The sequence below is a fragment of the Pholis gunnellus genome, assembly GCF_910591455.1.
Source record: "Pholis gunnellus genome assembly, chromosome: 17".
NCBI classification, from domain to species: domain Eukaryota; kingdom Metazoa; phylum Chordata; class Actinopteri; order Perciformes; family Pholidae; genus Pholis; species Pholis gunnellus.
Genome location: NC_136544.1, coordinates 8554637 through 9118253, shown reverse-complemented (window position 1 = coordinate 9118253; position 563617 = coordinate 8554637). Strand labels below are relative to the sequence as shown.

The following is a 563617-nucleotide window of genomic DNA, read 5'->3' as shown; positions in this document are numbered from 1 at the left end:
AGGCTAAATGGGCTTTGTTAGGAAATTCAAGGACAGCTCTTTAAAAAATATTCTGTTTGAACGGTTACGTGACCTTTGAGACAATCTTATAAAGAAACATGCAGTTTCTGACAGACTGTTGTTATTTGTTCCGCTTGAGTTGGGTGCTTAAAACTTCAGTTTATCCCAATCACAAACTTTTTTTCCTTTTTTAAGTGCGAGTCTTATCTTGCATAACCGAATAACCGAATCATATCTGAGCATATATCGGTTTTCCACACGTCAAGTCCTCATAGGAGCAACTCCTGCTTCAAGGACAAAACTATAACTATTGATTAAAGTCATAATGCTTTGATAAACAGGCAATTTATGATCGGTCTTGGCACCTTTCTTTGTTTATGTGTAATGTTCTCCACACCTTATGTGCCAATAGAGAGAGAGAATATGAAGTAAACAGTCAGTCAGCGGCTACTTTTCAAGGAAGAATCATTCTTTGGAAACTGGATGTGTGAGGGCATTGTCACGTTTGTTTACTGCATTGTTTTATTACACAACTGCTTTAACATTTGTGTAATTGCGGATGACACAACTGGGTATTGTACATGTTGAACAAAAGCAAACAAATGAGATGAACAGTAATATAATATATAATATCAAATTATCCCGAAAGCTCTGTGGCATAATGGATTTTAACAATATAGTTGAAGGCCCAATGGACATCTCTGAACTAAGTCAGCCAACATCATGAACACCTGACAGATTATCAAGGACACATGTTCCTCTTCTTATCAAGAAACTATTCTGTTTATTTTCGTCTGGAGCTGAGACGTATGAATGATTGATTGTTTCCCCAAGTGGATTAGTCAGTGTGTGTAGTGTTTAGGACACAAACACACTGGACACAAGTTTAAAATGATTCATTCGTTTCATTCATCATCATTCATGCTCTTTGCAGCTCTATTGGAACCTGAATAATCCACATATGGCACATTCTTTACTTTTTTAGCTAAATGTTTCAAGATATATTTTGATTTACTATCTATATGTGCAGTGTTTTACAGCAAAGCACTACTATTAATTAAGTAAAGTACTTGCATTGAATTTAATACCGTAAAAGTTAATATGGGAGAACTTGACCAATTTCTATGGAAGGATTTTTCCTCTGGAGCCTGTATACATGACAGGTTGTGTTATTGTTCAACTAAGGCGTGGACGTCATATGAACATAATATTATCACTGGTTAATATCTCGCTCCAACCTTTCAACTGTTTCAATGTATTCATATGAAACATTTTCCAGTCAAATTCACTCACTGTGCGTTCACATTCTCCATGTTGCCATGACGGCGCTCTGGGACGCTCCTTCATGTGAAACATAACAAATATCCAGCAGCGCCTAAACACATACACCTTGACGACATCGATCTTATCTCATGCAAATACTCGAGGATTTTGCATCATTTTTCAATACCTCGTGTTTATTTTTAGCCTGACAACCATCAAGGTTAATTGAAGTGTTGACACAATGTCTTATTTCAGGACTAGATTCTGGGGAAAAGGTTTGGCATGCTTAATATTTGAGATTAATTATGTTTTATATGAAATATTGTACTTTTTTGGACTAAAAAGCAAGAAAAACTTTATAACTTCAGTTAAAGGAGCAGTGTGTTGGATTAAGAAATGGAATATAATATTAATAACTATGCTTTCATTAGTTTATATAATCACTTGGAACTAAGAACTGATTTACATACAGGGTGGGTCCTCTTCACAGAGTCCATGTTTCACCGCCATGTTTTCTACAGTGGCCCAGAAGGGACAAACCAAACACTGGGTCTAGAGACAGCCTTTTCATTAGGTTTATGTTACCTGAAAGCCACCGTAGTTCTCCGACATTCTGAAAAGAGAAGGGTGAGCAGAGAGGTATTCATTTGGTTGCAAATTGCCAACCTCATACCACATATCACTAAGTCTTACACACTGCTTCTGTAAAGATCACCAAATATTCTAAGTAGACCACATCAAAGTCAATTTTTAACATGTAAACCATGATTTTATCTGATTGCAAGGACATGAAAGTCTGAACCAAATTTCACTGCAGTTCATTAATTAGTTGTTGCGCTATTTTACTCAAAACCACAAATGTCATGCTCATGGTGGCACAAGAGGAAAAGTCAGGAAGTCACCAAAGTCAGTAGGATTCGTCTTCTGGATATACGTACATAATTAAAAAGCAATCCATGAAATAGTCATTGGGATATTTCATTCTGGACCAAAGTAGACCGACTAACCAGCAGACATATATTCCCGAGAGCCAAACAATAGTGCGATAGAAAATACTTATTTGCATTCTTTATTTAATTAATCTTGCTTATGACTCATGTTACAGCATTATTAAAACCCGCTCCTCCTTTTATTGCTGTTGTTGCCCATTCACTATCTCGCTGTGTACACAACCCAATATGTAGCCTCTTCCCAGCTATGAAGATAAGAACATCATTCACGTCACTCTCACGTCCACTCTGTCAACAGACCTGCGTTCTCTGGAAGGAGAAAGACACAGGGCCGAGCTGATAGTTTTAACAATTCAGCTCGGGGAATAAGGAGTGCTGTTTTACTGCCCACTCCATACTGAGCAACACACCTCCTTGGTTACTTAATAAAATCGCGTCACACCTGCACTATTCTTGCTTGAACGTTTATGGCCCGATTTTCTCATTTTTCAACCATGACAATGCACTTCTCGATGGTGACGCATGATGAGGCACAGAAAGTTCTAAGTTTAGAAAAAAATAAACAAACTTATCATCTGCCATATCATCATCCCCAACATTCAATAGAAAATGCAGTCATTTATTAACTGAACAACATGGGAATGGCACTGAATTACACAAGTTTGGGTGTGTACAAAAGTACATAGTGTGAAATGATGAGCAAATTCATGTTTGAAAGCACGCACGCAGGTTGTTTTTTTCCACGCTGACAGGAAGACGGCCTACTTCTCTTTTTGATTTAAGGAAGCACGATTTTAAGTGTTCCCGCACACACAGATAATGAAATGGAAATCAAAGAATAACAAAAAGGCGGCAGTGGTGGTAGCTCTCTGGGTGGTGGGCACTGATATTTGGGGGCTTCTTGTAATATTTAGTCACTTGTTCATCAATATTTCTTTAATCTCGGACACTACGTCTGCTTTGGTGTCACCATTCTTCCTGTGTGTGTTTTGCATGTTTGCTCTTGCTCAGCAGCAGTACTGTTGAAATAATTCAGTGAGACTCACCACAGATGAATAACATATGTATTCATCTATTTCCCCAATGGTTTGCTTACATAACCACTAACATTTACTTGAAGGAAATAATTGAAAGAAAAATAGGGGGGGGGGGGGGGTACTTAACTGGAACAAGGCTGTTTTAGTATCCGTGCTGCATCCTGAATCACCAGCTCACAGATCACTTTTATGAGGTGCGATGTGATTTTAAATGAATGACTGTAAACCATACAGTCCATTAAGCCCTCATCCTAAGAAGCTACATTTCTTTTAAACGCAGAAGGGGCTATTGATTGAGCCGAGTGGACGGCACACCTCTGTAGAACACACTTGCCTTAGAAACTGGGAACTTATTATGAAGCTAAAGTCCATGTTTTCCTGATCAATGAAATGCAGAGACATAGCCAGGCAACAGCTAAAAGGGAGTCGTAATTTCTAGATAAGCACGAAAGCATATTTGAACTGTATTGTTTGATAACTGAGGCCGACCGCTTCTCACTTCTAGACGAACACCATCACCCCCCAGTGGAGGAATACGTTCAGCCACATTAAGCTTTAGTAAGCCTCTTATGTTCTCCCAAACACTTACATGCCGAGTGTATACGCGAACGTCTACTGTGGCGATGAACGGCTCCAATCTAATGTCAGTGTAAACATAAAAATGCATTTGACCAAAGCATCAACATCTTTCACACCACTTCCCACATACAGGAGGACAAGAACTCTTGAGAACAGTTTTTTTTTTTTTTTATTGTTTTCTCCCTAATCAGTTTAAATTCATTGGACAAGTACAGTCTTGTGAAACATGTCACAAGAAGCTGGAAGAACATAAAAATGGAAGATATCATCAGCTACAAAATTTGGCAGTGATAAAAAAAAAAAGGGGAAAGAAATATAGTAAAATGATACAGGGGTCAGAATTCAGTTAAGTAAGATGTAGTGTTTTGTAATTATTTTGTAAACAATAAGCATATTGAAGCAATATGGCAAATTAGATCTGGAGGAGGTCGAACTGATGAGACTGAACACTGGTTGGCATAAGACATTTACAGGAACCGTTAAGCAACAACGTCTTAGTGGGTCACATAAATGTCATGTACACAAAACTAGTCACACAGAAACATGACATTTTTTTTTTATACATACAACAGCATCTCTGCTACATACATCAAACCTTCACTCCTTTATCCTGGTTTACTGTGATATGAGGTATATGAGAGGCAAATCCTTTTTTTAAACGCCTCAACTGTTCAGCATGGCAACATATCATTTAAGATATCACAGCATTGCATTCACTCTGCCATGTTTCATGATTGCTTAAAACAGGCCGTTGGGGGCGTTAAGGGGTTTAAAGACTCAATCAGCAGAGTGATATCATTTCTAGCACTCAAGGCCAGTTGCAGCTATGGAAGACAGCGAACTTATTGTTGTCTTTACAAAAAGAATTGTACATAAATACATTTAAAGATCAGCAAGAAATTACATTTAACATTTACTAGACAATATCTTGCAGCCTGCACTTCTCAGGAATAGGCACCCAATTTCTAACGGGACAAATATGCTCGGTACTGCCGGCACGCGTGAAATATCTAAACGCGTACACATTTTATGGTCAGCCACCTTTTTGCTCATAATGCATATGGCTGCCTCTCAGTAACAGCTGAAGAAAATACTTGATCACTAACACATTTGTCATCAAATTCAATAAGAAAGCAAAGCTTCTAAGTTGGGTAACAAGTCAAAACTAAAACTAGAGGTTTGAATTACATTTACATTATCCCGATTAAATGTCACTTTATTTTAAAAGTCCGCCCTCCCTCCCAATCTAAACCCTCCCTAAAAGTAAGGACAAAGAGAAAATGTTAATGAAAAATCCCACTTTCACTTATCAACCCCGCCCACCATCCCCATATAAACCATGCTACCCAAACAAAGGGTATCCACATCATACACCCAGAATATGTTCAACCCAGAGACCCGGTCTGTATATGCCCAAACAACGACGCGTCTCCGTCAATAAGCCAGTCCATTCCTGATGTTTGAGCTTCCTTGATTCCGACAAGGTACTTTACGCAATGTAAGAAAACGGCTCAAAGTGCTAACTGGATTCTTTTAAAGAAATAAGAGAACTGAGGAAGAAGCGGAGGGCAGGGAAAGGGGGAAGGCCATTCTTTCGTTGCCCAACAGCAACCTCTATTGGCCAAAGAAAAGCCCTAACATCACTTTTGTTCTCCAAAAATATACCAAGGACAACATTTACCCCCGAACCAGCCCCCACTCTTCCTCGACTTCAACTGGCAGCTCCCCAGAATGAATAAATCTGTTATTTTACATTAATATATATTCTTATAAATATATATATATATATATAGATGTGTGTATATATATATATATATATATATATATGGCCCTTATTGAAGAAAACATGAGTTTCACATTGACACGAAAGTACCATAATCTCTATATAGCCAAGTAGAAAGTGTTTTCAGTGCTCAAGTGAGCTGGCAGCAGTCTGTTTATGTCACACTCATTCAACAAGTAATAAAACATAAGAACAATCCTCTTTGAAGTCACAAACTTAAACTTCTGAAAAGAGCGCTCACTGCACCTCGTAGGCTTCTCCTTTTCCACTTTTTCCTGAGTAATACTTTAAACCTTGTAACAGACAACTTTTTTTTTTTTTTTGCTATTTCAACTCTGGGCTATTCCCTGCCATCGTGGTTGTTCTCATTATTGTTTTACAATTGTAAAGTTCATTGCTCAAACACCTCATTGTAAAAGAAATATGTCCCGTACTACGCTACACGTATTTAAAAAAAGTACTTTCAGTTCATGAGTTTTGACCAGACCTAATGCCACTAATATGACGAGAACAAACAGTAAATACATATTTAACTTAAAAACAACAGATACTTAAAAAAAAAAATTGCATTTGTGAGGAAGCCCTGTGGGCTTATTGTGGGGAGAGGAGTGGGCACAAAACCAGAATCCGAATAATTACAAAGATGTCACTTAAAAAAATAATAACAATAATAATAATAATAATAATAATAAAATAGGAGCACAAAAAATAAAACTGAGAATTTAACGCATGTTCTCTCCCTTTCAGGCTCTCATCTGTAGCTTTGGCTTGTTGTAGTTTTGGAACCTGTACTTACTGGCTCATTGACATCAGATAACAAACTACTATACCCTGAGAATTCAGACACAGGCGTCCGTATCCTGTGATCCACCTCCCCGCTAGAGTCAGTGCCGTAAGACATGCCACGGCCATCTGACTTGAATTGGGAGCCAAAGGCCTGGGCAAAGTTTTCGATCTGGTAGGAAGGCTTGGAAGAGTCCAGAGAGGCCAAATCCTGCGAGGCTGCCAGCGGGTAGACCACCGCACCGTTCTTGATCGGAGCGTGGTCCTTCTGGGTGCTCAGGTCAGAGGGGCTGATCTGGTAGGAGGAAGGGGGAGTGGAGGAGTGTTGCTTCTCCATCTGGTCGGTGAGCTCCTGAGAAGGGGTGAGCTGCTGGTGTGTGGAGGCCTCAAGGCCGCTCAGGTGGAAGCCGTGCTGCGGCGAGGATCCCGTCAGCATTGCAAAGTGAGACTTTGGCACAGAGGAGGGCAGCGAAGGCGAGGCCACCGACTGGCCAAACCCGCACTCCATCGGGGACGTAGTGTAAATGTTCTTGTCAGCGTAGAGGGGATTTCCCGGGTGGGAACTGGTGAACGGTCCTGAGGCGGGCGGCCCGAGGCCCAGGGGGAAGCTGGCACTGTGGCTGGTGCGCTCCAAAGCCTGCAGCAGGAAGCGAGAGTATTCGTGCATCATGCCGGTCTTGTCTCCGGACGGACTGGAGGTGTCAGCGTTGTGGCCGATGTCGGAGCAGTCTGCGGAGGCGGGGTTCAGCTCCACGTGATGGTCGCTGATGTCGAAGTGAACGTCGTGGTGCGAGCCGTCCGGTTTCTGGGTGTAGTGGTCGAGGAGGCTCTGCAGCACCTCGTCTGGGATCCCGGACTTGTCGAGATTCAGAGGCGCGTCGCTGTCCATCACGCTGGAAACGACACCCTGAATGACGGACTGCTGGGACGACAGGTGACCAACGCCGACATCATATTCATTGCTGGTTCCTCCAGCCACCACCGGCCCTGCTGAGTTTGCATTGTTAGCTGCATTAAGGTAGCGTCGTTTCTTGAGGAACTGCATGGCGTCGTCGTAGTTGCTGCTGCTGGCGGGGCCTACTTTTGCCCCGTTACCGTGCATGAGGCCGAGACCATCCATGCCCTCGCTCTGCTCCAGCGAGCCCACTTTGGCCTGTCCCAGAACCGCTTTATCCAGGCTCTTACGGTTAGCCTTCTTGAAGGCCATCTTTGGGGCCCGGCCGTGGTGGCCCTGCTGCATGCTGGGTCCCGGCTCAGTAGAGGAAGATACCGTTTGATTCTCCATTGAGTAATCATGGATGCTGTAGCCGTCAGGTACATCCCCATGAATATGCGGTACCCTCAACCCTCCTCCATCCCCCTTCTTCTTCTTGCGCTCCCCTCCCTCGCCAGAATTTTTGGACCTTCCCCTCTTTCTCCCAACATTTCCCTGAGTGATTCCATAGCTGCCATGTCCCAAGTCTACACAACCCAGGTCCATCATCCCAGGATCCAGCCCCTTCTTTATGGCTTCTCCACAGGTTCGCTTGTGCTTAAGCAGTCGGTCTGTCCTAGAAAAATACTGAAGGGAATAACACCAAATGTTGTTTTAAAGCTTTTGACGCATAAAGTGTCGCATTTGATAATCGGGATACTAAGCAGCTCACTGACCTGTTGGCAGGTCTCACATCTGTACGGCTTTTCTCCGCTGTGAGTCCTCTTGTGCCTCTCCATGTGGTACTTCTGAATGAAACGCATGTTACACTGGTCACAGCTGAATGGCTTCTCTCCTGCAATACAAGAACAGCGATGCTCAAGGTTAGTTGTGATTAGAGGCACACAATGACTCGCAGGTTGAATCAGATACGGCACGGATGGTTGTCTTTGAAACACTCACCACTGTGGATTTTCTCGTGCCGCTGGAGAAGGTATTTCTGAATGAAACTCATGTTGCACTGATTGCATCTGAAGGGCCTTTCGCCTGAAACAAAGCCACAGAGATGTATACGGTTACAGTGTTGCATCCCTGTCACTACCCTTCTGTAGAATGGTTCACTTATTCGTAAAACAATGACATGAAATCCAATCACTTCGCTCACTCTTCACCAAAAGCGGTACGTGTTACTATTGCAGTGGACTGCATTGTATTTCACAGGTGTTCATCCCGTTCTGAAATACGATCTTTTAGTCCATCGACTATACGAACACAGTTAATTATTTTGGTGCACGGAAAACTTTGAATGATTAACTATTAATTCAACAGAGTCTGAGATTTGAAAACAGTTTTACATAAATGAATTCAATGCTATAAAATGATTGTTATACAGTACAGTAGTTGGGAATAGAGCACAAACTGAAATTCCCAAGAGTGATAAACGAGTGATTCTCAAATGAGGACATTAATCCTGTGGCAAGTCAGGAGGAGCCAGAATTAAAATGTGGTACAAAACAAAACATAACACTCTTATAATGCTTTATTACAGGCGAGTAGTCATCATGGTTGCAAATATGTAGCTACTTATTTATAGATTGTTTTGTTTTATTTTAAACACAGTAAACATTACTACTACATTCCTTACCTACGATTATGAGCAAGATATTATTTCCTTCTTGGACCAATTCAATTACAGCTCCCCTGCAGAGCAGCTGCCCCATACTCACCTCCCGCCACAGCCTACATTAGCCTCATGTTTTACGTTTAAGACGCGCGTTTGCATGCCTGTGTTCATCTTCTGTTACATGCAAACCCTGGACGGGAGTAGAGGAGGTTGTACCAGCAGTAATTTAGCTGACTTTGCTAACATTCAGTCGACAGCGTCGGAGCAGAAAACAAAAGCGAGTTGCGCTGCTCCAGGTCGCGCTGCCCTCAGTTTCCATCACAGTAATGTCATTTTGACGACTCTGTTAAAGTTAAAAAGCAAAACACAGGGCAGTGATTCGGCTCCTTGATATTAATTAATGTTTAGGGGAAAGCGAGAGGCCAGGGATAATTTCTAAACTACCTAAATATTATGCAAAAATCTGTGTTTACCTCAGAACTCTTATCAAGTACACCGAGAACCAGCTGAAGGCAATGTTGGATAAACTGTACAAGCAGTAATGATAACACGGGCTTTAGTTTCTTCAGATTCCAGAATAATTTAATTAAAGTTTTCTTTGTGAACTCTCGACATGAAGAAGCACAGGAAGGAGAAATGATGAGCACCATAGGGGACGCGTGGACGCTTCACTACCTGTGTGGATGAGAACGTGTCTGCGTAGGTGATAGGAGCTTCTGAAGGATGCGGCGCAGTGCTCACAGATGTGAGGCTTTGTTCCCGGCGACAGGCTGCCTCCATCTGCATCCAGCATCATTGATTGCTGTGGAACAATAACAGAGAAACACAGGGGTCAGATTCACTCAGCTGTCTTCTATATTATTATTACTATTATCTATTTAAAGGATAAGTTTATATTGTTCATGTCGAGTAGATGTGTCTGATGAGCACTATGCACGGAATTAAAAACATCTAAAACAGACTTATGTAGACAAAATTACACATTTTTATTGATATAAAATGATTCTATGGGAAATTGTTAATGCATTACTCTACAGTTAAGCCTCATGACTTTGTTTTTATTTGACAAAAGGCAGGAATGCATTGGTGTTCATTTTGAATAATAAAACAACACATTAATAGTCGTTTCTTTGTCTTCACGATTAATTGCCTTTTCACAATTATGATGGTTCTTTAGTAAGGACTTAAAATAGCAAAGTATGAGGCCATTCACAGATATATATATAAATATGTGACAAACCTTTGCCTCGCTTCTCTTCTTTCTTGGTTTACCCTCCTGTCCATCACCATTTGACCTCCGACCTTTTCTCCCAGCGGGCTCCTTTCCTAACTGACTGGGCAGCTGTGAGGATGACAAAGGGAGAGGGCCGTGAGAGTGAGCCACGAGGACATTACTTGATTAAAAGGTAAAGGGCCTTCAGTCTTAAAACCATCATGCAAACAAGTCCCATGTTTCATTCAAACAAACAATCCCAATATCTAGTGATTGTTTGTTGGAAACTCACTGTGCAAGATGTGGTTCTAGTCGTGAAATAACAATGCCTTAAATGTATGGCCTCTCCTGTAATTCAATGTTAGTCTTTTATTCCCTATTTCTAACGAAAGAAATATAAAAACTGCCCACCGTGCACACTAAACTAATCATTCAGAAGTATAAATCTTCACTAAACAATCTGTGTGGGGTTTTTATTCTAGAAAGTAGCTCCTGATTTCCCCTCTTTATTCTTTCTAGCACTACCCTTTCTTTCCCAGTGAACATGCTGCACATCAGTGCCATATGGAGACTGACCGGGTAAATGTGGGCGCACCTGCCGTTTCAAAATCAGCCCAAATTTTAGGATAGAAACTGGAGAAAGAAAGAGCCGAGCCAAAAAGAAATAGGTCCAGCTTTGACTTTAGCGGTTGGGCTTTAAGGGGGAAAATCTGCTACAGACTGTGGGGCTTATCTCATCAACGCAGCTCTCCAAAGAATAAAGAAAATAATCACGAGAGCCAGACTAAACTATTAATGTTTGGGCTCCACGTGTTGTGTTGAAAAAAATACCCCAAAACATAAAATTGTCCTTGAGTAGTCAATTTATTGAAAAAGATCTGGCACAATGAAGACAAGAATTAATTTTGTTTTCCAACAAACTTGCGTCTAGAGCCCCGATGACCTTTGATGCCTGGCTATTGTTAGAAGTGTGTGGTTGTGTGTATTTCTATTTAAATGAGCACAAAAGACGTCTGAAATGAAGTGCAAGCTTAAACAAGACAGCTGTGTCCTTGCCAGGACGTTTTCATTCATGCGGAGGCTGGATGACGTCACCCTTCTACCCAGAAAGAGAATCAGAGGGAGGGGAGGGGAGTGGGGGGGCTCATTTATATTTCGCGTTTCAAGCCCTCGGTAGATTTATGTCACCATAAACAGTTTCACACAAGCTCCTCCCCCTGAACCCATCCTCTCCCTTCTTAGGCTTTTTAAATATCAGCTGCTTCAAAACACAGTAGGGTGCATTTGTGGTACAAATTTACTGAAAATGATTCTAAATTAAGTCGTTTTTGGGACAAATCTGGGCATATATATATATATATATATATATATATATCTCATGTTTGACACTACACTGGTCATGTTAACAAACTGTAGCTAATCACATAATGCACAAAATGAAAAGCCTATAACAGGCGTTCGTACAGCTTTTTAAGGGTAAAATTCAAGCACTTTCAAGGCACCTACACCAGAAATGTCCAGACTCCCAAAGTCTCTATCATGATATCTAAATATTTACTATAAATGCAATTGCAAAAATGTCCTAGTAGTTTGTTCTCAGCCAGAGAAAAATATGAGAATATTGTAGTAATTTTATAGGACAACCCATGATTTCATGCGTTTCCAGGTCAACTTTTCCTTGATGAATCAATTAGTCAGTTGGTCTATACAAAGACAACAAACAGTGAAATAAATGTCTTTTTTTTGTGCAACTAACATTCAAAAAACCAAAGATACTCAGATTACGACGCTATAACGAGCAGCAAATCCTCACACTGGAAAAGCTGAAACCAAAGAATGTCTGGCGCTTTTGAGGGAAAATACACTTTATATGATTAATGAATGAGAAAGATATTTGGCGATATATTTTCCGTCATTTGACTAATGAACGGGACTATTTCTTTCAGCTCTAAACTCGAGCACAGATGTTTTCCTATCGGTGGTACTTACATTGCCCATGTTGAGGTCATGCACCAGCAGGTTCTGGTTGTTGCTGACTGTCACCTCCAGCAGCTCGGTGCTCTTCCCCAGCCCTCCGGGGTAAACCGGCAGGCGATAATCGTGCTCCGACAGCTTCTCCTGCTTGATACCCATGGCGTGAACATAGTCTCCCAGACCCGCACACCCCATGCGGCCACCCTGGTAACCCATGCTGCAGTCGGGCGAGTCACGCTCCTTCTTTAAGATCATTTCTTGAGGTGGGAGGTCCTGCATAACGGAGTGGGCGGCCAGCCGGGTGAAGCTGGTCACCGGAGGGAGGTGGCTGAACATTATCATGCCCGAGCCGAAATTGGAGTCCATGCTCCCGTTGGAGCGCAGGTATTCATTGCCTAGTTTGTCTTGAATGATGTTCATGATGGATGCCGGCGGGCAGGAAAACTATGGGTTGGCAATCAGTGTCATCCTGTGAGAAAAAGAAGAAAAAAAAGAGCAGAAGTCAACATTAAAACCCTATAACTAGCAATCAATCTGTGACGATACACACAAATAATAGACAACAGATAATTACGCAGCCAGTTAAGCTCAGTCTTCAAGAATCAGTGCCATGGCCTCTGATCTAACAACTGGGCGCTTAGTCGGATTAAAACCAACGGTTTATGGGTCAAGAAAAGGGCTGCAGTCTGGCAGCATGACATGAGGAAACAAGCAAAACAGACAAAGCTGGGGGCTATAGTGTACACAGTCCTCTGTGGTTGATTACAGTGTTTGTGCAGTATTTTACAGGGCAGAAAGGTCACTGGCTGCAATGCTAGCCACAACATGAGATGAGGAATGAGCGGATTGAAGTAGTGTTAATCTGTTTGATGGGCCTGTCTGACCCAGTCATCCTATCTGCATGAGCTTATCTGCCAATGAGAGTGCACAGACTGCATTAGAAACACTGGTGTAATTACGTAGTTTCTGGATAAACAAATGCATGTTTTTGTAATCGCTTTGAGCGAGATGTCTAATGCAGACATTTGAGCGTTAACATCCACATCAAATGTGATTCGCTGTGATGAATACAATATATAAAAAAAAAGTTTGTCAAATTTTAGAAAGGTGTCTTTGAAGTAAAAATGTAAAATGTTCCTGCATTTTCCACTAAAGTTAAAATATAAGATATAATAATAACATTCTCTACAGTTGTCTTTGCTCGCTCCTTGTACGAGTGCTATCTGGCTGCTGCCAGATGCCTTCAGCTCTGATGGTGAGCTAGCAGCAATAACCTACTCAGCTAGCACAAAGACAACTTTTAATAAATTAAACAAGACTTTAAACCGCTCCGAACAACTTCCGCTTTCTCAAATGTGTTGACGTAGACCACACGTGTGTCGAGGACGCTAAATCTGCGTTCATGTATAAAAACTACCAAGCTTGTTCGCTGTGCAATTAACGTTAGCTACCTAGCTAACCATTTGGCTAACCACTCTTGCGGGGCCCTTCTTCTTTGTGATGCAGGATCAGGCAATAATTAATATGGCCATGCAATAACAGCAGCAGACCTGCGCTTGATGAACACCAGTAAACGAGCAGTTATGAACAGGAAAAAAAACTGTTAAAGCACGTGGAAAGTCTGTGCGTTTGTAAACGTGTAAATAAAGTTAGTTTTGTACTTTTTCTTTTAGTTGAAATTAAAGAATTAGTATAAGATATCAGTGCACACTAGCGTCACACCAGACGTTAAATCAGCGGGCATGAGAAATGATCAAGGACGAACGCTGGTTAGCGCCTGAGACATAAAACAACCAACACGACTGGTCTTTACATCGGTTCTACGTATTCTTAGCCGTCTCCCCCCCGAGTCGTTGAGTTGGTTTCCTGGACAGTGGACCGACTGTAGGTGATAGCGCGACAACACAAGCATGACCCATAACAAACGGCCCACACAACTCCAGCGAACAATGATGCTCGTCCGGGCTAGCCGAGCCAGCTAACTTAGCAGCTAACTAGCGGTAACGTTAGTGCGCTTTGTTGTCTGTCCCGTGCGAGGAGTTCAACCGCTACGGCGACCGCCTCTTCCCCCAAAGTTGGATTTTATGAATTTCTCTTACCGGTGCAGGACCATGACCTGCTATTGTGGCTCGAGTAGTTCACCCTCAGCTGTCCGTTTCAATATCTAAAGCCAAAACATTGTTCTCCCGCAGCTGCTGGGTTCTTCCATCTTGCCTCGGCGCAGAGGATTCTGGGTCCTGCAGGCGGACGCGTCCCGAAGAAGAGAGACGATACATTTTTTTTAAATAAGACATATTATTTTGTATTATTAATGGCATGAAAAAGAATCATTTCCAGGAACCCTGAAAAACAGATATAGATTTATTTATAAAAATATATTGTACAATTAACCTATTTTTTATTCTACTATTTCGTAGTTATTCGATGGGCTAAAATTCCTGCTTTTTTTGCACTTCTTGCACTTCAATCTTCAAAGTTTGTCGTGTTAAGGTGTAAAATGGAGGAACAGAAAGACACTGCAAAAGTCTTAACATACCTTACTCAGATTCAGATTCTAATGTAAGATAGACATAAACAGATCCTTTACTGAAAAGCCACAATGTGTATTTTATAAAAGTTGAATACTAGTAGTATAGTACTTGAGTAAATGTACTTAATTGCACCATCAAGCACAAGTTACAGCACATCACATCCAGTATTTTGGCATATTTAACAAAAAATAGCAACTAATGGTCGCTTTCTTTTGTACCTGCCTTGTTTTGGTTTAGTGTTTGGTTTAGTAATGTTTATGTAGGAAAAATGACTTCAATCCTTTTGTTGTTTGTTCAATTTCAACAAACATATTCAAAAATGTCCGCCATTAATGAAAGGAGGAAGAAATACCCACATTGAATGGCAGAAGAAAATAATGATTCCTAATTCAAATGGCTGAATTGTTCAAAGCAGTCCTCAGACCAGCCGTTCAGATGATTATGACAGATGTATTCAGAAGCTGACTATGTATACGTCTAAGAGCACATCAGAGTCAAGGCTCACACCCCCCACTCCTAATTGCAATTGCTAATGAACCAATTAATTCAGAAAGCAGAGAATCATTGAAATGCAGACAGTATAGTAATGCAAAATAAGGTTTTTGATGTCCCTGCTGCTTTTAATATCATCCATGATGACAACCCACACAGCTGACAGTGATATCTTTGAGATCATTCTCATGTTGGAGTGTTTAAATATGCATGAAGGTTGACTGATGAACTGAGTATAGATGAAAGTCAGTGATTACGAGTGTAGTTCAAGGTTAATCATTTTCATCATCTTTGAATGCAAACCAATGAACAGATTTGTATCAAGTTATATTTTACCATTGTTGTATTGTTAATATTATTTAAGTCATATTTTGTCTTTTACAGCATCTTTAGGGATTATTTACATGGTGGTATTTAATTGGCTCATTCCAGCATTCTTACACTTTTCAGGATTTACTCAACATTTCAATCAAGGCAGCATTTTGATTTAGACAACACAAATCATTTAATAATTAACATTTGAAAAATGTCAATATTTGAAAACACTTTTTTTCTGTTTGTGTGGCTGAATTTGACCTTAGTGTTTCTAAAATCCAAACATGCATGCCTTTCAAAAGTAAATAAAGGCGTCCGTGTTTGTGTGTGGCCTATTTACACATCCGTGAGACGCAGAGCAACATTATCATTCATTTGGAGTTGTGTTTCTTGTCACCTGATGGATGTTAATCCAATATTCATATCTATCTAAATGTTCCATTGTATTCACAAGCTAGTCACTGTCTGTCTGCTGTTTGGTGCTGAGCAAGAAGTGTACAGTATGTTTTTAGAGTTTTATCGCTGAAAACAGCTGCCTGCTGTGATCTAAAATGACACTCTGTGAGAGCAGCGGTGGAGAAACAAAACAGCAGTAAAGCCAAAACAATGAGCTGAAAGACGGTAAAAATGCAAAGAGGAACTGTAGAGCTGAGTGATGATTGTCTTTTGGTTTGTACAAGTAGACATGCGATCCATCGTTGGTATAAAAAAACATTTATTATAGGGTTGCTTTAAGTATCTTTTCGTAGTTAGTTAGGTATCATTCAGTTCAAACTTGAAACACATCCTGGCACAAACACACAATAGCACATAAACCAACAGACACAAAGACGGGACATCCTGTAAGTGTGGTGTTACTTCAATGTCCCGTTCTGAGTCTTGTATGGCAATCCAAGGTTAGGAAATGTCATCATGTGGCTCAGCTTTCCATCAGTCCCTTCTATAAGCTGAGTGTTTGGGACATTGAGGTCAGAGACACTACGACTTCTGCACTTGGTCTCACGTCGCATGCCATTGACTCCCCCTTGAATCTATACTTTGAATGGAGTAATCTGCCCTCATTGCAAAGACGACAGAGGACACAGACCACAGCTATAAAGGATCATGAACATGAAAATCAGTCCGATGTTTTCATGCCTGAAATCTTTGGCGATTTGTGTATCATATAACACAGACGGTTATCAATTCTAACTCCTCATTAATAATTCAGCCTGTGCAGCATGTCTTTGTTCCCACTCCCTCCTCCCCTAAATCCATCCCAACCTCACACACACACACACACAAATAATTTCGATACAAACGCTGAATTTCCTTCCTCGTCCAACATTGGCGGCCAAGAAAACTGAACATTTGTAGTTTGGTGGTTGCCTGTGTGTGCGCTGATTTGGATTCCTCTCACTGGGAAAGCCTGATGCCTACACATAACAGATGGCGTTCCTGGCCGTCTACACTCTAATCCTCAATTGTCAGGAGGATCACAGCCGTGTACGAATTCCCTCTACTGAGATTGTCAGTAACTTGTGAGTTATTAGAAACCTGTGCAGTGGTGAGACTTGCGCTGTGGGGATAAAATAAGATTTGGATGATTTTATTTGGTTCACTGATAGTTGATATTTGGTGGCACATGCTACAAATTAGAAACTCGGTCGATACTACACCCAATTTATTAGGTGTTGTATACAGAAGACAGGGCGTATATCCACTGGTAAACTTATTATGTGGTCACGGTTATACCCGACTGATCAAACTAGCTCAAACTAGTTTATTATGTTTGAATGGGCTTAAAAAACTTTTGTAACTAGATATATATTTTTTATGAAGACATTAACTGCAGAATTTCTTTTCCATATTTTGGGAAATGCACTTATTTGCTTTCCAGCCGAGAGTTGGATGAGAGGAGCGACACCACTCTCCTATTTGTACGCCAAATAACTAGCTACCACCAGCAGCTGTTTCTCTAATCTTTGCATAAAATCTGTAAACTGTTACAGTGAGGTTGCCACACAACCAATGGAGACTCCAGGAAGTTACAGCGCCCTGAGAAACAGTTAATATCCCCCGTAAAACACTTTTGCACTTGAGTCTTTGTATGGATTTAACAAACGCAATATAATATATTAATTAGTGAGCTTTAGGGTGCTAGTAGGCTGATCTGTTCTAGCTTTAGATAGAGCCAGGCTCGCTGCTGTTTTAATAAAGCATTCACTTTTCCTTTTAAAATAAATGTTAGAACAGTACGATAGTTACAATTCAAATACCATTTAGTTTGATGTCAGTTTTATCACCTGCAGCTGGGATGATGAAATATCAGATCTTACCATATAACTAAAAGTTAATACACTTAAATAACAAGATAAATCTGCATTCATTTTATGAAATATTCCCAAATGATCTTGAAATACCCAAATGTCTACAGCTCTTCTTTCTCATCTTCTGTCTAAAGCAGCTATCTCTCTGGGAGCCATCCTCCTCTTTCATTTACGACTTAAAGATAATGCAGAGCTCTGTTATTGTTCAAGTGACTGACAGTATTTGATCTACTACTCGTCCGGTGGTAGAAAAGTTAAAGGACACTGATTTAGCATTGTACTCCTGTAACATTATCCAATTTTAAAAATAGTTTTTCATTGTCTTTAGGCCCAACTGACGCCGACTCATGTGACATTACTTGAGACAATTTATCAGATTTTGTGCAGCTTGCTCTGGCACCACAAAATACTTTACACAACCCTTTCACATATACAGTAGTACTCCCCAACACCTGTAAAGAGTCTTTAATGTGTTAAATCAGAGGGTTCCCCTGTAACATCGCTAAAACCGTTAGCCAAATTAAGCTGCAGTGCGGGACTTTAACATATAAATGAACGTCCGTTACATCCAAGCCCTTGACAAATTAGTTCACACAAGCTCTCTCTATATCGCAGTATACCGGGTTGTGGTGTCTGGCATCTGTGGCAAGCTCACCTGCATTCATGTTATAGGGACGTGTCCACAGACAGTTTTTGCGTAATTGTTCTCAGTGCCAGAAGGAGGAGACAGAAGTACTTTGTCAAGTTAATTGTGTGGCTATATGGAGCCTGAATGCACAAACCCTCCTATTTTCTTACTTTAAATAAAAGTAATAATAGTAATAATAAAAAACAACAACACAAAAACACACCTTAAAGCCAGACATACACTCAGTTGCCAGTTAAATGAATGCACAGACACCTCTGTATAATGCAGTTATTAATGAGTCTAAAAGAAAAGCAGCTTTGTTTAAGTAACTTACCCCTCATAAGCTCCAGTCTCTCTTTTTTGTGAGATTTCAAATAGTGTATAAAATGACACAGCTCCCCAGAAACAGCAACTAAAAACAGTACACGGAAGCAAACACTCCAAATCAGTTAATTACATCACTTATGGATAAAGTGCTGAAATACCTTGCACAATTATCTAAAGAGCACTTCATAAAAAAATTACGTGATGAACTGGTTTCGGATTGTGTTTTCTAAGAGTGCTGGCCTCTTTCGTGTCTGGAATATTCCCTAAAGGTCTGAACAAAAAACACTTGAGAGGAGGGTCAGCTGATTAGATCAGTCAAGGGCTTCTTCATCACACCTCTAGAAACTGGAATTATGCATTAGTTATTAATAGTAGTACTTACATGCAATGCAGACATTTGTGTCTCACTAAAACAAGGGCAAAGAGAGCCAAGGGCGTAGCATCCTTTTCGGGACCGTCCTTTGGGGGGATACTTGTCCAGGAAATCCTCCTCTCTAGTCCAATCCAATGTCTAAATCAATAAGACTTCACAGGAAAGAGGAGAAGCACAGATTTAATGTAAGACTTCAAATGGGCCAAGCCTGAAAAAGTACTGTACACCTATTCCGTTATTGTTATTTTACTCAACATTGTTACCTTAATTTAATTTGCTATGCCACAGGCTAACAGAAGTACAAAGAATTACTGTAGCCTAGCCAGTAAGTCAATGCCCCCAATATAGCCACTGTACTTGCCTGATTTATATATCAACTATGCACAGAGATCGTCCTTCCAGTAGATGGCACAGTTTAACTTGAAAGCAAAGATCCTCTGATTTCATCACTCGGGCTCTGTGTGTCCCTCCATGCTGTTAATTAATCAGACAGAGGATCAGCTTCAATGAAAATGCAATGTAAGCACTTATGAGGAATTAATGAATACATTAATCTACTAATGAATTAATGTAAAAAATTAAGTCGTACACTGATTTAATTGACCACATGAACTACAGAAGAGTCGAATTGTCCACCTCTCCCTCTCTCTCTCTCTCTCTCTCTCTCTCTCTCTCTCTCTCTCTCTCTCTCTCTCTTTACACACAAGCGCAGTCTGGTGTAACTCTCCCCTACTCGGTCCCTTCCCCCTTCCCTCCCTCTCCTCACATCTCTTCCTCACACACACACACTCACCTCTCCATTCTCCACAGCCCACCAGAAGCTGTGAATGGTAGACAGCTGCTCGTATTTCGCTCCGCTGGTGAGCACCACGCCAGTCAGAGTGAGTGGAGCCTGAGCTGAGCGCACAGCCACAGTCAGCGGTCTTCTGATATTATGTAAAATAAGAATAGTGGATTTTTAACAAAGGGATACAATCAAAACTTTAAAAGCACTCACATACGCGTGATTTTTGTATTTGATTCCCAGGATTTACGCGCGCTAAAGTGGCCATGGCACGTTTTACGCACTGCAGAAACAGTGTTTTGGAGGCTCAAATAACCCAAAACATGGATTAAACAGCAAGTACTTTTCCGTATACTTCAGGAGAGCTCAAATGGCGGCACTTCGTAGAAAATTTGGCGAAGACTACCAAGTAGTTAACACAAATCGGGCTACCACTTTTTCTGCCCCGGTTAAGAAGAAACGCCAGCGCTTCGTGGACAAGAACGGTCGCTGCAATGTGCAGCACGGAAACCTCGGCGGAGAGTCCAGCAGGTACCTCTCTGACCTCTTCACCACTTTGGTAGACCTAAAGTGGCGATGGAACATGCTCATCTTCCTCCTAACATACACGATCGCTTGGCTGGTCATGGCATCTATGTGGTGGATCATCGCTTACATCAGAGGAGACCTGAATCACGGCCACGACGCGACCTACACTCCCTGCGTGGCCAATGTTTACAACTTCCCCTCAGCTTTTCTGTTTTTCATCGAGACTGAGGCCACGATCGGTTACGGCTACCGGTACATTACAGAGAAGTGCCCGGAGGGCATCATCCTCTTCTTGTTCCAGTCGCTGATGGGCTCCATAGTGGACGCTTTTCTCATCGGCTGCATGTTCATAAAAATGTCCCAACCTAAGAAACGCGCAGAGACGCTAATGTTCAGTCAGGACGCCGTGATTTCTCAGCGAGACGGCAAACTGTGCCTCATGTTCCGTGTGGGCAACCTGCGGAACAGCCACATGGTGTCTGCTCAGATCAGGTGCAAACTCATAAAGGTAAGCACGAGCGCCAGAGACTCTCTGATGATAAGAACTCCCTGAAAACTAACTGAAACGCAGGAGCTGAGATGAAGTTGAGCACATGCTGTACGTAGATCACACCTTCTTTAGCACAGCAATAAAATGATAGAACCACACAGTTACATGAAAATGGTATGCATTCTAATGAATGCATACCATCTTTCAGCCCCTTTAAAATTTAAGCATAATATAGAGCTATATGCAAAAAAATAAAGTTCAGGAAAAGTAAATAAATGAAGCCAAACAAACCTCCCACCACACAATATACACCTTGTTAAACAAAACAGGCTGAAGGTAGCATTACTATACTCCTCTAGCTGCAGGGTAGTGAGGCTGACTGGTGCAGCTCTGGGAAAAGACAGAAAAGCGCTGCAGTGTAGATGGTCGACAAAGCGTCCAGCATCAGTGGTGACACCTGGACAGATAGGTGTGTATCAGTAAGTGGATGTGGCAGTGAGATGGCCCCCTGAGGAAGAAAGTTATGCTCAGTGAATCAACAGTGAGAGGGAGCCTCACACACTACTACAGATCACTGGAGTCCGTAAAACAGCACTCCAGGGAGAGAGCATGGGGGCATAAAGAGTATTTATGGCATCCATAAAGAAATGCATTATTTTTTTTATTTTCTCAAGCGGGTATTTTTTTCTATTTCTGTTGCCTGGGATATGAAATAACACAACAACAAAAGAGGACAATAAACTCAGCTGTTTCAGTCACATCGTTGTGTGTTTAAATCCGCCGCACTATCTGTGTTACTACGTTGGTTTAGGGTTTAGGGGAATAGAGCTAAAAAAAACAAAAAAAACTCACACTCTGAAAACGAGCAACAATGCAGAAAATCACCAGGCCGAGTAAGTAGCAAGGTCGACTGACTCTTCTCTTAGCTGTCGTAATAGAGCTCCTCTCAGCCACATCATGTTCAATGTGCAAAACAGAAGAAAAACAGCATTAGTGGGGTGCTTGGAGCTTGTTTATGTCTGCGTTCTCCTCTGCACAGCCACATCGAGCACTGCGTTGGTCAGCTTAATGATACATTGACAGGAAGGACCGAGCTATTTCCCCAGTTACAAGCATGGAGGGTGTGAACACCCCCATAGGTATGAAGTACAATCACACATATCGATATTGACTCATCTCACCTCTACTGTGAGACGGAAGCTCCCAGTTTCTCAATCAGAGTGTCTCCATCTGTGCAACACACCTATGAGATTTCGAATCTTACTTCACCAGCACACTGGAACTTATAGTAACAACATAGGATATATATTTTTTAAAGCAATGGCACCAGAAGTAGGAGAAAATCAGGTTTTGTGTTAGTTAAAAAAGGAATGCATCACTGAGGCGCAGGGATTTATTTTACTGTAGAGCCACTTTCCTTTACCTTTCCTTCTGGACTGCAAGAAATACAATCAGTATAAATTCCAAGACCTCTCTGACAACCACACATTTTTTTTACGCTCCCTCTCTCTGAGAAATACAATAAAAACCGTATCCACTGCGTGCTCCTTAGTGGGGTTTTTTCAGTTTTGCTTTAGGGCTTTAACCTTATTCTTTCGCTTCAAAGACTCTCTTACCGAGACAGAATTTTTGCAGCAGCTCTGCCAGAGTACATAATAGAAACAAAATAAATGAGTCATTGTGTATGAACAAAGGCATTGTTTAGATATTACACATCACACAAAAACCCTCAAATAAAAAAAACTTAATTATTTTAGACTGAATGCTTTCAGTGCACTCCCCGTAAAGAAATGTTGGTGGTGCTGTTGAACTGCAACCCTTTTCAAGTCAAACCTCATCATATAAAGAACTCAGGCGTTAACGGCAGAGGAAGCATTTTAACTTGTATGGAAAATGTGTGTGAGAGTTTGGCAAAATGTTTTTTTAGGATGACTTGTACATCAAGCTGCATCAAAATCAGAGTAAAGGAACAGCTCTCTTTTGATTGTAGAAGACTGTATTCATACTCTTACGCCACACATGTAATTGGTGATGTTGCCACATAACATTTTTTTTAGTGCAATGCAGTGTAAGATAAAAGCACCAGCCTTTTACTCCCTATACGTGTACTGCACAGACTCACTGACCTTTGGTTAGACGTGGGCGTCAGTCCATCTGCCCACAACCAGGTATTGAGTTTTTGGTCTTTCCTTTCGTTCTGGTTTTTGCCTGTTAGCTAGTGGCCACACTGCTCACAAAGCTCTGTTCTTGGGTCAGTTGGCCTGCAGTGGAGGGACAGGAGACAGCCTCTAGTTGGCCAAGTCAATCGTGGCAGTACAAAAAAACACATGTCCTCCATATCGGCACCAAGAAGAATGTAATCAATATAATCGTTGTCAGACAATGGCAGTGATTCCTGGCATCTCACAGACAGTGCCTGGCAGCCCAGACAGAATGCTGTGTGCTGGAAACCTGCAGCAACATGTTGACTAACTGGCACACATCCGACAAGGTGACAAAACTACCACTGTAGAGGCACAATTCAGCCCTCAGAGGAAGCAGCCCAAGTTGCAACTTCACTATAAGTGTCACTTGTTGGTGCTGCTGCATTTGGACACCAGAGCTCTGCTGAACTGTCGTGGATGATTACTGGGTGACAGCAGAGAGAAGGGAGAGACAGACCAAGGGAAGCTGTCATACAGAGTCTCACCCTAAGCAGTTGAAATGCAGCTTTGCAGGGCATCCATGGCAGCCTCAGAGGGCATCCTGGTAGAACATCCGAGCTGAGAATATGACTCTGGTATTACCGGGAGGGTGGAGAGAGCGAAGGAATTGATGGAAAGTGGTGAAAGAGCTGGAGAGAGGCTCGCAATAAGAGAAGGGAAACATAAAAGGAATTACCAGCAGCTCTTTTTTTCTTAATATTTTCATTGTGTGAGTGGTGCCTTCTATTTCAGAGGGAGAGAAATCCTCTCGGCTGGATATCTCCTCAGAGGATTGCAGGATGGGCTATATACACAAGTCACTAAAACTGGAATTGATTTCCATTTATTATCTAATAAGAATAGAGATGCAATTATGCTATCAGGTTGTGGAGGGCTAGAGAAAGGCCTTGAAACCCTGCAGCCATTGATTAACGAGCCCAAGAGCCAGAAAACCTTAAGACTCTGGACTGCTCACACTCCTCTCCCATTTGTATGCTATACTTGAATAATAGAGTCTACACAGTTGAATATGATGTTTTTCTGTAGGTGTGTGCATGCTCAAAACGCACACGCATATACAGACAAAATCGTCTTACGTTTTCTCACCAAGGTATTCAAAAGCAGGCAGGGGTGAGGCGGACTGTGTATTATTTGTAATGTCTGAGCCAGTAGACTGAAGTCAGAAATAATGCATTATTATTTCTGACTATAATAATCTATAAGCCATGTTACAGTATTTCCCATACCCAAGGAGAAATCAGAGGCAGCACATTCACAACAAAACACTATTTTGGCCAAGAACATTGTGACACCATTTCTGCCACAACAGCCGCTAAAGTCACCAAGAGTCACACAGAGAATTACAACACTTTCTGTGGAAGGAAACGAAACCAGAGCATAACACAAAAAAGTAGATAGTATCTACAAAAAAACATTTTTTGACAACGTTTTGTCTTGGTTTGACTGACCTGATAACCAAACTCTCTAATATTTAGTTGTGGTGCAGCATAAGCCTCTACAGCCACCTAATCAGTATGACTTCACATGCATCCGTACTTAGTTTGAATCCAATTAATGTTGCACATTGTAAACTTCAGCCTAACCTTAACTTTAAAATAAATAATAAATAAGTGACATAGTATTGGTAATGAATGTTGAAAAATGTTGTCTTCCAAAACCAATGTGAATTCAGACGAAAAGGTGGTCTTTCCTAAACGTTTGATGGACGGTCCTTGTCAGCATAGTGAGTTTTAAATTGAGTGAGTTGGAAATGTGAACTGTAATTGGTCATTCAAAATTTGGATGGTCCATGATGCAGACATTTTCCCAGCAGTTCTAAGAGAAGAAGAGATGCAGCAGAAGGTTCAATGATGTGCGCGAACAGCTCATTATTGCTCAAATAAACCTGAGAAAAAGCAGAAACCTTTTCATGGATTTGCCGGCTTTCTGTGTTATAACTGCAGGATAACAGCAGAAGTATCCAGTTCTAAGCAAAGTTATAATAGTTTTGAATTAACAATTAGTGTTTATTTTATTTTAGTCGTGACCTTCAATTTGATTTTAGTTTTAGTTTTCAGAATGGTTTTAGTTTAGTTTCATATTAAGTTTTACAGTTATTTTTGTTTGTTTTTGTTATGGCCAGGTATAATGTCTCAGAAGTATATAGCTCCACAGACATACAAAATACATGTTGGAGAACTGTGTAGGGATGGCCATAATGTTTAAATCCCTTGATTTGATAATCAACCTGAGTACTCACATAACGAGCATCTCTCAGATGACGTCCTCATAAGCTTTCTTTTGCCTCAGAGTTTCTTTCTGATCCATCATTGTAAATGTCACTACAGCCAATCACACAGGTGTTTTAATAAAGCTGTGTTTCAGTTCATTATGTCATAAAATAGTGAATCGTAGCAGCAGAGGAATTTCTGCTCACCTGGTTAACAGGTTGCTTTAATGAGCTGCAATCAAATCAATCTGTCTGCAAAACAGAAACAAACAAATTGTAAGTGACCAAAAGAGAAGACCTAAAAAAAAAAGGAAACCCTAAATATTGACTTTGAGACAAAGTAACCGAAAGTGTGAAAATGCTGACTCATTTCCGGTTTTCAGGATTCATTCATGCAGCACTTTATTCAACAGCCTCCAGTATGATCATACAATTGAATCAACAAATCTCCAAAACAGTTTCAACAAAAACTGTAAACCAATACAACAAGTCCTCCAGTAAATCCTACCTTCATAAAGGTTGTAATGTTCAGTTTATTAGGTACACCTAAATAAATGTGTTGTGTTGTCTTTGACACATGTACAGCACATGTTTACGTGTTTCCTTGTTCATGAGATCAGGAGTAAAGTGTGAGTCTGTTCCACGTTGGATTGACCGATTCATTTGACTCTTGAATTTGAGCAATTCATCAACATCAGTCTTGGTGAAATGTTAGGTGGCCCAACCTTTCTAAATGTTCTGAGTGGGCAGACAGTATCTGCCAGAAGGGAAGCCTGTGTGATACGGCTGGCTTGTCAGTCGACCTGATTGCCTACAAGTTCCTCCAACGCCCTCTCAGGCTACTGATTGATGATGGCTCGGCAGAGCATGGAGTGGAGTTGGGTAGGAAGGAAGATCAGGCCACTTTAGGTCTAATCAATTTTATTTATCACCTGTCTTCATCCATAAGCATCATTCACACCACTGAAACGCTCCTTTTGTGATCATGAAACAAAACCAGGATGCCTTTTCTAATGATAATGAGCAGCTGACAGCTTGACTGGGTTGGTAGTCACACGCCATGTGCAGATGTATTTGTGTGCACGTCGAGTGTTTCTGCTGCACAATTTCCCCAAAAGCATTGAAAACTGAATTAAAAAAAAAAAGGTCCCTGTTGTGATACGTCAGAGCTCGGGGGAGAGTGCTGGAGTCTGGGATTTACATGAAAAAACAACAGTCGACAAGCTCAGCTATCTCAGGATCTGTGTGCAGAAGATGCGTAGGAGAGTGCCAACGGGGTCTGTGTAAGGCGCTTTGCCTGTCGATGTTTGCATACAGTCATCCATCATTTGAATCTTCAGTGGCAATGACAGAAAGTGAAATGTAGAATTTCCCTTAGCCAGCATTGGGAAACCCACATCCACACAAGCATCATTCAGCAGCCTGTAAGCACCTGAACAATGGCATGAAAGTGGTTCCCCGACATAAATCCAGAAGAGCAGCTCATTGATATTCACAGGAGATGGAAATAAAATGCTTTCTGGCAATGCAAAGTCTGATTACTCACACTTCAGTCATAGTTAGCTTCACAGAGGGATAAACTATAGGGCAATGTCACTGTGAGGTCAGGATAAAGTTAGGCTTTGACTTCAGCTTGCTGCTGTAGTGCAGAAGAAGTTTGGATAATAGGGAAGGCAGTAAACCCAATTTATCTATGAATGAAAATCAACATAAATCACTATCGTTTTATCGTTTTCCAACTACTCCCTGTAAATGATACCAAAAGCATGCTACCATTATAGTTTTCTGAAATTGGAGAATAAATATTCTGGCATTAGTTCAAAACAGTTCTTAAAGTTATTTTAAACTTATTAATGTCAATTTTCTGCTCATGTTTGTGTTCTGTATGTCCACATTGCCATCCACCATTTGCAAAACCCTTCCCCTGAACTGCAATTGGCCAATTAATGGCACAGCAGGTCTGTCAAGCTTTCGATTCAAAAACATGTCAAAGCGCTTTAAAAAACGAGTGATATGGTATTTTTTTAACCTTTCCAACCCCCCAAAAAACACAAGATCAAAAGTGTAAGGAATGAAGTAATCAGTGCGTTTGTCTACTCTAACATAGTGACCATGTTTTCAAACCCCCAAACCTGAGCCCTTAAGTGTATCACACGTTCACGCACATGTTGTTAAAAATGATTTCTGCCTTAATATGTTATTTTTTAAAGATATTTTATTGGGGGGGTGTTTTATTGCCTTTACCAGAGCAGCTGGAGAGTGACAGGAAAGGGGGGAGAGTGCAAGGTGTGTGATGTCTCAGATCACTAGATGCTAGCTGTCTGCTCTGCTGCGTCACCCGGGCCTGCCTCAGCTCCACCGACAAGCCACCTTTTGGCCCATTTTTGGATCAGCCGCGAGTTCGGCTGTGTTGTCACTGCCAAGATGGCGACAACCGGAGCCATCCACTTTCGGGTGGGTGGCGTTTCGAAGACTGCGTCCATATTTTATACGGTCTATGTGCAGAACGCAGCATTTTTGTTGCCGGGTGGCCTGCTTTAAGAAGGAAGGAGTAAGCCTCCAGGAGCTCTTTAGAAAAGACAGACTTTCTCTTCGGCATGACAGCTAACCATTAGTGTTCTGACAGGTTCTGTCAGAAAGAGATGCAGGCGTCACAGCAACAGCCCTGACAATGACGCATTGATTGATTGACTCACACAGGCCTACAGACGAACGGGTGTTCAATTCTGTAGAACGGGGGGACAGAACTTGATAAACGTCTATGTAAGCATTGAAAACAAGTATATTATTATTAATAATTTCAATTGTAAGAATTTAGTAGTGACGGCACATTCTAGTGATATTAAATTCTTTTTTTACAGATATTTTTTCGGATCTCAGGAGACCCAGCTTGAGACTGGGACACCGTAACGGTCACCGTAATATAACATGCGCTGCCAATTAGCATGTCTGGCTACCTAGCTTACCACCGACAGTAGTAACATCATCTATAGGCTAAGTTAAGTAGCCAAATAGGTTTTTGTTCGAACTTGAACTAACATGGAGAGTCAGTTATCAGTAATGTCAGCATGTGTGGAAATCTGTGGAGCAAAACAAAAACAAAAACAGCAGATGTGTCAGCCAAAGAAGAGGCGATCATGCTCAGTGATCTGGTGAGTCTTTATAGGTTGAACCAAACCAGGCTCAGGTGTGGCTCATCAGCTGAAGACAGAGAAGAGCCAGCAAACAGCACAGACCCCGAGTGGAGAATTAGCTAGCTAGCTACATCTGTAATGGGGGGCAGTAGAGGTACAGTAATAAAACACTGATGGAACTAATAGAAGTTAAAGTGTGCTAAAAGTCAAAGATGTTCCACTTTTCTTTTATGATCATCACACGTTGGGCCTGAACAAACAGATCTAGATGACACTGACTCAGTGATAAAGGCTGAAAGAGGAAATTGCCTTGGAGGAAATAATGTGTCGATTATTTTAGGATTAACGACAACAAGAAATCCAGAAATGGCAGAAAGGGTTGCAGATAAGGGGTGGGACTGTGTGTGTGTAGGAGATCATTATGAGGCTGCGTGTGGTGGTGGAATACTGTGTGGGTGGTGGTGGTTGGCTGGTACCCAATTATTGTTTGGCAGTGAAACAATGTAGACAAATAGAAGTATACAAATTAGCTATTGACATTCAATGCTTTAGGAGTCAACTTGACGTTTTTGTTATTTTAATGTTGACTTAAAAAGACAGTTTCCTGAGTTTGCTAAATTGTTGTGATGCTATTTTAATTAGAAAAGGAAGATACCGTACAGTAAACACAGAACGTGTCTCATCATTTCAATTATAGTGATTTGCAAAGATAATCTTAACCTTTATAGGTCAACTATAACTATAACTCAGGTAACTATAGGTCAGATATTTTTCTTAAATGACACAGAAATAACCAGTTTGAACTTTTTCAGCAGGGTTGGCCATTCCTTCAAGTTGTTGTATTGAAATAATAAAATGAATATACAAAAAGCCGCAAGCCTCTTTTCTGACAGCAGGATGTAGGAAAATGGCCACAAATTGAAGAGAGTGTGCAGGAAAGGGTAACACAGAGGCCGCTAAGTGAGGGAAGCAAACAAGAAGAGAAAGGGTGAACAGATTGATAAAACAGTTTACGACAGTAAAAGGAGAAAATACATGCAGGACCTTCGTGGTGAGCGCCAACGTCATCTGGGCAATTAAATGCTTCCGCATCAGTTAACCCTCTGTTCCTTTGGAAATCAAAGTGAAGCGCCAAGTCTGTGGCCACCGCAAACCAATGGAAGTTTGAAATAAACGGGGAGAGAAACCATCTTTCAGCACCCAGCACACCTTTAGATTTGTAGGTGTTTTTACAACTGTAGTTCCATTTTCTGCTCCATTATACTTAAAAAAACCCATTTCTCATAAAATTCAATGAGCTGATATATACATATCCAGAGGCTTACAAAAGAAGTACAAACAAGTATTGTCTAGTTGTGGCTCCTTGTCACATTTGAGATGTCTATGAGTTCTAATATCTCACATGGTTTCAATTAGGTGAAATTATCCAATATTTCCCAAGAAAGCAAAGCTTTAAGTCAGACTTTTTTCTTTCTTATTTCCTCATTTTAAGATTAATCATCTTAAGATCCCTCTGATTCATCTTATCTCAGATTTAACCCTTGGTTGGGGGTTTAAAATTGATAAAAACTACCTCGTCCAGCTACAATAGTAAAAGGCTGCTTATACATTGATGCATCATTATTAACAATCTAATAATGTCATATGAAATAACATACTTGCATACTTTTACTTTGGTAACATTTTGAATGCAGTATGTGACATGCATCTAATCCTCTCTTTTCTGTCTTTATTTCCCTTTCTTCTCTCTCTCTCTCTCTCTCTCTCTCTCAGTCTCGTCAGACACCTGAGGGCGAGTTCCTGCCTCTGGACCAGTGTGAACTGGACGTTGGTTTTGGGACGGGTGCAGACCAGCTCTTCCTGGTGTCCCCTCTCACCATTTGCCATGAAATCAATCCCAAGAGCCCCTTTTTCGACTTATCTCAGCGCTCTCTCATGAATGAACAGTTTGAGATTGTTGTTATCCTCGAGGGCATCGTGGAGACCACCGGTGAGGGAATTAAACTTCTTTTCCCATCACTTTATTCACCTCTTTCCATGATTTTGGTATCCACCTCCATCCCATTTTTATTTCTACCTTTCTTCACTCCTCTCAATCTAAATGTAAATTCCTATTTCAATACGAACCCACAAAACACTCCTGTTTAATAGGTACAAGTGACCTAAACTCTGTAATCTCAGTTTTACATATTCAAAGAACGTGGGAGCTGAAAAGAACAACACATGAGAATGACAACCTGATTGAATTATGAGGGATAAATTATTACCTCAGAATCGGTTTACGGCCACCCCATGCATAATAAAAGCCTGTGGGCATAGATGCGTGTGTCACTTTGATGAATGGCCCGGGTTTTAGTCGAAGTTTCAGATGACAACTGAGACCAGAGGACGCCTCTGTAAACCACAGGCAGCCATGCTGGAGTACTCTCAGTGACAACACTGTTCTCTCTGTTGCATTTGTAACAGAATGAGTCTTCCCTCAAGTCCAATACGAATAAATCCATCTCCCTCTTTTCCTTTTAGCTCTTCTTCTATCCATCCCCCATAACCCTCATTTTGCCGCTGCTGCAGAAGACACCACAGAGCTCAATAGGCTTAGAGCAGTGGGGACGGATCAGCAGGGAAGCGTAGAGGCATGCAGACAACACGGTCTGTGCTCTGTTGATAATACCATTAAATCAGGGTGCAGCCACAAGTTTAGTGTCGCAGTGCTGTGGCACTCAGAGCTGAGGAGTAGAGGAGGGAAGCCCCGGCAGTGTCACCTTCAATGGCCACGATATCCCATCATCCGCACACTAACAGACATCCCATTAACCCCAACACAAGAAGAGGTATCCCCTCGTCTCCGTAACTCATTCCAAGTATGTTTCAAACAGACAGATTATAATGCAGTCACTCTAATATTTGTCAGTTTCAGTTCATGCCTTTGAGGCAGTACCGTTTCTGTTTTATACACATTCTAAAAATGAGCAGAAAGAGATTGGTGTTTGAGTTGTGTTTCTCCTCAATACATATAAATAGAACATATAACCTCCACAGTTACAGTGTTGACTGTTTTATGCTGAGTGATTCAGGTAATACTGTGCCTAAACTAGGCAAAGCATTATCACTTAACAAATAATAACTAAAACAACTTCAAGCCATCATCTAATAAACCCGTCAATTAGGGTGTCTTGTGTTTAGATGGACACAAGTATCCCGGTTATGAAGCCTGGTTTTGCTCATATTCGGGATATGATGTTTACGTGCAACACGGAGAAATCAGGAATATTAGTAATCCAAAACAAACCGACCTATACTGTACATTTTCAACCACTTGACAGCTTTACTGCTAATTTCCTCTCTGCTCCGATCGCCAACAGCTTTCTGCTGAGAGCTTATCCACACACACTTACTAGGCACTGAGCTATTCCTGAAAGCAGCTACACTACTCTTATAACACTGTCCTCCACTGTTGTCACCCTGTCACTATACACCGCACAGGACAGGGGAGCAGTGGAAGAAGTTAAACAGACTCTGTCATTGCCGAAAGCCCCGTTTCTTCGTCGCTCCAGAAATGAGATGCTTTCGTTGCCACTGTGTGTTTCTGTCACATGCATGACTATGCAGGTGGTGGCGGCATTTAATAACAGAGATAAGGTGTAAACACGTTTCCCATAAACGTGATATGGTCTTATCCTGGTTTCCTAAATGAGACTATGGTGTTTACATGCTCAAACACATAAATGGGATACTCATGTCCATGTAAACACAAGCAATGTTCTTCATCTGTAAACAGAAGGTACTTACATAACCGACAATGGACCCATGCAAATCATACTAGAACCCTACGTACATAAATCAATAAAAAAATGTAATAAACGGCCCATGGACAGGCAGCCTTGATCCAAAAAAGATCAGAGGATAGTATTATTTCAAATAGGTCAAACAAACACACACAAACAGAGAGAGAGAGAACGCCAACACTGGTAGCAGCACGATTCACCCAGTAACGAGCAACTGGAGCCAAAACATCAGCAATCAATGACATTTTCATCTGTACGTCACAGTTCAAACTCCCAGTCTTGTCTCCAAAGCCACATTTTTCTCCTGTGATAATTACGTACCAACTGATCAGGAGTGATAGTTAGTCTGTTCATATCCGCACAGACCAGAGAACCTGAACCTGATACCTGCACATATTTTGAACCCGGATTTTAGGGAGTAGGTACCTGAACCGTGGAGACCTCTAAAATCAGAGCAGGTGACGCGTGCCGTCGTACAAACCTTTGTAAACCATTGAGTAAAGGGTATTCAACATGGCTTGGTGTAAATCCCTTGACTCTTTTTTGCTCTGGCGTATCAACACCATCTGTAGGTCACACTTTCCCTAACATGATAACACTTCTCTGCGTGTTTAGATACTTGCCAAGTAACAGTGGCCAGATTCAAATACAGTACAACAAAAAAGCCAAAGCATCACAATGCGCTCCGCAAACAGTGCCAGTGAAGGCTACTGCCAGCAATTTTACATAAAGTCTTCTTCGCGGACGTCGTTCTCGCTGTCTGCCAAGTGTTTGCATAGTTGTGCTGAGGGCTTCTAATTTAATACAAGATGCCGTAAACATTAACCAGCTAGATGAATACCCGCTGATGCTGAATGATGAAACTAAACGGGCATGGCTGTAAAGCTCTAAACCCACAAGCTTCCACTGCACCGGTACGACTGCTGTCTAATAGATCTACCGTCATTCTCCTGGTAAGAGAAGGGAAAACAGATGGAAAACTATCCTGGATTAAAGCCAAGCATCTGGGCTAATTAACAATAAAAATGAGCTTTGTATAAACGTACAACTGACTTTTCTGTGGATGACGATGACTAGTCAGCCTGGAATAGCATCAGGCTATGACATAACACAGCGCATATCATCCCTCAGAGGGACGGGCTCAGACTCCTACTCTACAGCAAACTGTTGTGTTTAACAGAAAGGCTGAGGTGGAAGCAGAGCCACTGGATCATAAAGAATATGGACTAGGTGCTTATTGATCACAAACGACCTCCAACAAACATCTTGAACTAGCGAGAATTCAAATGGAATAAAAGCGGGTTAAGATGTTTGCAAGCTGTTATAATCCTGTATACAGAAGACACACAGGCACGAACCGTAATAGAAAATCCCTGAATTATGAATGATTAATAAACAACTGCAAAAAGAGCATGGCATCAGTTTGTCAATAGCTGATTGTGTTTGAGATGAACAGAGATTCAGGCCAGCACAAATCACAATCAACACCACAAGTTACAATAAATACATGTACAGACAGGACACATGGCTCTTGACATTTGCTGTATTGATGAGGTGACTTTGATGGGGGACTGTTTATTATGTTGACTAGATTTAAACTGGTAATTATCACGACCAACACAAGCGACAAGCATCTCTCATCGATATCAACAGCACACGACAACAAGAATCCCTCAGCATTGCATGGAAACAAACAGCACTGCTTTGAACTCCAGGAAGGAATATCTAAAGACAGATAGACGTCACTCTCTGAAATGGTACATAAGATGTCCTTCATCTCAAATATGTATTGTATTTCAACGCATCAGAGGTGACACGCTTAAAATATGAGGAGACCTAAAGTAGCAATATTAGTCGGTAATAATAACTGTTTATCTGCTTTCAGGAACCATTTAGAAAATGGTAAGAATCCTTTTCATACAGTTAATGACTGCATTCAATCTCCAGTATGTGAGTAAATGGGACTAGGTGGTAGACTGCACAGGAAGGAGCATGATGCTGCCACTTCACAAGCAATAAAGAAGAGCACAGTGTGGAAAAAAAAGATGATGGGAGGGAATGCTGCCCTTTCACATTTGTCCTTATCAGCCTATAATTGTTTTGCTAAACCCATTGAATATTACTACCCTGACTCTCACTTGTAGGTATGACATGCCAGGCCCGGACGTCATATACCGAGGATGAGGTTTTATGGGGCCATCGCTTCTTGCCGGTGATGTCCCTGGAGGAGGGCTTTTTCAGGGTAGACTACTCTCAGTTCCACATCACGTTCGAGGTACCGACACCACCGTACAGCGTCAAGGAGTATGAAGAGAAGAATTCACTGCCCTCGCCTCTATCTACTCCTACACGGACTGAGAGCCACGGCGCCCGGCGTGACCGGGTGTTTTCAGTGGACTGCATCAACACATCGGACGAAAGGAGGGGAGGGACTGGGGGTCGACTGCCGAGCAAGCTGCAGAGGATGAGTTCATCCGGGAAGGAGGACCTGCAGAGGAAGGTGCTTCTGCTCAGCTCCCAGCACTCGGAGAAGGCCTGCAGCACAGGAGACCTGCCCCTAAAGCTGCAACGCCTCAGCTCCACGCAAGGACCCGTGCCGGAGAATCGACTGAACCTGAAGTCGCTCAAGGTGGGCTTCGAACCCATGACCCAGTCTACTGGAGACCTGTACCAGCAAAGCCTAATACCCACACCCACACTGTCCACTGCTCCGGTCCCCATACACAGCCCACTGCTCTCAGCTGGAGGGAGGCCAGAGGACAACCTGCCAGCAAAGCTACGGAAGATGAACGCTGACCGCTGATAACAGACGGACCGGAGGACACGCGCATGGAAACTGATTTAGAGGTTTACTTTACCTTTTGGGGCTTTGATAGGATAAAATCTGATGTTTCTTTCTGACAATTAATTGATTCGTTGTTTTTTTTTCTTGAGACACAATTTACTGGAATTACTGTGATTTTTGTGTTTCATAGCTGAGGCAATCATGCAGGTTTTGTTACACACGAAACAAGAAGAAAACACAAACTTCATGCTTCATTTGAACTCGACACATTCTCACGCCGAACTCGTCAAATACCGCCGCTTGGTCAGTGCAACTTGGCATCGACGATAGACGCACTAGGTACCGCCCTAGACGGAGTGTCAATATACGCTCGTTACATGCATAGTGTCCTTTCAAAATAAACTTCTGTCTTCGCAGATAGTTAAGTTTAGGAGACAAAACCACTTAGTTAGGTTTAGGAACAGACCGTAGTTGACATTAACTTGAAAGACTAGCTCCTCGTGTCAGTACCGAGTGACTAACGACTCAGGTGACAAAATGTCAATTTGCACAGTACGTGAACACCGCTCTCCTGAAAGAGAGTCCTTGTTTGTGTGACCCATCCACCATCACCCCTCCGCTCTAAGCCTTAGAAGGCTCTCACAGACTTCATTCAACGTCACACTCTCTGACCGTCTACTAATGCCAAGGGAGGGTTTACATTGGAGTTAGTTGAAAGCCTGGTGCGCCGCATACAGCCACTAAAGGGGGCCTCTGTGGGGAACTGGCAAAGCAGAGGTATTTGACGAGTTGGTAGTGAGAATGGGTCGGCAAACTTGATCATTCTGCAAGAGTTGTGCATGTATACACTAAATCCATGTATGCACCACTACAGTTAATAGTCAATCTTAGTTCTAAATATAAATTATATAAGGATAATAATAAATGCTGTTGATCTTTCTCTTCCTTGTGTTTTCATTGCTGTCACACCAAAAAAAAAAAAAAAGAGTTGTTGAGTGCAACAGGTTTTTCCCAGAATTCAATGAAGTTTTAAACGGCTGTTGTTAATGCCCTTCTTTTGTCCACTTTGGCAAGCAACACTTTTCTCACTCGATAGTGCATATAGGAGAGAGAGTGAGGATAATGAGCGACGTTACTGCCGAGAGGGAAATATGACGGGTGTGTATCAAAGAATGGAGGCTGACTATAGTCAACCCATCGTTCCAGACAAGAGTAATGTGGTCAGGAAAACACACGCAGACAATAGATTGGTCTTTACTCCTACAACCACAATCTTTGCTTGGTAATCATTTACCCAGGTATGTATGTAGGTATTTGGTCAGCTTTTGTATCAACGGGCGGTGCAATTAGAGATCTACTGTAGGGCCCAACCACCTGCTCCTGACCAAAAGATTAAACTGAGATTAAAGGAACAGAAACAGGGCTCAACCAAATCCAGGCATAAACACACCAAACTGTACAAATGTAACTCCACAAAATGCTTCTTTAGCAGAACGGGGTCAGCGTATCTGAAGTACTTAGAACACCTAAGCTGTAATTTCACCACTACGGCAGCACAAAGACAGGAAAATCAATGGTAGATGGGGATTTTTCCCTCCATCAAGAGACCCTCCGCCTCCCATTATGCGTCTGCAGCTTCGTCCGCCCTCTCAGTTTACACAGAACTGCTCTGTAAACTCTTTTCCTCTAATTTAGTCTCCTGTGTATGTTTGTACACGCACTCAGAACACACACGGCTTGACACTGGTCTCATGCTGTGTATGATTTGTCAAATTACCCAACAATGAATATGAAATCGGCTCATTACAAGACACGGAACCTCAGATGAAACATAGACACAGTTAATAATTACGTGGCGTATGATGATGAGGACGACCCATTGTTCAACGTATCAACAAAAAGTTTAATTATTGCTTTTATTACGTGACTTACAGATTCAATTAACCAATAAAATTGAAGTAGCAAAATTAGGCTTTTTCGTGAGTAGTGTTCAAAACACTACCTCAATTGTTACATCCCTCACATTTTATGTAAAAAATAAATCAGAAATGTACCTCTTCAATATCCTCCACCCACTTTCACATAGAGCCGTAAAAGTTAGCATGCTTAAGAGACCTAATGTATACATAAAGTGCCAATTTTGCCTCCCAAACAGTAATGAAACTTTGTCGCATGCTTTTCATGTGATTAATGGATATTCACTAACTAATTAAAAAATAAACACAATGACCATGCCAATCATTCTGACAAGGGGTTGGTGGGGGTATTTTGTTTTGCCCTGACCAAACAAAAGGAGTGACATGGTCTCCCACAAACGTCATTTTCAGTTGATACGGTGCCCGAGAGCAGATCATGTACATTCATTATATATTTACTTCAATACTTGGACTTCCAACAGTCTTTATACTATAGCTGGAAACTCTCTCTGATTGCCTTGTTGGTCTTTTTTTAACAATTACACAGCTTGATTTATCAGATATTTTACTGACTTGATTAGCTCAAAACAGAGACCCCTACTTGGTCTTTATATATATATAAATATATATATATATATATATATTGAAATTCCAGAGAACGCACTGTATCACAGTATTTGTCAATGTCCCAACATAAAATGATGTACTGTATATAAATAATGCACCCTAATGTATCAATCGTGGCCCATAGCTCATTTCTGCCCAGGGCCCTTCAGCAGTTTAATCCACCCGTGCACACAATTACCTCCCTGCTTGTGTGAATAAATCCTTCTATTATTTTAATTGAAGTGATTAACCACACGCGTCAAGTCTTACCAGAAGACAGAAAGCAATCAGACAATCCAAATGACCGATGGGTCATTCGGTACTTTCTTAATAATTGTACAACCACATCCTACTTACGGTACATCCCAAGAAATTGGCCTCATATATAAGTTGACGACACCCATCGCCACAGAATTAATGTTATTATTCTCCATGCGGCGATGCAGTTATGCAGCAATGACCATTACTGTGTGACAACAGGAATTATCATTTCCAGTGGAGCCGACACGGACTGCTTGCTGCAGGGGTGGGCTGAGCTGGGCAGCACTGGATGGAGACGTAACAAATGCAATTTAGGTCCTTCGAAATTTCCCCCTGAAAACCCAATCATGTCTCTGTAGGGAAGACAGGGTGATAAGGGTCATTTTGTTCTTTCTAATGGAACGACAGAACGGCTGTGTGTAATGATGGGGTCTCTTTTTATTCTCTTGGCTTTCACTCACTGCCCACATCACTGACACACTTCTCTCTTCACCCCCCCCCCCCCCCCCCCCCCCCCACACACACACACACGCACACACATATACAGTCAGTACAATACAGTACACTGCTGCAGCGTATGATTAAAACTCATTGGATTAAAAAGTGAAATACTTTTCATTTTCTAAAAGATGGATTTCAAATAAAGTCTCCAGCTTTGGCTGAAGGCTGTGAAGTGAGGAATTGAAAAGTGGGAAACAAGGGGAGTGGGGGATGTTCACTCTCCTTTGCAGTCGAGCCTCTGATGTGGAAATGTGTGTGCGTTTCAGTTTTGTTTCATATTTTGTCAAAATGCACGCCTGCGTGTGACAAGTACAATTTCACAGTAGAGGTAGCGTCAGACAAACGATATGACCGAGGAGGAAAAGTGCTTATCGGGCACAATATTGTCAGGGAGGACGCAGCCGTGAAACAGCAGAGACAAACCAAAATTAAATACACGGATAAGAAGAAAGAAAAGGGAGTAAATAGATAAATGGAGCATAGAGAAAAGCCATTACTCATGTTTACGGGTTTGAGACTTCAGGTTTTCATTTAGAGAAGACGAAACGTACAGTGTAATGTAATGATGGGGTAGAATTGCATGGATTTACTCCTGACAGAACTCACACACACACACCATTTGTTGTCAAGCATCTCATCATCACTCAATTAGTCCCATAAGAATGTGCCATAAAAACACCACTGCTAAAAATTGCGTGCTTCTTAATTGTGGTTCATGCTGCTGGTGGCTCAAACGTTCATCAATAAACACACCTCCAACAGTTGCTTTGGAATCCAAATCTCACATACGTTGAAATCTCAGATTGTGATCTCTTGTTAGCTTTGTAGCTGCTTAGTTTGTAATGGATGCACTGCTATTCCATAGAGATTGGTCTTTCCCATGCAAAATACCCTGATGAAGAGGTGTGTTTAACATTTTCAGTTTGTGTGGAGTGAATGAAAGAAGAACTGTGTCGCTAGAAGGAGCGATTATACCCACCGTGGCTTAACAGATACAGAGAAGTAGTATGAAATCAACTAAAGAGTGTTAGACGGCCCTACAGAAAAGAGTGCTAGATAGGATTATTTTATGATTTTGAAAACATTGCCATACATGGATCTTGGAAATATATTCTTATTTATATTATATTGAGTTCAGCTGTGTTGCCCAGCCCTTCTGCACATTATATATATATATATATATATATATATATATATATATATATATATATATATATATGCACTGTTTCAGGTAGCATTTGTAGAAAAATAAGTACTAACACAACAGACAGAACAGTCTCTGAATCTACAAGTGTACAACTGGAAACACACAATACTGAATATTGCATTTCAGCCGTGGCACCTGGCTGCTAGCTGCACAGAGTAATTTGGAATTCCTTCTCTTTGATCACACGGGATGAGCCAATCTTAAAAAAAAAGGATATTGCATAACACAGTTGCATGTCAATGTGTGATGGCATAGCCGACCCCCGATGTGTCCGAGACACAACAGAGCACAAACATTGAACATTGTTTTTCTGACACATTATCAATGTCTATGAAGAAAAGAGTACATTTGTGCGTGTCTGAGTGATGAATAGAACTCACAGCTATTGATTTCTGATGAAGAGACATCAGGTTTTGTTCTAGGTTTGCACCACACTTCTCTCTCAGCTGTAGATAGACCTCCATCTTCCAATCCCTCCTGACACCAGCTGTCCCTGCAGAGCGGAGTGATTATCTAAGTCTCGAGGCATTGCATTGCAAACGCAGGTCATGGGTAGGGTTGCGGCAGTGAGACAGGTATTGATTGGTCCTTCAATCTTTAGCCTGGTTACGTTAGGCGGAACAATGAAAAGTACGTCCCCAGAGGATGCTCGGACTACGCTTCATTCCAGCACTTTAGTCCAGTCACAGATGCTCGCTTTAGAGAACCAATATTTACACACTCCCCACGGGGGAGTATTATGGAAATATATGTATGGAAAAATCAATGCAGACAGCCATTCATTACTTTCAAAGCACGTCAACAGTGGTCGTCTCCACTGTATAGCAGACACGGTGAAATTATAATGCTACACGGATAGATGAGCGCTGAGGTTATGTGCTATCTTTCTTTTACCCCTGTTTCCCACGGGCTTACTCTACATGGATAAGAAGGGATACATCACACACAACACGCTTGATATCTGCAGTTTAGATCAGCGGTCCAACTCACCACCACACAGCACCACCGAGACACAAACACACACACTTTTATTTTAAATTTTAATTTGCTAAATGAGAGAGGGCAAAGGGGAGAACACACACACACACACACACACACACACACACACACACACACACACACACACACACACACACACACACACACACACACACAGCACCACCCTCCACTGCAAAGAATCCCATGTTGTTGTTGTGACAGTGGTGCGAAGAAGTGGCTTACATTTGATTGACAGATGCTCCATCTGTTTGTTGTGTGTGTGTGTGTGTGTAGGTGTGTGTGTGTGTGTGTGTGTGTGTCTCAGTAAGGTGGTTCAGTCCGGCACATTTCTCTTTTAGACACCACAAGTGGCCTAATTAGTCATTCATTCACCGTTGGGGAAACACAAAGGAATGTCTCACTGTGGATTATAAATGAATCAGCTATACATGAAAACATCCCCAAAGCTTTCTATCTGATGAGAAAGAGAGAGAGAGAGAGAGAGAGAGAGAGAGAGAGAGAGAGAGAGAGAGAGAGAGAGAGAGAGAAGATTAATGTTCTTTGTCATTTAGAACTTTTTCAACTCCCTCATTTTGGAACTGATATTAACATTTGAGTTGGAGGACAGCTAGGGGAAGTCAGCGAGACAGGCTCTTAATGGGCCTCTCCATGCCTTGTCTTGTCATTAAGTATTCATGTTCCAGGTATTTTTAACCTGTGGAGACATCAGTGTCAGGGTCATAATAGTAGAGGATGAAACCCTCTGAAAACACCTCAGACAGGAGCGGACTATCTAAAACTGAGGACGATAGCGTCACAGAGGTCCAGCTGGTCGTTAGTTTAAGTGAGGAGAGGAGGCGAGTCAGTCTTATCACCGTGGGAATGTTTCTAGCATTGGTGGCAAATATAAATGTATTGAGTGGCATCAGGTAAATAGAATGTTCTCAGTGACTAAGTAAAAGTCCAGCAGAGTAGCTCAAGGTCTGCCGCCACACTTGGTATAGCTAAGAAGAGGAAAAATGTGCATACAGCACATTTACTAGAGAACCTCATTCACAGTCAATCCCATTTGGTTGTTAGGAGACTTTCTAGATGCAACAATCAGATGAGAAAGAATTTTCAAAACAATCTGTATTTTTTGCTATTTATCGAGAAGATTTTATTGGAAATGTAACCATTTTATCATTCTCATAAAGTTGGTATAAAATGATATGTGAATTCATGGCTTTATTCCCTGATATAGTTCCAATGTATTTGGTGCTGATTTTACCTCGGATCTTGTTTACAATGTTTACAGGTTTAAGTTTAAACTATTTACAAAACAAATAATTACTTTTTATGTTATCAAACATGAATGATTGAATGGGTTTTGTTAAAATGTGAATTGTATGACCTGCATTATACAAAAGCTTGCTCAAATGGGATTGGTCAATATTACTCAGACTACAAACTAACTACAAACAGAAAACAGAAAGCTTTTCCCTTTGCTGTCAGATGCATATGAATGCAGAATCAGTTCAACACACTTTTTTTCTGTTGACTCCACTTAAGCAATTTACTCTACTGACTTATACGGTACCAGGAATACCAAGAAGTTCACAAAAAACTTAAAGTTTAATGTCTAATTTGAGTCATTGCACATACAAAGATCACATTTATTCAGTAGTAATCAGGAAACAAGGTGTTTCAACCAAGATAAAGACCGAATCTAAACAACTCAACTGGTGATAAAGAGGCTCACTATACTCTTGATGTATAAATCTGTCTTCAGCACAGCTCTCCTCTCACCCTCTCTCTTGAATCTTGAATCATTATCATATCCTCACAGAGCCTCTCTCCTCGGGCCCCTTATGTCATGACTAACTTACTTGCTTTAAACTTCAAAGTCCATGAAATATTGAAAATCGTCTTTGGCTTCACCACAGTCAACATGAATTGTGTTGAAGCCAAAGACAATCTTTTGTCCTTTTTAAGTGAGTCATGACGTAAGAGTATCGATCGCCACACCTGATGTTCCCTCTCCTCCTTCTGTCTCCTCGGCTTTGATATGTAAAATATGTCCCCTGCTTGACCAAAACACTACACACCGTTGCACAGCTTGCTCCTAATCTCCATCACACAGTGTCTGCTTTAAAAGCGCCCAAACGCAGCAGCCTGCTGTCTCACAAAAGAACTCTGTTTGAACATCTGCCTGTCTGTCAGCAGGCCCACACGCCTGTTGAAGAAGCCCCGGACATTTCCAGGCATTTCACACCGCAGCATCAGGACCACTGGTTCTCCATTTGGTGTTTTGGTAAACATGCACAGATTCAGGGTGGTGTAACTGGAGAATAAAATGAAGTGAAATGAATGTAACCATTTCATGATAATAACAAAAGCATCATCTGTGAAAAGATCAACCAAACTCCCCAGAGGAAGAACAATACAGCATTGTGTTTAGTAAATATACACAACGATCCAAAAGAGTAAAAGTTGAAAAAGTTGAATATGACAGCTTGATTATGTTAGTTTAACAGTAATTAACAGTTGCGTTCTTCTGTACCTAAACTTGCTATATTGAGTGTATGAGTAAATGGTAAATGGACTTGTACTTGTATAGCGCTTTCCTTGTCTTCTGATTACTCAAAGCACTTTAACATGTCATTCAACCATTAACACCCATTCATACACTGATGGCAAGGTGCCACATGCCCATCAGGACCATCTCATCTCGCAGGCACAGCCTACGGGAGCAATTTTGGGGTTAAGCGTCTCGCCCAAGGACACATCGACATGGACTAGCGGAGCCGGGGTACCGCCGATGCTCATGACATGTGTGGCAAAATGCAGGGCACTATGAGTACCTAGATATTGTAGTCTCATCATAACAGTCAAAAAGAGCTCACTCTCAATGGACGCCATCTTGGATACGTAGTGGAAGGAGCAGCACCAACAAACTTGTGGAAATGGGCGTCTATCGTTTGACTAAAGAAGCTGGGTTACTTCTTCTTCTTGGGTTAGTTCGGTGGATTCCGATAAAAAGTATAAAGTACTGATACCCAGCCCTAAGAGATATACAACTGGGACTTTAATGTTGTGTCAAAAGGGGGTGGGTGTTTGATATCATTTATTGACAGTAAAATGTCTAGAGGTACCCTTAAATAATAAAGACCCTTAGTCCCCCCGTAAGTGTTGGCTCAAAGACTTCAAGCTTGGATTTCCTTTTTGAAATTCAGGAACAACTCTGTGCCTCATCATGACTCAGCCTTCAGTCCAGTGATCTGCCAACATAAGGGGACAATTGACAGAAGACTAGAACCATTTTCTGTCTCTCTTTGTCTGTCTGTGTTGTAATCTGTCCTCTCATAGACACTGTACACGAACACAGTACATTTACTGTGTCGACATCATTGACAAAATATGTCAGCAGCATGTCAGTAAAACATCAGCCTGGTTGGTGACACACAGCGTGATGCCAGATACTGTAATTATCCTGCTCTCATACCTTGTGCCTTCCTGTCACTGGCACCACATAATAGTGAAGTAGAGAGGAAATACAGCGCACACACTTTGTATTGTTGTCTCTACGTGTGCACCTTTTATATCTTTGCCTCTTGCCTCTGCTTTCATCTCAGCAGCATGTTCGACACAGGTTGGGGGTGGGAAACAATATTCTCTGGAAGCGCAGTACAGATCCCTGCAGGGGGATTTGCCCGCTTACATTTTCTTATTATTAGCAGCATTATGTATGAGATGTGATTGTATAAAATGAAACAGAACAAAAAGGTTCTTTTACTATAGATGCCTTATCAGAAGCATTTATTAATTTTATATTAAGTTGAACATTTCACAGGATTTAAGCATTTCACTTCACCAAAAATCTATTTTTTGCCAGCTTCTCTTGGCAGTGATTTTAGCAGAAACCATTCAGCACATAATCACAAATATGTTGGTCAATATTGAGAACATGCTTATTTAACACAATTACTGATTGACTTTGGAAACAATGTTGTGCTCTAAAAAGCAATTCAATCATAAACACATAGATGTGTAGATGTGTATGGTGATGACAGGGAAAAAACCACAAGAAGGGTAAAAACAAGACAGGGTCTGTGTTACAAGATGGGTCTGGTGGGTTGTCGACATCGACGCAGATAACGCACTGGTCAGTCTGCCCCGGTTGACAGACACCCCAGAAGCAGGGGGCCCCATCTGTCTTCGCAGGGAGACAGCCTTTCCATGCACACCGCGAAGCCAAAAAAAATGAAGAGTTGACCACTTGCTAGATCATTTTGGACGGTGAATGTAAGGTAGCCAGTTAGATTAGCTTAGCCCAAAGAATAGAAAAAGAGGGGAATAGCTAGCCTGGCTTTTTCCAAAGCTAACAAAATGTACCAACCTGCACCTCTAAAGCTCACCAATTAACACCTTATATTTTGTTTGTTTGAAACATAAAAACATTGAAGTGTAAACACAACAGCTTTAGAAATGCTGGTAGGTGGATTTCGTTACCTTTGGATGGAGCCAGGCTAGCTGTTTCCCCCTGTTTCCAGTCTTTGTGCTGAGCTAAGCTAACTGGCTGTTGACTGTAGCTTTATATTAACCATACAGTGAGAATAGCATCAATCTTCTCATCTAACACTCGACAAAAAAGCAAATGAAATGTGGAACTATTCCTTGAACACATAATAGGACATATTTTTGCATATTAACCAGAGTAGACTACTTTAAAAAAATGCTGCGGGACAAACCAGGCCTAAAGCCCAAAATGCAAAAGCTTGTCATCCATTGTTTATTGTCTCTTAGCTCTTTTAGAAAACAAACGCTGGCGGTGGACACATTCACACTTCCTACTTTGATCCTCATGAAACCCAAAGGAAAACAAGCAAAAGAAGAAAGGGTGAGTGTGAATGCCAAGTCACTTTAATCTTTCGAGAGCTATTTTTCCTCCAGTTAGTTCCACTTTAATAACTGAAAAAGAAATGCTTTTGGTTTCGAAGGGATATAAGAAAGTAAAAACCTGTGGAAGCATGATGATGGGGTTCGACCTCACTCAGCCCAGAAACGTAGTCTTTTGATTATTTTGGTGTTTTACGCAGACAAGAAAACATTTGCTGTCTGACAGACAGACAGATGGCTCTCCAGACGATTCATTTTATGTGCCAGACACGGCCTGAATTTACCAGCAGGGACACAAACACAAACTTCCGCAAGCACACACTCACGCTCACACATGCACACACACCTGTCCTGATATAGGAAGAATAGGTGTTCATACTGCAATAAAAGACAAAATCAACTTTCAGTTTGAGCTACACTGCTGAGAAAGCTGATATTCCTGTTATCTTGTTCTCTCTCACCCAAAAAACTGAGTGTTCCCGTCAAAATAATGGAAAAAGCAACGAAAGTGATGTGACAAAAAATGTGGTGGAAGTGAGATTGAGCTCTGTTGTAACTCTGTAATGGCATGTCCGAGGATATGATGTCCACAGGATCACTACATTCATCTGAAACTTATTTTAAAATGTGATTTTATTGTGCAAGAAAAAAGCTGCTCGTGAATATGTGGAAACTGAATCAGTGGTGGCTCTGCTCTCATCTCATTCTTTTGAATTTCTGGTTTATATTCATCTGTGATTCCTCTTAATTGTTTTGATGGTTATCAGAAACATTTTCTTTGCATATGTTTAGTGATGAAGACAATTATTATGGAGACTCTGTGTTTTGACTATTATTGTCATCAAACTATTTAGTGACTTTGATCGTGTAAATGGAAACATTGTGGAGAAAGCGAGTCCCATCAGGATTAATAAGCTTCTCCGTGGCAAGCTTGAGAGCAGTCAGAATAGATTTACATATATTAGTATTAATCTTCAACTCTGTTGAGTTGACATCAGTCATATTCATCACTTATCATGAGTTACAGTCTGTCAGCTTACGTTTACCGAGGTTAGTTGTTGCTGGTGGACGTTGGTCATTGCTAGAGAGATGCTCCTGTGAAAGGCTGTGAAGCAATGCAAAAATTTGATGAACATTTGTTTGACGGGATATATATATATATATATATATATATATAATTATATATACATATACTATATTGCACACGGTTCGTAGATATACCTACTAAAAATAATGCATTGTAATTCGTATATATCCTAGGAACTCAATTTGACAATCCATGTAACAATAAACCAGGAAGTAAGAGCGACACACTCCACGTAAGGGGAATGTTGCAATAGATGGATGGGTGGGTCCAAAAGCAACTGACTTTCACTAAGGAGACAGCTATTCATGTCCCAAAGCAGAAGTCAACGTTGAATTGTCACATACCTTTCATACTTAATCAAACCATGATCTTCTTCTAAACCTAACCAAGTAGTTTAGTCGCCTGAACCTAACCAGGTTGTTTCCTGAGAAGACGGAAGTTTATTTTGAAAAGACTCTATGAATGTAACAAGCGCAAATTGACAAGCGTTGCTGGACATCCTCAGGAGAACATATGCAAAAAATGTATAACTTTTCTTAAGTTGCACAGGTGCTACGTATGTCATATATTTAATTATCTGACTATTGCATAGGCCATCATATATTTACTACATTCATCATGACACAAGATGAATCAGGATCTAGCATAGTCACATGTTTTCGGGCAAACCCTGATTTGATGAGTGTAATCTCTCAAATATTTTCGGTAAAAATGAGTCTGTTTCACATATACTTCTATTTCTATATATTTCAAATGTGTAAAAAGTGGCCGAAAGGACTGGTTGGCCCAGATACACAATATTATGGATATATTTGCAAATACACAGTTTGCATCCTTTTTTTGGCAGATTTTGGATTTCATTTATTCTCTTTTGGTCACTTAGAGGCAGCAGAATCAGCTGTAAACAAAACATTGACATATTACCATCTTATAAATTCGGGTTAGCAAACACCTTCAGTAAAATGACCATCCCACTGGAGTAAAGTTTGTCATACCGGATGAATTTATGTCCAATATTACTTCTTCTTTTTAGCTCTGTTTTAATCTCCACTATCTCCCGAGGGACATATCTGGCTCATTAGCTAACGCTCCACTATGTTCACAGTGAAATGATTTGTTTCGTGACATTGCACATGCCAGATGTATGAATTTTGAAATAGATGGTATGCTGCACACATCTCTTCACTTCACCTCTATACGTCCAACATTTTGAACCAAACTAATTACCAATTTCAAAAAGTATTAAAAAGTAATAATGTTTTCATAACCACAAGCGGGTCTGTTCCCTGCACACCTCCACTGTGTTCGGTAAGTGCACGCTTGCCTGTTTCCCAAGGTCTATGGGTCTTCACAATGGGCATGAAACTATGCATTTTCTATTCTGTCTCAGGAAGGCACCACTGTGAATATCTGAGACTCATTAGTGAGTAGAGAGCCTCTTTCCCTTTCTTCTACACTGATAGATGTGTGTCTAAAGGGAGCAAAATATGCACCGGTCCAATTTGTTTCCATCAGGTAGTTCTGTCGCATCACAACAAGGGCATCTCCAATCTATTTAGCAAAGTGAGTCTTAGATAACAAGCTCTGCCACAGTCTGTGCTGTTATATTCACTGTAAAAGCCAGAGCCTGATTAAAGTAAATAAACAATCAATTTACAGCGTGTTTTTCGAGGAATGTCATTTGGCAGAAGGCTTCCATTGGGAGCAGAAGCCGAATGCAGCATTGGAGTAGCTGACAGGGCGTTCCGCTGCAAACCAGAGGCAGCATCCAAATGAGTCTGACAGGTCAGTGTGGAGAGAGGCAAAACCACAGGTCTCCTGCATTTAGCCCTGTCAAACACAGTTTATATACTGTCTGCAGACGCCTTCCCCTGGTGCTAACTGTATCAGCCGTCAGGGGGAAGCTCCTTGGACAGAACAGTGTAAAAACCAATTAAGTTGATATTCAACAACAACTCAACAAACTATTTTTCGGAACATCCAAATATGCTTTAATAAAATGTATACCAGAGAGTATTGTTATGTAGATTAAAGTGTTGTGAACTCTTCTATTCTCTGGAGTACAAAAGGATTCATTACTCTGCAACAAAGAACTTTGAATCATATGTCTCTTACTTTGGGCACAGTTCAGCTTGCATGTCTCTCCTGCAACATTCATGACGTAAGCTAAGTATTCATTAAAGTTCGACCGATACCAAGGAGGCATTGACACACCCCTCCAATTTGGACCATATCAAGAGACTACTGTACTCACGCTATCGGGCATAACCAACTTTTACCAGACGCAGAAACCAGATAACAACAAGACTGAATATCTCTCACCTCTAATCCGCCAACCACTTCTGGAAGAAAAGTAGGGACAAGTCACCATCCTGGGATTCAGGCCATATGCGCCTGACAGTGGAGAAAGCTATCATTGATGTTGGGGATATTGTTAAAAACCAATATACACACTTCTAAGCCATGGTAGACCTGCAGCTTTTATAACATCAAAGGACTAGGCTCCAAACTCTGTGATCAAACTGTATTACATGTCATTTTGCACACACTCTAAAGTGCAGGATAATTGGTGCTGCACTTCTAGATGGAAAAGAGGTACAATGGCACAATATCAAGCTAGAGAGGAGAGGGACCCACCAACCAGAAATAATGTAATTTCCATGAATTCCATTTTGTGATGATCACACAAACTTGATTTATTTAATAGGTAAACCAAACATTAGAAACAGCCTTTTAGACAGGACCTACATGTCAAATCCAATGATCTAAGAAATACGAAATACGATCTAAAGAGTCTTGTTCTTTAAATGTGGCTCAACTAATTCAGGCTAACGTGCTGAAATCAGACTAAAATAATGTTTATTCTCAGCTAATTTGGTTCTTTGAAAGCAGTTTGATGATTGATTTGTGAATTCTGGATGAAGTTGTCTTGAATAGCACTCTTATTTTTAAATAAAGTTAAAATGAGTAGAGTTGAAACGATGATTAGAAATTCATATGATTCGTGGACACAAGTGTCCTTATGTCCGCAGCAAGATTATGTATTCGGTAGTGTGTGTGTGTGTGTGTGTGTGTGAGTGCGTGAGTTTGAATCCATCTCTTTGTCTGTCCATAGCTAATCTCACATACTAATGGACTCATCTGGCAAATTTCTTTTTGGCTTAATAACAACTACATACTCAAGGACCTCTTATAGTTGCAATGATTCACACTTTTTCAAAACGTATTTTCTTTGACTTTTTCATACCATCACTGAGTTCTGACTCCTCACTACTCCTAACCAGTCTGTAGGGGCCGCAAGTGATCAACAACCGCCTCAGTTTGGAATCTTGTTTGTGCTACGGGTTGCGGATTGTTCCTCGCTTGATTTGCACGCCAAGGTAAGACAAAAGCACATGTGTATGCTACCCGGCACAAACGGGCTCCGCAGTGTGTTTGGCTAACAGAGGAACCAAAAACATTCAGATGTCTAATCGCAATAACTTTTCCACATATAAAGAGCGGAGCCCTGGTGTCTTTAAAGAAATATATATATCACTACCGACCTTATTTAACATGTATTCATCGATACAGAGACCAACGTTTGCAGTGAAACCTTATCTCAGGTAATTCAAGCCAAGTCTGAGCACAAAACTAAAGAAGAAGCTGTCATAATATTGTAGCTTGGTTGTGAACATCGGCTTCAGAGAGAGACTGAGAGACTAAAGGAAAGACAGAGATAGAGAGCACCTCAGGCAGAGAGGAGGGAAATAGCTGAATACTATCAAAAGCTGGTCATGTTTGCACAGATTCTTTCTCTTGGCATAACGTTTTCAACGTGTTACAACGGTTGTCAATACAGAGAGAACAAGACAGAGGAAGAAACAGAACCAGACAGTGAAATGTGGTTTTATAGAACAGCGGTACCCTCTGTGATCATAGATGATATTGACTGATGACAAATGTATCAACAAATCAAATATTGATGTGTTTTCACTCTTCTATTTTACCAATGTGTTTGCAATGGCAATGTTCCAGCTACAATTTGTTAATGGAAAATACTGTAGTCAGAGAATATTGGGTGGAAATCAAGAAATTAAAATACGTATTTTGTTGAATTTGGGACTGCCACCAAGACCCTAAAATCTGTTCCTACTAACTTAACAGTAGTTAGACTTTTGTGGAGAAAATCTTTAAACTATTAGAAAGTTTAGAAACAGTTTTACTCACATTCATCCACACCCCTATAACACAAAGCTCCGTCTGTATCAGACTACATCCTTCTGCCTTTGTGGGACATTATGTTTCTGTAAGTGCACATGGTTCAACTTTGTACTCTAAGACACTAAGCTCATTTCCCCAAACTTCAGTCCAGCAAGAGTGACTGATGTAAGTCTGTTTTTGGGTCAGCGAGAGGCAGTGCTCGGTCTGTTCCGGTGTGTTGTTTGTATATGTGTGTGTGTGTGTGTGTGTGTGTGCCAAGCAGAAGCTCCAGTTCTTTCACATCTCCAGTTCTTGAACTGGAGCAGAGCAACTGGGTAGGATCACACACACGAGTGTCTTGTGGGCCGACCATCACTCAGAGAAACCCCAAGGCTTCGTCCCAAATACTGAAAATACATTTCACTCTAAAACCTACGGCAGGGATCAGGTGAAAACATTTTTCTAATCTTTTTATCCACCTCGAGCTAGATATATAAACGTTATCCACGCATGCATATGCTTTGTGACTTTGATAAGAAATGTGATATCCAAATACAGTTATAGATTACCAAAGTTTACTCTTAAATTGTGAATCTACAGAGTTTTATGCATCTGGCCCATGGATTCCCCAATCTGGACTCAGAGAAAAGAAGTCAGTGATTGGTTGTTTTTGTTTGTATTTCATATTTCCCTGCCAGTATAATAAGCATGACTTTAGCTTTAATGTTATCTATTAAAGTCATGTACAGATAAAAACAAAGAGTTTGGTGTAATTAAGCGGTCTGACAGCGTTTTGTTTGCTTTCTCACAATACCGCTAACAGTATATGTTAGAAGCTGTTTCATTCATCTTCTTTTGTTTGGCTGATCTGGTGGGTCTTTGTCCTTTTGTCTGTATGTTCTCTTTGTTAATGCAATCATGGCTTTGCACTTTGTAGATAAGTTATAGGGGGAAACGTTAAACACAGAGCTCTGAACCAATGAGGGTCTGGGCTGTTCACATCATGTTAACCACATGTATACACAGAGTATAAACACACATACACTCTCTCTGCTTATCCCTGTCTGTCTTAGATCCCCTGGACATTATTTCAAATGATGCCTGACAAGCAACCAGCAACCAAAGCAGTTAAATAAGCTGGGATATAAATAAATCACCACATCTGCCTCAATCAGTCACTTCCTGTCTGCGAGAGACAGGCACTAATGGACAGAGTTAATGTAGCCATTTACGCTTGATGCATCTGTGTAGGAGTCGGTGATGCCCCGTCCGCTGCTTACTGTGTGCTTGGCACTTCCTGTCAGATTCTCGAGCCTCCAGACAACCTGGAGCACACTGAACTGGCCTGTCATTGGCTGCCACGAACTGACCTTACTGCTAATAATAACAGCAAGGCCATCGACCCTCTAAACTCTGCTGACTGTTGCTGAAGGAGAAGCGATGTTGAGTGTTATCGTGACGAGACAGAAGCAGACAACAGGGAAAAATAACAGCTCAGACTGACATTTCATGTTGATAGCCAAAGTAACTGTATATGTCTGTGAGTGTTTCTTAACATGAGGTAATTGTTGTGTCTTTGTTGAGCTCCTTTTCCATCCAATCCTCTGCAAAAAATACCAAGAAATGTGTGGTTCAATGCAAACAAGAGAGGAGATGTGTGCGTCTCAGTTCAAGTGTCAGTTTAAACAGGAAAATTCTTATTATGACGTTTGAACCGCAACCCACGTATTCCTTTTGTTGAATGTATCCGAGAACGATGTATTAGTGATTTTGTTCACTAACATTCAGCGCCCATGTAATAAGTAGTGTAATGTTTATAAAGTGCAGCAAATCAGTTCATCTTGATCAAACTACACGCGGAAACAAAAACTGAAGGCAGAAGTCAGACAAAACATCCGCATGCTGTACTCACAGCTCAAAATAAATCTAATGCCTGAAGAAGCCATTTCAGATACATAACATAATACCAAATAAGATGCATTATTCAAGCTTATTTCTGACATTAGGTCAGAAATAAAGCAGTGTCCCATCAGACATATTCTGGTTGAATAAAATCATTCAAAAAGGGTGCCACACCACTGTGTGAACATAATTCATGGAAATCAAAGGTTCCCTATACACTATTCAGAGCATTATTAAACAACTATTAGCTATGTAAAGATATAGTGGAGTAATGTCTACCTGAGCAGACAATGAAGTCGCTCTCCCTCTGTATGTTGCAGAGCAGGGCCGGCTGCAAGTGCCTTTTAGCGCATGTTAGTGCATGTGAGCGGGGCATGTAGCTCATACAGCGGTTACAGCTGATAACGCCGTCCCGACCGACGGCATCGAAGTGAAAGCAAAGTTCCTCTAGTTCCCCGCCGGGTAAACACTGTTAGCTCTGTCAGCACTGTTACCGCTGTTAGCACCGTTAGCTGCGAGCCTGGCTCAGCCATCGCCATGATGAGAGCTGTGTGGAAGCAATCCCCCTGAATATTTGCACCTTTAAGGTTGATATAATTGCATTTGAAAGTATAATACAGTGATCTCTATAGCAGAAACACATATGGAGTGGCCATTAACGGTATGGAGGACACATAGCTACCCATTGTCAACTACCCGGCTTGTTAACCCTAAAACAACATATCAATAACTCTAATGTGTTGTTATAGCAGTCCAAGACACGCGCACATCAAAGTTTGGTTGTTATGTCTTTTTCCTTTTGGAGGAAGAGGCTGAAAAAAATCACTAAATAGTTGTGTGATGCCCATGTTTAGATCAGTTTGCCCTTTTGATCAGTTATGATGCTGTTCAGATTCAACACAAACCTCACAGATATCACTGATACATTTGATTGCTGCTCTGTTCTGAGCTGATATTTAACAAGTTCAGAATTCTAATAAAATACATATTGCAACAGAAAGTCTACAAACATATAATCCATCATAAATCTTGAATGGATTTATTAACATAAAATATTTCTGCATTTTCAAATAGCTCTGGTTATCCTGAAAAGATAATGCACAACACATCCATATTTAAAGCTAATAGGAGACTTTATAGTGTAAATCACAATAAAACATTTCCAAAAACCTCCAGGTAGTGTCCGTGGATAAATGTGTGAGTTGGAGAAGAAACTGCATTTACATACGTTTGTTAAATTAGCCAGCTGTGTCTCTGACCACCGCTGGACATGATGGATAATCACATCATTAGCGGTGATGGGATTTGTGCGATTATAATCCAATCATCCAAGATGAATACTAACGGCAGGTGAAGTCACGGCACATTGTCTGTCTCAGGCGCTGCTGGAGGAGGACAGCCGGAGGAATCAGTACAATCATACGGTGGGAAAGTCGGTCCACCCTTAACCTCCCTGATAACTGCTATTTTAGCACCCTCTGCTTCTCGGAGCGTCACACTCCCACCGAGCGATCAGCTGTCAACACTCCCACCAGTGACAGCTTTGTAATATGTGTGAGGACTCTTAAAAGTAATCTCTCTCCCCTGACGTCTTCAAGAGCCAACAAATAGCACGACCACCGTCAGAGGCTTGAGATAGTTTCCCTATCAGACGGCCCTGACCAGAGCCCTTCTGCTCGCTCCTGCAACCAAGAAGATAAGGCTGTTTTACTAATCACACACACACACACACACACACACAGAGCTGCAAGAAGTCATTTAACCAGGTATCATTTCAACATTGTGAGATGATACCTGGTTAAATTATTTCACTTTTTGTTTAAACATTTGCAAAGAACAGAGGCTTGGATACTATGTTTTTTAAATTGTTCAATTTGGTCCCTTTTTTGGTGTCATTTTTGACATTTACAGTACAAAAAAATAACTTTTAGTTTTCATAGTTTTCTGCAAATGTCATTACAGTTTTTAATCTTCACAGCAACAAGCGGTAATGGAGTTTTATTGTTCAATATATAAACAAGGATTATGACTTGTTGACAGCTTGCTGTCAAAAGATGAGACATGTGAAAGACAATAATTGCTATTTAAATAAACATTTGACTGCATTAGCAAATATTTTTGATGGGAGGAGTGCATTTGCTGCGCTTTCACATTAACTAATGCTGCTTCAATCACAAGACCCTTTCACCATTAATAGAAAAAAGCCAACTCCCATCAGCTCCCGAGGACGTTGCAGGTGTTTCTTCATTATAAGGAAATAATGAAGAGACCCCTTTTGATATCTGTTCCCAGTAAACTGAATTTACCAGCTGCATTAGTTTGACTTAACGCTTATTTGTCAAGTGTTTTAATGCTCTACTAGTGTCTTTGCGTCGTTTAATGTTCTAACATTTTCTCAATGAATAGGTTTTATTTTCTTCCTCTCTTTGCTCTCTCGCTTTCTGTATTTCATGCTTTGTCTTTTGGGGATGACGTCCAAATGGACGGGAACGGGTTGTCATTGAGTGCAGCTTTTCCCCAAACTCACTTATTCCCAAAGAAAACTATTTTGAAAGGTGCCGGGTCATCTAGTGAGAGGTTTTTCAATTCACAGCTCCGACTGACGTGAAGAAAAATAAATGGAAAGACAAGAACAGCATCTTCTCAGCGACCTTATTGTGACACCATGTGTACATGAATGTGTGTGTGCTCTATGTGTGTGCCTGTGTGTGTGTGCATATGCAACCTGAGTGAACAGTTTTCCACTCATGGACATGCTGGAGCGGTGTTGTTGGTGCACTTAACGTTCCTCCCGGACAGCGGCCCATGCAGCACTCAGCGGGGTGTCAGGACTTCACACATTTGTAAAGCAGCGAAACACAATGTGAAGAAGGTGACAGTGAGGCAGATTAGCTAATGCGATGTGCTGCTACAGGAACAAGAGCTTCAGGACATCGGGCCCTCTCCACAGACACAATACAGAGTGGTTTGCCACATCTGGCCACACGAGACACACTTTAATTAGAAGCAAAAGGTCAGCTTGGCACATTTTAGCCCAACAGCAACGCCCCAGGTGACCGCTGGACTCGATATCAGGAGCATGCCAAGTTGCCCAAAGGTGTCCACAGAGGCCAGAGTTTCCTCAGGCTCAGTGGATCTAAAAGGGTTTCCTCTGAGGTATGGCATAGTTGAAATTCAAAGCCAGTCCTCTGGCAAGCTGAACATGGATAAACCTACAGAGCAGCTGATGGAGCTTTGTTGGAAAGCATATGAAGTGTGACAGAGATCTTTAAATGCCACTCTCTGGCAATGTGTGCACTATAGGGATGTCACACAAAGCTCCTGCTATCTGTAATGTGTTTATGTCACAAAAGCATCTTTTTGGTACAAAAACACAACATACTAAATTACACATTTTAACCATGTACCTAAAGTAAAGAATAAATAATCAATAATCCAATAATATCATATATATTATATTTAAATTCTGCAGAATAAGTACTTTTAGTAGCCTATCTTAAGTATACTTGCCAATATTTTTTTACTTTTACTCAAGTAACATTTGATAACATTTGATTTCAGACTTTTACTGCACTGTGGTACTACTACTTTTACTAAAGTAAAAATACTTCTTCCACCACTGTGTGGGCATGTTTTTTTTAAATATTGTATTTGGAAACTACTACCAAAATGATTTGGGTGGAAATTAACAGTGGAAATTGATCAGAAGGTTTTTAGGCCGGATCGCATAATTTTTCATAAAAAATTGGAAGTTGTGTTTGTAATGGTAAAAAATTCAGATGACTATAAAGTTGGTGTCTATTTAAAATAAATGAGAAAGCAACTGACACAAATCTAAAAAGCACCTCTGGCCATTTATATGCACGTTTGGGACGGTCCCTCACATCTGTCTGTATATGTTTAGAGCACATCATCTGTTCCTATCCAAATCATGCATTTGTCTTTGTTTCCCTAACGTGTACTGACCTCTGGCAGGCACTACATTACGATCTACACACACACACACACAAAGAGATCCATTAAAACTGATCTGTCTTTTTCTTCCCACTATTCTCACTTGCTTTACTGCCACGTTTCATGCCTCCAAACAGTAAGACGGTCAACACTAAGAGATGAAGAAATGCATGAAGTTATATTACGTCCCAGCCCGCCCTGACATGGCGCTGTGCCGTGCCATCCAACGCAAGCCAGGAGCTGCAGGAAAGGATGTGGGGCACAAAATCAATTTCCGTTGTCGCCTCACCAGGACCGGCTGCTCCCCTGGACCAAATAAAATATAATCCTGCCATGACTCCTCAATTAAAATAAACTCTAAAAACGCATATTACTCTCTGTGACTTTTCTCTATCATTTTCAAAAGAGATTAGCCACGGAAATGACTTCTTGACAATAACAGAAAAGTTATTAAAATAGAGAAGAGAGGCAATTCAGGACATTTTGGTCTTTCTTCAGCTGCCAGTGGGTGAGCTGAAGTAGAAGGCAGACTGTGAAAGTTGAAAAGAAGGTTCGAATGAATTTTGGGTGTGTGGTTACAGACTTAATATCATTAAAAAAATAATAGAATGTCTGCAGCGAAACAGCGGCTGTAGCCAGCATAATTAAATAGCTACAGGCATAGCGTAAATAATAAAACGCTTTAATAAACAAAATGTATGAGGGGGAAAATGAGACCAATTTATTATTTGTTAACGGTCTCCTTCTGAGATGCAAAACACATATTTTCAAGGGGGAGCAAGAGCGTGCTGTTCCCCCGGGAATAACAGCAGAGATGAAAAATGAAGTTGAGTGACGAGAGGGGAGAAGGTGTAAATGGAATCTTGTCAGTCACATATAAGTCCCCCCCCCCCCCCCCCCCCCCCCCCCCCCCCTCTGAATTCTCCTGTTAGCTATAGATGACGTCGCCCGACCTCTGGAGGCTCGAACATGTGGCTGAGCTCCTCAGGATGATGAGAGAGGCGGAAGATGACAGCTTTCAGATGAGTTTTTCTGTCAGAGAACTCCACGACTTAGTGCGGGCACGGAGGAAAGTGGACGGAAATGAGAGGTTGATGACCTGTGAAGTATAGAGGAAGGAATATTTTAGAAGAAGTAAGAGAAGGAGAGTGAAGGCAATCAAGAAAAGTGTTATTATGTAACAGGAAGGCTGTGCTGGTTTCTTATTCATAGTGCTGCTTCATGTGAGGTGCACCAATCCAATAATGGAGGACAGGCATTGTTGCAACATCTAAAAAGTATATGCGCTTTATATATTTATATATAAAATAACTATATCATTTACTTTGTGTAGGTTAGTTTAATGCCACATTTTACTAAAAACAAAATATGGATTCGCTGTTGAAATAGCTACGGATGTACAAAAGAAACACAGCATATTGTGTTCTTTTCTTTTTACAATAATTACAGTTTTATTCCCATATGAGACCATTTCAAATCCAAAAAGAGGTACCGTGGGTTATGATGGATGAAAGGAACCAACTGTAAGCAAGTAAGGCAAAGCTAAAGTCAATTTTGTAAATAAACCCAATGTAGCTATCATAAACCAACAACTAATTGCTGTTTTTGGGGATTTACAATCAATGTTGGAAAATAGATTTAAATGAGGTATTCATGTGTGGTATGAAAAGTCTCCTCGTCAGCAGTCCTTCCAGGCTCAGCATTTCATGCTCTTTGTGCTGCTGTCGGGAATGATTTAGTGTGTTTCTGTGTGTGGAGCTCTGAGGCACACGGGGAATGAGTAATCCCTTTCTTGACCTTACACACTCCCCGCTGTTTGAACAGCCCCACCTCACAGCCTCTGGTAAATGTTGGCATTAGCATTTTGGCATTTCCACTGTTTGCACTTTTTTTGCATGTGTGATTCATATTGAGCTTCAGCTCGAGTGTGCAACCAGTGCTCTGTATTAGTCTAGCGACACCAACCAGACATGTTTTACTCAAGAAAAAAAACCCAACCTCATACTGTCATGAATTCAGAAGGGACAGGAGGGCAGAAATCTTAGACGTCAAGAACATCCTCAGTAGATATTTCCCAACATGCTGCCTGCCCTTTTCAGGGGGTCAAAAGCTCACTTTTCACTGATCTCATTACAGACAGTGGCATTTCATTAGCCGGGATCTATCATAAAGCACCATTATCTCTCCATCTGATGGAGTCTGCTCCTCTCAGCCTCCCAGGCCTGCTATAAATGATAGCTAATCTAATCCTGGAGCTCAGTGAGTCCCAAGTGAGGAGAGGGGTGAAAAAAAGGGGGGTTAGAGGAAAAGTGAAGCCAAAAAAAAAAGAAGAGAACTTTAGAGCTAAAACATTACAAAGCCTGACAAAGTGGAGATGGACTTATTCCTTGTCCTCCCTGTTTGGATAGTGTTTGTCTTCATTGCTGTATCACGGGAGCCTGGAGGAATCAAACTTTTGATAAATGTGCTTCATATATTCAATATCTCTTAACTTCTGTTTTGACGTAGTTTCTTATTAAAAAAGGTAAAAGAAATGTATATGGATGTGCAATCAGTGTTGATGCTACAAATGTGGCTTCTTGCGTGCTGTCTTGAGAGAGACAGTGACATAGTTATTGGTAAGGAAGAATTAAAGACTGTTTCAGTTTAGATTTCTAGTCTCCGCCTCTGGGTAGCCCGGAGTTGGCAAACTTTAGATGCCACTAAAAAAACACAACTTCTTTGATCTCTTTGCTTGATTTGCAAACTAGCTATGTGTCCAACGGTGAAAATGGCATCACAAAATATAAGAGCAAAGCCCGTTATGGACACGAGGATACATTTTACAGTGTTTTAGCTAATTCGGATATTCATCTGTATTTATTCAAGCCTGAGTATACAGTCGGTGGAAAGCAGCAGAAGCTGGATATGGACCCTGGGCATCAGAAGCTGCATGCAATGCATCTTGGTACATGTAGGCATGACTACATTTACCATACATACATTCAATCCAATGCTTGTCTTAACTATGTTAGCCAGCGTGATAACTGTGAGACTGGCTGGTTTATTCCGCACTGAAAGACTCTTTCATCCTAAAATTAAAAGGTATTCAATACATTCAGCCACAGTGATGTCCTCCATCGCCTTAGCAGCCCAGGGAGCTCTCCATGACGGCAATGTAGGTGGTTTGACCTCTCAACCCCTGCGTGTGTGTGGGAGGATGTTAACAGTCAAGCTACCAAAGGTAATTATCTCAATTTCAGGGAACTGTGCTGTGAGATTGTGTTATAGGCTTTAATCAACAGCAGAAAAGTGACCCGACCCTCCTTATTTATGGGTCCTTGAAGTAATAGGAGGCTTGGTGTATTGATATCACAGCTGTATGTTTTCAGCACGCTGGCGTCATTGCATGCTTCGGATTCTCAGCTCAAGATCCCCAAGGATGAAAAAAACTGAAAACAGACACGCATGAGTTCATCTGGTTTTCAGTGAAGACTTATTTTTGGGGTGATTTGTGTGAAATCCTGGCAAAGACGGCGTCGCTCGGTTGTCGTATACGCTGTCACAGACGGGCTGAAGTGGTTCTCAGCTGCCGGCTGTCAGCCGAGTGACTGACAAGCTATGAAAGCCTTTTAAAGTGTAAAGCACCAGAGCTCTGGTACGTTCAATTATGTTTAAATGTTTCTGTTGCTATGGACATTGCCTAGTGTCACCAATTAAATATTAAATTGGAAGAGAAGAAAAGCCGTGGAGATTCAGTCAATAACTGATTCATCACAAGGGCCTTAAACTCAGAAAATGATGAACCCAGAGGGCTGAAAGATCAAGTGACACATTACACACACACGGTTCATTCGCATCCACAGCCTGCAGTGATTGCTTTTGAGAAATCTAGTGCGCCATCGTTTTACTGCTTATTCTTTCATTGAACAAAAGAAAGGGCCAATAAGTTGGCAACTAGTGGAGTGATAATACAAATTGTATTTGTATAGGACTCTTCAAGCTTCTTTTTAGATTCACAGAATTGTTTTTTTTAAAATCATAAACCTATGTAAGCCCCCCCCCCCAATATGATGCAGGCGAAACACATTAGAATCATGAGAGCACATATATTTGAAGCACCTCTATACATACAATTAAGGTAAAAATACAAAATAAGAGACTCAAATAAATAAACTAACATGACGACGTATGTTGGTTTTTCTCCTGTCCCCAATGAGTCAATGGAAATTTTAGTAATTTTGAGGGTATTTGGTTGTAAACCAAAGTATTTTGACTATTGAGTATGGTGCTAGAACAGCCGGGGATACGCCAACGTTACTAGGATTCATCATCTGAAAAGCATGAATGTCTATACAAAATGTCATGGCAATCAAGTTGTTGGTGAGGGAAATTGTGCAAAATAAATAAAGAAACAAAAAGAAACGACTTTGAGGTTAATAACCAAAATATTACCCTATAAAAGCAAATATCAAACATGAATAAAAAATAGGTATGAGTGAGTGTTTGCATTTGTGTATTTGAGAGTAAAAGGTGGAGAGGGAAAAGCTCTTTGTGCATCTCTCTGCTTAATAGAATAGATAATGAGAACTTAATAGCATTTTCCGGGCAGTACGTGGATACCCATAATTCCCATAATCCCAGTGCCCAATAAGACTAAGTGCAGTTAACCATCAACATGGCAGTTGTTTCATGATCTCCTTCCACCCACACCACCAGCATTTCTTGTTTAATATGAGACCTGGGTATTAATCCCTCACTGATATTAGCTTGATCCAGAGTATTCAGAAGGGAGCACAATGTGATTAACAGAGCGGAATCAGCGGCCACGAATAAGCCCCGTTGAATCCCTTTTCACTGCTTTTTATAATCTCCTTTGTGTCTATAAAGATATCTTTTCATACCATCTTTTCATTCCAGGTGACAGGGAACATATTTCATATCACATATATGTCAGCAGATCACTTTAGAGATGACTGAAATGGAATGTCTTCAGTAAAATGTCATTGGTTTATAGTTAGTGGTTTATTCTATGAGGAGTCCAGCCTTCTCTTGACACAGTGCTCATTAATTTCTGTTTGGGAGAACACTTGGAGTTTGTTCTCAACTCGTTGTCTCTTTATGTTGGTGGACAATTAGAAACTGTAGCCAGTAAGTGAGGATTGGTTGTTGTTTTATTATTTTACCTCCACTTTGTGATTTATGCTGATGGAAGTACTTTAGGAGAAAAACTTTGCCTAGTTTTAGTTTTACCAGCCAAGTATCTTGTGTTCCATCAAGAACGAGTCCGGTGAACTTTGATTATCGACAGCAAATCCCAGGAAACGATGAGAAACAACAATAAATTGAGCCAAAACCTGATAGATCGTATTCCTCTGTGCCATCGAGCTGTGTTGTTATATAATATAAAACCTATTGGAAACACATCAGTGAGCCCACCGATGTTCCTTTAATATGATAAATAGTTTATTTCAAGTCAATCCAACATAAAATTCACGAGAGCACTAAATGTGTATTAATCTGCCACTGAAAATAGTCCCCAAAAAACTAAAGTGCCCTGCTGTTTAAGGAAATTAAAGTCTTAAATGTCATTCGTAAACCTGATCTTTGGGCGGCAAAGTAGGAAAGTTGGAAAGTATAAAGCAACTGAATTGTAGTTACAGCCTTATCCTTCAAAGACAATTTTTTTCCACATGAGTTGTTTTTGTAGGTTGTGGATTGTTGCTGTTAATTACATGTTTTGTTTGCCAACTTAAATGCTCAGATCTTGGGATGTGGCCAACACTGCAGCCATTGCTTCCAAATAATTTGATTTACAAAATACAGATGAAGTGTGAATTTTTTAACATGTCTAATCATCTTGACTATTGTGTTGCTTGGCCCGTTGGACCTGGTTGTAGTGTTGTGTCAAATAATAACAAACATGACAATATTCACAACATTCATCTAAAAAGTGTTTTGCATGAAATGCAGCCGCACAGAAAATGAGTGACCATTTCTAGACCTGTTTGTGAACACATGTCGCCAACAACAAGTGTCCAGCCGAGTAGTGCTGTCTTAGTAATGTAACTGTGTCTACAGATCAGTGTTAAAGTCTAATGGTCAGACCTATGAAAATAAGTCGTTACTGTAATTCCCTGTAATGATGCAACACCCACACATGGCATCACACTTAATACAGTTCAGGGTATGCTGCACAAAAAGACATCAAAAGGAGTCTGGTGGTAATAAGGGGGAAGACCTAACTGCCCCTGTCGACAGTGTGCTTCAAAGGCACGCAGTGCAGCCTCACGCAGACAAACGCAGAGAACAAAAACACCTCTCTGAGACTTAACTCTCCTCAGCGAAGCCTGAAATCCTGCATTTGTCTGAACCAGGTTCCAGTCTGCTTTGCACTGTCTTACATTCAGCGAGCCCTTGCCACGGCACTCTAGTTATCCCTGATTGGCAATTAGGGACTCCTGACGCTTCCTCGCCTCCGGCAAGAGCAGAGAGAAGATGACAGACGTGATTTGGTGATTAGGTCTCATCCTTCAACCTTCAACCAGTTACAGATTCAGGCAGGGTTGCTGTGTTTCTAACCTCATCACGGCCATTTTAGCATCTGTAGCTGTGGAGAGCCCCGCTACAGGTAAAGCTAATGATGGAAAACACTCTCCCCACCGGGATCGTGATTAGTTAAGGGCATGGGATTAGTTAAGGGCATGGTTACTTATCGGGGACATGATGAATAAAACATATCCTGTCAACCGATGGTAATGAAAGACGGGAAATCTGCTTTTACAAAAACACACAGTAGGAAGAAACTGGGGAGAGAGATACACAAACTCAAATATATTGTGAAAACAGATGGATGTTTGCTCAATAAATATGCATTCAAACCTGGAATACAGATGGCAAAAGCCATTTCAATTGAAATTTTTTTTTTGTGCAGAAAGAATGAGTTCATCCCATTTTTTCCTGTGAACAACTTTAGCTCCTCTGCGCTCTGGAAATTACAAGTAGAACATTTTAAGAGGCCATAAACCAAAAAAGTTGTGGGAGAACTGTAATCGGCCATTTTGCTGAGCTGCTTTATGGAAATATTGGATTTTAAGTTGTTGTTTTTTATTACATTTTTAATTAACTTCTTTTATTGAATTTTCCCAGAAATACTTTGTTGCAAAAGGAGTGGGCTATATGGATGAAATCCTTGCATGTGTTACCGGCACCAGACCTAGGGGAAATCTGGACCGGCAGCAAAGGTTACACAGGCTAGGGAGCACTGTGCTTCAGTGCTTCACTGATTTGCAACATTACCCACGATGGTCTAATACACCTTTAGATATTAGAGTAACAATCACGTCGATGTTCATTTAAATGAAAGACGCTCTCTATTGCTGAATGAAGTAACACAATGGTGATTGAGACTACAGACAATTAATGAAAGCCCTTGCATTTGTGATATTATGAACTGGCGGTCTGTGGCAACATTCCCCGGAAAAGGCGACACTGTTTGGATCTCTGGGAAGTGAGATCCCCAAAAAACACCTGCAGTTACCGTTTATTGCCATCAGTAATGCCAAAGTGAATGACACTGAGATCATCGAGGCCGTGACTTTAAAGGGACTGCTATTGCAAGATCAAATGACATAAACCATAATAAAAGCTCACTCCCCTGTGCCTATTCAGTGCCATGTTAGAGACCAGCAGCGGTGACTCATGCAAGTGTATCACCGAATGTGTCGGTGGGCAGAGCAGACGAGGTGATGAATAAGGGTGAAAGGAAAACAGCACAATGAAGATCAGAGATCTGAAGAGAGAAAGAAGCCCCTTGGCATCCTTGACCCTGAGGGAATATACCCGTCCGCACTGCACCTGAAATATGAGCCATGTGCTACTATACCCTGCTTCATGAAATGCACAGTTGTGTTCTCTCGTGCTCTGCCAGTCCAATCATTTGACCTCATTTGGGTTACGTGTCTGTGCACAGACACACACAAACAATAAAGCAATTCTGTTCTGCAACACCACCATATGGCGCGTGGTAACAGTAGAGTAGAGGAGTGGAGGACATCCCCAGGGAAAGAGCACAACAACTCTCTGGGCAATGAGCCGACCTAGCAATGTTTTTCAACCACTTCACTGAGTCTCTCACCAGTGTTATCAAGTAAAGCTCCCACGGACTCTCCTTTTATTCATCTGCTGGGCTCAATGCAATTACTATAGCAGTGCATTCTCCATCTATCACAGTATCCATCAGCTAGCCTTTCCAGTACATACCTAGATACATCACTGCACACAACATTCCAGCACACAAACAATCTAAACACACAGACTCCGTTCGGGTGTTGATATGCTATGATGCACAATATCAAACTATTAATCATACTAGGCTAAAATCGTTGCAAAATAAGTGGATCATGCGCATATACGTATGCCACTTCCACTCTCTTCCACAGATTTAATGAAATTGATCAAATGCGGCTCGCTATGACGCTAGTGTTAAGAGCTAACCACAGTAGTAAAGTTGTAGGCCGAACAGCTAAACAATGAGCTGAAATTCACTATAACTACTCACTACTTTACCCATAAAGCCGAGGGAAGCAATAGATTCAGGTGTTAATTATCTGTAGGTTTATCACAACGCACAACGTTATTCTAAAAAAAATATAGATTTCAGCCGCTTTATACGAAAACGCTCAAATTGTCAAAAATACACTCTACAAACAAGCTAACAGGGGTTACAGTGCTAACAACAAAACTGAAAATAACATTACATTACAGTCATTTAGCTGACGCTTTTATCCAAAGCGACTTACATTTCAGATGCTATCATACCGTAGGCACAGCTACGGGAGCAATTTTCCCGTATAAGTACAAAGGGGCTGGAAACATGGGCAGTGAAATGATTTGTAAAGAAACCTCCACAATGAGTTTTACCTCTAAATGAAGTGGTTTAGATAATCTGATCGCCTCGTCTTCCTCAGCAATAACTTTAATGAGCACAATCTCATCAAAACTGCCAGACACGATAGCTGGAACAATACAAATAAGATCCAATTCATAATGAATTGAAATGATCCTTCAAGGAGCTTGATTGTAAGCCTATGGCACACGGTTTTGATCACAACAACAACAACAACAACACAATCACACTGAATGATCGGCCAATCAAATAAGATGGTGCAGGAAGAGAAGGGCTGCTAATAAGAGGCTGCAGCGATACATTAACATGCATAGATGTGGAAAGAATATGAAAAGTGATGTTGAGAGGACAAGGAGTGTGGAAAGTGGGCGTGGATGAGGGACACGGATACAGACAGAAGCTGAGAATTAGTTGTGCCTAGACACGGGGCACCAAGGAGCAATCAGATACCCGGACTGGATGTGTGAACTGGCGCTGGACAGATGATTAGCAGATGTCACCACACGATCTCAGCGCTGCGTGACTTGTTATCTGAATGAGGCGATTAAAAGGCCCGTCACATTGGCTGCAGGAGGCAGAGGAAAGGATGTCTGTGGAATCACTCTGCTCCATTTGAGGACCCGCTGCAACTGGAAGACGGTGTCCTGTGATTGAATCAATCAGAAATGTTGTGCGTAACGTAAATCATGTTATGCACCCAGAATTATAACTAGAAAAACAAAATATTCAGAGCGGTTCCCCTCAGCGTCACTGCATGTGATAACAATCGAGTCTGCATTGACATCTTCATAAATGTCAGCCTGATAACGTGTTGTGTTTCTGGGAGCTGGCATGTTGCCTGCGGAGTGTTGCAGTGTATAACAGGAGCTAGCTTGTATTAGCACCACAAAAGTCACTTCTTAATCCACATCTGTCTTCGGCTTTGTGCCACCATTTCAGTGTCGGGGCTTGATATGTTACGAGGCACAATATCAAACTATTAATATTACTAGGTTAAAGTTGTTGCAATATAAATGGATCATGCGCATATATATCACTTCCACTCCACTTTCCTGATGATATGAAATGATGAAAATCTAAGGAGAGCGGTCTTTGTATCTTACAGGCAATATATTGTTTTGCTCTTCAATGGAAAAACCACCAAAGATGATATTATGATGATATTAGTCAGAGGCTGAAGAGCCTCTTAGGCTGTAATGGAAAAACTGACGTATGCTACTAAAGGCCACCTACTAGATGGGGATGATTTCTTCAGTACTTGGAGACCAAACAAAATGTACTTTCTGACAAAGAAATGTAGCTTGTGCATATCAGGATGCTGAACTAATGAACTGCATACATACAATGTTTTTTTGTTGCGTCTGTTTCCTTAATATTTTTGTGTGTAGCTATACATCTGTTTTGTTTCATTTTGTCTGTTTATTTAGTGTGGAGAAAAATATGACTGTAAGCAGTAATTGTAGGGAAATTATAGCAATCTTTTATCAGAATTGTCCTTTGGAATTTCACTCCTATCCCGTAACAATTTACATTACAGGCTAAACTCATGCTGAAATCACAAGATGAAGCAATCAGGAGTTTGAGCTCAACAACAAAAATGTTAAAATGCACCACCACAATGCACTACTTGGATACAAAAATCAAGTGAGGTTTTTCTGGCTAAAACTGAACCCCAGCTGTAGCATTTTCATTCCCAGCACACAATAATGAGGGACGAGGTGAAAAATGACGGTGCAGATCCCAATGGGGGTTATACGGGTAGAAGCAAACAGGAGTCGTGAGGGGGAGGCAAAGCGTAAACACTGCTAACAGCGCATTTAAAGCAGGAGGAAGTGAGCAGAATGCAAAATAGTAGCATGAACTTAAACAAGCTATTTATCAATTCCGCACATGCAAGCGCTGCCATGATTTAATAAACTCATTTACAGATGAAAACGGCTTCCTCATGTATGGGGCACATATTAGTTGTTATATCAGCTTTGAGGTGTTAAGGAGGAAAAATATATAGGATGGAGCAGCAGCAGTTATTTACATTTTGACATTTTGAGAGCGCTATTAACATGCTTCTACAAACACAGACACACACACATAAATAAAAACAACACAACGCAGTGCATGGGCTGGCCTGCTTTCATGCACAGTTCACTGGTTATCATGGGAATAGGGCTTGACTAATTGAATTGCTGTGTTGTGTGCGATGTAACAGATCTTAATCAGACGAGAGCGTCTTGTACACAGACAGACAGAAGGCCTATAAATCTCCGGGCCTGACATCTGATCGCTGGAGGAACAATTATAAACCGATGCTCTGGACCGCTTCAGTTGATAAAGAACGTAGCTGATAAAGAACAATGTCGGCCGCTTTCTTAGCTTTTAAGATTTCTGGTTTCCTGCTCATTTGTCATCTAAATATGCCGGTCAGGGTTTGAGGGGTTATTCAGGCCCTCCACAATCAAGAAGGGGCGCCTTTCAAGAAAAACAAGAGTTACAGTAAGTGTTTATATCGTACTCTGGACCACTTCAGGGGAATATGCTGAATTTACACGCTAAGACCCGATGCTTGAGCGTGAATGTGCTTGAATGTGTGCGTGTTCACGTGAACTTGCAATTTGATAAATTACTGTGTGGATGCAATTCAGTGTCAGTGGAGTTACTGCATCAGTGGAGGAGTAAATATTCAGATGTTCCACTTAAATGACCGCAGCAATAACACAGAGTACAAATCCAGAGGCTTTCATTTCTGTTTCAAGTAAATCTCATTATATTTCAGCAACAATTCACTGCTCTCTGATCTGCTCCCATTTTAATTGTCTGGTGATGCTGTTTGCCGGTAATTCTAACTAAACAAGTCCTTCATGTTCACCTGCTGTCTTGAATAATTCAGAATAATGCACAGCTCCATATTCACTACTCTGCTGCTCTCGTGAAAAATAAAAGCATTCATTAAGAACAATGGAGTATTCAAATGTGATCATGTCACAATATGATGTATTGGATTACTATTACTGAAGGTGTAACAAGCTGTTTAATGTTGTAGCATGGTGAAGTGTCTATTTACCACTGAATCATTTAATCCAGAAAAAGGCATTGCATTTTCGGACCTGTACTTGTGTTTTGAATGCAAACACTAAAAACAAGTATAGTGAGCTAAAATATATATTTCCTTTTGAAGTGGAAAAAAAATGGAAATACTAAAGAGCAAGAACCATAAAAATACTATTCTACTGTTCCGTACTTGAGTAAATGTGTTGAATTATCCAGCCAGCTCCCTCTCCCTCAGTCTTTCTGCAGGAAAGTGTGAGAATATCTGACTTAACTAGATGGATTTAATTTAACCTTGGACTCCCTGATGCTGATCCAGGAGGCACCGCAGCTGGAACACCATTACTCTGCTTTTATCACCAAACTCTTCACTCACTCCGGCCTCTGCCTGCTCTATCTATCTCTGGCTGGATTTAAAATTGCCTTGGCTATCTGTCTTATAGTTACCGTGCAGCTCCAGCGGGAGTAAAATAACACACACACACACACACACGCTCGTTGCAAAAATCCCTGACAATAACAAAACACCCGCTGCGTTAGCTGCACTGATGAGAGGAGTGGGGCATTTTTAGCGTTGTGCATGATTGTGCAGTCGTGGCTCTGTGAAACCCCGTATTTTTGCTGAGGCCTTTTGAATGCGAACATCAAAATAAATCCTTTGTCCTGCTGAATTTCCATGTGAAATGTGAGGTGTGTTTGTTGAGGAGGTAGTGTCCCTGGCAATGGAGGGCTCCATATGTTCCACATTTGTTTACCCAGTCATTACAGGCCTCTTCAGCCTGTGTGACTGCACTGTTGTCTTAGTGGCAGCCGCACTGTCACCCCCCCCCCCCTCCTCCTCCTTCTTCATCTCAATCGTCACGGGAACAGCAGCCACAGGGGAGAGCCGCTCCACAGGAAATTACAAGTGTGACAAGATAAGATCCAGCGTTTATCTGATACTGTTCCTTGGCAACCGGTAAGAGCAGCGGAGAATAACAAAAATAAACAGAACACTGTGTAGGAACAAGTACGTGCTGATATGAGAAATCAGCTTTGTCCCATTCAATTCACCTATAGACTGTAAATGCATCGAGACTCTTACCTTCCTATAACTCATGCATGAGTAACTCTAGCTACCTGTCTAGTAGCCTGCAGTGACTGGCTGGCTGACGACATATTTCACTATCCCAGCAAGATGTGTGACTGTACCTCACTTTGTGTTTTATTGGTTTCCACATCAGCATGTGCTGATAAAGTGTTATTAAAGCAGCTGTCCAAGCCAAGAGAGTTGTGGTGAAACTCACAAAACGTCCCCAGCGACTTTCCCAATCTAATGGAAGATAATGGAAAAAGTGTAAAAATGTAAAATGAAGCAATTTCAAATCCACTTTTGTGAACAGGACTTTAGCTCCAGAGCATTTTGCAGGTTTGTGTTGTGGCTCTACAGATGTCAGCAGTTTGGACGTTTGTCGGCAAATTGGCCGGCACTTTTTGTGTCTGATGTCTTATCTCCTTCAATCGACATTGTTCCAATGTGATGAGCCCCACTCATTCAACCTCTCTGCATATTAATATGAACACAACTTGACTCTGGATTGTTCATCGTTGGCAGAGCAGGAAAATGTTTTCATTCATGTCATGATTTGGCTGCTTACATAAACTCCTGTCTTTGTTGTTCCTCGTACTTCAGGTTCACTGTGAGTCACAGTCCAGCAATAAGACCATCCAAACACAAGCAGTGTGCATGCGTCCACTCACTGTTCACCGCCTGCGTACAACCTCAGTGCTGCCTCACACACAGAGTGTGTGTGTGTGTGTGTGTGTGTGTGTGTGTGTGTGTGTGTGTGTGTGTGTGCAAGGATAGCTGTACATCAAGTCTTCAGAAATGTTTCCTATCAATTAAGTTTAATGACTAAAGTATGAAAATACTTAACTTTTTCAGCAGTAAATTTGTGCATTTGTGCCCTTTGAGAGACCTCTGTATTTTTAAATCGTGGCTACAGCCCTGAATACAAACAGAACTGAGGTACTGGTAATAAACAGGCTATTTGTAAGGCTCAACATTTTTGTTTCAACCAGTTTACACTGAAAAATACCTTAATGTTCAAAAGGAGAGGATTGGCTGCTCTAAACTGATTTTCACCCAGATCTTGTGACCCTGCACAACTGCAAATGACTGCTTCCTGCTAAGAGATAAATGTGGTCCTCTCGAAATGTATCGTAAAGTTTTGTTTGCCAGTTAAGGTTGAGCGACTGGGATCTGTCATCTTATCGGCAGCCAGTGTCGCTTGACGTTGCTTGACCAACTGGAAAAACTGCAGAGGCAAACAGAGCTTTTTGGAGGCTGGATCAACAAAGAGCGTGGCATGTTTCTGAACCAGAGCCAGAAGAACAGCAATAGAAAGAAATGTTAATATGCGTGCAAAAGTACGTTTTAAATCAGCACATTTCTTTAAATAATATTTGTGTCAACTAAAAACATCAATGTAGATGGCATGGATACAAATATCACTACTTATTGGCCAGTGCTAAACAGCTCTGAGTCGCTCTCAGTAAGTAAAAATGATATAGAATGAGATTATTTATTATCAACACCTGTACATTTCTGGGTTTTTCGTCATAAAAAAGGAAAATAATGAGCTGTATTCATATAAAACCCTCTAGTTCGCCATGCTATCAGTCAGGTTCAGCAGCAACACATCCCACACAGAAACCGCAACACATGTAAGTCATCACTCATCTGGTCTCACTGATTCAGTATTACACTCTGAAAATGGTCATCAAGCCCCCGCACACACTCTGAAACCCCTCCATCCTGAGACTGAGCCATCAATCTGCTCTCCACCACAGATTCCGATTCACTTTGATCCACCTGGTCACCTACACCATTACTGTGGAGGGCACATCTCATCTCCACAGCTTTACAGACATCATTAAACATTATACGCTGTCACATACGATTCATTGATTTACTGCCTCTCCTTCAGAGAATTAAGAGCAGAGGAAGAAGTATTCAGATCCTTTACTTTAAGGTTCTCAATACAATATTGGGAACATTAACATAACAATACATAAGTTCTGTATTCATGGTATAATAAATCAGGAAAAATACACTGTGCCAGGAAATTATGGGGGCACGGACAGATTACGGGAGATCAGCTCGAGTCATCGGTCTGTGTCATCTGCAAATCTAATGATAATGTTGGTGGTGAATACAGGACCACAATTGTGAATGAAAAGGGGTTATAGGATGGGGCTCAGAACACATCCCTGTGGTGTGCCCCAGTCTCCCCACATGAGGACGCTCCGACGGGAAACTCAGGATCCAGTTGCATATTTGATGAGCTGTAGACTGGCTGGTGGAGTTTGAAGGTGAGCTTGAAGGAGATGACAGTATTGACAGCAGAGCTGTAGTCTACAAATAGCATCCTCAGATAGTGTGCTCTGTCTTTCCGTGTGAGTCGGGACAGTGTGAAGAGCCAGAGAGATGGCGTCCTCTGCAGATCTGTTCGCTCTGTAAGTGAGCTGGTGTGAGTCCAGTGAGGCAGGGATGATAGCTTTGATGTGGGAAACCTCTTCCATACTGTCGTCGTAAGGGCAACCGGACAATAGTCGTTCAGATTGCTGATGTTTAGATTTTTTTTGGGCACCGCCACTATATAGGGACCGATTGAAGATTTTTGTAAATACCTCAGCAAGTTGTTAAACACAGTCCTTCAGTACCTCTTCTGGGACTCCGTCCAGTCCTACAGCTTTGCGTGGATTGACCCCAAATCACCACATCTGGTTTTCAATGGACGAGAATGGTATTAAAAATGTAATCTGTAAAGTTAGGTAAGCTGTCTAACAAATGTAGTATGTCGAGTAAAACGTGCAATATCTGCCTCTGTGGCGGAGTAAGAAGTTTAAAATTGTGTAAACTGAAGTAAATCTCAAATGTGTAATTAAGTATAGTTCTTGAGTAAATATACCTACTTGCATTCCACCATATGTCAACTCAAGTTTAAACTGGTGAGAGACAGAATGGTTTTTCATGGTTGTTGCTGCTGTGGTTTTTAAGAGTCCACTAAAAGCAACCCGGGAGGCAAACGCAAATAGGTGCCTCAGCAAGGCCGGGGGCTGAGCGTTTAATGTCTCTCCGTATTCAACACAGGTGGCTGACAAGCAACCAAAACCAGAAGACCAGCATGTGTAAAGAATCTGTGCCAGGTGTCATTTTTAATTACGACACAAAAGCAACAAGCCATCCGGCTGAAAGGCAGCTAGAAAAATCGCTGCGACGGGTGATTTTTCTAGCGAGCGGACATGCTGGAGAAAGTGAGCATCTGTTCACTTACATATGCTGCCATGAATGACTATTTCTGGGTTTTACATGTGCAGGGTGGAGAACGGAGGACATCACCATGATTATCAAAGATTGGATGGAGCTTATAATCACTACAATTGATGTTGTTAATAACACAAGAAAAGTCATGCAGCAACTTGTTTTCATCAATATTTCTTTTATAGCAGGTGAAAGAGCAAATGTGTCTTTCTTAATCTCTGACCTTTTAAGAGACGACTCCATAATGTCACAGTGGGAGACCCTCTTAGTGGAGAAGGAGAGACAGACAACGGAGGTGCACTTAAGGGACAGGAGTTACTGAAAATAGATCACGAACACACTCAAACTAAACAGAAACACTGACCTTCAGTGTTCCACTCAGACAACAAAGCCTCCCAGTTGGGAACCAATAAGGAACACGTGACAAACAATCTGACAGAGAGACATTTAGATTTCACATTTAACATTTCCTCTTGCCATCACAGTGACAGCAGGAGCATTTACGAGAGCTGCTGCCAATGTTTGCCATTCAAAGTTCAATAGCTTTTATATGCAATTTTAGATTGCGGGTGCGACTAACACCGGCTATCAACCTTCTGTCGTCATCAAAACAAAACAAATGGGTTGTGAGGAGCTCTTTCCACACAGTGTGCCGTCACTAAATATCACAAAGCAAAACTGTCAAAAATAAATACTGAATACATTTGCTATTGTTTGCTAGTGTGGAAAAATCTGGTATTTAATAAATGAAGATGACGGGCCACTGAAAGAGAAAATAGATACCAAATATATATCCAGTCCTCTGCCAGCCCAGTATCAGTTTCTCGACCAGACGCCTCATGCTCAGCAGGGTGTCAGGCTCAGCGGGCGCTGCCACTACAGCAACATCTCATAAAAGCTGCGTGTCACTCCACATCACGGCGTAGATCTTCTTCTCCACATGAAGCCTCATGACACTCGCCCTGTTTCTCTTTCTACTCCTTCTATTCCTTCAGTGTTTAACCCTCATCCGACAAACTGGTCCCTGCAGGTCCCAAGAGGTAAACTTGTTGTCAACGCTGATTTATTCTTTTATGACTTTGTCAATAAATGTGTTCCTAATGACTATATCAATGCTTTCTGTTTCAATTAGAGCTTTTTAAATAATAATTTTAAATACCAATTGAAGTCCTGGGGGACCCCAATCCAAAGCAACAAATAGCAGACTATACCGTTTTAATAGATACAATAGAATAGATGGATGAGATGTTTGCCATGGGCTCTAATTTAAAGTATCACACACTATCGGGGGGTGAGGGGCACTCCGTCAGTCAGTTTGAAGGAGACGGGCAAATATGTAGAAGACACCGATGTCCTCATGTGCGCTTTCTATTTTTGTTTTACACAATGGGCAAATTAATTGTTTTCCTTGGGGTCCCCAGTGACTCCAGTTAGTCGTCTTCGTATGTTAAATATGTTGATGAGGGTTAAACACACAGGTTCAAACTCTTGTTTTAGCCAGTTATATATCTTACTGTGCTGCCACTGAGGAAGGCCCTGTGCATTATACCAGCTAGACAGAACTTTGAAACTCAACAAATCTGCAAAACTCCAGATTATGTTCATTGACGACATATTTAAAGTCATTTATTTGTATCTGCACATGGCATCCACAGTGTGGGTAATGTTAGGGAACGATCACAGCTACGGCAAATAAACTATGGTTCAGGTATAGTTACGGTCTGGTACCTGAAACCCTTGGTGGAAGAAGTAAAAGTAGCAATACCTTTGTATAAAAATACACTATTACAAGTTAAAGTACTGCATTAAAATGTTTGCTCAAGTAAAAGAACAAAAGTATTGGCATCAAATTATACCTTAAGTACAAAAAGTAAGTCATTATGCGGGAAAATGCCCCCTTCATCATTTTATATTATAATATCAGATTTTAGTCACTGATCCATTATTGTGTAAGCAGCATTTTGGATTTGTATAATAAAGTATTCAGTACAAATCTAAAGTATAAAGCAGCATAAAATACAACTATTCAAATAAAGTGCTGAGTACATTTTAGTTTTTTGTGCGTACATGAAAACATTTCCTAGTGATGAGCTGAATTATGCATATGTTGTATACAAGGAGGATTAATGCACGTCCTCCTCCCCTGCATGCTATGACCCCTGACCTCAACATTAGTATGTGAAAGTCAGTACACTTAGCATGTCCTCAAGCAGTCAGGCATACAGGCTGTCAACTCCCATCAACCATGCTGCTGAGCGGTGATTCAGCAGCTGGATGTGGATCCAGGGGGGGTAAAGAAGAGAGTGAGGTGGGGGAAGACGAGCCGGATGTTGGGTGCATGCAGGGGGTTGGCCCTCTGTCAGCCTCAGTCATCCAGAGTCCTTCCTGGGCTCGCCACCGGCCCTCAGGACGTCAGAATGACAAGGAAACATGAAGTCGCAGGCAAACAGGTTAACGGAGGCCCAGATTTAACAGAAAAGCTCAGTCACCTCCCCGTCGGACCCTGCTGACTTTGAAGAATCACACAAAGTCGCTCTGCGCCGCCGTCATCGTAACACCTTTTGAGGCTACAATAAACTGTGAGTGTGTATAGCTTACTGCACATGGTCATGACTCCAGGCTGTGTGATTAAACCCTTTACTTTGTCTCTCCTTGCTGTTTGACAAGGTTTCACTCTGACGTCTGAGGGCCTGTGAGTCACACCAGAGCCCGCTGGATTGATGGCAAATTGGCACGAATGCAAGATTTTAATATACTTTATAGAAAGAAGAAGGGATTGTCTTTGTGGATGACTTCATAGAAGTGATTGATGGTGACTTAGTGTCATTATGTTTTAGAAAGCTCTATTGATTTCGATTAAGTTAATTTCTGGTTCTCAGCTTGTTATTGATTGCAGGTATAACAAAGATGAGAAGGAGGAACTACACATACCTGTGGCACTTTCATAAACCCACCAAAATCAAAGCTCTTAAATTCAATTTATAGTGACAGCAACATGGCTGGCAGGTATAGCTGCCTTTCTATGTCCTTCTCTCTGCTTCTTGTTATGTCTGCAAGTCGTTTTAGCTTCCTCCTTGTCTGCCATCTATGGAAGCCTAGATTTAACTTCAACATGATATAAAGCTTCTTTTGTTCTAGAGAAGCAAATAGAAACATGTTAAGTCGATAATATTTATAGTAAACAATGCACAATATAAAGAATAACATGCATGGTAATTTCGTAGATTATAAACAGTGACACGTTGCCCTCAAAACGCATTGGATTTGAACGTGTACAGGTCAAGTCAACTTTCTGAAATAGCGACTCTTAAATCAGCATGTGTTGACATTAGTGCTTAATGACCGTTACCACAGCCTCTGTGCCAACCGAAGATGATCTCTCTCCCCAAACACAATATGGCTAATAAAGTAAAACAACATGGGGATTCAATCTGATTATCAGGCTTAAAAAAATTGTTTAACTCAAGTGCAAGCAAATTATAAGGACTCGAAGGAGCAAGCTTCATATGTCAACAAAAACCAATAATAAAGTATGTGTTGTACCTTAAAACACACTCTTATTTCTGACTGTTAAAACCTGTGACGAAAAGTTCAACTTCTTCTTTTCAGTCAGATATTTACCATATTTTGCCTTATTTACCCAAAGTGTCTCGATATACCTCCATAAATCTGGCCAGTAAGCTCTTTACTGCGTTGGTCAGCCAGCCTGACAGGAGAGGGGATGCTTCTGTTGCCATGTAGCACTAATACTGGAAGCACCGATCCTCTCTCTCTCTCTCTCTCTCTCTCTCTCTCTCTCTCTCTCTCTCTCTCTCTCTCTCTCTCTCTCTCTCTCTCTCTCTCTCTCTCTCTCTCTCTCTCTCTCTCTCTCTCTCTCTCTCTCTCTCTCTCTCTCTCTCTCTCTCTCTCTCTCCCTCCCTCCCTCCCGCTGGTTTAATTATTGCAACCCCATGGATTATTTGTGTGGTGATGGAAAAATGTAGACTCGGCAGGGAGTTTGAACACGATGAAATCCTGTTTGCATTGTACAATTAACTTTTCTGCTCACTTTGTGCAGTGTGACTCACAAGGCAGTGTAAGTATAGAGGGAACATCAGACTATTTAGCTCAGATATTTTCTCAGCTGTCATCATATTTTATCAGTGCACGGGAAATCCTCGGCTGAGTGGAGAAAACTCCTCGTGTGACGCCCATTAAAGCACATTCATCTTAAGCCACCCGGCCTCATGAAAGAGATTCCAATATTGATTTGTGATATTTAGCCCATCCAAGAAAAAACGTGAGCCCAACATCTTTGAGGATGTTTAGAAATTCACAGACAGTAGAGTGAGTTCTTATTTGTCTTCTTGACAAGAGCAAGATGAGGAGATCGATACCACTCTCATCTGTATTAGCTAGTGTGGTTAGCTTAGCTTAGCATAAAGACGGGAAACAGGGTGAACAGCTTGCCTGGCTCTGTCCAATGGTAACAAGATACAATTACTAGAACATCCACACCTAACCAAAAATGTAACTGTCAAAATGTCAATTTGCCATTTTACGAGTCAGTAGTTTGGCAGACTTTAATGTTGCTGTATGCTAAGCTACGATGGCTATTGGCTCCAGCTACAAATTTCCCATACAATCATGGGAGGTCAAACGATATGTTCAGTGATGTGGCCCTCTCAGGAAAAAGTTTGGGGACCCCTGCCCTAAACTATTGAAAAGTTTTACTGTGAAACGATTTGAAGAAGTGTAAATTAAAACGTATTCTTTAAATATACAATCAAAAAATGACAACAAAAAAATGATCATCGGAATCTCAGCAAGTTTGACAATGTAAAAAAAAGGTTTCAAGTAAATATGCACAGAGTGAAGTGAAGACATCCTCAAAATAAATGTATGTATGTGTGTATGTTTGTGTCGCCGGCACCTCAAGAGGTAAAGGGTGCACTGAGGCTGAATGGTGATTAAATTAACTGTGTGTGATAATACCTTTTAGTGCCCATCTACTACCACCTGAAGAGTTCAAGAGTCTGCTTCAGCACCATGCACGCACAAACACACCCTTTCTGTTTCCAGCTACTGAACGCAAGAACATTTAATGAGTGCAACAATCTGAATGGAGCTAAGAACAAAGAAGTGCTGGTTAAGCTGTTAAGCCCCGGCTTCATTTGTCAACATTGTCTGTGTGCTGAGAACAAGATCAAATCATTTATTCCTGGCACGTAGAATGCATTTCTCTCTCTTCCTTTGTCTCTCTCTCTCTCTCTGCCTTTTGTTGTTTCATCTATCTTTTGTTCTTTTTCCCATTCCCACCCTGCTCTCTGTTTCGATCAGATTTGCTTCACCTTTGTGAGTCAGCTCTGTTGAAGGCTGCTCTTTGCTTTACTCCAGTATTATTGCTCCTAGTAGCAGTCAATATTCTATTTGTCTTTTGAAAATACCAAAAATACATTTCCTGAGAAGCATCAGATCAGCGGCTCAAAAGAAAAACCCTCTATAGTCTAAGTATTTGATTTGTCTCCTGATGAAATGAGTCACCAGGAAATCAAGCTCGTTGTCATCGAAGGAGGTCTGCTAAAGGGCTGGAGGATATCCCAACATGCACGAGGCCAGACACAGGATGCAAGATAACTGACGGCCAATACCATGCACAATTTCAGATTGAATACATCTTATCTTGCAGTTAATATAATTAAATACATCTTAGACAAGACAATAATCTACCATGTTAACAGAATACTATTGAACTATTAAACTGAATTATTGAACTGTGTTTAATAATAATTAGTTGCCAACACTTTGAAAGAGCCCTTTGTATCACTAGCCAAACATTAGACACATATAATTGAGTGAATTCGGTCGGTAGATGAGATGATCGTAGTTTAGAGGACATGAGAAATTGATTTTTTTGTGGCACTCTTAGATGAACAGTTAATGATTCCCTTGAGGAAACTGGACTGTTGCTGCAGCAAAGGACAGCAGAAACGAAATTATATGGTGTGAATAAGAATTGAGTGAATAGGGTGAGAAGTATAATGGACAATAAATGCAATTTAAATCACAATGAGCACATTGAAAAATATGATGAATAAGATGAATGTAAATTCCCCCATGGTTACCATGTTTTTGCTGTGTCCATTCATATCTATAGAACCAATGTGTTTATGGCAAAATGATTTACTAAAGCACTACATTGTTTATCTAGCCTCTTAATGTCACTCTCATAGTGCACCAGATTGATGCATTTAAAATGTAAAGTAGCCTACAAAATGTTGGGTGAATATTCCAGGTATTTTTCATATCACAATTCATACAGCAGACAAATAGATATTGCAATGCCAAATGCCATTTGACCAAAACAAATAAAAGACAAAGACATTTACTGAACTCAATAAGTGAAACCAGAGAAATTGCAGATTCCTTTGAAACAAAAGCCTTCTGCACCTTTACACACACACACACACACACACACACACACACACACACACACAGACACACACACACACACACACACACACACACACACACACACACACACACACACACACACACACACACACACACACACACACACACACACACGAGATAGAAGTCCATTTGCATCATACCAACTGTACAAACCAGTAAACATTAACTGATTATACCACTGAACTGGTAAACTGTATTGAGTTTGGGGAGGCGGTGGACCAAGAGTACAGGAATCAGCAGCATTGCTTCCCCTCTCACAGAAAAAAGTAGGACATCCGGTGCGATCAGACCCAACCATCAGGGACCGTTTTAGCTGCCTTGTCTGACCAACGCATAATGACAACAGCCTGTATGGAGATTATCCATGCACAGCAGGATGGGACTGGAAAAGGTCACCAAGCATGATTTCCTTTCTCACACTGCTTTGCCAAAGCACCTGCCACTGATGAGGCTGGACACAGAGGCACACGGTCATGCTGTTTCTCATCTACTGTTAAATCTCAAGCACACATAATTGATGCCATGTTTGCCGTAAATACGTCAAAAGTGAAGCAAATGAATGGTATGGGGCCAACAGGGATCTGAATGGGCTTTAGGAAGTTGGATATCATCTCTCAGTAAGAAATGCAAGAAATAATCTTTACTCAAAGCGGTGCAATTAGCTCTCCAATTCTTATGCAAGCTACACTTTGAAACCACCGTCCTCTCTGGAGCTCCGCTCCATCTCTGTCTCGTAGAGCTCTTCTTTGGTGAGTCAGCCAGCTCGGAAAGCCAGACATCAATACTTGATCGGGGTCCAAGGCGGCCTGCAGCTACCCAGCTCCACCAGCTGGTCGGGGCAGCGTGGAGTGGGATGGAAAAGAACGGAAAAGGCTCCTGCTGGCTTGCTGTGCCCAGAGAGCCAGCATCAAGCGCTCGGCGGTGCGCAGTCAGCCTCAGGTGGCACCGGGAGTGCATGAAAAGGATCCATATTAAAATATCCCAAACTCAAAAAACATAAATAAAAACGCGGCCTATCAAGCAGCTGAGGGATTGTGTGTTTGTAGAGAAGGTGTTGTTTGTTTGTCGAGTCCCGCGGGATCCTAAATGTGTTAAGTCCCATGTGAGACAATATGAGGCAGCCCAGCATCTGGCACAGAAACGTCCTTCCTCCATTTTTGACTGTCTCACCACGAAGCGAAGCCACAGTTCATCTCTGAGGAGACAGTAAGACCCGTCACACTGTGACATCCTCTGAGAGAGCTTTGTCTTGAGGCAGCAGCCAGACGAAACACAGAGGACGGCCATCATTCCCATGCTAATAATTATAAAGAAAATATGAATACCATCTCAATATTGCATCATGAATAGATTTTATTGTCATCCATCAATGACAAGATGAAGAATTACCATTCAAAACTCAGAGATTAAAAGGAGAGCACATTTATTGCACAATTGTGGCAAGGATTCATTTTAATTTGGAAAGTTTAGAGCGTGCCAGCAAAACAATAAACTGCTTCAAATTCAAACTGTTTATTGGAATCATTGAAGAAAGAACTTCTTCAGTGAATAAAAAGATGAAATACAACAATGTGCAAAAGTTTACTTTTTAATTAATGGTAAAATGTAATGCACTATTAAAAGTATAAGTATATTAAACTGAGTGCTATGTTATCATATATTATATTATGTGCTTAGTATTACTAATTAAGTTGTAATTATTTTAATGTTGAAGCTGGAAAAACAAGAAATTAGACAGTCTAAAGGTCCACTTACTAGCTTTTTTCCTGGAGCTTTCCACTGCATGTAAATCGCTTAGTTGAGGAAACACTAATGACTATGAGATGCAGTTGAAAGCTCTGGAAAATGTTAGAAAATGGAACTTAAATTATGATTTTATGTCAATTTCTTGTTACAAGGGTCAAGAATAAACGTTCACACTCACATATTAACCAGTTTATATCTTTGTTTGTTTGTTTAATATATAGGAAAGCAAAATAAAAAACAAACCGGAAGTATATCTGAAGCCTGTAAATCTCCACAGACAACACAGACATGTATATAAAATAACATACTATTTGTGTGTGCAAAATCTAAGTGAAGCACAATAAGGACCTGTTTCTGTGAGTGTGTTTATCCAGACGAGAGTGTGTAAGAATCAGTGTTGTACAAACCTGGCTCAGACTCCTGGAAGAAAATCTGATAATTGGCATGAAAATTGAAACTCGTTTCTGCGCCGAGCTCAGTAAGTGTTCTCTGATTGTGACGGGTATTTTCTTTGAAACATTTTCTAATTTTGCCTTGGCTAACTACAGTAGCAGCATCCCACAGGGCGTCATTTGTGCCGCAGTTGGACATGGTGAATCTCTCAACCCTCCTGACCTGAGGAGTCATGGCAGCATAAAGCAGGATTCAACTTATTCAAGTGTTTGCAGTTCTACAGTCAACAAAGCTGCCCACCAGTATGTACATGTACAAGTCCAATTAGTCCCACGCTGTGGGTTAGGGTGAATTTCTCTCCCTTATAAACAGCATCCCAATTTAAATAGAGGGACAGGCTTGGCAGAGCTGAGCGGTGTTTGTGCAGCGGATGTCCAAATGTGCAATCATCAAAGGATTTAAACAGATCTGAGAATCTGACTTGGAGTGAAGCTTTTAGCAACAACGGGCAATGATAACCTTTATTCACCCGCATGGCCAGGGGGCTCACAGCTGAGGAAATACATTCATATTCATCCTCAAAACCCCACATTTACGCTACAAAACATTTACCCAGAAACAAGGTCCTGGTTACTCTGGATTAGGGACGAGGTCAAATTAAAATCCTTTCGACTCCCTTATCAAATCTTACTTAGTTTAGCTTACATAAAGGTTAAAATAACTAACTCAAATACATTTTAATCTTTTTTTGTTCGCTTGGAAGGCGGAAACGCAGTTTTCAGGGGCAGCCAGAGAAGCGCAAAAATACATCAAAATGTATTTTGATACAAAATACAAAATACCCCCAAATAAATGTATTACAACAAAATACAAAATACTGGTGCCAGAAAATGTAACAAAATACTTGTATTTTGTATTTAAAATATAGGAAATACTTTTTTCTGGATTTTCTGTTTTCTCACAATGTGGTATAGCAGAGCATTCAGGTTTATATAATGTACACAAAGCTCTGGTGAACCCCACAAACAGGAAGAACAGTCACAGAATGTCAGTGTAACTAAGCAAAGCTATTAAAAGACAACAACTTGATTGATTATGTATATATATATTTTTATTAATGGGACTTAACAGCCCATAAACTTTGGCTTTGTATCAACAAGAAAATATTCATCACATATGACATACAAGCTCCCAATCTCCCTCTTCCTATAGCTAGCTACTCGACTGATAAGTTAACTCGCTAAACACTGGCTATGCACTAAAACGTAAGATGGGTAATCCAGGAACACAAATTATTGAAAATAGCATGATTATATTTGATAATTTGATTTATTAAATCAAAGCAGTCCTCATATTTGACTCAAAATGTAGCTTAACCATGTCACATGATATGTTGATATTACTGGCACCAGTACATAGATTTAATATCCATGTTCACGAGACACTACCTCTGACTATTTCTGCAACAATTTGGCCACAATTTACTACACTGACCATACACGGTGCTGCCACATACTCGGGTTACTACTTTATGTGATGAACCCTTGGGAGACTTCAAAAACTATCTCCATATCCCATGAGTCTCTGGGCTCAGCTTGCAAGAGCAACGCACTGTCAGAGTGGCAATCCCCTGAGAAACAGCCTCCTCACTGGGACGGTTCACTCACGAGAGAACTATGCAGGGACAAACTGAACACGTGTGAGCTTTGACACTACAACAACAACAACAAAAAAGTGCTTGTGTCGTACAAGAAATGTTTTTTTTTATCACTTTTAGAAGCCTCACAGCCTTACAGTAACCAATACTGTTTTGGAAAATCAGATCAAAACTACACACATGTAGAGGCCACACACCCACTCACACAGGCAGAAACAGGAAACTCCTGTCAAAGTGACGCACAGGCAGAGCTGCTCTCTGCTCCACTGGACGCTGTGCACCTGAGTCTCTGGCCTCTCGCCTGGATGCTCCGGTGAAGAGATGGATCTTCCAGGAAAAAGCTGCAGCTGGATCAGATCGCTCATCCCTCCGAGGAGGGAGGCGGGTTTGATCTAGCTTTTATTACCTCTTTAACACTTGCCCACCTATGGACAACAACACACAAGACACAGTGACCCTGTCATGTGAGCTCTCATCCAGAACACAAACAGGAAACCCACTGCTCCCCTGCAAGAATTCTCTCCACTGTGCCTTACAGTCAGATCAGCAGCAAACAAGCAGTCGTTGATGCACACTCTGATCGAGAGACGCCACTGATGATCCGAGGAGATCAAAAGAACGGGAGAAGGGCAGGATGCAGATTAAAGGAACAGCAACAGAAAGAAAGCATTTCCCCTGAAATCCAATCTGACTGCTAGTCTGTGTCTGCAGGTGTGTGTCACAACCACTTTGCTCCCACCGACAAAAGCGTAAAGTTGGAGGTGCTGAGCAGCATGTGGAGCAGAGGATGAGAGCATGAGCCCGAGGAAAGCTGAGACGCTTTTCTCTCCCCGTTTATGTGGCGTCTCACTCATTACTGTGGCGAGCATGAGTCATCGTGAACAGCTCAAATCACTGTGGAAATAAGTGATGCATTATGTATTTGCCAGTTAAGTTTGTGTGGACGTATTTTGTGAAGACAAATTGCAATAACGTGAAACAAGGAAGGCTGCTGATGTGTATTGATTTATTTTCTAGCACTGAATCATCAGCCGGGGAATAACCTAGAGAAGTCGTTATGAAAAAAATAATTTTGTGGATATCAATATATGTGTTTGCTTCTCCATGCTAAGTACCTCTGAGACTTGGGGAGAATATATAATTCACAGACACTAATTGTTAAGGGTGAACTGGTTTTCAACTCTACCATCCAGCAGAGTGACAGCATTAGTCTAAATGAGGCCTACATGGTAATCTATTGGTGTATATTACTGGCTACAGAGCAATGTTTTTAAGGGTGCAACAAGTACGATCGGGCCAGAATGTTAGTTTAAAACATTGTGTACATTTTGATGGTGTGTTTACTGGATTAAATCCAAAGTGGTGGAAAAGAGAAAATGGCGCGCACCCTCGCCTCATATCCCCGCCGCTGGGAGGCTGTTTCGAAAGAAGTAGAGCGTGTGACTGCTCCAGGAGATGTACCTCAAGTTAGCAGTTTGCTCGAATTCAGCGCACCGGATCAGCAAACCTTCTGTTGCTGCCGTTACACAGGTTAGACCCGGCACTCCAATAGGCTGGTTGGATTTGAGTTGCTGAGGCCCCTCACTGGGCGTCAAAATGCAGATGTGGGTGATTTTCTCGTTTGTCCCTTTGGAAAGTACACAGACCATACAGACACGGTTAGTGGCACAAACAGTTCGGTTGAATTTTGCTGCTGTTAGTTAGTAGTTGGCTTTTTTCTAAGAACTGATGACTGTAAATTTAGATTGTAGGGACCCAGTAGTTGAGGTGAAAAGCTGCCCCCTATTTCTGTGGAGCAGGTGGCCAGGTACTACACATTGCACCTTTAAGGAGGCGTGACCTCCATGAGGACGCCCATAATGATGGTGGAGGTAAGGCACAAAGAAAGGTAGCAATGCAGCAACAAAGCAAGGAAGAAGACTGCTGGCAAGTGAACATGAACATAAGTGATGTGGGTTTTTTATTATGCCACAACTTAGCTCTGCAAATGTATTATTGAGGAAGGAATACAACATGTTTGCTCGGCCTGAAGGATACACACACAATGGGTTTTGGTGAGAAACAGAAAATGTAAACATATCTTTGTTTACATTAAAACTCCACCGGATATATTTCATAAAAAAGAGGGCCTTCGGCATCGAGTGTCACGTGTCATTGTCTCATAATGACAACACAGCTAACAAGCTCCTTCCACTGAGGAAGACAGTGCGACATGGCTGAGAACTCCAGAAAGCTAGTAAGAGGATTTGTTTCTGGGCAGTATTACAACATATTTAAAGTTGTATAAATCCACGGGAAATCTGATAAAATGCCTCAAGTGATTTGTCGGCAACCAGATATCCTAAGTCCTACATGTATATAGTCCATCATATACAGAAAAATACAACTATTTGCATCAAATGTTTCCTGTTATTCTGAAAAAGAAAATGTGCACTATGTCCATATTAGAAGCTAAAAGAAGACTTTGAGATGCAGATAAATGGAAGTAGCGATGCAACACTTAACTACTGTGAGATGCATTTTTAATATAGTAACGAGGCATGTGTTTGTACATACAGTGCACGTTTTCTGGGAACACCTCTTTCCCTCTTGTTTGCAGAGGTAAATTACAGTCGACATGTGCGCAGCGCTGTCAGAGGTCTGCTAATTGACATGAGAAAGTATGTACATACAAATGACATCAGGTTTAAGCTGCATGGAGGTAAACGTCCGGATTAGTGCCATGCCTCAGAGGAAATGCTGCAGCCTTTTCTGCCTTTCTGTCACTAAATGTTGCCCTGTCTGCCTGTCTTAAACTCACTCAGAAACATCCCCACATTTGTTTACTTCTGCCGAGATAAATATGAATTATCCAAGGTTTTATATTTCCCCAAAGACTAAATGAGCAGCAACCACATTTCCTTATCAGGAAATAGATTCACTGAATGCATGCCATACTACCTTACTAATTCAGTGCACTGTATGGAGGGAGCTCACAGTAATAGGCATGACTCCTATACGGGGAAATTATATTCAGCCTCCACTCTGCACAAGGTCAGATTTTGTCGTCATGCCAGCTGTCTTTCCAGGAAGGATGAACAAATTAATTCTTATTTCGAAACAGACAGAAAATAGACAAGGACATCAGTTACTAGTCGAGCTGAATAATCAAAGTTATTAACATCCCAGATGACATTGTGTGTTGAAAATGTTAGGACATAAAGGATGCTTATTCATAAAATACTGTCTCTGCAACCTGTTCAAAATAATTGGCATTTTAGACATCTTCAGTGATGCAGAGGTTAATTAAAAAGTTAAATCTAATCAATGGCTCCTTGAAATTATTTGTATTTTCCATTAAATCAACTGCGTTCCAAATATAAGGAGTTTTTAGACGACCAAATAGCAAGAATATGCAGCAAGAGACTGTATTTATTCAACTGCAACAGATGGATAATATGTGCTGCATCTGAGTGGGAACAACCTTTTCAAACCTAGATCTTTTTTCAGTAAATAAGAACACTGTGGTTATCATTATTTTCCAAGACAAGCCTGTAACTTTATCCAAACTAGAAGAAGGGAAAGTTTGTTGAAACTGAAATGACTGCTGAATAATATAATAAGTGAGAAAAATGTCTTAATTCTAAATAACAAACCTTAATATGAACAGTTGAATACAAGCCTGGTGAGATGTTCCTGGTAGTCATATATCTATAAATTCTGAAGATAATAACCTGAACACCAGAGGAGCGCCCCTGCAACAAACATGAGTGTATAATAATAATAGTTATAATAATAAACATACTAATAATGACTACAAACGGATCATACCAGCTGCAACACCAGATTGGGAAAGAAGTGTAAAATGCCCACGTCCTACCCCCCTTTCTTCCGCTGCCCTTGCTCCGATCACACCCATCTTCAAACTCAAGCTTCATTTTGATCTCAACTACCCCCCCCCCCCCGTAAAGTTTCCTGACTACATGTTACACGGTTCCTGTCCACAAGCCAACAGAAATATAAACACCTGGCAACTCACACACAGACTCACAAGGTGAAAACAATACCAACGTCGCTGTTGCTGCTGATAATGAGTTTCATTTTTAATGAGAGTGGTTGTCACACGATTTTACAGTGTTGATCTCATCCATGTGAGACTCTGGATGTTAGGTAATGCAAAGAAGTTTCTTTCAGTCATGCAGTGAACAGTGAGCACTCTAGGGGACGATGGGGAGGGAGTCTTTTAATTATCACGGCTGAGCGCGCGGCACAAACAGCATTACACAGTCACCATGACGGACACAACACACTCCATCTTACACTGAACATCTTTGCTGTCTCTATGGCTATACATCCTGCTTTTTGACTACACAGCCTTCACAGCAGGAGCTTCCCAGACCTGGAAGACACAGATTCTTTTGTATCAAATCTTAAAACTTGATTGGAAAGCAGCAAGATCCGTCATCATGCCCAACACTGGCCTGCTTGCCTTGTCGGTCCTGTATTGCTAGGTTTCCTGTTTGTGTTCGTAAAATTGTCTTTGTCACACTTGCTTGCATTGCATAGATTTGAACACTTGCTTGCATTAATCGAAGACTCAATTAACAGAAAATGACTATTTTTATAACTGATTAAGTCATTTTTTAAGCAGAAACGGCAAACATTTTCCAGTTTCTGTGTTTAATATCATTAGAAATAAACAACGACATCACCTTGGCTTCTGGGAATCCATCTTCTGATGTTTAATAGACCAAATGATTGCTCGAAAAAATATTCATCAGCAGTAAGCACAGTAAGCTCTGCTTCTTTGTCTGCAGCCACATCAGAAATTCAATGCACGGCGGCACCATTAGAGGGTTCAGGCACATTTAACTCTCGTAGGTCTGCAAAAGCCTCGGGCACAGTGCCCCCTCTTCCATCCATTCACTCCTTCCCACTCTCTTTATCTTTCAAAAGGACCATTTTTTTTGAATGCTCATTTATACTGACAAGTGTTTGCTTTACAATTAATGGGACACCACAGGCGGGCAATTTGGGAAAATTAGGTGTTCTGGCCCAGGGAGCCTCGGCTGTATTGTAATTAAGCTGCAGCTTTTTAACACCAGCCTCTGCCACATCCAGAGCAGAGCAACAACAAAGGGAACGGAGTACAACGACATCCAAAGAAACTTTACCTGAACCCCTGGTGGTATCTACAGAGATGTTATTAAACGGTATCCCCATGGAACCTTGAGCCAGCGTCATTAAACAGGTGTTAGATTGAACCGGAAAGTGTCGCTGCTGTAAATATCTTGGTGGGGTGTATAATGCATATATTCAGAGTCGCATACAATTCACAACATGTCTATATTTGAGTGTCTGATTACATATTGAAAAGGGTGGAAAAAAAGAGGACACCACACAGAAATACACACTCAGTTACTTTTATGTTTCGCTTTGGTGCACTCATTGGGTGATGGTCAATATTAGAACAGGAGTTATGTAATGCTCTCTGATGCTCCATCTGTTCACCTCAGTTACTACTCTGTATGAAGAGATGAATCTACTCGCCCGTACACCTTAAAAGGTAGTTACAGTAGCTTCCTGTCTGTAAAGAGACATCAGACCACAAAGGGACTCAGAGAGAGAAGAGGAAAAGTTTCCATTTTCCACCTCTCTTCTGTCCTCTTTCGATGAGCTCTTCCTCCCTCACCTCTTGGTCACGCTTCAGTTCAGGCATCAAGCTCACGTCTCCAGAACAGATGTGGTTTATCAGGGCATGTCTCTCCCACAGCAGCACCACCTCTGTCTGAGCCACAACAAACCTCTACCCACATCCATGCAAGCTAACAAAAAAAGCATGGACACTTCATACTCAATGACGTGCACGGAATCATGTACACATACTGTGTTCAACTTTGTATGGTGCAAAATTAAAACAAAAAATGCTTTCCAGGAATATGTCAAATGACAATTAGGAATAAGATTAGAGATAAGGTGGAGATCGCAATATATAAAGAAGAAAGTGTGGAATGTAAAGAGGTCAAATTTACAAACAATGAAACAAGCTTTATATTCTTTCATTTTGTTTCTGTTATGTAACCACTGTTTTGTTAAGATGCCGCTGAGGTACAAAGGAAAAGCAACGGCCTCTTGGTTCATGCTTAAACGATGTATGACCTATGAAGATATAAAGGGCTGATTCTAAGCTAACGAAAACAATACGATTCAGGTGATAATACACTAATGAAAATGTAGTTATAAATGTTAGAAATCTATTTCTGCAAATAGTTGCCATACACCCTACACACCTTAAAATATTGGACTTTTACTTGATATAACCTAGAGAATAAGCAAACAAACGGTCCAATCGAATTTAGGGCATTTGTTTCATTTAGGAAACATAAATATGTGAATAAACACCGAATATTAAAGCTACAGAGTCATTTTATCTTGCTCTTTAAAACAAAGAGAGAAGGCTCACGAGCTGTGAGCTAATCACCTTTGTGCTCCAGCCTTCATCAGTTTCTCTGGGAATCAATGAACAAAAGCTCCAGACAAATGAAACATCCGCCCTCGTCTAGATTTTTTTCATATGCGTCACCAAACTACTAAAACTGCTGAAGGAAATGCGTCTTATGCAACATAAAGCCTCAAGGTGAGAAAACAGAGCACAAAGATGGAAATGCTTTTGCGTCATTCGTTACATACGACAGGAAAAAGAGTAAAGGTTCAATTTAAGAGAGGTTTTAGTAACCTAAGATGAAGGCTGTACCATTTACCTCTTCAGCAGATAATTTAGGTGCACCCAAAACTCCCTAAATTATGTCAGACCTGGGCCAACAACTTGAGCCAACAACTTGACCAACTTGATGGCAGTCACAATTATAAAATGAAATGTTTTCCTACAATAACATTATTTCTATTGTTAAAAAACGATTTTTTTAAACATACATTACATATACATATACATATAGCACTGTGTGTGGACGTGAAAAAGCCACTTGTCTAAATTTGAGAGACACACACACACACACACACACACACACACACACACACACACAGACCTGCTGAATGCCGTTGCAGTACAGATTTGGTCGGACTCTGGAGCCCTTATAGAGTTTAATTAAATAGATTGACCACATTGTCACCGATAACTGATCCAGCTATTTGAGTAAGTATTGGCCGCATATACGATAACAGTACGAGAAAACACCAAATATACTCAGTATATATCCTGATTTCCGAATCAATCATGTCAGTTCAATGTTAAGTAAAGGATCTGAGTGCTACTTCTACTGTGTTCAAATAGAAAATGAGTGACAATGAGCTTAACGGTGTTCTTTCATCTTTTTTAACGCTTTTTCTTGCCTTGTGATCTGTCAGCGAGACATCAGACAGGAGACAGCTATGACGATAAACATGTTTTCAAGCCTGCAAATGTCCAGTCGTATATCTAATTAGCGTGACAGCAGAATGAATCGGCGCTCACGGTAGAATAAAGTTAGATTACAGTCAAAACTAGCGTCACAGATCTCATTATTCCACGTTAGACCTGCACAAGACGACACCGACACACATCCTGGCCCTTCCGCAAACATCTAACATGTACGCCATACAGACTTATTCTCCCTGAGGACGCCTGTCTTACCTTTCAGAGTGCGATATATACGTTCACATTTGCAGAGGAGAGAAGGCATTACTGTCCTACTGTATGTTCTCACACAAGCCTCTTGTGTAAGAAGCTGAAGCCAGAAGTGCTATTTCATTCAACTGAGTCATGAGGATGTTTTTTAATGATGTCAGCCAAGGAAGGCTTCTCACATGTAATGTATGCATATGTACGTATGCACGCACATCCAGCACCTAAACCAGCACACGTGCTACAACACAGTAAGTCATATACAAACAAATAGCTGCACATCCTCTTTGATATCACATCATACATCACTCACACATCCACACAAAGAGCGGAGAACAAAAGCGTGGGCTTCGGTCTGTGCTGACAAAGCTGGAGTGGAACGGTGCGTCTGAACTTTTCCCCCACTCCATCGTGGGAGTGGGTGAGGAGCAGGGGGGCGATGCAAGCTCAGGCAGAGGCAAACTCTCATTTCCCTGCTTCAGAAAGCCAAGCAGCTCTGTAGTGTTTCATGTCCTGGCAGCCGAGGCTTTCCCTCTGCTCTGCTGGTGAATACAACCTGACCCAGAATCCACTGCGGGGGAGCAGCGAGCACAGACTGCGGGGATCGCCTTCTGTTCGGTCTCTGCTTTCATGTGGAAGTGAGAGCGTTGTGGGCATTTGTCTGTGGCGGTGGCAGAGGTTTCAGTGAGATACCGGCTACAAGTAAAATTACAGCGGCGGGATGATTAGGCTTCCCAATTAGCTTTCCTCTGCCTGTTTCACTCCTTTTATTATTGTCTCAGTTCCCGTTAATTTCTTTCTTCCTCGCAGCTATTTCGGCTCGTTCATCCTCCTCATCTCACTTGTCCTCACTATGAGAGGTTTATCCTGCCGACCCATTGTTCATCATTAAATACTGACTGGACCTGCCTCCATTTGGCACTAATTGAAGAACACAGCTATAATTAACAACAAGCCTTAATTGGCACGTCTTAATGGCCCTGCTTATCAAGTCAGGGTATTTTCCACAGTACGTGATGTTCTTCAGGTGATTAACTCTTCATTTGCCATTTCACCACTGCTGGCCCCCGACACAAAAACACGCACACACATTTACACACACACACACACACACACACACACACACACACACACACACACACACACACACACACACACACACACACACACACACACACACACACAGATACATCGATTTGGATAAATCCCCTGTAGTAGCTCCACAATTTATGATCCTCTGTAGTTTTAAAGGACACCGAGGCTCGATCCCCCACATGCTCACAGTGATCACATTAGAGAAATGTGGAACATACAGTGTAAGTGTGAGTATGTTTACAATGTACAATATATCTGCATGGATTTACACAATATTGACCTTTCTAAGATGAGCGAGGATTTGACTCTTGTAGTGATGAAAGTTAAAGAAAGTGTATGCACGAATAGGAACATGAAAATGATCTATTGAGTCTCATATTTGTTACTTAAAGAAATCTACACTTTGACTTAAAAGTCAAATGTTTAATATAACCTCCTAATTATTACTTATAAAGTAACAATATAAAAAACTGATATAGTTTTTCTATTGACTGCTAGACCGTAGAAATAAATGGAGAAGGCAAAGGCCGACGAGTTTCGAGCGATACCAAGTAAGATATTGCAGACTGACGAGAAAATGATCCTGAATCTCTTGACCACAACTGCAACACTCTAATAAGACATAGTTTGGACAACATGCAAATGGTTGAAGGCCTATTGTTTTGAAAACTTTATAACATCAATATGTTCTTTAAATAGGAGATATAAAATAGCGATATTTTGTAACTACGTCATAGATTGTCCTCAATTCCAGGGCTCTGGAATGCTCTGGCAGCACACGCTGCTGTTTCCAAATTAATAAACATGGTTGAAGAAAGGGCTTCCGCTCTGTAGCCTGTGAGAGTGTTTGTCACATCACAAAGCTAATTAGAAACGTTTTGCAACAACAAAGTTCAGACAAAAGATAAAGATGCGAGAGGGACTTGCCTTTCCAGTCTTCCAGCTACTCAACATTCACCCGTCCACACACACACAATCATACACTGATACCAGAGGCTACCACACAATGTGCCACCTGCCCATCGGGATCTAATTCAAATTCTCATTCACACTCACACACACACACACCAATGGCACAGCCATCAAGCCTTCGACATGCGGACTGGAGGAGCTGGGGATTGAACCGCCGATCTTCTGATCAGTGGATGACAACTCCTAAGACACGGCTGCCCAAAATTTAAAAAAGTTGACTTTCTTTTGTTTGATTTTCACCCTTTTGAAAAGATCCTGGGATTATTTTAAAGTATGAAAACATGAACACTGACATTTCTGGCCACAATACATTATTAATAGCATTCTATAAAATCCGCCTACAGCTGATTTATGACTTCTAATTGAACAACCACGGCCTCTAAATGAAGGGTATGCATTTTACATCTTTTAGGATGAAGAATTTGTGGTGTTATCTCTGCAGAACAAGAGACCTTGTTACAGTCTCTGATAGCCACACAGTGAAGAATGAGGTGCTTCACCCTAGGCAATAAATAATAACCACAGATAGATATGTATAGGTGCAAAAGAACATGCAACATTATTCGGTTCCTTTCTCATCTTGTGGGATTGTGTGTGTATGTGTGTTTCAGAGTAACAATGTGACTCATTGGTCCCCTGGTGGCCCTGCCAGGCCTCTTTTCTTGCTTCTGACTGAACGTTCCTGGTTGTGTAAACATAGACAAATGTGCCCTCCAGGAGCTCCTGCCGCCCTGCAGCTCCCACATGCCTAAAACTAATGAATTTTTAAAGACAGCATCATTCAAACTGCAGGCCAGATCAATAGACCACAGAGTGGATTTCATCAGCGCTGCGGAGCAAGGTGTTCGGTACACACATCGCTTCCACCCGGGCATCTTGTCAAGCAGCCTTTCACTTCAACAGAGCTTAATTTTGGCTTCAGTTAAAGCCGGAGCCGCTGACCGAGAGAAGAACAATGCAATCGAGGCACGTCTCTCTGCTAATAGAATCTGATTAAAGGGGTTAGGGGGTGTATATGGTGGCAGCGTGTCCTGACTCTCCCTACATGGTTGATTAGGACATATGACAGCCAGTCAATCAGAGCATCGCCACAGTGGTCATGGACCATCATTGATTTGAATCATTCTGCTAAACACAGAGGTCACTGTGGATAGAAATCCTCATCAGAAACATAGCTGACTGGAATTGTCCATCAGTGCCATTACACAACAGCGTAACTTCAGTGTTTTCATGAAAGTCACACACACGCACACACACACACACACACACACACACACACACACACACACACACACACACACACACACACACACACACACACACAACACACACACGACTTTGCTTTATGCAGCCATTGACGGTAGAAACACACAGTTGGAGGTAGACGGGTCCATGGACACACACAGACACACTTTCAGCATTTTGTTCTCTCACTTGGCAGATGGCAGTTTGCAGTTTTAGTTCGGGCTGAACGATTTGGAAAAAAATATCTTACTTTCATTATTATTATAAATATTATTAATGTTGTTGTTGTTGTTATTATTATTATTTATGATTTGCAACATTAGAAGGAACATAATTATACTAATTTTTATTGAGAAACATTATTATCGTGGGATTTTTCTGGGGATCTGTGCCAAACAAAGACGTTTGCTTAAGTCTGTAGAATACGATGTGTGGCCAGGACTTCTCTTAATTGGAAATAGTACAAAATTAAACAAATATTAATTAACAAATATTAGCAAATATTTCAGAGCAGCTGACCAATCACAGGGTGTAGGGAGGGTTAATGTCGGACTGTTTATTACAGAAATGGTTGCACACAGCCCCCCTAATCTTATATTAGATATTTGTCTTTTAAACTGCTTTTGCATTTTCCATTTTTGCCCCATCTTAACCCTTGACCTTTCAGGAAAATGTTGGTTATTACTACTTTCCCCTCAAGAAATATCTGTATCACTGGAACTCCAGTCTGGAGATCGTTTTTGAAAGGAGGGAGTCATCTCTCTCTGTGTGTTGTGTTAATTCAGTCTAATTCATTCATCTGCGTGAGAAGTCCATCCACTCCACCTTTCTGTATGAAAAGCTTCACAGCAGCAATGGATCTAGCAATTTACCTCCGATAAAGATAAAAGTGTCGGCTTTCTCGCATCTTCTCGCTCTCCCTTCGGCTTTTGGAAAGCAATAAATTGCTTTAAGATTAGGCTCTAAGGAGGAAGCAATTTCTCAGCTCCACGGTGCAGCGATAAGAAATCGAGAGGCGAGTAATCCCTTAAATCAAATTTGATTCAATTAAACTAAATTAGAAAGGTTGGGAGGAACAGAAAAATAGAGGCTATATCATCAGCAATGATAAATGGATGGAGTATTACAGTCAGAAGGCAAAGAGAAATGCCTCTTGCAAACAGAGGAGGGTGAAGAATATGAATGTGTCATCTGTCAGTTTCCAGGTACACTACTCTGTCCCACAAAAAGGCAAAAGAAAACTTCTGGAGCAGCGGAAACATGCACAATGTCCCAAGGAATAATAACAACAATGTGCTAATGGGTCAAAGCAGTGGAAGGATGTTGTATCTGTTTGTTAAAATTAAAACATGACTTCTGCCTGCGAGCCAGCATACTCATGTGAACTCAGCAGGAACAAAGCACAAGAGGTGGAACACACGCTCGAAACAGCCAGTGGCACCGTATGACGCTGAACAAAAGTTCATTTTCAGGGTGACTTCACTCTATAATTTTTCTGCCTTTCAAAAAAAAAAAAAATATGTAGGATATTCCAGAGCTGTGAGCCAAAGGATTCTGGCTCACAGGCACAGTATGACCCCATGATAATGTTGAAGGGAAGCTCCATTGAGCCCCTCTATATGTTCTAGTGCTAATTCCAAGAAAACGCGACTCTGACAAGGAAATGCCCTTGTAAGTGTATAGACATGAAACGAATTTTCTGCTACGTGTGTTAGCCGAGTAAGAGAGCGTCAGGTCGATCATAAAGGTACAAATTCTTTGCCACACATCATCAACTAATAGCAAATAGGTTTGAGTTATAAAAAATGAAAGAACTTCAAACTGTGCAGAAAGATTCAGGGTGTATAGAAACATCACACACACGGACTGTCACTCCAAATACTCGCATATATACTTGATTTCTAGATCTGATCAAATATTAGGGGAACATAATCCAATTGTCACTAAACTGTAATCGTATAAGACGTGACAAACCTCATTTTCTGTATCGTGGAACTCAGATGATTGTATTGCTAAATGAACTATACACAGAATCCACAAGTACTAGGACACAACTACTCAGAAGCTCTACTAGTCTACGACATCCTATAATCTGTTGCAAAAGCAACAAAAGGAAAATGTTTGCCTGCCAAGACAAGGATTTCAGCATCACTGCAGAGACTAGGATGAGCAAAATAAGGAAAGCAGAGCCATTTGACTAAAAGCCTGCTGGATTCTTTGATTCTCAAGGACGTTTATTTGTCCGATACTCCACTGCGTCCCCCGACCGTTTATCTGAGCCCACCCCACCCCGCACCATTGTATTATTCTCAGTAGCAGAGAGCTTCCAGCAATTCTTGCTCAGCTGCTTATAAAATAGGAAGTCATGTAAGCCTTTGGAGCCACAGGGATTGGAGTTCCCTCGGGTAAAGCTGGGTACATTCAGAAAAACTCGAGTTTTGCTTTTGGACTTTTTTACTGAGCCCCTTTCTGAAAGTCAAGAGACTTTTAAGTCGCTCTTCACAGAAAATTGTCTTTTTATAACGTTGAAAGGCCAGAGAACCTCATGAGCATAACAGGTTTTATGAAACAGGGTCATTAAATGCAAACTTTACCACAAGTGGCACTTGAAATAGTCTGCATGTAAAGATAAAAGTGTATTCACTGGATGATCTATTCAGACTCATTCATTTATGAAAAATACCCGCGATTCAGTCCTACCCAGTCATAGTTTATGCCATTGGCTTCTTAAACAGATTATCATACAAAGCTGTTCTGCTTGCTGTATTGTTGCCAGATGCAGAAAACTCACAATTAACAGAATATGTGAGTGAATCTATTCACATTCTCATCATAAGTGGCCCTTTCCACCACGGCCATCAGATGCACGTGCAAATTGGAAAAAGAGATTTTCCATCTGACAATGTTTTCACCTCTCCTCTGCACCGGGTAGGTGCACTGGGTTTGTCAAGGGAAGAATACTAAGACACCGTCATTGGATGGATCTCAGAAGACTTCTTCTTCGTTATTTGTTTCCACAATAGAGGTGTTCTTTGCTTCTGTTCCACAAAGTGACAAATAGTCTCGGGGTATACTGAGACTAAACGTGTGGAGCACGGACCAGTCAGCGTCCTGTGAGCAGCTACAGGTGAGGCTTAGGTGTGTGTGTGAGACACCGTTTGTTCTAAACAACAATGGCTGCTTCTGAAGAGGTTAGCATAGATGCTGCAATAGCATCAGATATATCAGAACCGCAGAGTGTTTTATAATTGTAATAGGAGCAAAGAATGGCACTAAAGGCTTTTTTTGAAGGAAAATATGTTTTTGCTCTTCTCCCAACTCTCTTTGGCAAGAGTTTGATTGACAGATGGTTCATCCAATCACCTGCCAAGTATCTTTTGAAAGTGCCTGCCCTTTTTTCAAACAGCTTCCAAGCTTCTCAGATGGTTCTGTGTAACAAACCATCTGGTGGGTCAGGTTAGAACTGCTGGCCCCTAAACTACCATTTTTGACTGTATAAAGATAGACTTATTTTCTTATAGTGAACAATTGGACGGGGACATTTGGGGACTTGGTAGCTCTTTAACAAGTTTTGGGAGAATGAAAACTGGCAACATGTGTGGTGCTATGCCAAATACGGGAAATTTAATAAATACATTTAGAGTCACTGTTACTTTTGTGAGTAGAAGAAGCAATTTTAAGGAGAATTAAACCAAATTTAGATCATGATTTTTAGGGACCCAAAAGACTTGGATCTCCCAAGTATTTATTTAGAGAATAGTTACTCTTATTAAGAACACTTTTCTCACATCGTGCACTTCATCTGTCCATCTATTTCTGCCATTTCTGATGCAAATCTAGATCCAGGTCACAGAGGCTGCAGGCTGAGAGAGCCCAACTTTCTCCCCAGTCACATTGTGCAGCACTCCCCGACCACCACACGTCACTGAACTCACACTACACTTGAACCGTTTCTCATTGAATTATTAAAAAATTGGTTGACAATGGGGCAGCCATTTGTGGCAGCCATGCTGAGTTTTGTTTCTAGGAATGCATGCTCATTCAAGCTTAATGCAGCTGCATACAATTGTTTTGTTACAAATCACAAGTTGTCAAATTGTAAATGTCACAACACAAAGCGGACAGGTGATGACTCTTATGCACAAAACTCAAATCAATCGGATGTAACGAGCCACAAAGAAACTACTCTCAGATCACTTCAGGTGTTCATGGTGGCTTCTGAGTTTAGGTCTAAAACGAACCAAACTCAGAATCAAACATAGATTCCTTATACCGGTTTGTGTTTCTTGGGGTTTGTACTTTTATCTTACCTTTGCCTTGGACCTCGTATTTTAGAGTAATGTCTCTTCACCAACATTCATGGGTTGTCTCTGTTCTTCTGCAGCATTTCTGGTACAGATGGTGTTGTCATGGTTTGCCTCCAGCTTCAGAGTGCTGATAAAACAGAGAAAACAAAACATCTTTTTTTTTTTTTTTCTCAAATCTGGGAAGCATTACCACCCCCGCAAAACACATAAGATGGGCACAGAGAATACAATAGGGGGTACAAGGGCTCCGACAGCAATTCTCTCTGCAGACTGGCCGGTAATATTTTCCAATATATTGTTGGAGGAGATTTCTATTTCCAAGCAAATACTTTTCGCTTGAAGTAAAGCCTGAACTCATGCAGGGAAATATGAGAGCGAGAGAGAGAGAGAACAAAAATACATAGACATTGAATTTAATCACAATCTTAGTCATCAAAATAATGTGAAAATAACACAGCAAGAAATTGCAAAAGTTGATTGATTTGCCGCTTAAACGAACACACCTGCCAGGCAGGCATGAGGGAAGTATATGTGTGTAGCCTGCAACTCTGTCAACAACGGGCATCGAACACAAAAACTGTTGTCAAGCACCGACAGTGAAGAATGTTTCCCACTGTTTCTGATGTAGAGACGGCAAGAAATAGATAAATCATCAGAGTGCTGCTCCAGATCCACAGCTTCTCAAAGGCCACCCTCAGCCATCTGTTAAAGGAAGACCCCCCCCCCCACACACACACACACACACACCACCACCCCCCTTCACACATACACACACTTGTATATGTAAACTCCTCTGCTGCAAGCAGAGCTGCATGAGGCCACACATGCCATGAAAGGCCACTGGGACTGTAAACAAACCCACTTCCTCCCTCCACATTGATCCGTCATAATAGGCTGGCTGACAGTCCAAAGCTACGATGATCCATATTCCAATAACTAAGAAGAAATATTTTCCTGTTTCCCTTCTGTTTAGTGTATGAGAGCAAATTACATGGATATGAACTAACTCGGCCTGTCATGAATCCATCCATGATGCGAGGTGCATGTCTGGAATCATGGGAAATGAAAATAAAGAGGAGTTGTTGGGAAAGCATCCATCATTTACTACATCATGTCGACTGAAGCTCTCAGCAGCTGGCACACCAGTTTGTCTCTCACAGTTTCTGGAGGAGACAACAGGTGGAAATTTCTGTTATGATACAATCCATTGTCTTCAATTATAGCCAGTGGGCAAACATGCCAACATACTAATGGCTGCTTCTGTAAACCTGCAGGGAAACAACAGATTCAAGAGGTAACTTCAGAAAACTACACCTGCTTCCTAGCCAGAGGACAACTGGCCTCTTCCTCATTTACAAATAAATGTTTATTGGAACACTGTAACTTACATATTACTGCAACTCCGTGGCAAGAATATGTAGTGCTGATTTTTTTTTTTTTTTTTATTGTGCACGTCGTATTAATATTGATCAATCAGCCAATTAATTTCTCAATAAAAAAATAAAAGTAGTTGCAAAAGTCTGGTGCTTTTATTTTTTTTAAAACATTTTCTTTTGATTAAAAATAACTTTATAATAGTAATATATCTTACAACAATAATAAGGAGGTGCAACAGCATCATGAAACATTTTTTTCTGCTATTATGTATCTGGGTTGTTTATTTACTTTGTCTACTATATTAGCGAGAGCTTTGGTGATTAACATATATTGTGTTGATGTTTCTCCTGTGCATTTCCCAGCAGTCTTAGCTGTTGATTCATGCTAATTATCAAATTCTTACAGTTGCTGGTCCAAACAATTGCTGCTGCCAAACGTGTCAAACGCATCACATCCTAAGTGTCAGAGGACCTCTCTGTTTTCTACAACATGGGAAATGAAAGAAAAACAAAACAATTCAACAGGAATAAACTGTTTGTTTTTCTGAAAACTCGCTGTACTAAATAACGTAAAGACATTCCTCTACAGCTCCTTTTCTTCTGACAGCAACCTCAGCACCTTCAAGGACAGTTAATAGTTCAATTACAGCTCGACAGGTTCACTCCCAGGAGGAATCGACTGTTACCAGCTGATTAGCTCTGCTGCTGCCCAATACGGCAACTGGATAACACTCAGCTGCTGGTTAACTGGTGCCACAGCAACGTTCGCTGGCCGTTGATGAACAATAACAACTAAACGGGTGAGCAGAGTCCAGTAGAAAAGACTTCGTAAAGTTGTTTTTTTTAAGATAAAGATGTTGTATAACTCCAGTTACATGAGAAGAAAGACAACTAACTGCCTTCAGGCAAGGTGGATGAAAGGGTGGATGTCTGTGTGAGCGGCAAATACAGAAATAATTCATCATGCTGGTCGTGATGTTGAGTTGTCAAGGTGTTTCAGTGAAACTATGAGAATCTATACTTCTGTCCCCTAACCCAAGCTTGCGTTGTTAAATATATTTTTTACTCTGGGATCTATTCTTGTGCCGAGTGAAACTTCAAAGGCATGTTCCAGAATGCTGCACAGACGCACCTAATGATGCATCGCTGTGATTGGCAGGACTGCTCAAACGTTCACCGGCTTTAGCAGGCTCCGCGCTGAGGTACCCTGCTTTTATGCTGGATTCAGTCGGGGGATAATTATCTCTGCAGGTGCCGTGGATCTGCTCCAGCAAAGAGGAGCACACAGGGAAAAGTGGATGTAGGGCATCAATGTATGATAACAGGCACCAAACTGTGTATGCAAGGTTCATACCTGTTTAAAGTTGTATTCTGTGAATTTGTCCTGCATGTTTGTCATGGGAAGCAGCACCTCATCCATCTGTGGACTGATGGCGCAGAGCTCTGCAAAGTTGAAGGAACATCATATCAACATCAGGCTGATATACTGTATGTTCAAATATGACTTGCCAACCAAATCACATTCAATTCTTTTCACGTTTATCCCTTTTCTAGTTTGGATTTCTGAGATGAATACCTGTCAATTTGATCAATTTATGAATTGTTTAAAGGACCAGTGCTAGGCTTTAGTGGCTAGTAGCGGTGAGGTTGCAGATTGCAACCGCCTGAATGCCCTTCCGCTCATCACTCCCTCTCCAAGTGTGTCGGAGAACTACGGTGGCCTTCAGGTTACATAAAAGCCAGTGTTTGGTTTGTCCATTCTGGGCTTCTGTATATATGAAGGGTTCATTCTAAGCTAACAAAAACACGATTCTTAGTTTCAGGTCATCATGCAAAACATAGTTATGAATATTATAATCTATTTCTGTGGTGAAAGGTAACCAAGTACATTCACTCAAGCACTGCACTTAATAAAATACATTTTGAAGTACTTGTACAGTACTCGAGTCATTTTCTTAATAATGGTACTTTATACTACTCCACCTTTAGTCTACATTTCAGAAACAAATATTCCACTTTCTTATTTATCTGGGACCTTTAGTTATTGGTTACTTTTATGATTTAGATTATCATTACAAAATATAAATCAACTGATAAATTATGATGCATTAGTGTATATTAAGCAACCTGACATTTAGGTATACATTTGTTAAAATTAGCCCCATATTTACCATAATTACTATGATTGATGATGACTTTTACTGATTTTTACTCTGTAGTTTTCATATTTCTCCCTTTAAATATCAGAGTACTTCTTACACCACTGCCTATAATATGATATATTTAATTATATATATATCTGAATGGGACCATTCTGCGTAAGAAATCCTTTTACTATAATACTGCAATTACATTTAGCTGTTTTGTACTTAAGAAAACATTTTGAATGCAGGACTTCTACTTGTTACAGAGCAGTATTGCTGCGTTTACTGAAGTATTAGATATGTGTAAAGTCAACGTTACTTCTTCCACCACTGATAGAGTGACTTACACATCTCATATATGTAACATTGGCATTAGTTTGCTAATTTAGCGTTACAATTTGCAACCAACTCCACGTGTAGCTTCAACACAAGACAGAAACATTCAAAGTGGTCACGTATTCACCTTCTCCCATACGTTAAGAACCAAACAATGTGGCGGTTAGCGGACGCCACCTAGCGTTAACTGTATCCACGTGTGTTCATATCGGTTCATATTCGCATAACACTGTATCTTCAGCATTAACGAACATGGTAGCGAGAGCGCGCATTCCGCACGCAACTCCAACATCGATGTCGAGAGGCGTGTCGACCCGCGTGCAGAAGAAACGGGGGGGGGGGGAGTTTGATCATCAGTCACTCACCGACAGCTTCAGCTCAGCCGTGCGCGTTCACGCCCCAGATTTGGAGATGTCGGTGCCGTCTCCGCGCGCATGCTGGCAGAGAGAAAAGTATTTTGTCTCCTAAAAGAAATCCAACGTTAAGGAAAAAATGTTTCGGTAAGTAATCAATTGTTTTGGTGCTTCATTCAAATCAAAAGTGTTGGTGGTTTAACTTTAGAAATGTTCAGTAGACTTTCAGTCAAACTGACATCTTTATTGATTGTGATGTTAGAGTGTCTATTTGTGAAATAAAGCGAAAAACTTAATTGTGCGTTTGCGTTACTGCGCGCGCGCCTGTCTGTGTTCTTTTTGGCACTGAGGGAGAATAGGAAACATGGTGAGATATACAATTAAGTTGTACACGATTTAATTCATTATCTGTGTTGTTTATCTCAGCCACATTGCACATCTCCTCAGGCAGAACAGGGACGTTCATATATTTAGCACTTCACAAGGGTTTTTTATGTAAAATGTGACTCTGCAATGCACAGAAACTCTAGCTTTCAGATAAATGTAGTGGAGTGTATCTTAATAGCTCATCATATGTTTTTTGTGAAAAGTTATTAAAGCGGTTAGTCAGATAAATGTAGTGGCGTAAAAACTACAATATTTCCCCTCAAAAGTTGTGAAGAAGAACTATAAAGTAGCAGAAAATGGACACACTCAAGGAAAAAGCAGTGAGTAAATGTGCTTAGTTGCTTTCCACAACTTCACTGCATGTGGTAAAGACTACCAGTGTGATCTCAATCAGCATTAAGGCTTAGACTTTAGGGGAAATGTTCCCCTGAAAAAAAGTCCTTTTCGGTGTAAAATACCTCCATTTGCCTTTGTAAGAGTTCTATTTTAGCAGAGGGATTTCTAGAAAAGAAAAGGGAGTCAGAGAGGCTTTGGGGCAGCATAGAGACAGGAGAAAGCTCTGTATGATACGGTGAGTGTAACACACATTAATCTGATTAAAGAATTACAGCATTCCATGGCCGAATCTCACGTAATCATCCGGGCAAAAAAATGCAGATTTACAATGTTGTAATGTTGAAAGGTCAGCTGCCCTGTGGTCATGTAACAGCACACACAACTATGTCTCTCTCTCTCTCTCTCTGCTTTATAAATGTTATGCCTAAACACAAATCAATTATCCTCGACTTTACCTAGAGAGCTGTCTGGCTAGCCAATGGCAGCTTTCCTCCAGAGAGTTTATTCACATCCAACGTAGGTGATCAGGAGGGGCAGGACGGGTTAATGATTGACGAGACTGAGCAGAGGGCAGGTACACTTTACACCCTCACAGAGAGGCTAAATGTGGGAACATGCCACCTAAATTTAACTGCAGATAATCCAAAAAGTACGTCAGCCGGGACTGAAAACATCAGATGGTAAGAGGTCAAAGTTCTTGAGAGTTTTGTTCCGGAGTTTATTTCTTTGTTTGAGGGTTCAGATGTGTGTGTACTGCTGGCAAATCAAAGGGAGGAGAAACAGGAAATCGAAAAGGTTGTTAAAGTTCAATAGAATCAATATAGTGTTTGTTGTTTATTGTGGTTTCCCCCGAATCCGATTTAGCAACAAAAAAAAAAGTCTCTGAATAGCAAACTGTTCTCATTATGTTGTGTGAAGTGCAAACAAAGAACAGGTGCCGGTTTTGTGTGGGCTTCTCAGATAAAGATCAGTTTTATGTGAGTTGAAGGTGTGCCACATTTAGAAACAGTCAAAACACTGCTGATTGCACTGTATTATCCTCTCCACTGGCTCAGAGGTGCATTGTGTTTCGACAAAAGTGGAAAATGGGGAAATGTCTTTCAGAAATGTTCTCAAATACGGTAATAATTTCACTCTTCTCTGGTTTGATGTCGCCCAATCAGACTGAAACCACCAATTACTCTCCTCCACAGATGAGCCGCCATCCATAATCGAGCTCGGACAATCAGCCGACCCTGATTAGGACTTTCTTCCTCTTCGACGAGTTGCTGCCCGCAGCCGCTGTGGGAGCCGGAGTCGCCATGGAGACAGTGGTGATCGTGGCCATTGGGGTGTTGGCCACCATTTTCCTGGCCTCCTTTGTCGCCCTCGTGGTGGTGTGCCGACACCGCTACTGCCACCCTCACCACCTGCTGTACCCTTTCGACTCCAAGTCAGTGAATCAATACGAGGCCTCTTAATCTGTATTTCAACTTCTATCAGAATATAAGCTCCTAAAATGTAGTTCAAAGTATAAAATATTAGTTATTTTGGTCTTAGTTTACCTGTCAAGTTCCCTGCACAGCTGTTTGATAGTGTATGATAAGGGTTAGTATTACAATAGTTTAGCATTACTTTTAAAAAGTAGTTTTGTGGAGTTTTATTAACTAGCAATTGTTCAGGTGTCTGAATCAGGGACTTTGCAGTTCATGGTTGGCGTCCTGACCTTTTAAGCCACAGGGGCGCTCCATTTATGTACTACTCAACCTCAGTTGGACTTCATTTACCTCAACAATTTATATCCTTTTGATGTTTTTTCCATTGCCTTTCCATGCCATTGATGAGCTTTACACTGTGATTAGTTACTATATGTTCAACCAAAGGTTTCTAGGTTTGTTTTCGTGTATTGTTTTAAATTGTTCTGAATAAAAGATCAAGAATCAACTTAAATATTGAATTTCACAACCTACCAGGAAACACATTTGCCATATTGGACCCTAATTCATTCCCCCACATGTGTCTATGTACTCTGCTGCCTCCAAATTCACAATGAGTACAGCAGACTACACAGGACACATCCATTGTGAGCAGAGAGACGGGACCCCTTTAGACTACAGGGCAACAACTGAACCTATCGCCACTAAAACAGGCTTTACTGGTGCAATCAATCAATCAATCAATCAATCAATTCATCACAGCCAATGTAATGGAACTGTGGCTTTCTGGTTGGTAATCCAGCCGGGCTTCCTCTGCTTTCCCTGTTCTGTTTTACAGACCCACAGTGGATCTGATTGGAGCCATGGAGACCCAGAGTGAGCAGTCGGAGCTGGAGCTGGATGACGTCGTCATCACCAACCCTCACATTGAGGCCATCTTGGAGAACGAGGACTGGATAGAGGACGCCTCGTACGTCTTACTGGTGCCACTATAGCATGACATAAGTTTAAAGTTTCAGACGTTTAAGTGACCTCTCCTAATGCTACCACTAACTAAGTACATTTTCTCAAGTACTATACTTCAGTACAATTTTGAGATACTTGTACCTTACTTAAGTATTTGCATATTTTGATACTTTGCACTTCTACTCCACTACATTCTAGAGGGGAAAATAGTACTCTTAATTGCACTACATTTATTTAATAACTAATATTAATTTGAGCATTCAGATTAATAGTACAAAATATAATCAACAAGTAAAATATGGTGTATTATTCGAGGTTAAGATAAGACTATTTATCCCTAGGGTGGAAATTCACAACCCAGCAGTGTATAAGCATTGAGATAAAGTAATTAAGTAATGCAAATTAGTCCCACCTTTAACAGCTGAAATATTAAAGCAATGTACACAATGATGCATTAATTAATAGAATCCAATAATATAGTGAAGAGAATTTGGATAATTTTTTGTGAAATTGGACATTCAGCATAACGAGTATTTTAACTTTTGGTACCTAAAGTATATTTAAATTCTAATAATTTTGTACTTTTTCTCAACATTTCAATTGCAAAACTTTTACTCTTAACAAAGTATTTCTACACTTTAGTTCTGCTTCTCAAATATCTCTGTATTCTTCCTTCTTTTCTCCACAGTGGATTGGTGTCTCACTGCATCTCAATCCTGAAGGTAACTGAAGTTATCACTAGTGCCTTTCGTCCATTTTTAGTCTTTATTCTTATCCACTGATTCCGACACGTATTACTTCCACACGCAGATCTGCCACACTTTGACCGAAAAGCTGGTTGCCATGACAATGGGTTCAGGGGCAAAAGTCAAAGCGCCGGCCAGCCTTAGTGACATCATCAGTGTGGCCAAACGCATCAGCCCCAGGTATGGTAGAAGATCTAGACACAACTCTCCCCGACACACTACTGACTCAGTCTAACCTGCTTCTGCACGTCCTCACTGTCCCGCCTCCTCGCAGGGTGGACGACGTGGTCAGGTCCATGTACCCTCCTCTGGATCCGATCCTCCTGGATGCCAGGTAATCACATTTGTTGTCCCATCATTTAAGTGAGTTTTTTTTTTTGTATGACTGATAGCTTAATCTAAAGAGCCTCGACTTTGATTGATCTGTACGAGCCGAGAGGAGCAATCGCACGACTTGATTCATCCATAATGTATTAACCACTGATATATGCAGAGATAGTGACGGTAATACAAATGTGAAATGGCACAGCAACTCAACATTTTTCATAATTTAATCAAATTGAATATAAGGTGTATGCAATCCTTTATGTGCTGTGTTACTTCCATTAGCTCTTCAACTCAATAAACCCTTTTTTATGCTTCATTTTAAAAAGCTTTTTGGGGAATAAGTGCTTTAAATCGAATCCTTTTGTCCTTTCCTTTCTCCTCAGGGCCACCGCTCTCCTCCTTTCAGTCAGTCACCTGGTGCTGGTCACCCGCAACGCGTGTCACATGTCTGGCAGTATGGACTGGATCGACCAGTCGCTCAACGCGGCCGAAGATCACATGGTGGTTTTGCGCGAGGCGGCGCTGGCCTCGGAACCGGATCGAAGCATGCCTGGAGCTGACGTACAGAGAGAACAGGCCATCTAGACATTAAAAGAAGATACCGACACAAAATACGATATGTCCATGTTATCCATGTGCTTCTGTACTCAGTTGACACTTAAAAAGCACATATTCTGGCAGACAGTGTTGAAAAAGCACGCCTACCAAACTTATCATCCGGTCCAATTTAACAAGGACACCTCTGAACGCTGTGCTGATGGATGCAGGGACTTGACTCCGTCCCTCATTTTCACTTCTCGCATAAAAAAAAGAAACCTTGAAAATTGTTTCTTTATCATATTCTTACCAAAAAGTGCTTACATTTACTCTGCATTCACTACAGCTACATAGTAAGTAGACGTCACACATTCAGATAGAGGTGAGGTTTGTATGTCGGTAACCTGCAGCAGATCTAGACTTGGTCTGTTCAAACTGCCTGTGAGGGCGAGGTCTTGGAAATCTTTTTTCTCGTGTGCGCCATCACCCAGTGGTGGGCCTAAATCCAATCTCGCCAGCACTGCACAGTCACATGGAGGCTTAGTCAGCTAATCCATTCTGAGGAAAATAACATCCAGTTAGCCAGTGAACCCAAAGGGGTTCCAGCTCAGTGGACCAATGGAAGACTAACCGGACTTATTTACAATTTGTGGGGTCAGCGTGACTTGTGAATGTGCTAAAACACCCCTCAGATACTCTTACGCCGTTAGAAATAGCCGGCCTGTGAGTTGAAACCATAGTTTTAGCCACATCAGCAGCAGAGTAAGAGTTTTTTCCTGTTGAGTAATTCCCTTGTATCCCATTGCTGCATTGTATTATGATGAATTGAGGCTGTTATCGATGGAGAAGCACCACTTTGGTCCACACTGAAGTACATCGTGAGTCAACAGCTACACGATGGATTAGCACAAACATTTGGACAGACATTCATGGTTCCCAGAGGATGAATCCTATTGAGTTTGGTGATCCCCCTGCCCTTTGCTGAAGCGCCATCAGCAGGTCCACCATTGGGATTGAGTGTCTCAACAACCTTTGCCTTAAAAATCGGCACAGATGTTCATTTACCCCTTTGTACATTGTGTTTCGTGCTAATTAGCATGTGTTAGCATGCTGACACACTAAACCAACATGGTTAACTTAAACATCAGCATTTTGGTGTTGTCAATGTGAGTACGTTAGCATGCTGAGGTTAGCGTTTGGATCAAGTACAGCCTCACAGGGCTGCTTGCGCAGTTGTAGAAGTCTTGTTCTTCCCCGGTATGATTTTCTGACAGTCAGCAGTGGACAGTGAGTCGAGAAACACTTGTTCTTTAATTCTGACAACAAAAACGGTTTTAGAAAAAGCTAAAACTATAAAAATCAACTGTAGCTTCTGTTTCTATCTACATTCGTCCAGTAATATGGATATTACACAAATATCAATGTATCAAGACATTTTAAGTGCATCACCAGCAGCAGAAATATTGAGGGTTCACACTATAGAGAGATACAGTATGTCGTTATGTATTGCCGTGTTATGTGAGGCTGTTTGGAAGAGTGTGTTGATTGAGGTGGAGCAGAATGAGCGTGTTGTTTTGGGCCAGAGGGATGTTATTTGAGCATGTCTACCTGCTTGCCCATGCATAGCTAATAGTGAATCCCCAATGAGTCCTAATAAGGCATTAGCTTACCCACAGCCACAATGAACACATGGGCTTAAGCTGCAATACACATGGCACGAACCTTTGTACACGCAAGGCAGGCAGACAAATGAACACATCAGTATGACACACGACTGTAAAATACACCGACTACGGAGTCAAACACTAGTTTTAAGGTTTTGGTGACAATCAGGAGGAGAAGCAGCGGTTTTAAAAATCTGTTAACTGAAATTCAGCAAAAACGGTAGCTTTGAGCATGCAGAGATGTAAAGGTATCAATCGAGGAGGAAAACTGTAGAAAGTGGTTAGCCTTTTATTTTTTCTTTACATTGTTTTTTTTTTAGCATTGAACCTTTTTTATGCACTCCTTTGTTTTCTCACCCTTATTCCAGTTTGTTACTGATGTCCTTCCTTCACTCCCACACGCCTTTTCTTTTTATCTTTCATTGATTTGTACAGATAAAATTTAATAGGAAAATGTGTTTGGTTTTTTGCTCTGAACAACAGCTACAGAGAAATCCATGTCTGATAAAGAGTTCACTCACTCGTACTAGTTTGACATCAATAAAAGTGAATTTCTTTCCTCTTTTTATTACTTTGTAAGCAGTCCTTTGTGCAGCAGCATGGTGCTGATACCACCCTGCCATCTTCCCTTCTCGGTGGAGGAGGAAGTCCCTGCTTTCAGAGCGCCAGTCAGCCTCCATTTGTTTTTTCGCTGTCTAGCAAAGCAGCCCTTTGCTTTTCTTCAGATCAATTTGCTTCCAGTCTGGGAGGGAAGCATATTCATCTCTCTTCATTTCCAAAATAGTCTGAAACATAATTGTAGTGATTTATTTACAGAGGAAACAATGTGAAAATCAATTCATATAATTAAATATAAATGTTAAAGTTTAGACTTCCTCTCAGGATTTATCATCAGATTATAAACATTAGAGCATTCATTTTCATTTGCAAAATACGGCGAACACTGCGGCCTGCTGGTTGAAAGACATCACTGCATACTGCTCCGTCAGTTTACCTGAAAGTCTTGATCAGACAGGTAGACTTCCAGGCGCTGGGGGTCCACTCCTTCAGGTAATGGGCTCTGCAGCAGCTCCTCCAGAGGGTACTGGGTCTTCATGAGCTGGGCCAGGGCGTCCTGCACCAAGGTCAGCTTCACCCGCCCCGCATCACCCTGACACATACATCAAACACACCCATGGTAAGAGAGAGTTTCAGCTATGACCGCCAACAATTAGGCTGTATTAATATCTAGACCTCAAAAATTAGGAGCAGCAGATGTATAGATATCACTGCATGGTGTTCGTACCTGTGTGTGGGGTCCCAGGCTCTTCTCCCAGCGGGCGAACACGTTAGTAAAAGTCAGAGGTTCTAACCCCTGAAATATGAGGTAGGCCTGCGGTGGGCGTCTTGGGTTCATCTCTGGGATACAGAAACAAGCCATAAAAATGTGTTAAACACGTCGACAAACCTAGTAACTTTCATTTCCACGCCATTTCCTGACAAGCATCTTCCTCCTACCTTTGCAGTACTGCAGTGCCGTCTGCATGGCACACCTCCTCTCGTCATGCCAGCAGCTCCAGGCCGAAGCCGAGCTCTCCGTCTGCTCAGGCTGACCCCTCTGCCACAGGTAGACCTCCAGACGGTTGTCAAGCAGGAACAAGGCTGGCGGACAAACAACAAACATTGGTGATATAATAGACAACAAAGTGGACATTAGATTTAATGACCTTGTTTCTTTTGGGAGGTTGGCAAGATACAGAGCCAAATAAATGTGTAATAAAGTACATTTTCGACTGAGAGGATCGCAGAGAGTGTACTGTGTGACAGAGTTGAGTGTGCTCTCACCCGGCTGTGGAACAGAGTACAGACTCTCCTGGACAAACGGTGCCGCCATCACGAGTCCCGGCAGCCGCGATGGACTCTGCAGCTCTTCGGCCTGGAAACTCCCAGAGGAGGCGCTCATGTGGAAGAGACGAGGTGTGAAGTTATACTTTCCTGGATCTGACAGAAGATATATTGTCAACTGTGATTTTAAAGTTTACAGAGCGGAAAGAAATATCCTCAGTTGAAAGAAGCTGTTTTACTACCTTGCAGCATGCAGTCGTAGGCCTTCCTGTCCATTTGCCCCAGGGCTGTCCAGAAGTCTGCAGGCTCTGAACCTTCCTCCACTACCTGCACCGTCACAGGGCTGCTTTTGCTGAGACCCAGCTCTGGTGGACACCTAATACGTAACACATACAATTCACCAGCTGGAAAATTATTTCAACCTTCAATGCAAAAGAAAACAGACCGTTTGAAAGCCCACCCAGTGAATGTGACTCACATTTGAGTGATATGCTCCACTGCCCTCTTGCTGACCTCTCTGGAGCTGCTATGAGCTTTACAGCCAGTCCACAGATACAGAACTCCCTGCTGGCTATTGAGCAGGACAACAGAGCCCCTGGACCTCAGACCTGCACAGCAGCAATCCACCTCCAACAGAGAGCCTTCCTCTGGGAGCTCACCTCGCACACAGAACAGACGCCACTCTGCCACAGCAAACAGATAAGGTTTATTTTTAATCAAATGACAAAACAAGGAGAATGGATACAGGGAAGACAGAAATATGCCCTTACTGTACAGTACCTGCATTAGTGCAGGCCTCCTCTCGCTTTCCCTTGTGAATGACCAGGCCTCCCTGGAAAAGCTGCAGAAAACAGGGAGGTTCCTTTCCCTGAGGTACCACCACCTTCAGAAACAACATAACAAGCACACAGGCTGTAAACAAAAACAGTCCTGCTGGAAATGAAGATTTCATCATATAGTTCTGACTTCTCTAACTCAATATAAGCCTTAAAATGTCTCCACTTTATTATAGTAGAAGTATAAATAAAAGCTCCATATTTGTAGAGTAAAGAATGGTTCCCTGTAATGTTGTATTATTGTTGCATTAATCTCTCCACAGTGCTGTGACAGCGATAAAGAAAGGTGTGGCTCCACTTTATTATTCTGGCCTTTGTGTTTCTTTAAACCAATCACAATCGTTTTGGGCAGCGCTAAGCACTGGACGCAGCAACTTTGCCCTTTCCAAATAGAGGAGGCTGAAATAGATGTCCAATGGCAGACTTATACCCACAGTCTGCATGACAGTGAGTCACACTACGGTTGCATTAACCTATAGGAAATATTTTAGTTTTTAAGGTGGTTCTGCTGTCTGAGGACCTTACCTGTGAGTCTTCATGGTTGTTCATCCCAATGGACAGGAAAGCAGCGGTGTCCCGCCCGCTGACACTGGAGTGACGGCCCCGCCACAGGAAGAAGGCGGTGTTTTCCTTTTGTCCTGGACTTTTGCTACACTCATCAGGGCTGTTTGTCTCATCTACAGCAGAGAAAATCTATTTATATTGACATTTCAACTCAAATGACACTGACTGAAACAACAGAATAAGACACAATGAAGAGTGTGACGGTAGGGTATCATGGGATGATGATGTCACTGACCAACAGCGTTGAAGCTGTACGTCCAGCGGAGGACGTAGGAGTCTCCTTCGTGAAGCTGTCCGGTGCTCTCCACAGGAATTTCACTGTCATCAAACTCCTGGACGTGCCAAGTGTCCACAGCAACTGTTTTCAGCTCCATCTGACATCCTTCCTCCAGCGTGATGACCCCGTGCCCCCTCTGGACGTCAACCCCAGCCAACACGTTATGGACCAAGCCGTCCCCTCCCAGAGACTGACCCGACACCAGAGCCTTGGCGTCACAGGCACTGAGAAGGTCTGAAGGTGGAGACACGGCCTGGGAAAACAGAACGGGGGCGGGCTGTGGAGAGTTGGAAGTTAAAAGCTAAAAAGGGGATCTTTAAAATCACTGTCAACAATTCACTATATAAATGTTACACTGTGGGATGAACCTGTGTCTCCTTGCTCACTGCAACAGCTCCCTCCATGCCTCCTTTCCCGCCTGTCCAGTCCAGGAACTTCTCCCTGAACAGAGCCGTCTCGTTGTGCTCTGAGACACAACCGAACAAAGCCCAGCTGGGACGGCCCTCTCCCTTCCTGAGGCCAGAGTTAAAGACTTAGTCCAGGAAGGGAACTCATTTTCAAGGAGTATAATGACAGTATAGTGCAGCAAATATACACTTTAGAGGCTTAAACCTTAATAGACAGTAGAAATCATTACTAACTCATATTTACCTGCCTCTTCAGTATTTATAGTACTAGTATTTCTGCACATTTAGGTGCATTCTAAGGCTTTGGAGCTTATAGAGAATAAATATGGCTGTATACACTATATGGCCAAAGCTATGTGGACATGCCTGACCTCAACCCCATCCAACACCTTTGGGGTGAACATGGAACACGACTACGAGCCAGGCCTCATCACCCAGCATCAGTGTTGGACCTCACTAATGCTCCAATGTGGCTGAACGGGAGCAAATCCCTGCAGCCTGTTACTGAAATCTTCACAGAAGAGTGGAGGCTGTTATACCAGCAGATTGATGCAGATGGTTATGGAATGACATGTTCAACAGGTTTCTGTCCACTTGTTTGAATTTCTAAACACCGGTCTTTTGCCAGCTGCAGCATGTCAGTGTGTACAGTGGAGTGGACATACAACGGCATGCCATGTGGACACATGCTGGTTTTATTTCCATGTGTGGAATTACGATGCATTTGCTTCGGTTTTAGAGACTATTAGGGTGTGGCTGCAGTACTGCTGTATGCTCACTGTGTCTAGAGTGGAATTACAGTCACCGCTTATATTGTGTGCACCACAGTGTTCAATACATGTAGTACATAACTCACAGCTGTACTCCACTGTTTCTGTAACGTGTTCTGATATTGATATGCTGTGTATTTGTCGCCGTGAAGTACGAACTAAAAGCTTTACCGCCTGCAGTGTGAACTTACTGCTGCGTGTTCGAGTTGCACTGCGTGGGATCCAGTGGATTGACTCGACAGTTGCTGTAGTCGTAAGCTCCGACCCACACTTGGTGAGTCAGCTGGAGAGCAACGTTCTTCCTGCTGAGGGGAACATCCTGTCCAAGCCACAGGTACACCTCACTGCCGAAATCAAAAACCAGGGCCTGCACACACACACACACACACACACACACACACACACACACACACACACACACACACACACACACACACACACACACACACACACACACACACACACACACACACACACACACACACACACACACACACACACACACACACATACATATATACGTACAGTAGGTTCATCGAGTTGAAACTGAGACATGATCTATCTGACATGACATCTATCTGTCTGACACGAAACACACATGAACAACAGCAAGAATGATGGTGCAAACAGGAGAAGCCAGAGGAGACCTCAGACCTCAGTGGAGCCCAGCAGGGAGATACTGGGGATGCAGGCCCAGCACCGTTCATGAGGCACCAGTCTGTTCTCCACCAGCCTGTACACACAGTTGGACTCCACCACACCACACTCATAGAGCTCATCCTCCTCTTCTGCACTGGCTCCTGTGGGGAAAGCAAACAAGTCTTTCATCTCATTTGCCTCAGTTGTCACTTTTGTCGACTTTTAAAACATCAGTTAAAATTATTTACCATTTGTAGCAAACATTACATGTTTAAAAAGAAAGGTCAGCCTTGCCAGCAAATAGAGTATTCTATCAAATGATTATGCAAAATACATAGTAATTAAAACAGGAATGAATATACTGATGCTACAGTAATTACAAAATACAGAAATCTTAAAGGTCACATAGTCTCCTCCACTTTATAATCTCATTACGTTCCAGTTCCCCTGCCTCCTCCCCGGTCTTTTCAGTAATGTATGTTGTTTTTTCCATTGCAACACGGGTTGATAGATTCTTATTATATTGATTCATTTATAATCTGCCCTTTACAACTTAATGATACACAGTAATCCTAAAACAATCTACTCAGCAGACGTTATGACCACTAACCTCTGTATTGTCTCCTTCCTCCTAGAAGCCTCCAGAAGTCTGCAGCCACGCTGCTGTCACAGTTTAGCCCCTCCTCCAGATGGACCACCTGAGAGGCCTGACAGCCGAGATCCTGATGACTCTGGATGGATGATGCCAGCTCAGAGGCCTGAAAAACAATAATGATCAGTTTCTAATACGACGGCAGAAAAGGCATATGGAATTAAGTATTAAACCAGGTGCTGCACCAAATTCTGTGGCCCATCAGATGCTGTGAGGTACAGTATTTTAGTATTATTGCAACTGCAAATGTTGCTATTAAACTGTATTTTGATAGCAGCTGTTACCAAAAAGAGGTCCCCGTATAGTATTTAGATTGAGTCACACGTTGTGATATGTGATAGCAGACACTGTGGTAATTATTGCACCATGTTCGGGAACAGCTATCATAAAAAATAAAGTATGTGATAAAAACATTTGAAAGGGCAAAACAGCTGAACTTCTTAATGAAGTCACATAATTTAACACCTGGAAAGTTCAAAGTGAATTTACGAACCCGACAATTCAATTTTGCTCGTGGCACATGTTCTGCAAAATGGTATAATCTTTCATTTGAGACTTTAAACCTCCAACGAGGCAAAATGATCATTAAGTAACTGAACTGAAAGTAATCAAAACATACATATTAAGCTGTAGATTATGTAACCTGAGAGCAGAAAGCATTACAAAGCATCTATACTGCCAGTGTTACCTCCAGAAACTGTTAATATGTTTTACTGCATGTGCATGCTGTGAAAATGCTCCTTCCCATTTCAATTTGTAACACGCAGACAGATGTTGTTCTCCAGCACATAAAGTGATGTTTTACGACGTTGGATAATAAGGTTTTCAAGTGAAGCCTTTTTACACATTTTCACCAAATTCACATTTTATGGCACGCAATGCCTTATACACCTATTGCACAGTGGCATCCTTATGCTGACAACATACTGTGTTGATCCCCGTCGTATACAATGAAAACAGTCCTCGGTTGTACCTTGGCTTTCTCTTGTTCATTGGCAAACTCTGCGCTCCACAGGATGCAATGCTCCGGAGTGACCAGCAGGAAGCAGTCCCCGCTGTTCAGCGACTGCACTGACGGCTCCACCAGACGCACCTGGACATGCCGCCTACCTGTCACCACAAGCACTAGTTAATACAAAAACCTCAACACACAGACGTCATTATAAGCACACACAGAGGAAACAAATATTTTCTGACCTTTGACGTGAATGAGCATCAGGCTGCTGAAGGGAGGAGAGGACTTGGTAGAATCTGAGGAACAGATAAAGTCCTCTAATGCGGAAAGATGTGAATCTGCCACCGAGGAGTTCTTGGACTCTGTCGGGAGGGAAAATTCAAGATAAAACAGAAGCCGAATAAGGAGGACAAAGTCAAGACAAAGAAATATTCCCACTCACTCTTCTCTGCTTGGGAGCTCTCCTCAGCAGCTGTGTCGTTGACCCTCTCTCCCATGTAGTCCTGCCTGATGTCCTCCCGGGCAGCGAGAGCCCTCAGAGGGTTTCTGGAGCCCTGAGTCCGACGGGACGGACGGACGGACCGCCTGTGCTCTGCTACTGATGAGGTCAGTCTGCACCGCACACACATGACAAATACAGCTTCACACAGACAGTACAGGTAGTCTCCATGAGTATCCACAACAATAGTATTTACTGTAACTAATAGCTAATTTGATTTTGCCCTTAATCTAAGAAATTAAATGAAGTGCCATCAATAACTTTTGTTACGAGATTTAAGAGAGCTCCAGAAGTGTGCTAACCCTGCTGGGACTCACCAGCAGATGGCTGTATTACATGCTCAGAGGCAGAGAATTTACAACAAAGACCAGAGTTGGAATCGATGGATTCAGCACACAAACCACATCTATATCAAATTTTAAAAACGGTAATACATATTGTATTGGCCGGGCTATAAAATGCAATCATTTTGGTGTATTTAAAAAGACACATTTTAAGCATTTTAAGTTGTGAAAACCAGAAACACAGCGACAAAGGGTTACCACATAAAATTGGTAGTTTATCCCTATTAAATTAATTTATATTAATAAATAATATTCTGAATTTAATATTGTCAGCATAAATATTATTATAGGGAAGATTCTACTTTTTTATTTTTTTATTTATGGCTAATAAGCCAAATTTTAGGACCATTTCTTGGGATTTCTATGCATTTCCTCGCTGATGTCTGTCAGTGAACTGTATATATACAGTATATTACAGTATTATTATTACAAATATAGATGTTGTGCCATTTATCTTCCTGAAATCAAGATAATTTCCACACCCGCCAGAGAACATAGCATAGTATAGATTATTGCTCAGATAGATACAACATGTGGTAAAAACCAGGCTCACATGGGTGCGTTGGTTTGGCAGAGGACACTCAGGTCCTGCTCACTCTCTGCAGCAGCAACGTCTCCACAGGGTGGGGGGGCGCAGGCCGAGGGAGGTGACTGATCTCTGAAGGAACCAGCATCGAACGTGTCCGATTCACCCACAGGCGTCTCCTCCCTCACTTCATGTGGGGCCACTGAGAGCGGGGAGCTCTGTGGAGCTGCAGGGGGACGGGACAGGAAATATGAAATAAAATAATAAAAGACTTCGACAACTTATGTCAAAGAGGCTTTACATGACCTTACCGTCAAACTCAACCAAAGACTGCATGGAGATTTCTGTCAAGCAAATAAGAGTAAACAGTTTAGAGAGAAACAAACAATAAAAAACTGAGTTTTTATTCATATCTAATGCAGCTCTAACCTTCATTTGAGCATGTTAGAGCTTCAGAGGAGTGTTCCTCGTCATGAGAGATGTCATTTCTGTCCAATTCTGGAGATCCTAACGGACACAGAGGGCACGAGTCAGAGACACAAACCTCCTGAGGTGAAGATAGAGATATAGATATAATGAGGGTAGAGAAAACCAGAACAAGTAAACTCACCTCTCTTGTTCATACATCCGTTCTCTTGCGCCTTACTTTCCTGCTCTGTATTCATTTCCTCAACTTCGTCCATCTCATCGTCAATCCTCTATAAAGTCATAAAAACAGACGTGTTCATGTAGGATACAGATGAGCTCTTCAGTAGATTGAACCGTGAAAAAGAGATGTCGCTCTGTGTCACCTTCTGTCTCCTCTGAGGCAGAATCTGGTCTTTGGTGGAAGAGGAGACTTCTTGTGCCTCAAAGGACAGACTTGTCTGAAGATTAAGTAACAACAGAATACATGGATAAGTAAGCAACAGGTGAGTTCTTTAGTGTAGTGGGGAAAGACCCCTTTAGAGACACACATGAATATATGACGTTGAATGAATCCGATTTATTTGGGAACAATAAACAAACGGCAAAAAGCTATCAAGATACTAAATGTATACAGGCAGCAAAACAAACCATGAAGTCCAAGATGTACAGACTTCTTTTGACATGGAAGAAAAGGAAAACGTTCAAACTGTTTCTTTTAGCATTACTTTATCTATATTATACATACACTGTAGCATCATTATATCATTATATTATTGCATCTGTGTTTAGCTGCTTCCTGTTGCTTTGTATAATTTATGTACCATCTTGAAATGATTCATTACGGCGTCTTAGCAGTTGATAATTAGCCTTCAGGCACATTTACATTGGCATTGATTAATGCGTGTTGTCCTCATAAATACAGAGAGTGAAATAAAAGGGAAACATGTCATTCCTCAACAAGGGAACATATCAGTAAAATTCTAAATATGTTGCTCTTAAGTTTACTGTCAATACAGCAGGAGAAACATGATGAGAAACATGTAGTTCACGTTCGTGATAATGTTGACAAAACTCCAGCTTGGTTCTTTTTCTTTCTTTCGTCTTTCTCAAATGTTGTTTCTGATTGTTAAAATTAAAATTAGGAAGGTTGGATATGGACGTATGACAGAAAAAAGTTTTGTGTAAGAGAACCAAAAAAAGAATATAATTAACAGAAACTGATACGCGAGAGCTGCGACATGTCACTTCAGAAATAAAAACACTCTGCAGGTGACAGAGTAGACTCGTTATCGAGAGAGAAACTTCACACATCAGCTGCACGTGAGACGAAAAAAACTGTTCCACTGCATACAAAACACTGCAAACCAAAAAGCGACTATGAGTCAGCCATGCAGCGACTCAAACAATTACCTGATTGAAACACATGATATATTGGGGTGTACTGCTAGAATAGACAGAGGCAAAGACAGGTTCCTGGGAGAGAAGAGGAATTGGAAGATAAAGGGGTAGGCTAAAGCTATTGTAAAATTAGTAATTCATACAATCTTCATAATAGGAATTTAGATGGATCTATGCATTTCAAAGTGTTAGTGGAAAACTTACCCAGCACCGAGTGTTGACACTCTCCCCATGAAGGCTTTCTGTCTCTTCCTGCTGAAGTAAAAAAAGACACCGTGAAACTTATCCAGTTGTTTAATTACAGTAGGACAATTGTTTTTCTGAAATGTTACATTTAAATATACAAATGAGGCATTATCTGATGCTAGCTTTTGGTGAATTTAGGATAAATTAACAAGTAGTAACAAACACCAAAACAACTATTTTGGATGTTTTCTTTCCACTAGTCTGCAAGAAGACATTTTGACATGAAGCAAAATAGCCCAAGATCTTAAAATTGACCATTGACACACACACACACACACACACACACACACACACACACACACACACACACACACACACACACACACACACACACACACACACACACACACACACACACACACACACACACACACACACACACACACACACACACACACACAGCGGTGCAGCTGAGTTCATAAGGTCATAAAAGGGTCAACATTTAACCACCAGAATCAAATCAGTCGGTTTACATTCCACATAATGCTCTGAGACAGTCAAACCCCGCTCAGTACAAAAACACTAGATATTCCCCAGTAACTTCAATCTGACCTCAAGACATTTAGCACCTACCAAATCCAGAGTGCAGTTGCTAAGAGATGCTATATCTGGTTTCACTGCGAGGACAAATGCACCGATCTGACCACTGGAATCTCATTCTGGATTTCAAACAGAGTGAACCCAACAACCTAAAAAAGAAATTCAACAGAGCCCATGGGTGCTTTCTCCGACAATTTAGACCGAAGCGCTACAAGATCTGTGGATATGTTGTGTTGGTTTCTAACATGATTTAACCAACTTAAAGAATAGTTTTAAGTCAAAGTGTAATTTTCTTGATACCCGTCGAAAAAAAAGTGTTCGTGAATCGTGCCACCCTGTGAATCTCCCTCACTCTTTCATTCATTCAGTCATTCAGGTAACTGTGACTGCACCAACATTACATGTTTCAGGTTTCTCTTTTGTCATGACTTGACATGACAGCAGCCTGTGTTTTATACAGCCAGCAAGGTGACAGGATGTTTGCTTACAGCTAATGTTTGGGTATATAATCAGAAATAAGCCCTGAATGGTCCTGTGGGCAGAGAATTCATATATACGTGTGTATATATATATATATATATATATATATATATATATATATATGTTGTGCATGTGCAAAGAGTTTGTGTTGTTTCAAAACTGGTCAAAGTTAAAGTGATTTTCTGCACGACGCATACAATCACATGTGTCGGTTTCTTTTCAGAAATGTGAGGATAAAGATGCAAAGATATACATATTTAAAGATACGATACAAGTGCTGTCCTTTACACTGTCTTATCTTTGACTGAGGTGCTTTGGAGATTAATGACTAAGAATTTTAATATGAAAAATGTGCAGAGGAGCGAGCAGCATTGTGACTCCCGGAGTAGAGCATGACAGTCTTCCTCTCAGGCTGCAAGTGTAAGTGAGGGTAGAGCAGTAGCTTCCTGTAGCTGGGAAAGCTTCATTACTGTGGCCGCTGGAAAGCGACCTAAATGAACACATCTATACTATATATTTTATATCACCTCTGGATTCGTTTGACAATCAAAATATTTTGTTTAGGAAGATGTAAGTGAGTAAATCAAACTGAAAGCTTAAAAGTGAGGGGGACAAAAATGGGATTTTGATCAGTGAAATTAGACTGTACCCCTCTCTGCTGACAGTCTAGTTTGGAGCCAGCGTGTTTCACAGGTTTAGAGATTATGGAGGACCAAACTCTTTCCCCTTTACAGACAAGAAGCAGAGCAGCTGTTGATTCTGCAGCTGTGAGTTGGTCCTCTGAGATCATCGTTGCACATACTGAAGATATCACAGACCTTTTGCAGTAACAGTGTGACATATCTTTGTTTCTCACCTTACTTCTGCTGCTGTTGGTTGACTCCTGCAGTTTAACGGTGCCATCTACCAGTGTGACCTGAACATGTCCCATGGCTGCAGTTTCTTCATTCATCCTCCTCACATCGTCTTCCTCATTCGGCTGTCTTTTGGACACAACAAATATACAGAACATAAGCCAAAGAACATTTCTAAATACTACCCAAAAACTGTATTTCAGTTCAATTGGCATCCTAAAACTGCTGAGAGCTGGTTTTTGTTGGTGACATCTGTAAATGAGATCATTTCTGCAGCACCCTAATACATGAAGCAGTCGATGTTCTCCCCAAATTTCCTCTTTCTTTTGCTTATAATGAGACATGTATCACTCACTGAACTCTCGCAGTCGTATCTGAACTGTGATCCGCAGAGGAAGCCAGCTGTCCCGGCAGCTTTGTCTGGCAGGGCCTCTCCTCCTGAGGAGTGTCCTGCTCCGACATGGCTCTTATCGGTGTACAGGCAATGGTTTCCCTCCTGGTTCGAGCCCTCTGTCTCCAGGGAGTGGCAGCCTGCCCACCTGAAGCTTCTCCTCTCTTCCTCCGTGGTGGTGCAGTAATTTCCTGCAGCTCTGCGCTCTCCCTACTCCCATGCATCCCTGCTTCTACACAGCCTCCGCCATTCTGTTCATGGCTGGAAGGTGCATCCGTCTGACCGCTCTCCTTCTTGCTCCACTCTGAGCCTCCGGAGCAGCTCTTCTTCAGGATTCCTCTCAAGACTGGCTCATGGTCGTGGTGCTGTAGGCCCTGCTGGGTAGAGCCACTGGGGTCAGCAGGCTCAGGACCAGTGTCAGGTCTTGGCTGGGAAAAGTGTATCTCACTGGGTTTCAGGTTGACAGACGAGGCCTGCTGTCTGTCGGACAGACGACGGGACAAACAGAAGGCGGGAAGCTGCACAGGGCCTTTTTGGAGCTGAGCAGAGACAAGGCCAAAGGGTGAGACATGCAGTAGGTATCGATCATTTTCAAAATGTACTTGATTTAGAAACATGCTTTATATTCAGAGATGATGTATATTTAATTTGCAACCAAGTTCGATGCTTAAAAGCCTTCACTGTCTCCTCTAAAAGCACTTTCTCTCGTGTTCTTTCTTCGCTTCGTTTTTAGTATTGACCGTCTTTTATTGTTATTTTTGTATAAAACACAGATTTTTGGCTTGTCTACTCACCAGGCTGACCTCCTCCACAGTGATGGGCTGAGTGCGGTACCGAGCTCCCTTCTGCCTCCGTCTCTCTGGGGGCCCGTCAGCAGGGCCGCCCCCCTCCCTCTCCGGCAGGGAGAGTTTGTTGAACAGGGCCAGCTTCTCACTCATGGTCAGCTTGCAGTTCTCATCGCCATCCTCCACTGACTCCGCCTGCAAGGACTGGGACTCCACTGGTGGTGCTGGTTTGGGGGTGCTGCAGAGAAACATGAGCGCACGTTATATAAAAGAGGCTTATGATCACAAAATAAGAGCACAACTAATAATGAATTGATCTAGCTAGATATTGTGTGCTCGGGCACACCTTTATCAACATGAACAGGGTAGTTTATCATGAGTCAATCCCACATACACCGTACCGCTGCCGGAGAGCACCAAATGCGTATTATTACGCCGCCGAAGGTAGTCCCCAATAAATGCACTATTTACTAATATCTACAATGCCCAGCTGTTTTAGGAAATTGATTAGCCTTTTTTATGTATATTTGTGACCTGTATTTAAAGATTTGTGTCATTGTTTTGTCATTTTGTTTTGTTCTTATTATGGGATTTGTTGACAGTAAGACATTATAGAATAGCGCCAGCTTTACCCTTTAAACATGTGAAGCTAAGTGAAAAAACTATGGAGCAAATGTCTAAAGCAGTGCCGTGCCAATATTAGTTGGTACTCTGCATATAACTGTTGAGAATGTAATATGCTTCTATATAAGGTTCCTTGTACTGAAGCCACAATCTCCCTCCATGTGCCCACTGGGCTTGCCCACCTGATTGCCACGATTTCCTCACAGGTGATTGGCTGAGTAAGAAATCGATGGTCGTTTCCCCGACGCGCCCTGCGCTCATGACAGACGCTACCCGAGCGAGGCTTTAGGTAGGCCGAGGCCTCTGGCGCGGCAGACTTCTCCAGCTCCTACGGAGGAGGCGGGGAAACATGTTAATATCAGCTCATGACATTTGACCATCACATTTGGTGCTTTTAGCAGCTTCAATCGACAGCCTTCACCCGCTAAATAAGTAATAAGGGAGACCACAAAAATGGCAGTGAAAACTCTCCTCTCCTGATGTCTCCTGTTCTATTTGTATGGACGGATGGAGGGAGGGGAGGTGGGTCGGATAGCTGGTTAATAAAGCAGCTTGCTGTAAGGTGGAGCATGTTGGCTACATGGATAGAATGCCAGCCCAACAGGTCACAGTGTAACCAGAGCTCTGCCGGCTTCAGTTACCTCCCCGCCTGCCTCCACAGAGTAGCAGGCTAATTATATACACCGCTGCCATGGTTGTTAATGGTAATACAGTGTCTGGCACATTTACACCTGGTGCTTCATGACTAAAAGTGTGCAGGAGGTGAAAAGGAATGGAGATTGGAAAGTTTCATTTTCTGTGCAGAGACAAGAACTGTGTTTTTTTAACACTGTAAATTTAGTACAGACAGACACACAGTAGCATAAACTGTGCACCTGTTTAACCATTCATATCTCTCAACAGGAGCAGGTTGTGTTCTGCGTGCTCAGCGCTGACTCGCCATGTGTCTCAAACCGTAAGGTGAGTAGCTGAGATGACTGTCCTTGATGGACGGAGCTTTCTCTAGCATTTCTCGATAACTTATCACCAGTTCATAATAGTAGCTTTTGGTCTAGTACGGGGCATCTGTCATTATTAGATACATTTCAGTCTGCAGTTGGCAGCAGATCTAGCTAGACGAGTTCATCGCAGCCTATTTGTCATGAGTAAACTTTCAGAAAGCCTTAAATTATTCAGCTGTGACTGTGCGTGGACGGACGTCTCCATCACATCAGATGGAGAAGCAGGGAAAAGCCTCGGATGGATCGTATTTAGAAGCGGGCAATAGACGGCACATAACATCAGAGAGAATAAGCAGGTCATGAGCAGCGGCAAGGATCCCGTTTCAGTGCCGAGACGAACATAGACTCACTTTAAACAAAGACATCTTGGCTGCCACACTCATTTTGGCTCTGTCGTCTGTTTTCACATCAGCTGCGAGAAGACAAAAGGCAAACGGTTTATGAATCATCACACATTTCAGACACTATCTAATTTAAGGAAGGTGCTGGAGATCAAACAGGCCTCTATCGGTTAGTTTGTGATTTTTTTTTGTGATAAACTGACCCTTTAAAAACACCAAAGTCAAACAATAACACAAACAAAATAACCGATCGAGGCGGCTGTAGACGAGCAGCTCCCTTGTTCTATGAGGTAAAATGACTGTTTTTGACAACGGTGGCTTTAAAGAAAGAGTAGACAACGGCAGTTAAAATATTCTAAATACAGCCAGCACTTAAACTTCTTTTAGGTGTCTAAACTACGTTTTGCTGCCGCCCCCGTCCACAGCAGCACATTGCTTTGCTGCTTCTCCTAGCTGAGGGAGCGCCAACGTCCATCTGCTGAAGGTAATAATAAACTGACTAAAGATAAGTACCTCATACAAAACCACTTAAAAAAAAAAAAAAAATCAGAACCATCCCTTTAACTTATGTTGTATTTGTAGAGTGAATACACTGTAAAGTCAATGGCAGACAACATATGGCCTGAAATGAGTCCAAATAGCAAGAAAGTCTAGACTGTCTGCTTGTTTCTGTAGCTGTGGTGTAAATTCTCTCTGAGTCAATCTTTGTAAAGACTTGCTTGTAATCTTTTTATGGGGGGGGGGGGGGGGGGGGGGGGGGCTGACTTAGCAGTGCGACACCGCTCACATGGTTTTGTGAGACATAAATCTGTCATCAAACAGGAGTTTAACATTGTGGGCCTTAAAATATAACCCGATTCATTTTATGAGCTGTTATATGGCTTTGTGGAGGCAACTGTGCACGTTGGATGCACACTCTAAATATTTCTTTTGTAAGATGCGTGTGATGAAAATGTCTTCTTTTTTTTATGCCGTTTATGATCCTTCTGTTGCCACTTAATATCCCACTGAAGATGTTAACTTGTTTCCCTCCTGCCATCATTGTGTTTACATCATGTTGTGTCAGTGGTGACCATTATTGTGCTGCTGTGACCTTCTCCCTCTCTGTCACTGTTCACACGGCCAGCGTAGCAGCGTAGCGGACAAAAGCTGTTTGTCTCTGAACACAATAACAAACCGTGTGATTAAAGCCAGGCGGGAACACAGCTTTACCTTTATGGTTCTCCTCTTCCTCTGCGTCCAACTGCCTAGAAGAGGGAAAAGAGGCAAAACATGAAGTCACCGGAGGGAAATACAAACAGGTTGGCGATGTGGAGCTGAATCTCCGGCTCCTGTGCGTTCCTCTTTCAGATCCGTCTGCAAGCTTACAATACACGTCTTTGTGCTTCAGTATGCAGCTCCGAACAATCAAGATACTGTGTCATATTTGCATGCTCGGTAAAGCAACACGGTGGAGGTCATGACGGAGGACAAACGCATGCAAACCACACCACCCGTGGGCATTTATGTAAACGGTGCTGCACTTTAACTGCATTTTTATTAGCAAAGAGCAGATATCAAACACAAACCGTCAGCAATTTGAAAGCCTTTGAAGTTACCAGATGTAAGTGGTTCTGGAAAACCATAGTCATACACTACTTTTAAAACATGCCAGCAAAACACTGCAAAACAGCATCTTCTTTGGCAAAAACCAAACCACGTGCCTCATCTTGCACCACAGCACACAGCCCCTACCCGCTGCTCTCCTCCATCTCATTGGCTGTGATCGGCTGCGTCCTGAAGCGTTCGCTTGTCTTGCGACCGCCACCTGACCCGCCGAGGAGGCACCGCCGGGAGCGCCGGCGCCCCCCCTCAGAGCCCGGCTTCACCGCCAGGTCCAGAGAGGACGTGGCTCGCCCAGCGTCAGGGCAACTGGTATCCACACAAACAGAGCAGGGGGGGAGGGAGGGGAAGAAGATGATGAGGCGAGGACAAATACAGCCACAGAGGTACAGAGGGCTGACAGTCACACACATGCAGGTGACCCTACACTTTATCGGGCTGCGCTCCGCTCCCCGTCTGCTGCAGAAGAGCACTTCTCAACTGGCCCACCGACACTCGAGTGTGGAGCTGCGGGGCATCGAGTCCAACAGGGACGAAGTGCCCCTCCCCACTCAGCATGCTGGCAGAGTCCGGGGAACCCTGCCTGGAGGGGGCGGGAGTGAGGGGAAGGAAGTGAGGATGCAGGTGTGGGCAATGTAGGGGTGAGGAACGCTCTTGGGGGAAAAAAAAATTCAATCTTGAACCTTTCCATCAAGAGAAGCCAAAAAAGTGAGCAGCTCCTCTCATGACAGGTGCAACGTTGGACCTTTTTTTTTCTGACACTAAAGAGGTTACCAGTCTCTAGTTCCTCTGAGGAAAAGCACCCAGACCACATGATGGGAAAAGCGTCATGCCGGAAGCGTACCAATCAACTGCAGAAGAAGAACCAGACTGGATTTAACGTTCCCTGCTGGGACCCACTGATTTAGATCGCTCGGTTTGAATTAGTAACAAAGGTTCCAACTGGTGAAGTCAAGGCTCTGGAGCTGCTCAAAGGTTGCGGGTAAGAAGCAGACCAAGTTCAAAAACTGGGATTTACATTGTGAACTTCAGAAAAGTTGTAAATACATCCTGAATACTATAATCTCTCACTAACTTCTTGCTCGCAAGTCTAAAATCAAGACTTATTTGGCCTCTAATTGTATCCAGGTCTGTGTGAAGCTGTTCAGTAGCAGTGACTAAAACAAAGGGAGGAGGATCAGACTGTTTGAATGCTTCTGAAGAAGAAAGCCATCCACTTGTGTGCATTTTCTACACAGACATTTACATGTGCATTTAACATACATGTGCATTCTCTCTGGTTACACTACCCTTCTCCTCAGTGATGATATTTATATGACGCTGTTACCAAAATATTTACTATCCGTTGTGTTATTTTAGAACGACATCTACAGTTTGCATTGATGTCAAGGTCAAAAAAGGTTGAAGCAGGTGAAAGGTGTCATCGGTGGGTTAGGAAGTGAGCATGTTGCTTTATTGGTGTTTGGACAAATCAAGCCCAGGAGACACCTGCTCTCCTCCACATTTAGGCTCGAGAAAACATGAAGACACAAACACTTTGCTGCATCCACACAACGCAAAACCCCAGATTTGTAAAGCTCTGTACAAAAGGTTTTAAAAAAAGATGCTCACACAGATTGTATGACCGCATGCATCTCAAATGTGTTGCGTTACCAGCTGGATGAAGACACTGAACAGAGATAAATTCACATATATGATTTTGAATAAAACAACATTTGGGGATTTTATGAAAACATTAGCCCCGGGTGAAGGCTGTGTAATGTTTACATTACTCACTCAATGGAGTCATCCTTCACTGCAGACATGACTCACCTTCTCAAATGGTTGGACTCTGCATGACCCTCTAATCCATTTGTAACTCCTCGCGTCCTGCCGTTCACTCTCTCACTGAGGCCATCCGAGTTCAAAGTCCCTCTGTGGGCTTCGGTCGCTGGGTCGTGCCCCTCTTTCCCATCCCTCCTCACCCACTTGGAAGGAAGCTCCTCCATGTTGCCAAAGCGTTCGGCCAGCTCTCGCCTCCTCTCGGCTTTATAGCGAGCGATCCGCTCTGACCTGGGCTCCAGGACTGGGTTCTCCATGGCGTCCATGTCCCTCGGGAGGATTCAGTCGATTATCTGCTCCTCGAAACAATTGCAAAGCATTTAGGAACAGAAATCAGACGGGTTGCTCTTTCTCCACTTTTCAGCTAAGTCAAAACACGGGAGCCAAACTTTACTCCGGGTAAAATTCAGATTCCATTGGACCTAAAGACTGTCTTAGCTGAGAGTCCACCAATCAGAGGTTGAGGAACAATCTGTTCCTTGATGGGTGAGACATTGCTCCTGAAAGAGGAATAAGCAAACATAATATAGGTCAGAGGCTAACTCAGACAGAGACTCTCCACTCATGTGCCCTTCAGCAGCATGTACGCGCCTTCCTAGAGAGGTTCATGACAACGTTGATGAGTCTTCATTATAAATGAACTAATTTCTCTAAAAGTGCATCCTCTTGCTAGAGACCATGTAAGATGACCTGCACCCGCTTGCAGTGCCAATGCAGGAATCTCCCCTTGCACTGAAACTCAACACCTCAGCTCCACTCTGGCTCTGGGCCTCGATGGCACTGAGGATTCCGGCTTGCTGGTCTTCTCCACAACACTGACTGTAACTTCTTGTTCAAATGTTATCAAGCAAGGTGCAATGAATCCCTGATTGGCTATGGATTCAAATTAGTTCATGACCGATCCAAACGATGACGTGTTCCCAGGCAACGTGCTGACAAAGATGATCCAAAAAAAAACCTCACAGTTGGCTACATCGTGGTTGCCTGGAGGTGAATAAACAACACTAACAACGCCTGAGGCTGTAAGCCACATATAAATAGCACAGATATGACACGATTTGCATTTAAAGACAGCGGCAAACCATCAGATAGGTTCACAAATGAGCGACTATGAGCGCTGAAACTGTGGATGTCAGCATTCCTGATGCAGGAAGCACAATGGAGCGAGGACAAAGCGACGTGAGCCACTGACTTAGTAAAGCAGATATATCTGCAGCAGGGCTGAATGGCTCTGGTGACAGAAGAGCTCACAAAGTAAAAGATGCAAGTTTATTTTAGCATGTTGGCTGCTTCTCTTAGACTGCTGGAAAGAAATACAGAGCGACTATAGTGCGATGATTGTCAAAGCCTGCAGAACTACTGGTCAGGTCCGCCTTTTACTTTGTCACCCAAAATACACAACACCCAAAATATACTGAATACAACAAAGTCATCTTGAATAAACTGAAGGCCACATTTGCAGACATTGTCAGCAGGAGATTGACTGATCCCTTCACAAGACAACAAGCTCAAAGATTTGTGTTCTGTGTGTCTGTGTTGCCACTTCAAAACATGCGCACATGTGCTTTGAACCACATTTGGAGAACTCAAGAGTGAGCAAGACACAAGCATCCCCAGTGACCCTGACACCACACTCCTTTATGTTTTTGCCGGCAGAACACAAGAAAGTGGCCACGCTTGTTTAGAGAGCAAAAAGTCACGTGACAAGCTCCGGGATTGCCGATTGGAGGGGGGGAATGCCATAGAGGCTCAACCGGGATCATTGGCTTCTAATCCAGCGACACTAGCTCTGAAATAAAGCCTGTGGATGAGCACACAGGTCCCATTCTCTACCTACTCAGACAAGGAAACTTCCACAATGGTTTGATATTCTGATGAAAATATCAAGAGGGTTAAACAAAAGCCAATTAGTGTCAAGCTAAGGGTATGAATCAAAATCTTCTACACGGTTTATCAGATGAATTCCTCGAACACTCCAATAGCACTTTCAACCTTACCGGATATAGATTTTACATGCTGACAGACTGGTTTTACTCAGAGTGCAGACAGCAGCAGCAGAGTAAACCTGATTAAAAGGCTAGCCAGGAATAAGCCTCCGACCAATTACACCTGTCCTGGTTGGTCTACCTGCATGAAAGCACATCATGAAGCATGAGGAATTCTCAGAGTCCTTTCCTTCATACATCCACTATGCGAGTGTTCAGCAGCAAAAGTCGTGGCTCTGGATGTGTTCATGTAGATATGCATCGACCTTTTGCCGGATCTCTACATTAAAAAGGCATGTGGCTGCAGGGCAGAGAGTAGCAGCTTTCTCCTCATGTAACCACCTTAATCCACTTGTTAGCTCCCAGCGGGATGTAGCACATTAACAGCTGCTCTGATGGCAGTTTTAAATTTCACATATACATTTTATTCATTTGTCTAACTAATAGCTACCCAGAGTGTCAAACTCCTAATATTTAAAATAGATTGTGAAAAAAATAGATGAAACATTTCAATCACCAGACGCATAGAGCAACATACATGTTTGGACTAACAAAGCACTTTTAAATTGAAATATGTTATGGTAATTCATAGAGAACAAAAATAAAAGTATTCTAAGAAAAGGCAAAGACCATAATTGAGTCAGTTGGGGAATAATGAGAGAAGGCTAACACACAAACATAAGGTGTTAAGAGTTCTTGCCGTTTCGTTCGTGCGCAAATTGCACGTAAAACATGTTCTAAGCCTATTTTAGACAATACTACACACAACCTTTAACACACGGCTCGCAAAGTGACCAGACACCATAACCTCCATGACCACCGTACTACCCAAACTTCAGCAGGTTCTTACAGAACAAACACAAACAGTGATGACATTTTCAGAACGTGGTCCTAGCTGGCGCCTGGCAACATCTTCGACTGTAAATTCGTTATTAGAGACAACGGCGGTAGAATGGAGAACTTACATGAACTACGCGTCCGTGTGAACCGGGCATGAGTGGTGCCGCTGCCCTTCCTCAGACCGGCGGTCCCTCCCCACTGGCCCCTTCAACCGGACTGTCGCTCCAAATGTAGTCACACTCGCAGCTGCGGAGGGCTCGCCGTATCGAGGGGGAGAGTATAAATAGAAGGACGAACCCCGGGACGTCCCCGCCACTGTCCAGGAAACAGCCGTAAATATGGCAACCAAAGACGCGCAGCTCTCCTCGAGCTGTGGTCGCGTGCGTTTTTGTGGCGTTTAGAGCTTCACGTCAAATGACTTCACGTCACTTGTTTTGTTTTTGGTAATTTGAATAATTGCGAATTCGTTGGTTAATTCCCAAATCTGAAGCACAATACTAACCAAATAAACATATTACTTAAAGTAAATCAAAATCTAGTTTGAAAACTTGCATTTATTTTACTTTATTTAAACACAGTAAACTTTAGGCTCTTTGTTGTTCTAGCATTGGAACACTGGTTGGTTTCTTCAGCAAGACACCCCCAGAGGTAAAACATGTTTTGTAATGTGGGTGATATGATCGTTAAGTACTTTAAACACTTGCAACGTTTTCTGACTGTGGGCAAAGCGAGGACCCATTATGTTACTGGTAATTCCCTCACTGTTTCAGCACTGCCCCCTTCTGTTCGGACTGTACAGTTGCAAGAGAAAAGATATCTGCGTTCTTTTTATCCGTTCGTCATCTCTATCTACTTCTAAAATGAACTGTTCACACGAGCGCAGGACCAGACCTCACCAATGTTCAAACGCACCATCAGCCACAGAAGCAAACCCAGCAGATCTTCTAATCAACCTGAATGTATCAACTAGCGATGGTGTCGCATTCAAACGCAGAGACGGGGTTGAGAGACAAATATTTATCGAAATGCTTCTTGAATGAACAGTGCAACTGGTGGAGAAAAAAAAATATCTTGTACAATCTGTCAATACAAACATAAACACAGGTGCAATCCATTCCAGTGATTACACCATAAATACCTTCACCACAAAAATAAAGGACTTCATATACGAGTCTAGAACAAAAAAAGGTTTCGGTGAAAAAACATTTAACCAACTCGTCAACTTAAAGGTGCTCATAAATAGTGACGTTGATAGTTGAAAGAAAAACTGAATTTTTATTTTTAATGGCAACACTCAACAACAACAAAGTAGCAGTACGTTTTGTGGAAATACACAGCGTACTATCAAATTCAAATAACAACATACTTTTACTACGTTCATATGAATGCTTGTCAAATTATAAGTAAATCAAACTCCGTAAAAAAAAGTCTCATGTTTTGCTTATCAAACACAGATTTGAAGAACTCTTCTAAATATATGTCACTTGTGTTTCGAACCATTCAAGTCATGTTCAACAGGTCAGGCTTAATACGTTTTTATACACTGATGTTTAAAAGGTGCAAAGGTGTTTAATCAATCCGGACCACAGTTTCTCATGATGCAAAGTGTGCGATGGATATTATGGCACAAGACTAGCTCGTATAGCCTGACAGTAGAGAAGGAGAAGGAGCGGACGTTTCTGTTCTCCCAAAGCTTCAGTGCTTCATGAAGAAAGGATGGGCCAGGGCTTTGGCAGCTGAGATGCGACTGCTCGGTCTGAATGCCAAACATTGCTGCAGGTAAGGAGAGGTCACACCTTACAAACAGCTTGGAGAAAGGCGCTGTGGAGAGTCTCAGTGATGCTGCTGTGATCCTTTTTGTTTTAGATGCATCTGAATTATTTGAATAATCTGTTAATCGTCTACTGTATAAACTCTCAAACAGTCACTACATATTAAGTTTGACAGGTAGCCGAAAACACAACAAAAACATCTATTTATAATCAACAGATAAACATGCAACTCTTTACAATTGTGAAGCTGAACTCGAAAATATTGGCTATTTTTGGCGTCATGGCTCTGGGGATAGCAATGCTGGTCATTCCACATTTGGGTGGAGACTGAAATATCACAGCAACTGTTGGACTACATGCTACAAAATGTACAGATGATCGTGGTTCCCAGAGGATGACTCTTACTGGCTTTGGAGAACACCTTACTTTAACTCACACCTTGGGAAAGAGGTTACAAATCTCTAATTATTTTTTGCATATACATGTATTTTGTATAGCAAGGTTTTGCTTCAAAATCTGGGTTGAGTGAATACAAAATTGCTGATTCTTTTGCTATTGATTAAAAAACGATTCTCTCTGACCAATCAGTGGTCTGCATTTTTCTAACTCCACCTTCTAGTATCTGCTCAGCTCTCTTGAATCCTCGACTGAGGTAATACCAAAAACGTATCAGGTACTATCCACAACTTTTATGCATGGAAACCCAAAAAGAACGAGTCGAGTCGAGCCATGTCATGCTGTGGTAATGCGGAGAGAGCGTACTTCACGAATTCAATCTCCACCACTGATGTAGAAAAGAAAATGGTAGACTGAATTTATTATGATTATTTTGTAGGTTTGTTTTCCATCTGATTTTATGCATTTTATGTATTCTATTTCATCTCATTTTTATCTAGATCTTTTATCAAGTGTTTTATTTTATATCTTATTTTCCCTATTTTTTATTATTTTTTATTTTATATATTTTATGTATTTTTATTTCTCTATAAAATGTGCGATATAATATAAAGTTTGTGATTATTATTAAGTTTGCCTTCTTACTTGATAAAATAAACTACCGTCAAATTTCTACCTCGCTCATCAACTAAATTACTAATCATATCAGCGTTATAATCTTTTATCTACGTGGTCCGTACATTCAATATATAATTGGTCAAAAGCGCATTTATTCATCCTGTTTCAAAACTATTTGAAACTTAACAAAGTCGGCCTCTCTCTGCGAGTGTGTAACTCCGGCTGTGAGATGTCATGAAAACAGAAACAACAGATCTGCTTACAGATAGTAGGTCGTTCTCGTCTGGGCCCAGGTTGTGCAGCAGCTTGGTGCAGGAGCTCTTTGGTCCCCAGTTGACCGAGTATGTGATCGGGCTGTCCCCGGGCCAGTCCTCTTCGCTGGGCAAACCAGTCACACTGAAAGACACACAGTAAAGCAAAGAGCATGAGCAGAGCGAGAGAGAGAGAGAAATAGAGAGAGACAGAGAGACAGACAGAGAGAGAGACTCACTCAAAGATTTTTTGCAGCTGCTGTACCTCCGTGTATCCCTTAAACAGTGGTCTGTGGGAGACAGGTGTTCAAAAAACAAAGCACAACAAACGGCCTCCTGTAACTCTATCTCTATTTTTGACATCTGAGGAGAATGTTTGACCCGCTTACATTACCTCATACATCATCTCCTCCGGCCAGACACAGACACCTTACCTCAAGAGGAAGAGCTCAGCAAAGATGCAGCCAGCGCTCCACATGTCCACCGTGGACATGTAAACAGAGTTCAGCAGCACCTCGGGAGCTCTGTACCACAGCGTCACCACCTGAGCAGAGAGAGCGAGGTACGTGAGATAAAGACTCACAGCCAGGGGTGGAGAAGTGACAAAAAGATGTTTTTTTTCACCTCAGGTTAAGTAATTAAGTAACAGACAGAATGCAGTGCTGTATGCAGGAAAGAAACGGGCTCTAAAATGTCTTAGGAGAGGATAACTGCCGTTAACATTAGCAGTGTTCAATTGTTTTTTCAGCCTTCACTCATTTCCCTATGTGGTGCCTCACTTACACCTGGAGTTAGAGCGATATTGAAGGTGTAGATGCGCGCCAGTCCAAAGTCTGCAATCTTGACTTCTCCGCGGCTGCTGACCAGAATGTTCTCTGGTTTCAGGTCACGGTGCAGCACCATGTTTGTGTGCAGGAAGTCCAATCCTCGCAGCAGCTGCTGCATCACATCCTGTGCAGACAGACAGACAGACAGACAGCAGAATGGCTTGAGAGATGTGCCAGAAACCCAGGGACCATTGTTCACACTGAATATGTCTCTGTATCTCAAAATGCATTGCTTTATTTGTGTACTTGTGGATTTTGATTAACTTGTGAAGTCAGGAGATATTAAAAGACCACAGCGTATTTGGCTGATGTTAACATTCAGGTTGTCATCAGTTATTGGTAAACACATCACATGAACTGAAACAATGGAAAAGCGGCTACAAGGTGTAATAATACAAGTCAGGCAGCTTGGAGTAATACACAGGCAGTTAAAGTGCTTCATAGTCATTGTGATAGCAAAAATAAAAGATATATCACAGCTATTTAATCATTTGTCAGATGTTTAAAGGTATGCTATGCAGGAATGTCATAAAAAACAATGAATAAACCGATACAAATATAATATTTTCTCTTTTTTTCTTCTTTAGCTGTTTGTTTCTGGGCATCTTTGGGCGGTTGAGTGAGACAAACACACACAGAGAGCAGAGAGACCACAGCAGGATGAAGCGCGCACTTCAACTGCCTTTACACAACACCGTCCCACAGGGTTGTACGAAGGCGTGGCTGTGGTTATTTGTGCTTTATGTAACCGCACATTAAACAATCAGAAGAATGAAATGATTGGACAAGCTAATTACAGTCGATCCTGCGAAAGCCAGGAGATGTTTTTTGTCAGAGCATTTCATTTATTGATTGCTGTCGGGATGTAAAGAGAAGTTCAACAAATATTAAAAAAAAATTCTAACATACATTACCCAACCCTAGCTTTAAGGACAACATTATGCCGGTTAAACAGGGAATTCCAGCTTTGCAAGTTCATAAGGAACACCCGAACACACCATTAGCTTTGGTCCCTGAGGGCTGTGAACTTACAGTTACACTGTGGTAGATCCTTTGTAGACCGTTGCATTTTGAAAAGTGACTTATAAAGTCTCTTATATTAGATGTCTGACCAGAGAAATAATTAGTGTGGTAGGAGTGTGTAAAATGTGCCTCAAATGCTTCAAAGCCACACAAAAGATAAAGAAATTGTATCTAGACTGGCTGCCCAAATGTCAAGAAGAAAGGAACATTTAAATCCTGTATTTATAAGGATAGATACACTTAATAAAGAGGTAGAGTATGCAAGCGTTTGTTTCAGTGCTTTTTCCAGACTGAAATACATGCAGCTATGCGATGATAAGTCAGGTGATGAGTCCACACCTTAATACAGTCACGGCTCAGTCCAGAGGCCGGAGCCTTGGAGAGGTAGGTGGACAGGTCCTGGTCAATGTATTCCAGTACCAGAGTGAGGTCCAAGCTCCTGCCCACTGGCACAGCAGAGGCATCCAACAACCTGGACGTTTAAATCAGCAGGGGTTAAAAAAAAAAAAAACACAACAAGAAAATATGTTCAGCTCTGTTTCTGTGACCAACTGCTGTTATCAAATATTACATAAATAAAACTAAACATGGAGACAAGCTATATATAGGTCTATTTATGTACATATACGTCCATTTTACACTCTACTTCAACTTCAGGGAATATGTAAATGCAAAACTTCTACTTGTACTTTTATATACACTCGGTATTGTTCTGCCATCACTGTCCTTTAGATATAATAAACATGTCTTGCACCATGCATTCTCGCCACAGATAGCTCCTAATCAATAATATCAAAAGGCAAATTATGTGTCATATACACTTAGTTGCCAGTTTATTCGGTACACCTAGATCAAAGAAATGCTGTCTAATACAACAAACCTGCAGAGAGGTGTCATTTCAACTTTATTATTAATTTTATTTTGGAGGGTGTAGTTTGTGGCAGGTGACAAGTGTTTGTATTATTTTTATGGGACATAGCCTAAAAGATTTTTACAAAACAGACACGTGTCACTTTTCATACATATCTCTATGAGCAACTTACGATCCATACCATTAACGCTGCATTGCGTATATTGTATATTTGCGCTCTTTCCTTAAAAACTGCTGCACAACTATTTCCCTCGAGATGAATAAATGTGTATCTTATTTTATTTAATCAATGAGGGTTATACCAGAAACACCTCTCTGTAGAATGTAAAACAAGTCAACAGTAGAACAAACCACATTCTCCAGTTGAATCACAATAAATGAACATTAAAACGTTCACGAATGATTTATTTACCGTGGTGTTGGACTGCCTAATTTAAACTAGGTTTACTTAACAAACTTACACGACTATGTTGGGATGGTTGAAGTACTTCATTTTACGCAGCAGCGACACCTCGCGGATCATGAAGGCAGGGATCCCGTCCTCCCACGAGTCCTCGCGGATGTTGAATTTCTTCACCGCCAGTAGACGCTGTTTCCCCCCCACCTCTCTGGCTTTATACACTTTACCGTAGGAGCCTTCTCCTACTTCTGCCAGCAGCTCGTAGCACAAAGGCCTAGTGCAGACGTCCATGATTTTCCAGATTCAGGATGAATGAACCCGGCCTGTCTAGATAACAGTCTGCTTCAGGATGACAACAGTTAAATATGACGTATTTACCTGCTTCCAACACTCTTTGACGCAGAGTGAGCTAGCCAACGAGGCTCTGCGTAAATAGAGGTTTGCTGGTTAGCTAGGAGGTCAACTCCTGTCAGACCGCAGCCGCAAACCACCTGTAATAACAATGTTTTGATGCAATTACCAAGTGTTTCATTTAAGCCTCGTTGTTACAGCATCTGGTGTTAGTACTTTACCTCAGACTGCTGAGCGCACTTTAGCCTCCAAGTGGCTGTCTGCAGGAAAGTGTCGGCGCATAACTTGCAGCCAGACAATGATAAGAAAATCACACCCCTTTTATTCGCCAACTAATCAGAAAGCTCAAAATGTTGTCTGTCTAGCCATCAGTCTTTTTTGGGGGAGCGCACTTGTTGTACACGTGCACACTGCTGCTGTCAATGTCACTGCAAAAACATATGCTGCGTTCAGGTGCAGGCTATTTACTGTGGTCGGTGCACATAAACAACATATATAAACAAATAAACATAGTTGGGACGAGGGTGGTTTCCAGACGATTACAACAAGATAAAACATGATGACCAAGCTTTGAAGTTAATGTCAGTTTACACGTTTTAGTTTATGTCCTAGTAATTAGCAGCAAAGTGAATTAAAGCGCTATACAAAATAAATGTATTATTATTAAGTTAATCAGTTTCATTTTATTGATAGGATATGTTGATATTTATTTTGATACTGACTACACACCGTACCACACCCGAGTGGCAGAGATGTGACTTTCAGGTGGTGCAATAAATGTAGGTGGCAAAATAACAATCAATGCTGTTAGAAACTAAATGAACCTGTTGACCCCTTTATTGGGAATAATGCAACATGTTTACACCAAAGACCAAACTGAAACAAATTCATTGTTTGTACCCTTTATTATTAAAAAGGGAGTAAAACATGACACAACTTCACCTCAGGCACTGAGTTAAGAGACTACAGATGACTTTCAACATTTGATTTTAGGAAAAAAGCATTTGCATTAACAGTTGAGGTCACGTTAGCTTTGATAAGTGCAGGTTGACTGAGGTATTCAAACATGAATTAATGTAGGTATGCATATTTTAAAGTACAGGCACTGCTCAGTGTTGGTGTGGAAAACTCACTTTTCCAGTTTATTATAGCAAAAACAAGTCACTTGTTGGGTTTAATCTGAGGGTCTCTGTGCTGAGGCGCTCTTGAAGGGTGTTTTGTGAGTGAGACATAAGTGCTAATTAAATAAGGTATAACTACAACGGTCACTCAGCTGAATGTCGTCAGGCAGCTACTCCTCTTTCAATTTGGCATTCGTAAATTTAATTTTCTTTGCCAAGGCGATGGCATCCAGGTGGAGGTTGCGGTTGAGGATGACCGAGCCGCAGCTGAGAGCTCCAGCCAGAGCACCGGCGAAGCCGCACACAAACACGTCCTGACCTGCAACACAAAGCACACCGGATGTACTGAATTTAGACAAAGTCCTGTCAGGAGTTACAGGCGACCTCTGGGTGAGGTTATGCTGCATGGGTGGTCCGACCTGTCAGATAGAGGTTCTTCAGAGGAGTCTGAGGTCTCACTGTAGCGCTGAGTTCAGGGGTGAAGCGGGCGACGCCATGATCCGCTCCGTAGATTTCACCTTTGGGGGCTCCGATATAGTGCGTGTTTGTGATGGGGGTGCCAGCATCAATGTACTCAACCTACACAAAAAAAACAAAAAAACAAACAGGCAATATGTATGTGAATATTATTTATTAAGCCAGGAAAGCTAGCCTGGTGCAACAATAATGAGTTATAAGCAACATAAAACCAATAACACAACGTGATAGTAAAATTATGCATAACTATTATAATAATTTACTTAAAGAATAGCATCCTAGAAACATAAAAGATATCTATACAATAAATAAAAAGACCAAACTTATATAATCCTTCAGACTAACATCTTCTAAATTACACCCACTCAGCAGCCACATTACACTAAAAACCAACCTAGTGCCAACCTATGGAAGGTTAAAGAGCGCCAGCAAAGCCAAAATAAATCTCTTTAACATACAGAATGCAAAGCTAATGAGCAGTGAGAGGACACGAGGCGGATTCAGAAGCGTTACCTTGTCTCTGGTTATCTTCGGGAAGACATCCAAAACCACCTCCAGAACAGAGTCAATGAAGGCCTGCTTCAGCTCTTTGTAGTCCGACGCTCGGTTCGTCACTTTGTCATCCTTCCACTCCTCAAACCACTTGTAGTTGGCAAAACTGACCAGACTCACGGTGGACTTCCCTGATGTGAAAATAAATATCTAAAAGGTAAACACACAAAAAAAAAACCCACAGGACAACATATTGTTGTGGAGTGCACGCATGAACCTAACTTCACGGTGAAGACAGTTTCTGTACCTGGTGATCTTTCCTCCCAGGTCGAATCTTTAGCCGATGGAGACGCCACGAACAGGAGAGGTATGTTATTAGCAGACTCTTCCCTCGTTCCATTATAATACTTCTCCACCCTTTAAAGCAAAAAATACATTAGGTTACATTTCTAAATAAAGATATCTTCTGTTAAAATACTGGACCAAAAGCTCCTTACAGTTGCTGTTATTCAGTGTGACTAACTTCTCCATAGTCCTTGTGAATCTGTGATTCTCTACAACACGTTGTATTATATTTGAGCAACTTTAAGTCCATGTAAAGTTTAGAACTAAAGAACTGACACATTTTGAGATCTACAGGTTGAGTTTAAGTGCTCAGAAACTTCTAAAACAAAAAGACCTGGCTCCTAAAAAGCACATTTTTAAGTTTGCAAAGTCAAGTCCGTGTTTGGCTACAACTCGAATGTGAATTGTGACAAGCAACAGACACGAGATGCTAAACAACGTACAGTTCATCGAAATTGTTCTCGGCAAAGATCCAGTAGTTGTCCGCTTTCAGGCCCAGCTCCTCCTTGGTTCCATTCAGACCCACAAACACACTCAGGCCACCGTCACCGTTCTTCATCATACTCGTCTGCTTCTGGATAGCTGTGTCGAATCATACGGGACAACTTTAGCTCACAGATAAAAGTGACATGAAAACCTAATCATGGGATTCATCGCCCACCGTTTTGCAGCCAACACTGAAACGATTGCATAACTCAAGCTAAGGCTCAACCGTTTCTAGGCCCAACGTTTCAGGTGTGACAATTTGCTGCTTCTCTCTAGTTTTATGTCATCTTTGGGTGTTGGGTTACTTGATGATGCCACCTGGGCATTTTCTAGACTAAAGAGCTAACTGATTAAAAATAAAAAATAATAATAATCATTGGTTGCAGCACTTAGTCCCTACCTGGCATGGCCTGGAGCTCTTTGGGCAGCAGCTTCTGGTATGTGTTGAAGATGCCGGCATTAGAGATGACCACAGGGGCACGGATATGTATTTCCTCTTGGCCCTTCATGACGCTCACACCTGAAACCTTGACAAAAATAAATAAATAAATAAACGCATTGAGTCTCCCGTCACTGGGAGCTGCATGATGTGACCGCGTACAGAAACACTGAGGAATTCCCTCCCACCGTAAGCTTCGTTGGCGCCATTGAACAGGATGCGGTTGACTGGCGCTCGGACCAGAACAGCACCACCAGCCTTCTCAATGATGGGGATCATGTGGTAGGCAATCTCAGTGGCTCCGCCTTTCGGGTACCACGCACCATTCAGGTAGTGGGTGACCAGCAAGCTGTGCATAGCGAAACTGCTTTCTTTAGGCATGTTACCTGCAGATCAGAGACGGAAACGCATGAGCGGGATACTGAAGAAATTAGCTGATCTCACCAACAGGACTGCTGAAGCTCGGCCTACCGTAGGTGCCGAAGATGTAGGTGAAAACCGCCCTGAGGTCCTTGTTCTCCGTCAGCTCATTCACCACTTCCGTCAGGCTGCGAGGTGCCATTTTGAAGAAGAAGGACAGACGTTGGGCCAGACCGGTGTAGACCAGGAACTTGGCCAAGGGCACGGGGCAGGTCTTCAGCAGAGCGAGGAGCCAAACGCCCCGCCCGGCTTTCTGCAGAGAGAACACACAAGACACACAGATGGTGATCTGTAATCGACTGACAGAGTACAATTAAGGTGGATTTACCAAAGTCTGGAGCTGTATAACTGGCTGTGTGAGGATGCACCTTCCCCAGGAAAACGGACAAACACATAAAAGGAAGTATAGAAGAACACCTATAGATTGAAACTACGGACAAAAATATGAGAGATATTGTCTTAGGGGGTACGAAACAAACAGAGTCAAAGTGAAACGTGAATGTATCATAGCAACTCTAATTATGAATCCATCTACTCAGACTATTTATTCCGCGATTAATCTCTCCTTTTGCACTTTCTTTTTTGCCTTTTTTTGTTTCCGCTTGTCAAAATAAATCATTAATAAGTTGAAAACCTCTGCCAACCTGTTGCAAAGTTGCAGTTTGCATCCACGTCTGTCCAAAATGTCATCACTTCATTATTTTATCATGTTAGCCATTTGTGCTAAATTGTCTTTATTAGCATATTAAATCTTGATCTTTGGCCATAAACGTGTTTCGTGAGGTCCAAGTGACCTTTGACCAACAAAATCTAATCAGTTCATCATTGAGTTCAAGTGGATGTTTTTTGCCAAATTTCCAGAAATTCCCTCCAGGCGTTGGTGAGATATCGTGTAATATAAGATAAGATAAGATAATCCTTTATCAGTCTCGTAGCGGGTCAATTTACAGGATTACAGCAGCATAGTGGATAGTGCATACAAGACACATAGTCAAACAAGTATTATAAATAAGTAATAAACAGTAAAGAATATTAACTAAGTAAAAAAGTTAAAATCCACAAAGTGTTCACGAGAATGGGACAGACAGATGTGCTGATGGATGTACGGACAAACAACCCAAAAAGAAATCGCCTGTGGCCCCGGCTTTTGTCTAAGTGGAGACATAAAAATGAATCGATGCACTAAATAGATCCTCAGAGATAAAGACAGTGACATTCCTTTATCTGTGTGTCAAAGCAAAACGCTGTTGCAACTCAGTCTAGATACAATTATGCAACATCTCAGCTAATAGGAGGACTCTCCAGTCACACCGACCTTTGCTTTAGCAACCCTTGAGTCCTTGATAATAAATCTGGATAATGTAGCGTCTTTGTGCCAAAATGTATAAATGCACAGTTCACTGGGGGTGAGGCATACAAATGGGGGGATAATCACTGAAAAAAATACTCTCTACAGTAATATTTTGTCCTGTTCACAAAGGTCCTACCTTGGCCAGCCTCACGTACTCATCGATGGCCTTCTCCTCTCCAGGGAAGCACTTCTTCAGCTCCTCGGGGAAGCGGGTCCTGCCGCTGTAGATGGGGTATCGGCGGCGGTTCTCTGGAGGTCCCAGCACAACATGGTCAAACGGATTCTCCAGAGGCTCCCACTGCAGCTGCCCATTAGTCATGCTGTCCAGCATGCAGCGGAACGGCTTGTGGTCCTGCAGGTCACCGATGTAGTGGATTCCTGAGGGAGGAAGGCAGAAAACACGTGGACACAGCAGGGTTTGTCGGGGTTTTTTGGAGTCTTGAAATGTTGGGTGCAGTCAAACAACAAATTACATTTCTTAATTTTATGTTCTTCTCACCAACATCAAACTCAAAGCCCTTCTCGGTGAACGTGTGGCAGCATCCTCCAGCCCGATCGTGCTGCTCCAGAACCAGGACCTTCTTTCCAACTTTGGCTAGCAGCACCCCAAGCCCAAGACCACCGATCCCACTGCCGATGATGACGGCATCCAGGTTTTCAGGAACTCTACTGGCCAGAAAACCTGATGACAAGACATAAATATTCAAACAATGGGCATGGCATGTGGACTGCAATGTGCGATTGTTCGTTTTTGATATTTAAGAATAATTGGTTGAAAACAATCAATAACAAATAATATTTTTGGCAGTCACACACACAATATAAAATGTAAACTTTCAGGAGTCCCTGCTGCACACTAATCACTATTCAGGACATATGTAACTTTGCAATATTAGCTTTTAAAGAGTTTCTTCAAGACAAATGGTTTGAATTAATCCAGTTTTAAATACATATTGGGATGAAGTGTGTGCAGTGAGTTAGGTCAGCCACTAACGATCATTTTCAATACCGATTTATCTCTCATTTGATATTTTTAAGTCTAAATGCTCACATATATTTGATTTTCAGCAATATACTGACCAGAAAATGCTGCACCCAGATCCCTTTTTGCAAAATAGCAGTTTATTTTGAATTGCAACCTCCGAGGGAAGAAGCAATGCTACAACTTACAATTTGTTTCAAACCGACACTTAATTTCAATACATGCATTTGTTTAATATAAAATCACAGCAACGTCCTCGGTCCCCACTAATGTTGCAAGACAGGTTCATTTCCCCACAGCCGCATTCTTCTACAGGGACACTTGGACCTGCAACGTTGACTGTGTAAACTAATTAAAAATTCACTTGCGGGTAAGATTACTCAACATTTTATTATATCAATACAAATCACTTCAGTTTTTTTCAACTTAGAACTTTGGTAGTTTTAACTCACCCTGCTTCAGCACTTTGTTTTTCTCCTTCCTGTTGTGAACCATCTTCTTTAACGGTTCACGAGTGTCCTTCTCAAAGGGATTGGGCCCGGAGCTGCCGAAGACATATTTTAATATAAATATGACCAAAGCGACACAAACTATCCCGACAACGAGCAGCATCGTGACAGCTTCTCCAACACTCCCGAGTGCACAGTTCCGCGTTGTTCCAGTTACCCTCTGCACGACTGACAGGAGATGCCGGCCAATTAGAGCCTTCCATTAGTACACGTGAGGCAGTGACGCTAGCCTCAGGGCAGTTTCGACCAATCAGCGTCCAGTTGAGTGTGAGAGCGACGCCTCGTTTTACAACACAAGAAAAGAGACGCAATCCACGCCCCTACTGTTTCATAATTAGAACTAAAGGCTTTGCTTGACCTTGGTGACACTTAAAAAGTATTAAAATAAACAATATATAAAAACTATTTAAACACTAATTATTATCTGAGGCCTTTAGAATCATCTTTAATAATATATTTTGAAAACAAAGCCTTAAGATTAAATCACAATATTGTCTGTGTCATTTGTTAACTCCTGGAAAGACATTTGTTGAGTTTTATTTTATTAAATTTCATTTTCAACAAAAATGTTGTATTACTCTTAAAAGTAGAATGTGTAGTACTGTAAATACGTAAAATCATCAATGTTTGATTTGAACTTGTTAAATATTGTTTTAAACTTGTTAAACCATTCATCTAAATTAAGAACCACCCTGGCTCCACATCTGTTAAACACCTTAAGTTGATAGTCTTAAAAACAAAAAAAGTGTTAAAAATGACAGTTGAACTAAAAGCCTCATGCAATTAGAAAACAATAGTGCTGCATGGTACCTTAGTCTTGGCCTTTGTCACAGTAGTTTGATAAAGAACAAAACAATCTCACCGTCCATGTACTTGCTTGCTGTATCACCATCCACTGAGGAACACCATTAGATCCCGTTTTAATATCCAAAAAAAGCTAGCAAGTGGTCCTTGAGTGTATTTGATATCCTGTGTAAACATGAACTTTGACAAAATCCTCACAGCAACTTCTAGATTTTATTTTCTTTTGCTAAAAAAAAAAAAAAAAAATGAATCACCTGCATCTTCACATTTTTTTTCCTGCATCAAAACACCACGAGACCCATTCTTCTTTTACATCAGTTTTTAAATAGAACCAGCATTTTACATTAGAAACACTTTAAGTGGGGCACGTCCCCAGTCATCACCATCACCACTCACTCTGCACAATGTCCTGCAAGTCCAGACGGCTTTACACCAAGACTTTAAACTGACATCACCTGCATGATGAGTGTAGAGCTCCAAATGCTGTAATGTTACCTGCAGTGCTCATACTTCATATTGTTTCACTTTCTAAATAAAGCTCATAAAAGCATAATATAGGCGATGACCACATCAAACCATCAATTCCCTCGGAGTTAAACACAGTCCGTGCATTCAAACTTGCCAGATCTTTCAGTTTTTCCTCATCTTTGCATTATATTATATTAATCTTTATGACTATTTTTAAGACTTACTGTGTGATTCCCTAAAGCAAATGAGGACAAAGTCCTAGAAATCCCCCTCAAACACTTTATATTAAGCTCTTGCAGACTTTTTCAGGAACATTTGACAAAACCTGAGAGCCCATACGGGTGGACATTGAAACTGGAACACAGTTAAAATCAAGAGGTGTCATTACAAATCCGATTCCTGCCAGGTGTTGTGTAAACCCCACCAGAATGCATTCAACCTCCGTGTGGGAGTCCAAACCTCCAACTGAGCCGGTCCACTGACGCCAGTCTGTGTTTCAGGGCTTCTTCTGTTAGTGCAGTACGCTGAGGTCATGAGAGTTAATACGGATGAGAGAACCTCCAGAAGGCGTAAACATCTTATTCATAAAGATAGAGGGTTTGATGAGACAGGGTCAAGCATGACAAGAAACATGTTAACAGAAGCCCTTATCTGGTGTCCACTTTTGGTATTTATTACCTCGCATTTTTTAACCTTTTCCTCTTTAAAATATCTTTTCATCATTTTGATTTTTCTTTTTTTTTTTAATCTCTAAAACTTAAGGATGACAGATTTATTTTAATTGCAAAAAGCACTTCCAACGTTTAGGAATCAAACAGAACAGTAGGTTCTAGTCTGCATGTGTTAGAGCATAATCCTCAGTAATGATTGATAGTATTTACATGTATTGTACGTTTCGTAGGTATGCCAACAGTGAGTGTTTGATATACAGTAATCTGTGCAAACTGTTCTTGTGTGTATGTGTACAATCAAGACAGCTCTCAGATGAAATACAGCTGTTTGTGATGGTAACAATGGCTTAAGGTCCATGTGATCGAGGGAGGAGGGTGAGCAGCGAGGCTCTCCCTCCTCCCTGCCTGGCAGCGGTAGTGCAGGTCAAAGTTCAAAAGGTCAAAAAGTAAAAATGGGCGGTGGTTTTTTTTTTTCCTTTCCTGAAGCAGGAAGTCATCAGTCCACCTGTCCGGTGGTCTGTGCCATGGTGCCGTCTCCTGGCCTGTTGGTGACACTTGTTTGTGACGTAAAGGGATGTCACTGCAGTACCAACCCAACCTGAGAGAGAAGAAGAGGACGTGTGAGGAAAGCAGTTACAAACATGTTTTGGGGAAATTTAAGGTTACAAAAGCAATTTGCAGGGTCCACCAAGCTAAATTTAAGACATTTAAAGACAGTTTTAATACCACGTAGAATGTAAAACAATACTTATTTTACGACAAACCAGCCAAGTAATGAAAGTTTAATGGAAGAGCCAGTGGGGAGGATAGGGTCGAGGGTTATGCATCGTTATATCAGTAGTATAAAGCAACAATTCCAGATAAAGTGCAGAATGAATGGAGGGCATAACAAATGAAATATGATGAATTAATTCAAGATCGTGTAAGTTCTAAATTTGACCCTTGCTCATTATGGTACGATGAGCTTCCTAGCTGCTGTAGCTTCTTGCCACAGGTCTGAGGGTGACGACTTTATTTGAGGATGCATTGGCAGACTTTAGGTCGCGATATTGCCACTATAAAACGTACCTTTTCTGAGCCCATGCTGGGACACTTCCAATTGTACAGATAATACTGTAGGTTTCCATCACCGATGCCGAACTTAAGCTTCTCCAGGAAAGTCTTGTTTTCCATTAGATCCAGTGCATTGAAGACATCAAACCCTTTCTGGATAAAGAGACGAGAAGAAAAAACAACAACAAGTCATTAGTTCCCTGAGAGTCAAAACTTCAGAGAACACACACATGGATTGAAGAGGAACACACCGATTTGGCCAGGATGAGGGCGTCAGACATCAGGTCGAGAATGGGGGTGGTGGTGTGCACGTTGTAGAAGGAGTACGCTGCTTTTAGGCTGCGGTGCAGAGGGTGGTTCATAATGGTAGAGGGCAGTGTGTAGAAGCTCAGGAAATCTGTTACCTTGCCATCGTTCTGTCAAGAGAATGACATACGTTTATATGAAGCCTCTCAGCGGAATGGTTTAAGACAGAATTATTTAAAGACGTCTCGGGCAAAACGTTTTTTTCTTTACCTCCACCAGGTAAGTGTCGATAATATTCTCCCGGGGCAGCAGCCAGTGTTCTACCTCTTCCTGGTTCATGGCGGGCACCAGGTTGAACTGGCTCAGGTACTCACGGAGGAGGCGATGCACAACTGGGACATCCTTCTTGGTCATCGTCCGCAGGCCGGAAGTCTTCGGAGTCTGAAGGAGCGAAACCAAGGGAGGAGAAGCATAAAGGCTCGGCAAGGGCTTGGTGGCCCATATTTGTGTTTTGTGTCAAATATGTGTGTTTTCACTAACGTCAGGCAGACGGTACAACTTCATGGTGCGCTGCATCGTCATGTTCCTGCTCAGGTGGGAGAACTTCACCTCGATTAGTTTGCGTGGGTTCAAAGAGCGATGCCAGTACCTGTGCAGAGAAGTTGGATTTGTAGAAGAGGGAAGGTTGTGTGCATAAAGTATGTGGAGAGCTATTCTGTCCGTCTCACCTGCATGTGCCCACAGGTTTGGGCAGCACCACTCCAGCAGTGTAAACTGCCTGAAAGACGCCCTGCAGGTTAACCCGTCTGGTGATTTCTCTTATCAGAACCGGAGCAACTCGTTTGGAGCGAAGCTTCTTGTGGACACAGAGGAAATTGATCTCTACCATTTTCTTTTCTCTAAACATCAGACAAAAAAGAATGCATTAAGTGAGCAACTCTGCAACAAACTCAAACCAGAATGACAGAAAAGGGCATTTATATAAATAGTATTAAATACTTTTTACATTACAATTACTAATCCATCACGTGTTGCACTTTTACCTTTAGATTAAAAATCAGAAGAACACAATTCACACAAATATTTGCTATATTGTACTTTCAGTGTAAAATATAAGACTGTGATCTATATTTAAGACAACTTATTCTGCATAAGGTATTTTCCTGGTCAACAATATGTACACTGAGTGGCCACTTCATTAAGATACACTTTAACAGCTCTGCCATACATGCGAGTACCTTAACAAAGTTTATAAAGTAATACTAAAATGGCCATTATACTTCCACACGGCATTGTTGTGTTCACTTACATGTCGTAGATACAGATGGAAGCAGGAATGGCACTGATGAAGCCTACGAGCTTCTGGTTGGAGTTCACTCTCACACCACAATGCCACTGGGGCAACCAGCCAGGGGGCCGCAGGGCCCTGAGAGAGAGATAGGTCGGTCATTACATGCAACAGATTATTGTATTGCCATTACCTGTATTAATATTTTATCAAATGTTGATCCATGTGCTTTATTTAAAGAAAGTATTTGCCGTCTAGATATATCAAGTTTAGCATTTCAATCTAACATCTTTGTCAGGTGTAAAGTGGGAGAATATCAGTTATAATACCAGAGCAGGAACTCGGGGGAGTAGTCAAATCGGAACATGTTGTCGTCATCTTCAACATAATTCTCGTTGAGAAGGGTGTAAAGTTCCTTGAGCTGGTTTTACAGAAAAACAACAGAATTAGACATTTTCTATATCTGTATGCGTAAATGTGCCTATTAATACATACATGCCAATGCTCTGCCAACTTCACCCGTTCTGTATCAATTCTAGTGAATTCATTTTTCTAACAATATGCATAATAAAATCATACACATACTGTGCATTCAACATTGCAAATGAAAAATAGCAGTACAGATACTGGTATGTAACATTTTGGTATGAAGAATCTTGTTCTTGCGTTTGCGAGCCGCACCGTTGTTTGCTTTTGCTACTGTAGTTTTCACTGTAAAGCAAGTTTGTGGATCTCAGCATTACAGTTCAGCTTTATCAAAGTAATCATTCATCAGCAATCCCACGACTGAGGAGTTGACAGCAATGACTGAAGGATATGTTCACATTGGCACACAAATAAAAATCCACTCGTTTTTTTTAACAAATTAAAGCTCAGATCACCGAGAGTCCAGGAGATTGCTGCTAAAAAGTCCTCATGTTGTCCTCATGTGCACTCCTGCTACGAGTGAGGGAGTGTGTGTGTGTGTGTGTGTGTGTGTGTTAATGCACTCACTTACCACACCAGCGTTCCCCAAGTCTAGGGTGTCCCAGCTGAAGCCCTGTGGGAGGCTGTAGGGCTCCTCACGAATGTTGTCTTTGTCAGGTTCGATGGAGCCGTGTGATGTCACAGTCTCCCCTGAAGGAAAACATAACAGTTTGTGACATAAGCACAGAAACCCACGATAAATGACATCCACTTGTCTCAGAGCACAACTGACAGCTCTGACAAATGTCATACCTAGCTTGGGCACAGGCTGCGTGTCCCAGAACTGGTAACTCCTCCGAGTGGCCTCCTCCATGGTTTTGGCAGGGCCTTGGCCGACAGAGAACAGTTCAATGGCCTTTTGGATCTCTTGGAGCTTATCAGCTGGCAATGAATTCACCTGTTTGCAAAACGCAGACAGAAATCAACAGGGTTAAAAGGGTCAATCCACCCAAATTAATCATTTTCTATTTAGTCCAGTGTGAGGGCCATGGCAGATAAGACATGCAATGGTCTAATCAGCAGAGTGCCACACTGTGAGCAAGAAGTGCACAGCTTTCTACGAGCCACTGTCCACAACAGGAAACTATCCTGCTTTTCACCTTGTAGTAGAACTGTAACTCCTAAAATATTTTTGTTCTCCTTTTGAATTTTAGGCGATCTGACCCTTTGATTTTGATTGGTGCTTCATAAAATTAAGGATTTCATGCCTTGGCAAGGGGGTCCTGAGCAGCTTCTGTGGCACCAGATTTCTTCTTCTTTTTCTGCTTCTTTTTCTTCTTCTTGGCACCAGTGTCGTCCCCCAGACCCCTGTCACTGAAAGGACAGAAATAGAAGGCTTGCACATTAGTCTACTATCCCAGAGGAAATTCATGCTCTGGTCAAATTGTGTTATCTTGAATGTCTACCTGGAATATATCCACCACACAGTGGGAAGATTAAAACTGCATTACACACACACTTGTGTATGAAATGCTGTACAAAGGTTGATCAGCCTAACATCAAACCTATCAGTAGTATATTGACACAAACATACAAGTAGGGCTGCATTGAGTGATTGTTTCCACTCTACATACATGAATCCTGGATAATAAAGTTATTCTGACTGCAACTTATTTACAAGATTATATTATAATAAAGAAACAAAGTCACTGTTGGTTAAACAACTACACAGGCCTATCAGCTAGAACAAAACCTGACATAACGTCTCAAGAAACTGGCAGAACACATAAGGTAGAGTACTGGACATTATGGACTGTGTCCCTCTCCATCGCTGTACACCGGTAGTTCCTGCAACCCCCCCCTCCCACAGCCTGTGTGTCACTAACCCCCATTTCAAACCTGAGGAGCCACACAAACCCCCACCCAGCGATCCCATCCTCTGGCCCGAGAGAGACTACATACTTACAGAGGATAATCTCATTAGTGTCCAAGAGAGGAGAGAAGCCAAGCACCGGCCAGTATTTGTAACACCAGCACAGATGGTGAATCACATGACCTCTGGAAGAGGACTGGATGGTATATATATGCGCTTGTGTACATATGCATGTACGTACAAGAGGTCAGTCAGTGACTGGGACAATGGACAACAAAACATTCAATAGTTTGTTCCACAGGCTTCCATTTCAACAGAGTAGACCAGCCAGCGGCCAGAACCATTCTTTGTGAGTTGGGTGCAGGGGAGTCGCATGTGTTGCTCGAAAAGAGCAGGAGTGAAGCTCACATTTGCTTCACCTCAATTGATAAATAGGGTCATCATTTTCTACTTACAGCAGCGGGGGATTAGGCACAAAATTGCTCTTTTTTTTTCCTCATAAAATGAACACTTTTACCTTCTATAGGCCCCCCAAAACCCTTCAATTAAAAAACAGCCCAAGAAATAAGATTCACTCTGTGTTAAAACTGCTCACAGCTCATGATCACACCAAGGCCTGTGATGACAAGTAACGTTAGACTCAGATTTCTTTGAAGAAGTAATAAGCCACAAAAAAAGGTAACTTTAGAGCAACACTTTCTCCAATGGCAGCATTCGCATATACCGTGAGCAGGACACGCCTTAATATTTGCACGCTAATGCTCCTTTCGTGTGTGTGTGTGTGTGTGTGTGTGTGTCACCGCTTGGTAAACATACAGAAGTCAAAGACGAGCAGTAGGGTTCAATCAAAGCCTGATTCCGTAGGAGAGCTGACATTAGGCTGATTTAGGATATTCATATTTTAAAAAGGAGGGAATTAAAAGCTCTGCTGACTCCCGAGTTATCAAAGCCAGCTCAAAACAAACGATATGATCAAGTTGCACGTGTAACAACGTGCAGGTTTAGCTTATTTCACTTTTGATTCGGCTACTGTCTGCACCCCGATCCTATTACAGACAATAGGGGTTTGACAGCTATGCTAGCATGCATGCTAACTTGCTAAATGTCAACTGGGGTTGCTATGAATTGCATCAGTTACAGGCAGACAGCAATATATAAACAAATGATACATCACACTGGCAACTTAATAAAAACAACTTTTTCTGTAAGTTGTAGAAGTGACAGTATATTATTAAATGACCAGCTTTGAAGCGTAACATTACTTTGGGCTTGCTACCTCCACACTACGCCTTGCTATCAGCGCTATAGAGCCCGTCCACATTAGCGACATGACGCACTCTCAGCCAATCACGTCAAAGGAACTGGTAGGCAACGGGTGTTTCTAACCAATAGGGTAAAGGCAAGTGGACGGGCCAACCTCCATCGATGGCTGTCTATCCCGACAGCTCCCCGACGCTTTAGTTTGATCCCGCTTTGATAAAGTCTATATAGACGTGACATATTTTTCACCGCTTTTGCTGCTAAGCCTGCCTTCTTACCCATCGTCAGAGTGGTGCTCTTCGTTTTCACAGTCGCTGCAGTGTCCGTGGTCCTCTACATCTTCTTTCTCCGGCATCGGTGCTGTCTCATTCTCATCCGCCATCTTCAACCAGGAAGTGAGGAGCTACCGCGTGCCCTCGACGACTTTAAAGCTCCCTCTGATGCTATTGGTTTAGAGCGGTGATGGAAATGTCTTCACTGTTGTCCTCTTGTGGCTGTTTATTATAAGTGGCTGTAGTAATACACATTCTGTGCTGTCTAATCGTACACATGCACACAAGCATGATTAGAGCCACGTGAAGGGATATTGAAACACTTTTTCAATTTACACATTTACTCAAGTAACGTTAGGTTGCTGTACAACTACAATGTTGAGCTCCTTGTACATTACTTCATTATTTCCATTTCATGCAACTTTCCATCTATACTTATACTCCACTACATCTCAGAGACAAACATTGTACATGTTTTTAAATTTAGGATGTAGGTTAATAAGACAACATATAACCAACAAATAAATTCTGATGTACAATATTATTATAAATGAAGAAATAAGACACCCTTCATGAAGTGGTTATACGTTTTAACTAAAGATTGCATTAATGGTTAATTATCGTTTTGCTAATGCTGTTTTACTTTTAGATATCATATTTAGATATTACTGCTGCAAATTTGGACATTCATGGTTTTCACTGGACAGAAAGGGTTTGAAAATGTGTAATTTGTAAAGTAACGAGTGACTAAAGCTGTCAGGCAAATGTAGAGTAAAAAGTTCAACATTTGCCTCTAAGATGGTGTGAAAAAAATAGAAATACTAAGTGTACTTTGTTACATTCAACCACTAAACATATGTAGGCTATATATAAAGTGATAATAGCAGTGGTACTACTTTCAAATAAGGCGCCCTTTATAAAGTAGTTGTAAGTTGGAACTAAAGTGTGTGAATGGTAAATAATTGTTTTTGCAATTTTGTATATGTTGTACGCATTCAAGGATAAAATTGGCAATATTCTTAATTTTTATTCTCAACAAGACCCATGAAAAGAAAAAACAACAATGTGTTTGTACCTTTTGCAGTACTTGTTGACTTCCTCTGTGACAATGAAACAGAGAATTGAAACAGGTGGGCACAGTGGTTTTTAGGGAGATATGGTGTGCTAATAAGAATTTACTACAGGACAGTATATTTTGATTGACTCAAAACAATGCCCACGATATGAAGTGACATGGCGTTGGCCTGCATGCAGTTCACTGGCCCTCTGGATCTCCTGTAGATTATCAGCTTGCAAGGAGTTCAGACACAATAATTAAATGCAAACCAAATGTGATGTGGAGAGATATTCATATATATTCTGCAACACCCGCCCCTCTACACACGCACACACACACACACACAGACACACACACACACACAGACGCACAAACTCTGTCTCTCTCTCTTGATAGTGTCTGCAAAAACGACAACAAAACACAGCAATGTGCAATGTTATTAGTGCTTTTATGAAAACAGTATTTTCACTTGCATACATAATACCAACTGCCATTCACACAACAGAGGCTTTACACTTTAACACTGCAAAGTCATACTGCACCATTTGTTACATGTTGAAATCCATCCGCATCATTTATGCTGTTATTACAGTAATCCATGTGCAGCACCTTTCATTACTGCACCATCTTATTATCAGGGAAACTCCTTATAAGAGCATTACATGATTCACTGTAGCCTAAAGTAATCAGTGGTTGTGTAAGATTGTTGCAATTAGTGTTTAACCACAATTTTGAGATATGATTGTCGGGATCATAATTGGCTACACAAATAATTATGCAGGGATGTTATTAGAAAAGAGGCAAAGGAGGCTTCAAGCAAATATCGCTAACATATAAACACTTATTTTAACACGTGTGAGCAATGATGCTGTAGCAAATACAACAAGTGACATTTGTAATAATGCTAAGTTAAAGTTAATACTGCTTATATTTCCAGTTAATTTGTAAGTTCTAGAAATATGTTGTCATAACATTAAAAGTGCCAAGTATCTGGAGTATAAAGTAAGACTAAATTAATAAACAATTTCATAATTTGTTCATCCTTCATGCATAAAACAACCTATGACAATCTCTGAAACACTATTAAATCTGTATTACATCACAATTAGTGTTGAAACAATAATTAATAAAACACATGCTTGGATTCTCACTTATAACACTTACTGAATGAGACAGCATCAGTTAGGTAAATGTTGTTTCTTGTTAAAATATCCTCATTCTTTAAGTTTAAGTCAAATACTGAAGTGTAAAAATGTAAAAATACTTCTAAAATATAAAAGGATGAATTAACACATCTTCAGCCACCTACACATGAGAGTAAACAACACTAAAATTAATTTTGTAACGAGTCCCATATTGATGTTTTTCACGAACCACAATCCTCAGTGCCCTGTTTCCAGAGCACTCAGCACTGACAAGACCAGACTCACCCACAGTATATCATGGATTCATTATCCTGAGGCAATTAATTTGCTAAGAGCTAGCGCGCTTCCTTATCTCTGAAAAACCACATCTCTCCTCCTGTAGTGGGAAGTGCCTCAGTGTAAATTGGACCACTTGAGGTCTGGACTGGGAGATCGGCTGGCAGCAACAACAGCAGTCTGTCTCTGCTCACAGTCAGAGCGTCTTTTCCAAAGCCCTTTGTTGTCAGAAAATGCAGCTTTCCATCTAGTTCAGATGCACGTCATGCCTTGCCTTTGGCAATGGCCATACGCTCGGACACAGTTTTGATGGGAACTCCTTTGCGGGTCACTTTAACATGGATGAAGAGGGTGGCGGGGGACAGACTGGAACCATCTGCCTTCAACAAATGAACATGTCGATAACCTGAGAAGAAAGATATCACACACACACATCACAAACACGCCACAGTGATGACTAGTCTATAATATGCACAGTAGATCTTTATGAGCACCTGTTCGTAGGCTTATGAAAGGTAAAGTGAACTGCCCCACAAAGACATTTTTGGCAGTGTGATCATGGTCCTCCACGACAAACCGCACCAGAGCCAGTTCAGGGACCTGCAGCTGGAAGCTCAGAGTGCAGTCCCATCGTGGGTTGAAACCTGTAGAGGGCGCACAAGAGCCATAAATACATCATCCAGTAATGTACCTCTCAAACAAACTAATCATGGTCATGGACAGGAAAGGCTCCTACAAAAAAATCTGTGCAGCTTCATGCTGTCATCTGTGGCCTCCTGCATTTACATCATCAAAAACAGCATTACGGCATACAGTAACATTATTTCATAGCAATAGATTTGCCTAAAAATACAGTATTAGTTCTCTGCTTGAAACATTTATACAGACAATAACATACGATTGACACTTTAATTGATTTATGATGTCTCAGCTTTACCATTGTTGTCAATGCGGTGGGTTTTGTCTCTTGCATTATCAATAGCCACCCCATGAATTTCAACCCACACTTGTGGGTCCACAATGGAGCTGGCCTTCTCCGTGTTGATTTTTGGCAGCTGCTGCGCTGATATTATCTGAAAAGCAAAATGTCATTCTGAGTCAAGTCAAATGAATTGTATTGGTAAAGCCCAAAATCACAATTATGCCTCAAAGGGCCTCACAATCTGGGCAGTATACAACTCCCTCTATCTTTAGAACCTCATTTCAGAGAAAACATGAAAGATTACTTTTAAGAGGAAAAAAGTAAGAACTCTCTGGAATAGCTACAGAGGAGGAATACCTCTTGCAAACAGTGCTAGTAGTATTCAGAAACAACAACATTACAAGTACACTATAGAGGAGCAAAAACACAATACTAGGTAAATAAAGTGCAAACATACATACAGAGTTCTGATCTAAATGAACAAAGTATGTGAAAACTGGATTCCAGTTTGTCAAATATCTAATTATGACTTGTAAGATGGATTTGAATCAGCCAATCAGAATTCGCTGCAACACTGTTAGTCTCACTAGGTTACCACTCACTCGTATAGTCAGCTGGGTGGGGATGTGACCGGGGCCTCCACCCGTGATCTCTGGGTTAAAGTCGGAAGTTGTGCTGCACAGGAAGCTCGGTTTAAGAACGTATCCACAGCGACCATTGGGGAGGAAGCGACCCTGGTTCAGGTCCATCTGCTCCCCGGAGGTCTGGTAGTTCAGAGCCACTGAACAGCACAGAGAGTGGAGTCAGTGACACGGCAAGCCTGATCACACCGACGGAAATCATTAAAGCACCGGTGAATGTTGTCAGTCAGTAAAAGCCAGTGACATCGTCTTACGATGTAGCAGCAATTTGCAGAAATTAGTCAGGATAACACTTCTTTGGCACTTACTGACCACATAATGTGTTTCAAATGAATTGCCTTAATGTGCTGCCATCAGAGCAGCATCCAAGCTTCTAGTCTGGAGTACTAACCCATCTGGCAGCCACCATTCCACATTTCCTGAGGATCATAGTTGGATGATTGGAGGCGCTGGCCGGAGGGGTAGATCCGGCTCAGCTGCTTGCTGTTGTGTCTCACAAAAAGCTTTCCTGCGAATGAAAAGAAGAAATCCACATGCCGTGATACACTGGAGGCTGATTATATTTTGTGTAGAATCAGCTGCAGTAAAGCAATGTCAGAAAATCATTTAGACTTTTCTCTATGTAATGTCAAGATGCAATTATTTCCATTGTTGTACCCGAGTCTTTGATGAGCCTGAGGGCATCACTTTCAGAGAAGGAGGACATTTCATTTGATGGTTTTTCAGATGCATTTTCAAAGCCACAGAAGGGGACACTTTTGCAGTACACCACCAGCTCTGATAGCTCTGGGCTCAGTTTAGAACAGACCTGAGAAGGGCAAATACAAACATAAAATAAAATGTTATGCGATTATCTAAAAGTTCACAGCTTCTCAGGCTTAACGACAAGTCTTGCTGAACTGACCTTTGCAGGATCCTTCTTGGGGGTGTTCTTATTGCCGCTTGCTGGTTCATCTTCAGAGCTTGAGGAGAAGCTGGCACAGCTGCCGCCCTTGCCCAGCTGGCCCAAGTGAGGAATCAGCTTCTTCCCTTTCACCAGAATACGCCCCTTCAGCTCCTGCAACGAAGGTCATTGGAACAAATTACTGCGTTAGAAAACCAGACAGCCAGATGTCTTTGAAGAAGGATCTAGCTGCATGCTGGTGTGTGTTGTACCTCAGGAGAAGGCAGATCCTTCGGCGGCTGGTCACTGAGCGGCTTGGTGAGCAGTTTGCTGCCCAGGATGGTGCGGAGGTGCGTGGCCATGACAGCCTGCTGCTCCACAGAACAGTGGTTCTCCAGGGACAGGATTAGAGGATATGGTGACGCCTGCGGGGAGAAACGGAAAAAACACATTGAAATGCAATCTGATCGCATGATAGCTATGCAGGACCTAACGCTGCAATTCAATAGTACTGTATGTCAAAACCAAAATACCGCAGGGTTACCACATAGCCAAGTATGCAACCACAAGAAGCACAGCAGGCTGTGAAAGCAAGAAGTCTGACTGACAGCTATACTTATTTCATTATCAGTATTGAGGAGCAGTGAGCATACTGTCATAGCTGAGGATTTACACCATCCAATCAAGTTCCTCTGACCTTAAAGGCGTACTGGACGATGGTTTCGATGACCTCCTTGAAAGGCACTTTGGAGGTGAGAGTGTGGCCATGATAGATGACAGGTTGACCTTTATCTCCATCCCAGCAGTCCAGCTCCACGCAGCGACAGCCCTGATTCAGAGCCCTGTCAGTGAAAGACACGTACTTGAAGAGCATTCAAATTAAGAACACCTCAATAGGTTTTGATCGTGCTGAAATATGTGCTGTTTTTAATGACGTTTTTTGAGTCTCTGTCGGAGTACCTGATGTACGGCTCAGTGCTGCTGGCGCCGGTGACTTGGTCCTTGGTAAGGTAAGTGTTGTGCGACGAGGAGATGAAGTAGTGGGCCAAAGGGCGGCTCATGTCCTGGTAGACTCGGGCATGGTCGGGATTAACCACATCGTTCTCCCGGGACAGCATGTACATGGTGAAACCATTCTGGGTCATGAAGTGGTTCTTCTGAGCTGCAACAAATGGCAAAGTGTTTAAAGAGTCTTTTAGCAACTTTATCAGAAAAACTGCTGAGAGTTGAACTAAAGGGTTTAAACAACATGCATTAGGACCCTGGTACAAGGGAGAAAAGCAAGGACAAGAGAATGTTTACACTAATCACAGCTTTTTTCTCTCACACGGATTAAGCTAAACAGTCTAAATATTGTTGTTGCCAAACGTCCCACTCATTTAGTTTTACTTAAAGCTAGACGATGTAACTTTTGAGAGAAAAAAATGATTTGTTCTTCTACTTACAAATACAAATCTAATTCATGAGAAACAAAACACAACATTGCTCAAGTCAACAATATTGTTTTCTATAATCTACTCATGCATAAGCCATTTTAGGCCATTTTGTCTCTCAGTGAACATAACTTACTCTCATTTGTTTGATTTGAACTTGCGTTAATAAATAAAACTCAGCTCTCTGACACATTTCTCTTTGGATATTCTGTTAACACAGTTTGAGTTGTTGTGGGTGGCATTTTGTTACTTTTCATTGCAGATATCGCTCGTGCAAACTACTTCGTTCTTCCTTAAAATAAACCACTTTAACTGCTGGAAACATAAAAGCCCATCACATAATTGCACAGCAGCAGAGGATTATGCCTCAGTGTTTAGAATAGCAAACGCCTTCAGACGTATAAGCGGAATCACTTTTCTCATTTTAGCCAATGGGACATTCAGTGTTGATATGAAACCGGTGTGTGCTCTTTCTTTAAAGGCTTTAATGATTGCTTTTAGGACCTACCCCAGTCATTGAGCTCGTAGGTGAGCGTGAGGCTCTGAGCATGATTCAGCGAGGCATCTTCTCCTTGGTCTCCCAGGAAGTCCCGCAGCTCAGCAGTGGCGAGCACACAACCATTACTTGAATAGTGTCTGAAGACTGCGTCCAGCTCGGGCCGTCGCAGAAGCTCCCTGCAGAACTCCTCGATCTCTATATGATCTAGACGACCATCACAGGATCTGTCACACCTCTGGGATGCGAGGGGATAGGGAGGAGTTTTAAAAAAATGACACAAATCGGACACACACAGAGACACATGGCAAACACCGTATGCTTTTATTTTGGGAATGCTTCAAATTTCCTGTGATGAAAGCATCTCCATAAGAAATCAAGCCAGCTGTGTGTACTGACATTAAAAATATGGGTACTTGGGGATGTTCGGTATTCGAAATTGCATCGGAACGGAGCATAAAACCCAACAATTCAGCTATAATGGAGAGCTGGGGGACATAGCAGGCAGTAATGCCCCACAATAAAGAAAAAGCTGGGTCTTGCTTTGTTGAGAGGAAGACAAGAGGGAGGGGATAAAGACGTGGACGGGGGTTGGTGGTTGGCTTGCTGCTGGCTTGGTAATTGAAGACAGACTCTAGACTCCAGGGTGTCACAGTAAACTGACACTAGCAAAAATATCACCAACTCTATATTTTTGAGCAGTCACTCTCTCTTTCCTTACAATCAATCCTTTCGGTGTTCAGCTCACATAAATTACAGCAAAGGAGGATAATTTACAGGTGCTAACAAATGAAGATACACAGGATGATCCTGACCTTGAATAAACAGCGGGCATACTGCTCACTCAGGTCAATGTTGATCATCTGGAGCAGCCGTTTGACCTCGTCGTAGCTCATCTTACCATCCTGGTTCTGATCCGCTCGCCTCAGGTAGCTTCGGATCCAAGTGTAGAGGGTTAAGGAATAAAACCTAAAATCAATTGAGGCAGGCTTTGGGTTCATAATGTGCACGGATACACTTAAATCGTACAAGTTTCTGTTATTCAGCGTTCCTCCTTGATATATATGGGGGTGGACAAAATAATAGAAACGGTTTGATGCCATACAATTGAACAGCAACACCAACTGCAGCCTCAGAAATGATCATAAAGTTAAATAAGCACAATTGTAACCTTCATGAAGGTGGGTTCTATTGCAGAGCTGTTGTATTAAACTGCTTTGGTTTTAGCTATGTGTACCTAATAAACTGGCAACTGAGCATATCCTGAAAGGCATAATGCATCTTTTGTTGACTGTTCAACTTGTGAGCACAAAGTTCAATTTAGCTGTCGCCTCAAGATCTATTATAAGTAAATGAAATGATAAACACCGGTGAAGAGGCTCTTTGTTGTTTGTTCGGAGGGACGCACTTAATATTTTAAATGAGAACTAGCACTTTTACCTGAAAATAAATGTTCAGTAAATCCTGCAGGACAAAAGTGTCTATCAAATAAAGTCTAATGTAACTGCATTAAGGAGTTGATAGCAACATAAGGTTAATTACAGTTTGTCACCGGCATATGCAAACTGTAACACAGAAAGCCCACACATACACGTTCAAGATAAACATCACCCAGGCTGCTTGATGAAACATAACAGACGAGATAACAAGATAATTACCCTGATGATTTATACGATATATATATAACTAAAGATAGATCAACAGAGAAGCAAGGCGATGATCTTAATGGTTTACTCTACCTGATACAGTCATATTATCCGCCGGCTGTGAGGGACTGTAATAGCAGTAATAGTCAGACTATATTTAGACATGACATTTTTTCCTAGTTCTTACTGCTCACTTTAGATATGCTGTGGATGTGGGATGGCACATGTGACAGCAGAGTCAGTCGCCATAGCAATGCTGCCTCAGCTACAGTATATTTATTCTGGCATATTAGAAATTGGGCAGGATATTGGTCCAGTTTTTGCTTCTGAGTCATGTCGGCCACGTGCTGCTTTAAAGTGCGGAGCCCTCGCACCCAGCGCTGAGCATCTTCCTCACAGGGGCACAGCAGGTCCAGGCTTTTCCTGGCGCCTCTGAAGACCACTGTGAAGCACTTTCTCTCCGGCATCGACCCGCTCAGCCGCCTCAGCGCCTCGGACTGGCAGCCTTCACGCACGCACTCCACTTCTGTCACTGCGACTGGAGGAGGAGAGGGAAAGAAAAAAGAAGTTCTTGTGTTGTTGAGTAAACACAGCTCTGCCACAAGGAGTGAAGCAGCTAAAGGTCAAACGTCATTTCCTTTCAGGGATTCATAAGTCCCACAAAGCAGAGTGCCATAGCAACAGGATTGTAAAATAAAACATGCACCTTAATTATACTAGTTATTATCTCAACATGGTGGCTGTAAATGATGATTTGGAGGGTTGATTTATGGGGTGTTAAGACTGAGTCTACAGCCATGTTGTGAGGTTGTGTTGGCTAAATGCTAACATCTGCATGCTAATATGCTCATAATGGCATCTAAGTCGAGCATGTGACTTTTGCTAATTAGCTCTAAACACAAAGTACAGCGGAGGCTGCTGTGAATGTCATTAATGTTGCAGGTATTTAGTAATAAACCAAAGGTAGAGCTGTGAATAAAAAATCAGTTGGTAACTATTTTTATTGTTTAATCGTTTCACGGATTTTTCAAGCAAAAATTTCAAATATTTGTTGGTTCAAGCTTCTAAAATCTGAGGATTTGGTGCTTGTTTTCATCATGTATGTATGACAATGAATATTATTTTGGTTTTGGACAAGCTATTGAAGGACATCACTTTGGGCTCGGGATGTGAGTATTTTTCACTACTGTTGATGTTTCATAGACTAAATGATCAACAATGAAATAATTGTTAGTTCCAGTTCTAAACCCAGGTATTGTAAACATTAAATGTACCTGATGATGGCGCCCGATGAAAAGTCAGGGGATTACCAGAGATTTCTTACTTCAGTCTGGACCATAATGGTGGACTGACAGACAGACATGACTTATTCTAGCAAGGCAGAAAACATATTTCTACTTTTTTATCTACGTATAACTGTTTTTGAAGGAGTCACAGGCCAAAAAGGTTGAGCTCTACAACTTCATGTGATGTGATTTCATATTTTCTGGTGAGTCTGGAAAACACTTTTTGCCCAGAGAAGACCGCTAAACACACAAACACTGGCTTCTAGCTGATCCTAACACAACAACTTTATTCAGCACAGTATCTTGTCTATTTCTGCACTGGGATGCCTGCTGTTTAGTGATCCCTCAGTTGGGTGAGGGTGAGGCTATTGCCTGACAATAGCCTCATTCTGTTGCTGAAGGTCATAAAGCCTCTGTATTCCACCTCTTCAAAATTACCACATTCCTCTTTTGTGGTTATCCCAGAGACGTGGTAAAAGGGACAAGAATGCGGGTGTGTGTGCATGTGTGTGTGGTTTACAAAGGGACAGCAGAAGTGCGAAGTGTTGCATTCAATGCCAAGTGCTTAAGAGCATCAGAGGCAGCGCTGAACTGCACGGCGCCAGATCACACTGGACCTGGAGAACTGCCTTGAGCTCGGAAAAGGGGAACCAAGCCAATCCTCCATCCTGGATTCACACAAACACGCACTTAAAACACAAACAGATATGTTCCCCAGCAGCCTGCCAGTGCAGCATTATCGGTATCTGTCTGAAGAGGCCCGGCTGTGATACATGCGGCAACTCGACCACTGTGTGTCTATTTCTGGAGCTACAATCAAGACGGACTTCACCAAACCAAACCACCCTCCCCCCCTGTGAGGCTAGCTTGGGGCTAGCATTAAACTGCTCTTCAACATCAGGAAGAAGGGAAACAAACAGGTGGAAGGTGGGGGAGCTAAAACGTCCAGCGACAAGGAGGAAAATAAAAAGAGGCTGAGAGAGATTTATCACCCACCCAGCTTGCAGTACATTTTCATTCCAAGAGTAGATTTAGCTCCAAAAAAGTGCTTTGTAAAGAAGATTTGAGATAACATAAGTGCCCTGCACTTTTGCATTCTCTACAGAGTGTAATCTCTTTTGTTTGAATGCCTTTTTCTGTGTCAATACGAGGCAGGTGAAATGCCTCTGCTGAGGTTAAACAAGCTAATGTAGCTCTCTAAAAAACACCATCTTCTCTGCATTTATATTGTTTTTTTTATGATTAACGTCCCAATCAGGTGTAAGATTTCTGTCACTCCCAGTGAGTGTGGGAAATACAAAGAAAGCTGTACTCCATGAGGAATCATCACTATCAAGGAAGTTATAGATTATTGGTTTAGTGCAGCAATTTTTGTGGTTTTTGGTATAATAATATTATTATGGAAAGTACGATGGCCAATTTAGTCCGAATGTATTATTTGCTAAATTTAGATTATAAACATTTATATAAATGAAGAATATGGAATTTATTTATTTTGCAAATGCTTAAAAAACCAAACCAACGAATTTGCAATCATACAGGATGACCACCAGAGTTCACTTTCGGTGCATTGTGGGTCACCTTCTCACCCGTAACATTAAACGAGCAGAAGTGAGCCAGCAGTCTGGACCTGACTATACACGAGTCCAGGTTCATGAATCGGTACATAAACTACACATGATTATTGTTTAGCCAGATTGCAGAGCCCATGATTAGTCTCCTCACTTGCTATGGAAACAAACAGCCCTATAATAAAGCAAAGTATGAGATCAAGCCAAGATAAAACCGCTCAACAACCCTGAACAATAAGCTGACTCACATCCCAGTCTGTACTGGGCTGGTGGAAGGCCCACTGATCTTTCTCTACATAGCACCCCTGTGAATAAGTTTCCTTTCAGTCAAAGCCCTTTTCCTCTAATCTGATATCGCTCAAGCTTCCTCTTTTAAAACCAATTTCTATTCATGAGCACTTTTGCTTCCAGAGCTATACTTCTCTTCCTTAACCCGTCTCACTTCTTATAACTAACTCTCGGTCCTTTGCCTCTTTTTCACCTTTACCCTCCCTCCTAGTCTGCTCAAGCCAGACCACACACACACTCTCACACACACACAACATACACTGTGCTCTCCATCCCACTATCCCTGTTCTTAAAGTTAAGTTTCAGATATACTCACATGTCTGCTGGGCTTTGGCTTTGCGGGAGCTCTTGGTGGATTCACACCACACAGTGAGTCCGTCATCCAGCAGCCGCAGGTTCCGGCTCTTCTGCCACCTCGAAGAGCGAACTTTCACCATGTTGCAGCCCTGCATCATCACGCGTACGTCCTCATTGTCCAGCAGCCCTGGAGCACACAAACACACACACACACACAAAACAAACAGGAAGTTTACTGTAAAAACAAACTGAGATTCAGTTTGACATTGTTGTGTCATCAGCAAGGGCAGTTTGTCTTGGGTTAGAGCCATTTCATTGTGTCGACATACAAGGGCATAAGGTTTCTAAAAACATTTCTAAAGGTAACGTAATCACTTCTCTGGGGAAGTTTGTCGGTAAATCCTAATCTTTTGTTGCCGTCTGTAAGGTTGACAAGGCTATGCTAGCATCTCTGTAAGGCTGTGATTAGCCACAGTGTTGCTTTGTGCTAAATGCTATCATGCTGATGTTAAACAGGATTATTGTTTACCATGTACGTCATCTTAGTTTAGCTTAAGCATGCTAACATATGCTGATTAGCAAACAGTGCAGCTGATGCTGATAGTGTTGCAGGTATTTGGTTTCAGTGTGCTGAATGAAGCTGCCGTGGATTGTGTCGAAAAGTGACCTAATGTTTCAACAAAGTTTCTCTGTGCATGTTCTTAGAGCCTAGACTTTATGAAAATGAAAAACGTACTTAAAGAATAAAGCTGAGAGAAATTGAATGCTGAGATGTGAATCAGCCATGATAATTTGTAGATGTATATCTCTCTTGGGGCAGTAGCAGGTCCAACAGACAGTATTTGCCTGGCTGTACCGTTCATAGTAGTCCTCCCTAGGTATTACCATCACATGGAAATGTAATCAAGAAGCTAAAAGAAATGCAGAGCCTCAGAACGGAGGTATTCTCATTATTTGTCGTCAGCACTGAAAGGATCAGGGCTAGGATAAAATAAAAGATCAAAGCAGGAGGCATGGTGGACACGCAACACAGGTTTAAGTTGAGAGTCGACAGTAAGTTAACGCCCAGTCATGAGTTATCACTGAAACACAGAGAGGAAAACAAGTAACTACTGTATGTAGACTACTGCTGTTTGGTACATTTCCTATAACTTCTTAAAAAAACTGAAACATGTTATGATCAATCAAAAAGGCAAATACTTGCACAAGATACAATTAATTAGAATTTACAAGTACAAGGCCACTTTTTTCTTAATTAATCCTCCTGTTATGTTGCGGGTCAAGTTTCAAAGTTTGAAAATCTAGAAAAAATATTTTAAAGTACTTTTTCTGTATGAAACTTCTTCTGCCTGCCTTAATTAGTGTAATCAACATGAAAAATAAAATAAAATAAATATCATGTATTTGCAACCCCCCCCCCCTGCAGGTTTATATTACAGAGATGATGTTTGGGTGAATTTGACCCGGCAGTGAAAGTGGAGGCTATAAGGGGTCAGAAGGGTCACGTTTAGACCATTTCTTTCTTTGAAAATGTGAGACAACATATTTTTTGCTCCCTCCCACCATATTTCATCCCAATCTCACACACACACACACACACTCTTTCTCACTACCGCACCTGTGCGAGAAATCAGTGGCGGGCCGTGCATTTTATACCTGGGCCAGCACTCGTAAAAATGAAGCTCAACACCTACAAATGTACTATGAGAGCAGATACATGAATACCCGCATGACGGGATGCGGCGTCATTAACGACCAATGCACATAATCAAAATCAATTCATCTAACACACGCATTCCGCAACACACTCGAGAGCACGGGCCATTGCAACATTATTCATATCAGAGGGAACAATATTACCCATATCATGAAAACGACACGATAAACAAATGAACAGAGTAACTCTCTTATTTTTTTTTCTCTTTTCAAACAGTCCTTTATTCAAAGTAGCTTGCGACGTTTTTAGCGAGTTCCAATAGTGACCTGCCACACTCTGATCAGGTTGTCAGTGTAGCCAACAAACAGGGTCTGTCCATCAGCAGACAGCACGAACAGAAACAAAAGGATGAAAGCCCTGGAGGCTCTGGAGCACATCCTTGATTACGACAGTGATCAAGAAATGCAAAATGTATTTGCACAAAGCACACCGTGACGACATGTCACTCGTGTGCTGTATAGACACAGATACACAGACAAACGCATACAAACACACAGACACCAGACACACACACACACACACACACACACACACACACACACACACACACACACACACACACACACACACACACACACACACACACACACCTCGTTCATTGTGTTCATATCTTGTTAATTTTTTATAAATGTCTGTTTCTTAACACTATAAATAAACATAAGTAAAGTTTACTTTCAATACAAATCCTTATGACTCATTTGGCTTGATTTTGAGTGAGCGGGTCAATATGACCCTGAACAGCAGAGGTGTCTCATCTCTATTTATCTCCATCACCCCATGAAAAAAAGAAAGTTTCAAAATATTAAAAAAATGTAGAAAATACATGTTATGGTAGACTAATGCAATTTATATCTAGGTTTTTCCAATGTACCTAAAAAATAGTTTGAACATGTATTTTTCATTAAAACGAGTGAGTTATCCTCATTGAACTATGATCTATGGAGGGGTGAATAACTCCATTCCACTAAATACTGATTGAATTGTTAGCAATGGTGTTGGTGATGAGGTACAAACTATATTTATTAGGATTTTTTGGTTTCTGACAACTGTAGGATGATTAAACATGCACCGGGTCACATTGACCCGGGAACATCATGGCTGTACCTAAGAAAAGAACATAACAGGAGGGTTGAATAAGGACTACAGTAGCGCTGACATGATTCGTCAATTAATCTATTAGTCAATGAACATAGAACCCCATTGGCCTCTGAGTAGTGACGAGAATGTTTGACTTTTCTCTGACATTATATAGACCAAACATTTAGATGGTTAATCATACAAAACAACCTGCAAAATATTCGAGAATGAATTAAATTGCCAGCTGCAGCTCTAATCTCAAACTAAGGATGACTTTGGACGGCAGGGTTGAAGGTGAAAGGACAAGCGAGGAGTGTTTACACACTAGTTCAAACATGACAGACCCACAGACGACTCAGGGTGCAATCCAATACTGTGGTCTGGACAAGTCAAATGTAAAATTATGTAAAATGTACTGATTTTTTTGAATATTTCTACAATTATTTATTTTGTAAAGTTGTATGAAACTATATCAAAATGCTTAAAACTGGTGGGACGGTTTGCAAATTAAAATTTGTCAAAAGCTTTTAGCGTTAAAATGTGGTTACTTAAGTTGTAGTTGCATGATTTTGACATAATAAGTTCAGTGTTAATAAAGCACATTCAGCTATGCCTCATTGCTTCTTTTGCAGGGATGAATGGGGCCTCTCACAGAGCATCTTTCTCTTTCAAGCCGTTTCAAAGGAAAAGTCTAAGCAAACTCTCACTCTTGTTGAATTATTCTTCAGGATTTAGTCTCTTCTGCTCACCTACAAAGATTTGTCAAGACACAGTTGGCAAAGTTCCTTTAACTTTACTATAAATCACAGTTCTCATACTGTCGGTGCCAGTTGGCTAACAAACTTCCTCAGAGGGCCCCTGAAGCTACAGCACAACAGAAACTGCTCTCAGCTCCCTCCCCCCGACTAGAAACTGAGCGCAGCCGTGGATCTCTCCCCATCAGGGTCGAACACAAAGAAATCCCCCTACCACCCCTCCATCCATAACAACCCTGTTTTTCCAAGCTGTTACCACATGCAAGGCATTCCCACAGGCGGAGTACATGGACCAGATTAATGTGCAGGTCACTGACCACGCTGAACTGCCCAAAGAACCGTAACTGCCTAAGTCTCAACCCGCGGCTTCATCTTATTATTGCTTCTCCAGCCAAATCCACATTCTTGTTTTCCTACCTGCTTCGTTTTAATATCTAACAGAGCAAGTGAGCACAAGCCTGAAAGGGTTGGCCAATCCACAGCTTGTTTAAACAGAGGCACATTCACATTTTATACGCTCCTGAAAACCTCTTTATTTAAGGGTGTAAATGGTGGGTTGGGCATGATTCTTAGAACTGAATCGTGTTTTTGTTTTCACAGTCTCCTGCAGAAAATCTGGTTGACATCCCCTTCATCAGATGGTCAAAGCTCTGCATGCCGACTGGCTAGCAACCATGCTGATGTATTTTATTGCAAGCACTTCAACACAGCACAGATATTATAAAAGCAGCGGAATTAGCAATGTGGGAGTGGAAAGAGATTTAAAAGAGTCTAGAACCATGCTAGCTGCCAACCAAGCCCAGCAGTGCTTTGAGCTAAATGCTAGCACCAGCATGCTAACATGCTCTAACTGGCAATGCCAGCATACTGATGTTAAGTACATGTTTATCATGTTAACTGAATTTTGTGCAAAAATAGCTTTGTGCAAAAATAGCACGCTAACATTTGCTAAGTAGCACTAAACAAATGACAGAGTACAGCTGAGGTTGATGGGAATGACATTAGTTTAAAAGTTTTTGGTGATAAGAAAGATTTTGACCTAACAAGGGTGCAAGAGGAAATGTTAGCCACACTAGCATCTCTGTGACTTTGCACGGCCCTGTTTTGAGCAAAATGCCCACAGTGACAATGTTAACATGCCGATGTTTCAGGTCTACTGTTCACCATCTTTACCTTCTTAGTTTAGCATATGCATGTGTCATGCCAGCATTTGTTTGCCATAAACACAAAGTACAGCTAAGGCTGATTAGTTTTGCAGGGATTCCGGTCAATAGCAGCACTGGATTGAATTTTCACTATAATGGTGACACTACTGTATATGTAAAGCTAAGGTATCCGCAAAGTGATTATGATTCATCCTGTGAAGGACATAAATGTCTGCACTAAAGTTCATGTCATCGAACATCTATCAAATAGTTGTTGAGACATTTTAAACTAAAAGCACAAATGTGAACCTCTGCGCCAGAGGAAAAGTCAAAGGGATTCATCGTGTGGGAACCACGAATATCTGTGCAAAAATTGGTGGCAATCTGTTCTGACAGATGTTGAGAAACTTCACAGGATAAATGAAGAGCTGCTGTCGGAGCTAGAGGACATGTCAGTCCAGTCAGTTTTGAACGTGTCCTCCAAAAGTTGCTAATAGTATTTCAGTCTGGACCAAAGTGGTGGACCAGCAGACCGACAAACCATCAGAGAGCTAAACACTTGTAACACAGCTCTATGTGAGAACAACTGGCTAAAATAAAGAAAAAAAACACTGCTGGATCAGCTGTGAGAAAAAAATAAATATTAAAATCAGTCCCGTAAGGAATATTTCTCTGAGGGTACGTGTGTCCACACTGTGAGCAGCAGGAGCGCCTTCAAACTGAGAGGAGGATCAGAAAGAAAATAACCATATCAGCTGGTCAGTATTAGATCGTGTCAGCATGAGTCGTCTTCACTCACACCCACATACCAGCTCCTCCTGGGACACGGTTCACGTTTCTCTCAGCATAACAACTGTCAAGAGAGTCAGCTAGCAAGGATTCTACACTTGCATAAAGATAGAAAAGTTGGGGTGTTGTTGACATGATACGAGAGAAGGCGGGTTAATTCGATTTTCTTAATTCTGTCTCACAGCTGTCCCCACAAGACGGGTCCAGCCTTTAATGAAAATCATGATAACCAGAGTTAAAAGGTGATCTGAGGAAAGCTTAATAATACAATGATTGTACTTTGGAGTTGTGACACTCAACGGCTGATCTGAGAACATATTCCCAAGAAACAAACTAACTGAGTGTTATTTTGAAATGAAGAATTACTGCCAATGGGTTTGTTTGGGGCATGAAAGCAAAACACTGAATACAAAGAGGCATCCTCTTTCCTCATTCAGCTGAAAATGAGCAGCACTCAGTTTTAGCATTCTCTTTGTCTTTCATAATGAATTCATTCATTTACTAATTATTAAGCAGGATATGAACACACAGTGAGGAGTCCATAAACAAGGAAGTAATTGTTCCGTGAGTCTCTTTTCTTTTGGATTGTTCATATCATAATGATTTAAATCTTCGGGTGTAAAGAAAAATTGGATTTTCTACGTGTTCAACTTTGCGAAAATGACTTAAAAGACTTAAAAGCCTGAAGAAGACAAGATAGAAGATTGAATTAGTATTTCCCTACTATGTTGGTCTATGTTGTTCAAAAGAACTTTTCTAATCAGTTTACATCAAATTAGGAAAAGCCACTAATACATCAATTTTGGTTTCTCTCTCTCTCTATCATTAGTATTGTTTGAAAATGTAGCATTCTGGATCTGGTTTCATATGAATGTGTGGTGTTTTTCAAGCCTAAACTGATAAAGTTGTGTACTTTGTTTGTGTCTCTTTGTTCTCACAATAAACTAATTGCTGTGTTTCACCATCACAGCGCCGCAGAGCTCCAGAGTTGACAACACAGACAACAACCTCAGACGCTCGCTCTCTCTGAAACCAAATCCACAAACCCCCACAGGGGACGTCTGTGGCAGTGAATATATTTATCCATGTGTACATTTTGTCTGATTCAAACATAGATGATCTCAAAACTAACAAACCTCAGGTTCACATGAAACTTCAGCTGTAGGAAAAGGCTTACAGTCAGTGAGAAATCTTTGAACAATAAAGTAAGACTACTCCTGTGACTCCACATGACACAAAATTCCACTCTTGGAAATGACAAAGGTGCAGTGTGTGGGTTGTTTTCCATCTGAAGTAAGGATTAAAATGCAACTAAGACATGTTGGGTTGAAGGCCAACTGACTGATTTGTGATGACACATGTGGGTAAGGGGTCAGGGACGGGTGACCTCACTGGCTTCATTATTCAGTATTAGTGGGACGCTCGAATATAGATTCGACAGTCGTGAATTATATTTTCAGGCACAGAGATACAGTTTCATAACTCAAACATCGGTAATGCTTTAACAAGTGTCTGCATAGTGTCAGAGTTTCAAGATAGTCTGCCGTGCCAATGCCACGGTCGGGATCCCTGCACACACACTGCTGTGAAAGCATGAAAAATAAGAGGTTCAGTGTTTTGGGATCAAACGTTTGGAGCAGGATTTTAGTTTGTCTGAAAAAACAAATGTAATGTAACAAGGACACAAGTAGTTCATCAGCAGCAGCGTGAAGTTGTTCTTGATTTTAAAGAGTGATTTCTTGCTGTTGTTTTTTTTTAAAACTTTGTGGTGGAGAAATACTGCGTGCTGTATTTTATTGTGAAATCATGGGTACAGTCATTGTATTGCTTGTATTTAAAATGTCCCGTATACAGTTCTCGGTATATTTTATAAACAACTTAATTATTGATGTTATGCTGCTAACTGGATATTGTAACTCTCCCAAAGACCGTGAAAAAAATACATGAATTCTACACTATTACTGGCTGCAAGCAAAGTTTACATTTGTAGTAGTATAAATAGGTCAAAACCGTGGTACAGATTTCCAGTTTCTTTTCAGAGATTCTGACAGGTGCTCTGTCGCTGCTCAGCAGGTGTCTATTTTGGGGCGAGGTGTCACCATGAGCTGAGACTACTTAAGTGAAGGAAACAGCAGCCAATCAGTGCTGAGAGACGGTAGGCTGGGGTCTGGTGAGGAGCCTGAATCACATCAGTGGGCCTGTGAGGTAGTTCAGCTCCTCATAAACACATGATCACTTGAACTACACCCACACTGCCCGGGCTGGGCTCGGGTTGATGTGTCATTAGCTGCTGGTTACCAGCTAAAAAACTAAATTATGTCATAAACTGTTTTCTCTAATGAAACCCACTATATGACTTGATTGTTTTAACTTGGGGGGCCAACTAGGACACAAGCCCATGGACAGACAGTAAATATACTGCCCTGAATGAAAAAACAATATATTAAGTTTAAGTTAAGACAAATAATACTCAGAAGTAATCAGTAGCTTGCAAAGAAAGTAACTGGTGCCAAGGAAAATCTTATCGTGTATTTAAAAAGGATGCAACAAGTACTTAAATAAGTAACACACTAATGGCATTAATAACTCAACACATAAAAACTACAATAACAAAAACCTCTTTGTCACTAATAAAATACAACAGATATCACTCTAAATCCCTTCTTAAATATATGAATACATTATTTAGTTATCACTCATTCGTAATAATCACTCATAGTCAGATGAGTACACACCAGGAATGTCGCGGAGGTGATACCACGGTAGGAACAACACTGAACTCTGATATCCGCATATTTAAGTCCTTGTTGTAACTTTGCGGAAACAGCTGAGGAGCCTCAGAACTTTGGACGTTTCCTTACCGAGCCTCCTGATGGGGTCCGTCGCCTTCTCGGCCCCTTTCCTCTTCTGCTCTCTGGGACTGGTGGCCGCCGACTTACCGCTGCCCAACATTATTGCAACTCCGGCGAAAATAACCGCAGGCTGCAACTTTAAGACCCGAGGCTTGCCCGTTAACTCGGGGATAAGTCCGGGAGTGTGCAGGTGTCTTCCTGCGCAAATGTGTGCTGTTTAAGAAAGGCCCCCACAAGGAGAGAGACAGCGCAACAGTCACTCGTTTTCCCCATGTGTAGAGTCCCTCCCCGACGCTGCTGCTCCCCATGTGCGTAATACGACTCCAAACAAGGCGCACACTTTACGCACTCCCACCTCCTGTTGCCCCAACAAACCCCAAAGAACTGCACGAACCACGGATGGTCAAGTTCTTGAACACGAGTTCAAGAACTTGATGCACTCAAGTAACGTACGGCGTACCATTTTGAGGTATGCTTGTTCTTTTGGTGTATTTCAATTTTCTTTTACTTTATACTTCTATTCCACTACATTTCAGAGGAAAATAGTGTACGTTTTACTTCATTATTGTTTTTTTTTATTACTTTAGCTGCTAATTGCTTTGCAAATTTGGACGATTAGCACAAAACATAATCAACAAATACGTCATGGTTTATTATTATAGGTTAATATGCTTTATTGATCGTTGGGGGTAAATTCACAAGCCTCCCTGCAGTTCACATAAAGTAATTCAACAAGCTCCACCTATACCTGCTGCAGGTATACTTCAATGAATCAGTAATATATTATAACCTAAACCCCATTAATCCTATTTTCTTCTGCATAATGGGTACTTTTACTTTTGGTACTTCAATTATATTTTTATGCTAATACTTTTGTACTTTTAATTAAAATTTAGAATGCAGGACTTCTAAAAGTATTTCTGCACTATGGTATTTATTTTTTAGTTAGGCCTAAGTTAAAAATCTGAGTACTTCGTATACCACTGCATAAGAGGGTTCAAGCACAAGTTAGTATAATATGATATAATGGCTGCTTAATGTTTAATTTCCTCCGTTTTAAAGGTACAAACACGTATACACTTCGTGTACTAACCTTTAATGTGCAGAGAGGTGTACACCTAACTATCCAAACCGAAATATTGACATTTGGGCTTTAAATACACTCCTTTAAAAGGAAAGACAACAATGAAAACATGAAAATATATATAAAGTGTACTTGAACTGTGTATGGATGGTTGTTTGAGTATTGATGACCATTGCCTGAAGGTCACTGTTTGCCTTTTATCGTGCACCACAACATCTCTGGTCATCTAATAACTTTTATATTTTCCAGGTGAGGTTCGTGAGGACAACCCATGTCCTTGGGCCAATGGCTGTATCAAAGTTCTGGGTAATTTGATGGGGGAAATATAGATTAGGACATTATAAAACATGTTTACTTGTTGGTCAGAGTAAACAGGCACTAATAGCATAGAATATTAAATATTAAATTCTTTATACCGATCAGTTAGAGTGCAGTGCCCCCTGTTGGCCATGACAAGAAATTGCAAATATCTTAACAACAACAATTATTTTCGAATCACATTTATCTTGCACAGCCAGATGTATCTACATGGATCTAAATGGTGATGTGCTGTATAAAAAATACAACATAGACTTGATTCTTTTTTGTAAGTGGATGGAGACGTGCCCACAGTACCAGAGCAGTGTCTGGAAACTTAATTTAGTCTTCGTAATGGAGTTATAAGACAGAGCAGAGAGGGACAGAGCTCAGCTGGGTTGTCTCAAACTGGTCATGTCAGAAAGACCATAAAATATAAGTTTCCTTGATCTGCAGCAATCAACAAGCTCTCTCTCTCTCTCTCTCTCTCTCTCTCTCTCTCTCTCACACGAACATAAACAAGCAGGTTTGGTGGGGTGGGTGGGAGTCACTTAAAGTGACATGTTTCTCTCACTCAGTCATTTAATGCAGACAATGTACCAGTGCAACAAATCTGAACCTGCTGTCTTCAAATCTACAAAAGCACAGCCCACAGATATCAGCCATTGCTTAAATGTACACTTCAGGGTCATGCGTATAGCATAAAACAATTTTGTGTCTTTCATCCGCTCTCAATTGCAGCAACAACCATGTTAGACAGGGTGAGAGATTAAGTCATGCCTGCTAATCCTCACAAGCTGTGATCTATGCAGGAGCAGCTCTGGTTCTGTAGCTGCAACCGCTCCTTGATTTGAGAATAGGGGAACCCTTGGTATGATTTCTCAATCTCCATCGTCATTAGGTTTCATATTAACTGGAACATATCACGTCTTCCTCAAAGGATCCCCAGCTCAGCGTGCTTATTTGCCAGAGCTGTAACTCTGCCTGATTCTATTAGTAGAAACAGTAGGCCTGTGTTGTTTGTAGCCATTGGAAGCAGTGTTGGGAGACCCACCATAAGAGGTCACAGACTGAATATGCATTTCATCCATGAATGCAATTGGTTTGTGGAAAGAAGAATGTAGGCCTATGGGTGTACATGGTATAGTGACACAGTTAAAGAGGAACTCAGTGTATTGACTAGCCATTTTACAGTGAACAGTGGGACACTAAGTATGCAAACCTCCTTTGATGTAAATGTAAAAATGTGCAGAAGAAGTGAATAAACTATATTAAGATATTTATACTCCATAACAAGGTTGATTCTTTTTCTTTATCAAACAATAATTAAATTCAGCAGTTTAATTTACAGATATCGAAAACAGTTATAATAAAAGTTACCTAAAATGCATGAGTGGATTGTTAGCCTAGTGTGTAAAAGCAAACTAGAGCTTGCTAAACATCAGTAGACTGAAAGAAAGCTTCAGTGTTGCCTTGCAAGCTCAGGGAACCGTCTACTTCCTGAAGCTAAATGAGTTCATCGAGAGTTCCAGTTCACGGATTTAGACCATAGATTGTAATAAACACCGTTTTTAATCTGATGATACACCTTGAAAGACTGTGGTCTATATTCATCCGAGAGAATATTATAATCACTCGTAATTACGTTGTACACTTTACGGGTAACATCACGTTCCAGCAATTACACTGACCCAGTATAGACACATCGGCCTAGTTAGCAAATGGCTAACATTAGCAATTGCTGTAGCTAGTGGTCTTGTTATTAATTTACTTCGTCGCGTGTTCGCTGTAGCTCTATCGACAAAATGAATAACAAAGAAACACTTTGATTGAAACTGGTCGACAGTTCGTGGTTAATTAACGTTAACTTTAGCATTAGATACCGTGGATTTATGAACAGTATGGCGTTTGAGTCAACGTTGCTAGTCCTGGCTCGAAACTACTTGCTTTGCAACATCGTCTATACGTTTATTTTTGTTGCAACGTTAGTGCGTATGGCTACACACTTTATGAATTAATGCAGTGTTTAATTTGGGATCGACACAAACGTAGTTCTCATGTGCTAACTATCGTTAACACGTAGCTAACGTTAGCTAGCTAGCTTATCCTTAGCTGTTCACACGACACAACAGTGTAAATCTAACACTGCATTTCAAACTTGGATTGCGCAGAAATACTAAAAACTGATCTAAACCACTCCGTCCACTGGTAACAGGATTATTAAGGTTGAGACCGCCTGACCCACCCTTTAACAACGAGGGGCTTGGAGCTGTGCTCGGAGCGGCAGCTTGACAATAAATGTCGTTTGTTTACGCTGATTCCAGAGTTCACCCGAGCCCCTGTCCGACCATGTATCACTCCGCACGACACACACAATATTCAAACTGAAACGTTTAATGAGCCAACTGCCACCACAACGACGTATTTTTGTGCCACTAAACATGAAAAATAGTTGCATTTTGAAAGTAAGCTGTTTTTACTTATTTTCCAGTGTGAACATTCAACACGGACTAGTTTCCTTAAGAGGGTTTCTGCATTTAGCTTCAAATACAGGAGGGTTTTCATTGTATTACTTATTCGGCGTTAGACTGTGTGGTCTGCAAATGAAAGTAAGCCCTACTAATCCTACTTAAACAATATGCTTATTTATTCCAATGATCATGTGATGCCATTCGACAGTATTTAAATTAACTTGTATTTCGTAACTTTTCTCCGTGTCCCCTTTATTTGTAGATGGTAGTGTCCATATAATGCTCCGGACTGCTTTCTTGGTGTGGATTACGTACTTTTGATTGACTATTGTACTGTCCAATCAGAAAATACTTTAAGCTTAGCAACAGCAAAGTTATCCTCTTGTCCAATCAACTAAGAGAAGGGTGGACCTTATCGTGATCAAGTATCTGCCATTTGATTGGTTAAAATGCTCGTCAGTTATGGTGGACTTGTGGACTATGTAGTTCGATATGGAGGCCTCCGACAGTGCTTCATCGAAATTAAAACCACATGTCCCACAATCCAACGGGTGTTACAAACAGCTGCATCCGCACGGGTAGAGGCGGAGCAGCTATATAAGCACGAGCTCCCTCTTCTTGAGTATCACACTGGACACTGTTGTCACGGCGAAACGTCGTCTCCGGGTGAACGAGAGTTCTGACAGCAGCGAAACAGTTAATGGTAGTTAGCGACAGTTGCTCTGACAAACCCTTAGAGCAGTAACAAGTGTTTACTGTTCAGAACTTGTTACTTTTCATTTGCGAGAGTTTGTTGTCAGACTCTTAACTTTCTTTAGTGATTTTTGGAATACGTATATTTAGTTTAAATTGAGTTTACCGCATTTTAACGAACTTTTGAAGCTCAGTTTTGAGAGCAAGAACATTTTGTAAAATGTGTTAAAAGCGGAGCCATCGGAGCGGAACATCAGGATGACGGAGCCAGCGGAGCGGACCCATCACCTGAAAACTTCAGGCAGCCCATCAGGTGGGAGCAGCGGAGACGCGTTGGAGCATCTCCCAGACAGGAACCGTGGTAGACCGGAGAACGGCAGCAGGGGGCGACAGAGAGACCAGAAGCAGCAGCACTGTGGAGACATCAACACAGACAAGTTGTGGCAGAGGAAAGGCGGACAGAGGGGGGTGTGCCCTGCCTTCGCAGCCGGAAACGTGCTTCCAAAGTGCCCGATCGCAGCTCAGCCCCACCAGAAACCCGGTGTCCACGCAGTGGGTGACATTGATCACACCCCGCAGGACAAAAACGGCGAAGGCAGACCGCTGGAGGAGACTTTAAACCAGGCGCAAGAGGACAGCCACATCGACTCCGACACCGGCTTGGATGCGCGTCTGGGCAAGAAGAGGCACCGGCGCAGGACCTCCAAGAAGAAGCGCAACTGGAAGCCTTATTACAAACTTAACTGGGATGAGAGGAAAGCCCTGGAGGAGAAGGAGACGGCCAGGGCTTCCCGGTTGAGAGAGGAGATGTTCGCCAAAGGGCTCCCAGTGGCCCCCTACAACACCACCCAGTTCCTGATGGACGAGCACGACCGAGAGGAGCCCGACCTCAACACCGAGGTCAAGCGGCCCTCGGGGGTCGGCAGCCGCACGGAGGACACCGGCAGCGAGGAGGACTTGTTCGACAACAACAACGAGGAGGAGGACGATGACGACGGCAGCGGCGGAGGCGGAGGCAGCGACGGCATCGGGAGACCCGGGAACGCAGGCGGGGAGTTTCTCCAGAGAGACTTCTCCGAGACCTACGAGATGTACCACGTCGAGAGCCTGCAGAATATGACCAAGCAGGAGCTGGTGCAGGAGTACCTGGAGCTGGAGAAGTGCATGTCCCGGCTGGAGGAGGAGAACAACCGGCTGAGGCGCGCCGTGGAGCCCGGGGGTCTGACCGTGGAGAGCTCCCTGGTCCGGCTCGGAGAGCTGGAGAGGGAGCTGGAGAGACTGAGGGCCCAGAACACGGAGCTGCTCCTGCAGAACCAGCCGAGCAGTGACAGGGGCCACGTCGCAACCAATTAAAAGGACACAATTCACGGGGGGAACCCCCTTTTCAAAAAGGTAAAATATGGGACTGCTGCGTTTAAAAATAAATAAATCAGTTTTCTGTAATCAGTTTGTCATTTGGACGAAGAGTCCTTGCATTGCAATGCAATACTTGCCGTTTCTTTTCTATTTGGACTGTAAAGGTGTCCTGTTCAATTGTTTTGTTTTTCCAAGAAGAAATGTAAATATTTCCAAAATAAGATTCTTTTTATAAAGAGAATGTATTTGACAACACGAGAATATTTTGTTTGTTTCCCGGGTCAACTAATAATGCTGTTCCGTTTTTGAATTTAAAATAAAAACATCGTATGTTGCAAAAATAATTACAGCTAATTGGGTCAGCTTTTAAAAAAGACTGTTTTGCAGAAGTAAATTCCAGAGTGAATATTTTAACAGTTGTGTGTTGACATAAGTTCAAATAAAATTTTGAAATTCTCTTGTGATGTGTTGTAAAAGCCTGCTCTAGAACACAGGAAGTGTGAACCTGCGCGTGTCTTTATGTCCCGCGATACTAACAGTCGCAAAGCTTTTCTTATGGAGATCCTGAAACGGGCTCCGGAGAGGAAGAATCCACGGACTGTAGCGGGGGGAGGGGGGGGGGGATGTGATGGAGAGATGCTCTTTATGAAGGTTAACCCACTCCAGAGTTTAATCTAGTGGGGATGTTTTGCAAGAGGAAACGCTAGGTGGGTTTATTCCAGTATTTTGAAGCTTATTGTGTTCACAAGAGTGCTGGTCATCTCAAAAGCCAAATCAATAAATGTTTTATTAAAGCTCTATATTTCTGGAGTGATCATACGCTTCAGTAGATTCCCAGAATTGCATCTATTTTAACAGATTACATGACTATTAAACTATTCATGCGCGTTAAAACAGTCTCAGTAGTTACGGTGTATTTTGGGTGTAGTTAAGATAAAGTTTCCTTCACGTGCAGAGAGATCTGTGTCATTCCCCGTGGGGCGCGCGTGTTCATCTGCAGCCACTAGAGGTCGCCACACACGGCTCCTATTTTAAGCCTCACCCTCCCTGCACGAGTCACACCTACCACCTCTTAAAAACAAACACACGTGAGAAGTCCGTTTTAAACATAGTTCTGTTTATTTACATCATATAACCTTGCTTTAAAGCACACATCCATGAGGGAAATGGTTTCAGGTGGACGACCTTTAAGTCCAGTCATTTTCATATTAGTTATACTCCAAAAAAAAAAAAAAGCAATTCCAAATGTACACAATACAATATGTTACATATTAAGAAAGTATGTACAAAAAGACTTTAAAATACAACAATGAAACATAAGGTAAGAATCCGATTTCAGACAGCACGGCAACTTGTTGAGTTTTGTGATGAAGTCATAGGCGGTTAGTTCATCTGTGAGAAACATGGATGTTGTCTGGAGCCGGGCTCGTTAGGTGTACCATATTCACTCACACACACACACACACACACACACACACACACACACACTGTGGATCACTAGGCAGAGAGAGTGCTATGCCTCTCAGCAGCATACGCTGTTAATACCTGTGTTAAAGGCAAAGAGTGCATAGACATGTCCTTGGCTTAAAAGTGTGCTTTTTAATATATATTTTTTTTAGTTAGACTGCTTGTATTAAATGTACACATCTTTGGGTCAGTGCCTTAGTTATACCATCAACCACAGGAGAGAAGGGCGGGGACCCAAAAACGACAAAAGGAAACGGAAAGATAAGAACCGACCATGGCACCGCAGAACAAAAACACATTCCAGAAATCAGGCACTTGTAGAAAAAAAATCTTGAGGTAAAACAAGACCATAACTTATCATTTATTTATTATTATTATTTTTGACGGGGTTATTTGGTCAGATGAGTGACTCACGACTGAGGAAGTCGCACACCTCCTGTTTGTGTTATTTTATTTGTGACGGCAGATCAAGACGAGAGATGAAAAACAATAGATTCATTCTGTATTCGTTTCCTCTGGTGTAACATTTCCCCAGTCAGGTAGGATTTATTAGAGCCTGACCTTATGGAAAACTCCCCCTCATGTAAACCCCCCCCCCCCCCCCCGAGGTAATAAACGTGCAGACGGAAGCACCCCTCGGAGGAGATGTGCTGAAAACACAAAGATCACCACCGACCCAGGTGAAAATGTATCCGTTTGTATGCGCTACACAATATTTTGTAACAGTCTGTTAAACGCCGCCGGGCTTCTCTTTTACGAGAAGGAACACACTTCGACGTGAGCTCAGTAAATACGAGCAGATCTGTGGAGGCATTGCTCGGTAATCACAGACATGAATAACAGATGAGTTCAGCCATCACAGTGTGGCGCTGAGCTGCCTGCAAACCGCCCGATACAACGTAATAATTACCAGATTTCTTCTCTTGCTACATGTAGTTGCTTGTGTACATGTTGATGCAACATTGTTGGAAGTACAATCTCCAGAGATACTTGTTTATAAGACCATATCTCATGAGATAAAGGTTTTCTGCACAGCGCTGAGAATCAGAGAGGAAGGCCATCTATGAGGAAACAAGGAGTCACGTGTGTCTCCTGTGGACAGGTACACCCACATCAAGTAACAATAAAAGTGTTTTACTTTAATACAAAATATATATAATATATATATTGAATATAAAACAAAAAAAATATATATTAAGGGAAACATTTCAAGTAACATCTTGAAAGAAAATGACTCGTGCACTTTGTACGCACTTTTGTAAACCATAAAAAAAGGAACTAAAAAAGTAAAACAAATATGATAAACGTAATATTTATATTTACAAGGTTAACTTAACAAAGCTTTGTACAAATGTTACAAAATTGTTCAACACAAACACCTGCACGCTCGGACATGATCACAAATATTTGTTGCGCAAACACACACACACACACACACACACACGAACATTATTAACAAGTAGAGAGAGACGACTATGCTGTGTGTTTGTAACCTACTGTGTCTACTGTTTGGAGTATAAATGAGTGATTACAGTGTCTGTGGTCTGAGGAGGAACACGTTAGAAAGACTGAAAAATCAGTTGAGATCTCTTGAAGTAGTTTGAAACTGACCGATAACGTTTTGTTATTAGAAGTGTGTGTGTGTGTGTGTGTGTGGGGGGGGGGGGGTTGACTGTCTCTTCTGGCTCACTGAAGCAAAAGTTACCGTTAATAAACCCCACTTTGATAAGAAGCACCGTTCTCTCAAGAACCATCCAGCTCTGGTCACTTGAAGGGATTCGACCCTTTAATTAATGCCGTCTGTGAGCAGGAAGGCAGAGAAGACGGGAAGGACGCTCGGTTATCACTCAAATGAGAATTCTTGGCTGTGATGAGGTCTATTTGTGTCTCTGTCCTGTTTCTGTATTATTTCTATAAAAACACACATTTTGGAATAAAAAAAGAAGAAGAAAAAAAACAAAAAAAAGCTTTGGCAACACTGGAAAGCCCCTTGCCATGCAAATGGAGCTTATCAAAAAGAAAAGGGTGGGCTGCTCTTAAAGACCTGGTCAGTGGTACACTGTGCTGCACCCGGCAACTAACCCAGACCCTGTTCACGCTGCTGCCGGTCTACTGACCTGCAGGGAGTCAGCGGCTCAGCCTGGACCCCCGTACAGACGTGTGGGGTCAGCCGGCAGGGCTCACAGATACTGGTGGAATCTAGAGGTGGGTGCGTGACGGGTAGCCGGTCCTTGGTCGAGCCCGTCTGCATCCCGAGGCAGCCCTGGTGTTTTGACCTGGTTTTGAGTGATGGGAGACGGGGTGAAGTCGCTGACGGTCAGTGGGGGTCTCTTGTCAGAGATCTCAGTTGGGGAGGCCACCACGGTGTGTCTGCGCCAGGCGCGTCTCTTCCTCCGCGTCTCTGGCGACAGCGGTTTTCGCAGTCCCACCCTGCGCAGGTCGTCGGCCGAGCCCAGCAGACGGGCGCGGACCTGATCCGCCAGGGACCTGCCGCCGGGGCCGGTCGGGGTGAAGGAGGCGGCCTCGCTGGGCGGCAGCGAGGGCTTGGGCCGGGCCAGGCGCAGGCTCTCCTGGCTGCTGCCCGAGGAAGGGTTGGTCCTAGAGGTCTCCCTCCTCACTCTGGGTGACCCGGAACCGGCCCCGTCGCCGTCAGCCATGGCCCCAGACAGCTCCAGCAGGTCCAGAGAGCGAGTCTTCCCCTTCTCCGACTTCAGCTTCTTCCTGGCCAGAGTGTCGCACTGGATCAGCTTGTGGGAGTTGAAGGAAGGCCGCGAGTGCAGCCTGTGAGTGGTGGAGGAGGAGGAGAAGGAGGACGACGAGGGCGTGGTGGACCGCGCCCCCCCTTCGCTCCTGTCCGCGGAGTCCGGTGTGAGCGCGGTGGACGGGGCGAGCAGGTTTGTGGGCGAGAGAACGGGGGGTTTGTAGTGCGTGTAGAGGAAGCTGCGCGGCGTTGCCGGCGGCTGCGTGTTCACGGGTGTTGTCGGGTGTTTGTCGGGTCTCTCCTGGGTGAGGGAGCGCGAGGCGAAGCCGCTCTCGTTGTCCGTCTCGCTCACCAGCTCGCTGTGCTCGTCATCGGCATCGTCCCCCCTGCCCTCCGACCCCAGGCTACGGCCTAACGTGGAGAGGGTGGAGTAACCAGAAACAATAGAGCGTGCGTCCTCTGGAGCTCTCCACGGCGGGCCCTTCACCTCCGCCCGCGCCTCCTCCTCGTGCAGCAACACGGCTGCCTGCCTTCCTCCTGCCTCCTCCTCCTCCTCCTCTTTACAGCACGGCCGACTGGGAATAACCGCCGCCACCTTCTCCTCTTCTACCTCTTCTTTCACTCCGCTTTCAACAACTTCCTCATCTTCCTCTTCCTCTTCATCCTCGTCCTCCTCTCCCACTGCTCGAGGAGCAATGTCTCCCACAGGCGACTCTGCCTCCTCTTCCTCCTCTGCCCCTAAATGTCCGGCTTTGATTGGCTCGTGCTCAGAGTCGTCATCGGTGCTGCTGCCCACGCGGCGGCCATTGTGGCGCTTCCTGCGTTTGCGGCCCGTAACAGCCGACATGATGGACAGAGTCAGGAAGTCTTTGGGTGTAAGGTCCTTCTTTGACCCCCAAGAGCCCTGAAAAAGAAAAAGAATTAATTGACACAGTAATACTTGACACTTTATATTAACTACTGCGTGTGTATGTCGGTATAGGAACATCCAGAGTAACCGTGTGCCACGTTAAGAGATGTTACCTTTGATTTAGCTGACTCACTGTTGGTTGAGTCTGGGGAGAAGAGAATAAAAACATCAGTGGGTCAGAACCTTTGAAGTTAACAAAAAGGCCAGAACAGTCGCGGTGGAGGACACAGAGGCAGTTGGAGAGATCACCACTTTTTTTTTTTTTTTAAATCACAGAAAACTGCTTCTGCATGTTGCACTTCTGTCTGCACTTCAAACCCGGAAGTCACAGCCGGTGTTTCCCGTCAGCTGTAAAGGGGAAAACACCCGCTGTGACGTCACAGATGGGGTTGTGGCTTGAGCACAACATACTTGAAAGTCACATGTCGTCTTCCTGATTGCCAATTTTTTTTTTTATTACAAGACAAATTCCCCTACTAAAGTTGAAGGAACTCGCCTTCCTCTGTGCCCTCTGACCCTGACGGACCCCCGGTACACAGACACTGATTTACACGTGTGGACGAGACACAATGATTGGGTAAGCAGGGTTTGGTGTTGGAGGCATTAGGAAACCACGGCACACACCGATGACATCACAGAAAAAAACACTGATGACATCAATCAGGGAAAGAAGCGTTGGGAGGCGTGAAGGCAGAAACAATTTTTGAGTCCAGAGTACAAAGAACCACATTCCCTCACAACACAAACACAGCGATGCAGGATCAAAGCTGGTTTTGTCTTTCACGTAGTGTGGAATCAAAATCTTTGGGGAAACCCGGGGCTTTGAAGAGCTCTAGATGGAACCGTTTCTCACGAACCGACGACAACGATATCAATCCAGTTCATGTTGTGTGCCGCTTCCAGATGGTGGACAAACTGTCACCCTTCACCTGTGCTCTTCATATCAGTGCATCGCCCTTAAAGCTCTTTGGCTTTAACAAAACGCAGCTTAGCTCGGGTGATTCGCTGCTCATGGAGGAGAAGCAGGCTTCCACAGAAGAGGGGCGGCTGTCGCTCAGTGGGTAGAACGGTTGGTCCTTTAACTACAAGGCCGGCGGTTTGATCCCTGGCTCCTACCGTCCTCATGTCAAAAGTGTCCTTGAGTGAGACTTTCTGCTTTACAGCAGCCCACTGAGCTCAGGAATTAGTGAATTAGTCAGCAAAAAACAGCAACTTTGATAACAGACTAATTGTCTAAGTCATTCAACAAGAATAAATACAAAACATTGATTTTTGCTCTGCTCCCTAAATGTCTCTGTTTTACATCACTGCTTGGAGATGACGCCTTCGGCAAAATGGACGTACCTTTTTTCTTGCTATTTATAGACTAGAGAACCGATCCACAGAAACCGTTTCAGTTTCTGCTTCAACGGTTACTAAAAATCTGGGACCTATCATGAGACTAGGTCATCATTTCTGGTAACAGCTATGGTATTAATGACAAACATTTAGCATCTGATGGGTCAGTAAATGTTAAAATATCATAGCTGACCTTCTCTTGTTTTGCTAAATTTCTGAGGGACTTTACTTTGAAAGGTCACTTCTAGAATATTTGCTTATCCAAATAGATAAATGTGGATTTTGGCCTCTGTAAAAGGCCTTCTTCTTTGCGTGCAGATCTTGGCTTGGACCTCAATTAAACATTTTGGGAAACTAGGGCTTTTTGTTTGGAAGTTCACCTGTGATACAAAAAACCGTGGGTGAAGGGTGAAAGTGTGCGCCACTACTGAACCTCACACACACACACAAATCAGATCTCTGATGTCACTGTGGGCATTAAAACGGCAGGTCAGAAACGACGCCACCTAGAGTCCCTTCGGAGGTAAGCGGGGCATGAGGAGGCTGATGATTGGACTACGCTGACTGAAAATGCCCGAAGGATGAGTGGAGCAAAGTGCTCGACAACAAGACCACTAGCGGGGGAGTCGTCTCTCAGCGACAGACCACAGTTTACACTCCAGTGTCAGATGCAGCAGCTTTAACAGGCCATTAATTCATTAGTCCGACTGGGGCGACACTGAAGTGACATGTTCTTACAGGGACCTCCGTCTGACACTGAGAGGGAGACACTGAGTCTAAGGAGGGTAATGGAGACCATGGAGACACAAACCATCACCAACACCCTCTCTCTCACCCACACAAACACACATTATTTCACTTTCACAATATGATGCACAGACTCGGTGGCGCACACACACACACACACACACACGTATTGCCAGGGGAGTTCCCGTCCTACCGCAGTGGCTGCTCCACAGGCTCAGCTAAGAGAAGGAAATGCAGAAACGTACAGAGAAAGTGAAAGATGAGCAACGTGGGGGGGGGGGAGAGGTCAGCAGAACAGAAAGGAGAGACGTGTAGGCTCGCTATCAAACACAGAAACACTCCGAGTACTAACAGATGTCAGACTTTCATTTCTTATGCCGTGTTCTAGTTCTGTTGGAAAAGAGGGAATTCTGGCTTTAAAATTGGGACAAACTTCCAAAGACGGATCTCAATCAGGCGAGGAAACCGAGGTCATGTCATCACTTGGGATCATTATTTTTAACAGGCTTGTAAAGAGCACCATCTTAAGTCATTTACTTTTATGGATTCTTAGAAACATAGTCATTGGAGCAGGATTCTTTTACCGACTTGTTTTCTTGAGAATTAAGACTCAGTTCTGCTAATTAACATGCTAACGTCTGCCAGCTGTTTCACTGGAGCCCACACATTGTAATTATGGGACACTGGTGGGGAATTCCCTTCTTCCAGCTTGAAATGGAAAGCAGCATTAATTTGGGCTTGCGATTACATCTACCCAAATGCTATTGGTCGACTTGGTCAGAGCACTAAGCAGCGCGCTCACCTGAGGCCTCCCCGAGCAGAGCGGTCCTGCCAATGTTGGACAGCAGGTGGTCGATGTTGGGGGCGGGCTGCACGTCCTGCGTGTCCACCGGTGTCTGGACGGAAGAGACACAAAACAAAAGGCTGTGATTTACTGGGAAAACCGGGAAAACTGGGGATTCATACAGCGCGCAAGACTGTATGACTGTACAAAGCGACGTTTTGATCGGTGATTTCTACAGATAACGCTTTTGAAAATGTTATCTGTGCTCACAAAGGCAAAACTAAAAGGTCAAATCTAAACTGAAAAAGCACAAAATGCTCAATAAACATTTTAATTTGTTTCCCCTTTTTCAGGGACTTTCTAAGACTTACTATCATCGTCTTAAAACAAGACAACATAAGTTGCGTTTGCCGCGCAAGAATGCATAAAAAATTACTTAAAATAATATGAGCTGTTGAAGGAAGTTCACTCCCCCTCTGTGGGAGAAAATGATATTTAATGACTTGAAACAACGTGTTCAGATTCTGAGTTATTTCACACCAACTTGAAAAGATTCTCAGATAATGAAGTCACATACTGCACATTACTTGCAAGTTTTCAGGGCAACTGCGCATCCTCAACTGAATCTTTAAATAACCGTCTCCGCAGAGCATAAACGTTGTCAATGTGCAAGACTAAAGAAGCAAAACGGGAAGCATACCTTTTCATCCTTGTCTTGCTCTTCAGCGAAAAACCAGTTGCACTACGAGAACCACATGGAGAAAGAAATATTTATCTTGAAAGTGATCACGGGTAATTTGAATGTGTGTGTGTGTGTGTGTGTGTGTTGCCGTGCGGCCTCTCTCACATGTTGGATGAGCGTCTCTACTATCTTGTAGCGGTCAGGCATGTGCGTGACCATGTCTTTCATGTTGTCTTCAGATGTCCGAACCAGAGTCGGCCCGAACACCAGAGCCAGGTTACGGGGCTCCATCTACACGACGACAACAATGCATTAATACCGAAGATGTCCCAGTGATGCGTGATGATTATATTTTCATTTCATTTTTACAAACTGTCTTTGACGCACCTTGTTTTTATCCGAGCTGTCGGCTACAGTCTTCAGGTGAACAACCAGGAACTTCAGAGTGTGGTAATAATAATCTGGGAGGTCTCGGATCTGCCAAAGAAAAGAAGAAGAACGACAATATTGATAAACCCGTTGAACCTGCCAAACTTCCACACACACACACACATACACACACACACACACACACACTAGCAAAGTAATACAAACAAATACGTACCAGTTTCTTCATGGTCTTTAGTCTGTCTGATGCACTATCCATCCGGTTGGTGTCGATGAAGTCGTTGTACTTGTCTGTAACGAAATCAAACATTGTAAAATGCAGCGGTTTGATATGAATGCATGGCAGCACGAGTTGTGTGCGGTCGGCTTGTAGTGACATGTTCGAACAAACCGTTGGTGAAGAGCGGCTCTGGAAGTTTCCTGAAGAAGGATTTGAGCAAACTGCTGACAACATTGAGGTCTTGCCACTTCTGTGGACAGAAACAGAAAACAGAGCGGAGTCAGCGGTCAATCGTATTTTCCCTGATACGGTTGTGTTGAATGAAAACGGTTTGTGGTTCATCAAATGGACCGGTGTGTTCGTGTTTCCTCACCTCCTCTGTAGGGTTGATGTCGCATCCCTTGTTGAGCTGGTCCTGAAGTGCGGACACCATGGCGTTGTTCCCGGGGACTCGGTAGATCCCCGTGTACTCCAGACCCATGTCCTCCACCAGACCGCAGCAGATCTCCACGATCAACGGGATGAACTGAGATGGACACAGACGGAGTTTAAATAAAGAGAAATAAAACCTTCAGTGGTAGCAGTAGTAGTAGTAGTTTTACTGCATTCTGGTACGACAGACGATATTGAGGCTCACCTTGTTAATCACACCCGGCTGACAATCCTCCAACCTCACACCAAAAGCTTTAGGCCCCGACTTCTTTGTCTTCTTCATGATGTTGATTCCCCACGGAGACTTCGGAGGAGCGCTCTCATCTGAGGACAGTTCGGACCAAAAAGAACGTCACTGCTTGTCACAGAGCTTCAGTGTTTGCTTCTTGGTTTATCCCGTCCTTACATTTAAAGGCTCTCATCCATAAAGGGCTGTTACATTATTCTTACATCTGCAGATATATTAATCAAAGGATTGATTAAAAGAACACCTGCGGTTGTGTTATGACAGGAACTGATGTTTGAGCTAATACCCATGGATTATCTTAATTACCCAGAACCGTACCACCGTTTCTACCTAAAACTAGTCTTACAGGAGAAACAACGCTCTCTCCGGGTGGTAATAGATCTCATAACTTCTGGCATTCAATCAAAAACAATAATACAGTTTTATTTTAGCACAGTAAGTTAGCAGGTGTGTTTGATTAGTCTGTCCCTGACGCTGACCTTTGCCCTCTGGTTTGGGGGAGCGTGGCGCCCCCGCAGCGTTTTCCGCCTTGGTGTGCAGGAAGGGAGGCTTCATGCGGGACATCCTGGGAGAAGAGTCGGGCTTGCTGCCTGTCGGACTGCAGGGGGAGACAGAGAGACAGGTTAAATTCAAGCTGTCCGTCATGACAGCGGATGTGTGCGGATGATTCATGATCTGTTATCAGGGGGCTCACCTCTGCTTCCTGTAATCATTCAGCTTCTTATTGATGAGGGCCTGTCTGGATATACCGAGCTCCTGCAACGAACAAACACATCGGCGTTATAACCACACACTGGAGGCACACTCACAGAGGAGCTTCAAGTCTTAACAGGTGGAGGCGTGTCCTCTGACCTCGCTGTCCGTCTTGCTGTTCTCCCTGATGACCTTTATCCATTCCAGCATGTCCTCCCGATCCTCGGCCTGAAGCAGGTACTCGCAGAAGTCCTGTGTGGTGAGCCGCAGGGCGTGCTTCCGCTTGGTCTCGCTGTACGCTATGTCCACCAGGCAGCCCCGGATGCTGATCGGCTGCTCGTCCTCGGCGGCACCTCCGATCGTGGCCCCGCGGAGCACCGCCTCCCTCTTGTCCTTGTAGAGGAACAGCGAATGGGAGCGGAGCACGGAAAAGACTCGCTTCCACGGACGCATGCCGCTGCCCACCTTCTGTGAGAGAAAGAGGAGACGTGAGTGTTTGCTCGCTCGCTTTGAGCGCTTTTTCTGTCTCAAGCTCTTTTCTAAAATCACGCCCACCTTGCCCTTCTCTGTGAGGATTTGCTTGAAGTGCAGCCATCCTTCCTGCCGCACGTCGCTGTACGTAATGTTTCCCAGCTCTGAGGTGGAGTGGCGTTTAGATCGCACCTCCTCTGCTGTGCCGAGGTTGTCCAGAGACTGAAACACAACCGAGGAAATGTTCAGATCATTTGTTGATGTTCTTTTGTTGCCTTGAGACCTGAAAAAAGCCGTTAAATCTGAACTTTTTTCCCCTTTTGTTTCAGTAAGGTAATCAAAAGGTGTGATAACAGAACGCCACCCATTTCTGACAATGTATTAAAACCAAAGACACCAATTAAAAACCTCTTTCTCTTATGCCAAAATAATAATAAGAAGGATCTTTACTTGCTGCTGATAATGTTTTTGCCGAGGTGTCAACTTTATGTTCATTTTAAGGCCAAATCTTTACTGTCATTTAGTCAGTGCTGCTCAGGGTGTCATTGTAACCCGTGTTCCTCTGTGTTTGGCATATTTTGAATTTGAAATGTCTCCTTTTGCATTACATTACATCATGTTACAACTGATGCATCAGTAGCTGAGGCAGCCACTATTTGGCCTCTTTGTGCTGCTGTAGTGTAAGTTGCCAAACGCTGCTTTTAAATCTCACCTAAAAAAGGATTCCGCATTATTAAAGCTGACACTGAACAAATACGACTAACTCGAGTAGCTACATTGTTTTGATTCAAGTTTGAAACCTTGGTTTCAAAATGTAAATATCTATTACACTTTCTGATGAGCTGAGCATGTCACAAGTAACCTTTTCAACGGTTTCGGTGAATAAAGTGAAAGCAAAAGTAGTTGAGACTTTCAATAATCAAGATGAAAAGGAAATGAAGGGAAATGCCGTTTGCCATCATCTTGTACTGTGGTTGAAAGCTGCGTAGCTCACTTAAACGTCACTCAAAGCCTCAGGCGTTTACGCGGATCTCGTGTTTTAGGTGCTCTCACAACTATGATTTAACATCGCCACAGATTACATTAAAAAAAGTCTTAAAATTCCATTTGTATGCTTTAATTTGTTAAGCAAATACCGGTTAACTGTGTGTAAGCAGTTGCTAGTTTGTTAAATGTGTCTGTTAAGCTGCAGGGCATCGATATTTGTTTATAGTTTGTGTTCTTGGTTTGATAATCTGACAAAAGGAAAGCAGCGAGAAACAAGGACAGAGGAATGAAAGGCGAAGAACTCACCCCGTCTGTGAAGAAACTCTTCACTCTCTTTGGTAGCCTCCTGTCAAGTACAACAACACAACATGAGATGTCGGCCCGCACCTGTAATTCAACGGGTGCTTGTTTGAATCTCATCCGTACTCACGAGAAGACTCGGCCTTCCTCTCTGAACGTGTTGAGTCCTTCGTCGCATGACTTGGAGCGCTCGGTGGTGACGGCTAGAAGATAGGAGGAACGGCGACCGGATTTAATACTGCCTGCTCGGTGAGAGGATGAATGAGCGGAGAGAGAGAGAGAGAAGGAGAAACAAAGAGACAGAGAGAAAGACAGAATGTTGATGTAATGCCAATCACCAGCGTGGGTGGTGTTGGATTAGGAGAGGGGATAGCGAGGGAGGAAGCAGGAGGTGGTGGTGGTGGTGGAGGTTTGAGGTTTGGGTGGCGTAGTTAGGATGAACGATGGGGAGATGAGCTGGAACTGTGACGGTTAAATTAAATCAACTCTGGTCACTTTTCTCACCACTGGCATGCAGGTGTGGCGCCTGTAAACACAGACTGACGTGCATTTGTTTAAAGAAACATATCATGCGAGTTTATCCAATTTGACTAATCTGGGACTTAAATTCATCTGAAACACGCCGACTCTTTTGGGCTTCGTGCACAGCAAGACAAACAAAACAAACACAATCTGAGCAAACAAGTTTGTATGAATTCCTTTGTGTCAAACATGCAAGTCTATACATTCAGCATGCAAACATGTTCATCTTTTCCTTTCATTTAGCCTCAAAAGTCTTGTTTTGAAGGACACTTCTTATTATTTTTAGAATTAAGACAGCATTATTGGGAAAACTGCTTTTACTAGAATCATGACAAATCACACTTAATTCTGGAGAATTATTTAAACAATTTGATTTGAATTAGAAACTGGATTTGACTGAATTTGAGCAGAAAAAAGACTTTTAAGACTTATCGCAGGCAAATATAATTGATAAAATAGGAAACTAAGCAGTGAGGAAAACAAAAAATCCCCTAGACCCTCTTAAAATGTACAACTAACCAACCAACCAACCAACCAACCAAGAGGGATTTAAAATACCATGCATGATCAATCCTTCTCTGAAAAAGAACTCACAAATAAGAGACTTTTCAGCTGCATGCAGTGGGGAGGAAGGGAGGGAGGGAGGAAGGGGAGGGGGGGGGGGGGGGGGGGGGCACTCACTGCAGTCCTGTGAGAAGAGCCTAGTGAGGGGGAAGGTGAAGGTGGGGGAGGCGGGGCCGGTGACCACGGCGGGCGCCGAGTTCATGCCGCTGGATACCACGGAGGACGCCGGCACATGGCGGGCGCGCAAATCAGCACCTGGGCTGGTCGGCTCATCTGTGGGAGGGTGGAGGGGAGGAGGAGGAGGAGGAGGAGAGGGAGGGGGGGGGGGATAGGTTAGGTGTTAGAGAAAAAGGCCAGAATGGAAGAAGAAGGATATTAAAAAGGGGGTTAGATCAGGAGAAGGTATGTAAGGAAGAGGAACGACGAGGAACCGCAGGGTTACCGTCACAGATACTAAACAGGAAAATTCACTTCACATTTTCAATGTCTGTCGCCTCTTCTATAAATCTTTCATCTGCAAAATCAACACATACGACAATCATACTCGAACACGACCCATTTCTGGATTCCAGTGCACAAAAGGACAAACCACAAACACAAGATTCTACGCTCATTTACAAATGCACTGAAGAAACTAGAGGATTGAAAACCTCGGCAACTGTGTCCGGAACGAAATAACACGAAGGCAACCAACAAGAGCAAACAGTTTGCAGAGCAGCAGTACCTGAGTCGCCTGTTGCCATTGGAAGAGCTCGTCAGTCTCTAACGGAGGCGGTTTTGTAACAGAGATTTACTGGCTCCAGGTTTCAGTTCTTTATTAAATCTACAGCACTGTGTGATACACGTGAGGACACATGCAGGAGAAACGCCACAATCGAACAAAATATGCATATTGTGGATAACTGTGTGTAGATACTTAGTGCTAGTTTTATGATGTTGTGTTTGAGACGACAAAAAACCTAAAAGCAGAATATATAGGTCACACAGGCTACAAGTGTTCAACAGTTCAGGCTGATGCAAAGGGATATGAAACCGCAACACACACACACACACACACACTCTCTCACACACTCACTTCCTGGCTGACAGATAAGAGACAGGTCTACTATTTGCATTCAGTGAGGAGAAGCTGGATTTGCTGGTGACTTTTTATACTGTGAGGATTGAGTTGCTGCAAAGCTCCAGTGTGTTCTCTGTGTAAACTGCAGAGGGCAGCACAGCCTCTGCAGACTGGAGGGACTCTGAGATCCAGCACAGACCACCACAAAGCCTTTTTTGTAAATTCTTGCTCCGCTCTCATCTCACTCCTGTTCAGATTTAATTTTTTTTTTGTTACCTCTCTGTCCCAGCAGCTTCCTGTAATCGTCCCTCAACTTCTTCTCTTTTCTCTCCGTCTCTCCTACCATCGACCACCCTTGCCGTTCTATTCTTCACTCCTGTGCACACTAGAGTCCGACATCAGGCGGAAAACATTTCCAATCTGGGGTGAGGAATCTGCCTGTTTACAGCGCTGCCCAGAAATAGCCGGGCTGTGGGTTTAACAAAGGCCGTCATTAACAGGCAGCCAGAGAGTGAGCTCAGAGCCACAAGACAGAGACGGACCAGCAGAGGGGAGCAACATGCTGCAGCACACTCTGCCACAACTCGACAGGACATCCTGCATACAAGTCCTTACTGTGAAGATATGCACCATACACATATACATATATATATATATATACATATATATATATATTCCAGTCTGGGGATTTTTACTTATTCAGATACATTTGACAAAAAGACTACATCAAAAGTTAAGGGTTGAGTTTTCAAATTCCTTCAAAACTCCTTACTAAGCACATGGCCAGTCTTTACTTACTAGAGCAGGAGTTAGGGAACCAGCATCTAAATTTAACTTGTTCCTTTACCTATTTTGAGAAATATGTTTTTCTGCAAAACGTTCTTTTTTGACAGAATAAACTTCTCTAATGTTAAATGCTGTACAGCTGAACTTTGCCAACAAATTATGGTTCAAACTCTATTATTCAGACTGAAGTGAAGATTCTCTTCTGCTGATTATTTTCCTTATTTATTGATTCATCGTTTGGTCAATAGAATGTCAAAAAATAGTGAAAATTCAAATCACAATTTCCTGAAAGCCCAACGTGACCACTTCAAACACCAAGTTTGTTTCGACCAATCATTGAGCAACTAATATTTACCATTTTAGCTTCAAAAATGACATTAACGAGTAATCGATGAGCAAAGTAGTTGTCGATTATTGGTTAACCGTTTCAGCTTTACAAAAATCTGATTCAAACGGAGAGAAAAAAAAAAAACAGACATCTTGTAAAAGAGACCAAGAGGCCACAAGAGGCCTTGTGGAAGCCAGGACAGAAGGTCCTGGTCCTGGTCTGGAGTGTTCAGGGTCCAGCTAGTAAAGACAGTCATAGACTGAACCCCCTCACACACCCACACAGACACACATCACCCAGAGCAGCACAACAGCAGCATTAAGGGCGGGAGCTGAGAGAACGGGCCCCTTCTGTTCCCCCACAAGGACCGCCACAAAAACCTCTTGGTAATTTACAGCTTAGATTCATGTCGAAAGACTCCAAGTGGGTACAGAGTGAAATACTTCATCTGTGAACATGCCCCTTCTTGTTTTATTCACATTGTATGAGCTACAGAAATAAAAGAAAATACTGCATTTTCTATATCTCTATACTAGACGTCGTAAAAACACATTAGCCGGCAGACACAGCCTGCCTTTGTGGTCTGTACCTCCCAGACATCTGTGCTTTGCAGACGCGAACGACAAAGAACGCCTATTAAATCACATATCCCCAAACAGGCCCCCAGATCATATCGGCATCTTTGTCAGAGAGATAACGAGATGGAGAAAGACAGAGAAGAGAAAAGTGATGTTCTCGTCTTTGGGGAGACTCTAGCCTAGTTTCAGTTTATGGCCATAAGACGTGTCCCGGCCTGCAGCTCTGACTGCCAGGTTTCATCTAATTCAGGTGAAGGTACGAGGCAAGAATGTGCTCTGACAGACGGACTGAGAGAAAGCAGAGAGAGATTCCTCCTGCTTTGCAGAACCCTTCTGGACTTTCTCTCTTTTAAATTACCTTTTTTTTCTGGCCCGAGCGTGGCTGGGCTCAAATATCAACGCTCGTTCCCATGTTGGGTCAAAGAGTCCGAGGCAGCTAATTTGAATCTATTGGGCATCGGGGTAAGCGGCGGTTGTTTTCCCTCAGCCTGTGACACAGCTCACCTGACCGACGAACGTTATTTGCGTATGGTTTGACTTAAAGGCTGCTGTACAAGTCAAGTGAGACAAGGCAACATAAAGCCTTGCGAAGCCCCTTCTCTTTGAGTCTTTTCAGAGCGGGGAACAAGCTGGGACATGACCTCAATCACTGACACCGACATGTAGGCTATAACTGTACGGTGCATATTCATGCAAACAACCTCATATAGGCAAAGAACTACATACTGTACCCTGCATGCACTCAAGCTATTACAGATTGTCAGTATGGGTTCATGGCTAAATCATTCAGGGTACTCTAAACATAACATTTAGTTTCACTGCTTTTAATTAATCCAAATTTCTGCGTGGTCCATAAAAAAGCAGATTAAGTCTTTTAGGAGAGGATTAAAAGTGTTCTTTCCTTAGATGTAATTTACAGGCAAAATTACACAATGTTGAAAGGGAGCCGAACTGTAATGAAGACGCACATGAAAACGATTAGAGGCAGCACGTTTTTTTTAAATCAAAATTGTCAATAGTCAAAAGATGACACAAGACTAAGAGTCTACAGCCGTGCTTGCTGCCCTGTGATGCTGTACGGTGGCGCTTTAAGCTAAATGCTAATGCTAGCATGGCATTATGCTCACAATGACAATGCTAATATGCTAATGTTTATAATGTTCACCGTGTTCTATCTTTGTTAAGCGTGTTAGCATGCTAACATTTACTATAAAAAACAGTAACTGACTAAAAGATGACAGGCATTATAGAAGATCACGAGCAGTACCTGCTGACACACACACACACACACACACACACACACACACACACACACACACACACACACACACACACACACACACACACACACACACACACACACACACACACACACACACACACACACACACACACACACACACACACACACACACACACACTCAAGGATGTCAAGACTCCACCTCATTTCCTCAGCATGGTGAGGTGACCTTAGAGACCAGGGGCAGGCAGCAGGATTAGGGAATTCCCATCAAATATGATTCAATCAAACCACTAATACTGTCTGTAAGACCGCGGGATGTACCTGTATTACCCAATGCAAACATTCACAGACAAACACGCACACACACACACACACACACACACACACACACACACACACACACACACACACACACACACACACACACACACACACACACACACACACACACACACACACACACACACACACACACACACACACACACACAATCTCTCTGAGAGAATGAAAACTGCATCTGAGGAGAGCCTGGAGCCTCAATAGACAGACAAGAAGGAAATTAAGGAAACACACACATTCCCCTAAACTCATAATTCTGTCTGAATTAAAGCTTCTGCATTTCATCTCAGTAAAGCTTTCACTAATATTCAATAAACACTCCAGTGTGGATTACAATTTAGAATGGAAGCGATGAAATCTCAAGGTCAGTTGGAGTTTTTGAGAGCGGATTAAGGTGTAAGAGAAGCCACACGAGATGAAGCTCGTACATTCCTTGCTTACCTATGAAGGGGATCGAGGCCAGGGAGTCGTCCTCTATGGGGAGCGGGGCGAGGTTGCCGTTTGGTTTGCGCGGGGCTCCATCTCCCTTGGAACCGGGGGCAGGAGCCGCGTCCTGGGGATCAGGAGAAAACAAAGAGGGTTCTAGCCCGTCCATGGGCAGCGCGTAGTGAGGGTGACGCATGCCGTGGGCGTTCCTCCGCCCGGTGGGAGGTTTCTGCCTCAGCACCACTTCCTGGGTTTGTGCCGCCACCGCCTCCGCCTGCCCCTCCACTGACCCTCGTTCCCTCTCGTGGTTTGTTGGCCTGTACGCTTTGTCCTGGGATTCGGGGGTGGCAGAGGCAAGGGGGGACGCGGCAGAGGCAGTGAGGGGTGCCGTTGTGCCCTCTGGGGGGCTGGTTTTAGGCGTTGGGTTCCAGTTCATGTGAGGGCCGGAGTACGAAGGGTCCCTGAACGAGTGCGCTTGCTGCAGGATCCGGCCCGTCTTGCGGTAAAAAGAGGGGCTGTAGCTGCGGTAGCCCACCGGCTGGTCGTCCATGCTCTGCCCCGGGGGGAGCCGCCTGCTCTGGGGGGCCGCCTGGTGGGACTGAGGCTGGGAGTGGGCCTGGGTGTGATTCTGGGGGTGGTGTTTAGAATGTGACTGTGTGTGTCGGGACATCGGAGGAGCTTGTGCTGCAACGAAGTGGCCCTGCCTCGGATGGGCGTCAGTCCTGGGGGGCGGCTGGGGAGCCTGCTGGGGAGCCTGCTGGGGCCATGAGGGCCTCTCAAAATGAGGTGAGACCAGTCCAGCTGCTGCTCGGTCCAGCATCTCTAACGAGCGGCCGTGGCGATCGTACTGGGCTAGCAGGTTTTCAGAGCGTGTTCGGGTGTAGTTGGTGGCAGGTGGGCCCCTACCTGGGCCCCCCTCCCAGTCTCCATAGGACCAGTAGGGCTCTCCCTGGGGTCCTGGTCCTGACTGCTGTAGTAACATCAGAGTGTCCTGGGAGGCGCTGTGCGGGAAGCCACCCGACCGCTGCTGCTGCCTCCTTGAGTCACTGAGCCGGTCCTGAGAGTAGCTGCGGTGGCGGGTCTGCATGCTGCGTCCTGGGCGCTCGGGTACCTGGTTGTGGTACCAGGCGGAGAGGGCCTGCTGGCAGCGCTCGGTGCGAACATGGCTGAGCTGGGGCAGGGGAGGACTGGTCCAGGCTGAGCTGGACTTGCGCGGCTGAGCCTGAGAGGAGCCGACAGCGTGGTGGTTCGAGTAGTGGACTTGCAGCGGGCTGGACAAAGGGCCTCCTGATGAGGAAGAGGAAGAGTAGGAGCGCCCCCTGGTCTGGCCCTGAGGCTGCTGGCTGGTCATACCGTACTGGATCTCCTCTGTGCGGTGGGCCGGGCTGCTGTGACCCACACCTCCTGGCTCTCCTGCCCGTCCTTCCTGCCAGCTGGCGGGGCTGCCCACAGCGGAGCGGTTGTCCAGGGGCGAAGAGGGGCTGGAAGAGCCTGGCCAACGACTCCAGTTATCCAGCTGGTTCTGGCACATGGAGCCAGACGGAGGGGCTCCAGCAGGGGTCGTGGCCTTGGTGTGTGGGTAACAGAGGGGAGGCGGTGGTGGGAGGTACTCGGCTCCCCCTGTGTAGGGTTCGTTGCCTGTCAGGTAGGCATCCTGGGAGTATGCCTGGAAGAGGGGAGGAAGATGGAGGAGAAGTGAGATAAGACAGAATGAACGCTTGAAGAAAAGGTGAGTGTGCGTGGCGGCGACGACGACTCTAACTAATTTGCTCTTATGGTAAACAAGTTCGACAACAACACTGACCAAAACTCTTTGACACGCTAAGACAACCTCATGCCTCCGTACATTACACAACAAGCCTTTAGGTGGAAAGACCTCTCAGCTCAACCCCTTCACAGTTTGTCTCTGCTCTGAGCACAAACACATGCTAGTTAGCAAAATGCATGAACTGCCTCGAGCAAAAGTCACAACACTCACTGTAACAGCAGCCGGTAGCAAATGTCCCCGACAATGTTATGTATACACACACACACACACACACACACAGGATATGTAATCGCAGTGCGGCACTTTAGGACTGTCCATTGCAAATAAACAAGTGTATAATCAACCGACTACTTTATGAATTAGTCACACCGTCTCATTGAAAGCATTATTTACAACTTCATAACACCAGAGGGACAAAAACAGACGAGCTATGATCCCCTTTCCACCCTCACGATTAAGTAAAGCTAAAATCACAGACAAGTTGTTAATGTATACCTGCACCAGCAAACAGAATCCTCAATCTTTCCTCAGGTTGCGCGTTTAGCTCGTAGTCGCCACAAACAGAGGAGGAGGAAGAAGACCACAAACACGCCTGCTGCTACAACCTGCCGCTCTTCTCCCAGACACGTTCAACCGTTTCCCTTGTCTTCTATCACTTTTTGTCGTACGTTTTTTTTTTTTTTAATCTGTTGTTCCTTGTTTTCTCCTCTGTCGGATCGTTCCAAACTCCCTCTCTCCTCCCTCTCATACTCTGACTTACTCCACCCTGTGGGAGTGTGGAAGGAGGCGCAGCACTGCTGATGTCATGCTAGGAATGCAGCAGATACAGGCGAAGCAGCGAGGGGAGGAGTGGAAGGACAGAGGAGTGGGTTTATAATGTTAAGATATGGCAGTTTAAACGTAAAGGGAGAACCAAGGTTTGGCCTCTTTTCGAGCAGGGACACTGATGTTTCTGCATGTGTGACAAGGATCACTCAAGTCTGGTGATATCTGGTGTTGTGTGTTGACATGTTGCGCCGGGTTAATGGGAGGGGTGAGGGTTGATGCATGTCTGATCATGCGAGCGACCTGCGGAGCGACAAAAATGTGCTGTACAGTACATGGGTGTGTGAACGAGCAGGGAGCTGTTTTTTTTTGTATTTTTCAAATCTAAGCTTCGACAGTCGCGATACCAGTGGCTTTTAATGAACCCGTGATGTAATCTAGAACGCAGAGCAGAGAGCCTCCAAGTCACTCTGCAGCCATTCCGACAAACTCACTCGACAATGAGCTCGCTTTTCAAGTATCTAAGTGTGCAAATGCATGATGCGTGTGGGTTAGTTTGTTCAGAGAAGGTGCGTGAAAAATCCCATACTCACACTTACCAACTGAAGCACGTCTTCATCCTTTGGCATAATGGAGAGCTCCAACACACTTTCACTGTAAGACGTGTACAGGGGAGGAAGAAGAGGGGAGGACGGGAAGAATGAAGACAAATAAGACGCAGAGGTGAAAAACAGGCTCACATCCAATATCATTTTTTTATTAATCCTCTTCTAATTTATAGAAATGTTTAACTAAACTAAAACATCAACAGCTGAAGTGGACACCAGCTGGGGACGCACAGAGCCGATCCGTCGACGCTGTATCGGGCTTCATTGACTTCATCAAGCGGATCGGGTATCGGCCAGACGCAACCGATCCACATCAAACACGATGATGTCATGATTTACATTCAGTACCACAGCGATCCCCTCATGCTACCTTACATAACGATGTTCTTAACGAGCTCCATGCTGTGAGGGAAACAGATCTTTTAGTTTGGGAAAAGGCGAGCGCCGGTATCAGATTGGGAGTTGGTACCAGCAGTCTGAGCTGTGCTGCAGCTGACCTCTCACCCTCCCTGTGGATTTTGGGGTCTAAAATAACTGATCGTAAAATGTCAGAATCTAATCCAAGCATTTGAATAGAAAAAGGTCACCAGGATTAAACCTTCCAGAGTCCAGTGTCACTTTTCCAAGCCTCTGAATTCCCCTCTGGAGAGCCACGGTATCCGTCTTTGAGACCACGAGTGAGGAGACTACGCTGCTTCAGGCTACTCTTTTTTTGAAAAGGCGAATACTAGCGACTACGTGTGTGCGAGTGTCACGTCGATGGTAAAGACAAAGCAAACAGATGGTTCTCTGAATCAACACAGCGACGGCTCGAAGTGCTGATAGGCAGGAGGTCTTACCTGTTCTGGATGAGGGCTATCACCTGCGAGTACGTCTTTCCTAGAACACTCTCTCCGTTCACTTTCACCAGCCGATCCCCTGCAAGACACGGACGTGAAATCATATCGTATCCGGCACATTTTACAGGTTATGCAGGAGGTCTGGATGTTGACCTGTGACCTCTTAAGCAGGTGCAGACCTCCGGGCGAGAGAGACACACGAAGCAGGGACCAAGGCAGCTGTCAAAACTTGAAAATTCAGTTGTGGAAATAAGTTGCAATTTAATTTACTACAAAATCCTTTTTATTTACGTTCTAATGGCCAAAGTGTGTCCGATTTCAACAACAACATGCGGGCAAAACATTAAGTCTGTTATCTATGTTAAGTGAGGCATACTAAAGGCCTGTTCACACCAGCGACAAAACAAAAAATTAAAAGAAAATACAGAATATTCTTTGACTGTTTTTTCACTTTCAAATCTTTCGCACCAAGACTAACAAGATGTATTCATGTTTGGTCTGAAAAGACAATTCAAAATTAAACTTATCATTATAATAAAAGGAAAGCCCCATTGTCTTAAAGAAAGCGTCTTTTGGTGACCTTCTAAAAAATTAGCACGTCCATGACATCCCCATATGTTTAAAGTAGTCAGCAGTCAGTATGAATAAGGCGTAAAAAGGGACGTCAGCACAGCTTAGCGTTTCGTGAACTGACGACCCGTAAAAAGTCGTTAGAGAACTACGCGTTCACAATTTGTATGCATTCATGGAGACTTCATCCAGGCTGAAACACATTCAAAGTGCTCAGACTGTATGTGTTTGCATGTGTTCGTGCCGGCCTGTGACTTTCTGGATGTGACAGCGTGTGTTGGAGCATGCACACTGTTCTGTCCGAGCTGCTGGGAGAGCAGCAAGACACAACAGGAACACTTCAATAGCTCTGTCACATTCAAACGAACGTGAACATTGGAGTTGTCATACTGGTATCTTGTATTATGTGTGTGTCGGATGTCACAGAGTTAGTTAAATGAAAGCAAAACTGAAAAAGCCGTATTCTTTTCTGACATGATATAGGTTGAATTTTAACTGGTGTACTCGTAGAGACCATATCTGCACTGGCTACCAGTAAGACACGGCACCGATTCAAATACTTTACTGATTATTTTTAAAGCACAGAAAAGCCTAGGACCTGGCTCCATTGCTGACCCTTTAACTCTTCATGAGCCAGAACGCAACATTAAATACTCAGGCAAGGCTGTACGCTGAAACGAACTGCCTGAGGAAATTGGAGCCAAATCAATTTCATCTTTTAAATCCCCTCTAAAAACCGGCTTTAAAAAACAGGCTTTATGTGAATCACACCGGATGCCGTTCAGGAGTTAGGAACCGCTTGTTTTTCCTGCGTTTCTTTTACTCCACTTTTGTAAAGTTTTGATCTGATCTTAATTGTATCTCTGTTTAATAACGTTATTGTGATTATTATTATTATTATCATCAGTATTATTACAGGCATTCTACTTTTCTACGATTCTACGATTGTTATTAAATCACCCAATGACGTTAAAAACAACTCGTCTCTATAATCTCGTCTAATAATTCTTGATATAATCTATTGCCAACGAGAAAATGTCTGTTTTTCTTCTTCTCTGAATCTGCTCATGTCTGCAGTATCACATGACCGGAGCTTGCTCCCCCCCCCCCCGCCCTTCGACAGATTTACAATGCAAATCCGGATGTTCATGTTCCTGCGCCATATGTTCCCTTTACCTGTGCACAAGCCCGCCTGATGGGCCGGCCCTTTTTCCCGCACACTCTTCACAAATATGGTGTCCATCGGCTCCAGTCGACCTTTCTGATACCCTGCATGACAGAAGGTAAAGAAGGAGGAGTGAAAGGATCAGAGATTGTTAAAAAAAAAAATGAAAAGAAGAAAAATTCATGTTAACTTTAAAGAAATAAAAGCTTTAGGTTGCTCCTGGTATATGAGAGGCTTTTGAGTAATTGTGTTTGTAATCTTCCTGGCCAGGGATTATATACTAATACGTAACAGTCTTTGCTTGTTATTGTTCTTATGTCATTATCTAAAATCAGCTGGACTTGACTCCTGGTACTTTAGATGCAGTGTTGCATAGCGTCCTGTAGGGGGCGCAGATAGGCTGCAGAGCAGGAGAGACAGGAGGGAACGCAGGAGATCCCAGTTCATTACATCATTGTTATCCCACTGTACTAGATTATTATGTGTAGTCTGATGAGAAGAGAACGAAAAAGAGAAGCACTCACCCTTTCCGTTACCATTCTCCTCATCCTGCAAAGAACAGAAACAGACAGAATTACTTCTCACGTTCAAGTCAACTTCATCTCGAGAGCCCAACAATGTTAATGTTTCACAGAAAAACCTTTGCCAACAACGTAATGTTGTTATTTCTAATGACAGAACAGTCATGAAAGACACCCAGAGGCCCACAAAATGAGCCCTAGATAAATATATGAGATTGATAATAAGTTTGTTTTAATTTCATTTATTTGGAGAACATCTTGGGCTGTTCGGTATTTCACATTGAGGCAAAAAAGAAAATGTCTATCGCTGCTTTCACAGGCAGGAGTATGAACACGTTGATTCAGGGTTTACACCTTACTGTAGGACACAGGTCCTAACACACGGAGCAGTGGTGAGGGCTTCTACTTTACAGCATCGATACAAGCAGGCATGCTTATGCTCCACCTTTACTTCACCGTAACTTCCCCTGGTCGACCCCTTTCATAATAATAATTAGAAGAAGAAAAAAGTCGATCAATAATCAGTGTTAACCATCTTCCTCGATTGCCGGTGACTTCCCTAGCATCTCGTGCCAAACATCCCGAGACCGAAGTGTTTTATGAGCTTTAAATGTTGAGGCGCAGACACAGAGACTGACTTTCAGGTTCGACCGTCTGCAGGTACTCGTGACGTCATGCGTAGTAAACACACAGAGCGGGAGGTGAGATTGGATAGCTGCAGTTTGTCTGATCATGTCCACACACACACACACACACACAGACACACACAGACACACACACACACACACACACACGTATACTAAGCTGAGTGGACAGTTTGGGGTTAGGGGCACGGTGGGCTGATTGCTGCCTGGCTTTATGCTGCGCTGAGTGGGCTCATTCCTGGCTCTGCAGACAATGGCGGGGGGTTTAGAGGCAGAGAAAGAAGAGCTGCCGACCCCAGAATGGAGCTCCGAGCTGGGGACACTCGACAACTGAGCAGCCCTTAGTCTGCACACATCCGGGACAGAGGAGGAGACAGTGAGAGAGTCTGGGCATCTGGGTCAAATACTGTCCCTACGGGTCCAGACCTGTACGGTGTGAAGCAGCTGGAAGGGACTATTTGTAGAACTACCCGTCCTATCATTAAACTCTGCCAAAATAATTTACAGCTTCATCTGGTCAATTGAGAGATATTTAAAGTTTTGTATAACGGCAATTTTGCTTGTTGAAGAACAAAGATTGAAAATAGTTCATTGTCTGGACTGATGTTTGCTGAGCAGTTCACCAAGAATCTCAATTTCAAATTTCAAAAACCAAATATGAAATGTCATTTGGTGGACGAGGGCTTTCGTCAAAGTGACATTTCTGTCCTAAGTTCATTTAGATTTCAGATGTAGAAATCCCACCTCTCACAATCAGACAAGTATCTTTCTTTCTGGAAAAGGTTTGTTTATCAGCAGTGTTTTGCAGATGCAGAGTGCAGTTAGATTGCGTTATTCAAATACACGCGCAAGCACCTGCTCTAGCCCCGTGCATTCCCAGTTCAGTAGACAAGGGTAGTTGTAAACATATGCTGTATTTTTCTATATACATGTGCATTTATTAATTCTTCAAAGCCAGAGTAGATGAAGCAGAGGCGGTCAAGTTTAAAATCCCCCCCTGGCAGAAGTTCATGCAACATGAAGGTGCATAGATTATTATTATTTATTATATTCTTAATTATTAGAAGACGTTAGATGGGAGGATTATGCCAGAAGAAGACGCACATTCAAGCTATTTTCAAAGAATGACTTGTGCTGGGACCACACAGTAGAAGGATCTTTGTTCTAGATAATATAATTGAAGTCTCTTGAAGACTTTCAGGACCGACAGACACCATGAAATAAATGCCCAATCGGGTCACGCACCCGGTGGGCCTCTAATTGGTCACTATGAGGGTAATTTGGGAGACTTCCACGACGGCTCTTCAGATAAGAACGGGTGGCTCTGTGAGTCCGATTGTCCCAAAACACCATGTGACCCTCGGGGCAGAGGAGACGAGGACAGAACCGAGGCCAAAGGCCAGCAGTGGGCCTATTGTCCGGGGCCGGCCTGGTACGGCCTGACTGCCAGAGAGTGGTACCAGGCTAAGACAACAGGCCTCATTCAATCTGTGTCCCTATCTGCAGCTGCTGGATGGTGGGGTGGTACAATAATAATAGAGGCCTTGTTTCAGCTGGCTCACCCCACCCCAGCCTCCATATCCCTCAATTTCACATCTGGAGCCGTTTGCCCCCCCCCACACCTCAAAAAGAGCTAAATAACCGCTCACTCACGTAGAGGACGGTTCCAAAACACCAGAACAATCCGGAATTCACCAGAGACTAAAAAACAACTAAGGCCTGTGAAGCGATACTGAACAAGAATGAAGACTTTTCAGTCTGTTTGGGTATGGAGGCGCCTAAAATGTTGTTTTCACCAATAAAGAGTCATGTCTTTTTTTAGTGTCCAAATCTTGTTGTTTTAACAACCTGCAACAGGATTGGTTTGCTCAGTACGTTGTCTCCGATCTGCTGGCTTTCTCCTTTTGTCTGCGAGTTAATTGTTAATCAGCTCAAACTCACTGACCCTCGGCTCCGGTATGATTGGCTTTATCTCTGAGCTCAAATTGGCTCTGTCCCGGGTTCAGCAAGTTAAACGTAAGGCTTTTGGAAACCCTTTTAAATGCCAGCGAGGAAGAAATGGAGACCATGTGTGCTGTAAAAATAAACATGGAAGTTGAAAAAAAAAGAAGTTCACGACACTTGACACTAAATAAAAAGGAAGAAAAAACACGAGGCCCGTCCTTAAGACTGTATATAGTTAACATAATTCAACACCTTGGAACTCAAATCTTTCAAGGACCTGCAGGTCTCACCTTGAGGTTGGTGTGCAGGGCCGACTCTGGAGGGTACACGATGAAGTGGCGTAGCGTGAAACCAAAACCCAGGGAGTTCTTCTGGAGGACCAGCGTCCGGGGACCCTTCCAGCCCACGCCGACCCCCTCCCCTCCCGGCCGGGTCGCCATCGGCGGCCGAGGGTTGTCACCGGCTGAGGAGAGACCATCCCTCCGCCCTTTGCCCTGTGGACACAGACAGAGAGAGAGAGATTCAGGATATGTTTTTGATACGTTTAGATGGAGGGTTGTAAAAACGGGTTAGGGTTAAGAGTCCTGAATGAAGCTCAGGGTCGGGTCAGTCTCAGAACGATATGGTCCATAAGCACATGTGGGTCCCACTATCAAGGAGGGCCACATCTAGACAGGACCAAGGAGGCAAACCCAGTTCTGACATTGGTTTTTATGACAGAGAGAGAAGGTCCTGGGAGAATCTGAACTCCGCTCTCTAAATATCTCATTCCTGAAGCCGAGTAAATAAGCCCGGCTCGCTCAGCTGACAGACACACGTGAGAACTCTCATCCTCCCGCTGCCCCGACGACCCACACCTGTCAGTCAAACACCATCACCTGACCAAACAGGCGGGAGTGAGGAGGAGGTCGAGTCACTATCAAACTTTTCTTCTGTCTCTGTGACCTAAAGGAGCAGATCTTAAAGTTAAATCTGAATTAATTCAATGTCCACGAGGACGTGGACGTTTACGGCGCTCTAGGTGCGGTTTGGTGTGCATGTTTTTCCTGCCAGGTTTAGTCCGCCACATTAAAACAGAACGCTCGAGGGGTTACGATTAAACAAAGCTGTGATCATGTTTGGCTGATTCACGCACCAAAAATCTTTTCACTCATACCATCGTTGAGTAAAGTCAGCTGACCAAAACACCAAACTCCTCAACGTTTTTCTATTTCTCCAAATTCAGTTTAAAGTGAGTGAATGTTCTAGTGAATGTGTGCGTTTTAATTCTAGTTCATTAACCTGTCTAGACGACAAGCACCCCCCCCCCCCCCACACACACACACACACACACACACACACAATGAGCACCCCACGTTTCCCCACTTCCTGTTGCCCTTCCACACACTGATATATAAGAAACACAGACACACAAACTTGACCTGCCAGGCCTGGTAATGCGGCCACACAACAACAGGAAGTGGCCGGCTAGAGGCAGGAAGTTTGGTAGAGTTGCGGGGATAACCAGATGCTCCTATAAATAAAACCGCTCACAGATCTTCGACTCTCCATCATGGAGGCCACTTCCACTCGTTCACTCCTCTTCATCCTTCCTTCCATGTTCCTCCACTCAGCTCACCTCCCTTCCACCTCCTCTTCCTCTCTCAGCACGTGTGCTTACTGTTCGTTTTTCTCCTCTACTTTAAACATTCCATCCAGGGAAAAAGAGACCAAAAAATACGTTTGGACATTTAGATTTCTCTTTGAAATACGTTTTAACTTTGCAGATGTATATAAGTTGACACACAAAGCCTGATCCTCAGTCTGGCAGTCTAAACAATGTAAAGTAACCCCTGCTATTTTTATCAAAGAGGCGAGAATCCAAGCCTATTATGTGGCATGAAAACAGCATAAAAGAAGTGCTTGAGGAAGGAGGAATGTTTGGGGTGTTGAATATAAATGATAAAGAAAAAGAAAAGACAAAGAGTGAAAAAGAAAAAAGAGGAAATGAAAGAGCAAGAGGGTGAAAAGGAGGAAGAGAATTCCTCAGAGGGAGCGGTTTGGCTTTGACAAGTCGAAGCACACACTGTAACCGGCACAGGAGGGGAGGGAGCACCGAGAGGATGAGGAGGACGGAGAGGAGGAGTATCGGGCCCCAGCGAGGGACAGGCTCCGGCACGCCGGTTTCGACCGCATGGCCCCTCCCGGCGCTGTGAATACCAAACCCTGTGATTACCCAAAACACACGGGGTCCGACTGGGTCTCTGAGCCAGCACAGTTTCCCACTCGGCAGCTCTGGACCGTGTGGGACTGGCGTCTCTGCCGAGTCGTCAGTTCACTGTTTTCCCCTAAAGCCAGAAAGAAAAAAAAAAAAAATCACCTTCACACGACCTGTTTCTCTTCTAACGGTTTCACCCAAAAGCAAAAGCAAAAAAAATAGAGAGCCCAAACTTGCTGACGTGCTCCGGCCCCTCCAGACACTCTGTTTAACCAACAAGGCACTTGGAAAAAATGTTCTGTGGTTTTTAAGTCTAAACTTGACTTCCTATGCAGGCTCAGGGCACAGAAAAGGGAAACCTCGCTCTCGTTATGAACATTTGGCATTTCCTCCTCTCCTACGAGAAACGTATCCTTTTGCACCATTTTTGCCTGACACGTCCTCGCCTCTTGAAGCTAATTACAATAACAAAGTAAACTCTGAATGCTCTTTAGATAATACAGAGCCGCGAGGGATCCCATTACCACCTGAATGATGTCATTAAAACACTGCCCTGAGAAACAATTGGATTTGAATATGCAGAGCAGCTTGTAATGCCACGCGACGGCTTCCTGCTTTGAGTGTGTGTTTAGCGGGTAAAGTGGCGTGTGTGTGTGTGTGTGTGTGTGTGCACACAAGCAAGCTCTTCCCTGTGGTTACATCCCCTCCTAATTTCAATTAGAGAGCAGATCATTAAGATGCATGACTGAAAAGACTGAACTATAAGTGGAGAGCAGAGGATGTCCTGCTGATAGGATTATAACACGTCTGTTTAGTTAGAAATGTAAATCTATAACATCTCGTGGCAAAATCTAGAGTTCCATCAGCTTTGTTAAAACATTAAAAAAAATGTACAAAAATAAACAGCGTGGGTGATAATCTTTCAGAACATCCAGTAAAATGTGATTTTCTGGTTGGAAGAGGCTTTTCTAGGACATGACGATATTGTCATGCTGCAGTCCAAATCATCAGTAACAGCGTGCGTGGACACACACACACACACACACACACTCTCCTCTCCTCACTCACTCCAAAGCAGTACGCAGGAATGCAGCGGCCATCGGGGAGCCGGGCTCCTGCTAAAACCCCAGCAGGGCCAGAACAACAATGCCCTTTTAAACAGCTGAGAGCTGCAACCTGTTTGAAAAGTGGAGCTTTACGGACGCTACAAATGCTGACGGGCCTTTAATCCTGATAGCTGTGTAGCTGTCTGCACCCACGACCCCCTGAGCCGGGCTGCCAAGAGGGAACGGGAGAGGGACTCCGGATGGTGATTCATGAACTCACCGGCCACATAGGAGGGCGCGCTGCACCCCCTCTGCAGGTCTATGTGCATCCTATGCAGCGAGAAGGAGACGCGCGATGAGTGTACGAATGTCCCGCTGTGCTCTCAACACTCCAACCAAAAGCACCCAAACCTGCAGTTAGACCCGAGGACTCGAAATAAAGACATGCAGCACAAGTTCAAATGCTCCACATCGCCCAGTAATTTACATAACAAGACGTTTTAGGAGCCACGCTTGTGAGGCTTTGTATGTATGTGTGTGTGTGTGTGTTTGCACGCACCCCCGTTTCAATATGAATAAAATATGTGTGCTCAGAAACCAGTTCAACCCCATTCTCGGCTCAACTGGGCCAACAGGTGATGATGCAATGTCGGTTAAACAGGGTGTTCTACTTGAACAGCTAAACATATTGTCCTTCTCTTTTGTCTGAGTGACATCTGCCTCACTGCCACTGATGCCCGGGGGTTTTGATTTAAATCCTGAGCTCAGGAGGAGACGAAGCAGCAGTTTCAGAATACATTTTACAGGATGACTCGGAAGCTCAGTGGGCAGAGTTCGTGTGAGATGAGAGTTTAAAATACTTCCTGCTTTACTGAAGGACGGGAAAGAGCCACAAAAACAGCTTATTCAATTATGATTTAGATGCAAGTTCATTGTTTTTCTCTCATGTAGGTGTTTCTATATTATTCTCATCAACTGTGAGGGTAGTAAATGCAAAGCTGACAACAAAAAACTACTCGCGGGACAAAGATGGAAGCCGATCGACTACCAAGAAAATCTTCACGAAAATACTACAAATGAATATCGCAGCCTTATGACCGGACAGAGAGATAAAAGAAACTGCATGACGTGAGCACCTCTCTCTATAACAAACATCTCTCTCTTTAAACAGAACTGCGTACATCGTGTGTTTGTCCCAGCTGTGTTAATACAGCCTCCCCCCCCCCACACACACACACACACACTCACATTCCTGATTGTGGCACTGTGTCATCGGGGGGGGGATGCTAACAACCAGGAGAAACTGTGATATTCCACATAAATGCCCTCACTGAAATGAGATCACGTGGGGAAGAGATGACCTGAATTCTTCGGGGATTGTGGGGGGGGGGGGGGGGGGGGGACGCGCAATTGCACAGCTTCCACAACCCCTCGCAAAAAGTGGCACTTAGCAGCCCCCCCCCCCCCTCCCCTCATCCGCCTTTAGCCGCTAATTAGAAACCCCTCCAAGGAGCGAGAGGGTCGATATGCCACACGAGCAGAATCACACGTCAGCTGTGGAAACACAGAAAGAAGTGGCGCAGAGAAGAATAGATCGTTATAATGCAGATCAACAATGCATCATCCATAGTATAGAACATTGTTTGTGGGTTAGCAAGCTACATAAGGAAATGGTCTTATAAGAAAATAATTTCATAATTGTACTTAAAGAAAGATATATATATATTTAGCCAAATTCATTTTGTACTGGTAGCTGCTTGCCTTGTAATGATCTTTAAACTATTGATCACCACTAGTTGAATCCCATCACACCAAATAATCAGGAGAACCAGAACAAAAAGAATGTCACATGTACCCACTACCGCCAGAATAAACAACAGTTGATGGACATGTTTGAAGGGACGATGTCCTTAAAGTACACACAGTAATAATCTAACTGTGCATCTCAATCCGTCAACACAAAAGTGCCGCCACATCCCGTGAAGTCGAAGACACAGCGAGCGGCAAACAGAAACAGCCTGAAGGCAACGCAACTTTCTGCACACTGAAAGGTTAAATAACCTGTCAGCAGCTGATTGGTTAACAGACTTCCAACAATGGGAACAGTTACACAGATGCTCTGTTTACATGCGTGACTGACAACATCCCACACGGCGGCTTCTGGCCGATATCACCGAGTGTTGTATTTCTGGAGAGTTTTGCACGATAATCTTAGTACGCAGAACGCAGGAGGGGCGGCTTACATTGTCGTCTCATTTAGGATGGTTAGACCATTAATTGATTAGTTGATTGACAGACACTTAATCAAGGATCAATTGGTTGAAGAACCATCCAGCAGCTTCTCCGATGTGAGAATCTGCAGCTTTTTCTAAAACCGATTCATAACTAGTAAAATAAATAATTAGAAGATGTCAAATGGGAGCCTTATTTTCTGATGTTTTAAAAGCGACAAATAACCAATCAATACGTGCTCTGGCAACGCATAAAAACCATCCATATCAGACCCTTTTTAAAGCTTCCTACTCAAACGTTTCATTTGAAATCCAGCGATTCATTGAACTGCAGCGACAGACTGATGCTTTTGAATCAATGACTCCACATCCGGGCCACTAGAGGAGGACCCGTCCTTACCCTGGGATGGTGGCAGCTCTGGCTGCGCCTAGTGGGCACGGTGGGCGGCGTGGGTGGCGGAACTGAACCCGTGGCACTGCGGAGCACCGCCAGCCAGATGCAGCGAGGCTCGGGGGAGCTGCAGTCCACCCCCACCGGGTTCTGGAAGCTCCAGTCAGGCCCGACCTGCGAAGGGCACGGGAGCATGGCAGCGGGCATCGGGGCGTGGAGTTCTCTCAGATCCGCATCCCTCAACGCCCACATGGGCTGCTCCACACACACGGACTACCGCAAGCTTGTGGACCAAGTCCAGAATACGGAAGATACGGGTGGTTTTAGTGGAGCTTTTCGAAAAAATCCTCCTCTGGGACTCTTCAGTCAATCAAGAGTGTGAACTTCCCGTCTCCTGGCTCCACTCCATCGCCGTCAGAAAGTTTAATCCCAATAGTTCAACATCACAGCCTCCGGGAATGAGCTCTCCAAATCTCTCTCACTCACACACACACACACAAACACACACACATTCAAAACACTCTCGGAGAGGTTGAGTCTGGAGAAAGCAGAAGGCAGGCTCCCGGGCAGCAGATGGAGGAGTGTGTGTGCGGCGCAGGCATCAGAGGTAGGTCTGGTTTTCGCTACAGACACACACAGAGAACAACTGACAGCGTCCCTCCCGTCGGTGTCCGGTGATGTTCTGCATACAAAGCCACTCTGTCCACCCCCAAAACATACACCACTGTCCCAGAGGGCTGGATCCTCCGTCTCTCCTCCCTCTCCCTGCCCCCCCCCCCCCCCTCTCTCTCTCTCTCTTCCCTCCCTCTCTCTCTCTAGTGCCAAACAAATCCCTTCATCTAACTGTCATCTCCAACCAAAACTTTCTTTATCTCAGCGAGCATCGGTTATTTCATCCCTCCCTCTTGTCACTCCTTTTCTCTTTTGCTTTCTCTTTCTTCCTTGTTCCTTGTTTTTTTCCTTGTTCCTCAAACCGGTGTGCAAACAATCCCTCCCTCCGCACGAGCCGGTCCGACAGTCATCGGCAAGCAAACAACTGCAATGTACAGTAAACTGGAACTCTGCGGTTTGATCCGAGAACACTGGGCATCGCTGGGGCCAGAGGTTGGAGGCTGAAAGGGGGTCCAGGTGGAGGTATCTCCTGTCGGCTAAATCCACTAGATCGTTGTAGACGAAGCTGCATGTGTGTGTGTGTGTGTGTGTGTGTGTGTGTGTGTGTGTGTGTGTGTGTGTGTGTGTGAGAGAGAGCGACACAAACACAAGTGACAAAGCTGTGATCCAGGCGCTAAACTCCACAAAAGCTGGCCCTGCCTCTGCCGCCTCCCCTCCACCCAGAGGGGAGACCCACAAAAAGAAAAGAGAGAGAAAGAAAGAAAGAGGCCAATTTACAGCACAAAGAGAAAAGAAAACATTTGCCTTGCTGCTGTGTTCACTGTCTCACTCCCTTTCTTTCTTTTTTGCGTAAGAGGGGAAAATAGAGGAGGAGAGATGATAATGAGAGGAGAAAATGGAAAAAAAAGACGAGAATAAGGAGCTCTCTCGAAATAAAACGGCTGCTACTGGATGTCAAGATGACCTCTTCTTAAAACTCTCTCACACTCTCTCTCCCTCTCTCTCTCTCTCTCTCTCTCTCTCTCTCTCTCTCTCTCTCTCCTATTTTCACAGGATCCACCCATACGGCACAGTGACACCTAAACACCACACCACTAAATCGGTCAGAGACGTGACCTCGCCTCGCCCGGCAAGAGTTCTCACCAAACAGCCAGGTATCCAGCGTCCGTGGAAGAGCGGCAGACAGGTGACCATGTTGTCTCAGACGACCGACTCTCCCCTCCAGCGCTCATCGCTGTCAACACGCCGCGCATCCGTTAAGCGACGAGGTTAGACAGGTTTCACCTGCCGCACAGCGGGACAAGTATGGACTCGACTGTCGGCCCAGAGACTGTACCCTCTGGATATACGAGAACACACACTGCAGGCTGGGATAGTTTGAAAAGATCGATGAGAAGATAAATAAAAAGAAACGGGCGACACGATGCAAATATTTACTCACTTAAGAGATGATTTTAGGATCTAATCTCATGAGTTGCATTGTTTTTAACTGCTTTCTTGCTTTATTTCCTTCTCTTTTTATATACACGCTCTGCCAATGATACATATGCAGTTACAGGAAACATTTACAAAGTAAAAATACAAGCGATGGAAGTGTTTTTCCCTACTACTGCTTCAGTACTGTAGTGTTGCACTTTTAGCAATAAAAATCAATGGATGAGAGTACAAGATACCCCCACTTTAAAATAACTACTTTATACAACACGTTGGCCAACCATGTAGGAAAACAAAAGTGTGTGTGTGTGTGTCAGTATCGGTCAACTCCAAAACCCTGGATTCCTACACTTCCCATAATGCAACTCAAGTGTATTTCTTTAAAGACCTCCTTGCCTGGTAAACGCCCCCCTGTCATTAAAACTCAATGCCCTCAGGTTCAACACAGACTTTCCATCAAAGACCAACTCCTAATAACCATAATGATATTAAACACAAGCGTTGAAGTACGGTGAGTTTATTACTCGTTTTACTTTTGCATTGCATGTTTCTTTGACAGAAAGCTGACTCAGCAATGTCTCAGCAATGTCTCAGCAACGTCTCTTTAAGTTTTGCTAACTTCAGCTAATACTCGCCAATAAAAGCGAGCGCCTGCAGCAGCGGAACACCCGAGTGTGTTGAACTGAGCAACGTCGCCTTTCAATGCTTCTGAATTCCTCTTTTCGTTTGTGAGCAACGTTGTGTTATTTTTATTTTTAAAAGTTACACAAAGTCACTTTAAAGGATCTTTATTTCGCTGGAACGACACTCCACTTCATCCCCGGTTGAAATATACGCTTTCACTAATACACACACACACACACACACACACACACACACACACGCCACATGTGTCCTACTGAGTCACAGCTGAGTATAAATAAACCAGACTATGTAATTAGGGTTCCTCATAAAGTCAGAGGTCTGTGGCTGTGGGGGGTTACTCTTGTCCCTCTGGGTTCGACGCTCCGCCCCGTGGAGAGTGGATCACCGGCGTGCACAGAAGGAGGTTCGATTCCCATCCAGGAGGGCGACACGTGAGATTAAACCACACCCGAGCGCGATGTCTGCCGGTGTGTACAGCAGCAGTTGGATCACCAGCGTATCTCTAGTGGAAAGTCATGTCAAGCGCTTTTTACAATAAGTTAGTTTTGGCAAGGAGGGAGCGGTGCCTTGATTTGGAAACAAAAGGTCTCTCTCTCTGTTCAGCTGTCTCGTTCTCCTGCTTGCCGGCGTTTACAAAAAGAGGAGGACGAGCGTGAAGACGTGGGTTGACAAAAGAGAAATGAACAAAAAGGCGTTGAGTTACAGTTTACATGGAGGAAACACAGTCACACATGAAGAGTTGTGACAATAGCACCAGTTGTCCCACACCGTCTACTGTGTGGCCGAAGCAGGCCACGCATCCATCGCCTGCATGTGGGCCCGATGTACATCAGTGCACCTCACCTCCCTTATCCGACTGTCTGAATGCTGAGACAACACACACACAAACACGGCACCCTGGAGACGAGGCATACTTCATATTAGTTGTTTTTTTTATTTATCATAACCTGGCAGCTCCAAGCTCTGGAAGGCAGGAAATCAAAGGCCGACACGTGCCGCTAATCTCCGAGGAGCGATGCTTCGTCGCCTCCCCCCCCTCTGCTCTCTGATAACAAACACATCCAGTGGGAAAGGGGTGAGGAAGGAGGGAGGCAGTGCGGGTTACAGCGGAGCGTGGTTGTCGGTGTAACGGACGGATTGGTTTGGTGATGTGTTTTAATCCCCATCATACTCATAACATGACCGCGGGCCAACAGATTAACACACAGAGGGCCTCCCTCTTTTCTTTTCTTTTTCTGCCTCGCGAGACAAAACAACATTTCTGCGCCGACACATTCGAACGCAGAGGTGTGGAGGAGGAGGAATAAACGGTGGCACGACAGGAAATACACCGGAAAGAGAAGAAGGCCGCTGAGTTGAGCCTGTAGTTAGCGTGTCACAAACAAACCAGGCTGCAGACACAACGACGGGGTGTTTTCTCTAAACACAGGCTGCCACGGTCAGTGAAGGACAGGCTGCGGTTGATGCTCACAATGAAACTCTGGGGGGAAAAAAAAAGGGGGACACACCAGCGCCAAGAAAAAGAGACAAAGGACTTATTCCAGAATCTGAAGCTTTATAAGAGATGCTCAAGAGTGCGACTCCTGTCCCCCTACTGGTGAGAGACTCACGGCACTGACACGCTGCTGACTCAACATGTGGCCGTGGGAGGGTTCATGTGTTGAATTATCTGTGTCATCACACTGTTGCTATAAATGACAAAAAAAAGGAACCACAAAAATGTGCATGTTGCACAGCGACGGTTTCCAACGTCCCAAAGTGTTCACAACGTAGATCTGAGGGGGGGAAACGATGCGAGTGGGTAAACATACTGTCTACACAAAATTAGGTTCATTTTGTCACCCTTTCTCCAAAAAGCGTACTTGCATACTGGACAGTTTTTAGCCGGTCATGCCTGTGTATATATATATTCAAATTAAACAATTGGAGAAGGACAATACACTTTGGTTGGACTGCTGATGGCTCATAGACATACTGGACCCGTCCATTATAAGGAGAGACAAGCCCTTAAGGTTCAAATCAGGGCTGAAAAAAAAAAAAGAAGTGCGTTGTTTCAATAAATACAGCTTACGGTCAGACAGGTTTCCTGGTTTAAAATCAGAAAATATCTGATCAAAGAAGGAAAAGCCTGAGAAACAGACAAGGCATTTTGGTATTGACCCACTGATGTTTGGTGTTGGAGTCCATCCCACCGTCTAGACAGACCAGTAATCTGGATGCTATGGGGCCAAAAAAAAGGGACACAGCTGTTTTAAGCAAGTTAATTTTAATGTTAATCTCCAGTAAATCTCAGTGCCACAGAGTGTATTGGCCTACTTGGCTGCACTCACACGAGCAGCCACTAGAGGGCAGCTGCAACACAGAGTCTGGCAGCAGATGGGTGAGACAGCAGGGACCCATGGGACAGAGCAAAGGGCGGGGCTCCACATGCAGCCACATTCAACGCTGCTCTTTGCTGCAGAGGCTGGCATCGGGATGCGTGTGCACTGTGCAGGGTGAGTCGACCTACGAGCAGTTATCTGTGCCCTTGTGTCAGTTACTAATTAATAACATCTGAGTCGGGGGTGGGGTGGGGTGAGGGGGCAGCGCCTTGAGATCATAGAGGTCACACCTGCTGGGGGCTCTGGAAGTCCAGAGACCAGAGCAGGTGGACTTGGAGACGAAATGTGCGAGGGTCAGATACCCCATCAACTCACAGCTGAGGGGGAGCTGGGTGGTCCGTCTCACCCTCCCCCCCCCCCCCCCTCCCTGACTGACCAGGACTGATACAACAACAACAACAACAACAACAACAATGCACACTTTACTCCTGCAGTCAGGGTTAAAGCAGTTAAAGCAGCCCACCTGACCGCGTGCTCCTCGTGGAGAAGCTAACGCATTACGCATGCATTCTTTATGATGCTATGACACCATGTGAGTCCTGTCTTAATTCACCTTTACGTCACCCCCCCACACATCCAAATCTATCATAAACATGATTGTTTAGGACACAAATCACAGTCCATCCATCAGTACGCGCGCTGACATTCTGCTGAAACTATTACTCCAGGACTACAACTGACGATTACATTCATTGTCAGTTAATCTGGTGATTATTTTTCTTCATTATTCACTTCAATTTAAGATTTTCAGTTTCACAGAAGATCGAGAAAAGAAATGTGAGGATGTGAAACCAGTGAATTATGGCATTTTTGCCTAATAAAGAATAGATTATCAAAATTCATTTTCTGTTGATCGACTAATCAATTTGCTAATTGCTTCAGCTCTAAATTGTTCAATTAGATAGATTGATGTTAGAGTAATTTATTAATATGATAAACATTTGCTGACTTCAGCTTGTTAAAATGTGAGGACTCGCTCGGCTGGTTTTAGACTGAGTAAACAAAACCAAATTAACGATGTTACAGTGGCCTGTTGGTTATTTTTTTTAAATAATGGTTTAAATCCAAGCTGACGTCTTCAAATGTCTTGCTTTGTCTGACCAACAGCCCAGAAATTATTCAGGTTACAGTGATATAAATGAGAGAAAAGTCAGTTATTTCCTGATTTGTTTCAAAGATACGTAGATAATAATCAGCCCTAATGTAGATATGACCAGAAGATATGAGTTGATGAAAGCAAACCGCAAATCCATCCAGAAGACAGAAAAAAACAACCTCTTTATGAGATTTATAACTCAAAAACCTGATGTGTCCATCATGCAACATCTGCCACAAGGGAGCACGGGATATGGGAGGGGGGGGGGGGGGGGGGGGGGGGGGGTAACAGATGTTAGAAAGTGAACACCAGGGGAGAGAATAAAAAAAAAAAAGAGGGCAGAGAGTGATCCACAGCAGAAACCGGAGTGAGGAAGAGAAGACAGATGGTGAAGAGAGAGCAAGCACACATGTTTACTCACAGATACACTAATTACCTTCCATACGTTCACTGTACGGAGGCTAGACTGCGTGACTGGAGGCTAAACGACAGTTATTTGCTACCATGCGTGTCGGTCACATTCTGTGCAATCCTGGGATGCTGATGAATTACTAAATGCTATTAGACTTGTATTAGTGAGTGTGTGTGGGAATGTGTATGTTGGGGGGGGGGGGGATCTGCCGCATAGGAGCCTTTGACCCCGTTTCACAGTCGGGAGAATTGCGCAAAAGAGCGGCAGCAGTGATACTGATGCGGAGAAGCACAGCTGAATAACACAGCCGTTATGTTCCCCTTGCATGGTGAGTGGAGAGATGGTGCTTCACTTTAACCTAATTAGCAGGGAGCGTCTCCTCCAGCGGAGAGCGTTCTCTGTACGCTCAGGACACATCCCAAGCGGTGTCCACCTCACGCGCTCTCCTGCCCCCAAAAGACAACTTTGATTGTGGGAAACAACGTGTTAAAGCGTGTGACTAAAATTGCAGCAAATTGTCAGGCTTCACTTTGACGCCCCCCCCCCGTCTTCAACCTAATCACAGTCACCCATCAGCTCCAATGCTGACAGTTGCCAAGAGGACCAACAAGGTGCCTCTGTTCCAGCATGAGAAGAAAGCCTCCGGGGAGACAATTTACGCTCATTACAGGTTCGGAATTGGTTTTCACGGCCGATTTCTCAGAGAGTGTGATGGTTCAGGACTTCTCTGACGCTGGTGCCTTCAGGATCATTTGATACACGTTGGATTTTTCTGAACTTCAACCTTTAAATCGGGAGCTATTCAGTGAACTGAATTATGAATTTGGGAAACTAAACTGAATGAACTGCAGTCGGCGTTTGTTTTCCTTTCGTGCTGAAGCAGCATGAAGAACCCGACATAGGTGTTCTCCAGTTAAACGGCGCGATGTCTTTTCACAGCGCGTTCTCACATGGACACAGAGACAGACAACAGCTTCCTGCTACATCCTGCTGCTTCTGAGGGTCACAGTGAAGCAGCGGCTGGGTTTTTGTCGCAGCTGTACTTTCTCTTGAGCAGAAACATCTGTCTCCAGATGTGTGTGTATGTGTATATATATACATATATACACATACACACACAGTATATACCATGAAGCCAATGACGACATCTGGCAAAGAGCTAACCCTGCTCCTCTTGCACTGTACCCCCCCTTTCGTCCTCTCGTCTGTACGACCACAACCGCTGGGAGCAATCAGAGCGTCACGTCTGAGCTCCGCTGCAATAAGAGCCCCCCCCCCCCCTTTTTTTTTGCCTCTTCTCTTTCTTTCCTGGTTGTTTTTCAGGAGCAGGCCTCAGCAGCAGAAAGCCACAGGGCTCAAGCAGGCCTCCCAATTCTCTCTACCCCCCCCTCGTCTACGTCTACGTCTACGTCTGGGCGAGGGACAAGCCGTACTTGTAGCCCCCCCTCTTTCCTCTCCGAGCCCAGATATATTTAGCACATCTCTGCCTCTGTGTCATTAACAGATGCAAATTATAAGTTTGGGACTGGAGGATGACGTCGCTGTTCTCCTTGGCCAACGATGGAAGCTGGGCCCGAAGCGTGCGCCTCAGCCAAACCGGGCAGCGGTCCAACATTTGGGGCGTGGTGGAGGCGATGCCGAGCCAGGTTGGGAGGCCAAACGGAGCCAGAGAGGAGAAGAAGAAGAAAGAAGAGAGAAAGAGAGAGAGAGAGGGCAGGACTGCAGATTGGAGTCGGAGTGTTTATTAGAGCAAGCGAGATGGCCTGCCTGCCTTCCGACAGCCCTGGAGTTTCCATTTGAGGTCATCTGGTTTTTACATTCCTGCCATGCACCACCGCTCACACCGCGCTGAGGAAGTCTTCCACCGCTCTGTTCGCACAGGATCGTACAGTCCAGCGATTCTCAAAGTGGAGTCCGGGGGTGTGCAGGAGCCATTTAGGGAGCCTTCAGAGCAGCGGAGTGGTTTCATTTCATCAGAAATACCTCCTAATGAGGGTCCCACCCACAGATCGTGGTCTCCTGAGAATCTGTTTCTGGGTGTTTGGGGATTATTGATGTGGAAATATATTTGACAATATATATACATATACACTGCTTTTAACAGACTTACTCGAGCATGGGCACAGCTCCTGACACAGCTGGACAAATCCACAATTTAAGAATTTGAGTGTTCCCTGGGATTTATTTCTCTCAGACCGTCCCAAATTTCAATCTGTTTCCCAACCCTCATGACTCTCCGTGGGCTCACGCTGACCTCTTATCGTTCTGAACAAACGGTGCCACCGGGCGAAAGATATTCACGCACACATAATCAATCACTGGGCCGACAAACCAAATCTCCTCTCCTGTAAAATCTACATTTTCTCCAATCTAGCCGAAGACCAAAGCAAAGACGATCACACGCGACGCAAGGAGAACTCAGAAAGCGGGATTCTTCTGGCACCAACGTGAGCTTCTTTTCTCACACAGTGGGGAACTGATAAACCAGGACTTTAAATCCAAAACGCTGCCGGCCTTTGCACCCTTCCAACTGCTGCTTCCTGTGGAGACACTGTGTCTGTAGAAGCCGACATCTCTGGAGGACAGCGATGCTGCTGGCGCTTGTTGCGACGATGTGATCCGTATGCCGGGTTGTTTTTGTGCTTTTAGCCTCTGTCACTCTGCGTTAGTGGCCTTTTAATGAAGGGGTGGCATCGACTCAGAGTCTGACATTCACCCCGCAGAAATAAACCGTCCGCTGTGGTTTCATGACCAGAAAAAAAAAAAAAAAAAAGGGTCAGACCTCGAGCGGTCATGGCTCTCGGTTGGCTCCCTGCTTCGGCTGCCCAGAGGGAGGACAGCGATGGACTGTGACTGCAGACGTGAGAGTCTCACAAACACACATGGTTTCACTCGGTTATTCAGATGAAAGACACACTGGCACCGCTTAAAGTGAAGAGGAACGCGAATAGAAACATCCCGTCCTGTTAGCGTTCATTCTGTCAACTGAGCGGGAGGAGAAGAAGGGAGCAGATGCACAAGAATCGTCCCGAAACAAACCTTTTACGGCACAAACGTACGTGGGAATACCTCGCGCTTTAAGGATGGGGCATTTCTAAAAAGCACAGCTGAGTCAAGATGGAAAGGTCTACGGCCGCACATTCAGAGAAAGACTTGAGCAACAACAGCAGTTCAAAACAGGAGTATCCTGAAAGGAGATGACCAAAGAAGGAAACAGAGAGGGGATCTATGCAGGACAGCAAATGCTCAAAGACACGGGGGAATTAGAAAACAAGAAAGCTGGAATTTGGGAGGAAGGTTTAAAAAAAGAAAAAAGAAAGAGTAACCCGTTAAAGAGGAGGGTGACGCACAGAGGAAACAAGAAGAGAAAGAAGCTGGAAGAGATGCGAGTGAGAAAACAAGCTCTGATTATATTTGCATATTTGGGTTGAGGTGTTCCCTCCATGCATCTAAGCAAACCCACGAAATAAACAGAGCTGCTACCTGCAAAACTACCACATCCAGGGTGGTTCTTTATTGTAAACCGGACAGTATTTAAATGCACAACATAGTATTGTGAAGGATACTAGCGTTATATTCCTATAAAAGAACCAAATTGTTGCCTGGAAACCTCACGGTGACAAGAAGCCTGAAAGCCACTGTGGCTGGTCAACAACTCATATCAGCCAGTGACTTCCTGTGAAACTACTTGGACGTTTTCTACATTTCTGTGTACAAATGAAACAAACAAGATGTAACGAGGTGCTGTGGGGACAGGGCCATGCTAGCCGTCGCCCCTTACTTCAAGTCTTTATGCTAAGCTAAACGAACCGCGCGTTGGCTTCGTATTCGCCTCTAGATATGCACACGTCTCTTGGTAGAAAATAAAGCAGATCAACTCTCAAAATGTCAAAGTATCCCTTTAAAAACTAGAACTTCAAAACTGAAAACAGATTCTGGACCGCTGGTACACAAATAAACAGATAGTTATCCTCTGAGAGGATCTCAGTGAACATGTAAACAGAGGCGGTGTTGTGCTGGACCAGCGGGCATCAGGAAAACCACAGCGAGCTATCTCTTCCCATCATCCACTGCTCCTCATTAGCTTCCTGATAATCTCTGTCCCGTGATTTTGCCAGACTGTCAAAACAGTCCCCCCCCCCCCCCCCCCCCTCTCCTCTTCCCTTCCGAGGCTGCTTACACACTGATGCCCGGCTTGTTTGGGAAGTACAGATAGAGGTCAGCGTGTCAGCTCACTAACCCCGACCAAAGCGCTCTGACGGACAGCAGCTGGCCGACTGCCACGTACGGTTTAGAGGAACCTCCCGGAAAAGTTACGCACGGAGAGCGAACGTCGTCGGAAACTCTTCTTCTGTTGCTGTATGACTTCCTGGCCCGAGTTACAAAAACCTCGCTGCTGACATCACAGAAGGAAATAAAGTGATAGCTCAGTCAGGGTGGTGATCAGGTGCCAGCGTGAGCACGTTGGCATTGGATGATGTGTATTGTGTTAGAGCGTGAACGAATAAATATGATATTAGTGCATCAGTTTCTGCAATCACTGCATGTGTGAAACACATGATGTGGTTTGTACAACCCGTGTTTTGGGGATATGACAATTTATACAGTGAGTGCAAGCTACACATTTCTAACAGTCTGCGTTTCATCGTCGGGTTGTGGAGTTTAAAAGATGTTGGTGTTTACCAGCCATTGAGTGGCACGAAGGAAAATGTGGGGTCCATCATTTTTGGAGGTTAATCTAATCTCGGGGCTAAAAGTCAGCTTTGGTGCAGAACTGAATCACTGGAGTTGCCCTTTAGCATCTTTGGTTGCACCAGGCCATTGTTGCCCGTCTGCTTTATAGCAATAAGAGCCGAGACGGCCAGTCGTTTGATTGATAAGTCAATCAACAGAAGACGAATGGCCAACTGTTTTGATTATCGATAAATCGCTGGAGTCATTTTACCTAATGTGAGGATTTTCAGCTTCTCTTGGTCCTAAATGATAGGAAGTAGAATATCTTTGGTATCTTTTGATGCTTTTGTTGGCAAAATGATTAATCAAGTAAATAATCGGCAGGTTTGTTTATAAGAAAATGTACCACCGGTACGACCAAGAACCTCTAAAAGCAGCATGTCAGTTGACTCTGTCTTGTGCTGGTATAACTTACGAGAGCATTGTGAGACTTGCCGTCCTTTCTGCAGGTTTACGAGCCGAGGATTGTTTAGTCTTCACTTTCCATTGCTTCATTGTGTTTTGGCCGCCTCATCGGGATTCACTCTATTTTGTTATCTTCATGCCTCCTTTCCCTCCTTACCCCCTCCTTCTCCGTCTCTCACATTCCAGCGCAATCCCGGCTGTTCGTAAAAAAAAAAAAACCCTGAAAAGGCCTGATTGGAGCGAGACGCGGTGCAGAGCGTTCAGCCTTCTGCAAACAGTCTTATCATCGGGCCTCTCGGCAAAAAAAAAAAAAATGTAAACATGATGAGAGCGCAATGCAAGAATGTGCACGTTTGATATCGGGGACGTGAGAAAGACAAAATAAGATGCCGGACGTGATCATCTGAGCGGAGATGAACAGCGGCCCCTGCTTAACCCCCGTGGGACCTGCCGCACACAGTGACAGGGGTTCCCTCCTGCCTCTTTAGCCTATTTACTGGGGGACAAGGGTGTGACGAGGGTGGCCCCCCTCACCTCTGAACCGTGACCCAGATTCAAACCCGCTCTCGCCGCCTTCGGGCCGACACAGCAGACAGATACAGACAGAGACAAGTCTGCATTTCAGAACAAGACCCGACCTGTTCTTCATACCTCATACATGAAGCCCCTCGTGTACACTGCTGGATCTTATTTTTCCTGCACGGGAACAACACGCTGAGACACAAACACACTAACACACACACACACACACACACACACACACACACACACACACACACGTCCAGACAGGGTCTCTGCAGGAGAGGCACTGACGCAGGCCCCAGACCATCAACAGGCTGAATCTAATTAGTCCTCATCTGTTTCTGAGGGAGGCTTTGTTTGTGTGCCTGCGAGTCACGACGCCACATGAAGCGAGTCCAGCTGGGACACAGGAAAGAAGACGTGCGATGACTGGGTACGAGATCTGGCACTTCTCTGGACAGGTAAGCTTCACGTCCAGCTAATATGTTGAAATCGAGGGAGAAACAGAGAAATAAGAGCAAATGAAAGTAGAAGGGAACCCCTTAGGATGCTAGTCGAGTAGGCCTCCTCAGTTTGTAGGGGCACATTGATCTCTGGCCTTAACTTACTTTTCCTAAAATGCTCCACATTAGTTCTATGAGCTGAAATAGAAAACAGTGGTATCAGGTGAGTACGGGTCAATCGCTGCAGTTTCCATCAGAGAAATCAATCCTCGTGAACTCCTCTCAGATAATAACATTGGAAAACACAACACGCCTTCAACTTCTGAACTCTCGAAGCACGACGCAACTAAATCGCGTGCACATTCCCAGTAACCTAAACAACAACAACAACGAATTAACCTCTTCAACCGGCCAACCCACCACTGGCTCAGTCGTGCTGTGCAGCCTAGCTTTGATCGAGCTCCGGTGGGGATCCCAAAAGGTTCAAAAGATACCAAATATGCCGGACTGAATCTGAAAAAAAAGGGTTAAAATGATGCCGACCTAAAAAAAACATTGAGTCTCCAACAAGGAGTTGGAGCAAGCAGATACAGGATATATTCAATATAGCAGGTCAGTGTGGAATACAATGATTAAAAGCCACTTAGCAAGAATACAAAAGGGGAAAGTGAACTTTTAAATAGGCCGACAACAAACACAATCACGCTCGTAATTACACTCGCAGACATACGCAATAGTTTACATGTAAAAACAAAACAGAGACGATCATTTGACTCTTACAGAGACGGAGACCAACTGACTGGACTGAGTAGAGGCAGATCAATAAAGAGCCATTAGCAGCAGAAACACGGCTGCACTACAGCAGCCGCTCCCCTCTCACCACAGTCAACAAGGTCAGCGATGACTGATGTCCTTCGCCCACCTATACACTCGCCACGCCATGTTTGTACAGCATCAAGGACTTCCTCATGCAAACTTCGGGGGGGGGGGGGCGGGTGTCTGCTTGACAAAACAGAAAGCATCTCAATACAGTGTGTGTGTGTGTGTGTGAGGCCATGTTTCATGCATCTGCGCACAAATTATGATTCAAGTGTGTTTAACTCTGACCCTTAAAGTGTGATGTAAACATGCTGGAGAGTCTCTATTCGTGAACACCTGTGCTCGGCCGTGTGTGTGTGTGTGTGATTAAAGTGTGTCGACACACACACACACACACACACACACTCCAGGTTAATGATTGTGGGCTCGAGGTGTGAGCGGCGGTGCAGCTGTTGTCTCGAGGCCCCGGAGTTGAGGAATGCAGCGGGGAGGGGGGGAGGGAGGGGGGGGATGACGGTGTCGAAGGTAGGAGGGCGGAGGTGTGAAGGTGTGAGAGATGTTTTAATGGCGTTAACGGTCCGCTGCAGGGCGCTCTGTAACACACACTTCAACTGCCGAGCTCTCTGTGTGTCCACCGACGCAGTAGCAGACAGCATGTGGACAGAATACCATGTCATGTTTCGGGTATGTTGCACGTTCAGCATAGAGAAATGAAAAAAAACAACAACAACTGCGCGTGCTTATTACGGTTCACTCCTCTCCCATAATGCAATGCACACCGGGCTGGGCTGTTTGTGAACTCGTCCCACCTCAGGATTTGGCAAAAGTGCTCCATGGCTGCAGCACGAGTTGCTGTCACACGACTTCTTCATCCCTTTCTGTTCGAACAAAAAGGAAATAATATTGTATTATACTTTACATCAGAATCAAAATACTACATATGATGTACTACGAGGAACTGTAAAACGTGCGTTACGTATTTACAAAAACAACGTTTCTCTCCGTTTTTCTGTCCTGCAAATCGCATCACAACCCCTCAGGTGGTGCCCCCCCAGGTTAGAAACCCCCGGTATACTGTACAGCACTGAAGCGGCATACTCTGTACGAAGAATCTCATAAATTCACAGCAGTGCAGTATGTGCCTACTACGAGGTGAAACCATCTGCAAACGATCACAGAAATGCTTCCCTCTGCAGCATCATGCAGCTGCTTTCAGTTAACGGTGCCTTTGACATGGAGCTGATCCTGGACCTGCTGAGTGGATAGGGGCCTCTGTGGTCTGAGGTTTGCAACCTTTCTGAGGTTGCTGTCCTGCGATCAGCCAAAGCCTCCGTCTGAAGTTCGAGCATGACCGTTAGGAAGCTATTACGTAAAGACGGTCCTCAGATCGGGAGAAAGAGCAAAGGTCATGGATCAGCCAAAAAAATAAATAAAAAACGCTCGGTCATTGATAGCGCGCAAGTCATGTCTGGACACACTCAGGAGACTGCAGGGTCACGCTGCGTTAGTCTGCGGTGGTGCACGTGCCGCCGGGACAAGAGAGGGGCTTTAACATCGACCGGATCAAGATTTTTCATAAAAGCGCTCTCGTGTTTCCCGTCGTCAATCCACTCAGGCATCACGTGGCACAATGCAGCATTAGACATCGTGCTCGCCCTGCCCTCGGCCCCGCCCTGCCGTCCACTGCCTCTATTGATCTCACCCACACACCATTAGAGCAGGCCCGCTAACAACATTGAACCTGTCCCCCTGGACGTCTTCTCATAACTGCTCGACACTCCCGTGCCTTCCTTCTCTAACGCGCTCGGATGCTGAACAGACACACCAAGACCTAATTTACCCCGCGTCTCATTTTGGCAATTTAAACGTTTAAAACAGATTACAGTGTCATTTTACGTCTCACTGTCGGTCGCCTCATCTAAGCTGAGAGAGCAGAGAGAGAGAGAGAGATGGGTGTTGGCTGAGACATGCAGGGTCAAAGGTCAGGTATGAAAGCAGGTCGGGGACTGAGATTAGAGAAGTTGCGGTCAGCATTGCAGCTCATGTAAAAACAGTTCAGAGAGAGACACACTCACACACTGGAGGACACTTTGAATGCAGTTGTATGACTTCATTAATGTGACAGTTTTTTGGGCACACCAGTGGTTACATTACAAAGTGTTTTATTACAAAACTATACGAAACAAGCGGCAAATTGGAAAAGATAAAAGAGAATTCGGCGTGTTTTTGAAGGGACCGTTCGTTGCCACATACAACCAGAGAGGTTCAATTAAAGCGTGACCACAGAGGAGGAAACGTTATTCTTTGCTGGAGGGGATGAACTCAACCACAACAGAGAACAGCAAAGGTAGCTGGAACCTGAGCACACAAAAAAATAAAATCACCCCACAAACAGAGGGGTAGAGAGACAGCAGAGGATGATTAGCAAAGAGCGATAATGCAACGCACAGGAGAGACACTGGCAAATATAACCTCATAACACACACACACACACACACACACACACACACACATATACACATATACACACACACACACAAGCGTTACCAGAGGACCAAGCAACTCCCTGACACAACCACATCACACATGGAGCCTCTGGGGTTGAATCAAAGCAAGCAGACACACACACACACACACACACTGCCACGCCAGTATACCATATGCCTCCTTCGACAAGCAGACCACCGCCCATGATGACATGTCTTACCTCATGACTTCACTATGACACATCAGTGCTTCAACACACATTCCTGAAGCCAGAGCAGGAGGAATTTCATATAAGTTAACAAAGTCACCAGAACTTGGCTCATCTTACTGCTTTTTTTTTATTGCAGAATATAAAACAGCGGTTGCATGCATCAAACTATGGTTGTATAATACAGTTATGAAGGAGTTTCTTTCTACTGCCGGCTGTGAAGTCTTGTGATGCTCAAAAAGGTCACATCTTTCCATTTACTGTTATTTACGCGTGTGGCACCACGCAAATAACCATGGCCTGCTTGTGTGAGTAAAAACATCAACAGTGATGGCAGTCCCGTGGATCTCCATGTATAGAGCCAATTAACTGACTAATGTGACCTGAAAACACCCATCTCTGTGTGGGACGTCCCGTCTCATATACTGACAGCCTGCCCGCCTCCTGGTGCAGCGAGAGGCGGACAAAAGACTGGCGCAACCCGGGGCGTTAGAAATGTGGCTGTGGCTCACTTTGGTGAAGAGCAGCCGGTAAATTCATTCGGCTGCGCACCATTTTGCCGTCAACAATGGTTGAACAAAAGCTGCGGAGGAACACTTTGGTTTCTGTACAGTATGTCTCCGAGTGTGTGGTGTGTGTGCGTGTGTGTGTGTGTGTGTGTGTGTACACAGTGGCTATGCAAACTAGTGTTAATCCTCTTAGGAAATCACGCTCTCTGACCAGCAGCACCGCGCTGCACTTCAGCCTGTCCAAACACACAATGACGTCCAGGTATCAGCGCGTTGATCAACAAGCAGCCCCCCGCTGTACTTACGTGGTTCTCAGAGTAGGGTGGTATTCCAACAAGGCAGAAAGCAACTCCATTCATTGGACAGCAGAAACTGTTGGGCTGCAACGAGGAGAGGCAGATTGTGTTGCTGCAGAGGCAGCTCTGAGGGTAACAATGCTCCGGTCAAGCACACAACTTATATGTTCAACACTTATCCAGTTTCCTTCCTCCCGAGGGGAAAAAATAAACAAAAAAAAAGCCCCTTCTCTGTTCCCGTTGTTTCGGGCCGTTCAATGCGCTCACCCCCTCCTCATCCTCCTCTTCTTCTTCTTCTTCTTCTTCTTCTTCTTCCGCCAGACCGCAGTCAGTTGTACATAACTAAATCCCTCTGTGCCTGGAAACTCTCTGCAAGCACCGTCAAAGCACATGGAGGGACACCGGAAGTCAGGAGACTCCGCCTTCAAAGTAAAGTCCTGAGCGGGAACGTGGCCAAGTTTCAACAGAAGTGGTGGAATCAGTAACACGTGAAAGTACTTTACTGTAGTGTCGGCCTATTTCAGAAGAATGTTGTTTAGGTACTTGTACTTTACTTGAGTAATTCCACTTTATGCTACTTTATACTTCTACTCCACAATATTGTACTTTTTACTCCTTTACATTTTTTTAATGACATTAGTTACTTGTTATGTTGCAGATTCAGAATATAAACACAAAATAGAAATAAACCAATACATTGTGATTTATTATTAGGCTAGAGATTAAGCTACCCATAATTTTGTCAAAATTAGCCCATGTTTACTGCATAACGAGGGCTTTTAATGTTTGTACTTTAATTATATTTTGATGCTTTTTGTGCTTTTACTTGAGTAAAAAACATAATACAGGACATTTACTTGTAACAGGGTATTTCTTCACAGTGGTTTTACTACTTCTAATTCAGTAAAATATCTAAATACTTCTTTTATCACTGTTGAATACTCATGGGTAATGAATGTGGGTAAGCCTGAACGAAACCCGCCTTGACACAGTTCTGGAAATATCTGTAGTTGAGGAAATGCACTACATATTTAGTTTAATTGATTAAAGGATAATTCCTGATCTTCATACAGGAAGTCTAAGCTTTTATGGTTGATATCTTTACCGGAAACACTACAGTTGTATTGTGGTTACCTTGACACTGTGGGAATAGAAGGCAGTCAAATTAGAGGAGGTGCGTTGGGTAAATCTGTGCGCTCCGCCCTGCAAACCCGCAGCGTGCGGGCTCCCTCTGGCTGTGCCAAAACATTTGTGTGCAGGACGGGAGGGGTCACTGATGCCAACGAGACAGTAAATCAAAGCACGGATTTAAGAAAAACAAAACGTTTAGGAAACGTATGCACATTCTGAAAATAACTATAAAGGTCTATAAACAATATATGAAAATATGTAGGACAAATTAATCAAGTTTAAATGAAGTTTTACCGGCAAATCAGCCTAAAGATGATCTGTTAGTCTATTATTACTGCAGAGTGATAATACTGAGTAGAAGTTCTGCGTTAAAAATCATTATCAGTAGCCTATAGGCCTATTACTTTAAGTATCAGTTTACTTTGTTCATAATAGGTTTGTTTAATGTGAAAAGTAACTGCAGCTATCAAATAGATGTAGTGATGTAAAAAGGACAATATTTCCATTTGAAATGTATTGAAGTAGAAGTATGAAAAAAGAATACAATGGAAATACTCAAATAAAGCACCTAAACACAAAGTCAAAGTGTGTGGAATCTCAAATGATCATGTTGAATTTAATCTTCAGATTATTTGCTCAATCAATTGACTAGTTGTTTGGTCTATAAAGCCAAACATCTTGACTGCACTTTCATAGAGAAACAAATATTCACATTTGAGAATTTCTGGCTTCTTTGAGGAATGAGGAATTGATTGTAAAAACAGACTGACTGATAAACCGGCAGCTCTTTTCTCTTCATGGTGACACTGAGAAGCTTCCTCATAATCCTGATGTACCATAAAAGTAGTAAACCACAAACCTATGAAATGGGATGCATCGAATGTGAAAAGTCTCATATAGCCTTATCATAAAACAGTGTCAGAGAGATCAGTCCAATTCAGAGAGTGACTCATGATAAACACAGGGACACAACAGAGACGGGCTGAACAAAGCGTAATTAAAGTGAACCTCATTGAGAGATGTCAGAATTCCCTCCACGCCCAGACAGAGAGGACCACACATTCTCGGAAAACGTGTATTTTTAGCCCCTTTTGGCTGCAGATGAACACTGCCCGTGTGAACCAATTGACGGGCAGCACAGTCAGGGGAAGGTTACTCATCAAGAGCAGGAACTTCAGACTGCTGCCAAGAAGTCCCACGAATTCACACTACTGTGTATATGCTCCTCGATAGATAAGGGTGTAAACATTAGTTTGGGTCCATGATGAAGGAAAACAGTTAAAGAAGATTAAAAAAATAATGTGGTGCTGGCTGACAGCTGGAGGCCCATGTGGCTACTATTACTCTGAGGGGTGCAAGTATCAGAGAGCCCCTTCAGAAGAGCCTGCCTGCCTTTGGGGAAACAGTCTGGAGTCATACAGGGTGGGGGGGGGGGGGGGGGGGGGGGGGGGGGGGGGTAAAAGCAGCTTACAGGAGGCTTCCCACGCCAACAGCCGCCGCAGCTGCCAACTCAGCCTCCGTCTCAACGTGTCGCCTCGGTCTGCCTTGCTCCCTCTGCATCTGGCCCGCTCTGAGACACACAATACCCCAGCCAAGGGCTTAAGGAGGACACTCTACCAAAGTCCTAGTCATGACCTTCCCTCATCTCCCATTTGAGACGGATAATTACCATATGTGATCCGAACTCTCCCCTCCAGGTTAGGTACGAGGCCAAAGTAAGTTTTATTAAATCCACCGTGGCAGAGTGAGAGCCCAGAGAGGCTTTGCAGCAGTATCCTGGTCTTAAGGTGAGAGAGCAGGGCAGATGGTCTCTGAGAAATAGGGAGGGCCGTGGAGCTTGCTTTTTTTTTGGGGGGGGGGGGGGGGTCAAGGACAGCTGGACCTTTTTTCCTACATCTTCTCTGACCTCAGATCTGGATCTATCTCTGCAGCCTCTATCTGCAGCCCATGTGTTTTCTGTTAAACCATAAATCAGCCGTTGCCCCGACACTTTTCTGTGGGAAGAATGATCCGATGTTAGCTGAGGTTCGTCCACATCTCATCCCAGATGGCATGCAGATACATGCTCACGCCACACATCAATTTGCCTGTCAGGCGAGAAAAATGGGCTTTCTGTTATTGATGTTCTGAGACTGAGAGGTGCGGAGAGGAGGAAGGAGGAAGAGTTGTGTGCCTGAGGTGTTGTGTGTCGTATCCGAGCAGGTGGGGTAAGCATATTTCAAAAAACGCTGAGTTTGAAATGCTGGGAAAGAGCTGTAATTCTATCCGCATCTAGCCGAACGACGTGGCTTTTATCTGACATGCTGCACTTGATGTCTCTCTCCTGTCCTCGTGCTGGGTCTCTGGGTCAGCCTTAGTCACTGACACACAGCCCCGGGCAACGGGTATGCCCCCCCCCCCCCCTCCGTGATTGACTGAGTAAGCCTCGATCTAACAGTGATGTGAGGAGACGCGCCACGATCTCTTTCCCTTTAGGGCCGGCTGGAGACGAGCAGGGAGCATCCAGAGTCTCCCCTCGGTCATTACATAATCACACACACACATAGCCTGGCGACCTCGTATAGGGCAAACCCATAAACAGCCATCATCCTATTTACTCGCTTGACCGCGCCCCCCCCCCCCCCCCCCGCCCTAGCCCTGGTCTCCCACCTCCCCTCCGCTTGGCTTGTTCCTGCTTTTCCCCGCTCTGCTGCTGAGACTGCGGAGGCGAGGGTGGTACCATTCTAGGCCACTTCACAGAGCGTGTGCGCTGGTATGCTACAATCAATTGTGGTCACTCCATTTATTCCAGCTACGCCCTCTTTCTGCCCTCCTCTCATTCTTTCAAATCTCCTCAGTTTCACTCCGCAATCCCTCAAGTCATAGAGTCGGTCCCTTCAGTGACTGTCCGTGGCCCCGCGCTGCACACGCATACTTTCAGGCCGGGGAGTGTATAGCTGCCAGATCTTTTCAGCATCATTTACTTTAGGCCTCTCTGGAGTGTATAACACATGGCAACACTATCCCTCTTCTTGATACAGTTGCATTTAATGAAGGTGCTTGGATGGTTTTCCTACTGCTGAGAGCCAAAATGACACAATGTGCAAGTCCTCTCTCTCTCTCTCTCTCTCTCTCTCTCTTTGGCTCAGCGGATTTAATATAAAGAGTAACATTTTCTCTGTCCAGGTCTCAAATGTAATAAGAAGATTATCGCTGTCTGGGCCTGATGGGAGTGAAATGTGTCCGGTGAGTGCTCGGCCAGAGATCAGGAGCCAGAGAAATGTGGACTATGAGCTCACATATGCTGAAGCTTAACACGTAATGTTCAGCTGCTTATTGCTAAGCATGTACGGACACATACGTGACCGCGAGCGTGTGATTGAGACGTGGATGTGGACGACGAGTGAGGGAGAGCTTTGGATATTTGCGTATACATGTGAATGAGATGTGGACATGCGAGTGAGTCTCACACTCTGGTTGTGTCTCTGGCTGTTGACACAGAGGCTCCTGTGGCACTCCTTTGAAGGGGGTTTGGGACGGTTGAGAGAGAGAGAGAGAGGGGGGGGGGGGGGGTGGGGGGGGGGGGGGGGGTTACGGTTAGAGCCGTAAATTCCCCCTTTCTCCGCAACAGGAGGAGTCCTCTTTGTCTGGCCGGACAACTGGCACGAGGGGAGGAAACAGCTGACCGGGCAGCACAGGCAGGCTTTGTCACTGCACCGCACAGGCATTTTGATACTTGATCGAAATGTTTACATCTTCACGTAAATGAGTGAAGAGTCTAGACTGCGGCCTTTGCTCAGGCTCAATCATAAACCCCTTCTAATTGCTCCCTTGTCTTCTTTGAACCTATAATAGATAAGAGTCATGTACACTTTATATACGGGGGGGGGGGGGGTTTCTTCTCCGCCGTTGTGGGTCACCATTGGTTTCTGTTTATTCTCCTGTGGATGTGAAACAGTTGTGTAATCCATCACAGTCTGCATTCGGTGTCATCGAGTGCTAATGCAGTGCAGCTTAAATAAAATAAAAAATAAAGAGTCACTGCACTGCATTAGCACTAATGTAACGTTGATGAAAGTGCAATAAGTTACACAACTCAATCAGGCTTCAAGGTTCATAGAGACACCAATGCAGGTCTGAAGCTCTAGAAACAACACAGACGCATAGTTTGAAAAATGACACGCTGTGACGTAATGTATACATGATTTGAAGTAAACGGTCGAAAATAAGCAAAGTCAAGGTCTGAAATTAAAGACAATAAAAACACACTTGAACCTGACTTTTGTTGCTTTTTGAAACTATGGTCATGAAGGGAATTTGATTTTCAGTAAAAGGTTAATATCTCAGTCTTATGCTTGTCTTGTGTGTTCCTCTGCTGACCTGCTGACCCGTTTTCTCTCCCCGCCTCGCCCCACGCTACATTTCATTTTAATCCCCCTTCTCTCTTGCAGCTGCCTCGCTCATTCTTCTGCAGACCGCAGTCATTCAGACAGAACACAACGATGAGCCTGTGGACACGACTGCTTGCACGGTAGCAGAGACAGGTCTAAGTTGGAGCCTTTGGCTATTGGAAAGGACGTTCGGCTGGGTAGGGTACTGGAGAGAATGACTCATTGAGGCACACACACACACACACACACACACACATGCAAGCCAAGGACCACCACCAGCCAGTGCTCTTGGCTGGACATGCTACAGAACTTTCTCAACCTTAATTTGAGCCCTTTTTACACTGGTTTTCACCACCGATACAAGCCTTTGTATCACCACCTCACTGTTAATATTTCACTGGGTTTTATGTATGTAGGCCGATCGTCAAAACGGTTCCAAGGCAGTTTAAGTCCTATCTTCCTGTACAAGCTGATACACTATCTCACCCCCGAACATGAAAAGCTGAGCTTCCACTTTTGTAGGCCTTAACATGGCGAGAGCTGATTAGAACAGCCACGTGGGAGTGTTTAAGATAAAGGAACAAAGAGAAGGAAATACGCAGAGTCTGAGGAGGAGACTCGGGGAAGTTCAGGTGTCACCGTTTTGCACAAGCGACCCCTGATTCAACTCCCCAAAGTCTCCAGTCCGTCTCCATCTATTGCTCAAAGCTCCAGACAACAACAAGTGAATCACACAGGGTATTCCACTGTTTCTATAAACGTTAGCTGTTACTATAAATGCTTGGCACACTTTCTAAGGACATCCCTGTAGTAGCCCCCCCCCACCCCAACCTCTTCCAAGAGACAGAGAGGAAAAATAAACAGTAGTTCCAGTAGCAGCGCTGCACGCTTCCTTCCTGCTGCCCGTCACTTCATACAGCCCGAATGTGTCTGCAGCCTCTTTACCTTTCACAGCTCCACTTCCTGCGTCTAGCGTCACTTCCTGCGGCACATCGGGGGGAGACAATGGAAATGAGCTCTAAGGATGAAATGTGTCCTAAAGTCACATTCGGGAACCAGTCCATCTGATATCAGCAAAACTGTCTGCATCGGATGTTTCTGCTGGTCACTGATGAGTCAGGAACGTCCTGAAATAACTTGGGTAAAATTAGAATGAGTAGAATGAGATATTATGAGAGTAGGTGGCATGTTCCCTGAATATACCCGCCTGAATACACATCGGACAATGGACAACTGAATGACTTGTGAATTGGAAAAACCCTGCGACTTGATCTGATGATGAATCCTGAAAATGTTTCCAGGAGGCTATTTTGCCTAAATTGGGTTAAATGGTGAATATTGCTTTCATTCTGGCAGTTACCTGAAGCTTCGGCAACTTTTCGTCTGTATTGAGCACCGCGCCAAACAGCGGAATTAAGATTTGTTCAACTAAACGTAACTCCTGCCCTCAAAAAAGCATTGTTTTTACAGCGATAGAATGTGTATTGATATAATCCATGCAGCCTTCTTGGCCAAGTGTGTACAAATTAAAGAGGTTTTAATCTAAATAACACTTTTTAACACTTTGAATAAAACCCTAAAATGCAGACTAAACTTAATTAAAACAACTACGCCCATCCAAAAAAGCACAAAAAGCTGTTACAGCTGATCATTTTCATATTGCTATCATACGCCTCATTTGAATACTCATGCATCCTCTCATTAAAAGATTACTGATCGATTGGAAGACCCAACGACAGATCTCGTGAGCGTTTGTGGTACAACAAAAACTGTAAGCCACACCTCTCACAGAATGTACAGTAAACTGTCTAATCCTGCACGTTCGAGGGGGATCATATCCTAATCCGAGCGTTTCCTCGCCTTAAAACTCAGAGATAAGTTCGTCTAGACACGGCCTTAAAGCAGCGTGTTCTCCTTTTGGAGGACAGAATACGTTGACAGATTTCTAACCTTCAGAAAGGTCCCCGTCTTCACCCGGCCAACCATCGGTGCAGAAACATTTGTTTCACACGCCCTGAATGCTGTTATCAGTCTCATAGAAGTGTCTTCATGCTTAAATCTAAATCACAGACAGAGGTAAGAACAGAGGGAACATTGGCATTGCTCAACTCTGAAGCCTTAAAAACATATACACCAGAGATATACTGAGTTTCAAGAGGAATGTCAACACTCACAGAAACACCTTTTTAACAAGCAAAATGCTGATATAAACGACAATTTTTATATATTTAAATCCCGACAGATTCGTAGACATTGATCTAAATGGGTAGACAAACGTTAATAACGCAAAAAGCTGCGCTTTTCCTACTGCGAACAATGCGGGTGAGAGGTCACCAAGAGGGGATGATAATACATTTCCCATGTGGAATTAACATAAATGTGCACCGTCACCATCAGCAAAACAAACTTGTTATTCTGGGTTGAATTCTGTAAAAAGACCACCATCTGTTCATTTGCAGAGATTTCCCTAAATAGATAATCCTTAAACCCCTCGGAAAAGATAGAAATTGAGCCGCAGTTGCGTTTGGAGGCCACAGGAGGGCTCAGTGCAGCGGTTGCAGGATGAGGTGGGGTCAGGGTGGAGAAGTTGTCCTCAGATGCGGCTCTGTGGTGAGTTTTTCATTTTATCCCCATCAGTGGGATTTAACAGGATTTATGGCGATGATACTGATGCAGCCTGAGCCCAAAATATGGCAAAAAACAGTCTGTTCTGTTCTGAATGCGTGAGCCACAAAATACAACAAAGAGGGCCTGAATGTGGTGAAACAGGGCGATGGTATAGACAGAAAACAGTGAGAAATATCTTTAAAATCACAACTCAGATGTAGTTCAAATTAATTGTTTTTACCTTCAGTAGTTTGGAAAAGAGGCCAAGAGGCCCGTGGCTTGTTCAGCGAGCGGTTCAATATTGATATGCAGCTGTGCTGCCCGCTAACAGTAGGGCATCTATGTGCTTTGATTAATTATCAACTAATGAAACAGCAGGCATCAGCTGCACAGCTGTTCCATTCCAGACCGACATCAAGTCGTGGATGTAAAAGACGGAGGATACCAAGAGATAGAAACAGACTGCCGGGGGTCACAAGTTGCAATGAAAAGCATGTCAAACCGAGCGCGTCAGACCCCTGAGCTTAAACTGGACCAAGTCGGTAGCAAACAGCCTCATAATTGGATGCTACCGATAAACCTAATCCCTCTGTTTCGTTCTTTTTACCCCTGCTCATCCCGTGTCGTCCGCCCGCAGATCCCAGACATGGGCTGGAGTGATGCAAAGTGCTGCTGACAGGAAGGGCTTTAACCACACGGGCTGACCTCTGGCCCCTGCTGGAGAAGCCCCCCCCCCCCCCCCCCCCCCCCCCAATCGCCCCTTGCCATCTGCATTCATGCATCGGTCGCCACTCAAGTGCATTGGAGGTTGAGGTCCAAAGTAGCCGTCCTGAGCTGAACGGGAGCTGTTTACTTCCTGGAGATGGAGTGTCCTAGTTTTCTTTCACGGGACAATTTGCCCATTGTCTGCCTGCAGGCATCTACCATTCGGTTATCTCCCGCCTGAAAATCCGACGGAGCCTGAAATTAAGAACACCAACCCTGTACTGACATCCTTCACATGCAAAAGCCTCCTCGTCTTACAGTTGACATCATTTAAATATGTTGTCAGCTACTTCTAAATAGGTTTTGATTTATGTTAGCGCAACAATATCTGTAAATCTGCACCAAATTTGTTTTGTGTACATTACATTCAGACTGCATGCTTCATCTGCTACAGATTACCTTGTAATCAATCTACAACTCCCACAGCTCCACGTCCCACGAATGTCCCTCAAATCCTCTGAATGTGTCGCTCATCACAAGCAAAACCAGCTTAGAAACTCAACTTTCCTCCTCAAGCTCTCCGCATGGGCGAGAAGATCAATATATATGCTTATATACGTGCGTTTAATTTCAATTTAGATGCAAATACGCTTACAAAGTTCATTCTTTGAGAGTCTTTCAGTCTCCACCGCTCAGGACAATAGCACACGAAATTCCTAAGAGTCCAAAGATTGGAGAGCTGCAGGCAGGGGGGCTTCGGGGGTGCAATGGGCGGGGCTTCAGATTAGACCACCTGTTCCACCATGAGGCTTTTCCTTTATCCTTCCCTCTCTCACACTTGTTGTCTTTCACATTCCCTCTCACTATCTCGTTTGTAACTTAACAAGACCCTTTCTTCTCTCTCTCTCTCTCTCTCTCTCTCTCTCTCACACACACACACACACACACACACACTTTGGCTCTCATAAAATATCTCCCTCCGCGGCTGCTTCGCTCTGAGCTAATTTTGACGGCAGTCCACTTCAGGACATCTGTGGGAAACAGACAAAACAATTTGCAAGATAACTCTGGCTGGGAGCCACAGGGACTCACACACACACACACACTCGCTGGTGTACACACACACACACATAGTACAGTTAGACATATGTCGCCTTGCCGCCCAAGCCGGGCCTCTCGGGAGTCGTGTTCAGACGGCAGCGTAAAACACAGCAGCCCTGTGCACATCACCGAGGCTCATCCAGAAGCATCAGGGCCTCCCTCCACTGTAGTGAAACACTCGTGTACGTTCGACAACATTATCCCTGAAACTTGCTCTTTGCTGGCTCTTGTCTTTTATGATCCGATAGCTTTTCTCCTTGGCGTGCAGGCTGTTACAGCAAAGAGAAACCACTTGTTTCTGTGTGATGGATGTGGTCAGGATACCCCAAACCCTGAAGGCATCAGCAGCCACCACAGGCCCCGCTCAGGTCCGTTAATGACTATTGATCGGAAAGCACTCTATGGACCCAAACTGATTTGCGAACGGCTCTGGCATTTTAATCGTCCTCACGCAAGTGTTTTTTTTTCTTTGCAGTGAGAACGGTCCCGGTGTCGGTCAGTGTGCTTTTATAAACTTCTGAAAGTAGGACGAGTCACATCGCGTGCAGAGCGGCATTACTCGGGTGCAGAAGAATGCAGACTGTGAGAGAAAGAGGTGTCCCACCGCTGCCCTTGACTCCCTCTCACAGACACATTGTGTAACCGGCGTTTTCTTGTTCCCCGCTGAGCCGCTGCCCTCCTTATCACCGTGCTTTTGAACATGTGTGTGTCCGACCGTCCTTGTGCCGGACAGAAAAAAAATGAGGACAAAGACAAAGTCAGATACTGTCCTGTGAACTTTGCAGCCTTTCCATGACTATAGTAAACACCGTACGCCTCTGTTTACTTTCGCGCGGCGATGTTAGCGCATGTTTACGCTGCCAGATGACAGGAGGTCCTTCTCAAGACACGTGCCGTGTATCCAGAATCATCTAGAAACACCAGGCTGCACGGGGAGAGATAAAGCTTTCACAAAACGACAATGACACGCGGTCACGTGATGAACAGGAAGTTCTGTAATCAAATTTTGGCCGTTACGTCACAATGTGGTCCATTTATTGAAATGACACCGGCCCAGCCTTAGCGCTGCACCGAGGCCGCGCTGTGTCAGCATTTTCGCGGGCACTGCGCAGTCTTATAAATAGTTTTTTGTTTCCTGTGAGGTACATTGTGCTGTAAGCTACACCGTTCTTGTTTTTTTTTGTGGTGCAGAAATGTGAACTGATACTGAAAGTGTGTGTGTAACACTGAGGCCGTGACCCATGGACTCAGACACACTGTGTGCTCTGTGTTATTGCCTGAGGCTTCCAATTTGGGGAAATAAGGTTAAGAGTTAGAAAGAAAACACATAAACAAGTGAAAAACATGGCATGCCTCCGACAAATGTGTTCACCCAAACACACACAGACACACACACACACACACACACAGTCTGACCAGCAGCAGTGGTGACATCATCCCTGCTATTACTGGGGGGCTAACGTCACCCTGACCTGAGCGAGCGGACACAGACGGGAGATGTTCCCCTCGTGGACCACATGCATTATTCAGCCAAACGAAGGGTTGGGCTGGGGTGTCTCACACGTACACCCCTCCTTGTCTCCCCCTCCTGCTCCTCCTCCTTAGTCACAACCCTGATGCTCACAACACTTCCACCTCAGGAGGAGAGGACGCAAAGGAGATGCAATGGAGGGAGGGAGGGATGAGGTAATCAGTGACTAGGACACACACTGGCTGCGCGTTTGAGTGCAACGTAGGGGAGATACGAGGAGGGTGTCTGCGCTCTCTCTCCTCCTCTAAAACCATTCATCACACGCTCAACTACAAGCAGCTGGTTGCTTCCAGCCCGGATACAACACCTGCTGGCAGCAGCAGCAATCCGCCCTCACACAGAAGCTGTAAAACACTCCAAATATTAACAAACAGTGTCTGTGATGAGGGTGAAGGTGGCAAATTTCATCAAGCATCAGCTGCTCCCACAGCAAACAAGCCGAGCGATGACAGCCTCTGTGCAGGCTGGTGACACGAGCACTCGCTGATACAAAGGCTCATCTGAGCCTCTGGATGGGAACCCTGTTGCATGGCATCCCGTCTCCCGCCTCCATCCTGACTCCAGGCGAGGGAGGGGGACCAATTTGTGCATGACATGTTAAGACGGATCGTGGCCGAGGATGCCTGTTAACCCACCACACTGAGCCACACCCCTCTTCTTTTAACGCTTCTCGCTCTCTCTTTCTGTCCACTCCCAAAGTGTTGATCTTATGCCCAGTATAGCAGAGCTAAGCTGGTGATGTTTTCAGCTGTATCATCTCTCCAGAGGCCTGGCACTTGCCGGTGGTGGCAGCACCTCCGCCCGGCCCCCCCCTCCCCCCTAAGAGTGAGACCTAGCTCGCCGGGGGAGCAGAAAACACATCGCGGGATAAGCAGCATGCTGCGCTGTTTGTTTTCGCCTTGAGGGAATGGAAAGAGGGATGATGGATGTTATGAATGCTGCTGCTCTGTGTGTGTGTTTTGTGTCAGCGAGGTGAGAGTGTGAAGAACACTAAAGCTTCGTGGTCCCCTTCACTTCCCCTTCAGTCCCTCCCTTCCTCTCCTCCTCTCCATCCTCACCTGGTCCATGATTTCAGCGAGCCTCCTCCCTCCTCCTGTTCCCTGTCATGGCACGAGATAGCCGGCTGTCTGCCTTGTTCCTTCTTCTTCTTCTTCTTCTTCTTCTTCTTTTCCTTGTTCAGTATTCCCAACAGCAATCCAATCGAGCTCTCCTCACACAGGCGAGGCAGGCGGGCCGCCGACGGCTGCACCTCCCCACAGAGGCATGGCTCTGCCTCTCCTAGTGTCTCCGAGTGTGACAGTCTGGTACACCCAACCAAACACTCCCGTCTTGTCCTGTTCTCTGTCTCCTTTCCTTCTCCTGCTGCTCCGGGTGTAGGAGGTTGGAGGGCAAACAGGGTGTGCGTGGGATCCTCTCCCCTCTCCTTGATAACCGCGCAGAGTGAAGAGTCCCGCTCTCCGTTTTCGTTCTGAAAGCTCTTGCACTCGTTCCCTGTGTGAGCTGTCGCCTCGCCTCCCCTCCCTCCCTCTCTGTATCCACTTCCCTCCCCTCTATCCATCTCCCCTCCCCCTCCTGCTGCACCCGAAAAGGAGAGCCAGAGCGAGCAAATGAGAGAGAAGGAGCGAGGCAGAGAGGAGGGCGGAGGGCTGAGATTGGCTACCGGGGGGGATCATGTGACTCCCGGTGGAGGACTGAGGGACCCTCTACCAGCTGTCCAGCTCATGCTTCCCTGAAAAACTCTGTTGCCATTGACAACAGCTGCCGTGCAACCCACCAACCACAGAACCCCAGGCACAAAGCCATTGGCTGGCGGGATTCGTGGCCCCCGCCCCCTTTTTTGTGGGGGGAGCATGTTGGGACGTGTAGTCCAATCTGCAGTGTAAGAGCACATATCCCTGTGCCCCTGGGAGGAATGTTTCCCCCCCCTGTGCTCGCCTCTTTGCTGAAATGTTAATGCATCGGAGCAACATTGGCCGTCCTCCAGAGTGAAACAGAAGGACGGCAGGTCGTATCATTAGCATTAAAACTCTGGCATGAACTTGTATAAAAACACACATGAGAGGAGGAAAGACCTCGAGGCCCGGGCATTCTTGGTCAGCCAGGAAAAAGACATCCTCTGTCGTTTTCCTCTCGGCCAGTGCGGAGGGAGTTTCCCTCCGCACAACAACAGGAACTCCACCACTGAAGGCCATTGCTAAGCACATATAACCCCCCACTCTTCCCTCCCTCTCTCCTTTCTTTCACTGCCTCCTTTTTCTTTATTTGCTCTGTCTCTATCCTCTCCAGGCCGCCACCCCATCCCTCTCCATCTATTGTATTATTACACTCAATCGCTCGCCGCTCTCTCCTCCCACAACTCCATCTCATTGGCATCCGGAAAAGGTTGCAAGAGGTTACAGGTGACACAGAGAGGAGACGTTGTTACACACTAGCATGAAGAGCCACACGTAGTGCAGCAACAATTCCACAGGGGGATATTCTTAAGGTGTTAAATGTCATTGGCAGGAGTTATTAAGTGATGAAGTGTTGTGATTTATGATGAATTCACAGGAAGATCCCCTGATTGCTTTATTCGGCTGTTGGATAAACTATCTATTACACAATCAGTATCACTGCCTCTTCTATAACAAGTCACTCCCTTTAAATTAAAAAATATCTGAAAATAAATCAAAAAATGTAATGACTTTTAAGGACTGACACAAACCTGATATGTATTGTTTATGTATTAGATATGACGTTTTTTCAGCCATCAACATCTGCACTGAAAACATCTGGCAGCGTTGTCACGTTGTGTACATTTTTACCAGCATCATGCCATCCCAAGGAGAAAGGGAAACACAAGCAGATTACAGAACGCTCAGAAATGCCAGCAGCTGCAGCAGTGCGAGGGTGATTTTACCTTATAGAGTAATCATAAACGTATTACGGCATATACCCAGAAATACTGCTCATGGGGAAACCCAAAGGCCCCCGCAGCTGGAAAACAAAAGAGCACCTGTTCTGGCTTATTTTGATTCAATGGGACGCATAACATAGCTGTGACATGATCTGATTTGGTATTTAGGAGCGGTGTGACAGGCCAGTAGAGTGAAGGGGAGGAATGAGGGTCAGGAATGCAGGACAAGAAGTTCATGCAACATGCAGAGCTGCAAACAACCAAACAAACCCTGCCCTACTTTCTACAGTCCAGCCTCAGTGCATCCTTCACTTTCCTCAACACCCTCTACTGTAGACTGCTGCAGCGTCGTTTGATCTGAGCCAAAGATGCTGTTTGAAGTGAGATGACTGCATGTGTGTGCGAGTGTGTGTAGTCTATGTGTGTGTGTGTGCTCTCAGACAGAACAGCGGGTGTATTGTAATGCTGTGTGTGAGTGGTAGATTATACTATCAGTAGAGGAATTCCGATTATTTCCCACAGTGGGTCTGTCTGCACACATGTGGGAGAAACTTTAGCTAAGTGTTCAGAGGAGGATTGCAACACTGTGAGGCGCGCGCACACACACACACACACGCGCGCGCGCACACACACACACACACACACACACACACACACACACACACACAATGACACTAAAGGAATATGGAAATATGCATGTGTGCTTTCTTGCTGAGAGTCGGTGAGAAGGTTGGTACCACTCTCATGTCTGTTTGCTGAATATGAATCTAAAGCCAGCAGCTGGTTAGCTTAGCTTAGCATAGAGACTAGAAACGGGGGGAAACAGCTAGCTTGGCTTAGTCCAAAAGTGACAAAATGCACCTACCGGCATCTCTAAACCTCACTTATTGACATGCTACATTTTGTTTGGTTAATTTGTACAAAATGTAAAGGACTATACCCGTGAGACAGTGAAAGACTGGCTAGCTTTATCCCCTTGTTTCCAGACTTTGCGCTAAATTAAGCTACACTAAGTTAAGCTAAATTAAGCTAAATTAGGCTAAGTTAGGCTAAGTTAGGCTAAATTAGGCTAAGTTAGGCTAAATTAAGCTAACAGCTGTCTGGTAAGTGTTTGGTAATTGTACTTACCAAAACATGGAACTATTTCTTCCATGGGGGAATGTAGTGGGTTTTTAGAGTATGTTCATGGAAAGCATGTTTTTAAAGGTTAAGAAGATTAAGATTACTTAAAGGAATACAAACAATTCTTAAAATGTTTAACTAAAGAAGCTAACCTGTCACCTCGGAGAGTCATTGGAGAGCAAGATGATGAAGACAGCAATCCTTCATCTGTTAAAGAAATGACAAATTAGAAATGAATCTTGTTTTCAAGTTCCAGTCGATATGATATCAGGTCTCTGTGACAATCACACCACAAGAACAGAGAACAAGTCCTCAAGAGAAGGATTTCATCATGATTGACTTGTCTGACATGTTTCACTCACAAATACGTTTTATGTTACGTTTTTCAAAATATAATAATTTATTCAAATACATTGTATAAGAAGAAATAAGTTAGTTGTATAAAAATACAAATAACACATTCCTATGCCTTAAACTACGGGCTAATATTTGTTGAATTAGTGCATTTAAAGCCATTCAAACGTAACAAATCTGCTGATTTTCATCAACTGTGACTGTTAAATTGGAATCACCTGTTCTTACCATGGTTAGACTGCCATCAGCTGATTCTCCACAGCCGTATGTTGGTAAACAGCACCATCTGCAGGACAGCATGTGCTCACACCACCAGGCCAAATGTGCTTAAACCGACAGGAAATATTGACCCGGATGCTTACATCTTTAAAACAGGACATTGTGAGTCCTCCTTCACAAACATGCATCAGACAGAGTTTAATGGGATTATGTCCCATGAAGGAATATATTTGTTGTGACGAGAGGAACTTATAGTCCTTATTGCACTGCAGATCTCTCACTCCATCAAGGTCAATGACTCTAATTTAGATACCACCGGACTACAGCAGCACACAGTCCTGAATAATATAGTTCAGGATATAATAATATAATAATACTGTTTCATAATGCATGGAGGCAATGTTGCAGTAGGCCTCAGAAGTCTCATGAGCTGTCCACACCGAATATAAAGGCTTATTTTCAAAGCAATATTTGTGTAATGTCCCTGTTTTGGGCCAGCCAGGGATCTTTGATGAAAGTCATACTCTTCTGTCTCCCAGTATTAAATCCCTTATGTCACTTTCCAATAATGCAAATAAATATATATACTAAGAAATAGATCACACAGACTTTAGGAATGATGAGAGCATTAAAGTTGAGCAATGCTCTGTGCAGCAGAAATAAATGATTACGGACGTCGGCAAACAAATAAAAATAATATTGTGTTGAAATGACGAGAAGGCAACTGGGTTTACTGAAATCATCTTTATTAGACATGTCATGTGAAATACTGTCATCAACCTCAGTAAATCATCAGTGCATCAGTAAACATCATCGATACATAACACATAATAGATATATTTGGTGGTAAAACTGAGAGGAGCATACGGTTGATGTATTTCTGAAATGACATCATTGCTCCCCGCGGACGTCATTTTGCAGCCAACGTAATAAACAGAAACAGACAAACATAGTTAATGTACAGAACACGGAGTCATAAGTGAAACATTCCCCGTGGCTTTAACCTGACAGAGAATCTTGATAGTAGTGAGGAGAAGAACGTATTGGCAGCACGTGAATAAAGTAATATAACACTGACGTGAAGGCTGACTCAACCAAGGCAAAAACAATGAGTGCAGGAGGGTTGGCCACAAAGTCATAAGGATGATACGGTCAAAACTGAACAGAACACGTTATAGTCGGAGCCAAAAATAAATAAATCAGCTCACAGTGTTGCTAAAAAGGCAAATTCTACACCTGTATTACGCTCAACACTACGAGACCGTCCTGCATCCATGTCTACGGATGTACAGGACTTGTGCAGAGGTAACATGTCTCCTCCTTTAAAGAGAAGCATGCACAACCTTCAGTAGCATAGATAATACACTGGTTAGACTGATTGCAAATAAGTGGGAGCAGTGACATTTTGTAGGAGGACCCTGACCCAATAAAGGAGGAGGAGAAGTGGGGGGCTTCCACTTCTTGTCCAGTTGTTTATCTCAGCTGGATTGCCCTGCCCCTCCTACAGGAGAGCTCCGATGTGGAACCCATCGTGTCTTGACCCGGCTCCTCTCCCTGGAACAGATGACATCTGGCATCAAACATTTACAGTTTATCAAGGATAAGTAATTAGCTCAGTCAAGTGAAACAGTGTGATAATTTCCCACATATATTACAGGCTGTAGCCTTCATGAATGGAAAGCCACACAGACATTTCCAAGTAAAATCCTCCTTGTTGTGTTCTAATGTTGGAGCAAAATATCACATTTATAATATGCAATGAAACGCTCCCTTACCATTGTCCGTGATGGAAACCAGGGCTGCAGGACAGGGGAAACACACACACACATCCCGTGATCGCCTGTGCAGCAACCGTTTGTGTGGCCGAGCAGGACGCTTCATCATTATCATCATCATCCTCATCATCACAGCAGGTAGATGATGTAGGAGAGGAAGACGAGGCCAACGATGGCGAAAAACATCAACATTAAAACGTCCACCATGATGGAAACAGTGTCAGAGATGGACGCTGTGGACGCGAGAAGGACACGCAGCTAAAACGCAGCACTGCCTCCGGTGCACGAGATCGGCCGAGATCGGAAGGGTTCGGAGGAAGCGAGAATCAGCTCGTGGATGTATAAATTAAACCCCGCCCCCCTGCCTAAAATAAGGAAAAGAGGATACGGTGAATGAGGGTTTTATTTTTAACGTCGTGTTTTGGGCTTTCAGGCTTGCTTTTCACGACAAGCTGCAAACCTAATAAACCCCCAACAGTAATTTTGTTTGGGTGCCGAAAAGTGTCATTGTTAAGGGCGCTACACAAACAGGAAGTATGACCTGACAGGCTAACATCCGGGTAAAAATGCCCCACTATCTGGATGGTGATTTCCTCCATTGTCAACAAAAAAACCCCCCCTCAGTTTATTAGGTACACTTAACTAAAATAATGTCCTGCAATAGCTCTTACCCTCATGTACTGTTAATTCATTGGTCTGTAGCGGCTCAAACTACATCCTTCAAAATTACCATTAAGTTTCATGTAAAAACTGAACATCGTGCATTTCATGAAGGTATGATTCATTGCAGGGCTGTTGCATTGTACAGCAAACGTTTTAGCTCGGTGTACCTAATAAACTGGCAACTGATATTGCAAACTGTGCCAGGACAATCCTGGTATAATCTCAAAATCAGCCTCACTTTATTCTCAAAGAAATATCCCCCCCCCCCCCCCCACACTATTGTTCTTCGAGCGATGCACATATAGAATAAACACAAGAGAGAAGAAATATAATTATATCAGAGCCACAAATGATAACATCTACTGTGGTTCTGCATTATGACCTTATCTTTCAGAGATACCCTTTTATTGTAGTTTATACTGTTCACAAGTTGCATATTCCTTACAACTTCTTTTACATCTGTCCCGCTCTGCTGCTGCACATAAGACGTAGCACAAACAACAATCTGAGAAAAAAAATGACATTTTATTGAATCTTCAGAATCATAAGTACAATTTGAAGTGTTGTAACAGGGCAACAGGAGATGATATCAGGTCCTTAATTCGGAGTAGGTATTCAGAATGAGTTTTGAATACACGTGTATGTCAATGTGCATAATGGTATCTTTATTTATTTATTTATTTAAAAAACAACAAAATGATACAAAAAACAAAAACAATTTAAGGTGGAATGCACAAAACCGGTCTGAATGCTAAACCTGATTGTGGATTACATGATTTCACTCTGCGAGGTCTACAGTATATAACCAGTATCATAGAAGCAGGGAATGATTCATCAGAAGCGCGGGGAGCCTACAATGAAGGCTGAAGGAGAGAGGGATCTCAGCAGGCGGGTGGACAGGATACTAGACAGAAACTGAATGGAAGCGGGGGGGTTATGATATGAAGTTACGGTTCAGTAGATGAGTGATGCCAGAGCAGAAGAGCGGCGCAAAGAGGTTAACTCCTGACTAATATCCAGGTCAGACAAACAACTGGCCCTGCCTCACAGCCTGGGAGATTGAGGGCATCAGATCACCCCCCCACCCCACCCACCCCCCAGCCTCACACACTTACATCACCACACGCTCAAATTTGACTTTGCCTTAAGAAATCCATCCTGAGTCACACTTACACAACACTGCCCTTTTTTTTTTACATTTTATTTTTAATTTCATCCAGAACACCAAACGGTCAAAATAAACGCCGTAGAGAAAAAAAGAAAGTTTGAATCGGATGTAATCTGCACGGTAACAGAGACTACCTGTGAGAGTAGCCTTGTTATTAAATTAAATTTGAGCAAATATCATCATAAGCCAGGAACAACAATCATTTCACTTCTGGCCAAACCATCGACTCTTCAGTTTAACTGATGGGAAACGCAACCGTGAGCTCTAAAACAGCTTCCCCACCTAGCATCTGTTGAGCAAATAAACTCCAAAATACAGGCGCACACACACAGCGGGTTGTTTTTTTTAGTTTGGCAACCTATAAACCTGTTTTCTGATTCAGTGATCAGCACCGTCACAATTTATCCTCGTTCAACACCAACTCTCACCAAACTGGATCTTTTTCCACGAGTCAACTTTTAAATCACACGACTTCCCCCTCGGCCACATTCACAAAAAAAAAAAAAAATATGAACCACTTCATTCTGAAGGCAAGCCACTTCCCAGAGCACCATGACCTGTAAAAACATTTCCCCTAACTCACCTTTATGATACATATACAATTGTACAATGTCACCTAGCTACATAGTGAGAGCCTTGTTTATTTTAATAAAGCTGAACATTCCCACCTCCACACCTTAAAAACGCACCGCCCCGATCCCTCATGTCTGACAGTCACAGTGCATCACAGGAGAATGAAACGGCAAGAAAAAAAAAAGGGGAGGGGGGTATGGTCAGGGGCCAATGAGATTATTTACACCACTGAGAAATGGTCAAATATGATGTTTGAAAACATATACAGGTCCTCCTCACAGAAACACGGTATCTAGAATACAGCATCTCTGTGTGAAAGCCAGCAACCTAAATGCTTGGTTTTGCGTTTATGAACCGACCTTCATCTTTAGTGACCGCCACCAACCACATGCTGGTAAATTCAGGCTGGTTCACTGGTCAAAACATCACAAAACTGTTGATCATTTTTTTTGGGATTCACCTGCCAAAAAAAAAAAAGGACAAAAACAGACAAAAATGCTTGCATTAGTGCTCTGCCCTGACAAACAGGTGACGGGCCAAATTAGAAAGACCATAAAATAATTAAGTATAAGTGTGTATTTTAAATGCCGTTCTGTAACATGAACCCTTTTCTTAGAAGCTCCAGAACATTTAACAGCTTACGAGAGATCCACTGATCAGAAACATTTCTCAATCAAGCTGCAGGTCGTTTAATCCCACAAATGATGAAATACTGCGACTGCACACGTCTGGACAAACACTTCTTCTGCCTTGGTTCATAAACTGAGTTGCTGGTTTATTTATTTAATACACTGACTTTTCTTTTTATTAACAATAAGCATCTTACAGTAACAAGAAAGGCAAAAAGGAAGAACAGCATGAGAATGACATTTACCACAGCCACGGATTCAACAACTTCTCTCACATTAAATGGAAAATAAAGACGGGAATGTTCACTCACAAAAACAGTGGAATGGATTTAACAATAGGAATAAAAAAAAAAAAAAAGGTTCACAATATAGAATTGTGCTTGGCCTTCTCTTCTATGAATGTGTTTTCTTGGTGACTTTTGTAGCAAAAGGGTGGAAGGACTTGACCTGTTCCCATCGCCTTTCTCCAAAAACAGATTAACCGTGATCACCAGAACTTTGTGATTCTCTCAGGACTGAAGGCATTCAGGCCGCAAGAAACGGGAATAAAAAGGTGCACAAACTGTACATCCACACCAACTGAGGCGATGTATTCAGCGTGGCAGCAAGAGATGGACTGATAATGTCCCCTAACTTCTCCCTGATCCCCTCCTGGATCGCCCCAGAGAAAGGCCACGGCAGAAGGTGCTCTTCAGTTAGGCTACGATTCCAGTTTCACGACGACGCACGTGACGCAGCGCTTGAACACGAGGGCGCCCGCTCCAGCACGCGGCGGCGAGATGTGTGCGTCGATCTATAAATATATTAAAAACCTCTCTGTTAAGACTGATAACTGGCTGATTGGTGCGACAGCAACACGGTTAGAGGTTAAAGGAATGTACACAAGTCAATAATATTCAAGCTTAGTTCTAGATAGACTGAGATTCTACACTGTGTTTCCAGTCTGGCCAAGATCACGCTGCAAAATGAGAGAAAGGAAAATCAAACAAAAAAAACTAAATGCCACACCCACCCACACTTCAAACTCATTTTCTCCACAGAACGATGTCTGCAGCTGTGACTGACCCGTGGGGGGTTTTACTTTTTTTCTTCTTCCTGTATTTTGTTGCCTGATGATGTGCGAGGATTGTTAAGCGCTGTAGCTACGATGGAGCTGTGGACACGGCGTGACCCCTGACATACTGCGATGAACTGTGAGTTTATCTTTTAAGACTTTTTAATTTTTTACCCCCCCCCCATACTCGTGACAGCGCTTTGAAAGTGGAGCCAGGTTTGGGGAAAAAAGATAAAGGAGGATGACCAAAACACAGACAGACGGACGAAGAGGCAGGCAGACAGAGAAGGACAGACAGACGGATAGGTAAAGGGTGTCTGTGGTGGAGCAGTGAGAGCAGAACAGGGATGCAGACGGGGGTTTGGGGGTGGGTGGGTTCAGGGTCTCACGGCACAGATTAAGGAACAAGAGTAAAAAAATCAAGAGAAAGCGGCGTTAAGATGAGATGGCACTGGGCTTTTTCCTTTCCCTCCCTTTCTCTACCTCCTCTTTCTTCTCTCCCCCTCTTTTTCTTTCCCTCTCACTCAGATGGCCTCCACGTAGTTGGAAGGCAGCATGCCCTGCTGGCCGGTGCGCTCCACGCGGCCGTACATCCAGCCCTCGTCGATCTGCTGCACGTCTATGATCATGTCTCCGTCCACGAAGGAGACCTCGTCCTCATCGGCGGCAGAGTAGTCGTACACTGCCCGGTACCGCTTCTGTGGACAACAACAGGCAGTTCAGTTCAACTCTCGGGGACAGCTGCAGCGGTTATGATCCGCTAGGAAACTAAACTGCGATACTTCATGTAATGCATTGGTGGAGGACCTACCCCTGCACTGGGAGGCGGGCCGGCGGCGGCCTGCACTGGTACAGGAGTGGGCTCAAAGTTGTAGTTCGGAGAGGCTGCAGGCGGCTGTTGAACTGCTGGTAAAACTGACAGAGAAGTGGAGGGAAGATGAATGAGCTGGACTTTTATTTTAAATGCATTCACATACTGAGCTGCAACTTTTCCACTGACCTCCTGATGCTTCAAGTAATTTTACTGACATAATATTGTTCACATTCATGACTTGAAAGTTGCACCCGGCAAGCAATCTATCGGCTTGAGTCATGCGCATGGATTTAACCATTTTAATGTTTCTACATTAGTAGAATTACTTTCATGATTTCTGCAACTATTTATAGCTGAACGGATTGAATGCAGAGGAGGAGGAGAGCAGTGAACAAGTTACAACCAAGATCCCCGAGTGGTCACACCCAGCCAGGTGAGCTCACACAGCCGGCGGCGGGGACGGAGCCGAGCACAGACAAGGCAAGAGGCTTACAAAAAAATGTAGATACTTAGCAATCTTTCTAAAAGTACACCCAACATATTTTCCCACGTCCCTTAGTATCTAGTCATACAGATGGTTTGATTAAGGCTTTTTTATTGTATTTTGTATTTGGGTGAACTGATCCTGTGATGTTCCTGGAATTTCAGACGGTGCTTTCTGTAAACTAGGCTCCTCTTCTACCTACTATTATTTATTGACTATTTCTCCTTCTACTGCTTCTAAAACTGTAGACCGAGTGATCAGTACAATTGTATAAACGTATAAGTTACGTAAAAGTAAACGTGTGTCAGAAGGAATACCTTTGCCGGGGTGGCTCATCTGCGGATGCGAGACCTCTCCTCCTCCTCCCATAGTCCTCTTCTTGTCAAATTCCTCATGGTACTTTATCTGCAGGACACAAACAGTGTAAGGTCACATTAACGGATAACAAGTGCATGCATCAAATCTACAGGTGTGATCATCTTTCCAGGAAGACGTCCCAGGGTGTAGTTCATTGTCTGTCCACCAGAGGTCCCCTGCTTGCTCTCCAGCCCCCCCTGTGTTTGTGGCGATAGGTGGGGCGCCCTGTGTGCGAGCAGAGCCTCTGGAAGCAAGCTTGACCCGGAGAGGAAATGACATCGCACCGACCGGAAGTAGTGCGAGCTCACTGTTGCATAACAACCCTCAACGACAGGTCAGGCAGAGCAGGTGAGCTGAGGAAAAGTGAACCGACTAGAACAGGGGTATTCAATTCAAGTTCAGCGAGGTCCAGTTAGAGAGAATTTCCTCACGGAAAGGTCCGGAACATCACAGTAATGTCTCAACCTGCGCTATGATTTAGTGCCATGTATATTGAAGTAGCCAACAGTTGTATTAACGTCTGTATGTCAACAAATGACTGTCAAATGAAGTAAATAAAGTTCAATTGAATAATATATAATAATATTTATTGTCAGATTTCAAGTTGAACTGGATGAATTATAAATAATACATAAACTAATAAATAAATGTTCTCTCGCTTCAAGTAAAATCAGGGCTGGATTTAAAAAATAAAATACATAACCTGAAGTTTTTGTAAAATATGACTCTTAAAATAAAGTACTTCATTTTAGAAAAGTGAATTGAACTGAATTGTCCTGCAGCTTTAAGTTCATTTAATTCAGGTGTGAAGTGATGTCAGTCAAAAAAAAAAGCCAAGATGTCCATATTATTCTCATCTTCTAAAAAGAGAAATGTGTGTGTGGGGACTTAATCCGTGGTTATTAAACCACTTGTTTCAGCTCTAGTCCTCTCTGTTTACATCATTGCTGGACAGTGAATTACTGTGTCAGGATTCTGATCATATTGGGCTCTTTGGTTTATTGTTGGTGCCTTCATTTCGGATGCGAGTGGGTACGTTTGCTCAAAAGATTTGTGCTTTGTCTCGTAGTGGCGCTTCACATCGACTCCTTTAATAATCGCCAGAGCCTCTGAACACGAGACCTACTGGTTATGAACTGGTTGTGGGAATAATAAACATACAAGAGTCCATTCTTGGGTAGAGACTCTGGTTAGGGTTAGTTCATGATAAACAACCTCTCCGACCAGCGTGACAAAGGCAGCATTCAACGCTACACCATGAAGCAGAGTCACTACGATGAAACTGAAACCGAGTGAGTGCTCTATGACTGCACCATGTGAGCCGTCCCCCTTATTACCAGGCTGATAACAGACTGACTCACAGTGTCTCAGTCGAGATTTACAAGCCCCTGATTCTGTCCTCGCTCAAAGAGCCCACTGTGCTGCCGGCGTTAGCAAGAAGTGTGTTCACAGACGGGATGGGATGACGGCGTGTTTGTGCAAAGGACAGTGAAGCGGGCGACTGAGAGAACACTGTGACTGTTCTCAAGTGCAATATGCTCAGTGAGAGTGTGTGTGAGCGAGATTATCTTGGTTTGTTTTGAAGGAGCAGGTCGAACAGATGGTGCGAGTATGTGTGTGTGTGTGTGTGTGTGTGTGTGTGTGTGTGTGTGTGTGTGTGTGTGTGTGTATTTACAGGAAGTGCCCAGGCTGCTGCTGAACTAAACCACTGTACTTCTCAATCTTTTGCTGCTTGACAAGAGGAAGGTGACGGGAAATGGAGAAGAGTCATGACAAAGCAAAAGATAAAAGAGTCAACAGAAATACGAGTTAAAGGCTTGAAAGAGTCGACTGGTTTGTTCCTTAGAGTCCAGGGAAGAGAACCAAAAGAGAGAAAGACGTAGCTTTGGTCTCGAGCGCTTCCCTACGTTTGGCTCTGAGTGACGCACTAATTGAAAGCAGATGTTTTGTTTATCACTTTTGACCAAAAACACTTCAGGAATGCGCCCGACTCCCTCCCGCCAAAATGCCCTTCTTATCCCATACACCCATGTAACATATGTGCATCTCAATTGTCTTGATCTTACACATACGAGATCTTTAACCGCATGAAAGCAGTGATTACCCATCACCTCCACGCCAATTATGCAATTAGCAAGAACAGTGCAGCGCTGTTTACGTGTAATGAAGTCTGCTTTGCATCCGAGTGTGTTTGAATGTCTTTACAGCTGACTTGTGCAGTCTGAGGTAACAAGGTAAACACTGCGTGCCTTTGTTCAGCGCTGGTCTGTATTTACAGAGAATTGGCAAATCAATAACTGGAGCTGAGGGAGAGCGAGAGGGCAGCGGGGCGAAGAATCACCCATGCGGAGAGTGATTTGAGGAGAATTTCATTACTATAAATGAGGAGCCACTGGGAGAAGAAGAAGCCTGACATTTACTGATGTCAGTGACCAAGTCGGACGACGAAAAGACACTTAATACACAACAATATGCTAAATATTATACAACTTGAGAGGTTGATCTGGTGAAGCTCTCCGAGGACAGAGATGAAGAATTCCTGGTGGTTTCCAGGAGTGACTCTTAAGTCTTTATAACGGAGCTAACATAAGAAGTGTTACGCAATCTCTGAAACTATGCACCAGATATGCATGACCCGAATAAAGTTAGCGTGAAGCTGTGATATCAGCGACTCTCAAGGAAAGAAAGGACCCGTTCTAGAGTGATTCAATAATGGCAAAGAGATAACAGTGATATGAAGAAACTACGGTTCTAAGGGGGGGAAACAACACTAGAAGAGCTCTAAACGATTAGTCTTTGTCAAAACACTGAAATAAAATGTAGGAGCTCCTCCGCTACATAAAACAGGTGGAGGGGTCAGCTGACTGGCGACGGTGTTGCAGACACTCACATTGCTGATTTGTTCCTGCGACTTCTTAATTCTCTGCATCTCTGGCGTGTCTGCGACCGCGCTGAAACCTTTCCCTTTATTCTTCTCAAAGTCCTCCCGGTAGAGAACCTGCAGAACAAACACAGTTCATGTTAGGAACAAAATGAGGACTTGAAAACGTGTGAGGCAAACACAGCGTGGGCCACAGTAGTTTCAATGCATTTCTGTGAGAGTCAACAAGGAAAACCCAACAAATGCAGCGCAAATGATTATTTATAGATGCTCCGACCCAGATTCTTTCAACATATACAGAAAAAACTAAACGCTTGATGATGCGTCTTGATATTTTCTTTGATATTTTTCCGCTTGTGTTAAATTAATTTGTTACAATTATTTAAGAAATTAAGTAAAGCTCTTCACCAATATTATCTATGGTGGATAGTTTCCCTAACACACATTTTTAGTCCATATTTTAATAACATTATGCATGTGCTACAAAAAAAAAATCCCCTTTTCATTATATTGAGTTAGTTATATTTGTCTCTGTAAAGCAGAAGTTTGGTGATAAAACAAAAAAACTAAATGGCAACCGTATAATCCACATTTTCACAAGAAGGCTTGGAATTTGGTGGTTTTCTTTAAACTATGACTGAAGTAAGCATTAGCAGTGTGTGTGTGTGTGTACGTTATGAGTGCAAGCAAAGTTAGGTTGGCCCAGCGCATATTGCATCGTCTTCTGTGGTGACGTTCACTTCCCGTCTGTGGAGCAGAGGAGGCCGTACATACAGGACGTGGTAGTAACCATATATAGTCACAATGAGAGGTAGTATGTGACAAACAGTGTGTGTGTGTGTGTTTTTCCAACCTCCCCACCCTAACCCTGACCCTAAGGGCAGAGGAGGAAGCGTCCAGCCCAAGCAGCTTCAGATGAGTATCAGAAGTTACAACGCGTGGAGCTCTCCTTCACTGCTGCTCTGTGGCTGATCTCACACACACATACCAGCCACACTTACACAAGTCCAGCTACACACCTGACACAGAAACTCAGGTACACATTCTATTTATACAGCCCCACACACACACACCCACACACACACACACACACACACACACACACACACACAGTCTCTTCTCCGTCTGATCTCCCCGGCATGTGCCAAGACATTTTAACGATGACAAATCACTTGATTCCACCTCCCGACACCAACCCAACCCTGACTCCTGCCTCCATGGTGACTGGGCACATTTCCTGCACTCCTCCTGCTTTACCAGGAAACTAAGCTCCACCACATTATGTCTGACACTGCTGAACAGAGTGCTGACCAGTCCTCCTCTCACCTCCCAATGCCTTGTGATGACATGGCTATGATTCACAGATAATGTGTGTGCGGTTCATATGTGGCGTGACGTCCGCCCAGAACATCGGGTGAAAACTATGGCCGATCGTCATTCCACGGGAAATTATACACGGCTCTCAAGCCCGCGCACAAAGATAAGTCATGAAGAAGATTAATGTGGTCTCGACCTATCATTGTCCTTCGTTCTCGCTCGGCTCCCATCAGTCAACGTATGATCCTCCCCCTATGTTTCTATTTCTCAGTCCATCTCCTTTGTCTTTTTTTTTTTTTTTTTTTTTTTTTTTTTAGGTCTATGCAACAGCTTTCCTCTCCTCCAATCACGCCTCTGCTTTCTTTCCCCACCCACAGCGCCTTCTCTCTGTGCTGCTTTTTCATTCATTCATATTTTACTGCCTCAACCGCAGCAGACAGAGTCGTCCAATAGAGCCAGAGCCCTTCCTCATTATAATCGTTCTCTCTTGCTGCCATTTGCATTCCTCTAGCTTTCCTTCCTCTGGGGATTTACTTTTATCTCTTCCTCCTTCACCCTGAACTCCTCCCCTCCCTTTCTTCCTCCTCCCTCTCTTGGTGCCTTCCTGTCTCTTACCCTCGCTCATGTGCGCCTCATTGCTCTCCCTTCTCCTCGTCCCTAATTTTGTTCTCTCAGATTCTTTATCTCTCACTCTCCCTCTGTCTCATTTCTCCCCCCCCCCCCTCAAAGTCTTGTAACGAGGTGAGACAAACCTCTACCCTGCTACCATAGCAATGGGGTTCCCGTAGCAACTCAGGCGGCGGTGTTGGATGGCCACGGTCCTCCACAGACACCTTCAACTTCACTAAGAGTTCAGACCAGTAACACTGTAGCACACGAGCATCACAGTGCAAGAGGCATCGGAGAATATCTACATGCATGTGTGTGTGTGTGTGTGTGTATGTGCGCGTGTGTGTGTGTGTGTGTGTGTGTGTGTGTGTGTGTGTGTGTGTGTGTGTGTGTGTGTGTGTGTGTGTGTGTGTGTGTAGTGGCATTTTTAACTATCTAGTGGAATTTAGGACCAAAGATGAGTGAAGTGGGAAACATTTGATTCAATTTTGAAATACCCCATATATATATATATATATATATATATATATATATATATATATATATATATATATATATATATTCATACTCTGTAGTTTAACAGGACGTTCTTTGACAATGACCTTTTCTTTAAGAGAGTCTGGCTGATTTGCATCTCAATCAGCTACTTCTTTTGACTACTTTATGACTGTTTACTTTAAGCTGCGTCTTCTTCTTGATCATAAATCATGTTCGCGCATTTCTGTTAAAAGCTTTGGGGGGTTTTTTCTGTGTGAAATCATAGTTTCCTGTGTCCACTGTGATCACACGACTTGCTGTAGAGAAGAGAGAAAGAAAGCTCCTCTTTAGTCACGACGACACAAATCCTTCACCGTCACACACAAACATCATTTGTGGATTAATAACCTCATTCTTAGTGGCTGTGATAAACCGTTAGCTCAATGTCTCTCGTGTGTTTGTGTGTGTGGGGGGCAAACACCATCTGTCCCTCAATCCCTTAGTTATCCCCCTCCCCACATGACCACTGACCCCACCCCAGTAACCCTTCTCACATACTCACAACCCGCTCTCATCTGTAGTGTTTGACACAGACACCCGGATAAGACGAGGGATGTGCTTTCTTTGATGAACACACTCCTCTGCTACACAACAAGAAAACAAGCCTCTCCTTCACCTTCTCCCTCCAGATGAATACATAAGTCCCTCTAGAGTCTTGCAGAGTCTTTTGTGATTAATGAGGCTCAGAATTGTGGGAAATGTGAAGGGGCTCGTGCTAAAACTTTCGTATTTAAAGGCTTCATTTGGCTTCTTCTGTGGTTCCTTTAGTGATCACATTGATAGACAAGTTCTGAGCACACTAAGGAACATGCCTCAAACGGCATTGCATGAATAAGAGAAGTGAAACCTTTAATGGCAGCCTTCAGGGCCGTCTGCCACTCCTTTGCCACCAAATATAACATCATTTTATAGCCAGTTTATCAGTGACTTGTTGTGCCGACTTCAACTACAGACAGCGAACACACAATGACTTTGTTTAAAGTCTGTTGGTAAGGAACAAATCTCTGACTCTCTATCCGGGCCGTCCTTATTAAGGCAATAACACATGACCCAGTTCACATGGGTATTTTAGTCTGATGAGGTTTCTTTTTTTTAATATCTTAGAATATATTTTGGTCTTCGATTTTTTTTTTGTGCCTCTGTAGAAAGAGCCGTTGTAGTGTTTTCTGTGGTGATAATTTGGGAGGCTCTATGATCAGCGCATCCGTACTGGGCCCCAGCAGACATGGTATGTTATAAACAGCACACTATTTATTAGTCTCTAATCCAGTTTGCAACCATCATAAAAAGCATACAAGTGACAGTCAGACACATTCACAGCAGTGTGTGGCTTATTTCAGTAGGTATGTCTGTATGTCTATTAGGAAATAAAAGCGTACTATTTCTTCAGACTAACCTGCTTTTTTTAGGCTAAATTTCAGACCTCAAGCTCAGGCAGAATGACAATACTCCACTGGAAGGCCAGACTTCTGCCAGCTTTGTTTAAACTAAAAAAGGTAATTTATAACTAGAGTAATGGACATTTATGCTGCAATGCTTTCTCACGTAACAAGCACTATTTGTTTTCAACTGGCGATAAAAGGAAATGGAAAGTGTTGCGAAACAGATTGAAGCAAGATCCTATTTGATATTTCCAAACTGAATAACTTCTTAATAGAAGTTAACGGGTGCTAGTATTCTAGTGTATTTCTGTCGGATGTGATAGTAAAAAGACTGAATCAGTATTTAGTGGAAACTGCATATTCTTGCACTCTGGATTGGGATCCAAAGCCTGAGTAACTGAACAAACATTCTTGTCGCAAGATCGCTGATCTCCGAGGCTGCGCAGCATTAAAAACGTACCAGTCCAGCCAAGTGGTTTTCTTGACCATAGCTTTTCCCTTTCTTTGTCTCTATAACATCCTATGAATCAGACTATTGGGTGAGCACGGACCTCCCAGCCCTCTCTTCCAAGTCTCTGACATCTCAGGTCAGTTTTCAAGCTATGAGCACACAGTTATCTCTAATGCACAAACTTAAATTAGACTGATTATTTGATCTGAAAGTTTATTTAAGTACTTACACCCAGATACATTTTTAGGGTTAACTCAAGTCAGGCTTTTAAAATGTGAACAGCCTGTGTGTGTTTCAAAGCTGGAGTTTGGATAGGCCATCAATCCTTTTAATAGCTACTAACAGTGAGAGAGAGAGAGAGAGAGAGAGTTACCTGGCTCTGCATCTTGCTCTGCTCTTTGAGGCGGCGGTTCTCTGGAGTGTCAGCCACACAGGTGAAGTGTGTCTTGGGGTAGTGTCTGAAAAACAAAAACACACAAAACAAGGCAGACCGTCAGCACAGTAAACACACGCACACAAGGCCGATGCCAGCGTTTTACTCAGGCTCCCACTGTGACGCTCAAGACTCTAATGAGAGGAGAGAAAAAAAAGAAGAGCATAACTCAAGCAGTGTGCAGTCTGTAGCCCCACAGTGGGGGCATTCGTTATTCAAGGTGGTCCTGAGGTTGAGTTAGAAGCCCCTGTAGACAAAAAGCATGTCAGGATCACACACAAAGCTCTGTCAGTGGGAGCCAAGGTAGTCTGAGGGAGAGGAAGTGCAGGCAGGGGCTGTGTGTGTGTGTGTGTGAGAGCCCAAAGGTTGCAGAGTTTTGGATGCGAGCCATAGCAGGTGTGTGTGGAAAAAGCTTTCCATGCTTACAAAACACACACACGGGCACAGCCCTATGGGGGGACAACAGGAAGAGCAGCAGTATGCAACAGTCACAGCAACCGGGTCAAAGAGACGGTGGGCGAGTGTGAATGATGTCACGGTCAGGCCCCCCCTCCCCTTTTAAGCAGAGCGTGAAGGCAAGTCTGTTTTCTGAATGCATCCTTGGAATGCTCCCGACAGTCACAGACCCATGACCACCCAGCCTCCTGCTCGGGGGGGAAAATGCTCTGCCTGAAACAAATACAACAAACATAAATATACACAAGTAAGCAAAAACATGCAGGCATGCATGCATGCTGCAAGCCAAGCACCCTTCCTAAAGCCATTCATCATTGCATGCTCACGTATATCGATTGCTAAACCGCTGTGAATGGTTTGTGCGTGCCGGGCATAAGTCACTGTTTTTATACACACACTGGAGGCTTCGGTGCACAAAGTAGCCTTCAGGTCCACAAATAACGGACCCGGGCCGGTTCAGTGTGATCCTTGAGGCGGCAGAAACACATGGCGTAAATCCAGGGAGAGAGGAGGAGGCCTCATAGCCAACAGCTCGGATGGACTGCAGTTCCCAGCATGCCTCAGGCTGACCTCAAAACTCCTCAACCACTATCCGTGCCTCTGGGTAACCCATTTAGGCAATATGTTTACAGTTTCCTTGACAACGTGGTAAACAAACGGAAGCCTTTTGTCCTGATGTGATGTCGAAAGCTTTTACAAAAGGTTTGTGGTTGGCGTATTTTACATAAAGTTTTGTTTAAAAAAGAAAAAGAATAATACAGGGGCCACTTTAAAGAAACCGCCGAAATAATTTCAAAGAGTAGGAACACGACTGTCGTTGGAGAAGTTGGCATTTTAAGCTCCGACACACAACAAACACGAGCACTTCATCCATACAAACACATGGTTCGTGCAACGCAGGTTCGTGCACGCTCACGCTCTTACACCTGCGAGCGCTCATTTTCCTGAAAGGGAAGCCATCGTCGACATTCAGATCTGGTGGTTTTCTACGTGAGCAGCCGAGGCCGGGCGAGCTGCGGACAATCTGATCAAATAACGCAAATGAAGCTACTCTTTTTACCGTTAGAAGATATCTTAATTGCAGCAATAAAGAAAAAAAAAGGTGTTTCCTACGCCGACTCTCTACTCAGTCTTTTTCATTTGTTTGTCCCAAAGTGCAAACCTCCAAACTATCCGTTACATGTTAAATGAAGAGGCTGAAACAAGGCTATATGGCTAAAAATCTATTAATTTAGTTGCATCGGATGAATGAAGGGATTTAAATGGGCTTAGATTGAAACTATAAACTTTAAAATGAACTAAATGGCTGCCATACATTTTACCAGCAGTGCATCGGGTGGGGGGGCTGTCCCTTTTATATGTACGTTTTCTTCTTTGGCGCTGGGTGTGTCTGGTTTGTGGTGGAACACACTTCCTTTCACAGAGAGCATCCACTCTGTCTGACAAACCCCTCCTTGCCTGAAGACGATGTGTTGAAGCCACACTTGTCGTGACAGCGCTCCTGTCATCTCCAATGCGTCTTTATAAACTGCCCTTGCACTTATGGGGCAGTAAATTGCTACACAAATACACAACAGGGATGAAGATAAAAGCTTAGTGACTCAATGGGATCTAGTTACGATCTAGTGTGTGTGTGTACGTGCAACCACGCTCACATTTTCGTGCCTGTTTAAGGCTATAAGTGAGTCACAAGAACACTCATCTATCTGTCAGGTTGTATAACAAGGTAACAAGTCGCAGACGGCGGTGGGTGACACATGCACAAACTCAGTTAGCTCTGTGACGCTAAAGAGGGAGTGATCAAAATGGAGGGCAGGAGGTACTGCTGGGGGGGGGGGGGGGGGGGCACGCATGTGTAATCACACACACACACACACACACACGCACACGCACACACACAAACTGCCTACTGTGCAGGAGGAGGGGCCTGTTTGCATAGAGGAACCAGGAGATGTTGAGGCCGGCTTGACCCTGTGAGACCTGGAAAGGTTGTAATGCATCATTCAGCAGGAACATTTCATCCACGTGTGAAAATGTGGACAGACGGCTCATCAAAACACACACACACAACAGTAGAAGAGCTGTAGGTAGAGACAGAGAGCAACAGGCAGAGGTGTCTGCTGTACAGTAGAATGCATTATACCTTTGCTCATTTAATTTGTAAATGAGAAGGAGCTCTTTACCAGACAGACCGATACATAAGGCAGAGTAACCCAGGGAGCAGTGTCCCTGGGTATTTATCAACATGTCAACAAATGATTTAAGGTATTGCGTTTAATGGAAGTAAACTGGCAGGCATCGGGAATGACAATACTAAATCAAGACATTTGTGACAAGTTTTAATAATGCCACATTATCAGTCATGAAGGCCGCGTCCCAACAATGGCTCCCACAGTCCCCCTGGGGAAATGAGGATTCTTTATGCCCACTTATCTGCCCTCCTAAATGTCCCCCCCCCCCCCCCCCCTGTGACTCTCCAGCATCTAATCAGGGATGAGACTGTCAGGGAAGCGGCGGGTGGGAAGACAGTGAAAACAAACAACGCCTATATCAATTACCGAGGACAAATATAGAGGAGTAACGGTGAAGTAGTTATCCCGCGGAGTAATGACAGAGAACATAGACGGAATTCCTTTCCTGGAGCGGGATGGCTCTTCCACTGATGATGTTTACTCGAACAAGGCTCGTTCTAAACAAACAAAAGAGGCATAATAAACAGGCTCTGAAGGGCCTCTGGAGGGAACATCGGAGGCAGGAAAGGGAAACGAAGAAGCCACTCCAGTCTGCGGACGCAAATGTGACAGCAGAACGACACCCGCTGTAGAGGCTTAACACCTTAAAACCAAGAGGGGGCGGGGTCAGTGGGATTTTAGGACAGATTACTACAAATATTTAAAATGACTATATGTTATTATATAGCAATATATGACGACATGTTATCTAAGCTTATAATTGGGTGTTTGCACTTGTTATGGCTCATCGACTCGACACGTCAGAGTAGAAACAGCACAGGTGTGAATAATTAAAGTAATAAGGGCTCAATTCCATTTAGCTGCTTCAGTTTCAGGGTTTCGTTCGTGCTGCCTCACGCTCACGGCTTACTATAGGAAACTTGAGTAAAACAGAGCCCTCGTTAATGTCATAAACAACCCGTGTGTGTGTGTGTGTGTGTTGCTGCTATGAAAACTCTGTATGACAAAAGGCCGATTGCATATTTTTAAAGCTTACATGAGAAGATGAATGCACACAGTCACCTGGGGGCTGGGTACTCCAGAAACAGATTAACACATTTGGTTAACCTAGAAAATATTTGCATGTATTTTTGGCCTATCAGATGTAGCGAGGATTCTTTTTCATTTCTGGTTCATGTTGTCAGGTTAAAACGCGATCTCTTCCGGAGTTGTGTGATTTCATTTCTTGCATGTTTTGGGCCAAAAACAGTGAGTGATTGGAGGAAAATTAGGGGAAACCACTGGAGTTAAAATCAGTCACGCCCCGTCGGTGCTTGTCGCTAGTTAGCTGCAAACACCTGTACTCTCTGATGAGGGACATTTTGTGGCTAATGAACGCAGACAGCAAAAACACTTTAGCAGCCAAATTGGGATGAATACAGCAAGACAAAAAACGGCTTTGCAAGAAAATGAATCTAGATTCAACGACAAGAAATGTTCCCTGAAAATGTCTCTTGAATGGCAAAGCTAGCACGACCTCTTGAGTGATTTTACTGGCAATAAAACGGCAGTTCACGAGAAATGCAAGTAAAGTAACATGTCAGAACATGAAGCAACGCTTTCCCTGCATTCCCTCTCAGAACTGCACTCACCCGCCAACTCTCTCTCTCTCTCTCTCTCTCACACTCACACACACACTGGGAGATAATCATTATAAGTCATGGCAGAGGGGGATTCCATGGATTCCTGATGAGCCTCTAGTGTGCGAGTATGTTCTGGGGCGTGAGTGGACATGCTAGTTTTCAGTGTCCGCCTCTGTCACTGTAAAGGAACTTTAGGAATTTCCTTTGTTGATACCCCCACCCCTTCCCCACCGAGGAGGAGGAGGGAAGCACTTTCCCACACCACACACACAGGCCTTTTCTGAGAGAGAGAGAGAGAGGGGGGGGGGGGGCTGGAATAGTCACTGATAAACAGCAGAGGAGGGAGAGAGGGGCCTTAGTTGGGTTGCAACATGATTTCACACACGGCCCTATTTCCGTCTGTGGACAGATTAAACACTGCTGTCAGTGTCTTTGTGATGCAGGCTGAACCAATCGAGAATAAACATGCTCACTGACATACACAGAATGATGACTGGAGGGACAACTTACGAATTGCAGTATGGTTTCTTCCCAAAGCCTTTGTAATTCTTCATGTTTAGAGTCATTTTGCAGATCTCGCAGCTGAAGCATCCTTTATGCCAGTACTGTCAGAAACAGAGAGACAAAGAAGACACGAAATGTTAAGGGGAGAGATTTGAGACTTTTGTTTTACCTTAAGTGCGAACCCAAAAAGGACCCCACACACAAACACACACACATAAAAACAGCCACACAGCAACTAGCACAGGAAAGCTAATTGAATGAGAGTAAGGCCAGAACTACTTTCTATTCCCTGGAGGTTTCACAGGGATACAGACAGAAAGAATAGCGACTGTTTAAGACTGTGTGAAAAAAACGAAAGTGAAGCGATGTGGAAACCCGGTAGTTTGTGTGCTGCTGGCACTGAACAGTTACAAAGAAGACCAACGTCCCCTTTTGCAAGCAAACTGTGTGCTTACTATTTATGAGAAGATGGGGCTAGTTGCGCCGTTGTGAGCAGTAAAGGAAGGAGATGTAAAGTTTGTGAGTGCCATCCATTTTCACACCTTTATTACTCTGAGCTCAGTGTGCAAAATGCACCTTTTGTCTCTGTCCACCCATCTCTGCAGGCCTGCATGTTTCTGTATCGCCACAATCCTTCTTCATAAGAGGCCATGCCTCCATCTCCCTCACTACTCCCACCCACCCGCTTTCCTTTTCCTCTCCTGGCACTGGGCTGCTCTGCGGCCTGAGGGTTCAAAGAGGGATCGAGGGAGGATTGGAGGCAGAAAAGAACTGGAAGGAGGGAGGAAACATGAATGGGAGGAGCTGGAGAGAGCAAAGAGGAAGGGAGGGGTGGGCGAGAGAGAGAGGAAAATGCCAGAGAGTGAAGCAATGATCTGGCTGCTCCTGCTATATCGTCAAGGGAAGGGAGAAAAGGAGTGTGAAGACACGGAGAGAGAAAGAATGGGAGGGGAAAGAAAGAGGGAGTCCTTATGAACATGGCCTCAGGGTGCCATGTCATCACCCTCATTCTTTCTCCCACTCTTTAGCACTTCTACACCAATTGCCCACACACAAAACATCCATCTTCTGAACAAAATAATTCAAAACAGAGGATAAAACTGCACATCCAAGTACAACATCACTTTGTCAATGTTTCACTCACAAACACGACGCAAGTCTCCTCAGGATAAGACACTACAGACAGGAACATCTATCATTTCCCTGCGTGCAGTGATACAGTTACGGATAACATGGCGTGTGTTACAGCTGGAAATGAATTAACAGGGTGTTGACGTTGAACGAGTTGCGAAAAGCTGCAGATGGACAGACGATACAATCATGGCGGCGCTATGTATGGAAACACGACCAAACACACATCACCATCTCACTCGCTTCCATTATCGAACAAGAATATCGCTTCAGGCGGGTTTTAAGAAACAGTCTGGACGTAACGGACCACCCAGGGTGGTAGGAGATGACGACAGGCAAGTGTGTGTGTGTGTTTGACATGGGTGTTTGTAGCTGGGAGCCAGCATATATTGTACTAAGACATACTAAAGAGGAGACGGAGCCCAGTGTTGTGTTCGGTTGTGATCCACAGCCAAACACAGCCGTCCGACGCAAACTCCTTATCCCACGACAACCCAATCGCGGCCTGAGGGAGTTGCAGACGGACACACCGTGTTGCTCTTCCCACCGCTCTCTCCGTCTCCATTGTTCCGGCTACTGCTGCAAAACCAAATCCCTTTACAAACAACAGCATCATGCAGGCAGATTCCATTTCCTCTAGCTTCAGCTGATTTGCAGCTGTGGTGGCTGCCATCTTTGCATGCTATACTGGCTTTGGTTCATCTACTCGTAGTAGAGCAGCCCGGCGCGATATTCTCCACGGACTACTGATGTCCCGTTCTTATTTCTCCAAAATCTGTAATAATGATGAACCAGGGACTAATAGAGAAGTGTGAATGCAATTGCCGTGCGGAGAAAGGTGAGCATGGACTTTGACACTCCTGTTGTTTCCCTGAGTAAATATTGACCGCGGGTTCTACTCCAGAGAACAAGCCTGCTGAACTTAACCCTTCAGCACACTACCGACGAGGGTCTAGATGCAGTCTCGCAGACTACCAACACGACGCGCATACTTCACAACCCACCCCACCCCACTTGACCTACTTAAAACTATTCCAATTCCTAAGCCCAGCCCACTAGCCCACAGTCTACCTGTAACAACCCTAGTGACCGCGCTCAGGTGAACGGGGATCGGGTTCACACTGAACTGCAACAACAGCAGCTCTTAACACAGGCGCTGAAATGAACTCGGGCCACATGTGGTGGTGGTGGTCGGGGCACCATGTGTCCATATGTGCAGCGTAGTGGGAATATCAAAATCTAAATACACTGACACGTTACAAATAGGACCACCTGGTGAACTCTAACTTTTATACAGTATGCATTGAAACCACTGCAGGCATATTCCCTCGCTGTACGGCTGAACACACAGTTTCTCACAGATAAAATCAAATGTGGAGGGAGGTGAAATATAATCACTGAAGAGGCATTTGAGACCCATCCGGTCTGAATCTAGACACAATCTAAATATACAGTATCTGTGAGGAATATATAAGGTCTGGGACTTAGATTAGGTCTAGGATTACGACAAATAGATGCCAAAGGGAAAGCAGGGACAAACAGCGACGTATAGGGGCTAGAAACATCCCAAATGTGTGTTGTTCAAGAGGCCATTCTGCACTTAGCCTTGTCCAGCTCCAGGAAAAACCTGGCTCCTGGGTGCCAAGGCAGGATCTGGCAGTCAGCTTGAAAAAATGAGGACACTGCAGAGACGGAGCCCTAGAAATAAAACACCAATACAAAAAAATAAAAAAACAGCACTGTCTTCCTGCATCAGCGCAGCTCAAGGGCACATGTGTACGTGGGCGTCTTTATGCGTATGCGGGCAATAACCGCGTGCGTACATAGTGTGTAGTGCAGTCTGTATGTAGGTTATGATGTCTCAGTGCCCGATGCATGTGTGTCAATAGGGAAGACTCCATCCAAGAGCAAAAAATGCTCAGTCAGCCTTGCAGCTTCCCTTCTCAGTGAGATTCAAATACAAAATGAGCGGGACTGAAACCCTGCAGCTATCTGGGAGGCCAACAGATAACATGTATGCAAACACACATCACATACACAGAGGTGACCAGCAGCATCCTCTCGCATACCAACTAGAGACTCATCGGAAATGTAAGTGACTTCTATTTACCACTTCCTGTATCAGCATTAGTGTCAAATCTAAATTGGGCAGATTTCTCACCTTGTTTGGTCCACTAAACATAGCGACACATAGACCTAACCGTCGTCGTCATTTGATCAGAAACACCGGCTGCACTCTTTCCTAAAGCCCAGAGACGAGTTCGCATTTTTGCGTTTCCAGTTCCCTCTTGTCTTGAAGTCGATGGGGTTTTTTTAACAGGTTTTTGGTTTCTGAAATAACGTCTGTGGTTGACACAAGCGTGACAGATTTGTTTTGTTCTACGGCAGTAAATATAACACGAATAAATGTCATCACACTGATCAATAATACACCTTAAGCTTAGTGGTGTGACTTAAAGTCATGCGTATAGTTCCTTTATAGACTAATATTAGCTCTTACAGTCATAGAGTGATGTAAAAACCTAAACAAAATAATGGACACGCCCTTTAAGTACCAACCAAATGACTCATAGCGCAGGCAAATTTACCAGGAGTTGGTTGGTGTTATTTTCCACACTGATTAAATGAACAATAGTGTGTTTATTTTAGATGAGAAGGAACTAAACGACAATCTATAGGCTGCGTTAAGTGGATTTTCACGATCCAGTCTTCTGGTAGTCACCAAATTAAGCATCAGAGAAATTAAGCGCCTTATAAACTCTAAAGGACATCCTGAGGGACTGTGGTGAAATCTTTCAGAAGTTTGGTCAAATCAGCAGCAAATCACTTCAGTCCAAACCACTTTGTGGCCGATCAGGCCTCTGAAGATGCTGCGATGGCTCTTTGACTGTTTATTTTCAACCAAAATATTAAAAGCCCCACCGTACACACACACACACACACACACGGCGGGACATTACAGCAGCTAACGTGTGAAAGACTATTCTTGCGTAAGTGGTACATGCCCACAGACACCATGCTCACATCTGGCTGGTGCTAATAAAGCAAACGAACTCATTAAAGCATGCTGGTTAATTAATCATTGCCCTACCTGATGCCATTCATTCTTACCCAAGCCAAGGGGCATAGCTGCTGGCCAGCAGGCAGACGGAGTGATGTGAACAGACATGCTATGCAAGAGTAAAGTACACGCTTAACACCATTTTTTGTGACCACTCCGGACTGTGATGTGCGCACATACACGTCCTGCCACACATAATAAAAACGATGAGGTGAGCACGGTAAAGGTGACGTTATATTAAACCAGAGCACAGACAGACCATGTCAACTGCGCTGGTGTGAATAAAGCCGTAGAACATCGAGAGGGAAACAGAACATGTGCTCTAGTTCCTCTTCCTGATAAAAACGCACAAAAGGAGAAGTAGCTTGCAGCTAACTGTGGAGTCAAAACCTCGGCTGATTTTGACTGTAATGTGTGTTAGTGAATGTGAGTCATTAAAAAACAAAAAGGGAGGCGTCTCGTGGTGGCTGGACAGATTCCTCACCTCTGGTGACATTCTGGACGACATGAATCAGCTCTCAGAATAATCTGTCTAAATATAGACAAGGCGGTAGACAGATTCCTCTGAAGTCAGAGGAATTGTGTTCACACCGGACCATCCGAGAGCAAAAACCTCCCCGTTTAAAAACAGGACACGTAATATAATCTGTGATTAACATAATATAAGATGTAACATTAATCATTGTTACGTATGCGAGTAATATAAACGGTAAAGAAGTTATTCTACGGAGCACACTGTTCTAAGAGAACAAAAGATTTAAAGAGTTCTCATAAGAACAATTTTTATGCATTTGATTTTACATGACTAAGCATGACGTCAGCGCCTTTATGCCGTAAAGACTGTACAACACGCATACTGTACTCTTCTGACCTTTAACCCCAATTTCAAGCAATTTCCTGTGATAGAGAGACACCAGCACAATCGAGTCTCACATCTCAAACAGAAACCCCGCACTGAAGCCAAATAACACAGCAGCCAATTTGTTAGCTAAATAATCATTTTAAATTTTTTTTTTAAAATGCACCCAAGTTGTAGCTGTGAAAGCTAGAGCACAAAACTTCAGCATGTGTAGCAAATGGTGTCTGAAAATCTGATTACCACACACACACACACACACACACACACACACACACACACACACACACACACACACACACTTTTGAGGATGCCAACTGCGTCTGAACATTTGAGATCATGTGAACCAAGAAACACGACTAAGAACATCAGGGGGTAAAATACAAGACAGCAGAGTGGTTTTCTTCTGGCCCGTCTGCATTTTAAAAGCCTTCAACCACATGCCAACGTAAAGAAAATCCCCTCCTACTCGGGTTCTGTCCTTGCATACTTGACTTTCTTCTGCACTCACGGACTGTTTTGATGTCAGTGAGATTGTGTCTTATCTACGATACTCGGTGCCATGTGGGAGATCTTTTGTTGCATTAATAAAAATGTATCAGAAACAAGCAAACAGGTCTTGCCTCTGAAGAAATCTCGCCAATATTGAGATGTTTTGACACTGCGAACATATTCAAGAGCCAAAACATATAAATCGAAGAGAAAGTAGCAATGTTTGCGCTTCATAATTACTTATTAAAAAGGACGAGATGTCGGAACGTGTCATGTTTCTCGCATTATTTATAGACCGTGAAATACTACGTTCACTGAAATAGTGGCCAGTTTACTACTCAGGAACCGGTTACACCGCTTCATAATAGCACAGTTAAATATTAATAAATCTCTTGGAAAGATATAGGACGACTCTTCATCTGCAGGTAGGAACAGGCTCTCTGTGATTCAGATATGCAATAGTGCAGCTCGTAGAGATATTAAGTACACAGACACTCACTCCAGCAGAGAACCACTCTACACCAACCTCTCGACTTATCTCAACAATACACACTTCCTGAGTGCTGGAAATAGCTACAAATCTAACAGATACACATACAAATCACTTCTCTTCTTCCGACATCGCCCATTAACCTAAATGTAACCAGTTTTACTGGTAAGCTTTATGTATAAAAAAGGCACTGGTAAACACAGTTTATGTCATTCTGTCGTTGGGAGTTTTACTGGCTGACGTTCAACAGCTACAAAAAGCTAACCTGAAAGATATGAAGCCTGAGACTTGAGCCAAATAAGCAGCTCTTACAATCAACAAGTATTTTTGGGGCCTGAAAGTAAGACAAATAAAGGCTAAACCGCCACGAACGAGAACAAGAGCCTCAACCGAAATGCACTTCCTGTCTTTACATGTGCTGGGCCCAGCCCCGACTATACTGGAATGCAGCTGACAGACAAACAGGCCTCTGTGGCTCAGCCTCTCTCTCTCTCTCTCTCTCACTCTCACACACACACCACAGAGGGATATTATAGATGAAGCCTGTCAGGTAAAAGGCATTCATCTATTGAACCCTCCATTCCCCTTGCTTTCACCTGAGCTAGCCTAGCTGAAAAACCCCTAGCCAGTGTGGGCTCGGCTGCTTTCAACAAACCAGAAGAGCTGCGTTTGTGTGTGCCACGGAGAAGGGAGAAGAGGTGGTTGTGTTTTGACGTGTCTGAAGGTGTGCGCGCTGATGCGGAATGGCAGCAAAGACAGACGGCAGGCTACTCTCTCCCTGTGCTCGGTTCGGAGCAGGGAGACGGCACAGCAGGCATCTGACAGAGCACGTTTTATGGGAGTGTCTGTGTGCTGGAATGCACTCTTGCTTCAGGCAAAGATAACCAAAGCACACCGAGGGCCGTACTTGTGGCGATACCAGCCTGCCAACGTGACTCATATTTGTTTTAAGGGGACGCGTGTGTGAAGAGTGGGGTTCTAAAAGAAATCAATTCCAGTCCAAAGCACTTCGGGAAAACATTAGTCATGGTGCATTCAGGAACACATCCATGCAGAGAGCAATAATGCATCCAATCAAGAGCTGATGCTACTTTAGATAATGTGCTCTGTGTGCTCTTTCATCCACCTTCCTCGTCGGTGCACCCCAAACAGATAAAGACGTCCCAGCAGGCATTGATTTTCAATAGTCATTCTGACGTCCATTAGACAAATTATCTAATTGCTCAAAGCCCTGCTTTGGTAAAAATAAAACATACCTATTGATATATTGATATGCCAAACGTTGCAGACCCCACCCACATAGTAAATGGAGTGTGTTACATGCATCTTGTTGAAAAGTTACAGTGAGAGCATTCAATACATGCAATAATCAAACCATGATCACCTTTACCTCCTTGTAGTGGTGACAGGAGCGAGGCGTGCTGTGCCAGTGTTAGCTCAAATGTTAGCTCACAGGTGAATTAGTGACTCACTAAAAGGGTCAAATTGATGAGATTAGCACCTTGGCTGAGATTACGCTCCTGCTTTTGACTGAAAACTAATCCAGGAGGCTCCACCAATGATCCCTGACTTGGATTAACCGGTGAATTGGACACGGATATGTCTTTATCGGTCCACGCTGCCCACGAAAAGCTTGGTTATTATGAGAGACTATAGTATTCAGTGAGAAACCCCGTATCGTTTAATATGTGTTAAGGTAAACCCTTTGAATACAGACTTCCGAGTTTCTAGCACAGGTTAGAGGCGTTAGCTGACGTTATTCATCAGTTTTCTTCAGCCAGGCCCGAACCAGAGGCTGTCGGAAGCACCGTGGTTTTTTTTAGGGTGAATCCATTTCGTAGCCTTGAGTCATTGTCTGGTGAAAAAAAAATAAAAAATACACATTCTGCTTTCTTTAAGTAGCCCGTCATCCACACGATAACGTGTATTTTCCGTTCCGCGCCCCTGTGCCATCGCGCCTTCCAGACGTTAAGCTAGCCGTTAGCTTGCTAGCGACATACCTGTTCCTGTCGGGGTGTTGAATTCATTCACAAAAAAACATGTGAACGGTGTCATTTTGAGCAGAAATACGTGCGGTCACTGTACAAAAGGGAGGGCGGTGTACAGAGCGTGTTTTATAAAAGAAGAATACACAGTAAGACGGCGTTCTCGTGGTCTTACCTTGTCCAGACAATTCACTTTTTCCGTGGGGTAAACGACTTGTTCACATCTGCCACACAACGGATTCATGTTGGAGGAATGCTCTTCTAGCTAGTTAGCACGGAAACCGCCGATGATACCGATTTTGTAGCTTTGTGCTGTCGAGTCCTCGCTTCAGAAACCAGCTATAGTGTACGAGTATGATGAGTAGCAGACCAACACTAATCTAGTTGTGTGTAGCAAATCCAGGAGGTTGTTGTTGTCGTTGTAGCCGCACAGCTGGCTGTCAGTCCACTAACCAGACACGGAAAGCGCGCTCCCGCTTCCCCCCCCTCCTCTCTCTCTCTCTCTCTTCCTCCCTCGACTGCGCGTGTCCGTTTAGACAGGGAAGTGGCAGTGTGGGAGGTTAAATGTTTCACTTGGAAGAAATATTTGATCACCATTTCAGAGAAACTATCTATACATTGTAGATATTTAACTGAGGCTCAAGTATTGTGTATTGCAACACAATCCCACGTTTGTGTCGGTTTAAATAAATCCAGCTCGACCCTCGTGCATGTCCAACATGTCTGCCCTCGTCCCATCTGTGCTCGCATAGCAAACTCGTGCGATCATCTTCATTCTTGCAGGTTTTTTGGGGCTTTACCAATCCAGTGATCTCAATTCAAAATGTGTACACATCTGCCACGTTCACTGCATGTCCTACTTGATGTCCATGTGATAAATTTGGTTAGACTGACACCTGTTGACAAAAGAGCTGTACTGTCTGCATTCCCACAAATTGACATACCACTTTATTTTGGAATGTTCACCACTTTCCTGTACAGCAACAAGTGCTGCTGAATCTGACATAAAAAAACACCAACTTCTGTAACTGTGTAGTATGTTCTTGCAAAAACAAAAGGTGAAACTACAAAGAATCAACTTCAAACCTTCAAAAGTAACAGGAAGTGAAACTGAAGCCCAACCAGATCTTTATTTGTTTGATGTCAAACAGCATAGTTTATGTATTTTATCTAAGGTTGACAACCTTGTGACATGCATTGCACAATTCATTGCAGACAAATTTGATAATGTTTAAAAATGAGGATGGAATGAAACAATGAAACCATTCAATATCATATAACATTCAGCTTTAATCTACTTTGCAATGGAGACATGGACAAATGTATATATTTGAATTTGTGTAGAAATCAGTTCAATGCAAATATTTATCCATCATTTCAACATGGCCCAGCTTCTACAATGCTGTCTTTTTCACGACCTTCTCCTTCCACTTCTGTGTAACCAGGGTGTTGCTTCTGAAACTTCAAAGACGGCCAGTAGTTGTTGCGTCGCTAAAAGAAAAGAAAAAAAATCAAGCACAGAAAAATTGTGTGGGCATGTGTAATTAAAGCATGCGTGGCTCTTGTCAGGGCAGGTGTAGGCCACATTCAATGCTCACCTGGATGAGGTAAAGTGGCGATGCAGCAGTAGGATGGTAGTTGATGTAAAGAGCAACTAGTATCAGAGCCAAAAGTAACACCAGCGCAGCTGCTATACCGGCTATCACTCCTGAGTTGGCCCACCCCTCACTCTCGGTCGTAGAATCTGTCCTCACGTCTGTATCGAAGATGAAGACCCAAAATTATCTCCCTTCATAAGGCTTAACTATAATGGCACTTACAGGTATTAACTCACCATTGCCGGTCTTAAATATGTGACGTTTGGTCTCATCTGAGAAAAGACAGAAAGCAGTCATTTCCATACTTATTTCCTGGCAGAATCTGATTTTATTGAGCGAAAAAATACTGCATACATGCTACTGTAGCCTACTGTATATCATTCTGAAAAAAATAAATAGCTCAGCCTCACCGTCACAACCTTTTTCTAGAGGAGACAATGAGGACACGTCCTCCAGCTCGGGTGTGGTAGAGGAACCAGTGGGGCTGTCACCCCTGGAGTAATCCTCACAGGTTGCATTTTTGCTCTGCCCATATACAACATAACAGATGCATGAGTCTCAAAAGTGGCAAATAATCAGATATATTTATAACTGACGACCAGCGGTACCTCTTCTGGACAGGCGTAGTCCAACCATTCTTGCCTGTGTCGATCCATGCCATCTGAACACCTGAAAACACACAAGATGTATATTTATAAGGGATAGAACTGCTGCCATATGGACATTCGGGCTACCGTAATGTCCCACTCACCTCTGGAGTACGTTGCACCAGCTACAATTGGATGTTTGGTTGGATGAGAGGCAGAGCTCGCAGCTGTCATGCTGCAGGCAAGCTGAACAGAGAGAAAGAGACAAGCACAACAACAGAAGATTGCTTGAGTGTTGATGCAGTCTAACGGATTGATTACTTGAAACTAATCCTTTAAAGATGAGGGATGAGGATCACTTACTAGGCAGTGGAGTGAACTCAACAGCAGAGAAGCTGGTGATCTTTGTGGAGTCTATTTCAACCCGATGGTACTCATACATCGTCCGCTGTTGGGCATCTGAATCAGAATCAAGTTTATCGCGAGCAGATTTTCACATACAAGGAATTTGGTTTGTCATTTGGTGCTTAACAATAAACACAGTACAGAAAGGAAAAATAAAAAAAGTACTGCAGAAGTCAAGAATCATAAATATAACATACAAATTTCCAATACAAATATGAAATGTAAAATATATAGGTTCACAGTATAAAGAATATGTGCAACAGAGATAATGATATAAAAGACGTGTGTTCGTTTAACGCATAGACTCAGACTCTCTGCAGGCTGATTCTCTCTATACATAGGTGGACAGGCATTAACATTACTGCTGACCTGGTGATTGAGGAGAAGGTTGCGTGACCATGAAGGCGTCAGACAAACCGACCTTTACCAGATGCTCAACTGAACCAATCCCATCTAATGACAGAGGTATCTGATGAAAAACACAAAAAGAGGAATCACTTATGCATTCAGCACAAGGGAAGAGAACAAGTTTAGAAGAGCACAGACGAGTGTCTCACATCTCGATAGCTGAACGTGATGGCTCCTGTTTTGTAAAGTGCGGCCTGAAACGTAAAGACGCCCTCTGACTCTTTTCCGGGGAGTCTGACCCGCTCCCACTGGACCACAAACACCTCACCTGAAAAGAGTGAGGATCAAACAGGAGTCAGACAAGTAATCAGACAACCGTGTTCCGATATGAGCTGGTATCTCACCATTATCCAGGTATTGCACAGTGGACTCTTTGGAGTAGCTGGGGTCAAAATTAGCCATTAGAGGGGCGATGTACTGTGTGGCGGTCAGCATGCGGTGAGTAATGTCCCCTGTGAAGATAAACCCTGAAAATGGCCAGATGGAAGAAGGCGTAAAGACTTGTTAGCTCGCAAAAACACGTCTCTGCTGTGAACATGTGCAGGAAAGGTCACTTGAACATCTGCTATAAAATCAAAAAGTACCTCCAGTTGCTATGGTGATCTGCCTCAGGTAATGTCCGTAAAAAGGAAAGTCAAACGACAGGGCAACCTTCTGCAAGGAGATAGAAACAGACAGCGAGAGAAAGAATTAGACATTGAGCTTATGATTTGATCTTCTATGGCACGAAGCATCCTCATCAGCTCTTAAAGGAGGAATGAGGAGAATAAATGCATAATATCTACGTAAAAACTATGTTTTGTTTCATTTATATATGTATGCTCTACCACTGAGCTCTACCCCCATGTCCTCACTGTACATAGTTAGCTCAGTGACATGTACACTAGCAGGCATACTGAACTATATTGCAATGATCTAGTTAAACCTCATAGACACAACTTGGCCGCATAGGAGCGGGTCATTGAGGTTGCCGGGCGGGAACCTTTCAAAACAGATATTCTGCTAAATAGCTGAGCTCTACAACAAGATGATTCACTCTCAACATCATTTTATCAGTCTCAAGATCAATAGAGCAAATGGGAAAACTGATCCAAACGATAAGCTTCACTGCTGTTTTTGCTTTGTATTATTATACTAAAGACGTCTTTCAATTTCCCAAACTGCGAGCACGTTTTTCTCCTTAGCTTCATCATTATATAATCTGATGTAAAAACTGTTCCTTCTCCAACTATGTAACCTGCATTGGATGTTTCTATAAAGCCAAAGTACTGTTTCCACTTGGAGAATGCCTTCTCATATTAAAGTGAGCTGTATGTATTACTCAGTTGCCAGGTGTTGGACAACACAGGTCAGAACATAGGCAGCCTCTGGCACGGCCTGTAGCTCTTGGCATCTACCAACATTTCCCAGTGCCTTAAGCTCCTCTAGCAGTGGTACCTTATGTTTCAGAGTGAACTCCATCCTGGCTTGCTGTCACATAACATGCAAGAAGAATTTCCGGATTAGCTGTTTGTGTACAGTACTTGTACTTGTTGCAATGTTTGCCTTTTGCGCTCCATTTCACTGATTAGTTTTGATAGAAATTTGGAAAAGTCCCGGTTTGTGTCCATATCCCAGGGCTGACTTTAGAAAGTACACACAGCACTTTGAAAATCCAAATATTTAAAAACATGCCGTCACAAGGAGGGCGCACATAGATTAAAACCACAGACCTCTTGATCTGCAAAATGCACAGAGCTATACAACAACTACCGTACATTACCTCTTGTTGATGGCCTAGTATAAGACCATTTTAATGATGATTTGAACTGGGGGGTCACTGCAGTCAAATGCTCTATCACTGAGCTACACCCACCATAACACTAAAATGTAAGTGTTTATACATAGTGAATGACCATATAGATTTATATGTTTATGGATAACTAACACATAAAATAAGAGCTTTGATCGTCATATATGTTTACTATGGTAGGGTAACGTGTTGGAATATCTCGTTGACTGGTAAACAGCCATTATCTGTGTCTCAACGATATCAAATTAGTTCATTTGTTATTTCACTGATTTATGCTTTAATTAGGGGGCACCCAGGTTGAACTAAGGCCCTCGTAATCTGCAATCCACTGCTCTACCACTGAGCTATTCCCTCCAATAGAGACTTTCGGAAAGCCAGTATAATCACCATAGATAAAAAGGTTTCTGAATAACTAACACATTAAATGAGAGAGTGCATCTCCGGTGGAGAATACATCCCACTGCATATTGACAGCTTTAAATAACCTCATGGATGAAATGTTGCAGATTGAATGATCTACTTTAAATTCAAGTGCCTCGTCTTTAACAAATAAAGAATCAGTAAATGTCTGTGGACTTAAAAGGACTGCAGTGTTAAGCACTTAAGCCCTCACCAGGGACATGGGAATCATACATTTTGCGATCAGCGTGTATGATCACTTCAAAGATACATCGAAAGCACAACGAAAATGATTTCTCAATTGGTGGGCACCCAGATTTGGTGTGTAGTCAAATGCGCCACCACTGAGCCACACCCTCTGTATGGCACCCATTTACTATGGTGGCTTGGTAAAGTACAATGCTAATTCCTTTTAACCTACAAAGGAAGTAAGGCCTTGCATGCATATTGTGTGTGTGTGTGAGACTCACCACAGCCTGTTTGTATGAGTTTGACAGAATGCCATGGACTCTCACTTGGCCATGCCGGACGTCATTCATGTCTACCCATAAGTCCTCTGTGCGCTGGTCTTCTGGGCCAAAGCTACGCCATGTGTAATACTTCCCAGAATCCTCCTTTCAGACAAGAAAAACACAGAGGATCAGAGGGTGTGATGGGCGTTGAGGGAGTGTGTCATGCAGGCATTAAGAGTCCAGTCTGTTAAATCGTATGCTGTCATGAGTGGAAACATGTAAACTCTATTTCCAAAAGAAAGCAGTGTTTAACTCCAACTAAAACAAAAAGAACGTGTCAAAAGCCAAAAGCAAAATAAACGGCGCAAATCATTGCAGTACGAAACGCTGTGGTGGAGCTCTCACCACTACGCGTGTCATGTTGTCTGGCAGGGTGTTGATGGTTATTCCTCCACCCAGGACCGCCCTGCTTATCCTAGCGTGGCCTGAAGATGACCGCTGCACTCCGTAAGGATGACTGTCACCGCCAGTTGACTCTCCATGCTGCTGTGACATCACACCGTACCAATTGTCTGTCCAAAATAATGATTCATCAGGTTAGCGTGCTATGGTCATTATGGGATGTCATGATATGAGCACTTGCAACTTTCTTCTATGCCAAATTCTAAATCTGCAGATTAAAAGCCTCATTTTAATATAAGTGGAAGAGAAAGCACACCAAAGCTCTCTTTTATTTACCCTGGCAGCAGTACCCCACGCTGCTGGGAAACATTTCAGTTTTATTCAGACTCTTAAGAATAGTGTTTACAGTTGTGGCCTTTTGATATCGTCAGTCTTAGCCTTGTCAGTTTAAGACATTGTTGAAAGAAGACAGAAAGAATACATGTAACATTTTGTGATGCTCAGAAGGAGCTGTCAAATCCTACACACAATGTAAACCGTATCTAGTAAGCAGACTGGGGTAGGTAGGCTTTGTTTTAAACGTCTGGGTGTTATAATTGATGGTTTGTCTTTCTTCAAAGCCGCACATTGAAAGCCACATATTCCGAGTTGATGTCAAGAGTTTATTTTAGCATCACCCTGAGATTTTTTTATTGAGTGTGGAAAGTGCATGTCTGTATGAGCACCGAGACTTGGATGTGGATCTAAACATCTTGGTCCTTGCATAACCTCGGTCACTGATACAGCTGTACATTTGGAGCTAAAATGTGTTGACTGAGCACCCAAGAGAAATGTATGTTGATGGTATACAAAGCATGCAGGCTTAGCAAGCTTTTTTGAGTAAAAGCTGGTTGATGGATAATAAATCTATTACATTTTTAAATATGAAATGTTTCTATGTAGTTTTAGGAGGGAAAATGTCTGTTTTTAGATGCTTAGCACTGTTTTAAAAACAAACTTGCAGTGTTGTCTTGTGTAAAACGTAATGACCAAAGAATGCATTCTTAATAAATTATTCAGAAAGTCTGCCATTTCTGCGGGGTTAAAATATATATTTGAATTTCGCAAAACAAATCTGCTCCACTTTGTTTTATAAAAACAACAAGATTTGAGAAATGTTTTGTTTGTGTTGAAGGACTTCCACACTTCCTCTATTTTCACAAGCCAGTTGATAAAAACAATTAAAGACTTCATAATGGGAGACAAATGTAACATGGCAGGACATATTTATCGTTTTTTTAATTCAGGTGACCTTATTTTGGAGACATTTCAAATGATACAACCAACATTGAACAACAGTCAGACATCATCATGGTATCAAATAAAGTACAGCATTTGAGAAAATACTCATTTCACGACTATATTTAGAGGGTGAATTTTGCCAGATATAACAACATTGGGGCTGTCTTAATTCAGCTATGGATGTTTAAAAATGTAGAAACCAGGACTTAGCGACAGAAGCATGCCAGATCATGTACTTAAGTAATATTGCATATCATCTATTTATCTGTCCGTCTTTATTAGAACATTACGGCAATACGCGGTATTGTTTAGGTACATTACGGTACAGAGCGGTGACGTCACGTCGCAGCCTATATAAGCCTCCAGACGGCGCTACTTTACGTGCGGAGTGTCTCATCTAACCCTAAATCAGGGCGACCTCCTGTACTTAACGTTTGCTGTTTTTCTTTTTCTGGCTTTTCAGTGAACTACAGGAGGGGTTTGAAGCGACGCTGGGAACGTTTACGAAAAAAAAGCCACGATAATCACTCCGTCGTGTTCAGTGTCCCTTCAGAAACACCGTGAATCTCCTGCCGTGGTCAGCTTGTGCTGCCGCGAAGAGTTCGGCTCTGTTGCTCCGGTGTGTTCATGTCGGGACTCTCGGTAACTGAGCAGAGTAAAACTGAGCAGGGTGACCCTACCAGACTCTCTAGTGGTCCGGCTAGGAAGCCCGAGCTCAAACACCTGTAAACCTTAAGTGTAACTGTGTCAATCTTCACATGTGCGCTGAACGTGTGTGCTAGCTCCCCAAATCATGCTAACTGCTAGCTAACATTAGCAGGACTGACCCGCCCCCCTCGGCTGCCTTCTAAGTGACGAACAAGAGATTATGGGGCCGAGTGGATATTTAGACACGAGTTGTGGGAAAGGCATTTTAACTTTGATAAACTTACAAAGAAAACCTCAACCGTGAAAGAGCAATTTAGGAATTATCTGACATGGAAAACATACTTTCTTATGATCAGTGCCATGTTCCTTTAAAGCCACCAGTTAAGCCTGCTCTCATCTGACACACCAGAGTCAAATGCATACTAATGACATCCTTTCTCCCATGCAGTGCATTGATTAGTGATAGTGAAACAATTAGCTTGTGGCTAAAATACAAATTCTTGATGCAAAATAATTAAACACTATGGTGTCATTCAATAAAGTGTTTGCCATAAAGCTGCATCTTGAGGTTTTGGTTTGAGGGCGTAGCTCACATGGGTGTGAAAAACATGGTACGCAGATAAAAAATGAATTCCAACCCAAGTCCCTGTTTTAGTTAATGGTGTCTGGGCTACTGTGTTGTTCTCATGAAAAGACACCACCTCTATTGTTCAGGTGTTGGACCAGACAGACCTGCCATCTGAATTGGGCAGCTGCTTTAAATTCTGCCATTTTTAGAAAATGAACAGTCTCAAACTCTTTGTCAAACAAAAAGCAGGGCGTTTGTCCTAACAAAAAACGGCATAATCTGCAAGAAAACACATTTAAGAATATGAAATCTGACATTTACGCCTCCTTTTGGGTGCCAGCGCCCAGTGCCGCTCCTCTCAAGCCAGTGAAATGTTAGTCGACGTTGGTTTGATGCTGCCATTTCTGTCCTGACTGTGGGAGGGGAACACGTGCCCGTTGGCCGCTCAGCGATGTCCTGTTCCAAACCCCACAGAGTTCAGACTGTGTGGGACGTTGGCTGGTGATGCCTGCTTTAAACATCACTCTGCATTCACACAATTACAACACTGATGTCTTCCAAAGCCGTCAAAACTACAATGCATCATTTAGAATGTCTTGACTTATTGTTTTTGTTCAGGAGTGTTTCTCTCCCGTCTTTCATTCGATCAACGGGTGCGTCAATGCATTTGTGACAGCTCGTATATTAAACCTAGATGCGTGATTGTTGAGCGCCGGATCCGCCCTGTTATGGCATCTATGAGGTAAGAGGAGACATGGCGTGCGCACAGTTGCCGAGGTCTGCAGTGCAGCAGATAAACATTCTGGTCTTATAAAAAGCTGGGAGGGGTGCAGACGCCCAACATGAAGCTGTGGCTTCTAATATCTTCTCAGGGCATCCGCCTCACAGCCAGCAAGTATCGAAATCACTGGCGCAGAACCAAAACGGTGAGATGGGAGTCATTGTTTCTGCTGTCCAGGAGAAACGGACAATAATTCACTCTCCACTCATCTATTTCCAATACTCAGTGCTCTGCTCATATACTGCTGGGTGATTTTCATGTTAGAAATACTTCTAAACATGTCAACACTGGTGTTTTTTTTTAAGAATGGGACATTTTAAATCTTTGGATTCCTCTGAAATACACATTGATACATTAAACTTGGCCTTACGACTACATGAAAATTATATATAAATAGAAGTACATGTTTTCCCCCACGTTGATCTATTCCCTCAAAAAAAATCACGTGAAGATTGCAACAGAATACCCGATGAATCAATATCAAGATGGACTCGGACTATTTTTGCACATCTGCTCTTCTTTTAGGGAAATAGCAGTGTGTTGCGGCCAGCAGCCAAACCATGCCTCCCTCACTCATGCTAGCGATGGTGTTGGTGAGTCAGAAAGAGAGAACCATCATTAGTTAAAGCTGCTCCTAGTCGAAAACACAGATGAGGTTTGCACAATTCAGTTTGTTTCAGGATGTAAGAGTTTAATAAACTGAAGCGAATGAGAGCAGCGCTGAAGCACAGGATGACAAATATAAAGACTCGTGGAGGTAAAACAGGATCCGCTTTTTGGTCAAACGTAGGCAATGAAAGAGCAGATGTTCCGGACGGAAAAGTGACCTCTGCCCGCTCTTTCAGAAGCTACCAAACCACAACGTTTAGCTTTTTCTGTGAGCGGTCACCTCAGAGCGGTCTGAGAGAACACACCCTTCCTGAACAGTGGCTGGACGAGTTGGCACAGACTCCCCAACATCACCCACAGTAAACATGCATTCATTTCAAGGCCTGTGGTTGAATTGCATATGTGCAATTCTTTAGTTGAAATTCGAGTGGATAAGTTTCATCCACATAATCAAGCTACTTTGGTCTCGGAGATTCAAAGAGTGCTTTATATTTGAGGAAAGAAATGTGCATATTTAACTGAACTTTGCCACCTCCGTTATTTAATAGCTGTGAAGCTGATAATGTGGTGCATGTCTTTGAATTTATTGAAGGCAGAATATAAGCTGCTGACATATTTGAACAACTCTCACCATGGTATTAAGGCCTTGAGAGGAGCCTCCTTTAATAACTAACTGAAAACATGACTAATGTAATTTATGACATCCCCAAAGTCACATTTCACAATAAAATTACCAACACATTCCAGTCTTGTTGAGAAAACATGAGTGCACTGATTGCCTCACTTTTCTTCTCTCACGGTGAAACCTAATCTCTGCATGGAAAAGCCAAAAACCTTATCTTAATGAATAAAACAAATAAGAGAAAAGGAGACATAACATTTCCCAACATGATTCAAAGAGCACGGTGCTCAGCTGTTGGCAGCGAACTGATACTGCTCTTGCCACTTTACTTTTCCTCGAAGCATGTTTTGTTTATCACACGACTTTTATCAATAATAAAGTCACTCTGGGATCCACAGGCAATAACATCCTGTCAATGATCCAATCTTACAAAACAATCTTTGTCACTTTAATTCTCTTTTTTTTCCCCCCAGTTTAGCTCCAACATGTCTGGATCAGCTTCAGGCTACAAACTTCTCAGCAGGACAAGAGACAGGAGGCCAAACACTGAGGTCACTGACGCGTACACAATTCATTTTCAGCTTGGGGCTCCGTGTTTTTATAGGCTGGTTGTGATGCTGTAGATGGCTCCCTCAGGACCAAAGTCCTTTTTTTAAAAACTGAGCGGTATATCACGTTGAGTGACTAAGGCAGATAAGAGCACATTAAGCGAAGGAAAGGAAGATGTGTCCAGGTCAATAACAGCTGACCCCTTATTTTGCAAGCACATAGATGACCACCTCTTGCACGAAATGTTGTTTCCCCTGAAACACATTTCACTCTGCAGAGGAACACGAGGAGCACAGGACGATTTAATGACATCTAGGGAAAAGGCAGGAGGGGAGTTTGTAGAGAGTGACCAGTCGAATTCTTCAGAGTTAGAAAAAACAAATGAATATGAATGTCCCAAACAAACACACTGTCCACTGTGCTCCGTATCAAACAGATGTGGATCCTGATAAATGTGCATCAAAGGGCACATTTTCTGAGTCTAGCAGGGATGCGAGAAGAAAAACAAAGTCTGTCTCTAATTTTAAACCTGAGACAGGCTGCCTGTGGGTTGTTGTTTAGACTCAGCCGCATGCTTGTGGAATAGAGTATTTTTTATTGTACACTTTATCGTAAACTAGGTCATTCACTTTTGTGCGTAAAGTAAAAAGGGCACGGCGCGCTCATTTGTTGCTCCATAAAGACTCCTACTGAAGTTTTGAGGTTTACAGTGAGTCGAAATAGCAACAGTAGCACACACACACACACCATTATCATAAACATACATATATTAGAATATTAACTAAGAATAAAACAATTTGCATGCAGAGTTTAACTGCACAGACATTAGGTGCCAATAGAGAAAAAGACAAGGCATACTTGCACACCTGTAAACTTCAGGTGTGACTTTAAACACCAGACAGGTGGAAAGATGGAAAAAGCAATGAGGATGGAGGGAAGAAAAGAAATACACACAGCTCACCTGTTTGCTGTTGAACCCAAACATTTGCCAGCTCTGTTTGGGAGACACAGAGGAAAAGCATCACCAAACCGAAACACATGATGGCCAGAAGAAGACAAAAAAATAAAACAAAAGCTTTTGTCTCAGCTCCCCTCTTATTCTCCCTCCTCTTCCTCTCTTTGCAAAAACAAGTTTTCTCTGAATTCCTCTTCCTCCCTCCAAATCTCTCTCTCTCTCTCTCTCTCTCTCTCTCTCTCTCTCGCTCTCTCTCTCTCTCTCTCCACACACCACCCATATTTTTAACTAAAGACATAAGGATCAGTGGATTAGGCTTCAGAGCAGAAAGGGGAAATGTTATCATCTGCACATGTTACAAGCCTGCATATTGAGTTCCAATATTTTTTATTTTAGAACATTATGCAATGTTTCATTGGTTGGGATTCAAACATCCAACCATCCACTGGGGTTTGACAGTCAGCAGTGTGAATGGCGCCTCCCTACTTCAGTGTGAAATGTGACATCTTAGATTAGACACGGTGATCATGATGAACAATTCCAGGGCTGAACTCAGTGCTGATATTACTCATTCCATGTCAAGTCTGTTTATGACTGCCCAAAACATTGTGTCTCTCTTAACAACAACTTGCGGCCCACATGGAACAGAAAAGTCTCCCTACCGCATTTTAACTTCCAGCAGTTATGTAAAAGCCTTGTTTTTTATGGGATGTAAAACGGACAAAAAGCGAGCTTTATACAAGCACTGTGGCTGACTCATTTCTATCTGCTCTCAGAGCAAACACGGAATCCTTGGCAAAGAAAATTGGCAGCTGAGTGTTTATTGGATTCACAGCTGGAAAGGCAATCGGCACCCTATTTCATAATACAGACCATAAACACAACGTACAGTGGGCCCAGCAGCAGGTGTGGATTATGTGGAGAGGTCATGCTGACTATAAACAAACACAGAGGTTGTAATAACTATCATGTTCACATCTTTTATATTTCCCTCTTCTGTGAAAATGAAGATGCTGTACTGACTGAGCACAATGCTCGGCTCGCTTGTTCTTCCACGAGTTGCACTGATGAGGTGAATCCAGGTAAAAGCCAAGAGCTGGATGAGGAGAGGCAGGTTAGTGAGGAAACAAGGAAAGGAGTCATAACAGAGTTCAGAAGCAGGTCGGACCTTACTGTAGAGAGACCTATCATGATTAGACTACGATTATTTCATCAACATGCACATTCTTTCATTTCCATCAGTAAGACGTCAATCAAATTTCTTTTAGATAATTAGGGTCCAAGCACCGACAACGTCAGGCCGCGAAGGCCCTATTGAAACTGGAGGAATTATTATTATTTTTCCCCCAAATGAATTGCCTTTTTTGGGGCTTTTTCATATCCAAAAGCTCCCCAAATTTGGCATGCATACTGGTGAAAAATGTTATGGGTCCCATGCTCAGGTATCACAAAATTGATCCCAAGCGCCCCGTAGAAGGTGAAAAAGCAAGCCCCCTCAGCCCGTATGAGCTCGACAAAAAAACATCTTGGACCCCTAAAAGTTTAGGGGACACTTTATAATAACTACACGCTATGAAGCATTAGTTAAGTATGAGTAAACACTTCATTCATCATTAATAAAGCATTGTTCCAACACTAACACTCATTAGTATGCAATTCACAAACACAGTTAAAAATGTTTTATTCTTGATTAATAAGCTCGTCTATTGTGTGTTTCCTGATTGTGTTTTCATACTTTATGAATGATGGAGTCCCCATTTGTAAATGAAGTATTATATGTATTACAAACGATGATGATTAATACCAACATCATTTATAAAGTATAAGTAAATGATTAAGAAGTTATTTAGATGTACATTATTAATGCATTCATATATATATAAGGATTTAGATATGCACTAATGGTTAGGGACTATGTTAATACATGCTTTATAAACGCGTATTAAAACTGCAATTCATGATTAATTCAGGTAGTTACTAGTCGTTAGTTAAGTATTTTGTGTGACCTCTAAAGTGAGGACTATCTATGCCTTACAAAGCATTTGTTAATGACATTGAAAGGCCAGCAGTGCCTCAAAACCCACAAAGGTCTCAGATCTTCTCAACAGAAACACAAGTGATCAAGAACATATCAATATTTATTGTACTTGTAAGAACATACCTCTTAGACATTCATCCATGGAAAAACAAAAACAAAACAAGAGCTCTCTGGTATTACAATTTGGTAATTTTGTCAAAATTAGAGGACTTTGTGCTTTTCCTAACATTGGTTGAAATGTCAAACTCGGCATGCATGTTCAGGGTATTTATTACATTTTATTTCAAAGGCACTAACTCTACAGTGGAAGTCTATAGCGACTATACAATCTATTGCACAGGCATTGAACTATCTGCTTCCCTTCATTCAGTGCTGCAGCCCTGGGCACCAGATGTTCTCAAATTAATTATTTTCAAAATCATGGTCCTATTACTATAATAATAATAATAATAATAATACACTTTTAGTGCGGATCCAACGCTCTGTAGTATATTTGAGACTGCTCCAGAACAGGTTAGGTGTGCAGCATTAATTACCAATCTACCCCGAAGTGACCCACCGCCGTAGGACTGTAAAATCAGGGTTAACCCTGAAATTACCTCACTAATCCCAAATCCTTCACCGTAGCACAGGGCCCTGGTTAGGTCTGCAGCAGCAAGTTGCCATGGCAATATAGCCAGGTTGCTTTCAGAAAACTGTCTTCAGGCTCAACACACACACACGCACACACACACACACACGCACACACGCACGCACGCACGCACGCACGCACGCACGCACGCACGCACACACGCACGCACGCACACACGCACACAGCACTGCTGGTGCTTTAGAGGTGCTGGTAGGTCGTGAGCCAGGCTGGCTGTTTCCCTGCTGTTTCCGGCTTCATACATGTTGCACAGCTGTGAGAGCTTATCCATCTTTTTTCTTTAATCATGACCTAAATCTTTTGTAAACTTTAGCTCAGCAGTTTTAGTTAACCAAACCAAGGAGCTGGCAGAATATAGGAGTCATTTTCAGTTTATTTTTGAAACCCCTGATAAACAGCTTTTTTTTCACCTTTGAACCGTTTGTTGTTGAAAAGTAGAGGAACTTGTAAGCTGATAGGAAAAAATGAATAAATATATAAAGTAGCAGATTCTTTAAAAACGAGTCCAGTATAGACCCAACACAAGTACGAAACAGTACGAAAAAACAAAACAGGCAAACATTTTATTTATATTTGTTCGAGCTCAGTTTCACCTCAGATTTGATCCTATTTGAACGTTTCAGCTTCTCAGCTTCTTCTTGTTGGAGAGCTTCACTTTTATCTTTCTCAACCTGGATCTCTGCTGAGAACTTTTCTTGATCGATTGCTCGAGCCGCTTTGAGCTCCCTTGTCTCCACTTGTTTCTGGAGAGTCTGTTTCCATCGCCTGTCTCTCCAGCTCGGTGGTAAGCTGCTTCACCTTCTCCTCCTGACAACCACTGAGGGTTTCAACACTTTTCAGCTTAGCCTTCTGCTCCTCCACCTCATTTTCAAGAGCCTCCTTCTCCTTCTCCTGCTCTCTGATCTTGTCCTGGTGCTCTTCTTTGAGCTGGCTGAGTTCAGTTCGGAGGCCCTGACCGACTTCCTCCTCTGCCTGGAGCTAAGTGACCAGCTCCTGGTTGTTTGATACCTTTTTATCTTTCAGGTCTTCCAAGTCTTTGAAAAACATCTTCTTTCTGTAGGGTCTGGATCTCCTCCTTCATCTGCTGAACCGGAGCATCCTCCTCAGCCATCAGCTGGCATCAGCATCAGCTGATGCAGATTTTCTTTAAAACCTCAAACATTTTTTGACTTTTCAATAAAACTCTGTTTTGTATTTTTTTAATTAAGTTCTTGCTGGAGAGCTGCATTTTGTTCTCTCTCAAGCTGGAGCTCTGCTGAGAACTTCTGCTGGCTGATGATTTGAGACACTTCAAGGTTCTCATATACTTGATTAAACTGCTTGGGAGCAGCAGGTGTCATATCACACTGCTTTACTGTATATCTCTCACCTCATATCTTCACATTTAATCTGTGTTCAACGTATCATACTGCAGTGTTTAACTTTTATGTAGAACACAAGCTGACCCGTATATAGATAGTTTGTTGAATATGGTTTAAGTGTGCTTGAATTTGTTCTGCTTGATATTTTTGTTTCGCTGTATGTCCGTATTTGCTTCATCCTTGTTATGTGTCAACATACTTGGTCAATATTGACGAGTGATTCAGATTTCCCATATTGTCAGTGAAAGAAGATACGTATTTAGCTCTATGAGCTATACAAAGAAAAGAAAATGGCAACTGAACAAAAATCAAGCAGCCCTCACAATTACAGTTAATATCAATATGGCTGTCCCTAAAGACATAAATCCACCTCAAGTAATGTTAATTTGATGATGGAGCTAATTGGAATTACTTTGTATATTCTACTGCTGGGTTACTTAACCTATAATGTATTAGTTGATTTCATATTTGTATTAATAATCCAAATTTGCAAAGGAAATAGTAACTAAATGTGTCATACAAATGTAACGTTAGTTGATTAAAAAGTGCAATATTTACCTCTGAGATGTAGTGCAGTAACTTGGAAGTATGTAGCGTTGGTAGCATAAAATGGACTCGGGTTAAGTACAGCAAAGTTACTTTAAAATTGTACCAAAGTAAGCATGGCTATAGCAGTCTAATGTTAGTTATATTCCACCACTGCATTTAGGTAAACGGTGCTTCTCCTAACCTTAACCTAAATACTAAACCTTGTTTAACACCATGATGTCCGTGAGATCAAAACCTAACACAAGTCTCTTTTTGTACCTAAACCTATAAGCAAAGCGTTGTCACATCATAAAACGGATTGTATAGTTGTCAACAATCAATAATAACGATTATGGCAGACGCAAACAAATGACGTCACCCTTCCGACAATGGCGACAGATTAGAGAGCAGGGTTTTTTTGCTTTAACTTGACTGTAAGATAACAGCTCGGTCTATGGGTACATGTAGCCATACATGTAGGCTCATTTCTCCACCTAGTGGACGAAATAACGTCGTGCCTGTGAAAATACAAGTGAATTCCTGCGCGACTGGCGACATAATCTAATCACATTCAACCAAAAATAAATAACCGCTGCTTGGTGTGGTGTGAATCATTGTTTATTAATATAACCTACACAGAGTGGTGACATCGTAGGGGGTATAGCTCAGTGGTAGAGCATTTGACTGCAGATCAAGAGGTCCCCGGTTCAAATCCGGATGCCCCCTCTTTTACTATTTCTGTTTTATTGAAATCTACCTTCCAGAGAAGTAGGTAGACTGTTTTAGAGACATGACGTTAAGTTTATTTCCGCTATAACATAACCTTTTAACTGGATTTAGGTCTTATCCATTATAATAGGCAATTATAACAATTCATATTTAACAGTGTATGCTTCAGTATCTAGTATAAAATACAACAACATAATATATTTTGTGCTGCTGCACAAACTGCTGTGAATGAGTGCTGGCACAATACTCATATATTTTTATCATTGCTGTTACTGTGTGTACTAAAGATATAATCCATCGCCTTCAATAGCACACTCACTTATTGAAACAAAGAATATCACAGCTGGACAACATTGACAACCTACATATTTACAATAATAATATTTATTTATTTTTAAATTACACAATATAATATATACTTTCAAAATATGAATCAATACTTAGCAGCTAGCTCTTTTCCCTAATCAGGAATTTCCTGTAATATACAGTAAATAGTTCAAGAGCTTTGTTTTCTTAAAATAAATTACTAAACATGTTTAGGTCTTGTTGTTCATGGCATACAATATCATTATAACAGGTGCAGACCTGTATCCCAACATTGCAGAGTTTCTGAGGCCACAGGAGATACAGTGTGTGTTTTTTAGATTCTCAGTTATTGTGTAAAAGTCTTCCATGATAGAGGATTAAGCTTTTAATTAAAGCAACTAAACTCAGTTTGTCACTGGAAAGCTGTTTTTATAACTAGTGAGGTATTCAATTCGGTTGCAGCAGAAATAGTTAAGGTAAATTAAGAAAGATAGTCATCAGTGACAAGAATCACCAATCAAAGGACAAAATGAGATCATGATTGTCATGCTCAAAACTTAATGTGTAGGCACCGGAGCAATGAACGGCCACCAGATTAGCATAATCAAACAACACTTTACCAGGGAAACATGTATTTTAGTGCCTCAAATGTAGGTTGTAACATCTTTGGTACAACTTAGTCAGTTCTAACAATTGTTAATTGAATGAATTATACTTCAATTACTACTTTGCAGTTCAATAAAGTAAGATGTTGTCCCGTGATTAACCCTTCGTGAAACGAAAGAATCCCATTGAGACCGGAGTGGAGAGTGAGATCATTGCTCTGGTAGGATGTCTAACGAGCATGATGCACACTAAACACTCCAGCGTACATCTTCATAACCGTAAACTGAGAAAAATTTCTCCAGCTAACCCAGATCATTAAAACATAACCGAGCGGTTCTTGAACAGTGCAAAAGTCATCGTTAACCCACTCTTGAGATCACCCATGTTTCTCCGTTGCCCGTCCACCCTGAGGCCTCACACAGCTGGGTAAGACACACTGTTCACATGACTCCCCCCCCCCCCCATAACAGTGTAAATAATCCTGACATGGTGGCCTCTGCGGTGCCTCTGGAGGTTGGTTCAGTTTGAGGAGGTTTGATCCACTGTGTCTGAGCACGTTCTAGTTCGCGACAACCCGAGACTTCATCCAGTCCAGACTGGCAGGTAGACTGGGAGGTGGGAAGAGAACAAAACGGAAGCATTTTGAGTCATTACAGCGGGAGTTGATAGTTGTTGGTAAAGGCATTTTTGGGGGTTGACTCATACACAGTGAGGAGGGTGTGAAGACTTACCCTTCTCCTGTCAGGGCGCAGCAAGCTTGAACATGCCAGGAGTGCGATGAGAGGCATTCGAGTGTGAGGCACTGGGAGATCTCTGCCGCCGTCATCGAGCCATTCACGTCCTGCTTGTTGGCCAAAATGAGAACGGCTGCGTTCTCTAGGTCCTAAAACAAGAGAGGGCGGGTTAATAATGTTGCTTCCTGTAACGATTGATATTCAAAGAGCTGGAATGTTTCCATTGGAAACCCCTAAAAAGTCCCAGTGTCAACTTTTTGAGAACAAGGAACAGTAACCTCAAAGGAATATTTGGGCACATGTCAACCCGCTGACTCACACAGTCTGAGTTGAGACTTCCTCATTGTGTCGTGTCATTGGTTTGTTCCCGTTCATGTGCGGATAAGTTAGTCACTCTGAAATGTATCTCAGACGTCACACGAATAGACGACTTGGGCAGTTTCACTGAATACCAAAAGGGTTGTACGTCACTACACGTAAAGCCAATCCTGCTGCGACTGCATGTTCGGCATTCATGTGCTGTACGTTTGAGTTTTGAGGTATTTGTACATAACAAAATATTTGAACTTTCTGCTGCTTTATACTTCTACTCCGCAAGTTCAGAGGGAAATATATTACTTTTCACAACACTACATTTATTTAATAACTTAAGTTACTTTGTGGATTGAGATTAATAATACAAAATATAATCAAGAAATAAATGATGAAGTGTTATTATAGGTTACGATAAGATACAACTTTTTTGATTCCTGGGGAGACACTCACAAATAACCCAGCGGTGTATAAAGTAATTAAAACTAGCTCCACCTTTACCAGCTGCAACATTAAAGTGATGAACACATTAATACATAATTATAATCCAGACATTATTCTGAAAGAGTCATTTCTACACCATTATATTTTACTAAAATAAAAGATCTGAGAACAATGTGATCTGTGCTGTAGTCTGGTCTAAGGTAAAGAGTGAGTGGTGGTAAAACATGGGGACCATCAGGATTATAACTCTTGAATTAAGACACAGCAGGATTTGTACCTCGTGAGCGAGCATTCGGTGCAGTTCTTCCTTGGTGAGTGTGAGACGTTCGCGGTCGGTGCTGTCCACGACCACAATGACAATCTGAAAGAGCCACGGCACACAACTGAATCAGTGAAGAGCAACACAATCGACAGATATCGCACATTTTCAGTGTCAACAAAGCTATATTCCATTTTAAATGATACATTCTTTTTTTAAGCCAAGAAAGCTAGATTTTCTGGGAACCAAAGACCAAGAAACTTTATCTTAATCAAAACATGACATAAAAGCATCAGTAAAACGTAATGTTTCTGACTTTTATGATATATTTTAACTAATGCAATGTATTTCAGTGGTCTGTGTCTTGTGCTGAGTTGAGCTGAAGACAGGAAGTGATCCGTACCTCTGTGTTGCCGTAGTACGAGTACCAGCTGGCTCGAAGGCTCTCCTGTCCTCCGATGTCCCAAACCAAGAAGTGTGTTTTACGTACGATGATCTCCTCAACGTTGCTGCCGATGGTTGGTGACGTGTGGACGGCTTCCTTTGTCAGACTGTGTGTACGTGGGGGGGAAAAAACATTAGAAATACAGAAGTGAAGCAGATTTTATTATATGTTTTTGCCACAGAAAGTAGCCGAATCACTTACAACTGATAGAGGATGGTGGTCTTTCCAGCATTGTCCAAACCCACAATGATGACTTTGTGCTCTGTAGGAAAGTCAAAAAAACAACAACATATTTAACCATAACAGTGCAAACTGGATGTGTTGTTATTCTCATCTGAACCCACTACACTCTAGAGTTGCATAACCTGTTTCAGGGCTTCGCGAGACACACTGTACACACAGATAAGATAATGGCCAGTACAGCACTGAGATGAACTGAGCAGAATAACATTTGTTATCCAAAGTGAGGTTATTACATCACCAGGCCTCATGTAATGTTCATAAACTGTTGTTAGTTTGACTGTAAGTCAGCCACAATAAAAGCAAAGGTATATGTAAAATTATACAAGGGAATAATACTTTATATCGTCACTAATTGTCTATTTACAACATATAACTTACTGAAATGTTTATTCTTATACTAAATTGAACGGCTGTACTTTGTCAAACATGTACACAACACAGCATGTAATTTAGCCTCTGTATTTAACTCTTCAAAATATTAGAAGCAGTGGGAATCTATTCAGAGAGCAGTTTGGGGTTCCCGGTGCCTTGCTCAAGGGCACCGAGAGGCGAACAGGCACCTCTCCAGTGCTCCAAACCGAAGACCGTCCGGATTCAATGTGGGCTCAAAATGCTTGAACGGCATCTTACAGACAACAGAGATGACGAAACTGACACCAGTGTGAAAAAAAATAATAACTTAATCTTACCTTTGTCCCCGAACACCGCCATCATCTTGGTCAGAATAAACCCCATGTCCAACAAGTGTGTGTGTGTGCGAATAAAGTCCAGGAGACGCTCTCAGTGGAGACACACTTCAGTATCTGTTACCTGCTGACTGCCACGCAAACCCTGATTCCTTTATCTGATATCGCTTTCTCCTTGTGCAGAGCGTAAGTGGGTGGCGCTTCTCAGAAACAAAGTATTTGGTATTTTGCATTGGAATGAGTCACAGACAAAGGGCACAGCTATGGTGCGTTCATGTGTTGTGGGACATGTCTGAATACGCACGTGAAGAGTCCTAAACACGGTTTTATTTGGTAGCTACACAAGGCTAAAGCCACGAAGTCTAACAATAAGTTCCAGAAATTCTGGAAGGTATATTCCTTATATTGATATGTAATAGCATTCATATTATATTTCCATACGGGATTGAATGTGGAGGTTGTATATGATATTTATGAAGAGCAAACCAGAGGCTAAGCTATTCATGGTAAAAGTGATATATTATTTTTTATAGAACCCACTAGTATGCATACATTCAAATGAAGAGTGGAAACCTGCCATCTCTTTTCAATTTATTGATATTTAAATGCACTTATTAATTAGACAACAACAAAAATTGAGTTATTAATATGTCTTGTGCCCTTAAAGGTTTCTTTAAAAAAATGTTTTAATTCTCAATGATACATGTTATTTATAGGCTCCAAAACATTACTGACTGTCAGTGGTGGAAGAAGAGAATGAATGACTATTGTCATGGATGTGAAAGAAGGAGTGCAGGGAAATTAATACGTCAATGTTCTCCATTGACGTGATTACAAGGTAGGGCAGAACCTGCAGGAGAGGACTCCCCAATTATAAATGTCTGCTTCATGTTATGACATGTCTTGGACAAATCAGTACAATTCTAAAATGTGATTATTTCTCTGAAATGAAAGGAAAGCGCTCATTTGTAGATTAAATATATCTAAAAACTATAATTATGCTTGGACTGTGGGTCTGTGCTAACGGTTTTCCAAACCAAAAGAAAATGTATCAAGAATATAAACCATAGTTTAGCCCTCGCAGCTCAGACGTCGGAGTTTATTCAGGAGCACTTGGAGGGGACACACGACACAGGCGTTCCTCCCGTCACACCGACGAGAGGAGCGGACTGATGACGCCACTATGACACACAGGGCCAGACCATGTATGGAAAGAGAAGTAACACTATGTTCCGTTTGTTTCTCTGTAGCACAGCGACTTTATTATGAGCCAACAGAAAGCAAAACTGGGTATGAAGAGGAATCTCCCGGGATTTCCAACTCGGTCATGTACAGAAGTTACCCACCGAATTCAAAATAATAAATAGATTATATGATATATATGTAATAATAATAATAATAATAATATATATGTTTTAATTGTTATATTTACTGGAGTTTGATGGTTTTACCGTCGTGTTTTTGCACTGTAAAATACTCAAAATGTGAATGTGACATGTATGTGACCTTTTACATTACTTGATTTATTTAACACTATATCTAATAAACAATCAGTCTCTAAATGATATATCTGTTAAAGATTTGTTCATGGACTAAACTGCCCAATGGCATATAAATTAGAGAACATTAGCTGGATACTTATTCCACAACTGAACTGTTGAAGCTTATCTGGTATATTTCAGTACACTCTGCACACTGGGCTGTTGACTTCAGACCTTGTTCAATAATTCTGATGCAATGCTCACAGTTTGGTTTCAAACGGAAACCATGTCCCTCATTTGTGACATTTCCTCCACTGCAGTTGATGAGATGATAAAAACAATGAATACGAGAAATATAAACCACATCCTGGATGCAGCTGCACTTTAGCTTAAATCTTTTTCCTATGACCGAAAGACCTAGCAGGTGTGATCAAATGTCCTGCAATTAGGGTGGAGTGTTTAGTAGATGAATACACAATAAGGTGTCGATGCTGCACTTGAACACTTTCTTGCCCATTGCCATTTCTTGTGTGCTTAAATGGAAGCCAACAATGTGGCCTTTGTTTTGGTCAACAAGGAACCCAGACAGGTTCTACAGGCAGGGTAATATTAGATGTTGTGTATTTGTGTGACATCCGTTGACGTAATAAATGATTGAAATAGCTCACTCCATTGTATTAAATCTCCTCAAGAGATTAACACCTCTAATAAACATCAAGATGAACACGCACGTGTTTTGCATCTTTGAAATCTGTCTTCACATCTCAGCGCATGAATTGAGTGACACAATAGCATTCTTTGATTCAATTTTTAATTAAAATACGAATTTATCCACAGATTAAAAATGAAAGGCAGAAAAAGCAAAATGTAGCTACAATCAGGCACCAATGATACATGTTAGTTCATATTTTTAACAATTGCGATAACGCAACAATAACATTATTCACTGATCATTATTTAATATTTATTTATTCAACTGAAGACGGGCGGGCAAAAGCAGCCCACCAAAGACATTCATGGATTCTCCATTATAGATAACTGAGTAATGACCACAGCTGATCCTACCCCCCCCCCACCCCACCCCACTTGATACTCCTCTCACTACCTCACAAGAAACTGAAGATTTAAAATTAAAAATTGCAAATGTCCACAGGAAAAAACAACACCAATTCAGTCAGAAATCAAGTGTAAGAAGAGAGTGGTATTTAATATCAGACAAGCTAGCTGTTTGGGTGGAAGTTGGGAGTGATTGAACACACACACACACACACACACACACACACACACACACACACACACACACACACACACACACACAAGTACTTTTTATATAACCATTAGCCCTGAAAAACAGACGACAAAGCTGGTGCAAAGAAAAACGACATGAGCTACGTGCTGGAGCGACAGCATGGGCTACGGTGCAGAGTAGCCACGAGACGACAAGAGACACAGATATGCCATGAAAACGAGTGGAACAAGAGTTAAGACGTCCCACCGTGGCAGTGGTGGACATGGCTTGGCGAGACATTCCGGCACTTGTGATTGGAGTTTTCTTGAAATAAAGGTGTTTTAGGTTGCGAGTGACTAAGGCAGGACACTTCATTCACACAACTACAACTGCGGTGCTGCTTTGAATCTCCACCACGTTAGAAAAAGAAAGAAAAAAAAAAACGGAGAACAAATGATTACTGCAGGCGCCCACAAGGAAGAGGAAAACAGAAAAACGGGAGGACTGGGTCAGACGTGTAGTCGGGTACAGTGGCTGAACCAGGTCAGGGAAGAAGTAAACGTCTTTGGAGTGTACTCTTTGTTGTCGTCAAGCTTACATGAGTGTAGCAACATCGATAAATCGTTGTGTTAAAATATGGCAACTTCTCCACCAGCTTTTTTTTTTAAGGTTTGGGTGATAAGAATGTGGAGGCGAGACACTCATAACTTCTGGATCTCAGTACGGGAGAAATCCAAGAGCACTGAGTGAGATTAAGGTAAAGAGAAACCCTGACACTGTACATGGGGACGGTGACATTAGACCCTGTTTAAGACTGCAGAGGACAGACGGGACAGACGACGGCTCTCTACCGGCCTTCACACTCTTCAACTGAAGGAGCGCTCGAGTCATACAGATCACAATCAGAGATTCACAATCGTAACAATTACTGTCCTCGTGCTGTCAGTATAGAAATCCATGATATTCATGCAGTATTAACAAAAGAAACAAAAAACAGACTAATAGTATTTGTTCTAACTATAACGAAATTGAATTGCAAGAAGTTGACGAGAATGGCATCTGGCAGTTGATGTTTTTCTTTACATTGTACTGGGATGTAAACAGATTCACTTGTTAGCCTGACTGGCATGGCCCCAAACCCACACTTCAGTTCCTTCTGAACCCCCAAACCTGAACGTCACCCCCCCCCCCCCCCCCCCCCCCCTCCCATCTCTCTGTCTGTCCAGTAGCTTCCTTGCCTCTGTGCTAAGATGCGTGTTCAGCGGATGTAGACGTCCCTCCCCCAGTCGTCCTGGTTCTTGTTGCGGCTCATGTTGGCCCCCGTGTCCACAGGGTCCTGGCAGTAACGCTCCCTCAGCTTGGCGCGTCCGTGCGGCTGCGTCTGGCTCGGCATCGTAGGGTGGTTCAGGTTCTCCTGGTCCGGCTCGGCGCCTTCATCTTCCCAGGACGCCTGTCTGCTGTGATGCTGCGCCAGGTGGAGGCGGCTGCCCCCGCCGCCTCGGTATGGCTCGGACTCTTCGTAGGGGTCAGTCTCAATGTCCATGCAGGAGTCGCCAGCCTCGGTGTACGCAGAGTCCCGGCTGCCCTGGGTCTCAGAGTCAAAGGTGTCTTGCCTCGACAGCCCCCGGCCGCTTCCTCCCCTTAGCTGGCCACGAGAGGAGCGCAGGTACGCTTGCTGCTGCTGCTGCTGCTGAGATTTTCCTCCCATGTCTGTCTGATAGTCTTGCAGGGTGCCGCTCCCGCCGCACTCTTTCAGAGGCCCTTCCCGCTTCTGCTCACCGTGCACCAGGTACGGCCCCTGCAGCCAGCCACAGCCATGCCACACAGCGACCATGCAGAGACACAAACAGCAGAGCAAAACCAAACTGTCAGTGGTTAGTCAGCGGGGTTAGCACGAGGTAGGGCATACAACACAGAACCACAACAGCAGACAGATGTTCCAGCTGAAGGACCTGTGGTTTTGAAAACATTAAGTGTTCATGACTGACAATCCATTTATGAACATACATGCACGCGTGCACACAGCACTAATTCAATTAGTCAAACAGATTAGTTCTACTAACTGTTTTTAAAAATCATGATACCTACCAGCAAACACCAACACATCAGAGAAGTTATTCAACAAGCAGACTCAATCTAACGTTACAACAGTGCCACCTTCTGGCAGATTGACCTCATGGCAGGAAAAAAAGCAGAAATGTAAATATGACTATTATTTTATTACGTAATGAATTGAACTCTGCAACACAGGGTGTTTATACTGAAACCATTTTTATGTAAATCAGGAAATACCAACAGATCCGAAGTGCAATTGGCTCTTAGATTCTTGTTGTTCTTTGACTATTTGTGTTGCCGCCTCTACAATGATCGTCTCAATAAAAAGGAAGGTAGAAGGAGATATAAAACATGTTTCCAGCCATTTGGTGCAATATTGTGGCTCGGGTGACATAAAAAGCTTTGACGGTGTGCAACTCATCGGAACTGATGTGTAGCCACTAGCAACTTATGAATAGAGACACGGCTGATTAGTGCTTTGCTGTTAAAGTGATTCTAAAAAAAGTTGAAAGTAGACAGATTGTTAGCGACAGCCTCCACCAAAACTAAGCAGTTGTGTTTGAAGAGGCGGACATGACTTGCTGTTTTCAGGGGCAGTACCATGGCAACACGGAGGAGGACAGCAAACTGGATTCAGCCTCCCAAGAAGCAAAAAAAGTGCAGGAGAAAGGAGGCCACCGAGCTAAAGAGGACAGGGTGGGGGTGGGGGGGCAGCAGATATCATTTTACTCTTGATTACAGCGAAATGGAGGGGGGCCCCAACGGCAGAGGTGCCTTACGGGTTGCTCCTTAAGTCCAGTGTGGTTTGAGTTGCGCTGCTCTCACAGTTTAAACAGTGCAGCGAGGCAAACAGACGACCTAATCTTTCTTGTGGGTGCTCTAAAAGCTGGCTGTTCACGTGTGTCAACGTTGGCTCATTAATGTGTCAGGTGCGCTTGTGTGAATGTGTTTCTATATACAGCATAAACAGGGTTTCGATGCACTTTTCCTTCAGTGTAAAGAGAGCAGGCTGCTGGGTCGAGGTTGAGTTGCCGGAGTCCCCGCCCGCCTTCCTGCTGGACTTCAGAGAGCATGTTCTTCCTCTTTCCCCTCATTGGCTACAGCACTTTCCATGTCAGGCCACATATCCATATTTCTGCGCAGGGAGGTGAGCACCTGTACCTGCAGGTTGGAGACGGGCTCGGGGGAGGCGGCCAGGGCTGCCGTAGCCATGGTACGGTTGAGCAGCGGGTTGGGAGGGTTGCTGCTCGGGGGGTGTGTCGCCTTCCAGTACGCCTCCAGGTAGTCGGCCAGGTGTTCGCAGGCGTCCTCCAGCTGGTTCTCGTCCAGGATGATGTCAAACAATTCCTGCACATTAGAAAAATGACGATTTGGTGGTTTTACAGAACCAAAATTGATGTGTTTTTTTTTTTCCAGAAATTCTACAAAGTTTGAGATCTTTTATCAGTAAAGTCACAAAGCAGAACTCACAGGTGGGCACTGGGCCAACTTGTCTGCTGCCACCATCTGCACATTTAAATGTTTCGCCTGGGACTTCCCCCTAGATTTGATGAGCCTCTGGAGGACCTGCAGGGAGACAACAACAGTGAAACTATGTTGCATGTAAGGGTCGGTAGGCAATTTGAACGCATTACAGACCAATAGTACATTGCTAACAAATAAATAAATATCAAAAATGGATTATATTTGAATGAAAATCTTAAAGATTATTACTCTAAGGTCATCTGTTGCCATACCTTAGGTGAGGCTATTTTGATATAGACAATGATGGGAGCCAGGGAGGTCTTAGCCAGCTGAGAAGGGTGGTTGATGGTGTCTGCATCCAGAGCGACCAGCTGGAGGGTGCGTGCCAGCTCAAAGATACGCTCAATCTCACTCTGCACCTCCGCTGAAGGCCCGGGACACAGATAAGACACATAAATACCGCGAGACAGCAAAACGATTGCGTAAACTACCCCTCTCTTTGAGAAGATGCAGCACTGTGTATCAGCCATGAGTACATAACCAACATGTTTGTACTTTTATCATGCATGAAAAAAACTGTTCAAAAGCGTATGAATTAGATTGGATCACAGTTCCAGTTCCATTTATGCACAGCTAAATGGAGCAGTGCAGCAGCCTCATTCTGTTGCCACCTCCCAACGTTTACAATTTCCTTATGTGCGTCTGAGCTTTGTTATTTTAAAGGAGGGAGGCACTTAAGAATGAGATGCCTGTTGCACTTGCAATCAATAATATTAAGAGCACAATTTCTCACCATGTAAATAAAACCCCTATTAAAACAAATTAGGTGGAACATTAGTTGTTGTTAGCGCTAATGGGCACAGCCGTGATTATTATTATCAGGTGAACCACTCAAATCCGTGGATTGCTTGGGTGTTTTGTTTTCATTGTTCCTCAACTACAGCCTATAAGAGCTTGTTATTTTAGCTTTTTCCACAGTCTCTCCGTGTATTTATCAGCCTGTTGACGTGTAAGGAGAGAGATTAAGACCGGAAACCAGGCTGTTCCTCGCCTGTCTGGTCAAACCTCAGCGCCTCCGAGCTTGTGCGCGCTGCCAACCCAGCGGCAGAGAGAGATAACGGGGGGGGGGGGGGGGGGGGGGGGCAAGGCAATCTTTGGACAGACGGGGCCTGCACACATTTCAGCAGCCTCCAGAGGGCTGAGAATTAAAGCCGGAGGCAAAATCAGGAGAGTGCTCTGCAGAGTGATAAGAAACGTGAACTTTAACTCGTATAAAAGAAATAGCTTGCAAGGTTTCCATTAACCTCAACAAAGACTTGGACATTTTGCAAATTTGGATTTGGCTGCAGAGAGAGACTTGCCATGACTAGACAGAGTGCATGAGGCGCGGTCCAGCTTCTGTAAAAGGCTATCCTTGGGAATGATTGCACACATACAGTATATGGATAGCATTATTCGTAGGTCACAAAAAAATAAATCTCTGCTTATTCGCACTCATAGTTTCGAGCGGACACCAGCCGCCCTCCCACAGATCTCTTCCGGCTTTGATTTCGTAATTCCTTTCTTTTTGTGAGAGACTACAGGCTGTCACACGGAAGCATGAGGAACAGAGAAACTGACAGGCAAGCAGACGGGCAGACACACGATGTATGAGCAGATGATGAATATAGTGAGGAGAAAAGGGGAGGGTGAAGAAGGAGAGAGGCTTCATTGTTTGGTTGCAAGGAGAGCATACATACCCAGTACATCTGAATCAATAAAGAGTGGAAGAAGAAGAAGATAGGAGGTGGGAGAGAAGGAAGGATGGGTGGTTGAAGGGCAGAAAAGACAGAATGAAGAAAGAGAGAGAGGAGGCCAGATCAGACTATAAAAAGGGGAAAAAAAATACTTCACACTTTCTTTGTATGACCTACCTACATGTTCTCTAACATGGAACTACAGTATGTCAAAAATATATTGTGCAGTTCTATATCCAACTATGCCTCTGCCAACCAGTCCTGTTGCAGTTTACATCCATGTCTGACCAAGATGTCATCACTTCATCATGTTGTCCTGTTATTTACAAAATTTGCATTTAAATGTATGATTTATGGCCCAAAATGTGTTTCAGTTCATCCTTGAGTTCAGGTGAATCAAGAAATTCCCTCCACCTGAGATATCTCCATCACAAGACAACCTGAAAACATAGTTCGTCCAGTCACAGCTGTTGCCGGCGTTGAGGCACAAAAAGCCAGGCAGCCCTCATTACATTCAATTCATGGAGCTAGATCATGTGTTATCACCAGGATTTTAGCTGACTATGCCCAAATTACAAAAAAATCCACATGCTTGTCGATATTTTTCTTTATCGTCTTAACTCCTGCAGCGTCACAAAAACACCCTTTTACTGTTTCGCATTTAGTTTTTAAGTGTAAATATGTTTTTGTACGTGTGGAATTGCAAATGTGTCTTTTTTTAATCTGCAAACCAAACTGCCCCTAAAAAAAAAGGACATTAATGAATAGATCTGATCATATTCTATATTTTCCTTATCGTCAACAAATCCCATGTAAAGTCTATCTATCTGTCTAAACACACAAAGCAATACAGATATGAAACACAGATAGTGAAACGTATTTCAATGGATGTTTAGCAACATGATGTGATGAAGAAAATGCTTTCCATTGGCTTGCTCTTTACTGCTATATTGTTTTTTTTGCTGTCTGTCCAACAACAAAATAAAGAGTCATTATTGTCTTAACTGGAGACTTAATGGCAGTTTTCTTTGGTTGTGGTTTGTACGTTGTCTTACCCAGGCTGGAGCGGGTACTCGAGCGCTCAATGATGGTGTGTTTGCTGGGGTTGTTGAGCACTGAGCGTTTGGCCAGGGAGATGTCCGCTGTCACCCGTGTGATGGATATCCTGAAACGGATATCCAGTGCACCAGTCGTTACCGTGTTAGAAAACAGAAACCAGTTAAAGCACAGCCTACAGTGCAGAATGGCTGTAAAGAGCAGAGGATCTCCTACCTGCCCTCAAACTTGTGTTTCAGAAAGTCAAAGAGTGCTTTCTGCATCATGTCCGTCACCTGAAGGCGAAACACCAGGCGTAAGACAACAAAAATCAGATGAAATCAGATGTAAAAAAAAAAAAAGCACATGTTGCAAGTTTTTCTCGTTACCTCATATCCTTTAAGTGACGGCCCGACTAGGATGATGGGTCTCATGGAGGGAACCACGTCATAGGGAGGAACATGCTCCATCTGGGCCAGAAAGAGACAGCACCAACATTGGGGTGAGTGAAGCAGACACGTTGCGTCTGACCGTACTCTCAGAACAGTTCCACAAAGCTCACACCGATGTACTGACACACATAAATCAACCCAAAACCCCCTCTCCTCCCCCCTGTGAGCGGGCAGATTGATGGATGGTGAGTTTCAGACGCTGGAGTCCAGTCGTCTTATTGACTGCCTATGAATGTTCGGAGAAAGGGATCAATTCCCCACTGAATGGCACTCTATTTCTTGGTCTGCAGTCTCACATAATTAAAGTGTCCATAATTAAACCAGACGCTAGGGTGTCAGCTGCTGCTCTCTAAAAAAGGCGTCATACTTCACACTTTTCTCTTTTGTTGTGCATCTGCACTCAAGTTAGAGAGCGATTGCCTCCCATGTTCCCATTATTTATTGTCTTTGTCCTATTTTCAGAAATCTTTCAGAATGTAAAGAGCCTGTAGCTTTTTAAAGTCATTTACGTCAAAAATCACAGAGATTTATATACAACACCCACACACAAACACGACCCATATTGCTGCGCCTGAACTTCAGGCTTTTTTTTGTACATTATGAATCATGAAAGGAATGATTCATGTATAAGGATTCCATAAGCCTTTGTGCTCTTTAGTGTTTTTCAATGAGATCGAGGGGGAAACAGTCACATGTCCTATATACCTTGTGAACATTCAAATTGGATGTCTTTTTTTTTTTTTAGATCTGTATTTCAAGCACGTCCCCTCCTCCGTGTGTGCTGTGCAGCTCTTCAAGCAGGAGAGTGTGCTGGAGTGCCCCGCTCCATTACATTACATAAAGCAGAGCAACGGAGGCTCATTTCACCTCATTTGTATTCACAGAAGCTAAAAATATATGTTTTAAAAAGTTTCCAAATGGCTCTTGTGTTATAAAGGGGCAGAGCTGGAGCACCGAACACAACATAAAAGTGCTCATTGGTTTTGAATAACATGAGCACAGTGCACAGCTTAGTGTGGTGAGTAACAGGCAGGATGGTGTACATAATACAGATCTGGATAATAGTCCAATATTACAGTTTATTGTCCCTCTGTACAATCTGATTCTTCTAAAATACTACAACTACAGTTGCCATGTTCACAGCAAACAAAAGATATTTTATTTCCTAAAAAAGAGCTAAGATACTTAAAAACCTACAGTATATATTTCTTGTTTTACATTTTACAAGTATCTCGATACCATTTTAAACATTTTCTCTGTGCAAATTTTGACCTTATCCCATACTACAGTTTATTTCCCCTCGATGGAATCCCATTATTACAAAATGCTAATGTTGAGATATTGTTATCCACATTTATCCTGCAGCCTTAACGTGTAATTCAAATTGTGCTGAAAAACCTAAAAACAGCTGATTGTGGGCTACTGTGACTCAAATCGGCCGTCATAGATGGCAATGAAAGCGTGTCAGGATGAGTTGCTGTTACACTCTGACTAACAGGGTCTGGGATGGATCTGCACCTGCACACCGACAGCTGTGATACAAGCTCTGGGGAAATGACAGAGGCGTCACCGTGATTTACAAATGATCCTGTGAATATTTGATGCTTTAATGCGTCCTAGGAAGCATTAAACGGTGCTAGGAAAATATGCTGCGGACTGGTTTCTTACAGAGGATGAGGAGTTGAAATGTTAGGGGTTAGTTTTGAGAACAAACCACACTCACCGACTTCTGTTTCTGTTTAGCTGGGCCACCTACAGTATCATTCCACACAAAAGCCAGAAGAGACAACAAAAAAGAACACAAAACAAAAAACACAAGAGCACATTTGGTTATTGACAGGTTAGGGTTAGTGGGGAGAGGAGCTGTTGATAGATTAAAACAGAGTTTCCACTGACTGCCACCACTTCATTTTAAAGACAGATCAAAACTCATACGCTGCAGCCGCCATTTCAGCGTGCATCGGTTAGTTCAAGGCCTCTCCCAGCTGACAAGCACAGAAACAAACATTCAAACAAATGTCAAGAGTAACCGTTGTGACCGGAGCCTGAGGGGCCAAACAGTGTTAGATTCAGGAACAGTTCAGTCGTGAGCGGTTAGTGAGCGGGGAAGAGGAGATTAGACCTGAGCACATCTTGGACGAGTAAGGGACAAATGCGGGAGGGAGGCTGGCAAGGTGAGCGAGTTCGTGGGCCCCTGATGTTACCTTCTTAAAGAAGGGCAGTCGGTGGGCGTTGGCCTGAGGGGATGTTACGCTGCCTGACGTGCCCTTGGGGGAGCGAGGGTCACCCTGGAACTCAGGGGGCTCCTCAGCATCCAGGTCGAGTGGGTCAACGTCAAAGGACACATTGGACATGTCCACGTGAGCTGATGAGGGGTAAGGGGCGAGCGGTGCAGAGATAGGGACAGACGAGGAAGAAGAAAAGGAAGGGAAAGACAAGGCAAAGTAAAAGAGGATGAGAGAAGAGGAAATAATAGAAGAGGAAAAGCAAAAGGGGAAGAGTAAATAGAAGTACGAATGTGAGATGCATCCAGAAAGAGGCATGGAGGACATTGCAAAAGATGACATTTACTGAGATCAAAAGAAGGTGGCATTGTAGGCTTTAAACTGGAAACAACATTGACAAAGAGTTTAAAAAAAAAAAAGAACACACCAGATTATCATGGAGGACGGCACAGATGTGGGGTATAACAACATGAACAGAGAGTGGGTTCAGTGTGACTTGAAGTGTAGATGTGTAAAGGAGCTGCAGAGGAAACTGGAGGAAAGTAGTAGATAGAAAAGAAGGAATCAAGCTGAGAGGAAAGCTGGGGTTTCGAATTAAGTGCTTGTTGGGATTATTGCTGGTGATGCACCTGTGGTTGGTATGGGGGGGGGGGGGGGGGAGCAGACGAGGCCTGCGGGGGTAAATAGCTTTTCCCTTTCTTACCTGGAGTTGAGAGATGACAAGATTGATACCACTCGGTCTGATATATATGAGGCTACAGCTGGTTGTCTTAGTTTAGCACAAAGACTAAAAACAGTGTCAAACAGTAACAAGATCTGCCTACTGGCCCCCCCAAAGCTAATGTATGCGTTATATCTCATACATACATACACTTTGGTTTTTCCACTGATTAAACAAGCAAGATGGGGTGTTTTAATCGGCGATCTTCAGAGGTGCCCATGGGTGGATTTTGTTCCCTTTGAACAGAACCAGGAGTTTCCCCATGTCCGGGCTAAACTATTGAGACAGGTAATGAAAGCGGCATCGATCGTCCAACTCTTTTCCCAGGAGACAAATAAGGTTATTTCTCAATATGTCAAACTTTTGTTTTAAGAATTCCAGTATGTTATTTCCATGGCCTAGGTAAGCGCAATCAACATTTATGAACATGAGCTGCTCCGTCAGTAAGTATGAAACTTGCTTGACATCAAGTATAATGTCTGGAGCTGCTCCATAGACAATGAATGTGAGACTGACTTTGTGGACTCTAGGAATCTACATTTTCTTCTTTGTTATACCCAAATGAGCTTAATTCTATTGTAGAGTTCTCAGCTGTGAAACTGAAAATGTGCCGACATATACACACCATTCAGTGTCATCTATAACATCTTTTTCAACTCATGTTTACCAGTATTTGTGGACCGCCTTAGACCATAGGAATAACGTATATATATGTTTTAAAATGACCCTTCAAGTCAGATCGGCCCCTTACTGGAGGATGTACTGGGTGTATTAGACAGATGTGGTTTCTATTACACAAGTATTGAGTTCAGTGGCTCTATTTGATAGACAAAAAATGTTCAATCTGAATATTTTCCCAGCCATTCTCAGCTCTATTTCAGTCCCGTCCTGTGTGCAAATGACAGACCTAAGACCTCACTCACTTCACGCAGCAACCCACAGAGGCGCGGCGTGATTCATCATCATGCCTGACTAACTAGCCAATTAAAATCTTCATCTAAATATCAGGCGCCTGTCTCATCTCTTTCTCGCTCCGTCAGGATTGCACCAACACCCACGAAAACACGCAAAAACAGTCACGATTTTGCCAGCTGACAGGGAGATTCCCTTGACCTCACCTGTGCCAGGTGGGGTGGGCCTGCGGGTTCCCGTGGCGACGTCCAAACTGGAGCTTCCTCCAGATTTACTGAAATGGGAAAAAAACGGATTGCGTGGTGAAAGAAAGACGATAATGGTAGCTTCACAATACTGAGTACATTGTACTCATCATATTTTTATAAGAAAAATACAATTTTAAACAGATTTGACTTATATTTATGATACAAGTAAGCAATTGTTAGGTTTCCTCCTGCAAGAGGACACTGATCATCATAGTTTTCAGAAGACAAGGTGCCGTTGTGAGCTTTTGGTAGCAGGTAGAGGAAAAACTAATAAATACAAAAAGTGAAAAAAGCAGTATTAGGAGCGCTTGTCCCTGTTTGAAAAAGCTAGGTTGTCATTTGTGATGCTGATACTGTAGCTGCTGCTGAGGGGGTTTTCATGGTTACCTGGAGCTGAGTCGGTTTTGTCTCATCTTCTGCTCCTGCAGCAGACGGGTGTTCTCCAGTTTGACCGGGCTGGGGATGAAGCCCACCTCACAGCCCTCCTTCACCAGGCGTCCGATCCACCAGTCATTGTTGTATTTCTGCATACAGACAGGGCATCCGTAACCAATGATATACCGGCATTTTACTGCTCACACACGCATCACCATTTAAGGAAAAGCATCCAAACATATACAATTAGAAATATTTTCCAGTTCTTGGCCAGTGCAAATTTAATTGCACTTGATGGCATTACGGTTTTAGACATAGTTCCAAACGCTACTTCCATACCATATTTAAACTTTTAGCAGCTTGTTGCTAAAGCCTGAATAGGGTTTTGACAGAAGGAGACAATACATAAAACAGGATCCCTCAGTGGCTTCACACCCACCATCACTGCCACTTTTGGCCCCCCCCCCCCCCGCAAGACAAGACCATCAAATGATTAACCTTTAGAGTTTAGGCTGAATGTACAAATGTGTACTCTAGACCACAAAAACTGCTCTGGAAGTTCATACCTCTTTAATGTGCAAGAAGTCTTTGGCTTCGAAGGATATGGCCATGCCCTGCACAGGAACGTCATCACTGGGACCGGGGTTGTAACCAACATTTGTCCGCACAGCAAATGCCACCGGTTTGGTCTGGAGCAGTGATGGGAAAGAGAAAACAGATATTAATATAAAGATGGCGGCTCCAAAACAACCACACCCAACTCTGAGTACAGTGTCCCCCTGACACTGATGATGATGATGAGATTATGCAATATAGATGACTATTAAACGAACACTTTGCAAGACGGATGACATGGCGGCGATAAAGCAGTTGAACTCTGACCTTTGCTTTCTCGAGCGTGGCGAGGGCCTGTCTGTCGGCCTCTTTCCTCAGAGCCTCAGGGTCCTCCTCCAGGGACACGTCTGAGTCCGATGGCCGGCTGGTGTAGGAGTCCGCCGAGCCCTGGAACGCATAATGAGTTTACATAAAGGTGAGGAGGGGGAAAAGGACGACATGTCCATGACTCAACCCTCAAGGGAGCAAAACAGGAGTACACCGAGTGAAATCGCAGGTTGACCTCAACGAAGTCTGGGTATATGTTTGAACGTCTGCTGTCGACAACCCGCCTTCATCGCTGGGTTTCCTGATGTTCTGCTGCTTCTTTGGCTTGTTTCAAATGTTTTCGTCTTAAGAACGGTTGTGGCTCTGCCATTGCAATGTATTTGTTGTCAAACCTTCCTTGAGAAGCGTAACCTACATTGACACAAAAAAAAGAGGCCTCTGCCTTCGTATTGCACGAAAGCCGACTGTGTACAAGAGGCCGACATTTCCACTGCAGCTTCAGTGAGGCCGAGGTGCCAAGTCTTTTTGCACAGGTACAACAGATTTGGTGTGTGGGTGTGTCAAGTAGGGACAGACAGAAGTAGAGAGAAAAAAGTGGCCTGAGGCCTGTTCATAATATTAGGAGGGGGGGGGGGGGGGGGGGGGGGGGTATAAATTTCTCATGAAGTGGATACAGTTTCCAACACATCCAACACTCATGCACGGTAACTTGACTCTCTGCTGCTGACCCTCATCCAGACACCCATACCACAATAAAAACCCGAGCCTCCAGTGAGCCTGCGGCGCCGGCATACTGTACCGTTCAGCAGAGCAGTACAGTGAGGGAGGCAGCCTGAACTTATAAAGTGTTTGGAGTGTTCGACTTATATAACAATCCCACTTATTCTCTTCTTGCTGTATTTTTTTTTTTCTTTTCCCGCTGACAGGCTGCCTGGCGCTTTGTAGGAGGTGCTGACAAGAATGCGGACAGCTGAATGTGCCAGGCAGAAGAAGTGAGTCACTAGGTGTGGGCTTTTAAAATAGAGGTGAGAATGCACAAAGATGACATACACCATATGTAATGATGATGAACAATTCCCTTCACGTGTGTAGTGAGACAACACAACGAGTGCACCCAGTGAGACACAGCAGTGACGACAAAACCACACACGTCTACGTTTCGAGATCAGTAACTTTCGATAGCTTAGTTTGGACTATAAATGAATACAAAACACAAAATACGCCCGCTCATTGCATCAGTGGTGAAGAAAAATCTTAAATAAAACCTTTAACTAGAAAAACTAAAATGATCGCTGGGGACAGGATGGGTAAACATTCCGGAGAATCAAACCAAACATTTGATGCAATACTAAATCAGTGCAGTACTCTTTAAGTGCTGAGATTTTGACACCCAGCCCTACTCTGAACTCGTGGCCAACTTGCTGTCATTTGAATCGTTTTGATCAAAAGAAATGCGAGAGGTCCCGGTGGCCTGGTGGTTAAGCCGCACACCGTATAACGACAACATCCTTGGATGTTCTTTTTAAGAAACGAATGACAGATTCCTTGTCGGCATTCCTTACGAGAAACACCAAGAGGACCTAAAAGGTCTAAACATATATCCAGATATATCCATATAACCTAAATATACCCGGTCATATGTCGAGGAGTGAAGCATCTTTGTGGTGCCGGCTGTGAGCATTTGTGTGTGATTAATGCTCCACTACACCTCTCCACACGTCTCTGTATGATTTCCAACGAAACGCAAACACAAATGTTGATTCTAGCTCAGCCACCTGTCGTACCGAGGCGGCGTGTGACTTAGCAACAGCACACTAAATGTGGACACTCCCTGTTGCCAAGGCGATGGCTAGCTGCTACTCCTCGGCGTCCTCGGGCATCCACCAACCGTCCCCACTTCCTGTTTCATTTACTCCAACTCAAGCGCTCGCGGCGGTGCGCCCCGCATCCCACTCAGGTAGGAGGAATAATCCGGTGAGTGGCGTGCAGCATCTAATGAGGACAATAACAGCCGCCCCCACTTACCAGCTGTGAGTCATCTTCTAAATCACACAAGTGCATCCCAACGCGGAGCACTGACTAAGTGAAGGTTAGCACACCCTGATGGGGAACCCACGGGAATGTTTTTAGAGTAAAAAAAATAAATAAAAAAAAAGCCGAAATGACGTCTGGAACAACCCGAGACCAACTGGCTCACTACAACAGGTCGGTGATGCAGCAAAATGTAGAAAGAGAGAGTGGGAGGGATTATTCTTGGTGTGTGTGTGTGTGTGTGTGTGTGTGTGTGTGTAAGTCTGTGTGTGTGGTCAAATGCTTCTGTGAGTCACTCATCCAGTTGATTCACGTCACACACAACCAGAGAAAAAACACAGTCAGAGAAGGAAGAGGACGAAGAAGGATTGACGGATTCATGCGCACAGACACAATCGTTAATATTTCATATTTTTAAAAAAAAGGTGCATGTGAACAAGGGGAGTCAAAATAGCAACTGATCAATAACCTCCCAGCACATGTTGAGAGAGTGAGCGAGCAACTGAACACATTTCCTCCTCCTTCCTTCCCTCTCTTCTTATTCTCCCCTTATGTCACTGGGTTGTGTCTCTAATTTAGCTGCTTGCTTCACTTCACATACAGCTCCTGTTCAAAATAGCTACAGGCCACCTGATGGCGGAGCGTCCTTCCTATTGGCAGTGCCAGACTACAGACCCGAGCAGTGTCATAGTAACCATCTCTGCAGCTTAATCCAGGCAGCCTCTGGGAAGGAAATAGAAAGAAGATATCGGAATCAAATAGTGAATAAAATACCCTGTAGGGAAATCGACGTTGGGGAAAGCTTTTCAACAGGTGATCAATGATTTTTCTCACGTAGTGTGAGTTACAGCTGTGAGCTCAAAGCCTGGAGGATAACACAGCAGTAACGACATCAAACAAAACAGTATGGCCTTTGGGGAGCTTCTTTCCCAAAGGGAAATATCCATGTTTAACAAGACTACCACACTGAAACTTTTCCATCTATATAGTTGGTAAAATCCAAACTATACTGCATTGTCACAGACCACAGCAGGAAAGGAAAGGGTTAAACACAAGACAGGTGCAGGAGGTGAAGCTCAGTAATCATCCCGAAAATTAACCGACTGTGCTTCCTCTCCATTTTCTGCACGGTGGCTGCCACTGTGATAAATTTGCACCTCCTTAGCATTTGATATTGGATAAATGGACGGAGGAAAGAAAGAGCAACAGAGCGGAGGGGGAGTAATGGAATAAGGAGAGAGGGCGGGCCAGCAAGAGAGAAGTGCTTTGAATAATGGGTGTTAAGAAAAGAGAGTCACCCTGCAGAAGGGAAATTAGTTAACATCGTTTCTTCCGATGCAATGGCACCATTGTAAATGGTTTCAAGAAAAAGGGAGTTGGATGAAGTAAAAATGATCTGACGTTACATACAGCGGCATAGAAATGATCATGGAAATACTGAACCAGCAGGACACGTTTCCCCCTCTTTAAGATCGTTATAAAACAAAAGGAAATGATCACCTCTGTGTCTTCCTGTTCTTATCACAGACAACAGGGCAGAGGTCAAAGATTGTAATATGCTGCTGCCATAAACAACAGGAACATTGCAGCAAGTGTTGTCACACAGAAGTGAGAACCAACGCTCACTGCGAACCCCTCGTTGAAAAGATAAAACAATATATTCATACTCATCAGCTCAGATAATGTGACACAAATAAAGAAGGAAAGGCGAGAAAATGAAATATAATTGTCTCATTTGCTTTATCGCCGAGTCTCCTCACGCCCCGTGTGGAATTTTTCAGAGGAGAAGAACACAACATCTCATCTCAAACAATTGGTTGCGGTTCAAGCTGCACTGTGTATTCACATCAGAGGTTATTTCAGCAAAGACGAGAGCAGGAAAAGAAAATTGGAATAAATGTTGAAGAAAAGGGGAAATACGTCTCACAAAACAGGCAGACGGACGCTACAAACTGAGGAATCACAAAGGACAGATTTCCAGTCAGACACTAAAGGCCGGAGGCTGTAAATGGTCATCCTCCTTTTTTTCCGTCACAGCAGAGTCATGGCAACCAGCTTAAAAGATGACTTAGAGACTGAATTCACTGGAAATCCCCGTTTTCACAAACAAGCAAAAGAGAGACCAATAACAAGTTGCTCCTTATGGATTATTTTCTGTCAATCTCACTAAATTCAAAATATAATTGCGCAAGGAAATTAGGGCTCAAAGACATGCTTGATATCACAATTCTTTTCTTCAGGTGTCAAATAAGTCATGATTCGGGCTGGGTATGGTATTACTGCCAACATAACACCTACGTTTATTGATACTAATTTCCCATTACCAATACTTTTTCTACAGAGCCCCTTTTCCATTTAGTAAAATATACCAAACATTCTCAATGCATGTGTAATGTTATGTTGTGTTAACACAAGGAGCTCTAAATTAACATTGCCTAAAACAATTTAAATAAAAAAGGTTCTCTTATCAAAGAGTAAGAAACTATGAACACCGAATATTTTTCCAGACTTGATTTTACGGACTTGTTGGTGGATACTCAAAAAGTAGGAAGGTTCAAAACCTGCCTTACCAGGCAACTTGTTATATGAAGCAGAAAATAATTAGTCAATCAGCTGTAAATCAGAGATTTGACATTTTAGGCACAATTGCCAAAAAGCTGTGGCTCCAGCTCCTTCAATGTGAATATTTGCTGGTTGTGTAAAGGACACTTTTTGTGATATTTTACAGACACAATTGACAGATTTATTGATAATGAAACCATTATTAAGTTAAAAGTTGCGGCCATAATATGAAATGATAATCAATGGAGCAAACTGCGTTCAACTGTTTAATTAAGCGCGTGATAAACAATCATATGATCTAATCCTCACAACTGCTGAACTGATTACTCCATCAATAGTCAATCAACAATTTTAATAATCGCTCAAGGCAATTAATCTAACAAAAATGCACACAACTGTTAGGATTTGCTGGTTTTCTTTATTTATGTCATTATAAATTGAATATCTTTGGGTGTTCAACTGTTAGGTGAGATGTTTGAAGACATCTGGACTCTGGGAACTTCCCAGTGATAGATATTTCTCTGTCTTCTCTAGCGCTTTACCGACGTAAGAACTGCCAGATTAATATAATCAATAATTCAAACAGTTGCTATTTGCAGCCCCAATCATCACAATACAATTCCCATGAAAATGAAATTGGATTCGCCCTAAATCCAATAATTGCAAAAAGATAATGGGAAGCCAACAACAGCAAATGTAACATTGTAAGGCAAACACAGCCAAGTTGAATAAGAAGCTAAATGAAGATCCAGCCCAGGCCCCTTTGGGACAGGGGGACAGCAGTGAAAGAAGCCCCCTGAAATGGCCACAGTGCTGGGACGGCCGGCCAGGCAGTGCACACAGCAGCAGAGGCAACCGGTGGGACTGGAAGTCTAATTAAAAACACAACGCCTTTCCAGCAGCTGTGGCCCGGCCCAAAATGGAAATCACACCGAGGAGAGCAAATAAAGACGCAGACCAGGAGGTGAAGCGCTATCAGGACACGGGCGGCATGTTGTACTCGCCCCGTCGTATATATCTCAGAGCAAGAGTGTCTGCTGAACTTTCAAAACTCGATCCAGATCCACACGCTCACAGAGAAACTCACACACAAACTGCCTCCAGTTCAGTCAGACGCAGCGAAAAAGCTTATCCAGATCCTTCTTACCATGACGGGCCTTTGAATCCTCTCAGTCCTCTCCATACCTCGTTTGCCACGCTCGCCACACCAAGGCAAACCAAGGGGGCAACGCCGGAGTCCACAGACAGAGTTATGTGTGTGTGTGTGTGTGTGTGAGAGAGCTAGCAGTCACTAGTCTGAGTATCTGTCTGTTAGCTTGACAAGTGTAGAAGAGTACATGTGTGTGTTTGTCAGTGTGTGTGTGTGTGTGTGTGTGTGTGATAGGAGAGAGAGCCAGAAAAGAGTGCTGTATGTGTGAGACTAGGAGAGCACTCTCTTAACCTCCAACCCCTTCACACACACACACACACACACACACCCACCTTCACAACCCAGAGGAACGTGAACCTTGTGTAGAGGAAGGGAGCTGAAGCTGACTGGGGGTCGGGTTGCAGGACTTGTGCTACATTTGCAAACTGGGGAAATATATTTAGCCCCGGCCGGGGCAGAAACAGGGACATGAACGCACCGAGACCCAGAAGGAGGCTTGGTATGCAGCCGTCAGCCATTCAATGGCCTGACTGACGTGGGAGAGGGCTGGGGCAGTGCCCAGGGAAACCCCCCTCCCTTCTCTCTCTCTCTCTCTCTCTGCTTCATTCCTCCCAGCCTCTGAACCGACATCATTCTTCCCAGCCCCTCTCTCTGTCTCTCTCCCGGAAAAAGGGTATCAGAGGAGGGATTAGGGTTAGATGTTGGCCCTGATCACCCAATTTGATTCGGTTCTCGATGATTCGGTTACATCAGATACCAATAATGCATAAACGTCTCTCTCAATTTACTTTAAAATGTATTTGACTTTCAACGTGCCGGGTCAGTTGTATTTATAAGAGGCTTTACAGTCAGTACAACATAGGAGAGCCCCTGTCCCTTGAATTTAAACAAGCGTTAAGTGCACATCATAGGCTTAATTGTAAACAATTCCTGGTTATAAAACTACGGACCAAGGACTCATTTTATTTAGCAAATATAAAACAACTAAAACATGCCATACCAGCACAAGATCCTTCAACTAAGTGTCCACTTTAATCATCAATTTGAGCACAACCAGGGCAGAACATGAAAGTCTGTTTACTAATTCATTTGCATCATTAGTGTTGTGATCGCTATAGCGTTAGCTTCCCACCTTTTTGAATAACTTGATTTCCACAAAGTAGACATTTTACACATCACGCAGCCCTAACTGACCCTTCAGACCTGTCAACACATAACATCTAGCGTAGATGTAGACATTTTGACACAGAAAAGGTGCAGGATTATAAGAATCCATAGTGGATCATATATTTGAATGATGTAAAAACGTAATGAATCAGATTTATTTTTAATTCAGAGGGATTATTAGGTGTACATATGTACCAAGTATGTGTTGCGTGCCATTTCTTTCTTGCGTATTGACTGCAAAAAGTGTATACTCTGAAAATGAGCATACTGTGTGGACTTGGCACAAATAAAAAAGGCAAAAGGAGGGAGGTCCACAGGCAAATAGGTGTGTTTGGAGGGGTGGTGGTGGTTTTGGGGGCCCAGTGTGTCCACTAGAGGGCGAACTCTGACACAATGAAAGGAGCTCCTCCACACACCTGACCTCCTCCACCTCCTCTCTTGTATAAGTACCTGATGACAACACGACCAGCTGGGGAAGGTGAATAAATGGAGAGCTGCCAGCAGACCCACCAGTTAAGTCCGTGTGCGTTCAAACACAGCAGCAACTGGGGCTCTGCTGGGATTCATATGTCGGAAGTGACAGGAGGACAGCTTGTCTCTTTGCAGCATCTAGACCCTCGAAACCTTTCACATATGCCAGCTAAGTCAAGACACAATCTGGTCTGTGGAGCAATGGGGGGGGGGGGGGGGGATGTTTGATGTAATATATCTCGTCACTGCTATATTGCATGAGAGCTTTAAGAGTCTTAAAACAAGCATTTGAGTTGTACAATTTCTAAAATGCGTCTTTATCACATTTTTTCATATGTGTAAAAAAGTTTGTGTTTTACATAAGAATGAAAACACCTTGTAAATAACACCACCTTGTATCTATTGTATGCCTTTTTAACTTGAGAGATGGGGACCAACATGCAACAAAGATCTCCAGACTGACTTCAATCCGGCTCACCTTTCACGGATGCACTTTGCAAGCTGCTTACATAGAGACCGAAAACGGCTTCAGCGTCCTGTTTTGAAAAGGATTATACCTCTCGTAAGTTGCGGTTACATTTCCAGGGACTCTTGCATGTAATGCGTGGGTTGCAAGTATGGCAAACGTGTTCCAAGTAACGCAAGAGCAAATGATCTACTGTTGCAGATAGCAGGTTGAATGTTGAAAATGTAGGGAAAAGCGGCATAAGGGGCATTGCAGATTATGGCTGGCACCTTAACTCTCTGGGACAATAATTGTACAAACGGGTTTTAATTGATTAACAGATTTAATATGAGCTGTTGTTTGCTGTATGCCAATTTAGAGGCTCAATCGTCCACATTTTAGAGTAGAGCCTCCAAGATTCCACCACACATGAAATATACAAAGCCAGAGATAGAAAAGGAAAAGACCAACGGTGTTTTTTCAGACATATCGAAGGCATTTTACACAGTTAACCATCATACTCTTCTTCAGAAGCTTTCACATCTCTGAATAAGAAACAACGCACTGCTCAGACTCACCAGAGAGACAGCAGTTGGTATCGTATAATGGAGCCAACAGACCCTTCACTAAGCCCCGCCCCCTGCTGCTCCTCCATCAAGCTGTCAGAGCTACCACTGAGCCCACACGGTCACTTACTGCACTCCCAAAACCAATTTGAGGGAGAAGCAGACATAAGGGTCTGTAATAAGTATTTGAAGGATAAATCCAGTATGTCAAACTGATTCAGCAGCGAAACACAGGTACAGAATAAAAATAAAGCCGACAGATCACAGTGTAAAAGAGAACCACCTGGCAATCGAGACAGGACCCTGGTCGGGAACTGGCCGATGCTATACGACTTAGCAAAGGGTAAATTTGCCTTATTACCCTCCATACTATGGTCGCATTGTAACACAAAGCTCAATCCTTGGGCCCTTACAGTCTTTGATACTGTATACATTAATGACCTTCCCCACGTCTCAGAGAAACTGTCTAAAATTAGATTTGCAGATGACACAAGTGTTTTCTCTTCGCATAAATATCCCGACACCATCATCAAGGTGTTGAATGAAGAAATTAGAGAAATTAGTAAGCTGTCTACGTTCCCGCACACCTACGTAAAACACGTTTTGTTGGTCTTAAATTAGGGATTTTTAACTCCTTGTATAAAAAAAAAAGTAATTTGCGTACTACACGATGTCTTGGTATTCTGCTTGATGTATCCTTATCTTGGAAACCTCATATCAGGGCCATAACCACAACATGGCCAAGAGTATTAGCATACAAATCATATCCCTTGAGAAACACTGAGGTAGCTCTTATTCTATGTTATTTAATGGTTTGTCTGTATATCAATTATTGTAGTACAGCTTGTGCTAACGACCCAATCACAACAGACTTGAGCCCATATACCATTTTCAGCAACGAGCACCAAGAATAAGTCTGTTTTTCCTGTCTTATGAAAACTCTACGCCATATCACATGAGTGTAAGTTCTCAGTTTGTTAATGATAGTGATTTATGAATGAGTCTTCCTGATATGCGTGTTATAACTGAGTGATGCAGTATATTTGTGTAACAGACGGGTGTTTATGGGATGCATTACTTTGCTTAACTGTGTCTGTTTTTACTATGTCTGTCTATTGATAGATACATATACATTGTGTATGTTACATTACTGTTATCATAAGTGCCACTTTTCAAGCCCCTGGAGGGTTTTTAGGAAATTCAACGTTGCAAATTATATACTGTATCTTTTTTGACATGAATAAATAAAAAAAAAATGTGTACGAGCATGTATGTGTGTGTGTGTGTGTGTGTGTGTGGTGAGTGAGCCTGCACTTGCGTGGGTGTGTTTTTGATACTGTAAATCCTACACAGGAATCTGCTTTGGGTTGTTCAAGGGGGAGACTAAAAAGGGCTATATGTACAAAAACCTATAAGGCGCATGTGTGTGTGTTCTAGTACAATAAAGCACAAAGAGCAGCTGTGACTCAGGAGGTAGAGTCTAATAGCTTCGAAAAGATCGGCGGTTCCATCCCCAGCTCCTCTGCATGTGGAGGCATCTTTGGGGAAGATGCTGAACCCCCCAATCGCTGCTGAAAGCTGCGACATCGTTGTGCGAGTGTGTGTGAATGATTGGATTAGATCCCGACGAGCAGTTGGCACCTTGTACGGCAGCCTCTACCATTATTGTGTATTGTATGAATGGGTGAATGTTGACATGTGTGAAGCGCTTTGGGTGGTTGGAAGAAAGGTGCTACATAAAAGCAATTTATAAGATGGCAACAATTTTACAATTCGAAGTAAAAATCTCCCCCCCCCCCCCCCATACTCAACGGCAGCATACATGGTATTTATACATGGTCCCTATTGTAGCAGACAGTCTCTGACGGAAGACGTGTTTTTGTTGAACTCAACACACAAACCAGCACTGCACAAGCATGTAGGCTGCACCCACACACACACACACACACACACACACACACACACACACACACACACACACACACACTAACACACCATCACACACACTAACACACACACACACACACACACACACTAACACACCATCACACACACTAACACACACACACACACACACACACACACACTAACACAAAAACCCATCTAAACATCCTCTCCTTCGTCTCTCCATCCCACTGTGCCTGCACACAGAGGGAGATTCAGTGGCCCGGTTGCCATGGAAACCAGGCCGAGTGTACCAGCCAGCTCTACCGTTGGCTGATTGTGGCTCTTGTGTATTTCTGTGTGTGTGTGTGTGTGTGTGTGTGTGTGTGTGTGTGGTGAATGAGCCTGCACTTGCGTAGGTGTGTGTGAGACTGTAAAGCCTATACAGGGCTCTGCTTTGCGTTGTTCAAGGGGGAGGCTAAAAAAGGCTATATGACCAAAACCTACAGGGCGCCCGTGTGCTTCTTTTTGTCTGATTAAAGCCAGTTTGTTTTTGAAATATTAACATGGTTTGAGAAATTGCGTTCACGTAACACTTCTTTAGTTACTAAATCAATTTTTGGTTTCTGTGCAGCATTTCAACTGTTTAAAATGCCAGCTCCTTCCACCGCTGCACCTTGACGAGGGAAATGCTGTTTAATAGCACGAGACAGGAGAGGACATTCATCTGAGGACGCAGGTAATGAGTTCCTTACACAGTGCGAGTGATTATGAATCCCGCCTAACCTGCAGGCCCCCAGTTCACGCGGTCCTTCAGCAAAGAGACTCGCAGAGTTAATGAAGGACGAGGCAGTGGGAAGGGTGATGCGTGTAGGCGAGGATGCAGCTAACCTTTAGAAACCACAGGAGGGTTCAACTCCGTGTTCACCAACAGCGGCTGGATTTTCTTTTTTCTTTTTCATTTTTTGTCTAAAGCAAACCCGTACTGAAAAGGTAAATGTCATTCAGCAAAGGGGCAAATCATTTCCTCTCACAAATGAAGAGTTCAGACAGAGGGACTCATTTACCTGCTACCAAAACTCCCAGAGGAGAGGAAGTGTTCCTGTCTGACCAAGAGTAGACAACTGACTACTACGACTTTCTAGCTCTTTCTGACAGAGCCAGGGGGGGAGGCAGGGTCAGAGGGGTAGTAGTGTGGGGCTGAATCTTTAGACCTGGGGACTAATAATTACCATCAGAGTCTCTGTGACGTCTCTCAGCTCCAACTCTGTGACAATGAAGCAAGCCGTGTAGCTGTAGCCACAGGGGTTTCACTGTTGTTACCATGATGTTATTAAAGCCTTTTAAGTGTGTGAGATACGGTACAATATGTGGGCTGCCTGTGACAAACACACAGGTGAAGAGAGAGAAAGATACGCCTTTCAAGAAAAGAAGTTTTACTCTCATCAAAAAGGTGCAGAAAATTTTTTTTTTTTTTTTTAAAGATAATACTTATTTGTTAAGCCTCCTGTGTGCATGCTTCTGACTGCATTACACTCAGAATATAAACCTCATATCGTGACTGGCTCATGGAATTCTTGCGAGACAAATGAATCAATTATCAATGTGATTACTTTTTATGTTTGATCTACTGATCGATCAACTATCTAATCGTTTCAGCTCACGTAAAAGTTGGATTTGAGAGAGGAATTAAAAGTATGATCATCATAAATAATGATTAAACTACTATCTATTTGGAGCCGCTTAATTCCCAGCATTGAAAGACCTCACTTTGACTTCATTAAATAAAATGAAGCTGAGCCTCAGTCCAGCACCTGGATTAGTGGTCTGGAGGAAGGATTAAGTGTGAAATGTTACCTGTCGGACAAAGCTGTTGGAGGTGGTGTCAGAGGAGGTGCTTCCATCGGAGCGCTTAAATCGGCTCTTCCTCTTGCCGTACTTTCCCTGAAAATGAAGAGGTTGGAGGGCAAGGGAGAGGGGAAGTTGGAAAGAAAGAGAAAAACACAAAAAGTTTAATTGAGTTTTTCCATAATAACTTAAACCTCGGGGGAGAGCGCGACAGCAGTTAACATTTGGCGTAGCATTTGTGAAAGCTTCTGGATATGATCAAGCAGCACGAGTCCCAGACTGAGTCAAACGTGTCCATGATGAGCAGCCTTCATGACTTGTCGTCATCATGTTCTGATGCAAACTGGGACCTTGTAATCTGATTGGTAGACCCCAAGCAAATGGCCTATCCGGGTTTGGGCAGAGGCCACACATCGCATTACGAGACCGCCCTGCTTACATTGCCATGGTTACACAATGCCGACTAATCACATTTGCAGGAGGCTCATCGGGATGCTGACTGCGTTGTTCTTTTCAGCATTTAAAAAAAAAAAAGAAGAGAAACTGCTGAGATAAAGCTTAGAAATAAAGATCTAACATTAACATACAGACCGTGGCCCTGCAATAGTCTGGGCCCTGTGACAATCTGGGGACCTGTCCAGGGTGTACTTCGCACAGTGTTAGCTGGGACCGGTTTGTCCACAACTGTTCACACACACACACACACTTGCTTTTGGTAAACCAACCAACCCCCAATACTCTAACCTGCACACACATCCCGTACACCTATGTAAACATGGAATATTACCGAGCAGCTGCTTCAAACCTTGTCCACGTGTCCGTGTTGTTCTCGGATCAACAGGAAAGACCCGGTGACAGGTCAACATCTCGCCAACAGTGATCCCTCCTCGACTTAGTATTTCGTTATCTCTTTCACATCGTGTACGACAGGGCGGGCCGAGGCCCTGAGATGACTGAGGCCGCCCTGCCTGCCTTTAAACAAGCGTTACCCATCACAGATTTAAAAAAAAAAAACACTGCCGGCCGAGAGGTTTCCGGTGGTCACAGATAAAAAGAAAAATCTGTCTTGAGCTCAGGAGTTTGTATGAATATATTTTAAACCTCCTGGAGCGCAAAAAATAGATCTAGCCCTGTGCGCCATGCTTGATTTACTGCTGCTGATGGACAGGATGAACACACAGCAGGAGAGTCCACAGCAAACCAACTGTGAAATACCCAACAACTGTGTTGCAACCTTCTGCAAGTATAGTTACTGGCTTTTAATGTTGAACTCGAGGCGATGATGCATGTGAAAAGATGTCACTGGGCAACTGTGCTTTGGGGTTCGCTGCAACTGATCCTAAATAGATGACATCACTGCTGGCAAATGTTTCCCCGACACTGCAAACGTAACCTTGCACATCGGTTCGTACGAAAAGTTGTTCCGCATTATTCATGCTTTCTCCAACAAATGTCGAGCAACACGTGGTCATTTCCACTCGTTTCATGCGTAGAGTCTTTTCAAAATAAAAACCTTTCTATGGTTTACAGTAACATTTTCGACCACATATATCAGGGTATACTTTCAACGTCATGACAACTGATCACAGGCTTTTGCTTTTACACCTGGAATAAATAACTAGGGATGCACCGATCCGACTTTTTTCTGTTACGATACCGTTACCTGGGCTTTGGGTATCAACCAGTACCGAGTACCGATCCGCTACAATGTTTCATTAAAAAGCTCTATGCCTCACTGTGTGGAAGTTTCATGTCTAAGGCAGCGCCAGGTTTAAACTTAAACACTGCTTTCCTAACTTTGTAACACGATGTAACAACTAAATACATGGATATAAATGTACTGAATAGGTATTTGTTAAAATAATGGTATCCGGTACCAGATCTGCCTATCACCGATAAAACAATAGTCACATATCTGTATGCACTGTACCAGGTACTGGGCAGACAACAAGGACAAAAGACAGAGTCAGCTTAAGTCTTAAAAAACACACCAAAAGTTCACCCTGGGAACTTGAGGGGAAGAGATCTCCTCACTCTCAGTATATCCCAAACCAAATACACTCTCCTGATTGTCCTTTAATCTCCCATGATAATCTCCCCCCCCCCCCCCCCCCCCCCCCCCCCCCTCAGCCCCGTACAGTACATTGAAACTGTTTTCGCTCAATGTGATCCTTCCTTCTGTTCATACTGGCCATCAATAGATCCCCTCCGTATGTTCTCTCAATGTAAGTGATGGGGAACAAAACAGGGCTCATTCTGCGCGATGTGTCTTGTTATTAACCTTCCATTGCAGCTCAACGACTGACCACAAAGATTACATTTCAAACTGAAATGATCACAAGACCGCTGAAGCCTCATATAAGCTTCAGAGAAATGGAAGAATATATTTTTGCACCAAACGGGGACGGATGATTTGGTCCCAAAAATCAGTTTCGATGTTTTCATGAGCACCTGACAAATGTTTTAAGACAGACTTGAACAATAGTAAATACACACTTTAAGAATGTAGCCGATATGTAAAGACCACATTGACACCCGGCTAAGATCGGATCACATGTGAACCAGACCTCCTCCAGATGTCGACAGGCCAATCCAATCACATTCTGATTGCCATCCATTCTGCACTTGCATTAACATGTGTTTCACCTCATCCAGATAGGATATCCATACAAATCTCTGGTGTAAACGGGGTCTCACTCACCATCCTAATTGCTAAGATCTGAGGGAGCAACATGACCACGCAATCAAAACAGGTTGTAAACAGGCAGGCTTGCCAGTGTGCACCAAACAGCTGTGAAGGAAAGACTCTGAGCCTGAACAAGCAGGCAGCCATGAAACAAGCCACACAAATCATTGCAGACTCTCAACATCCTCTATTTTCCTAATTCCAACCTCTGCCGTCAGGAAGAAGACTCCGTGTGCCAAAGTGTAAAAGCAGTCGCTTGAAGCTATCGTTAGTTCCAGCCTCCATCAAGATGCTGAACTCCAATAAATCTTGTGCAATAAATACACAGGCACTTAAGCACTTTACTCGGCCGTGATGTAAAATGTCTCTTACTGTATGTTTTAGGATGATTTAAAACAGATTTTAGCACTGTCCCCTATCCATCTATCTAAAGAAATTCTCAGTTCAGTTATATAGTCTGAACCATATTCATAAGAGGCTAAAACAAAGACGAAAATGAAGGAATTTAGCTCCAAGTTGAACCAGTAAGTAACTCTGCAAAGCCTGAACGTCGACAATAGACAGTTTAAGTAATCAATTGTATGTTCACCTTCCTTTTCATTTGCAAATAAGTGACTTAGATAACATGATCAGACTGTGGATGTTTGCCCTGCTTGAGCTGTTGCTGTGCCACCAGATATCTCAGCAGTTAGACTGGCAAATAAAATGGGATCATAAATGATGAGAGACCACAGCTAAATTACTAAAATGAGACCTATGTTGTTAGAAAATTGTGTGTTTTTTACAGGATGTTCAGGTGATGGTGGCGGGGGCAAACGTATACTCTGCTGTCACAAGTTCACAATTACATTAAACATTGTGTGTGTGTGTGTGTGTGTGTGTGTGTGTGTGTGTGTGTGTGTGTGTGTGTGAACGAATTTTTAGCGGTCTCTACGATCGGAGCCGTGATGGGGCGAGTTCCTGTCAGCAAAGGGCAGAGAAATGCCAGAGGAAGTAGGGAGGGAAGGCTTCCTGTTGGTAAACATCCTCCCTGATTAAGTGTATAATTAAAAAGGGTGTTGTGTGTGTTTGTGTGAGCAGGGGGCTCTAAACTAGAAAGCAGGGAGCGTGATGGGGGTGCACGATATAACGACTGTAAAATGTAAACCACATTACGCTCTTTCACCCAGAACGCTCCATACATTCTGCTGAGGGAGATCAACACTGATCTGCAATCTGACGGCGGTCAACAGGCACAATCTCTGATCTGAGCGACCCTCGGGCGGAATTTGGATCAGTTCTTCAGTCTTCTTCAGGATATTAGAAATGCGGTTCCCTGCTTGTCTCTCCACGGCAGAGTTATAAATACATATACCAGCATGACCTGCTGCAGGTCTGCATGAACTTTATATCTAATTGATCAGAGGTGTCACACACACACACACACACACACACACACACACCGTTCCCCGCTGCCTGGCACAACGAGGGGGGGGGGGGGTCCATCTGTTTCTCACCACAGCCTCGCAGCAGATAAAAATATGATTTCTAAAAACAGATAGGACGAGGTGAGATGGTGAGAGCGGGATGGAGACGGTGGGACATTCAAAGGGGATGCGGAGGGAATCTGGAGAGCTGGGCAGGAAGAGAGAGAAGCTGGGAGGAGTGGGAGTAAAAAGGAGAGAGCAGGACTTGGCATTGTTTGAAGCGTTGGTTGTCTATGACAGGGTGTTTCTTTCCTTTTCTTTCTTTTTTCCTTCTCCAGAGAGACAATGACTGAGCTCAGTGTGGGTGTGTTGTTCTGGATATTCTCATCATTCTTTTTTTTTTCATCCATTTAAAACTGTTATGACTAAACATGCCCACAACATCATGCCACTTCCTAACAGCCACAGCCTATTTGTAACTGTAAAAATAGTGACACCAACGAAAGTTTAAGGATCAAATTGTACATAAAGGAGAGGGGGGGGGGGGGGGGGGGGGGGGGTTTGAGGTGTGGATTAGGGTTAAAGAATATATTTCCTCCAGATTGAAGAACAGATCTGATGTCAGATGCAAGACTCAAAAAACAAATGAATTACTTTCATGTAAGGTTTGAAAACTTTGAGTCCTATTTTTTTGTGATTCATGTCAATTTAAATAAAATCATCTCTCCTCCATTTAGAAACGTCAACGTGTAGTGTATCACCTACTTGGTTAATTAATGATTAATTAAACGAAGGCGTGGTTTTCAAAAAAATAGCACAAAAAAAAAATACAAGCGTTACATCATATCCTCGCATACGGCTACACATATGGAGACTTATTAATACCACCACTACGCGAGGCTGAGGGCGGAATTATAAAATAAAAATATAAAGAACATGAAAACTACAACCTATCATCCATTTTGGATTCCTCTCTAAGAAGGAGGAAGAAATCAGACACAATCCAGGCTTGAATCATTGCAGCGTTCGCCAGCATTTTAGACTCACGAAGGCAAATTAGGCGACTTAATTGCTGAACAACCTGTTAATCTCCAGGAGTGAAACAGCTCCACCGTCATCGCATTCACTGTGAATGCCCGACAGTTCGCGCAGTCTTTTTATTTGACCGTGATGATGTTTCTGCTTTTCTTCCCTTTCTGCTCCTTGCCTCTTACCTGTGTGTGTGGATGATGGTCGAACATGTCCATTTGGATCTCCTGGGTTGAGGTCGAAGGCGTCCTGGACATACTACTTTTCTGTACCATTGATTTAACTTTTTAAAATCTATTTTCAGTTTCGAGTGTTTATGAAGGTGTCGACAGACTCATCTTCTTTTTTCTTTTCTTTTTTTTAAAGGAGGGTGAAGCCGCTGATGTGTCTGAGCTGGCTGGTAAAATAATGGCAACAGCTGCCTCCTTCCAGCCTATAGCGTTACACACTGGCGCACCAGGCTTATACACCAGAGTCAAGTCAACGGAATGACGCACCGACATATCCGGTTGATGATTTCAAAATAAATCATTTGGCAAAGTAAGCAGCCGGGAGGGTGTTTTTTACACTATATTGAAGACGTAATCAATCGCTTTCCTTAAAACAACCATCAGAAAACATAAGCCTACTCATGTTTATCAGATGGACTATGACCTCTATAGACTATATACATATCTCAGTATAGTTTCTTCCTTTTGCACAATGCACATTTGAATAGAAGCTGCAACAGTGGAAATGTAGGGCCTATAAAAACCAATCAGCCTCAGTCACATACATGACAAAGCAATCACAGTTGTTAGAAGGCAGCGAGGCCTAAAATCTATACATAATATAAAGTTCCGAAGATTAACACACACACACACACACACACACACACACACACACACACACACACACACACACACACACACACACACACACACACATTGAGTCATATTGTACTGCATATCGCCATTGCCACTGCTTAACTTAAGAGAACTACATATTTACATTTAGTTTACAACTTATAGTTGTAATATGTGGAAGGAAGCACACTTGAGTTCTATTACTGATAACCACTCAAATGCAACACACGTTTCCCTTCATGACATTAAGTTTATTATCGCGAAATGAATGTTAACTACTACTATATAACTACTATATATATATATATAAATATTATAGTAGTAATATCAAAAGCAAAAGTAATTCTAGCCTAACAGGTTACAACTGAGGTCTTCAGACACACATGCTCTAATTTTGAAGGCGGGTTTCTCTTCTCACCGGTACGCTTCTGTCTCGCTCTGTCCGTCTTGACGTCGTTTCTCTCTCTTGTGTTGCGCTCGACAGACTCCAGCTGGGAGCCGAGGTCCACGCCCCACTGACCAGACCCCACCTTCGCTTATCGATTGATGAAAGAACAACAGAGCCGCCGTGGTGATGGAGGCGGCGAGCGTGGACAGACTGTCGGGCCGAGCCGCTAGGGCCCCCCACCCGGGGAATCCAGACGCAAGAGGTCCTGAAGGACTGAAATGGGGGATGAGAATAGTTCAGTTTCACAGTTAGTTTGTTGCAGCAGCAGAGAGGTATCTGAAGGATCATGCTGATGTGGCCTTAAAACTCCAGGGACCAGCTCCAGGGACCCTGTTCTATAACTGATATATAACGTTGACCCATGGGTGGGGCCCCGAAACATGCCAGGAGTTATAGATATTTACAGTTTAAGCCCCAGGGTGTGCCCCAGATGTTCAAGCAAGGCTCTGGTGGATTAAGACAGCAAAAATAAATGTTGCCATCTGGGATTATATTAACAGAATTATGTCAACTTCAAAATATGGATTACATCAGGAAGGGTGGCTCTGTGCACCTACAGCAACAACAGCAAAACGTCTAACTTCTTAAATATGAAAATAGTATAAAATATAAAAATCTTTGCGTGGATCTAGAAAATGGTGCCCCACAACCAAACAAAAATGAATTCAAATTCAAACCTGCGTTCACACTCAAACCTGTAGCTTTACATCACAATTGTATTAAACATGCTTTGTTTTTCTTTAGCCACTTGTGGGCAGTGGACAAGCTGTAAACACAACATAGCGACATGATGTCTCTAGCTACACATTTTGAAAAATGCAACAGCATTAGAATACATTTGGAGCCATATTTATTGCCACCTGATGAATGTTTGTCCAATATTCACTCACCGATTAGCTCTATTTTGCTCTCCGCAAACACCAGCGGCCTCTTTTGCTGCTACCTGCTCCATTGCACAACTGCGCAGACCGTTTCTGTGGGACTGTATCTGTGTTTTTGTGTTCAGCTCAAGTCACCAGAAACTCCAGTTCTTTATAATTAACTTCAGTCTCTCTCATTTTTCTTCTCTACTGCGTCTACTCACTGCGGAAGGATGCTGATGAGAGCGTGGAGGACTCAACCCAACAACAACAGTGTTCAGATCAAAGTAACAATACCACGCTGTAGAAATACTCCACTACAAGTAAATGCTCTGTATCCGAAATGTATCTTAAGTAAAAGTACTATGTACTGAAAGTATCAATAGTAAAAGTGCTCCTGATGCAGAATGGCTACTGAATTGGATCATTATAGATGGATATGTAAATGGTAGCCTACTTGAATGTTAGTCAAGGTGGAGCTATTTTTAACTACTTCTTTTGGTATTTCAATCATAACAATGGACCATGTTTTATAAACTGATTACTTATTTTGTATGAAAACTCTTATTTTGAAAATTATCTGAACCATAGCTGTAGCGATGTGAAAACACAATATCCTAAAACATTAATTAGTGCTGCTTTTGAGGTTTCAGATAGTCCTACTTGATGACTTTTGCAATGTTAGTTTATAACATAGATTCATTTTCAGATGGTGTCTGTCAGGAGCCTATAATATAAAATTTATATGGTAAAGAAATATGCAGATTCAGCCCTTAAATCGCCCTATAGACAATAATAACTTCTTATCAGTGTTCTTTTCAGTGTAGCAATGAATGATTTAAGTTAAAGTGCTGATGCTCACTATTGCTCAACCTTTGAAGCACAGTGTGTTCACTGTCTGTGAAAAAGATAAATACTGAGGTCACACAGCATAGGTGATGTCATATCGATTGATTTAGTAAACCCGAATAAACAAGGGAAAGCTTCCTCCACCTCCACTACACAGCAATGACCCCTGACCTGGGAGGACAATTATCTCCATACCTGTTACAGTCTGAGACAAACTCCTCCTGCGACATTGGGATCAGAGGTGATGGCGTTGAATTAAACGCCCACGAGATCATCCTCTGTGGCTTTATACTTACGGTGGAAGCCTTCATGGCTATTCAAAGAAAAAGAAAAAAAGAAGAGAAACAGAATCATGGAGTACTTTTTAAAATGATGCTAGAGTCTCTGTGACTCTCCTGCAGCAGCTGGTCGACATCTTCCCTCAAGAACAAAATGTGCAGCGGGAGGACAGAGTTTCAGTTTGTCCTCAGCTGCTCTCTTGTTTTTCATCTTCTGTGTTGTTGCTCAAGGTAACTGAGTGGATGGACAGTCATCTTTGGCATTTTGCTGATACTTTTTTTTTGTAACTTCAGCAGTAGAATAAACTTAAGTTTCGGAATATGAATAAGAGCAAGAAATAGATATTCCTCAGTAACTTATTCATTCTCTCCTCTGTGTTGTGTGTGTGTGTCTCCTAGATGGGCATTGTTTGATGAGTGATGTCTACTTCATGCAGTAGAGGTACATCATCATGGACGCCCTGATGAGTTCAGCATTAAAGGACCCTACAAATGTGATTGCAGTTTCCATCTGACCGCGCCAGAATGTCGTCCTGCTTGTCATTGGAGGGCTGAGTGGCTTCACTGCTGGCTCAAAGTAACTGGTAAGGAGAGACCTGCAGGCTTAGTGCTGCTTTCAGCGACTTTGATGCCATTTACTGTATCTTGAGTAAACAAGTTGAAGAAAATCAATACATTTTGACCGACAAAACTTACATTTATCAAAGTATAATTCATTAACTGGCTTACAGTTGTTGTTAATTCGTAAAGAAAAATATTAAAAATCTGTACATGAAAGTAATACAAGTGAACACTAAATGTTTTTTATGAAGTGCTTAAAGATGAAAATGTGTCACAGTGAATATCTTCGAAAAACTTCAAAGATATTGGGCCGCATGCACAACTTGCACAGCACACCTCTGTACACTCATTCATTAATATGATTCATTGGAATGAGGTTTTGTGCACTATAGACCTGGATAATGCTAATCAGCTGTTGCATTGCAAATAAGAAACACTAGAAATCTGCTGAGGAGGGTCTTTTTTCTTTTTTGCCTGCACAGCAAACTCTTAGAACGTGATGCTGTTTGTACCTGAGGGGACGCTGCAGTTTCTCCATCATATGGACCGTGTTTCCATGCATGCTTAGTAAAAATCCTGTGTATGTGTTGCACATGTAAACATCATGTCATCGTTTTGAGAAACCTTAATATTCCAAAAGTAACTAGGATGCTTTGAGATGTAAACCCCCTTCTTCAGGTTTCTGATCATTCTTTGTTGGTAGGGAAACAAGTGGCGGAGATGTTTAGGAATAAAGACATAGATTGTCAGAAACCTTGATATTGTTAGGTCCATGTATACGTGAATATGACAAAGTTCCTCATGTTTATATAATATCAAAAACGATATAAGACAAAAAAAAAAAAAAAACAGAAAAGGCCGATACAAATTCAACCTGAGGAAGTTTCATTGGTTCGTAATGGGTTAATTGATTGTTATGGGGCGACTGTGGCTAAGTGGAGAGCAGGGCCGTCCTTCAATCAGAGGATCGGCTCCGCTAGTCTCATGTCGATGTGTCCTTGAGCAAGACAATTAAACCCAAAATTGCTCCCGTAACTGTCCCTACGGTGTATAATGTGATAGAATCTGAATTGTAAGTCGCTGTGGATAAAAGCGTCTGCTAAATGACTGTAATGTAATATTATAGAGGTATGAAACAAAAGGATGATGATATTTATAAAAGTACAGTGTAGGACATGCCACTCCAGACACATTAGTGACCCTCCTCCTCAGTAGACAGTGTAGCCCAGCATGTAGTCCAGCACCCTTAAGGTTTACACATTAGTGTGCAGAGAGGAGAGCAGTGTCTGTTGAAGCTGTGGTAGGAGGTGATATCCGGTACTTTGGGTTGCGCTCTCCCTGGAGATGATGATTTCGGCTGGTATTTCTGGGTAACCTGAGGTTAGGAAGTCACACAAGTGCTCCTTGTGCACCCACACTGTGAGCGTGCAGCGTTGCGATGGTGACGGGCCTCTGCTGGATAGCCAAGAATGCAACAGTGCCTGTACCAGTTGGCTATTTTTAATAAGTAGCCACTCATTGTACTTCGTTTTTTTAAACGGTCTGAGCCTCACTCCCTCCACTGCATCATTTTGAAAAACGTTCAACGCTCAAAAACATGATGTAAGTGTGCAGTACCTCTTTAATAGAAGCCACTTGAAAGCTTAAAATTAAATTTTTCTAATCTGTTAATATGTTAACACTTTTATTAGTTATTTTTTGACTTTCCCGAAGCTTCATATTGAAGCTGCATATTTTAGACATTGCTAAACTTAATAGTGTTGGTTTTGAACGGTTCCTTATCTATTATGGGTGTCTTTCACACCCTTAGGGTGAATTTCACAGTGCATCACTTACAGTTTAGATGGTATGGAAATACTCTGGCTTTGTGCATTGGTTCTATGTGATGCAGAATATATGTCACTCAAACAATCCTTTTTGGGAATAATAGAAAAGTGGCAGCTATATTTATCCAGGCTACTGATTAACACACTAAATTACAGTATAATAATACCCTCTATTGGTATAATTTAGTGACTTTTATGATACCTAATTTTATGATACCTATTTTAATTTCCTTTTTCATCTTAATACTATTGTTTTGATGGCTTTACATCACGGATTACACATAACAACTGGTAAAATGAGACGTTTTACAATATAATTTAAAATATTGGTCATCAGTGTATAAGTACAATATATTAAACATAGTATAAATATTCTTTAAAACGTACATAATCATAAACATAACATGGCGTTCCTGGTCTCAACACCGCACTCGTGTGTTTACAAAGCAGAATGCACCCAACGATTCCTCACCCACAATGCATTGCAGAAACACTGGTTAGTACCATTATCTTACGGGGGAGGAACAGCTATTTACATTTTTTAAATAAACTCAAGATTGCTTGTATCTGTATCATTTTCTATTGATTTTAGCTTTAACTAGACACAGATATCAGCACTTAGAAATATGAGTGGTATTAATAATGTGTAGTATGGTCTGGACTAACACCGAGCCGTTTCGTGTTTAGAGATGGACTCTCCTCTATAATGGTACATTCCAGTCCGGCTCTCAAGCCGTCCTTTCCCTACTGAAGTAGCAGCCATGAGGTAGGACCGCTGTCGATGGCGTAATATAAGTCATCATTTAACCGTTTTAAGGCACACATTTTAACCCCATATCTCTTCAATGAACCACACAAGTCTCTCCTTAACCGTTACATGAAGTTTAAAATGTATTCCAAAACCAACAACACATATATGCACGTGCCTCTGTGTAACACGATGTAGCAGACGGAGGAGCCATGTTGCCGAGCCGGCTTGTTGGACCGTTAGCTGTGCGGCTAACGGCGGTGTCGCTACTGACACATTGTCACAACACTATGACACGTGTCAGCCCTGTGGCACTACGTTTAAATTAATCCACCCACAGAACTAGAGGCTGGACGTTTTGACTGCGAGGTGTTTAACCTGGGCTGTGTGCGTCCTACAGCATGCTCAGGCTCCAGAAGAGGCTGGCCTCCAGCGTCCTGCGCTGCGGCAAGAAGAAGGTCTGGCTGGATCCCAACGAGACCAATGAGATCGCCAACGCCAACTCCCGTGAGTAACGTTAGAGCTATGTTCTTCATCATTCAGTGAGATACTGATATGACGACCCTTACTAGTTTGTGTGTGAATGTTTGTTTGCAGCGGCTTGACACTTGAAGTGATGCTGAGAAACATGTCGACTGCTAAGTTGTAATGTCTGCGACTGTCTTGTTAGGCTGATGCATGCGTACCTGAATCTGGGGGTCTAATGAGAAACAAATGCAAATGACAGGTTGATATTGAAGGAAGGAAATGAGGTCTTAAATGTAATCTTTTAGCAATGTTGCAAGGTCTTGACAGCGGCGTTAAGAATAGATGTGGCTTTCTGAAGTGTTTGGTAATGATGTCCACGATGCTGATGAGAATTTCTAAAGATGTGATAGATCAGTGCGTCCCTGTAGCCCACTTGTCTCCTTCTGTCTTCAGGTCAGCAGATCCGTAAACTGGTGAAGGATGGTCTTATCATTCGCAAACCTGTTACGGTCCACTCCCGCGCCCGCTGCCGCAAAAACACACTGGCACGTCGCAAGGGAAGACACATGGGAACCGGTGAGTTTGCCCTCTTTGAGGAAAGTTATCGTAATAAAGATGTTGCTGCTTAGATTAGAGTCTTACTGCCTGGATGATTAAGATCAACACATGCATGAGAGTTAACAGGCTTTACTTATCCCTGTTCCCAGGTAAGAGAAAGGGTACAGCCAACGCGCGTATGCCAGAGAAGTTGTCCTGGATGCGCCGCATGAGGATCCTGCGTCGTCTGCTGCGTCGCTACAGGGAGTCCAAGAAGATCGACAGGCACATGTAGGTTCACGACATCTTCTCTGGTTGTTTCTGCTCTTATTGATGTGGCGTGTTATTATGCACATTTTATTGAAATATTGGGTTTTAGTTAAAGGTTTCTGAAATTGCTTTTTCCACTTAAGCCTCGTTTTTTTTAATGCAGCAGTTTTTCTGGTGATATTTGGCCACGTATACTACATTTACAGTTTTTAATACTGGTTATTGTACACTTGCCAGACCTCCTGGAGGTATTTTCAAATCATGATTTGAGCTCAGTGAAGGTTGCCGTTACACACTGGCACACTTAACAGGTCTGGTGCATCTGAATTGTAAGCACTGTGTGTATAATGGTATTATTTCAATGCTTTTTTCCCCTCCGCTGTCTCTCAGGTACCACAGCCTCTACCTGAGGACCAAGGGTAACGTGTTCAAGAATAAGCGCATCCTTATGGAACACATTCACAAGATGAAGGCAGACAAGGCTCGCAAGAAGCTCCTGTCGTAAGTTTGGACCAATCTTAAGTTGTGTTGGCAGTTTGAGCTGTATTCATCCTGAGAAAGTGTTGGGAGTCAAGACACATTTGAAACCAGTGCACATGCATTGTATTTGCTTTTACGATGACACACTGTATTAACACCTGTGTGCCTCTCCTACAGTGATCAGGCCGAGGCCCGTCGCTCCAAGACAAAGGAGGCCCGCAAGCGCAGAGAGGAGCGTATCCTGGCCAAGAAGGAGGAGTTCCAGAAGACCTTGGCCGAGGAGGAGGCGACCAAGAAGTAATCTGGTTCTGTCAATCCTGCCTGACGCTGCCACCGGTCAAGTGCTGACAATAAAAGTGTACATAAAGACACTGATGACCTTCTTTATCTTCTTTCCTCATGAAAACCATGAAAAGATTGGTGGTGAATAAAAAGTAGCTTGAAGGCCAACACCTCTAGTGATCATGAGACAACTTCAGCTGCTAAACGTTCCACTTTGTTCGCCATCTAGTCTGTAACTGAAAGTGTCTGTCTGCTACTGCTGAAAACTCCCCGGGAGAGGTGAGAGTGAACCAAACTACATTTATGGGCCAGACGGGTCAAATAATAATGAGCTGAAACTCACAATAAAACAGTAAAGCTGAGAACTGCAGATATATAGACTGTCTGTATATTCATCACTATCGATGACCCCTTCAGCATTGTAACATTGTTTTCAGTGGCACGCATCGTTAGTGTGAAATGCTGTCATAGCTGCTTTATTGACCAAATGAGGCAGGTTGTTTTTATACATTAACATTAACTGACAAAACTATCCCAACTATACTTCTACTCCACTACATCTCAGTCAGAAGTATTCTTTTTACTCCACTGTATTTGTAATAGATTCAGTTTGAATGCTGTCTTTGTATCATGGCCTCTGGTAACATGTTTAGTTTTCTATCAGACCACACAAATTAATCATCAGACCTCTGATTTAAAGCCAATTCTGATTAATTTAATTTCCTGCTCTCGTGAGGAATGAAAATCCCTTGTTAACCTCGTATCTGGACACTGATGACCTCCAGTGACTCCAAGCTCACATGTTTAAGATGGTCAAACGCATTAAGTTTCATTTTCTTAACCGAAATCTGTCAATTAGTTGGCGACATACCAGGCACACGGTGTAAATACAGTTAGTAAACGTAAAGGTTTGTTGCCATGTGGTTGCAGTTAGTATGAGATATCAGCCAAGGATATCCTGAGTGTTCTTAAACATGGTGTGATGGGAGTTCTGACATTGTTGAGAGTCAAATAACGAGTCAAATATCTGTTAATTTCCGTTTCCCTTTTCACAGCAATGGTGTCTTGATCTTGTCTGGACCAGGCTTCTAACTGGTGATCCCCAAAATCTAATATATTTCAACACCGATGTATTTTTGCTGCTGGTTCGTGCAGTCAAGAGGTTTTTTTTTTTTTGCCTTTAGCCAGGTTAGCTCTTCATGTAACTGCTGAATATATCCAGTTATTGGCACGTGCAATGCAGCTGAACTTGGTATCTCTTGCAACCATAAAGAAATCTCTGAGACGCAGCAGCAGAAAATTACTTTTCCCTTCCCGTGTTCAGGTAAAACATTCTGAGGTTCCTTTACATGTCCTGATGTAAACAGACACAGAGAAAAAAACATAAACATGTGTCAATTTACATATTTCTGTTTATTACACACAATCAGCAATAATCCACTCCATTCAGGCTACTAAGGATTCATTTGTAACATGTTGAAATGGAGGGCTCTCTTGTCCATTACAGCCATGGCAGGATGTGTAAATTATGCATGTGCTCCTCTAAGTGAGTATGTCTGAGTGCTATACAGATTTGTACACTTGTGTGTGTGTTTGTGTATGCTGACACCTTTTGTCAGTTGTGTGTTTTGATGTCATGTGTGCTTATGAGACATGCAGGCTGGTAGTTCAAACAGGCATGAGTGTACTCATGCTAAGCAGCTCTGGAATGCACCAGCATCAGCTGTTCCTCAACCACATGACCCTCACTACTGCCCCCCTCAGGCCCGCCTCCTCCATCACACCTCCCCGTGAAGCCATTCACCAGTCACAGCCACGGCAGGTGAGGTGGAAGGTGAGGTGACGATTTGAGCGCCCACAGCTGGAGAAAGCTCACAAAATCACTCCATCAGGTGACTCAGAGCTCCTGGAACCAGATGAACACATGAACAAGATTGTAACATATAATGTGTGAAGATTTAAGGTTAAACCACATGATAGTAGTCATGGGTTTTAGCAGTCTGAAGAACCTAGGAAAATAGTCAAAACGTCCACTGTTATTTCCTGAAGACGTTAAACAGGGAAACCTAGCAAATACTCTCATTGCTGCAACAAGAAGATATTTGGCATCTTTTGTTTACCAAATAGCTGACAATTAATTTTCAGCAGATTCCCTTATCGACTCATTAGCTAATAATCTCAGCTCCAGGTTAATTTATTATTTCATTTAGTTAAGGGTTTTTAAAGGCCTGAAGAGTTGAAAGTCTTTTACAAGAAGAAACGCAGACATTTGAGGAAGTAAGAAAACTATATGCCATGACAGAATCTTTTCTTTATCACTTTAATCATCTGGTGACCGTGCAGATTATGCACTAGTGTGGGCATGTGTCAAAACCCCCAACATTTGGATACACGATTCGCAGCTATGTTGTGGATGTTGTTTCAAAATGGACAGACAAATATGTAGGGCATATACGCTGGTTAATAAGTGAAAAGATGACGTGCATTTACATTGATGCTATTGATTTACAAGTGGGTTTTATGCCATCGTAGTTTCTCTTTCGGTTGATCTTAAGAAACATGTATTTTGGTTGAGCCCTCTTGTTTTGGAATAAAAAGGCGAGACTTAAAGTGCACAAAGCTGGTCACCTTATAATCCATTTGCAGACCGTGAGGTATTTTTATTCCTCAGCCTCTCGCCAACTCAAAAACATTGTACACTTTTGACCCTCTTCCATCATCTGTGTTCACGTTTACACACAGTCACACTGCCTATGTCAGGTTTCACTGCTTGTTGAAACACACGTTTCACTCACTGTATAACCTATTATATAGAGTTACTTACAGGCAACAGGCCTGGTTCTGATGGGGAAAAAGTGTTTATTCTGCTCTGAGAGCTTTGTTTAGGGTAGAAGAAGAAACAGAGAGTTGACAATGACAGTAAGTGTCAGGTAACTTTGTTCTGTTTTCTGTTCTTTCCAGCATAACTGTCCTTTTTGTATATATATATACAAAAAAAACAGCCCGCTGTGCTTCCAGGGGAACCCCCGTCATTTAGATGGAGGCGAGTTTGGTTCACTTCCTGTCTCTTGTGTGGTTTACTGCATTGATGAATCTGCAACCTGCGTTACAGAAGAGGCAGTGCAGCAGCCCAATCCCTGCCGAAGGAGGGGGTCGTAAACGAGGTGGAGGAGGGGGTAGTACAGATTCATTGGGGGCTGTTTGGGTGACAATGGGACCTTTGTCTTTCTGTCTGCCTTGTGATGATGTCACATGGGCTCTTTAGAGTAGGTACTATGCTCCCCCTGCAGCTTCTTGCCCACTGCTTCTACAGTATTGCCTGCCACCTCGAAGCATGCAGCCTTCTGCCTTCCTCTTCAGAGCAGCTGCACACCCACACACACACACACACACACACACACACACACACACACACACCCACACACACACACACACACACGTCAACCATGTGCAATTCAAAGACGGAATTCAAAACTTGAAACTTCACCGTTTACTGTGAAACATGCAACCATTTTCGGCCAATTTGTAATGCATGTGTGCACAAACAGAACATGCAACAATTTGCCAGCGTTACCCCAACCCTCCTCTCTGCTGAATAACAGATGAATCACAAAAAAAGTTTGTTCCTAATTACACCATTATCCATCATTGAGATGGTAATTCCAGTATGATTCATCCATGCTGAGTAAAAGAGGCTTCCTGCAGGCACACACAAGCTGCACATCGCTGAGAAGCCTCCCGTGTTACAAGGTTATGAATGTCAGCTTGAGAAATCACTTCTTTGGGTTTAATGTGGTTAAATAGCTTGTGGAGTCTTTGGATGGAAATTGCATTGTCTGTAATAGGCTAATGACTGACTGTTGTGGGTGGTAGGCATCAGGATGGCCTGTGATGAGGGGAAACCAGATGAGAGGTCTGGATATTTGATTTAACAGACTGCCAGAGAGGCAAGGTGTTTGTTGCTGTACTTCTTCTGTCATACGCTGCAGTTATTCTGGGGCTTCTTCTTGCCTACAGCCCTGCTATTATCATGGAGCGTCTATGCTGGAGAAAAACTATTTTCTCACACTTTTCTCTCCACATTCCTGCGAGTGTCTCATGATGCATGAAAGGCCATCGATGTGTATATTTTCTCCAAGAGGCCTCCCTCTCAACAGTGAGTTTGTTATCTCTTGTCTGGTCAGGATACAGGGCATGCTGGTGACCTGATATAGATCTGGATTCATAAAAGAAGACTTCCAAAAGGGTTCTTCCTGAAGGGCTGAGGTTCTACCCAGAACCGTTTGCTTCTGAAATACCCGTTTGTGAAGAAAGGGTGCTTCAAGGGTTTGATGCAAGACTAACGGTTCCATTAAGAACCCTTTTCATGCAAAGAACCATTTCTGGAAGAAAGCATGGGTTTTAAAACCCTCCCACTCCAAACCTTCCCAAAACATACTTTTAACCATGATTGTTGTGGGTTGCGCTACACCACATCAGCCCGGGCCCTTCAGCAGTCTCACGAGGATGAGTTTGAGATTTAACCTAAAACATATGGAATAATTAACAGCAAAGTTATCAGAGTGAGTACATAATAATGTCCTTAGAAGGGCATGAGGGTCTGAACAGAACCGCCAGAGACGGTTTTGGGTGGAACCATTCATTGATGAAATAACACTTAATGTTTAGCTCAAGGTATAGTCCACAGTTAATCAAATTATACCATGAACCCTATATGGTTCCAGTTAGCACCTTCATTTCTAAGAGTGGTTTATAGAAAATGTTTGCGCGGACTGAAAGATTGAATTTGACAATAAACATTTACAATCATCGTTGATGTCTGAACATTTGCAAAACACAGATGGTACAGTCATTGGATATGAGTTTGGCACACTATGACAGGCGACCTCTGTACCGCAGACACGTCACACATTCAACATCAGAGGCCAAGGTCTGCTCATCATTCAAGGAACCATTACGCAATGTGTGTTCGAGGTAAAGAGCAGGTTAAGTGTAGCTTTTACTTTCCTTAACAACCCTCTGTCTCATTGGCACTATTAGGCTGATTTTGTTAGGTGTTCAACCTTCTTTATTGATTACTCCTTCCGTCTGCGCACAGCAAAGCAGCCTCACACACAAGTTTCCTGCAAACCCTGATGTCTGCCAAAATGAAAACTTTCCAAGAGCTCTTTTGTTTGGGATTTATGTGAGGTGGGGGGTTGCTGTGGCACAGCCCAGCTTACCCAGCATGTAGTAACTAGGCATTATTACTTTATTGCATGAAGCTCAGTGTGGAGTTTTCCACTGGGAACTCAAATCAGGAAGGATATATGCCGGGGAACTGGGTGTGGTCATCTGTTTGTGGGTGTTTATTTAAAATGCATCCCGTACGCTCAACATATTTTACCATAGTCCTCCTAGATTTTATTTTCCTTCCATCACATGGCTAGCAACGCAGAGCTCCCAAATGAAAGTGAAACAACGAATGTCTCCTCTGGGCATCAACTCCCCACCTCTTTCTGCTTTTTGTCTCTCCGTCTGACTCTCTCTGACTTTCTGCTTCTCTCATTTCCGCCGGCTGTTACGATAGTTACGCTGTTGATACAGCCGGCAGTGCTGCCATTTTAGAAGTCATTTCCCATATTAGTTGAGAGGAGACTTCCCTTCCAAGGCCCCCCAACCCTCCAACTCCCTCCAACTCCCTCCCACCACCTCCCAAACTGAGAAACACTCACTTTTTTTGGCAAGAGGATATCAGACGATACAGTTGGCAACGTTTGAGATTGGAATAAAAGACACTTGTAGGTAAGAGTTTTGGGGTCACTCTGATTGGATGAGAAGCCTCTGCCCCTTACATTCTTTGCCCCTCATTGGTTTTGTATGTGTTTCCTGACACACACACACACACACACACACACACATACTAGTCAAGGGGCAAACTGTAGGCTAATTCAGTACTGGGCACTCGTGTTACTACCTCCTTTTTGTGCAACAGGGAGAGGGGGTTATGGGATGTGGGCGGAGGATGGCCGGAGGAGGGAGGGGAAAGCAGAGAGGAAAGGCTGGGGCTCTGTGGAGGGGGCGGAGAACAGAAGGAGCTTTGGGACAACAGTGAAAAGTAGGGTTGTGAGTTTGTAGAAAAAGAGGAGAGAAGACGAGTGGATCCAAGAGACGTGACAAGGATTAAAGAAGGATGTGGTGGAGCAACAAAAGACCGGATTCGTCTCACATGGCCTGGACACAAACAGGAGTAGAAGAACGAACAAGTAGAGTTGCACAGAAGACAGAGAACTTGCCTGAACAAGAGGCAGCTAAAGAAGACAGGCTAATGACTGAGGAGGCATGCTCTCACTCGCCAAAGGAGTTAGAGAAACACTGAGTCAAACCTAACGGATTGGGAGGAGGAGGAGGGGTCAGTTAGGTAAAAGAAAACATTGGAAAGCAGAGAGGCAAAAGATTAACACTCTAGAGAGAGAGAGAGAGAGAGAGAGAGAGAGAGAGAGAGAGAGAGAGAGAGAGACTGCGTGTGTTGAGCCGAAGGGTAGGGAGAAAATCTGAAACAGAGGGTGGGTGACAGAAAGCAGATGACGGGTGAGTGTTGAGCAAGCAGAGAGCAAGACAGAAGGTGAGGGGGCCTCCGGGTGAAGTTAGCAGGAGGTGAGAGGCATGAGGGGACAGCTCTTGCAGTCATTCTTCTCTTTGGTGATCACTCTCTTCTTTTTGGGGAGTCTGCTGACCACTCTCATCTGGTACATGGTCGACAACAAGTAAGTGTGTAGCTACCTTTCCCAACCACACAGCACTTTCTTGAATCCTTTCGGCTTTTGTATTTTGGTGCTAGAGGTGCAGTGGAGACAAGATAAAGAAGCATGCTGTTCTGGGGTTTACCCTGGGTGGAGCGGTGTAATGATGTAGGGCAGAAATAGAAGCATTTTATAGATTTACATTTTCACTTTGGCTAGTTTTGCAAGTCAAAAGACACAAAGGATTGAAGATGTAGTTTGTGTGAAATTACTCAGATGTGTATCTGTGGGTATCTGGGCGTATCTGTGCTTCAATGACATCTAAGAGTGAAGATACTCGCGAAAGCGTCACTTCTTCAATGTGAAATACCAGACAGGTTCATTTCCGCTTCAGTGATTTTTTTTTTGGCAAACAGCAATGGCAGACACCCTCACACTGAAACCTAATGATTAGTTGAAATTGACATATGAGAAGCAATCCAACCACCTGCAATTAAACTGGGTTATTCCAGAGATTTTATTTCATTAGCTTAGAACCTTTTCTAAAACGTATTAACAGGAAGAGAAGAGGATACAGATCTACAAGCAACACGTAGCCTCCCACAGATCACATACATTGCAACACACATGCAGGAGGAGGCACAAGTCTCCTGCTGAAGCGTAGCTAAGCAGTGAAGGTGAGTTTGTACAATGGTTTGTCTTTTATGGCGTACAAGGCTGACAGATTTACCACTGCTCTCCCCCATGTCAATGGAAAATCTCTGAGTGCAGAACTTGGTATGATTATTCTATTTGTTTCAGTGTTTATTGAAGTTAGAATTCCACGCATAGAAAACTCCATGCTGAACCACTTGAGCTTATAGATCCCTCTTTGAAGATCAATAAGGTGTTGACTGATGGCGTCATGTAATGAATATGTATATGGTACCAAATAATACATCTTTACTTTTATCTCTGACGTCAGCATTTGACACGCCTGTCCTGTGTCTTTCTTGTTTGTGCCACAGCAATGTGGAACCTCAAAGGCCGTCTCCTCAAAAGAAAAGTGCCCCTCAGCCTTCTGACCTTTGTAAAGGCTGCAGGTGAGAGCAAACACCATCACTAACATTTTTGTTTATGCCTTCATCGTATTAAGACATGTCAGCTCAACATGGTTTACACACTTGATTGTGTGTGTGTGTGTGTGTGTCACAGGGAGGTCATCAACAAAGTAATAGAGCGTTACTCTAAAACCTGGAAGAAGCAGGAGGACAATTACCAAAAATTCAGGTAAGAGAAAAGGACATTCTTCCAAACGTTTTATTGTTATTTCATTAACTATTTGTACAACAATAAAACAGGTTGACAGAATTGCAAACGATTGTCCATGCAAGCTGTATCTCCTGTGTCCATATTCGCAGGAATTGTACATTAGACATCGTCACGGTTCGAGGATGTACAATGAGTATGATTTAAAAGGTAGTTCCCATGAACAGTATGTTAAGCTGCGCTCTAGAGGGGCAAATAAAACAACAAACACTATTTAGCTGCAGCAGTCCAGTTGCTCTCTGATATAATCGAAAAAGAAATCGAAACTCCTCCAGACAGAGATAGGGCACCGTAATTGCACCACTTCTTAAAAGATCAAGTGGAGATAGATTTGAGTTATAAAAGGCATGCAAAACATGAAATCCTTCTAGGTCTCAGTTGACAGTTTTAAGGAGCTATTAGAATACCCCCCCCTAAAAAAAAAACACTGAATGAATAAAATATTTCTCATTCATTCTAATTGAGTCATTCTAATTTTCTGATTTGTCACACATAGCTGAAAGGAAGATCCTATTAAGTCTGCTCTTATGCATGACCTTAAACTGCACTAGCTTTAAAGGTATACATAATATAAAAATCTATGTAGGATGAGTTTGCTTTTTGTATGGTAGAAAGGAGATCCTTTACAGACATGGAAGGAGAAGTGGAAATAGAAATGTTGTTGAAAGCAGAAGAACTTGCAGGCCGATGTCTAAATATAACATGTCTTTGGATCATGTGAGTGATGGTAAAACAGAGGACATTATGAATATTTCTGTTCTCACGTCCAGACCGTCCTGTATGTTATTTAACAAATTCTTTGTGGTTCCTCAGATCTCAGCTGAGCAGCAAGTGCCATGGATTTGACAAGGGCATCATTACCCAGGCCAACACTCCAGTGGGAGCAAAGCTCGTGTACGACGGAGAAAAGAAGAGGACCCTACAGGTGACCCCGGAGATTTTCAGCACCTTTGCAAAGGTATGTTGTTTGTCATTTATGAATATTTACCACAACATCTGCTGCTTCTTTGGTGTCCTTGATTCCTCTGATGATTCCCCACAGACATTATTTCACTGTTTGGCACTTGCAAGTTCTGCCAAAGGTCATGTGTCTGCTCACATGTTGGCTCTTTGACACACACAACTACACAGCACGTTTCTCACAAACTCAGACCACACTGCATTTTTTTTAAATTTGCCGTGACCAGTAAACACATTATGGATTAACCATGCATTACACTGTAAGTAACGGCAGTGTCTTTACAAGTAAATAGACAATCAGAGTTTACAAGTTTACAACTCCACAACTATATGTTATTTTGAACAGAGTATATTGTTATTCTGGATTTTAAAACATTTCCTTTGGGGGTGCAAACAAACACAGGGAGGACCAAGATTTGAACAGAGGACCTGGTGATCTGCAGTCAAATTCTCTGCAACTGAACTATTACCCTTTTATCTTTTCATCTAAAAGCAGAATGACAATTGACAATTAGGATAACAGTCATATAATTTATTGAAAATAACCAAAAATGTGAAGTAATATAATGGATAAATGTGTGTTAACTGTGCAAAAAGCTGATACAGAAAATGAGCCACGTGGAAGATTTCAGTTCTTTGCTTTCCTCCTCACTCCAGAAGAGTTATCTTGACTTTGACCTCAGCTATATCAAACTCTACATCACACAAGACAACATCGTTTTTGAAGCAAAGCAGGCTAACAGGAGTGGGGCAGCAATAAGAGTACAGGCAGGTGCAGATTCAGAAACAGGTACAAGTTCCAGGTAACAGGCTACAGGATACAGGGTATAGGATTCAAAAGGTTGGAGAGCAACATTGATAACCTGGCGGGGAATGAGTGGAAATGACTTGGAGAATGAAAGAATGGCGATGGAGGAGTGAGAATTTGGCTGAAGGTAAAGGGACAAAGAGGCAGAATGGGAAAAGCAGGACTAAGGCAGAATTGTTGACACTCGTAACTCTTTCCACAATGATCTGGGAAAGTGGAAGTGAGCTTTCTTTAATTGTTGAGTCTCAGGAAGTGAGCATCACATCCCTGTATTTACCACAGACATAAAGTATGCCGTGAATCATTTTCATGAAGTTGACTGACAACAACTATGCATGTTTAAAGCTGCTAGTGTGCTTCATGAGAGCGTGTCGGTTTCAGGATGTTTATGAAGCAATCCGACAAGCTCTCATGAAGCACACTATAGTAGTACGTAGTACTGTGTTCGGTATGCTGAGGTGACAAAGGAGCCCAGTTTGGAACTTCTTTCTCTCGTTTAATCACTTTTCATGTCAACAACTTTCCAAACTGGGGGACCGTTTTACCATATTTAAATGGTTTCACGTCTCCCCCCTCGCAAAGGCTGCATCCACACTAATACTTTTTCGTTTAAAACCGGGGTTTTGAAACAAAAAAACAGTCAGTTTTCGGTGCCCTAAACCTTCTGTTTAGCCTTCGGCTTTTCACTCAGCCTTTGAGTAGTATGGTCATTCGAAAAAGGGTGTGAATGCCGTTCGATTGTCAGTTTCAGATGTCTCAAAGGTGTGGGGGAGGGAGAGGGGTTTCAAAGATATTCGACAAGCATTCGAGTATTCCAGGATATGTCACATTCAGTTTGATATTTTAATCAGGCGGCAACCTCTAGGTCTGAAAAGTGTGGAAGTGCCTTAAACTTGCATTCTTTATAAAAGCCATCAGGAGGCGACTCCTCAGGCTGCTAAAAGAAGTCAGGTTGTATAGAAGTCTATGAGAAAATGACCCAAATTCTCACTTTATTTATTACCTAAGTAAACATTGTAAACCTTAGTTTATGGTCTCGATCGCAAATGTCTAGTTTTCTTCAATACAGCATGACATTCATTTAGTAAATGATGGTCCCATTTTGAGTAAAATAGACCATAAAGCAGGGTTTGCTTTAGGGCGTGGCTACCTTGTGATAGACAGGTTGCTACCAAGGTGTTGTCATGTCTGGGTGTTGTCTGTGTTTTCAGTTTACAACTATAACCCTTTCACAAAAGTGAAAAGTTAATATTAACATTTTGGTCAATACCATAGTCCACAAACCAATAGGGGAAGTCATGTGGACCACAACAATTTATAATATACAGTGTCACACTGTTCATACCCTAAGGTTTACCAAGGGCACCCATTTGAACTAGGAATATCTTGATCTGCAGTCAAATGCTCTACCACTGAGTTATATAACATTTTATAAAAAAAAGTCAAATTGTATTTAAAATGCAAGGCTGTTTTTATACCTTTTTAGATCCCAAAAGATAATAGAAAATCCAAGACTCAGATGCAACTCAGGCAGAAAAGGACGGAGCCTTGATCTTGTACTTTGAGATCCAGCTAGATTCCCCTCCCCTAAAATGGCTCTTTCACACAGTATATCAGTATAATTGTTGTTTTTTTTCCCCCGTTGGTGCTGATTCCAGGAGCATCCGTTTCCAAACAAAAAATGGGACACATGTGCTGTTGTTGGGAACGGTGGGATCCTGACCAACAGCAGCTGTGGAAAGATGATTGATTCAGCTCAGTTTGTTATGAGGTGAGAAAGATGTCCTGTGTAGTGAACAATCTTAATCAACAGAATTAAACTCATCTCTGTGGAAAATCTATATAACAATCCCTACATCGTCTTTGTTGCTTTGTTGTTCAGGTGCAACCTACCTCCCTTGGACGAAGGCTATAGGAAGGATGTGGGCACCAAGACTGACCTTGTGACCGCAAATCCAAGCATCTTCTTAGAGAAGTGAGCGAAAGGATGAATCACTGCCCCTTTAAATGTTCCTTCTTGTCATGTTGCTTGACATCTGCTGTTTATTTACAGGTATGGGTCTCTGATGGGGCGTCGCCGTCCGTTTGTGGAGAGTCTGCGTAGCTATGGCAACTCCCTGCTGCTCCTTCCCGCCTTCTCCTTCGGCTTCAACACTCCTGTGTGCATGCGGGCCGTCTACAGCATCGAGGACTTTGAAAGCCCTACCCGGCCCGTCTTCTTCAACCCTGAGTACCTCCAGAGTCTGGCCCTCTTCTGGCGCTCCCAAGGCCTAAAAGCACCACGGCCCAGCACCGGAATAATCATGGCTAGCCTGGCGTTGGAACACTGTGCCAATGTGCATCTGTATGGGTTCTGGCCCTTCAGTAATCACCCACATGGACTCCACACCCTGACTAACCACTACTACGATGACAGACAAACTAAAAAGAAATTCCATGCCATGCCGGCTGAGTTTGACCTCTTGTTGCAGCTGCACAGTCAGGGGGTTCTCAGGCTTCACCTGGGAGATTGTCCATCAGGTCAAAAGTAGTTCCCAGACCCCGGGGAAGCTGAAGGGCTGGAGCAAAGTGCCTTGTTTGTAGCCAAGTCACTCATGAAGTCTTTCATATCATTTTGAATGAATGGAAAGATCTTCTTTGGCTGATGACATGTGTCCAACCAAGGTGGATGCTTGGACTTATAGTGAATGCTGTAGTTGGACCATAGTTGGCCCATAAGCAGCAAAGACATTTGCACTAAAATCAAAATGCAACAATTATAAGGCTGTAGACATTAGTGTTGCAATGGATCTAAACTGTATTTATTAACACAAATGTTCCAGCTGGAGTCTGGAGGGAGTTATTTTGATTTGAATGGGAATCCTTTGTGGGAGTCGACGTAGTGCCTTCTTTTGGATCAAACTGAATGTATTTTGATGAAAATAGAATACCTTCTTTACATAATATTGTCAGACTAAAACACTCTAACATTTAATGAAAACAGCCGCACAATGAATGTAAAGATTCTTTTGACATTTATTTGTTAAAAAGCGCACCACACATTTAACCACTTAGGAAATACTCTGGGAACTCTCGAGGTTAAATGTGTGGTACTCACACAATTTAACCCAATTGTTGTAACTGGACGGTGCTGGTTGTGGAAGATGATATCTGGAAACGTGTTCTTTCTGTGATGCAGTGGTACAGACATGAGGTAAACCTCAAATATCGGTACAATGGAAACAAACACTTTTTAAGTTCACGTAAATGCTAAATCAATGACTGACTACAATGTAAGGTGATGTAATGATTAGGAATCGTGCACTTTGGGTGAATATTTCAACCTTTGGTTTGGAAGTAACACTAGCATCAAGACTTGGGTGGCTCTTGTGTACCTGGGAGTACTGCGTTTCATGCTGATACTTAGTCTTAACAGTGTTTTTTTGTGACCCAGAATATTAATGTACAAGCTGTAAATTATCAAACTTGAGAACTCTTGAGCCAGTTTTAGAATCGATGTGATTTCTTTTCATTTTCAGAAAATTAGGTCAAAGTGAATCAGAAAATAAATATCTATCACAAAAAAGGTTATTTTTGTTTTTCAACAAAAGCTTCTCCCCGGACGAATCAACTTACATGATTTAGTGTCTTTTAGCCACCAAGTGTCCCAAAATCTGCCAAGATGTATCATTAAAGTAAGTGCAGTATGGCTGGAACACCATATGACCACTGATTATTAGCATGGTTTTGTGCAGCGCTTTTACATGTATTCCTCCATTGATTCTCTTTTTTTTTTAGACCTTACATAGCATTTAAACCTCATGCAAGACATATCGCGGTGTAATGCATTTGCAAATGCATGAAGCTATAATATTTCTGTTTATTATTAAGCCCAATAATTTTCCATATTTGATGCAGCAGGCACATCAGTGGCCTATACATTTCTACACTTAGTTTCTTGTCTTGCTGCATGGCAGCCCACAGTTACGGACCAAAGATACAAACATCTGGATGATGCTTTTACGGGGAGACAAAAGAGAACAGGGCAACACAAATATACAACCTTGCCACGGGGTAACTGTTGACCTGTTGACATCCCTTCTTTCCCCTAAAAAACAGGAACGCCTGAGTCACATAACCTAGAATAGTTTGGGAAATGTGAGGCCAAGCTGCCAGTCATGCAGACTCTGGGCATATCGCCTCCAAATGGCCCTTCCTCACTCTCTAGGTTCTCCCTCCTTTGACAGGAAGTCGTCCTCTAGTGGCTCCAGCTGGCTCTAACTGCAAAGCATCACCAGCCATCCATTGTACTACAGTTGTTGTCTTTCTCTACAACAAAACACAGTAAATACTTGAGTTGAACAACTTTGTGGTTGAGGAACTTTGTTCAATGGGGATAAATTCAATAAGGGCTGATTGGCCTCCAGGGTAGGACACCCGTGGCTTATGGGCGGGAGTGGCGTCAGTGTCAATTGCTGCTCTGGGGAGCAGCTGACTGAAATACTTCTGGTGATGTATGACTGTCTGCTGCAGGCTGGCTTGTTGAACAGACATCTGGAGCCAAGTGGTAAACAGTCTAATTAGAAAAACTGTCACGACTCTGGGTTTTTCGCCGTGTTTTTCCTATGTCTTTCCCTCTCTCTATCTATTCCATGTTTTGTCTGTCTAACTGTGTGTGTGTGTGTGTGAGTGTGTGCCGGTGGCTGTGGGCGTGGCAGCTTTCCCCCTCCCTCCTGCTCCGGTTGCTGGCTGATTGAGCATACCTGCATCTCATCACTCATCAGGCTCCGATATCAAGAAACAGAGATCCAAAATCCACGAATCCCAAATATACACGGTGCCAAAAATATAAACTATGTTAAAGGTACGGTAAAAGTACAGTATTAAGAGGTTTAATTCAAAATGTTCAATGATTATGTCCATGATGATAAGTGTAATATTGCATATGTGGTGGTGAATGCTCCCCAGTGAATGAAGCATTGGGTGTATTGTTGTGAACGCAGCCTTCAGGCTGGCTCCGCCCCCAAACAATTCCCTAATCAGGTCCAGCTTCTTAAAGGCCCATGTTGGCATGGTGATTTCAATGCACATAACGGTCTATGGTGAAGTGATCATACTGATAATAATGCAGTGGTTGAAGAAATGAGTGACACAAGAAATCTTGTATGTATAAACAATGGTAGAGGAACAAGATTAGGAATAAGATGTAATGTATTGACTTGACATTGGTTTCTGCAAATATTGCTAGCCTATGTGAATAGAAAATGTGCAATGATTATATAGGTCGTGATCTTTTTCCCATTATATGTGCTATAAACATTGATAAAGCATTCAATAAAAAATGTGTATATACATGGTGCTTTCAAAAGGCTCAATAGGACATATTTAAGAAATGCTGCTGGGAGTTAGCTAGCAAAAATACAATGGATGGGAATGTGGAATAATGTACTAGTGATGTTACAAGTATGATAAGTTAAGCTGCATCTAAAAGTATACCTAAAACTGTGATTTAAAAAAAACTGTGCCTTGGTGGAATGACGAGTGTAGCTTGGAGGAAACTGCTCTTAGAAACCTCAGAAAGTGTGGACAATTTAATAGAATATAAAAGAAAGAGAGCCATAGCACGCAAACTCATTAAAACAGCGAAAAAGAATAGCTAGAGAGGGGAATGAGTGATGTCGAGAAAAATAGCCTTAGTACTGCGTTTTATCTTATTGTTAGATTCGATTGGGTTCTGTCAGAGTGTACAGAAACCCACTCACTGTTTTAACCACACCCTCGACCTGGTTCTGACTTATGGCAGATTTAATAGTCTTTCCACCGAATCCTCTTCTATCGGACCATTATCTAATAACTTTTGAATTCCTACTAACGGAGTGTACGCCATTAAGCAAAGGTTACTACACTAGATGTCTATCTGATGGTGCCGTAGCTCAGTTTAAAGAAGCGATTCCGTCTGTATTTAACTCAACGCCATGCCTCAATATAACAGAGGACTCCTGTGAAAACTTTAGTCCGACCTAGATTGATCATCTTGTTGATAGTGCTACAAGCTCACTGAGAAGGACAATAGACTCTATTGCTCCTTTAAAAAAGAAGTTAGTAAAACAAAGGAGGTTCGCTCCATGGTATAACCCTCAAACCCGTAAATTAAAGCAAACCGCGAAAACTTGAAAGAACATGGCGTTCCACTAACTTAGAAGAATCTCGGTTAGTCTGGAGAGACATTCTTAAGATATATAATAAGGCTCTCCGTAATGCCAGAGCAGCCTATTACTCATCATCAATTGAGAAAAATAAGAACAACCCCAGGTTTCTCTTCAGCACTGTAGCCAGGCTGACTGAGAGTCACAGCTCTGTCGAGCCGTGTATTCCTATAGACCTCAGTAGTAATGACTTCATGAACTTCTTTAATGATAAGATCATAACTATTAGAGAGAGCATTAACAATGTCCTGCCCTCGACTAGTGCTGATCTTTCCTCGAGTGGAGTGACCTTAGAAACAGCTGTAGACCCTGATGTATGTTTAGATGGCTTTGCACCTATCGACCGTGGCTATTTGACTTCGGTGGTTTCTGGGTCTAAACCTTCTACCTGTCTGTTGGACCCTATACCGACTAGGCTGCTTAAAGGAGGAATGGAGTAAATTATACAATCAATACATAAATCTAATTACCAAATGAACAAGCAAAGAAAAAAAACAATGTGGTGCTAAACTGTACTATCAGGGAAGTTAGTGTACAGTAATGCGTAAAAAGAGGAAATTGTCACAAAATATGTAAGCAAATTATGAATAAATTAGTTAAAAGCACACTACAATCTAATACAGGGGTGTCAAACTCATGTTCACTCTGGGCCACATCAGCATCATGGTCGCCGTCAAAGGGCCGGTTGTAAATGTAAGACTGTGTAAACTGTCTCTGCATTTGATTATTCTCTATTCAAGTGTTAAAATATTGTACATGCAGTTATATAAATGTAAAAATAAATTTACGCACATTTCTGTTATTATAACTTAGATCCTTTTAATTTAGGGTTAAGAAACCCACATTACTCTATCAAACCTTTAAAGAAAATAGCAAAGACAAATATATCAAACACAAGTTATTACAATAACTTTATTCAAAGCTTAAAATCCTTTCAAGGGTGCGTTTGCACAATCCCACGTGAAGTATTTCATCTGTTGTAAAGCCATGTTTAAAATAAAAAGCTCTTGACGTCACTCTTCTCTTTGATCACTCGCTTATTTTGTGGGAACCTGCTGAACACTCTCATCTCATGTTCAACAATAAGAGTGTAATTACCATTCCCAACCACCTATAGAACACACGCCCACACATACTGTACACATACATACATTTTGAGTGCTGGATGTGTTTCACTGGATGCAAAAGATAAAGAGGCATGCTGGGGTTTTACAACACGACAAGAAAAGAGTTGAAGTTATAAGGGACAAAATATGTGTACTTTGCAGTTTGTCCTCTTATTTCATGTTCTTTGTCAGGAGACATAAACTGATTCTGAAATCTGATAAAAATGTGAGAGATGAGGGACTGGGAGTGGTGAGGGACTAAAGCTTGAGGTGATTGCTTTGGCACGTCAGTCAAGAAACAAGATTTTAATTAATCAGCTGCATGTTTTTAACTGGCATTTTACTCTCAAACCTGGAAGAAGCAGGACGACCACATGTTGACCACCATTTGTTAACCACATGGTCAAAATAAAACATTAAAGTAATGTGAGTTATGGTAAAACAGAGGTTCTTCTTCTGAAGGACTTTAAGACTGCTCACCGTGGTCTTCTTATGGAATTAGTATCCATACATGAGAAGAAACATTTAATTTAAACAAACTGCCTATGAAAATGATGAAGCTTTCTGTTCTACAACACTCCAGACTGTCTTGTATGTTACGTAACAAATTAATTGTGATTCCTCAGATCTCAGCTGAGATACGAGTGCCATGGTTTTGACAAGGCTATCATTACCCAGGCCAACACTCCAGTGGGAGCAAAGCTTGTGCACTATGAAAATAGGAGAACCTTCGAGGTGACCCTGGAGATTTTCAGCACCAATTCAAAGGTTGAATATTTACCACAACATCTGTTGCTTTTTTGGTGACTTGATTGGCCCTCAAATGTTTTACAACAAAGGTTACAATGTTCATTTATTGTCATTGTTCAATAGGGTTGCGCAAAAAAAATGTCGTTTTCAGTCCCATTTTTCTAAATAAGAAACATACACAGACAAAAAATATACATCTCTGATATGGTGGAGGATGGATTTGGGACTCTCACAGCCTGAGGAAAGAAGATGCCCTGAAGTCTGGTGGTATGGCACATGATACCTCTGGGTATCGCTGCATTAACACAAGGCACTACAGTGTAAACCCCAAAAAATGTCTCACAAAGGATTCCCATTCAAATCAAAATAACCCCCTCCACACTCAACACACTTATTGATTGTTGCATCCATGTGATCAAACAGCGGTGGACTCTGAAAAGAGTCTGCGTAAGAGTGTGGAGAAAGATTTCAAGCATGTAAGGTAGACCTAGAGGGAACTTAATAATATTTTCTTCTTTTAGCCAAAAGAGATCTGGCAATTCATTCAAAAGTACATGACAGACTGGGATACAAACAAGGCACTTTGCTCCTGTCCCGTCAGCTGCCCCTGGGTCTGGGAATTCCTATTCACCTGGTCGACAATCTCCCAGGTGAAGCCTGAGCACCCCCTGACTGTGCAGCTGCAACAAGATGTCAAACTCAGTCGGCATGGCGTGAAATGAAGAAGCTTTCACGTCATCGTAGTAGTGGTTAGTCAAGGCATAGAGTCCATAGGGGTGATTACTGAAGGGCCAGAACCCATACAGATGCACATTGGTACAATGTTCCAGTGCCAGGCTAGCCATGAATAGGCCGGTGCTGGGCCGGTGTGCTCGTAGGCCTTGGGAGCGCCAGAAGAGGTTCAGACTTTGGAGGTACTTAGGGTTGAGGAAGACGGGCCGGATGGGGCTTTCAAAGTCGTCAATGCTGTAGATGGCCCGCATGCACAATGGAGTGGAGAAACCGAAGGAGAAGGCGGGAAGAAGCAGCAGGGAGTTGCCATAGCTACGTAGATTCTCCACAAACGGACGGCGACGCCGCGTCAGAGACCCATACCTGAAAATGAACAGCAGATGTCAAGCAACATGACAAGAGGGAACATTTAAAGGGGCAGTGATTCATCTTTTCGCTCACTTATTTGAGAAGATGCTTGGATTTGCGGTCACAAGGTCAGTCTTGATGCCCACATCCTTCCTATAGCCTTCGTCCAAGGGAGGTAGGTTGCACCTGAACAACAAAGCAACAAAGAAGATGTAGGGATTGTTATATAGAATATCCACAGAGATGAGTTTAATTCTGTTGATTAAGATTGTCCACTACACAGGACATCTTTCTCACCTCATAACAAACTGAGCTGAATCAATCATCTTTCCACAGCTGCTGTTGGTCAGGATCCCACCGTTCCCAACAACAGCACATGTGTCCCATTTTTTGTTTGGCAACGGATGCTCCTGGAATCAGCACCAATGGGAAATGTACAACTGAGCTGATTGCTGATTTTAGAAAAAAAGAGTCAAAGACACACACCCCTGTCTACATCAATGGATCTGAGGCGGAGCAAGCTCCTGGGAATCAGTATCATAAACAACCTGACACAGTCATCTAGTAAATGGCTGTATTTCTTCCTCATTAACAAAACTTAAAAAGTAAAAATACCTGTGCCAAGGTCACGCTAACATTTACAGAGGAGGTATAGAAAGTGAAAGATCAGTGAAAGTGAAGTTGGTGACAAGAGGGGTCAGCAAAGAGCCCAATTAATATTAAATACCCACGTCAGCCACAGCCCGTTTACTCTGCTGCCTTCTGGCAAGAGATACAGAGGTATCAGGTGCCATACCACCAGACTTCAGGGCAGCTTCTTTCCTCAGGCCGTGAGAGTCCTAAATTCATCCTCCACCATATCATAAATACATTTTTTGTGCGTTTTTTTTTTATGCAGCAAAATGGGACTGAAAACCACATTTTGTTGCGCAACCCTGTATGACAATAAATGAACCTTGTAACCTTGTGGTAAAACATTTGAGGAGCAATCAAGTCACTAAACAAGCAGCAGATGTTGTGGTAAATATTCATGAATGACAAACAACATACCTTTGGAAAGGTGCTAAAAAGCTCCGGGGTCACCTTGAGGGTCCTTCTTTCTGCGTCGTACACAATATTTGCTCCCACTGGAGTGTTGGCCTGGGTAATGATAGCCTTGTCAAAACCATGGCACTCGTTTCTCAGCTGAGATCTGAGGAACCACAATGAATTTGTTACGTAACATACAAGACAGTCTGGAGTGTTGTAGAACAGAAAGCTTCATAATTTTCATAGGCAGTTTGTTTAAATTAAATGTTTCTTCTCATGTATGGATACTAATTCCATAAGAAGACCACGGTGAGCAGTCTTAAAGTCCTTCAGATGAAGAACCTCTGTTTTACCATAACTCACATTACTTTAATGTTTTAGTTAGACCATGTGGTTCACAAAAGATATAGAGTGTACTGGCATTATTTGGAGTGGATTAAGTACTCCATCTGACTCATATTGTGTGTTAAGAGTCTATGTTAAGATTTGTGGGTCCCTTTTATCAGAATTAAGCAAATTGACTAAATTGCAACTTGATTAATGTGCCGCTCTTGAGCACATCTTCATGTACAGTTTATTTGAACTACTTTTCAATCATACTGATTGTACAGCCCCGAACTGACGACCTGTATGGAGTGTTGACAATCGAGGTAAAGATGTCCATGCATGGATAATTATTTGTAATTCTGGCAACTATTTCGTTTTTTGTATCTGTGTTCGTTCGTAAATTTAAGAATAGAATCATTTCAAAATAAATTACCCTAATCGTTGGTAATGGTCCTCCTGCTTCTTCCAGGTTCGAGAGTAACGCTCTTTAACTTTATTAAAGACCTCCCTGTGAAAAACACACATATACAAATATACAGTCAGGTTTTTCCTGTAGCCCTGAAGCACTGACACGTCAAGCAGTGACATGTTTGCTCGCACCTGCAGCCTTTACAGAGTTTACCGTTCCAAGGGGGTCTCTTCTTGTGAGGAGGCGATCTCTGAAGTTCCAGATTACTGTGGAGCAAACAACACCGAAACAGGACAGGTGAGTAAGATACTGATGCCAGAGGTAATACAGACATAAATCTTACTGGCTCTCAACCCCATTTGCCTTTGCTTTATGTGACTCAATGCACAAGACGCATAAACTGGAACCATAGACTACTACACCAAAATAAAGATTTTATTGACAATGTCATGCAGCTAAGTACATGCAGCTGATTCAAATCTTGTTTCTTGATTGACGTGCCAAAGCAATCACCCCAAGCTTTAGTCCCTCACCACTCCCAGTCCGTCATCTCTCACATTCTCATCAGATTTCAGAATCAGTTTATTGGCCAATTCGTTTCTCTTGACAAAGAACATGAAATAAGAGGACGGACTGCAAAATACTTTATATTTTTATAATAATTTATAATATTTTGTCCCTTATAACTTCAACTGCTTCACTCTTTTCTTGTAAAACCTCAGCATGCCTCTTTATCTTTTGCCTCCACAAACACACATCCAGCAGTCAAAATGTATGTGTGTGTGTGTGTTAGACAGTGTGTCTGTGTGTTTTCTACAGGTGGTTGGGAAAGGTAAATACACTTGTATTGTTGAACATGTACCAGTTCAGCAGGTTCCCCAAAAATAAGAGAGTGAACAAAGAGAAGAGCTGTCCCCTCATGCATCTCCTCTCATGCTAACTTCACCTCCCTCACCTTTTTATCTTTGGCCTCTGAAACATTTTAAAGTATTTTTTGGGCCCTTAATTTGTCATCACTGTCCACCTCACTTGCAATGGTATTGACTGGTGAAAGGCTTCACATGGAGGTGTGATGGAAGACAGGTAGTGAGAAGTAGTTTACTGCAGCCCTCTTTCTCAAGCTCTTGAATAGGTTGCTCAGCAATCCACTGCTGTCTCATCTGCCTTGTAGTTGATTGCTCCCTGGTGGTATCTTCTTAGGTAATGGGGATTCTTTATTGGGTATAGATAGCAGATGCAAATGCTTCCTGCATCCAGCAACAACTTAACCAGCTTTAGTGTTCCTTTTCTATTAACAAGCCTTGTGTCAGTTAAGTCTTCTCAGCACTACAAGTTCATGCTCGTGGAATAATGCTTAAAGGAACATTGTGTAACATTTAGGTCGAAACTGGCAGAAATGGAATATAATATGCTTAACTATGTTTTCATTAGTGTGTAATGACCTGAAAAGTAAGAATAGTTATATTTTATTTAGCTTAGAAAACGCCATTTATATCTACTTTGGGAGCGGGTCCTTTTCCACGAAGTCCGCCATGTTGCACCGCCATTTTTTCTACAGCAGCCCAGAATGGACAAACATAACACGGGCTTTCGCATTTGGTTGCATTACCTAAATGTATGCACGGCTACCGAAACTCTGTATTTAAAGTGCGCCGGATTATTGATAAGCTTCTTGTGCTTTCAGGGGGGATGACTGATATTGTCTGATGTCTATGTCTGGGTTGAGTCATAGTGTGGACAGGGAAACCGGGGACCTTCGAAAACGATGACATAGACACTAAAGTTCGCTACTCGATTGGGTCTTAGCAGTCATGGCGTGTCCTTCCCTGATTCTTCACACCGCCGGAAGAAAACAAACAACAGCCTTGACTATTGATCAACTACCAGTAGTTAATTCAACATGGATAACAGATTAAAGGCATTGCTGGCCTTGTTGTCTATACCAGTGTTTTTCAACCTTTTCTGAGCCGCGGCACACTTTTTACATTAAAAAGATCCCGCGGCACACCAACAACCAAAAACGTTACAAAATGACACATTTTAGCATAATACAGCATCTATGCCATGGTGTCAAACTCAATCACAGAGAGTCGGCAAATCACCGAGTGAACTCTGTGCTAAGTGCTCCCGTTTATCAGCAAAATGCGCAGCCGAGAACAGACTGGAGACTTTTACTGCATCACACATGTCTGTGATCACACGTCCCCGTCCCTGAAGCTGGAGGTTTAGCGCAGTGAGATGGTTCGTTATGTTGCGCAAAAGTTGCTCGCGAAGCTTAAACCTTACTGTCAAAAATAAAAACTACTCGAGAGCGAGCAGGAAAAAGACTCACGAGCGAGCAAGTTAAAGTTGCGAGAGTGAATTTTGCTCCCGCGAGAGCGGAGTGATGTAAAAGCGCTCGTCTAAGTAAAATACGCTGTTTGATTTTCGCGCGCGCATGGATCTCATTTGCGCTCTCGGATTTTGACAGTGATTTGCCTTCATATATTCAGTCAAAGCCATTGTTAGACCGTCTGTCTGTCTGCCTGCCTGTCTCACTCACTCAGTACAAATAACTGTCTGTATGCCTGTCTCACTCACTCACTCTGTCTCTCTCTACTCTCTCTCTATATTTCTGTCTCTCCGTGTCTTTCTCTATCATACAGTCATTGGACCCCCCCCCCCCCCCCCCCCCCATTTCAAAATAAACCCCACAGAGTGAATCCTAACTGGAATACTTGTGATGAAGCCTGCCATTTAATAACCTCTGTGTTTGTGTCACAAACATTATGAATATGTCTCCTCTCCCCCTCTCTCACCCACCCAGTCCCACCCTTTCAAAATAAAAGCCACATAGAGTAACTGTATCTTAACATGAAGCTCAGAATGACGCTCCCATCATTTCCAAAGGCTTCTCAAACAAAGATGTATATGTCCAGTACAGAAATGACGGGAGCCATTTGGGGACTGTCCATCACGAATACAAGATTCAATCCAAGAGTAGGCTATGAATCTAAAATGCAGAAAAGAGAGCAGCGCTATCTCAATTGAACCTGAACGACACTACCGGTAACATCAGCGTGTATGTATATTGCGACGTCTTCGGGCTGTAGAAGCCACACTGTCAACATTTCTTCAAGACCACAACTTGAACTTTCAGGTTCAAATTTTCTTTTCAAATGAACACAACTTTTGACCTGGATTTAGCTCCATAAATTACACTCTTACTTGTCGCAGAACATCAGCAGGCTCCCCAAAAAGAAGACCATGATCATCAAAAAGAAGAGTGACTTCAAGAGCTGTCCCTTCATGCTTCTTCACTCCTACTAACTTCACCTGCAAATTCCCTCACCTTCTGTTCCCGCACTCTCTCTCTCGCACTCAAGAGTTTTTGTCGTTGTAAGTAACTCAGTTAAGATCCGAGCACATCGTCTACTTTCCACCACAGCGCAGCTAAAGCTCCTCCCAATCAGAGTGACTCCTGATTGAGCGCTCTTTACAACCCATGGCCACTCTATGTGGCTTAGCATTATATCTTGAGACATTATATGTGACAGTCTTGTGCATTTTCAACAGTTGTAAAACTCAACAATAAACTGATTCTGAAATCTGATATAGATTTGGGAAGGTGGAAACAGGCAGTCGAGCAGTAAGATCTAGTCAAAAGAGCAGAGTCTAAAAAACGGAGGCAGGCACACCTTCGTTTGGTAATGGGCCAATACTTGACAAACAACTAAAACTAGATTCCAGTCAACTGCATGTTTTAACTGGTGGAGGATTCTATGTTACAGTATAGCAAGTTCTCAAGCAAATACACTAGAGGAGCCAACTACTGTTTTGCCCAGACTTATTAGCTCAGGGGTTTCAAACTCAAGGCCCGCGGGTCGAATCTGGCCCGCACGTCATTTTATGTGGCCCGCGAATCCGCCAGCAAAAAAAAAAAGAAATAATAATAATTATAATTAAAAGTTAGACTTGATAATAGAAATATCCCCATAATCAAAATGATGTGATAGAAAGTTGAAATGATGGCCCTTCAGTAATCACCCACATTGACTCCTCGCCCTGACTAACCACTACTACGAATACAGACAAACTAAAAAGAAATTCCATGCCATGCCGGCTGAGTTTGACCTCTTGTTGCAGCTGCACAGTCAGGGGGTTCTCAGGCTTCACCTGGGAGATTGTCCATCAGGTCAAAAGTAGTTCCCAGACCCCGGGGAAGCTGAAGGGCTGGAGCAAAGTGCCTTGTTTGTAGCCAAGTCGCTCATGAAGTCTTTCATATCATTTTGAATGAATGGACAGATCTTTTTTGGCTGATGACATGTGTCCAACCAAGGTGGATGCTTGGACTTATAGTGAATGCTGTAGTTGGCCCATAAGCAGCAAAGACATTTGCACTAAAATCAAAATGCAACAAATATAAGGCTGTAGACACCCACACACACACACACACACATTTTGAGTGCTGGATGTGTTAGTGGAGGCAAAAGATAAAGAGGCATGCTGGGGTTTTACAACACCACAAGAAAAGAGTGGAGTTGAAGTTATAAGGGACAAAATATATGTATTTTGCAGTTTGTCCCCTTATTTCATGTTCTTTGTCAAGACACACGAATTGGCCAATGAACTGATTCTGAAATCTGATATAAATTTGGGAAGGTAGGAAACAGGCAGTCGAGCAGTAAGATCTAGGCAAAAGAGCAGAGTCTGAAAAACGGGTGTGGAAATCTGACCTTGGCCTTTCTTCCAAAACAAAGACACACGACAGAGAGCAGCTGAGGCACACCTTCGTTTGGTAAGGGGCTAATACTTGACAAACAACTAAAACAAGATTCCAGTCAGCTGCATGTTTGGAGGATTCTATGTTCCAGTATAGCAAGTTCTTAAACAAATACACTAGAGGAGCCAACCACTATTTTGCCCAGACTTATTAGATCAGGGGTTTCAAACTGAAAGCCCGCGGGCTAAATCTGGCCCGCACGTCATTTTATGTGGCCCGCGAATCCGCCAGCAAAAAAATGAATGATAAATGAATAAAAAATAATAATAATAATAATAATTAAAAGCTAGACTTGATAATAGAAATATCCCCACAGTCGAAATCATGAGATAGAACGTGATAATTATGAGATAGAATGTCATAGTTATGAGATAGAAAGTCATAGTTATTATGAGATACTTAAACACAACAGTCATAGAAGCAGCTCTTTGGCTGGTTAGCCTGTTTGACATGGAAATGTGTTGTGAGTACATTGAAGACTATTTTAAACATGGCTTTACAACAGATGAAATACTTCACGTGGGATTGTGCAAACGCACCCTTGAAAGGATTTTAAGCTTTGAACAAAGTTATTGTAATAACTTGTGTTTGATATATTTGTCTTTGCTATTTTCTTTAAAGGTTTGATAGAGTAATGTGGGTTTCTTAACCCTAAATTAAAAGGATTTAAGTTATAATAACAGAAATGTGCGTAAATATATTTTTACATTTATATAACTGCATGTACAATATTTTAACACTTGAATAAACAATAATCAAATGCAGAGACAGTTTACACATTCTTACATTTACAACCGGCCCTTTGACGGCGACCATGATGCTGATGTGGCCCAGAGTGAACATGAGTTTGACACCCCTGTATTAGATTGTAGTGTGCTTTTAACTAATCACTTGAATGGGCCATTTTCAGTTTTATTTTTCTAGTGGGGCTATGTGCTGTGCTGAAGGGGAGACCAAGTGGTCAAGTAGCCATCCCGTATGTGGTTTAAGTCACCTTAGCTTACTGTGAGTCGGTAGATTTGATTTGGTTTGTGTGCAGTCGTGGTTTATTCATAATTTGCCTACATGACAATTTCCTCTTTTTATGCATTACTCTACACTAACTTCCCCGATAGTACAGTTTAGCCCCACATTGTTTTTTTTCTTTGCTTGTTCATTTGTTAATTAGATTTATGTATTGATTGTATAATTTACTCCATCCCTCCTTTAATATGATCTGCATTTTGGCCCTCTATTGAAACTCACTTGTTGAGTGGAGACAAGTCTTCTATTCCATGCATTCTCAATAAAATCTACGTTTTTTGTATCGTAGTCTCTGGCTCCAGTTTATTCTGGGTCTTGTGCATTTAGGATCACCGGGTCACAATTGGCATATATATACGCATATATACTGTATATGTATACAGAGACTGTTCACTATCGGTTTCAATAGGGCCCGAGCACCGACAACGTCGGGCCACGAGGTCCCTATTGAAACAGTAGGAATTATAATAATAATTATTATTATTAGGGCCCGAACACCGACGTAGTCAGAGTGTAGGACCTATTGTTCTTCAAATGTTTTTTATTCTTATTCTGCGTCTTTCAAGGGGAAAAAGAGGTGCTTGGGCTACACGTCCATTCTTCTACTGCTGCTGCTCCAGTACAAACTCAATCTGTGTATGTTCTAAGAGAGGGAAAGTGTTCACAATTGTGTGGTAAATTGTCTGTTGATATTACAACTGTTAAAAATGCACAAGACTGTCACATATAATGTCTCAAGATATAATGCTAAGCCACATAGAGTGGCCATGGGTTGTAAAGAGCGCTCAATCATGAGTCACTCTGATTGGGAGGAGCTTTAGCTGCGCTGTGGTGGAATGTAGACGATGTGCTCGGATCTTAACTGAGTTACTGACAACGACAAAAACTCTTGAGTGCGAGAGAGAGAGAGTGCGGGAACAGAAGGTGAGGGAATTTGCAGGTGAAGTTAGTAGGAGTGAAGAAGCATGAAGGGACAGCTCTTGAAGTCACTCTTCTTTTTGATGATCATGGTCTTCTTTTTGGGGAGCCTGCTGACGTTCTGCAACAAGTAAGAGTGTAATTACTTTTTACAACCACCTATAGAACACACACACACACACACACACACACACACACACACACACACACACACACACACACACACACACACACACACACACATACATTTTGACTGCTGGATGTGTGTTCGTGGAGGCAAAAGATAAAGAGGCATGCTGGGATTTTACAAGATAAGATTGAAGCAGTTGAAGTTAAAAGGGACAAAATATAAGTATTTTCCAGTTCGTCCTCTTATTTCATGTTCTTTGTCAAGAGACTGGCCAATAAACTGATTCTGAAATTTGATGAGAATGTGAGAGATGAGGGACTGGGAGTGGTGAGGGACTAAAGCTTGAGGTGATTGCTTTGGCACGTCAGTCAAGAAACAAGATTTTAATCAACTGCATGTTTTTAACTGGTCAATAAAATCTGCATTTTGGAGAAGTAGTCTATGATTCCAGTTTATTCTGCGTCTTGTGCATTGAGTATCACCAGGTCACATAAAGCAAAGGCAAATGGGGTTCAGAGCCAGTAAGATTTATGTCTGTATTACCTCTGGCATCAGTATTTTACTCACCTGTCCTGTTTCGGTGTTGTTTGCTCCACAGTAATCTGGAACTTCACAGATCGCCTCCTCACAAGAAGAGACCCCCTTGGAACGGTAAACTCTGTAAAGGCTGCAGGTGCGAGCAAACATGTCACTGCTTCTCCTTAGGGGATTGTTTTGTTTATCGCTTCATCAGATCATGTCGTGTCAGTGCTTCAGGGCTACAGGAAAAACCTGACTGTATATTTGTATATGTGTGTTTTTCACAGGGAGGTCTTCAATAAAGTTAAAAAGCGTTACTCTCAAACCTGGAAGAAGCAGGAGGACAATTACCAACGATTAGGGTAATTTATTTTGAAATTATTCTGTTCTTAAATTTACAAATAAACACAGATACAAAAATTGAAATAGTTGCCAGAATTGCAAATAATTATCCATGCATGGACATCTTTACCTCGATTGTCAACACTCCATACAGGTCGTCAGTTCGGGGATGTATGATTGAAAAGTAGTTTAAATAAACTGTACATGAAGATGTGCTCAAGAGCGGCACATTTATCAAGTTGCAATTGAGTCAATTTGCTTAATTCTGATAAAAGGGACTGAAATATCTTAACATAGAATCTTAACACACAATATGAGTCAGACGGAGTACTTAATCCACTCCAAATAATGCCAGTACACTCTATATCTTTTTTTAACCACATGGTCTAAATAAAACATTAAAGTAATGTGAGTTATGGTAAAACAGAGGTTCTTCTTCTGAAGGACTTTAAGACTGCTCACCGTGGTCTTCTTATGGAATTAGTATCCATACATGAGAAGAAACATTTCATTTAAACAAACTGCCTATGAAAATGATGAAGCTTTCTGTTCTACAACACTCCAGACTGTCTTGTATGTTACGTAACAAATTCATTGTGATTCCTCAGATCTCAGCTGAGAAACAAGTGGCATGGTTTTGACAAGGCTATCATTACCCAGGCCAACACTCCAGTGGGAACAAATGTGCACTATGGATATAAGCAGAAAGTCCATGTGACCCCGGAGCTTTTTAGCACCTTTCCAAAGGTATGCTGTTTGTCATTCATGAATATTTACCACAACATCTGCTGCTTGTTTGGTGACTTGATTGCTCCTCAAATGTTTTACCACAAGGTTACAAGGCAAGGCAAGTTTATTTGTATAGCACATTTCAATAACAAGGTAATTCAAAGTGCTTCACATAAAACCATTAAAAGCATCAAAACATGAGGCAAAAGAAAAGGAGATTTAAAACAAATTAAGAACATTCATTGAAACATTAAAAACATGTCACGATTTATGTTTGGATTTAGTTATTTATTCTGTTTTATTGAGATGTTCCATGTGACTTGCACTTTATTCATGTCTTACCCCTGTGATGGTCTGCCCTTCCCTAATTAGACACTGCTGCGTTCAATCACCTGCACCTCCTCAGTGTGCTTCACTTGACTTTCTGCCCCCGTCTGTTCCTCTCGTCATTGTCTGCTCCACCCTTATTTGAAACCTGCTGTGTCTAATCACCTGCACCTTCCCTGTGTATTTAAACCCTGTGTGTCCCTTGGCTCTTGTTCGTTCGTCTCTGGTATAACCTGGTCTGTCTGTCGTCTGCCTGCCATTTCCTCCTGGTACGTTTCGTGTCTGCTCCCCTTTGCCGTGTTCCCTGATTCTTTGGATGTTTTATTTTCATGGACTTGTGATTCACACGTTTTTGTGTTGAATACTTTTTTTGTTATAATTAAACCCACAATTATCCAACCTTCCGTTTCCTGTGTCTCCCTGCATTTAGGTCCAGCCCTTAAGTTTCTGCAAAAACCTTACAAAACAGTCATTAAAACACTAAAAAGCAGTGTAAGAAATAAAATACAGTATAAAATGCAGAAATGCAGGAAATTGAGTAATAGCCTTGAATCTGGTTCAATTAAAGGCAGCAGCAAACAGAAAAGTCTTCAATCTTAATTTAAAGGAGCTGAGGGTCTCAGCAGACCTGCAGCTTTCTGGGACTTTGGTCCAGATATGTGGAGCAGAAAAACTGAACGCTGCTTCTCCATGTTTAGTTCTGACTCTGGGAACAGAAAGTAGACCAGTCCGACCTAAGGTTAATTTATTTTCATTGTACAATAGGGTTGTGCAAGTAAATGTAGTTTTCAGTCCCATTTTAAACATAAGATGAAGACACAAAAAATAAATGTATATATGATATGGTGGAGGATGAATTAAAGACTCTCACGGCCTGAGGAAAGAAGCTGCCCTGAAGTCTGGTGGTATGGCACATGATACCTCTGTACCTCTTGCCAGAAGGCAGCAGAGTAAACAGGCTGTGGCTGACGTGGGTATTTAATATTAATTGGGCTCTTTGCAGACCCCTCTTGTCACAAACATTTAACGTTTAACTGATCTTTCACTTTCTATACCTCCTCTGTAAATGTTAGCGTGAACTTGGCACAGGTATTTTTACTTTTTAAGTTTTGTTAATGAGGAAGAAAAACAGCCATTTACTAGATGACTGTCAGGTTGTTTATGATACTGATTCCCAGGAGCTTGCTCCGCCTCAGATCCATTGATGTAGACAGGGGTGTGTGTGTCTTTGACTCTTTTTTTCTAAAATCAGCAATCAGCTCAGTTGTACATTTCCCATTGGTGCTGATTCCAGGAGCATCCGTTGCCAAACAAAAAATTTGACACATGTGCTGTTGTTGGGAGCGGTGGGATCCTGACCAACAGCAGCTGTGGAAAGATGATCGATTCAGCTCAGTTTGTTATCAGGTGAGAAAGGTGTCCCGTGTAGTGAACAATCTTAATCAACAGAATTAAACTCACCTCTGTGGATATTCTATATAACAATCCCTACATCTTCTTTGTTGCTTTGTTGTTCAGGTGCAACCTACCTCCCTTGGACGAAGGCTATAGGAAGGATGTGGGCATCAAGACTGACCTTGTGACAGCAAATCCAAGCATCTTCTCAAATAAGTGAGCGAAAGATTGAATCACTGACCCTTAAATGTTCCCTCTTGTCATGTTGCTTGACATCTGCTGTTTATTTTCAGGTATGGGTCTCTGACGGGGCGTCGCCGTCCATTTGTGGAGAATCTACGTAGCTATGGCAACTCCCTGCTGCTCCTTCCCAACTACAGCACTGTGTGCATGCGGGTCATCTACAGCATTGAGGACTTTGAAAGCCCCATCCTGCCTGTCTTCCTCAACCCTGAGTACCTCCGAAATCTGACCCTCTTCTGGCGCTCCCAAGGCCTACGAGCACACCGGCCCAGCTCCGGCCTATTCATGGCTAGCCTGGCACTGGAACATTGTGCCAATGTGCATCTGTATGGGTTCTGGCCCTTCAGTAATCACCCCTATGGACTCTATGCCTTGACTAACCACTACTTCGATGACATAAAACCCTTAGCGGTTCACTCCATGCCGACTGAGTTTGACATCTTGTTGCGGCTGCACAGTCAGGGGGTGCTCAGGCTTCACCTGGGAGATTGTCGACCAGGTGAAAAGTAATTCCCAGACCCAGGGGCAGCTGACAGGACAGGAGCAAAGTGCCTTGTTTGTATCCCAGTCTTTCATCTACTTTTGAACGAATTGCCAGATCTCTTTTGGCTAAAAGAAGAACATGTTGTAAAGTTTCCTCTAGGGCTGCCCTACATGCTTGAAATCTTTCTCCACACTCTTATGCAGCTGGTGCCCTTTTTTCAGAGTCCACCACTGTTTGATGACATGGATTAAGTGTATCCAAGCAAGATGGATTTACAGTGAATGCTGAGTTGGCCCATCAGCAGCCATTTGCACTAAAACCAAAATGCAACAATCATAAGACTGTAAACATTTTAGTCTTGCAGTAAATCTAAAGCAGCATTTATTACTACAGATGTTCCAGCTGGAGTGTGGAGGGGGTGTTTTCTGTTTGTGTACTGTGACAACTATGTACATTGTTTGTTGTCTCTATGAGTTGATATGGTGGGAAATGAGTTTCCCTTCTGGGGATTAATAAAGCTTTCTAATCTAAGACTTGGTTGGGCCTTGTGTTTGAGGAAACTTCTGCCTTTCATACTTCTGCCTTTCATAGTCTTAACAGTGATCTTTCTCATCCAGAGAAATATTGTACAAGCAGTAGATGACCAAACGAGAGAACCAGTTTTAGAACGCATGTTTGTGATTATTTTTTGTTTTTTTTCATGAACAGCACGAGTTGAGAGGGAAAATGAAGTTAAAGCGTACAATTCTTTATCAGGAAATGTTATTTGCATGTAATTAGTGGCTGAAGTGGAATTCAAAAGCTTTTCCCCAGACGTCTTAGTTAACTTACCAAAGCTCTTGCGTACTTCAGCCCTCAAAATCCCTCACCTTCTGTTCCCGCACTCCCTCTCGCACTCAAGAGTTTTTATCTTTGGCATTTTTGATTCCTCCTGTGTAAGTAACTCAGTTAAGATCTGAGCACAATGTCTACATTCCACCACTGTGCCAAAGCTAAATATGTTATGTCGGCGCGTCTTTTTCAACCCTAAGTAACTCCAGAGTCTGGCCAACGTCTGGTGCTCCCAAAGTCTTCGAGCACCAAGGCCCAGCACTGGCATGGCTAGCCTGGCGCTGGAACACTGTCCCAATGTGCATCTGTTTGGGTTCTGGCCCTTCAGTAATCACCCACATTGACTCCTCGCCCTGACTAACCACTACTACGAATACAGACAAACTAAAAAGAAATTCCATGCCATGCCGGCTGAGTTTGACCTCTTGTTGCAGCTGCACAGTCAGGGGGTTCTCAGGCTTCACCTGGGAGATTGTCCATCAGGTCAAAAGTAGTTCCCAGACCCCGGGGAAGCTGAAGGGCTGGAGCAAAGTGCCTTGTTTGTAGCCAAGTCGCTCATGAAGTCTTTCATATCATTTTGAATGAATGGAAAGATCTTTTTTGGCTGATGACATGTGTCCAACCAAGGTGGATGCTTGGACTTATAGTGAATGCTGTAGTTGGCCCATAAGCAGCAAAGACATTTGCACTAAAATCAAAATGCAACAAATATAAGGCTATATAAGGCAAACGCACCCTTGAAAGGATTTTAAGCTTTGAACAAAGTTATTGTAATAACTTGTGTTTGATATATTTGTCTTTGCTATTTTCTTTAAAGGTTTGATAGAGTAATGTGGGTTTCTTAACCCTAAATTAAAAGGATTTAAGTTATAATAACAGAAATGTGCGTAAATATATTTTTACATTTATATAACTGCATGTACAATATTTTAACACTTGAATAAACAATAATCAAATGCAGAGACAGTTTACACATTCTTACATTTACAACCGGCCCTTTGACGGCGACCATGATGCTGATGTGGCCCAGAGTGAACATGAGTTTGACACCCCTGTATTAGATTGTAGTGTGCTTTTAACTAATCACTTGAATGGGCCATTTTCAGTTTTATTTTTCTTGTGGGGCTATGTGCTGTGCTGAAGGGGAGACCAAGTGGTCAAGTAGCCATCCCGTATGTGGTTTAAGTCACCTTAGCTTACTGTGAGTAGGTAGATTTGATTTGGTTTGTGTGCAGTCGTGGTTTATTCATAATTTGCCTACATGACAATTTCCTCTTTTTATGCATTACTCTACACTAACTTCCCCGATAGTACAGTTTAGCCCCACATTGTTTTTTTTCTTTGCTTGTTCATTTGTTAATTAGATTTATGTATTGATTGTATAATTTACTCCATCCCTCCTTTAATATGATCTGCATTTTGGCCCTCTATTGAAACTCACTTGTTGAGTGGAGACAAGTCTTCTATTCCATGCATTCTCAATAAAATCTACGTTTTTTGTATCGTAGTCTCTGGCTCCAGTTTATTCTGGGTCTTGTGCATTTAGGATCACCGGGTCACAATTGGCATATATATACGCATATATACTGTATATGTATACAGAGACTGTTCACTATCGGTTTCAATAGGGCCCGAGCACCGACAACGTCGGGCCACGAGGTCCCTATTGAAACAGTAGGAATTATAATAATAATTATTATTATTAGGGCCCGAACACCGACGTAGTCAGAGTGTAGGACCTATTGTTCTTCAAATGTTTTTTATTCTTATTCTGCGTCTTTCAAGGGGAAAAAGAGGTGCTTGGGCTACACGTCCATTCTTCTACTGCTGCTGCTCCAGTACAAACTCAATCTGTGTATGTTCTAAGAGAGGGAAAGTGTTCACAATTGTGTGGTAAATTGTCTGTTGATATTACAACTGTTAAAAATGCACAAGACTGTCACATATAATGTCTCAAGATATAATGCTAAGCCACATAGAGTGGCCATGGGTTGTAAAGAGCGCTCAATCATGAGTCACTCTGATTGGGAGGAGCTTTAGCTGCGCTGTGGTGGAATGTAGACGATGTGCTCGGATCTTAACTGAGTTACTGACAACGACAAAAACTCTTGAGTGCGAGAGAGAGAGAGTGCGGGAACAGAAGGTGAGGGAATTTGCAGGTGAAGTTAGTAGGAGTGAAGAAGCATGAAGGGACAGCTCTTGAAGTCACTCTTCTTTTTGATGATCATGGTCTTCTTTTTGGGGAGCCTGCTGATGTTCTGCGACAAGTAAGAGTGTAATTTATTGATCTAAATCCAGGTCAAAAGTTTTGTTCATTTGAAAAGAAAATTTGAACCTGAAATTCAAGTTGTGGTCTGGAAGAAATTTTGACAGTGTGGCTTCTACAGCCCGAAGACGTCGCAATATACATACACGCCGATGTTACCGGTAGTGTCGTTCAGGTTCAGTTGAGATAGCGCTTCTCTCTTTTCTGCATTTTAGATTCATAGCCTACTCTTGGATTGAATCTTGTATTCGTGATGGACAGTCCCCAAATGGCTCCCATCATTTCTGCACTGGACATATACATCTTTGTTTGAGAAGCCTTTGGAAATGATGGGAGCGTCATTCTGAGCCTCATGTTAATATACAGTTACTCTATGTGGCTTTTATTTTGAAAGGGTGGGACTGGGTAGGTGAGAGAGGGGGAGAGGAGACATATTCATAATGTTTGACACAAACAAATCAAATCAAATCAAGTTGTGATCTTTAACATTGAAAAATACAGCAATGTATTCAAAATAAAAAATAAGTGAATGAAAAGTACTTTTAAAACCTCTTGAACCCTACGCCTTTTTTTAGGCCTCTTCTCGAAAATTGTAACCCATACAAAAGAGACTACAATTCTGTAACTACAAGGTCTATTTTAAAAATGTTGATGCTTGAATAACACTAGGGATTGTGAGATTTGATGAGATGAGTAAATATTGTGTATATGTTACTGGTTAATAGTAGCTGAAGACTGAACACAGCAAACAGGGGAAATTCCCAGGTTCGTCTGAAGAAAAAGCACTGTAATTTATTAAATGAGGCTCTGGTTTGCCTAAAAACATACCCAATTCATAGCACAAAGGATGCAGGTGCCTCACAAACAGATTTGGTGTAAATAAAGTGAAGCAAACCCCAGTTATAGGTGTTTATCTAAAAAAAACCATGCCAAATTCTCATTTTCTAACCAGAATTTGCAGCTGTTCCATTGTACTTTTATATACTTTATAACTATATATTTCACTATATTTTGATATTACTTTGTTTATCACTCATATTGTACAATCTATCCTAACAAAGCTGTTTGGCACCATTTTGGCATCATTTTGACCCATTTTGACCTCTCATATCTCTCCTGGATGCATTTTCCTCGTCTCTGTCTGTTTATCTGGAGCCCTTGCTCTGCCGGGCGGATCTTGTCATGTGACCACTCGTTAAAATCGGGTGCTTATTTGGAAGACACTCGTGCGTTCCATTAAGTGATTGACAGAATTTTCAGCCAATAAAACTCCAAAACCGTGCCGCGGTCAGCCCCCAAGCCCCCTGTATGATTCGCCGCCGGCATTCTGACCACCATTTTGGCTCAGATGAACGGAGAAATGCCATTTTAAGTTCCAGACGTACACACTTAGCAGACTAACATATTACCCATACGGAATAATTTGGAAATTCCCCGTTTTGGACCTGAAAACCGACTCAAGTTATGATACAGTTATAAAATTTCGCAGTGTGGGAGTTGTGCTTTCTGTGGCTTGTTGGCTGTAACTCCTCAACGCTTTGACGGAGAGTAATTTGGACGCTACCGTTGAACTCTGTGTGAAATGCTAATGTTGTTAGCTGTGTGATATGCTAAGGAGGAAGCTATTGTTCCGGTTTACGAAGCATTCTCTGAGTTGTTGTCTTGCCGGCTCTGGCGTAAAATGCATGATATTGTGGCGAATCTTCTTAGTTAGTTAGTAGAATAGTTTATAATGGTGTTTGCAGTGTGTAAAATGGTTAACATGATTAAATTAAGGAGACTTTTTTCGATACAAAAAAAGAAAAAAAAAGTGTAATTTCTTTATGAACTTTGATTTCTACGACGCTCTCTTCGATTAAAAATCTCGCTCTGAAGAGGTTTTAAGTGAGCGCTTCTGTTAGGAGTAAACTAATGCAGGGCACATATGTTTTATGTATCACCACAGGTAGAGAGATGTTTTCCTCTGTTTCTTTTTGAAAATATATTTTTCTTAATTTATAAATCCATTGTGCAATGAAATTCGTTAGCATAGCCGTTCATTCACCCCAGTTTAGTCTGCTGGTGTAGTTGCCATGAAAACAAGTGCCAACTGATGTTAACCTATGAGCTTAGTTTAATAAAAACGAGTAGCCATACTATTACAACTTGGCATTTTTTTACAAATCCAATGACAACTACCAACAGTCATACCTTCAAGGACCATAATGCATTGTCACACATTGTCAAATAACGACAAATAAAGGCTAAACTGCCGCGGCACCTCTCCCAAACAGTGGCACAACTTGCTGCGGCAGCTGAGCTTGCAATAGGAAGTGCCTCTACGAGCTGCCTGCCACATTTTGAGCTTGCCCTTTCTCGCGGATGCCATCGCAAGGATACTACGCTGCGTTCACAGTGGTGTGTGGAAGTGCGAAACGTCAGACATTAAAGTGTGGTAGTTGAACGTCCCAATATGACATAGTTTATTGCTCTTTTACTGTGATTCGTGCCAAGTAGAGGCTAAAACAGCTTGCTAAACAGAACTTTGTCACGAGTGTAATTTCTTTTACTTGCAATCACATGAATATGGTGAATAGAAAGTGTTGAATCATGACTCTCGCGGTGCCCACGTTACACTGGGCCATGTTCTACCACAAGTAAGAGTGTAATTACTTTTTACAACCACCTGTAGCACACTGACATACACACACACATACATTTTGAGTGCTGGATGTGTGTTCGTGGAGGCAAAAGATGAAGAGGCTTGCTGGGGTTTTACAAGATAAGAGTGAAGCAGTTGAAGTTATAAGGGACAAAATATAATATATAATATAATATAATAAAAAAATATAAGTATTTTCAAGTTCGTCCTCTTATTTCATGTTCTTTGTCAAGAGACTGGCCAATAAACTGATTCTGAAATCTGATGAGAATGTGAGAGATGAGGGACTGGGAATGGTGAGGGACTAAAGCTTGAGGTGATTGCTTTGGCACGTCAGTCAAGAAACAAGATTTGAATCAGCTGCATGTACTTAGCTGCATGACATTGTCAATAAAATCTTTATTTTGGTGTAGTAGTCTATGGTTCCAGTTTATTCTGCGTCTTGTGCAATGAGTCACATAAAGCAAAGGCAAATGGGGTTCAGAGCCAGTAAGATGTATGTCTGTATTACCTCTGGCATCAGTATCTTACTCACCTATCCTGTTTCGGTGTTGTTTGCTCCACAGTAATCTGGAACTTCACAGATCGCCTCCTCACAAGAAGAGACCCCCTTGGAACGGTAAACTCTGTAAAGGCTGCAGGTGCGAGCAAACATGTCACTGCTTCTCCTTAGGGGATTGTTTTGTTTATCGCTTCATCAGATCATGACGTGTCAGTGCTTCAGGGCTACAGGAAAAACCTGACTGTATATTTGCATATGTGTGTTTTTCACAGGGAGGTCTTTAATAAAGTTAAAGAGCGTTACTCTCAAACCTGGAAGAAGCAGGAGGACAATTACCAACAATTCGGGTAATTTATTTTGAAATTATTCTGTTCTTAAATTTACAAATAAACACAGATACAAAAATTTAAATAGTTGCCAGAATTGCAAATAATTATCCATGCATGGATATCTTTACCTCGATTGTCAACACTCCATACAGGTCGTCAGTTCGGGGATGTATGATTGAAAAGTAGTTTAAATAAACTGTACATGAAGATGTGCTCAAGAGCGGCACATTAATCAAGTTGCAATTGAGTCAATTTGCTTAATTCTGATAAAAGGGACTCAAATATCTTAACATAGAATCTTAACACACAATATGAGTCAGACGGAGTACTTAATCCACTCCAAATAATGCCAGTACACTCTATATCTTTTATTAACCACATGGTCAAAATAAAACATTAAAGTAATGTGAGTTATGGTAAAACAGAGGTTCTTCTTCTGAAGGACTTTAAGACTGCTCACCGTGGTCTTCTTATGGAATTAGTATCCATACATGAGAAGAAACATTTCATTTAAACAAACTGCCTATGAAAATTATGAAGCTTTCTGTTCTACAACACTCCAGACTGTCTTGTATGTTACGTAACAAATTCATTGTGATTCCTCAGATCTCAGCTGAGAAACAAGTGGCATGGTTTTGACAAGGCTATCATTACCCAGGCCAACACTCCAGTGGGAACAAATGTGCACTATGGATATGAGCAGAAAGTCCATGTGACCCCGGAGCTTTTTAGCACCTTTCCAAAGGTATGTTGTTTGTCATTCATGAATATTTACCACAACATCTGCTGCTTGTTTGGTGACTTGATTGCTCCTCAAATGTTTTACCACAAGGGTACAAGGCAAGGCAAGTTTATTTGTATAGCACATTTCAATAACAAGGTAATTCAAAGTGCTTCACATAAAACCATTAAAAGCATCAAAACATGAGGCAAAAGAAAAGGAGATTTAAAAAAAAAACATTCATTGAAACATTAAAAACATGTCACGATTTATGTTTGGATTTAGTTATTTATTCTGTTTTATTGAGATGTTCCATGTGACTTGCACTTTATTCATGTCTTACCCCTGTGATGGTCTGCCCTTCCCTAATTAGACACTGCTGCGTTCAATCACCTGCACCTCCTCAGTGTGCTTCACTTGACTTTCTGCCCCCGTCTGTTCCTCTCGTCATTGTCTGCTCCACCCTTATTTGAAACCTGCTGTGTCTAATCACCTGCACCTTCCCTGTGTATTTAAACCCTGTGTGTCCCTTGGCTCTTGTTCGTTCGTCTCTGGTATAACCTGGTCTGTCTGTCGTCTGCCTGCCATTTCCTCCTGGTACGTTTCGTGTCTGCTCCCCTTTGCCGTGTTCCCTGATTCTTTGGATGTTTTATTTTCATGGACTTGTGATTCACACGTTTTTGTGTTGAATACTTTTTTTGCTATAATTAAACCCACAATTATCCAACCTTCCGTTTCCTGTGTCTCCCTGCATTTAGGTCCAGCCCTTAAGTTTCTGCAAAAACCTTACAAAACAGTCATTAAAACACTAAAAAGCAGTGTAAGAAATAAAATACAGTATAAAATGCAGAAATGCAGGAAATTGAGTAATAGCCTTGAATCTGGTTCAATTAAAGGCAGCAGCAAACAGAAAAGTCTTCAATCTTAATTTAAAGGAGCTGAGGGTCTCAGCAGACCTGCAGCTTTCTGGGACTTTGGTCCAGATATGTGGAGCAGAAAAACTGAACGCTGCTTCTCCATGTTTAGTTCTGACTCTGGGAACAGAAAGTAGACCAGTCCGACCTAAGGTTAATTTATTTTCATTGTACAATAGGGTTGTGCAAGTAAATGTAGTTTTCAGTCCCATTTTAAACATAAGATAAAGACACACAAAAAATAAATGTATATATGATATGGTGGAGGATGAATTTAAGACTCTCACGGCCTGAGGAAAGAAGCTGCCCTGAAGTCTGGTGGTATGGCACATGATACCTCTGTACCTCTTGCCAGAAGGCAGCAGAGTAAACAGGCTGTGGCTGACGTGGGTATTTAATATTAATTGGGCTCTTTGCAGACCCCTCTTGTCACAAACATTTAACGTTTAACTGATCTTTCACTTTCTATACCTCCTCTGTAAATGTTAGCGTGAACTTGGCACAGGTATTTTTACTTTTTAAGTTTTGTTAATGAGGAAGAAATACAGCCATTTACTAGATGACTGTGTCAGGTTGTTTATGATACTGATTCCCAGGAGCTTGCTCCGCCTCAGATCCATTGATGTAGACAGGGGTGTGTGTGTCTTTGACTCTTTTTTTCTAAAATCAGCAATCAGCTCAGTTGTACATTTCCCATTGGTGCTGATTCCAGGAGCATCCGTTGCCAAACAAAAAATTTGACACATGTGCTGTTGTTGGGAGCGGTGGGATCCTGACCAACAGCAGCTGTGGAAAGATGATTGATTCAGCTCAGTTTGTTATCAGGTGAGAAAGGTGTCCCGTGTAGTGAACAATCTTAATCAACAGAATTAAACTCACCTCTATGGATATTCTATATAACAATCCCTACATCTTCTTTGTTGCTTTGTTGTTCAGGTGCAACTTACCTCCCTTGGACGAAGGCTATAGGAAGGATGTGGGCATCAAGACTGACCTTGTGACAGCAAATCCAAGCATCTTCAAACATAAGTGAGCGAAAGAATGAATCACTGACCCTTAAATGTTCCCTCTTGTCATGTTGCTTGACATCTGCTGTTTATTTTCAGGTATGGGTCTCTGATGGGGCGTCGCCGTCCATTTGTGGAGAATCTACGTAGCTATGGCAACTCCCTGCTGCTCCTTCCCAACACTGCACTGTGTGTATGCGGGTCATCTACAGCATTGAGGACTTTGAAAGCCCCATCCTGCCTGTCTTCCTCAACCCTGAGTACCTCCGAAATCTGACCCTCTTCTGGCGCTCCCAAGGCCTACGAGCACAACGGCCCAGCTCCGGCCTATTCATGGCTAGCCTGGCACTGGAACATTGTGCCAATGTGCATCTGTATGGGTTCTGGCCCTTCAGTAATCACCCCTATGGACTCTATGCCTTGACTAACCACTACTTCGATGACATAAAACCCTTAGCGGTTCACTCCATGCCGACTGAGTTTGACATCTTGTTGCGGCTGCACAGTCAGGGGGTGCTCAGGCTTCACCTGGGAGATTGTCGACCAGGTGAAAAGTAATTCCCAGACCCAGGGGCAGCTGACGGGACAGGAGCAAAGTGCCTTGTTTGTATCCTGTGGTGGAAAATATTCCTATAGCCTCTTTGCGTGAGTCTTTTACTGCTGAAATAAATAATACCAAAAAACAGAGGTTGTCTTTTAAGTATTTACAACAGAATGTGTACAGTCTCAAGTTAACAAGCTTTCTTTATACAGAATGAGCAAAGGTGGGGGCCGATGGCCAATGTTACAGACATTTTGGTCTCACACTTTTGGTCTCAGACTGATAGGAACAACAATGAAAAACAAACGGCCAGCAACCAAAACAAGCGGCCTAAAGGCCTTGGTGGTGGAACATTCTCATACAACACAGTTAGTTATCTTTGTGAACAGGCAAGGGAGAATTCTTCTTTTGCACAACAGAGACACGGTGAAGTTCAACAAAGTTCAGAACAAAATTACTTATGCATGAATACAATATACTGAGTTATATATTTATATACCACTTAAAAAATTACCATTACAATCCCAGTTTTTCATATACTTGTGAATTAATTGCAAGATCTCTTTTGGCTAAAACATCAAGTGCCCCCTTTGGTGGCTCAATGTGCAAGAACATGTAAAGTTTCCTCTAGGGCTGCCCTACATGTTTGAAGTTTTTCTCCACACTCTTATGCAGCTGGTGCCTTTTTCAGAGTCCACCACTGTTTGATGGCATCCAAGCAAGATGGATTTACAGTGAATGCTGAGTTGGCCCATCAGCAGCCATTTGCATTAAAACCAAAATGCAACAATCATAAGACTGTAAACATTTTAGTCTTGCAGTAAATCTAAAGCAGCATCTATTACTACAGATGTTCCAGCTGGAGTGTGGGGGGGGGGGGTATTTTGATTTGAATGGGAATCCTTTGTGAGACATTTTTGTGGGTTTACATTGTAGTGCCTTGTGTTAATCAATTACTCATGACAGTTATATAACTGACCACAGGAGCTTTTGCAACAACTTTGTTTTTTTATCAGGGGATCTTAGCTTGTGTCCTCTTTTATGCTGTCCTCTGCTGGGGGGCTGCATCGCTGCATAAAAACGGAATCAATAAGATGATCAGAAAGGCTGGCTCAGTGATTGGCCTTGCCCCAGACTCACTTGAGGTCAATGTAGAAAAGAGAACAAAGGCCGGTTGTGTACTTTGAAGGCCATCCATTACACTGTGTTTTTAATGGACTCGGAAGCTCATTCAGTGAACGACTGATCTCTCAGTGTTCTGATTGACTCAAAGTATTTTGTTCCAGCAGCGGTCAGATTTTTTAATCAACACTTTAATTAAATGTGCTTTTTAGATGTAACTTTCCGCTGTTAATCATGTCTCAAATGGCTTTTTATGGTATTATTTATTCGTTGTACTGTGTTTTCTGTTTGTGTACTGTGACAACTATGTCCATTGTTTGTTGTCTCTATGAGTTGATATGGTGGCAAATGACTTTCCCTACCGGGGATTAATAAAGCTTTCTAATCTAAGACTTGGTTGGGCCTTGTGTTTGAGGAAACTTCTGTCTTTCATACTTCTGCCTTTCATAGTCTTAACAGTGATCTTTCTCATCCAGAGAAATATTCTACAAGCAGTAGATGACCAAATAAGAGAACCAGTTTTAGAACGCATGTTTGTGATTATTTTTTTTTTTTTTTTCATGAACAGCACGAGTTGAGAGGGAAAATGAAGTTAAAGCGTACAATTCTTTATCAGGAAATGTTATTTGCATGTAATTAGTGGCTGAAGTGGAATTCAAAAGCTTCGATCAGGTCAAAAGTAGTTCCCAGACCCCGGGGAAGCTGAAGGGCTGGAGCAAACATACATTTTGAGTGCTGGATGTGTTAGTGGAGGCAAAAGATAAAGAGGCATGCTGGGGTTTTACAACACGACAAGAAAAGAGTGGAGTTGAAGTTATAAGGGACAAAATATATGTATTTTGCAGTTTGTCCCCTTATTTCATGTTCTTTGTCAAGACACACGAATTGGCCAATAAACTGATTCTGAAATCTGATATAAATTTGGGAAGGTAGGAAACAGGCAGTCGAGCAGTAAGATCTAGGCAGAAGAGCAGAGTCTGAAAAACGGGTGTGGAAAGCTGACCTTGGCCTTTCTTCCGAAACAAAGACACACGACAGAGAGCAGCTGAGGCACACCTTCGTTTGGTAAGGGGCTAATACTTGACAAACAACTAAAACAAGATTCCAGTCAGCTGCATGTTTGGAGGATTCTATGTTCCAGTATAGCAAGTTCTTAAACAAATACACTAGAGGAGCCAACCACTGTTTTGCCCAGACTGATTAGACCAGGGGTGTCAAACTCAAGGCCCGCGGGCCAAATCTGGCCCGCACGTCATTTTATGTGGCCCGCGAATCCACCAGCAAAAAAATGAATGATAAATAAATAAAAATAAATAATAATAATTAAAAGTTAGACTTGATAATAGAAATATCCCCACAGTCGAAATCATGAGATAGAAAGTCATAGTTATGAGATACTTAAACACAACAGTCATAGAAGCAGCTCTTTGGCTGGTTAGCCTGTTTGACATGGAAATGTGTTGTGAGTACATTGAAGACTATTTTAAACATGGCTTTACAACAGATGAAATACTTCACGTGACTTGGTTGGGCCTTGTGTTTGAGGAAACTTCTGCCTTTCATACTTCTGCCTTTCATAGTCTTAACAGTGATCTTTCTCATCCAGAGAAATATTGTACAAGCAGTAGATGACCAAACGAGAGAACCAGTTTTAGAACGCATGGTTGTGATTTAATTTCAGGGAAAATGAGGTTAAAGCGAACAAATCTTTATCAGGAAATGTTATTTTCATGTAATTAGTGGCTGAAGTGGAATTCAAAAGCTTTTCCCCAGACGTCTTAGCTTCCATGATTTAATGTGTTGTCCCAAAAACTGCCAAGGTTTATCGTTAAAATGCTGTATTTCTTTACAAACCACACATTTGGCTGGAACACCATATAATCCAATGATTTATTAGCATAGCTTTGCACATGACGTCTCTATTTTGACGTCTCTATTTTACACTTTATATAGCAAATGCATAAACCCATGATAATTTAATGATAAAGTTTCAGTTCTCCATATTTGTATTTCTATATTCAATGCAGCTGTGACGTTTCTCCTGCTTGTAGTGCTGCAAGGTATCCCACAGTTTCTGAGTTGACCAAACATCTGGATGATGCTTTCACAGACTCCTTGAAAGAACTAACCAGAGAAGCCTTGAAAAGTACTGGAGCAGTCCTTGTCCTCTTTCCCTGCCCTCAAATTCATAATGGTAGCATGCATCTGTATAGGGTTAGTACATCCGAACAATTAGGCCAATAATGGGATGAAATGTTTGTTTCCTTTTTAGAGAAAATAGCCTGCTGCCACAAGTTGCCTATCCAAGACATCGCTCATGGGATTCCAGTCATATCAGCAGTGACCTCGTTGTACATCCAGCTGCAGACTCGGCTCATTCCCACTGGCTCGGCTCTCCAGGGAAACACATTTTTCGTTTTCATTTTTGTCGCCTATTCTTCAGGCAATTTGCCTGTGAACTCGTTAATGACGACAGGGACAAAGCGGAAAACACTTGATTTAATAATTTTGTGTATTATCAAGGATAATTCCGTTTTTAAAATCAGTGGCTAACAAACATATTTGTAATGCACAGGGGTGGAAGTAGCACATGACATTAACTCTTGTCACTGTAACAATGTACTTTTTGGATTATTTTTAAATGTTACTAATATTACTTATATTAATGTACTATTTCTTTTCTTAGAGATTGTACTTTGCTGCATTTAAGTCTCATCCGTTATAGAGTCAAAACAAAACTCAGACAAGGAGCCAAATCAGCAGCTGCAGCAGAGAAGAGAGTCTATCATCTGTCTACTTGGTACCAGTCGGTACCTGTAACACGAACAGTACAAAAGTGTGCAATGTAATACATTTTTACTTCATTATGGGTTGAGGCCTTATTGTACGTTGACTTTGGTTGCATCTACCTTAGTTAATCACTGCTTAAGCTTAATGGACCACTCAGCCAGTACGCTAGGAGGCCTCAAACAAACACCCAACAGGTGCATGCTGAGTCTGGCTTACATGCTAAATGCTAAAATGCTCTGTTGAATCCTCCTACGTTGACTTTTGCCTTTGAGAAGTGTGAGGACCTTCTAGTTAGACAACAATCCCTCATGTGACCACAGAGCGTCATTCAACTCAACATGCTGAGAAAACTTTGAAGAGCGCAGTGGGAACGAGCGGCTGAGTGGACTGGTTATACTTTGCTTTGAGAAGGAACAAGCAGAGAAGTTGAATCTGGAACAGATTGAGGAGGATTTTTTTGGTGCACCAGACGTTCAGCAGGCAGGTGAGTATAACAGCACACTGACTGTGATGTTTCTAACTCTCCAGGGGAGAACGCCAACGTTGCTAGTCAATGTTGCTTTGTGTGTGAGAGTTTGTACACTGCCTGTAGTTTATATTGTTTAGAGTGTGTCCGTGTTGTTGCCTCCTTTTTAATTAAGGATTATTACACCATAGTGTCCATAGAATTTTTCATATATTGTCTGCCATTTTTCTTTAATTATCTGAGTTATGTTTTCTTTTCAGGTTAATTCTAGTAAGGCCACACTGAGGAAGACGGTTGTTTAATATGTCATCAATGGAGCCCCTTGATCCCCTCGTGTTTTTCGTCAGACGGACCCTTTACATGCTTTTCCCTGCAATGTTACTGTTCTTATTCACAATACAGCAACAATACAGCAATATTTTCCTTGAAATGATGTGAGAAATTGACTTACAGATCCCCTGAATATCAATCCCTGCTCCCATTCACGCATGACCCCATGCAGGAAATTTTCCTGAACATTAGGCGGGTTTTGCCAAGAAATGCAGTGGGATTCCTAATAACGCTTCAGTCTAAGACTGCATGTGTGAGACGGACATCTCACAGTTTTATGCAAGAGCTGCAAAGCGACATGTCAAAAAATTGAATTTATTGTTGTTTTGGACATCAGGCTCTGTGGTGTGTTGTGTACGCTATATGTTGCCTATATTTTGTTGCCTAAAGGTCTTCTGTAATATAAAAGGTATATCATAATATATGTTCCTCTCCTCCTTTTAAAAATGTAACGCAGTAAGGTTTACTTGGAGCAGATTTTAACAGACCTCCTTTTTACTATTATTTAAATGTATTATTTATGTAATCTTTTTCACAAGTAATGTTACTTTTACTAGAGTAAAGTATTGTAGTACTCTTTCTGTCCCTGGTAATGCATTAATGTAATCTAAAGCCTCACAGACTCAGATGTTCTCTCATCACAAGCTGAAGTTCATCCGTCACCGAATAAACTGCCAAAGTGCCAAACATAATGACACGACTAACATGAGCTGAAGTGACATCTCTTCGGTCTCCTGTGTTGTTCCTGCCAGTCACACAACATCAGCCCGTGTTTAACTCTCCCGATAGGACTGCGGAGACCCTGCTCCCCACCAATCAGAATCAAACACTGCAGATCTCATACTGACAACAAGAACTGGACAATACCCAACATCTCAAGAGTGGGAGGCCATTTTGTTCTTGGCTGTGGAGCCCAAACAAAAGATGCAGAAACATGATTCAATATGCAATTCTGATTTATTTTTTTAGGAAAATAGTTTTTTTCACATGCAAATATTTTCATCAAAGAATATGAAAAAAATCTTTGCCAAGGGATACCAGAATGGCACTCAAAGAAATGTACATTTTATAAAAGGCATAGAAAACACACAAATACACAAATGCATGTATGAATCAGAGTTTGGACTGGTAATACCACTGGTTTTATTGCCACGTCCCACATGGGTGACCATTAAAAAAACATGTAGGGAAACACTAGTCTTTCTTCTGAACACATCATTTTTTACATAGACAGACAGATGCTGAGGGTGGACATTGTGGTATCTCTGATAAATAGACCCACAAAAGACTTCTGATACAACCACTGTGTGACGGGCTTTCACTTATAATTCATTCAGCTGCCAGGTATGAGGGATAATTAAATGGCTGTCAGTTCCAACATGTGTCTTTAAAGGTACTCAAATGCGTATCGTCAATGTCAAGTGAAACATATCTAAAGATTTCAATAATTTTATGTTGTGTTATTTTAAATTGTTTGCTACCTTGCAAAAGAAAAAGTTGAACTCCTGTGCACTCTCAGTAGCAATATGTTTCAGCTTAAAAAGCCTTTAAAAAAAATCGATGCTACTTTCATAAAGAATGAACATTTCCGAAATGGGCACCTTTAACCTTAGTTTTCAAAGGACAGCGGCAATATGCAGAAGGGAATAAACTCTAATATAAGTAGCTGTAAAAGCTTTTTCTGTTCAGTGAGTACACTTTTTTTCTTTATCCCTTATTCTCTTACTTTCTCAGTCACCAAATAGAAAAAAGTCACATAACCTGGAATAGTTTTGGAGATGTGAGGCCAAGCTGCCAGTCATGCACACTGAGCATATCGCCTCATGGCGCCTCCTCAAAATGCCCCTTCCTCACTCTCTAGGTGCTCCCTCCTTTGAAAAGGAAGTCGCCCTTTAGTGGCTCCAACTGGCTCTCACTGCAAACCATCACCAGCTGCTTGTCATCCATTGTACTTCAGTTTGTCTCCTTCTCAACAACAAAACACAATAAATACTTTAGTTGAGAAACTTTGTTTGAATTTAATGAGGACTGATTGGTCTCCAGGGTAGGACACTGTCACTGATTGGGAAACTCTCAGTAAATCACCCGTGGCTTATTGGGAGGGAGTGGCGTCAGTGGAGACAGTGTCAATCGCTGCTCTGGGGAGCAGCTGACTGAAGTACTTCTTGTAATGTATGACTGTCTGCCGCAGGCAGACATGTGGAGCCAAGTGGTGAACAGACCAATCAGAATGACTCTTTCTACACAAGCACTCTGTTGTATCGTTCCCTGTAATTGTGTGAAGGAAGCCACATCACAAAGTCCAGCCTCACAGCTTCACATGAGTGGTGGTCCTGTAAGTTCACTTTTAGCTGGGAAAGACTCAGATGTTCCTGACGACATTTATGAAATCAAGAATATAATGTCCTGGTTTTCAGATTTAATCCCCCTCAAAATTTCGTCATGCTGCTTGTTTGGAAAGCCACTGTGGGCAAAGCTTGGAATGGTTTGAATAGTTTGGCACTTCATGTCCTTTTGTTTGTGTCCATGCACATGGCTGTTCTGCAGCTCTCAGAACAATGTTGGAAAAGGAGTAACACTTTAAAAAAAAAAGACATAGCCCAGAGGTTTGCTACATACATTAGATACTGACACTGTAACGTACAGGGAATAGTCTGGCTTTTTTTCATTACATCAATAAGTCACTGTAGCCGACATATTACAAAAATATACTATGTCATATTTCACATTTTCTTTTACAATTGAAAGGCAATTTAAAACACAATAACCATACATATCCATACACCAAATTAATTATTAAAAAAGCTTTCTTTTTCTTTATTTTACAAAAAAAGTTCTTTGAAAAAAGTCTAATTGTGTTTTCATACAAAACACTGGCTCAAACATAAAAATCGACTCCATTTTGGAGTTTGCCATTTTAAATCCTGTTCCAAAAAGCAAAACACTTACTGTAATACAAAAAACAAGTTACTTTTACAAAAGGGTTGGTCTCACGTGGGCATTTTTCCACAATTGGAGTAGCATGGCAACAAACAACCAGGCTTCAGGGCAGCCTAGCATAAAATCTTGGCACTGACACTTGCATCACACAAACAGTGTTTGGTCTCACGATATTATAGTAATGGCTTTAACCCTTTTCCATTACAACGTGGTGATATTGCAGCCTTGTACATCTAACACAGAACTCGTAGCGCTGAGAAGACTTAACTGACACAAGGCTTGTTAATAGAAAAGGAACACTAAAGCTGGTTAAGTTGTTGCTGGATGCAGGAAGCATTTGCATCTGGTATATACTACCCAATAAAGAATCCCCATTACCTAAGAAGATACCACCAGGGGGCAGTCAACTACAAGGCAGATGAGACAGCAGTGGATTGCTGAGCAACCTTGTTCATTAAGAGCCAGAGCAAGAAACTGAGTAAGGTATAAAAACTGGATTGCTTATGCACCTTGTTAAAAAGAACACAAATTTCAGATGTACACAGGATAAAATAGCCACCTGCTGTACTCATCAGTTTCTGAGAAGCAGCTGGTGTAGCACAGTTATAAAAAAACAACAAAAATACAGGAAACTACAAACACACTGTCAAATGTCAAGTCACAGCAACATAACACTGGAAACTCTACACTGGAGAGAAAGCAGACAGATAACATGACTGACAGGACACAGCCTTCAGGAAGGTGATGTTCTCACTGCGTTATAAAGTCACTGCTTTAGGCGCTGAAACTGAATTAGGTTTCATTTAGTTGCATGTACATTGTTATGGCGTTCCTTGATAACGCCATTACCAGTATGACGTCATAGCTTTAGCTTGCCAGAACATACTGATGTCACGGCATCCCTTTGCCTTTGAATCATGATGATACTTCATTTTGATGTCCGAAGAATTAGGATGCCAATGTATTAATAGAGATGGTGTCTTTGCAGAGGACCGGCCAGAAAATTAGTTAAGCCAAATCTGGGATCAATCTGATTTGCAACGGAACTCATTATCATTCCGTAATTTTCCAAAGTTGAAATCCCTAAGAAAGGATGAACGAGAAGACAACAGAGGTCTATAATCTGCTTCAGGACTTGAGGAGAACGAGACATGTAAACGACAGACTGTAGCCTACAGCTTGTGTTGGTGTGATGTTTCAAGTCAAACAGTGAAAGCCCAGACAAAATAAATTGTCAGCTGCAATATCACGTCTGTTTTTACACACCGTAGTACACAAACACATCTTCTCCAGCTTGCAGGATTCTTTAAGGCATAGTGGTGTTTAAATATCCAAGGAAGATTGCAACAACTCGTCATCCAGTCTGTAATGTATACATGGTTTCAATACATGTCACTGTTTCTGGGGTTAAATCCATACAGAGGGCTTACCCTCTCCAGATTTGCTGCTGCTGCTGTTGCTGCTACTGCCTCCTCCACTGCTGCCTCCTTTACCGTGTTTGAATCTATGCTTGCGCTCTTTCTGTGGCTGAGGCTGTGGCTGAGGTTGGGCCTGGATGATGTTACTTTGGGGCTTGTCGTCCTGGTTGTCCCCAAGCTGCTCCTCGGCCCGGTGCTGCTGACTGTAGGCCTGGATGGCCGCCTCCAGTTGCTCATGAGCCTGCTGGATCATGTCTTTGTTCAAAGCTACACGGGCCTCCCCTCCAGTGGGAAAGTTATCCTCATTGCTACCAAATTGCTGCTGCTCCTCCTGGGCAATGTTTGCCCGGTTCTGCTTGCATGCCATCTTAGCGTTGCTAAGGTCCGTGTACGGCATCTGCTCTGGCTTTACCACAATGTTGTAGCCAGGTGGAGCTGATGGGGTGTTCCATGAGAAGGGGTAACCGACGTAGTCTGCAGCCCCGTCTCCACCCACCCCTCCCTCAGACCCTGCCTCAGGCCCTGTCCCCCCTACTGATCCCTCCACACCTCCATTGGTGCCCAGCAATCCCAACTGGTACTCATCCTCCTGAGGTGGGCAGCGCCGACGGCGAAGAATGTCACAAATGGTACCGATCCCCAGATGGAGCATCTCCCAAATGTTGAGCGTGAGGCAAAGGACCGTAACACCATACATGATGCGCAGGAAGATGGTCTTCTCTGTAGGCCGCGACACAAAGCAGTCAACGCTGTGGGGACAAGGTTTCCTCGAGCACACAAACACGGGCGTCACACGAAACCCATACAGTAAATACTGGCCTGCAAGGAAGCCTGCTTCTAGCAGTGTACGAATCACCAGTTGCAAAACATAGACCCTCATCAGCCCCTCATCTCTTATACGTTTGCGCCCATCATGCCGGATTTTGGGTCTGGGTGCGGGTTGCAGTGGATCCCGCGGCCTTTTCGGGGGCTCGATTTCTGGCACCTCATAGATCATGGGATCATCCTCTTGGTCCTCCTCAGTTTCCTCAATGCCCCGGTGCTGCCGTGCTCCAAAGCATATTTTCCTTGGCTTCCTGTGCGTGTAGCCTCCTCCTCCTGTTCTAACTGCAGCAGAGCCACCTCCTCCTTTGGCTTCATCTATTCGTGCGATCTTGTTGACAGCATAGCCCATGTACATAAGAGAAGGCATCGCCACTAAAATGATCTGGAAGACCCAAAAGCGAACGTGAGATAGAGGTGCAAAGGCATCGTAGCAGACATTCTCACAGCCCGGCTGGCCCGAGTTGCAGACAAACTTGCTCTGTTCGTCGTAGTAGATGGATTCTCCCCCAACCGCAGTGAGCACGATGCGGAAGACGATGAGCACGGTGAGCCACAGCTTCCCCACGAAGGTGGAGTGGTTGTGGATCTCCTCCAGCAGCCGCGTGAGGAAGCTCCAGCTCATGGTGTCGCTGGACAGTGGGGCAGACAGTGTCCCTCTCTCACCTGTTCACAGACTCTGGAGAAAGTAAAGGAGGAGGAAAGGGGAAGACAAGCGGGAGATAAAAGAAGACAGTATGAGTTCACAATAAATGCAAATTTCATAACTTGATCAAAGCAAGTAGGACAGCAATTTCTAGACCTTTATTCCTTTCAGAAGTAGCATTAGTCCTGCAAATTCAGTATCACAATGAAAAAAGGGGTGACATAATAATTGCCTTAATTAAAATGAGTGTTCCTCTCTGAGCTCAGCCAATCAATATATGCTTAATTTGATATGTTGCTTTTTGTAGCACACATACACACACTGAATTTGGAGCTCAGTGCCACAGTGAGGTTGCTGTCAAGTTCGGGCTTTTTAGGGAATTAGAAGACCAAACAGGGAGGAAAGAGGATATCGGTATTAAAAAATATCATCAAGCAGCACTGAGAAGGAGGCGAAATAATCCAAATAGGGAATTTGCTCTCACCAAATACACAGTCACCGTATTTAACAGCTATCTCTTTTTGAAGAATAAATCCTCTTAGTGAGCCTTCTTCTGTGTGAGGTGCAGTTTTCAGGATTGTATTAAATTGACTGGTTTGTTCTGGTTGGGAGGTAAATAGCATTGTGCTGCACTTTATGTGCATGTGTGTGTGTGTGTGCATCTGAGCACAGATTAGGAAGAGGTACATGTTGCCTATGTAGGTTAGGTCTGGGCTCCAGGCAGTCCATCCAAACCAGCAGAATCAGCAGGTGGCCGGGCTCAAACCGTTAGAGCGGGGAGTCAGATAGCAGACCCACATTAGCTCAGGCAGTGGGGCTGAACCCAAACACTGCTGTCCCTCAGGGCGGCTTTGGGGGATAAGTATGACACCTCAACTGAACTTTCCCCTTTATGAAGCTGCAATAGCGCATGGCTTATTGTCAGCTAGACTGAGGGGAAAATCCAACCATGAATACTAGCTTAGTTTGGGGTTTAAAGGGCTTCCAGGGACGATATCCTTACCAAGCAGGTTGAGAGCTTATTCGGAGCGAGCTGCAGCTGCAGCGAGAGGGAAAATGTAGCTGGAGGAAGCGAGCAGGAGCTCCCAGCCCTCTGCTTTGTGTCTCCAGTAGGAGCAGAGAGGGCGGGAATGTTTGTGGAAGGCTTGCGATGAAACATGTGTCATATTGATCACTTTGACCATATAAGGACATGCCTGGGACAAAGGACGTAGATGTCAGGAATCCTTTGTGTGTACATGCACACTCCAGTACGCTTATTACCCACATACAGTAAGTGGCCATAACCGTGCACAATCAGACTAGACGGTGGAATCCTTGCGAGAGTGCCAACTGTGAGCATCTGTGACCGACATGTAAGAGTAAGCAGCAAATGGCCAGAGCGGAGGGAGAGGCTGCCACAAGCACACAGAGTCATAGCAGTGTCCTTCCATGGTAGCGCTCTGTCTGACTTTTCCAGCATTACATCATTGCATTTCTTTACATAACTCTTATTGTGCTGCAATGTTGTTCTTTAGATAATCATAACCAGATTCAGTCATAAACAGTTGGCAGAAAAGGTTAACTGCTTTGATTTAATATAATGGTAAAATGTATACTGCTGCTTATTGTTTTAGGGCATTTTTTCATTATTAGTGAATGTTTGTTTCTGCTGTATTTGTCTTTTCAGTGTTGTACTTTCAAATAATAAATATATATATATATATATACACATATATAAAACTTATTTTTGTCTGATTTCTGCATTCGTCAGAGTTTTTATTTCCGATGTGCGCGCCGTCTGCTCTTGCTGTATTGAAATTAAGAGCAACAAGTTTTCCTGTTAACTCTGTCTATATGTTCCAGCTCCTGATGTTTACACTTTGTGAAATGGTCAAACCCAGGTTTTCATGTTTTTGTGGCTGCACATAGGGCTCAAATGGAAATATTTCAGATGATCATTATTCTCTATCATTATATCATCATTATATTTATTTACAGACATATTTGGTATTTTGTTATTTTTGGGATCTCTGTTAGATAATCTTGTTTGAGTAAAACCTGCCAAATAGTTTTCAGAAGACTCATATTTGGGTGTGATGTAACAGGAACGTTATTTAATGCACTTCTGTAGCTAGAGAGCTATAGCCAAAAACAGTCGTTGCACATTCAGAAGTTACAGAGGAACGTCTGTGTGGCCTTTGATGAAGCCTTTACTTTGTAGAATTTGTTTGCGCACCAGGAACTGCCTACGCTCCCTTCTGACCAGGAGAGACACTCCAGCCCAGGACCACGGCTGCCTGGGCCGCAGCTTAATACTCCTGCTACCATGGCCACATATAACCTGGCATTTGCTTTCTCATCCAATTTACGTCTGCGGGAGCTAGTGGGGCAGTTAGGGGTAAGAAGCTGACTCTGTGCATTAAGTTACTGTCGTGAGTCAGCCTCCCGAATAGCACCGCACAGACGCAGCAGGCAGGCTTTCACTCTGTTATTCTGATATAAACAAAGAACAGCAAATTGGTGGGAATCATGTCACACTTGAAAACATCAAAAAAGCACACCAGACTTTCTATAGCCAGAAAAGAAAACAAGGAAAACCCCCTTCAGTTTAATCCCACTGTGATTTTATATAACAAGAAACTACAAATGATCTTTGACAAGGAAGGACATTCAGGATCAATGGCTCCGTAGCCATCAGCCCTATAGGTCCTGACTGTGTAATCATCGGTCATCAAACTATCAGTCTCTCTGATATATTTGAGCCCATGATACAACTCATAGCCTTTCCAGAACAGTACAAGGTCAAAGGTCAACGAGATCAGTTGCTAAGGGGTGAACTCTCCAAACTACAAGCTCACGTCCTGACTCAATGAGACAGTTACACATACAGTTAACGTCACTGGAGGGGTCCCCTCATTCACTGGCATCAATCCCTCAGGACTCACAGAGACTCATCCAGATATATTACGTAGACAGACTCCCAGACGGGCAGACACCCCCACGTACAACAGCCTCGAAAAGCACGCAGAGTAGAGCCACAATGCCTTGTGCACAAATGTACCATGGGTATGACAAACACTGCATTGGGGTGAGCTGAGGTGCTCTTCTTGCACAGTACTGACTCATCATGTGGACACGTTGCTCCAACTAGAGGGCCCAGGGCTTGGGTGGGACACCAGGGGAATGAGCCCACCACGGGACAAACCTCGACCCGTGCAGGAGACTACTACATGTGAATAAGTGTTGTAATTGTGTAACAGGGAGATGCGTGCATCAATGAGGGGAGTCCTGTTTTGCAACATGTAGAGGTACATGACAGATGTTCCAGGTCCTGGTTTCTGTTACAATTACTGCCCTTTGACTTGACAAAAACTAACTTTTAGTCACAGTGGTACATTTTAACATTTACATGACATTCAATTTAGCTAGATGCTCATCAAATGTGCAATAAAATGCAGGGTGTCTGTGTTAAAAATGCTTGTGTGCAGCGAAGAAGGATAATAAGAGTTAAATAATATAATTATAACAAAAGATAAGAATTCAAAATATTATGGATTTATGTAATGTAATTATTCAAATTGTGTATATTCACATTCAATGAATTGTTCAATTTTCATTATATTAAAACCCATGTATAAACACACACACACACACACACGCACACACACACACAGTCATATTAATAAACAGAAGCCACGGGCGGTTTAGATACTGAACGTACTGTAAATGGTAGAGAAACAGCTCTAATGAGTATATGTAAGGATATTACATTTATTTGCTTCAGGATGAACTTTAATCAAGTGAAGCATACTAACATGTACATGGACATCTACAAAATAGTAAATTGCAACACAAACTATTATAGTACATAATATTGTGCGTTTGTTTCATGTAAAGTAATTATTGCATTTATTGAATTAATTCCTAGTTATTTTTCCGATTACTTTGTCAGCTAATCTCACGCATTGCTCTTTCACAGACAGCCGCTATCCATCAGCACACATGTACTTTCCCCCCATGAATGTCTGTATGAGTGTCAGTACAGGCTTGGTGTAAACATTTCCTTCTTCACCATCATGCTAATTCCCAGTTGGATCTCTGAGTGTTTTTAAAGTGATTGTAAAAGATCGTAAAGCATATCCAGGAAAAGAAACTGTCAGCGCCTTTTCAGCTACAATTGATTTAGCGGCGATCCTGCTGATCTGCTGCCGTTAAAACATTCCCCACAATTAACTTTACGGTTTCATGTGATTATGATTGCTCCCTTGTGCTGCTTTATAGTGTCTGTCTGCGACGTTTAATGACAACATTTTAAAAAGATTGTCGCCATCATCATGATGTCAAAATGCATCCTCTGACATGATCACTGGATGTTATGTTAGGTAATAAAAATCAATTAACTACAGTGGCACTATACTATGGGAGTGCGTCGAGTAATTAACAGATTCTGATGTTTTTATTATGTTTTTGTCACTAGATTTATCAAGTGAAAATGTTTATATTTGTAACCCTGTTTGTCTTATATTCCCTTCCATAAAAAACTGGAATGATGAATGGTCTGCTATGTCATAGATTTTATTATTTGTGTCGCAATGCAGTTTGTGTCTAAGGTCCACATGGTGCTTATGCTCTAAGTCTATTTTTTAACTCTCTCGGTATAGCATCTCAAACAATGTTACACAAGGCAAGCTTGAGTTATAAAAGCTATTAGTATTAAAACATTATTATTAAGATAATAATTAACACTAGAGAGCAACAATTACATTGTAATGGTCATGCTTCAACGGTATTACCAGGATAAAAATGAAATGGTTTTCTGACAAATGTGTTAATTTAAGAGATGCACAATCCCTCATATAGTTTTTCTTCTGAAACAGTGGAAAATGTAACATTTCAATCATGAAGAAGTATACATTTATTTTGCATATATTTTGGGCTTAAAACTCAGAGTCGGTAGACAGATAGTTTGAGGCTTATTTTTCCACTCCAAAAGAGAAACTCAAACCTTCAAACGCAGAGTGTGAGGAAGTCACATTTTTTTCATTTTATATGAACAGAAATCCTCAAGAATTTAATCAGCAAAAATCCAGACCGAAGCTATTCCTAAACTGGTGGCGGCAGAGTTTGAAGCTGCCAGCACCGCCAACAGTAACGCGCTGCTGTGTGTGCGGAGATTTAACGCTGGCTTCGAAAAGCTTAATCACATAAATGCACATCTAGCTAATTATTAATTGGGATGAGATCAGAATTCTGACACAATAATGGTTATTGACTAAGAGCCATATTTAATCAATAGTTTGTGAGTCTCTTTTTAACCATAACAAATATAAAATAAATTTAACAAATGAATAGATTCTCATATCAGGGCAAACCAAAGGCAACGACAAATACACAGATGATTTTAGTGTCTATAATCTCATTAATTAGAGTCAGTCACCAGAAACACAAATGCTTCCTATAAACAAAAAACATAACAAAAGCTTGAGAGAGTTATGAGACAAAGGTCTGGGACCTCAGAACGTGTTCTGTTAGGGTCGATGTTCCTCCTACTGTCCTTATTTGAGGGTCATTGCCACAGTGACCTCTCGCTCTGTTCTGCCAGCGGCATCCTCAGGCTTCACTGATGCCCCTCCGAGCCTCCACCTTGTCCCACACAGACAGCACACACACCAAACTAATCTGATCACACAGTAGCTGGCCAGACATCTGTCCATGGTGACCCCCTGGATCGTCATATGTGGGTTAAATCGTGGCGCTGTGTTGTGAAGAGATCCCATATAAAACCAACACACTTATATCACAAAAAGGTCTCCAGCCTTAGGCATGTGATATCACAATATGAGTGGAGATAAACTCTATAACAGCGGCGTGTGGAAGAACGACCGACAGCAAATGCTCAGCTTAAAAAGAACAAGGTTTTTTTTTTTATATTGCGGTTCCCCTTTTCCTACACTGAAGGCTGGATAAGCTCCTTTGTTAGGCACTCAAAGATATTCAAATCACCCCCAAAAAATCCCGCATAGCTAAAAATGGACTTCTTATCAACTTTTCTGGTTCTCTGTTTTTTTTTTCTTTCTTTCTGGGGAGCAACTTTGTTCAAAACAAAGTTCTTGAAGTGATTAAAAACAGGCATGCCAAGAGTGACTTTGCATTAAGTTGAGTTCACCCACACAGAAGGTTATCAGAGCTGTTAATCACATCCATTCCATACACTAATCTCGACCAGATTGTGTGGCGTATGTATTTGTGCAGACACGCACACAAACACAGACATGAAACTTACTTGCAGAGTGATCGATGCACATGCCTCATGCCCATGACACACAAATGAATAATAAATTCCAAAGGTTTAAGTAGACAGTAAACCCCAATTCAGGCCTCCGGCTCATAAAACGTGTAGCGGAAGATGTAAAGGAATTCAAATCAGAAAACCTCACTAGTGAGGGATAAAAATAGAAACTGCTGAACATTGTGGTCAAAAGTGAGCCTCGGCCTGCGAGAATCTTGAGATGAGGAAGTCTTTGCTGAGATGGATGAATGAGCTCTTCTTCTTCTTCTTACAGGAGGGAGGTGGGTTTAGAGGGAGCATTTCTCTCTTAGTGTTCATGGGAAAGTAAAAATGTCCTCATTAACAGTGTCCGAAGGGGAGAAACGCAACGGTAAACTGGTTCCATATGTTCCAGGATGAATCTCTGAGGCAGGAGCAGCCTCTCCGTGTGCATCTGTGCATTTTCTTCAGCTTCATGCAGATAAAGTTTATAAATATAAATTGTCTTTATGGTGGCATTAACTTCATCAAAAGAGTACCAACGAGTTCAGCACGTCATTGCGCTGTTGCCAGACCTTGTAAATATTTATCCTTTGGTTCAGAGGTCTGGCTTCCTGATGGAGCTGATCTGTTACAAATGAAAGATTGCTTCCTTTGTCTTCCTTCAAAGTCATTTTCAAATGATTAAATGCAAAAACAGAGCAGATACAGACAACAAAACAAGCAGCAAGCAAAGTGATGAAGCAGCATACTCACTCTACTCCTTCTCTCCCAGATACCAGGTACTGTGTCCTTTGTCTCTCAACCTGAGGCCCCTCATCTCTGTCCCCTCATCTCACTTTGCCTCCTTTACACACCCATTAACCTCGGCTGACATCAAACAGACCTGACCTAAAATCAACGACGGCATCCAGACAACAAAAAAGCTCAAAACAAAACACCCGGCTCTGTGGCCGTCCTCTCATGGAGAGCCTCAGTGTGTGTGCTTAACCAAGTGTGAGCTCTTCCTGAAAGAGAGAGGAATGAGGGAGGCAGAGCATCTTGCCTCTCTCCCCGTGGTACTCAAAATGGTCCTCACTTACCCCCTCATCCCCTTCCAAACTGGGTCATGGTTGGGGGTGGGGATGGGTTTGTGTTTGTATGTGTGGTGCTGATGGAGATGAGGAGGAGGTGGTGGGGTTTTAATACCCCTTGGAGGGGTGAAGGGAAAAGGAAGTCTGACTGACAGTGATAGGGTGGAAGAGGAAGTGCGTGGTTTTGGAGGTAAAAGATACTCAACTCATCGACGTTGTGAGACCTCTGGCCACTGAGCACAACTGGACTAGGCTTTTAGGAAAGGGTAAGGCAATTAGAGAGCTGGGCTTTATGTTTCACTAACACTGTTATAGTGCATCTTATGCCTATATGCATCCTTTTAAGTCCAGTAGATCATAACTAAATAACTTGAAGATTGCATTTTCTCTACATAGAAAAAACATGTTGAGCTTTTTATAAAAAGGAAAAGAAAAAAGAAAAGTTGATATTGAAAATATTGATTTAAGATGTAAAAGCTGATATATAAATATTGAAGTAAACAACGTAGGAAATGTTTGTACGACAACGTTTTAGTTGAAACAAACCATCAAACAGAAAGATGGAGCTGTTACTACAGCCACTAATGCAAATAAAGATAAAGCTTTGCAACATGTTTATCCTTTGAAACCCTTTACAATAAGAATATATATATTTATATATATTTCAGAATTTATTTCTCATCAGCTCCATTGATTCTTATTGTAAAGGGTTGCAATGAATATACATTATATATAAACATATAATGAAATCTATTGAGTATTGCCATTTTTCCAATGAAAGCAGCTTGCAGCACTAGCTCCAAAATCTATCGATTTAGGCCTATCTCCCAAGCCAAAAAGTGTCATAATGAGTGTACACAACGAATATGGCTATTGTTAGTACTCACAGCTGTTGAACTAGCAGTTTGTGGAAGACTCAGGTGACCCACGATGAGTGCACCGGGAGGGTATGCGCAAGTAGACAGGTCGACAATGGGTTACAGTCCTGCGACAGCCACAGATACCTTTTTATTTTTTTTGTCAGATCATGATTTATTGATTGCCGTCAGGGTGTAATGACAGTTTCATCTAACGTGACAAAAAATGCATTTGAAGAAGATCACCAACCCTAGCTTTAATTTTCAGTATTTTCCCCATAAATCTAGTGGCCACGAGTTTCATACCAAGTCCAATGTGTCAAAGCACAACAAATAATTGATGCCCAACATGCTGCTTGTTATGAATGCCAGTAGATTTTGGGGTACTAAGAAGGCCAGTGAGCTGCCAACTAGAAAAGAAACTAACAACTAGTTCACACAGAAGGTTGTTGTAAAAGGACACTTTGAACTCTTTAAGATAAAAGTTGGGAAACGTCAAAATAATCAGCTGACCCTGGCCCTTCTAAATGTTTGATGTCAACCACCCATACTGCTTGCAGATATATGGGCACTTGGCCATAATCCTCCCCATCAATTTCAGCCGCATGCCCTCCTCTCCGTCACTCTGCTCCCTCCCTTAAGCCCCTCTCGCAGAGTCATAATCAGGCAACGCTACGAACAATAAAAGTTGTTCGTTTGATATTGTCCAAATCCACTCACCAGCGGTGGTTGCTCAAATTAGCACTGCACGCTATCTCAGCCTCTTTTCTTATCTCTTTCCTCTGAGCGGACCAATTGCTATCACCAAATTTCACATGTGCCGAGAAATCAGAGGGTATAAATCCTCTTTATATTCATATCATGTCACTCAAAGTCCACAGCTTTCGTTAAGTATTTTTTTCTTTAATGTACAGCTATTGCAGTTTTTCCATTTTGTTTTGATGAATGTGAAATTGAATGAAGTGGTGAAATGTATTTTTCTTCATCTTGGTAATAACCTTGAATAATTTGACATCCACATCTCCTTTAGATGTGAGTATTTCATGGGGCATTTCTTCAGTCATACAGATTTATATAGAAAACTGTGCGACATGTGATGATGATTTCGCTGCACATATGGCTATAACATGCGTACTAAGGAAGAATAAAGGCGGCTATTCATACTGGCTATAAGTGCTTTGACAACAAAATAAAAAAAGTCCCCAGCTCAGTTCTGGCCTGGGTACCCCGTGTTCAAGCTCTACCTTGTGAATAACACACACTAAATTGCTATGCAAGCCTTTATTTTATGCGTGTGTGTGTTTGTTTATGCCACAATCGAGGTCATCTTTGCAGACTCAGCCAGCACAAGAGTGGAGATTATTTATTACTTTCATTTTGTGCTGACATAAAGTGGAACAACTCCCCGTTCCTGTCACTACATTAGCCTTTCCCAAGGGGGTTTAGCTCAGGGGTAGAGCATTTGACTCCAGATCAAGAGGTCCCCACTTCAACTCTGGGTGCCCCTTTTATAAGGGAAAAATGAATAATAACATTATATAATACTTCGGCCAGAATAAATTCTGTTCGTGGTTCCACCTGTGAGCTGTGAAATTTAAACTACGTGATTAATGCAAAGTAGGTGTTTATTTTGTAGTATATTCAAATTGAATTAAGCATGCATCAAAACTAAATACATTTAATTTTTGAGTGTGTGGTTGATGTATGCCATCCTTCAACACTGCAATGTTCAAAGGAAACAGAGGAGCAGCTCACAACTATAGAGGAATACAATTAAAAATGTGGATGGTGGTGAAACAGCTCCAGAGAAACATTGATAAAAGGAAGTATTGAATCTTAAAAAATACATTTTGTGTTTGCAAAGTAACTGGCAAAGTTGTTGCATACTATTGTATTACTTCCAGTTAGTATATAGCGATTAAGTGTGTGTATTTTTCTTATATACTAACAGCTAAATTACTCTGACAGTTAACAGTTATAGCACATACTGTATGGAACGAGAAGTATGGACTTGGGTACCCGCCACAGGTTTAATCATATTAAATGATACAGCTGAGCATTATTGCTAATAGTTCTGATTAGCTGTTAACAACAACTACTCTATATAAACAATAATGCTCTAGCTTCTCCCTCTGTCATAGCAGTTTGCAGAAACTCTTAAGAGACATTCCAGAGCAGTGCCAACTCATACTCATGATCTCTTTTGTCTTCAGTGCAGCACTAGAAAGACTGTTAATATTAGATGCCTCTAAACTGTGGTTGGTGTACACATGAGATGATCTGTTGGCTTCTTCACCGAGACAATATATATTAGACCAGAGTTAACAATGCGGTGCAAATCGGTTGACTCGGAGCGGCACAGTAAGATAAACTCCGTATCTTTCATAATGCATTTCTGAGCGGATCTCTTTGAAATATTCCCAACCGGTATAGAGATCAGTTTGTGTAGCCTGGTGGCCACTGAAATGTTCCCAGATTAAAAGAAAGTGAAGTGATATGTTATCTGGATCAAGTCCGAGTTCTATATGATCTTATTTCGGCTCTTTCTGATTTGTGTCAATGGCTCATAATATTTAGCACTAACTGTGGTATATTAGCCTCCCTGGGTACAACTTTACCGGCCCTCTGTGCTTAAATCTGGGCTTCTGCTCCTCATGTATGCACTTGGGACTACATACAACAATATTCAAATGATTGCATACATGCATGTGTCATTTGATTACACACAGAATTCATACATACACACACATGCAGTCTGACAGCATGAGGATCACGTCAGATTATGTTGCAAAGAAACCTCTCATTTCTCGTACCACTCCACTGCATAAGAGCAAGAGTTCTTGTGCATGACGTGTCCTATGTTCTGTCTGAAATATTTGATATTGTGAGTGCATGTAAACAGCTTTCAAAATGATGTATGTAGCAGCAAGTCATTAAACAGACTGCTCACAGATGGATTGAGGAGATTGTTGTTTCTTAACTCCCATAATCCTTCAGCCCGTCTGCATAAGCCAAACTAATTTGGCTCATTTGACAGTGTATCGTCCATGTAAACATCAAAGCACTTTTAAAGAAGAGGTTTGAGTGACAGATTCGTCAGACGTCTTGTCATTTTTTTTCTCTCCACATTACAGTTTCACTCAAGCCATAACAGCAATTTCTCTATTTCCGAGTTGCAGACGGACGGGTTGCTATTAATGTGCATTGAGCCTGACACAGCAGTGTCATCATGAAACGGGGATTTCATGGTTTTCAAAAGTTTTACTTCCTTGGAAGAAGAGCATCTTTAAAGATGACAACACAGTCCTCATCAACACGTGAAATGAAGTTTACCACCAGAAATTTGAATTTGAATGACAACTTCCTGATGGTAAACCTTCCGAGGACTGACTTAACTCCAACCAATAAAACAACCACATTTTTAAAACACTTCCTCCTCTGCGATCAAGTTCACGTAAACCGCTCAGTGTTGTGTCCCACACCAACATCCCGTTTCAACTGTACTGCTCCACCACTGTCACTGACTGAACCAGTAGCTTGAGTGGAGCTCTGCTCCAAATTACTGGTGACAGAGAGCTCAGCCGTGATACACAGTATGTTACTTCCTTATTAAAAGCCTACGAAAAGACCACAAAAGTCACAGAATCTCAGCCTGATAAATATGTAGATAATAAACTGCTGTTGAGCTACTAACCTTACGTACAGGGCTTGTATTGGCTAGTTTCGTGCTGGGCTGGGACTAGCAGCAGACTCAAAGTACTGAACTGAAGATAGTCAGAATCAGTGCTGAGCGTTACCGTTTAAACGTTGATGTTTCTGCTTACTGGGGAACGTACTGAAGTGCATTTGAAATGTGTTGTGACTGCTTAGCTTAGGGGGAAAAAATGAACGAACGACATAGTCAGAGACAACAACTCTTTGAACTGAACTGAATTACATGATTTGTGATTTCCATCTCTAGTTTCAACAGGCACCACATTGCAGATGAGAGAGTTAAAACATTATTGAATTAGAAATAATAAGCCACATCTCCTTCTAGTTTAGTCAAACAGTGACTCTCTCTCCGCATAGAGAGCCACAGGAGTAGCCGTTACTGTAAACTATGTGTTTGGTGCAAATATTAATGTGGCAACAAGTTAGGTGGAGCCTCCTGTTCTCTTTGTTTAACTATGTAGATGTGGATTTAGTTCAGGATAAGTAGTGGGAATATGTGTTTCAAGATATGATATGTCTGTGGCTTATAAAGCCAAAGAAAGACACATATCATGTGGGCCCACTGCCCAGCATGACGACAGAAACCAGGGAGCAAGAGACTGTCTTGGCGTTTGGGTCGGGTGAGCAGCTTACAGTGGAATTAATGTTTGGACACCATTTTGCCTAATTACATCCCACTGGTTTAAGTCATTGGCCAAACATGTGACAGCAGATCAGGAGGTCACCTGTTCAACTTTGGCTGCCTCTCTTGTTTACACAGTGATAGTATGGATTTTTTTATGTCCGTGAATCCAAAACCAAAGTGTGATCAGACTCAGTGAGAAAGCACTGTAGGTCAATACGTTCTTTCACTGACCAAAAAAATCAACTTGTATTTGTTTGAAGTTGAAGGATTGAGGCCGAGAGCTTATAATGTTCCTTAATCTCCAGTCAGGCATAAATAGCAATTTGACAATCAGACGGTATAGCTCACTGGTAGAACATTTGATTCATAATGAAATACTTCAGAGGGAATTACACATTTTTATATTGTTCAAGGTATAGATATTTAAGACAAAATCAACCCCTGAAAAGAGTCTGAATGAGGAGGAATAGCTCAATGGTTCCCAGTTCAATGCTGTGATCCCATGTATAACCTCTAGGTGTCAACGTGGTGTGGAAGCACTGTAATATATAGCTATCGTGGTCAAACACATTTCACAAGCAGAATATACATGAGCCACAATAAATGCATCAAGACGACTCAACAGGGTAATCTGTAAGGCAACATTAATGTGAAACCGTTTACTTTTTTAAATCATCGTCTGTTAAATTGCAGGAGTATCCTCACAAGCTGTTGCCTCAGTGTAAAATTACTTCATTGAATCAATATAGAATAGATGCTCACGGCAAGTAAAACAGCATGTATCTGATCATTGTATTTAGTACTGTGTAATCACTGCTGCTGATTAGTGCTGGAGCCAGACGGGGGGGGGGGGGGGGGGGGGGGGGGGGGGATTTATTAGTTTAATTACCTGAAGTGGAATGTGTGTTGTGTCTTGCTGGAATGGAAACCTTTAGGGTTTCAGAATGCACTGGTACATAGTTTCCCAACAGTGGCTGCGATGTTACTTATATTTAGGACGAAAAATGAGTTAAATATAAATAAATAAATGTATAAATAAATACAGGAATAAATAAATGCTTAAATAAATGTGTAAATACAGAAATAAATGCTGAAATGAATGCAAAAAAATATGATATATATTAATATATATAATAAAAATGCACAATATATACAATGAAATAGAATAGTATTAAATTAATAACATTTAATTATTTAGCTATTAATTGTTGTGTATTTAGAGCCAGATCATGTTGATTTCATCTCTGCTTAACCTTTTCCATATAACTACGTCTCTTGTGTTTAATTTGTTGACCACTGACTCTGTAAAATTAGTTTATAAGAGCCATGTATCCCACCCCGGTGCAATAGACATATATGACCTTGTATACTGTCACGCTCATGTAGTTATAGAATAGTGTTGGAACATAACACTCTTGGTACCACTTCTGTTAATACACATTATATACAGTCATAGCTGTGACTCCATATGAGTCCATATGATAAATAATATTATTTATCTTGTATTTTGGGTTTCTGGCAGTTTTATACTCTGTTATATTGACAGAATGATGAGTCACACTTGTAGCTGAGTTTGTGCTGAAAGAAAGACAACATACTTGTGAGGGAAAGAGGACAGTTTGACATGTTCTGAAAGATACAAAGAGACAAATTACTACATATAAAGTTTGCAAAAATGAGCCAAAAAGAACCTAGTGTGTAGGGCTAGTTATTGATAAAACCTCTGTATTTGTATCCTCGGTATGGTATGCACACACTATATCTGTGGTGCAATAGCTGAGTGGTCCACAGATGTAATGATGAAAATCTTGCAAAATAGTGACAATATATATTTTGTACTGTGGGTAGCATTACATTATAGTGAATATCATTTACAACTGGAGCTATTAAATGTAGAGTTACGATAAGGGGGTTTAACTCAGTAGCAGAGCATTTGACTGCAGATTAAGAGGTCTCCAGCTTAACTCTGGATGCCCCCTCATTAACAAAGATTAGCATTTTCTTGCACAATATTTATGCTTTGCACAGACAGAATTGATAAAATCATATTTTAATAAATTGTCTTTCCCTACCCCGGCATTAGTTTGTGCATTTCATTTATTTTCCTAACCTTTTATTTTGAACACCCTATAATTAATTGCAATACAAAACAGATGACTACATATGTTTTGGGGATTTGTCTCCATCACATGTACAGCAGTGGGACTGAGCCACACTTTATTTCCTACTTTGCCATAAAAAGTATTTAACTCATCAGCCTTTGAGATTCTCATCTCTAATTAACGGCGAGGAGACGAGTTAACCTGAGTTGAACGGATGGTCGTGTGTCTCGGTGAGCATGTGTTCGTCCATCATTCACAATCATGCGAGCCAAGACACACATGCACACACTAGGAGGCTATCGGCTCCTCAGGCTCAGGCTCACCTGCACGCTCAGAGACTCATTAGAGAAGGAAGGAGGAAGAGTAGGAAGGAGGAAGGAGCTGAGGGAGGGAGGGAGGGCAGAAAGAGGAGGAGTCGGAGGTGTGAATGAAGGCAGTGTGTGTGTTGACAAAGATGTCCCAGTAGCCAAGTTAAAGGACATTGGTAAAGCAAAGTGTTCCTGAGGGGAAAATATGCTCTGTGTGTGTGTGTGTGCGTGCGTGCGTGTGTGTGTGTGAGTGTGTGTGTGTGTGCCTGGGTGTGAGTGTGTGTGTATGCCTGGGTGTGAGTGTATGTGTGTGCCTGGGTGTGAGTCAGGCTAAGAGTGATTCAGAATTAGATGTTTCTTGTTGTGTCTTCAGGCGGGGATGGAGCGTATTCAACGTGTGGATGTGTCTACATGTGTAGGTGCATGTGCAGAGCACCTTTGCCTTCGTGACAGGTTTAGAGGGCAGAGAGAGAGCGAGAGAGAGAGAGAGAGAGAGAGAGAGAGAGAGAGTGTGAGTGTTCTTGTTTAAACCTTTTAATGTGTGTGCTGCACAAGCTACTGTACATGTGTGTTATTCTCATTCATATCATTCACATTCTCCAGGGAAGTAGCCAGTCTTCCATTAGAGTGCGTGTTCACTTCTCTGACAGATCTGTTCCTGAGGCGGGTGCTGCTGTTAAATATCACACACCTGGATGCACAGCGTGTGCCGCTCCCTTTCTTTCAGTGTCTTCTAAGACCCTATTACTACGCTAATAATATGTCCAACAAATCACACAGCACTTTCACCTTGATGAGTCTTTGTCAGAGACTAGCACATACGGGATTAGGAATGACTATCTTTAATACCGCAGGAGCTGAAAAGCCGGGCAGAGGGAAGACAGATGAAGGAGAGAAAGGTTTCTTTTAATAACATCCCAAAGATATATATATATATATAAATACCACTGCTGGTTTCAAAATGCATCTACTGTTTCTGTTTGTGCTGTGAAATGTGAAATGGGAATTGGTGAGCACAAGTTGGATTTAGTTTATGTATATGTGTGCATTCTTTGGTTTATATGAAACAGAATCTGATGATTGAAGAGCAAGAGAGCTGGTTTGTATCTTATAATACGTGTGCACATGTATGAAAATGATGTAACATGATTCACCAGTGGTGTAAGACCGACTCAGATCTTTTACTTTACCAACCTACAGTAGTGATAACAGATTGTGAAAACACTTAACAACAATTAACAGTTCTGCACTTAATATTTTAGGTTAAAGTAGAGAATTCTTTCAAGCAAAAAGTAAAAAAGTTAAAGTACCCATAATGCAGAATGATCCATTAAATGATATGGTATGTACTGTATTATAATATTGGATCATTGTGATTTAACTTCATCACTGAAGGAGGTTTCTTTACATAGTTACACATGTAAGAAGAAAATGAATAAACGCAACTCTGAACAAACACAATGATGAAGAAAATGATGAGTAATTCTACAAACACGCAAACAAGCAGACTCAGTAAACAGAAGTTAATTAAAGGTAGCCATTGATATTTTAACCAAACCAAGCAAGCTCGGAGAGAAACATGTAATGAAACTCATCACCTTAATCTTCAGTCAAACATAAAGTACTGGATCTTGGAACACATAATTATATCTTCTTGACATAATTGAATCTTTCACATTATATCATATTTAATAAGGTCTGGAAAAATCTTAATATGCAAGGTAAATATAAACAACATCTATCAAATAAATGTAGTGGAATAAGAAGTACAATAGTTCCCTCTGAAGCGCAGAGGAGACCAAAAAGGAAATCACTCCACACATGACAACATGACACAAATGCTACCTGATAACAATCAGTTTCATTAACACACAACCCAGTCGATGCAAACGTATCGAGGTTGTGTAAGTTATGAAATGTCAATCTGTTATTTGTAATTCTGAAAGTGGAAATGGGTGCCCATTCATTTTGAAATACAAAATCATTTTGGCAGTATGTAAAAGATTGCAATTATTATAATTATTATTATTATTATGCAGATCTTAAATGTATTTGAACTGGCTGCATAGGCCTGATGCATTCACTGGCCTCACCTTTGTGTTTGTAAAGGACTTTGGTAACCCACTTATGCAGCTGGATTTGCATTGAGTGAATTGAAGCGAAATATTTAAATGGCATGAGTCTTGCTATTAAAGCTAAACATCAGACAAACAGGGGGGAGCATATCTCTCTCTCTCTCTCTCCTCTCTCTCTCTCTCTCTCTCTGTGTCTCTTTGTATATATATATATGTGTGTGTGTGTGTGCGTAGAGGAGCAGGGGGAGTACTGTCCCTTGCCTATGTTCAGTGTGTGCAGCAGCTGCAGCTTTCAGCCTCAGTCTACACTGTAGGGGCCATTCTGCTGTTTGAAAGACTGATAGCTGCAAAGAGCAGAATGGTGATGAGAGATGACTCCGAGGAGAGCACTGATGGTGCGTTTCAAACACACTCATTCCCCCGCTGCGTGTTGCAATTCAACATTTGCATGAAGTGAAAACAAAAAACCCGGTTCCGGGTCAAGGATTCAGAGCAGGCTAAAAAAAAACAAGGGTCGCACCATTAGGAGCTGTTTTTGGATGAGGCGAACACAAGGGTAACGCGGCCATCAAACCGTGTGTCGATTTCACAACTGGCCAGAGGGCAGGGAAATCTTGACTGAATTTGGAGAGAGTAGTCCCCTCCCTCCTTCCTTAATACGAGGTCCTATCCTTTGTTGTCCTCTGTGCGTGACACAGGAGAAAAAAAAAGACCACGGATACAGATGCTGACCTACGCCTGATGCACACATATATTCCAGAGGAAAACCCTGCAAGCGAAGCAATCAATTTTCACATGCTATAGAAACAAATAGGCATGCATATACACCTAAACACACAGAGGGAGCTAAACACGCATGGCGCCCACAGTCTAATGAGACAGAATTGAAGAGAGTGCATGAATGGAGTGCCCTGTTTCAGCCCATGGTACCAAGTGCTGTGCAGAGACAAAGCTCTCATGCAACACCCCCATCCATAGTCTGGCACTAAGGGTAGAAAATGTAGTAGCTCGCAAGCCAGCGCACAGTATAGAGATATTCAAAATATCAGAAAGCGGGGGGGACTCGGCACACTACTATCCTTCCTCACCATCCCCCACCTTCCTCCCTGTGGGCCCTCGCAACCCGCCCCCACAAATCCCAGCACACTCTCACCCTTCTGCTAACCTCCCTCATTATGCTCTCACTACTGTTCTCTGTCCCCATCCCCCTCTCCGAAAACCTTCACTTCCTCCTCATCATCATCCACGAAGGACCAAAATGACAGACACCCTTTACACATCACTTACACCGCGTGCCACTGGATGGAAATAATGGTTCATTCCAAGCTGAAGGTAATGTATATACACACGATGCCTCTGGGCCAGTAACCAGCTATATAACCCAACCACAACCCCTGATGATGATGTAAATAACAGATTTGACCTTGATTACTGCAACTTGTGTTTCATTACTGATTAATCTGTCAATCACCTTCTTAAAAAATCGTTTAGTCTATAGAAGAAACAATCAAATGAGTAATACTACCAATGCATTGGAATAGGGTGTAGCTCAGTGGCAGCGCATTCACCTGCTGATCAGAAGGTCCCCACTTCACCTCTGTGTGTTCTCGCTCTACCAACTTTTCTTATTGCTCTGTGCCGAACGCTGTAGCCAACATTTAACAGCTAACAGTGTGTGGAATGTGAGAAGTGGATTTAAAAGCAGCAGACACTTCCGAGTTCAACTCTAGATGCCCCCTGAAACTGTATGGATATAACTCAAGTACAGTTCTTACTTTGTCCTCTCTGGGAATGGTGTTTATGTACATAGTAGCTCTGTTTCGAGTGTCCATGGCAGCCACTGAGCAGCGAACAGGGAAGAGATAACAGTTTCCAAGTGAGAGAAGTTTAAGAGTGTGGACGAAGGGGTGTACAGTGTAACTGCATGTTCATGGAAAGTGTAGTGTCCAAAATGTAAACCTTCTTTTCAGAGGTGACACCTCTTTCTCTAAACAAAGTTTCTTCCCAAAACCACCCTGAGAAAAAAAGGTATAAATAGAGAGGGTGATAAAGCTACATTCAAATGATTATGATCTCCTTTTTACTTAAAGAAGAACAAAGATTGCCCTCAACCCCCTTGATCTTGGTCTTTATGAATGGTTTCTGAGCACAATGGTAGTTGAATGGTCACACACATGCCACAAAGTCACTGGTGTAATTCCAGCCGTGGACCTTTGTTGCCCTTATCCCCTGTTTCCTGTCTGCCTTTTCACTGTCACTGTCCAATAAAGGCCAGAATGCCAAAGAAGTATCTTTAATAAATAAATGGTTTCCATTCTTCCGTCAGATGAAGGTAGCATCTCATCCTTAACACTAGCTCTTATTTTGAAGGGGCACTCAAACCGAGGGCAACGCTAAAATGGAGGAAGGTGTTAAGAAATCCTTTAGCTCATGGCAGAAAAAGTATTAAAGAAGTAGTAAAAGAAGTTATGCTGCAGACAATTTAGCTTTAGCTTTAAAAAAATCAGTTTTTTTTAATCAGGGTGAAGAAATAAAATGTGCTAAGTTTAAAAATCACAAATGTTTGTGTTTGTGTGGGCCAGTGGACACAAAACATCTTGCTCTTCTCCAACACATGACTTTGTCTGCTTTCAGTGAGAGGCAGCAGTGATGTGAAACAAACTGCTAACAAGCAGTGGATGGAAGGAACAACCCCCCACAGAGCAAAAGATGTACAGACTTCAACACAAGGGTCAATTACTACACGCACACACAAAAACACACAAGTTCTTCGCTTATTGATAAGATTGATTTCTTGTGCTCAGATGTACTTCCCTGCCAGCTGATGTGTGCAGGAGCTGATTAGATTGGTGATTTATGACTGGCCATGAATAATGGGTCTCTGAGCTCAGCCAGAATTGACCTCGGAGGAGAGGCGCTGGGGATGCTTGGTGAAAAGACAAATGGGTTAAGCGAGGTAAAGCGGGACAGAGGAAAAGGAGATGAAGGGGAACATAAGAGCATTAGCCTGCTCCTGTACAGAGGCCTGGCTTCCCTGTGAAGCTCATTGTCTCGGGCCAAAGCCGACCTGAGACCTGCCAAGTTCACTCACCCCCCTCTGCTTTGTCAGGGCTGACAATGTCAACGCTCACCAAAGAGATGACAAACAGACTTAAAGTGAGGTATTAATAGTACGTAAATCACAAACAGGTCCCCGAGGATGTAATGCAATCCAACAACACTAATGAGTGACTGATTAACAGCTGTCCTATTAAAGTTGTCCCGTTCTTAGCACCTGACATTTCACTTTAAATAAGTTAATAGCTTAACTTCTCCCCCCTGTAGCTAGTGTGAAATTGGCACTTAGAGCATCATGAGTAGTGGTCATCTATTTAGGGTGTGACAATGAGTCAATCACTTAGAAACACGCATGACTTCCTGCTACAATTAATTAGCATTGTGTAATGAAAAGTGGCTTTCGCCCAGCGGCAGCGGGGCTGTTTGAATCAGACGGGCAACCATTGACTTCACGATTCAAGCTAGGTGCTGCTGCGTTCAATGGCGGCAGCTCCACACATACACACACACACACACACACACACACACGGACTATGCTGCCAGGAAGGAGAGCACATAGACGCCAAATGCCGCTGCCAGCCGCAGTTGAATTTATACTCTAGATAATTCGAGACATCCTTTCCATCTGAGAGACTAAATGCTGAGAAGATGATTTTGGCTGAGCTCGTGTAGAGGAAGAGGCGGGGACATCTGTACTATATAACACACGTACATGCATCGTCACAATGCACAGAGCAACTCCATATTCTTATTACGGTTTTATTTAAGGTTAAGCTTAAATGATAATCTGCTACTGAGTCTCCCTGATGACATGAATGAATCACTTTAACACTAATGTTCTTGTTCACCTGTGGTGACTCGGTCCCCTCCCTCTCTCTTTGCTATACATTACAATGTTTGGACTAGGATCATTTATTTCTCATGTGTTCATGTTTAATGCATAAAACATTGTAATCTATATCTTTCGACAGACTCCTACGAAAGAATACATTTAAAACCAAACTGGCTCAGAAAACAAGCCTTAGAAGTCAAAGATTCATTTTAATATAATACAATATAAAGACAAAATAATAATGTGCTCACCTCAAGATCAAATAATACTGTTAAAAATATGTGAGAGAAGTTTGAGAGTGTGGAAGAAGGTGTGTATATTTGTTTTCTCACTCGAACCCTTGTGACTACACGTTGATGGAAATAGTGTCCAAAGTGTAAAATCTTCTTTTCGGAGGTGAAAGATGTTTCTGCACTGTACTTGTCCTCGAGGGCTTGTCTAACTCAGGAAAAGGCATAAATAGTAGAGGGTGGTGAGAAACATTTCAAAAGAGCCATAACATACATATATTTATTTTAAGTTTTTTGGGGGATAACCTATATGCAACACTTTTTGTTGAAATGCATCTATATTCTATAAGAGTTTGAGTTGGTCAAAAAGTAAAAGACAATGGCATCATACAGTAACTTCTCAGTATCAGAGTATTTGAGAGAAACTATAACATGCAACTAGTCAAAATAAGGTTAACAGGAATATCATAAAGAATGTCAAATCTGGGAAGAATGGAGTCTTGCAGGCCCAAAACATTAATTTCTTGCTTCCCTGAAATGTACACCATGTACATCTCAGAAATGAGAACACAACATCTTCTGTACAACATTTTGTTTTAAAACAACTGCATGTTTGTTGCCTTGAGGAGGTAATTCCCTCGCTGCTGTTAGGATGTTTTAGCAGATTCTTCCGGTTGTGGTTCACCCAATCAAAAAAAATAATACGAAATGTGTTGTTGGCAGACCCTGACCCTGTTTCTTTTGACAAACACACGGGACATCATTCATATTTATATCCGGCCATGAATGACAGGGGACAAGGATCTCCCAAGCTATTATACTTCTGGGTAATAACTCAGTTTCAGTGCGTAGCATCCATCAGCCATCCTTCACTTTCATCCGACTGCACCATGGACACTATCACGCCACTGCCACTGTACTCGCCTTAAGGAGTAAAGCAGGCTGACTGAAGACCCCAGCTGCAGGAAGGGCCAAGGTTTATCAAACCACAATATTAAGAGTAAGAGTTGATACAGAGTTCAGCCTGAATTCATTAAAGTGATTCACAGAGAGTCGCCACATAGCAACATCCATGTCAGTTTAAATGACAGAATAATTGGTGGAAATCAAGGGGTAAGCGGACAACAGTGCTGGGCAGACAGTAGGCATGCTGCCGACATAGGCCTAGGGACGGCAATGTCCTCAGACTGAAATATCTCGACAACTAATGGATGGATTGCCACGAAATTTGCGACAGACATTCATGTCCCCCTCAGGATGAATTTGAATACCTTTGGCGATCCCTTCACTTTTCATCTAGCATCATCATCAGGTCAACATTTTAATTCGTCCAATACTTTGGTTTGTGACCAAATACCTGCAAAGACAAAGACATTTCCATCAGCCTCAGCTGTACTTTGTGTTTCGTCACTCTAACAAGCTAAACTAAGATGAACATGGTAAACATTCACCATGGTAGTATTGTTATTGTGAGAATGTTAGCATGCTAATGTTGGCATTAAGCTCAAGTACAGCCTCACAGTAGCTGCTACTGTAGCATGGCTGCTCTTCTTTTTATCTTATCCTCCAATTATCAGAATACAACTTTTTTAGTAAGGATGCTGCGATCGCGATATCGGGCCAATAACGACCCAAATAGCTGGATTGGTGACAATGGGGCTGATCTTTTTATTTCAATTCTATGTTTAGGTACCAAATACATTATATACTCCTGTTCAAGTTTTGATCAATTTGTTGCTGTATTTAAAAGGTTTGCACTTGAATTCCTGATCATTTATAAGATGTTTACCAAGTTGCTGGTGTACAATTTATTATTTTAATCATCAATACAATTTATACATTATATTATAAATTGATATTTAAGTATTTACTTGTCAGCCTATTGTTTTACAAAGTGAAGAATTCAACGTGTAAGTCATGCCTGATGTTTCCTTACACGTAACATAATGATACTAGTCCCTTCCACTCAGGCAGACAGCGCTTATTCATTAAACACAACTCAATAATCAGCCTCAAAGCCCAGCTGCCAGCATCAGTATAGAGACTGAAAAAGTCGGATCGGTGAATCTCAAAGTTGAAATTGTTTCGTATGTGTGTACCAAAAAAATGTATATTAATCAGGTTGTAGCCCGGACTGAAATTATACTTAATTTATGACTTGCTACCATGAACTTTTAATATAAATCCATAATTGCATGTAACAAAACTGCTCCAAAGAATATGTAGTATGCTGCTTCCATTGTTTGCTGCTCTCAGTCAATGTGTTTTATTGGGAAACATACCCAGGCTCTTTCTTTGTTATTGCTGTTGAGGTGTCTTCTCCATGAGCTGTCTTTTATTGAGGGTTTCGTTTAGTGTTTAGAGATCAAAACATGCCAGCGACTACAAAAAAAAAGATGAAATGGAGGCACAGAGAAATAGAGGAGGCAAGTGAATGCAAAGCTGCCAACATTAAGAATTGATTCACAGTTGAAGCCAAGTCCAGCAGATGGTGAGTGAATGTAAACGGAACTGAGCAATCAAATTCCCTACAAACACTTAAAGGATGCAGAGAACGGGAGCAAAGACACGATGGGAAAGGCGCAAGAATGCTGAAGGAGCCGAGAAAGAGACATACTGACTGACTGGAGAACAAACAGAGCCCTTTTGCAGCAATATGTTCTCGCCTACGGTTACACTTGTTCCAATGCAAATTTAATCATCCAATCATACTTGCCATGTCAACTGACAGGTCTGGTTGTGCAAGAAATTGGATTTTGCTCACACCGATACTGGATCTAAACCCCGGCAATGCAAGACGGGAGGCTCATGTTGTCATCCACGCGGTCTGGATGTCGTCAAGCAACGCAAAGACAAGAAAAGGAACAGAGTGAAAACAATGGAGGAACAGTATATCTAGTACAGACATATAGCAGTGTGATGTTCATGAAATCAGATTTGTATGATCTCTGCGTCTTTAAAAATCACAATGGAATACACCACAGCACAAGCTAGAAAAGGATGAGTACAATCAAGAATTCTCTGAAGAAATAAACCCCACGTTCTCTAAGCCGAGAGTACGGACTCCATAAATCGATTGTTGCCTGAGGCAAATCCTTCAGGCCGCCTCCCAGCCATTGTGTACAGTATATACAACAACCAAAAGCAACCCTATATCACAGTAAAGACCACACAGTGCTGTGCTTACATTTGCCTGGATCAAGATACGGGCAGAGTGTAGTCTCTTCTTGTTTAGGGCTATGTATGGCTAACAGATTAGATAAACACAAGTATCTAATGTAAGATGGAAAAATCATCTGCGTTCTCAGAGGCCACATTGTGTTGTATTCTATATACCATACATGACAGGGTTTACCTGCTATCCAGCCAACCTATATTATGCTTGAAATTAAACATGTTTAAAGATTTTCATGAAACCCAGACCCATTTTTTCCCCATCAAGCGATCACATGGTTACACCTGAGGCAGGGTGGACAGCACAAGCACTTCTGCCTGGATAGGACACGCCCCTCTCAGGTGCAATCACTTCACCCAAACGAGGGGCTATATATACTGCCTTGCTCTCTGTGTTATGCTTTCTATGTTTCATTTTTTTTACTGCCTCACCTCAGCCATGTTAGCTTAAAGCACACAGGTTCATGCATAAATCTACAGAGAAAGGGAACAAAATGAAACAAGAGGTGGCTTTAATTGTGAAGCAGCCAGAAGAGACGCAATGCATTTGTCACCGTGGTTAGCACCATCGATTATCAAAAATGAGACAATGGGCATTTTTGTTATTTTTTCCCCCAGTGGATCAGTTTTATTTTTGCATGAGAGTAATGGAACAAGAAGGAACATTGTCAGTGAGCTGTCAAGATAAAGAGCTGCAAACCTCCAACTCAACAAGGTAACCAACTTTGCTTTACTTTTCTGTGTGCTACTGTTTTGTGTAAAACAAATCGCATGAAATTTTTTTTTTTACCAACTTCTTTATTAAGACAACACTGTTGCACAAGTAGCTGCTCAATGGGATTCTGCTGTTGTATTAAACCAACAATTGCTGTTCTCCTGGTAACCACGGGTGTTGAAATATTCTGAGCTCTTAAGCATTACAAGACAAAGCGAATAAGAACAAATCATCCGGGTTAATGCACGAGACAGGTTCGCGGACCTCAGTGGGGAAATGTGTGTGTGTCTGCCCTGAGGGGTTGAAGCTCAGGGGGTATGAGAGCAGTGATGAGATCCAGAGACAAACACACTGTGCCAGTCGAGGAAGCTGCTGCTGCTCTCCCCTACGGCCTGCACATACAATCACAAAGTCATTATCATTCTCAGAACAAACTCGTTTTTTATGTAGTCTTTATGTAAACGATCTGTCTTAAGGCTTCTTTAGGAGGGAGGCACAGTTCCCTCGACTCCTAAAAACTGCCCTGTGCCGCAAAGGCCCAATCCAATAATAAACAGAAAAAAAGGGAAACAAAATAGAAACAGCACAGAGCTATTTAAAGTCATGCCTTAAGCATTTCTGTCAAGTGAATCTTTTTTTTTTCTTTTTTTTTCTTCTTTAGTTGTAGAGTCTCAAAGTGGTGGACCGTACGGCGATCATCAAGGCTACACTGGAAGCACGAGAGCATCTGTGCGCTCCTTTGGGCTTTTTCCTACCCATCACACTATGGTGGGCCACGGCTCTGATCATCCTGAGGCCTTGTGGCCATGGAAACCCACTCATGTATGAATGTTACTTTGTTTAAACATGACTCCAGGAGAAGAGACAGAGGGCAGGACAGGAAAGGACTGTCCTGGGAGACAAATCATGTGTTGGTGATGTAACAGGGAAGAGAAACGCAACAGGGAGTCGCTGCTTTGGTGTTTTGTTGCCCCACAAAATATGGAAACAAGAGGAAGCTGACAGGTTGTATGTGGGGACTTTATCAGCAACCTCTGTATTCAGAATGTAATTGAGTTATGTAAATCCATCACTATCAAATCAACCTTTCTATGAAAAAGTTTTAAAAAAAAATACATTTTTCAAGTCAATGCTTCATTGTAACCTGAACAATTGTTTCACTTTTTGAATAGTCTGCTGATTATTTCCTAAATTCATCAATTTAATCCACATTCAGTGGGCTTCTCGTTACCTTTTGCCCACTTTATTCATGTACCTGCTGCTTGCACCTTCATGAACAAAGAGAGGATTTGCTTTTCTCTGTTTCATTTCATTGTAAATAATTTATACTTTGCAGTTTTTTGACTGTTGGTCAGACAACATAAAAAATTGGCAGACGTCCCTTTCGGCTGTGGGAACTTGTGGTGGCCGTTTGTTTTATTGACTACCACAAATAAATGAAAAGCAATTATTACTAAATAATTAAAGAGAACGCTATTTAGAATCCTAATGGGATCATTTTACAATACATGGCAGAGGAGTTCAATTTCAAAGTAAAACATTTATCAAGATTAACTCATTTGAATGGTAAACTAGGGCTGCAAATATTGTTTTTCTCATCATTAAATTCGTCTAGTCTCTTTATAATCTTATTTTATTTATCTTAATCTAATCATTATTCGTCTAGTAATTATTAATTTAGTCAGTGTCACAGAAACATTAATTGTTTTTATCTGACTGAAGACAAACATATCTGCACATTTGAGAAGCTGGAATCACTACATTTAGCTTGAAAAGTGACTGATTCTCTGTATTAACTGATCAACTAATTATTTCAGCTCATTATTTGATCAGCCTTCAGAAAGTATCAATTTGTTTGGAATAAAAGTGACTTCCTCAAAGCTGAAATGATTAAGGACAGACGGACCTTCTGTTATTACTAAACCATCTGAGCCACACAATCTACAAAACCCATTGGAAGTATTTCAGAAAATGATCTGTTATTAGAAAGATAACACCTGTCATCGTGATCTTTTTGGTAAAATATGAACTCATGAATATATTTATAGGTATTGTATATTTAAAAACCTAGATCTAACCTTAATCCAGACTCTGCCTGCAACAAATCCTCAAAACCTACTCTAGTTATTTCCAAGGCTTCAGTAAAGCTCCAGTAAAGCTCCAGTTAAATCTAGTGGTATGAGGTTTCCATAAGAGACTTAATAAACACTGAAAATGACCCTAGAGCATCTTAGTGCCTGGAGGAACATGTTGTATATGGAACAGCGGCTAAAAATAACCCGGTGCTAGCCTGTCTCTTTCTAGCTTTTTATTAGTGTCACCCCTTGTATTGGCTTATTAGCCTATTCTCTATGACATTTAAAGAGCCGCCACTCTGCTGGTGCACATGGGCCTAAAGAGTTTCAAAACACGGCACACTCCAGAAACAGACCAAGCTGCTGGGGTTTACATGCTAACATGACTACATATTTGTATTAGCAAAGGTGGAAATAACATCTACGAAGATGCTTTCAGAGAGAGAACAAGTTATACAGCCTGAAAACAACAAATTCCCCTTTTGTACAGGAAAAGAAATGCTCACGCTCAAATGCATTTATCATGACCTAAATAATTAGCTCATGTGGCCTTTTGCACTATTGCAGGCAGTGGCAGGGAGGGCGAAAGAGGGTGGAGGGTCTCCAACAGCTGACACAGAACTGATGAAATCAGTACCATGGGCCGTTACATTTTTACACTTCATGCGATCCTTCCTGTGTCCTCAACTGCTTTGGGATTCCGTTGCTCTGTGGTCCGTGTGTGTGTGTGTGTGTGTGTGTGTGTGTGTGTGTGTGTGTGTGTGTGTTTGTGTGTGCGTCTCTCTCTGTGTGTGGCAGAGTGTGGTAGCAAGGCGGTGACAGGGTGTCTGCCTCGGTCCTTGAACCTGGCTGCTCTGTTTTTCCGCCAGTGACAGGGAGCGAGCAGGACGTCGCCCGAGCATGGCTACCCCAGCTGGGCCAATCAGGCGTGAGCGCTCGTGGACGGAGAAGCGCATTGCCTTCTGCCTGTGCAGCGCTGTGGCACAGATCCCCATCCCCATCCCTCTGCTGATCACTCCGAGGTGTGTTTGTTCAGATAATGAAGGCGACTCTGTGTGTTTAATGAAATCTCTGCGGCCTTCTTCTCTGCACCTATGTTGATAGCGTTTCAGAGGATTACACAGAGTCACATAGCTGAACGCTGTGCATTTTAAACTTGAAACTGTGATTGCTATGGGTTTATGAAAGTTGAAACCGGTGAGAGTATTTTGGGCCTGAAGCTGATTTTTTGGGTTTCTCAGCTCAAAAAGATCCCACAGGTATTAAGTACTCAGGATACTGTTGTTACCGGGCTGGAAAAGTCTGTTCAACAGCATTTAAACTTTTTAATGACATCAACATTCTGACTAATAAAGTTTTGATGGGGTTAGCAGTGCTGACAAGTTGACCCACTGAAAGTGCAACTGGGGTATATTGAGCGTGTAAATTGAGACTACATTTCCAAGAAGCTTTTTGTAGAAATTGCTTGAACCATTAACGCCTGTAAAGAAAATGTTACTGGAGCCATTAGAAGTCGTGGGTGGGATGTAACTTATGGCACATTTCCACCAAGCAGTCCAGTTCAGTTCGTGACACATTAGAATGAGTATTTCTGTGTTTCATTTAGCAAACGTTGTAGATTTGGTCAATAGAACCACTGATTGGTCAGAGAGAGTCATCACTAGCGCATTACAGGACATCCTGCACAAACTGATCTCTTTTAAATTGCCACGCCATCATCAACTGAGACTTAGCTGCTGAGTGCAGCTGAGAGTCCCGCCTACCCAGAGGGGTTACTACCTGCAGTGGAAACATGGCCTTGAGAAAATGACTGGTTCCTAAAATGAGTGGAGTGTATGATGACTTTTAAATGTTAAAATATTAACTTTCTACGTTTTAGCCAGTTGTTGTTGGCCTACAGGATGTAATGGAGTTTAACTTGAGAGTTACTTCTGAACCATTTGGTGAAGTTCTGCACAAGAAGAGATGTTTCTTGTTTATTGTCTAAGGTTGTTGTGTTATTTCCAGCTGCTGCTGCTATTGTGCGACGTGACAAGTAGTAGTGAAGTGATCAGTAAAACAGACCTGATGTTTTGAATAGCACTGAAACGATTCGTGGAATAATCAATTTTCATACATTACAAGTTCTTTTTCAAGTGAGAATGTAAGGATTTCATTCTTTTCTCGGCCATTCTAGTTAATTGAAAGTCATGGTGTTTTGGACCGTTGGTCAAATAAAACAAGCTGTTTGAATCCGTCATCTTGGCCTCTGGTTTGATCGGCGTGTTCCAATATTTCATGACATTTTATAGACGAAACAATTTGTCAACCAACAGAGAGTCAGCCGGTTACCTGCGCTCACTCTGCCCGTGCACTCATTGTGCATCACCGCAGTCCTCCACGAGGCTATAGGCAGACCAGCTGTTGCTAGCTTGCCAGCAATAAGTTGCTGCATCAAAGTCAATTTTCAATAAAATGTCCCAATACTTTCATGTTAGCTTGTAAGCCGTGAGTCCTAACAAAAGCCATACTTAAAAAGCTTACACTTGCTGGTTTCTCCAAAGTTGCCTACCTCAGCTTGTACCTACTCTTGACAACGCAAGACAAAAGTTAAACAGACATGAGTCACATGAGCACACAGTGAGCAGTGTAGAAGCCCAAATGTTACCTCACCGCCACTGAACCCAGGACTGTGACTAAAACAAAGAGGAAGGTTGTGTCATTGGAGACTGACAGTGAATGAAAGGCATCTCCATGCCTTCATTCCTGTCACGTTGTGAGTCCGCCCCTCCTGTGACCCGAGGGAAGTGGCATAAGACCTGTCACCCCGAATCACCGCCCGGCCCACGACAGCCGAGCTCATATGTAAATGTGTCAGCATGCGCAGATTCACGAGTATGACATATCAGTTTGAATATGCATGTTCAACACTGACTGGAGCGTAAACATCTCTGTACGTGCATGGCCTCAGTGCATCGGTGTGCATGTATGTGTGTTTACGAGTGTCCAGGCACACAGTAATACATACTGTCTGAGCTGATCCTGGTATGTTATGGTGACATTCCCGTTGGGAAGGAGCCTCACGACTCTTTCCATTTGCTGGACTGCCCATATCTCTTCATGAGTACAGGCTAGGTGAAAGTGACATCTGATTTCATCCACACTCAGTGGGGTTCTCTCTGTCTGTCTCTATATTTTTGTCTTACTGCACGTGTCTCTGCTGCCTCCGTCTTCTCCAAGTGAAGATTTACTGCTTGTTCTCTGTTTCATATAATTGTAGATTATATATTACATTACATTACAGTCATTTAGCAGACGCTTTTATCCAAAGCGACTTACAATTCAGATTCTATCACATTCTACACCGTAGGCACAGCTACGGGAGCAATTTTTATAATAAATAATATATGCTTTTGAGTTAGTTGGCTGTTGGTCAGACAAAGGAGGCAATTTCACGCTGGGCTCTGGGAACACACAATGCAAATGTGTTATTTATGATAAATGTAAAGAAGTTATTACATGATTATAAAATCATGAGAATTCTTAAAAGTAGGACCTCCAATTATGTCCAATATGTCACGTGATATGGCAGAAAGGTAGAAAGTGTTAAAATGATCAAGGTAAAGTTATTTCAGTGGTAAATTAGCAACAAACTATTGTTTTATTTATAAATCCATCCCTCTATTATTGTTTCTGTTAATTGTTTGGTCTAGAAAATGTCAGAAAATGATTTTTAAAAAATGTAAATTGAAGCTTCTCAGTAGTCAAAGTGACATCTTTAGATGGCTTATTTTTGTCTGATCAAGAGTCCAAAACCCTAAATAATTAATTTTATACTGATATACTTGGCAAATGTTTGTTTCTTTGATTAATAAATAAGTTAAATTGATTAATCGGTTGTCAAAATTGTTGCCAACTAATTTCCCGTAAACCAGCCAATAAAATAATCACGTCAGCTCTATGGAAAATAAACTAAATAGAAGTGTGTGTGTGTGCGCTCTTACTTTGAGAACAACTTAAATGTGTGAAAGTAGAATATAAAATTGAAGTTTGCAGCTCAACTGCATTGCTTTTGTAATGTGGACAAGTGTGTTGCACCACTATTCACATGCATCAGCAGTACTACATGGGTGACATGAATCACGGCGGTTTCTTTGTTAGTCAGAATCACACATTTCTCTTCTATTTTTAGCAAATTAAAGAGTCAAATGCTGCTGCGTCACCGCAACACGTGCACCGACGCAACTGGAAACGCCAACGAGGGTCAGGGCTGACTGCGAGGCTCATTTTCACGAGGAGTCATTGTGAGTCACCGAGAGCACGACACAGCCCTCCCCTGTTCGTCCTCCGCTAATATTTGGAGTCTCCCCTTTAAATATCAGGCGTTTAGAACACAAAGCATGCTCGGCTGTACTCCTGTACTTAAAACTACAGTCATCTAGTAACCGATTCATCAATGTCACTTCAGCTGACTAAAGTATACATGAAGGTCAAAATCTTTATGATTTCACACCGTGAAGCTCATAATTTCTAAATTTAGTGAGAATTTAATGATGGTCTTAATCTTAACAATTATCTAAAGACACTCGGGTACATCTCAGAAGCCCACTAATTATTTTCAAACCAATGTTTTGGAACAAATTTCACTATATTCACTCAATCTTCCTGATGAAGCTATTCTCCCAGAAAATTACCAATTGCACATTCCAGAAATAGTTCCATCACATCGTCCAAATCCATAAATTACGTCTATGCTGTACTTTTGAAACCAACTGCTGAACCAATATTTAAAAGAGAAGGAAATCTACACTTGGCGAGTACAAGTGGCTGCATTTGTTGACCTCTTAACAATTCTAATCACCCGGTAATTACAGAGAGAGCAAAGCACCGTCCCTCTGCATTTACTTTAATGTCGTTTACAGGAACTGGCAACCAGAAGAAAATGCAGAATAGCGTACACAGTGTCAAGCGGAGGGAATCCAGACTAGTTGGCAGGCATGAAGACACAGTTTTCCCTCCTGTGTGCTTCACTCTGAGGATTAAGACTGGCAGTGTGCTCACGTCTGCTAAACAAGATATAGACATAATACCTTGATATTTCATGTTGCACAAAGCCAGTTGGGGAAGGCTGCAGCGGTAAAGGATCTCCTACCATCTCTGCCTACTTCTCAACTCATCCACAACACTGCAGTTGCCAATCACTCGCATGTACTTTTTTTTAGTAGTACAACATGTTGACTGTTTTGTGCTGCAAAACACCTGCTCCTCATATACAAGTGGGTATGTTTTTGATGTAGTGGCTAAAATCATAAAATTTACCTCTTACTGTACTGGCTCCACATCACACATTCTGAAGGGAAGAATTGGGAAAAACAGGAAGTGAATTACTCCAATTATTCAAAATAGCTGCCTATAAAGCATGTAATTGACACATCCCGCAGACATTTCACTGGACAATTATGATAATTGTAAATGTCTGCTTTAATTGCAAGTGATTAACATAAAAACATAAAAATGACAGCATAGAGGATTTGATTCACATAATAATCTGGTGATATTTAGAGATAAAAGGGATTTAAATGGTGGAAATGAGGCAATTTAGGATTCAAAGCTACCATCTATGACTGAAGCTGGTGAATACTGTATGTTACTGTATTGTGAACATCTGGATGAGAGTGGCAGCAATTTTATATTGATCATATCTTGAATGGATGGGAACAAACATTGCAGTTTAACATGATATCAAACGAGATCATCTGCAAAATTCTGTCTTTACGTGGCAATAAGAACCCCTTTTATTTCCATTAATATTTCCATGTTAAAGTGTGAGACGAAACTATGATGCTCTATGCAAAGTCTCTAAAGCGTTGCAAGCAAATCTACTGCACTTTTAATTAAATATACAGCTATTGATTACAACCCCCAGGAGTATTATTCTAGCTTTTAACTGTGAATTGAAAGAGGAACAGAATAATAAATTCAACAGTATGTGACAGTATTGATTTTCCTTTTATATTAATTAATTAAGAATTCAATATTATGGTATTTAAATCAAAGTATCATGAAGCTCTGTATCGAGCTTTTCATCAGGCCGAGACTGATAAAAGGAACCAGATTCCTTTATGATATGAAATGATTTTGATGGAACATGCTAAAGATTTGAGTTTGTGCTTTGCAGTTGTAAAATGTAAATATGTGCATTGACTCAAGTGGGCTTCTGTACTTGGACACTCATTTTAGGTGCTTGTCGTTACATTTCATGAAAGCGTAAGCGATTAAACCACCCAAATTAATTACAATTTGACCAACTACATCAGTAAAATGCTACTTACTGAATGCATCAGTAATGAAAATTTAAAATATATAATATCTAATAGTAAAATATACTTTAACTTACTTTTGTGTATGGTCTAAATGTCATACTTTCACAATGCAATTTGTAAGTCAAGACACTCATTTGCTGCATTCACAACTCATAAAAAAGACATTTTGGGGTGCCTTTGCTTGGATTATCTCCTTTTTGAAGAAACACAGTTGCAACATTTTTTTGTTATACATATACTATTGGATGTGTTTAAAATCAATTTACCAGCCAGCTAAGACGCTACATTTCTCAGACTTTTCTAGGACGTCTTCTGATCATTTAATAAGCGTCCATGCACAATTCATTGCTTATATGTGCCAAGTCATGGTTTTTTCGGTAGCAATAGTGTTTCTTTCCAAGACTGTAATAATACAGAAAATGCGGTATATTTTAAGTGAAAAGGGGACAGCAGCACATTGGTCATGATACTAACTGAAGTGATGGGTCATTTCATTGCTGCCACACAGAATCTGCTCCTCATCTCTCTTTCTCTTTCTCTCTCTCTCAGTGCTGGAGTGCACAGGGGTCGACTCCCCCTTCTCCCATATGGGTACCAGTTCCTCCTTCAATCCACAGGGAGTGAAATAATGGTATTTGGGGGGATGCAGGGGTAACAAGGTGGGAGAGGTATCGGGCGACAGAGACAGACTGCCCTGCAGAAATAGTTTCACATATAGAAAATGGTATTTAAATCTATATGCGAGGCTGTGAAATGCCAAACTGCACTTACTAGATGGAGGGCAAATGGAGGTATGCTTCTACTGGCAGCTTACCAAAAAATAAATTCTGAATAAATGCATAGCATCCATCCAAATGTTACATAGAAAGCAAGCACCATTCACTAGCACTCAGCTTTTAGTTGGCAATATCCCAAACCCATATGACTTAACATTATAGCGAGGGTTTTCTGAAGCACAGGGGAGAAACTCATTATGGTGGCTCATATTTGAGCCACTGCTGCTGTGGCGTTGACAAATGCTCCACACAGGAACCAATGTGGCATATTTCAAAGGCATCCAGCACAATAAAACGGCTTCTCATCATTATGAATAATGCCGCTTGCTGACCAGGTTAACCCCTCTGACTGGTGGGAGTGTTTCTTTTGACATACTGACTTAAAATATGATGAGATAATCACTGAATCAGCGGTTATGTGTGGGGCTGTCAAAGCCATTGTTGGCACATTCTGCTGTAATGGAGGTAAAATGTTTTTTAGAGCTTGGGTAACCATGGGTAACGGCACCATCACGGATAAGTCAAATCCTGAGTGTTTTTAGTTGCAAATAATTGTATGTTTAATTGGGCAATGTCGTGACCTGGAATGGTTATTGTTAGAAATGTATTGTTATTTTGGTAAATATTTAGTTTAAGTTATTCTGTGAGCATAAAACCTTTACCATTTAATAAGCTCTGCTGCTGTGATCAGCATTTTTGTCATCGTATTTTAAAGAATTCAGCCTATGTAGCGTTTGATAATGTGACTCTGCATAGTAAAAGACAACACTGTTACTACAAATCACCACACAAATAAAAACGCATTGTTGGCAAAGCTTTTCTACACTCGTGAAATATATTCATCATTAATGAATCTCAAGAGTTTGCCAATAACGTCATTATAAAGTCTGCATGTACTTCCACTAATTTGAACAGCCCCCTCGGGATTTAACCGAATCCCGAGGTGAATCCCTGCACCGCCCATCTACACCATGTTCATGCTGAAATGATTTGAGAACAAAAGAGTATGAGAGATGGTTGTTCAGTCTATATGATTAGCATCGATTTTTAAGGGTAACGTTGCATTTGATTTGAAACTGGTGGGCAGCATATGGACTCCAAATTAGCAGCTTCTACGCGCCGTTCACGCCAGCTTCACAAAAGCACGTTTGTATGGAGAAGTTGCTCTCTTGTTGCTCACAGCTTGGCCCTGGCCAACGTGCTACACTTGCATAAAACCAAAGCAAATCCAGTGCAAATTCAAACAAAAATGAATCCCAAAGATGCAGCCGTCGTCTGTGCGTTATCGTGCCCAATCGTGCGCCCATGACCCCCAACATTCACTCTCACCAGGGGTTCCGTTGGGTTACAAATTAGCACATTAAGAACAAAGATGGAAATCATTACAATATTGGGAATTAAAAGACAAGATCTTACCGCTATGCGAGTCTGTGAAGATGCTTTAATATGTAAGATGATCCTTTTTTTTTGGAGGGGAGGGGAGGGTCGTTTTGGACTTGATGAGGTCCAAACTTGAATCCCACCGTTGATGATCTGCTTCACTTCTCGGGAGGAACCAGCACGCGTTTTTCACAGATGTCTTTTTTTTTTTTTTATCTCATAGCGTCACTACGTGTAAGCATTCTTTGTCCATAGCAGCCTCACTATTCTGTCTTCGGTCGAGGTACGTCGTTTAAACTATGTGGTCTGCTGCGTAAAACCGGTGCCAAAATTCCTGCGGGCCCGTTCCGTCACATCGATGCTAAACAATAGTCTGGTCATTTTGGCAGGGGCTGAACCTACGCCGCTGCCAGGAGCATTTGCATCGGCTAATTACAACAAAATCGTGAGAGCTAGTTTGTCCATATCTCCGTGACAAGCTCGAGAATTCGGTACTAAATATCGCTCACATGTGCCAGTTGGCTCCGGTATTGTCTTTCGGATCCCTCATCTTTTTCCTCTCCGCAGGAGGAGTGGACAGTGGAGTTGCCGATCTGTTGATAGCTGGAGGTCCACCCACATCCAGCGGTGTCTTTGTCTTGTATTTATCTTGACCGGGCTTTCCGACGAGTGCACCACACAGCCTGACGCTGGCTCGATGGGGTCTCTGTGAGTGACAGCTGGATTCTCTGACGGAAAGCTTGGCGACCCTTCTTTCAAGGGGAGCAGTGAAGCCGGATGTTGCAAGCACGCGTCTTTGACAGTGCGCGCCCCCGACAGGTCACACATCGTGGGTCCACTAACATCTGGCAAAAATAAAAAGGGCAAGCCACATTTTTTTTTAAACACAACCTTTCCATGGTGTTTGTAGCTAATATTGCTATTACAGAGTATTCCTGATATGCCCTTATTACAGTTTAAAATTATTTATTAAATAATATTTATATACTATTTGATTACTATGGTTTTGTAGTAATCTTATATTTACATTCTCAGTATTCATATTGAAGCCTTTTTTGTCTGTGTTACAGTTTATTGTTGCATAATCATCCTTAATGGGATTTCTAACTGCTATGGAATAATTGTATTATCATCATTGACTAATAGGTGGATAGTATTTAAAATGTAGGATTAATATTTTTGTATCTGTTGCGGAACACAAAGCATATAGTCATACGTTACAGTGCAGTGGAACGAAAGTAACAAATCATGTACTCAAGAACCCTAAAGAAAGGGAACACGTATGGCTCATTTGGCAAATTGAAACAGCTAGTTGCTTCGAGTTTGCAGCTTGATTGTTTGCTCATAAATTTCTCCATTCCTCCGCCCATTCTGCAACCCCCTCAGGCGTCCGTCCATGTGCAGTCTCAATCAGTCTGTGCAGCTAAACTCTGATATGGATTGACTTTTGGATCCTCTAAACTCTTCAGTGATTCACTATTGTGGGTCCTTCAGGGGCCCTAGGCTGCAGGAGTCACACTGTCACGTGCTTGCGGTTTGTTTTGAGTGCAGCTCCGACCTTGACGGACCTCAAATTGTCACTGACCTGCTGGACACTGATGGCGCCCTCCTGTGTTTCTGCGGGATAAGCTGCATTTGACTATTCAAGAGGGAGATGTCAGAACATATATGTATGATGCTCTTTGGTATATGGAGGAACTGAAGATGTATTCAGGACAGGGTTTGGAAAGGGCACATTTGTAAATTGAGTAAAAATGCATTAAGACGCAAATTTAGAGACATGGTTCTTGTTCAATTGTAAATGAACTGTACTTGTATAACGCTTTTCAATTCTTCCAACCCCTCAAAGCGCTCACTACATGTCGTCATTCACCCATTCACACCCATTTATACAGTGATGGCAGGGGCTACCATGCAAGGTGCATCCTGCCCATCAGGACTATTTAATCCTTCATACCCATTCACACACCGTAGGAACAGCCTGCAGGAGCAATTTTGGGGTTAAGTGTCTTGCCCAAGGACACTTCAACATGGACTAGTGGAGCCAGGGGTTGAACCGCCGATCCTCTGATTGAAGAACGACCCTGCTCTACCATTTGGTAATAACATTACTAAAAATTACATTATTTATTCGGTTACATAACTGGATGCCAATATTTGTATATTCATCGACCACTTTAAATATTGTCATATGAAATATGTACAATAAACAACAGCCAACAGCACTGTCATTATTTTATTTAGTCACAAAAAATGTCATGATGATGTCGTAGTACAGAATGTCATGAAAAATAAATAATAAAGTCATTAAAAAATGTATTGGTATAGTATACAATAAAAAAATATCATTAAAACTAGCATATTAAACAATGCCATAAGCATAAATTATGTCCAAAAAAAAGAGTATATTTTGCCGTAAAGAATGTCATTCAGAATTTCACAATACAGTATGTTCACCATTCTCCCACTTTCAGAAGATACCAGGGACTCTGCAGAACAGAAATCATCACTCCCATTTTGCACTGGTAATATTAGATATTGATAGTTTCCCCCAGGCTGTCAGAGTTGTTTCATACTACATTATTAAATAATGTAGAAAATGACCTCCGTCACTGGATGATTACCTCCCTCACTTATTGGATGAATTGCAACTATAAAAATTTAAATACTCGCCCACATTTACTTCTTTTCAATGCTGCCTATCATACCAACAGATGAACGGTTTGAATCCATCGACTCTATCATCACGCATTTCTACTGAAAAGCAAATCCCTTGGCGGACTAGACGCTTCGAACTTCCTTTTCTACGACCTGGCAAATCAAATAGAACACCTTTCTAAATGGATTCATCTAACCAACCACCATACCCCATGGATAGACCTGGAACAGCTATAATAACCTCTCACTCGCAGATTTACCGTTCCTCAACACAACCATCAAACAACATGCCTGCTTTAAAATACCACAATCTCCACAACTCTGACAGCCTGGTGGAAAGTCATTACAATTTTTAATTCCAATCCAGCACCGTGTAAATACACTCCCTTAGTTTTCATTATATGATAACATGTCATTATATTGTTGTTCTTAATATTATTAGGATATTGCTATAGAAGCATATCTTTATTTATTACAACTGCAACAATTCCACTACATCATTTGTCTTTCTGCCACACATCTCATAGACTACTCAGACGTATACTGTTGCATCTTATATAAACATGCACACACACACAAACACCCACAATACGTGACACAATCTAATTGTAATCTATACTCCCGCACTATTATAATTGTATTACCTACGCAACCGTAACTCCTTTATGTAAATGTCTGTATTTATGTCTGTCTTCCATGTTTATGTCACTATGTATTTAAAAATGTATAAATTATAGCATGTTGGAAGAAAAAATGCCATAGTACTGTATGTTATAAAGAAGTCATACTATAGTATAGTATGACATAAAAAAGTCATAGTATAGAATATCAAACATTAAAAATGTCATACTTTAGTATGACATAAACAAGGTCAGGAAAAAGTCCTCGACAAAAATGAGATAAAAGTTATCGTATGGCATTAAAATCAAAGTGATATGCCTTCAAAAAGTGTTATAAAAAATGATATAATATTCCATAGAAAATAATGTAGTATATTTTGTCGTATGAATGTCATACTGTAGTATGTCACAAATACTCTTGGTATAGTATGCAATTAAAAGTTATAAAAATTCCATCGTACAATATGGCATGAAAATGTCATACTGCAGTATGGTACCAAAAGTCAGAGTATAGTGCACCATAAAAATGTAATACTACAGTATGCAAATTAATGTCATACAAAATAATATATTTTATATATATATGAATATTATAGTTTGTCATAAGGAATGCCATACGAGTCATAATATAGTATGTCATAATAAAACGCAGGGTAATATATGCCAAATTAAAATGTCATAGTACGTCATGAAAAAGTTAAACAATAGTGTCAAAAAATGTCCTGAAAAATTCAGACAGTACATGTAGTGTCATAAAAATAGATATAGTATAGTATGACGAAAAATATTATAGTCGTAGCATTGAATGATGTTAAAAAGTCAGAGTATAGCGTGTTGAAAATAGTCATTGTATGACGTGTCGAAAGAACTACTAGTAGTAATATGGTAATTCGAAAAAAAGTCATAAAGTCAAAATATAGATTGTATGAAGGGAAAAGTCATAAAGTAATATTATAGCAGGTCGAAAAAAGTTTAGCTTTTTTGGTCATACTATACGTTTTTTTTTTGCTTTTTTCGACATGCTATACAAAAAACAAAAGTCATAAAATAGTCATAGTTCAGTATGTCCAAAAAGTCATAAAAAAATTGTGTATAATGTCGGAGAAAAAAAAGAATAGTATAGTAAGAAGTCATAAAATATAATATACATTTTATATTATGCCATACATAGTATGTCATAAAAAGTGTTTTAAATTAGTCCTAGAATAGCAGGCCATAAAATTGTCACGTACAAAATCATAGTATTGTATGCCATAAAAGTATCATAAAGCAAGTCAGAGGATAGTCTGTCATATAAAAAGTAATAATATAGTATGTCATACAGGGTCATAATAATAGAATGGCTTATGAATGTCATACTATAGTCGGTCACAATAAAAGTTATAATATACCTCCCCCAACCAGTAGAAGTGCTATTAACTGCATATTGCTGCACGGTTGTACAGTGAAATATGAATCGAGATAGATTAGGTCACGTTTACTATGAATCCAATGGAATTTTCAGCAAAGCTCTTAAGTTTTTTTTTATCAGATCAATGCATTTTATCATTGGAGCCAACTTTACCTTTCTCCACAATGGTAAAGTCAAGTGGTTTAAAATGGTCGTAGGTACATTCACGTACAAAATGGCCTCCAAAGGAAAGATATCGTATGATATACGTATGTTATAATGTAATTTGAGATGGCTTTTCTTAATTTTCTCAAACTGCACAGTAAAATAACTACACATTTGACATGTTCAGGGTCATATTGAAAGTTTCAACAAACCTCAAAATATGACAATATTTTCAATGACTTTGGAGCTTATTTTCCTTTTTAATCTACTTATTTGATATATGTTGTGTAATATATTGTGAATAATTATTGACGTGTCTCTTTCTAAAAATCCCAAACAGCAGCTGGCTTGACCAGGTTTTTGCAAATGACTGCTCACTTGACCCAGCCTTGTAAACATTATGAGACAACGGGCACAACAAAAAGCTACTACTTCTTTATCAGCAGATTGTCAGAATAAAATTGCCTGACTGGACCCTCCATGCCTGTAGCTTCCTACTTTGGGCTGGATGTTCTGAAGGGAAAAGGTCTGTGCGTGATGTAAGCAGGAAGAGACAAGTGTGATTGAGTCACAGACGCCTGACAGAGGTGTGCAGGTGCAGAGAGGGAAGGCAAGAAGAAGAAGAGGTAAAATAAGAGGACGGATGCATTGCAGGATAAGGTGACTGATGAGGCGGTTGAGAGCAGATGGAGGTGGAAAGGAAAAAAGAAAAGGCCTCACTCGCAGGAGAAGGGTGCCCCTAGCCGGCCCTATACCTAGGCAGAGTCTTGCTCTCGTCTATAATTAGCACAGGGACCACAGATTGTAACAAGCGCTCCGGGGCCTTGTGTTCAGACCGGCAAGGACTGCTGCCATCCGTCTCACCGCCCAGGGCGAGGCACGATCCCGGCTTCACGCCAGCGCAGGGGAGGAGTGATGGAACCATGTCGTCTGAGTGCACATGTGCAGAGTTGATGCCTGCAGATGCCTTCTGGACAGAGGTGAGAGAGTACAAACCCTGAAAGCATCTGCATGCGGATACCTTGATGAGTATAAAGTGTCATCGTTGTATTTAGCGCTTCCTAATTTTGGGTTCATGTTTACAGCAAATTCCTCAATCTCTTCATTTCTCCTTCCCCTCAGCAGTTGTAAAGGGCACAGTATCCCCCCCCCCCCCCATCACCATCTGCTGGAAAAAAAAAAATCCCTTTTCTCATTGGACAGGATTGACATTCAGTCCAAATGTCAAAGCCGCTCAGGCCCTTTTTGACTCTTCCTGTCCCTGGTCTTACCTTCCCCATGTCCATCACCTCCAGGACTGTTGGGAAGATTGTCAGTGGTGACGGATGAAGGACTGAGCCGTTCAGACACCGCAGTCTTCTGAAGGCGTGACGAGACTCACACGTCCATCCATCATGAAGTGTAGTTAAACGCTGCTCTTCAGAGTGATTATCCACTCAACATATACTACGTTTTGAAGATGAAATGCACATCACCTGTGGGCTTGAAAGGTTGTCAGTTTCATCTTTCACAAAGCTCAGAGGCTGTCGTCAGCTGGAAATCTTTGGATGAAGCATCCCTTAAACACTCGAGGCCCATTGTGGTTGATACTAATAACAAATGTATTTGTCCTCTTGGGGAAATGAATTTTGATATTTTCTAGACTGGCACCTCTCCAGCTACCAGTCCACTTCATACCTGGTCCGTTTGATGAATGTATCTTTGCATAAAGTATCCGAAACACCACAACAAACATCCATCATGTTCGTTAAGAGTTTGAGTTCAAATTAAACTGGTTGTTAATTATCAGTATTAAATATACTAAACAGGTTGATATTAACAGTATTCTTTTTCCCGTCCTTTTATTGTCAATGTCTAGGCTCAGTCTTTTTTTTAAATTTATTTTTAGTAGGTTTGATCAATACTACTTTTCAGCCTACTGCCTTAATTGGAATGGTAGTTCATTAGTCATTGAAGATCAGTTTCACATTTATTCTTTTTGTGGTTATTTTCCTCCAAAACTCAAATATGTGGATTTCTTGGTTAACTACTCTACAATCATTCTACTGGGGTATGGTTAGAACATCTCTAACCTCAATGAGAGAAAGCCTTTTACAATGAGCAAACCTTGCTGCAGCCTTCCTTCTTTTTTCTGTTATCTGGCCATGTGACCCTAACCTTTGGTTCCTCTCCGTCGGCCTCCATCAGTCAACGCCCACATAGCGTCCCAGACACATCACTCAAACTTCCCATCAGACAATTTCAAACTCCCTCTATATCTCAAATACACAAGCCCTCTAAAGTTGCATCACTGTGAGGATGTGGGTTCTTTCATTGACGAACAAAGTGCAGAACAATGAAACGCATTTCTTTGAATTACAAACTTCTTTTATTCAGAAATACACCAGACCAATGACATCCAGTTTCTTTAAAAAAACACTTCCAAGTCATCGTATTCTACAAAAACAATGATAATTTGTACAAATACAAAATAAAAATACAAGAAAAGAAGACGACAAACCTCTGCAATGTTTTGACAGTCGTTTTCAAAAAGGAAAGATCACCTGAATCGATCCAGGTGATCTCACATTGTTACACATCTTTTAAAACGGTTGGTTGGTACGGATAAGCTAATAACTGCAGTGGAGTCTTTTGAGATCCAGAATAACCACTGTGCAACCTGAATCTATCAAATCCCTCTATGCGTTCTGCATTATCGCAGTTAGATTGAATATTGATAAAATGCAGGATTTGCTGTCGAGTGACGAGTGGAGGTTTTGGTGTTGCACTTCTGGTTTGCAGTCTCACATCGGGTAGTTTAGCACCACGTCCTGTTTGGCCAGCTCCAACAACATAGGATCATCGAAGAACTTGCTGATGCTCACATCCTCACTCAGACCCTGAAGCATAAACACACACGAGGTCAGCCAAGGGAATACACCAACAGCTGTGAAGTGATAAACCGGGAGACAAAAGGCTCACCTTGCGCCTTCGGGTCTTGATCATGAACTCTCTGGCCAGGTGCGGGGCAGGTTGAGGCTCAAGAGGCCGGATCACAATACTCTTGTCCAGGGGGTCACCGGGGACGATCTGAAAGGAAATATTAAATGTAGTTAAGCCAGAGAGAAGAAATAGCTAAATCTGACGACATGAAACGTACAACAAACTGAGTGGACACTTCTAATAGTAGCTCTGACCTTTCACTAAATATCTGATTCAGTTGCAAGTCTGTCCTATTGTTGCAGAGTCAGGAGTGCGTCCATCAACATGATGGAGAAGCAACGTGAAGTCACTGCTTCAGCTTGTGACCAATGCGGCACCAGCAGGTTTAGTGAGAAGACGTGTTCACGGGCTTTTAAAATGATTCACTAAATCCATTTTCTTAAAAAGGAGCGTACAACGTGATCTCATTGTCATGGATATACGATACATTCCCCCTGAAAACAAAGCGCGAAGGAAGAGAAGGGACGCCGAATCTGGAAAACGTTGAGTGGACTACATAAGACGTTCCCAGCCTCAGGGACAGATTAAACAGGGGGGGGGAATAAATCAATGGAGTGGCTGAAGCCCAATCAACAGATGGGAGAGAGCTGCTAACAGTAACTCAACACTGTGCTGTTTGCATGCCAATACTGGCAGTGCATAATCAAACTAATGAGGGAGGCACACACAGCCTTTTTGAGTTTAATGGGGCAAACAACACAGTTTAGGGACTCCCATGTTATTCCTATTTTCTAGGGCAGTTTAATCAATATGTGCCAACAGGAATAATGTGTGTTGAAAGCCCAGAGCAGAGGAGACGATTCACAGTGTTGAGTACATCAGGTTCATACTCTGTAGCTGCCCTTTAGAAAGCAAATTGGTCAGGTGATTGGTATTGGACCCAAGGGGTGTCTTGTCGGGAAACTTGTATTTTCTGTTCAGCACTAACAACGCAGGACGAGGCGATATGGACATAAATCATCACGCGTGACAGGAAGTCAAAGTAGAACGTTCTTTTAGCTGACTGAATTTCAGGAATAATCCAAGAGGGGGAAATCTAATTTAGTAACGGCTTTGCTTCATATTAAGTTTATTAAAAACAATTGTCATGATTTGTACTGAAAGGTCAATATTCTGCTCAGGGCCAACAGTACTGTAAAACATGGTCATACAAGCTTCACCAATCTTTGGTACTACAAAAATGTCAACAATGGTTTTCATTTTTGTTTGTACAAGCATGTAAATAAATAATTCATGTCTCGTCTAACACTTGGATTTTCACCTCAAGGGGGAGAAAACATTAAATATTTGCACTGAGGAAACGTTTCTTCCAGATGAATGCCTTTGCTATTAATCCTCCCTAAGTGGAGTTAATTTTCACTGACACAGCTCTGCAGAGTGCAGACACAAACACATGTCAGATATTGCACACAGAGACGGTTACACTGTACTTAAAACTTAATGACTCAACACTCCACATCAAAAGCAATTTAGCAGGAGTGGCAGACATGTGCACAAAGTTTGACACTGTGCTGCACAAGCTGCCACAGTTGTGTGTATGTGAGAGTTGGTGCTCGTGACAGAAAGATACCAAATTTAAAAATCGCGTTTGTTATAGGATTGCATTTACTCGTGATGCGTTCAAGCTCTATTCAGTAAAAATTAGTATCAAGCGAAGTTAAATCATGATGTGTTCCAATGTAATCTTGTTTATTATACTTTCTATGAAAAAACGATCCGAAAATATCAATAAATAAATAAATACAAATAAATTCGCACATCAGAGTTGGCCAGTAAAATCTCCATCACGTCCATTGAAACAGCGTTGGAGAGAAATCTCTTCACAGCCAGATGATCAATAATAATGTACACAGGGTTTAATGGCACCCAACTGGAGAATTAGCACCGTTACCACTATTTATCTCAATGTGCCCAACTTCTATTATGTGCATAACGCTAGTGGGTGGAAACGTGCATTAAGTCACGTTTTGCCATTTTATATTCAGTTCATTTGGGAGGAAAGCTGGTGTGTTTACCTGCCAGTGGTGGAAGACAGACAGGGCGAAGGCCTGTCCCTGTGTATGTGTGCGTAGGTCTGTCTCAAAGCCGAAGGAGTCGATGGCGGGGATGAAAGCCTTTATGGTGTAGAGAGGAGACCCTGGAATAGGTGCATCCTGGGTGACATGACCCCTGTTAGATGACAAACACAGGACCACACGTTTAAAAACTCAAACCCCTGTATTTCAATACTACGGAATATTATCAATGCAGATATTGAGAGTAAACCAACCTTCTTCGAGCCAGCACTGTATAGACAGCAGATACACAATCAGCTGGAGCCTGAACCTCCACAAAGTAATAGGGCTCCATCAACCTCGGAGTGGCCTGCAACACAAAGCATACATTAATACATTAAAGAGAGGACAAGGGCAAGAAGATGTATGAAAATGTATGGCTAGTTCATGTACAGCTACAAAACAGCCATTCATTTATCATAAGAGCTGTGAAAGAGCCAAAGAGGAGAGATGCCAAAATTGTGAAAGATGAAAGGCATTGCAGTACAATTAAAAAAAAAAAAGAAAAGAAACGCAGTCAGCTAAATCCAAACTGTAATCACGATAATGGAACATTACAGAAAGTAAAGATAAAAATGAAGGCAAGGGGAGTTAATGGCAGATAAGGAGAGGAATAGGCTTAGGGAGGATGATCTCACCATGAGGAAAGCAGAGTACACCACTCTCCTGGCTGTGGGGATGACCTGGCCCCCCCCTCTGTGGAGGGGCTCCTGAGCAATGACTGCATCAAGGATCTTAAACTTGACATTCCTGATGGCTGAGGGCAGCAGAAAGACAGAGTTATGGTGGCAGAACACTCATGAGGAAAAATTGATTTTGCCTTCGCACAATGCTCAACTCTGAGATGTAGACATTCAGGCTAAGAGGAAATTCCAGCACTAATGGCAGTACAGAGAAAGAAAATGTTTATTTGTTCAGGGGTAAAAAATAAAGAGGCGAGAACTCACGCTCGTCACACAGAGGCCCCTCTCTGGTGCCCCACTGGAAGCCCTGAACGATGCTGTCTTTGACGGAGCCGAGCAGCGCCTTGTCCACCTGCACAGGAAAAGAAGACGACATCAGGAGCAGGAAAGAAACGCTGTTCTCTGATTTCAAACGTATGTAGCTTTGTGTGGTCGTTTCCCCGATTAACAGATGTAAAGAAAGTCCAGACTCTCACTTTCTCACTGTTTAGGAATTCACTTTTGGCAAACTTTTTTCATCCAAGTTGTAGATTGAAAGAAGTGTGAGGCTCTAGATTAGAATTTACCTTTTTAATAAGAAACTATTTTAATTTTAGGTTTTTGTTAAGTAAAACTGCCAAACATTTGTTGGACTCTGGGATTAAAAACATATTCCAAAAAGAAAATAGCTGCTACTGCTCTACACAGCTGAAGTAAGCACAATACAGCAGTGACCAGCATTCAAATAGGAAACTTTCTCCAGACAAAGAGCACTATTCAGCTGTGATTGGCCCGCCTGGTTGGTACTAAACTCACCTCAGAGGGCAGTGTGTCATCTACAAGGATGTTTGGTCCCGTGGTGTCCGGTCCGAAGGCCCAGATGGACCTGGCAGCCAGCAGATCCCAGTCGTACTTTGTCTGGAAAAACTCTCCCAGCTTCTTCCTGCCATGAGGAAACAGAGCAGCCACTGGTTGAAAGGAGGTCTGCACGTTGTGTCAACGGGAACATTAAGGAGATTGGTTGATCGCGGGGAGGGGGGGGGGGCGGCAGAGGGGTTAATGGAAGAGGAGGAGTAGAACCGAGGTTCAGTTTAATGGCGTGTGAAGTATGTCACTCCTTTGGCATTGCTACTCCACGCGGGCACCGCTGTGTCCAGATGGCCTAACAGATGAGCCGAGGACTGACAGGAAGCCACGCACTCGCGCACATTCGTCATGTCACGGGGGAAATTCAATCATGCTTTCAGTGAGTGATTCAATTACTGAGAGACATGTGATCAATATACACGGAGGGGTTTTATGAGAACACTTGTCACAATGTACAGAAGTGCTCGTCCTTCCCCTAAATAATCACATACAGAAATGCTTTTCTGGAGATCGATTTACATTTTTAAATAAAGTATTCTATACACATCTATAGTGTCATTGATATTTAGCATTTATTACACTCAGTTTCTAATGTCACAGTGTCCTTTCGAACTGACACAGTGAAGCAGAAATACATAATTATTTTCACGATGTTCTGCAAGTTTTCAAAACGTCTAAAGACCAAAATGAAATTTAAAAATAAATGAAAAAGTCACACTAAACAGATTTAAAGCACGGTCATCAAGTAGCAAGACAACTATGGATTTAGGAATATTACCCACAAATCCACAACTGCTCTACTTAAAAGGATTATTTCAGCCGTTGGCATTTCTATATCTCTCTACCTTCTTCAATAACAGCATTTAATTAAAGAGCCAATCATCATGCTGGCTCCTTTATCCCTGGCTAACCGAGGACATAATGAAAACTAATGATCGGCCAGAGTGGCTCTGATATATGGAGAAATGAATAAGGCTACTGCAATATCAGAGGGAAATCTACACATCCAACATGAAAGGCACATTAAGTCATTTCAATTAATTAAGAGATCACAAGTTCCCCGTGTGCGAGTGTGAAGGCGATATCTGCTACATCTCACCTGTTCCACGTGATCTGCACCACTTCGTTCTCGATGTCCTCAGCCAGCCCCTTCTCCAAGGGCTCAGCAATCATGGTGATCTTATTCCTGTCAATCACATCACACGGCTGTCAATCACTCACTGTGGGTCCGGGGGACACTCGGCCACAGGGAAGGACTAACTGACAGCGACTCCAAACTGTGCACAAAGTGAACTCCAAACTAAGAAATACAACAGCTAAGAGTCTATGAGAAGCTTTACAAGAGGAACGTGTCAGAGCTGGAAGTTTTGAGTGATAAATAATTGATCAAAGTATGTTTTCTTGTAATTGATACGCACTTTTTGTTCGGTGTTTCAGCGAAGCACTTGAGTGATGACGTCTCTACAACCGTTTCACAGAAAGTCACGACGGGGTCAGCAACCTGCGGACACAGAGGAGCGCGGTTACACTCTCGTGCAGCACCTTCAAGCTACGGCTGATTTTTGGAAGCAGTGAGAAGAATTACTTTAATGTCGATCTCAGAGTACATCTTGCGCAGGTCGTGCATGACACAGTCCAGGTAGAGCTCTCCTGTCCCCAAGATAACATGCTCTCCAGATTCCTCCACCTGAAAGACAAAGACAGCCACATACGGCCAATTACAATTTAAGCAATTAAGTAACACAATTATAGTTGTATATACCATTTCAAGAGGCTACCACGCTGGTTAAATGTCTAACTGTATAAGTACTGGACCCACGACTGTACTTGTGTGGCGACGTACCTTTGTGGTGAGAGACGGATAGCTCTTGTTCACCTTCCTCAGTCCGTCCAACATTTTCGGTAGCTCCGATGGGTTGACGGGCTCCACTGCGATCTTTATAACCGACGCTGTGTTGAACTTCAGCGGTCTGAAAATCTGAGCCTGTCAGAGAAAGTAAAAATAAAATGTCAACTGTGCCGTTCCTCTCGGAGGTTGCTTTAAATGTTCTCAGAGGCATTTCTAGCTTTAGTCTCACCTCTTCGTTCCCTCTGGGCTCCGTGATCGTTGCCGTCTTGACGATCGGCTGGTCGCAGCCTTCGATTAGAACCCAGTTGCCGGCAGGAACTCGGTTCACTTCAATTTGGTATCTAGAAATGTGGACGGCACAGTATTATTCAATGTGGATATGATATTTATATTTATTTCCTCAGGAAAACACACTGTATTTCTTTGTGATAAAATGACATAATACACCAGACAATATTCCCAGCCTGCACCTCTCAAATGAGACTCCATTTATCATGTCTGGAGAATTAGGACATTGTATGAGTGTTTTTATTTGAACTGGTGCAACTTTTCTAGCTCATACTACACTTGTTCAGCAGTTCAGGAAGCACTCCAACCAATCATATGCGTTGTAAACCATCTTCGGTAATGCTACTCGGCCAATCACATATTTGTATTCCGATATCAGCCCTAGACTCGAGTGAGACATTCACACTCACGGGAGAGACGGGGAGAGAGACCCAACGGTGGGAAAAAGTATGTGAGTAAGAGAAGTTATTTCACATGACGCTCTCGATAAAAAGAAATGTGGACAGAGAGACCAGAGTCTTTACCCAGGAATGGACAGACTCCTATACGTTTATTATTCCCACAACTAGTTCAAAAAAAGAGACCGTGGCGATTATTAAAGGAGTCGATGTGAAGCGCCACTACGAGACAAAGCACAAAGAGCCCAATATGATCAGAATCCTAACACAGTGATTCACTGTCCAACAATGATGTAAACAGAGAGGATAGAGCTGAAACGAGTGATTTAATAACCACGGATTAAGTCCCTGCACACACATTTCTCTTTTTAGAAGATAAGTATACAATATTGTGGCATTTTTTGACTGACATTTTATTCATACCCGAATTAAATGAATTTAAAGCTGCAGGACAACAATAAAAAGAGACACATTTAGTGTTCATTAGTTCATTATTAAAGTATGATTTTTTTTAATTCATCCAGTTCAATTTGAAATCTGACAATAAATATCATTTAGATATTATTTAATTGAATTGTCAGGTGTTGACGCAGACGTTAATACAACTGTTGGCTACTTCACTACACTAAATCACAGCTCAGGTTAGACGTTATTGTTGATGTTTCGGACCTTTGCACGGGGAAATTCTCTCAAACTGGACCTCACAGAATATTAATTGAATACCCTTGTCATAAAGCATATTAATATTATACTCTATTCAGGAAACCCCTGCAGCGTACCTGGCAACTGAAATCCAGAGACGGCCCACGGTGCAGACCTGGGAGTCCTCCTCATCTTCAAGCGTGTAGTTCTCTCCTAAAACCTTGACAGGCTGACCGGCCTGTATGGTCCCGCTCAGCACTCTGCCAAACGCATGGAACTGAACCCCATCCTCGGTGCTGTACATCTTAGTGGTGTGGCACATCAAAGGACCCTGAGGAAGAGAGGCATGAGGTGAGCAGGAACGAGGGATAAACTAGAGATAGAAAATAGGGCAGGAGAGTCTTACTGCTGGAATGTGACATTCCTTCCTAAAAACACATAAGAGGGCTTTGGCTAAAGGCAGTAAGACTTTTAATGGAACTTGGGAAAATGGTGATCAATGTCTGGTGTGGTCTTAAATGGGCTTATTTACAAGCCTGTTCATTTCAAGCCAATTAAAAACAGCCTGTTGGCCCTAATCTGTACGAGCAACTGGAATGACTAGAAACAGATTGCAGCAGTTTGCGGTTAATTGGCATATCTGCTTCTCACCAGCCGATAAACAGGAGATTCCTGCTCTGCTTCCTTCATACTCACATCAGGGTCGCACTCTACCATGGCCTCCCCAAGGTCCGAGTCCAGACCTCCAGCGTAGGTGTGCTCGATCTTGCTCCGAGCACCCTCCTGTGGTGAGGGGATGTGATGTACACACATGTCCACAAAGCCTGGAGAGAAGAGATCCATGCTCGACTTAACATGTTCACCGAATCATGGTCGTTCATCTTCAGATTAAAAATGATAATACTATAGATAGATACAAACAAATGAAGCCTTACCAGTGAACTCTCCAAAGAAGCGGTTACAGACGAGCCTCAGCAGGGGTCTGATGTTCAGCTTCAGTTCCTCTTTAGTAAGGTGGATCCCCAGTTCATCCAGAACTCTGGGGAGAGACGTGTCCACATCCCCAACCACCTAGACACAAAGAGGATTTGGGTGAGGACGACACACCGAGGTCTAAGCTGAACGTATTGTGTTAATTGTTTCGCTTTGTCACACAAAAATGTGTTAGCCATGTGTTAACCTGTGAGAGGATCTTGTAGAGAGGCTCCAGAACAAATTCCACAAAGCTGCGCTGAGAGTTACTGCTGGGAGCTTTCTTTGTGAACTTGCGACTGAACAAAAAAAAGAGAAGATGGCAGATATAAGAATGTGTCAAAAGAGGATCGCTTAGCAATAAATATTAGCATTCTGTTCATGTCCAAATTAGTTACTCACGTTTTGGGGTTGAAATAAATGTCTCCCCAAAGCCTCTTGGCAAACTCATTATAGTTGATGTCACCTGTGAACACAAAGAGATGAAACGTTAATACCTCACTAACTGCAGCAGGCATGAGATAAGAAAAAGGACGTGCCAGAGCCGGTTTATGCAGAACAGCCTTACCATAGGTGTCCGAGTAGATCTTTGCAAAGGACCCCAGAGTGAAACAGACACTGTACTGAGAGCTGGCAAAGCACACGTTTCCAAGGAGAGGAGACACCACCAGGTTCTCATCTGTGGAGTAAGTGCTGAGGACAAGGAGAAATGACCATGAAGTGTCTCATGTTGTCCCACCAATATGTAGCACTACATCTCATGAAGCCATTCACGCTCTCTGAAACACTGTGTGCACGTTATGGGTTTTCAGTATTACCTGAGCAAACCATTGACCTCATCCACGATGTGGCGAAGTTTATAATAAGCATCTGTGGGAGGCAGTTTGAGCTCCCCAATGAGCCGGTCCACCTTGTTGATGCAGATGGTGATGGCCATACGCTCCTGAACGGCATGCTTGATCAGGCGCTCTGTGTTCAGCATCACCTGTGCAGAGATACATAAAGGTCTAATGGCACGTTTCCACCGAGCAGTCCAGTCCAGTTCATTACACAAGGCAGAGTTAAAGTACTGTAGACCACCGATTGGTCACAGAGAATCATCAGTAAAGCTGCACAAACCCGCCGTTTAAACTACACCGTGCGATTGACAAAGTGCAGCTGCTGTTGAAATTATTCAGCAAATGTCCCGTTGAAGAAGATTTTAAGGCAGTTTGACAAACGTGCAAAGAGAAAGAATGTATCGACTCACTCCTTCTGCTGCATCTATGAAGAGGACTATGCCGTCTGAGAGCCGGATGCTAGAAGTGACCTCGTCAGAGAAGTTCACGTGGCCTTAGAGGGAGACACAAGGTTTGACATCACTTTCTGCTACGATACACCAAAAACAAACCACCAAACGCGCATTCAGTAAACGCCGCATCCAGCCGTGCGCTATACCTGGTGTGTCCATGATGTTGAAGAGGTAGGATTTTCCTCTGGAGTCGGGCAGGACCATTGTGACAGGGGCGCTCTTGATACCCACGCCTCTCTATGGGGAAAGCACAAGGAAACATAATTATATCGCCGTTAAGCATATTTATAAATGATTTCTGGCAACATGGTCCTGCAACCTCCACGCTTTAGTGAAGTTGTCAAATGAAACCATTCCTTTGTGGATCATATTTCCAAATTTGCAATTCCAATATGTGGTAACCCAATATATTTTAGGAAACAATGAATAGTTATTATTATGCTACAATTCAACAAAACCACTCACCTCCTGTTCTGTGAAGAGGATGTCTGTGTATCGGAGCTGAAAAATTCAAAAGTCATGTTAGTTCTGCTGTATTATGCAGAATATAAGTTTAATAATTTCACAAGACGTGTTTATTACAGTCGACACTCACATCCACATCGTCTCTCTTCCTGATTTCTGGGTGCGTCTGTTCAATCAGGCAGTCCACGAAACAGGTCTGAACAGAAAAAACAAATTCATTAGTTCCCTATGGAGGCACAGATGAGTCCAAAGAGCAGCCATGTTATTTGCATATGCTCCGAAACGCTCATATCCGCATACATTTTTCATCTTAAGAGCACATGTCCTCGTTGGCAAATTGCCACAGAAGAGCCATGCAGTGATTCTCAATTATTGTACAGGCCTGGCGAGCTGCCAGGCAAACAAGAATCCCTGCCAGACCCAAAAATTTAAATGTTTAATGCTAAAAAGTAATTCCAAATATCCAATCCAGTATTTTCGCTATACTTGTATTTTTGCTCTTGGTGTTATTCGTCTCGAACAATGTGAGATACATGCGAACCAGCTTTAAAAGTGACACGTTTTCTTTTAAGCAACGTGCTGAGCATAAAAATAAAAAGCTAAAAGAGAAACAAGAAGCCAGCCACAGCCATAAGGCAGACTAACCTTGCCGTGGTGAAGATGACCACACAGGGTGACGTTACGGATTAGCTCAGGACCATCCATCAGATCTGCAAGGAATCTAAGACAGAAGAGGGATATCAGAGCTCGAAAGACACACAGTAAACATGTGTAAATGATTGAGTCGAGCGCTGTCGTACCAGTAATTGTCTGGGTGTACATTTGCATCTTCAGACTTTATTGGGAGGAAGAAAAAGAAACCAACACTATGTGCATATTCATGAAGATGACTTACTCCATATCATAAACAGTGGCAGGTAACTCCTGCTCCATCAGGGTGAACCGCTTGTTCTTCACAGGCTTGATGATGGGCTCTGGAGTGAAGAATAAAACGTATTAGCATCCATCACACACCTTTACAAATATGTGAGAGCATTTGGATTAAGTAACTAAATACCGTGTCCGTTATTGTGAATCTGCTCATACAGGCTACACTGTTCTTTGTATCTAACCTGTGAGAGGTTGTGTGTCTTCCTCTTGGACAATAGTTTCCACTTCGGGCCCATAAACCTCCTCTGCTGTAGGATAGTACTTCTTGTCCTCATGCAGGACCACCTCCATACCGGGGACATCCTCATCAGCATCAGCAGGCTCATCTTCATCATCATCATCACCCTGCAGGAGAGAGTAATTACCATGACATGTGAGCACATACCGGATACAAAAATAAATACAAGTACCACCAAGTTGACGGTTTATTGAAATGTTTCAGAGTACCTCGTCAACATCTCTGTCCTCTGCATCCAGATCATCTTCATCGTCATCTGAGTCCAGCTCTGGACCGATGTAGTTTCCAAACTCGTCATACAGATCAGCCTCCATCTTGTAGAGAACTGAAAGAGTGGTCATGGGTTAAATAATAGTATATGGTTTCGCTCATTTGGTAAAGACAATATACGAATTAGATCCAATGCCAAAAGACAATGACAACATTTTCTCTGGGACAAAATCGCTGATTAAACCGCCATACTATCAGTCTCTACTGTGGAGAGACGATACAACAGGATACAACTAGAAGTGTCTAAATTCGTATTACGAATAAATAATGAAATGTTATTTAATGTCTATGTTGCTGTGTGATTAAATATGCACCAATAACAGTCATGTTCATCTCAGTGATACAAATTAGCATTGTGAATTAGGTTTCGCTTGTTTTCCAAAGGCCGGTGATGACTTCATAACCAGCTTGCTTAAACATAACGTTACCGTAAGTTACCATTAAACCAATGCTAACTTAGCATGTAGCATAACATGCACCAGGACAGCTATTCATCAAGCTTTCAGATGCTTTCCGTCGGCAAAACTGATACTAAAATATGTCTTAAGTGAGAAGTTTTCGATTGTTACAAATTAACAATTTCCTCATGTTTGCAATGTTTGTAGCGAGTCACAAACTAGCATGCTAGCCAGCTAACAAGTACAGAAATGAATGAGTTGGAGGCGACGTTTCAGTTACGTTCAGCTAAAGAGAGCTTACAGCTTAGTTTACGGAACTAAAGTATAACTTAAAGGCTACAAAAACAACTCACCTGTATTCTGTTATAGTGCAGTCTGCAAAGATTATTATAGAAACGAGATAAAAGTTGGGTGCGTATTCAAAAGATAAATAATTTCCCAAAAAGCGCCATGCGCACGAGCTATTACTTCCGGCTTTCTTCTTCTACTGATATGAGGGCGGTTAGGGTTCACTATCGCCCCCCAGCGGTGGAGGTGTTCATTAAGAAGCATAGGCTCCAAAGAAAACTACACGCACACAAATCACAGTCACCCTCACTTAATGATCCTCGCTTCAACACCCCCAAATGACGTTACACATGCATAGTCACACGCACGTCAGCACCTTTCAATGTAAGCTGTATCTTTAAGTTGTACCTTACCCGGAAATATTAGCATGCCTTGTCTACCTTGATGTTTGTAGATGGTTCCCCTGGGTGACATGAGTGCATTCATTGCCCTCTAGTAGTCACGGTGAGCAACTACAACTCAGACTATTTTGAAAGTTTTATTTTGTACGTGTTCACCGAAAGATGAGTAGAGTATGTATCCGTGCAAATATAGCATAGCTGTGTGGCAAATTAAACTCAATGAATCTAGAAGCTGCGTTATAGTTGGTTAATAGGCCTACAATAATTACATCGACTCAATCAGACATAAAGAAAGACACAATCTCATATTTTAGGTTCTGCTGAGTCCTCTCACAATAAAATGTTAAAAATAGATGGGCCTGTAGTTTTGCATCGCAACCACTGGAGAGCAGTGACCATTTATTAATGGTAGTTATGACATTTATCAATTTCAGTTTGTCATAAAATCAAATATCCGGATAAATACAGGCCTGTGTGTGTGTGTGTTTGTGGAACAACAGTTTATTACTAAATACATATTAATATGTCTACTCAGATTAACCTGCATACTGGTTTACAATGGGCATTTACAACTTTAAACAGTTCAACTGAATGAGCCCTACTCAAGGATTTTCTTTTCTAAAATGCATTTAAGTAAAATGTATGTAAAATCTATTATTTATGAATATTAAAATACTGAAGAAACCATACTTTTTAGAAGAATAAACTTTCCCATTAGAACTAATGGTAAATAGCTTACTAAAACAATGATTTAACCCTCAGAATACTATAGTACTTCAATGTTGGGGAAATCTTTGACTTTATAAGCATTACTTGGGTAGCTTTGATTTCAAAACTTTGTTCTATTGCACTAACCTACGTGGGACTTTAACCAATGTTAACTTGCGCAGAGTTGATTTGTGGCATGCATGGTTGGTGGGCCAAGAACTAAATGTGCCAAACATTTTAGAGAAGTGAAGCATAAAACAAGTAGGCCAACTGATGTTCAACTATTAAATGTGAAATGTGGCATTTCTATGGTAAAGATACATGTATGTAATCAGTGGGGGGGGGGGGGGGGGGGGGGGGGGGAATTATTATTCCACTTGGATGTTGATGAGGTTTGATAATAGATGCAGACACAGTAAGGATTTCAGTTGATGGCTTTATTCCTGCTGGTGTACATATTTTCTTCAGTACAGTAAAGATACAACAGACTGACAAACAAGTTAAACAAACAAACATCCTTACAACATTGTCACACATTTCTAAATCAGACATATATTCTGTGAGAAGCACAAAATATTGTGTGGTCATCTTGTAGATCCGTTGAAATGCCCTTCAGAGAGCAGTGTTACTTAGATTTAGTTTGAGTCTAAAATGTAATATTTTAAATAGTGAATCACACTTGTTTTAAAAGAGCACCCTATTTCTTGATTGTCATAAACATCTAACATTTTTAAATATTGCTACTAAAGTGGACCTATACACAGATTTTCATACTGACCCTGTTTAACATTGAGCACCATATCCCATTATGCAAATAGGCCGACCCCCAAACGTTAAAGTTATAAGTTACTGTTACTTCTAAATCGGTATAACAAAGCACTGATATGTCATTGATTTCCTTTCTTTTGGCGATAGCGGCAGGTCTCCACAATCATTTACCTGCAAGCTGATGATAAACTGCGCCTCTGTCCTGAGAGTGACCTCCGGACCAAAACGTGAGAGGCTGGACTAAGGCACGTGTAAGCTGGACGCCAGACAGACACTATTTATTTCTACAGACAATACAAATGGTTTAATTGCCTTAACATTAGTTTGTGGGACTATTTAACCTGAGAATTTGACACAATGTGTCAACTGGCCCCTTAACGCTCTCCTTTCTCCCCTCTCTGTCTCTGTGTGTGACCCTCTACTCTGCCACCAGCTTCCTCAGCCTCTGCACCACATCCTCCCCGCTGCTCCACGGCACCGTGACCGCCTTGAACTCCCCTGGCATGGCTTCATGGATCTCCGTGATCAGCCGGTGCATGGGGAAGTCCCGCCGCGGGAAAGCCACGTCCCGGGGCCCGAGGGACAGCACCGGGCAGAAGTCGTTGGCTCCGTCCCCCACGTAGAAGACCCGTTGGTACGGGCGGCCCCGATCCTGCGTCCTGCGGGCCACGTAGTCCCTGACGACCACCTGCTTGCACATGTTGTTGGGGCAGCGCACGCAGTCGTGGGAGTGGAAGGGCCGCATCACCAGCCGCCCGTCCCTGTTGAAGGTGGCCGGGTTGCTGAAGATCCGGTGGAAGAGCTGGCGGGCCCCCGCGCGCCGGAGCCAGGACTCGATGAAGAAGGCGTTGGAGTCGGACAACAGCACCACCTCGAAGTCCTGCGGTGGCCGAGTGCGGAGGAACTGGAAGAGGGTGAGCATGCCGGGGGTGGCCGGTATCTTCTCCATGGAGCCGCGGATGTCGCTCTCGGTGACGCCCTGCTCCGCCAGGTAGGCCAGCACGCGCTGCATGTACTCGTTGTAGCGGCCAGGTTGGTACGTGTCCTTCAGCCAGACCGGAAGCTGCTGACCCGGGGCGGTCTGCACCACTACGTCGTCGCTGGTTTCATCCACGATGGTCTCATCAAAGTCAAAGAAGATGAGGAAGCGCTTGTCGGAGGAGATGTTGGCTGCATTGGAGGCCATGATCTTTGCGCGTCTGGACCCGGCGGGCTCCCCCTCGCCTGGGGGATGGGGTGGGACATAACAGCAGTTGAATATTGAATCCCCCATGATTGACTATGCCACACCTCTGACTGTTACAGGTATCAAATCTCCACTCCTGCTCTTTTCCCACTCTCCAGCTTCCCACGCAAGGCAAGCCAAGGTGGAGGCTTCCGAGGATGATTTCTGGGAAACATCAATGCGTAAAACAGACGAAGAGTGGGGTTTGGGGGAGGTAAAAACAGAGTAAAACATAGATTAAATATATGAAATACCCACAATATTCTCAATATCTAAATGAAAAAAAAGGTATGACCATAGCTCAAAGAGAGCAAAAGCAGCCTGTCAGCAGTGCTTTCGAAGCAGAAGAGGCAGCATCCACCAGCTCATGGGTCTCTGAAAAAAATGTACCTTTCTACAAAAGGTATAGGAAGAGGTGGTCACCCTGCTGTAGCAGGAGTTAAAAACAATATGAGGGAAGTAAGATTATATTCGGATCTGTAAAAAACATGGGCTCCATGCAAATCCTGCAAGCAAGCCAGCTTATAAACTGTACATTAGATGAACAAGCAAGACAGCCGCATATGCATCGCAGTAGATCGTGTCCGCCTGCCTACCTTATGAGTGAAGCTGGTGTCAGCTGATCGCGTGCGTTTCCTGATTTCCTACCAAACTCCTTCAAGCTGTTTTTTTTTGCCTGTATGGAAGAAAAACACAGTGGATGCTGAATTGCCTCAGGCAGCAGCACCATGCAAGGTCCCAAATAATAACTTTATAACAACTTAATTAATCCTACAAGAGTATGCATGTGTACAAGACACATAGTACGGAGTCAGATATGATATCAAATAAGGCTACAGAGGAAATACAAAGAATAATGCGGCTCCAGGCACGGATTTAACGACACCAGGTTCCGGGAGGTTACATGTCTGTGAGGTCTAGTTGGCTGTAAAACACAGTTCAAGTCCCCTTTGAGACAAGTCCGTTTGAAAATGAACTTATCAGCCTGCCAACCTCATCCACCGACTGATAAAGTAACCTACTTTTCTCATAACAATAACAACGTCATAGAGCCCGGAATGCATCAGATCAAACTTCAACTCTTCTTTCAAATTCTCGCAAAAAGCATTACTGTGAGTCACGGGCGCTGGTTTCCGATCCCCCGGTGTCGGTCACGTCCGATCCGGTCTCGCAGAGAGTAGAGACAGAGTTCCGCCGCTCGGCCGGTGGGACGCGCGCTTTTATGTGACAGCCCAAACCACCGGATCCGCTGTGGACGTGACCGCGCGCACAGGTCCGCCCATTTAATAGCAGCCTGCTGAGCGCGTGCACGGCACTTTCAAGAGGAGAGGGGGAGAGCTGTGGGAGGAAAGGAAGGAGGGAAAAAAGAGAGAACGAGAGAATGCAAATATTCTGTTTCCCGAATAGCTATATTTGCAAAATTATGCGTGTTAGTCAAGTGAATGTGTCAGTATTTGTTCTCGCCTCACTGCTTCTCATGGCAGACTACAAACTCTTATTCAAACGTACTCACACAGTTGAGACACCGGGGGAATAAACACCACAGGTCTAAGAAAAGACCAGAGTAAACTGTGCACCTTTTTTCCTGTATTATTAAGTGTACTGTTGACCCAGTTGAGAAAACACGGTGCATGGCAGAGAACTCTAGGCAGTCACAGGACAATAGCTGAATAGTGTGCAGTTGGCCTGGTGCGATAGATCTCCTGCTGAAAAGTTGACAACCTCCTTCAACAGGATCATCAGGATTTGGGTCAGTGTGGCCGTAAGCTTGTTGGAAAAAAAAACAGATTTCGCTGTGAAGCTGCTTGACCTCTGACCTCTATTGTGAGGGAGACAGAGCTGAGTCTGATTGGAGTATATCCAAAGTAATACATCATTTAAAATCTGGAGCAATAGGGTGTCCCCTGTTCTTAGTCGCAGAGAAACATCATCGCAGCGAGGGGGGTTTGTGTTCGTCTAGAATAAACCCTTGCAAACGGTGATTAATGAACCGCATAGAAACCTTCAGAGTGGCGAGCACACGACTGAAAAAACACGACGCAAAGCCCTCCTCTCCTCTCCTCTCCTCTCCTCTCCTCTCCTCATCCGACAGACGCAGCCTCCTGCCTCCTCTGCACCACAAGGCGTAATGACTAACAGCTGGGGGGGCTGACTATTTTCAAACCCAAATGGGAATGGAGACGTACAGACGGTGTGTTATTATCTCCTCTGTGCTCGTGAAGTGAGCCTCGGTACCTGACCACCCACTCACCATCAGTGAGTCACTCGCACTTTTCTCTACCCGTCGACCCCGCTCAGCCATCTTATAGGATTATGTGACTCATTGGTGCGCCACTTAAAACCCCCCTATGGCGACTGCATTTTAGGAGTTTTAACAGTAACAATCTTACCGTGTCCTTAAAGGAGGCGCACTCTGTTACTGGATGAATAAAGGTGGTCGAGTTGGATCAGTGGATATCCAGGAAAGGAAATGTTTTTGAGGACATTCTTTGCACAATCCTGTTGTCACTCTATTGGTATAAACTGTTAATGACGCTTTCTCCAAATGCAACAGCTGATCTAAACATATATCATAAGGGGTTTAGATGAAAAGACTCATGCTGTGTGTTACCTAAGCGGAGAATACCTGCCTGAGCTGGGCACTGATGGGCAAGTTCACTGCCAGTGAATACAATGAACCCTACTGTAAGGCTCTCTCAGGTCATTTTCTTCAAAAACACAATTTAAAACAGATTTAAGAAACAGTAAAAAATAAAAAAAAAGATGACCTAAAACTTTTTTGAGAAGCAAAGTCAGCAGCTGACCGCTCAGTGTCATGTTTAGCCAGCAGACGTTGTTTAGTTACAGGCATTACGCCAAGAACTTAGTGACCCAAAAAAATGGTAAAATAACAGCACTCAAGCAAATTAAGTGTGTGCAATTATCAGCTGGAATTTAAGCTTTTCAGCAAAGCTTAGTGCTTAGCTTACTGTCGGGAACGTGTCCTTATTTTTCTACATTTCATGCTTAATTACCTTTAACTGTTCAGAGAAAACTCTCAGAAATAAAAAAAGAGGCACAGAGATGTGTGATAATCATGGCTACTTGTTTTTACTTCTCAAAGTTAGCAGTCAGTTAAATGTACATTATCAAAAAAGGCCCAACTTTTTCACTTCTCCTCAATCTCCAGATAACATACAAAAAAGGACAAACCGGGACATTATAAAGCTGCACATTTTGTACCAGATACAATAATAAAATACGCAATGCTACATTAAGTGGTTAAAAATACAAAGGGGAAAAAGTATATTGATTTTTTTTAAAACATCTTTAAAGAATATACAATGTTATTTTTTCTTAACTAGCCAAGAATTTTAGTAGAAAGTGCATTCTATAAAACAAAGAAAGGAGGAGGAGACAAAACAGGACTCGGTGGAGAGAAACCCCACGAACAAACACAAGAGAATGAACCTCAGCGATAGCTTGGAGGGGCTAGTGTAAAGTCACCAAAGCAGGAGGAACGTCGCTTTCACTTTGAGGGGGGCCACATCGGAGCAAAAGTGGTTTTCTTTGAAAGAAAAACACTTTTTTTTTTTTTAAATAGGAAATTAAATGTATGTGCATACTAAAGGACATGTCCTTTGTTCGCTATGGTCCCTTCCACACTAACCGCCTCCACCCGGGGTTCTCCTCCTTTCCTTGCCTAAAAACCATCCACTCAAAATAATCACCTCCACCCTTTCTCATGCAGCCACAACTGCACTCTGTTCCACAATGCATTGTCAGTCCCTCCCTTCCCGGTGCCTCACCCACGCAGCAGTAAAGTGCAGAGAATACACACAAACGAAAAGGCTTTAAAAAAAAAAAAAAAAAGAAAGAAAAAAGACAAAAGATCCATACTGCAAAAAATGCTGAAGCACAGCAGTGAACCCGACGGGACCGGATGAGCAAATAATACAGCCGTATTAAGACCCATAGAAATGGCAGGATAATTGCAGGTCTCATTCTAAACTACTGAGCTTAACCATTCCAGACCGAATACAGTTAGAGTGGTAGAAAGAGGATCATGTTAAATGTACTGCTATTGTCCATCTCAGGTATCCCCAATTACACACACATATATAGATAGAGATATATATATATATATATATATATATATATATATATATATATATATATATATATATTGGGGCACACTGTGTAAAAGCAGCTTTTGGTAGAAGAGCACTGGGGACAACCAGACAGACAGACTGGTAGAGAAAATGCATCCACACACACGCTCGCTCGCTCGCTCGCTCACAAAAACACACACACACACACACAGACACACACACACACACCTGACAGCTGTCAGGCTGGGTGAAGGGCTACCAACCACGCAACTCAAATTCATGACAAATACTTGCCAACCCTTTATGCTTATTTTAAACAAATAACATTCACACCATCGGCTATTACATTAATAAATGTAATTTCTGACGCTGACTTTATCACATGTATGCTTATCTATACAAGAATTCCAAATATTAGAAGTTGTATGACCACTGCCTTTTATCCTGACATTTCCTATCATGTGCTAACAACAGTATATCTACATTAGCTTAAAACTGAGCAAATTATCAGAGAATATATATATATAAAAAAAACAAAAAAACAAAACATAAATGAGTCATCAGCCATCATTCTGCGAAGGCAACATTCAACAGGTTTAGACACGCGTTTGCCTGTGTGGGTTAATCAGTACGAAGTCACAACTCCCCACACCAAACTGTGGAATATAGGCTGAGAGGAATATGCATAATTGCCTGTTAAGAACTGTGATGAAGAAGGTCCCAGGTGTGTGTGTACTGTGTGTGTGTGTGTGTGTGTGTGTGTCAAATGACCTTTCACATGGTAACCCGTATCATTTCGACAGCAGCGAAGGGAAGTGGGGTAAATCCTGATGGGGCCATGTGTCTGGCCCCTCACAGTGGCAGTAATTGACAGTCATCCGTTATCTAAAAGCATCTGATGACCAACAGTTCTGAGGTCGCACTGAACACAGCAAGTAAATCAGTGACCGTATGGTTCGTCTTTTGAGTGTGTGTGCGTGTGTGTGCTTCGGTAAGTGTGAGCGTGCATGTCCTGCATAATCTGAGTTTCTTGATCACAACATATCCAGTCAAACCTCACATCCATTGTAGGAATGCCAGGCCGACACAACACATCGTTATTCTGTAATATTGAACTTCTGGAAATCAAATGGAAAAAGCAAAACTTAAGAAACACTGTATGCACTGGAATGGAAAGCACCATTTAACCATAGTGTGAATCTCAGACTTTGTCTAGATTCAACTAACCATTTACAAAACCTGTAAACGCCCCCCCCCCCCCCCCCCCCCCTCACTTTAGCCTATGGCACTGCATCGTACACTGCTGCTGTTTCCCCTCTGACAGAAAGCCTCAACCTTGGCCTAAAGGTTCGGGTAGAACCAGTTACAACATTCATCAAATATTGCTTTGGGGGGTGAGGCTCTACAGTTCAACTAGTAGGACAGGTGGAGTATTGCTATGGGGAGGAAGTACACAGAGATCAATGTGCCAACATAAGGAGGAACGTTAAATGACACTGATCCTTGATGGTGCTCAGGTAATGCATACGTCGACCTCCCATCAGCAGCCTTCGCTGAAAAGGAGACACTTTACACCCATTAATGTACAAACGGAGAACTCGCACGGAAATCCTTTTGTGTAGATTTCCTCAGAAAATGTTCAAGAATTTATTTTTTTAGAGGTTGTAAAATCTTTGTCATTTAAGTAGGGGTCTTCCTTAAATAAGGTGTGCACTGAGGGTGTGTGTGTGTGTGTGTGTGTGTGTGTGTGTGTAGCTTTACTTATTTAAATCAGTTTGAGAGTAGCCCCCTTGTGATCAGGGGCCCTGCAACTGAGAGAGACTGAGGCAGGACTATGAGAAGAGGAGGAACAAGGCGCGGTTTGGTGTGGGCCTGCAGAGCCGGGGGCCCATGTTCAGTGGTGCTGTGGGGCTCCGGGGCCCTTGTCGGGGGGAGCCATGTGGTGCAGGTAGCTGCTGTCTTCGTGCCCACAGTGGTTTAAGGGCTCGCTCTTGAATAGGGCCGGGGGTGGGGGTAGATGGGAGACTGGGGGCACTGCCAGGTGGTGGTGGGGGTGAGGCGGGGCGTGTTGGGGTGTGTTTGAGAGGTGTTGCTGGGTTGTCGAGGGGTGGGGATGATGGTGAGAGGGGTTTGAATGGAGCTGTACGTGGGAGAACGTGTGTCCCACGGGGCCTCGTGCAGGCATGGGCCCTCCCGTTGGGTTGAGGCCCATGGGTGCCGAGGTGGAGGCCGCGGTGGCAGCGGAGGGACCAGAGATGGAGGAAGAGGACGAGAAGGTGTTGGCAAAGATGCGGACAGGCACAGGTGGGCCGCTGGTCTGCAGGACCACGGGGCTGGTGACCCGGAAACACTTCTCCTTGTGTGCTTTGAGCATGTTGGAGAAACGGAAGCGCTGGCCGCACACCTCGCAGGGGTAGGGCTTCTCCCCCGTGTGAGTACGGCGGTGGCGCTTCATGTTGGGCCGGCTGGTGAAGCTCTTCCCGCAGATCTCACAAATGAAAGGCTTCTCTCCTGCAAAATCACAAAAAAAGACTCACGTGTGAGGAAGACAGAGACTGTATCAGTGGAGCTAAAAAGAGACAACAATACGATGCGTCAGAGTCAAATGAGATGGTTACAAGATTATTAATCAACTGATTAAAGCTCCAAAAAACCACCATTTCTCTCTACAAAGAGCGACAGTTCTCTTTTGTAAGATGCCAACACGTTGGCATCTTGAATTGAGGGTCTTTGCCGTCTACCCACCCACTCCGAAGGAAGCTATTACAATTCACACTTTGAGGAGAGGAGATGTGAAAAATGAACAGCAGCGGCTTGGTTGGAACGCTGCTCTCATTAACCTCCCTCCATGGAGCTACTGAATGTGCCAGCTACCACCCACACAGCCATCTATTAGCAGGCTGCTGAAGGGCTCTCTAAATGCCGTACACTGGCATGTTAATGCACGAAGCTCCTCCGAACCAACCGGATATGAGAAGGTGACAGCGAATGTGCTCGTCTTCTGTAACCGTTACATTACACTCACAAGACATCGGGAAAGATCTGCGCACAGTCAAACAAACTTTTGGGAGTGTTTGTTCAACATGTGTGCCGCCTATTACAGGGCACGGCTGGGTGTGTCTCCTGCTGCAGGAGCTTAAATTGGTCGGTAGCGGCAAGGGGGAAGAGAGGGTAGCGTAATTACACATCAAAAATAGAACCGTGAGGGCCAACGGAGAGCAGAGTGTCCACCCACGTCAGGCTGAAAAAACGGTGAAAGACAAACAGGCTGCACTGCTCAGTTTGGGCTTGGAAATAGCAATAGAGCAGCGAGAGAAAACCAGAGGGATGTAGTACAGCGGGTGTCTGGGTAGTCATTATAAGCCCCGATATATATATATGCAAGGCTCTTCTTTGATGTACAACATCCCTCTCATTACAAAAACTGGGCGAAGTTTCCCTGCTCGCACCACTATAATGTTCATCTTGGGAACATCCCATGTGTTTCTGTTTTTAGAGAGTGTGTATGGCGACTGAGCCCAGGAACATTGTTGTTGTTTGGCAAAGTTTTCCTCTCAAAGCATTCAGAATGTCAAGTATTGACGTTAAGATTAGCGACAGACAGAATACAAGCATTAATCTATGACCTTTTTCGTCAGAGGGACTTGATTCAGGACATAAAAAGCACCTTTTGAATTCGTATTCACAAGTAGCTGAAGATGGACGTGATAAAAATAAAACTACTTTGCATGAAACATAAACTTTTGCATACAACTGGCACAACAGCCGAGTCGTCTTGTTGTTCCGTGTCATTTAGTGTTGCACAACTGTGACATTCAAATCCTTCAGATGCTGGAGAGGAGAGAGTGCAGAGATGGAGCGGAAGACGGATGCCAGAAAGGTGACACGTCCGTCCCCAACGTATTACGGCTCAGCTCAGAGCTTTCTGCCAGTACATAACTCAAACAGGGGGCTTTCAGTGGTGCTTTTTTTAAGACTGGAAAGTTGGCTGCATAACATTACAAGAAAGTCCATTTCTAAGTCTGTGTATCTGTACAGTGCTTGTGAGTGCACTGGAGACTCCACCCCGATAGCTGCTGGGCCATTGGACACTCAAATCTGGAGACGAGGAATGTCTTAATGGGCATGTACAACAGCCGAGGAACTCAATCTGGCTTTAAAACTAGAAGTATGTTCCTGCAGTGAAAAGGGCTGGGTACGTTTTCCTCCTACAAGACGTCCCAACAGACCCTGTGAACACCGGCACATTTGGTCTGAACATCGTGAGCGCACACGCTCGACATTTCTCACCTGTGTGTGTTTTCATGTGCTCATCAAAATACTGTTTCATGTTGAAGTCTTTGCCACACCATTGGCACATGAACTGCTTGTGTCCGATGTGGATGCTCATGTGGGAGCGCAGCTGGTACTTGTACTGGAACCGCTCGTCACAGTTCTACAGCAGAGACGACAGAAGGCATTTCAGATAACACGCCAAGTCCATGGACACGGCGTGCGCTCGCACATACAAACAAAACGCTGAGTCAGGGTAAAGAGCTTTCACATACTCCTCGTTCTAACTTGTTGAAAATAACCTGAAGTGTTTCCTTTGACACGTTTAAAGCAATCACGAAGGCTGCCATGTTGACTTTTAATAATACGTTTTGAGTATTACAAGTGATGTTAAAAGTTATGTGATCTTGTTTACGGACGGGACACACTGCTGTCAGGCAACTGTTTTACATGACAGCAGTAATTTTCATGCATTTCAAACTTGTTTTAATGTAATTATTTTGCATACGAGGGAGGCCATCCCAGGATAACTGTACACATGGACAAGAAATCAGGTTTCTCCAGATATCTAGCTGTGTTAATCTGATAAAAGGGAGCAGATTTGTCTTCTTTATAAAAACATGACATTTAAGAAATGAGGTTAGTGCAGCAAACCAACAAACAGCAGAGTATTTGGGGGCATGTAACCACGCTGTATATTTGCATTATGAGGCTTTCTTGGTCGGGTCTTTTCCGAAAGTAAAATATTTATAATCTCAACGGCACCACCCGGCTAAATAAATGTCTGTGGGGAAAAATAACTAGCAGTTTCCATTTGGCACAACAGAGTTAGATCACTGAGGATAATGGCCTATACATTACATACATCCTTAATAAGCACGTTAAAGTGAAGAATGACTTTAAACATTTAATTAGAGCAGCTCCACCCATACACACATGTTCCCCGTGCGCCGTCCATTCATGTGGTTGGACATTAAAAGGCCTCGGGTGGGAGTAAACCACCCCATCTGTCAACTTCCTCTGACTTCCCGAGTGAGGACAGAACATAATAAACTCTTACTAACCCCACTGCGCTTGGAAGTCTTGACCCACAATGTGACAAAATGCATCCATTAGAGATGTTGATTAAAGCCCCAGAACACTTAACATTTAGTTTTACACGTATTTTAGGTTAGTTGGTGAACACTATGAGCGGTTGGCTAGTATTTGACATGGTTTGACTTCTCGGTAGAAGTCGGATGATATAACCGTCCAGTGAATGTTTAAAACACGGGAGGATGGTCCGCCTCTCCGCAGACGAGAGAACATAACAAATACGCCCCATTCGTCGTCGGTACACCTGCATTCAGCGCCATTCACTTGTGACTGTGAGAACAAGGATAGACTGTGTTTTTACTTTTAAAAAGGCATCGTCTGGGAGGTTTTGTAGCATATTCACACTGTGTAGCAAACTGTGAACACGAACGCGTCAGTGATCACGTTGAGGGGCAATTTGCATACAGCACAGCAAACACCCTTAGGGTGATAAAACCGATTTTATCAATGAATTAATGTTTAAAAATTTAAATAGATTTTCGCTGTAACTTGATCAATTACGGTACGGACCTTTTTACACAAGGCATCTTTTATTCATTTTCTTATAAGTGCTGTTTGGTGAATGTTAATCATGCCTTTGTCTAACGTAGGCCTAGTTTTTTTTTAAGACAAAAAGTTAAATAAAATAGTAAATCGGGTGCAATGTGAAAGAAATCTGTGATTTCATCGGCCGGCCCTACACTGTTATAGCTCCTCTCAGGTGAGGAAGTCCTATACCGACTAAATCTAATCACAAGTGGTCACTTTAGACGCAGGTGAGACGCATTGTGATGCCGTCGTGAACTGCAAATTGATCTAAATTTGACAGGATATCACGTCTGAACAGGGCCACGATGTGCATCTTACCTCACAGCGGAAAGGTTTCTCTCCAGAATGCTGCAGTGAGTGAACTTTCAAAGACATGCTGCGTTTAAACGACTTCCCACACGTCTCACAGGTAAATGGCATGTCCTTTGTGTGCGCTGGGTTAGGGGGAAGAAATGGATGAAAGAGAGAGAGAGAGAGAGAGAGAGAGAGAGAGAGAGAGAGAGAGGAAAACAATAATGAGACAACTGCACACACCTGATCAGATGATATGTCAAAGTTTCAATAAAGATAGCCGTGTATGAATAAAGAAAAAGACTACTGCTTTATTTTATTTAAGCAAAGAGAATTTATCTGATTATTCAAAAGAAATGCCACATTAACACCTCAAAAGAAAATATGGTCGGCATAAAATTACAAAATATTGATATGTTGTTGTTCAGTCGTATAAAAGCCGAGTATCACCCCAAATATGAAATATGACAGTGATGCGGCACAATAGGAACTTATTAAACAGACCCCCACTTACCAACCATGTGCTTGCGGACGTGAGCCATCGTGTAGAACTTCTTCTCACAGATTTCACATGAGAACTTCTTTTCTGCATAGCCGTGCACAATCTTAATGTGCTCATGCAGTGACCACAGCTTCTTAAAAGACTTGTTGCAGGAGACGCACTAAAAAGGACATAAACATTTTTTTTTTAAGATTATTGTTGCTGATAAATATCACAAACACCAAAACCTGATGGCCATCAAACTGTTTGCTTATACTCTGGCTCCCTCTGCTGGGGACAAACCACAATGAGACCCATTCCCTGACTTCCCTCTGGAGATCTCCAGGAGATGATCAATCGATTTAGACGCCATTGGGGGAGAAATAAACGGGAATGTGTGGATTTTATTCACGCTAATTTGGCTTGTTGGTGTGATTCCAGATTTAAATCGTATACAGTTAAAATACTTGGGCCATGTCATGTTTTGTTTAATGGAACTGATTCAAAGTGGATGTAACACACTGATCAACAGAGAGAGACTTAAACCCAAAGTAAGTTGCATAAATTACAAAACAACAGAGTGTGAATGTATTCTTTCCCTTTCAAATGGATATTCAGAAGAGGCACCTTTGCCAGCAATTACAGATTTATGTCTGTGTGGGTTTTGTATCACATTTGCTAATTCTTCTCTGTAGAAATGCACCAATTCTCAACTGGATTCAATTATGGGCCGACTTACAAAATACAGAGCACCGACATGGTAGTTTTGAGGCCACTCCTGAGCATCGGCTCTGTGTTCCGGGGCTTTGGTCTTGGTGGAAAATAAATCCAGTTGTAAATGGAAGTTTTCCTGCAGCATTACGCTGCCACCAACATATAAAAAACACCAAAACCCCATGCACTTAGGATGGCCAGAGGGCGCGATTTTGGTCCATCAAATCAAAGAGACTTCCACTTTGTTCTAGTATCTCTCTCATGCCTTCTGGCTTTGCTCATCATGTGAGTCTCTTTCCCAGGAGAATAGAAGTGGTGAGGCTCCACCAGGAGCTCTGCACCGTCTGCCTGTTGATAGCCTCACTTGTACGTTTAACATGCGGACCATCAGTCGGACACTGTGTTGATGTAATATTTATACTTATTGTGTCAATAGTTCTGCTTTTGATTTGCTTAAGAAGGGACCAGACTTCAAACGCATTCCTAGAGATAAGCCTGCTCTATTTGCAGCATTCTTTCCTCAACAGATACGGAATCATTTAAAACTATTTAGACAGCGCGGTTAATAACTATGGGGAAGTATTAATTGGACGGATGTAAAATATCTGACCATTCTTTAATAACGTTAAAGTTGTAAAGTGAGAACTTAGTTTGTGAAAGATGATTCACGTTTACCATACACCAGAAAAAGTGCATTACAAAGACAACTCCTTGATCATTTTGTTGTCCTCTAACCAACGTAACCTCATATTAATGGACCTGATTGAGCAGTTGGGATGAATTAAAAACAGACAAAGGGACGTGGACGCTTGGTATGTTACATTGAGTGGCTGCAGCATTGAATACATGTGTTAAGAGAACATGCAATAGCCATAAAGGCTTTAGAACATCTTACTAGAACCAGAGATTTGCAGACTTTATGGGACAATCTAAGAACAGCTGAATAATCATTTCTAAAGATGGAAGATGTTGTTTTGCCGCCTTATCTACGAGGACATGAGGGATGTTCTTCAGTAAAATGACTTCCATTTTATGTTGATTTAATTTGGCCGGATGACAATGAAAAACACTGTTGTGCACCAGGAAAGGAACCATTTCTTTTTTTTTATAGCAGATTTTATCTTCCAGGCCTGGGAGAGAAAGCTGAATGTTTGGTTTCAAAGTCATTTTGCAATGAAACTTAATGAAATGTGTCCACTGCAGCTGTATTTTTGGTGTCTTATGAACCCATGAGGGTTGGGGCACGTTATATGCATGACACAGAAATAAATCTATATATTTATCTATCCATTACTGACAGGAGTGAATATTGAGAGTTGCTTTCTGGACATGAAAAGTGCATTAACAGGTTCTGCAATAATAATAATGCCAAAAATGAAATGCTGCATTAAGCTAAACTAATTATTAGAGCGGTTGACAGGGTTTCAACTGGTTTGACCGGCTGGGGAAAGACGAAAAGATGCAAATCAAGTTAAACAAAACAGGGGGCTAAATTAAGATATTCAGAAACCAGCTGCGGGACCCTTGGGTGTTAATACGCTGAATCACCTTTTCAGTTTTAGAGAACTGATACCAATGGTTAATAAACAATATTAGGGAGTATTTTGGCAACAGATATTGTAACTTAGTTTCCCAGAACAGTTACTTTACCTCACACTTACACCACTGTCTCATTATAGCTGGTTTTATGAACCTAGTACATCAGGGGAGGCAATAGTTTAATGTCTCAAATGTTTACTGTATTCATTGGGGAGAAATGATAAGCTTGAATATCAGGTTTATCATCAAAGCACCCAAAATAAGGAAGTTGTTCTGGGCAGCTGCTAAATGTATCCAGGTGTATAAAGATGTTCTCAAAGAATATGGTGAACCCCTGAAATGCACTTCTTTTATCATTCAGAATACAATGTGTAACGACAGTGATACGACATGAGAAGTCTGCTTTACCTGGATGTTCTTCTCACAGTCCGTCTGTTGGTGTAAGGCCAGCTCACTCTCCAGGACAAACTTTTTGCCACACTTGTCGCAAATCTGCATTCGCCTGTGAGTGACATTCATGTGCTTCTCCAGGTACCAGCGTGTGTTGAACACTCGGGGGCACTTTTCACACGCCAGCATCTCCTTCTCCTCCGCCTCCGCTTTCCCTCCGGCCGTCATGGACCCGGCGGACGACGGGGCCGACCTGGCCGACCTGCGCTTGCTCTTCGGGGGCTCCACGCGCTTCCGTCGGCCCCTGGTGGTCATCCCAGCCGCGGCCGTGCTCAGAGCCGTTCTGAGGCTTTTCCTCCGCGGCTGGCTGGAAGCTGCTGTGCTAATGGCTCCGCGACGAGCCCTCTTTGACCTCGTCCTTCGACTCTCGATCTCCTCTTCATCTTCATCCTCTTCATCGAGGCTGTCCTCCTCCTCTTCCTCCTCCTCCTCGTCATCATCGTTGTCGCTGCCAGCTCTTACAGAGTCATCTGCTGTGGTTGCAGTTTTGCTGTCCCCCTTGGATACATGAAGTGTCTGGTTGTTCAGGTTGACCTCGACAATGATCTGCTCACGCTTGAAGACCTCCTCCTCCTCCTCCTCCCCATCTTCTTCATCATCCTCCTCCTCCTCCTCTTCTTCCTCTTCTTCTTCTTCCTCTTCCTCCTCCTCCTCCTCCTCCTCTTCTTCTTCCGCCTCGTCGTCATCATCATCATCTTCAGTGTCGTCAGAGGTGCCGTCGTTGGCGGCCTGGGACCCATGCGTCCCCACCTCCTGCCCTACTCCTCCCTCTCGGAAATACTGCTGATGCTGCTGTTGAGTGGGCATCTGACCAATGTTCTGATCTCCCATGGATGTCTTGGCTGCCATTTTATTGTCTACCAACACAGAATACGGCTTACCGCCAACTTCCCTCTTGTACAGCTTGCCTGCCAGGTCCAGGTCTGGGTTAGGGGAGTGAAAATAGGACTGGGACACCGGAGTCCTGCGTCCTTCCTCCTGGGACATCCCGCCAAGGCTAGGGACGGAAACCTCTTCCCTCAGGCTCTTGCAGGATTTCATGAAGAGGGAATCGAGGGATGGAGTTGGTGGGGGAAAAAACAAAAAACAAAAGAGTAACTGCTATGGTTCCAAGGTAGACTAGCCTACTCTACAAGGAGGGGCAGGGGACGCCACACCAATCCCCCACCCTCCTTCTACTGAAGAGACAGGAAGGAGGGGATGAGGCGAATGATATTCAACCCGATTCAAAAAGAGCATCCATGCTGTCCAGGGTAGGAAATGCAGTCGGATAGACATAAAATCCGTTCCAGGTTTTGCTCCATATGCTTAAAAATCAAACTTATAAATCAAAAGGCTCAGTGTCTTTGATGCTGAACATTTGGAGTTCCTCTCAAGGCTGCATGTGAGGTGTAGGCAGATCCCAGATTCAGTTTATCTGAAGGCTGCTGCCCTGCAGAACGCCAGACGTGGAACTGCTGTACGGACCTCTGTGTATTGCTTGAAAAGCCATTTACAGTGCATTACCTATGAGACAAGACAGAAGAAATGTGAGATTTAGAAAAGGTGCCCTTCCACTCTCTTGTGTTACTATAGTCTGAACTGAAACTACAGCCATATTGTCAAGTTTTCAACACCGAGCGCCTCGTTTGCCCACAAATGTTTCAGTTCTGTGCGTAGGAGTCAAAACCACAGCCTTCACAAGTAAATGTGAGTGACTTCAAGTTCAAAAGTGTATTCACACCTTCGTAAACTGGCTTATTCAGTCGGATTCTGTCTCTAACGGCTACAACCACATTGAGTTTTGCACTGACTAAGATTTTATATATATACGTATTGTATTCACTTATTATTGTAAACACCGTTTTGTTGGATTCTATGACGCCTTGATACACTGCTGCTCGTTGTTAAACGGTGCCTGTGAGGTGTCCTCGAGTGCTTTGAAAGACGCCTATAAATAAAATGCACGATTATCATTTTCATTATTGTAAATATTTCTAGGTCACAACTGAAACGCCTCACTATAAGATAAACTGCAGAGATGGTTTGGCTTTCTGGAGTGACACGCCATAACACATCTTGTTCATTTAAGAGCACATTCATGAGAAGAAGATGGAAAACATCGTCTTAAATCGTCTTGTCGGATAACATTTTACACGAGGTTGGGAGCACAAGAACATTGGAACAGTGGTGATAGCTCAATATGAATTGCAATGGACTATGATGACATGCTTTAGATGCGATCACTGTGCATCGCCTACAACCTGAATCTTAAACAATAAATTCAAAAACATTCCAGTGTTGCATTTGGCACAATTAACAAAAATGAGCTGGAACACCAACTCAATGGCAATTCCACTGATTAAACCGAAGATTAGCTTTTTCTTAAAGAAACACACACCGAAAGGCAAAACCTCCCATTGACAGTTAGACAGCATTGTGTAACCACAGCTCAGGAGCTAGTAACACGGATACAACCACAGGAAACCGTATTTCAACTTTTCAATGAAGCCTGAGCGACGCACAGTTATTGTCCTGTTTCTGCAAGTTTAACAATGAAAAAATATAACCAGTATTAAAACAAATAAATTTGGCCTTTAAGGCATTTGTATATTCTTTACTTTTGCATACATGTGGGCAGGGTGCCGCTGGCTGACAGTTGGCTGACCTCAAACAACCTCACAATGAGTGTGCACCAGGGCGGGTAGTTCAATAGAAAAGGTCCCGGAGCAAGAAACAAAAAAAAAAACACATTTCCTTTCTTGGAGATGGGAGACATCCTCTCCTCTGTGTCTTCACAAATAGCTTTTGTCTTATTAACACAAAACGCTCCTCTGTTTACAAAGAACGCATAAATACGCAACTACAGCACACATTACAAGCCTTGTTATTTTTGATAACCTTTTCTGGAGTAGTATATGTCGACTGAAAAAAACGTTTTCATTTGTGGTGCCTTACTTTTACTACAGCCCTCATATATATTTTATTACTGGGGGTTCAATACCAACACTAATTCAAAGTGAACAGAAGCTGCACTTGCTCAAAATCATCAGCAGTAAAATCTGAATCATTCCAACGACGCTCTGTGTAAACTCAATCTTAAATTCTTTTCAAATGCATTCTCAGTTCATTGCTATAATTTCTCTGGGAATAAATCCTAAACTGATTTTTCTGTTCCTCCTGTCACTTCATCTCACTTGTATGTAATGTCAATACGCAAGCCATACATGTGACTAATGGATGTTTGCCAAGTTTGTATCAAAGCCAAACTCTACTAGTTTTGCAAGTTCAAGTGACAGCCATTTATGTAGAATATGTCTCTCCACAAAGACACACCTGTCTTCCTGTGCATACCGACTCTGATCCTTTCTGAGAATTGGACAGCAGCTCTGAGAGCATTAAGACCACAAGGGGAGGGTGAGCTCTGCACCGACAACTCAACTCAACTCACATGTCTGTCTTAAACATAGAGCCCAATAGATTATCCTGCGTCTGGATGACAGAGGAATATAAATTCCATGAGAAACCACTGCCTGAACATGACTTAACACGCACCATGTTCCATTCTTTTTTTTAAGCACACGGACGGCTAAAATAAATGTTTATGGGGTTGAAAGAGTAGACAACAACTAACTAACAATGTATTTTTATTTACCATCCACAATATCAAAAAAGTGCTACATTCACTGCCGAAAAACGGTCCCAAAATGCACATGTGCAAATACACAAACACACAGTGTGGTTATGTAACCCACATAGCGCCAAAATCCTTCCACCGGCTTATCATTATCGATGATGAGTCATTTCAGAGTTTCACTCACAGCGAAATAATGCAATCCTTTGATGTGGGAGTCAAGCAGAGCGCAGCTACCAAATATCACCGGTAATTATTCTACAAAATCACCATGTCGGATCAGGAGGTCAAGCCTACAGGAACTCTGCACCCTGACGCACAAAAGGAGAGAAAAGTGCATGAATGAATGCCTCTCTGAAGTTATCCAAATAAGTACTAACGCTCAGCAATCAAAGTTTACTCAACAATAACCAAGTTATAGTTTTCCTCAATCATGCTTCAGAGAAACCAAAACTCATTTTGTGTTGGGTTAGCCACAAAGCCAGTCATACACTAGATAGATGCTACTGTGGTTTGAGATTTGAATGACACAGGATGGGAGCTTTACTGCAAAAGGCACTAAAACGAACTGGTGCGAGTGTTCAAATGCTTGGTCTGTGATGGTAAAGCAGGTGAGATCTCTGAAGCCGTAAAAAAAAAAGGGCATCACGTTTACCTCTTCTAATGCAGCAGTGCTCCACAAATCCACTCTCCCTCCAAAGTCTAGACTTTAATGAGCTTTCCCTGTTCGCAGCTTGTAGAGGACCATGTGAAGGTTCACATTCCTCACTCTGTCCAAACTCATAAGACCTTAACCGGCTCACTGTGTGTTGTGGTGCACTCTAGGGGTGCTCCCTGCCTCTGTAAGGATCCGGCCCTCAAGCCCATTAATCGGGTCATGGAGCAGTATCAGAGAAAAGTATCTCCAAGCTGTCCCAAACCACGTTTCTTTATTTTCATCACTGCACACAGAGAGAGAGAGAGATGATACCAATCCTGACAGCAGTCCACTGATATACACAGCTGGGATAGCTCTGTCCTAAATAAGGGAAAGATAACATTGGAACATAAATCTCTTTAAAAATAAAACATAATTGAAATACAAACGGGAGGATTCGGTCCAACAAGCTCACTATTTCTGGCTAATGAGGTTACAAAGTGCGAAACCAACTACTGTAATAATAATAATATATATATATAATTTTGTATAATATGGTTCAGTGCAGCGGCTACTGTATTGGAGTTTGGCTACATCTTGCTGAGGGCAATCTGTTCAGCTCCCAAAACTTGGAGTTAACATCGCAGTGAATACAGAGCAAAGAAAAGGTGAAAACTAAAAAGGCAACACTGTGCACCGAACAGCAGTAACACCGTGCAGGCCTAGCCAACTTGGGCTACTTAGCTAGCTAGCAACACTCCATGGGTACTGACCTGCACAGTGCATACACATGACAAGCTAACTTGGCTACATTAGCTCAATATGCAGCCATTAGATACGTTAGTGCAGGCAAATGTTACTCAACCTCAAAAACAACCATAGTACCCTGCACGAGCTACACCACCTAAAAGGCTAATATTTGCTGACATGCATTAGCTCACAACAGACACTAGACTCACTTTTTTTTTTTAAACCCAAGACCGCCCAGATTAGGGCTAGTTAGCTTAAAGCTAACGTCAGACATTTAGCATTAACGTTCAAACCTATTTCGATACTGCACTTTAAGGCGTCAGCTGTGACAGTTATCGGACCATCACGAAGCAAAGATGAAAAGCCGATGTCACGCTTTGTTATCAATGTGTCTCTTTCTTGACGTGCAAAATGAGAAGCGCCGCTTTCCTAACAAACCCAGCCTGCTGTACCGATCAAACCCACTCAACTCGACACTGTCACAAAGTCGGTGCTAGCTGAGCTCGCGGACCATTTAACCGGTGACCTACAAGTGCTTCCTCGAGCAGCAGCCATGCTTGACATAAATTTAAGTGCATAAGATTAACATGATATAGCTACATTTTTGTTGTCGGTTTTTCTGGCTTACCTCCGTCGAGAGCGACCTCCCTCTTGGGTTCGTGCAATCAGAGTTGCACAGATTCGGGGTTGCACGCGCACTTTCCTCGCTCGCTCTCCCTCTAAATTCGCGGATGTGCATTTAGAAAGAGCAACGCCAATGATCTTTTTGTGCAAAATGTGTGGGAGAGTATTTGTTGATGTCCCGTGTGGGCTGCGGAGATACCTGCGCACCGGTGTCTTCAGACCCCGCTACGTGGCCCGGCCAAGCTCTCTCGCGCGTACCACCGCCTCCGTCCCGCGCTCATCCGACGTATTCAGGCCGCTGTCTGTGCAGGCGCGCGCCACAGTGTCTGGGTCTGGATTCTTCTCGTCTACCCTCCAGACCAGACAGGGTACGGCGCGCGCGCACACGCGTTGAGTTCAAATCTTGATTGATGAAATAATAATGAGGACCCTGAGGACCGTTTTATCCTCTCTAAGGAGAAATCCTAGAAGTGTAATGAATTTATTCTATTTATATCACCAACCTTTGCTCTTTATTAACACACTTCGTCCATTTGATGACTTTGACGTTTTGTTTGTTGGTCTGGACGCAGAGGGCGTCTTGGTAAATGTTGGTTAAAATGTTTCTATGGACACTCCCAGGAACGATATAGTTTCCTAAAACATAAATAACATTCGTGACAATGCATAGGATAATGGTTTGAAAACTAAATGATCGGTATCAAACATATCTAAAATCTTGCTCTAAACCATTAAAATAACCCCATCATTAATTGCATACAGGTTTTAATTTCTTCCCAAACAGCCTTTGTTTAAAAACCTTTCACTACGCTGTCAAAGCTACCCAAGGCAGATAAACTATTGTATTCATTTTGAGGCATCACCAGAGCAATTGTTAAGGAGGCAACAATAAACGTTGCAACTGACTGCTTATCTTCTACAGTATTTCTTTTTTAAAATGGGGATGCAATTATCTCCTGTGGTGATTATGATTACATTCAACACAGAATTATGTACAATAAGTATGACCACTGGGAGGTAGAAAGAAAATTTTATTAAGCCGAGGATTTTCTGAAATATGGTGCGCGCACTTATTCCACACAAACTAAAGACACAGCGATGACTATATGCATATAGCCATGTACACCTCTGCCAAATCAGAACAAAAAGTTACGTTAATGAATCGTTCCAGCACATATAACAGAGTAATTGCATTTATTATTCACGATTTATCATCTCATCATTTAAAGCAATCAAAGTTTTTACTTGATGTTAAAAACACTCTGCTGCTTTCCACACATGCAATGCTCTGAAACAATGTAGCAAAGACAAATCTTTAATTAACTGCATTATCATCTTTTTCCAAAACAAGTACTACAGATTACCCTCCCCTTCCTCGCGCCTGGGTGGACTTTATAAATGTATCCATCGAGGACCTCTCACTTTGTCTCCCACCATTCTGCTATCAGCAGAGCCCAGTCCAGAGTTGGTTAGAGAAAGAGTGAGAGGAATGAGTGTGTGAAGTTGAGAGTTCTTTATTGAATGCTCCAACCACCCCTCCCATGGCCGGTGTAACGGCTGGTGACAGGGAGAGTGGGCTGGACATGAGGAGAGATGTCATCACTGGGGCAACTGGAGCAATGTGCCCTGTCCTGATGGCAGGTAAGTGATGTTGCGGGAGCGGGAGAGCTGGAAGGCGATGTCCTCCGCTGCCTCCAGCTTACGTAGCTCCACCAGACCATCACCAGCCAACATCAGAGAATTGGCGATGAGCAAGGCAGCCTGGGAATCTCCCTCTGCGGAGATGATGGCCGCCTGCTTCTGTTGCTCTGCCTAAAAGGAAAAAGATTTTGTGAGCTGGCCTTAATTCACAATAACTGTAATTCAACCATCCACATTTTCCCCATAGAGAATGCATACACATTTCTGAATGTACAAGTAGTATAGGGACGATCTGCAGGTTAAAAATGTACCTTTTCTACAACGAAGCGGGCCCTCTCCGCTTCCTGCTGGGCCACCTGCTTCGCCTCAACAGCCTCTGTGAATTCCTTGCCAAAGGTCAAGTGTGTCTGAAAGAACACAATACAATTATTTCTCCACGTTAAAGTCAATTTGAAGAGATAACATGAACAACGTTGCGAAATTTGCCAGCCGCTTCATACCAGTGAAACGTCGTCCAAGATGAGGCCGAAGGTGGTGGCTCTTTCTGTGAGGTCATCACTGACCTGCTGAGAAACAAGCTCTCTCTGGGTGATGAGCTCACCAGCATCAAACCGAGCCTGTGAAACAAAACAAAGTCACACATACATAGAGGTGTTGGTTTAAAATGCTCAGAACGAGAAAATATTTTATTGGTAATAACTCTAGACTGATACTCACCACTACAGATTTTAAGACCTCTGTTGTGATGGATGGTAGCACCCTCTCATCATAGTCCTCACCAATACTGGTGAAGATGCGTGGCAGCTGGTTGGTCACCGGCCGGAAGAGGATACGCAATGTGATGTTTACATTCTGCAGATCTGTGGGGGGGAATTATTTAAGTGAACTTACTGCACATACTAGCCTGTGAAACATTGTTTCTTAGATTAAAACCTTCTATGTACAATATAAGTTACATTCTTAGGTAATGCTTAGACAATTTGTAGACAGAGTTTAAAGAGACACTGAATGTTATGAGCAAAAGTGAGGACAACCTCACAGCAGTTCAGTAGATAATTGATGTACCTTTGCTGCCTGTGATGACGGGCACGTTGCGTGGACGGGAGCGACAATCAAAGATGATTGGTTTCTGAACCCAGGGAATGAGGAAGTGGGTACCCTCACCAACAACAATATCTTGCACTCCTCTGAACCGGTCAAATATCACAGCCTGGTGCCCTGCATCAACTGTAGAAAGAAGTACAGTTAGTCTCTGCCAAGAGGTTTGTGTGTACAGGTTTATAGCTCAGTGTGTTCCTAACCTTTGACATAAAGCCCTGATTGGCTCAAATCTTACAAATTACATCACTGAAGAGCTACACATTGCTGAAAGGACCGTTATCGGGTTCATCAAAGACATATTACCGGAAATACATTCAGCATTCATTTGACAACTCAAATTCAGCAGTAAGAAACACACGGCAAATACATAAACACACAATGTAGAGCTGCTGCGAATCGTATTACAACACAGTAGAGGTTTTCAAGAAAAACATGCCAGATGAATATATGATGAAATAATAATAGAATCACAAAAAACAAAATAAGCATAGTTGGCTCCATTGCAAACATGACAGGTGAAAGGTTGAAATATTTCTTCAGCTGTGTTGAATTAGACTTGGGTTATTTCAATATTTGTATTCTATATATTATGTATTGTCTTAGAGTGTCGCCAGTGAGTTAAAAACTAGGTGAACTGGCACAGCTTGAGAACAACCTGTTTTGTGTAGTTAGGTGTTCAATTGATAAGCACTCACCATTGAAAAGAGCAGAGTTTACAACACCTCCACCAATGGCGAGGGCCAACCCCAATTTCCCAATAGACTCGAACAGCTTGGCCATGGCAACAATCCCACTGGTAGTGGATATAAGACGAGAGGTTAATACAATTAGTACACTTCACCAACATGACCGTTTGTGACGGTGTTTATAAAGCCACTATAAAGCCCTTCCATCCAGTAATAGTTAGCCTTGTCCTTGGGCTGAGAGATGCCAAGGCTAGGGCTGTTAGCTACTTTAGCTCACTAGCTAGCATCAACTTGTCGCCTAGCTGAGTACTGAGACCATGGATGTAACTCAGACCGAGACAGATGCTAAGCTAAGCCCAATGAAGCGAGCATTATATCTGAAGAGTTCAAGACATGTAACATATGACTTGTATATCATTTTAAACACACTCAAATTAAAATAAAGCGCGTGTCAGCAAACCTACGCATGTTATCTGTCACTGATGTAAAGCGGTTGCTCACATGCACGCCTTACTCAACACTGTCAAATATAGACTATAGAATAAAACGTCTCCATTTCGCTTTGTAATTATCCCTATACACACCTTTTCCTACACAATTCAGCATTTTCAGTGTGACAATCACGAACATAACGACTTCACTCACCTCGGTTTTGTTCAGATGTCTATGACCTCCACCGGACACGACGTATAACACATGAAATATTTGGCCCACCGCGCATGCGCACAATTTGTAGTAACGTAGCCTCTGATTGGACAAAAGATAGACTTCTTCTTCTACGGCTTTGTGTAAGTGGTTGGCTTTCAATGAATGATGAATTACTGCCACCTACTGTTATTTGGAGTCTGGTTGGACCTCAGATGAACGATTGATTGATTGACCTGTAAAATATTGTGGTCTTTGCAGTTTGTGTGTGAAGTAAATAAAAATAAGTTGGAAGGCAGCTTGCCTAAAAAATACAACACAAGGGCATATAGCCTATAAATACAACAACTGCAGTACCAGGTACTGTGATTATATTTGTCTTCCTATGAAGTAAACTAGAGAATTGATATTATGTTTGTAGCTGATCGAGCTAGTTTTAACTTCCAAATATACAGCTAGGTAATTTATTCCAGTGATTCACAAATTAGGCATCAGGTTCCCCTCAAAACGTCTCAACATAGATCTGAGGGGTCATAAAATGATCAGTAAGGTAAAAAAAGACAACAAATGCAAAGCTACACAATTCGGTATCCATGTTGGATCTTCTTTTTTATTATTTTGTGTGAAATTGTAAATCGTAGGAAGGAGGACTGTTCCATTCAAACTGTGACACCTGCACTCATGTAAGCACACACACGCACACTCTTTACTGTGAAATATGGGCCTACTTGTTATGTGCAATGAGACGGCACTTGGTCGCCCCCTCGCGTGGACAGGACAGATCACACATCAGTTTGTAGTTTCACTTTCCTCCGTGGCTTGTAAAGTGTGGCAGTCTTTGAACGATAGCGTGGGACCGCCGTGAAACAGTTGTAAGGTCAGTAAACGTTACAAATCTTAAAGATATCCACGATGTTTTGTGTCAGATAGTAACAGCGTCGGACAACAGGAGATCCGTCGATAGTGCGATAGGCTGATTTCTCTCCACTTCCTTGACACTCAGCTCTGCGAATGTGGCTTTCCTGCTCGCTTCTACATATCAAAAAAACACTCAATATTTTGCCCATTTGTTGCAGGATGGCTGCAAATCAGGCCAAAATAGTTTAGAATTCAACATAATATTTTAGTTACTTTGCAGTTACACATTTCTATCGTGTGTGTGTGTGTGTGTGTGTGTGTGTGTGTGTGTGTGTGTGTGTGCGCGTGTGTGTGTTCGTGTGTGTGTTCGTGTAAAGCAACATGTAGTTAATAAAGATAGCCTATGCTGTTTTTTAAACAGTTTATTCTGTGTCTAGCAGTTGCCAACACGGCAGCAGCAAACTGTAGGTGGGAAAGGGGCGTTAACTTCACCATCTGTCACAATCTGAAATACATCTTTACTATTTTCTGATTCATATTCACATTGCATTTGAACTAAGAGACGGCAACACGTTGTTTTTTTTAACAATACAGATCAAATATCTAATAGTTATGGCATTAACTTGATCAAACATCAGTTGCCACCAAGTCATCATCTTAGTTTATTAGAGAACCAGCTGTAGAGGGATTTGAGACATCTGAATACATTTGAGATTGACAGTTGATTGCTCACTATTTCAACAAATGCCTCACTAGCGATTTCCCCTGAAATGGACATTTCTGAGTTTTGTTGATGTAGTGCCCTAGTTACCCCAATAGAGGGTGTTATATTATCAACTATCTCTCCTTTCCTATTTACAAGGGTGGGGTCTGTGAATGGTTGGCCAATACTTTCACATCAACAGCTTCGTAAAGAGGTGTTGTGTTTAGGCTTTTTTCTCATCATCCTGTTGATGTTCACGCTCACCACTTCTGCAGAATCCTGGTACTTTTGTGTTGCTGTCTTGCAGTCACTCCTAAAATGCTTGTTCATGACAGCAGTGATTTGTTTTCTCCCGGCAGATGGCAGAGCCGGGCAGGACTGTGAGGGTGAGCGGTCTGCCCGCTGACATTGAGGATAACAGGCTGAAAGACAAGCTATTTATCCACTTCCTGAGAGGCAGGAATGGAGGAGGGGAAATAACCTCTGTCACCATTGTCAAGGCAACGCCCGTCTGTGCCCTCATCACCTTCGAGGACAGTGGAGGTCAGTGGGGTCAGCGTGTGTTCATGTCTGTGCATATGAAGTGTATAGGGGAGGTGGAATTTTCTGGCTACTTACTTGATTCCATTACAGACACATGGTGGTGTGGAAATACTATTAACTATATCATATTATTTACATTACACCCTTGTCTCACAATACAACCGCAAATGCTTTATTAACTTTCACTTTAAAGACTCCAAAATGTAGTTGCAGTAATTAGCAACATATTTTAATATGTCGGCTGTGACCAGTGATTTACAGTAAGCTGGAATTTTGACATGCAAGTCAATGGAGTAGCCAATGGTAAAGGGCTTAGTCAGGATTCTTTACAGACTGAGATTGATTTCTGTCTGGTGACCCCTCTCACACAGTGGCACAGAGACTTATTCAACACAGACGGCACACTCTGGAAGTGGATGAAAAGAAGTATAAAGTCATTGTAACTGAGCACCGAGAAAGCCTGGACCCAGACAAGGTACACTTTAGCAGAATATTTGAAAATACGTCAACAAATACTGAATAGACAGTTAAATCCATGAGTGTTTGTTGTCTCTCTTCTTCCATCATCGTAGGTCATATTAAGATTATCAGCAACTGTCGACCACAGCCAGCTTCCTGGGGGAATAGTGGCACTGACCAACCTTCATAAGAGCCACCCTGATATCCAGATAAACCACGATGCCACTGAGGAATTGTGCACATTGGATGGCGCCTATTCCAAAGTCCAGGCTGCTTTGGCGCAACTATTTGGCCACCCTGAACGACCACAATCAGCCGAAAACAATCACTCGGGTCAACCTGCCACCAGTGGCTCCAAGTCTGTTCAGACAGCGCTGAAGCCTCATATTCTGGAGTCAGAGGGTCAGAGCAGGAAACCGAACAAGCAAAGAGAACAACGGGAGAAAGTTCACATTGGCAGGCCCTCTGATGAGTACAACTCCAGCTCACATAGAGACCTGACACCTGGTGGTTATGTTTTGGGAGATACTGGCCAGACGGAGGGTGCAGCTCTGCAGCTTCCTGGGCATCCGACTACACCAGAGGAGGACTTCTCACTAATATTGGACGCAGACATGTTCCAGTATCTCCAGAAACACTGCAGGAAGGAATACCAGCATATCCTTAGTCAGTATGGTGTTGATGTAGTGGATTTGACAAATCAGGGGTTGACTACTCTGTTTTTGCAGGTAGCAACAGGAGTGGGGGAGGATGGCCGGGATCAGGAGGGCCTGAAGTTGGCAAGAAAGGCAATAAGTAGGCTTTACGAGGAGAACGAGACCAAGATCCGTCGAGACCAGCTCCCTAAGAGCATCCTGTCCTTCAGCGGGGGGCAGCAAAGGGTGATGGACACCTTAAGTGTCAGATTTCCTAAGCTTCTTCTGAATGAAGATGAGCTAAATATTTACATTATTGGGAGCAGTAGTGATGTGTCTGAGGCTAAGCAGTTACTTCTCCTGGACCCGAGCAAAGTGAGGGGTAAAAAAGAGGATGTAGCCAGTCTTCTTGGATATCCTCCATATGATTCTGGCTCATCAACTCATGCTCATGAGTGGAGAGTCCCCCTCACCTTGTCCTCCACCGCAGATTCTCAGGGTGACAGGATAGATCAGCAGCTGAGGTCAGAGGAGGATGAGAGGAGAGCCGAAGGAGCCAAAAAGTATAAACTAGCTGCTCGGTTTAAGGATTCAGGGCTTGCTGCATTTGGCAGTCGACCAACTGACCTCACCTTACGAGGGCACTCGTCTCCCATTCGACAAACACGCCCCGGGCCAATATTAGGTCATGATGTACTGTCAAAAACAGCAGGGATTTCTGATGAAAGTGTCTCCAGAGCGTTGGCCCAAAACACTGGAGGGGACATCTTGTTCAAGAGTGGAGATGCTTTGCCTTCAAATGCTTCATTGCAGAATAAAACCTCCTCGAAGGCTCATTTAATTGACACTCGACCCAAGAGTTTAACATCTCCCATTAGCACAACTCAGTCCAGTTTGTCGGGAAGTACTTTGCTTCCACCTGCTGGATCTGGATCCACCTTGAAGCGAGCCAATAGTTTCTCAGGAACACCTCTGCAGAAGGCCCAAGTTGTGAGGCCGAAGAGTCAAGACGACTCCGCCAAGTCCACAGTCAGAGCCAGGGGCAGGTCCTCTAGCTTCAGTTACCAAACAGAGAGGGACAAGCGGGAAGTCTACAATGCAGAGATAACTGTTTCCAGTGTGATGTGGAAGCACATAAAAGAAGCCTACAGCTCCCGAGTGGATGACCTGACTTCTGATGTCCAGATGAAAGAGCGCTGCTTAGAGGGTAGTGATCTGGCTGTCACCTTAAGAGGGGCAAACTCATCCAAAGTGAGTTCATGTCAGCTAGGTTTACAGAAGCTGGTTGATTCAGTTTCTGTAGACTTCTCTGTGGACCAGCTGCGCCTGTCAGAGCTGGGTATCACTGACGAAGCAGATGAAACCTTACAGGCTTGTTGTGCTGAGGTGCGAAGCCGGTTCAAGAAAGTTACCATGCAGATTATAAAGAAGACCTTATTTGTTCTCGGCCCGCAAGCGTTGTGTTCTCAGGTGGCTGCTTCCCTGCGGGAGGTATTTTCTCGGGATCCGGCGCAAATACCTGAACAACAGGACCTCTCTGGCCCTTCTGCCTCCAAATCGAGTCCATCCACATCTTTGCAAATGAACGAGGACCAAAGTACTAATCTGCACTGTGACAGTAATCCTCAGGTGACGCTAGAGAGACAAACAAGCAAAGCCGATGGGACTGATAGTAGTCAGGAAAGGAGAACAAACCAGAGAAGTGACTTCCGTGAGACAGCGCTTGTGAATGGATCTATTACTCAACTGTTAGTGAGGAAAGACCCTGTCATTAAAGAGAAAGTGAAAATTGTAGAATCACTGGAGATGGATGGGCAGAAGAGTGAGTCATTTGTCAGCCACACTACAACAGGAATTGATAGTGCGAGACATGTGAATGATGTCTTGTCAACAACAACCCCGACTGATAAAGACCCGGCCCTTCATAAGAAAGAGAGAACTATACAGTCTACCCACAAGGACAGTATGCAGCAAAGACAAACAGAGATCCAGGACACACCAGAGGAATCCAGATCAGGTCCGGGTGGCATGGGGTGCATCTGTGTGTGTGGTGAGAGTGAGACGTTGACGATGAAAACAAAGTGTGGAGCGAGCATGTGCTCAAAGTGCCTGGACACAGTACACGTCCAGTGCAGAGTTTGTCATGAGACAGAGGCGACGACACGGGGCATCGAGGGCAAAATTACCTTCTCTAAACTACACATCACTGTACCAGGTCACCCGAACAACTCTGCCATCAAGATCACTTACTGCATTCCGGATGGTGTCCAAGGGGTGAGGGGCTTATTTGACACACATTCTCACTGATAACTGTTGTATATGATATGTACTGGAAGGCATATGAATCTTCATTTAGGAAGGGACAATAAATGATATTATTGATTCAATATGTTGTTTTAAACGTTTTAACAGGAAATAGTATTATTCTGTTTAAGGCCTGTAATATAGAGAAGTTAGGTGTGTGTTACAGATGCACTATTTTGTGTTGTAGTCGACTCTTATACGATGTCAACAAGCATTTAGCTTAACTATTATGATTTATTGAGTACTGGAAAATACACTGACATTGTGTATGAATGGTGTGTGCTAAGGTATCACATATAGCTTTAATATCAAGACTTTACTTTTAGCTCATGCAAGATGATATCTGAAGATTGTGTTTACGACAGTGGTCTTCACTCTCTGTCTTACCAGGAGGATCATCCTTCTCCAGGAGAACCATTTCAAGGAGGGGTGTTTGAAGCCTATTTACCCGACAGCGAGAAGATCAGAAAGCTGGTGCCAAGGCTGAGAGAAGCATTCAGACAGGGACTCACCTTCACAGTGACGGGCAAAGACACAGGGGCCAGGGTCTGCTGGGACTGTATCCCACACAAGACCACCCTATATGGAGGCAAATCAGGGTGAGTGAGGCCAGTGTGAATGTCTAACAGAGCTGTAGAGTTAAAGGTCACATTAGTCCATGTATCTGAGCTGAACAGTCTTCTTTTTGTCTCTCTCAGGAACGGTTACCCAGATTCCACGTACTTGGCTCGCTTGTCTGAAGTCTTGACCTCCAAGGGGATTGGAGAGCCACCAGCCGAGTCTTCAACATAAAAGCAATCGAAGGAGGACTTCTTAAGCAGTTTTATAATGAAAATGAATGTGATTGGGGCCATTTGCTCTGTATTTTTATGGTGATGAGTATCAGCTTTTATTATGTTGTTTTTCAGCTCTCATTGCAGTTATTTTGGATTTTTCAATGTCATAACCTGCCTCACCATTGCTTTCTTCAATATTTAAGTTTACATTTTTCAATGTGACCAACCGCTGTTTTCTTAATCATTTCACACAGCATTCCCTAACATGTTCTTACTGTTTCAGCATTATTTTGTAAAACAATTGCATGGTACTGTGTATATATATATATACATTTTTTACCGCGCTGTGTTGTTTTATCGATCCTTTAGTTTAGGAAGGAATAGCAATAAAGATATTTGTAGAATATTGGGGAGTAAAATGATATTTGTAAAGAATGGGCATTGAAATAAAAGAGCACATCTCCTGACGTTTTGTTATGCTTTTTTTATTAGTCCTGGAAAACATGTAAGGCATATGGTAACATTACACACTGAAGCATTACAAGCTCTAGAGGCCATGTGGACAACATGGCACCACGCAGTAAACCCAGAGTCAAGCACAGAAGCAGCATCAATTCAAAGGGTTTAAAAAACAAAGTGGAGACGAGAAGAGTGTTTGCAACCAGGAAAAAACCCCCACCAACACAAGGAAGGACAGAGAGAGGAGAACTAGCTTGGAAATCAACCTGTTGCGTATGCCCTGTAGAAAATTAGCAGTGGTGACTGAATGCTAACAGGTGTGTGTAGTGGGACCGATGTGAAGTGAGTGTCTGAAACTTTCCCAGAGATAGGTTAAGGTGTATCATGAATGAACCAGCTGGCCATGAAAGTGCCCATTCTGAGGGTGAGCAGTGGATTGGCTTCAGTTGGCAACTTGATACGACTGGAAGGGCATTCTCCTCCCTCACACCACACCACTACGTGACTACTGAACTATCGTGGAAAGAGACGGTGTGATCTGTACATGGACACGTGCCTTATTTTCTGGTCGACTAAACATGCATCCTAGTACTGTACACGACAAGCCCAGCCAGGTTGTACTTCCGTTGCTTCTCTGCAATGTTGCTGTGATGTAAAAATGGCTGCTAAGGAAACAATAGCTGCAGGCAGATGTGGTTGTTTGGGTTCTCAGTTTGTGGATGAGTGAACACAGTGGCTCTGAAGTTGGAAATAACCCACTGTCAGAGCCTCACCATTTGACTGGGAGTACTAAAGCTTACATAGAACATGGATGGTGTGACAGTTTGTGCAGTGAACTCAGAGGAACTGGATGATGTTGTTTGTGTGTTAGTGAATGCAAAATTAAGTAGTTTCTTACGTGAAGAAACCTGCTGTTTGGAATGACCTGAGAAACCATATCAAAACCGAAAGAAATTCACCTCAAAGCTGAACCGCGGGTGCCTGTATGGGCTTCAGCTATACAAGCCAAGACAGACGGAAGAGTAGCTATTGGAAATACTACGCTCATTGTCTTAGCGTGTTTTTCAAACCTAAAACTACGAGTGTTAATTCATAATATCAAATCTGAAACTGCAAATGTTCAGAAAAGTATCACTTTGTTTATTTTACCTTTGAAACACTGTTTCTTTCCTCCTGTGCATCTCTGAGTTGCGAAGTACTTTTGCATAAGTGTCTGGAATGACTGGGAAACCATTTCAAGATGACATTACACTCCAGCTTCACCATGGTGGAAGTGCTCTCAGGCAGCCGCCACCCGCCCGACTGATAGAGTCCATCTCAAAGGCATCTTAGCTCAAAAGAACCAAGTGGAAAATGTTGAAAGAAAGACAGAGATTATAATAGGTTTTCCACATGCCGATGAATGCATGCAATTTCAAATTCCAGATGTCAAACTGATGTTATATTTCTTATGATTATGTATGGAGAAAGAAGGGGGCGATCTGGAGAGGAATTTTTGGACTGCGGATGTTGCACCGGCCACAGGAAAAGAGGAACGTCTCTAATATTCCTTGAGTGAGCTGGGATCAGCTGTAGAGCGGAAATGTTGTGTCTGGGGCAGGCAAAAGCTGAGCTATTATCAGCCAATAAGCTTGGGTTTTATGCAGCTGTGTTGCAGTATTGGCGTCCCTGTACAGCTGTGTGAAAACATCTGCTCCCTCACTTGCTACACAAGCCATTTGGAAACAAAAGGAAAGGAATAGAAATCCATAGAGTGGAATACCATGGAGCTTTGGATTTGGAGGAAATTAGCAGATTTCAGTGAATCTATGTCTTTTGGTGTAGTTTTGAACCTTAAATGCACCATATCCAGTCCCTTTTCACTGTGATACTAATATTATGGTTGTAAACACTTCAACCTGTTGTGGTCGACATGGCGTGAGAGCTGGTAAAATACAGTGAAAAGGATATAAATACGGAGGGAGGTGCCTCGGATTGAGGTAAACTGTGCAGGGAGAGAGGCACAGTGCAGGCCTATGCTATAGCACGACTGCAACCAATCAAAAACTACAAATTGTGTTAAACCTTTTGTAAACTGCAGCAAAAAAATCTGTCAGCACCCATGAGCATTTGGGATACAAATCTGACACACTGTGACGACTCTTTTGTATTTTCACTTTTCTTGAAGGTTGACGGAAATGCATCCAAAAACAGAATTGTCTTCATATTTTTTATGCAGTTAATATTCAAAGCATTGACAGAAGAATATACATACAATTTGGCACACATGGTTCGGACCAACAGAAAGACTTCATCACATTTAAAAGGAGTGCAGGTTGGCAGGTCCCCACATAAGAGTATGAGCTTTGAACTTTAAACCCTTGGATAACAAAACAGACAAACAAACAGAAATATAAAGGTAAATTAAAATAACATATTAAGTAAAACATCATTTTTTTTTTTAACCGAAGCGTTTGTTTCTCACATGGCACCGTCCACAGGTTCACAAAGGGAGCCCAGCAGATTAGAACAGAACACTAACCAGAGGCTGACAGGAGACAGTCACTCCCCACACCAGCGTGGCCGACACACTCCAGCCCAGTTCACTCCGCCCTGCTAAACGGTTTACTCCCCACGGTCAAGGATGGATGAGTGCTTTGAGTTCAGCTGCCACCCAGGAGAAGTGGCCTGGGCAGGAACTGTCAAGCTCGAAAATAGGGGGACCTTTTTCGTGTGTGTGTGTGTGTGTGTGTGTGTGTGTGTGCCACCTGTGCTGTCGGTGAGCTTCAGCAGATACACTGGGAGTGGAAGATGGCAAACAGGCTGCAAAACTGGAGCCGAACCAAAGCCTGCGTGGGACTGGAGTGCGACTGCCATGCCTGTAAGTGCATTAAGATCAGCGAGCAGAGTGCAAAATACTAATACCAACTGTCCTCATAACACAGGCCTCTTATCAGATAGGAGGGGAGAGAGATAGAGTAAGAAGGGAGGGTTGCAGTTGGAGCTACATAATACTGTAGCAGAGTAGTGTGAGGGGGAAATGTGGCAGGGGTAGGGAGAGGGTGCTTTTAAAACCTGACAAACGACCTGAGGACACACACATCTTCACACACAATGGCACACCACACACGGCACATGAGGGAGGCCACTCATGCTAACACAACAACTTTTGTCTTTCTTTTTTTTTCTCTTTTTAAACATTTTGTTTTGTGTTTTTTTTACAAAGTCACTAGTCCCCATCTGAGTCTCAACGCTGAGGCCGGGCTCACAGACAGACAGGCAGACAGGTAGAGATATGTCTAATGTTTAAAGATATCCTTCATTAAGGTTTAGAGTCCACCCACTGGGATTTATTATGAATGCTTAGGATTTACTTCAATTACATTACATCCAGTGAGACAAAGATTCACACTGGCCATTAGGGGGAGCGGTGCGCTGTTTTTGCCAGCACACATTGTCAGTACTTGATTTCTATTTCACCGGTGTGAACAAACTGCTTGTGAGTGCAACACTAACAACCTTAAAAAAAAACGGTTCCGTCTCTTCATTTTATCATTTGAAATCATTAATACAATTCACACCTGTTGTAATACTGCTCGAGTGGACAGGCTGAATAGAGAAACGGAGGGAGAGCGAGTCGGAGAAACAGACCACAGAGCCTTCTCTGACGAGCCTGACGCCTGTTGCTATGCCGACCATAGAGAGGGAAATGGAAAGAGGAGGGAGAGAGAGAGAGAGAGATAGAGAGAGAGAGAGTTCAGTAGCGACAAGCAAGGGAGGCGAAGTATGGACGCCAGCTTGAATTGAATTCTCCTCTCTCAGGTCAGGGTGATCGACAGGCGAACGGTCGCTGTGAAAGGAGCAGAATGCCATGGAATGCCTCGAGGAGGATCAGGGAGGAAGAAAGCCTGCTCCTGAGGGAGAAAGGGCTGATATTGGCCTTTTTAACTTGCTCATTTCAGACGCTTCACTGTCTCAGCATGACAGTGTCTCTTTCATCACATTCAGAGTGTGTACGAGTGTGTATTTGTGGCTTGTTTGGGCAGAAACAAATTCTCTCTTAATTGGCACTGCGCACTTCTTGCCAACAGTTGGTCAGCTAGAAAAATCTGTAACTAAGGAGAGGGAAGCTGAGCAATGATTTCTGCCTCCCTATTCAGCACTGCACAGAAAGGCTCATTATGAGGGCAATTCATATTCAGGCAAGTGCAAAACTGTAGCCACTATAATAACTTCACTGAAATTTGGTGGGAACGCATGAGTTTTGGAGCTGTCTCCCTCCCTACTGATAGAGACTGATACAATATATATCGCAGCGAAGGCCACCTATATGATAACAGAAGATAGGGCTTGTAGCATTACCACCATTGTCTGAGCGATCACACATCATGATCAAAACCATGATGCAAATATCTGCAGGAAAGCTGGGGTGCATCAGCCAATCGCAGGCATCTCTGACTCATCCTCTGTGACATAACTAAGCACTGGACACTAAGAGAGCAACGTGTGGGTGGGTGTGGCTCTCCGTTTATCTGCCCGTCTTAGTGCCTGTCTGTGGGTCCGACCAGTGAATGGGTAGGGTGGGGTGGGGGGGGGGGGGGGGGGGGGGGGGGGGGGTGTTGGATGTGTAGGGGGGGGACTCAGCACAGTGAGGGGGGAAGAGGAGGTGGCAGGTGGAAGTCAGAGCAGAACAATTTAGCACAGTGGGAGTTGAGGTGTGGAGGGGTATGGGGGGGCGGGGGGGGGGGGGGGGGTCGAGGGTGTGGCCGGAGTGCGAGCAGGGTTGTCAAGGAAACAGTAATTTGCCCCAAGCCTGGACCATACCCACAATCCTCCACAGCTTGTGCCGTTATTCCCAATAGTACAAATTATTTGAGTGTTTGCTGCATTTTTTTCTGAATCTTGTGAGGCAGAGATACGTTTGGCTTTTACAAGTGTTACAAGTGATTGGACTTTTTTCTTTTTTTTTTAGAGATGGGAGGGGGATGGGTGGAGCCAGGCCTGAGTAATTACTGCTATTGTGGATTCTCGAGGGTGAGGCGGAGGGGAGGTGGAAGAGATGATCGATCGACAGTGGTGTGATCATTTTGTAATCTACCCTTCTAACTCATTCCAATCCTTGCTTACACTCCAACCCCCAACCTCCCACCCCATCCATCTCCATCCTCCCCCCACCCCACCCCACCCCCTGCTCCCAGGACACAAACTCCCTGCCGGTCTGCTTGACTATCCATCCCTCCCTCTCACTTCTCCTCCTTGCTTGGCTCTTCCTTCTTCTCCTCCTCCTTCTTCTCCTCCTTCTTGGGCTCCTCTTTCTTCTTGTCGTCCTTCTTCTCCTCCTTCTTGCCATCGTCCTTCTTCTTGTCATCCTTCTTCTTGTCGTCCTTCTTCTTGTCCTCTTTCTTGTCCTCCTTCTTGGGCTCCTCCTTCTTCTCCTCCTCGGGCATCGGCTCTGTGGTGAGGATCACTTTGCCGATGTTGTTCCTCTCTTGCATCTTTCTCATGGCATCGCCCACCTGGAGGAGGGATAGGAGGAGAAAGACGATTACAAGAGTGAACAGAGGGCGGAGTTTAAATACACCTGTCGTTGGGGAAACATCTATTGAGCATACGCAGTAGTAGCCAGTTTCTCCTCAACCAACACATTTCCACAGCGATATGAGCCTCCTTGCATTCTGTGCCACTAATCTTCTGTTTTGATGCCAGAGACTAGGAATACATTTAATATGCCGTATATGAGAAGCTAGATTTGGTTAGATGAGACTTTAATAATCTTTGAAGGGAAATGAAATTGTTGCAGCAGGAAAAAGACAAAAAAGGATAACAGAAGGATAACCAAATAAATGCGGGGGGAATAACATGTACTGCAAACAGATACTTTCAATATTACAATTTAGTATAAACATAATGAAATGTTTACAATTATAAGGAGGCAAGAAATGCAGACATGTAGCAGAAAGTAATCTTTTTATCTAATATCCCAGTGTTACCAAACAAAACTTTTACTTGAATTAGAAAATGATACCATCTCCACATTAAAATGTGCTCATCATCTGGTCAGAAAAAAAGGGGTCGTGAGGCATTTTTCCTGCAGAGTGTAATGTTGGATCTGAAACCTTATGGTTCAATCTTGTTCATGTCAATTCTAATGGGAGCTGAAGGTTATTGATGGCTCTAATGTGAATTCTTATGTCTTCATCTTTGCAAAATGAAGTTGTGAGCCACAGCAGATCAATCGATCAATAACCGCTGCTATCAGGTTTAGTACTATGTCTCATTAGTGAAGGATTAATAAAGGATTTTTATGTTTGTATATGTTCCTCCTGTTCATACTGGCCGTAAAGATATCCGTTCCTAATGTGATTCCAAGGTAAGTGTTTAAGCACTAAATCCAAAGTAATTGTTCAGCGCAAAAATGCTTCATAACGTTTAGCTGAAGATAAGATGAGGATTCAGTCTGCGTTAAAGATAGCAAATTACACACTTTTAGAGCAAAATTCCTTGTTTGTTATCCTTCCTTTGAATAAATCAGACCGCAAAAGCGTCAAATAAATTTCAGCTATATTTAATAAAACATAAATGAGGCTCCACACACTGTAGCACCCTTACGTGAAGTCTAAAGAAGAGCATGAGCTCGAAATGTCATTTGTTGATGTTTCAATAAATCACACTTAAGAGAGCTATGTGCGGACCTTCATTTAGGACAACATTGCTGTCTTAACGTTTTTTGGACGAGTGCAACCACTATGCATTGTTTAGCTACATTTAACAATGCATTTATGAATTATGTCCCCCTCACATCTAAATGACATGACAATGGCACTTCGTGGGTTAAAACTGAGGTTCATTTTAGTAGTAGTTAATTTGATGTTCATGATTTTTTTTAAACTAGTAAACCTTCTTTAGCCACATGTTTTGGTTGTGTATAAAAGCTGAATTTAATGGCGTCAACCAATCATCCGTGTTGACAGCTAATCAGCCAAACCCCCATCCAATGATGGATCGACCAATTTGGTCCAACTGACTTTCCATCATCACGACGAGAGGAGAATCCCAGTCAGACCGACCCCACCCTCCTCCTGACCACCAAGCTCTGTCCGCTGTCTGATCCTGTCTCCATCGCTTCCCCCTCCCTCCTCCCTCCTTCCTCCGGTCCCCCTCTTCGTGCGAGGCAGGCAGACCACCTAACAACCAATGCCACGGCAACAGGGCCATCTCCTAGCAACGTAAAGCCTGGCTGAAACGTGGCCCTGACGACTCAGACACATGGGAGAGAGAGGGGGGTGGGGGGGGGGGGGGGGGAGTAGGGAACGAAGGGAGCAACTGGTGTCCTTCGGAAGAGAGACACGCCTCGCTGAAACTGAAAGGGAGGGAGGGGTAAGTCAGTCAATGAAAGTCAGTGAGAGCAACTGAGACGCTTTAGAGGACTCCACCCACTTCCATCCCTCACTCTCTAACATCTGTCGACCTTCTCTGGCTCCCAGGCATCTCGGGCTGAGTGTGCTATTTGCGGCTGCACCATTATCCTCCTGAGTATCAGTGCAGATGTAGATAATGAACCACTAGAAACCACAGGGGGAGGACAATGCTTATTTCCAAGTATTGTCAAAAGCATGTTTATTGTTCATTGGAGCAAAAAAAGACGGGTGACGGAGCATGGAGGAGGGGCTGTGATGGATGCGGTCAGGGCGTGGCACTTTGCGCTCGGCTTGTGTTAATCGATAATATATCTGATTAACTGTCACCTCCCAGCTTTTCGGCTTTGATGCATAAACCTTCCACACCTGATCACTTCAAGCCAGACTGAAATACACCTTCTTCTCTCCTCTGTTGTTCCACACTCCTTCCGTGTCTCTTTCTCGTACATCAGCGCGCCTCCCTAAGACAAACGCACACACTGACTAAAGGATGTCACCATAGCAACAAGAGAGAAAAAGCAAAAAAAGATACACTGTGAGGAGGGAGAAGGAGAGAATACAGCGAGATGAAGTGAGACAGAGAGGGAGTCAATAACCTAAAGACTGAGAGAATGTCTGATATAAAGAGCAGACAGAATGAGAGGCAGAGAAAGAGCGTCAGATGGCGGAGAAAGACAGCAGGTGTTTCTCTCTCTGGCCAGAATACTGACCAGCTCTGACTCGGACAACAGAAGATGTCAGCCTCTGACTCCCCTCTTTCTCTTGGTGTTTCTCACACTGTCTATTCAGATCTGTTAGCAGGGATAATTTTGCCAGCAACAATCTGACACTGTCTCTCTGGCTGAGTGAGTTATCCCCGAGGAGACACAGTGCTTCTTGTGGACAAACTTCGCCTGTCGACTGTTGAGCCATATTAAATCGGAGAGCCACACCCAGCTCCTGCAGATCCCACTGCAAAACCCCCCGTGCGCACAAACCCACTAAACCCCCAGATGGATGTAGTTCAGGTGTAAATGCACAATGAATCATCTGGACAACCAGACTGAGGTGCACAGGGTTGCATGTTGTCACTTTAACAACCAGGCATAAATGGATCTGAAACCCACACACAAATGCTGTTTAATGGAAATACATCTGTAAGTATGGATTCAACCTAAGAATACATAAATAAAAAAAACTGAGTTAAAATAGTCACATACAGGGGGCCAGAAAACTAGCTGCATCAGTTGTAAATAGGCTGGATGATGAGGATAATATATTGACATTAGCCCCTTTCACACATGCACTGCAACCCTGACATTATCAAGACATTACCCGGAGGAGCTGTATATATGAAAACGCCCCAGTTAAAATTCAGTGTAATGTCCGATTGAGACCATCTGTAAATAATGTCTGGAGAATTGTCGGCCAAAATATTGAAAATTAAAAAGGCGAACCGGCTATGTGACCGCGGTGTAATCTGTGTCATGTCCTCTATCCTGTACACTACCCAGGCGCCACCCCTCGCCTAAACCAAACGGAGTATTTCCAGTAGGTCAGAACGTCTCTTGTTGGAAACCCTGGACCATGTCTAGACCTGATTCGCTTGACATTGTCTGGAGTACTAATGAGAAACGGCTATGGTATAAATATGTTTGTTATTATGACTGAGATCAATTGAAGGTAAAGGAAACCACAGGAAGGCACAAACCTGCTCAAGGTGCCAAGTGGAGTCGATGCGGGGCTTGACCTTGCCCTGCTTGTAGAGATCCAGGATGATGTTCATGGCCTGGGAGATGAGCTCCATCTCCCCGTCCAGGTAGCCCAGGTGGAAACCGCACACTGACTTGTTCCCCTGGATCAGGCTGAGCGTGTGGATGGAGAACTGATGGTACCAGTTCTTGGCCACAGCGAGCAGGTTCTTCTTCTGGCCGGCTAGCATGTTAGATGTACCTGATGGAGGGGGGAGGGTGAAAGGAGAAAAAGAAGCCCAATCTTTAAGAGTATATTCTCAGGGTACATTTCTAAATCCTGAGTTGATTTACTGATGATGACTCGATTAGAGGTCTGGTTCATTTTCTATCAAATTATCTGCCCGCTCTCCCACTTTCTCCGTTTTCTCTCATCTGCTCATCAACTTCTCTCTTTTGGCATCATTTGGTAACTGACTTGGAAGAAAAAACTGACTTAACTGAATTGAATTGACCTCTTTCTCTTTTTTATGTCATTCGTAAATTAAAGATGTTTGTATTTTTGACAGTTGGTTGAGAAAAACAATCAATCTGAAGACATCATGTTGGGCTTTGGTGATGTCTTGTCTTTTTATTTTGTTTCCAATTTCATGACGAGTTATAGGTCAAACAATTATTGACCAGAAAAAAGAGACTGATTAATCATTTGGCAGTATGTTAAATCAACATTAAATCTGCCTCTTTCACACTCTCCTGCACCTTCCAGCCTGAAAACCTGTTGTGGAATATTTCTATGCAGATGCGGGATAAGAGTTGGTTAAATAAACAGAGTCTGATGAATACTCAAAGTAGTAAGAGTCAATTTATTAGCTTGCGCAAGCGGAGAACAGTTTCACAGATACGTATTGCAGAGTCTGTGGAAGTGACTTCAAAGAACAGTTTCACGTACAGAGTATTTATACACTTAGAGACCATGTCCAGCGCGTTTCGCTGCATCTAGGTACCTTCCATCTCAAAGGTGTTATTTCTTGTTTTACCGAGGTGTTGTTTCTACAAGGCGCTGGTTCCGTTTTTGCCTTCTGCAAACTGTTATGTTTCTGATGAGTCATGTTTCTTACAAAGGACAGGTCATGGTGAGTTCATGTTTAAGCACACGAACGTGAGTCCATGTTATACGGGCCTAGCTGATTACATTGTACGTTTAAACGTTATACGCACATAAGCATATCTTTTACCATTACAAACCCCTTTAACACCACGGCTCTCACTGTCACCACATCCCCTTCCTATCCCCTCGGTGTGTGTGCAGATAGTCTGCTATGCTCTCAATGTTTCTGTGTCTCTCAGGGGAAACAGGGGACACAAAGCCCGCTCTGAGGGAAGACAGGGACCCAGCCTGCTACATTCAGACACATTCCAGGTTTCATGTGGATAGAACGCCCATTGTTCCGCCATGCATACTTCTGATAAGCTGGATGAGAAGCAACCAGCACAGAGGGATCGGGAGGGTGGGGTGGACTGGGGTGAGAGGAGTTCTGCAGGCATGAGAGAGGATGAATGGGCGAGGGTGGGGCGGGGGGCACCATGCTGGGTAGCGGGTTTTTGTGCGGCATGCAAAGGCAAGGCCCTGTTCTTCATGGATGCCGACCCCGCCCACTGTTGCATGCATGCTGTTTCCAGATTGGCATCGCCACAGAGCAAGCGTAAAGGCCTTCCCACAGATGGCACACAGCACACTGAGGACATGGAGCTCCATAGAGAGGTCACGCTGCCCACCAGGAAGCAGCTCTATTGAGTGGAAACCCATGACTATTTTATGTACTGTATTCATTTGCATTTACACTACAGGATCTCGTGGAGTTCTTTTTTTAATCAAGCTGTCCAAAATGATTACGCAGCTGCTTTTCCAGATATTTTGTAAGAAAGTAGAGTCATATTTAAAATAACAAACTGTAAAAAAAATGACTCATAGAAGTAGAGTTTACATTAGAGTAAAAATGAGTTCAGTTTAATAATGACGCCTCTTTATGAGGCATCAGCAAACGAGACATCAGGAAGAACGGGGCAGAGTGTCAGACACTGCTGCAGTAAAATGAGAGGTTTTCTAAAGGCCTCTGGTGCTCACAAACACTGCCGCTTTTGTCTAAGGGACTGCCAAAATCAACACAAAGTGACAGTTCCTCATAGTAGCTTAGATAAACCACATATTAGGGTTCATGCAGTACATAAGAAGTTCTGGTAATCTAGAGAAGATTGGTTGGAGAGATACACACAGCCTGAGGGCAAGCTCTGCATGAGTCTTTTCTACCGCAGTTACAAGACTTTTTGCTCGTGGAGGTTGGAGGCGTCATTTTTATTTGACTTAAGCTCATAAAAGTGTTTCTACATTTGTGTGAAAAACTGGTGAAATTGGCAAACATTCTGGGATCATTTTCATCAAATCTAATTGCATTAAGTCCTGAAAGGGGCTGTGTTGTATCACCGAGGATTTAAATAGAGCCGCTCCAAACTAGCTCTACACTGATAATAAATGATCTACACTCAGGTGTTCCACTACTTACCATAGGTGATGAGTTTGCCCATTGGCTTCAGCAGGTTGTAGGCCTTATGGGTGTCTGATCCTCCGAGAGGGTCCAGTATTATGTCCATCCCTGGAGCAGAAGACAGAAGAAGGGGACAGTTATCAGTGGTGTGAATTCAGCGAGAGCATGCTCTGCATGCCAGAGTTCACTGGGAGTAGTAGGTGTAGCCAAGTTGTGCCATGTTTACACGGAGAGGAACCCATACGTACGCCAAGAGAGGAGAGAGAGAGGAGGAGAGCATGGTGAGATCTTACTTGTTTTTATATTTTCTCATTCTTGTCACTGATAAGACAAGAGGGATACAATGTCTCTCCGCCAACGTCCAGTCCATTCCATGGTGGAGAGAATAACAAACCAACCTCTGAACAGACGGTAAAGAATGGCAACCTAACTATGAAGGTTGCTCTGTGGCTTATTTATGTCTTGCCATGTAGGCTCGGCCTTAATGATGTTCCTTTGTGCCAGAGGGGACTCCTCAAATTGGGCTACCCCTCCTTGCTCCGTTAAACCCTGCATCTATTGATTGTGGGAGGCTCACAGCAGGACTCTGCCTTGACCACAGCACAGATGAATTGACCGAGAGCCAAAGGTAGCGAGCAGGGCTGCACATTGATCCAGGCTTAATTAGATACATTCTGTCTAAAGTGTCAGTTCTCGCTGTCTTCCTATCTGTCTCTGTAATGTCTGTCAGTCTCGCCCCATGCTACAGAGAACAGAGACGGATTGGAGAGGGGACTATGAAATCAGCATAATAACGGTCTCCATCCTGCTAGGAACACAGGAACTGGACTTTGTTGCATTTTGCTGAAAAGCAGCGTTTTTCTCAGCGAGTCCAGGGCCACATCTCCATGAAAATGCGAATACATTATTGATGGCGAATACAAACAGTAACAGTTTAGTGAAATGAGTTTGCTTGGTAGACAAAATGACTCCCTATGTGCTGTCAGTCTAGTGTACATGGCAGCCAGCCCTGCTGAGAATTGTGTCATGAGAGAAAAAAAAGGTGTATGAAAATATCACATCTCACTGTCGGCGGTTCGTTCAACACTGATCGACAAATGTTGCAGTCACATAGTATTGCTTTGTGCCAGGGGGAATACATTGATATGGAATATTTGCTTATGAAGCAGTGATAAACATGCATACTGATGTAAACCTTGATCATAGACAGTTTGCACTGGTTCATTTATTTTCCACACAAACTCCACATTTAGAGCACTTGTCTCAGTGCAGGTGTCTCACCTTTCGGGCTGATCTTGCGTACTTCCTCCACATAGTCCTTGGTGCGATAGTCGATGGGATGCGTGACTCCACCCTGGCTGATGGTCTCGTGCTTGCTGGCGGATGCCGTGCCGAACACAGTCACGTCCTTCACCGTGTTGCACAGCTGAGTGGCTGCAATACCCACTCCACCTGAAGGAAGAGGGGCAGGGTTGACAAACGGTTATGATTTTGTGAAAGAATATACATTTCAGGACATGACTTGTGATTTATTCTACTGACAAGCATTCCAGCTTAACCTGGTTGTTGAAGGCAACGCTAAAACCTGAATGTAACTCAGCGGAACAGAAAGGCCCCCGAGAATTCACATTCTGCACGCATTTTGTCTGGCAGGTGAATGTGATTTGCATTATTTATTGTCCCAAACAAGCCGGTCAATAACAGCGTGGACGTGTTTTGCTCAAGGGTATGAAAGGAATGCATTAAAGACAATCACATTACCCGAACTGGCCCTGGGGAGAATAGTCACCCACACACAGATGCACAGAAACAAACACATCTAACTCTGGAGAAAGTAGCCATTGTAGCTCAAATGACACATCTAATTTTTTGGTTCCCTTATTCAAGACAACCTGTCTAAAATTCCACAGGACGGAAAAATGTAGCTGTGGTATCTGTTTTGTTAGGAAAAGAGAGCCGGATGACATTCTATCGCAGATTACATAAACACAGCTCCTTGTAACCGTGCCACCTGAAAACAAAATGTGCACGTTGTCTAAGATCATTTTTAAAGACAAAGTGCTGCGAGACTGTGTGCTTCAGTGGATGTTTTGGATATCTGTGTTTGTGTGGTCGCTTTATTTGAAAGTGTGTACATAGTTGTGGCAAATGCCTCAGCCAATGTTTGCCTCGGCAGCCAAAGCAAGAAGTAATAGGTTACTGATAAGCAGTAGCTTGTTTGAAATGGAGGCTGACTTAAGGACTTGAACTGAAAGGAATCCATAAAGGTCATTTATGTCCGACAAAGTAAAGAGCACGTCTTATCTGATACCAGAGAATGAAGCAACACAAAACATGAGCATTTACATCCATTTTATCATGGCATAGCTGAGATACTGGACTACTGGACAGGTTTGGATTAACTGAATGGTGAAATCATCATTTACTTTCTTACAACTAAAGCCAACATTTATTAATATGCACACCCAGTGAGATAAAGAAAGGCAGGAAAAAACGCCCATGCATGTTTGATTAGACTTGTGCAGAAGTCACCAAAGAGGAAAACATATCCTTAATCACATTTCTGATCCCATAATGTGACATCTATAAAAAAAAAAAGAACTTCTTCCTTTATCCTTTAAGGTTAATCTGAGAAAACATAGAAATTACACATACTTCATCAGACTGTAAATTGCACCATTGCTGTCCTGTGTATTCTTGTGAAAAACTTTTCACAATCTAAAAGAATCCAGCCTGAAATCAGCTGTGTGACAAGGAATTATTGTCTCAACCCATAAAGGTACACTTGATCCTTCGGTTTATCTGACAAAATCACCAAAAACGGATAAATATGTTTTCCTAGGACAGCTGCATGCTTCTTTTATAGTCTATGTTGCGTACTCAGTGTAACTGGAACATTTTCCTTTTTTTAAATCTTAATATCAGAATGATTATGTCTGTATGCTGGACATTGTGTATGAGTAGAACATTAGATGACACTGATGCACCTCTGGTCCCTTCAGCTCAGCGTAAAAATTATTCTGAGCCACTGAACAAGTCGAATAGTCCAATTTCCGCAACAACATCCTGGCAGTTAGTCTCTGAGGCTGCACTATCACATAAAACACCACTGACACTGGCCCAAAAAAAAGAATATGAACTGAGATGTAATGATAAGCCAAATCACATTATCCTCTTTATTAATCTCTGATCAGGAAATGCTCAGCAGGAGAATGAAAAAGGGTTCATTTCAGGGCCTTTTATTTGAACGTTTTTCAAAAAGCACTAAGGGATTTGTTACACAAAATTGTCCCTTGATAAAAAAACAAAACAAGACAAATAATTGGAATACAACCCCTTCCCTGCGCTCAATTTCAGTGTAAAGACGAAAAACATTTCTGATTTGAGGTTGTCATCTGAGATCATCCGTCCATGTGGGATGAATAGACCGCTACTATAATCACACCTGCCGACACTGATAGGAGAATTGACAAGTAAACACAATCAAGGCTGTATAGCTGTTGGATGTGAGGGTTGTAGCGGCTGCGTCATAACAGCACCATCTCTCTTTGTCCTCAGTGAGAAACCAAGTTTGTGTTGCCAAGGAAACCTCAGCCAAATTGCAGGCAATGACTGAGCAAAGGGAGCCATTTTGTTACATTGACTGCTCTTCCTTTGGTCGTATAAGAGTCATTTGAAGGCAATCATCAGTTTGTCATCAGTATATAGTTGACAGTCTGAGCTTTGGATAGCCAGCGTGTGTCACGTTTTTTATTTGTTCAGGATTTATAGCTTACTTTTACACTACAGGCAAATGTGCACCTGTTTGCCGTTGACACACAGGTTTTTAAACAAGCACATAATAGATTTCTTATGTGAGGTAAAAGGGCAGATTTAAAAAAAAAAAAAAATTATGATGAGTGGGGCTTAAGAGCTGTTTTGTGCCAAGTGGCTCTGTCGCATAGTAGCAACCCTCACATACAGGTGTGAAAAAGGGTCCAACAGGATGATGCATCCATTAATCCCACGTTCTTACAGCCAGGGCACTTGCATATTAATATTTAACTAACGCTGCTGTCATAAACACAGTGATTCCCCTTCTGTTTCTGCTTTATTGAGTCATTGAGTGGGAAACAACCTCTGCTGAGAACCAGATGACAACAGAACCTAAAAAAAAAGCATTTTAAATAATCATATCTTTCTTCCTCAAAATTCGGGAGTGTAAAAACATCCAGGCAAATATTTTGGCCAGGGAAGGTACCTGTTTCTGAGCTCCCTGAGAACAAACTCCTGATCTTCCATCACAAGACTCCTGAGCTGTGCCAAGAACCCCTTACCGCTCCCCACCTCACTTTACAAATACACACACACACACACACACACCCACACACGCGCACACACACGCACACACACCCACACACGCGCACACACACACCCACACGCACACACACATACATACATCCACAGGTCACAAGGGAGAGGGGAGCTGCTCGTATCCGCTAATCTTCACAAATATGCAGAGAGAGTAAAATATTAACCTTTCATTAACCCTGTGCTTCAGTTCCCGTTGTTTCCTTGGTTTCCTGATTTATAGTTTCTCCCTCTATATCTACGTCTTAAGACTAGAATCTTCTCCCTTGGTAAGGGTTGAGTGATTTAAGACCGTCCACAAACACTTACCCATTCCTCCGTGGAAGAAAAAGCAGCTTTAGCAAATTCTTGCTGCTAATTGCATTTGTTCTCCTCAGGATTCAATTGAATTGTTTACACTTGGAAATGAGGAAAACGTCAAAAAGCATCCACCTATGTATTTTGTTTTTCTTTCTCTCTCTCTCTGGAGAAACAGGATACACAAGGTTTTGTCTTCCCCTGAACCCTTACATACTCGCAAATTGGCACAAATTGCACTTGGCTACCATAACATGACTGTTAGGAGTAAAGAGGAATTGTCTCCAAATCACAGTGGAATCCAGACTGACACTGAGGCCACTGTTATTGCTCCAAACCCAGAGCTCAACAGCATGGGTGGGTGGGGGGGGGGGCATCAGAAATGTTTTTCAGATTTATCAAGGAATAATGGATTGACACCCCGTCTTCCTCGTCCCCGATTTAATACATCTCTCATGTTTCCTGTCTAAATGAAAAAAAGATCTCACTTCAGAGCATTTCTCAATTGTGTGAGCCAAGCGATGATCTCAGGTGTTACTCAGGGGACGGCTGGTGACCACATGTCTACTGTCAACACCGGAGAGATGACTGGTCCCTCGTCTCTGAGCTCCGTGTTGTTTTTTTTGGTGTTTTTTCCTTATGCATTTTTGTCCACATTTCCTCAAGGACTGTCGTCTTTCTTAACCTATCATTAGCCTGCGGTGGTAGCGGCTGACAAAGAATGAAATACAAACGAGGACCCAAACATCTCTTTTTACCCAAACTCGCTGTGGCTGTGTTACAACATCAACAAGCTGAATCAAATAAATCTACTTTTTATTACTACTTTGTGCAGCTCTAACAGAGTTCAGATACGAGTCCTGTTTCCGTGATAGGAGCTGTGGTTGGCTGTTTGTGAACGTGTACTCTTGACAGATTACTCTGCATTATGTAACCTTGGTGGTTTTTTTGGGATGACTGTGTAAGTGCACACACTGTGGGCTTAAAGAGCAGTTTAATGTGCTCTCTGATGGTGAATTTCTCTTTTTGCAGCATAGAGGAGGCCCACATTTAGTTGGGCAAATGAAATTAAAAAAACAAACCATTCTTTGCTTGTGTGTGAGGGGTCTCTGTGATTGCGTACAGTTTCTGCTAAATAAAACAAACACAGAAACACAACACACATGCACACAACTTGCACTTATATGCATGGACACAAAAGATATTTCTGACATAAACCACTTTCCTTCCTCGCATGAACACAGATGCAAAATGAAACACAAGCTGGTGCACAATCATCCAGTTTCACACAAACAGGTGTCCTGACGCAGGTTTCACATACACCTGCGACTGTATGTGGTGGTTAGGGTGGGGGTGGGGTCATTTGTCAACGGCTGCAGCGATGAGAGCGCGAGCGAGCGATGTGATTGGTGGGTTAGGTTGGAGGTTGCCCTGGTTTCCCTCTCCTATCAGTGCAGCTGATCTGCCGGCGGCGATGCCAGGCCTGGGGAACACAGAGACGGTTCAACCACGCAGCCCAGACTCCCGCTTAGTGGTCAGACTGAATTAGCATTCTCTAAACTAGGGTAAGACCTCCCGAGCACACAGCCTGGGAGGAGAGGAAACCATTTTCAAGGCACATCAGACTTTTATCATGGCTGCCAGGAACAATGGGTCCATAAAAGAGAGAGAGAGAGAGATGTAAATACACTTGAGCGAATGCACTTTGTCAGTTGGTATATTTTATATATAGTGAATGAGAACAATAATCTGTCGAGGGAGTCCTGGGTAAACTAAAATAAATAGAAAGTTATATTTCTTTGCTTACAGCTCATGCGTTTCTTGCAATCATTCAACTTCCAAAGACATTTACTGCCTCCCATTTTTTTCTATCCCACCCGCAATCGACTGTTTTTATGCACTGAGGGCTCATATGCCTGAGGCCCTGCCTGCAGGTCTGACAGCAGTCATGAAGATATACACCAGGATGGGGCTCTCATTCAGCAGACCCAAGAGATCCAGCCACCTGTTCCTATTGCTTTAAGCATTTACAGTAGGCCTCTGACAGAAGTTGAATCCCTGTTTGTGTTTTGCATAGACAATGTTACGTGACAAGGCAGGACGTTCTGCTGATGAGCAAATGCATTAGAAAATATCTGGTTCTTTGATGAAACGTCTGAGTGCCTATAAAGTTAAAGAGAAGGTAATCTATGAATCCCAAGGAGAATTTCAGTAAGAAAAATCCAATCACAAAATTAAAATGCTGTTGTTTGTGCCAGTAACAGTGAATACAACCTAAAGATCAGGTATTGTAGAAATCTGATAAAAACGTTCGGCAGCCTTTCATATTTAGGGTCAATTTTGGATTAATTTGGCAACTATAGCGATTTTTTGGTTTTCCAATTGTAAAAGTGAATCTTTCTGAATTTACCACAGCATTGATTTGAGCCTTCTATCGGCTTCATCAGTATGAAACATGATTTCTAAGAAACGCATCTAAAACAATACTCCAAACTGATGGCAGTGACATAAACCTATAATATCATTAAATTATCCAAGAGAGTCCCTCACTTCAATGTTGAGTTTACAAAAAGGAGTTTACAATTGTAAAAATGACTTCCAGAGCCAGAAGCTCATAGATTACCATTAACAAGGATTTAACTCCTTAGCTGTGACTGCCATGTCACCCATCACTATATGTTGCACCCACATGCCGCAGCTGGAAGCCACTCACTCAAGTGTTTCCAGAAAATCCTCAGTGTAACTCTGTGCTATTCACAGACACTCCAGCAAGAAGCAGCTGCAAAAGTACAATATGGAAGCCTGCATAATTGGCTTTTGGAAAAAAAAAACGTTCAGCTTAAACAGCACTCAGGATGTGTGAAATCTAACAGACAAACCCCAAACACACTTCTGTGGAGCTTTATGAGAGGAGTTGATTGAATGCATGTGTTATATAGCAGGCTGAAACACCTTACAGTCCTATTAGTGCGCATGTTTCTACAGTATGTTCTACAGTATGAGAAGATCCAGTTGGAATCAACAAACTCTGGCAGCATCTGTGCCAAAATGTCACAGAGTGGGAGGTGGATGAGGCCATGAGGCAAAATCATCAGATAAATCGATGACACAGGTTCCCATAGCACCACCTAATTTATATTGTGCATTCCACATCTGCAACACAATGCATGATACTTGACGTTGGCCTGCAGCCACTTGAGAGCTCATAAATATTTGGAAGCAGCGTAGAGAATATGTATGCAGGAATGTGTAGTGTGGGTGTGGTGGCCAGCCATGGTTCATAAACATAAGGACCAGTTCAGGGAGAGGTCAGAGGAAAGGCTGCTGGCACAGTGGAAGACCCACGAGGTACATCCAAATGTCGCTGAACTTCCCCCCGCCCCAAGCCCTGTAGGGAAAACAAAAGGAGAAACGTGCACTCGTTCCCCAATGACGAGGAATCAAGCACGGGTATTATGGCGAGGTCACGCAGAGGGAGAGGAGGTTACGGAGGACCGGAGGGCGGGGGCCGGGACGACGACGACGGAGGATGCAGATGTGCAGTGCGGTGGAGAGGGGAGGCACGATGGGAGGAAATACAACAAGCTATTGTTTGGAGAGAGAGAAAAGGAGCGGACCCACGGGAGAGGCAGCTGAGGACTAGTCACACACACACACACACACACACACACACACACACACACACACACACACACACACACACACACACACACACACACACACACACACACACAAAGGCATGACCAGTCAGGCATACTGCACTGGTCACATGATCGTAATGGGTAAAGGTCACCTTTTGAGGAAATGATTTTCTTTATGGAGAGCTCTTGATGAGTTAACATGGCATCACCTGCAAACTTGAAACCACGGAGAAGCGAGAGGCAAGAGGATGGATATCCATCATCCCTCTGTACAGGCCCTCACTACAACATTAGGTTCAACAGGTTTTTTGCCATATAGAGCTGTTCTGTGATGTTATGTTATCCTTTCCTGTTCTTTTTTTTTTTACAACTATACATTAGTCTACACTCTGACCAATTTTACATTTTACCTGATACTTTGGGAATTCCATTATTCACTCTGACTTAGGTGAGAAGATTGATACTCTCATTCCTGAAAGTACTGTGTGTTGCTGGAGTCAGCAGCCAGTTGGCTTAGCTTAGCACAAATGCTGGAATCAGAGGGAAACCGCTAGCATGGTGTCTGTCCCAAAAAAAAAAATCCTCCTACTAACAAATCCGAAGCTCTCTAATTAACTCGTTGTATCTCCTATGCTGTTCTTCCTCAGGTCTCTCTATTTTCTCACGTTTAACTATTAAAGATTTCATATGTTGTTCACATTGTAAAGCCCTCTGAGACATATTAGGGATTTTGGACCATATGGATAAAATCTACTTGAACTTTTTACTTTTCTTTAGAGAAAAAAGAATGTAGAATCTGTTTATTGATTAGAGGATCAAAGCCGATGAACCGTTCCACATATCCTGACAAAAATGTAAGTACCTGTTGAAGATGATCATATCATATGAATATTATTAAATGTTGCTCATTTAGAATTAGTTATCTGTTTAAAAGCAAGTTTCAGGGGCTTTGGAGACAAAGCAATCTGAAAGTAATTGAAAGGATGACCATTTTCCTAATGTGATTAAATCAGCGGATTACATCCTTATTATGAGAATAAACAGGTCACCGTCGGACCAAACAAGTGAGGATGAACCCCTCAAGCATTCAAGATGCTTTGATAAAAAGATTTACGACAGTAGAAGGAGAAAATGTCTCCTTAAAGAATATGTCTGTGGCTGCTGTTTGGTAATCATGACTACCAAAAACCAAACTCCTCAACTGTACACATAGGCCCAGTTAATCTCATGTAAAAGCTCACTATTTTGTCTTTGCTAAACAAAGACTGATCGAGCAGGAATGCAGTATTGTGCAGGCATGTCTCTCACACAAAATCCCTGCTGTTAAGTTGGTTACAGGACTTCATAGGCAGTCATCAGCTGTAAAGTCTTGTGAGACAGTCTGACGAGTTGAAGTAAAGCCATTTAACCTCAATCTAATACTGTGTGTGGTTAAATGTGGTGTTCACAGGAGCTGTGGACAGGGTTGTGTGGAAACAGAGCCTTCTGAAATTCAAGTCGGAAGCAATCTCAAAGTAACTGCAAGCAGAGTACACATGAGTAATAGTACAAAGCCCAAATATATTCAAATTATAGTAAATAATTGAAGCAGTAAATGACTCGTGTTTGATAAGTTGATGGTGAAAATTGTCAATTGTTGATCGTCTAATAGAGTAAACAGATTAAATCATTTTTGCAGTATGTTACAATATTGCTGAAATAAGCAGTTCCAGTATTGGAATGCATTTAGTGAGGAATTTGTGCAATTTCCTGCATAATATTAACAAAATATTAGACTGTATGAAAAGACAGGCAGATAGGCAAAGACACAATCTCAATTTGTCTCTGGCCATGTCACAGCAGATATGTTTGAGCTCGCTAATCATTGAACATCATGGACCCCCCCCCCCCCAGCTATGCAGCCCCACAACGGAGGGAGGCGAAAGAAGTGCACACCTCTCACACTTTTCCACAAAAGGTACTACTACCATGTCCACTGCTTTTACAAAGAAAGCATCAATGGAGCCGCGATGTAGAGCATACTGCATGATAATGGTTTACACATGCAAAGAATGACAGAGTGCAGTGAAGCAGACTGTTAAGCAAATGTTTTTGTCATAGCCTCAGTAATGTGCTTTTACAATGCTGATGTCCGGACAGCTGGCGAGCCAAGACTGGCAGCCTGCCCTGAGAAACCAGAGACGCCGCCTCGACCAAACCAGTGGGGAAAAGCGTCTTACACCACACTTCCACAGCATTCCTCCCTATAGCGGACATCCTCCGAAGATGTGTGTTCAGAGGGATGAGTGACATCAGCCGGATGATATGTTGAACGCAAACATTTGGGATTCCACTGGAGACCACCAATCCCACAGCTATGAGTCTGTTAGCTGCTCTAAGGGGAAACAGCACAGTTGAATGATAGTCTTACGTACGAATTCACGCCTTTTCGGTGCAATTGTGTGACTATCAAGGGACACATCCCCCCGGGACGGTAGTCTTCCACAGCTTTCTGTCATTTTTTTGTCTCGCAGAGAGAAAACGGGCTCAGGTTTCATTATGCGCTTACGTCTCTTAGCCATCTACGCCCACACACTTTCCCATATGCTGAGGGATCCCTTTCTGACTCCCTCTGCACAGACAGAGTTGGAAGGAGAGGAGAAGTGAAAGCTGTACAAAGGCAGATAGCGAGAGAGAAACGGGGGAAAGAACCATTTTTTTTTTTGGCTAATGCGCTCCCCATTCTCTCCAGCTGGCCTGATTGTGTAAACACAGTGAAATCAAATGTTCCCAGGCTAGGTGCATCACACCCCAAAACAGGTGCTTTTACTCCCTCAATCACCATCTTTCTCCCACCCACTCACTCTGAACTTTGACCTCGCGGTCCAGGTGGCAGGTGCTCCAGTCTGAGTGCAGTCCTAGAGAGTGCAAAGCACTGAGCCATATCTCATACTAATGAACAGTGGGCCCTTCTCCAACAGCCGTGATTCATATAGAAAAGAAATGCATAAACAGGAGGTGCAGACAAAGAAGAAGTCTGGTAGTGTAAACATTCAAAGATGTTTCCTTTGCGTCATAGTACAAGCTTTGCATCTTTGTGTTAAGCTCCTGCAGAGGATTTCAAACTGATTCTCTAGAGATCTACTCAAAAGGGTGGTTGTAAAATGCTGCTAACTATAGAGCAGTTAGCAGAGTTCTGGACTTATGCCGAGAAGGAAAACTGATTACATGTGGTTTTCAGTTGCAGGACTACAACATAAATCCACAGTAATTCATAGATACCCAGCAAACTGTAAAACAATGTTTGCGTTCGATTTGTAGTTGAATTATTAATCAATGTAGAATGAATTCAACCATCATTTAAATTAATGACCCTTTCATGAGGAGTGGCGTATTCATTTCCAGCCTAAGATTGACATAAGTTAAAAGGGTTTATGTAGGCATGTATACTGTGTATCCCGCTCTGTATTTGCACTTATCTCCTTACCTGCAGCAGCATGAATGAGGACGCTCTGGTTGGGCCGCAGGTTGCCGAAGTCAAACAGCATCATGTAGGCAGTGATGTAGTTCACAGGGAAGGCTGCTGCCTCCTCAAAGCTCATGCCCTCTGGGATGAGGAAGGTGTGGGTTGCCGGCACCGCCGCCACCTCCTGCCACAGCCCAAAGCGGTTCAGCACCATCACCTTATCGCCGACCTGGAACAGAAGGTGCAAGAAGACAGGGGATGAGAAGGAGGCAAAGCAAAGGGCTCTCTGTCTGTGTTTCCAGTTACTGAAAACAATGTAACCTACAGTGATGACATGATTCTCAAAGTTAATTTGATTTAAAAAAAAAAAACAATAATAGTTTTGATTTGATTAAAAAAAATGACATTGAGACAATTATACCACCTGTACGCCACAAGTCTGCAAAAACAAATAGGTAGCAGTTGTGCGGCCTTAGGGCTTCTTTGGTGCAGTGGCAAAGATGTGAGCCGTATAGTAAGAGTGTGGTTTGTAAACATGCAGCCACCTCGTCCAACAAACCTGAAAGTGTTTGCTCCTAAAAACTGCTAGCAAATAAGGAAAGCGATAAACCACAGCAGAGTAAGAGCAGTAACTGTATTGACTTTATGGAAGGAAATAAAAAAGCGACAGAAGAATCAGGGTTAAAAAAAAAAAGGAAGTGGCTCTATTTTTTTTTTTTCCCTTTTTGATTAGCATGTCAGATGCTTTGGGATTGGTGCCACAGTATGATAGCTGGTCTATAAATGATAAAATATACAATTATCAAGCAATTGCTATCTTTCAGAACCACGATCCTGACAGTGAGGAAGCCACAAACATCATTCAACGTGCTGCACGCCACGATCACCATCGGGGTCATTTTATGCTTCCAAAATCGTATCAGTGCAGGATCCTCCGATTCAAAACTGTCTCTTTCCAGAAGGACAAGCCTCAATGTAAACTTACCCCTCCGGCGCCTCACTAACCAATCAGGGGAGCCCGTTCGGGGGACACAGGAAACAGAGATGACTGCAGCATTATAACTCTCTTCCTGTTTTCTTCCTCCCCCTTATTCAGCCCTCCCGACACATCTCACCCTCCTGTCCCGTTTCCATTCTCCTCACTTTTTAATCTTCCCTTCTTTCTCTTTCACTTCCTGACTCCTTTTCCTCTTACAACTTTAGAACGTCTTCCTTCCCCTTCTCTAGTCCCTCGTCTCGTCCTGTCTGTGTCTCGCCGCCTTCTTTGATGCCCTCTCTTTCCTCACTATTTCTTCATGCTTCTCCGTCTCATTCTGTCTTCGCCATCGTCTCTCTTTTTCTCTTGCGAGGAGTGTCCCGTATCCCCCTCTTCCTCATCAGTGAGACAGGACAATGGGGCCCATCTTCTCCCCTGGCTTCCCTCCACTCATCAAGAGTCCCTGCCAGATTCTTCCCCATGGCTGAGCATAAGACAAGCTCTCTCCTCCTGGGAACAAACCCTCTCCACCCGGGCCTCTCTAATGGTCTGGAGGGAGCAATGCGCCTCGCTGTCTATCCGCTCCAATTAGAGAGATCTCCCTCTCTCTTTCCCTTTTCATACCCACATGCCTCTGTCTGAGGCCGAGTCATTTGGTTTCTATTTCTTCAAAATATACTTTTTCACTTTTCCACCCTGGGCTTCTTCTCTTTCCTCCCCTTTGTCATTGACGCTGACTCACTCTCGGCCATCTCAGGGTTTTTTTTCTCCTTTTTTTTGAGTCTTCAAACTCATCAGCCTCGTGGGTTTAATTGGGGGTACAGTGTGGCACAAATCGATGGACGGGGGAGTACAGGCTTGTGCAGGAAGCACACACAAATATGACTCACACATCATCTGCAGCTATTCTTTTGCGCCCACGTAAAGCATGTGAGTTACTGTCAGTCACACAGAATCTAGGTAGGAACATTCAAGGCCAGTGAGCGAGCGCGCCTTGTGACAGTTCTGTTACAACATCTTCACAGTGTGACACACACACACACACACACACACACTTCTCTTGCATTTCCTTTCTCAGCCTTCATGCCACTGCATCAAATGTAGTCACAGTCGGGGTCAGGATAGAGGGAGCGCTGAACAAAGACACTTCCAGTAAACTGTACATGAATGGACTTAATCAGATGGTGATTCAATTTTGGGGTATGCGGGCCTCCAAGTCAGCTGCTTCGTGGGCTGTGAGCTTTGATGATCTCAGCGAAAAATAATCGGAAAAAAAAAAAATGGATGAACACAATTTCTGATACAGAGTTCCTGAGTCAGGTTGAGACGAAAGATGAATGTAATAAACGTATGAGACATGTAGTAACACCCACACAGCCTGCATGGCTCCTGTAAATGTAATTAAAAGGAAACATAATATCTCCCCGGTGTCAGCGTAGGTGTTACTGTGCTTTGGCACAGTTTGTGGGATGTTGGGATAAGGGCCACGCCCTGCTCTCACACACGGCATAATTGGTGACAAGAGGGTCTTTGTGCTGCTTTTTGCAGTTGACTGCACCTCTGACTATGCAAATCAGCATATCGTGCTCTCAAAATACCATTATTGTTCATCAGCTTTTTGCAGCTCGATTGATATTAGAGGCCTGAATACAACTCCATACTTCAACAAATGTGAGATCCAAAAGTATGTGTAAGACGTCGGATTTTTATTTTAACCCAGCAGTTTATGGAAAGCTGTCAACAGGCCATGTACAGTATGAGAGCAAGCTCTTAATGCTGTCATTGTGATGAAAAGGAGACATGTAGGATGAAAGAGGAAGTTATATATGTCTGGAAAGGAGAGAGGATAGTAACACAAAGAGAGAGCAGCGTGATAGAGGGATTCACTGACAGCACGTTCAACAGAGGAAGAACCAAGAGATTATACGAAGGAAGGAGAGATAGTTAGAGAGAGGGAAGGAGGAATGGAGGAAATACCAGACTGACAATGTGGGCCAGAGGGAGGTAATTGAGAACATATGGGTCAGATCCGACCAAAGCTCACAGAGGAAGAGCTTGAAAAATGAAAAAAAGAAGAAAAAGAAGCGGGTCAGGAGAAAAAAAGTGCTGATGTTTGGTATCAGGGGAGCATCGGTGATTTGTGATATTTCCCCTCTTCCCTCTCTTACTCAGTGTTACACTTTTCCCCGCACTCCCTGTGAGGTCATTTCGGGTGAGGGCACTAGCATTACTTGATTCAACTTGATTGTCCCCCTTGAGGGGCGCTTGTTTCGCAGACATTATTGAAACATAATGCGAGGCGTGCAGTGAATAATGAACACAAATGAAAACACAAGAGTAAGCAAGCAGCAAAACGATAAACAAGACAAAGACAGGGAGACTAGGGGGAAACAATGGGGCTGCCTTTATCAACTCTGCAAATGTCTAATCACATTCTATCCGGGGGGGTTAGTGTTGTTTGAATTGTTTCCATCCCTGAGTTATGATATCAAAATGATATTTTTGTCAAAGCATTTGACAAATGAAGACTTTTTCTCATTTAGCAAAAAAGCCGAAGTTCTCAAATGCCTCTTATGTCTGTGAGGGAAGGAAAGCTCTTACATATGAAAAAATATCAGAAAGATAAAATAAAAACCAATCACACTTAGCCACCAATGTTTATGTTGAATTATCTAATTAAATGGCATGCATCTGTCCAGAGCTTTGTGCACGCTGTATGTTGAGCTAACTATGAGACACACCCTTTTTTTTGTATGTCTTTGTGTGCATATGTGTGTGTGTGTGTGTGTGTGTGCCCGCGATCGAAACAGACATAGATAGCCAGACGGCTAGAGAGCTGCAGTGAGAGATGAGCCTCCCAAAAATTCTGTGCCATCGGGGTCAGCACATTCCCTCTGAGTTGGATGCCAAAATATCTCAGAGATCTCGATCCATTAGGAAGATTGGCTCTTAAGTCTATAAACTAAGGGCTGCAAACGGATGTGGTGGGCGTGAGGCCTTGATGACAAGACGTGTGTTTGTGCATGTGAGTGTAATGCATGACCTTTAAATCCAATCTGCATCACTGACAATGTGGAAAGAAGCTATTAGGTATTTAGAAACAAATGGGTCTTAACCTTCTATGATGTCTTGCTGCTATTGGCTGACCTGCCGCCAATCAGATTCACAGTACCTTGCACAGCTTCCCCCATCCTTAAGGACTTGGCATATGTGCCACTCCCAGCACTGATGCTGCAATTGCTTCACACATCGGATCAGCCTGATGTTAACCACAGATATTAACTAGCTGTCTGATGTGAGAATATGTGGTGCTCTGACAACAACTGTCGTGATTCATCACTGGCTCATTTGTAACATGTTGGCTTTGTGTATTAATTGCCTTACAAAGGCGTTACCGTGGTGATGCCATGCAGCCAGGAGACAGACATTTAGGCCTGTGACTCATCATGCACTGTTAGAAATCGACTAATAAGCCTCTTTCAATCACCACTTCATTCCTTGTGGCTGAACATGAAGGATGTTTTTTTATTATGAGTGTTTAATTGACTTGGCTTCATTGTGCATTTGAACTTTAATGGTGATGTTTATGACAAATATTTTCGGAACACAACAGAGGCGATAGATTCTCTGTTGACAAAGAGGGCGAGTGTTCCTATATTCCTCACACCAGGCTTTTCTGTTGCGCCGCGCCGCGCCTCGCCCTTTCCGCTCGGTGAGTCTGTGCGCCACCGTCGCTCCCGGTAACAAAAGGCGTCGGTGACTCCAGTCTCTCCCACCGGTGTCAAGTTAGCCATATTCATAACTGTGGCATCTGACCGTAGTTTCCGCAATAAAGTCCTGTATTAATTAATAGGATGAGCAAATTAGAACCGAGGTGGCCTTTTTATTGGGGGTTTTTCACCCAAGACGTATTTTTTTCATATTTTGCATTTAGAGCCGTAAAGGCCGAAGCACGACGAGGAACTGCAGACCTTAGCCTACACGTGCACGTCATATGAGTACACGTTGCTCGTTCAGTGGGCTAAAAATGTTTAACTCTTTCTTGATTTCCATATGTGGAACATATTTTCATTTCCACTCCTTTTATCACCAATAATCAGCAACAGAAACTGTCAAGTAACTGTTCAAAGCTTTAATTTTGAAGGCAAAGCAGTCTCATTTCCGGTGGCTATCTCTGGCTGACTTGACGCAGCTCTCCGCACATCAAAGCGCAGTACAGCGTAGGTGCTGGAAGGGTGGAAAGCATCCAGCGGGTTTACGTGTGTTTATTTAGACTTTAGACTTATAACACATATGTTGCGTAGAAGCGATGAAGCCATCTCCATTCAAGCAACTATTTTGGACTTGAAGTTGCTCAATCTAAGTGCGCACAGTTCAGCGCAATTTGAAAACCGGGGAGACAAGAGGGGCGACGCCTGCTGCTGACTTCATTGTACTCAACTCGTGTCATTTACACACTTGGGGCTTCTTCTACAGAGATGAAATACAACATGAACACAATAACAGGCTTCATCCACTTTGAGATAACAAATGTCTCTTTACGCACGTGTAAAATGAACGGATGAGCACCGATAACAGCTGAAATATACACTATAGATCAATATTTATTATTAACATACTACTGTGTTAATTACCTGACCCAATAGCCTATTGGCATTAAATGCATTAAGTCATGAAACTGCACAGCACTGGCCTCCGGTACCACCACTGCCTGAGCAGCGAGCAACGCCTGACACGCCCATATCCAGATGTAGCAGTTCAGCACCAAAAAACGAAACGAGGCAAATATTCATCACTTAAACAATACAACACACACAGTAAAATGAGGCGTAAAGTGCCACGATAAGAAGCAGAGAGGCATGTGCGCTTACTTTTCTGTCCGTCACTTCTTCGCCTACAGCCTCCACCACCCCAGAACACTCCATTCCCGGGGTGACCGGCGGGGACGGCAGCCGGTCGTACAGCCCCTGCCGAGCCATCAGGTCTGCGAAGTTCAGCCCGCAAGCCTTGACCCGCACCAGGACCTCGCCAGCCTTGAGCGCAGGCTTGCCCTTCTTCACCTGCAGCTTGACTTTATCATAGCCCCCGTAGCCGGTGAGCACCAGAGCGCGGTAGGTGAACGTCTCCTCCTCGGGGACCTTCTCGGTGGTCGCCGCGGGGGTAGCGGTTGCATCGGCGGCGGCTGCGGCGGCGGGTGCCGGCTCCGTCTTGGGCGGCTCCGCTTTGGGCTCCTCGGCGGGTTTGGTCTCCTGCTTCTGGTCCACGGCGTTTTGCTGCTCGGCAGGTGCGTCTTCTCCAGACATTGTGCAGGGAGATGAAAGACAGTGATGAGTCTAGAAAATGACTTAAAGGCTTTTTTTTTTCTTCCTTTTATTATACTTATTGTGCTTCTGTTGCCGTGGACGGGCTTCTTGTTTTGTCGTGTGTGCTTGCCTTGCGAATAAAAGACAATGCGAGAGTAGGAGCGTCTTTTTCAGCAGTCCTGCGTGGAGACACAAACCCCGACAAAGTGGGCTGTTCAGTGGCCAGTAGCTGTCAACGCCGCGCTCTGACAGAGTGTGCGAGTGGGACGAGACAGAGGCAGGCTGGAAAACACGGAGAGCTGTGGAAATGCAGGGATTGGCGTCTGTGACTGGGCGTGTTTGGCTGTCTGGGGTAGGGCTATAAGATAAGCCTATATTGCATCAAGTAGAGGTGATTTGCAAAAATGTCAATTATAGCTAAAACGGCAAATAAAGTTAAAGACAACCCATGCAAAAACAAAAACTGGTGATTACTGCAAGTCTCCATATTACAGTTAAAATGCTGTATAATGTAAGAGCAAAAAAGTAGCATGCCAAATAAGGAAGCCAGAGAGATAAATTATGGGTTTAACCCTTGAGAGACAATAAATCACTATAAACTCAACAGTGTATTGATTTGTCATGTTTGAGCTGACTATGACATATCATCAGAACAGTGTATTGCCCGTATGTGACGTAAGAGAAAGCACATGAATATTTCTGAAAAGAATATTTCTTTCAACAAGTATCTGCTTCTTTCTTTCTGTTTACAGCTGCTTGTTTAACGGTGAGGTGTGCGGTGCTGGAACAGTAGGAGTCGGAGGAAATGCCTGTTTATGCTGCCTATTCTACAGTGGGATTTGCAGGAACTTTGGGCCTGCGTACGGCTCATTGTTATAACTTCCCTGTGCAGGCAGCTCAGAAAAATATGAGTTTGTGTTGAGGTCACGCCAGTTTCTGATTAAACGATATAACCTGCTTTGTATTATTCAGCTTCAGTTCAGGGAGCCAGAGCCATGAGTTCGGGATGACCTCTCCATTCAAATTCATGGTGCAGGGTTACAGTCTTTTGGAGTCCTGGTGGATTGTGTGATTGGAACAAGACGTTTTATGATCACAGTCAGATGTAACAGTCAGCATCACTTATATCCGTCTCATAAAGGAACCAGGGTCTATTCATATTCTCCAGCTCTTTACCTTTAGAGCTGAGGGATCAACCCAGTGACCATTCAGAGAGATTTGACCACAAGCCGAGTGGTGAGACACCTTGTGGCAGTAAAGAGCCACTCAGCACTTCTGAGGCCAAAGTAAGCATTGACCCAATCAATATCCCACGGGGCTTAATGTAGGATGCAGGCATTATTGATCTGCCGCTTTGACATGGGCAAAATGTTACAAGGCAGATTGTCTGTTCTTCCTAACCGACCACACTGAGCCACTCTGGAAATACATCAGTATGCTGTGGGTGCTCGCTGAGTGGCTCTTCTCCTCATTAGCTCTGACAGGGCCAGTATGGTAATGTAGCAGGAAAATGACTTGGACTGCAGGTTGGAATCCGAAAAAAGGGATTAAAAGTGGAGCTCAACGGGAAAGCTTTCAATAGTTTCACTGTGGGGCCAAGAAGAAAATTTCAGAACGTGTTCCAGCAGCTTAACAATGTTTGAAAATGTATCCATCACAGGAAGTGGCTGCAGCTAAAGGAACACAGGGTTATGATGCAGGAACAGAGATGCATTTGCCTTGGACACCTGGTGTAGTTTGGAGACTTCCTCTGTCGTCTAAGTAGGTTACGGAATGCATAATGTTGCTCAGTGGGGTAATTTGGCCTGGATAAAGTACCGTGTCACCACTCTGCCAGGCAAATACAGTCTGCAGGGAGTCTGGACCATCTCTGAGGATGAGTGTGGCTGATATACAAAGTGTCATTAAAACTGGGCAACTACTGGTTTTTATAACAAACCTTATGCATGTTGGCTAAATGACTTATTGTGACAGAGTTATAAAAAAAAGCTTGATTATCTTTTTGATGCTAGAAGGTCAATGTTATTCTTTCATAGATTATTACAATATCCATGCACAAGATTCAGAGTTGCTTTCAGTGCTGCTGTTATGCTAAACAAGTGGATTCCAGTCTTTTTGGGTTATGACACTCACTAAGTAATATATCTTGTTATGCCTAAGATTTTTGCCTGTTATGCCTAAGATTTTTGCCTGGGGCTAGGAACCACTGTGTTAAACTCCAACGTATAAGCAGCATTATAATGTTGTAGTTGGTCAAGGTAGAGCAAATTCTACTTATGATATTTCCTGATGTCTTAAAGCTCCTGCCCACCCGTGGTCATGCCACACAAGTGTTTTCACCTATGTTTCCTAAAGGTATTAGGTATTAGTATTCTAAAATTGAAATGCTGTTTGGTAGAACTTTTGTTTTCACAGTCTTCTTGGCAAGTCTACAGAACCCGAGATCTCCAAATCCAGACGTCAGCGCATACTGGCTCCTCACCAACTCAACCTCTGGCCATTTATTTATTCTTTTTTGTTCATCTACCCTCTTGTTGAGTGATCTGCTGCTCATATCTCTGCTCTGTTCATGCATGGGTGTAATGAGTTTATTGGTTGAGTAGCATATCCATCAAAGCATCTCTTAGCACATACTAATATACAGGCAATGGGAATGCAGAACACTTTACCAGCTTGCTGGCAGATGCAGCACAATAGTCAGCATGAGAGTGAGAATAATCCACCTACCATTTATTGTGGATATTTATCTATTTATGTACATATGGGAAATGTGTATGAATTTAAGAACAAATTGATGAGCTCCAGCAGCTTCCTATAGAGACCTCCTGTCGGCTCAGTTAACTTATGAAAAGTAATATATTATATTCTGTGTCCCACAAGGGGTAATGAATACATACTGCCACCTGCTGTTCTATTGACTGAAAGAGTGATCTTCTCCCATACCGCAGATGATAAGTCTGCCCAAGTTTTGGGATATCGGCCCCTAAATTATTTACCACACTTCAAGTATAATAAAGCTGAAAGGAGTTTTGGTTTTTTGAAAGATTTGAAAACATTCAATTTGAGAAACACTACAGTAGCAACAACCTCTCCATGGAAAGAGTAATAGAATATCACACTCAATTAGTTATTTGAAAGACATTTTACTCAAGTAAAAATAAAAGTAATTGTGTAAAAATATACTTAAATGGGAGTAAAAAGAAGTTAAGTAAAAATGCACTTTGAGTAAACGTAAGGATATATTGCATTAAATGTCAACATATAGCTTTAGTGGACCAACTTCTGTCCAAACCAACACAAATTAATTTCTTTGAACAGCACTATGCAGCCTGCAGCCTCCCCTGCAGCATTAGGCTACAAATTATAAATATACCAATGCTTTCCTCTGTATAGCCTTACCAGAGTCAACCCGAAAAGAGCATGAAACTCAGACATTAAACCATGTGACAGACAGTAGAGACCTAAACGAAGTCTTTGAACACCACGGCGGGTACAACAAGCATTAGACCTGTTGAGTCACAAATAAAATGTCTTAGAGAATCAACAGAAGAATAAAACATCCCCACGGCATGAGCATATTAGCATTTAGCCAGATCCAGCATGCACCTGTTGGGTGTGTTCAATTTGGGTCACTTAGCGTGCTGGTCGATCGTTGCATTAAACTAATGATTAATTAAGGTTGATGCAACCTATTTTCAAAACTATGTCAAGGAGCAGTAATGATAACATAACTATAACCCATAATGAGGTCATCCTTTATTTCATTGCATTGTTATGCACCGTTCACTGACTGCAAGCCCTGGCCCATGTGCAATACCTACACATACCCCCGTGACACTCGGCCAGTGAACACATGTGTTCAACCTCTTTTCCAGAGTGTCACCTCTCTGGACATGGAGTCTCTGGAGCTCTGCCCTCCTGCGACCAAACCACACCAGCAATTTCTTCTCTTTTGTATCATTACTTTTCTTTGTGACTTTTGTGATTAGGCCACTGTGTAACAGATGCAACTTCAAATGTAAAAAAGAACAATACTTGTGTTAAAAAAAATAGGCTAGGTGACAAAAGTAAAAGTAATATGATCTCTATTTAGAAATAGGCTACTCAAAAAAGTGAGTAGGCTACACACAAAAAAGACTTTGTTACTGCAAGGAGAGCAAATGTAAATTTCACCTCTGAAAAAAATGTGCATTAGGATCAGGGAGAGGAAGTAAAGAAGTAAAAGACTAAAGTACTGCATGTGCAATTTTCAGGTACTTCTACTACACGTGAGCATTTACATTTAATGCCTTTTTAAAATGCCACTACATTATGGAGGGAAATATTTTACAGTTCTTTAATAGCTATAGTTACTAGTTACTTATCAGGTTAGGATTTTACCATAGTAAATATATGTTAAGTTTATAAAATATAATGCTTTTTTATAGACTGTGTATTTTTCTTGTGACCCCCACTGGACAAAAGGACTAAACTATTGCACTATAAAGTAGTTCAAACCACCACAACAAGCAGTAAAATGCTGCTTATTCATTAATGCAGCAGTAAACAATCCTACAATTTCAATAATATATCCGTTACAGGGGCTGATTTTCTGCAGAACCAGTATTTTTTTAAATATTTATACATATTCCTAATATCGCTCCTGTGCTATCTGATAATACTTTACTAAAGGTACAAGTTTGAATCCAAGGCTTTTACTTGTAAGGGAGTGTTTTTACTCATTTACTTTTAGCCAAAGTAAATGAGTCCTTCTACCACCACTGAAAGAGGGGCACTCCCAACAATCCAACGATACCACAAACCACTGCCACCAAAATAAAAATGTGAGGAATAAAAGTAATTCAACAGTTTAGCAGGTGTGTTCTATTGTTTGAGATTTATGGTATTCCTGCTTATTGTGATATTGTTGCCTCAATAGGACTTTCTTTTGCTACTTCTAAAGTCAATATGATGTAATACCAATTTGTGTCCAGAAGGCGGCAGTGTCGATCTCCAGGAGAAACAACATGACTCAACAGCGCTCGTCTGGCACGTGGTGCCACGTCATTTAATTATCTCATTCACAAAACCAATAACTCCTCAGCGGGGCACTTACAAGGAACACGAGCTCAATGCGAGGCGATAAAAGCAGCCCAGTCACCTCTAACTACTTAATTTGATGGGCTACTTTATCTATGTACGCTGCATGTATTGTATCTCCATTAAGAGGTCATGCTGGCACTAAATCAAGAGACATAATGTGCCTTATTTATGCTGCTTTTCCCAACAAACAGACACCACTATTGACAGATAAATAATGAGGAAAACACTGCCTTCTTATGAATATTAAAGCTACTTACAACCTTATCGCTGCATATTAAGAGTTATTTTCTGCTACTTAAAAAGGAGGACAAACTGAATTGAAATGTTTTTAAACATTTAAATATCATCCCTGTAGACCAATTCATCACAGTATCCAATACTTCAGTGAAGAAATAATCCCGTTACAACCTGATCACTAAGAGAGATGTGACTTATTCGCACTAGTATCGCTTTTGTGAATAAATCACTGATCTGAAGCCACTAATTTCAACAAGAAATCTTTTTCTGCGGTAACTGGTTTCGCTACTTGGCTCCCACCAGAGTGCATTGATGAGATGTTTCAAATGTTACAGTAAACAGGCATACTCTGTGCATGCCGTTACATTACTGTTGGCCAACAAGTTGCTACTTGTGAAATGTCAGTTTAAGATTATATCTGAGTGCAACCACTGACACGGTTCATAGAGGAATAAGCCTACAATATGTGGTTTCAACTGGCTCTGCTGAGCTCTTGAGATATGATGATTTATAGCCTATAACGACTTGAGGTCAAATATAAAGTGTTTTTTATAGAGTCACGTTCTTTTAATTGAAGCTCCAATAGTAATAGCATATAATGGGTCACAATGCATGCAGTGACTCTTTCTTCTGTGCAGAATAAATTCTGATGTTCTTAAAAATACATTTCTAGGGCGAAACAATAAAGACTTATAAGCACACAAAAGGAAGAAGAATTGTCTCCATAAACTCTGAGGCCCATTAATATAGGCTACTGAAGTATTATAATTTAGATATTAAAAGGATACCATAAGACAAAAAGGTCACTATAAACTATTTGTCTCACAGACCCTTCATTTCCCATCAGAGCAGCCTATTACAGTTGAGTGATGAGATTCAGAATATGAGGAAGGCGTGGCCAGTAATCAAACTGCCGGAGTTTCCAGTGAAGGCTGTGCGCGTCCTTCCTCAGGTTTCGGTAGCCGACCAGTCAGACAGACAGTCTATCAGCGGGACCGGGGAGCTGCGCGTAGGACACACGGAGAGCTGGACAAAGCGCACCGGGTCGGCGCATGTATTTGCTCATATTTCTTTCCTGCATTCTGTTCTGCTGCGTCTCCAATGCTGGATGCTGGATGCAATCCATCCGCGTGTCAACAACACACCTCTGACGGACAAAACATGGACAGTCTAGGCAGCCGCTGTAAGATTGTGGTGGTCGGGGACACGCAATGTGGGAAAACAGCACTCCTGCACGTGTTTGCCAAGGACTGCTATCCAGAGGTAGGTCTTTCAAAAGTCTGAACCAGAGTGCTTTTAATTTGAAGATAAATGAGACCAGGAGTTTGTGAATGAGCGAGGAGGACTGCCATTAAAACAATACAAAGATACAGTTCAACTCCAGCACTTGTTCAGCAGGTTCCATCCACCTGCCTAGAGACAGAACTGTTAAATCTAGACAGAGAGGAAGCGCTGGTGGAGACAGCACTGTAATGAATGACTGTAAAAATCTCTGTAATAGTCCTGTTATGTCTAAACTGACTTTTATTGTGTCTGCAGTACTGCCCATAAAACTTTAAGGCGTTGTCTTCATCTGTTTTATTATTTCTGAAATATCCCCAATGGGAGTATAGAACTAGCTTCGCTGTTAAATGTGTCTGCCATTATTTTATTTTATCTGCTGCATCATTTCAAATATGATTTTTTTTTTTTACTCCCACCAGTCGACTCTTCTGAAGCCTGTGGCTGTGTAAACACACGTTTATCTTGTCCGTCTTAATTGGATAACTAAAATAAATCCCTTATTTTCAGAACTACGTGCCTACGGTGTTTGAAAACTACACAGCCAGTTTTGAGATAGACAAGCACCGGATTGAGCTGAATATGTGGGACACGTCAGGTAAGACAATTTCATGTCTCTGTCTGCGCCGTCTCTTGACGGCTGACATCAAGTCAATCCGCTCCCAGCCCTGCCGTGGTGCCCGTCCCTAGCTGCGACCGTGGGAGGACTGCCTCCAACGCCCCTCTGCAACTTTTCCTGCAGTCATCTCTATGACAAATGGCTTTGACCTTGCCAACTTGAGAGGGATGGATTATGTTTTTTAGAGACTTCATCTGCATCTGCTATTTATGATTGTTGTCTTTGCTAGAAACTTTGGTGCCAGCCATGTGTCTCTTGCATTCCTTCCTGTGCTGTCCACTGTGTGTGGCTGGCTGTTCCCATGCTCTGACCGGGGTCAGGCGGCTGTTGAGGGAGAAAGGGATGAGGGTGCGGATAATTGAGACAGGATGTGCCTGAAGGGACCAGTAACTGCCCTAACTGTTAACGTGATAGAAAGACGTATTGGTTTGCCGACATGTTGGCCAGATATTATGTTGTTTGCTGGTTTGGGTGAGTTTCCTTCTTTGCCACATTGTCAGCTTTGATATTAAGTTGTATTTCCTTCAGAAATGTTTTAAAGAATCATTAATGTAAAGAGAGTAGTGTTTCCAGAGTTTACACAGCTGGCCTCATATTCCCTTAACCCTAAAATGATTCTTTTACAGATTCATTAATCAAGGTTTCAACTGAAAGGTTTAGTGACTTGTGATTATGCGAATGTTGTTTGAGGAGCTTTTCCCAGCCTCAATAAAATTCCCACTGCTTAAAAATGTCAAATTGAAATACCCTGATGTGCTATTATCAGCTGTTATTAAAATAACAATTACTGGTGACGTCAGTGTCAAACGTCGTTCCACAGAGAGGAATCCACCTCAGCAGTGTTGTGTCATCAGAAGGGGAATTTCTCTGTTAACAAATCATCCTTACTTTGTCATGTGAATGAGTTTTCCATGTGATCGGGCTTCAGTGTGTGAATTTGCTTCTTGCTAAGGAAGTAGTTTTGGCCACCACGCTGCCATGAAATCAGTGAGACTCCTGCACAGAAAGCCATGGTCTACTTTCATCCCGGTCTTGTCAGCATGAATGGATTAACTGCTCTGAGGTACCCTGAGATCTGCGTCTCACCATCGTCATCTCAGGCTAGACGCTAGAGGCTCTTGTCAGCTATCTGGCCAGCATGGCTGGCCAGTCACAGGACTGAATATGGGAGCTTCCCAGGGGGATTTCCTTCTTTTACCATAAACATTCCCAAACATAAAACTAAAAGTTATCCTCCAGGAGAGATGATGGGGAGTATTTTTACTCTTTAAGAATGTTGTTTTTCCTTGGACCCCGTGTCGACCCGGGGAGTAAATCTGCTTGAGCCTGTCAGTCAGGGGTCGGGGTCCTCTGGGGCCCGGGGCAACAACTTAGAAGAGTTCCTTATCTCTGGGCTGTATAGGAGCCTAATGATGTAGTGGGAGTGTTGTGCTTCTGTCCATCTTAAAACCCTAAACCACCTTTGGCAGTGTTAGTCTTTAATCTTCAGTCAGGAGCCGCCCACCCCACAACAAACACGGCGTCACCCAACCCACTGGGCAAATGTGTGTGTGTGTGTGTGTTTGGTAAGCATGTGTGCTTCTATGTGTGTGTGTGTGTGTGTCTTCAGAGGTCCTTATGTGGTATGCCATTTTCCACCGATTCACAGCAAACGCAGATGTTCATATTTTTTCTCAACAAGAAAAATAATTGGCTCACACATAGATGAGAGAAGCTTTCATCTGAAGAAAATAGCATGTCTCCCATCAGATCGGTTAATTGCCCCTCTCCTGCCCTTCTCTAGCTTTGTTTTGATTATTTCTCTCCTGAACATTAGCAGCAGCACCACCAGTTCAGTGCCCAGGCTCTCGGGCACGGTCGCACCATCATTTAGAGCCAAATCAATTTATTTCAATGCAATCGCTGCCATCAGTGGAGGTAAATGTGTGACATGCTTTGGCTCAGAGTAAAACTTTGGTAATCTTTGACCCGTTTTACTCTTTGGGCCGCTTGCGAGCCGTCAGACAGTGCTAACCTTTGAGGGAACCAAAGGGGGTCCAACATGGAGGAGCCTATCTCTGTCGTTGAGTGCCAGTAGAGCAACAATGCCAACAGAGCTTTCCTTCGTCGCAACCCAGTTTGCCTTTCATCAACCCAGCCACAGCATCACCAAGCTGTCAGTACCTGCTATTTCGAGAAGAAATTAAATGTGCTCTGACACTTTCAGGTGGCTGCACTCTACAGTACAATATATATATATATATATATTTTTTTTTTTACCACCAAGCTTTCAGCCCCTTCACACAAAGTATTGTCTCCCTTTTAATTGAGGGTGAAGTCTGCCTGCTGTGGTCTGGCTCCGTTCACAAAGCAATATCGATCGCTGTCCGAGGCATGGCTATTCAAACAGCTTGTGTCTCGCCTGGTTCACATTTCTCCGGCATCGGTAAAAAATTCTCCCAGCACTCGTTGCACCAATGATTATGTTGGTATCACTAAACCGGTTCTTCCACAAGAACTAGTCCTGGCGGGATGTTTGAGAACAGCGGTGAGGTGTTTATCTAATCGAGGTCATTACCGAGCATGAATCTGTATGCCTGTGCACGTGTATGTGTGTGTGTGTGTGTGTGTTTGTGTTGCTGTTCTAAATGAATGGGTATTTTAAGAAGCATTACACAGAAACAGGGAGGTCTTATGGCTTCTGGGAACCAGAGGGCAACTTTCCGCTGTGTTTTGTACGGCCCTGCATTCAGCTCCAGACCATCTGCAGAATTAAGTCAATTAGAAAATGAAAACCCCTTAAACCCCTTAAACCCCTTGTATCTGTGTATGACTGTGCAGGCAGCAGCCACACAGTGATAGATGGCCTGTTTCACCATTGCATGTATCTGTATCTTAATGGACTTTTAAAGCAACCCAAGCTGCTAAGTGGTCAAAATGTCAATGTGGCTTGGTGATAACTTGTCAGAGAGCCATTAGTGATTACTGTCGACGCTCATGGGCCCATTGGTAGTCAGCCAGTCAGGGTTTTTACAGAGCCTGAGGCATTAATACACTCTTCCTTTCTTCCCAATATGGTAAGGGTGCCTGGGAAAGATTCCCTCTAGCCTTGGCCTCAGACTAATACCCTGCTAAGAGGTGTGCGTGCTGTTTCTTACAAGACCAAGTCATGACAGCCCGGGTTTCCCCAAACTTCCTGCAGTACAGCAGTACACTCACGTCTCTTTCTGTTTCCCCTCTCTGCTGCCTCTCTAATGCCTGACCTGATTCTCACATGGACACTGGAACTCTTACTTTTTGTTTAGTCATGCTGGAATGTTGTTTTTTCAAGTGGCTATCCACGGGAATCTTGTTTTGCTTTCTTCTTTTGCTGAAATCTTTGCTGCTAATCGCTCACGCTGTGTTTTTCCCCCCCCACTGTACTTCCCAGAGATCGCTCGTCATTCAGACCACGTGTCCCTCGCCCTTAACCCGAGCTGTTCTGTCAATGAAATTTGAGTTTCTGTTATGGTTCTTTGAATGATCAGTGGTGTTCGCTATAGTTTTCCCTTTTTTATTTTTATTTTTTACTCCACTTATTTCCAAACAAAGTGCTGCTGCTGGGAACATGAAACGCATCACTTGCTGTGCAGCGGAGGATTTTTCCTGCAATAGACCTGCCTGACACGGGGTGTTCACAACAACAAATATAAAAGCTTTCATAAACTGGCTACAGTTTGACGCACTATTGTGCTGCACCGTCAATGACAGAGAGCAGAAAAACATTTATTTACCTGAAAATGTCACAAATTGTAAGACGTTCTAAAAATAAAATTACCACATTCACACAGGTTTCAGAGCCACTTTTCTATATTGAGTCTTCCTCTATGAAGTCATGTTTGATGTTTTATTTCCGGCTCATTTCTCACGACAAAGCCGTCTCGACTTTTCACAGTCAGAGGTGTGATTGTTTTGACTTGAGCGACGATAACAAGACACTCCAAGTGTGCAACACCACTCCCAGCGCCAGCACTCACTCAGAGTCACAGTCTGGCTGTCTCTCTCCTCTCATACCGACTTTCCAACATTCCTGGTGTCTTCTTTGCTATTTAAACTCCACATTCTCAGCGCACTGGACCAGTAGGGCATTCAGACGCCTGTAAAAACACGCTGGGTTCAGCGGGCTTTTCTATTCTTCAACACTTTACGCTTTATTAATCTTTAATAGAGAATGAGTGAACTGCAGCCACAACTCAGAGCATAAATACTTTCAACAGGCAGCTCTTTGCCCTCAAAAAGCCACAGCTCAGTGGAGCCAGAGGATGCTCAGAAAGTGCTGTCTGACCTGAGCAGCGACTACGCTGAACACAGGAGATAACATGATTTGCTCCGGGCTCTTACGGTTGGTCTGTTTGGCCTTTTTTGGATCACAACTGTAATGTTAGACTCAACGTTAAATAATTAAAAACCAACATTTCTTTCTCTTGAAATTATGTTTAGGTGCTTGCAACTCGCTGGTAAGGGAGCTGCTTATTTAACCACAGACAGCAAGTAGACCTTTTGTTTATTTTTGTCGGCAACCCGAAGGGAGGATGACGACATCCTTTCAACTGCCGTTCACAAGACTGATTGTATATGCACCGAGCCTGAGCCCTGAAAGTTGTTTCTAGTTTCTGCCCAACCAGCCCAGGGCAATAACTGCCTAAACGAAACCTGTTTTGATGAAGCATAGCAGGCTAGAAGGCACTCCCCTGCACTGGGGGAGAACGGCTGCATGACATTTTTGGGTAATGAGTAAACAGATGATACTGCAAGCTGTTGAAATACTGTAACTTAAAGAAATTAAAAAACACATTTGAGAAGTTTAGAAAAACTGTCCTGACCCAGAATGTTGGGTAATTTGCTTTTTTTTTTATGAACAGAATTTAAAAAATCCAAACATACTCAGTTTACAATAATATGAAAAAGAAAATAACATCATATCCTCACATTTGAGAAGATGACTTAAATGACTTAATTAATGAATCAATTAAACGTTTTTATATGATTTATTTTTCTTAATTTACTAATTGATTAATGGACTAGTTATCAAATCAATACGTTCTTACAGTTCTTATGTAGTTGTTTATACAGTTATTATGCCACCAATATAATGAAGAAGGTGCTGCGTTGCTCAAAGTACAGACTCACAGAGCCACTAGCATGGCTTCAGACTCTGACTCTTGTTGAAGCATGAGAAGTCATGTCAGGTGTAACATTTTGTATTGTGTTTGTGAAAAGATCACAATGTACACATTTAATAGAAGTTTCCCTTTTCAATTTGTTGACTGAGTGAGCACAGAGGACGGTGTGTTAGAATGTTGTTCGACTTGTGACTGCCGTGTTGGATTTGGAGAGGTTGGAAATAAACTTGGGCGTTTGGTCCAGGTGTCCACTCTCAAAGACAGTTACTGGTAACTGGTAACTGGTACACTTGCTATTTTTGGACAGAGGGGGTACAGTTCTGTTCCTGGGGCCTGATGAGCTTGACAGAAAAACCACAGAGAATATATTCTGGCTCCTCCATGACTCTCATCCCCCTGGTTTGGGATGAGCCTGCAGCCTCTCTGGCAGCCTGCACTTGATAATCCCGGGGATTACAGTTAATAGTTGGAGCCCACAAAGACGTTTTGCATATTAGAAACTAAGCGGCAAGAGCTGCGTGGGGTGAAGTGGACTTGCTGTCTTTGAGTGTCACAGTATTGTAAATTCTACACACTACCTCACATTTTATAGCCAAGGATTTGAGTGACTTCGGAACTGATCACTCCCATGATCAGGAATAATGAGCGTGGCTAATACATGCAAATAAATACATTTAAACTTCAAATAAGAAGAGAAATGTAAATGCAGTGAGCATTTGCTTTACTTTAGCGGCCACTATGTGGCTGTTAAGTGCCTTAAATGTCCAGGTTTTCCATTAGACAATAACTAAAGTGTATTTTACGGCTCACAACATTTGCATGTCACGTGAATGCATATAACTAAATTGGCACTTACAGAAATACCTCATATTATAGCTTAGCCAAATGATTTGGGCATTACATGAACAAATCCCCTCTGTGTTGTAGACATTCCCTTCTTCTCCTCTTTGTAAATGGTCTCCTGCTCTAAATTTCTTGAATAATGATGGTCTCATGCACAGTGGTGCACTTCATTGCACCCTGACTCTCTGAGTGGGTTTGTGTGACAGAAACTCTGGAGTACAGCCAGCAGTCCTAGCAGCTGTGCTCCATCCCCACTATACGTGAATCATATTCATAGACTATTACACAAAAGGGTCAACAAGCTGAAGAGGAAATGGCTGCGCGGTTGTTACAGTAAGAGAAGGTAGCTGGATACAGCAGGATTGTTGATGTGCAGGAGAGCGTAAAGTAACTTCTCTGGAGGTGGATTGTCAGTTATCTTTTCCTCTGTGCTATTTATTTATCCTCCCATCTTTATTTTCCCTCGTCGGTGTTCTCCATCTCTGATAGGCCATTAGTCAAGGCGGCTTCTGAAGGGAGGCGTTCGGGTCACCAGCAGTCAGGGGCCGTGTTAAGCAGTAAGGGGTGGGAAGAAGTGCCGCATGAAAGCCAGCCAGCTTCACTGACAGGAACACACAGGCTGTAATTACCACACAGAATATCTGCTCTCCTCGGTGACACTGTGAAACACACACTCGCACAGACACCTCTACTCGCACACAGTAGTGCAGCCTGCCACCTGCACCACACAGGCTTGTACCCATTCCTTTGCTCGCTTTTACATGCATACAAAACGTCCCGAGCGTCCCACATGTCCACCTGCCCATAAACAAGAAAACAAGCACTTCTTAGAGGCCCCCAGAGGAGACCGCCTCCCCTCCCGGCCCTTCTGATCTCTCATCTCCATCAGAGGAGCCTGTAAACTGTGACCATAGACACAGTTATGAGCTGAGAGCATGAGCTGAGACCACACATTCCTTCACCACATCTCAGTCCCCAGCTTAATGCTGAGCATCAGGCAAAAGTGTATAATCTGCTTAAATAGCATGTCTACTGCTGAACTGTGCTGCACTCTGCAGATAGGCCGTATATGGCTTTTGGCTTTTAATTACTTAATGTGCCAATGGAAAAAACATGAAAAGTGGGAATGAACATTAAATGGGCAGAATTAAAATTTTACTTTTGGTACGTGGTGAAGAAAAGAAGTGCACTTAAGGCTTTTGATGGGCTCACACTGCTGTCTTACACCTTGGCATGCCGTGCTGCTAACAGAGGAGAATGACACTATATAACGACTGACTGGGAGAATAAAAGGATAAAATAAAGATAAGAAACTGATTTGTTGGCAAGCGTTTAAGGCAACAACAATACAAAGGGTCAGATATGAGAATAAATTGTAACTAATAGTAGGGAAGATCAATTACATTCGTTTATTGGAGTCATGCATATGTGTGAGTGCATGTTTACATGTGTGTGGTCATGTGCGTGATTGAATGGGTTTGCGTATGGGAATTCCAACAGCTCTGACCCTGGGACCTCTCCTATTGTTTCTCAGCTGACCAGAGGCGTAATGGGGACTGATCCGGGGCGCTGGGGTGGGAGCCGGGAGACAATAAGCCTGGAAAGCGCAGCAGCTGCTTCGCCCAATAGGCAAAGAGATTGGGGCTGTGAGGGGTTGAAGCGAGTAAAAAGCATGGGAGGCGTCGGGGGGGGGGGGGGGCCTTAGAGCATATTATAAGAGCAGCAAGTGTTCACTAGATTGAAAACTGCAGAAGGGGACAGAAGGGGTAGACAGAAGGAGAAGTGTACATCTGTGCTTTTCCCACCCCAGCCCACCACCCCACCCTCCCAGGCTTTTTGTTGTGAGTGAGGTTGGTTGGTGGCACCCTTGGGACCTGACCCACTGTGGTCCTCGGGGACGCAGACACACAAACGCCAACTGTGTCACACTTTTAAACCAATGCAGCGCTCTTGTTACATGCTAAACACACAGCTACATATGGCGATATAAGAAGTCCTGTAGGGGATTCAATGCAGTGCTTTTGTCTATTGTGTTAAGAGATGGAGGACACACGCTGTAATAGTGCAACCTCTGTCGCCATTGACCTGAAGTAACATGATCTATGGCACGATGCAAAGGACATTGACAGGGTAGGAAGTTATAGATCCTAAATGTAGTCACATGGACTTGACCATACAAAGTGGGAGCTTCTTAAGTTTTAAGTTTGATTAGGAATAACTGACTACACACTAAGAGACACCAGTTTGATGCTGACATATTTGTGATATTCTTCTATGCTTTACGCAAACAAAGTGCAAGTACAATAATATCCAGTATTCAACCCTCTCTACCATTTTGTTATTTAGTAAAAAGGTTCTTGCACACATTGGCCAAAATATCATTTCCCCTAAAAGATATCCAAAGAGAAACAAAGTTCTTCTTTCTAAATGAATAAAAACACAACAAATGATACATTTATTTAAAAAACATTCAATTTGGTGTGTGTACTTTGGTGCTTGCTTCTATTTAGACATTGCTAGTTTTGCAGTGATACTTAATTATACTTGATAGATATATATTATATAAGTGTCATAACGTGGTTCAGATTGAATTGAATGTGTAACACAAGGAACACAATTTTCAGCAATGCCTGCGTCACTCGGCGCAGTGAAGCAATGACAGTAACACATTATGTTGGCCCAGCTCTGTTCATGTGTTGACTTTAACAAGAGAAGAGACACAAACTATTGCTCCTTGGCGCTAAACCATGCAACAGTAGCAATAGTGAATGCCTTTCCAGGCAGACAGGAAACCCAAAAGGGAACTGGAGCTCTGTGTGTTTTCTCCCGGTCCACTCCCTCTACCAAGTGCAACAGAACCCGAAGCAGCGCCAGCTTTGATCAGCCCACTTCAAAACAGCCACACTGACTGGTTCTACTGCTCCCAGAGCTAGCGCTCAGTCCCCCCACCCCCACCACCACGGGAGCAAAACCCTCTCAGCATCCGTCTGCAACCCATCCGAGCGTAAGGGGATACAGGGAGGGAGGCCGTCTTTCACCTCCATCCTTCACTCCCCCACCTGCACCCCGCTCACATTCGACAGATCCCATCATTTATGGATGACTTTATTTATAAACAAGATTCGATGCGCTCTCTTTCTCACTACTGCTGCTTTTGTGGAAGTGAAATTGCACTTGAAGTAGGGCCATGTCTCCCTGGCGGTCTCCCCGGGGGGGTTTCAGAGTGGGCTTGGGGATAGATAGCACCATGATAGGGATGTGTTTGGGTGGAGGAAGTGGAGTAGATGGAGCAGAGGATGTCCTTTTCCACTCACAAGCTATTCTTTCATATGCCGCCTGAATATTCTCACATCTTTTTTCATATCAGACAGATAGCCGTGGACAGAGAAGCTTCCGTCAGTGTTATTACAAGTTTTAATGAAAATCCTGAGATTGAAAGATGTGTAGGAGTGGAAATAAAGGATGTGATGTCGGCTGTTTTACACGTGAAAAGGAACAGAAGGAGATGTGGAGTGATGGTAGCCTTTCAGAGCAGAATTCATTGTGCCATGGAAATCACCAATACTAGGTCAAAGAATTAGAGTGGGTGTCTAATGTTGGCAGTAAACTCCAAACATCATTGCATGAACTCAAATACTATTGAAAATGGTGTTATATAACAAATATTCAATGCAGCTTGAGTTTTTTTTTTCAACTATTCGTATTCATCCAAACGGAGGCACTGAGCTGCCAGCTTAGAGAACCTCCGGCATTACACTTTTAGACAAACATTGTCCCGTGCATCAGTTTCAAACCTTGATTAATTGAAAGTTGACTGGTGCACTCCCTGTTCGGCCAATTGCTTATTGATGCTTACAGCTTTCTACAGAACTGCTCTTCCAAACAACTTAACACTCAACACTACGCTTCCTTGGGTCCTCATCATATCGAGTTCGGCATTTTGACGGACGCCATCTTGGTTTTTGGCTATCGCCATCATGTTTACTGAGGTAATAAATCAAGTGAGAAGTAGGGTCATTTTCTCATGGACTTCTATACAATCCGACTTCTTTCTGCACCCAGAGGAGTTGACCCCTGCTGGCTATTAGAACAAATGCAAGTTGAAGGCACTTCCGCATTGGCTTCACTTTACATACCCAGAAGTTGCTGCCTGGTTCTCAGCAATGCACCTAAAGTGTGAAGTTGATTAGATGAATGGTTATCAAGACTTGAAACACAGACATACAGAGAAAGATTCTTTCCATTATAGTTAGATTATAGCAGCTAGGATTAGAAAATTCAGTAATTTGGTGCCACCTGGAAGGTGCCCAGGTTGAATCAGGTGTGATCTGCCATCTGATGATATCTAGTTAACTGCCAGGCGTGTGTGCTTGCTTGAATCCGATCTTCCAATATAGTGCTTTGCCGGATGACATTGCATAGTGTTGTGGAAAATGTTGAGCCAGGTTCAACTGCACTACTGGAAGCCAAATATGGTGCTTTTTTTTGGGTCACTAAATCACCGTTTTGCCTGTGTGTTAATATTTGATTTGAATTTATTTGGGCTGCACTGTCAATGATTGTTGACCTAAGCATCCATAATCTGGATGTCTCTGTAAAGCAGTGGCTCGCCCAGAGTGGCTGAACTGATCAACTTTCAAGGAGTTAAGCTGGAAATTGATACTAGCCGGCTTTCTTTAAAAAAAAAAGACCTCTTTGCCTTTTGAAATCTTCTGCTTTTAAATGTTCAAGTTGAGCAACGAGACAAAAACAAATCCAGCAAGAAGACTTGTGTTGGCGATATCAGAACCAGCTGGGGTCCAACACTGAGCGGTGAAAGAGGTTGTGCAAAGAACAAATAATCTTCAAGTCAGCATATGGTGTGCTTGAACTGGCTTTTGTCTGTTTTTTTTATTAAACTGTGTCATTAGATGGATCTTGTCCAAACAGTCTGCTTTTACTGCTTAGACGAGAGTCAAAGGTTCTGGTGCGAGAGGCGCAGAGCTTGAGGAAACACATAAACAGATAAAGACAGGTATGGCGTGTGCTCCCTGTACACTGCCAGCAGTTGTTCCCAGCTGCTCGACTTCCTCACAAAGACAAAAACTGTGTAGTGTTTGAATTGTAACATCTAAACACATGAACATCTCCAAGGAATTAAGTACCACAGAGGGGGGGGGGGGGTACATAGACTGCCACACCAGATCTCATCATGTCACACTTCGAAAGGGAAAATCAAAGCAGAGACATGATTGTTTTTCTTTAAACGGAGACTGGGTATATATAAATCGACAGAAGGGGTGAGCGACAAAAGAAGTGTAGTGATCTTTAAAAGCGAAGCGCAGCATGAACCAGAGCCTTAGACAGGACACAGAGATCAAACAACAGGAGATGAAATTCAAAGCTGTTTCTACTGTGGAATGAGAGAGTGTGTGTGTGTGTGTGTGTGTCTGTCTGTGATTATAAAAGAGGAGCTGGGGGTGAGGAGAAACTGAAAGCGGACACACTAGTCCATCTCCATACCCCTGGGGCTGAGCAGGAGACAGACAGTAATGCCGCTCTGTCCCTTTTTGCCTGTGCTGTCAGCGCTGTGGCTGGCCCAGCTTTTCAACGACAGACACATTGACTCCTCGGCAGCACAGCTCAGAGCAGATGCGTGGAAGGTGCTCGATGCCCTTCAAAGGCTGCACTTCTTCCACAGGGAAAGCACAGGGAGCTTTGATCAATATCCCCTGTGTGGAGGCTGCAGACATGGGAGGTTAATGGCCATTTAACCCGGTGTCACCTCTACTGTCCTGGCCGTGTGCTAATGCCTTTGAAAAACTTGACACAGCCATCTCTATTACAGATCAACAGCTTTATATGTGTGTGTGTGTGTGTGTGTGTGTGTGTGTGTGTGTGTGTGTGTGTGTGTGTGTGTGTTTTGTACACGTTTATAGCCTATATGTCAGACTGCAAGCGCAGCCAAAGATAAAAGCCCCAGTCTAGAGTCCAGACCAGCTGAGGTTGCTTCATTACAGGCTTTTTAATAGTGTGTTTTACTGGATTGAGTTGATTTTTTGCTCGGATTCACTGCCCCAAGCTGCAGACCGTGGCACGTAGTGATGTCTGTACATATTGCACAGAATCTGGCAAACATTTCATGTGATCTGAAAATGCAATATCGCCTCCTAGGTTCAGTATTTCTGAAATCTAGTCTTTATATCATTGATGGCCATTTGAAAATTACATCACAGGAGGAGGAAGCATACAGTCCATCCACTCTGCTATTATATACCAGGAAGAACATCGTACAATGGAATCATTTATTTGAGAGACTTCACTTCACAAGAAATAACAAATGAATTAAGAATGAGTGGATCCAATAAGAAACTGGAACTCTGAAATCCATTTTAATCCAATGAAGTAGATCTTTGTATTATCATGATACTGCACTATCTCCTATTCTGTGTTACACTTATCAGGATTAATTCAGTTATGCAGTAATTAATAGGAAAGTTTGACCTGGACGTAATACAGTTATATTTGAACCCCACTATCTGGCCCACTATGACTAACTAACAAGCTCCAAAATAGATCCCTAAATGTAAAAGGACCAAACTAGTGGTTTTGCATGTTTTTACCAATTTAGAGGCACTCCAACGATTTAGTATTACACATCCATAAAGAAGTAGGACACAGCCGATTTAAAAAAGAATGATAAAAAATCAAAACAATAGTGGACAAGATATGATGACTTTTAGTCCATGGTATGAGCCAAGCTTCGAAAACGCTGGATCCTACATTTCCCATAATGCTACTCAATACTGTCCTTCATTAGACTTTAAATGTCTATACACTAATGAGAAAAACAATGTCTCTTTAATTTTCTACTTTTCTAATGGCAGGCGTTTTTTTTCCCATTTATTTATTTATTGTATATCAATTAACAGACACTTTAATCATGCTTGAGTTGTGTACTACATCACAGTGAACCTCAAGTCTGCTTTAATATTTGTCACATTCTTGAAAATGTAACACTGACCAAAATTAAGGCGGATCTTTACTTTCATTGTGACAGATTACACAACTCAAAAACACGTTTCAAGAATCTTCAATTGATTTCCATATCATGCGCAAGTGAATGGAAATGAATGGTTGCCTGGAACAGCATTCAAATAATAGACAGAACTCTGAAACGGTAGAGCCGGCATTTGAAAACTTCATGCTAATGTTACCAGCTGAAATTGAGTTTCAAATCTTTTGAAGTCCCTTCTTGTAGAAGCACTAGTTTTATGCCAATCTTCCAGGAAGGTATTTTCCATCTGGAGTGTGAGTTTACAATTTCTGCCACGTGAATAAGGTCAGTGGCACCGTATGCGGTACACTGTATTGCATTCCGGACGTCAGACTGTAAGAGAAAGTTTTGTGCAGGCTTACATTCACACAAGAAAACACGCCGTCTTGAGCAGCAGATGGGTACACTGGGTCAAAGTAACTTCACCTCCTCTCAAAGGGTGTCTTGGCAGCTGTCTCTTTTTATATGCGCGTACGAACCCTGATTGAGGAGAAACCATAACAGTTCACAACACAGAGCGAACCTTCAGTAATGAAAAGTCTGCTCAACCTTTTAAAGGATGGAGCGCCAACCCTCCTCTCCTGCTTTTAGTCACCTCTAATAATCAATGCACCAGAGTCATTGGCCTCCACGATCCCCTCCGCTCTCCTGCTCGCTTCCTCCTTACTTCCTTTCAAGGCCTCACAATGAAGCCATTTGCATCCCTCCGGGTTGCTACGATACTCGGCCTCCCCAACTTGAAATGTTTTGCCTTTGCTTTGAAGGTGCATTTCAAGAGGAAAACAGCTGCAGGAAAAGAATAAAGACGCCGGGTATGTGGCGTTGAATGTGTTGCGTTTCTAAGGTTTCGGCTAACTCAGTCACACTAACTGCTGTCGTTTATTTGTCCACATTTGAGAGGGTGTTTGTTTCCTTATACCCTGCCTTTGTCTGTGTGCATGGGTGTTTTTTTTTCTTTTTCAGAATGTCTATGTGGCCTAATGAGCTGCTGTTGACTCCCTGCCATATGTGTGTGAACACATCAGGGCCTCGAGGCAAAGACTGTTCTTTTCCCCTCGCTCATAATGGTTTGCTTTTTAGCTGTGTCTGCAATGAGCATGCAACAGACGTAGAGAGATTAGAGAAAATTCCTGCTGTGATGGTACAGATTAATGCACTGAAGACTGGAAGGCTTTTTTAGATGTTAATGCACACTCAATTTCACAGGTTTTCTAAAGAATCATCCCCATCTAAATGCATCATTTGTGTTTTATTGTTCAGTTTATTTCATCGTCTGTCCTCGTAAAATAGAAATTCACACAGAGGAGGGTTTGAATGAGCAGACAGAGAGCTGTCATGTTTCAGACAGATTGTCCCTACAGGAGACTCAATGTGTCAAGGGACAATAGGCCTAAATGAAGTCAAACCACAAACCCTCGAGCCTTATTACTGTACATTAGCGTTCTTGTCTGCCTCAACATCTGCTGGGATATTCAGGCCTTTGATGAAGCTCGACTGACGGCTGGTGAGGAACGCCTGTCTTCCCACCTCTGTCACCTACGTATGCTCGGCAGAGCCTCCTGCATGGCGCCGCAGCGAGGCGTAGCGCTAATTAGCCCCGTGGAAATAAAGACAGAAATCCACTTTCCACGGTGGGAGATCGCCGGTGCTAAATCTGGCTAATGCTAATGCTCGAGGAGGTTTTGTGAGGGGTGGTTTATGCCTGTCCTTGGCACGACATGGCAGGGTCCCACTCCTTGTCAGGCGTGATGGTTTTTAGTGGTTTCTGCCAGGCTGTGCTCCCCTCCCTCGCCCTCCTGCACCATCCATCTCATCCTGCTCTGTCTGAAATTCAATTGACCTTTTGTTCTACCTCACAGTGAATGGGCACAGGCCAGTCTCACCAATAGCCAACCCAGAGCTCTCATACCTCTTTATTTGATCTGTCCTGCCGAGTCCAGTGCTTTCATTACCTACCCAACCACCCACTGCACAGCCCCTCTCCTCCCCTCCTCTACAGCTACATCCTCTTTTATCTCTGCTCATGTCTCTTCGTTGGAAGGAGTACAAGTGCCTTTCAGGCGGTGGAGGTGATATATTTTACAATCAGGAGAAAACTGTTTTTCACCCTTTCTCCTCCTCATGTTGTTGATCGTTATGGTGATCGGCTTTTATTTGTGCCTGCTCGGCTCGTTTTAATCGCAGCCCCTTTCTCCTCTCCCTTAGAGGACTTTTCTTTCTGACTTTGCAAAAGTGCTGAGGTAGCTTTCTTGTCGCTCAAGGCAGAAGAGCTCAGAATTGCTGCGCTGTGACGAGGTCCGTCGTGACCGCGACCTGCCAATCATTCGGATCTTTGGGATCGACAAATTGATCCCGGAGGCCTCGTTCCAGCCTCTAATTACATATGAAGTCAAACAAGGACCATTGTTTCAACTGTTCTTCACCCGACATCTCTTCCCCTTCATCTGGAGTCTGCTGTAATTCCGCGGTTGCTTTCCTCATCATCTCATGCTTCTGCACATGCCCTCGCATTAAAGCCATTAAATCTTTTCTGTCCCCTCTCCACCTCCACGTGCTCTTTTCCTCCTCAGCTCTAACCTCAGTATGGTCTGCTGCATTGTGATACATACTAAAGACCAACTTCAGCAGCTACAGCACCTCATGTGTGACCACTACCAATCAGAGCTCGCTGTCGTTCAATGTGTGATTTGCTGACTGTTCAACTTGGCATCTGTGTTATTGGGCTTTTCTTTGCATGTGTGTGTGTGCAAGTCCTGCTCTCTCAGCATTACAAAACGGTAGCAATCTTGTGTTACTAAGACGATGACAGGACTGTGAATTCCGGATAATGTCCTGTCAGGGGTGGGCTAAAATTACATTTATTTTTCATTTCTTTCTTTTATATTACACTGAAAATATGATTAGTGTATGTTTAAAAAAAAAAAAAGGAGAAACAAGATTGCCAAACGTGTTTGTATCAAAGAGATTACAAGCTGCCATCAGGGTTTTGCTGCGTTTAAAAAGGCACCACTTAGTTTTCACCACTATATGCTGGGGTCTCTGTATTGTTTTCATAAGGATTAATATGCACCAAGCCCCCAGCAACAGCACCAGGCTGTGCAGTAATTTAGCAATGGTTGTTACACTTGAGATTGCAAGTCAAGTGATGCGCCTCGAAACAATTGTAACCAAAACCGATCTTTCTCATATCAATCATAACTAATCATTGCATTGCTTACATTGTTCTAAAAATAATGCAAATGATTGTATCATGGCAAATTGGTGTCACCACAATTTGAGCCATTAGGGCCAATACAAACTAAAAAGTTGCAAAGAGCTGTATCAGTATAATATTTTCGTGCCCTTCATTTGTACAGAGAGCCCTCTAATGCAAATGCTGTATAAAGCCCAGAAATGCTTGAAGAACATTTACGTAAGCACTGAGCAAGTTTCATGAAATGAATAGTACACCATTTTGTAACAGTACACAGTTATCTTTGTACATTCATGACACTATAGTGTGAGGGTGGTAATGCATATCTCCAGTGGTATGCCACAATAACAGGAGAGAAGAAGACTGCAAGCCAACATCAACAATGCAGATTTCACAGCATTTTCTTTTTTTTAAAGTCTTTAAAGACTTGATAGGCATTCAGAATTGTTGTTGGCCCTTGATGGCAAAGTGCATTTTGGTGAGAAACAGAATGTAAACAAAAATGTTTTTTCTCTTACTTGGAGTCACAAAATGCATCAATCTTTGATGTGCAGGCTGTTGCATTGTTCTCAGTGCGGAGGGAGCAGGTCATCATGGGACAGCCAGCTGAATAACTGGGGCTACGGGCTGCGTGCAGCTATTGTCATTCCATCATTAACAAAGAGAACATAGTGATGCTAAAACAGGCTGTAGCGCTATTGTGCAGACTCCATTTACCCTGCCAGACAAAGTCTCACAGCTCTTTTATACAAGCTGGCTGCCTATTGTGTCGTATCTGGTATGAGCATGTTAACAGCAACTATAAAGATAATCTATAATTATCATACTCGGTTGGCGTGGCCTTAAGAGATTAAATGTAATATCTGAGTTGTTTTAGTGTGCAACATTCATCAACCGTATGTGATTCACAGCTGTATGCACATTTCTTGCAGTTGTAAAGGTAAAATGTGGCGATTTGTCCCCAAACATGGGAGTTTTCATGACACTAAACTTAATGCAGCCGGGGTGCTGTTGCTATCGAAATGCAAGAGTTCAGTTTCGTACCAATTCCCAGGGGAGGCAGGAGGGAGGGAGGCCCACAGCCACAACCACAGCTCCTGAGAGAGAGCCCAGATATTTTTACAAGCCTCCTAATGAGAGCTGTAGGAGAGCAGGACCCGTGGAACCGAGCAACTTGTGAAAGTACAGAGGCACCACGCCGCCTTCAAATTTGATCAAGGTACAGAAATGAAAAGAGAGAGCGGGGAAAGGCATGCGAGTGCATGCGAATCTCGAGTCAGAAATACATTTTGGATTTTAAAACAAGGACCATTTGCAAGAGACAGGAAAAGGGTTGAGTCAACAAAATGAAGGGGTTCAACCTTTAGTTGGCCTTTGTGCTGGCATTCGCTGTTGTTTGAAGGTGATTATGGATTGTGTGCACAAGTCCTCCGGTCTTCAACCCACTATAATTCACTTTTCAGTGTGTACGTGTGTGTGAATGTGTATATGTCTGCGTAAACCCATCAACATTCCTCATGAAGCACTCTGATGAAGGGAGGCCACAGCTGTGTGGAAGCCCAAGAGACAAAGATACTGAAATGTGTGCACACGACTGTTAAGATCAAGACTCCTTTGCGTCTGCAGAGTGCATTCAAGATGCAGCATATCCATGTTTAGGTCACAGCCTCTGCTTTAACGAGCTATCCATGTATCATTGACCTTTAGATCACCTTCCAGGGATATGCAGTATGTTTCTAATTGGTAGAATAAGCCATATGGCTGGGATGAAGAACCCCATGGGGTTAATTCAGGTTAAAAACAAGTACACACAGGAATGTCTCAGAAGACACCGTGACCTTATGCCATATGTTATTGTGTTTCCACAGGTTCCTCTTATTACGACAACGTGAGGCCGCTGGCGTATCCTGACTCAGATGCAGTTCTCGTCTGTTTCGACATCAGCCGCCCAGAGACTTTGGACAGTGTCATAAAGAAGGTCAGTGGGGTTTTTTTTCTACTCCTCTCAACACTTTGGATCAGCATTTAATATCTGCTGTGACACTGGAGAACCGACCGGGAAAAAAAATCAGTTTCTCCCGATCAGCATCTTGTTCCCACTCAGCAGCAGCAGCTTGCATTTTCATGGCTCAACAATAGAGCAAATCAGCACAGAGGTTAGAGCCTCCTGCTCCTTTATCTCATTAAAACGTCCATGGACACTTGACCCTTGGGCCTCTGAGGAACGGAAGGTCAGAGTGAAGAATGAAAGGAGAGGCTTTGCATCCGAGTGGCTGCCAGAGGAATATCACGTACGCAAATTAGCCACATCAGCCATATCAAAGAGGAGCTGTTGCAGAGTCTGTTCGCGAGTACTTAAATGTCTCTTCTGTAGGCAATCTCAAATTATATTGAAATTAAAATCCAAGTTTTAAGCAGAACAGTTAGCCAGATGGTGGCACTTAACATTTGTAATGGGGTCTATGGTTCAGATGTTGCGATACTGGAGTTGAGTTTGGGGTGGCGGTTAAAGTGTGACACTGGCAGGGCGAGGTTGTGGTCATGGAAGTGTTTTTACAGCCGGTGGCAATACCTATTGTATATGTAGGGACACCCAACGTAATGGGTTTGTTTGCGTGAACGGGTGTCATGTAAAATAGGCCTGTGCCTTTTAGTAGTCTCTCATCTTGAAGCCATGTGTGTGTGTTTGCCTTTGAACTGCGCTCCCTGTGGGCCAAAGACAGTTCCCACGGCTGGCCCGTTGACGTGTTTAGTGGTCTGAGGGGAGCTGCTGAAATGCCCCTTGCAGACTTCGTAGAACTAACCTTTTTTTTTTTTACTCACACATATCTCACAAGCATCAGTGCTCTCTGTCAACAGGGGGAAGCAGAGCTGCCGTCAAGCTTTTGGTTTTCCCATGTATCCCTTGGCAGGGGGTTACCATGACCCCTGACCCCTAGCTGTCGCCCTGGTAATCTCTGAAACTCAGGGGCACATGGAAAACCTGTTGCACAATCACCATCCCAAATTAGACTCTTGACCTCTAGAAACAAGCAAACCAAGGTTTCTGGATGACAACTGGGGGAGGAGAGCGGGTTAAACAATCAAAGCTTTTGATAGGGTATTATTGGTGGAATAGGGGTGGGCTTGAAAGGTCAAAGGTTGTTTTCAACATAAAGGGTGAATGGACACCCTGACATTCTGCACACGGCATGAGGAATATTTCAAGGCTGTCGGCTGCGGTCGTGTATTAACCTGCTGGGAAAAGAGACTGTTGGTTCAGTGTCAGAAGTGACATTTAAGACTGCTCAACCTTTTATGTACAGAACCTGAAATACATTTGTTGACGGGTGCTGGAGAAATCTGAACCAAGGTGGCATGAATAAAGAGCAATGTTTCAGTGTATTATGATGTGCATTTTTCACTGCTTTCTGAGAAGGTATTGACCAAACAATTAAGTGGTTAACCGAGAGAATAATTGTCATTAATCAATAATTTACAAAAATGTTAGTTGAATATTATATGCATAGATACGTTTATGCTTTACAGGAGTGCAACTAACCATTTATTTTTTAAGTCTCAAGAATGCTGTTATCAGTAGTTTCTAAATACATTTTCATTTCTCTTTGACTCCTCGGCTGAACAATTGTCTTTTATCAAGAGAGCATTAATCCCTATCGAGCTCAGGTGTCCAGTGTCTGACGAGCCAAAGGTCGTCACTGTATCACAGTCGGTACAGGCAGCTCTACGCTCATGTTTGGCACAATCAGTGATGTATCTCTGTCGGTTCATGTCTCAACAGTGGCAAGGGGAGACGCAGGAGTTTTGTCCCAATGCCAAAGTGGTGCTGGTGGGCTGTAAGCTGGACATGAGGACAGACGTCGGCACCCTGAGGGAGCTCTCCAAGCAGCGCCTCATCCCCGTCACCCACGAGCAGGTGAGAACATGCCCATGATGGATATGTGAGGAGAAAGAGGGGGGATGAGAAATGAGAGAGGGACTTAGATGGTGCCCTGGGGGGAAAAAAAGAGACTTGAAAACAACAATGGTCTTCGGGAAAAGAAAATAGAAAGAGATCCAGTGATTATATACAATTTTTCCATCTTGGCATTGCCTCTCAGGTGAAGTCCCACAGGAAGGGAGTGTGAAAGGGGACTCGTGCAACACAATCAACCACAGCAGACTAAGAGCCGTGTGAAACCCCTCTGGGATATGTTGCTGGGGTTGGCATTTTGACCGAAATTAGCTGACAGGCGATGCAACGTTGCTTACGGCAAGGGCCACGGAAGAGGCACAGGCGGTTAGTGGGGTTTATGTCGAGGGACACATTTTTCCCTGAAATGAAATATTCATGCAGATTTGGGGATTTTCAAAATGCCGGATGAATAGAAAAACAGACATTGATAAATGAGTGAGCCCTTTTATCGCATACCGCCATGACCTCTAAGCCAAGGGGATGATAAACTGTTCTGTAAATCTGTGAATTTTAATCAGCTTTCAGCGTGTTCATTTTGTGCTCTCGCGTGTTGGACATACAAAAAGTGGAGGGGCTTTTTCACCACCGCACAAAAGCCCTCTGAACAAAGGAGCCTTTTTTTCCACCGCTGTCTCAGAGCTTGCCGGAGGCTAAAAGCACGAAGCCTCCAAAAAAAAATCAGCAACTGAAAACAACACGACAGTTCATGTAAATACGATACATAAACAAAAGATGGAGTGGCAAACCACAGAGCTGATGTAAAATAGATGGGGACCATTTGTGACTACTGTTCGTCCCTCCAACATGCCCACGAAAACGTGTGTCACACAGCAGAAGCCAAAGCTGTGCACAATAAACATCTTTGGTGCTCTAATCCAATAGCCTGTGTCGTTATCCTGTTGTTGATCCTAAATTGAATTCCAACACAGCTGAGGAGTCGCCGGAGAGAGTGACCATTGGGTGAACTCCAGACATTTCCGCATTAATCATGCCCAAGATCTGATCAAGCCTTTTCCGCCTGTTACGACAATCTCTACCTTGGCCCTCTCCAGCCGCCACCCCTGAATCTAAATCTGCCGTTCCACCAAATGAGGAATTCATTGCTTCTTATATGCGGCTCAGTGAACCACCGTGATAAAAATCAAACCACGTCCACTGGGGATGAAAAACTCTCTAGTTTGAAGAGCATGCAATTTTAGGGTCATGGGAAATGCAGTCCTGTCTCATTGGTTAAAACCTTAATGTGTCTTGATCTTACGTGACTGTGTTTTGATGAACTGTAGTGAAGAGAGAGGCAATAGGGACTTTAGAATTAAATTTGTCCCTGGTTTGATCTCAAGCAAACAATTTACGGTCTCAATTAACTGGGCATATTGTAACATTACTCAGGGGTGCGCTCCAGTGCTGGAGGAGCTCAGTTAGAGTTTAGTCTCTTCTCTCTAAATAGCTGCATAGACCATGTCAACAGTGGCCCAGTGGGCTCTGTTCCCACTCTCTCACCACAGACTGAGGAGTCCGAGCCTCTACATTATTCATGCCTCAGCTGGAGGAGCTGCATTTGTCTCCAGACATGTTTAGATCATTGACATTCAGTCTACGGTGTAGATTGACATCTTTGTCTCCGATCTGATGCCTCTTTCGGGGACATTTAGTCTTCCACAGTTGAGATATAATGCCTGCTTATTGACAAGGTACAATGACGGATAAGGTGGATGTTGTAAAAATTGAATTTCTTTGTGAAGCGCTCTCACAACACCTTGATGTGGAGTAAACTCAAGCACAACCTCTAAAGGGAAACGAGAGAGAACACTTCACGGAGAAAAAAAAGAGGCTGAAGGTTGAATACAAAACCATTGAAAGGAGAAAAAGTGCAACAGAAATGAGTTGTGAAAATGTCAAGTTTTACTAGCTGAAGTTTTCTGTGGTACTGCAGATAAAATGTTGCATGTATTCTCCCCTTTTCACGTTTCCTGTTTTGAAAAACAGTCATAAATTAAGTTTACTTGCTTGCTAATTGTCTCTTCCCTGTCTCCGTGTTCCAGGGCAGCACGATAGCTCGACAGATGGGGGCGGTGGCCTACGTAGAGTGCACATCCAAGGTTTCAGAGAACAGCGTTCGGGACGTGTTCCACGTCACCACGGTGGCGTCGGTGCGGCGGCCGCACAAGCCGCAGCTAAAACGCAGCAGTTCCCGCAGAGGCCTGAAGCGAGTGTCACAGCTCCCCCTGCCACCCCTGCCGGGTCGGACTGAGCAAATAGACGAGGCCCCGACCATGAGGAAGGACCGGGCCAAGAGCTGTGTGCTCATGTAGAGACCCATCACTGTAAATATATATATGTATATACATAAACACAGAAATATAGAAACCAGAGGAAGTCTATTTATTGTTTTTTTTCTGTTGTTGTAGTTTTTTTTCCACTGCAGAGGAGCGACAAAAAAAGAAACACTGTGCCGTGGAATGATATGCTTTGGATTTTTATTTTTTGTTGTTGTTGCGTGTGTGCATATATTCTAAGCTGTTTACATATTTGTGTTGTTTTGAAATTATGGCAAATTGGACTAACCCTCTGGACACAAGGAAGCTGTGATAAAGGAAATGCCGTCTAGTCCCGGGTATTAAAGAGGAGTTAATTTCCTGAAACTGCCCTAATAGGAGGACGGCACTGCGGTGATGCAACAGTGAGGAGGGTGAAGATGTGAGGAGGACCATGTTGAAGCTGGACGTCTGGGGGTAAAGCTTGCCTTTGTCAGAGATCGTGTTGCTCAGTGAAAATGAGACCTAATTCTCTAGCTGTGCTGTCTGAAGTTGCTTCCTGTCGCCATACTTGAGAGGAAATGTACAGTAATGCTAAAAGGGGATTGTAGTGATTAGAGGAATGATGGCTCAAACCAAACATTGGGAGCTGGAAATGAGATTTCGTAACACTGAAATATTGTGAAGGTGTGTGTGTGAGCGTTACTACCACAAGTGCATTTTAGAAGTCACAACATATCCGATTTTATTTTGCTCATTTAAATAAACAACTGCAACTGTGTCAGTTTGATTCACTGCATTTAATGCTGTTGTATCTATTTTAAAGATGTTTCTTTGTGGAAAATAAATTGGTAAAATGTTGGAGCTATTTTGTTTCCCTTTCACTATAAAGCAACAGCTCGACTGTATAGGAAAAAGAGGATTTTGGGCTAGTTTCATTACTTTTTTTCATTACATGGCATCAAAGAAGTAAATCATGCGATTACGACTGTCTCATCATGTTCAAAAGGAGACATTTTTCACAAGGCTCAGTCTTTTCTCTACACCTTCTATGTGCAGTCCTCTACCAGCCTTCAAAAGCCATATCTGTAAATAATAACCTTCTTTTAATGTCATCTCCGTGCTCTCATGTCGCCCTGCAAGTCAAACAGCACTGCAGCCTGAGGAATGAGTCAGTCTTTCAAAGTAATGTGCACACTGTGTAGACCTCTCAGCTGGCAAAAACAAAATTGAGCTGCAATGCAGCAGCACCAGAGCACTAATGTAGTGTTTTTAAATGACTGACTCCATCCTGTTGCAGGAGCTTCGAGCCTATTCAGTACGACATGACATGTATGCTCTTTCATCCGCAGAGAACAATTTTGCCGCCCCAACCTTTCAAAGCTGGGTTGTTTTTTTTATCCCCCCTTAGCTGTTTCTCTAAAACAGTCCATCGGTCAGTCTTAATGCGGACAGTTTCTCTGAGGCAGCAGGACTTTCAGACTGGAGTGTTTTTGAAGTTGGCAAGCTACTGTGTCCTGACAGCATTTATGGGGAGGTGAGCGTGGACAGGCCCATCTCGTGTAAGTCATAACACTCTGGCAGCAACTGAAAGCTTTAACCTTACAACTGTCAGAGCTGTCTGGCATTTTAGCTGTTGTTACATCCCTGCTAGATATTAAACCATTAAAAAGACGAGCTCAAATAATGGATGAAATGTCAGAGAAATTGGGATGGATGAAGACAGAAATAAGATAAAACAAGAAACAAAAGGGGAAGTGATAAAGGGTGGGTGTAAGTATTAATTAAAGGAATTTCCTGCCAATACATACATCTTTTGAAAGGTTTCCAGCTTTTTCCTTTGCGGAGGACAGGAGTTGCAGATTGCGATTGGAATCACAATTCTTACAATCGACTCACAACGAACTCGAGGCAGAAAAGGGGTCAACATTAGGGGTGGGAATCTCTAGGCACCTCACGATACGATTCCGATTCAAATGGATACGATGCGATCATAAAACGATTATCGATTCTTCTTGATGCAACAAACTGTAACTGTGCTATTTTAAAAACATTGCATATTTGTAATGATTCATACTTAAAAAACAGATGAATTTACTTCCATTATCTTATTAATTCAATATTATAAGTAGAAGAGATGTGTCAAACTGGAGGGTTCCATTTACAAGCACTGCAAAGAGAACCAACAAGAAAAGAAATACAACTCAGAACTCAGCATGTTCTGAGTCATGTAATCTGCCCTTAAAAACTATATATACGGTGATAAAGTGCGTGGTTACGGTGACACAGATGTCCACGCATAGCGTGTTTCCACCATTCTCCCAACATTTCTCAGTGATTCCATGACTTTAGCTTTGCATTGGTTGTAGAGCACCGCTGTGTCCGTAAAAACGTTGAGATGAATGTCGTAATCGTTCATGAGAGAATCGCAATACAAATCGATTTCTTCCCCCCACCCCTAATCAAGATGTATTAAAACATCCAAAGAAAGTTCTCATCCACTGCTGCAGCATAATCATCTTCACTGCCATTGATCCGTATGGTCAGTATGCTCTAGACGTGGTTACAAACATGCTGAAGACCTTTAAATACCGGGCGGGGGGGTGGGGGGGTATATACGACTCCTACAACACTCCTCTGTAAGGGAGAAAGGTACAGACTTTGAGAGACAGCTGTTAAGCCTACAAGGAGGTGAGTATTTGATACTCAAAAAGATATATTTTCAGTGGTATATGCCTTAAAGCAGAAAAAGGGTGGTAGGATATTTTTTGGGTGGACACATCTGAGGAGCTGTAGGAAGGTGTTGGTTGCCCCTGGCAGGAAATGAGCAGTGAAAATGAGGCCAGCACCCACAGCAGGGGCTCAAGACATGCTGTGCCCCCACAGCTCGGGCTGAGATTTAGGAGGATTTTAGTCTTGTTGTGCCAGTGTGTATGTGTTTTTGTGTGTTTAACAGAGCGGACGTTGGGGAGCATCATCTCTGTTGCACTGGCCTGCATTTCCCTATCAGCCTGCATATCCATCAAATAAAGCAGTCACCCAGACGCTGATACAGACGTGGACATCTTGCCGAGATGAAGACAAATCAGCTGCTACTTTGTTTGTAAAATTAGGCTGTGCAATCGGATTTTATCTTGACAATCTACTCCCACTCGCAGGCAGGTTTATTGATGCAGGATGTCTCGCCTCGATTTCAGCAATCTGATCAGCCATTTGCCCTTTACCGCTGAGACGACGGGAGGATTAGAAGTACCTTCGTGGGTTCACGCTCTGATTCTGCATTCTTTTTCCCTTCAATTCCACTTTTCCAAGTGGCACAAGCACAGAGAGCCCAGTCATCTCCTCCCTCAATGGCCAGAGCCGACGTCATGAGCACAGGAAGCACGCGATCGCCGATGTTCTTGGCTGATTACAACAATTTGCAGATGGGGTTGTGTCCCCAGAGGTGGCAGAGAAAGAGAGAGAGAGTGAGGAACAGAGCGATTGACAGAGACACAAGGAGGAGGAGGAGGAGGAGGGATGGACGGTGGCAGAGACAGTACTTGGCTTGCCTGCTGACAAGAGGCTACAGAGCACAGACATAAATTGCATACAGTCATGAGAGGATTTGTAATGAGAGGCAGTATGTGACCAAGCTGAACTCTCTCTCTCTCTCTCACACACACACACAGACACACACACACACACACAGGAAGCCAACAGAGATTGTCGGCATTCCACATTCACATTGCAGGAATTGACCATCAGTGTACTGCACAAGCAAATGCCTTCGCCACAGCATATTAATCTGACGACCTTTCCTCGGTTACCTCTCAAGATTTTCCAACTTTATTGTTTCCTGTCTCCCAGCAGATAAACTCAACAAAGAAGAGGGAAACCTGGCCCCTCCCAGAGGTGGTGAAAACACGGACTGTGGAGATTCATTATCCTACGGTTTAGTGCTTTCTGCGCTAAAATGCTGCTAATTAAAATGTGTGAGTGTGTGCTTTCATATAGCTTGTCAGTGTGTCTTTATCTGAATTTGTCTGTGTGTCTGAATTTACATCTGGGACGAGCATCTTATTGTAGAGAAAATGTTTGTTTTTTTACAGGAAAAGCAGAGCAGGGAGAGGTTGATTGATGGGAGGAGTTATTGATGTTTTAGAAAGCTGTGTTTTTCACACGAACCGTATTACCCTGAGGGATTAGAGGTTGCGTATTGTGAAACTGAGCTTGTGCGGAGAGGTCTGGTAAGACGGAAACGATGGAGCGGTTTGGCAACGATATTTAGTATCCAGCTCCTGAGTTTTTAAATTGGTTCCATAGACGGATAGTAATCTTGGAGGGCATCTGTTAAAACAGCTTTATCTGTGATGTGAGAGGCAAATAGTGAGTATGTATCAAGAGCAGTAACGTGTCTAAACAGGCTGCTTTTTTTCCCCCAATAGGTGGACTAAAAAGCTGGACTTTCACCTGATATGTGGTTGTTCGTTACTTATATTTTATATGTCAACAACTCTGTTATGAATTGCCTGGGAGTTTTGTACAGTTAGTCATGGTGCCCACATGAAGAGATAAATACATTGATTATTTCCTAACCTTGCCTCTCGCGCCACCGGCAGATCAAAGTTTTATCTTTTGAAATATTTAAACATCCACAAGATGGATTGCCGACACATTTTGTACACACATCCATGTTTCCTGAATAATGTATCACAGTGACCTTTGGGCAGATTATCATAAAATTCGGCCTCACAGAGCCAACTTGCATGGCTGTAGATCCTTCATCATGTTAGCTTGAAGCAGCTACAGAGTCTATTACATGATATGTATATATACATATGTGGATCCACATACATAGAAATATACATTTACTGCTCCAATAACTGGCTGAATCTAACGGATATTTGTTTTCCAAGCGGGCAAACCAACAACCTGTCAGCAGCTAATTATGTGGTGAATAACTACAGGAGAAAGTTTCATGTAAAATACTTTGTCACTTTGCAAGCAGCTGTTCTGTATTTTGGGACAATCCAGCAGACAGCTTGAGTTTTCTTGTTCGCTCAAATTCGAGGACAAGAGGTCATCAATCTGCTGTACCACCTGCTGTAAAACATCACCATGGAAACTGATATGACTGCTGTGTCTATGTGGCTCCTTATGGTCAGACAATTAAATAATAACAATAATAATAATAACTTGTGAAAATAATAATATAGTAGTACAGTACAGACGAATTGGAAATAAAACTGTATATTAGTAATAATCTACAGATCTTAATCTGCTACAATTAATGATTTATTCAAAAAGTCTCATCTTTTTGTTTGAGGTAGGTCAATAAATCCCAACATCACCCGTCTATCCCCTCGGCCACTTCTCATATTTGCTGCAGGGCGTCACCCACTTACATAGTCTTTACGTTAGGGAGATGCCCTTTTAGTTGTTCTCTGTTTGGCCACCGAGCAGCTCGACTGGAGCAGTCGGGGGTTTAGTGCCTTAATAAAGGTCACGTCACTGTCACTGAGGGGGGGGGGGGGGAGCATTTTCTATTCCCTGCTAGTGTAAGATAATCTCACCTGTCCCTGTTTGTGAGAACTTCGTTAAAATGTAGTGTTCAAGAAAATTCATATCTTGAAATAAATCAGGGAACTAAGGTAAATGTCATTCGGTTGAAAAAAGATGAAGTTCATTTTCATTAGAAACCCGCAGGGTTCACTCCATTTATTTTTGTCCATCGGTTGTGAAAGGAATAACTTTAACATTTACATTTTCAGCTTTCATCCACTGCATGGTGGAGCTACTTTGGGGTTCATAGATAGGGTCATCTTCTTTTTTACATTTTCACTTCTAATGAAGGGGGTTTAGATAATTGGGTAAAAGGGAACTTGAAGGAGCTGTATTTAACGTAGCACACGTTACTGGCATCATCAGCTAGAAGAGCAGCCAGCCGCTACCCAGAGCAATATGAGGCTGTACAGTAAGCAGAGAAAATCTCGGTAAATGCTGTTAAAGTGCCAGCACTCAACAGTGCAGATGAAATAAAATGACCATATTTCTACCCAAAACTGTGACAGATTTAAGGTTAAAGAAACTGTAATTGATATAATTGGAGCCTTTAAACAACAAAAGAATGAATCATGTCGCTCTGTCTAATGCAGTCACTCAGCTTGGTACTGAAAATGTGTAATTGCTTGAGTGTAATACCATGTACCATGTTCAGGAGGACAGCACTTTGGATAATTATAATCTTGCTGCACCTTTGGATATATGAATAGGCAACCCAGAGTGTCCACACATAATATCACCAAGGAGACAGGCTCATCCATCGTCTCTCTGGGCACAAAGTGTCTCAGTCGAGGTGATTATAGAGTAATAAAACCCATGTCCACTTATGTATCTCAGAATAGGTTTGTCAAACTGCCTAATCTGATGCTGGAATCCCTCCTCCTGCTCACATGAGCGAGCAGCCTTTCTGAAACAATATGACTTTGGTGTGGACAATTAAACACTCATTAGAGAGCCAGTCAGGTGTTTTGTCACCCCTCACTGATGTTGGATTGCTCTTCCCATACGTTTGCCCTGCAGGCCTTTCAGACTGGTAGACTACAATCATCCACAGCTCAGAACAATGTTGATTGTAAAATATGACTATAATGAGAACAAAAAGCAGACAACAAATACAAAACAAATTATTAACAGCGCGTTCTCTGACAACCGGACGGGATGAATAATAATACGATCGTGGCAGAATGTGAATCTGAACCTGATCCCCGCATGAGTCTCCACAGAGACACTGACGTCATGGCAACCGTGACGGTGATGCCTCAGAATCTTAATGAGCTCGATGTAATTTCTGTGTATGTACGTTGAGGGCAATGTAAAAAACGGAGTCAAATTCCTTGTATGCGTTCGCATACATGGCCAATAAAGCTGATTCTGATGTCTAAGATATGTCGTCAGTTAACTGGTGGAGGTGAGTCACTCAGAACAAAAACACGGCAACAAAACAAAAAGCAAAGCATGTCGGGAGGAAATAGCAGAATGGGACAGATAAAAACAAGAGAGAGAAGGGGGGAGGGAGAGAGAGAGAGAGAGAGAGAGAGAGAGAGAGAGAGAGAGAGAGAGAGAGAGAGAGAGAGAGAGAGAGAGAGAGAGAGAGAGAGAGAGAGAGTAAAATGTGGATGTTGGGTGGTTTATCGGAAGGGAAAAAGCCACTGAGGCATTCCTAATCAGACCTGTGTAGCCCTGAGCACACACTACAACAAGACGCAGCGACTGGAGTGTGTTTTGCTTGCTGGCTGCCCACCTCCTTTCCCCTCACACTGCTTTGTCTCGCTCTGCATTATAAAGGGTCACTAATTTTGACCGCCTACTCAGGACACTGTGCTGCCAGGATCACTCACCAAAACTCCTTGGACTTAGAAAAGTTTTCTTTTTCTCACCTTTATTTGACAGAGTACAATGTAGAAATGGGGCTGCCCCCGTACAGCATGCAACAAAGGTCCCAAGGCCGGAATCGTTGAGCCAGCCAGTGGGGGACACATACAGGGACCCACACGCACTAACATGCACACGTGGACGGAACCAGCTACAGAAACAAATAGAGAAGATCGGGTTACAACGCAGAACGAGAGCGAATGACTTCATTCTCTGCTCAGGTAGACATTTACTCCTCTATATATTTACATAGCTAATAGTTGTTTGATGCCATATTAATGATCTGAATATTAAATTTATCACCTTTGAGATGAGATGCATCAGGGCTCCGAGACCTGCTTCAGTAGTTTGCTGTTGTCTGTGTGCATTTCGGAGTGTGTGCCTGTGGCTGCATGCATTATGTCTGCAGTGCACACATACTCGTTTCTGTATATTATACTTAACTTTGCATTGGCTTTGCAAGCACAGCTGTGTATTATTCTGCAAGCATGCGTAGTACATAAGAGGGGGTTGGGGGGGTGTATATTGGCTGCAGTCCAGCTCCAGCCACGCCATCGATGCCAGTTTTGGATGGCACATCACCAAGTTGGCAGCGACTGCTTTCAGAGTCAGAGGCCCGAGCAAGAAACAGAATGGCAACTTTGTTATGTGGACTGCTGCTGCAGAGTTGGTTGTTATATGTTGCAATTAAATGGCAGCAGTATAAAGCGAGCTGGCTTTGACTTGCAAATGGTATTTCAGATGAGTTAAGTGAGGGAGAGATTGACGCGTCAAGACCATGACCACAAATGTATGCGTGTTATGATGCATTCACATGCATAAAGAAACACCATGCTTCACTTTTTTTATGGACAACAATCCATCAGTCTGTGTGTTTCTGGTAAGATAAGGAATATAGACCTCATTAATTCAAGAGAAAGATATTGTTGAATCTTCTAATAAATAAAAACTCATTTGTATGTTTCTTTCCAGCATACTGCACATACAGCAGGTTTACTGCTGATTTTTGTCGACTGGCAGGGCATTTTTGTCGCTTGTGTGTGTATGTTTAAATATGCTTATTTACAGTGTGATCTGGTTTGTTTGTTTTGCAACGCAAGTGTATGTGTGCGCCTTTGCTTGTGTGCACGCGTGTGTCCATGTTTATTTATGCTCTGTGGCAATGCATACATTTCTTGCTGGCCAAAGAGGAACGGATGAACAAACAGAGAGTGAAGGAGGACCAGACTGGAGAGAGTTAAAGGTAATAATCCAAAGCTTACTTTATGTCCTGTTTCGGTCCACCTTCAGAGTTTGCTTTGTGTTTCTGGGTGGACATAACTCCTGTTGATGGCTGACTTGTGTCGGCAAGATGTGTAGCCTCCCTCCTGCACGACACATAAATCACTGCCACCCCCGCTGAGTGACTTTACACCACACAAACAAACATCCAACAAAGTATTACCTCATTCCAACTTTTGCATACTTCTTTGGAAGCTAAAACAAAATAAATACTTACAAAACATACACAGTCTACTGTAAATATTTCCTAACTGAGTGGGTGAAATAGCAATCATCCCACAGAGTAGTCTGAAGGCAAATCACAGTCCTACACTCCAGATTAGGTACTTTAAAATCATATAAATTTGAGTAGATGTTTACAATATACTGCCCACCCTTATAGGATTCCTAGCCCAGTTCTTTGATCTCCTCTCTCGAAGCACAGCGGGTATATACTCCTTTCTCCATTCACATTCCTGTAACACGTAAGCTGCAGCTGGTGGCTTTTCTAATAAAATTTTCAGACCAGTCAGAAACCAACCATGCTGATTGTGAGCAGGCATCCAACACCAGAATGTCATCCTGGTTTATAAATGAGTCCTACACCCCCAGGGCAGGCCTGGAGCCAAGGTCAGGGTCTGGCAAACTGGAAGAAAGTTATCTCGGCCGAGTGGGAAGACCTCACTGAAAGCTTAGAGCTGGCCGCTGCAGCGTAGACGCATCTCACAATGGGGAGATTTCCTGGTGCAAAAGCAAGCGCATGTTTAGGTTTCTTGACTTGACAGCCACAAGGATGTGTGATGTTGTAAGAAGTGCAGGTCGGCAGCTGACAACTGGCTGAAAGAAATACTCGTGATTTTGTAAACTAGTGGTTTATTTCCCTTGATGCTCTTCTGTTTTCCATTTTCCACAATCCATTACTCAGTGTATTGCTTTCTTGTACGAAGCTGGGGCTTTTTGTGAAGTAACATTTAACACAGTCCCTGAAAAGCTAGTCTAAGTAGCTAAATGCTTTCCCCTTATATTCTGAAATTAATGTGTGCCGTCATCACTTTCAACGTGAGCATATGTTTCTTCATAAACTAATTCTTATCAAATATTTGCCAGCACGCATGCAGTTGCACACAGGTTATTATAAAAAAAATGAAGAAAAAAAAAATAACAAGAAATTGTTTTGAATAAATAAAGCAGGAACATCATGTTGATGAATGGTGTTTATCTCTCAATAGTTGGAGTGGTGTGAAGAATCGTTTTAAAACCGGTTATTATTATGAACCTACATCTGAGTAAAATTTAATTTGAGCCTCCCAGAAGCAGAGCAAAACAACTTGTCTTTAGATTGTTTTCAATGTAATGTTTTCAAGCACAGGTGTGTCCATGACTGACACAGCTTCACTAGGACATTACAGTGATGGCTTTAGTGCTTCTAGCTCTCCCAAATGTCTGAGCCAGACAGCAAATGGCAGTGAAGAAAGAGCTCTATTCAAAATGGAGTGCCTGTTGAAACAGCATGTAGAATTATACAGATTATAGATGTATACATCTAGCACTTGCATTAACAAAGGCCCTCTCTCTTTTTCTCTGCGACTTTAATTCAGTCTTTATCTCTCTCACACTCATTACTTCTTTTGCTAAGACAATGACACAGGCTCACTCTAAATGGCCAGTTACGAGGAGAGATGCGCTCATCGACAAGGAAATTAGCCTGTGTTTGTGATTTAATTTCAGATTTTCAGACTTAATTACTTGTGTGTGTGTGTGTGTGTGTGTGTTGCTCGGTGTGTGCTTGTAGATGTTTGTATGTGCAACGCTGTGTGGACCAGTACTTGTGCAAACGGGATCTGTGTGGTAAAGATTATGTACCTTGACTGCATTATAGCACATGCGTGGGCACCATTAGTGATGGAACTGTAAGATGAAGGTAATTATTGAAGACAGCACGACTCAGGTCTGTCTCCTGGAAACAAGAAATGAGAGCTTCTGTGTTTCTAGAATAGACCTGTGTTATTAACACAATATTGTATCTTTTAAATATGAAGCGGGGATAAAAGTGAAAGAAAGAAAGACCTGACAGACAGCTCTGAATGGAAGAGAAGATGAGCAGAGATTATAAAGCCAGCGATAATGAAAAGCTCAGATTCAACGCAGAATTGGACTGACTCATTTTGGAACTCTCAGCAAGTGCAAGTATGAGGCCACCAGAATTCGATACTTGACAGTCCATCCCTCCTGTACTTAAGCGTTGTCTGAACCCCATCACCAACCAAAAAATAATAGGGATTTGGACGATACTTCAAACATTTTTAATTCCCGCCTTATACAATATCTGTACATGGCATACGTGCTACATGCCCACTCACCACCCTGACCTCAACCCCCTTTATTATCCACCTCGCTGCATAAAGGACTCATTGCTTCATGCATCCTCACTAAACTCAGTTATCGGACTGAAACCATGAGGTGGAATTGTCCCATAAAAATGTAACTCCTAGAGATACTGGCCTTTCCATTTGGGGCTATTGTTCTTTTACAGTTTCTGTTTTATTATTATGTGAAAATGTATGAATAAAATGTGTTACTATTATTATTACTACTGATGTTCCCAATTCAAATGGCTGTTTATACTGCCCCTGGCAAATGAGCTCGATGTTTGTCTTGATAGTAACACTATAGGAATTCCTAAGATCCAACTTTTTTTAAACCCAGCACATAGCGGCTTTTACGTTGGTTTGTTTTAACTGTAAATTAAGTTTATATTATTTGATTATTCAAATTTTGGCATTTTAACCTTTGTCACTCATTTAAAATAGTAGAACCTCTTTTGTGATAAATACTCACATCATAACACACACACACACACACACAGGTTCTCTCTATGTTATTCACAGCACTTACACATATTATTTACAGATGGGAGTGACGGGCAGGCGTCCTGCCATCTACTCAAGGGTTCAACAGCACACACGCACGCACACTCACACTCACAGACATGCACAAATGCAGAGGTCATAGGTTTTCACAAAACGATCTTATGACATCATTCTAATTAAAGAAAAGGCACACATAACAAAAGGACACATACACGCATCACCGCACACCTTCAAAATCACAATTCAGAGAGCAGAGAGCAAAAGATGACAAAGCAGCAACGAAACAAGTGAGCCTAGAGCTCAACATCAATATCTCCTATTGATTTCCCTTTTGTCTTGACACAGAAAAAAGAATAATTCCACAACAGTAGACTGTCCTATTCTGTCCTCTGTTCTCTGTTCTCCCCCTGCTCCTCTTCTCTTCATTTCCCTCTACAGGATTTTATTGCTGAGGCTCGAAATAATGACATAGTTTTTCTTTGCGAGCTGGGAAATTCTGGGTAATTTCGTTGTCCTGGGTCAGAGCCCTCTCGAGTCAGGTGTCATTCCAGGTCAAGGATCAAAGAGAGAAGAGAACCGAGGAGGAGACAGGGCAGGGAGTGAATCATTCCGACCTGTTCATCGAGTCAGTTCATTCTGGTAAAAAAACATAAACCGACATTAAATACAAAGCAACATCATAACCATTGGATACATATTAATGAGAGAATACTCTCACTGTGACCTCAAGCACGCACATGTGGCTGTTCCTGAAAATCCCATTTAGTATCTTGTAGCTGTGGGGTTTAGCATGCTTTCTAAAAAGCTCCAGAGTAACACGAATATTAAATATACATTTGCACTTAAGCTGTGCATTCTTCTTGACAAATGAGGCCAGCTCTGGTGTTTTGACAACACTAGCTTTGCAGTGATATCCTAATCCTTTATTTACTCCTACCAATGCTGTAGCCTATAATATATATGGGAAGCAGCAGCAGTACTCTGCGTCCAGATGGCTCTGCTGGCCTACAAGTATACACTCGAAAGACACAAGATGAGGAGGTGGATTCTCTTGGCTCCGTGTTTGACGAGTATTTAGTCGGCTGTGGTGGGTGTTTGATTGGTATTCTAATAGCAAAGGGGCTGAACTCTGACCGGCCACCCCTGGAGGGATGAGAGTTGTGAGAATAAAATCAAATTAGCTGAAAAACAAAGAGGCGTCCGCGGAGAAGCAGCCACATCTATGACGACTGGCAGACAGACAGAGCCACTCCCATCGGCTCTAATGAGAGGAAGAGCCGGGCCTCCACTCCCCATGTGGTCACAACACAGACAAGCCAGAAACAGGGACTTCAAAGCAGCCACACACAAACGCCACACACAGGGTCTGTCTGAGACATCTCCGGTCATGTGACTGCAGGCCAGGTGCACTCAGACTGGATCCTTGGCAAAGCAACATGGTTTCTGCCCCTGTCATTTTGATCAGCAGCCAATCGAAGCCTCCCACTCCTTCGAGGTGGCCATTTTGGGGGCTCAGGCCACCTCCCAGATTGGCTGAGCACCCGCTGCTCTCCAATATGCCCACCCGCTCCCCACAGTGTCACAACAGGCCTCTCATTCACACTCCTTCAAGCCCCCCCCCTCCCTCTCTATCTCCCCCTGCCAGGTGGGACCAAACACATGCCCGCTGTCTAATAAACACGAAGACGTGCCAGCGTTGCCCGGTTAGCTGCGAAGAGTCCTGAGAGACATCCAACTATCACACAGACGTGTGTTAGAGCCAAACAGTTCAGGGAGAAACCAGACAGGCAATAAACAGAACAAATCCCACGAAACTTTAAAACACAGCAGAACAAAAACAGCTGACAGACAAGCAGCGCACACACACACACACACACACACACACACACACACACACACACACACACACACACACACACACACACACACACACACACACACATTAATCAGACAATAGAAAGAACAAGGACACAAAAGCAAAGAAAGACAGAAATATGCCAAACAGTGCTCTACAAAGCAAAGGCCTCAAAAGATTTTCAGCATGAATACACACAATATAGCAAATCAGGAGGATGGTATGGGGGTGCCAAATAAGAAATTGCCTTTCCCTTCTGTTCGTTTATTTCCTGCAAAGAGTCAACGATGACCAATATGTCTGACCATCAAAGCACAGCAGCTTCCAGCCAATAGCGATGTAATGTAGGCAGGAGTGGCATTAGGGGAAGCCGCCGAGCTCCTGGCCGGCTGATGGAGCCAGGCCGGCTCCCCAATGATGACAGACACACAGGGGAAATCAAGCCAATCATTCACTCCCCCCTCACACCTCCCTCAAGCTTCTCTTCTCCCTTTACCTCTAACTAACCACACTCCTGCTCTTTTCTTTTCTCTCTGCCCGTATCGCTCTCTCAGCATCCTCCTCCGTAGATCTATTAACCCTTCCCGCTCAGCAGAGGAGCCGGGGCAATATCATCCTGGCAAAACAAATTCAACAGACAGTGTAATGCTCTCCACTTCAGCTAAGCTCCAATTGGAGCTCTTGAACCGGAAATTACATTTTCACGGCTTGCTAACACTGAATTAACGCCAATTAGAATGGGTGTTTGAGATGAAGATGCAGTGAAAACAGCAGCTACATTTTAAGCCAATGGGGCATATTTGTCTGAGCCTAATGTTAATACCACTTGGTTTTAGTTTTTAACAGCTGCAATTTGTGTTCAGAGCAATGGACAACACCTGCAGCATTTGCCTCCTTCTTCACTTTGTCTTTTTTTTCTGTCTTCTCATCCTGGGGAAGTGGTGTCATATTTAGTAAGACAGGCTGTAAAAATGGAGTTCAGGGCAACAGCAGCATTACCTCCACCATGTACAAATGAGAGTTTAAACAGCGAGGAGAGCAATAAGGATGGCAGAGGCACAATGAGAAAAGGTGCTCATGTTTCTAGAAGAGAGAGAGAGAATAAATGGAGAGAAAAGGATGGCACTTGGAGGGAAGTTAATAGTGATAAAGTACTCTGCTGGAAGAAAGGCCCCTCAAATCCATATAGCTGTAGCTGCTCAACCGCCACCAAGAGATGGGATTCTAAAACAGTAATTTTGCCAGAGTTGACAGACTTGCAGAGTTTTTGAGAAACACCCCATGGTGACTGTTTGAAGATATAAATGTACTGAGTCACAAACTCACACAAAACCTTTTAAGACAATTTACCACCATCACAATTGCTTTGAATCCAGTCTCGATGTTTCCATAGGAGAGCGATTGAAACTATTCCTAATTTTGGAGACTGTATGAACATCCACACACACTGTGGAAAATGTATGTGTAAGTCAATAAAAAAACATTTGTTCCCTGGATTAATTAAGAGGAAAAACAGCATTCAAGTAAGTGTGAAATACTAAACAAAGCACTGAAACTGCATAATGTATGACAAAAATGTAACAATACCATTTTTATTTTCATGTTTGAAGCTAAATTGTAGCCGAAATACATTTTTAGCTTTCTCCATAGCATAACAGTGCCATAATGATCATGACATTTAATATAAAATGAACTGTGGCAGACAATGTGCAACCTAATATGACATTCAAACTGGAATTTGGAATTAGAACGATGTCCTCATTATAGCTAATTTACAGCGATGAACCATTGATAATTATTTCCAATTGGCTTTAATCAGACGACACAATGGCTGCCATGTCTGCTGAGCAGACATGAATTTGGGATTGTGTCTCTATGCAAATTTTAGTCCCATTTCAAATTCAGTTTTAAATATCAAGTTGAGCTTATAGCAAGTCATATATTACAATGAATTGATTTCAATCCAATATTATGAAATTGATTTGTAGAACGCTAACATTGTATTCCTTGGTTTACAGAGACAATCTAGTTTGTTTTTTTACAAAACTACATTTGCATAGTGTTACATTTTGAATTACAAAGCTGTTTTTGGAAACATTTTTTAAGCTTTATATCATATTATTTTCTGTTTTCCTACAGCTAAAGCTATGGTAATTTTGCTCCTGTCGATTTTAAAAAGTAATTCATGTTCAAGGCACTTTTCTTGTGGTGTGATGTGTAGCTGAAATTAGAGCTGAATTATCACACATTGTGCAGTCAGAGTATCACAAGTGTAGCGTAATTCTCAATGATAATCACACCTGTCACCAACACCATCTGGAGCATCAACGTTCTGCTCTCAGATCCAGCGCTCGCTTTCATTCCTCTCCCTGCTTGCATCTCCCTGTGTCCACAACCCTTACCTAGACTGGTTCTGTGTGCTTTTGATGAATCATTTATCAACCCAGTCAAGCAGGTCAAGCATCATAGCTTTCTCTGATGATGGAGACGCTGCATATTTCGCCTGCAAAATATGCAGCCACTGTGTGCTGATCGAATGGCAATGAAGCAGATATGGGGTTTTCAGCTCTAAGGGTACTATTTATGATACATTTTGAAAACAAAGCAATCTGGGAATAGTGCCTGACAGGGTGACATTAATTGCCATGCTCCAAAGATAGCAGATTTACAACAGCAAAACATGTTTTATTTAAACACATTACCAAAACATTAGAGAAGGCTGGAGAAAACCAGGCCTTGTTGTGTGATTGCTCATCTCTGGAGGCTGTGCTGTGGATGTACACAGCTCATTAAAATGAGCAGTGATAATGGGAACAAGCTTGATTATCTAGCTAATGACATGTTGTCTCATAAAGAAACCAGGGAGCTACAGCACAGGGATTAACTACTGTACTGCCTAAAATATTTCACATCCACTGTCAGATCGTGAGTGCTGCGCTGTGGGCTGATGACCAGTGCTAACGTGCTGTATTTTGTGTAAACAAAAGCCAGGGTCAGAGCTGGGTTAAAGTCACTTCACCTGAATTACTAAAGAGCAGTTTTTCTCATGGGTGGTATTTAGCCATGCAATTTGTGGGGCTTACGGCAGTAAAAGCAACATTTAGCAAGACTAGGATTCAACAGCCATGTTAGCAGCTTCATACGGCTGTACATCACCACATTAGTGCTAAGGTAAGTAAATGCTTAGTTAGGCATGCTAACATGCTCACACTTACAATGCAAACATGTTCAGCAGCTATATTGTTAACCTTGGTAACCATCTTAGTTTAGCGTGTCACCATGCTAACATCTGTTAATCAGCATTAAACCAAACGGCAACCTCCGAGGCTGAAAAACGAAGCCAACGTGGAAGTGCCAAAAACTGCAGTTCATAGAATGGCCACTTGAGGCCAGCTCCAAAAGAGAGTCAATTCCCATAGAACCCGATGTTAAAATGCCCAACTTTACAGCAGAAAAAAAACATGTTTACAGGCTGGAACAAAAAATGTTTGGTCTACAGCTAATAACCCTGTTCATGCCAACTGTAAGGGGGCTGAATTTTTACATTACTCACCTATTGGAATTATATTAAGGCAAAAATATATGCATAATTAAGGAAATGGCCACTTTGAGTGACAGGTGTGTGCGTAGATAATGACTGTCAACTTTGAACTTCACTTCAGCAACCTCTGGGTGATGTCACAGAGACTACATCCATGTTTTATGCAGTGCGTGCATTAAACACAGAGTACAGCTGAGGCTGATGGGAATGTATAGGTTTTGCAGGGGTTTGGTCATAAGCATTGGACAACTTAAAATGTTGGCCTGATGATGGTGTGAGATGAAAAGTCAGGGTATCACCAAAGTAATAACAATTCACCTCGTACCAAATTTCTGGTCAATCCAGATTTGCAGAATTACGGTCGCTGAAAACAGCTAGTCTTTGCAGGACAATGTCCAAGTAACTCTCATCCCTATAAAGGATGTTAAGTGCGTGTTGACTGCGTGAGAATTGATGACAACATGTTTTTTCAAGTTGACTAATCCTAAAAATGAAATAAAAAAAAAACAGGTTTGTTTGTCTGGCCACCTTTGGCTAGTAGTTACATTTTGCTCTCGCCTGCACATAACACAGTAACAGGTTTCCGCAGCAGGTTCCTGTTGGAGGAGGCACAATGCTCGTCCATTGACTGAGAGGCTGCACTGGCCCAGTGGCTGTACGCCCAGGAGCAGAGGGATGTTTGTGTGTGTCTGTCTGTACCCATTTGCTCTTTCCCTCACACAGAACCTCTATTGTGATGTTTCTGGCACTCTGCAGTAACATTTGACTTGGGTCCTCTGCCAGTTCCTCGAGCCTGGCTCGAAGAAGAAAGACAGGTGAAAACTCGCATCCTGAATTGTTTTTCCCATAAAGAGTGTGTAGTGTCATAATGGTATTCTCGGGAGGGCAAAATTTCAAATGTAAGGATTTTCTTTTAGCATATTTATGGGAAATCAGATTCTTTCCCCCCATTCGCACAGCTTATAAGACATTAAAAAATTGTCATTTCCGATGTGATTATAGATAGCCCTTTATCTGAAAGTTTCCAAATGCCTTTTAAATGTCAGAATATTCAGCTTTCTTTCGAAGTATAGCATCAGTAGTAGAAGTGTAAGGTCCCATCATCATCATCATCACATCTCCGGTGCGATTGAGCTGCTGACATTTGGGATGTTTCAGCAGTTTTGTTTGGAGAGCACCGAGCTGTGGGATCAAGTGTCAGCCCAGGTGACTGCCTCCCCTTTCCTCACAGCAGTTCACCCATCCCCTGCCCTACACAGGGGCCCACCTCACCCGTCAGTCAACCTCCTTCCTGCTGAGCGACAGCTCTGTCAGCTAGTGGGGGAGAGAGGGGGAGACTGAGCGAGTCCGGTCACATCTGTTGTTTTACAGGCAGCCTGCGTTCAGCCCCGGGGATCTCATTATAACCCGGCCTGTCGAGTGAATCGCTCATGAAGCACTCAGCCACACAATGATACAAACACGCAACAAGACTGCTTGCTTTTAGACAAAAACGCAGGCATATGTTGCTCGTCCAACATAGGCAAGTTTGACCAACCTGCCCCCACTCACACATACACATAGAGACAAATGAGCCAAGAGGATAGCGAGGCAAAGAAATACTGCCGCTTCAGTGCAACGTGCGCCATGCAAAACAATAATTGACACCTCTCAGTATTCACTGCTTGTATTCTGGTGCGCAGCTGTCGATTTGGGTTTAAGTTCACCTGCAAACAGGCACTAAAAGGTGAGCAAACGCTGCCTTCAAAGTCAAAAAGGCAGCAGTCAGGAGGCAGTGAGGTGCGGATTTAGATTGCCCACTGGCTCAGCGCCACTTCTTGATTAGACATAGTAGGCAGATTTGCTTCACAATGCTGATTCTCACTGGCATGAGGGGCACCAGTGCTGCATGCAAATTGTCGGTGTCTGTTTTAATGCCAGTGTGGTTTGCGAGTGAGGGAGGCAAGAGAATGAGTAAATGAGTAGAGAGTGGAGAAAGGAGGTGGAGTGTGAGGGATAGCATGGGTAAGAACAGCGTGCATGCTGGGATATGTATGTTGATGACAGCCATCTTGTCACTCTGGCTCACTGTGAAGGCAGGTTGCCTATTTACCCCCCACTGTCAATTACGTCCTTGTACAAACATGCACACACTTTGCTATCAACCACTGTGTCCTTCATCCAAATAACTGCTATGGTGCTTTTCTATTTAACAAAATAACAAATAAAGAGATACTTTCAGTTTCTTACAATTTGGATCTAATTTTCTTTTTTTCCCCCCTTAATTTCTTTTGTGTATGACAACATTGTTCTCACCAAAGGAACTGTAAAACCAAAAGTGCTGTCCATAATCTTGGTATAATCCTTCATTGCACATAAACACTGTGTGTGCACAACTGCAGTCTGTCACATTGCCAAGAATTTGTTTTCCCTTTCAAATAAGTTTGGCTAACCTGTATTATTGTCGGACTGTTTATGTTCTTTTAGCAATGGTGCTGTGTTCCCAGATTGCAGTGATTAATTTCATGACTGCATCCTTACTATTGCAGATAGGAATAGTGCAAAACTGTGAATAAACGAAGACCCAAGTTTTAATAAACCAGAACTATCCTTGCAGTTAAGTGAGAGGGCATGTGTACCTAGCTCTGATACTCTATGTTGGATTTTATCGAGAGACAAACCCAGCTATTAGTCTTGATGTACTTGAAACAAATCAATATTATTCATCTTATATATCCAGCAAACTCCCCATACAATCTCCATTTTCTTTCGATACTGACTCCTTATCCACCGCTCTTCCTCTCAATGTCCATTCAATAATTCAGCACACTCCTCACTTTTAGTGAACACCACCGACCCATGCTCCCATGCGTCTGTTTTACTGGGACACCATATCCCATTCTGGGAGAGTATGTCAGTGTTTTTTAGCGTTTTGAAATTTTCAGTCTAGCTGGTGGGTCGAGATCAGGAGCGGACATTAAAATTCATAACGGAGCGATCCAAATCTGAAGGCATGTCGGTAGCCGAGAGAGCCTCGGGTCGGCATGCACAGACAACAAGCCCCAGGCCAGAGCAAGGCCACTGTCTTCTCAGTCAACTCACCTGGGCTCGCCGGGGGCATTTACGTCCACTGACTAGTCCACCTGACTTGCCGATGACTTGGAATGAGACGTTGCATCTCACATTTAACCTTCTCTGGATATTTAGGATGACACTGACAACACTTTGCTTAGTTTGGATGCTGTCCACCTCTGCTGGTCGAGCTACATCCTCCCCTTATAAAGTTCCTGATGGCTGTGGTGCCCCAACTACAGCAGATTGACCTGCTTGACCAAGTGGAGAAGAGGATAAACTTTGAACGGACTAAAATTCCTACTTTAAAATAATTTTGATCCGAAAACTATCTTAATAGTGTACAGGCTGAAACTGTCCTTGATCTGATGCATGACTGCGAGGCGGACTCCACCACAGCTTCCTATTTATAATACAATCTCTCGCCAAAGGCTACACACCAGCTTAGACAATCCTTTTTAACCAGCGTCTTATCCAGCCTCTTGTCCACGCTGCGACACTCATTTAAATGCTCTCTCGAAAGACATTTTCTGTATGTTCTTTGTCTGATCATGAGGGACAACCCTTCTTCCATTTACAGGCTAGACAAACAAACAGATACAGATTAAACATCATTGATGACTGAATATAGAAAAGGTTGTAATCACACACATCTAGCAGTTCAAACATTGTGGATGTAAAAATGTGACTATGCTGTGTATACATGACAATGATTATAAATTGTCAATATACTGGATATCTATGAGAGGAGAACAAAATGAAAAAAATCTGATTAGAATGTGTGAGTGTTTCATAATTCACACAATCTGCCCAATCATAGGGTATGTATATGAGTGATCTGTGTATGTGTGCTGTGAAAGACCCATGTATCTTATTACATATATTCAAATTAAAGATGTAGATAAAATGGACATGGTTTTCATATTTAGATACAAGCGTTGCCAGATGAAGGAGACAGATTTACATAAATTGTGACAGTGTGTGCACTGATGTGAGGTGTCATTATCTCAGGCGCAATCAACTGTGCTCGAAAATGTAGCAATAGTATGTATAAAATAAAGCCATTCACATAACAGTTCTCAAAAAAGGGGACCAAGAGAACTCATAAAAAGGCCTGATCCAGCGCACTAAACAAGCCATTTGATTGGATATTTCTGCTTCATTCAAATACTAAAATAAAGCCTTCACCTTTCTCTTTCACAATCTACTTTTGAAAGTTTTAATGGCTGATGAATCGATGCCTCCAGCATTTTTGCAACAAATTGAATAGTGGAAAAGGATCAAATAAGTTGAGAAATAAGCCTGGTACTTTTGCACCGCATGAGGCAAGGCCGTGGTGAAATTACCTTTATTAAGTCTACAACGACCCTATTGATTTTCTGTAGTGTGTCTGCCATAATAATGAAGATGGCGGATGTCAATGCTGCCACAGTGTAATCAGTGTATGCTCCGACAGCCTTTCTCCATGTGATGAAGATGAGAAAGGCCAGGCTGGGACATCGTTATCGGCTGATAGGCTATTGTTCTGAATAGTTTGATCTGGGGTCTCTATAAAGACACATCAGAAGAGCCGATCAGATGACGCATCGATTCTGAATTAAAACGTTTTCAATTACCTTTGCCAGCTTGCCTGCTCTTTAAGTCGCTCTGGGAGCCACACAACTGGACACACACACGCTCTGCGGGTCTGGGCCCAGTGTGTGTGTGTCCAGCTGTGTCAGAATCGAACACATACCGGGTCTGGCGCCGCGGAGCTCGCCATGGCGTGTCCAGTCTGAACAGCCCAATTGGTAAACCTGGCCATCAAAGCTTTCTTTTGGCACCCATGATGAACTAACTTATATTTATAACTGATATTAACTTGTAGACCGGCATGCGTAACCGGCCAAAAATATCATGGTTGGTTAACCGACATATTCTGAATAGGGCCATATTCTGATGCAGCACTTTGCGATTAAGACATGTGGGCGTCGAAGAAATGAAAGAGGGATTCTTTACGTCAATTGGAGTATGCATGACTGCATAAAAACATTAGAAAATATAGGAATATTAGAGAAATGTTCATTCTCATTAGCCATGTCAACAACAGCTTAGTAAGAATATTGTCTTTTTCAGAATAAGGGCAAAACCCGGAATATGTTGTGCATGTAAGTTTACATATTCACTGTCAAGTGAATAAAGAAAAGGCCAAACAAAATAAAAAAATAGTGATAAAAGTAGCCACACACACACACACACACACACACACACACACACACACACACACACACACACACACACACTCAGAGGCAGGCAAGCTTAAGGCAGTCACAGGTACATGCTAACACAATCCCAAATTGTGGACTCTGATTTGATTCCTTGCACATTCATATCGAAGGCCATTTCTATGTAAATTCGCAGCTCTTCTGCATCCCTTGACATTGTCATTCACTGCTACGGCAACACTAGCCACAGGACAAATTTTAAAGCAGCCGAGGAGACTTTGATCCTGCTGAATACAAATGATGACACGGCTCAACAAAGAGGCCTTTCACACGGACTCCACTGTCACGCCAGGCCGATGCCTTGAAGGCACGTGGTGGTCGGATTAACTACACTTGAACCTGCTAAACCTCTAAGAGATGCTCGACCATGCAAAAATACACTGCTTATGAAGACACAGCAGCACTGTTTTAGATGCTTACTGATCAAACGATCAGACCATAAATCGATCAGTTGACAGACACAGACTTAATCGACCAAAATTGTGATAATCATTTAACTGCTTTATCGAGCAAAAAGTGCCCAAAATGTGCTTGTTTCAGCTTCCCCAGTGTGAGGATTTGCTGCTTTCATCTATTTAAATAATTGCTAATTGAATATATTCTGCTTTCGGGCTTGTTTTCTGGGAAATTGCTTCTTTTATTTTCTGACATGAAAATGTATTACTGACATATTAATCAGTGACTGACAGATGGACTGATGGAAATAATGAAAATTGCCTGAATCTCTGCTATTTTTTAAGTAACAGATGGAAGAAAGCTTACATTTACAAGAAAGAAAAAAAAAATAGTGACCTGTTATCAGAAAAGGGGAAATTTCGACATCATGTTTCAACTTAACAGACGATGCATTCTCTTCTTCCGTCGCTAAGTTCCCAGAGAGGGGTGATACATTCACGGAGACGTTGGCTCGGTGTGACTTACTGCTCCTCTGAAGCTTTTTTATCTTGTGAAACTTTATGTCTTCTGTCTTGATGTGCAGAGTGCCGGCTCTCTGGGAGATGATGGACATTCGAGTCTGTGAACTACAGGCGGTCCTCTCTGTTCTGTCTCAGGTTCTTGGTTTTGCTATTCATCTCTACTGCTCTCTGTTTTCTGCAAAAGGGAAGCAACATTGCCTTTCATTGACACCTCATTCCCGGTATCCAGCTGAGCAGGCGCAACGTTTTGGGGGATGCTCTCTGTGTGTTCTGGGGTTGAGCTTCCAGAAATTCAGACTTGCTTGCTTTGATTTATTATGTATAGCCTATAGACACACTTTATAATTCTGTACTATTTTCAGAATCACAACCATTTATTGCCAGGTACGTTACACATACAAGGAATTTGACTTGGTGACTGGTGCATAACCATAAACAATGAACACAGTGCATTTAAAAATAGAAAAATATTAAACTACATTACATTTTCATTACATATTGCCAAAAAGTGGATACATTTTTTAGGTAGCTAGCTGATTGAGTGGCTGCATCTAATTAGATGATGCGGATGGATAGTCTAGCATGTTGACTTTATTTGTTAAACCTGCAATAACTAATGGTTTGGCCACCTGGGGGCAGCAGAAACAGTCTGTTAACACTACACTGACAAATGATCAACTTTTAAATAAAAAATATTGAACTTCATCGTATCTATAGCTTTGTTTAGGTGCTTTAGCCTTTGACTGCCCCACTGTCTTCACCAGCTGGGCTCCAACTTTATTTTGTCTGCCATTTGGTGCTGGGTTTTTAGAGCTGTTAAAAAACAGAAAACATTTGCCTGACTTCACATACAAGTGGTCATGTGATCCATTGTAAATCTAAAGATAATGATTAGTGCAGCTTATTTCTGGTAATTCTATATTAGGAAGACCAACAATCCCTCTGTCAATTTACAATAACATATAGCTGAATCCATCTAGTGGATCAACCAAATATTAACTGATACAAGATTGCTCATTCATTTTGGCAATTTAGTAATATAAAAGATGAATTAACTCTCTTAAATTACGAAGTACATGGCAAGTTAATCGATAATGGGAAGGATTGTTGCATATGGATAGATGGGTCATATTTCTGTACATATTGAGGCTTACTCCATTATGCAATGCAGTATGCTGCAGGGTGGTAGATTCCCTTAAAAAACAGTTCTTCTCATAAAAGAACATCAACTCATGAAGACAATCTGCTGTGAGATCAGAACCTGATGACTTCGTACCGCTGTAAATATCTTTAGTCACTACCAACACCACCAGTACCCTCATTTCTCCAGCTCACTCTCCTCTCCACTTCATGGCCCGCTCGCTCTCAGACAGAGAAACTCATTACAGCAAAGGATTAGATCGATCAGTATGAGGGGGGAGATGCCCAGTGGAGAGGCAGCCGGCCTGGACCGAGCAATTTATCCCAACAATGGAGCTCATCTCTGCATATCCTGACTGCTTCACAAAGGAAAACACTCAGCATCAAACCACTGGACACACACACACACACACACACACACACACACACACACACACACACACACACACACACACACACACACACACACACACACACACACACACACACACACACAGTTTATTTCGACCAAATGGACAAAGACTGGTAGGAATAGCAAACATCTGCAAGTGGTTACTTGCTTAAAAAGGTAGATCAATAATGAGATTAGGCCTAGAAAGTTCATGGTTAGAAAGCAGTGTCTCACACGCACAAACACACTTGCAGTCTGTATTCACGTTCTGAGAAATCGACTGCACAAAGAAAAAGCTCATAGTAATGAACTCCCCCCCCCCCCCCCCCCCCCCCCCCCACACACACACACACAACATTCTCTTTTCAAGGCCCACATTTTCTCCTCTAAGTGGGTTTGCCTCTACAGGAAAGGCAGAGCCTCCTGCCATTGCCCTGGAAACCAGCAGAGTAAACACAAGTGGGATTGGCGTGTTGCTCTTCAGCGTGTCTTCACAGTAGCCTCATCTCACTCACCTTCTGCACCCTCGGCCTATCTTTATTTCCCAGATGGGTAATATTGGCTTCAGTACCTGTTTCCCCTGACTCAGGAATCCTCATCTCTTCAAGGTATGTGTGTGTGTGTGTGTGTGTGTGTGCATTAGAAAGTGTGTCTGCACATGCATGTTCATGCGGGTATGCCCATGCCCACTGTTGTGGAGGTTAATAACGGATTAAGCATCAAAGCAGTGAGCATCGTGGCAGCCGAGCTTTCCATAAATTAACTTCACCTTTTGTCTCTATTTCTTCCTTATTTGTGTCTCCTTATTATTATTTTCGGGTAGAAAACCATTCAAATAAGGATAAGCTAATCCTGCCCCTGGTTCGGGGTGATATTGGTACCTCTAATTGTTTACAGTAAGGAATTATCATCGGCCAGGTGGAGGAGTGGGCGCCTTGTGAAGTGATCCTGTCACTGCTATTTCACTTTACGTCACTATAGGCCAAGAATGCTCCAGTGCAAAATCGTTTCGGTCTCAGGGGCGAAAAATGGGGAGAAAAAAAGAGAACTCGGTAATGGTAAAATGTTTGTACACAATAAGGGTTGCTTTTTGTCTCTGAGTCCGTTTTCAGGCTATATCTCAGCTCCTTTATCGATTTATCATCTGTCCATAGAAGGGTTCGCTTTTTGAAATCAGCACAAGCTGTGCTCTAATCACACACCTGAAAAATGGTCAACAAACAAGACAATCAAGTGCAGATCCCAGTTTCCCCAAAAGCAGTGACTGGGAACAGTGTGCCCATAATTCCTTTCACCACACGGATGCTGTCCTTGGCCTGAGAGAGAGCAGCATCCCGCAGGCAAAGACATCTTCTCCTCTGCACAGAGGAGATAACTGCACCACACTCTGCCTCCAGTCCGTCTCCCCCCTCCACCCCCTCCACCAACCTGCCTCTGCACACCATCCATCCTCCTGGCCGTCAAAGTTTTGCTCTCTTACGATTTGTCCATCGCAACACGCACACGCACACAATCAAACTGAAACACAACGGCACTTAAAACTCGCTAGAAAGACGAGGAGGGAGAAGAAAGACAGGACTTGAAATTAGTTTAGACAGCAAAGCTGCTTTTTTTTCCCTTCCTCCTGCTGTGGCGTTGCTGTTCTGTGTGTATCGCTGCTGATCCCGTCACTTTCGAAGTGTGCAGCCTTTGATTTGGTCAGAAGTTTTTGATCCCCATTTCTAAGAAGCTGGCACACAGGGGTTGTTTTCATGGCCCAAAAAAATCACTTTGACAGGAAATCAGTGGCAGATTCCAGATGGGGCCTTCACTGCTGGGAGTGAAGTGCATCATCTCTGAGTATGTCAGTGTGTCTGCCAAGTGTTTATCAGGCGACCCACTGGCCAAGGAGATTATTATATTGACTCTGTGCTCACAGTTCAGAGGGGTTCGTCAATGACAAGCATCCAGCAGTAACAACAGGTGGATAGAGAGCCGTCGTACTGCACGATGACACAACAGAAGCAATCTCAGCCGAGAGCTCTTACCACTGCAGATAACAGGGACATCATCGTCTCTGTGTCGCCTCGATATAAAATAAAGCAGGTGCAGCACCAATACGCTGTGGCAACTTAAAAGCAGAATATTAGAAATGCTCCAGTGGAGTCTCAGTGCTCTGATATATTAGCGGTGGGGTTCACCCAAATCACTCACTTGCCCTCATCTCACCATGCAGATGGATGGGTTTCATTGATGACATTTTTAAAATATTGGTTACTGAGACTATTGGTTCAGTTGACAGCAGCTCCAGTGGCAGCAAGGACCAGGACTTTGTTTCGAAAGGGAAACATTGCTTTGGTGTTTTTCCAAATGTCACTTTGCAATGCTTTGCGCACCATCAATTCCATTCAACTCCATAATACTGTATTGGTTAGGAGGACGAAAGTAATTTGTCATCCTTCAGAGATTTTGCTATCACGTTTCTAATGAGGTAAATATGTCTTAATATTCTGTTATGTAATGGAATATTAGGTCATTGTGTGGGCAATGTTGAAAATGCAATAAAGGATTGTTGCATTAATGTGATGGACTTCTTTGATCTAATTGGCTGGATAAGCCAAAAAACAGAGAGACATTATCTTCTGGTTATTATATTTGAAGTTATTTTTCAATAGAATTTCCACAAAACTGTAGTACATCGTTATATATTATACATCGACAGGACTGGAAAGAGTAATAGAATATTATACTCTGTAAAATAACTTATTTGAAATATTTTTTTAACTCAAGTACCAGTAAAAATGTACTTCGATAAAAGTAAAAAGTATGTCAGTTAGAATACTCTGAGTAAACTTTACATTCTTCAAATGGAAGGGGATAATGGATAATATGATAGACCTGTTAAAGTAAAGAACACATGTGGGCTACAGTATAACTTTATGACTTATACACATAACACAGACAGCTTTGATGTCCAAACCAACAATATTCATGTTCTATAGCCGCAGCCTTTGCAACCGCCTTCCTCACTGTAGCCTTTCAAGATATAACCAGAAAGACAATTAAACTAAACAAAAAAACCCGACAATAAATAACAATGTACCCTGTAGCAGGTGCAACTACGCATTATTAAGCTGCAGAATTTAAATAGCCTGACACTTGTTATAAACATGACAGGCAGACAACAGAAACAGTATAATAAACAGTATAAACTACAGCAGCAGACACAAACACACATATTAAACAAGAGAGAGCTGCAGTTTTACACACCCTGCAGGCTGACACACACACACACACGCACACACACACACACACACACACACACACACACACAGTAGATGTTTTCCTCCAGAGAACTACAACCATCACAGTCAGCGTGTTGGGGTTACTCGCCTGTCTGTCTGAACTCATTCTGCGAGCATCACAAAGTCCTGCACAATCTGATCCAGGTTCAACTTCTCTGGACGTTTATTCGCAGCTTACATAACATCACCAGTCCGACTCAGTCAAGCAGAAGTCACCTGGAGAATACACGGTGAACATTTTAGCTCGCTAGTCACACTAAGCGTGCACCTGGAGACGTCATGTGGTGGGTGTGTTTGATTTGGGTCACCTAGCGGGCTCGCATTAAACCACTGCTTAATTAAAGTAGAAATACACAACTATACCGAGGCACAATAATGTTTACCATCAACCGTAAAGACGTAACTCTTCATCATATTGCATTGCTGTACTTTTTTAATAAACCGGGCCCATAAACTGGGCCTAGCCCTATTCCTTGTGCCCACCCGGCACACCCTCTTGCACCACAGTGAACATTTCCAGTGTCGCCTATCTGCACACGTTCTGCAGGCTGCAGATAGGTATTCCTTTCTTCTCTGCTGCAGCTGCTGATTTGTCTTTCTTCTTCTTCTTCCCCCCCATTCCCCACTCTCCTACAACACCCAGAAATATCCTTGCTGCATCTCATAATTATGTCAATTTTCTCAGATTTCTTTTCTATTCCAGCAGTAGGCTATACAGTTAATCAAAAAGTCCTAACACTTCACCTGGTCCTTACAGAAGCAAAATTCATTATGCTTCCTGACTGACTAGTCCTCTTTAGATTCTTGTCATGCAATGCCTTGTCTACTTTTCTTAGCTCTGGTCCTGTTTATTTCTGATGCCTTTACTCTCTTTGGACAGTGATGCAGATTTTTGTTTTTTAATTACTAAATTGGCACAAAAAACAACTTTGGTACAAAAATGAGAGTAAACGTAAATTTCTTCCACCTCTGTACATCGATATCACCAACCCCTGTTGGATATTCCAAACGTTGACACATGCAGTTAAAACATAAACTATCTGCATGCCTATATTACACCAGAGAAGTGGTGATTTGGGTGAACTGACCTTTTATAATAAGCCATCATAAGTACAAAGGGGAACAGTGAATGGACTTGCTTCTTCTTTTTGAGAAAGAATGAATACGACTCAACATTAGGTCAGACATTGTGTCAATAGCTCAGACAAAATGGCCTGAAAAGTGCACATACCAACAACTAATGGTAAAGATTATGTCCATCCACCTCCATTACTGTTTTCTACACTGTGTTTTGTTGCACCCTGGCCCTTAATCAGTACATATTGTTCTGTAAAAAGGAATTAAATGAAAGTGCTGTTTCGTTAGCATGAGCGGTTTGCTGATACGCTGCATAGTCAGCCTCATAGATCCCATTTTGGACAAGAAGCAATAAAAGCAATTGATTTGATTATATAAGCCAACAGCAACTCTGAGTGCAGAGCAAGTTTTTATTAGGCAGCCTATTTTTCAAAACAGCCCATTCCACTGCTGGTGTTCAAAGGGAAGAGTGCATGATTCTATTCCTTTCAAAACCTTCTCTATTTTTCTGAACTCCCCCCTCACCAACCCCCTATTTCTCCATTGCCAGCCTAACAGCTGCTTCTCCTTTGGCCAGCCTCCAAATGGATGACTGAGGAAAGTGAATGGGTTTTTAATTCCACTTGTTAACACCGCTTTCTCTCTGGTTCTCCTCCCTTAACCTGCAGTGCCAGCACCGCCAGATAGGATGAGAACTTGGAGTGGAAGGAGGGACAATAAACAGCAGCAGTTTGTGAAAAACACAAGAGCCTGATCTGAACATCAAACCTTTAAATTAAGAGGACATCGATTAGGCATGAGCTGAGCTCCTTTCCCTTTGTTGGTTAACTAATCAAGAAGAGTTTTACTCGAGTATCTCAGAGGAGGCAAAGAGGAATGAAGCAGTGATATTCTTCTGCCACTCCCGGAGCAGACCTCCTCCGCCGTTGCCGGTCTTTGAACCTCAAAACCACAGACAGGTGAATGCAAGACGCCTCAGGCAAGATGGCTGCTGTACATGTACAAAGAGAAGCCCACAGGCCACCATAAAATCCTTCTCATGATTCGACACTTTTCACCTCACACTGACTATTACATTACCCATGTGTGTAAGGATTACAGATACTTGAACCCAAAAGCACAACTCGGAGACAAGAAATACAAGTTAGTTCTTTACTTGTGTTCAGGCAGGGTCAAAACCAGGAGGTCAGTCAAACAGGCAAACAAATCCAATAAGGGGCAGGCAAAAATCCAAGGTCAAAAACAGGGAGACAGGGTCGGAACAGGCAGAACAAGAACAATATAAAGATACGCTGGAGAACTTGGCAATAACACACAAGACAATCTGGCAGGGAACAAGTGCAAGTGAGGGGACCTAAATAGTGAGTGACTAATGAGGGAATGGGCTGTAGGTGAGATGGGTGTGGAGGACCAGGTGAGGGGAATCAGAGGTGAATGGTAGGATCTGAAATGACAGGAGAGTTAATAAAACAAGCAGACAGGATGAAAACAAACTAATATGAAGGGGAATTCATGACAATGTGACCTTCAGTGAGCCATCATCACATGAGGAAATAAGGGGAGAGCAGCACAACTGCTGTTAAAGAATCCTGATGAACTAACGTCAATAAAATGAAATGTAGGTGGTAGACACACACACACAAACATGTGTGTGTAACATTTCTCTCTGCTTTTGCCAGGG

General features: G+C 42.7%; 27 protein-coding genes across 45 annotated transcripts; 9 read left to right on the top strand and 18 right to left on the bottom strand.

Moving 5' to 3' along the window:
• Window positions 1-5150: 5150 nt before the first annotated feature.
• znf281a (zinc finger protein 281a) lies at window positions 5151-14333 on the bottom strand. The gene is made up of 7 exons (XM_079176859.1): window positions 14219-14333; window positions 12135-12588; window positions 10173-10274; window positions 9608-9734; window positions 8272-8355; window positions 8046-8164; window positions 5151-7956 (listed from the first exon to the last, which is right to left on the bottom strand). The coding sequence occupies exons 2-7, from the start codon at window positions 12537-12539 to the stop codon at window positions 6364-6366; spliced, it is 2430 nt and encodes an 809-aa protein (XP_079032985.1). The 5' UTR covers window positions 12540-12588; window positions 14219-14333; the 3' UTR covers window positions 5151-6363.
• A 5915-nt stretch (window positions 14334-20248) lies between these two features.
• On the top strand, window positions 20249-35031 carry kcnj19a (potassium inwardly rectifying channel subfamily J member 19a; the record flags this gene model as incomplete). Its single annotated transcript, XM_079176986.1, has 3 exons — window positions 20249-20914; window positions 30217-30433; window positions 34373-35031. The coding sequence occupies 3 exons, from the start codon at window positions 20249-20251 to the stop codon at window positions 35029-35031; spliced, it is 1542 nt and encodes a 513-aa protein (XP_079033112.1).
• A 67426-nt stretch (window positions 35032-102457) lies between these two features.
• On the top strand, window positions 102458-108919 carry tmem98 (transmembrane protein 98). Of its 2 annotated transcripts, none has more exons than XM_079177355.1 (7): window positions 102458-102544; window positions 104314-104552; window positions 105374-105505; window positions 106190-106223; window positions 106312-106427; window positions 106522-106581; window positions 106958-108919. In XM_079177355.1, exons 2-7 carry the CDS (start codon window positions 104422-104424, stop codon window positions 107157-107159), a joined length of 675 nt encoding a protein of 224 aa, XP_079033481.1. In that variant the 5' UTR covers window positions 102458-102544; window positions 104314-104421; the 3' UTR covers window positions 107160-108919. The 2 variants fall into 2 exon arrangements, with proteins under 2 accessions (XP_079033481.1, XP_079033482.1); XM_079177356.1 differs by lacking the exon at window positions 102458-102544 and adding an exon at window positions 103713-103800.
• A 129-nt stretch (window positions 108920-109048) lies between these two features.
• On the bottom strand, window positions 109049-130625 carry svilc (supervillin c). Of its 6 annotated transcripts, none has more exons than XM_079177348.1 (34): window positions 130510-130625; window positions 127551-127852; window positions 126166-126321; window positions 125871-126047; window positions 125349-125383; window positions 124146-124207; window positions 122977-123122; window positions 122180-122408; window positions 121350-121924; window positions 120997-121123; window positions 119079-119129; window positions 118887-118949; window positions 117860-117934; window positions 117679-117766; window positions 117498-117575; window positions 117380-117412; window positions 117096-117294; window positions 116142-116311; window positions 115942-116061; window positions 115718-115854; window positions 114703-114850; window positions 114108-114253; window positions 113645-113820; window positions 112645-112789; window positions 112235-112553; window positions 111961-112112; window positions 111380-111482; window positions 111078-111282; window positions 110842-110975; window positions 110600-110755; window positions 110273-110416; window positions 110061-110173; window positions 109770-109925; window positions 109049-109560 (listed from the first exon to the last, which is right to left on the bottom strand). In XM_079177348.1, exons 2-34 carry the CDS (start codon window positions 127823-127825, stop codon window positions 109471-109473), a joined length of 4983 nt encoding a protein of 1660 aa, XP_079033474.1. In that variant the 5' UTR covers window positions 127826-127852; window positions 130510-130625; the 3' UTR covers window positions 109049-109470. The 6 variants fall into 6 exon arrangements, with proteins under 6 accessions (XP_079033474.1, XP_079033475.1, XP_079033476.1 ...); XM_079177349.1 differs by having other exon boundaries at window positions 119079-119126; XM_079177350.1 differs by lacking the exon at window positions 118887-118949.
• A 1454-nt stretch (window positions 130626-132079) lies between these two features.
• cdk21 (cyclin-dependent kinase 21) lies at window positions 132080-136833 on the bottom strand (the record flags this gene model as incomplete). The annotated part of the gene is made up of 7 exons (XM_079178012.1): window positions 132080-132157; window positions 133434-133566; window positions 133661-133711; window positions 133856-133965; window positions 134205-134372; window positions 135611-135743; window positions 136604-136833. 7 exons carry the CDS (start codon window positions 136831-136833, stop codon window positions 132080-132082), a joined length of 903 nt encoding a protein of 300 aa, XP_079034138.1.
• Window positions 136834-137790: 957 nt separating this feature from the next.
• Window positions 137791-143662, bottom strand: retsat.2 (retinol saturase, tandem duplicate 2). Its single transcript, XM_079178053.1, has 11 exons — window positions 143459-143662; window positions 142524-142706; window positions 142161-142402; window positions 140725-140926; window positions 140442-140639; window positions 140215-140334; window positions 139772-139910; window positions 139291-139400; window positions 139005-139174; window positions 138434-138593; window positions 137791-138333 (listed from the first exon to the last, which is right to left on the bottom strand). Exons 1-11 carry the CDS (start codon window positions 143616-143618, stop codon window positions 138185-138187), a joined length of 1833 nt encoding a protein of 610 aa, XP_079034179.1. The 5' UTR covers window positions 143619-143662; the 3' UTR covers window positions 137791-138184.
• Window positions 143663-144518: 856 nt separating this feature from the next.
• Window positions 144519-151971, bottom strand: nmt1a (N-myristoyltransferase 1a). The gene is made up of 12 exons (XM_079178230.1): window positions 151862-151971; window positions 149719-149824; window positions 149264-149408; window positions 149043-149161; window positions 148375-148466; window positions 148067-148183; window positions 147486-147656; window positions 147298-147406; window positions 147028-147198; window positions 146763-146927; window positions 146527-146664; window positions 144519-146056 (listed from the first exon to the last, which is right to left on the bottom strand). The coding sequence occupies exons 1-12, from the start codon at window positions 151963-151965 to the stop codon at window positions 146036-146038; spliced, it is 1458 nt and encodes a 485-aa protein (XP_079034356.1). The 5' UTR covers window positions 151966-151971; the 3' UTR covers window positions 144519-146035.
• A 1393-nt stretch (window positions 151972-153364) lies between these two features.
• plcd3a (phospholipase C, delta 3a) lies at window positions 153365-172387 on the bottom strand. 2 transcript variants are annotated; one of them, XM_079176829.1, is made up of 15 exons: window positions 172141-172387; window positions 163816-163983; window positions 160664-160892; window positions 159524-159653; window positions 158721-158946; window positions 157740-157941; window positions 157477-157621; window positions 157052-157204; window positions 156801-156953; window positions 156554-156704; window positions 156288-156404; window positions 155858-156036; window positions 155271-155406; window positions 154828-154977; window positions 153365-154739 (listed from the first exon to the last, which is right to left on the bottom strand). In XM_079176829.1, the coding sequence occupies exons 1-15, from the start codon at window positions 172229-172231 to the stop codon at window positions 154597-154599; spliced, it is 2373 nt and encodes a 790-aa protein (XP_079032955.1). In that variant the 5' UTR covers window positions 172232-172387; the 3' UTR covers window positions 153365-154596. The 2 variants fall into 2 exon arrangements, with proteins under 2 accessions (XP_079032955.1, XP_079032956.1); XM_079176830.1 differs by lacking the exon at window positions 153365-154739 and adding an exon at window positions 155070-155109 and having other exon boundaries at window positions 154880-154977.
• Window positions 172388-176626: 4239 nt separating this feature from the next.
• On the top strand, window positions 176627-178487 carry hexim1 (HEXIM P-TEFb complex subunit 1). The gene has a single exon (XM_079177002.1). It carries the CDS (start codon window positions 176935-176937, stop codon window positions 178027-178029), a length of 1095 nt encoding a protein of 364 aa, XP_079033128.1. The 5' UTR covers window positions 176627-176934; the 3' UTR covers window positions 178030-178487.
• Window positions 178488-179138: 651 nt separating this feature from the next.
• arhgap23a (Rho GTPase activating protein 23a) lies at window positions 179139-240754 on the bottom strand. 10 transcript variants are annotated; one of them, XM_079177549.1, is made up of 25 exons: window positions 212689-212745; window positions 205359-205562; window positions 202484-202508; window positions 201971-202063; window positions 200225-200303; window positions 199371-199431; window positions 196260-197910; window positions 191602-191757; window positions 190529-190640; window positions 190405-190444; window positions 189196-189333; window positions 188800-189108; window positions 188642-188703; window positions 188427-188545; window positions 187906-188024; window positions 187642-187794; window positions 187440-187518; window positions 187266-187339; window positions 187049-187138; window positions 186827-186952; window positions 186680-186721; window positions 185998-186091; window positions 183224-183255; window positions 182811-183104; window positions 179139-182753 (listed from the first exon to the last, which is right to left on the bottom strand). In XM_079177549.1, the coding sequence occupies exons 1-25, from the start codon at window positions 212737-212739 to the stop codon at window positions 181680-181682; spliced, it is 5277 nt and encodes a 1758-aa protein (XP_079033675.1). In that variant the 5' UTR covers window positions 212740-212745; the 3' UTR covers window positions 179139-181679. The 10 variants fall into 10 exon arrangements, with proteins under 10 accessions (XP_079033675.1, XP_079033674.1, XP_079033669.1 ...); XM_079177544.1 differs by lacking the exon at window positions 179139-182753 and adding an exon at window positions 185389-185413 and having other exon boundaries at window positions 183003-183104; XM_079177548.1 differs by lacking the exon at window positions 212689-212745 and adding an exon at window positions 240440-240754 and having other exon boundaries at window positions 179139-183104.
• A 6160-nt stretch (window positions 240755-246914) lies between these two features.
• lasp1 (LIM and SH3 protein 1) lies at window positions 246915-272359 on the bottom strand. The gene is made up of 7 exons (XM_079177641.1): window positions 272064-272359; window positions 263880-263974; window positions 259040-259124; window positions 254380-254487; window positions 251450-251537; window positions 250646-250749; window positions 246915-250532 (listed from the first exon to the last, which is right to left on the bottom strand). The coding sequence occupies exons 1-7, from the start codon at window positions 272130-272132 to the stop codon at window positions 250359-250361; spliced, it is 723 nt and encodes a 240-aa protein (XP_079033767.1). The 5' UTR covers window positions 272133-272359; the 3' UTR covers window positions 246915-250358.
• A 685-nt stretch (window positions 272360-273044) lies between these two features.
• Window positions 273045-284106, bottom strand: LOC306709140 (plexin domain-containing protein 1-like). Its single transcript, XM_079177186.1, has 14 exons — window positions 283951-284106; window positions 277935-278101; window positions 277548-277691; window positions 275471-275540; window positions 275231-275353; window positions 275036-275154; window positions 274848-274947; window positions 274437-274532; window positions 274238-274319; window positions 274095-274155; window positions 273897-274011; window positions 273723-273758; window positions 273487-273644; window positions 273045-273379 (listed from the first exon to the last, which is right to left on the bottom strand). The coding sequence occupies exons 1-14, from the start codon at window positions 284027-284029 to the stop codon at window positions 273266-273268; spliced, it is 1464 nt and encodes a 487-aa protein (XP_079033312.1). The 5' UTR covers window positions 284030-284106; the 3' UTR covers window positions 273045-273265.
• Window positions 284107-289181: 5075 nt separating this feature from the next.
• Window positions 289182-293421, bottom strand: arl5c (ADP-ribosylation factor-like 5C). The gene is made up of 6 exons (XM_079176841.1): window positions 293288-293421; window positions 292557-292617; window positions 292314-292461; window positions 291929-292012; window positions 290893-291044; window positions 289182-290769 (listed from the first exon to the last, which is right to left on the bottom strand). Exons 1-6 carry the CDS (start codon window positions 293331-293333, stop codon window positions 290721-290723), a joined length of 540 nt encoding a protein of 179 aa, XP_079032967.1. The 5' UTR covers window positions 293334-293421; the 3' UTR covers window positions 289182-290720.
• A 3794-nt stretch (window positions 293422-297215) lies between these two features.
• Window positions 297216-314121, bottom strand: cacnb1 (calcium channel, voltage-dependent, beta 1 subunit). Its single transcript, XM_079177210.1, has 13 exons — window positions 313839-314121; window positions 308099-308218; window positions 307783-307905; window positions 307229-307365; window positions 306800-306867; window positions 304940-305100; window positions 302673-302753; window positions 302521-302579; window positions 302304-302413; window positions 299785-299936; window positions 299519-299614; window positions 299204-299395; window positions 297216-297791 (listed from the first exon to the last, which is right to left on the bottom strand). Exons 1-13 carry the CDS (start codon window positions 313872-313874, stop codon window positions 297252-297254), a joined length of 1875 nt encoding a protein of 624 aa, XP_079033336.1. The 5' UTR covers window positions 313875-314121; the 3' UTR covers window positions 297216-297251.
• A 17634-nt stretch (window positions 314122-331755) lies between these two features.
• Window positions 331756-333884, top strand: rpl19 (ribosomal protein L19). The gene is made up of 6 exons (XM_079176803.1): window positions 331756-331776; window positions 332159-332265; window positions 332680-332802; window positions 332934-333054; window positions 333424-333534; window positions 333691-333884. Exons 1-6 carry the CDS (start codon window positions 331772-331774, stop codon window positions 333812-333814), a joined length of 591 nt encoding a protein of 196 aa, XP_079032929.1. The 5' UTR covers window positions 331756-331771; the 3' UTR covers window positions 333815-333884.
• A 5996-nt stretch (window positions 333885-339880) lies between these two features.
• st8sia6 (ST8 alpha-N-acetyl-neuraminide alpha-2,8-sialyltransferase 6) lies at window positions 339881-348046 on the top strand. Its single transcript, XM_079177990.1, has 7 exons — window positions 339881-340541; window positions 341525-341599; window positions 341712-341786; window positions 342639-342783; window positions 345252-345364; window positions 345476-345568; window positions 345647-348046. Exons 1-7 carry the CDS (start codon window positions 340441-340443, stop codon window positions 346122-346124), a joined length of 1080 nt encoding a protein of 359 aa, XP_079034116.1. The 5' UTR covers window positions 339881-340440; the 3' UTR covers window positions 346125-348046.
• Window positions 348047-350630: 2584 nt separating this feature from the next.
• Window positions 350631-357845, bottom strand: LOC306709727 (alpha-2,8-sialyltransferase 8E-like). The gene is made up of 7 exons (XM_079177991.1): window positions 357687-357845; window positions 354671-354745; window positions 354504-354578; window positions 353765-353906; window positions 353012-353124; window positions 352808-352900; window positions 350631-352729 (listed from the first exon to the last, which is right to left on the bottom strand). The coding sequence occupies exons 1-7, from the start codon at window positions 357767-357769 to the stop codon at window positions 352258-352260; spliced, it is 1053 nt and encodes a 350-aa protein (XP_079034117.1). The 5' UTR covers window positions 357770-357845; the 3' UTR covers window positions 350631-352257.
• A 3320-nt stretch (window positions 357846-361165) lies between these two features.
• Window positions 361166-365882, top strand: LOC306709728 (alpha-2,8-sialyltransferase 8E-like). Its single transcript, XM_079177992.1, has 7 exons — window positions 361166-361312; window positions 361911-361985; window positions 362119-362193; window positions 362782-362920; window positions 364524-364636; window positions 364748-364840; window positions 364918-365882. The coding sequence occupies exons 1-7, from the start codon at window positions 361230-361232 to the stop codon at window positions 365375-365377; spliced, it is 1038 nt and encodes a 345-aa protein (XP_079034118.1). The 5' UTR covers window positions 361166-361229; the 3' UTR covers window positions 365378-365882.
• A 2431-nt stretch (window positions 365883-368313) lies between these two features.
• LOC306709021 (alpha-2,8-sialyltransferase 8E-like) lies at window positions 368314-375933 on the top strand. The gene is given in 8 exon segments (XM_079177032.1): window positions 368314-368449; window positions 371656-371730; window positions 371864-371938; window positions 372527-372665; window positions 374268-374380; window positions 374492-374584; window positions 374662-374752; window positions 374755-375933. Coding segments are annotated over 8 exon segments (1035 nt in total). The 5' UTR covers window positions 368314-368366; the 3' UTR covers window positions 375121-375933.
• Window positions 375934-384158: 8225 nt separating this feature from the next.
• On the bottom strand, window positions 384159-385616 carry gjc1 (gap junction protein gamma 1; the record flags this gene model as incomplete). The annotated part of the gene is made up of 1 exon (XM_079177676.1): window positions 384159-385616. The coding sequence occupies one exon, from the start codon at window positions 385614-385616 to the stop codon at window positions 384159-384161; it is 1458 nt and encodes a 485-aa protein (XP_079033802.1).
• Window positions 385617-428371: 42755 nt separating this feature from the next.
• Window positions 428372-440796, bottom strand: eftud2 (elongation factor Tu GTP binding domain containing 2). Its single transcript, XM_079177948.1, has 28 exons — window positions 440675-440796; window positions 439863-439978; window positions 439598-439760; window positions 439381-439459; window positions 439131-439206; window positions 438616-438681; window positions 438486-438521; window positions 438167-438257; window positions 437979-438061; window positions 437548-437714; window positions 437298-437422; window positions 437132-437195; window positions 436938-437028; window positions 436693-436828; window positions 436454-436581; window positions 435895-436088; window positions 434659-434770; window positions 434424-434564; window positions 434166-434267; window positions 433999-434081; window positions 433680-433766; window positions 432530-432656; window positions 431999-432086; window positions 431690-431808; window positions 431267-431361; window positions 431013-431166; window positions 428977-429084; window positions 428372-428894 (listed from the first exon to the last, which is right to left on the bottom strand). The coding sequence occupies exons 2-28, from the start codon at window positions 439965-439967 to the stop codon at window positions 428799-428801; spliced, it is 2916 nt and encodes a 971-aa protein (XP_079034074.1). The 5' UTR covers window positions 439968-439978; window positions 440675-440796; the 3' UTR covers window positions 428372-428798.
• Window positions 440797-442148: 1352 nt separating this feature from the next.
• phospho1 (phosphoethanolamine/phosphocholine phosphatase 1) lies at window positions 442149-444889 on the bottom strand. Of its 2 annotated transcripts, none has more exons than XM_079177166.1 (3): window positions 444823-444889; window positions 444308-444387; window positions 442149-443876 (listed from the first exon to the last, which is right to left on the bottom strand). In XM_079177166.1, exon 3 carries the CDS (start codon window positions 443757-443759, stop codon window positions 442905-442907), a length of 855 nt encoding a protein of 284 aa, XP_079033292.1. In that variant the 5' UTR covers window positions 443760-443876; window positions 444308-444387; window positions 444823-444889; the 3' UTR covers window positions 442149-442904. The 2 variants fall into 2 exon arrangements, with proteins under 2 accessions (XP_079033292.1, XP_079033293.1); XM_079177167.1 differs by having other exon boundaries at window positions 442149-443710.
• A 4303-nt stretch (window positions 444890-449192) lies between these two features.
• Window positions 449193-463021, bottom strand: znf652 (zinc finger protein 652). The gene is made up of 7 exons (XM_079177286.1): window positions 462801-463021; window positions 457836-458678; window positions 457131-457748; window positions 454503-454650; window positions 454016-454131; window positions 452093-452237; window positions 449193-450313 (listed from the first exon to the last, which is right to left on the bottom strand). The coding sequence occupies exons 2-7, from the start codon at window positions 458211-458213 to the stop codon at window positions 449697-449699; spliced, it is 2022 nt and encodes a 673-aa protein (XP_079033412.1). The 5' UTR covers window positions 458214-458678; window positions 462801-463021; the 3' UTR covers window positions 449193-449696.
• Window positions 463022-463810: 789 nt separating this feature from the next.
• phb (prohibitin) lies at window positions 463811-466932 on the bottom strand. The gene is made up of 7 exons (XM_079177660.1): window positions 466870-466932; window positions 466234-466331; window positions 465503-465664; window positions 465155-465297; window positions 464938-465054; window positions 464749-464844; window positions 463811-464608 (listed from the first exon to the last, which is right to left on the bottom strand). Exons 2-7 carry the CDS (start codon window positions 466316-466318, stop codon window positions 464396-464398), a joined length of 816 nt encoding a protein of 271 aa, XP_079033786.1. The 5' UTR covers window positions 466319-466331; window positions 466870-466932; the 3' UTR covers window positions 463811-464395.
• A 743-nt stretch (window positions 466933-467675) lies between these two features.
• Window positions 467676-473614, top strand: LOC306709420 (uncharacterized protein). The gene is made up of 6 exons (XM_079177542.1): window positions 467676-467746; window positions 468790-468973; window positions 469345-469448; window positions 469546-472341; window positions 472762-472970; window positions 473070-473614. Exons 2-6 carry the CDS (start codon window positions 468790-468792, stop codon window positions 473161-473163), a joined length of 3387 nt encoding a protein of 1128 aa, XP_079033668.1. The 5' UTR covers window positions 467676-467746; the 3' UTR covers window positions 473164-473614.
• A 4741-nt stretch (window positions 473615-478355) lies between these two features.
• On the bottom strand, window positions 478356-503318 carry vat1 (vesicle amine transport 1). The gene is made up of 6 exons (XM_079178061.1): window positions 502797-503318; window positions 496971-497178; window positions 486498-486668; window positions 485235-485324; window positions 482694-482935; window positions 478356-479101 (listed from the first exon to the last, which is right to left on the bottom strand). The coding sequence occupies exons 1-6, from the start codon at window positions 503226-503228 to the stop codon at window positions 478829-478831; spliced, it is 1416 nt and encodes a 471-aa protein (XP_079034187.1). The 5' UTR covers window positions 503229-503318; the 3' UTR covers window positions 478356-478828.
• A 6199-nt stretch (window positions 503319-509517) lies between these two features.
• Window positions 509518-533651, top strand: rnd2 (Rho family GTPase 2). Of its 2 annotated transcripts, XM_079176868.1 has the most exons (6): window positions 509518-509810; window positions 510339-510426; window positions 528529-528638; window positions 530442-530576; window positions 532658-532939; window positions 533024-533651. In XM_079176868.1, the coding sequence occupies exons 1-5, from the start codon at window positions 509649-509651 to the stop codon at window positions 532925-532927; spliced, it is 765 nt and encodes a 254-aa protein (XP_079032994.1). In that variant the 5' UTR covers window positions 509518-509648; the 3' UTR covers window positions 532928-532939; window positions 533024-533651. The 2 variants fall into 2 exon arrangements, with proteins under 2 accessions (XP_079032994.1, XP_079032993.1); XM_079176867.1 differs by having other exon boundaries at window positions 532658-533651.
• The last annotated feature ends 29966 nt before the right edge of the window (window positions 533652-563617 follow it).

Coding starts and splice junctions, on each gene's coding strand:
- phb (XM_079177660.1), bottom strand. CDS start 466,318: ATGGCCAAGCTGTTCGAGTCTATTGGGAAATTGGGGTTGGCCCTCGCC. Junction 465,665..466,233: donor AAACTCTGCTCTTTTCAATG/GTGAGTGCTTAT, acceptor TTCTTTCTACAG/TTGATGCAGGGCACCAGGCT. Junction 464,609..464,748: donor CCCGCTTCGTTGTAGAAAAG/GTACATTTTTAA, acceptor TTTTCCTTTTAG/GCAGAGCAACAGAAGCAGGC.
- phospho1 (XM_079177166.1), bottom strand. CDS start 443,759: ATGGGGGATTCAATATTCAACTGCTGTTATGTCCCACCCCATCCCCCA.
- LOC306709140 (XM_079177186.1), bottom strand. CDS start 284,029: ATGTGTTTCGGTTTGGTGATGCTTTTCCTCTGTGTCTCCCAAACAGAG. Junction 274,156..274,237: donor TGGTGCAACGTACTCCAGAG/GTGAGTGGGACA, acceptor GTGTGTTTTCAG/GTGTTCAGATGGCATGGATC. Junction 273,380..273,486: donor CGCCACTTTACCTCATCCAG/GTGAGCATTGAA, acceptor CTTTTCTTTTAG/CGACGCAACAACTACTGGCC.
- eftud2 (XM_079177948.1), bottom strand. CDS start 439,967: ATGGAGGCTGATCTGTATGACGAGTTTGGAAACTACATCGGTCCAGAG. Junction 439,761..439,862: donor AGGACAGAGATGTTGACGAG/GTACTCTGAAAC, acceptor TCTCTCCTGCAG/GGTGATGATGATGATGAAGA. Junction 436,582..436,692: donor CTTCTTTGGAGAGTTCACTG/GTAAGGCTTCAT, acceptor TCTTCTCTCCAG/GCTTTGTGGACATGTGTGTA.
- LOC306709728 (XM_079177992.1), top strand. CDS start 361,230: ATGAAGGGACAGCTCTTGAAGTCACTCTTCTTTTTGATGATCATGGTC. Junction 361,313..361,910: donor CTGCTGACGTTCTGCAACAA/GTAAGAGTGTAA, acceptor TTTGCTCCACAG/TAATCTGGAACTTCACAGAT. Junction 361,986..362,118: donor AAACTCTGTAAAGGCTGCAG/GTGCGAGCAAAC, acceptor TGTTTTTCACAG/GGAGGTCTTCAATAAAGTTA.
- lasp1 (XM_079177641.1), bottom strand. CDS start 272,132: ATGAATCCGTTGTGTGGCAGATGTGAACAAGTCGTTTACCCCACGGAA. Junction 263,975..272,063: donor AAGTGAATTGTCTGGACAAG/GTAAGACCACGA, acceptor TGTTTCTGACAG/TACTGGCATAAAGGATGCTT. Junction 259,125..263,879: donor AAGAAACCATACTGCAATTC/GTAAGTTGTCCC, acceptor TTTGTTTTTCAG/ACACTACCCCAAGACACACT.
- LOC306709727 (XM_079177991.1), bottom strand. CDS start 357,769: ATGAAGGGACAGCTCTTGAAGTCACTCTTCTTTTTGATGATCATGGTC. Junction 354,746..357,686: donor CTGCTGATGTTCTGCGACAA/GTAAGAGTGTAA, acceptor TTTGCTCCACAG/TAATCTGGAACTTCAGAGAT. Junction 353,907..354,503: donor GACCATTACCAACGATTAGG/GTAATTTATTTT, acceptor GTGGTTCCTCAG/ATCTCAGCTGAGAAACGAGT.
- tmem98 (XM_079177355.1), top strand. CDS start 104,422: ATGGAGACAGTGGTGATCGTGGCCATTGGGGTGTTGGCCACCATTTTC. Junction 106,224..106,311: donor ACTGCATCTCAATCCTGAAG/GTAACTGAAGTT, acceptor TTCCACACGCAG/ATCTGCCACACTTTGACCGA. Junction 106,582..106,957: donor CCGATCCTCCTGGATGCCAG/GTAATCACATTT, acceptor CTTTCTCCTCAG/GGCCACCGCTCTCCTCCTTT.
- hexim1 (XM_079177002.1), top strand. CDS start 176,935: ATGACGGAGCCAGCGGAGCGGACCCATCACCTGAAAACTTCAGGCAGC.
- LOC306709420 (XM_079177542.1), top strand. CDS start 468,790: ATGGCAGAGCCGGGCAGGACTGTGAGGGTGAGCGGTCTGCCCGCTGAC. Junction 469,449..469,545: donor AAAGCCTGGACCCAGACAAG/GTACACTTTAGC, acceptor CCATCATCGTAG/GTCATATTAAGATTATCAGC. Junction 472,971..473,069: donor CTATATGGAGGCAAATCAGG/GTGAGTGAGGCC, acceptor TGTCTCTCTCAG/GAACGGTTACCCAGATTCCA.
- cacnb1 (XM_079177210.1), bottom strand. CDS start 313,874: ATGGAGAGGACTGAGAGGATTCAAAGGCCCGTCATG. Junction 299,615..299,784: donor TCAAAATAGCCTCACCTAAG/GTATGGCAACAG, acceptor GTCTCCCTGCAG/GTCCTCCAGAGGCTCATCAA. Junction 299,396..299,518: donor AGTTGGCCCAGTGCCCACCT/GTGAGTTCTGCT, acceptor TCTAATGTGCAG/GAATTGTTTGACATCATCCT.
- rnd2 (XM_079176868.1), top strand. CDS start 509,649: ATGCTGGATGCTGGATGCAATCCATCCGCGTGTCAACAACACACCTCT. Junction 510,427..528,528: donor GAATATGTGGGACACGTCAG/GTAAGACAATTT, acceptor GTGTTTCCACAG/GTTCCTCTTATTACGACAAC. Junction 528,639..530,441: donor TGGACAGTGTCATAAAGAAG/GTCAGTGGGGTT, acceptor ATGTCTCAACAG/TGGCAAGGGGAGACGCAGGA.
- rpl19 (XM_079176803.1), top strand. Junction 332,266..332,679: donor GATCGCCAACGCCAACTCCC/GTGAGTAACGTT, acceptor TTCTGTCTTCAG/GTCAGCAGATCCGTAAACTG. Junction 333,055..333,423: donor AAGAAGATCGACAGGCACAT/GTAGGTTCACGA, acceptor GCTGTCTCTCAG/GTACCACAGCCTCTACCTGA.
- arl5c (XM_079176841.1), bottom strand. CDS start 293,333: ATGGGGTTTATTCTGACCAAGATGATGGCGGTGTTCGGGGACAAAG. Junction 292,618..293,287: donor GGCGGTGTTCGGGGACAAAG/GTAAGATTAAGT, acceptor ACTTTCCTACAG/AGCACAAAGTCATCATTGTG. Junction 292,462..292,556: donor ACCACCATCCTCTATCAGTT/GTAAGTGATTCG, acceptor ACGTACACACAG/TCTGACAAAGGAAGCCGTCC.
- st8sia6 (XM_079177990.1), top strand. CDS start 340,441: ATGAGGGGACAGCTCTTGCAGTCATTCTTCTCTTTGGTGATCACTCTC. Junction 340,542..341,524: donor TGGTACATGGTCGACAACAA/GTAAGTGTGTAG, acceptor TTTGTGCCACAG/CAATGTGGAACCTCAAAGGC. Junction 341,787..342,638: donor GACAATTACCAAAAATTCAG/GTAAGAGAAAAG, acceptor GTGGTTCCTCAG/ATCTCAGCTGAGCAGCAAGT.
- retsat.2 (XM_079178053.1), bottom strand. CDS start 143,618: ATGCTGCTCGTTGTCGGGATAGTTTGTGTCGCTTTGGTCATATTTATA. Junction 139,401..139,771: donor GAGAACAATTTCGATGAACT/GTACGTTGTTTA, acceptor TTTGCTTTAAAG/GGTGGAGAAGTATTATAATG. Junction 139,175..139,290: donor CTGGGAGGAAAGATCACCAG/GTACAGAAACTG, acceptor TTTTCACATCAG/GGAAGTCCACCGTGAGTCTG.
- znf281a (XM_079176859.1), bottom strand. CDS start 12,539: ATGAACATCATTCAAGACAAACTAGGCAATGAATACCTGCGCTCCAAC. Junction 9,735..10,172: donor AGAAGAGAAGCGAGGCAAAG/GTTTGTCACATA, acceptor ATTGTTCCACAG/CAATCAATGATGCTGGATGC. Junction 8,165..8,271: donor GCACGAGAAAATCCACAGTG/GTGAGTGTTTCA, acceptor CTTGTATTGCAG/GAGAGAAGCCATTCAGCTGT.
- nmt1a (XM_079178230.1), bottom strand. CDS start 151,965: ATGGCGGATGAGAATGAGACAGCACCGATGCCGGAGAAAGAAGATGTA. Junction 149,162..149,263: donor GCAGCCTGTGCCCAAGCTAG/GTATGACATTTG, acceptor GTTTTCCTTCAG/GGGAGACTGTGACATCACAC. Junction 147,407..147,485: donor AAACCTGTGGGCACATGCAG/GTGAGACGGACA, acceptor TTCTCTGCACAG/GTACTGGCATCGCTCTTTGA.
- arhgap23a (XM_079177543.1), bottom strand. CDS start 212,739: ATGGTCACCTGTCTGCCGCTCTTCCACGGACGCTGGATACCTGGCTGT. Junction 187,795..187,905: donor AGCCGGGTGTGATTAACAAG/GTGAGCCTCAAT, acceptor TGTCCATCTCAG/TTCATCCCGTTGATCGTGGA. Junction 186,953..187,048: donor ACAGCTCGGATAAAAACAAG/GTGCGTCAAAGA, acceptor GTCGTCGTGTAG/ATGGAGCCCCGTAACCTGGC.
- plcd3a (XM_079176829.1), bottom strand. CDS start 172,231: ATGTTGGGCAGCGGTAAGTCGGCGGCCACCAGTCCCAGAGAGCAGAAG. Junction 157,622..157,739: donor AGCACTGAGCCGTACATCAG/GTACTCCGACAG, acceptor TTTCACTGACAG/GGCTCTGAATCAGGGCTGTC. Junction 156,405..156,553: donor CAGGCTCATCAAAGACTCGG/GTACAACAATGG, acceptor TTTCATTCGCAG/GAAAGCTTTTTGTGAGACAC.
- vat1 (XM_079178061.1), bottom strand. CDS start 503,228: ATGTCTGGAGAAGACGCACCTGCCGAGCAGCAAAACGCCGTGGACCAG. Junction 497,179..502,796: donor AAGAAGTGACGGACAGAAAA/GTAAGCGCACAT, acceptor CTTCTGTTCCAG/GTCGGCGATAAGGTGATGGT. Junction 486,669..496,970: donor CCTCATTCATGCTGCTGCAG/GTAAGGAGATAA, acceptor CTCTTCCTTCAG/GTGGAGTGGGTATTGCAGCC.
- znf652 (XM_079177286.1), bottom strand. CDS start 458,213: ATGAAATCCTGCAAGAGCCTGAGGGAAGAGGTTTCCGTCCCTAGCCTT. Junction 454,651..457,130: donor ACTGTGAGAAGAACATCCAG/GTAAAGCAGACT, acceptor TGTCCTTTTTAG/TGCGTCTCCTGCAACAAGTC. Junction 452,238..454,015: donor AGAAACCTTTCCGCTGTGAG/GTAAGATGCACA, acceptor TCTCTGCTGTAG/AACTGTGACGAGCGGTTCCA.
- svilc (XM_079177348.1), bottom strand. CDS start 127,825: ATGGACGCCATGGAGAACCCAGTCCTGGAGCCCAGGTCAGAGCGGATC. Junction 116,312..117,095: donor TGCCAAACCAACGCACCCAT/GTGAGCCTGGTT, acceptor TGTGCGGTGCAG/ACTGACCTCATCAGTAGCAG. Junction 111,283..111,379: donor GGAGGCCTGCACTAATGCAG/GTACTGTACAGT, acceptor TTGCTGTGGCAG/AGTGGCGTCTGTTCTGTGTG.